Below are 549,946 nucleotides of genomic sequence, written 5' to 3'. Positions count from 1 at the left end.
AAACTTTGGCGAGGGCACACATCCCCCGGCAAGTAAGAAAAAAAAACCCCTGAGATATCGCCGAGACCCCGAACTGATGATGAAGTGTGTTAAGAGTTCCTTTGTGCTCGTCCTCCTTTCGATGCGTTCGCTTCCTTTCTTCCGATCCTTCCTCCTCGGTGCCGTGTGCTAGATCAGACAAAGGCGTGCTAATTGGATTTATATTGGTCTCTTCGAGAAGAAAGGGAACTGGTAGCTGCTTCTGGCCCAGGGTTTTCGCCCAGGGCGGTGTGAAAATGCTTTGTTTTCCACTCTTTGACGAAGTAATCCAATAAATATGCTCCGATCTTCAATGGGAACCAACTACTTGAGGGGGAAAGTATCACATTTATGATTAAAGTACGTTTGTAACATCCCTAGAAATATGTATTGTAAATATAAGGGTTCTGTTCGAATGTAACTAACTTAAGTTGATTCTATGGATGGTTATTAAAGTTTATGAAGTTTAAAGTAGGGGATCTTTAAAATGGGTATCCTTAGATATGAATTATTAAATATTATTATTTGTCTTCCGATCGATTGTACTTAGTTCGATTTCTAGGAAGATGAAAATTTATGAATTATATTTGATTTTAAAGAACTTTTATAATGGCAAAGAAAGTAGGGGTTTCTATGAGTTTAAACTTGCTTAGGATATACATTTTAGGATAATATAATATACGTTTTCTTATCGGTTGCTCTCCTAAAGTAATTCGGTTCCGTAGATATACAAGCAAAAATTAATAATGTTTTATATTAAAAATGATTTTATTAGGGGTATTTTTGAAAAGAAATACGGAACTTCACACTTCACTTTTTTCTTTTTGTATATTTAAATAAATAATATTTAGGCCGCAGGGGATAGGAGCTCTCAAAGACCACAAGCAACCCACAACTGAAGTTGGGAACTGAAAATTGATGACTCTACTGGCCTGCAGCTGAAGAGAAGCAGCGCCTTCTCTGGCTCCGCTCACGTAGAGGTGACATCTCCCCGGCTCCTTGGGCGCTGTTTTGTAATTCTGCGGTCGTCGTCATCGTGCCTCGCATTACCAGGTAATTGTAACGTCAGCCGAGGCACGGGCCCGGCAGGTGGCGACCAAGGCAGACGCCTCCGAGAGCCTGACGCTAATGACACCAAACACCGACGATGATGTCTTGCCATGCGCCACAGGACGCGTCTGGCTCTGGACTCTGCACTCTAGCCCCTGGAGTCTGGAGGCTGAGGATTCCCGAGGCGGGGTGTGAGATGTGGGTCTCGAGGTGTGAAGTGTGCAATTGCCCTCGGGCCAAAACATATCTCCTGCCGAGCAGGCCAAGCCAAGGAGTTCTCGAGACGACCCGTGGTGATTTTGTGGGATTTTCCTTATAAAAATGTCTTAATTTCCACTCTGATTTAATTACCAGACATTTAGCGAGGCGACTTGTGTGTGGGCTTCGGAGCGCAATCCCTGGAAATCACCGATAGCAATCAATATGGAAAAAACGGCGATAGCAATCAGTGAGGAATTCGAGAGATAAAATTGGCAAGCTCGGATCCATCCCATTCTGCCGGGCTGTCAAAAGGCATAATTTATTAGCCCGAAATTAGCATCGAATTCTGTTTGCTAGTGGTACTATTACTATTCAACCCTCACCTCCCTTTCTCTCCCCCCCTGTAAGTGTACTTTGACTAATGAAATGTTTGCCTTTTCGTTGCAGTTGCATTTCCCGAGTGTCCTGCTGACGAGGTCGTTCTGGGCCAAATGATTCGAGTTATTTATGGCCCACAAAATCGTGGTGGCTGCTGTCGCCTTTATTGTCTCGCAGTTTTGGTTGTTTACCTACTGTTTTTGGGCCCACAAATTCCACATAAAAATTGCCAAATATTTCGCCATGCACTTCGGGTCTCCCATTCGATTGTTATTATTTGCCTGGTGTGTCCGCTGCTAATTTGAATGCGATAATACGCCCGCGACTCTGCTGTTAATTAGTGGGATTTGTTTGGGTGGTTTTTATGATTCGAATGGAGCCTCCGCACGCGACAAAGGTGCGAGGGCTTATGCGGGAATGGCAAAAGAACAAAGTGCATCAAATCGCGTGTTAGTTATGGTTTGGACAACTAGGTAAAATCTGTAAAATAATTTTGCATCTATCCAGCATGAAGTTGTATTTGCATGCACATTTTTTATTTCCAAAGAAAATTTTACGATGGGGGAGCTCAGATTAAATGTAATACATTTTACTTTTGTAAACAAATAAAAATATTCATATTATATTCATAAATCTCTTTAAATAAATCGTAAATTCTAAAAAGATAAAGATAAGATAAAAAGAAAATTAATAGATTTAAGATACCCATTTATAGTTAGGTACCTTTTTACCTTTTGATAATAATATACTTTCAGATACTTTTTGTAAAACTTGCTGGAGTTAGATGTCCCTTTTCCTACTTTCTTGTTTACACTGAACCGACAATATCTGTGAACAATGCAATTTAAATATCCATTAGATACTAGAGGCTGCCAAAACAGCTGCCCCGTCTGACTGTCCGAAATCAATCACTCCCCTCAATCCGAATCCTGCCCCGAAATCCGCATATGCAAAAAGAGGCGCACAATCCGCAGCAGAAATAATCGGTGCGACATAAACAGCAGTCGGGGGAAACGGTAAAAACTGTCAGAGGCAATTGTCAGTGGCTTTGTTTGGACTTGAGCACTCTGAAAGGGGGTCGGGGGCAGTCCCAGCCGGTAGAATGATCGATCATCCGGGGAGGGATCAATACATCAATCTCGAGTGGGCTGGGTCCGATGCCCAAATGATCGTGGGAGTTTCTCGCTTTGTATCTTCTAGTTTGCACCTTTCGGGGCTCGCGCTGAATTTGTATCTGTATCTGAATCCAAATGCTGAGCACGTGCTGGTCGTGGAGGCTCTGTGCCCAAAGGCATTTAAATCCTCCAGTGTCGTCTAGTCAGAGCAACTGAAGCGGCCGAAGGAGGAGGGAGAGAAGCGGTAGGAAAGAGCCCAGGACCAGCATAACTCTGGGCCCGAAGAAGTGCAGCTGTTGAGCTGGCGGCTTGCCGCAGTCTTAGCCACTTCCTCTTCGTGGTCTGCTTGAGAAGCGGAGATTGGAGTGGGGCCAGGTTAACCCGTGCCATCCCATCTACGTGCCCGGCATCCACACGCCCGTAATTTCCGAAACCAAATTAATTGTTGTTATTATTTACCTTGCTTCGTTCTGGGCCGCTCCGTTCGGCTTAACCGTACCACCTGTTACCCAGTTACACTAATTGAATATCAATACTCTGATTCCGCCGACTGCACGCAGCACTTTTCATTTCTATAATCCCCGCGTTGATGGGCTGATAAGTTAGGCTCAGGCCCGTACTGAAGCTCATGCCATAATCATAATCGTAATCATAATCGTAATTAACTTAAACGGTTATGAACGGTCCAGTTCTTGGCGTCTTCGATCCCCGTCGCCCGATCCTATGTCCTCTTCAGCTGCTCTTGGGGCAGGTCAAGTCGTGCGTGCCGCTGTCGTCTGTGGTCTGGGATCGGGGATCTGGCATCTCAACGGGATGACTTGATTACTTCCACATGCGGGATGTTGGTCAGAGATTTCTCGGTTCGCAATTGTAGGCCATCTGCTGCTGCGAGGGTCTGGTTTGCTAAATGAAATCGAAATCCCAGTCAAGAATCCAGTTGAGCTGGGCTCTCGTCACCCCCCAGTTGGTCGGCTCCTATCTTATCGCAGTATCTGGGACACAGGAGCATTGGCTTTGAGTTAATGCGCTTTAGATAAAGAGCTTAATCAGGACAAGGGCAAGAACAGAAAGGTGCTCTTAAAATATCAGAATCACAAGAGGCTTTTAGATTTTAAACCAAGCTTATAACAGATTTTTAAAATACGGTTTATAGCTAGAGTTATAAGAATGTTATATTATGTCTTAAGTAGCCATTACTCTGCATCACAAGCTGTCCATACTCACTTATTAATATTTAATAAGCCTGCTTTTAAATGGCGCCCTTGCCGCAAGTAAATGAATACTCTCCCAGAATGAACCGCTAGGGGCCCGAGGCATCTATCTGCAAGTGCAAGCATTCCACATGTGCATCCATCAGTTCCATCTTGGGTGCCATTATGAGGGTCGAGTTCCTTGACATACCACTGTGCGCAGGGGCCGACCCCCAAACCCCAAACCCAATCAAGCTGCTCATGAGCAGAGCACATTAGGCCCGGAATGGGATCCCGCCCCAAGCTCATTATGCAAACAATAACTGGGAGGGAGGATGACGAGATGGCGATGTCGGGAGCCAGCTTCGCCGGGTTGATTACGCCGCGAATGTGCCGAATTTTCAACAGTCCATTTAGCTGATTAAAGTGTAGGACAGCGCGACTCCGGCAGCGATGCGATTTCGGGTAATTTGAGTGATGAGGAAATGGCAGGGTCTTTAAGCACCTCCGGTGCGAAAATTATGGTCCGCAATCTGCGTAATATTGGCACCTTGCCTGCCTTACAGCGGACCCCTTTCGGGACTCGCTACTTTTGATATCTTCCCTCTTTTTGGCCAGGTTCTTCCGTTTTTTGCGTTTTTTTTTTGATGGTTCTGTTAGGCGAAAGAAGTCATAAAATTAAATTTATGGGTCATAATTTTACGATCAAAAGTAATGCGGCTTGTCTTGGGGCCATCGAAGCATTCCACCCTTGTAATTGGGTTCTAATCGAGCTCATTTATAAGACCACGACTCCAAGAGGGCCATTAGCATTGGCCCAACACGTCGAGGGCTGCCCAGACATTTGTCAAAATCTCTCGAAAATCAATTCCTCTTGTTCGCATTGTTGTGGCTGGGCTATTTTTGTGGGTGATGTGAGTGGATATCAATCAGTCACTAGGCAAATCGTTAATCCGCCGTGCTTGTGCGATGAGCTTTGCTCTGGGGTCCATAGATGTATGTCTGTGACTTTGGCTTTGGCCTATTAGCAGACCACCCAGCGTGACGACCAATTAATTGCGTAAATGGAAAAACTGCCTTCGGCCTTTGTCTTTGCTGGGTGCCACAAAAGTCACACTTCCCTGTGGCCCGAGATCATGCTACAGTCGAAGAAACATTTTGTGGGAATGTGTCAACAATCGAGTATCCGTGCAGCCGCCATAGGGGTCATCAATATTAAAGGCTGACTTCGGAGCTCTGTCTTAATTAGGGTACGCTGCGATTGCAGCTTTGTCAAGAGCTTTTTTTATGAAGCTATTAAAAAAAGGATTTCGCCTATTACCCTTAAGATTAGCTATATCATAAACTATATCATAACAACAACAATTTACCTAGAGAGTAATAACATACATTTTTAAGAATACTTGATACTTATTAAAGTTATTTATTTATTATTTATTATTATTATTATTTATTTATTAAAGTTATTAAAGTTAATTAAAGTTGTAAAATAATTTTAATAATACATAATACAAAATAACAATTAATGTAAGCCTTAATTGTATTGTGTTTTTTCTCACATAGGTTGGGTATCGCTGAAAATCGATAAGATCTCCTAGATATAACATCTATTTTTTTGAACACCTATAATATGAACTTTTAATAATTTCCCCAAGTGCACCCCAGCAAATTAATTATTACTATTTTTAGGTCGAAAGCTCGAAATCCATTACAATGTACACCAGTTTTTATTTATTTTAACAGATCGATGATTAATTTGATGCGCCAAAACCAAATTATGGAATATTTTTGGAACACAATGGGCCCCGCGCCGGGATCCCCGAGTGTGTGGAGACCCCAATGACAGGCCCTTCTTGGAACAGCTGGAGCTTGGCGCTCTCGGAGCACGCGCTCATTAGAGATCGGCCCGATCGCAGCGTGACTCTGGATCCATAACTTCGAGGTGGGACCTCACCGGGTGTGTGTACCTACATTAAACTACGCATGCTTATAAAATAATGTTGGGTAATTAATTGCGAAAACTCCGTACCCCAGCAGCTGCCAGGCGACCGAGAGCCCAACGATAAGCCGGATCGCGATAGATACTCGGGGCAAACTGCTAGGCTGATTGTAAAATGTGCATATTTCTACCACTTTCTGGTGGGTAAATGGCTCGCACATGTATTTGTCACCCGTATCATTTGCTGTGGAGCGTTAAAGCGACAACAGCAGCAGCAGCAGCAGCCATTTCCAGGTCGCTCGCGTAGTACCGCGTAGTTACGCGTCTCCAGGCCCAATCCCCTATATCTGCCCGGTGGTTCGGGGCCCAATCCCCATTCCCATCCCCGTTCCCATCCCCATCCCAGTTTTAATTACGGGTCACAGTCGCTGAGCAGGGGCAGCAACAGTTGCACCGTTTGCCACTGGTCGCAGCCACTTTTGTAACCATTTACATTTCCTGTCAACGGCATTTTCAATTTTCACTTTAACGCCTATTTGCTCCTCCATTTCCTCTGCTCTGCCTGTTGAGCTGCTCTTCTTGGCCTGTTAATTGTGTGTGTGCTACCAAGTGGACGCATAAATTGTATTTTATTTTTTGTGGCCTGTAACTTTGGCCCAAATGGCGATGCGGGCCGATCAGGTGAAAACAAAAGACGCAGCAAGCATTAGGCCAGAAGTACCCAGTGCACCCGCCCCCCAGGAATTCACCCTCTGGCCGATCTGGCCCTGATATTGTTGCCACTTGTGTATGCTCATGTTGTGGCTCCCAATGAACGCCACTCACCTTTAAGTCAATGACCAAAGGAAAGCTGGCTTGGGTGGGGAGAAGTAAAAGAATACGCTTCTTTGGCCTAGACCTCGACTTTCAAAATACATTTTTAAAATGCGAATTAAGATAGACACACTATGACAAGCCGAACAGCTAAAATTTTTTTAAAATTCCTTTGAGAAGATAAAAGAAACAGTTTTAAATTTTTTATAAATTGTTTAATATTTTTTTAATCTAAAATCTGATTGTAATTCGTACCTTATCTTAGACATTCTTTAAAATAGTCTTTCAAATTTTATTAGAAAGAAATTACTAGCATTGATTAAATATAATCTGGAATGCTATGTACAGTGCGTATTAAACGGAAAACTCCGCCACTACCCAGTCCATTAATCATCCCACTAATCTGCCGAACATTCCTCACGATAAACCCCTGAATATCTATGCTCTCTCAAAGGTTTCCACTGCTTTTTGTGGGCATATCCTTGAACAGAATTTAACAGAACAATGGGGACTGATAAGCGGCATAATAAGTAATTAAATTTCTGTGATGCTTATCGAGTGTGTAGTCCCCGTCCCCGTCCCCCCGGCTCGGAAATTCCTCCATCCCCGGAACTTGGGAAACTCTCTCTATAGAGCGAGAGAAACCCCCGATGCGACGAGTGCGTGTGTTTATCCGACCAATCGCAGGCGAGAAGCGGCTGGAAGAGAGTGGCTGACTGGAAGGCAATGTATCTGACGGATACGTTTACCACTCTGCCAGCTGCGACGGCTCCTCTTCGTGCCTGCGTGGAGTTTTTGGCAAATTATGCGGGTGGCTCGTTCGACAGCGCTTTCCCCGCCGCCTGCCCGCTCCCCCGCCTTCTTTGGCATTTTGTTGGTTTTTGTAGGTGGAGCCAGAGCCACAATACCATTCCTTTGTTGACAAAACTTGGCACCACTCGCTCGCCGAAGTTTGTTTTTGTCTGCCGTTGCTGCTGTCGCTGCTCTTTTGTTTTTCGTATCTGCCAGATACGCGCGCACATCCCGCCCTGCAGGTTGTTTTCGGGGCCCAGCGAAAAGGTCGTCATTCTCACGGTTAAACTCTCCTCGTCGGCGTCGCGTGCGCAATTCAATTCAAGCCAATCCACTACAATCCAATCCGATCCGAGAAACTTCAACTAGCGACGGCTATTCGCGAGATAAAGTATGCACAAGTGACCACCAGTCGATGCAAGTGCCGCCTAATTGGATTACAATGCTCAAGTGGTGCAATTTTAAAGTGCTCTCAACTCGCATTAAACTCTTTTAAGAGCCCAGTTAATTGTTTATTGGATACTGTTATCACACCGCCGCTTATCTGGATTAAAGAAGCTGACTCCCTTGGAATATGGTTGTAATGTAAGTTGGGTATAAAAAGAAACAAATTTCTTTAGATTATGAGTAATATTTTATGGTTTTTTTGGGAATACATCCCCAATAAATACAAATAAATTCACAACTTAAATAAGAAAATCGTTAGATCAGTTTATGGGATTATTAAAAAAATAGAGCTTGAAAATAAGTGCTTATTTGATATTTGCCTTAACAACTTGTTTTTTACTCTTGCTAATTATCTTTTTAAGAATATGGTAATCCTATTCTGGGAATTTAAATTACTTATAAATGAAATATGAGACTTTGTAAATTATTCTAAAATATTATTTTAGCTGAAATTATTAAACTTATTATTTTAAGAAGGTAAAGTTTAATGGCAATATTCTGTGCCTTAAACAATATACATTTCTGATGACTTAAAATAATAATTGAATTATAGTAATTTTCATCCAAGGCATTAAACGTAATGTAATACTCTCATTTCATTATATTAGCTGCCTAATCTATTGCTGATTTGTGCTAACCATTTTAATTCTTGTAATGATTTAAAAACTCCCGAACACCACATCTTCCAATTATTCTTAATCAGAACCCATTGGGTCTATGTTGACACGCGTTGAGCCCAGGCATCTGCGTAAGTGTTGAGCTTACAAACACCTCAGATCAATCTCAGATGGGGAATGGGCCACAAATCAAATGCTAAAGAGGCAGCGGGGGAGGTCGGAGGCCGGGGCGGGAAAATGTAAATGATTCAAACGCTTTATTATCACGCTGGGCATGGGCCACAGCTTAGTTAATGGCACGCCGCCCCAGTCTGCTCCAAAGAGCCGCGGGGAGTGCCTCGGATCTCGGTTTTCGGATCTTGGATCTTGGATCTCGGATCGCAGAGCCGGCGGACCAGCGGACCACACACAGTCGTAGGCGGAGCGGCGCTCGAGTGAAAGGGTCAAAGAGCTGATGATGCCCCGGCCCCTCCGATTTATAGAGACATATTTTCTAGGTGACAAACTTATTATTAGCCGGAGGGGGACCCAAAAAAGACACAGATCGGGAACGAAGTGAGACGCTATCAGCATCAGATAAGCGCGGCTAACGAGCGCCCCGAAGTGTCGAGCAGTCAATTTACGGACCCAAAACAAAGCGAGCCACTAACCACGAGCGGGTTCAATCTGGGCAGCCCAGGGACCACCAAGCGATCATCCCAGGCCCATGCCCAGGCCCAGGCACAGGCACAGGTATTCGGTGCTAGAGAGCGTGCAACCTGCTGACTTCCAAGTACACATAAAAACGCTCGGGGGACCCATCGGACCGAAATCGATCCAAACAAATTTATTGCTAATTGCAGAGCGAGTCTCTGCCTAATAACTCCCACACATGGAGAATCTCGGCCGATGGAGTGGCGGGCCGTCGAGTCTGGCAAGTCGAGGCTGACTCACGGCTAGAGTGTCGGCCTAATTGGCCTCCCCGCCTCCTCAGCTGGCGCTCGAATTACGATTCCGACCAGCTTGGATTACCTCCCGAACGGGATTTGGGGCTAACGGTACCAGCCCTCTAAACAGGGCCCAAAGACTGGAGCGTTTCATGGCGCTCATAAACTTACAAACGTTTTATTTGATTGGCATGCCCTACGAAACAGTTTAGGGCGCAATTAAGATTGGATTTCGGTTCCTTAAACGATGCTTAGGCTTGAGCGATTAAGTCACAGTTAAATGGATCACTTAAAGGTTTTACTTCAGGTTAAGAGCGGTAATGTGTATGCTTACCACTGAGGATCAAGCCGTGACTCAGAACATTGAAATATATAGAATTCCACGAAGTCTGAGGGGCCTAACATTTGAGTATAGAGAATGTTGGATTTCTATCAGGTATTTTAATTTCTTTATAAACTAAAAGCGAAGTTCAAAAACACTTATTTGTAATAAAACGAAAAACCCTATTAACATCATTCAATTTTAAAGACATATTTTACAATATTTGCCTAAACAATTTTAAATACAAATCTATACATTATAAAAAATGTTACTTAAATGTGTACAAGCGAAATTAAGTTACTTTAATTAATTAATTTAAGCTGCAATAGTTCAAGTATTTGGGAAAGCAAATAAACCTATATTAAAATAGAAGAATTATCCAATTATTAAAATTGGAAATATTTATAAATTTCCATATTATTAGCATTATTTTAAAAGTAAAAAAGTTTTAAAAGTATTTTTTTTACCATAAAATAAGAAAGGAAAAAACCCCAAACTCCCAATAAATTTCTCCCTAATCCCTTGCAGAAATGGCTACACCTTCAAGACGCAGCAACTTCTCACACAGCAGCCCGATCACTCCCAGCTCGCCCAGTTCGCACAGCCGCAGAGCCAGGGTGCCCATCCGGGTCCAAGTCCCGGTCAGCAGCAGGCGGGCGGCTCCATGAGCATGCCGGCCTCGTCGGCGGGCAAGGGGAAACGGGAGTGGGACATCAACGATGCCATCGTGCCGCACGTTCCCGACCAGGAGTTCGACGAGTTCAACGAGTGGAGCGATGGCCATGTGCGGTACATCTACTCGCTGCACAACGAGGAGGCCAAGAAGCACATTTCCGGCTGGGCCATGCGCAACACGAACAACCACAACGTGAACATCCTGAAGAAGAGCTGCCTGGGCGTCCTGGTCTGCTCGCAGCACTGCACCCTGCCCAACGGATCCAAGATCAACCTGCGTCCGGCCATTTGCGACAAGGCGAGGCGCAAGCAGGAGGGCAAGGCGTGTCCCAACAAGACTTGTCGCGGCGGCAGGCTGGAGATCAAGCCCTGTCGCGGGCACTGCGGCTACCCGGTCACCCACTTTTGGCGGCACTCCGGCAACGCCATCTTCTTCCAGGCCAAGGGAGTGCACGACCACCTGCGCCCGGATCCCAAGAACTCCAGCGTCTCCAAGAGGGCCTTTGGCAGGGTGCCGCTGGGCGGAAAGTCCGGCAATGGATCCGTGGCCAAGAAGTCGGTCATTGCGGGTCTGGTCAAGCAGGTGAAGGTGGGTTTGAGTTAAGGTGTCCCACTTGAGTATCCCAATTGTTAATCTACATTTCCCGACAGCAGCAGCAACACAGTCTCATAAGCAAGGTCCTCAAGCGTCCTGCTGCCAGCAATCCTTTGAATCACTCTGCCTTGGATATATACCAGTACAACGGTAAGATTATAACAAAATTTGGGAAGATAAAAAATAATCATCTTTATAAAAAATTAATTTTAAGTTATAGTTATAAGTTATAAAATTAATTGCAACCTAAGATCCCAAGGTTGAACTATTATTAAATATCCCTTACCGTTCGTCTTTCCTCATTAGCCTGTGGCAAGTGCACCACCTACAGCCACTGCACCTGCAGCTACCTGGAGGATACCACCGCAGTGAGAAGCCACCAACTTTCGCAGTCCTCGAACTACGGCGCCAACTCCTGGCCGCTCAGTGGCTCCGAGTCCTCGGCGCCCTGCGAGACGGCCGCTAATGTTTTCACGGTCAACCACCAGCACATCACCTACAACTATCCCATCTACCATGCCACTCCTGCGGCGGCGACAGCGGCGCCCAGCAAATCCCCCAGTTTGCCCTACACCTGCAGCATTTCAGAGCTGGCGGCATACCAGCAGTCCTCCAGTGGAAACAGCTACTCCATGGGAGTACCTACTCCCGCGCATGGGCACACCCAGTGCCAGGCCCTCGCCTACGAGTCCAGTCCGCAACTGGCCACTCCGGAGCCGGAGTTCATCAACTACTCGCAGATCAAGCACCTGGGTGGTGGTGGTGGTGGTGGCCAGGAGGAGATCAGCTGCAAGGGCGAACCAGGAGCGGGACTGCCGACGACCATAAAGTACAACGCCACCGTGGAGACTCAGCCGTATGTGGAGGACAACTACGACTACTACTACAGTCCCAAGGCGGAGTACGAGATGCAGCAGCACCACCACCAGCCGCACCACCAGCAGAGCCACCAACAGTTCGGAGGAAACCAAGCGGCGGGGCACCACTACTACGAGAGCGGAAGTGGCTACAACGGAGTTAGCTACTTCGATACGGGAACCACCACGGCACCCGGCAACAGCGCAGCCGGAAACAGCTTGGACACCGGATACGGCAGCTACTACGACCACTACTCCAGCTACGAGCAGCAAATGGCGGCCGCAGGTGGTTTTCCCTCAGCCGGAGGAGGTTCCAGTGTCCCGGCAGTGGCCCCGCCCCCGGGACACCCACCGCCTCCGCCCCCACCGCCCACGCTGACGTACCACCATCACCACCACCACCACTTGCACCACGCGGCGGCGACGACGGCGCTCGCCCCCTCGGTCACCCATTGAATAGTACTTAACGATTCCGGAGGATTACTCATAGGCGATAACTAGGCATAGCATTAGGATTAGTTGTGAAATCTTAATTTCCATCTATACGCGTAGTGTTGAAGCGTTTTCTCATTGTTTTTCCCGGCAAATAAATTATGAAACATGTTGATTTGTACAAGAAAATAAAATTTCAAAAAGAACAATTTCTAACGTATTTTGAGGTAGGTTCTGTAAATCAGAGCCAGATGTCGCCCCGTACGAGACAGTTGTGTAAGATATTTTGGTTTCTAAATACGCCCCCTGGCAAACTAGCATTGAACTATAGTCCACCACTGACGACTAATCCACCACAGTCGCTTATTTACCATAGGCCCTTCAGAGAGAGCGATGAGATATGTTGAGAGAGCGGAGTTCCATATTTTGCGATATTTTTAATGATAAAATATAGGTATTAAAAGCAACAAACTTTTTAGAAATGCAAAAATGTTATTTAAAAGAATTTAAATCTTTAAAAATAATAAATAAATACGCCCCCTGGCAAACTAGCAATGAACTACAGCTTAATTGTTTTTGGAATAATCCACCATTTGAGTACTAATCCACCATACTCCGTTTATTTACCATGGGCCCTTCAGAGAGAGCGATGAGAAATGTTGCCATATTTTGCGATTAATTTAATGATAAACTATCGGTATTCAAAAGTACAAACATTTCAAATATGCAAAATTGTCATTTAAACCAACTCGAATCTTATTAAAAGAAAAAGAATATATATTATTTAGCATATAATTTTACTGAAAGCATGGCTTAAGCCCGAATTTTCCAAGCACATGTAACGGATTTCGCCACCGCCCCCTATCGCCTTTGCACTGCACCACCGCCAGGGTTGCTTTCCGATCAGCCCACCTCGACCGCAAGCGTCGCCGGCGCTGCAGAGCGGGAGAGCGGGCACTTAGCGGGAGAACGAAGTCTATAAAAGCCACCGCTCGCGCTCTTTCCGAAAAATTGAAAAAAAATCTGCTGCGTGGTGAAGTGCTGCTGCCAATTAAGTAACTTTTCTACATTTCCGCCGTTTTAAGTCGCAACTCAAGACTCCCAGCCAAGATGGTGTACCAGGTGAAAGACAAGGTGAGTCACCCCAGCCGGATCTGCGCCTGGCGTCGCTTGCTGGGCAACCCGACAAGCCACCTTTGACCCTTGCCATGCGTTTTTTCACTCGGCGACAGAAAATGTGGCATTGGAAGCGAATCGGGTATTCCAATTACCCAGTCTGAGTGATAGGATTTTCTACGCTTTTGCCATACTCTCGCTCGCTCGCAAGCGGTCCCAGACCAGAAAGTTCAAATAGCGGAGCAGTGATAATGATATCATCCCATGGACCGCAGAGCGGGTTTCAGCGGGAATCCATTTTTTAAGATTCCCAGTCGCTCCATTGATAATCTGGCATAGGTCCCAGATACACTACATCGTCATAGACGAGCTGTAAGTGTGCCTGTGTGCGTCTGGCATGAGTTTGCAATTCATTATCGTGGTCGAGGCCTGGTTTGTGGGTTTTTGTTGGTTGGAAGTACTCGAATAGTTGCCGAAGTACAGGGTGTTGCGGCTGGAAACTCGAGAAGTGAGGAATCGGGGGTCGCAGAACCGGTCGTGCGCAACTTTGCATAAACACAAATATTACGTCAAGAAATGTATAGAAGCAGATGCTTGAAAGCAATTCTGATTGCCTTATTTCCCCATATTCACTTATGCATATATATAGAACGCTCCCAAACATTGTCCCCATGTGGTCTAAATTTATACAGCACAAGCCACACGATAATGTATTTATCAAAACCACTAGAAACTACCAGAACACTGTTGATCAACCAGTCAGGCTTACAATATTCAAAGATCAATTATGGTTTCTTATTGTTAGTCATATTTTTGAATACAACATGAGTCATAGATATGGGAAGAACGCAGATCCGTTTGAATCATCTTAGAAATGAATTCTCTTACAGTCATCAACTACCATCCCCAGCCAATCGTCTTCAGTTGTATGGGTCTCCTAGGGAGATGATCTAAGCGTGAATAAAACATTTTATAGGGAACATCAAGCAAAAACATATATGCAAATACCAGCAAACCAGTTGCCCGCTTCATTTGAAATCATCAATTCCATTAGAGCTCTTTCCTTGCCTGTGTTCTGCGATTGCCATCGCCAGCAATTAATTAAAGGTCACTGGGAAAACGTGTCACGGGCCGAGTCATGGGTGGGCGAAAGTGGCACGGACTGCCCACACCACACCTTTCCCGAGTACATAGCATTCCGAAATTCTTGAAATATCGATTTTGGGCTCATTCCAGTACAGAAATTGAAATGGAATAGCCCCGAATTCACATGCTTACATGTGCATAGTTTGGGGCACACGAATTGAACCCGTCAATCGGTTATTACTGCCTGATTACAACTTGGCAACTTTGGGTATGTCTGACAACTTTGTGTCAGAGCAGACCGCCTTATCGCGCACATGTGCGCGATAATGACGGGTTCTCCCCTTACGCATCTATGTACCGATTCGTATCGGATCAGTGCTAGATAACCCCAAACATGTATTTTTGAAAAACCTCCTCCTGTGAGAAAACAAACGAAAACAGGTCATGGCGAGTGGAAAATCAATAGCGCTAATGTGTGGGGATACGGTTGAATGATAACACTAATTTACATTTTGCATTCCCGTCTGCAGAACGACCTCGATGGACAACTGCAGAAGGCCTCCGGCAAGCTGGTGGTGCTGGACTTCTTCGCCACCTGGTGCGGACCCTGCAAGATGATCTCGCCCAAGCTGGCTGAGCTGTCCACGCAGTACGCCGACAGCGTTGTCGTCCTGAAGGTGGGTTTCGAGTAATAAAATAAAATCAGCAATATTTTAAAAATATTTAAAATATTTATTTAAATATTTGGCCACTTTTCCCCAGGTCGATGTCGACGAGTGCGAGGACATTGCCATGGAATACAACATCTCCAGCATGCCCACCTTTGTGTTCATCAAGAACGGCGTCAAGGTCGAGGAGTTCGCCGGAGCCAACGCCTCGCGACTGGAGGATGTCATCAAGGCCAACATCGCCAAGTAGGGCACCGCACAGACGTCTGGCCGTCCCCTTGATCCACCTATGAGTTCTCTTCATAACATTTAGTTAATTATTCCATAAGTGCAGGGTCTGCTCCGTTCCTGGTGCTCCGCTCGCTCCCAGTCACACGGAGCTGCAGTGCAGCCTGCAAGGTGAGGGATCGCAGTGGCGGCTCTTGGAACCGCAACAAAAGTGAGAAACTAAGTGGCTTTTAATCGTAAATTTTGCTTAATTAACAAAACACAATAAATCACACAAAGATTGTTCACTTTTGTATTGAAAACATTAAACAAACGCTATTGCAGCCAGTTGTCCAAGAATGCGAAAAAAATAAATGTAATACACATTCAAAGCCTCTGCTTGGGGACGGGTGAAGTGGGATTTGCAAAACAAAATTGTGAAATGGAAGCCTAGGCAAATATCAGTAGACAGAAGCACCTACCAAAGCCCGTTATGGTTAAGTAATAACGATTAGAGTCGGGTAGCTGCCGATTAGATAAGATACGGCGGCAACTTGGACACTCATCCAATGAGGTAGTGCACAGACTGGTAGTTCCGGAGTCAAAATCTAGTGCCCACTGGATAAATATTCATTTTGAGATTCCCATCTTATAACGGCTTCCTCAATTGCCGTTTTCATCACTTGCCTTTTAAAGTCAATCAAGACGTTTCAATATTCAAACAGAGTATTTCCCGGGTATCTTATGTGACTAGTATGAGTCCTTTCCCGACGACTCAGTTAAAATGTATTTATGCAACGAATGGTCCAATAAAGTATGACATTCGATAAATGAATCCAATTTTTACAAAGAAATATTCAAAAATAGGGCAATGGTAGACATTGTGCGGACTTGTCTCGAAAAAAGTTGAATTACGGTGCCCGCCATAACTCGGCGCTGTATCATCAGAAGACCACAAATCGAAATTCATTTGTTAGATAATAGTTAGCCCCATGTAAAGCTGTCAATTTTTTTTAAATTTTCAATAGACTTTGACTTGAGTGAAAAACCAATTTTTTTGGGGAAAAAATCGGCTAAATTGGCATTGTAAAATTATATGTAAATTAAATTTTGAATGCAAAAACTTAAATAGTTAAGTCCGAATTATGGGTATATTTAACTTTTATTTCGTCAAAATTCTTACGCCGACTAAGGTAAGTTTAAAGTAAGTCTATTTTCAAGATGCTTTAAGGATTTTTAAAAAAACCCTATTTAGAAGATTCTGGTTGCGTTAGCCGAAATAGGCATGCAGAAATGAATTCCGCTTAGAGGTTTTACAGTTTGAAAAATGAAATATAGAAATATTCGAATAAAGCACCGGCCCAAACGAAAAGAGAAAAAAATGTTTAATTGAGCTGTCACGCCTGAAAAAGCGAGCTTCGGTGATTCATCAGGTGATTCACGAGTGATTTTCGAAACTGAAAGTAAAAAACCGTTACACCAAGATTAGTCGAGGCGCAAACCAAATGCATACCGCGTCAGCTGTTGTGGTGGTGGGTGCTGCTGTTGGATTACGGTGCAACTTAACAGAGCTGTAAAAATCTACAGTGAGACTACGTTGTTGCTATCTCCCTTTTTTACTGACTTACGTTCTATTACGTTTAGTTACGTTATTTCACGTTTCCCTACGTCAAACACAAAAAACGCAGTCGACATCGAATTCGTATTTTAGTTTTTTTTTTACTTTCGAGCGGGAGTATCTCAGTGGGTGGCGTTCTGCGCGTGCAGTGAATATTGTGAATATTAGTGATACTTGTGAGAATCAAACGCAGCCGGAACAGAGACAGCAGACAGACAGACAACCGCTCGGCACGAAGAACACTAGGACGGAGGGACGCGCGCGGGTGTCGGGCGGAAACAAACACTATTTCTGTGATTTTTGAGTGTTTCGAGAGCCTTGCCCAAATTTCTACTTTGGCTGGTTTTTTATAGCAGCGAGCGCGGCGAGCGGCACGGAAATAAATCAGAGCACCAAGGTGCAGAGATGTCGCGGCGATTTGCATAATTTTCGGGTCGTCTCAGCCGCAGCCGCAGCCGCAGCCGCAGGCAAAAGTTGTGTAAGATTGCGAACCGCAGGAGGCCCGGCTCGCCACCAATGGACGGGGAAAGCCGTGGCAGCAGCACCACCACCCACTCACCCGCCTGCACCACCCCCCCAGCCGCGAGCCCCGCCGCGCGGGAAGCCCGAAGAACCTGTGAAAATGTCTAGTGCCCACTACCAGGCACTCGAGCCACAGACTTCCGACGAGGACAACGAGGACGTGGAACGGCCACAGCACCAGCACAGCAGCCACCAGAACCACCCGCATCCCATGGTCCGCAAGGGGGGCGTGGCCAGGCGCCGCTGCATCCTGCCCCTCGTGGGCGTGGCCCTGTTCTTCTCCGCCCTCTGCTACCTCACCCTCAGCGGGGACACCCGCCTCGCCCTGGGACTGGGCGGCGGCGCCGAGGACTCGGAGGAGGGGTCCCACCACGGATTAGGTAAGCAAGCGGTCCCAGTGACCCGGCCCCCCGACTGGCCTTGGAGGTACACCCGCCAGAGCCCAGCAAGAGAAGAGTTCCGGGGCAGAATCAAAAGTCAAGAGGTCGAGGTTTCGTTAGCCAAGCAAGAACCCAAAACCAGGCTGAAAATGGCCCGCAGAAGGCATCGCTTCAACCCGAAAATCCGTGAGTCATGGTCCCCTGCAAACGCAGCGGCGAGTGCATTGCTGGCCGAAAGTGTGTCCGCAGCTCTGCCGCCACTTTCACTTTCCACTTGGCCCACTGCCAATCAAAGCTCAGGTCACCCTACGCTCGGCGGGGAGGCTCAGTGCGCTGAGCAAGTTTGTCGTTCAGGAACAAATATCACTTAGAATGTTTCAAATTATCTTGAAGTGTTTCCAAGGACTCCTTGCTCAAGGTCTTATCTCATTTTGTTCGTCATTTCCAAAAACCAAATATTTAAATTATAAGCATGATTCAAGGGCTTATGATTAATATAAAGTTGCCATGAAACATTTCATACTTTCCATTTTATATACCAAATTTCATATCAAGGAAGCCCTCGTCATGGCTTTCCAAGTCGGTGTGACAGCACCATTTCGGAGTGAGCGGAGGTAATTATCGCATGTAACTCGTCGGCTCGCCGCCGCTGCTTTCCCGCTTTGGCCACTGGTTAGTCAGGCTTTTCATTATTTAACCGTAATTAGATCTATTTGGTAACCATTGTCTTCCCCAAACGCGGTGTATAGTTGGAGGTAGTACGCCTATCTTTGGCCAGCCACCCCCGCCACAGCGGCAATTACATCGATTCGCCTGTTGGTCGCTTTTTATTGCCACGGCAAAAGCAGGGTCAAATTTTCCAGTTTACTGGGCTTTTTCTTGGTTGCGAAATAATCTATATGGCCCACTAAGAAAGCCAGAAACTTAAATAGATTAAACTTTTGAAACGATAATTTACAGTGTATGCCTTTTCTAGAGCAACATTCTATTAGTGAAAAAATCTACTTATTTGGGTTTGTTGGTTATTCATTAGCTCATTATGGCATACAGGTAGTATCTGCACAGGGCAATCAAGATTCCAGGCCATTAAGGTCGGTTTGAGCTGACGGTTTAATAAAATATTGACCATTCTAGCGATCGGTTTTAGGAGATTGGGGAAAAATAACACACATGCGATACAAATCCGTCTCCCTCCACAGACATGTGATCTGACTCGATCTAGGCAAACAAATCCGAGCTAAGTAGCCGACTTGAGTGGCACCGATTGTCTAATTGCACATTTCCCCACAATTTTCCCGTCTCTATGTGTATTTCGCAGTGCCGCGTAATCGAAAAAAAGCTTTTAGCATTTTTTATTAGGTGAACAGACCTGATAGTCTCTGATTTTGTAAGTACAATTCACACTTTTCAGAGTCTTATCAACATCTTTTGTTTGAGGAGGGGATACATGAAGGGGGCTACGCATAGATGGGTCTGGCCATCGCATATGTTGACGCTGGTGCCAGACTGAAATATGAATATATTTATAATTCGCCTAGCATGCATTCCACTCAGCTGCTACGAGCCTATTTTAGTATCTTTTCAATTGCGCGGGTCGATCTCTCCTCTTGTCACAGCTCCATTGTTGCCTGAATTCTGGGCATTTTGACTCTGCACTTTGGCACACGCTACCGTAAAATTGCCATCAAATTGCCCATGCAAATATTTACTATTCGAGAATTGCAGCAATGAAGCCCCAAAGTCATTCGAAATGCATAAAAGCCAGTTCATCAGAATTCGAAACACATGTCGCACATTATGGCAATTCGGTTTGCTTGGTGGCTCCGACTCACAACATATAGCTTTATCGCTCTATAAGATAAGAACTCAGGAGTTGAAAGATAAGATCGTGTAAATATTTGGCACTGAATCTCATATTAAATATATTATATTGTCATTAAAATAATGGCAAGGCAAATATTGAGTTACCTTCAAGAAAAAAGTTCAGATGAAAATCGGCCTGATATTGGCTGTAGTTTGGCATTCCTATCTTAAGTGTGTGTCACATTTTAGCTAAGCAATTGACGGACAGCACTGTTTGTTCATTAGTCATATTTCAGATTTTGTTTTTGCTCTCTCTTATCGAAACAACCCATTAGCAAACCGATCTCTTCGCGTGAATGAAACCGATAAGGGCAGCTGGATCTGGTTTCTGGGGAATTCTCAATTTATTGCAATCTGCCCGAGGGCACCGATCTATTTCATATAGATACGGGCCATTATTAATGGCGGTAGGCGACGTGAGCGTGTGATTATGGCCAGACTGGGGTCGCACCCCATCGATAAGTACCTGGTTTATTGGTGGGTCTGAGTAATGGAAGTCGCAGAGTGCACATGCACGTGTCTTGGGGACAGCCCCGCAATTAGCTTTATATCAAGAAACTTTAATGCTCATTAGGCGGCAGGTATACGTAAATATTCGTCATCCGGAATACCCACAAAACCATTATGTTCGCCATGGCGGTTAATCGAACCCGCCTTTGCGGTGTGGCACTTACTTGTGGGCTTCGACATTTCGTTTTCGATTCGGGGTTTGGGTTCCATTTGCTTTGTCAATATTCAATAACTTATTAGGGAACACTTTTGCCTGGGCTGTTTTTACTATCATTGCGTATGGCGGGAACGCTCTGCGGTATCCTTTTTGGGTATTCATTCGCGTTTTATTGTCCCTTCCCGGTTATCAGTCATATATATCAGAAATGGGTCTTCCTCCACTCCGTAGTGGCCCCAGTTGCGTGCTTTTCGCTTTTCGTTCTGGCCCATGATAAGGTCCTCTAATGGCATCGCCACACGCAGTCGATGCAAACACATTAACGCTTTGATGGGAGGCGAGAGATTTCCAACACGGATTAACCCATTAGGTAATTAAATGCAGTATCTTCGATTTCACCTCCGATCTTTGAAGTGTATGCATAAAGCAAACATTCGCAGTCACCATTGCCGAGCTTCCAAGTTTGTTTAAAGAGTGACAGGCACTTTATCTGAACGATTTGAGTGCGCTTAAGTAGGTTTTCATTTGCAATGTATTTAAGAAACCCCGATTAGCACCTTCTGAGAACCTCAAAGAGGCCGCAGAAATTGTTTATCATGGCTTTGAAGCGCCAGATTGTCATCTCGGCACTACGGCACGTAGTTGGGGCTGGGTGCCTCAACTGGGGCCAGAGGGCAATGAGTTGAGCTATTTTAGTAGTTTCAGTAATTGAGAATTCAGATTAAATCATAAGATTCACGTCACCGGGCAGAGGAATTTGAGATGTAATTGACCTAATGTAACCTCACATTTGTTTTTCCAACCCACAGATGGTATAAACTTCCGCCCACTGAACGAAAGCCTGCACGTTTGCAGCGAGAGCTATGAGGATCGCCGGCAGTTTATGCAGGATAAGCCACGTTCTGAGTATGCACAGTTGCCCATTATATACTTCGTTACTCCAACGTATCCGCGCCGGGAGCAAATCCCAGAACTAACCCGCCTGGCGCACACCCTGCTCCATGTTCCCCGACTGCACTGGCTGGTGGCGGATGACCAGGAGAAATGCAACGCCTTCATGGGCACGCTGCTCAACCGCTTCGGTAACTATCGCTTATTTTCCACTTATAGAATATAATTATAGACTTTTGATAATTTACCACTGTACTATTCCCAGGTATGCCCTATACCCACATGGTGAGCCCCATGCCCAGCAAGTTTCGGAACGAGAAGCCCGCCCCACGAGGCGTGGCAAATCGCAGGGCCGCCCTGCAGTGGCTGAAGCAGCACAATTTCACCAACGGCATTCTGTACTTCGGGGACGATGATAACACCTATGACCTTCGTCTGTTCTCAGAAATCCGGCAAACGCAAAGGGTTTCAATGTTCCCCGTCGGCCTGATTGCCGATTATGGGGTCAGTGGGCCAGTGGTGCGCAAAGTGAGTTATTCCTATCTTCCTCGGCTTGAATTTCCAGTTGCTTAGGCTCAGTAATTGAGTTAAGTTTGAGTTTAGATACTCTTGGGCTTCCCCGTATACTTGTAAAGTTTTATAGTATTTATCTTTTGAAAACGTTTTTGATTATAATATTTTAACTAGGTCAAAGGGGTGTTACTTTTTATCTTATCTTATGTCTATAGAAATAAATAAATTGCTCAATTAAAAAATATCTGGTAGAACTATCACTTTGATAATATTCCATAGGATCCTACCTTTTATATCTTATCTTAGATATATTTTTTAAAATATAACATATAACATAAGACATCTCGTAAAAACCTAATCCGATTTTACACATTTTTCAGGGCAAGGTGGTAGCTTTCCTGGACTCCTGGGTGGCTGGGCGGCGGTGGCCCGTTGACATGGCCGGATTCGCCGTGAACCTGGAGTACATGGCTCAGTATCCCTATGTAAATATGCCGTACAAGCCCGGATACGAAGAGGATCTCTTTCTCCGCAGCATCGGGCTACAAATGAGTCTGATAGAACCGCGTGGGAACAACTGCACTGAGATTCTCGTCTGGCACACCCAGACGAAGTCCAAAAAACTGGGCATGGTTCGCTTAGAAAGTAAATATTTGGACGATCGCTCTAACCTGGGCGCCCTGCTTCTCAATCTTAAACTAATGGGCGTGGCCAGTACGACGGAAAATGAAGGTGAGTTTTTATGATTATAATTTATCAAGGATAAACAATAATCGCATTTTTGCATGTTTCTATTTTAAGGACGCAATGCACTGATCAGCAAGAACGGCAAGGAGAAGCCGCACTCTGCCATTCTCAGCTGAGTCTCAGGGTCCAACATCCTAAGGAGAGCACGAATAATACTCGTAGACTTATAGAGCTAAATGTAAAATATTTCGATAACAAACCAAATCTCGAATCACCCGCTTCCTGTATTCCAAGTAGTTTTCCGTTCTAGTTATCAGTCCTTTTCGCACTGCACAATATCTAGGGTATATAACTTTTTTACGACTTGCGTCGGTGCTGCCTCTCTGTTCTCATCCAAATGTAGTGTTAATAATAATTAATAATATTTATGTATGTACTGTTAATTAGTTGTAGATAAGTTTGTTCGTAATAGCAAGATAATAATCACAGGGACGGCCACAAAGATAGGATCAGGACTTATTTAAATAGATCATAAACGCAGACAGTAGGTTGTAAATTCGTTTACGAAAGTGGTCAAACCTTTCTAATTCTACGTTCTAATTTGCTAAGCAAAGTAAAGGCTTTTCTTTATAAGCTATTCAGATAAAGACCTTAGGGAGCTTGTTATTGTTGTTAATCACCTCATCGACTTGCAACACTAAACACATATCACAAAGCTCGGAGTAAATGATTTAGGCTTTACATTAGTTTTCGAAATTATTAAAAGCAAGCGTCTTACTAAAGGGCAATAAATTGGAATAATTAAAATTGGAACTAACCTGTAAAGCAGTCATTAAGATAGTAGGCCATAATGTAAAAGAAATAAAGGCTAGTTTTATAAAGCTTCATCCAAAACAATTAAAGTTTTTACTTCACCCGAAGGTATTCTTTTGAGAAATTCAGGTAAGTGTTTTAAGCGTGTATTTCCAATGAAGGTCCAGAAATATTCGTCTTCACTTTGTAAGTGAGATATGAAGGGAATAAAACGGAAAATAGCAAACAATAGTTTTCAATTAACTTAACGTCCCCTCGACCTCTGTTTTTTTATCCCCGAGCCCCAGCCCATTCTTCATTCCATCTCATCTTTTACTTTGGAGTAGTAGTTCACTTTGAATGCCCGACAGCATTTCGTGCTGGCTGCTAAAGTCGAACAGCTAAGAGAAAGTAGCAACTTCCATTACACATAAGGGATGATAGAGTTTGAAACCTTCGCTACCCTACAACTTTAGCAACTATCTTAAGGACCTAGGACTTAAAACAGATCTAGGATCTAGGACAAATAAATGTTTAATTTATTAACAAAATTGAAAAAAAATTCCAAAAACAGGCTAAAAGTTTGATAACAAGCCCTACTAATCCTACCTTAAGCCTGGGTAAGTAAAGACTTTCCTGTCCTAGATTCGGAGCAGGTGAAACTGAATACGGACTACTGGGTGCCTGAGTCATTGCAGCTGGGAATGGCACGAACGTGTTGCATATGCATCTTCTTCAATGCGAAGTTATGAGCCAAGTTTCGCTGCAGGACGGGGAAACGGAGTTGTGTGCTACGTGTGAATAGGTCTCCTCCGGAGCAGAGTTCCTCGCAATTGGGGGCAAATAAATAGTCGGGCGAGGAAACTTTTGTGCGCTTCACCGGAAATTTGTTTGGCAGGAAAATTGCTTTAAAGTGTCACGGGGCGGTTGGCATCCATTAATACTCGAGTGGCACTCCTCGGGTGGCTCTGTGCTCAGCTGTAATTCAGCGAGGAGGTGGCAAATCGAAAACAACTTAGGACCGGGTTGGATGTGGCCGTGTGGATGTGGCTTTTGCCCTGTGTCACCACCCCTGTCTGTTATGACCAGGACCTGACCCAAACGGCGATGGCCCGCATTAAGCCATTAAAGCTAATTAAGCCCAGCCGCCCTGGGGCCCAGACAAGCGCCATCAATCCGCCCACATAACGCCGCTTGCCATCCCAGGCGCAGTGCCTCCGCCGGTCGACGAAAGCTTTATTAAACGCAGCCGCTTCAGCTGCCATCGGCGTAATGAGTGCGGCTGCCAGCAGACAACTTGATGAGGTTGCGATTGCTGTTGCAAATGAAGTCGTTCCAGCCCAGCCAGCAGCAGCCAAGGGCGGAGGGATCGAGGCCAGGATGTCGTGACTGGTTACACGTTGTGCGTCACTAGTTTCTACACTTCAAAAATGGTGAAAATCGGATGAGTGTCAATGGTTTTTAAAAGTGATTTATGAATAATAAAATTAAAATCTAAAAATCTTTCATAATTGTGATCTCTTTTTTGTAATTGTAAAAGAAGAGTAACTCTTTGATCAAAAATCTGAATTTAATATTCATTTTTTTTAAATAAATAAAAAAAAGAATATATTTTTAAAACCGATTTCCAAAGAGAATTTAAGACACAATTGTTTGAATTTTCTTCACTGCAGTGGCACTGATTTTGCGCCACTTAAACTTCAAATGCAAACCACAAGCCAGGCAAGCAGACACCAGGAAGCCAGGAAGGGATGGGATGGTGGGGAGGTGCTGCAACTTGGATGCCACTTAGTGTCGCTATGAGGAGCGATGCGAAGGGGAAGCGCATCGAGGCGGAAACCGGAATGCGGAAGTGCTTCCGCCGGAGAGCCGATCCAGGACTATCGACCCACGCAAACCTCGGTGCTAACAGGCACACTTTTATTTGCTCGATGCGAAGGCCCTGTCCATGTTCATTCGGTAGCGGTATCCAACAAAGGCAGCCGGGCTGATCTGCCAGGGAGGGATCGGATTCGACTGCATCCTCGGCGGGGACGGGATGCCCAACTCATGGAGCGAACTCATCTTGACACTGGCAGGGCCTGTTGATTGATTGGGTTGACCCACAGAACGTGGCCTCCAAGGTGAGCATGACCGGCATGGAAGTTGGCCAACAGAAGGACAAGGGCTCTCCGACCTTGAGCTTGAGGATTCGTCGGATTGATTTACTTCCATTGCAGAAGAACTTCTTTCGGTTTCCACATCCTCCTCCTCCGTTTTGCTATCGATGTGGGGGCTGCCTTCATCCTTTTCCACGGATGGAATTACTTTTTTCAGAAAATTTTTGAAGAACATGTCTTTTAAGTTTTCCATGTGATAAAAATACTCCAAAATGTATAAATACGGAGTATATAAATGTGTGAGGGTATTGTATTTCAAAGGTTACTTGACAAATAGGTATTTCTTTCAATGCATAAAATCGAATACAAGCCAAATGAAGTTTCTAGATTTTCAATAACTGTTTTATTTTAAATTTCATTTCATTCTGTAGAATACATAATGCATAATTTATTCTTTTAATCATACTTCTAATGATATAACGATACAACGACACAACACAATCTCCAATTACCCATATTTGATTTAGGTTTCAGCGTGAATTTATTGTTTGGTTCTCTCGACTGATGATTTGGGAAATTGTAAACCAATTACTGCTATTTTCCGACCGCCCATTACCAATCCTCTGTCAATTACCACGGCAACCACGCCCGCTGCTTGACCTCTCGCCCTCCCCCTCGCCACCTAACCCCTTCCCCTTCCCCTTTGGCCCGCCCTGGTGCATGGCTAACAAGTTAATTTCACAATGTTTGCGGCTTGAGTGCGAACAAACAAATTGCGTGGCATTTCCGGCTCCCAGGGGGCTTCGAGTGGCGACAGCAAAGAGACCAACAAATCAATTGGCCAGGGGGGCTGGTGGGTGGCTGGTGCCCTAAACAACCGCCAATCAAAACACACAGACACACGTACGACTCTCATTGAAAATTGACTATTGATTGAGCAACAGCAACAACACTAGGAGCAAGAGCCAGGACTTTAATGTGTAAATTGTTATTACTAATACGACATGTGGTGAGTGGTCACGGCAGTTAATGAAGACTGAATAAGCGAGGGGAGTTTAACTGAGAGATAAATCAAGTCTTGACTTAAATGCAAATAGGATCTGTTATGCAGTATTTGACATTTTTTAAAGTACTTTTAATATGGCCTTAACTTTTGTTCTATTTTAGTACTCATGTAAGCTTTAAATATACTTAACTGAACTGGTATTTAATAAGGTATAAATGAAAATGTAGGTAAAGTACTATTAAATTATAAAATGAAAAATAAAAATTTATAAGAATTAAATATTGAGAAGAATAATCAGCTCAACCGATGGGAAATGGGGACCTCCATCCTGGGACACTCCTTTTGATCCGCCCTCGTTTGCCGCCCAATACGATACCCAATTAAATGCATACCCAGTTGTACCCACGAAACACACCCAGTGTTGTCCAAATGTGCTTACATTTGCATAGTGCGAGTGTGTGGGTGTGTGGGTCCAGCGGGCAAGGGGCTCTCAACGTTAATGCAATAATAAATTTTATTTATACCTACATGCAGGCAGACACGCACACGGGCGCCTCCACTTATACGTGGCACACACAAAAACTAATTACACGCCACAATGATTACGTTTTACAGCGCCATCGAGCTTTTGTTGAGCAACTACGGCCACAACAACAGCAACAATTGCAGGCGCCGGAAGTGTTAAACAACAAACACTCGCCCCACACGAACGCATCCCCGCTCACATCCATATTCGCATTCAGGACTCTAGCCGAAAAATGTTGAGCATTTCGGGGAAAGCTTCTGGAGAAGTCTGGCCCCTGGCAGTTCTGAATTGTGGTAATAAAAACTTTCCCCTCATTGAACGACACCTTGGGGCATTGCAAACTACTCTTCGACTAACGCAGTTGCCCCAAAAATTATGCCAAATTCATAGAATAAACTAATGAAAGATGAGCAAAATGGAGTGTTCATATGCGTGTTTATAGATGGATTTATACTCTGCGGTTTTGATTTTATGTTTCAAAATTTATTTAATTTTTTTCAAATAGTATTGTCTATAATAATTTAAAATTTCTGTGGACCTCAGATCTTACGTTCCATAAGACATATCCCAAGAAACTTCGACCATCGTCAGTTTTAATGTTATATGACGGGAAAGTATGTTTTTTTAAAATTCCTTTTATTTGTTGACCTTAATCTATGGTTTTTTTGAAGTTTTTATTGTTTATTATATAATATTGTGTAAGATTATATAAGCATTCTGTAAAGATCACATTTTATGTCACATTTAAGATATTAAAATACCTTCTGTTATCCTCTGTATCTATGAAGTACGGTATCCCCATAGTTTTAACCGTCCGGATTCGCATATTTGCAGGAATCCAATTTGGCCTCGTTATGTTCGAGAACCGGATATGCATAGCGAACCGCAGAAAGTGGTGCGCTCCCCAGCAGTCCGTAGTCTGCTTTTCAGCGCTCTTCTGCGGGATGCGAGTCAACAGGCGGTGGTAGACACCAGAAACTGCAGCGGCGCCCAACATGCGTTCCCGTGCATATTTTAATCACCACAACAATATCATCAACGCAGCAGACAGGCCATTGAAAACGTTTGCGGATACGCACCCTCTTCCGGTCGGGGTATATTGGACTTGGAGTGCTGCTCATCAGGACGCCATTCCCGCGGCTGATTGGCCAGGTAAACAGCCAGTCGGTGGACATTTACCATTATAATTTTATTTCCCTTTGACTCCTTTGCGTTGAAATGAGATTATTCTGCACTACGACAAACATCTGGCAGTCGTTCACGAGGTTTTTTTTTAATTACAGCTGCAGGGCAAGACCCAAACAAAATGGAAAATAACCGAACGGAACCGAAACCCTTACGCTGCAAGGGGCGAATGAGGGTCAGAGGGTGTTGGGCAGACAGACTGCCTCCGCTTTCATTTTATTGAAATTCATTGAGGCATCAGGGCGGTGATGAAAGCAACCTGGACACTGCGCATTATATTTGTGGTTAAATAAGGAAATATTTAATCTTAAATCAGCGCTTCAGTATCAACAGATATATCCAAGGGGGGTTAACTGAAAAAATTCGTTATTCTTATCTTTAAAAATGTAAATCTGTGGGAATTCAGATTTTCTCTTATTTATAACTGTTTTATTTTCCTTTTTTTCCTTTTTCTTAAACATTTTGGAAATTCAGCTTATAAAATATGTATCTTAAATGGAATCTATCTTTTTCCAGAGTGGAGCCATCAATGCTCATTGCGACAAGTCTTTAGGGGATGGCCGCTTTTAAGTAATGTGCGAAGATTTTATTTTAAAATTAAAATAAAATGGTTACTCCCCCCCGATCCCTGCTCGCCGCCACTCGGACCGTCCCGGCAGCAATTAAAAGCGACCAAGGATCCACTCAGCGACTCCAAATGCATTTGCATTGGTAATGTTAACGTCGTTTCGGGATCCGGAGGAGGAGATGGGACCCCGGCCGTAGTCGGAGCCAAGCATTGCGTTGCCAATTTAATTTCAGCGGCTAAGAGGGCACGATTGGTTTCGGTTCCCATCGTCGTTGGCTGCCTGGCTGGAGCAGTGAAATATGGGAAAGACAAATTATTGGTTTTTCTTTGAGAGCGCTTAAAATGAGGCGAACTGTTTAATTAAAATCGAGCGGAACGATGCGAGTGAACGGTCAGCTACTAATTGCGGTCAACTAAAGTGCCAGCTTTTGCACGGATCAGTTTCGCATGTATACGTATCAATCAAGAGTAATGTCTAAACTGAGTTAATTATTCATTGCCAGGCGAGATAAATGTTTAAAATTAATTACATGAAATCAGACATTAAATATGTTCGATCGCCCCAAATTGCCCCTTCGTTTCATTGGAGCATGCCACTTGTTTACTCGTTTATTATGCAACACTTTCATCGCATTACACAAACAATCCCCACTTAATGCAGTTTAACATATTCACACACATCCCCGACTATGCATTCATGAAAATGCCAGCCGCAAATTGTTGAATGTTTTGACATTGGATGTTTAAAAAATTTAAATGCCCAGGCAGAGGGATAAATTGTGCTTTCGTTTCCGATGTTACGGGGCACTTTTTAATTTCCGTTTCAACTGCCTGGCCTGCCATGTTGCTACTTTTAACCAACAAATCATACAGGCAAACCGGAAATAAAATATGTCTTTTCCAAAGTCAAAAAGTACACACCCATATGCGAAAAATGGGAAAGAAAACATTCGCAGAGCTCTTGACAATTTGGATCTGGGCAGATTAGCAGGCAGCGCATCCGATTAAAGTCTTTTATGGCCACATCGCTGTTATGGCAACGAAAACTGACCGTGTCCAGCGAAGGCTCAATGCCATCTAATAAATCTCGTTCGCATAACAATGGCTGCAATCCAGGCGATCCGGCGATCCGGCGATGTGCGGTGTTTGTGGCATGCCCGCATGCAAGTGCCACTTTTTGCACCCCGTTTCCCATTGTTCTGCGCCCCCTGCAACCGGGATCATGCTGCCCCTCCACATGCCCATTCACTTTTATGATTATTTTTCATTATCAAAGCACTGCTCGGCTAATGCAACAGCAACGCCTCTGGGTCTCGTGCCACATGTGGACGGGTCCGGTTCCCTTCTCACTCTCAGCCATAAAATAGACAACAAATTGTTGAGCTTGTTCGGTGCTCTCCACTGGGAATTCCAGTGCAAGTTTGGCTCGCAAAATTAATAAAAGGAAAATATTTAAGCATAGTCTATGAACGGCTGCCAGCGGAGGGTTGGCTGTATATTGCCACATGTACACAGCCATGACATTGTCTGCGCTGCGACAACGTGTCGCATACGCAATGCTCGCCCTCGCCCACAAACATGCAACGCACGGCATGTGCTGCGCCGCTATTGGGGTAGGTGCTGCGGGGATTTGTTTTAATTAGTCGAGGGATTAAGTGCGGCAAATTGAAAAGAGTTGTCTTTATGGCGCCGGTAATTGCCCGATCAAATATGCGTGACAATGTAGTTGACGGATGTCGAAATGCAGAATAATTCATTACTTGATTAGCAGGCCCAGTTTGGGTTGCGTGCTGAGGGGAGGATCTGATTGTTATGTAGGCATGTGCCTCATTTCGACTTAAGTACGACAGCCGGGGCCTAAATGACCCTTGCCAATAATACATTGAGAAAAAGTAGTATCTGAAAGACAGGTCAGTCGGTCATATCAATGACTTTTGAATAACATTAAACTAATAATAACATGAAGTATACATCGATTTCATATCTTCGGAAAGGTAAACCTAAAATGTATATAAGAACTATCCTTACATATTTACAATATAAAAGGCTTCCTTATGGATATACTCAATCTTGAAGTAGCTCCCGTTTGCTTTCTCCGTGTAATCAAGTTGGTTGCGTCCAATATCCGAGTAACCCCGAATGATGGTCTATATTTATGGCCCACGTATCGGACATAAATGGATCATAAGTGTCCCCGGGCAAGTGTATCTGCTTTGTAGCAATTGTCCCTGATGGTTCCGGCCCTAAGAAGGAATAGCAATTTCAGCCGGAGCTGGGAGCAATTGAACTCGATGGCGAATATCTGGCACTGCTCGTGCGAGATTATTGAACCTGGGCACATGTCACGCTCATCAGGACAAATATTTAAATAAGCTGGCATCTGCTGCCCCGGGCCAGAAATTGAATCTGCACACTTCGGCGACATTGTAACTACAAAGTGTTTCCTCGGTAATTTCGCCAGCGGCTGCTAGGCGAACTTTTCCGACCCCTTCAAAAGTACAAGACCATTTGAAGTTGGCTGAAAAGCTGTCTGAGTTCACTTCCGCTGCTCGACAACCATAATACAAAATATAGGTAAATTGACAACTGACTTTTTGTGATTTTAAGGCCTCAGTCTTCACCCATAATTAGCGAACCCTTGAACTTTATGGGCTTTTAATTGAAACGCCAAGAAGGAGAACAGCGACAGGGAGCTTTACCTCTGTATATATTTCGCTACACATTCATTAAAAAACTTTCGCCACAAGAGCAACACGTTCCGAGTTGCGAAACTTTTGCGATTGTCAAAAACTATAAGAAAAGGCAAGCCAACCGCAAAAAAGAAAGCCGCACAAAAAGTTCCGGGCACGGAAACTGGCTTTGCATTCATGTTGAAATAAACAAACTAAGACAAAAATAGAGTAAAATCAAAACAGGGCAAAGCAGCAGAATTAAACTGAAACTGGTTTGTGTAAAACTTTGACATTTGCTGCCAAAAGGCGGAGAGGGCGGAGATTGCAAATTAAAACAATGTCTGCAATGGAGTTCCGGAGATCCGGCAGCAATTTGCTGGGTCCGCGCTGATTAAACTTCGGCGGGGGAACGGCAATGGCAATGGGAATGGGGACGGAGCTGGAAAAATCTGGAGCGTGGGTGGCCAGCTCCAATCTTCTTTTTCGGCGATTCTGCGCTGGTAAATCTTTCATCGCTCCCAGCGCTTCTCCGGGATTTCCCGGGGCCATTTGTCCCCGTCTTTTGGCCGCAGCACTTTTGCACTCTCATCCACACACCCACACACTTGTCATAGCATTTATGAGTTTATTATTTTTCCGCTACTCTATTATTTAGCCACCCCCCATGATCCACCCGCGATCCCATATCCTGCTCCTTTCGCCGCCGAGCCAAATCCTTTTGCTGGCGCTTAAAACTTTCTTCACTGCAAGTGCTGCAATTTTTCACAACTTTATAAACAACATTTTTTCAGCATTCCTACGACTCTTGGTCCCCAGGCTTCCCCCCATGCGTTTATGGCCATGTTATTTATTTAGTGGCTTTGTTTCAATACTCTTTGAAGGGGTATCCCAACTACAAAAATAACCTTTAAGAATAATGTTATTTACCAACGATTAACCTTTAGGATTGTTAAAACTCTTGATAGAGTTGAATCATTAGTCTAAACAGAACTAACTCACATATTAATTTGTATTTAAGCAAAATAAATCATTTTGCACTCCTATATAAATTTCACATTCATAACATAGCAAGTATGTAGTTTAATTGGCTATGCCAAGAACTTTCAATTGATTAAAAAGTTTATAAATGTAATTATGAATTTGCAGGAGCCACTTTTTGCCAGCAATAGACACCGCTTGGCAGAGCATTTGAGTGGCTTCTGTTCTAAGAATTTCATTTTAATTTGTTCCTCTTCCTGGTTTATTTTTGTTTTAATCTTCTTTCCCACAGTTGCTTAAATTGTTTGTAATTTTTTGTCAGCGGCGCTTGTTTCTGGGTGTTTCGGTTTCGTTATGACAGCAGACGACGACGAACTGCCTTGGAGTTTGGCTGCCAGTGTTGTTTTTGGCCTGTTTGCTTGAGCTGGCTGTTGTGTGTGTGTGTGTGTGTGTGTGTGTTGGCTAGATAAATAGTTTTTCACCCACCCCCTGCCAGCGGGTGGCTTTTAATTATTGCCGAGCTGCAACCGCAAATGGAAAATGCCAAAAATTATGAGAAAATTGTTTCGAAATTAGTTGAAAATAAGAGGAAGACTTTTGAAGTTGGTCAGATCAAGTTATGTGGAGCTTTGTGCCATCTATGCACTTGTCAAATCCCTGAGCGTAATGAATTTTTAATGGTAATCCTGGAACCTTCAATGTCAGTTTTGCTTTGGCCGGGCCAACGTTAAAAGTTCCAGTAATGCTGCAACAAATGCTGTTGTTTATCATTCATGCCACATGCTGCATGCAATCGAAGCATCGAAGAAGCGCACCCAGTTCTCAGGGAAATCTCTAAGTAAATTCAAGTTTGCAAGCACTCCGGGCCATTGGCCCGCCCCCCCAAAGTTTTGGCAACTTCACAACACAAGACGCCCAAAGACACTGGCGAGATTTGCTCTCAAGTATTTACCACTCATATGCATAAAATGTGCAACAGACAGCAGCCAAGTGGCGGAGCACTTATTTTATTGACACGCAGACAAAAATGCCCAGGAGAGACGCTTCCATACCCGACATCGCACCTGCAAAACTCTCGCTTCCCAGGATGATAATTTCACGGGTTTTCTTCTTCACTTTGCCCTGGTTGATTTGCATCTAGGGGGAGGACGGGCATCCCTTTATAGGGACGAAAATAAACGATAAATGGCTCAAAGGTTCCGGCAGTCCTCATGAGCATTTTGATTCGGATTGTTCAGCAACTGGACAGAACTCCTCGCTTTCTGTCTGGGCTAGAAAGTTTGCATTAATTTTGTTTTGATTTCCCCCCCTACTCTGCCGCACCGAAATGTTCATAATATTTTTCATATTTCATTGGAAAATGAAATTCCTGGCATATTTTTTGGGCCGTGGACCGCAGCAGCAGGAGCAGCCGGCGCAGCCTGGAGACCGAGACCCAAAATCGGACCCAACCAGACAACAGCAGCTGGCAAGGGTCTGCCGTCAGTTGTCCTGGTGGAAAACAGCATTTCCATCTCGGGGCCTTCACTCTCATTTTTAGCATGACAAGCGTTTGTGTTATTGAACAATCACCGGCGAAATCTCGAAGTGAAAGAGGGCTGGAGATATAACACAAAAAGCAAGCATCCTTGAAGGTCCTAGGTTTTTTTAAGTATTTGCACGTGGATTCAAAGGTAGATAGATGGTTTAATGTTTACTTAATGAAAAAAACAAAAACACATTTTAAATAAAATGAATTATTATCTTTTCATATATATAAAAGGAAATATAAACACTCCTACACTCATTAAGAGATTTTTTGTTTATTTAATGACCATAATATTGCTTATAATACAAATAGCTACATCAACTATATTTTTATCAGTATTTCCTAATTCATCAATGTATATTATTAAGCACCCAATAACCAATAACTATTTTTAGTTTTCTAGGTTGGAGAGCTGCCTTTATTTTATTGTGGTTAATTTTTCCGCTGACCCTGCGGAGTTTCGAAGAACTACCACTAGGATATTGGAGCTGTTTACACTCGATCTTCCCATCCCATCCATAACCTTTCCGCTGACTTCTTATCACACACTCCCACACGCCACTTATCAGCGCTGCCTCTCCGCCGCACCCCTGTTATCTCCGCTCCTCTTGCAATCAATCAACTACAATCGCATGAAGGGCAACTGGGACTCCGGTCCTCTGGATTGTCCTCTCTTTTTGGTTCGACTGTTGATTTTACTACAAAATAAATACGCACCGCGCAGCGGGAGGAAAGCGGGGTGTGCTGGCAGGGATAAGAGTCGCTGGAATAAATAATATAAAGTCCAAACTGATAAGCAAAACATCGGTGGGAGCAGAGCTTCGACAGCGGTGGCTATGAAATCGGAATCACATCAAAACAAGAAGGGGGATTCACTGGAACGCTAGATCGAAGCAAATATACCCTGCCAATATGTGGGATTAATTGCTGGTCTCCCTAACATTCCTCCTTTGAGTAAGGGCATTTGTGGAACAGAGACCCCCGGTAAATCCTTTGAAATATGGCTTGACCAAAGGCATTTATGTGGGAGACAAGCCAGCGGGAGTCTTTTTGGCCAGTCCGGGCCCGATAACATGGGCTGCCAGCCATTAGGGACGCACTGCATCGGAGACTTTGATTGTGTTCGCATGCGTGTGATATACGCGCGACGATTTCATTCATGTCCCGGTTTTGGCCCTACTTCAGTCCCCGTATTTCTACTCCCATTCATTCAGCACGCATTTTGAAACCGGAGAAGATGCTCAACGGAAAAGACACAGCGATTGGCAATCCTTATCTACCAGAAGGCCTGACAGTACACACTCTGAAAAATCGCAGATTTCCTGTTGAAAAAATATTCAGCAAAAAAGCGTTTTTAAATTCTTGTAATTTAAAAAACACTTGTTTTGTAAAGTGCACCTCAACAAAAAAACTACTTCAATTTTAAATAAATTCAAAAATATCAAATAAAAGCCTACTAAAACATTGAAAAAGTACCCACATTTATATAACTAAATTTGACTTCCCTTACATTTTACAAAGCTTTAATAAATAAAAAATTGTAAGTAAATGTTAATGAAACATAAACAAATTGTAAATCGTTAGCTATATTTTCTGTGTAAGAAATTGTAGTTTTGTAGCAGTGGATTACGTTTCGGCTGGGTTACATTGTGGTTTGAACAACAAACTTACTATAAGTTTTATATAACTTTAGTTGCTCTTGACAGCCGGCAAGTAGACTATGTTTCCTTAGAACATTATGTAGTGATTATTGTGGTTCCACGTACCATTAGTAATGAAAACTAATTCAGTACATATAAGTGTAAGTGAATATAAGTATAAGGAAATGTAAATATACTTATAAGAAAAATACCTCGCAAATCGTTCTTGGTTTGGAATAATACATTTAAAAGTTAAATTCCAATTTTAATTGTAAGCCTGGAATTCAGCTTTCTTTATTTCAGCCTCATTTTTTTGAGTGCATCGCGGGGTCATAGGGCGTGTGGCCCAGTGTCTGTGTGAGTTGTCGATAGTCGGCCCAGCCGAGAGCCTGCGAACGAACGAGCAGCAGCAGCAGCATCTGAATCAGAATCAGCATCAGCCAGAATCCATCGCCTCATTCGTGTTTGCCGCTTCGTGGGCAACGGACGCATCCTCAGAACTCAGAACTCGAGTGGAGTGACGAGCACGAGAACGGAACCGGAAACGAAACCGAGAACGAAAGCGAGCGACAGAACGAGAGCCTGTTGAGAGTTTGGCGCCGCGTTCGAACAGGAAGTAAGGATAAATTCACCGCTTTCCGACTTGGCTGGCACTTGTACGCCATCCTGTTGCGCCGCCGCATTTTATCCTTAGCTTTTGCGTTCGTGTGAGTGGTTTAGTCGGCCCGTGCAAGTGTGTGCCTAATGTACCGGAAATGAGCCTGCAGCTCATTAATGTCGGCCATTTTTTCTCCATAAAGTGCACTCAAATGCGGCAAATTCAAATGGGGGAAAATGCGATTACGTTGCAGAACCCAAATGTGTCGGAAAATGTGCAAAAAAGGGCTGGAAAGTTTCCGAAAATAACCTCAAACTGTGAAAACCCGTGCGCCACATGTCGCTGAAATCGTTCGTTAACATCTCATACGTGCTGAATATGTGGATTTTGTATAGAAATAAGACCCGAACCCAGATAAGATTGGGTCAAGAGTTCAGTACAAAACAAGAGGGAATAGTCGCGTTTAATCAATGTCGGGTTTTATAAATAAAGTGTGTGAATTGATAAGCAGCTGTCGGGGAAGAGCTCTGAAAGATCTCTCAATTTCAGACTGTCTTACTCCGTTTTCTTGTGAAATTGCACTATGAGTAGGCAGTTTCTTTGTGTTATGATGTTATAATTTGTATAATATCAGAGATATTTTAAAACTAATTATATAATGGCGTACTTTTTAAGTAAGCCTACAGTTTATTCACAGTGACTCGAGTTCCTTAAACCATTCATTATATTTTATCTGTAAATGTAATACAACCTCTCATGAGAGAGTAATCTGTGCAAAAACAGATCAACCAAAAATTTTAAAAACGTGCGAGTACTTTGAGCTGATAGCTTGAAAGTGATAAGACACCTCAGAATGAAATCAGCTACAAATTGTAACAAAATGGATCCGTTTCCGCAGCTAAGTGAAAATGAGATCACCTTTTAATATATTTATTAATGAAATATAAATAGGTGTGAATGTAAGCGTAATGCTAGCCCTTGAAAACTGGTTTTCCCACAGTTTTATGTGTTCAACATTTCTTTTGTGGACTACCTTTAAATGGAAACTTAGTGCCCCTAACTTTAAGTTGAACATTTTTGAAGACACAACTTATATACTCAAGATCTATAGCCATTTCACCTTCCATAGGATTTGTCTGACTATTTTCGTATTTTTAGAGCGAGTGTTTTAAATCTTCTTGATCGTAGCACATAGTGACTACTATTACTCCTTTAATACTTATTAAAGGAATAAAAAAAAGTTCCTAAATAAATCCTATAAATTTGGAAAAATCATTTTCATTTCTGGAATAAAACAATTCACTTAGAAATGTTTAGATTTAGTATTTATGTAGACCAATATCTTATCATCTTGTCATCTGGTTCTTAATGAAAAACTGTCAAAAAGCTTTGGGTTTGGTGATTTTAATAAATCCTTTCTCTTTGATAAGAAAAACTCGAAAGTATTTGTATCCCTAGCAAATTCCATAGGGAACTTCATTGCCTTTGCACAACATTCCGTAAGCTCGGTGTTTTCCTGCGGAATTCCACACATGAAACACGAGGCACTTGCAAGTGACAGATTCAGATTGTGCAGGTGAAAGGATTACGCCTTCTGCGACGCACTTCACCGTCGCCACGCCCGTCAGCAGCTCACGGAGAGCATTAGCGAGGCCCCACTGTGCCGCGTTCCCCTAATTTCCTCAAGCGATGTGTCCACTTGTTGGTCGCCACTTAGCCCCAAGTCAGCCCAAAAATGTCGCTCCAAAAACATGTGTTGACATCAATCTGCCTGGGCGAAGGTGTGCAGGGGAGAAATTCCCGCATATGTCTAGGTCCTAAAAATGATAAAGCACCGGGATAAGAAGTGACGCAGGGGGAGACGTATATAAAACAGCTCTTAAAAGGAGAAACTCTGTCAAAATGAAGTGCTCAAACCAGCTAGATATATTAGAGTGAAAACGCTTATTTAGGGCTTCATTATGAACCGCATAAAACCCATCCGTTCCTATGAAACACCTCCCCAGACTAGACAGCCCCCAAATGGCCCAAATGGTTAAGGACCTCGAGAGCAACACGTGCATTGTGCTTTCAATTAGGGACCATACAAGAAGGCCGGCCGGAAAAAGCGTAAAAAGGGACTTAAGCAGATGGCTGCTGGGAAACTAGTTCCCTTTTCGGGCTTCCGCTGCCCCCGCCTCCGCCTCGCGCCACTTGGCCATAATTTTTTTTAATTACAAAGCCATAAAAATTAAACGAACCAAAAGTGCGGCCACGACGACTGCAACTAAGGACTAAGTAGCCTAACGACAGGAGCCGCACGACAGCAACAGGAGCAGGGATAAAAAGGCAGCTGGGGCAAGTGGAGCGAGCGGCAACGATTTAAGCCACATAAAACCAACAAACAGACAAAACTGCCAGTTGGAGGAGGGATCCTGGGTGCAGTCATCCTGCGGAGCAGCACTATTTACAGCCAACTGCTTGGCAACACCTTCACCGGAAAGCAGCAGCGGAAATGGGGGTGGCGGTGGGCATGGGGAACGCCTGCAGTTGACTACAAGTCAAACCGAATGGCAGGGGGATATTTTTTTGTTCAACGTTTAAACCAAATTTGCATAATAGTTCTTCTTTCCGTTCGCTGCAAGTGTGCGGAGGAGCAACTGGCATCAAAATCTAAGTGAGCATTCGCAAATTATGCAAATGTTTGCCAACTGAAAGCGAGCGACACTCGCTTTAAGACCTGCAGCACTCGTACAACGGTGCGTATGCGTATTGATTTGAGGAGCTTGCAGGTGTTCGAAATTGCCAACGGAATGAGAACTTGGTGTGGTTTTGAGCGAACAACAAATTCCTTGCCTTTAATATTAAGTACAGAGATGTTATGGGGTTTTTTAGTTTAATGGGTTCCTTGGTTCAATTTTCCCCTCTAAATGTTCAATCAAAAGTAGTTCTTTAAGCTTAATATGCGGTTAAGAAAACTGACCTATGATTTTGGTTTTGGTTTTCAATTTTTAAAATCTTCCCTCTTAGAGTAAAAATCTGTTTTGCACTTCAAAATTAAAAGACCTAGGGCCATTTTGTTCCTCATTTAAACATAATCCCAGCATTCTTCTCAAAAGAAAATTTGCTGATATGGCCACAGTTCTTCTCTCGGACATTCTAGTTCGTTTAATATCCTGTTAACGTTTTCACCCAAAGCAATTTGACAGGAACCCGTAGTATCAGACATTTTTCAAAACGCTTCCCTACACTTCTTACTTTCAAACCAACCCAATCCCATGCTTCCTTAACTATTTTCTCTTTTCTCCCTGGCAGGTTCTCAGTTTACCGGTGGAAATCACGCCTCTGGCAATTTTAATCTCGTTTATTAGCCATTTTTCAAGTGATACACATAATTTTCAATTTTCCAATTTCTCACCCAGCGCACGAGCAATTTCCACCTGCCTTTCCCAGGCCCTTGTTCCTCGATTTCCGCACCGTTTTTGCCCTTTCTTTCACCCATTGTCTTTATCGAACATGAAAAAATGCATTGCATATTGTATGCACGTCGAATGGGTATGGGATGAGGGGAGTCGGAGTCGGAGGGCTAGGACAAACACGACGCCCATTTGGAGGCCATTAGGGGCAGGATGGTCCGGCCGGTTGGTTGCAAAAACAAGGGCCAGCAACAATAACAAGCAGCCTATGCCGAGCGGAGCGTGATGGCGCTAAAATGGCAGCCAGGTGGTGAGGTGGTACCAAAAAACGATGGCTTCCGTCAACCAGTCCCCCGACTATTTGCTACCTGGTACTGACAAGCTTTTGCTGTTTTGGAAGGGAAAAACCAAAAACCAATTTGTATTGTTATTTCAACAATTTGGCCTGCTGTTTTTGATCGAGGAGGTATACACGCCGATTATGTAGGTTCTCAAAGGCATCATGTTTGATATGGTTACCCCCAATGCCATATACTTTGTAGTCTATTTTCACAGGGTAAAATATCACTGGGGAAAAACTAATAGAAGTCAGATCGCCGCGGCCTTAGTGCCCCGTGCCCTCTGTTTTTTGTGCCCTTTATGGAGGTTGCAAGTGGAGGAATGTGAGGCGGGAACAAACTGCTGCATCTTTATGCAATGACTGCTTGCTTCCGTTGTCATCGTTTCCTGTTCCTTTGTAGCTTTTGTTGCTGCTGCTTCCGGTGACTCTGCTGCATGCCACGCACTCAAAATTTTCGAATAAACGCCATGGCAATGGAGGAGATGTGCTCCTTGGGCTGGCTGATTCTTTCCTTTTTTTAGCCAGCTCCAATTTAGTTTGCAACTCCTCGAAGTTGATGTTTCCTTCGCTGCATGGGGGAACTTTTCTTTTCCTACTTTGTTATTAGATTTGCATGCCAGCAGCGACGACGACGATGAGAATTTCCGCCTTACAATTCATGCGGAACATATGGGTGTGAGTGCGTATGCGCCACGCACGACCCCCGCTTCCTAACCTTTTGGGAGGGCTTTTCAGCGCCCCCTTTGCCGGAAAATTGTTGCAGCAAACGTAATTGCATTTACTTTGGAATTTATGTTAGTGGGAATTTTTTCCTTTTTTATGCCCGCTTTTGTACCCGTAGCCAGGGGGACGGAAGATCAAGGCGAGACTCCGTCAGACAGAGCCAAGGTTCAATGGATGCCTAGAAAATCTGATGAGGAATCACCATGGTTTTACTTAAATCGATTGGTTGCAAGTTAACTGGATGAAGCTAAGCTACATGGGATGCGATATAACAATAAACAAATATTCGTTAAAATAACTGAACGTCTTACCAGGTTAAACAAATGTAAGACGTACCCTAAAAAAAATGATTTTTTTGTTATGACTGGTTTCTTAAAAAATACAATTTTTATAATATTTTTATAAATTTGTAATAAAAGGGGAAGTCTTTTTAAAAAAAACGTTAAAGAGCCCCCTAAGCGAATCTTTGTTTTTCCTATGTTCTAAGCCATATGCAAAACTTTGCTTTTGGAAATCGTCATTTCAGGTGTTCCTTTAACTCGCTAACAATCTGCTAGGACTCTCCTTGCGCCCTTGTGCACTTTCGCCCCAGAACCTCGCCAGTTCACTTTCCTGTTCTTTTCTCCTCGTTCTGCAGAACTCGACTGCAACTTCACCTTCACTTGAAAATTGCATTTTTACCAAAATGTTTGCCTGGGAAATGTTCTATGAGAGGTGCCCTGGGAGCGGGGGGCTGAGAGGTGTGAGTGTGTGCGGGGGGGAAATATGAAAACAAATGGCTCCTGAGTTTCTCTGGCTTTGGCCAAGTAATCGTAAGTTTTGTTTGCTCGGGGATCGCACTGGGCTGGGGCCACAGAGGTGGGTAGTTTGAATTTATGTGCACTCCGGCTCCTTGTTATTGCTCCTTTTTTGGGCTTTTGATTTCGGGTCGGAGGGGTGTTGGATTCGGATACAGGCTCAAAGGCTTAGTGCAAAAGTGCAGCAAAAATCATCAAAGGAGCCAGCCCCGAAAATCCCATTTCCATTATTATTATTCTTGCAAATCGTTGTCAAATTATATGTGTGTGGATGTGCGAATATCGGATAGTTCTACTTCTATTCCGAGTCCGGCTTCGCGTCCCCACTCGTCCGGGCAGTCGCGGAAGTTAAGCCGCTTATCGCTTATCAGCTTTGTCTGTTTTACGGATAAAAACGGCAGCAGTATTAGAGGAATACACTGGTAGAAAAACCACTCTAGTATGCCTTTAATATTAACTCATAATATTATACAATTTTTTTATTACTAGATTTAATCTATTGTCCAAGATCATAATTTAGAAATGTTTATATTTGTTTTTTGGGACTTTGCTTTATTTTTCTTTGTGTGGAAAAGCAGCACTGGATTAACCTGCAGGGTCTGGTGCAGAGATTGAGGGTCGTGGGGTCATTGCTGACAAGAGATAGTAGTGTGGAAGGGGATTGGTTTTGGCCGAAGACCTCCTGGCCTGCAGTGCATACAAACTGGCATTGTTCTTATTTTTCGTGGCTCGCTGCCTTGCTAATCTCAGTGCATCGTTCGTGGGAAACCTTAATTGATAAGCTGCACATTTCGGTGGAAAGCTTTAAATTCATAGATTATGGATACGGAATTTTGCCTGAAACTAAGCCACTGCAGTTTGGAATTTATAACATTAAGTAACTCACTTTAAGACCTTTAATGAGCCACCCCATACCAATATGTTAACGGAAACTGGGCTGAAACGCCATTAGAAGAGCAAGCACGGAGCCTCAAGGACAAAAAGTAGCCTGCTGAGAAGGGAGCGGCGATAAAACATAGAGGAAACTGCAATTTGGCCCGATTGGCGTCAGCAGCGTGATTTGCAATCATTATTTACCCGAGCAGCCAGCAGCAAACGCAATTCAATCTGTGACAGCCGCACACAAGGATTCCGACAGTTATCCTGCGGGCGGCAAGATGGGTGCAGCGGAGGGAGCTCGCAGTCCTTGATGAAAATGAACGAATTGATGTACACGCCACGCCGGCCAAATCCGGAGCAGCAGCAGCAGCAGTGGCATAAGTTGGAGCAGGAGTCGAAGTGCAAAAAAGTGTTAAGTGCACTCACTGTTTCTTGCAGCAATCATTGTCAGCAAGCAGCCAGAACCGCAATCAAACCGCAGGAACCGGATGAGGAGGGGACATACGGGCAGAGGTGCTACCACGGGTATTTTCTGGATATTCTTTTCACTTTTACTTCAGGAATATCCAAAGTAGATGTGGTTTTCCCGTTTTTAATTACATTTAATTGTGTAAATTAATCAGCTTGTTCTGAACAAAATACTATAGTTTTATTATTTTTTGAAACTAGAAATATTAGTTTTTGTTAGAACCCTGGTTTCTTAACGGATTTCTTAATAAGCCAAGGAATATAGAACATAAGTAAAGTGAAATGTAAATAATATTCTATCTTTCAGTCATTCGACTTATCAACATGATATCTTAAGATCCTGAAACCTTTTGTTTTATGAGATAGGAAGTTCTACCCATCAATATGATTTTTTAAGATCCTAAAATCTTTATTATAAGAAATAAATATTTTTAAAAGGGGTATAAAGGGAAAGTACTCTCTTCTCACTTTTTTTAAACCAATAATTTTGAATAAATCCCCTTCTGCTGCAATATTTTCCTTTGTAAAAATCCGCCAACACTGTTGTACGGGTGCAAGATTTATATGCAGCTGTAATGTGCAATACAGCAAAGTGCAGGGGGCAAAGACAAAAAAGATTTTGCACTCTAGTTTTGATTTTTCCCCTCTCTTTTTTGTGTGCTGCAGCTTTAAAATCAAATGCAAATGCAAACAACAGTTGGCATCAATCGAAGCTGTCGGGGATAGCCCCGCCCGGCAGGAGTCCTCCTGCCGCCCCCACTTTATTGCTGGAATTAATGATGGCAGCGGCACTGGGACTACTCCTTGGGTCTTGGGCTTGTGTGTTTTATGTGGAATCAAGTGGAAATTCAATTGATTTGCTTTGGCTTTGCATTTGGTTCAACAGGGGGTTGTGGGCAGGGGGCGGCGGCGGTGGGCGTGGCGTGTTATAATAATGGACGGATGACTGTGGCCGGGATATGAGCGGCTTCAAAGGAAATCGCACACATTCCTAAGCCAAACGCACTTGACTGAGAAATCATTTTGTGAATATTACAGAACTACACGAGGAGCTCCTCCTTTTGCCCTTGCTGGAGCTTCTGCTGGTGTCAGCATGTCAAATACGAGCGCTCTGAAGTAAACTCGGCAGTTCCCTCACTTTGCCCAATCAATTGCAAAATTTATTTAATTAAAGGCCGAGAGCAGTCGGGGCAGTCAACTGGCAGTGATGATTCTTAATGAAGTCGCAGTTGAACAGGATTATCTCCATTTGCCATGCCCATATTGCTCAACAGACTGTCTCACTCCTCTCTTGCAGGCACTTCGCCCACATGTAACCTTGTCCAAGCTCATCCGGAAGCACGTCGATCGCCAAGGAAAAGCCCATCATGGGCCCACTGAAGCCACTGGCGGCCATTTGGCTGCTCCTGCTCATCGCACACACTCGGGCAGTGAGAGAAAGTAATTAATTTCACATTTTTAACGGCCGATTCCTCAATGTCGTGATAAAGGGTTGTTTTGGGAAAAATTATTTAAGTGGAATTTTCCAACTGGAGCGCTTCCTCTAATTAAAAGTCTCTGTCAAACAGTTTGCCTATTCTTTCTTCAAGGGTTTTTAAGACCTAATTTCGAGCTAAATCGCGTTGTTCAATTAACACATCACATCTTGAAAGTGAACTTATTTTTCTAAAGAGTGTATCTTTAAGTTAACATGCTCTGACAGATGGCAAACTAGAGCCCTAACATCGCATTGAGAAATCGGCCCTTTAGATAATAAGGGTCAAAAAATGCTTTTAAGTTGATATGACATAATCATAAAAGTATAAATAAATGTGTAATATAATGTAAAATATTTTTAGATCCCCTGAAGGACCCTCGCATATGCGGTAGGCCACAATGTGATTCCACCAAGACCAAGTTCAGTTACGGCGAACAACTGTACAGATACGAGTATACGGTGGCTGTGCGCACCGAGTTCGCCGGATCCGGCGACAATACCTCCGACCTGCTGCTCAAGTCCAACTTGGAGATATTCTTCCCAAAGCCCTGCGAGGGCTACTTGCGGATCAACGATGCCAAGCTCTTCGATAAACTGGAGGACCTCAATGAATCGTCCAATAATGGCGAATCCTCCGCCGAGAAGCCCAAGGAGTACGATTACTACGATAATCTGGGCAACGATGAGTCCGAAACGGAAGGTTTTGAGGACCTGCATCCCAAGAGTGCGAGTCTGAGCGGCGATCTTACTCAAAACCTACTGCGCTTTGCCTTCCACGATGGCCTCATCAGCGAGGTGTGTCCGCAGGAGCAGGAAACGCCATGGGTGCTCAACATCAAGAAGGGCATCCTGTCAGCCTTCCAGAACACCATGATGCGATTTGACGTTGATTCCAATACAACGGAAACGGATGTATCCGGTCAGTGCCAGGTGCAATACGCCCTGGAAGATACCGACAGTGTGTATGTCAAGATCCGGAAGACGAAGGACATCAACTCCTGCAGACAGCGTTATGCCACCCACTCGGTGCTGCAGACCACACCGTACACTTTCCGAGATGACAAGACCATCTGGCCCATCCTTAGGTCACAGAGCCACTGTAATGTGAGTAAAATTCTTTCTTAGTACTTTCTGTAAAAAACCTTATAAATAATGCTATATTTATGCGGTTTCCAGCTGACTATTGATAACAATGTCTACCGGGAGATCAGTTGTCAGGAGACACATCTGCTGGTGCCGTTCTCCAATGCCAGTTCTGGCGCCCTGACCACCAGTAGCAGTCTGTTGAAGCTAAAGGGGGAGGAACCTTACAGCGCCGGGGAGTTCTTAGAACAGAGTAAGTGGTTGCAAAATAATTTTACTTTACACTTAGGTAAATAAACCTCAAACTCTCTGTAGATCCCGAGTTGGTCGAAAGGCGGGAAACCCTAGTCTTCGATCATACCCCTGCCGTAAAGCCCTCGCACGATGAGATTAAGGCTGCCCGAGAGCTTTTGGTGCAAATGTGCGCCGTTGGTTTTCCCAATATCAAGCGTGAGTTCATAGATGTGTTCACCAACTTCCTGCAGACCTCCAAGAGCCTCGACTACAAGACTCTAAGTGTGTTGCTCCAGCGATCTGCCAGTACCTGCGAACAGGGAAAGTGAGTTAACTGAAGGAAATATTAGTTATTATGGTTTAAAAATCTGTGATTTACACTCTCCAGAAATCATGTATTGGAATCCCTGCCCTACATTGGCAGCACAGCCTCGTATAAGGTAATGCGGGATCAGATCGTCAACGAAAAGTTGACCAAGCAGATGGCTTACAGCTGGATGAGGTCCATGTCCTTCATCACACGTCCCGACGAGGAGACGCTGGAAACCTTCTATTCAATTCTAGAATACGCTAAGAACAGACTGGATCCGGAGTACACCCTGGGAGCCACAGCGGTGGTGCACAGCTTTTGCAAACACCACGATGCCTGCGAGGAGAACCTCAGAGTGCAGCAGATCATTAATCTTCTGGAAACCGAGTTCCTAAGTTTGTACAACCTCTTCAAGGGAGAGCGCCGCATTCGCGAGCGCATGGTGATTTTGCTTAAAGGATTGGGTAACATCGGCGTGGTTTCACCTGCTTTTGCTGAGCAACTGCAGTGGATCATCAAGGAGGATGCAGCCCCAGTGGATATTCGCCTACAGGGTATTTTGGCCTTCCGCAGGGTGGACTGTCCTCGCTATCGAAGCTTCTTCTTGGACAGCTATGCCAACTACACTTTGAACTCGGAGCTGCGTATATACAGTTACCTCCAGGCCATGAGGTGTCCCACTTACATATCCGTCGGAGCGATCAAATCGATCCTGGAGCACGAGCAAATCAACCAGGTGGGATCCTTTGTGTGGTCGCATCTGACGAACCTGGCCAAATCCAACTCCCCCGTTCGCATTGAGGCCCAGGGTCTCTTGCTGAATGATGAACTGTCGGAACGCTTCAAGATGGACATTCGTAAGTTCTCGAGAAACTACGAGCACAGTTTGTTCTTCGACGAGTACAATTTTGGAACCACCACCGATGCCAATCTTATCTTTGGCACTGATTCCTACTTGCCACGAATTGCCAGCCTGAACTTTACAGCCGACCTCTTTGGCCAGTCGGTGAACTTCTTTGAGTTGACTGCCCGGGCTGAAGGACTGGAGGAGCTGGCGGCCAATGCCTTTGGCCCCAAGGGTCCTTTGAGCGGTCAGCTGCTGCGCAAGAAGTTGTCCTTCCTCAATCGCTGGCTGGGCAACGAAAGTGCCGAGGAAGACGACACCCTTGAAAATCTGCTCAGCCTGGACAATCTGCGACTAAAGAGGAAGGCTCATCAAAGCGCTGATGTCTACGAGCAGGAGGAGGAAGAGGATTACGACTTCGAGGAGTCTCTGGAGGGGGCTAGGCGACACAAGCGGGATGTGAGTACCGCTCGCAAACAGGAGATTGAGCGCAATGTGGATAATCTAGGCTACAAGCTGAAGTACGACTACAATAACCCGAGGGCGCAGTTCGGTCTGCGGATCTTCGGCAACGATCTGCGCTACTACAACGTGGAGTCCATGATGGAGGTGCTGGCCCTGGCCGCCCAATTCAATCCCTTCCAGCAGGCCAAGAATGTGCTCTCCGGCAAGGAGTTCAAGCACACAGATTCGCGAGTCTTTCTGGATGCCTCCTACACAGTGCCCCTGGCCGTCGGTCTTCCATTGGCCATCCATGCCTTTGGAGCTTCTTCCGTGGACCTTCGAATCAGCGGTAACCTGGATGAGATGGATCCACCCACCGACTGGCACTTTGATGTTCAAGGCCGGTTTAAGCCCTCAGTGTCCGTGGATGTGATCACCACCATGCAGACGGACATGTTCTGGGATCAATCGGGCATTAAGGTCAAGAGCAACCTGTACTCCAACTCGGAGCTGGTGGCCAAGCTGAAGGTACGCGGCCGCAATCTGGTCTCGTTCTCTTTTGATCTTCCCCAGGATCAGAACGAGATTTTCAGCGTCCGATCGGAGCTGCTGGTTCAGAAGCGTGATGAGGAGCTTCCACAGGCGGGCATTGCCAAGAGGAGTGCCAACTCCACATGCACTTGGCCCGTTCTCGACCAGGCCATCGGATTGCAGATGTGCTCCCACTACAGTGTCCCGGATCTGAGCAACGCCACCGATGTTTATCCAAGCCTCCTGCTATCAGGTCCCCTTAACTTCAGCTTGATCCTTAAGAAATCCGATCTGAGTGCCAAGAAGTACGTGTTCGAGTACAAGTGGGATCAGCGTGATGAGAACAACAACTTCTCGCTGGTGTTTACCACACCAGGTTCAAAGGTTCCACGAGTTCTAGTCGCCAATGTGACCAAGGTACCCGATGCCTTCAACGCATCCGTTGCATTCGTGAATGGCCCCAATCAGGTATCTGCTGGGTGCAGCTATGATGGGAATCCAGATTTCCGACGCTTGGATGTTTACCTTGACACCAATGGTAATCGTTCTCTGGACCTGGGCATGGAACTGCGAAGGCACCAGGACTTCACCGCCTGGATATATAATCCTCGCATGTTGCTAGCCATTAATGGGGTCAATATTACCGGATTGGCGGGCACTGTAAAGGTAAATGAGAAGAATGGCATCAAGCAGCACGATGTGGATCTCTCCTTCGAGACCAAGAAGTTGCAGGCTGTGATTAAGGGCAACGTCGTCCAAAGCGAGATCACCACCTCCACCAACATGACCATTAAGTACAGGGTAAGTAACTGAACTCATGTTATTTAAACTAATTTAAAATTAATACCCCCATTTGACTTAGTTCCAAGCTAATAAAATCGAGGAGATTAACTTTGCCGGCAAGTTGGTTAATAATGGAGATAAAACTAAGACTGAATACCGAGGAAACTTGAAACTACAGACATCGGCCTATCCCAAGCTGAACTTCGCATCGGATGCAACTTGGCTTAGTCTTCAGGGCCACACTGAAGGCATGATCACATACAATAATGCACCGGATTATGTGAATCCCAACTATACAAGTCTTGTTCGTTTGGTCTTCGCAAGATCCCATTCAGAGGAATCTGCTTTGGAGGGATCGCGCACGAGGGCAAGTCTGGAACTGAAGCTACCAAGGTCAAAGATAGATTACCGCATTTTGGTTAAGTAAGTTTATATTTTTAACCGATTTTTGTTGTCACATTTTATAAACAATTTTTATCTCAAGGCACGAAGAACGCGTCAAGAATGGAACCGAGCACAATGTGATCGTGGGCCTTAAGTACGCTCCTGACAAGGAGATCACGGGTCTGTTCTCCGTTCATTTGCCAAGACGTAACCTGTTCGCCATTGATGCCTACATGAACGTGACTGTACCAGAATTTAATTCATGCACAGCCAGCCTGAAAGTCAATGAGAAAGCAACCAAGGACTATCTCGTAAGGAATATCCTTTGTTTTTAAATATGTACATCTTTATTAACTATTATTCCATAACCTAATAGATCTTCATCAATGGCTCCTGGTTTACTGGACACTCTATCGCAGTGAAGGCCAACTATAAGGACCGCAGCTCGCGGGTACAGGCCCTACATCACTTAAAGATGATTGTTGAAAGTCCATCCTTCAACATAACCTCCCTCAACATTGTGTACCGCCGAAACCAGCTTTTAATCTTCTACGATATTCAGGCCAAATATGACCAAGATCCCTACGGCCTGACAATACAGTATGCAGCAAATGCACACAATCGCAACTCCAATGCGGAAATACGACTGAAGGTGAAAGAACGTGACTACTGGGTCAATGCCAAGTTGTTGTCAGAGCAGCCGAAGCTCCTGCAGCTGGAATTCCACATTGATAAGTATGACTTTACAACCTTAGGAATAGTTTATATGCTTATTCCCTTTTTTGAAACCTACAGAATCCGCGATGTGCACATTAAGGTTGGCCTTCTGAATGTGGACAAGCGAAAGGAGTTATCCCTGGAACTCAAGTGGGATGCCAATCGTGATCCCAGCCAGCGATTGGGCCTGCTTGCAGAATACAATAGCCCTGGATCCAAGCACTATGATGGAAACGTGATGGTCACCTATCCGGAGCGCACCATCAACTTTGGCTTCAACTCTTTTACCGGAGGACCCAAATACTATGGCAAGATTCACGCCTCCTGGAGCATCAACGAGGTGATCGAATTCGAGTACGATGCGGGTATTCTGCCTGGTCAGACAATTCACAACTGGGTAAAGGCCGAGCTAAGGACGCCTTTTGATGGCTGGCGCACCAACAGCCTGAATGCCGGAGTTTATTGCCTGCACAACCTGATCCTAATCAACTCCACGCTCTTCTGGGCTGATGATCAAAAGCTGCAGGTGGGCTACAAGAGCGATTACGACATCAACGATCAGCTGGTTAGCTTTGATGTTCGCTTCGGCATCAACAGCACCATCCGCGATATTCCAACGATCAACGTGAAGGTTATCCATTGGCTGGATGCCAAGAAGGTGGACACGGAGCTATATCTGGGATACAGTGGACAGAACAATACCTTCAACACATACAGCATGGACTCCAGTTGGGAGATTGAGAAAAACCAGCGTTACCACAATGTTTCCGGCTTGGTCCATCTGGTTAGTCCTTTCAGGGGCTACGAGAAAGGTGGTCTGGTGGCCCAGTTCTCGCTCAGCGATCAGCGAGTGGTCAGCGGAGCAGCTGCTCTGAACTTTGATGTTCGGGAGTTCACTTTGACCATGGATGGCTATGTCAAGAAGTTTACGGACAACATGCTAACCATTAATATCACCACTCCCCTGGAGAAATTCCGCACTATCAACGGTCGCTTTGGGTTGAACGAAAAGAAACGCCATGCGGTTGCGGAGGTTAGAGCTCCTACGGCAGCTCTTGGAGTGGAGGCCTTGGCGGATATTAAGAATCTTCTGAACTTTGATGTCAAGCTGAGCCTGGCCACACCCATCGAAACTTTCCAACAGGCGGCAATATTCGCCCAGTTTAATCCGGAGCGTGTGGATATGCGTGGTTTGTGGAACAACGTCACTCTAGGATTCACCGGCGTATGGCACATGCAGAATATCACCGACTTTGAATACTCCTATATGGTATTTACTCCTTTGGCCGGCTTTGAGGAAAATGGATTCATAGTCCAGCTACTAAAGAGAGACGAGTTCATCTTCCAGCTGCATGGCAAATTGTCCAATTATAAAGTGGGTGTGAAGATCAATGGAAAGCCAAAGTCGGACTTGGTCAATAAGCTGGGTAGCAACAAGATGGAGTTGGAGATGCTTTACGATGCGGACTTTAAGCCCTTGAATGCTGAAACGGACTATAAGCCTGATCCAGATGAGGAGTACTTCTCGTACTTCACCGACTTCCAGGTGGACACTCTTTTGTGGCCCACTATAGTGGGTATTGTGGACATTCAGGAGATCATTGACTTCTACCTGGTTGTGGGTCATGTGCACCTGCCACAGGGAAAATTGGAGTTCAAGAATCGCCTCCACTTCCCGGACTACCTAAATGTGCACAATCTTCTGACCGTCAATACACCGTTTGCTGTGGCCAAGGACATTAAGTCTATAGTGGAGTACCACACCAACTTAAACTTCAACGCATTCTATGAGCGCGTCAAGTTCACAGTCAACAATGACAAGGATCAGGTGAAGGAACTGGGCTTTGAGTTCAACTACATTACACTGCAGGACAATGTGAAGCCCAAGGCACATGACGTTCAGCTTAAGTTCATCACACCTTATGAGCTGCTCCAGGAAATTGACATTCATGGACGTCTGGAAGTGGACGACAATGCCTATAAGGGCAACATCAGTGCGGTCACTGCGCACACACATCTCTCGATGGCTGCTTCCGTAGAAGTTAGTATTACATTTCTCATTTTTAAGTCAGTTATAAGTAACTGACTACCACTGAATTTCAGAACGAGGACACCTTCTTGGAAACCTCAGTGGGTATTCTGTTGGAGACAGATGTCATTCCTCACTACGCCTGCCAGGTGTACTTCAAGAAAGACTTCTCAGCCGTGGATAACACCATAGACATTCGCTTCGAGGTCACCGACAATGGAACACTGAACCAGGTAATCTCTTCAAAGTGTTTCCTAACTCCTGGCAAAATATTAATTGTATTTCCTAAACAGCTCCATATCACGACAGACTGGCACACCGATCCCTCTTACGTCGTTAATGCCAATGGAAAAATCAGAACAACCATGTTGCCACTTCAACAGGCCTCATCTTCTATTTTGCTTACCAAAGGACAAAACCCCCAGCTCAATTGCGATCTCAGCTTCCTGAGCCAGAATGGCCAGAGCATATCTTACGGAACGCGTGCTAACAAAAAGAAAGATGTCTTTAACATCGAGGTGTGGACTCCACTGAAAAACTTCCGGAACATTTCCATGCATGGCACTATCGCCAAAAATCCGCGCGATGCTGAGCGATATGATGTCTCAGGGTTCCTGTACAGGAACATGGCAACTTATGGCATCACAGGTGCTGTCCGTATGTCCAACACTTTGCCCATCGATGTCACATTAAGGGTTCAGCCTAAAGCTGGAGGGCGAGATGGTGTGATTGAGTTGAACATCCACGAGAAGGAGCCAAATAAAATTGGCTTCTCCTTTAGCGCCATTGAGGATGGCAAGATGTGCCAGATCTCAGGAGGTTACAGTATCATCGAAAGCAGTGGAGCCATGGATTTCTCTGTTCTTGTTGAAAGCACAGAACCGGAAATCGCCCGAATCAACTTTAATGGCAATCTTAAGCGTAACTCCAAGGGCTCTCTTGTGGGTGACTTGAACTTGGAGACTCCTTGGAAGTCCCTTGGCATCGATTCGGTGCACCTTCACTCGGATGTGGGCTTTAGCAGTGATGGCGGCAACATGGTGGGCGAATATAAGATCGGTCAGTTTATCGGACGTGGTAGTTGCCTGTGGTCTTGGGTTCTGGCCGAGAATCTGCAACTGGTGCTGGAGAGCTACTTGGAGAGGCCGAGCGCCCAGCCGAGAATCGTTCACGCCAGCGCCAAGTACCTGAACCCGGGACAAACATATGGTCAGTTGCAGGCTGGCGGTCGCCTGAGCGTCGATTCCAAGTGGAACCTCGATGTGAATGGCAATCTGCACTTTAAGTCCTCTGATGACTTCGACTTTAAAGTCATCACCGAATTGCCATTACCTGTTGGAGGTCGCCACCAGCTCAGTGCTAGCTACCAGGGCAATGTGATTTCCAAACAGTTTATCGACCCTGATTTTGTTTTTGAGGCCAGCTACGAAGGCTTGGAGGCGCAGAACAAGCTTCTATCCCGACTTTCTTATCGAAATAAAACCGATAACCTGAAGGGCTTGGGCCACGTCGAGTGGGGTGAGCTGAAGAGCCTGTCTGTGGTAGAGGGAGATTTCGAGTTGCTTAGAAAGCCAGGAGCTCGGAGAGAGTTCTCTGCCAAGATGATCACGCCCCAGTTCAAGGATGAGCACACCTTTGCCCTGACCGGACACTATGACAAGGAAAATGCTGATAACCACAACGTGGTGTGTGTACTGGACTATCCTGCCAGTCGTCGAATCACCGATGTGGATGTGTCGTTCAGTTCGCTGAGCAACATGCATGGAAACTTTAACAGCACCATGCCAACCTTCCTCAACGTCGGCTGGTTTAAGAGTGAATTTGATTTCACCACCAAAAAGTGAGTATATATTCCGGCTAATGGTCTAGCTTTACTATTTACTAATGATTTTACTCCGTTTTCGCAGTGGAAAGAGCTATCGGTACTGCCGCTGCTATTGGCCCAAGGATTCCGCATACTTTAAGTTGAACAGCAACTATGACACCGATAGCACCAATGCCAACCACAAGATAAATGGCAATTTAGAGGTTGAAGTTCCATTGGCCACCCGCCATCGAGCGGATATGTCCTATAGCTTGCAGAAGCAGCGTAATCAGAATCAAGGAGATGTCAAGGTGCTCTACAACGAGAAGCAGGTGCTGCACGGCACATACAATCGGGTGGAGCAGCAGAAGCATCCGATCTACAAGGAGACCACTGATATCTCGCTGGAGAACGAAGTGAAACCTTTGGGAATCCACTTTGTCAGCACCAGGGATGCCAGTGATCCCACTGGAACTCAGGACGTGAAGCACTTCGAGGTGTACGAGCTGAGGAACACAAAGAACTTTAACCTGACCGGAGAGCTACATTCACGGACCACCCTTAAGGCCCAGGACTTCAAGGTGGTGGCTATTCATCCTAATCGCGCAGTAGTCCTGAGCACCAAATACGAGGACGTCAGCCCCGAAGTGGTCAGGCAGCACACCAAGTTGGAGCTGTCGGAGACCGCCTGGATAGGATACAACCTGGAGCTGGGCAACTTTAGCAAGGTGAGTGAACGATATAAAACCCTAATTTCACTAGGTACTAATTTTTGAAACCTAACCATTCCACCAAGGTTGGCAACGAGTCCCAGAGCTTCGCCCTAGACATCTTCTATCCAAAGCGGAACCTCTCCACGTCTGGCCAGTACTACTTGACAGACACCCACTTCAACTCGGACTTAACCTTCCAATGGCTGGGCGGCAACTATGACGAACAGCCCAAGGAGATTCGCAGCAACCTTCAATGGAATGCGGAACCTTTGCGTCGGGGAGACCGAGAGCATCGCAATATTGCTCTAACGGTGTCACATCCTCTCCTGGAGAAGGACATTAACTGCAAGGCGACGTACTACCGTGGATTGCGGGATCTGCTGAGGACCCATTTGACCATCGACTATTCGGAATATCCTGACCAACTGATTGAGTTGGGCGCCCAGCTGACTGACAGATACAGTGAACTAGGCCATACCAATTACACATTCGAGGTGTACGGCAAGCATCGGGCTTCCGAGCTGGATGTTCAGCTGAATGGAACCCTGGCGGCCAGGAACTCCTACTATAAGACGTTGTCCACAGCCCACTACAAGCGTGATATATTCCCGGCGAGATACGGCAAGTTCCTGGCCCTGCTCGATGTCAATAAGCGGGAATTGGAGTACGAACGCCAGTCGCCATTCCACACGGTACGACTGCACTTGCTGCCCACAATCCGCTATCCGATTTACGGTTTGAATGCCACAATCTGGGATACCCCTGATACGAACCACTCGGGTTACATCTATGCGGACCTCTTGGAGCGCTATGCACGAATGGATTTCAACTTGACGGAGGATGCCAGTCAGAACCTTCAAATGGTGGGTTACATTCCGGATTCACGAAGTGCTTACCTGGACGTCTGGCGCAACTACGAGGAGATCCGAGTGATCGATATCAGTTCGTACCTTAAGATGAATCACTCTCGTCTGATAACTGGTCGTTTCCATTGGCGCCCATCGATTCGACAAGAAGTTCGGGAGAAAATCCAAGCAGTGGGCAAATCAGTCTACAGCTCCTTCTCGGAAGGAATAGACTTTTGGATAAAGTCTATCTACACGGAAACCACGGAGTCAATGGGCGTGGTATGGAATACAGCCAAGGAGTACAATAAGGATTTCATCGAGGACATTGGACATCTGAGTGTTTTGGAGGAGGATCTCGCTGATCTGCGCCTGTTTGTGAATCAGTCGTATGAAGCCAACGATTTCTATATCAAGAACGTGGTGAACTTCACCCTGACTATCCTGGATGAGCTGGCGATCAGGGATCACATCGAATCGCTGCCCAAGATCTTCTCGGAACTGTGGCAGGCAATGGGAGATTCCGGAAAGGCTCTACGCAACAGCATCGTGTGGCTCATCGATACCATTAAGACCACATACAACAATCTATTGGATGCGGTGGCCCGTTTCTTCCACGGCGAGAGTCTAACGTACATATCGGGTCTGTTGGAGAAGGGCATTGCGAAGTACGACAGTTTTGTCAAGGATTTGCACATCAAGTTCATCAAATATATCGAAAACCTGTGGCACAAAACTTGGTCCTTGGCGGAGAATCACTGGAAGGCAGTCCTGAAGCGTTTCGAGCCGCATCTCTTTAAGATGATCAGCTTTATAGAGACCACTGCTTGGAATTTCAGCAAGGAGGTGTTTGACTTTATCTACAAGCGTACCAACGAGCTGGCCGAGTCCCCGTACTTCAACAAGGTCTCCAGCTTTACGGCTGACGCGGAACGACTTTACCGCGATTTCAAGGCTAACGATGCCATTACCAACATCAAGAAGTACTCAACGCTGGCCTGGAACTTCGTCAAGGAGAAGTACTTCAAGCTGGTACCCTTCGGTGCGGAATTGAATGAGGTTCTTACCGAGATCTGGGAAGAAATCAAAGAATTGGAAAAAATCGAACAAGTCCAGATCATGGTGCAAAAGTATTACGAAATTGTGGCCAAGGTCGAATGGGTGGCCGACGAACTGCAGCTGGAGCATCGTCTTCATCAGGTTTACGGGCTGGTGAGGAACAAGTTCCGCAACTATGCGTTGAATGCTTTGGAAACCGCCGACATGTACAGAGAAGCCAAGACCAAGTTCGTTTTTGATCCAGAGGTGGGCATTATCGATCTTGAGCAGAAGTTGCCCATGTCATGGCACGCCTTCAACGAAACACCCAAGTTCGAGGAGATTCCGGAGTACCAGGTGCTAGCCAAGGCGCAGAGCTTCTTCAGTGAAACCAACTCGTCGATCGTCATGAAGCTTTATAATATGCGCACCCATCTGGATCCCAAAACCTGGCTGCCTCCTTACTATTGTAAGTCAAGGAAGGCTTACCTTAATAATTTCTTTATTTACTATTATTTTATTTTTTAGCTCGCGCCCTGCTCATCGACTCGCGACACTATATGACCTTTGATCAGCGCTATGTGGGTCTGAACCTCAACTTTGACGAGTTTGGTAATGGACGACCAAACTCCCAATGCAGCTATCTGCTGGCCCACGATTTCTTCAAGCGAAACTTTACCTTACTTTTAGAACCAGCAGTAGGTATTACAAAACATACCTTGATTTAGTGCTTAAACCTTTACTTTACAGAGCAAATCCCTGGCTGGCCAAGGACTTACTCGTAAACTAAGCTTCATTGCGAATGATCAACTGATTGAAATTGACCTGGGAACAGATGTAAGTCGTTTAATTAACCCCTATATTATAAATTCTCATCTTGTAATATTACAATCAGCACATAACTATCAATGGTAATCCACAACCGATCCTGCCGCTTAAACTGGGCGCTGTGAACATCCATAGAGATCTGGATGTACTGTCGATTAACTCGGACACCGAGTTCAGTCTGCACTGCAATGTTCAATTTGATCTGTGTTGGTTCGAGGTGAGTGGATGGTACTTCGCCAGGACAGCGGGATTGCTGGGAACCCTAAACAACGAGCCCTACGATGAGTACACCATGTCCAATAGTGTGATCTCCAATGAGACGCAGCCATTCACCGATTCGTGGAGCCTGAAGAAATGCAAGCAAACCAAGTTGGCCCAGCCTCAGGAGGTTAGCAAGGAGGTCAGTGACACCTGCGCAAGCTTCTTCCGCACTGGCATCCTGGCCACCTGCAGTGCAGTGATCGATCCCAGTCCCTTCTACGAGATGTGTCTGGACTTGGGCATGAAATCGCCGCCAATTCGTGCAGGACATCCGGCTGTCAAGGGAGCCTGTGCAGCAGCTCTGGCCTATATCGAGGCCTGTACAGCTCTGAAGGTTCCCATGCGGGTGCCCTCGCAGTGTGTGTTGTAAGTTACAAAATCCTTTAAAAAAAGTTCCATTACTGAATTTACAACTTTTTAAGCTGCCAACTGTCTAATGGTTCCTATGTCCCTGAGGGCACCTTCATGGAGCTGTCAGGCCCTGAGATTCCGAAGAGCAGCGATGTGGTCTTCATCGTTGAGGCCAAAGATTGCAATGCCAATCTGAAGACGTCCAAGAATATCATGACAGTGGTCAGCAGCATTGAAGAACAGCTGCAGGCCGCTAAGCTAACGAATAATCGGTATGTATTTTGTAAAATAGATTTACTTATTAATCTTCTAAACTTCTATTAAATTTGAAAAACCCCCAGCTATGCTGTGGTGGCTTTCGGAGGAGTTGCCCCATACGATAAGGCCAGAAGTGTCATATACGAACACAACGAATTCACCTCCAAGCCGGATCAGCTGGCCGACTACTTTGGCCACATCAACACCGGAAATGGCACCAGCAACGACATCCTTATGGCCATTTCCGCCGCTGCCAAATTGAACTTCCGTCCGGGCGTTTCGAAGACCTTCATCCTGCTCTCCTGCAGCAAGTGTGCGGCCAGGGATATGCGTTTCGACTACACATCCATCCTGCAGTATATGCTGGAGGAGGGCATTAATCTGCACATCCTGGCGGACACGGAGTTCGACTTTGAGCGCAACAGGAAGCTACGTCACTTCTTCGGCTTGGACAGTAGGCTGGTTTACTCGAAGCGTTTCCCCGAGGGCGATGCAGATAGCCGCAACACGACGCACATCCCCAAGAGCAACCTGGGAATCTGCACCACGCTCGCGGTGGAGACCCAGGGATCGGTGTTCAGTGCCCGCAAGCTGCAGCCGGAGCGGAAGTATCCCATCAAGCGATTCGCCACCATTTTCGCCAAGCGCGTCGCCCAAAGTGCCACGCCCATTCAGAGCCAGACCTGCGAGTGCTCCGCCCACAACACGGGCGTCTCCTACATGGCCTGCTCCCCACAGGCTCTGCCAGAGGAGAAGTACGATCTGGATGACTATGTAAGTTGAAGGGATGAAATATTCAAAAACTGGGGATAACTACAGTAACCCATATGGGAGAACTTCAATTTACTACTTGTCGCGCTTTCTCAGTGTCATTTTAAGGCTCTAGATCGCTATCTGTCAGATACAGTTCTCATGAATATTATATTGTTCAGAGAAACAAATTCGATTTCTCAATGTAAGGAAAATCTTAGGTAATCTTAAGTAAAATTAAATATGAAATTGAAAAGTATAATTTGTCCTAAGTAACTACTTAATAACAGCCAAGTAAAAACCAGCTATAAACAACAAGAAGTCAGTAGTTAACTGATACAACAAAGGATTTTTATAACATTGTTATTCCGCTTAAAGGTGTTTTTATCTACGGATCTTGAGATCTGACAGTAGATGTTATACCATTTTTAATACCTGACTACATAGAAATTGACATTTTGAATTTCAGTTAATAAAATGTTTATTTTAGGTTTAGATTCCACGTTTTAAGTAGCACATTGTGATAAGTAAATTTCGCAAATAATTTTTGATATTAATTAATTTAACATTTTTTAGGACTCCTTCAACAACTGGGACTGGAGCGACGAACCGGAGGGCGAGGCCAATGTTATGTCGTAGTTCTTAGTGCGCCACGATTAGTTAGATAGTTCACTTATGTCCCTGCAGAATGTAAGCTTTTTCTAATGCATAACCGACGGCATATTTTGTAAAAATAAATCAACATATAAAGCCAAAGTGTAGCCGCATTTGGTGTCATGATTTCCCATCGATGGCTGGCCAAAGTTAACGAGCGCCACGCCCGACCAGTTTTCAGCTTCCTATTTCATTGTCTGCGCCAATCTCGGTCGCTGATTAAAAGTTGCCCGACCGCCTGGAGCTGCAGCAGCAACAGTTGCGTGTTGCATGTTGCAAGTTGCTGGTTGCTTGCTGAGGTGACTATCACTTTTGCAGCTGCAACGGCAATGGCCGTGGCCACGGTTGACGGAAACGGCGGCAGAACTCAAGTACGTGTTACAACCTTAACCCTAAAGCGAGCCGCGACGGAGTGGACCATGTCCGCTCACTCGAACCACTTGATACCCAGTTGAACCCAATTTGTTGATATAACATTTCCCTGGAAAAGCGCACAATGGAAATTATGCGAGCCGAGTGGTAAGGCAATACTTTCTATTTCAATGCTATGGTTACATCAACTGGCCGTCCTAGGCCCAATTGCAAATCTTTCACTTTTGGCCCAGCTATAAAAGCCAGCGGACAGATGGCAACCATTCGCATTGCTGCACAGAGATTCGGTCCAGGTAGCCACGGAAATTAACAAGATGTGGAGATTCGTAAGTTCCACCAGAGGATATATTTCTTCTCCGATTCAAAATTCATCTGAGGAATCCTCCCCAGCTACTGATCTGCAGTATTCAGCTGATCTGCGCCTCGGATCACAGTGGCGAAGGATATGGTGGGGGTTACGGTGGCTACGGGGGAAGTGGCGGAGGAGGCAGCGGATCAGGAGGGAGCGGCGGAGGAGGCGATGGCGGCCACTTTCATCACCACACACCGACTACGTATTCGGAGATTTCGAAACATGTGCCTGTCCACGTGATCGAGAAGATTCCGCTGCCCATTCCGCACCCGGTGGCCGTCCAGGTGCCGAACGTGATTCGGCTGCAGATCCCAGAGCCATACGCCGTCCACGTGCCCGTCCAGCAGGAGATCCAAGTTCCGGTGTACAAGATAGTGCCCGAAATAACCGAACGGAAAATCCCCTACACCGTGGAAAAGCCATACCCCGTGGAGGTGGAGAAACCATATCCCGTCGAGGTGATCAAGCAGATAAAGATTCCGGTGCCGAAGCCCTACCCAGTTCCCATCACCATCTACAAGCACGTCCTGCAGAAGGAGCACGGCTGGTGATGATGGTGGTCGTTGGTTCTTAGGTGTGTAAGTATCAGGATGCCAGCTCTAGGTCCCAGAGTATTATATTACGAACTTAAAGAGTAATGAAATATAGTATTTAAGCAACTATGGGACTTTTTTATTGGGATTTTAAATCAGAAAGTACACAATTCTGGAGTATTTTTGAGGAGTTTTTATCACGTTTTCCACGGATGGGAGGGTTGTTTGCTCAATTTAAAACTTAATTTAAAATTGATAAAATGTGGATAAAATGATTTGCATCGAAGAATTCTACAAGGGATAAATATGTATAAAATGAAACATAAAGCTTTTATCAAAACTTTGGATAAAGGTTTCCTTCTCAACTAAGTTATTTTCCCATGTTGTTGGTGAGAAGGTAAAAATAAAATAATGTCAGTTACGTGTAGACTCTACATTTTCATATGGCGACCCTAAAACTTTTCCTTCCAAAGCTAAATTGCGGAACACTTGAAAGCAAAGCTTTTTTTGAGCAGTCCTTCCTCACAAAGGCGGCAAAGTGCGTATACACATTGCCACCCAACACACTGACACCCAACTGACATACATACCTCGCAGGTTCGTTAAACTTTTCCGAATTGATTGACGCTGGGTGGAAAAGTGTAGGGCAGGTTTTTCTCAAACCGATGACGTGCGCACACTCCACACCCCACAGCCACATCCACGGCTACACCCACCCATCAACCAACGTCTTCCCATCCGGTCAGGTGTAGCTGGGGTTTATATCCTGTATGTCCTTGAAGGAGGCAGGGAACTTTTCCGCGATTGTCAATGATTTCCATTTGTTGCACGCTCCTAGTAAGTCATTCCCATTCCTGTAATGCTTTTCAGCCCGTCCAGCAGTCAGTGAGTCAGTCAGTCAGTCAGTCAGTCAGTCAGTCATTCAGTCAATCAGGCGCAGCTGCCGCAAATTATTTATGCACAACTTGTAGCTCCACACGCACACGCCTGGTGGGCAAAATGTATCCAAGGGATATGCAGTGCGCCGTCTATGTGTGTGCACAATGTGTTTGCCTACGTGTCGGGAACTTTAATTTCATTCACATCCACACGCATGCTGGAATAGTTTATCCATTTGTTCTTCAAATCTTATCGTTCCCGCCATTTTCCCTTTGCAACTTGTAAAGTTTTGCCTTAGCGGAAGCGGAGTAAATGAAAAGTAATAGAAATTGCTCGAATGCTTGCATACATTATTCTACGTTAAATCAGCAAAACTTTTTCGTAATTAAATTCTGCCACACCCGGGTTCGTTTTCATTATCCATGGGGCGGTCGGGTTTAGGTTCATGTGGGTTCTCGCTTTTAATTAATTATGAAAATACGTTCCAAATGATTCACCTGGTCGCATAACTTTGCTTTCAACCCACACCAAATGGTCCAAATGCAATTGTTGATTTATGCTCTTTGCATTCCCAGTCCATGCCAATGGCTTCATTCATCAATTCATTTGGAAAATTTGGTAATTGCACGGGCTGATGAAACGATAATTGACACATCCAGTGAGTTTGCAGTTGTGGTTTCGAATGGCCATTTGGCCAGGACCCCAAATGTGCATATCCCAGTTGACTAGCCTCGGGTTTTAGGTAATTACTTTCCGCCCATCCTTTGACGGTTTCAATCGCCACCCCAAAAGAATCGCATTTGGGGCAACTATTTCTGTCATTGGCGAAGGATTACAATTGCAGATGACATACATCTATGGAGCTATGGGTATTATATTATGGGTATCAATTATATATGAGAGACTAATTGCAATTATTTTTTAAATTAAAAGATAAAATAAAAGGATGATTTATATTTTAAATGAATAAAGGATAATATGATTCTATTTGTGTTTCGGTTTCGATCTTTTGATGCACATATAACACTCTTAGATGAAATTAAATTTAAAATGGATCGGATCTTTTTGTTTTATTGATAATGTGTTGTCTTTCCCAAATTATTTTGCTACGACCTTTGAAAGCCTATTACTGAACCTGGCTACGTTTGATCTCACAATGAGTGGCTGAAAGGCATTCCACCCACCCCGACGATTACCACTTCCTTAGGCCACATGTGGCAATTGAATCTGGGTGGCCTAAACCCCTGCGTAATATGCGAAAGCCAAGCCTCAGTTCTGGGCGCCCCTGTCTATCCAATCGATTGGCGCATAAAATGCAAATTAAATTGTCGGAACATTTGGTATTACAGCAGCCAAAGCTCTCAGCCAATGAGCTTAGCCAAAGTCTGGCAAACAAATTTACAATGCTAAGCTCATGTGAGGAGGGCTGGCGAAGTGAGGTGATGATGGTGTTTCGTGGAGGCATACACACAGCTGGGCCCGGCCTGCGAAAGGGGAAACTTTCGGAATGGATTCGTGGAATTAATTTAAGTTAATTGATTTTTCTGCCAGAAGCTTTGCACGTGCAAGACTTTTCCGCACTCAGACAGACTCAGATTCAGACTCAATCGAAGCGGAAAAGGAAACGCTGGCTCGGGTAAGGGGACGACGGCGGAAATTGACAACTGCCTCGAGTGTTGAGTTGTAAGGGAAATACATTTCCATGCCCCATTCACATTATCGCCCAGTTTTCCATTGAGACATCATATGTGTCGTCCCGCCTGGCAGGCGGACGTGGCCCCTGACGGACTTTTAGGAGCGGCCCCATTTTCCCATTTTCCGTTTTCCAGCTGCCACATCTGGGATAAAAATAGCCTGCGCTCGTTGGCTAAAAGCAGCGGCTAGGACATTACTAACGCCGAATTAATCAATTGCCCAACGATTCGAGTTGCCTTCATTTTGTTATTTTTAAGCATTTCAAAGGCTGCACTCGCAGAAACACACAGTCGGCTCGCTTTCCCTGGAACCGACCGCTCTTCCTGTCTAATGAGCTGTAAAGTGGTGTGAATGCATGAGGTCCTTTGAAGGAGCGGTCCTAGGTGGAAAAATGTGAAAAATCCCAGTGGCTGAATTATTGATCGGCTGCTAAGCCAGAGTATCTACGACACTATATTTGCCTAAGGACAACTTATTTTCCCTGTTTTCGGTACCCATTTAATTTCAGTTTAGCTAATATTTTTGAAGCAAATACCGAAATCCCGTGTAGCAGCTTCCCACGAAAATAAACACTATCTGTAATCCCATTTCTTTGGGCGTTAAAAATAGCCTTTATGCCGGCACTTTACCCGCAAAGTCAGGAATAACCATTAAAAATTGTATAAAAATATGAATCAATGGCGAATCACAAAGCCAAAGCCAATTTCTCTTTCCTTTCGCTGGATAAATCCCCGGCAGAAAGTAAAATTGAATGGTGAATGGTGCAGAGGGGCCACACTAAAGTCATAAAAGTCGCGTGGACCAAATTAGGTGGAATTCTCTGCTGTTTGTAAAGGAGAGCCGAGGGAAGGAATGCTCCTGCTCCTGCTCTTGCTCCCTCCTCCTGGTACTTTATGTGCACAACAATTTTAAATGACTTTGAGGAGGCGACCCGGGACACACTCGCATACAGACAGATACATACTAACACACAGGAGCAGCAGCCGAAAGTAACAGATAAGATTAGACGCCCAAGCCAGTGACAACAGGCGTCGTCAAGATGGCGCTCCACGCCCACATTGCGTATGCGCGCTCAGCTACACTTGGAGAAAGTATCTCTCCCTAAAAAACTTAAAGCTCAAGGGTCTGAAAAAAGATATAAATCTTCATTGGTTCGATTTAAGTCTTTCAAATAAAGGTATCTTTACTAAAAGAGCCGCTTCCATATAATTATATCGTTTTAAAAAATACGTATAATAAAATCTTGAATAATTATAAGTATTACACTGATGTTACTATTTGGAAGCTCATTTAAGAAGTATTTTTTATAATTAGCTATGTTTTTCGAGGATATTATCACCTTGCTATATTTTATACAAGCTGACTTAGATTTATTTTAAAAAGTTGGGGCAATCTAATCGTTTAGTAAACATTTTGCTAATTATTTTATCATATTATATCAATTAATTGCCTTTAGGAATTTCAGGGAAGCAAGGATATTTAAGGTGTCAGGAGTAAGGAGTTCAGACGGGTTTGAGGGTAGGAACTAGTTGGAAAAATTAAAAACCTATTAAAGTATCTTACCTTATAAGGCTTAGGATAGATTCTGTAAAGGCTTTTAAAGATCAAATTTATGTTTGAAATTTGAACCCAACTCCCAGGAAAACACGTTTGATAAATTCCACTGGCTTCTGCATTTATTTCTCCCAGTGTCGGCCGTAAGCGAGTCAAGGTTAAGCTCCAAAATCGCTCGAAACGAAACGAACCCCAGCCATCAAAGGCAGCAATGTTTTTTCCTCATTTTCTTCTTGGCACCATTTCCTTTTGCCTGTTTTTCCGTTGCTCCTTCGAATTTTCTTTTTTCTCTTTGTAGCCGTTTTTGTTTTGTTTCGGATGCTGCGCGTGGCAGGGAAAACAGCTGGCTGGCTCGTAATGATTACGAGACTTTTATGGCAGAACGAGCGCTGCACACAAAGCCCAAAAAGGGTCCCAAAGATGGCGAAAGAAGCAACCTTCTGTACCTGGAATTCGCCCCACCGCCCACTCGGCCTACCGCCCCGCACTCCATCATTCGCACATCGTTGGCCAAAGTTCGGAAGCGTTTATTGGAAGGTCCCTTCCCACTGCCATTGCCATTCCTATCCCCATTCCCCCTTCCCATTCAGATAAAATAAAGTTAAGCGATTATGAGCACCGCCTAGAAGTAGGCAACTTTTTTATCATCCCCCCGTGAAAAAATAAGGATGGTATGTTTTAAAATAAATATATGCCGTAAAAAGCAATGCCCAATATGTCAAATAAAACGTTTAGATTCGGCTAAAAATACTGATTTCGTTCAAATCCCATAGTCTGCGGTTCAGGTGTAAACAATTTAATGGGGTGAAGGTTTTGTGGACGGTATACTTCGGTCGCCCTCATTGTTTCGTGCAAGATTTATGGCTGCAACTCGTGCTTATGGTGTCGCAAAAGGTTTGTTTTCGTATACCATTCTATTTCGCATTTTGTCTCCCGTAAATCTGGCGCCACCTTGCTGTCCTGTCTATTACCGAAATTGTGCCTTATATATGTATATACTTTTCTCCATTCATTTGCGCGTGGCGACGCCCTGGGTTGCGTGCAAAAATAGCCCAAAATAAAAATATGAATGAGAAAATATTTGTGCAGAGGCGCATAAATCACAAGGTGGCAAACACGAGCACATCACTGCAAACGGCCGTCCACGTAGTGACGAAGCGCACCGGCAGAGTGGTGCTATTTTACGAATTAAAACGTGAGTAAAATGATATAAACTCAGAACTTGACTGTTAACCGTAGGCAGTACCCTGTCTAAAACATGAAATATTAAAAAAGTACGTCCGTATTTGGTTTCAATTTCCCTTTTTGTAAATTTACTAATGTAGTAGGACTTTCTAAGAAGGCCCACTGTATGACATATGATGTAATATACTTAACGACACCCACTGTACGCTAGAATGAGCGTTTAGTTAACTGTACCGTAGTATAAGAGATCGAAGATATATATTCATATATCTACCTCGCTCACACAGAGGAACGAGTACCAGGAAGAGGGAGAATAGTAAAGGTTTTCGATGGCTTACGTTCTAGGTAAGCGGTTGCGAAATTTAATAAAATGCAAGATATAACCTTAAACTGCCGCCCGCGTTTATTGTTTTACCCTCTACACCAAGTTGGACATTCCCTGTGTAATACCTATTTTCTGTCCACCAATGTTAACCACTTTATTGGTTAAGGTTTAACCAGCTTAGTTTTGTGATGTCTATGATATTGAATTTGCTGAAATATTTTGAAAACTACCACGAGCAAAAAATAAATGCTAAGTTCTGCACCGGCAAAAAAACACTTTTATTCGAAATGCGGGCGTTAAAGGAAAGATAGATAATAAATCGAAGATAATAAAGAGACAGAAACTATCTAACAGAGCTATAAAAACAGACTCTCAGTGCGAATACGCGTGACTCTTGTGTTATTTTACAGTGTATGGCATTTTAGTGTCCTAAGTGTAACTTAAGAGAATACAGAACTCAATGGTGAAGGTTGTTTTCCTTATTACGCATACTCCTCACAAAAATAATGGTGGTCATTAAAAACAAACATAAGATCCCGGTGCCCGAGTATCTGAACGAACAGTTCTTCACGGACACCCTCGAGGAGGGTCTGAGGCAGTCAAAAGTGACTCTGAAGGAGATCAACGTGGACTGGGGCAGCAATCCGGGGGACAACTACTGCTCGTCGATATATCGGGCGGAGCTGACATTCGCAAAGTGGATGGATGGCGTGGAATGCGAAGAAACGGATCACATTTCGCTGATCATAAAGGCCATTCCGACCACTCCAGCTACCCAAATGTTGCAAAATGCAGGAGTGTTTATCAAGGAAAAGCAGACTTACACCGATATCTTGCCCCGTTTGGAGATCCTGAATCGCGGCGATAAATTTGCACCAAGGTTGGTTTCCAGCCAAATTGCACATCTTTACCTTATCATATTTTACCACAGATACTATTACTCCGTGAAGAAACCGGCTCAGACAATCGTCTTTGGCGACCTCAAGGCGCTGGGATACAAGGTGGCCTCACGGGAGTCGGGCCTCGACTGGAACCACGCCTCACTGATCCTTCAGCAGTTGGGCAAGTTCCATGCCACATCCATGGTGCTGGCCAAGATGGTAGCGTGACAACACCAGAAAACCTCCGAAACCGGTCTGACAGCATTTTTCAATCCCACAGGATCCGGACATTGTGAAGAACTACACCCGTGGCATGCTCAGCGAGAACCTTATAATGAAGGACGACGGCATGGAGAAAATTTTCGGTGGCTTCCTCAAGGGCCTCATCAAGTGTTCAGCTGGCTGGCCCGGTTTCGAGAATATAAGCAATCACCTACAGCGTTTTATGGACAACTTCCGGTCCGTATGTGTGGCAGCAGCCAAGCCGAAGAAGGGGGATCGCTACGTGGTGCTCAACCATGGTGACTTGTGGACCAATAACTTTATGTTCGCCTATGGGAACGCCTCGCAGCCTAAGGTTCCCACAAGTGCCCGTTTTCTGGACTTTCAGGTGTCCTTCTTTGGCAGTCCGGCATGCGATCTGAATTTTTTTCTGAACACAAGTCTCAAGCTGGAGTTGCTGCAGGAGCGCCACGAGGATCTGATTAGATTGTACTATGTGGCGTTTAGGGAAGCTCTGGAGTACGCACATTTCGAGGACATTCCCAGCTATGAGGACTTGAAGTACGAACTGCGAAGCCGCGAGACCTACGGACTCTTTGGCATGTTCGGTTTCCTGCCCATAATCACCATGCCCCTGGAGTTGGCCAAAGACAACAGCCTAGAGAAAATGCAGGACGAGGCTTTCAAGCAGCGCAAGATGGATGCTATTTTTTCGCAAAAGTTTTTAAACGACTACCAGAAATGGGCCTTGAAACGAGCGGATTCCCTTGGCGTCTTTGACGATTATTGAAAAGATACATTCTTATGAAGCTGGGAGTAGTAAATAACTTTTGAGCTTATCAATTTTAAACCTGTCTTTGGAAGTACTGTTTTTTTTATTTTACAAAAATCTCATAAAAGTAAGGAAAATCTTTTAACTTAACATCAACAAAAAAGAAAAAAATACGGCAAGCCGAATATAATCTTAGTAGATAGGATACATTTATAATTTAATTTCTTTAAAGTTTTAATACCACCTAAAAGCCACCTGTAATTGAAACAAAAAGTCTAGTGTCTGCAGGTTCGATCGTCACGTCGTTGTGCCTAGTTAGGACGTGTTATTCTTATTTTATACACCCCATAATGTTTGTATGCGGAGCGCACAGTATATTGTACTTGATGGCCTTGCATTTGCCAAACTATTTAAATATTATTCCAAATGAAGGGCAAAGCCGAAGCCCGACTTTATATCCGTTTCTCCATTTGCAAGCCACCCACCCAGCCAGCCGCATCTCAAGGTCCTTTGGTTCGAAGTGCGTTGTTATCATTCGGATATTTGCATAGGGCTTACCAACATTATCGTGCCATACATATATATTCCGTGCCTTTGGTGTGATGAGAAAGCATTACAATCCAACCTTGAGAATGCCAGACACGTATTCCCATTTCCCCGACCACAAGAGATGTATAGGCAACTCATAATGACAGACGTCTCTGTTGGAGCTTTAAAATCGGTAATTTAAGGTTTGGGTTTGATATGGTTGTGTGGTTTTGGGGCTCCTCAAAGTTGCCTTCAATTTAACGTTTGAACGGGTTTTCATTAGTTGGGATTAGCTGATCAATGTTCCGTATCCTGGATTACACTGCCATAACTCGAGCGTATCCAATAGTAAGACAACTAACATTTGTTGGTTTATCCAAAATGTAATATTTTATTTTAAGGTATCTAAGCCCAAAAATAGTTGTATGGCTTAGACTCCTAGCTAATTTTAATAATTTTTCCATTCGCCTTAATATAAGTACCACAAAAAGTTTACCCCGAAAAAGCCAATTTCAAAGTTACTATTATGTCGTCAGTCCCTTTGAGACCTGGAACCTAGAGCGTGGCTAATCAATGTTGAGGATGCGATGAGGAGGGAATCCTTCGAAGCGGGTCTTTCCTTCTCTTTAAAAAGGCTCGCGAGCTGCGTCCTTGGGCAGAGTTGCCAGCTACTTTTCGGAGGCACTTTACCTTCACATCGGGCCACGCCTCCGCTTTTCGCTTTCGCCGCTTTCTCTGCTTTCTCCGCTGCGGTGCCAACTATCAGTGGTGAGTGAAAATCGCTGATGCGTGGCTCGGAAAATGGGTGAGGGGGTGCGGGAAGTGGCAGTGGGAGGGAGCCCCAAGCGAGCGAGGGAAAATACATTTTTGCACTGAAATAGCAGCTAAAAGGTTGTGTTCGTGACCTTTGCCAGGCGTTTTATGGTTGTCTCCAGCGTTCAGTGCCTGCGATTGCTTTGCCTTGCTGATTTGGCAGCCTCGCACTTCCACACACAAAGGCAGCACGCGGGGCACGGACTCCTGCTAGTTAGAGCTCTCTGCGAAACGTGCCGCAGCTTAGACACTCGCTTGCCACGCACATTTCCTTTGTCAGCCCCCTCCCGAGGAGCGAGTACAGTGGAGACTCCCTACTCTACTACCATCAAAATTGGTATAAATATTTTAAATAACTACTATTACTATAGTAAAACTAAATGTTTCCATTAATAAAGTAAAATCCTAACACTTTAGGAATATCAAATACTTTATAGAACTTACCATTGCTAAAATGCGTTGATATATTTTTATGAAGATCAACAAAAACATATAAATCACTAGTTGTTCTTCATCAACGAAACTCATGAGAAAAAGTTATTTTCTGATTTTTCTGATTTAATTTCAACTAAAAATAAGTTAAAATTCCAAGAAGTTGAATGATTTTTATGTTATAATAATACTATAAACTCCACTGTACATGCATGTGGAATTTTCTTTTCCATTTGCTCGCTGACTCTTCTTTGCTGTCTTGAGCAGCCACCGCTGCACCTCCTACATTGTGTATACGCAATGCTGGGGCAAATATAAAGTGACAAATTCGTCCAGGATGTCAGAGGCAGCCTTTGACCTTTCTTTTAAATCAGACACACAAAAATTTGCGACTTAAAACAAACGGCTAAACTGGATATTGGAAAGGTAACATTTTGCAAGGACAAACGGAAGGAAGTAGCTGCTGACAGTGGAAGTTCGAGGTAGAAAAGCAAGGATTCCTCTAAATAAATATTAAAAATCTTTTTAAATTGCCATCTTTACTATGCAGTTGAATTTGAAGCAAAATCGATGGCTTTTTCATAACTAATATTTTAGATTTGGCTTTTTCGATTTTTCAGGTATGGAATTTTGTATTTCTCCTCTTTGCAGCTTTTCGGTGTCCTGCAATCAGCTCAATAATTCATAGCCCTGTTCAAAGTTCCCTTCTGTTGGGTGACAAACTTTTTGCGACCCGAAATTGGTTTTGTTTAAATTTATTGCCAGAGTTCAGGGTCCCTTCCACACACACAAAAACACACAGCCAACGCCAGTCATCGAAACCTGAAATTGCATTTCCTAATTGATGTCGAGCTCCGAGTGCCGAAAGGGCGACGCATGTTTACCGGCTCAACGTTGGCTGATGGCTGATTGATTCGGGCTCAATTGGGTCCGGACACAGGAATGCCTGGGGCCATGTGGCACTCCGCCCCTTGTAAGCCCCTAATCCCCGTCCCCGTCCCAGCGCCAGCGCCAGCTCCTGCCCGTCGGAGGCCTCGCATTGTTCCATTTGCTGCTGCTGGTGTCACCTCGGACTTAGCCACACATGATTGCCCCAGAAGTGAGGCGCCTCTTGGGCCATTAATGGCTTTGCCCCACCTCCAGCCACTCCTCCGGTGGCTCCCGATGCTCCTCCTCATTGTCCTTCTGCTCTTTTTACGGCCTCCACGCGACGGGTTCCTGGTTATGACTGGCTCCGGACCTGGTAATTGATATTAAGAAGAAAACGAGCCTAATGGGATGCCACAAACAAACAAATGTAGCAAGTGGATTTATTTTTAGCCAGCCAAAACTTTGGATGTGGCAATAAGTTTTTACGATCTCGTGAAATTACAAAATATGAAGAGGCCTTCGCTCGCCAATGAGACGTAGGTCTGGCAGAAGAAATAAATGTGCGAAATGGAGAGTGGTGTGGTAAGGTCCCAAATACAATATATACTATATACTACTATATAAGAAGGTGAAATACTCCAATCCCGATTATCAGGCCATCGCATAAATATCCCTAGCCTCATGGATTGCACGAAATCGCAGCGTAAATCAATCGCAGGAATCTAGGGAATGGTGAGTCCGCTGGAAAAACCCCGATAGAATCAGAGTAACCGTCATAACTCACAGAAATCAATTTGAGCAAAACAAAACTGGCCCCAAATAAATCACAGAGTCGCAGCAGAAAAATGCTTACATAAAGGAAAAACCTTAAAGCTTGCCAAAAGAAATGGCGAGGCAGAGTGAAAGGAAACGGAAAAAGTTGCGAGTAAATGGAATTATATCCTTGGCAATGGCTGCACTCGAGCAGAAATGATCAACTGCTGCAGGCAGGCCGACGAAGGCTCAAGGTAAGTCAAATGAGGATGGGGATGCCGCCTAGGCATGGGGATGGGGTGCTGAGAGCAACTGACGTTGCAGGCGCACTGTCCAAAAAAATGACCCAATTAACCATCGATGGGATTGAAAAAGAATATAACTAAAAATAATTTAGATATTATAAACCCTATTATATGCATCCTATACACAATTAGAAATGCTTTCTATAAATTTATAAAATTGATAATATTAATATTATTAGATATGAAAAATATCTTTAAATTTCATGACATTTTGAATACGAATTTGCTACAAACAAATTTTAAACTTTATAAATTAACTTTTCTATAACATTAATATTAACATAAATGGATTATTCAATATATGTAGAAAATTATTTTAAGAATTCTGTATGTGCTTTTTCATAATATTTAAAGCTAGAACCGTTTTAGATGTATTCGAGTTAGCTGTATGACTTGTAAAGTTGTTTCCCATAAAACTATAAGTGATGAACAACTTTTTCGTAGTGCATCAAAAATGGATATGGCAGTGAACCATGCGAACGCATGCCAGTCAGGATTGCAGCCTCTAGACTTGAAAAGTTGGCAGGAGTCGAGGGAGAATGGCTTCAGCTGCTCCATGACGATGCACCACTGGCAGCTGCGGCCTGTGCTGCCTTTAAGCCTTTTTAGTGACTGCTGGTCCGAGCCGATAAAACGCCTGACTGCCTCCTCTCGTCACTTGCCAGGCCGATGGAAAGCACTTGAAGGGTTAAAGTTGGGGCTATTTATGCGGGGGCTCGGTCCCAGTCCCGATGGCCGCACGCTAATGAAGCAGACCCAGGGCAGCAGTGGCAGTCCAGCCGCAGGCCAACCCCTAATCCTTGACACGTGTTGGCCAACAAAGACGGAGTGCGGGGAGTACGAGGGGCATGCCCGCAAACAGACTGCGAGGCATTCGAAATGCGTTCCCACAATTATGGAAATGTTATAAATAACCAACGGATAAAAACCAGCCCATGAAAGAATGCCCTTAAAAAGTGGATAATGCAACGAGAGTTCATTGAGTGATTTAAGGAGCAATCAGAACTCCAAGGGCGTTGTCTAGAAAATGGGCAATTAAAGTAAATTGGTAAACTATTGAATACAGATATAAAACATATTCTTTTAAAAATTAGGGACTGCAAAATATTATACACAACAGCAAATAACCTATATTTAAGTAATATATAATAAATAATATATATATACATTTTGGTTATGTCTAGATTTTTTTGATGATTTATTAGTATAATTTTATTGCCCTAAAGATTTCAATGTTAGTTTTAATAACAATCCTTTAGGGTCCCTGAATGCCCTTTTAAAAGTGTATAAACAAGGACATGCTAATGGGAACAAAGTCGTCCCGTCATCATGACGATTTGGGCAACCTCCTCGAAGCCCCGAAAAGCAGAGGACGGAAAAATTGGTCAGCAGACGCGACGCAAAAAGGAAAACAGACAGGAAAATTCTGAACCTAAAAATGATTTGGCCCCCAAAACAAATAAAACAATAAAATATGGAAAATCGCCAGAGAAAAAGGACACGAATGCCGAATGAAAAACGGCTACATCTTTGAAGACAAGGCAATCAAATATTGCTCAGGATTTCTGGGAGATATGCAAATGTATGTGCACATTTCCTGCGCCTTATTAATTAATTGGATTTCGAATTAAATTTCAAGGATAAAATACATATTTCTTTAGTACACATCTTTGTGGCACGACCAACTTTTGGATAATCCAATCTGCAGCGGAACACGCTCGAGTCAATTTGCCGAATCATTTGAACTCGGGAATTGGCCAGTCAAGTTGACCATCTCCATCTCCATCTCCATCCCTGACCCTGTCCACGTCCCTGTGCTGCCAACTGGCCATATATTTTGGCCATGATAGCTTTTCAATACGTTTGGCGAATATTCCAAGGCTGGGAACGGGGCGAGAGAATAGTTTGAATGTTTGGCATTTGCCAAATTCGTACCCCTTGTTGTCCGTTGTCTGTGGAGGGGAGTTCAAGGACACTTATGGCCCCATCACCCTGTGCAATCCTTCGCATTGTTTGTGCTTTTTTTTTGGCCATGGTCGTAAATGACGTTTTATCAAAAAACGCTCAAATGCGTCGCAGCCCGAAAGTAGGCAACGGTTGAACGATGGAGGGGGAATTTGTTCAGTGCCAAAAATAAAAACGCAAATGAATGACGTACATTACACGAAACGCCCGATATAAATGGCCAAAATGAGGCTGCAGCCCCAAAGCCAAGGGGGCGTGGCATAAACAAGCCAGCTCGTTTGCTGCGGAAATGCAGCTGCCAGTGGAATAAAGATGGCCAACGAAATGGGAGGAAGACCAGTGAAATGCGCAGCTAATTGCGTACTCAAAGGATGGGAATAAATGGGGGGTTGGTGTTCCATTAGTACATTGGAAAGCGAGGGAAAAACCCACAAAAATTGAAAAAAAATAAGATTCAGCTAAAGCTCCCATTTTCTGTTAATAATACTAATTAACTACAGTACAAAAAGTGTTTACAGTTTGTTAAGTAAATGAAGGTAAAAACATAAATCAAGCTTGAGTGCATTAAAATTAAAGAACATTTTCGTATATTAAAGTAGGACATAGTGCCAACAGCAAAACCATTTATTATAGTTCAAGATCAAAGCCAAGTGCATTAAACCTGCACCAAATGATATAATTCTGGGGAATGTGTGACTTCTGTCTTCAAAATTACAGCTGCTATCAAAAACCCTTACTAACAATTTCTTTTAATACTTTTGGTTTTTTAAGAAACCATCTTAACTGCAGAACCTTTTTAATAATTTTAGATCCAATAAATAATATAATATACATAAAATACAGTTTAATTTATTTATATTCCCTTCCATTATTGTTGACTTAAAATAATAATGACGAAGAACGCCATTGCATCTGAAAATTGATTAAAGTTATTACTAGTCCATTACCCGATTTTAATGTTGTTATTTAAGTTTAACTTCATTAAAGGCTCTGAAAAGCCGAACTTAATCCGTTTTTTACCCTTCATCAACAGAATTTCCATTTGCTCCGCTGTCGTCGGTTGCCTGTTGCAGATAAAAAGCGGAAAGAGCGACTTTCGGTGCTCAAATTAAATTAATAAACTCATCCGAAAAGGGAAAATTGTCTGCGGCAAAGTTGGGCCATTAAGCGCTGCAACAAGCCATCAGCCAGCCACTGGAGCACGAACATTTTGGGGCCAACAAAGGGGAGCAGGTTTTTACTTTCGGGAGATTGGGGAGGCTGACCACCCCCTTTCAACCTCCTTTGCTGACCCCTAGCCTGCAGCTGCAGCAGAAACTGCAGAAATAGCAGCAGCAGCAGCAGCCGCAGCATCAACAACACGGCCAACTGCCAGCTATGTTGACGACGTCAACAGAAAGTTTCAGCATGGCTGAATTTTTGCAGCTTCGGCTTTGTGTGTAGCTGAGCCCGCTTGTTGCATGTTGCAATGTGTCAGCAGCACGCCCCTCCAGCCTTAAAGCTTAAACCTGAAAACCCCTGCATGCGTTTGACAAGCGCCGCCATTGACGTCATCGGAGTTAACCCTTGGCCAGGCCAGTATTAAGGGGTGTGCGTGTGGGCGGTGGGCCCTTGGTGGGGGCGTGCCCGGCGGAGGCAACTCAGCCAATGCTGCAAACACGCTTTTGTAGCTTAACTCGCCGCTTCCGAGTGCAGTAATCGAAGCGTGTCAGGAACACGGGGGGAATACTTCCCCATACAACAGTTTTTCTCTCTGTATATTCACTATGAATGCCTCCTACAATGTCCACGGAATACTCAGATTTATGTTGAAAAAAAGCTATTGTTTGAAACGAGGTGTGGATGAAACAATCCTACGACTGAGTTAAATATCCAGAATAAACTTATCACACAAAGAATTCAGCTTAGGCACATGTTAAAGCGAGTAAAAACTTTTCATTAAGCGAAATTACATATGATCTGCATTGTAAACATTGTTCAGTTAAACAAAAAATTTAATTGCCCTCTCAAAACTATATTTTCTTTTAAATCTCTATTTACTTATATACACAGCACCGAATATTCAAAATTATTTTTGGTTTTAATTTACTGTTAATTATAAACATTCTTATTCACTGACTAAAGTATACGTAAACTATTTTATTTTATCAAAAGTTTTATTCAATCTCTTAAACTTCTTGCCCAGTTTGTAATCTAATAAGCTAACAGATTATCATTTAATAACACTGCGGCGATAACTTAAACAAAATTCTGCACCTCAATAAATGTTCTTTCATACCGATGGAAAATCTCTTAAACAAAATATTCGGTTAAAACCGGAACCACTCGGCTACAAAGGCCTCAGTTCCGTCTGTTCAGTTTCAGCTGCTGCAGCTTTCCACGTTCCATCACCGCCTGCCACCGAAAGATAGAAGCTACAAAGTGCACACTCGGATGCAGCGGTCGATTATGTCATCGTGTCAGAGGCAGAGATACAGATACAGGCAGCAACAGCTGTGAGCGGCAGATACACTTGCATCTCTCGGCCTGGTTAGGCAATTATCTGGGAAATTAGTCGCCGCCAACGCATTGTGCAGCGGTAAGCGGAATTGTCACCCATTTGCATTTGCGTCTAATGTGGAAGGACCAGCGCCGGAGGCGGGTGCACTTAGTGCCATGGCTCCCGGTCCCAAAAGCGAACCGGATTCGGCCACAAAAATTAATTTCCCCCTGCGGAGGAGGCGGGCGTTGGGGCGGAGGTGGGACAAGAAGTCATTTGCGTCAACCATCCATCCTGGCAGCTGACAGCAAATTCAATTTGTAAATTTTCATCTCATTGTTGCTCTTTGCCGGCCAAAAAAAAAGAGAAGTGCGATGGTGTGTTGGCCAAAATGGTTGCAGCTGTTGGCCACATCACAGCATCAAAGGCAGAGCCATGTAGAAGATATAGCTTGCAAAGTGCACGAGCCTGGCCAACAACTCGGTTTCAATTAGAATAAATTCAATTCAAATTAGTTCCTTAATTGAACTCATCATGCCAGAGAGTAGAATTGATTATTAAATTATGATATAGTTCGAGGGGACAAGCGTTGATTCCGGATTAGCTTTGTTCATCTCGAATACGGCTATGGATGGCAGACAGTATATATTATTTGCGTTTTTTGTTCGCACTTTTCGTTTAACGAATTGACCTTGTAACAAATATTCGCAAATTGCAACAACAACAATCACAACAACTACGGCTGCATTAAACAACAACAAAGCCAAAAGTTGCACAAAAAAACACACGGCATGGCAATGTGTAGATACAATTGTATCTACACTCTGCAGCTGTATGTGTATCTTTGCGAATGTCTAGCAGGCGTTTGTGCACTGCAAGAAAATGTGATTTGATATGATGATCAACTTTAATATTTTAAATATAAATTTTGACAAGTAATTTAAGTTTAATGTTAGTCCTAAAATATGAAATCTTTATTCAGATAAAGGTACTTTACCTTACATATAAATAAAATAATTGAAATATTTGAAGTTTTCTATTTCATTGACCATATATGAAAACATATCTAGCTTGCTTAATGTTTTCTGTGTATCTTCTGTGCTCGACAGGCGCTAGTTTTAATGCTTACATAAAGTGGCGTGCTCAAAAAACGAGTGTATACTACCTACTTACCCAGCAGAACCTGAACGGAGTCAAGACCGAAGCCAACTCCGAGGCAGTCCCGGGGGGAGGACGATGGTGAGGATGATGGCATGGCGTGCCCAAGTCGGGGACTCGGATTCGCAATATTGCCCCCAGTTCAGACGGCAGACACGGGCACATCTCATATATCTTGGCACGAGTCGCGTTTGATTGCCTGATTGAAATCCATGACAGTTTGAGGACCGCCTGCTCCAGCGGCAGATTCTCATCGCGGGGGCAATTTCGCCAACAATGTGGTTCAAGGTGCCCCGAATGGGAGCACAAATCAGAGGCAAACAAAACCAAAATCTAATAATAATTGCCACTGGATCGATGGGGCAAATTAAAGTTGTATTATGGCAAAAATTTCCATTTTCATTCGCTTGGTAACCGGACAAATGCAGAGCAAGACAAAAAGAAAACCAATGAGAGCTCTTCCATGCAAACTGAATTGAACTCTCGGCAGTCATTCACCCACCCGGCGCATGGGTAATTTGTCTCAATTAATTGAAAAGACGCAATGTTTTGCATTGTGGCCATCAAAGATACGTGCAACAGTTGTGGGGCAAAGAGAAGAAAATGGAAAATAACTTGAAAGTGGAAATGCAGGAAGCCCTGCTCAGAACTGTGCAACTCGACACGACATCACAGCCAGAGGTCGCTGCTTTTCATACCGTATTTCCCCCCTGCCGACCTTTTTGCTTTCGCTTTGTCGCCCCCCACAACCTCACTTAAAGTGCAGCACCGATGGGAACACAATCCCAGCTCAGATGCATCTTTACGACTTGTTCGGGCAGCCAGAAATTCGTTATTAAGTGGCCGACACTTGAGTGCCATTTCAAGCAGGGCACAGTAGGCACTCGCCGGCACGGACCGAGCCAATCACAGCGGTCTGGCCGAAATCCATTGACCAGCAGGGCAGATAAGCCGCCTTGATTGGACTGCAGCTAATCAAGGGGTTGACGATTAGAGCTATCACCGAAAGACAGAAACTAAAAAAGGGAAGTGACAGCTGCACAATAAGTCGAAAAAGTCAGCTTATCGCGAACTTAAATTGGTATTTCAAAATAACTTTGTGGACACAACTGACAGTTGCGCTCTGCCGCTGCCCTCACCTTTGGCTATTACCCGCCCATTGTCCGCTGTCATTTGGCCAAAGTAATTTCCATTAGCAATTCACACTTCCAATTTTGACTGGCCACTTTTGGGCACTCAACTCTTTATGGAGACAGGGGGGTCTTGGGGGCTCGGGGTGGTTTCCCATTCATAAAGTATTTCCCCCGCAATTTAAATTCCATTTCTGTACGGAGCAGTGCAAATTAATTTGCCGCACAATTTGATCTGCGATTAAATTGTATTATTTCTATTTTTATGTGGCGCAATAGCACATGGAGCACAAAAGCCAACGAAACTAGCTGCTGTCCCGTAATTACGAGCAATTTGTATTCACTTAGCATATGTGCACAATGGACACGCAGATTAGATTGTTTATGGAGTGGGAGGGAATCAGAGCTGGAATCGTTCTGTGGGTGGGTGGCGAACATCTCAATGCAAACACTCTTGTCATCCGCAGCGATGTTTGACAACATGCCCACTGTGCGTGCCAGCGCACAACAGCAACAACATCAACAAAACCTACTCAAATCTGAACAATAAAAAAAATTTTGTGATATATATCTATAGATATGGGTACGCATACAGGCGCAAACGTCTCCCAAGCCAACGTGCGCGTCATATTAATTTATGAGCACCAAAAAATATGCCAAATGCCCAGACAAAAAAATTGAGTAAGTGCAAAAAGAATTAACAAAAAACATTGAAAGGGATGTGGGAAAAAAGTCGTCATCATGAATTCGTACACAAAGCAAGTGTAAATGTATCTGGTGGATGCGAGAACGCGTTTCTGTAAGTCTGAGCTCGAAGCGTTGTCGCCATTTTTGGCCAGTTGCAAGTTACGCAGTTCGAGTGTTGAAATACTCGTACTCGAATGTTTCGCCTGCGTTTTTGTGTCACTGCCCACAGAATTCAGCATTTGAAATATCGAAATTTCAACCACTCTCGATTCGGCTTGTCAGCGAGGAGTTTGCACTCCAGTGGGCGTTTGCTTGGAATGTGCCAGCAGCAGCAGCAGCTACTTTGAGAAAATGCATCCCATAGTTTGGCTTTCAGTTCTGCTACCCAAAGTTATCCAAACAATCGTTTTCTAAATAATGTCCGGGGATTAATGAAACTAGAGCAAGCTATCTAGACGCTCTCAGATAGATAAACACACACAGACGGGCCACGTAAAACACAAATAAGAACAGAGCTCTCGAGGCAATATTTACCAAAATACAGCAATGGAAAATATAGGAGAATATCATTCACTGGGAGTCACTCCATAAATGCTAGACAGCCCATCACTTAACACTTATTTCTTAAAATAAAGATGTACAAGTTTATAAGTGACCCTGAAAATGAACTTAGTGAATTCCTATAACAATCTTAATGACTGAAAAAGATGGTTTTTGACATTGTTTCGATTATAGTTTAATACATTAAATAATCTTTATACATATTTTATCTTTTTCAATATTATTTTTTATTTTTAATAACAGAAACCTTATGAACGTTAGTGATTTCCCAAATGGAGACGGCCCAATATTGCTTTTTTTTTTGAATTTTTTAAGCAGTTCTCAGTGGCCGTAGACGGCGCTACTTTTAATCTAATCTTAAGCAAATAAATGGCATCATACACAGCCCAACACACACGGGCTTGTATGTAGATATTTACTTATTTATTTGGCCTAAGATATGATTGTTTGTTGTGGGCGTCGGTGGGCAGCTCGGCTGATTGGATTTCCAAGTGCGGGCGTTGAAAGTATTAAACTCATTTCACGGCTGCTGGCGACTGATTGACTTTTAATTGAGAATAATCACAAATTGATGGTATCTGCATATATCGATAAACACATATGGATTTAATTACGGCCAAGCAACCTTTGACATTTCGCATTCGTCGGAATCGATTTCGATGTTTGTTTTTGTGCTGTGCAAATAACAAGAAGCGACAATAAATTCAGTAGTTGGCCCTGACTGAACGTTTCTCTCCATTGGATTGGTTTTGAGCCGGTTAAGCCGTGACTGCACTGCTACTGCGACTGCGACTGTGGCCCTTCAGTCACTTTACCACATTTCAATTTCCGTTTTTTGTTTTACGGCTGAAGGCATCAATTTTCGTTTTATTGATTTCGATTTTTATTGTCAACAACAAGAGCAGCGGCAGCGGCAAACGAAAGTGGTATTGGAAATGCAAATGGCAGCCGAATTACAAGGGCGGCTACAAACAAAAAGTACCCACACACACCCACTCGAATGAAAACTTTTTATTTCTTTTGAAACAAAGCGAAATTTACAAATAAATCCAATTAACGCCTTGGGGTTTTTGGGTTTCGACCCGAACTAAGGTGCGTGTGGTTCTGGTCTGTGCTGAAATCAATCTTTTGGATGTTTTCCTACGAATCCTTCAACTCATTATATGTTTCTATCTTTCGGTTTCATTTGCATTTTCGTTGCGCATTTTCACCCCAGCTGGAAACGGAAATGGGTGTCTCCCGACCTTCCTCTTTTTTTCCCACATTCATCGGGGGGTCGACCTTCCCACCCACTGAAATGCTTTCAACCTCCCTAAATAGGCACCCAGTCGCCTCGGATATTCCGCCCAGGGGGAGAGATACTTTGGAGCAGATCAGCGCAGCTGCCAAGCGCCTCTGGTGTTGTTGCTGTTCGCCGAGCGATAGATATGCAAATTTCGGATGTGCTTATTATCCGGCTATGGCCATTAGATAGCTCTCGAGCTGAAGCCGAAGCTAAAGCTGATAAATTGCAGTCAAACGGAGGATGCTGCTGCCGAGGAAACACCGAATTTTCGGCTCCTTGTGCGGACCATTTTTTTGCACCTCGATCAATAAAGTCCGTCCATCCAGCTCCTCCTTAATAATTGCGGCAATTTATTGTTCTATTTTATGGCCGAGCTTATAATTTTTCGCTTCCCTGTTTGGCCACATTAAGCATACGCCATGTTGTGGCCATAAAATGCGGCAGCAATAAATAATTGCAATATTTGTGTTTATGCTCGCCATATGCTGAGGGAAAAAACCCAAAAACCGCAAAATATTTTCCGAAACCCAAACAGAAAATAGAGACCATTTTAATTTTTTGTAAATTAAATAAATATTTTATGTAAAAATATAATAATATAAACAAATTTAACACGGATGTATTACTTTTTTAGCTTTAAATAGAATCTATTAAATACTAAATACACTGTTATTATAAGAGGAATCTCCAAATATTTACATAACTTATTTCTTGTAGATAGAAACTATTAAATACTAAATACAGTGTTATAATAAGGGTAATCTCCAAGTATTGATATAACTTATTTGTAGGTATCAAGGACTAACAGAAATAATATTTAAAAATTATTAGTTTATTTTTCTCATTTAAAACCTTAAGCAAGAAAAAGAGTCTTCCCATGAAACTAAGATTTTTATACGTGCTTTTCTCTTCTATTCCCCTCAAACCTTTCATTCGCTGCAAAGTATCATGTTTCGAGGACTGGAGGCCACAGAACCGCTTACAAAGGGGCTAACAACTGTTGGCTGGTCAAGGATTTAGAGGAGTGTCCCTTCGCGTTCGCCGATAGCTGAGTGACAGGCCGCCAGTTGAGGGGTTCACCAGATAACAGGTGAATGGTCGAACGGTCAATGATAGGAGCCACATTACGCATACGCCCCGTGTTGCCAGGCGAGGCACATTGATACGCCATTTTCGCGTTTTACAGTGCAATCGCATCAGAATAATCGACTTAATTAAGTACGACAGAGCTGGGCAGCTCGGCATTCCCTTCCACCCAACGGATGCTCGCTCGCTCATTGATTTATCGTCACTCTACTGCCACGCCCCCTTCCCCGCGCCGCCCACGCACATTCGGACCGCCATTTTTCATCCCGACACCTCCACGCCCACCTGTGCGTGAATCGAATAAAACTGCAGGCGGCCAAAGTTGAGCTTTCGCTTCATTTGTTAGCCAAGTTCTCGGCACGGAAAATTGAAGCAGCTGCGGATGCGGATGTGGCTGTGGATGTGGAAGTGGATGCAGAATCCGAAGTCGAAATCGAAGTCTATTCAGGCGGAAAGGAGGCTTTCCAGAAGGTCTCAAAAAAGCAGCAGTTGCTCACGGCTCAGCCACCCACCCGAAACACCCACTCAGCCCCAACGAGTCTGAAGGTCTTTCGAGCCTGAAAAGTAATCGAGTGGCCCGCCAGCTTGGCGAAGGACTCGCCTCAGTTAGCCCAGTTAGCTGGCGGCCTGACTGCTATCGAGTTGCCTGCGTGTAATTAGCAAACTTTGCCCAGTCGGCTGCCGAACACTGTGAAAAGTTATTAAAATTCGCTCTTTATGCTGGCAAACTTCGAACACATTGATTAAGGGCCATGAATGGGTTTAATCTGCAAAACTAATTCCCAAAAGGGTTGTGCGCATAATGCAGTAACGTGAGTCCAATCAATGGACCTTGGCAGGCATAATGCAAATTGAACAGTTTACATTTTGGGTAATTATTTTAATGGGCGATGCATAAAGTTTGGGGGTGTGGGGGAGAAACTTAACAAAATTCCAATTAATCGCTGTGGCAGGCATAAATTCAAATTGAACAGTTTATATTTGGGGTAATTATTGTAATTATGGTTGTGCAAAGTTAAAGGAGGCGAGGAGAAACCTACCTGGTTGCTTAATCGCAAAACATTAAGTTATTAAACTGCTACACATAAGATACATTTCTTCAGACCCACTTAGCTGATTTGAATTGGACATCCAACATCGAACCGCTTGGTTCAAGCATATACATCACGTCGATTAAATACGGCATCCACAAAGAGAATACATATTAGGAAGAGTATGTTTATGTTCATAATGGGCAGATTATTAGCTTAGCCTAGCTGAAAGAGAAATCGTAAACAAATTGAGTTTCCAGCCAGCGATTTCGCACTAGAATGTTTGATTATCTGGCTCCCCTCCTCACCGCAGGCCATATATCAATTGATGCTGGCGTATTTATAATTCGGTCTATTTTTGCGCTAATTCTTTTTTTTCATCTAGCCCATTATTTTATTTATTTTCTACGCATATTTTGATGCCATTGACGCGTGCGGATTGGCATGTTATTATTGTTATTCTGCTTCCTTTTTGTTGCTGTCACTGCTGTTGACGCTGTCAATTTTAGTGGCTCTCATGCGGTTCAATGGGTTTAAACCGTCTGACGTATGCAAATGCAATCGAAGAAGCGGGGGGCTTTGTGGGCTGACTGGGTGGCTTCGCTCTAATGTGATAAAGAAGTGACGGGCGAGTCCATCAGCTTAAAGCCACGCGCCACCACTGACAATCAGTCTGGGTATCTTTTTAGCTTCATCGGTCTAATTAACGGACACTCGGAACTTGTTGCCCCGCCAATTGAACAACAAACGAGATGAGCTCATCCGAACAACAGCAACACCAACACCACTCTCAAACGAAGACACATTCCGAGGTAACACAAATCCAAGTTGCTCAATTAAATCGAATCGAGGGAAGCCGAGCAAATCAAATTAGGGGCAAACACGTTTAGTGTTTTTCGTTTTTATACCCGTTAATCGATGAGTAAGAGGGTATACTAGATTCGTGGATAATTATGTAACAGGGAAAAGGAAGCGTTTCCGATCCCATCCCATTAGTATAGACGAGTCGAACTACTCCTGACATCTTAGAAAATATAATAGCTGAACAGTTGCACATTCTTGAGGTGTTTAAGGAGCGCAAGTTTATTTCAGCAGGGTGCCACGCCCACTCTAACGCCACAAAACCACCAATAAATTTGGTTGTGTTTTTCAATACCCATATGCATCCCAAAAATGGTTTAAATTGGACCATTAATAAAGAAGTTATATGTAAATAAAGTGTGCTATCTCGGAAACAGCCAATTTGTTGCATGCATATCTCCATCTCTCTCGCACAACCCTTAGCTGAATAATAAGTATCTAACAGTCGAGGCTCTCGACTATAACGTTCTTTCTTTTTTTTACTTTTATTTTTTCTCTTTTTTTCCCAGCCCGCGGCAATTATGGCGACATCCAACGGGGCGGGGTGTTGTTTCGCTCCCTCCGAACTCGCTTAAAAGCACTCACACGCCTTGTGTGGCGAGGGTTTATCTCAATTTGCGAAATACCCAGATACAATTAGATATTGTAGGCCCACAGATATCGCCGCAACCATTCGCGTGTTAACATCGCTTCTAATTAAGCTGTGATGTAGCAGCGCCAAAGTGCCGGAGAGATTCTAAAACAGTGTGTGGGTTAATGCACCTTTGAAGTTGAGTACTCTCTAGTTTCGTAGTTCTACCAGCTTGACCACCAGCTTTCACCTGCCTGATATGATTGACCTTTTGATGGGACCAAAACAATGGCAAATTATCCGCCTCGCCCGTCCATATTCTATCATTAAATCGATCCAAGAGACGTTTGAAATCGTTGGGATTGGGATTCCTCGGCTGTTGGCCCGACGGAGAGTAAACAATTGAAAATTGCTGTACGACATTTGTCTGCTTTCGCTTTGCTTGTTGCTATTGCTTTCGGCCACGTTCCTTAATTACTCGTTCATTGCCTACCTGGTGGATTGGATTGCCCCGCGCCCCCTCGAAAATAATTATTTGCATTAACATTAACGCTGAGCATGATTCAGCACTTTGCTGAACCCGCAAAACTGTCTGATGGTCTCTGTCCACAGATAAGACGTGCAAACTAAAAGGACGGACTGAAATTTCACCATTGATTGATGGATACGGCTATTTGGCTCATGGTCACATTTGATATGTCCTGAAACAGAACCAACCGCGAACTATTTACAACCGCAGGCACTTAGTAAAATAAATCCAATCAACTGAAATGAAATTGACAATTCACTGAAATTGAAAAATGCAAAAAGAAATGTCCATCGTTTACCGCAAAGTGTAATCAGCGAAAAATACTATAATTATTCCCCGTTTTACCAATGTGTAAATGAATTAAAATTTGTTTTATTATTTAATGGCACTCGATGGGAGTGAAAAATATGTGAGTGGCATAACAGCCAAAAGCCAATGCCACAAATGCCGTAACTCTTCGCATAACCCACACGAATTCGCAGATTCCCCTCTTTTGGCCCCTTCGCATTTTGACTGACATGCCGCCCCCGCGTTCAAAATCGGAGCAAAATAAACACACGTGTGAACATGAATTGAATGGCTGGCCAAGAGATGCGCTGCAGATACAGAGATACAGATACAGAGGTACAGATACAGATACAGATATACACACACAAGACGTCGAGATGATGTTTCCTACAGATACAGATGCAGATACAGATAGATGAAGGCAAATCAAAGCGAAATTGACGTAATTGTCACAAATTTTGACTTCTGTTTTTGTGTGAGTGAGTGTGGGAAGATTTGGGACGCCAGGGGAAATGCTTTCCCAACAGGGAAAACCCCGTTCATGAGCTGCAAATATTATTGGTTAGCTCACCAGCCTTGGTCCATTTTAGGAAAGCTTCCCTTTCCAAAATTTTTCTGGTTTTACTCCTTTCTGGCTTTTCGTTTTTTTCACTTGACGCAAGCGCACTGCCACCAAAATATTTTGGCTGAATGATTGAATATCCAACTGACAGACTGGCAACAAGTTCTGTCCATCAATTAATGACCATTCCCCAGAGAGAGATACTCATGATTTCACTTAAGAAGATTAACAAAAAAGAAATCTAAACTGAAAAATAGATACTGAAATCCAAGAGTCTGAAAATGTTTATTTACTTATGTGCGGGCTCTAATCAGTTTGTAGGCGTTTCGGTCAGACTTTAAGGAATATTTTTGTCTGGAAAATAACAACATAAACAAATTAGCAGTACAATAAAGTTAGAAGTCGTGGTAAAAATAGAACATTGTATAAATAAGTCTTCTAAAGCACTCATATGTAGCCTGCATATTTTTTACAAATCTGAATTGCTAAGCAAAGTGTAACTTAATTAATTTTGATCCAAATTAAATCAAATGGGAAAAATACAGATTAAAAATAGAAATAGAATGTGTAATCTGACATAAATTATCACACTAATTTCGCCGTGTGAGATACTTGAAAGCTTTTTTTGCCTTAATTACCTGACCCCCGCTGATTTGCTAGGTACACAATGTTTTTTATTTTCAGTTCCCGTTGCTTGCTTATCCCCTCGCCTTCTAATTTGTTAATAACGTTTGGTCAATAAAATTCCAGTTTATGGAACTGATAATACAATTATGTGGAACTGCTAAAACAAACGATTCTAAGTATATTTGGATACAGGCAAACACGTTGGGTATACAAGTCCCTGATCTTTTGAGTTTGTATAAAATTTGTTTTTTATTTTAGAAAATTTGGGTTTTTAATTTATTTCTTTGTCCTCAACATTTTCTGGCCTCTCGATCTTTATACGCTAAGCCTTTTATATAAATAAACAAAAATAATGTAGACAAAATATGCGGTTGATTTTATATTTTTCGCAGATATACCGAAAGTATTTTAAGCTGATTTTCTAGACTTTTTTGTAGAATTTTATGAGTGATTTTATGTGTGTATATGCGTCGTACGTGCTTGTCTGGACTAATTTGCTGGCTATTACTCATAGGGAATTAGCAGGGAACATCTCCAATGATCGAAAGATACTTGCTGCTACATCTAGATCCAGGCACAAGGCAAAGTCACTTGCGATGAATTTGCATATTATGAAATTACTCATTTGTACTTAACAACTTCTCGAGCGAGCTTTTGTTCATTTCCCCTGCTCCAGTTCACTCCGCGGCCCCGTCCCCCGAGCAACTTTTCATCCAATTACCAGTAAATTCACTGAAATAATTGCACATATTCGAACGCGAGGGGTCTGGACCGCTGAATGGATCGTAAAAGTTGCGGCCACAAAAAGGTTTACGAACGTCGAATGCATTCGCAGTCCCCTTCCAGTGGAAAGTGGGTGGCTGGGTGGCAGGGTCTCGGCTTTCGGGTGGGCTGGGGTGGTTGGTGCTGTCACTTTGTGTGCGCAGCCAGTCGGAAAATGAATTCAAAACTCGAGCTGACTCAGCTGCATCCAAATCGGGTCCAGGCCGCCAGTCAGCGGCGAATTCTCCCGCAGAGACCCGGAGAACTCGCTGTTATTTATCAATATCCAATGCTAACAATGCTTTGTTAATAATTAATTAGAGACGCTCACCTGGGGTCTGGGTGCACTACAAAAATGGGGAAGTAAAAAGTTTATACTCATGCTAGAATGAATATTCGTGATACAATTTTTTATAAAATAATAAATAATGAAGGAAATTTTATAAAATCGTAAAATTAATAAGTAATTATCAAATTATAGAAGTTTAATTTTATAAAACTTAAATTCCTGATCTTTTTCGACTGTTTTGTACAATATATTTTCCTTACATTTTTTTATAATATATTTTGTTAAATTATAACTACTTAAATATGCAATAATAAATTTAAATTTACCCTTTTTTATTTAAGTAAAAAATTGTGTAAGTACCTTTTCCCTTAACGGCTTATCCCAATGTTTATGACACCCAAAACGGGATGCAGTGGCTCCAAAAAGTTACGATGGCAATAAAAATTGACCGAGTGCACCGACTGGGTTCTGCCAGATGATGCAACCAGCAATCGCGGCGGAGCCAAAGTGAATTGTAACAATTATCGAGCGAGCGGGTACCAATTTCGACGGCGGGTTCCACTCGGGTCGCTTTGGGGGGAGTTACATATGCATATGTATGTTCAATTTGCGAGGCAGATTTCTGGAGGGGACAGAGTAGCGGGAAACTAAGTGAAACTGGCAACGCAACAGGCCACAGGGAATCAATCTTTGCCCACAGCTTGCACTCTGCCACTTTGCGAAGTTTAACCCGTTGATGCTCTGTTTAAAAGTTGGCTTTCCCTAGCCTCAACTCAGACTGATGAATAGACTTTTAATTAACGCGTGCCTGTGTCCAACCTCTGTCACCATTTCTCCTCAGCATTCCCTGAGTGCCCTGCCCTCGGAATGTGTTTGCACAGCTGCCAGCACTTTGCGGTAGTATATATAGATACATTTAGTCGCTTTTTGAAACGGGAATGGGCGCCCAATCGCCATCGGAATGCTCTGCTCGATTTATGGCAATTTTAAGTCCGCCCATCCGAAATATAGTTTCGTGATTAATATAGAATTTAAGTCTTAGAAATGCGCAGATAAATTATGCGCAGCATTTCATTTGTGCGCCGAAAATGTTCTTGTGAATTTTTCAAATTAATTATTCTTCTCTATAAACTAGCATTAGGTTTATCCCAGGTAGGTTCAAAGTCCTGACATCAGCAGTGTCCTTGCCGCTTTAATCTCCTCCTAGTCGCATCTCGTTAAACGTATTTTCAACTTATTTTCCAATTACCAGATCCAATTGCTTGCCACCTTTTGCTGGGCCAGCACAAATGGCAACAAAGACCAGAAACAGACAACGGGGCACACAGAAAAAGCAAAAAAAAACGTCCAGGCCACATGCATATAGATTTCCTCAACCACAAAAGGCTGGAGAAATGGTTGGTGGGGTGGGAATCTAATTGGTAAGACGGTGACACATTGAAAAGAGCCGTTTCGCTTTCTTCTCCCTTTGGATTTTGCAAGGCAAGCCAGAAAAACAATCCACCCAGGCGCTCGAGGGGGTGGGGATAGGTGTCGTACAGTGAACTCTACTGAAAGGGCACTCAATATTGGGTACCTTACAATCATAAATAATTTACACATATAATGGTATTTGGTTGGTATTTATTTATAATTTAAAGTCAAAGGTTTCGTTAATGATACAAGCATTTAACTGGTAATCGATGATACCGCATTTGAAAACCAATCATTGCCAGAATGATTTAATGATTTTACAGTGTTAGATAATAATTGCATTGGTTAATTAAATCAGCATGTGCTCATAATACTTAAACAAAATTATTTATAAGCCACTAGGGGGATTGCTGTGGCGCCCTTGCCTGACTTTTTGTTGAAAGCCATTTCCATGGCACCCTTACATAACGTATATTTTGAAGACCCGCAATGCCAAGTGGCATTTGATTATACCTGTCTTCAACTCTTGCATCAAATTTAAGCCGAATTTCCGCCAACTATTCATCGCATTTCCCGAACCGGATTCCCATTACCATGGGGTCTGGAGCCGTCTACTTATAGGGGAAATTCGTCTTTGAAGTCTCGCACACAGGGCCCGTGCCGATGTTCAGTTGGCCATGTCGGGAATTATTATTTCACGTCGCTGGCCTGCATAAAGGAAAATTCCCTTGCCCCAGGCCCACCGCACTCGCACACACACACAAATCATAAAAGCTGCTTAGCTGTCCTTTCGTGCATGTCCTGGCCAACTTAGGGACAAACTTGGCGAAAGGAGCAACCACGGTGGACGGCGGAGCCAAAGAGGCTAATGCGAGCCTGGCCGAAAAAGTGTTGCTATAAATAACCTGAGACCCTCAGCTTCCTTCCCTCGCCCTAACCTCACTTTGTATATAAATATGCATGCGCCCTAACCTCACATTCCATATAAATATGCATAAACGGGGGTTCGATAGTGTTTGGGCCACACATAGCGTGTACACACGCCAGCATTTGTCTGCAGCCAAATTCAAGGAAACAAATAAAACAGTATTTTCCTTCTTTTCTGTGTATTTCCCTTCGCTTTTGCCCTGAAATGTGTAATGTAAGGGGAAAAGCCGACGGCAAGTGTGTCACACATAGGTGTATGTGGTGGAAAATCGGAAGCGAAGGAAAAACGAAACAAACCGAAAATTATGCAGAACTTTTTGACAGTCCGCAGTCCTTTTGAGTTTTCTTTTTGCCGCTTCCTTTGTTGTTCTTGTTGGTTGGAACTTGTTTTTCGGGTCCGAAACTTTGGCAATATGGAACCAGAAGACCAACTTAAATTGATACGGATGAAAATGGAAATGCGCATACCTTAGCTGAACAGAAATATAGAAATTTAAACAGGAAAAGGGGATACAAAATTAGGTTTGCTTTGTTTTTAGGTTCTTTAAAACTGGAAAATTAGAATTTGTATTTAAAAAATGCAAAGCCAAATAACAACCCAGCTTGCAAAGTATCTTTCAGGTACAATTAAGCAATATTGGTAAAGATATGGTAAAGGTACTTTCCGAAGCTTTTAATTTTACCTACCTTTTTTTTGTTAAATCTATTTTTATATAATGGAAGATATTTGCAGTAGAAATAAATATTTGATAAATACAACCAAAGCAGTTGCTTCGTAAAAAATCTAATATAAATATACTTTATATAAAATTGATTAATTTTATCTGCCATCTAAGGTTTCTAAAGCTTTGGAAAGACCTCGGGCAATCGAAAGGGGGCAATGGTAAGGAATGTGCAGCACAGATGTTTTTCTTTTCAGAATTTGCTCATGAAATTCCATTGGCATACACACTCGCTTGGGAACCTCCTTGAGCCAGACCAGAACGAGGTAAGGGACGGCTGTTAGCCATACCAATCTCCAGTCTCCGGCTTCACTTCGAGACGGCGTGACAAGTCCCCCCGAATTCCACCACTTCAATAAGAACGCCCACTATTTGTGTATATACTTTTTAAGGATTTCAAATTCATTTTATTGGTTTTTTCTTTGTTTGTTTCTTATCCTTTGTGTTTTCTTGTTCTCTTCCTCTCCGCTTCAAACCATCGATATACTTATAATTCTTTTACTTTTTCGCAAATTTGTTTTTTATTGTATGCTTGTTTGTTGTGTTTGTTTGGTTGTTTTGTTTGTTGTTTTTTTAAGACTTCTCATCTTATTTGTTGGTTTTAAATATATATATATTTGTATATATATGCACTTGCTATATAAACTTAAATGTATAAACTAAATTAAATAACTTGAATTTTGCTTTCTCATTTTCTTGCGTTCTGGTTCCTGTCACATATATAGTATTCATGTATATATTATTCAGTTAATATGTACCTCGCACGCACTCACATGAAACAACAACGAAAAGGTTTCCTCCTTCCGGCTAACCTAACCGAACAAACTTTTTGACTGAGGGGAAAGCTTGGGGAGTAAAAAAAAGGATAGATGATATATTAAAAGTAGTACAAAGTAGTGCATAATGTATCTTTAATACAAGAACGTAAAGCATTCAAATCGTTAGTCAGATAGTAAAGCTCAGGTTGGGCTCCTCAGATACTGTATCTGCACACTTAGAGGACAGTGCCGACAACAGTCACCGTAAAAAGTTAACTAACACAAAACAAAAATTGCACAAAATTAAAGATCGACTCCTCGCTCTCTTACTGCACATATGTTTCGAATATATATATTTAGTTTCATATATCCACATTAAAGTTTATGCTCAGACTACGTAGATTATTTTCAGAATATGCTTATGTGTTTTGTCCGTGTGTTTTTTGTATTTTTCTTCATTTTTTTGGTGTGGGTGACTGACAATGGACACAATTCAAAGGATCGCCGATAGTTCCTCAAACAAACTGATCAGAAACACATAAACATGTGTATGTTTCATATAAAGGGGAGACAATTTGGTTGTGATGTGAACATTTCGTGGCTACAAACACCGCCTTCTTACGCGATTGATTTCGGTTTCTCTTGCTTTGTTTACTTTTATTTACCATTAAATTTAGATGCTTAACTAACGCCTATTTATGACTTTTGTCTCGCAACTAGTTGAACAAATAATCATAGAAAACATAAAAGGTATTTATAAATTAATTTTATTTGTTACGATCCCGAGTTGCTCGCGCTCCTTATATACCTCTCCTCTCACAACAACAACATAATTCAAAAGTCTTGACTTTTAAAAATAAATAATAACAGGGAAAGCAGTGCGAAGGGGTGCCACTTAAACTGAAAGGTGGCTTGGAAACGATTTCGATATCTCCTGAGGCCAGGCAAACTAAAATGATTTCCACACCTCTCCGCACGTAACGAAACAATAAATATACTCCGATATCCGATCGATATTTACTTGAATATAACTGCTATAGTTGCCTTTTTCTTCTTTCTCCTCTTCATTTCTGTCTGCTCCAAATTACTATACTTAGCACATGATATTCTCTTTGTTCTGCTCTGGGTAAGTATAACGCTTCAATCTTTGTGTATCTATAGACATGACTCCGTCGACATCTTCGGCATCCGCTTTCTTCTTTAATTTCATTAATGCTAAGTTTTATACGTTTTATACACACAAATTTCAGTTGATTTTTTTTGCTTGTTTTCTTTTCTTTTCCTTTTGTTTTACGTGGCTTAAAGTTAAACATTTAGATTTGTTTTCTTTACTTTATATATTTCTTGCTGCGTTTCAAATGTATCTTTTATCTTGTGGTTGTTACTGTTACTTGCTTTAGAGTTCTGAGTAGTTGATGTGGTTCCTTGCGAGTGGTGGATGGATGGATAGGTAGGTGTTTGGACTCTGATTATGGTTCCCGAATATGTTTCTGGTTGTGGTTCTGTTCTTACGGGGCGGGCGGTTGGTTTATTGTTGCACGTCGTCGCTGATTGTACAACATTTATATACGCGAATATATATATAAATATCTAGAGACATGTCTGCGGTAAAGACGCCAAATTGTCGGGGCTGCGTGAACTCAAGCTCGCTGAGCGGGAAGGCGGGGTCAACTGCGGACTACTGATTTCACTCACTGGTCACCTGTGGTCACCTGGTTCACTTTTGTCACCTGGCGACTCTGGCTTTGGGTTTTTCCGAGGACTTCAACTCGTTTCTGCTCTTCTCCCCTACACATAACACCTTTAATTTATCGTAAGATTGGCCTGCTTCTTTGTTTGCTTGTTGATGTTGCCATTTTTTTGTCAAGCACACTGTGTGCGCCATAATTTTTGTGTTAAATTTAACCTTTGTGTTTTATTTAAAAATTATTAAAGCGTTTTATACTCTCAACTTGTTATTGCTGCAGCTGACTGAGTGACCGATCTGGATCGATCGATCGAAATGAATCGAAATGAAATTCTTTAGCCCTGGCTTAGATGACAATTCTCCTGGATTTCCTCTTTCACATTCTTCACTTTCACTATCGCTTTGCTCTCGCTTCTGTTGCTGGTTCTTTATCGGTTTCTCTTGTATTCTTTAGTTTAGACTAAGCTACGTTTACAACTAAATATCTGTAGTCTCGTGGTTAAATACGCTATATGTTATGAATGAATATTAATGGGTAAGTCATTATTTTATCGGTTTTTATATCTTGTTGATTCGGTATCCGGATTGCAAATCAAATCGCCTTCCAAGTCCTTCCACTCGGCTTCGCACACCCGCCAGATGAAAAGATTGTTCCGGCTGTGTTTGCTCAAACTGTCCCACTTGAAGACGCAGGGAAATGCTGAAAGATACAAGGAAAAAGAGTTAGTTGTGTCTGCAGACTCAATCAAGCATGCATTTGCATAATTCACAATTTATTGAGCTCGTCTCGATCGACTTTGACTTCTTCCGATCCGATCCGGTCCGGTCCCAGAGCCACCCAACCTTAACTCGGGGCCCCGCCACACTTCCTACTCGGGTTTCTTAACCTCTGCCGCATATCAAATTAAGCTCAAGCATACCCACTAACTCGTTCAGCACACAAAACTACCGAAAGTCAAAGCGAATCGATTCTTTTAATATGTTTAATTTGGCGTGTGGCTATTTCTAGTTTCTCAACGGGCTCAGGGCAATCAGCTGGGTCAAGGACGTCCCTGTGAGTTTAGAGAACCAAAGAACTAGGGTGAGTGAACGTATATGGGTGACTGGACTTGTGAATACAGGGTTTTGTGTGCTTTAAACTGTTTCACTAACTTAAGGCTCATGAGGTGGGGTAGTAACTTTTTTAATGGCTACTAATATGGCGATTAACAAATGTAATTCAACCCCTGGTAATGACCTATCAAAAAAAGCTTATATCAAGTTGTAAAACAGTATAGCATTGAGGATGGTTCTTGCCATCCAGGCTGATGAACGATAACTGCGCTATTGGCACTTGAATCGAACGGTTTATAGCCGACCGCTCCCACAGAGACAGTGGAAAAACTGGGCTGGAGAAATTTTCCCATGTCCCCGGGCATATTGGCATGTTAAAAGTTTTTATAGATTTTTCGCCTTATCAGCACGGCACATGCTTCGCTGCTCCACCCCCAGCCATGGGCATCCCATGACGTAAGCCGGCCGCAGCAGCGTGCTATATTAAATCTCTTACACGAAGCACACACTCAACCACTGGCACAAAAAAAAAAGGAAAACGAAAAAAGAATAACAAGATAAAAAATATTTTCAGGCGGCACTTTATCGCTGAAACAAAAAGCGTCACTGAATCGCTGCCGCTGCACCCACGCAAAGGTAGCCCTGTAGATAGAGATACACACGTTCGGGTATCCAAAAGCGAAACCGGAGAGGTGCAGTGCAGTGTACCCGGCCGAGGTATCGTATGTGAGTCGCTGGAGTTTGGCATTGAATTTACAAGAGATCTTTTGTCTGCCTTTGTCTCGAATTACATAAGGCCGAAAACCGAAAAATTATGGCCAACAAGCGATTGCAAGGCGGCAGGAGGGGGCGGTACATTACGTGAGCCAAGTAACAAAACTAATGGACGCAACTTTCACCGATCGACGCTGCCCTTGAAGCTCCCCCAAAAAACAAAGACCGACTTTAATGTAAGAAAAGTCTGCCTATTTATTATTGATACTAAACTATAAAGGCTTGAAGAGTACACGTGCGAGGGAACCACTGAAATATTCATAAAATCTCGGTGTTGCATAAAACATTCAAAGTTGCCCCGAACAAATCTGAAAACTCATTTGGTGTAACAAGTTTTCCGAGCGCTTCAAACTTGGCTGAGAACGCGGTTGAATGGCTTTGGGAAGGGCCAAGCTAGAAGATACAAAACGGAATGGCGGCAGGTGGAATCTTGGCAACACATTTGACCTCTACGCAATGACAAAATTGCTGCCAAAAAGAACAATCAAAATATACTTATTTATAACGAACGGGTATGAGAGTGAAAAAAACGGATACTTAAATCATATGAAAAATAAATTAATTTATATAAGAAGATATTTCTCTTGATTCAGCCCCTTCACAGCCTGGCGCAAAAGACGAAAACCATTTCAATAAATCAGCCAACAAGCAAGACAGCCACAGTGGACAAGCCGAAAATATCTTTAGATATATAAGTAGATGCATATACGATCTATAAATGAACATATTTCACAGAGATTGTATATCTAGCAAAATATGATGAAAACTGTGTTCGACCAGCTGCTGTTCTGTTGCCCTGCCCCAAAAAAAAAAACTCCTGAAAAATATTCCCCGATACTCCACTCCCGACACTCTTTTGTATCTTTCCTTTGTTACACAAGTTATTTACATATTCCGGGGCTTATAAATATTGCAAGCCACCCACATACAAACGGTGTAAAAATACCATTCACGATTTTTCACTTTATTTATAGTTAGCCCATTCATTTGCCTCGAAAAACTCGTCCAGTCGACCACTCGACTGACTGTCCTACAGTCGAGCTTTCACATTCCCCACTCGGTTAGGTTGGTCTGGCAAGGAGTCAGTTGCCGAGTTTCCCTTGACGGTAATTACGCATTTCTAAAATGCAGTCTGTGTTTGGTAGCCATCAAATATTCAAGGCCTGGAGGCAAGGGAACCGACACAGCTTTTGCTGTTTGGCTGCCAGAAGTGGAATGTGTCGTTGTCCCAGCACCAGTCCCTGTTTTCCTCTTTCAGTCCCAGGTCGCCGTCGTTTGGCCTTTTCTAAAATGCACAAAACACTAAACACACACGTAGGGAAAAGGTTGAACTAACGAGACCAAAGTCAAAAACTATGTCAGCAATCTTCAGTGCCTAACCAACATCCATGCACATCGTCAACTGCTTAGTTTTGCGTTAAAATTGCACACTCAAAGAAGTAAAAAGTAGTTCCCCTAACTTTTAAATACTCGGAGACAATATTGTTGATACTTTTTGGAAAAAATAAACACCATTGGACTCACATTTGCAAAAGTAAAGTTAAATACTTCTTTTCAATACTTCATTTCATTTAGAAAATTTAATTTATTTGAAATAAATATTTTGAAAAAGTACCTTTGTATTTCTAAAATAAATGTCAAATATCCTTATACACATGTGGGAAACTGAGGACCCCAGAATTATAAAAGGTACTGTAAAGTTTATAAAAGTGTATTCCAGGGACCCCGCGTTGATTGGACAAAGTCGTTTATATCCTTTGAAAGAAGACCTGATTCGACTTATGACTCCCGACTTGTTGAACAAATCAATTACAGAATGTGTTTCTTGGAAATAGAAACGGTCTGGAGTCCAGAGAGTAACAGAGCTGTCAAAGTTCAACACATGAATTAGACGGCTACATACGAAACTCTCATTCCACCCTGGCGATTGGCAACCATCCCTTTAATAAAAATTCCTGTCAAACGCTCTTCCACTCGAATGCCCTCGTCCGGTTTCCTTCGGACTTCGCCACTGGTCAATCAGGGGAGCGTACAAGGTTCGCCCTGCACTGACTCCGAGTTCAATAAACGCCGAATAAAGGAGATCTGCAATTTGCAATTCACATTCGCCGCTTTTGTTGCTCTGCTCATTCTCACAGCCAGACACTCGCTTTGAACCAGCAACTTTGTTTAATAACAAAACAAATGCAAGACCAGTGCAGAGGGCAAACAAAAAAGGAAAATTGCCGAATGAAAGAACACAGAACTGGAATGCGAGTGGGGATCGGCAGGCCAATTATCGAGGCGCCCGCCCATCGATGCTCTCGACCATCGCTCGTAAATCAAAGTGTGGAAAAGTTTTTGGGCTAAAAGAAATACGGAGAGTAGAAGAAATAAATGGCTAGAGGCTCTTGCCGGCAGTATCTAATGTCAATAAACTTTTTGGCTTTGAAACCAAATCAATTTTCATGCCAAGCGAAAGCGGACAGACATCATCGTGATAGGGCAGGAAAAGCGGAAAAGTGGGAAAACGGCGAGGATGAGGCCGCAAAAAGAAGGGAAAATCGATGCCGGCCCTCAAGACAAATCAATTAAAACGAAAATTTTACGTATAGTATACTCCTCTGAATTTTACATTTTCACATTTCCATCGAGCCGAAAGAAAATGTCAACGAAACGAATTGGAATGAAACGAACAGGAAACGGAAACAAGACAAGCGGAAGGGGGCGGTGGGAGCCAGGGGGTTCGGGGACCACGAAAGCTGATGGGCTGACAACACAGAAGCGCAAATTAAAAGCAAATTTCAATTTTTGCAATGACATTGTCACCGTTTTTGCCGCCGCCACTGTCGCTCTTTTTGTTGTAACAGAATTAACTACGAAAGTAATTAAAGGCCAGGGGCAGGGCAGGCCAAGATGGGGCAGGCTGGCCAGGATGGGCAGGAGGGACTGCCGGGGCTGGGTCAACCGGTGCCCGCAGGGAAGGCTTCGGAGAGCGGCTGATGGAGGGGAGTGCCGTTCCAGGGCTGAGAGGTGGCCATTAAAAGACTCAACTTGTCTTGCGCGCGCATGATGGCAATTAACATTACACACTAACGCACCTACTACCGTAGGCAGATCTTTTAGTTTTCAGTCTAAATACCCTACAGATTACTCAGGAAAGTAGAGGTCATAAAAATAACTTCAATGTACTTTAATCTGAAAGATTAAAGTAGGAACATGACTCATTTAAATATCTTAAAAAAACATAAAAATGATATATTGAAAATGTTGCAGATTCAACCTTTTGGTTATTATATCATGTACTTAAACAACTTTTGAGTCATTTAAAAAAATCTTAATCTCATTTTCATATTAATATTTAAAAATTATTATCTCAGGAAGCTGGGTCTGAGGTTAAAAACTCTAAAATGTAAGTGTATTTAAGTTTCATTTTAAGGTCCATTAGGTTCATTATCGGCCCTCGCTGGTCTTACTCCCCCGCACGGGCTAAGCCACTAGGGCCAAGGGAGGGCTGGGGGTGCACGAGGGTGGGCAGAGGATTTACACGCAACAGCGCCGCCGGCGACATGGCACACAATTTGTGCGCTGCAATAAAATAAAATTAAAATTTGAAACAACAACGGGGCAGCAACAACGTCGAAATATGCAAGTAAAGAGGCGGCCACAAGGGCGGAGCGCGGCTCGAGTGGGTTGAAAGATTCAGTGGGAAGCTGTTTGTGTGTGGAGAGCACTGGGGCGTATGAGCGATGAGCTTAGCCATCGCCATCCATCGTCGCTGCTTTTTTTCTCCCCCATCCCTTGGGCTACTTTCCCATTATTATCTCTGCGCCGCTCTCATTTCACTCGTAATTATGATAAGACAGTAATTACATTTATCTGCTGCTGGCAGCATTCGACACCAGCAGCTGAGGACAAAGCCAACACTTGGCGGCTTTAATCGCGACCACATTGCGTATGCGTAATGTATGCAAACGCGTTGCGTATACGTCATGTTGTGCCAGCCAGCGTCTGGCCAAGGTGAGTGCATAGAATTAGTTAAATTATCAGCGGACGGCCTTCGAGTGCTAACTGCTGCGACTAACGCAGCATGAAATTGCGAGGGGGGCTGGATGTGGGTTTATAATATTGCACACGACTCTATAGGTCAAGGACACCTTGGCAATTGTTTATGAGTGATTAGAAAATGCCCAACAAGTGCCGCGATCGTACGCAAATGACGTCAGTCGAACCCAAAAGCCTTTCCATGCGTAATAAACCCAATTAAATTGAGCACATGGAAAGTAAAGAATAAATTAAAGGCAGCAAAGAAAAGAGTAAGAAGTCATAATAAACGAGGGCGGGCTAAAGTGTTTTGTCACCCGAGAGATTGATGATTCAAATAAGATGATTCAATTAAAAGAAAGCAGAGTGGCAAAAGCAAAAAAGGTTCAAGTGCAGACCCTTTGCCCAACCCCCTTTTGTTTTCAGTGTTCAGTGGGTGAGTGTTTAAGAAATAAAAGGCACAAAACCCACACACAAATAATTAATCAATAATTACGCCTTGCGTGAGCAAAGGCAAAGAGAGCTGGGCAAAAAAATAAATTCATTTATTTGCGGCCACCTAGCACCTGGCCTCTAGTACCTATCACACCCCACCACCACGCCACGCCCCCTCGGGAGCCGCCCTCTTTCAATGTCAGCCCAGCAGCAGCAGCAACAACAACAATTATTATTGATTACATGTCAATTGTATTGAGTTGGCGGGAACTAGACGGTGGCCCCAGTAGCACCCCACCGCCCCACGACCGCATTCTAATTGTATTCCTGTGCCTGGTTTTTATCAAATTCAATTAGACGCACGACTATAACTGTAATTGTGTGTTGGCCATCGGAGGAAAATATATAGGTATCTCATGGATACATGAAAGGGCTGCGGATGGGGAGTCAATAGAGCGTCTGTTATTGTGTGGTCTTTGTTATCAGGACACATGGAAATGGGTGCATCAAAGCGATGGTGATGATGATGTAACTGGCAGAAACTAGCACACCAAAGTATTCCGACTTTATCAAAGACCTTTCTGGCTTGGGGTGCATATTCTTAACCCATTTCCACAGAAGCCCCAAGAAAACAAATTAAAAGAGGAGGAAAAAAAGTGTCGTGCAAACCAGAAATGCTGGGAAACTTGGGCTAACAGTTCGGGAAAACTGTAGAGCGAGCAACCGCATAAATATGAATCTAATAACTCTCTTTGTTTGCTCTATCTCGTCTTCGTTCTTATCGCCCCAACGGTCGGTCGCCAGCTGTTGTTTGGTTTCCAGCTTATGCCCAAGTTTTTGTTTTAGTTTTCTAGCCCATTGTCAACAGCAACACAACCTCTCTCATATGACAACTGGCGTCAATAAGTATTTTTAATGATTCCATGCCGATAAGACCTCGAGGGGCAACACTCCACGATGTCCGTTTGTTTTGCAAAAGTCCGCACTACATACCTAACCCTAGATTAAAACGAATCAATGAATTTTCAATTCGCAGCAATATGATAGAAAATATTGAAAAATGTTTGTAAGGTTGGGTCTACATTTTTTAGACCGGGAAATCATATTTTTTGTCGCGCCCGAAAATCCAACATGAAGTCATTCCTCTCCGTCGAATGCATGTGTGCATAGCACCTGTCCATAAATAACCGGCGGTAAACAACTGGGAATGGGGGGTATAAAAACGAAAACTAAAACAGAAAATTTCAATTTTCATTGTGCAGCGTTTTTCCATGTTCAATTCTATTTTATTTGCACATAAATTCTGAATGAAAATTGCTGGTTACTGTGCGGGACAGACGGACAGATGGAATGGCAGGCGTTAAGAGGGAGGGATGAGTGAAAAAGTTCGCGTTTATCTCACAGATACACACCGCATAGGAACGTGATGGGCATGTACCTCGAACATTAGATGCGCTTTAATCAAGTGGAAAGATTGCATAGGAGAAAAACCCTCTGCCGAGCTTGCTTTGCGTTCTACAGAATGCAACCTAAAAGATTTGTAAGTATGTTGGTTTGAATATAGTAAATCTATTCATTCTCTTGAGTGTGCTAACTATAGGAACAATGTTGAGCGGTTCTGTTAAATTTGTATAAAAGAAATTAGTTAATCTTATCGACAACTATTTCCACACTCAGAAACAAGATAAATTCTTAGATAATATTATAAATATATTTATTCTTGATTGATTGATTAGATAGATACATTAGTCTTATCGGGAACTATTTCTTCTACCAGAAATAAGGTAAATTCTAAGAAACAGAGACAAGCAGAACCCTGATCAATAAAAGAAAAGACAAACAATTGAGTGGCCGAAAAGCATATGATCCACATGCACCGATCCTGATCGAGAACACATACTTTATGGGGTCGCCCCCCCATTCGCTGCGAAAACACAAGCTGCCCTCGCATTCCGCAAGAACGTATAATCATACTAGGGAAAGAGTAGCGAAAATAAATAAACAGCGACTACAATTTTGAAAGCAAAAACGACGAAAATAATTGCACAAATGAAACAGAGGGGAAAAGACGTGAAAAAAGGCAAAAAATTAAAACGAGCACAACATGGCGAGCGAAGCTGCCGCCGACGTGTGCGTTATTTAAATGATTTTGCCAGTTTGCCTCGCTGCGGCTGTCTCAATTTAAATGCTTTTTATAGCCTGCATTCGGCGACTGCCACTCCTAACATTTTCAAAGGGGATCGCCGGGGGTCCAGGGGGCCAGGGAGCCCCAAAAGACAGACACACATGCGAAACCAGTTTGCAAAAGTGAGACGGAAAAACCAAGCCAAACCGAACCGAACGAAATGAAACGGAGCGAAAAAGTTAACAAAATCAACAAACACAGTTGGGGCAAAGGCAGAAATCGTTTAATTTATTCTTCATGCGTACGAAAACGAAAATACAATTTGAGCTTCGCTTTGCCTTCTTTCTCGCTATTTTTTCTCGTGAGCTTCCTTTGCATATTGCTCATACGTCGCGTTGACTCCGTCAGTCAGTCTCTTACGGATTACACGGGAAAAATTAAAAAAAAATACAAATTTGATAGCTTTAATATAAAAATAAATATATAGGTTTTTTTCTTATGGCAAAAAATAAATACTGTTGAGTGCAAGCAAACAAAAAAACATTTTTAAATAAAGTAATTACCACTTATAACCCAATTTAAATTAACCCAATAGAAATTTAAGCAATTTAAACCATAGAAATTTAAACAAGCCATTTTCAAATAAAATCCATAAAATGGTATTTTATAGTCATTTTTTAAAGGGTATTCCAATTTTAATAACGACCATCGTAACGTGGTTCATCTTATCCCCTTGGACAGAATCTTAAAACTCTTGTTACGTTTTTGTATAAAAACTTTACCAAAAACTACGAAAATCCTCTTTAAGAAATTTGTAAAAATGATTTTTTAAACTATTGTTATAATCTCAAAAACACCCTACATTTTCTAGGCAGAAAACCACAATTTCTTTAAGTGCCCTGCCTTCTGAAATGAAAATGGAATTGGTCACCGGGGGAACCAGAACCATTTATCTTATTGAATACTCGGAAAATTCCGGGTTTTCCCCCGCCCGCTGACTTAATTGCTTTCTCTGCCTTACGACCATTGTCTTGCTGTCGCTGGGCTATTGTTGCTACCGCCATTTGCTTGGCTTGGCCGCAGTTGCAGCGCGTGCGGTATGGCAAGAGCCCGATTTGAGGGCACTGTTACAAGGCTGCCCGGCCTAGTCGCTCGGTCTCCGGCTGTCTGCGATCTGCCCCAACGCCACAGCCCCCGTTCCACCCCCGGCACCTCCTCCGCAATTAAGCCAAAATTGGCCAGACAACGTCTCAGATTCAAAAGCGCGTTGGCAGTTGCATTCTTTGTGTGTTTCAGCCACTAAACTTGGCTTGGTCTAGGTGCTTATTGGGGCACGACGAATGCGTGTCGAGACCGTGTTGCAGCACTTCTGAGAACAAGTTTGCTCAGCGACACCCAGCTGGGAGCTGAACTTTGGCTCCAATGTGCTCCAAATGTCTTCAAAATGCCACAAACTAGAAGACTAGCAGTACAATCAAGTTATTCAACAGGGAGATACTCCTCAAAAACTGGGTTATGTTTATCGAGAATTTAATTAGACTTCAACTAGGCAAATGAATTACTTTAATTAATAGGCTTTAGGCTTTAGGCTTATTGAAAAAATTCATCAGAAAATGCTACAGTTTTGTATGAAAATCAAAAAGGCAGAAAATTCATATGATTTTGCCAAATCCATTTGCATTTATACTAATCTCTGGAAAAAATAATCAATTTAATTAATTTGTAACAGCATTTTAAGCCAACGGAAAATAGTTTTTTCCTGGTAAAATAAAGAGCTCTAAAAATGAAAAATAGAAAGCAAACGGAAAACTGGCATTTGTTTCAGCTTAATTAGTCAACGATTGTAATAGATACTTTTCTAGGGAAATTACTTTGCTTTTAGTTAGTCTCCTTCCCTTTGTATTAAAATAGAGGCAAAAACCTTTCGTTGCCATAGCCCAAAGCAAAAGTTTAATTAGCTTATCAGTGAAAATCATAGACTAGGGCGTGCCTCCCAATCACCCCACTCCCAGCTGGTTTCTCTGCTGATAGCGAAGCGCCCACCATCCCCGCGGCACCGCCCACCTCCTTAGAATTGATAAACAATCAGAAAAGCCGTCGAGTTAATGTAAATAGGTAAACCGAGTGCCCGATACTTAGTACCCATGACTACGGACTCTAATTGACTTGGCCCAAAACAAATGATTGATGGCCTTCTCGAGCAGCAAGCTGGCAGGAGAAACAACAAAATGATTATAATTGGTGCCAATAAAAGTGTAGACGACACATGTCGCATGGAAATACAAGGGAATCGGCGGGGAAACATATATAAACAGCTGAGAGAATCCACACAACTCTTTTTGGGGCTAGGCCAAAGGTCGGGGCAAGGTCATGGTCGCCGATTACCGCATGTATTCGGGCATTTTTCCCTTTGATCTGCCATGGAATAAAGTTGCTGCACGCCCACCAAAACATTTGCCGAGAATTTACAAACTCATCTTGATTGCGTTTCTGTAAGTTAGTTAGTTTTCACATTGCCACAATTTCTAAACTTTATGCGGCTTTCACACGCAGCTCTTGTTTTTGTTTTGCTCTTGATGTTTGGACATAAAACTTATTATAATTTATTAATTACCAGCAGCGTTTGGCTTTGATAAAAGCAACACAATTTCGGTAATGGCCAACGGGCACGCAATAGCGAAAAACGGGGAGAAACGGCGAATAATTCATAAAATAAAAGATATATTTCTTTACTGCGCTTTGCTTTGACATTATTCATGGTTTTCTCTCCCCTTCTTGTTAGCCTTTCAAATGGGTCAAGTGTGAAAACTGTGGGACTCCCAGGAAATTAAAAATGGGAAAGCTTTTTTGCCATTTAATTAAAAGACAGAACAGTTTACAAAAGAGATGGAGTCCGGAAAAAAGTTGAGTGGGTTCTTAAAAAGAGGCTTATCACTTGACTTTTCAACTTTAATGCTTGTATAATGAGTACGGAATTTACAACCCCCACAAGTGCTGTGTAACTTCACTCAAATCACAGCGAATTCCTTTGAAGGTAATTGCTTTGCGTCGTTACTATCAGTTGTCTAGTTAGGGAGATTAGAGCCCAATGAATTACAGCCAGTTGTTGGGGTTTTGCGTTTACGTTGGCATTCTGACGCTTATTGCAATTGGTGATTGGATGTTTACGGGTATGGCGTGGACCTTTGGTGGTCCGGCCGTGAGTAAGTAGTGGTCATGCTCGACTTTATTCGCACTCGAAAAACATCACGTAGGGCCAGCAGCCGCAGGGGAACATCCGAGTGTGGTATGAAAGCCCAGTCACCGGGGGAAACTAATTAAAAGAATTCCGTGTACGAGCCACTGTCGCGGGCAGAACAATTGACGGACGAGCTGAAATGCCTTTGTCTCATAATCAACTCTCTGGCACTCACTTTGCAGCTCCCTCTAGAACAAGCAAAAACATTCCGCCGAAAGCAATCAATCAATCAAGCCGCTCGTCCATCAATCTCCCTCTAAAGCCAAAGTCAAAACAAAAACAAGCCTGGAATACCCTTGCCCTGAATACCCTTCTCCGGAGAAAGTACGGAGCACAGTCAATGGGTAAATATCTCATCCGGCCATGGTGAGAAGCAGCCTTCCGAGCGAACTTGCGGATTGATATATGGCATAATAAATAAGGCTTTCCCTTTACATCTTCTGGCGTCAATTGTAATTTTTCTTCATTTCTACTCTAAAGTTAGATAAAAGACTTTGAAAATGCACTTTTAAAATAATCGTACCTATTTTTTATTCGATTATACATTTATTTGGTTAATATATAATCTTTTCTTGGGACTCACTGAGCTTTATAATTTAAATTAATTAGGACATTGTTAAAACAAAATATGATTATAATTTTCAATTTATGAAATGTAAGGCTTTTTTTAAAATCCCTATTTTAACGACAGTCATCGCTTTTAAGTAATAGGTTATTGGATACAAAGCATTTTTCAGTTTTGGTAATGGTTTTAGGGTATTTATTAGTTAAAAAATATTTACAAAAGCTAAACACTAGATGCAATGTGAAATATCTGAGCAAAAGAGCATGAGGAACCCATACTTGGAATGGGGCTTTCAAGTTATTCAATTACTTCAGCCCTACTAAGACACTCGGATCGAAAGGTTGATAGCTCAGCCTATAAATTGAACAACCCCCAAACGTTTCATATATTGTCTCGCATACTTACGTTGATGTAAGTTGTTGTGTTTGGTAGGAAATCCAATGTTGGCAAAAATGTGGATGCGGAGTAGATGCAGACAGATAGACAGACGCAGATGTGGTGGCGGTTGTTGTGTTGTGGGGGCTGTTACAGTTGTTGTAGTTGTAAGTAGTAGACATATAGACAAGACGACGACAACGACGATGAGGACGTGGTCCGCGATGCCACGGCGGTGGCAACAGCAGGAGCAGTTGCAGATACAATTGCAGTTGCAGACGCCTGCAGAACGAGGGGATTTGAATTGGGGCTGACTGGCGAAGAGCTCCTCTAGAATTCAGCAAACTCCTTGGCACACTTCTCGGTGCTGGAGATCCGCAGCGCCTCCTCCTCGTAATCGTCGAAATTGCTCGTGTCGCCGGGACCCTTACACCGCGGAATGAACGGCGCCTCGATTTTCTTTTGGAAGATCGCAATCCAGTCGGTGGAGGCGAACCACTTTTGGTTCTTAATATCATTGACGCCCGCCTTCAGATTGCCGTAGCGCTTGGTCAGGTCCACCTGCAGCAGGTTGCGCAGCAGGTCCTTAAGATCAGAGCCAAAGTGCGATGGGAAGCGCACCTTGCCGGAGACGATCTTCTCGTAGATCTGGATCGGTTGATCCGCAAAGAACGGCGGATAGCCGGCTGCCATTTCGTAGACGAGCACACCCAACGCCCACCAGTCGACGGCCTTGTTGTAGCCCTTGGACAGAATGATCTCCGGGGCCAGGTATTCGGGCGTGCCGCACAGCGTCCAGGTGCGACCCTTGACCCGCTTGGCGAAGCCGAAGTCCGTCACCTTGAGGTAGCCCTGCGAGTCGATCAGCAGGTTCTCCGGCTTCAGATCGCGGTAAATGAGGTCCAGGTAGTGCAGGTACTCGAAGGCCAGCACGATCTGCGCCGCATAGAAGCGCGAGTGCGGCTCCGAGAAGCGACCCACCTTGCGCAGATGGGAGAACATCTCGCCACCGGGGACGTACTCCAGCACCATGTAGAGGTTGGAGTTGTCCTTGAAGTGGTAGCGCAGCGAGACGAGGAAGGGGAACTGGATGGCCTGCAGGATGCGCTTCTCGTTCAGCGTGTGCTCCACCTGCTTCAGCTTGACCACCTTCTGCTTGTCGAGGATCTTCATGGCGTAGTAGTCTTTCGTGGGTTTGTGCTGGACGATCATGACGCGACCAAAGGACCCGGTGCCCAGGGTCTTGATGCGCTCAAAGTCATCGAGGGCGGCGGTGTTGGTCGGATTGCGTCGCCACTTGTCCTCGAACTCCTCCTTGGCCTGCTCGAGGAACTCCTTGACCGTCTCGGCGGCATCGACCTTCTTGTTCGACGTGGTGGCGTTGTTGCCCATCTTGGAGATGGTGCCCGTTAGCGATGAGAGGCGGAAGGTAGCGCTGGCCGACACCTGGGCCTGATCGTCGCCGGAGCTGCTTGCTGTTGCGCCTCCTCCTCCTCCGCCGCCACTAGTGCCTGCTGCTCCGGAATCCGCTGCCGAACCGGGCGGATGCGGAACTATGATGGGACTTTTTGAGGAAGTGGTAGCCTGGTCCGCTGTGGGTCCTGCTGCCGCTCCTGCCGCGCCCGCTCCTCCCGCTGCCGCTCCGCCCTCCTCCTCGCAACTGGACTGCGCCTGTAGCTTGCCCTCGCCGGATGAGGAACTATGATGGGATTTTTTCTTTTTGAGGAACTGCAAAATGGACTTAGCTATTTTGCCGAGTTACGGGACAACGGTGCGGATGAAATGGTTGCTCCTTCGGGGGCCAAAGAGAGCTTCTCACAGGAGCCCTCTTTCTTCGCTGGTTATCCTGGTTTTGTGTGGCTTTTTAGTTTGGCTTTTGGCGGGGCGCTCGGTTTAGACGCGTTTAAATTCTGGTTTTAGCACGTTTGCGTTTGGGGTTGTATTAGGGTTTTGGTTTTTATCTAGTGGTTCTTAAACTAGTTTACACTTTAGGCTTAGACTAACATTTGGTTTAACACTTTAGGTTGCTTATGCTCGCGATTTACTCTATTTTTGAGAAGCTGCAAAGAGAAACGGAGAGAAAACGGCACAGATTAGCGGGAAATTTGGCTGTGGGCTAAAAATAAGAGTCCAGTTTTCCGAGATCTTTGAGCTGCTTTCCGCTCTCTTGGATATCTCACTTCGGTTTTGTTCTCACAGCGCTTTGTTGGCACTTTTTTAGGGGGTTCGAAAGCAGCTTTTAATCACTGAATAAATAAGCTAAACAAAATCACACATAAACTCGAATTCCAAAAATAATAAAAAGAGGGAGAGGGGGCGGGGAGCCAGAGAGAGAGAGAGCGAGAGAGGGCGACTTGCGATCGTGTCAAGTGTCAAACAGCTGATGGTATAGTGCCAGCTCACTCGCTCTCACGCACTCGCACGCACTGCTGCCTCTTCCTCTCCCCCTCCCGCTCATTTCTGTCTATTTAAATTATTAAATACGCTTTTTCGCACTGTCTTTTGCTTTGGCTTCTGTTTTTTCATTTCCCTTGCCTTTGCTTCTTTACATTTTACATTCACTTGAGTGCGCGCCTGTGTGTGTGTGCGCGAGTTAATGTGCATGTGTGTGCGTTGGTTTTATTTTGCGATCTCTCCTCGGCGCTCTCTTCGCAGGCACTTTTCCACATTTCGCACACTTTAAATTAGTTAAATTGGCCTTTATTGCTCGGTGTGCTAAATTTTCGCCTTTCGATTTGGGCATATAAAAAATCCCGTGGTTTAAACAAACACAATCGCACACGCATACACACACAGTGCTCGCTCGCGCACACAGGCACACACACCCGCACACAGATTGGATAATCGATTTTTTTACGTTCGTTTCCTTTTTGAGTTTGTTTTTTGACTTTGCTTTGCGTTGCGATTCCATTCGATTCGATTTACCTTTTTGCAATTAAACGACTACGATGCCAGCGATTTGAAAACACTTTCAGAAGTACGCCTCGACTTTCCGATCGATTTGATGCACTGTAGCTGTGGATTGATGGCTTAGATTAAAAATACCCGCATAGCCGCCGAACCGAGGTTTCCCGTCCAACACGTTCAAAAAATTTTTTTTGACTGAGCGGTGTGGCCGCGGGACCTGTTTGCAAGCATGCCAAAAATACGACGAACGGTCACGCTGCGAAGAAATGTTAACTGTTACAGAGCCTCCGGCGTATGCGCAATTTTGAGCAACAGCTGCTATCACCTTTTAGTTTCGCGCCATCTATAACAGAACTACTAAGTTGGCTGACACTTTGAACACTTTTTGAAAAAAGCGACAATGAAAATATTTTTAGGCTATGTTAAAATTCATAAATAAAATTAAATTATTAGGTAATTGTGATTCCTTGTTGATTTAATGAGTTTTCGGAATCAACATTAAATTTATTGGCGTCTTTTTGAACCAGGGCTACCAAGAGATTCAGTATGACCAGCTCGATCTTTGGTATTTTTGACCAACCGCCAAACGGTTTTCCTACGCCGACGCACGTGTTTTGAAAGCTATTTCAATTGTTCATTCAATTTCCAACAATCAACAAATTGCCCTCAGTGAAGCAACAAGCCGAGAGGTTGCATTTAGAAACACGTTTTTCCTGTAAAATACCAAACAAGAAAGCCAAAAATGGTGAGTTAATTACAGCCCTCCCTCATGAGAATGGATAATAAGATACCGACTTTTCACAGACTGAGGAGGTGAACCCCAAGGCATTCCCCCTGGCCGATGCCCAGCTCACGGCCAAGATCATGAACCTGCTGCAGCAGGCCCTGAACTACAACCAGCTGCGGAAGGGAGCCAACGAGGCCACCAAGACCCTGAACCGTGGGTTGGCCGACATCGTGGTCCTGGCCGGCGACACGGAGCCCATCGAGATTCTGCTGCACTTGCCGCTCCTCTGCGAGGACAAGAACGTGCCCTACGTCTTTGTGCGCTCCAAGCAGGCCTTGGGCCGCGCCTGCGGAGTTTCCCGGCCGATTGTGGCCTGCTCGGTGACCACCAACGAGGGCAGCCAGCTCAAGTCGCAGATCACCTCCATCCAGCAGGAGATCGAGCGACTGCTAGTTTAGTTACCTTTAGACTTAAGTGAACCTACGTACAAAGTGGTTAATTCAATAAACATGTGTATTTTTTAATGCAAATTGGTGTTTTTGTTACCCTCGCACATGGTTGGATTAGGTTGACCGTTTTCCCGCCACCGGATGCTTGGCTCGAAAATACCAAAAAATACTGATCCAGATGGTCAGCTGGCATAGCCAACAGTGATGGCAGCATCTATGGAAAAAAAAGCTAGATAAAACACGCATTTTTCAAGCAGCGAAGCACCAGGTTCCGACATACTTCAAATTTTTTTTATTTTATAGCCACCAAGAACTTTCGAACCGTTTCAAGGTTCTTAAATAATTGGTCGCAACAGATTAGCCTAAATATTACTGAAGTATTCGCTGTATTAAAAAACCTCTTTCTTAAAAGTCAACCTCTACTGCATATCAATCACATATAATCTAAAAAAAAGCGAAATAGCGACTTCAAACCACAGCGAAATTCGGCTACTACCCGCTAACCGCGCAGCACTCGTCGCCCCGTGTGAATGTCACTTGTCCGCCGATTCCACTGACCACCACCACCTCTGTAACCATCCTGCCGAGTAGATCTGCCGTGTGAACTTAGCAACTGCGTGGAGCCAATGACAACGATGCACCGCCGCCTTTGTGAACCGAGGGAATCTCTGAAATCTGGATGCAAGTGACAAGCGGCGAGCGGAATCAAAGCACTCGGAATAGAGGCAGTGCCAGCCAACGAAGCGAAAACCAAATCCTGACCAGCAACGCGACGAGATGAAGCTGCTGGGCAAATACGTGGACAAGGGCATGCAGGGGTGAGTGGTTCAAGCAGGATTCGAGCAATCATCAAAATTTACCCAACCGAAATTCTCCTAGGAATGTTACCCTGATGCCCGAGGAGTCGGAGGACATGTGGCACGCCTACAACTTAATAGCAGAAGGCGACAGCGTGCGCAGCACCACCATTCGCAAGGTGCAGAATGAGACGGCCACAGGCTCCTCCACCAGCAGTCGGGTTCGCACCACCCTAACCATCGCCGTGGAGAGCATAGACTTCGATACACAGGCCTGTGTGCTCCGGTTAAAGGGGCGCAACATCGAGGAGAACCAGTACGTCAAGATGGGCGCCTACCACACCCTCGATCTGGAGCTCAATCGCAAGTTCGAGCTGCGCAAACCGGAGTGGGACACCATCGCCCTGGAGCGCATTGAGATGGCCTGCGATCCCACACAGTCGGCGGATGTGGCCGCCGTCGTCATGCAGGAGGGACTGGCCCACGTCTGCCTGATCACCGCCAGCATGACGCTGGTGCGGAGCAAGATCGAGGTCTCCATACCGCGCAAACGCAAGGGCAGCGTCCAGCAGCACGAGAAGGGTCTGGCCAAGTTCTACGAGCAGGTCATGCAGAGCATCCTGCGGCACGTCAACTTCGATGTGGTCAAGTGCGTGCTGATTGCCTCGCCGGGCTTTGTGCGGGACCAGTTCTACGACTACATGTTCCAGCAGGCCGTCAAGATGGACTACAAGCTGCTGCTGGACAACAAAAGCAAGTTCATGCTGGTGCACGCCTCCTCGGGATTCAAGCACTCCCTGAAGGGTGAGCTCTATGATTCTTTTCTATTCCAGTGATCTTACTTATGCCCCAATCTGTTTCCCCAGAGGTTCTCCAGGATCCCGCCGTGCTGGCCAAGATGTCCGACACCAAGGCAGCGGGCGAGGTCAAGGCTCTGGAGCAATTCTACATGATGCTGCAATGCGAGCCCGCCAAGGCCTTCTACGGCAAGAAGCACGTCCTCCAAGCTGCCGAGTCCCAGGCCATTGAAACGCTGCTCATCTCGGACAACCTCTTTAGGTGAGTTCCACTTGGCTGGGCAGAGATATACATACGTACCTCCCAGCTGAGCACACATTAAGCCCAATCAAACGGAGAGATCAAGAGCACGATCGCAAGTAAAAGCAGGAACATTCAACTTTGAAAAATTAACGGCGAGGCGATGACAATTGGTGTGCTTAAGTCGCCATATGGAACATGTGTCACCAGTGTGCTTTGGGTGCCGGAAAGAGTACAAATGCAGGGGCAATTAAGAAAATCTCAAGAAAAGGCAATCCATTTCATTATTGTATCGATTGTGTCTAATTGGCTTGATATATTTGCGACTGCGGTTTTAATTTATTTCAGTTCGGATTGAATTGATTGATCCTCTGAAGAAATTAAAAACCGAAGTATTGAAATTTTCAATCTTTCACATTTAGAGAGAGAAAGATTCACTAATTGCCTGAAAATTTGTATAATTAGCTTTGGTTACCCTATTTTTTTCAACTTAATTTAATATGTTAACCTAGGAACCTTTTTTTGTCGCAGTAGTTAGAACAATCTTATTTTTATGGTGCTAAATGTAAAGACTCGTTTTAACGTCTAGACAGACGTTCCTCCATTTCGCCTTCCACTCCATGATCAACGTTGGACTTCCATCAGCATTAGATGATCGCAGACTCTTCCGCTGCGAACTCAGGTCTACTCCGATCGCACGCGTTTAGCCATTTAAAGAAAGCACGTCCGAGCCTTAATTTGTTGGCCCCATGGCGACGTGCTCATGATCAAGGCTGCCCCAATGTCTCCCTACCAAATTTGGCTGCCAGCCTGTGCTGTTCTGCTCTGCTCACTACTCTTCTCCGCGTTGTGTTTACACTTTAATGGGCCCGCTGAAATTCCATTTAGAATACTTTCGTATGCTAACTGCGTGGCTGGCAATTAAATGAAATTAAGTGTTATAGGTTTCTTCTTTACTTAACGTTTTATGTACTTAGTGTTCTAGGCAAAAGGTGTTTTATTTTAGCACATTTAATCAGTCCGCTTAGGTTGGCTCCCCCATAGGTGTTCTGCTCCCTCGTTTTGATTTCAAAAGTTGTTCAGATCGCAGCTCTTCGCTATCGTTGTCGTCGCTGCTGTTGCTCGGGACTCGACTTTATCGCGACATTTTTGATTGCTGCTGATAGTTTGGCCATTGTGCAAATGGAAACAAGATGGGGAAACGTTATGAAGTGCCTTGTTCAAGATTTCCATTCGATTTACCGCTTTCGCTGCTGCTCGTTCCACTGATTCTTCCGCTGTTTCTGCTGGTATGTGGGATCGTCCGCCAGATCTTCTCTGCTCCTCGTCGCCAACCGCTTGAAGCAGTCGTCCAGGGTCTCCCTCAGCGGCAGGAGGCGATGTGGTGAGGGCGGCGAGCTTGGCAACTTTCTGTAGTCCAGTTTCTTGAGGGACTCGCACGTGGTCGAATCCGGCCACTGGTGGACGGGATGGCCCAGTTCGGAGATGGTGTAGTCGGGCTGTCTGGTGAGCATCTCGGGTCCGCTTGCCTCGACTCGATTTACTTCGACGGTGTTAAGTGGCCGGCACTTAAATAGGAACTGGAGTGGAAAGATATGTGCGTTAAGTACAGTCAAGTGGAGCTGAAATTTGGGCAGATAATCCCACGGCTCGAGTGTTTATAGGTTTGTTTTTATATTCCATCAGCCGAAAACATTTATATCCATTGTATTTCCCAGTATATGCAGTATTATTAAATGTTTTAAATTGGAGTCACGTATTTATAAAGAAAGCATACTATCAAAATATTGCGAGTATACATTTAAGTCGCATAATTATACAATGAAATCATGCTATTGAAAATGTTCACCACAGCAAAAAGTTCTTATCAGCAAGTGATTATAACAACTATGTAGAGCCATTGTTAGGAGTGTTTAAGATAAGTTAAGATAGCTTCTTTAATAAGGGGTTACTTAAACATTGCGGCAAACATGTTTTTTTTTTAGCTTTCTCCCTGCTTTTTGTATCAGCGCCCCCGACTTTGATTCGTCCCTCACCCATTTTGTCCGTATCCGTTGATACTTCATGGTCGATTTGCGAGCTCTAGTCTTTTTATAGAGCTGTTTTCGCCAGACGAGTTTCGATTAGCAAATGACAAAGACTGAACTAAACATTGATGTAAATAAGCTGTGTACTATGCACGATGTATAACCATGCGGAATCGAATCCCTCGGCGCTCAGTGAGCCATTTCTTGTGCTAATTATTAGAACTCGTTGTGGGCGAAAACAGAGGGAGAGAGAAACCACAAATAAAGAATTTTAATTTATTTAATCGCTCCGTTTATGGATCACTTGGCGGGCCACTTTTGAAGCGGACACTTGCGTTTCCACACAGCTCCCTCTGTAGACTCTCGGGGATTCGAAACCCCGGTTCTCGATGGATTCCACAGGCCATGTAACGCGATCCACTTGAAGCTAACTTATCAAGTTCTTCTGCTGCTCGAATGCACTTGGCGCCGATTCGCCCCTCTCAGGCCACAGATTTGGTTATTCGCTTGTTATTCATGTGTCCAATGCAACCAGTTTTTCTAGTCCCTCTTTGTTTTGCCTTGTGCCTCAGAAACGTGCCCCCTTTAAGAGGTTGTCCCTCGCTTGTAAATATTGTCTCGTAAGACAATTGTTTATATATTTTGTATACCTACATGTGTGTATTGTGAAAGAGGGAACAGTTTAAGGTTGTTTCCATTGGGCAAGAAGTGAAAGGGCTTGTCGGAGAAAAAGGTATGGATACCCTAAATGGGCGGAATGCCCAATGAATCACTTTTATAGGGTTTTCCACCTCGATTTGCATTCGGGTTGGGTTTTGTTGGCTTACTGACAGGGCAAGCAATGAGTTGGATCAATAACAGCTCTTAAATCAAGGCGCTGTCTTAAAGGTAGGCTCAAAGTGATCTCACAAAATCAAAACAGTTTTATTTATGGAATACTACTTGTACACTTAATTGATTTTTTTACCCAAATGGGACTTTTTGATGTATTCAGAGCAAATCGAATTGTGTAGGTTGAGTCAAGTTCGGTTTTGGCCGCCCCCTCCTCGCACATTTAATTACACATTTTTACGCGCTCTTACTGATATCTCGGGGCGCCTCGAGCCCCACTTTCCCCGCCACAATCTTTCTTTCTTTTTCGCCCGCCCTCTCTCTCTCTTGGCGGCTGACAATTCACGGCTGTGCTCGGCCTCGTGCACGCTAATTCCATTATAACAATTGATTTCATTGTGCAATCATTGTCACGCAGCGGCAGCAGCAATTGCAGCTACATCAGCAACATGGGCTGGAAGTGCAGGTACATCGGCAACACAGCAGCCCGTCCAACAATGGCTCACAGTTCATCGCACAGCTTGCGGTTGAGAGGGATGAGCAAAAAGTATCTGAGCTCAGGTGGCAGATAAAAATGTATCTTCATAGCCTGCGGCTGAGTCAGCGGGATAAAAAAGTTAACTAAACTGTCAGCGGCACTCCAAATTTGTTGCATTTTTGTTGGAAAAGGTGAAAAACACTTAAACTTTCACTCTGCCGGGCAAACGCACCTTGTATCTTTTTATGCGTGTTTTGTGCACTTTTCTCCCGCCGTTTGGCTTGAGGTTTTTGATGGGGCTGTTGTCTTTTGTTGTTTTCTTTTTACCGGGGTCTTAGCACCAATTTTTCTTTTCGCGTGGCAGTCTTCTCCGGTTCGCCTCGGTCTCCGTCCCTCGATTCGCTCGGTGTTGCCCGCAAGAAAGCCGCTTTGCAACTAATTCTTCGCTGCGAAGACGGCAGCTCTCTTCGCCGACTGGCTCTCCGGTCTCGCACGTGCTGTGGATCGTGTTTCGAACGCGCTCCACATGGGGTTTCTTCGCCTGTCGGGCTGCAGATCTCTCTATAGGACCCGAATCGCACTCTCTCTTGGCAAACAAAAAGCGGTTTGTTGTCGTCAATAAAAAATGATAATTGAATCGGAATTTTTTGCCTGCTTTTCATATGCATGAATTGCCTCTGCTTCTTATTCCTACTCTTTTACCTGCAAAAGTCTGGGGTTTTTGAACTGCACTAGGTTTGAGTTCTTTATGGGGGTCGCACTTTCATTGCTTTACGACCAGTGACTTCATATACTCTGCGAATCTGGAATGCCAATCGGGCCCTGGGTCCAAGTGTAATGTGTGGTGGCCCCTTTGCTGGGGTGAGTGACGAGGTGAACCCACTATTTCCAGTTAAACTTGACACCTTACTCGAGGCGGATTATGCCCGTCACGTGCCATGATCCAGCACTCTGCTATGCGCCATTTATACGGGTTTGGTTGCGGAATGCGAAAGTGCAATAGATACGGACACCCACGTCCGTAAGTGGGTGATAAATGGGCTTATTAATTGATAGAATCAAGTCACACTGGTGCTGGGCATGATTTCACAAGGCTTACGGCTTGCAATCTCCATTAACCTGAACCACTCTCGCTCTTACAGATGCCAAGACGTTAATCTTAGGAAGGAGTATGTCAATCTGGTCGAATCAGTTCGGGATGCTGGCGGCGAAGTGAAGATCTTTTCCAGCATGCACATCTCAGGAGAACGTGAGTATAGAATAGCAGTTTACAACAGGAACTTCGAGGGAGAAACTTCTGTCCATATTGGGAGAGAATAAAAATGTTATGTTATCTTTAATATCAGAAGGAAGATCTTTAGACACTAGAACATGTTAGGATTATGTGAAAAATGCAACATGTGTTTGTGTTTTACAAGATTCAAACTGAATTTATGGAGTACAATTTTTGAAAAGCTTTATTTATTTTTAGAGTTTTAAAAAGTAGAATGAAGAGATCCACTAAATCATAATACAGTGCTCGTTAGAGATTGTTAGAGGCCCCTTGCCTCATCAGTTGTTCAACGAAAATAGAAAAGATTGGAGTCCATTAGAGCTCTTTGTAACCTTGTGCCGCTTGGTAAGAACTGAGGAACTTCTTCATCTCCTATATAGAAAAAAAAAACTCGCATGACTCACAGAGCGGGAAGCAACTTCCCTTCGGGGACAGGAATAGCTCTTCTCCAGCAGAAACTCATTTACATCACACTTGTTCCACCTTTGGCCATTTCTATGCTCAATTTGAATATTCATGTGCAGGCTGCCTCCCCTGTCTAATGACCTCGTTAAAGATTCTATTTTTAAGTCCCCCGATGCAATGCTCCTCCGCCCGTAAACAAATATTGTGTACATGTGCGGGCACACATATGTGTCTTTCTTGGAGGGGTCTCCCACATTACAAAGTCCACTATGAGATGGGCAGAAAACATCATCATTGAATAGCTGCCAAGTAGTTTTCGCTAGCTCATTCGGAGGGAAACTTTCGATTTCATTTTCGTATTCGATTTAGAATTAATTACGACTGCATCTCACATATTGCACATATTTTCGGGGTGTTAAGTGCTTGGAAGCTTTAAATAGCCACTGTCAGGTGACTCACGAGATGCGATTCCTTCCTCGAGTTTCTTTTTCTTGGCAAGCTGCTCGTCTTCGACTCGAAAATGGGTCGCTGGGGGTTCCGAAATAGATACTTTTAAGTTTTGCAACAAATCGAGTTTCTTGCGGTTTGTTTTTTCTGAAGTACTTCCCTTGCTTATCTGCTAGCAAGTATTTGTTGAGCCTTAGCAGCCCGCTGAGCACTTTTATCAGCTTTAAATTACACTTGCGACTTGTGTAAGCACAACCAAATTTAAGAGATAAAAGGGAACCCAATAGTAATACAAATTGATTTTCTCCTGTGTCAAAACCTTCATTAATCCGGAGGTAATGGGGCAAGACCATGAATTTTTAATGCTCACTCTGGCCGAGCTGAGTGTGAAGTTCACTGCATGAGTCATGGCCTAGAACAACCGGTGAGCCTTGGAATTGGACAGCAGGAACGCCCACAACCTGGCTAAAAAGTGAACAAGTTGCATGGGCTGTTGCAGTTCTGAGATGTGGACTTCTCCAGCCTCAAGTATGGATGGTTTTAGTCTTTGTAGTCTACTTGAAATTCTGGTTTTCAGCATACAGATACTAGGACTCAGCTTTGTTCTCCCCTTGTAACAATAATATTATAACAAAGTGTACTGATCAAGCCTATCTTCTCCCCACAGAACTTGCTCAACTCACTGGAATTGCGGCCCTCCTTCGTTTCCCGATGCCCGAACTGGAGGACAGCGACGATGATGATGACGAGGACGGAGCGGCGGGCGGAGCAGATAGCGATAGCGACTAGGATGATAATAGGATGTAATCAGGAAGACGCTCGCTGGAATCTTGGCATTTGTGAACGGAAATAATTGACTTAGGAACTCAACTAGCGATCGATATACAAGTAGACTAATAGAAACCACGACAGACTTGGACGTCAGGGCTTATACAATATACATAGTGCTAATTCGATACGATATACACACAATTAATTCTTTAAGTTTCCCGTGGCTGGGCCTAGAAATTCGTAGTCAGAATCCCACTATTTTCTAGACTGAAAAAAGCCACTTTAAAAATTGGTTCTATGCGTTGTGTTCATTGAAATGGCCACAATTATGATAGGTTCTATTGATTTATCGCTCGATTTATTCCCCAAAGCGAAATTGAGTTGCTGTTGACAGCCGCGTTTATGGTTATGTCAATTGTTGTATACAAATTGAATGCCTTCTTCTATGCTCTTAAATTCATTGTTCATTGATTTGTAAAATCCCTCAAGTAGCTTACAAAAATATATTCGATGTAATTATTTATTTATATACTTTCATTGTTTATATAAAGGATTTTATGCATCTTAATGTTGTTAAACTTTATAGGAATTGTAATTATCATTTTATGCTGTAAACATAACTCTTTGTTGAACTCTACTGCTTCATACAAAATGTAATTATTTCCAATGCTGTAAAATATATATCCTTCTGAACAAATTGTAAGTAAAACTATTTCAAGAACTCAACTAACTGAAATATGGTTCAAATGCGAAATAAAATAGATTCAAATGGGATTTATTTTACATTTTCACTGTTTATTATTTAAACCTAAATCAAGACACAAAACCCCCCGAGCCGATGGCTGGCTCACTTGACCAGCTTGGAAGCCTTGGCAGCGGCTGCCGCCGCCTCCTTGCGCGCCTCCCGCTTGGCCGCCTTCCGGGCCTCCTTGTTGTCGGCCTCGATGTTTCGTCGCTTCTTGCGCAGCAGCCACTCCTCCTTCTCCTTGGTCTGCTTCTCGCGGATGAGTTTCCGGAAGAGGTTGCGGTGACGCGGCTTCACCATACGCGCCTGCAGGCGGTGCTCGTCGACCTCGGCCTTGTGCACCTGCCGCTTGTTGACCTTGTGCACCTTGCCCGACTGCACGGACATCTTTTGCTTCTCCTCCCGCACGCGTTTGGTTTTCTCGTCGACCTCCTCCTCCTCTTCATCGTCGTTTTCCTCATCGTCATCCTCTGGATCTTCCTCGTCTTCGTTGACGCCATCAGGACCGCCGTACTTCTTGTACTCGGCTGTTTCCTGTTGGTAGGCAAGCTGCAGCTGCGCATCGAGCAGCTCCTGGTCCACAGCCTCCTCTTCCTCCTTCTCGGCTTCATCCTCGGAATCGTCATCGCTTTGGGCTGAAGTAAGAAACATTCAATTGAGGGTCCAAATTGTTTTCTTTAAAAGTGTCCCCCACTTACCATGTGTTTCGATCAGGGAGGGATCCAGAAGGGCCTTCTCCTCGGGTGGGATGTAGGTGTCCCTCTTGGAGTCGACGAATGGCGACAAGTGTGGCGGCAGAGTCTCGCCCAGGAAGTACTTGTTGGTGGGCAGCAGCGTGCGCTGATTGACGCAGTCGAAGACCCACTGTGGCTGGACATAGTCTCGCGAGATGTACTGTGTGGCCAGACTGGGCCTGTCCACGATCTGATGGGTGATGGTCTCATCACTTTCATCGTAGGCAGAGCCAGCGAAGATGGACGAGTCCCAAGACACCTTGCCGCCGAAGGAGCGGATGAGAATGACCAAGGGCTCGCGCGGAACTTCGCGATTGATGAAGAACTTCAAGCCCTTGAAGAGGGTGCGCAAACGGGCCACTTCCTGAGCCTCCTGCTTCATCTTGATGATGCGCTTCGAGTCACCGTCCTGCTCCAACAGCTCCATGTCGATGTCCAGCTCCTCCTCGTCCTCCTGCACCTTGTCCGTGCGCAGCAGATCGAAGTTCAGCGCTGCAATGCGATCAGACACAAAGCTGGCTTCGTCCTTCAGCGATTCCTCGCTGTCCTGTAGCACACTGCTCGGGAACTGTGGTGGGTAGGCCAGGTTGAGGCCATGGAACAGCCGGAAGTTGGTGAAGCCCAGCATAATGGTGTAGAACTCCACGAAGATGGACATCACCTTGAAGTCCACCTCCTGGCGGGACTGTGGCTTGAAGGGATAGTAGTGCGGCACAATCCAGGTGACCTTCTGGCCCTTGATCTCCGCCTGGAAGTAGTAGCCCTTGATGGAGATAAACACCTTGCGCAGCGACTTGGAGGCGATAACATAGTGCAGGAACTCAATAGTCAGCCGGCGGCAGAGGTTCGACTGCTCCCTGGGGATCAAGTGCAGCGAGGGGAAGGTGCTGAACAAGAAGAGCAGGGTCAGACAGTCGTCCAGATCCTTCAGGGCATCGATGAAGGTGGGGTAGCGCTCCTTGACAATGTGATCGAGTTTGATTTCGGGAAACAGGGCCAGTCGTCGCTTAAGGTTGCGGAAATCCTTGATGGCGCGATCCCGATTGCTCTTCTTGGCAAAGATCTGCGGCACATTAGGATTGGATTAGGAAAACTGCGGAATACAAATAGGCAGCCAAGAGATAACGTACCTTGTAGTCACGAAGCGTCCAGACAATGGACTCGTGCAGCAGGAAACGAATGTCCTTTGTGTGGTAGAGCACCTTGATCTCCGAAGATCCCTTCTGGGCCCTGCGTCTGTGTTTGGGTTCCCTGGGATAGACGCCCTTCAGGATGCACAGCCTGCGGAAGTCGTTCAGGGAGAGCTGGAGCTTCCTGAGCGCGGCGCGCCGACTAATGTACTGCGTGGCCTCTCCGGACTCGTACTAGAAGTGGTTAAAACATTAATTTCCATATGCTCGCCAGCGGGTCCCAATACACATAACCTTAAAGGGTCCTGTAAACACCCTGTTACCAATCGGCACTCACCTTCTTGGGTCGCCTCATGCTGCCGGCTTATGAAAATGTATTTCTAGTTAGGTGGAATCTGCGCGAAACAGATATATTTAAAAGAAAACACGCAGTTGACCAAAACACACGTTTTTTGTGTTGTTGGGCGCGTGGAAAGGAATTAGTGTGGCCGCTCGAGCCTGGGAAAATAATATTTTGTACTAAAATTGGAGGTGACACGGCTAAGGTAGCGATGACAACATCCAACAATAGGTAAGACCGTATTTCGGCGGACTCTGACGATGCTTTTGCTTTGATGCTGCTCTGCCACCGTTATCTTAACAGTGGGCACTACAGATTTTCGTGGATTGTGGGCGTTAGAGAGGGCGTGGCACCCCGCTGAAACAAACTTGCGCTGCTTAGGAAGCCCATGAAACTATTGTTTTCTATTGTTTTAATACAAAAATGAAATCACATCTTCCGAGTTACACCATAACCCTATGCTAGAAGTCAAGGCCATTTGGAGTCCAAATAAGGATTCCCGGCCTATCAAAGAGGGAGGAGGCTATCACAGGCTTCCAGGGGTGTGGTTCCAGAGATTCGACTGCTTTGCAGTGGATCCTACTGACGCTGATGATTTCTTTCGTTATCCTGTCCCGGAAACAGTAACCATCTTTATCGCCACTCATAATGTACTCCGAACGGGGTCCAAAGAAATTCGCAGAAATTTTTGGACTAAGGGGAGCAAAGAGCGACAAGTTAGTGGGATGTTATTAAGGGCGATTTACGGACCTACCTATTGCTTTCGAAGAAATGTAAGTACTCGCCGTCTGTGAAGTTGCGGGTGTCGAACAAAAACATACCCATGGTATAAAAGCAAGCCAGAATCTCACTGCCACTGTGATTGTAGACAACCCTGGAGACATCGGGACTTGAGCTCAATTTCTTTGGGGTCATTTTGTGGGCAGGCTCCGAAAGATTGCGCTTGTCATACACGAGCAGCGTACTGTTCCTTCCTCCAATGCAAAACTCTGGCAAACAGGGGTGATGGTCAATGGTGTCGAGCCAAACCTTTTGTTCGTTCTGGTCGACGCAGTTCACCTTCCCTTCCCTGGTGCGGAGATCGAACTGATAGACGGTTCCCTCGCCTGTGCTGATAATCTCGTGATCGCTGTTTGGCACACTTGTCAGGTCCTGGATGCCACCAGGGTGATCATAGAGGCTAACTTTAATTTGTGATCCCGAAGGCGAAACGACCGTGCGAACCACATGGCCGTCACCGCACCCAGACACGATGTCAAGTCCACCACGGCTATCGATGAACTTTTGCTGCATGACAGGATCTAATTCTTTGCAAGGGTAAAATCTAAGCAGTTCCTGACTTTTCCTCCAGTCCCAGGCGCTGATTATGTAAGAGTCGGTGTAGCACAACAATTCGCCGTCATGGTTAAAGTTCACATTGGTGGCTTCTTTGCATTTTAGGATGTTCGATAGGGTCATGTGCTCTACTACGTGGCGGTAGAATCCTTGGCCAAAGCTACCGCCACCACGCCAACCAATCCGATTGATGATATTGTGCTCCCTATGCATAAGCTCCCTGTAGAGGTTCCCAGTTTTTGCTGGATTGGACTCGTCCACAGCCCTGTGAAATCGTCTGTCCTCCTCGTTGGGAAAATACTAAAAGCAATATATGGGAGTATACAATTTTTTAAATTGATTACCAATTTGGAATCGAAATAAGTTGTGTTTTGTTTAAAGTAAGTGATGCTCAGTGAGTATGACTCACCCGCTGTAGATAGTCTATTCCGTAGCTCTGAGTAAAATTCGAGGGAGATTGATTTTTCGTAGATTGTGGGTGGGTAAAAAAACATGAAGTTATAGAAATAGATCATGATAACAGAAATACTCATACTGGTACCTCAAAAGAAGAGTCATCACTGTCGAAGGTATCAGCACCCAACTCTTCGTTATGCTCCGGATCTGTAAAGGACTCCTCCGAAGATTCTGTGGAGGAAACCCCATCTGATTCCATTTTTTATTTATATATTATATATATATATATATTATTTTTTGTAGGAAAACGTGGTTTTTGGTGTATGAGTCATGCTTTTCTCTTTTTCAGCTCCATCGAAGAATTAAGACCCGGCAGCATCGGTCCATTAAATCTAATGATCGCTCTACAACTCTTATCAGCTGTTTGGTGTTTTATATATATAATATATTATTCATATCGATGGTCACTGTGCTATGTAATACCGATTGTTCTTTGCGCCATCGATATATTACTTTCTTGTACCAATAAAAGGGTTTAACTCTTGTTTTTATTATCAGTATTATTAATCGACAGTCCGAATAGTTCTTACATTATTTTATTTGTTATTATATTATATTATAATTACTATAATATTATAATAACCGCTTGTTATTTGCATTTAAATTTGCTTTTTTTATACTTTGAATTTCCGTTATTTCCCAATTGGGAATACGAAATGGCCTGAAATATATCGATAGGTGTGTGTACGCGCTAGCCCGCAAACGATCACCTTTAATTGCTTGCATACTTTCAGGCATTAAAAAAGGAGCGGAGTAAATTCCTACACATCGAAGGGCATTACATCTATTTCCGGTCTGCCAATAAAGCGGTCCAAATTGCAAGAAAGCTTTATTATTTAAAGTAAACTTATTCACGCACCCATACAACAAGCAATGCCATGATGGACTTGACATCAAATTAAAAACACTCGCCCAGTGCCATTGGATAACTCATTTTATTGAATCTGTTTTTATTGTTTTTATAGGTATTGTATTGAGAAAATAACATACAGTCTAAGTTTGTTGTATTATATAATATTCGTTATATATTAGTTAGTTTGAACATTAACTTCGTTTTTTGTTTCGCAGCCTGCTTACTTGCAGTCGCATTTCGTTTTGCTTTCTTTTCTTGGTTGATAACAAAAGTTTGTTAAACGGCCCTCTTCGTTTGCTGCGGCTCTGCTACAACTCAACTTACTTTTTGAACATTCGTGTCCTTGTGTCGTGTTCGAGTGTCTGCTTGAGTAATTCTTCTGAGCTTTCAAAGCCTTGTTAACGGTTCGATGTAAATGTATTGTATCTGCGCTGCATTTGCATCTGCATCTGCATCTGCACTGCATCTGAGTGTGGTTTGTTGTATATTTCACCTAAATAACTAGTTAACATTTCGGTTTATTCGCTATAGCTTCGTTTTGATTTACATAAGTTGTTGGGGGCCTTTCCTTCACCCCGCTCTATTCTGCGCCTCCTCCAGTTTACGCTCCTTAAAATGCTTTATATAACTTCATATACTTTTGTTTTATATATATATATCGTGAGTGCCAGCCATATATGTTTGCATGTATCGTTAGAAATTGACTATATATTTGATTTGCATTTACTCCTTGCTCCATTTTGATGATATCTGTTAACTGATGAGTCTGCTGGGGTGTTTGGTTCGGTTCGGTTGGGGTTTTGGGTACCGAATGACTGCGCTGCTGGGTGTGTCTTGTATAAAATCTAAATGTCGTTAACTAGACGTACTTGTATAAAGTAAATAACTCGCTGTATTGCATCATATGTACTCATCATACGAGCTCACAGGCTCGCCACATAGATAATGTGAGTTAGGGGAGGGGGATGTACTTTCTTTGATGACTAAGACTGGATCAACTGAATATCTGACCGACTGTAACTCCCTTTTTCCGCTTTCTTTTCATGGGTTATCGTATTATTCGTATAAATCATTTGTACAATCTTATGTGCTAGAAGCGTATCAGTTGTTAAAATTAATGTCTGTTATTATAATACTCTCATTGTTCGCTATTAAAATTACACACCCGTCTGCACTATCGATCGGTCCGCTTGTGTTTTTGTCTCGAAAAAATACACACTCCTAAGGTAAAATTCAAAAGTGCAACGATCGAAACTCAACAACGGAAAATATACATATTTTGGTGGGTAATGATAACTGTATTACACACGACGGCTATATGTTCACGCGCTATATCTGCTGACGTCCGATGCCGATCGGCTGATCGCTGGCATTACCAATAATAAACGCATCCGGTTTATACACTTATAAATTTGAAAACGCTATAAAATCTTTAAATTAGTCTACCAATATGTTAACTATTACTTTTTACTGGATTTCATGTATCATATTTGCTTCATACTCGCATAGTTGCATTTTCGTTTAATCGTTAATCGGTAATCGTTTGGTTTCCGCACATCGAACGAAAAATCGAAATCAAATCGAAGCCGCTGGCAACTGACTGACAATTTATTGTTTGCTGTGTTTCTCTGTCTAAACAACGGACGCAACTTGAAACGGTCTCTAAATATTGTAAATATAATCGAATATAAGTATTGCATACATTGCACTTCGCGTGTTCTATTTGTATTCGTAATCGTATTAAGTATTAAAAAAGTAATCCACTTGGGGCGCGCGATCGCTATATGGTATACGGTATATGGTACATATACTGGCTTATAAAAGTTAATAAATATCCGCGTGTTCCATATACGGTTTAGGTCTAGTTCGTAGATTATTTAAAGCTGAAATTAATGATTATGTGCTCGTTCGTTTATACTCGTAGACGTTATGTGGTATATCGGTATTTGTTGATCAAGACGATTGTTATAGGTGATTGACTCGAGAGCGTGATTAGTACTAGGCCAGATCAGATCTCTTGAAATGCTTCCGAATGGTCTGTGCTTGTGTTTGCTAATTTTATTTGAAAACATCGAACATTGAGTATCTAATCATGCCAATTACGTTTAAGAAACATACGAATCAATTGGGTGTACTTACGGTTGACTTTTCTGCAAACTCAAAATTTGGTTGAGGACACAAAATTAGCAAACACAAAATTGGTTTTCTTTTGGTTTTTTTGTTTTTTTTTTGTAAGTTTACTTTTTTCACTTTAATTTCAAACAATGATTTTTATTTTCATAGTTAAATATTTCATAAAGTATATATAGCATTACTATATCTTTCGATTCGATTTGGTTTGTTCGGCTTCGTTTTGTCTTCATTATTATGTCCTTTCTTACCATTCGTTTGTGTTTTATGAACGCTTTTGCTAATGTTTCAACAATTTTTTTGTGTTTTTGTTTCACTTTTACTTTTTACGCAATTATTCAACTTGTTAAAAATCTATAACCATAACAATTTCATATATATATATCTGTATATATATATATTCTTGTATATATTTCCTCTTATTTACGTTGCTTTAAAGCGAGACTTCTACGCCTCTCGACAATTGTGTGTGGTGTGTGTGCGTTGTTGGCTAATGATTTCGGATGGAAGGGAGGGGAAAATTCGGATGGAGAAGGGTTTTCCTGACGGAGGATCGCATTTCCTTTGATTTCGTGTTTAGCCTTTGTGGGCTTTGTGGTGAGAGAAAATCCCCGAAGCAATCGCTTCGACCTAATGTTTTAAATTCTGTTGATTTACTTTGGGAAATTGTGTTTTTGTATCTTTTTAGGCAGGGCGATATGTATGTATGTATGATGGCTTAGATGTGAGTGGGAGTGAGTGAGGGAAATCTTCAGTACAAGTAATTGCTGGGTGTGCTTTCCATTTCCTCGTTATTAGGTTCTAAAAAGTTGTAGTTAAGTGTGAGTGTTTCGTTCTCAAGTATTTTATTATTAATTAATAAATATGACTTGGTTTAAAGTTAATTTGGAAGATATTTTTTTAAGGTTTTTCTTCTATTCGATTTAGGTTTTTGGTAGCCTGTTGTCTTCAGTTTTAACACACAGCATGTATAAAAGTTTAAGTTCATTTGTTGTTTGTTCTTGGAAGTTGTCTCTGTTAAAGCCTGGCGACCGAGGCAATCTACTCGTGAGAAGTGAGCTTGCTAGTTGGGATATATACGATGCAAGGGCGTATATATCTATAGAGAAGGGCGAAAGTCGACACTTTGGAACTACGAGCTACGATGACAAACCCATGGAGTGGCTGAGAGGAAAAGTATGCATATGGTAGAATAACTATAAAAAGGTAGTGGATTAGGCCTAATTTCTTGAAGAACAAGCTTTTATAAAGGTATAGAAAAATTATTTAAAAAATACTGAGGAAAGGGTTTAGGTAAGAGTAGAGTCAAGGAGAAGTTTGGAGGTAAGATTAAGATAATATGTAATAATATTTATTTTTCAGGACAACCGAATAGAATTTATAGGGAAATGTAAGGCTTCTCAGCCAACTCCGAGCTGGAGTGGCACAAGGACTACTTTTGGGCAGATGAGGTGATGTGGAGTCTTCTGTGTGGAGAGGGCACGACCTGGTGTAAGCCTCGTTCGATTTTTATACAATGCCCCCACCTCGTTCCCTGACAATCCGCTCGCTGCCTGCTCCTTTCCCGGTCCGCTGCTCTGCCGTGACCTCTGACCCGTCCATATCCTACATGCATATATTATATTATCATTTATGTATATACTCGTATATTTATATCGGTGTGCAATCGAATGCACTGCACCCATGGGGTGTAAGAGCAGCCACTTAGTTACGTTAATTCTGCATGTGCATCTGCACATCGCATTGTTCAGCAGATGCAGTATATAATTTTGCGAATGTGAATGCATATATAATTATTTCCGATGCGTTACCACTGCTGCTGAGCTGACTTGGCCTCAATGTACGGTCTTGGGTCTCGATTTTCGTATTTTCGCAGTGAGATTCTCGCATGTCGTACATATAGGATAGTATGCATATAGTGCGATGCCTCTGCAGAATCGTCTAATTTCACTGGTATTAAAAATTATTGCTTTCTGTTTTGAGTGTACGTGTGTGTGCTTGTATCTGTATCTTGTATTTTGTATCTGTATCTGTGTTCTGTCGCTTCCTCAACTTGACTGCGAGCCATATGCAAACGTCTGGATATCCGTTAGATACATTGCCTACTTAAGTATAGTTGCATATATATATAGTAAGTTATCTTCTGGTATATATAAAATATATATATTATATATGTATGTTTATATTAAGGTGTATATATGTATGCGCTTTAAATTATTTGGGTTTCTTTCCATTTGCATTTCATCGGTTTTGCGGCCACTTGGTTTTACGAGTTTAGGGTTTTAGTTTAGAAAAATGTTACGTACCTTCTAAATAAAGAGAGCAAGTTGATTTTCTTTCATATTCGTTAAATATCGTCTTATATGTCGTTTATATATAAATACGTTAATATGCTCATATATATGTACTTGGGGGACTTCATTAAGCAAAAAGTATATGAAATTAGTTTTTTGTTTTGTTTTTTTTTTTGTTTTCATAGGCTTAGTTTTTGTTTTGGATTTGAAGTAGTCTATAATAAATATGGCTTCAATTTAAAGTTAAATTTAAACTCTGCTCCCTCTAAACGCCAACATGAATCAGAACTGGAATTAGGACTAGAATCGGGATCAGAACTAGAATCATAATCATAACTAGAATTAGAATTAGAATTAGCATCGGACTGGAATCAGTGTAATCGATAATCATAATGCCCTGGTCTGGATGTGTGGCAAATGCTTCTTAGCAAAATATTTTAAGTATGCCCTACATTCGATTCGATTTAGTTTTGAGTTCGAGTATAATTGTAGCTTACTTTGAGAGTTCTCGATTTGTTCGTTTGCTTGTTCAATAAGTACGCAAATTATCACTTAATCAATACAGGTCAATATATAGTATGCCATGTAAGTGTGCGTGTGAGTGGGTATATAAGTATTATGTTTATAAGTCGTAAACTAGATAGAGTTTAGATAGGCTCTGGATAAAGCTTTTAGGAGAAATCTTAGTAGAGCACGCAAATGAAGGGCTTCTGCTCGATCGAACGAAACGAAAGAGCTCAACACAAAACCTGGAGGCTGCTTTCCATTATCGTATCGTATCGTAACATATCGTTTCGTATCGTATCGTATCGTACCGTACATAGGATATAGGGTGCCTTGTGCCGAGATAATCATATATATTTGTTGATACATACTTTTGCTGGTTTTCTTATGCTTGTAGTTAAAACCCAAACGTTAGGTAGATACATAGTTAGTAAGTGGTTGGGAAGCCATTGTCGTGTTTCCTTCTCGCTAGTTTGGTATTTAGGGCATAGATACATAGATACGATAGTTGGGAGCAAAGATTCATAGAGTTAAGGATTGGAGGGGGCTGCTTGCGTTAAAAAGCTGCGCTAAACACTTTAAAGTAAATGTCTTTCGAAAAAGAAACGCTGGCACTAACTAACTCGCATTTTGTTAACGTTAAGTTTTCGATTTCGTTATTTTTCCATTATCGCTTCAGCAGGTGTGTTTGCTCGATTTGATTCGGTTTTGGTGGTGTTGTGTATCTGTGAGTGAGTGTGAGTCTGTGTGGCGGTGTGGCGGTGTGTTTGTCTGTTTAACAATTCGATTATTTAGCTTTAGTCCATTGTTAATTAATTTGTTAATCATTCATTAATTTGCTTGTATATAATTTAGCTAATTGGGTGTGCGACTGACGGGGTTCTCGTCTCGCTTCCTCCTCGGCGGCATCTCCAGGCATCCTTGGCATGCAATCCTTGGTAGCTGTATCTCGTTAGTTCGATCGTTACCCTGAACTCGGTAACTGTTAAGCGCTTTTGTCTTTGCCCCTGCCCCTTAGAAGGGGCAAGTGATCACATCGTATTCGAACATCAGCGACACGGCGACAAAGGCAAAGTACAACAGAAACATGGTGAAGCCCAACCCCTTGTTCATGCGCCAGCGGAAGCAGGCGATTGACATCACCACGAACACCAGCATCATAAACAGGATGGTTATGGAGCAGACCATGCCCACCGAGTTCACCTCCACGGGCGCCCCGTAGATGATTCCGTAGAGCAGCCACGGGATCGGCAGGCTGGCGGGGATGGTTATCAACACCGGTTAGTTACGCTCGACAGGATTGGGCCAACGGCCAGGCGGAGCCAATGCCCCACTACTCACCCCACGGTCACGTCGAATATGTTGCTGCCCACGGAACTGGACACGGCCATGTCGCCGAATCCCTTGCGTGCCACTATCACCGAGGTAATCAAGTCCGGAATGGAGGTTCCCGCCGCCAGGAAGGTCAGACCCATGACCTGTCGGGAACAAAAGTGGAGGGTATAGTGTTAATTAGCGGCGGATACGAGAGGAGCGCACAAAAAAGCTACCTATGAACTAAAAAATCTGACTTAGCTGGCATTTTCCTGCTACCTAATTTTCAGAGAACTAGTCTTTGGGAAAGTATTTATGTATATTCTGTATTTAAATTTCATTTAAATCCAAAAATCTCAGAAGACCAAATGTCTCTGGCTAATAGTTCTACCAACTGAGTTGACCTAAGGCACATGAGTTTATAAAACTCCCAAAGTTTTCAGCTGTTTACCTTACCATGACCTTTTTACAGTTAACCCACTGACCAAAGCGAGCTTTAAGTGAAAAAGAATTACTTCCAATAAAAAAGATCAAATAATCCATAACTTTTGGATTGAAAAATTAATTTTAGTTGGATAAAGTGATCTATCTTAGCTTTAAAATATGTATTTTAAAAATATTTTTGGGCCTAATACCTAACGTTTTTAATTTTCTTCGCCAAAAAAGTAATTATTTTGTAGGATAAGCCTAGATTCCCTCAGATTAATTTATAAACTCAAGACTACTTAGGGCTAAAAAGTCAATTATGGTATTTGGATTCCATTTGCTCTGGTGAGTGTACCTCGGGCGGAATGCGCGCCGTGTCGCCGGCCACGTTGGCCCACCAGACCATCAGGTAGGAGAAGGCCGCTATCCACACGATGGAGCCGATGAAGGTGACCGGAAAGAAGCGCTTGCCGCGGGGCGTCCGCGTGTCGGGCAGTGTGAGCCACATGGGCACCAGGAGCGGGGCCACCAGGACGTAGGTGAGCCGCTTCCGCGCCGTGTCCGGCCAGGCCATGCTCAGGGGCTCCGGCTCATCCTCGATTTCGGGCGCCTTTTGGTCAAGGCAAAGGAAGAGATGGGCGATTAGGGACTTGGACCGAACTCGACTGAATTCTGTTAGTATTTAGCCGTAGTATATGGGTATATATATATATAGGTATATATCATATTGAATATGTAATACGGAATTTGTTGTATAAAATATATAGTAAAAATGTGGTTGTGTGTGGCTCATGGTGTGGCTGAGTGGAGCGGGGCTCACTCGCCAGTGGTTGACGGTGGTGGTGGTGGTGGTTGATTGATTTCGAGGTCGGGTTCTGAGGTGGAATGCGTTCTGAGCTATGTTTACAGATGGTCATGAGTCGGTTGGGGGATAGCTTTTGTCATAGTACAAATTTTACTTCGCTTTCGGGTTTTGCAATTGGTTTCGAACGATGTTGTTGGGCTATTGTTATTGGTTCGATTGGGTTATTTATTTCTCTGGCGGGAACTCGCAGACAGGCGTTTAGAGCTTGCTTGGCGGGATCTGAGTGGATTCGGTGTCGGTTCGATCAAGATACTTAGTGTGGTTCGAGTTCAAAGGGGTGCACTTACTTTCTAGCAGGTCTACAATTACGATACGATACAGATTTGTGCTCAGAGGGATGGTTAGACTTAAAACGTGCAGAGTTCTATCAGCATCGCAGGTACAGTGGTACTACAGTGGTGCATTGGTACAGTGGGCATGCTCAGGTTAGACTTGCAAGTGCAACAACACACAGACACAGTCTACAAGGTCGATCAATCAATCATGAACAAAAGTAGAAAGTAAAACTGGTTAAAAGAAGTCTCTAAGACTAGGTTTCACATCGCTATGGCTAATGCTACTCGAAGTATACGTGTGTGTTACACTGCAGCAAAAAGTGTGTTTTTCTTTGGGTTTGTGGGTGACGATTCTTGGAAGCTTTGCAAATGCAACAACTAAGTGGAAATTTATATGCGGTCTACACTCCACGCTCCTGGCGAGTAACTCAAGATTCCCAACTATTTCATGTGTTTTTCATTGGTTTCTATACCATTGAAGAGGGCAAAGATATGGGTTAGTCATTGACGGGGCTGCGGTTTTGGACCTGGTGTTCTGGGCATTTATGATTAATCATCATTCAGCTTGAGTGATTTCATTTACGATATTCGATACTCTGCGGACATTTTTAGCTTTGACGGATCAATCATACTACAATCAGGAATATTATTTCTGGGTTTTTTTTTAATTTGCTCAAAGCTATTTGTTTTTCATTCAAAAATGAATGAATTTTTTTACATATATTATTTTAATAATTTTTAATACATATATTATTTAGTTGTGAAAAAGATTGACTGTATCTTTGCGGCCACTGCCAAGGAGCTTTTGTGTACGACTCGCGTGCCATTGTCTGATATTTGCTTTGTTACTGAGTATAAATAAAAAAGTAAGTTTTCTTCGTTTACAATATATTTGTTGCAGAAAATTATAAAGATTGTATGCAATATATAGAAGAGCGAAGATAGATAGTTATAGAGAGAAAGATAGGTAAAGAGAGATCAATAAAAATTGTTCATGAAACTAACTTTGATGCTAAATTTGCGTGTCTGAATTTTGACCCTCTGCTCAATCCAGCTAGGACGTCGACCACTCAACGATGGCTTTAGGTTGATTATTCAAGATACATTGTAAATTTATATGGCAAGAATTCGATTGGGAGAAGAGTACACATTTATAAGTATATATAGTTTTTGAAAACATAAAGTTTTGGTTCTCGGGCCCAAGTCCTTAGAATCAGATCAGTTATGGAAATAAAAACGTTGGTTAAAACTTAGGCTGTTTGAAAAAGTAGAAGACTTTTTGGGGGTAGACAGATAGATAGTTTGGAAAGTAGGCTGTTCACAATGTTTAGAAGAAGTGTGGGTAGTCGGGGGTAGTCACATAACAAACACATACGGAGCGGGAAAGAGTGGAAACACAAACACATTTTGCTGGTTGTGGATAGAACAGTTATTCTTTTTAAGGATATTCTTTTATTTTCTTTAAGACAGAAGCCCAACTCGGAAAATTCGGTTCAAAGCGGCCGCGGTGGGGCCAGCCATGTTGCGTCTAATTGTGAGTCGAATTCAAATGAGGTCGCAGTAATTGAGGCGAGTCAGCACCTCAGAATTTTGTTTGTTTGCTTTGTGATCTTTGCATAAATCAAAACGAAAAATGTAATTAATAACCAACTAGGAAGCGATATTCTCAACGGCAAGCCGAAGTCCGAACACCCTTGCAGAGGTACTTTTCAGAGCCTAATCAGATTAGAAAAGATCAATAATCTTACGTTGCAGAGGCTGTTCAATATTTATAAGTTTCGAGAAGAACTTTCATTAATGAGGTGCATAACCATTTTTAAGCTGAGATTACAAGGTGATTTAGTTAAGTCTAAGTATTTTCAGTATTTTTAAAAAGTTTTTAGCCTTTCTATCGTTGTTTTTCCTATAATTTTGATACTATTCTTCTTTATTGTTCGTTTATATAAATTTTGATCCTCCATGCTGCATTAAGAGTGCACTTTTCCTGCTGATTCACCTCTTAAGTCATAAGACAGACTATGCCGGAACTTAGCAACCCTCTGCAAGAGGTAGGGTATCTTGTGCCCGCAATGAGCATCCGGAATGCAATGCTACTAAGGCTGCTGGGGGGCCAAAGCCGGGTGTTTGCGCCTATGCATAAGAATGTTCGCGTTAACAAAATGCCAGCAGTTACGATACGATATGCGAGCACACACGCTGTGTGTGGGTGGGTGTGGTGATCGGTGATCGGTGATCCGTGGTTTTTGGGCGCAGCTACTTAGCATTGGAATGACTGCATCGCGCATTAGTGAAATATGAATGGAAATTATAATATGCAAGGCGCTGAAATGAACTTGGTTCTCGTCGATTGTTTTCTGGCTATATACTGTAGATGTTTTTGTGGATGGTTGTTCAACGCTAGGCAAGAGTAACGAAATCAGGTAAAGACACAAAGCAAATGAGTTCCAAATGGGTCATACGGTATGCGAGTATGCAAAAATTTCACTATTCCGAATTAGCTCTTCTTAATCTGGGGCAAGACAAAACACACACAGAGATATAGATAGATAGATAGATAGTTCGATAGAGATGGATGGAGGGTGGAAAGATGGGGGCATGAGGGCACTCCGAAAGTAAGAGATAAACATACACAAACAAATCGAAAGAAAGTCGAGAGTTGGTGGACACGAGGAAAGTCGAGGCGTGTGTGTGTTGTGTGTGTGTGTGAGAGTTGTGTGTGGTGGGGATGGGTGGGCGGTGGGTGGGTTGAACAGTTGTATGGAAAAGAATTCTGACACAAATCGCTGTTTAGTAAAAGTCAAAGAAGTAAATCAAAATCCATAATAAGTCACACATAAACGTTGCATAAACACACACAGAATTTTTTTTGGTAGTTTTTTGTTTTCTTCTCTCTGGGCGGGCCTACACACTTGGGCATTTCACATATATGTATCTTAACCGGCAAAAACAGTGGTGAACGAACAAGGAAACACATCGAAAAAGAATGGGGGAAGAGTATACACCAAAACATATATTTATGCGGGGATTCAAACACACACCGTGGTTCAGTTTAGAATCAGTTCAAACGTTGCATCAATCACTTAACCAATCGGTTGCTTAGTCAATCAATCGATTAGCAATGTAAAGGAAACATGCCAACAGCTAGAATTGGAAAATGGTGTGTATATTTTGGTAGGTCGCTTGAACTGGTCGCTAAACCCTGTCTAGGAAATAAGGTATTATTTCTGACTAAGGAAAACCTGGCTAACAATATACGATATTAGGCTGACTTTAAGAATTTAATAAGGATCTTTCTTTAAACTATATTTTTACGATATTCACTTACGATATTTATTATAGGGATTTATTTGGAACATCCGGTAGTTCTAAATTGAGGTATTGCGACTACGACATTCAGCTTAAGATAAACTCCAATTGTATTTTACGATATTCGTTTACGATATTCAATACATCTAATTTAATTGGCATATCCGGTATTGCTAATTTTGGGGCATCACGAATACGATATTCGGCTCTACACTTAAGTAATTCTTCTTGTTCTCACGGCAAAGTATTTGGGGACACATCTACTTTTCTTTTTACGATATTCAGAGGACCGATTTAACTTGTCGAATTGTAGCTTGTATGAAGAATGCAGCGCATTGTGTGTGACACAATCAATCAGTTTGTAACGAAAGCACAGAAACGAAAACATAAATCAAATCAATCGATATTCGAAACGAAAAGTCATGCCTAAGGAAAATCATGAGCGTTATATCATTAGCACATCGTACGGATTACAACGGGGGGCCAACGAGGGCGGTCAGGAGGACTTACCGAGTCGAGGGTGGTGTCGATGTTCCCATTGGGACGATCGGCGAGCGTGGTCTCCTTGAGGTTGATCTTGACGTGGTTGGCCGCCGAGGTGGTGGCACCACCGCGCTGCGGCTTGGTGGCGTCCAGCAATACCTTCAGCGAGGCAATGGCGTGCAGCTGCGTCGCCTTTTCGTCCACTTTGCCTGGAACATCATCTTTGTCATTGTAATTGTGTGTGGTTTTTTTTTTGCGAGTGTTTCGATAAATAATGCAGTGTTGTTTGTTTTTTGTTTATTGTTTGTTGGTACACAAAACACGAGTGTGGTGGTGGTGGTGTTTTTGTGTGTGGCGAGTAGCGGTGTTGTCGTTGTAGTAGTTGTTGGTGTGTGTGCGGTTACGGTATTCGAGTTTCGATTTTCGATATTCGGTTTTTTGTTCGCACACAACGAATTGAGTTTTTTTGAACGCAAAATCCAAGTGTTTATTTTTATTTGGTATTTATTTTTTTTGCGAAAAATCAAAAGAAAAAAAGAAGAAAAAGAAAGAATAAAATTGCATCGATTAAAATCAGAAAAAAACGAATTAACCCAGTTACGAGTTTCATTTTCAGATTTAGTTTCTTTCTTAGAGCTTTTAATTTACAATCAAATTTACTCATTTAGGGGGTTGGATTGGATCGTTCATATACGCAAATATATGTCTATATGTATATTGAAAATATTTTATACAAAATGTTGATGTCAGTTGCGAGACAGCATTTGGAGGTTGCTTGAGTAAGTAAGTTAACAGATTACAGCTAGGGGGATACAGGCTAGTCTATATAGAGTAGAGTCGAGTACAGGGTATGACAGAGTAGAGCGGAAGAGAGCGGGGAGAGCGAAGAGCGGACAGCAGAGAGGAGGGGGTTCGTAAGCCGACTAGGACTACAACTAGGTCTATAAGTAACTAGGTCTAGTCTAGAGATCACTACAGATATTTACCGTGTCAGAGGCTCATGGGTATTTGGTCTAACTTTTGTCTCTGAATCGATCCGATTCGAGCTATTGAGTGTGAACTTGTGTTTTGCACTAAGAGCTGTTTAAATATTTGAGATTTCGATCTGGTTTTTGATGATGCTGGGGGATCGGACGGGGTTTTCTGATGGGTTTTAGTTCGATAGTTCGATTCGGTATTCTGTTGTCAATGAATCTTTTGAATTTACATTTTCTCAGGGGATCGTCTAGTCGATGGCTACATTTCGAATACCCCTTTTGCTAGCATTGCTCTAGGTATATACATATACATATGTGTGTATATATGTACACGATTCCGATAGACTTAGATCTAAGCTTAGCTTACGTTTCTATAGATCGCACGTGTGTGTTTCGCGGTGGGTAGATATGGGGGAGGTTCTTAACGATACTGATATGGCTATCTTTGGTTTTAATACAGACCTAGAGAAGAACATGCTCATACAGAGAACTGAGCAAAAGCACGACTATTTCGTTTGGGATGGGACTTGCGGTCTTGGCTGCTCTTGAGGAGACTGGCAATCGAGCCAGTGGCAGGGCAATCATAGCATTTCAAGATCTATCGAGATCATTGCCATCGGAGTTTGGAAAATGACTTCCGCCCTTCTCTGCCGGATTTCCACTGCGCTCAGGCCCAAAAACACAATTCCCATACAACGAGCATAACGAGTCAAAAGAAATACACAGGTAAACAATATATGACGAACATTCCAGTGACAAAAAGCGATCCGACCTATGCAAAAACAACCTGAAACAAGCCCGACTAGTCGCACATGCAGTCGGGGCTCGTTAATAGTTTGAATAGTTCTCTATCTACTCGGGTGGGGAGTGTGGATGGGGTGTATAGTATAATGTGGCATGAGTCTGAGCTTGAGTCTGAGCCCCTAAGTCTAAGCTGAAGCCGATTTCGAACCGCATTGCTGCGAGCCAATTGTACTAGTTGCTAACTAATTACGATTCCAATTACAATTACGATAATCATTACGTTTAACACATACAACATTAAAAACGCATAGTTAATATATGTACAGTATAAATTGTTTTGTTTTTGTCACGCGTCAAACTCAACTCAATCCAGCATCCAATGGCATAGGTACTCGAACTATGGCATACATTAAGACCTGCAGTATATCTATATCTTTCAATACATTTATTTAGTTATTTAGCCAGTACGTATGCCATTGAACTGCGCGCACAAACTATAGGAATTTATGATAAGTTCTCTATGCTAGATATATAACGCATATGTATATATATATATAGTTATATTGGTATAAATGTAACTCCAAACTGACATTGAACAACATAAAATATTTTCGTTATTTTGTTTTCTTTTTTCTTGTTTGTTTTTCTGTTTTTCTGCTTTTTTTTGTTTTTTTTTTTGGTTTTCTTGTTTGCAACAAAATGAAAAACAAAGCCGAAAGTAAATCAGTAAATAGCGTATTTGTGAAGCTTTTGCAACTTAAGGCAAAGGAACAAACTCTCGTGACCTGTCTTTATCTTTTCTAAGTGAGATCCGCTTGAAATTAAACAAGTCTGAATCATCTAATTATTCGAAAAGGGGAACTTTCGAATTAAAAGCTCTGCTGTCAGTTGAGAATGACAGAAATATTCAACTGCATTGTGTTTAAGTTAATATAATCTTGATAGTTTAATTAATCATTTTAGAAACTAAGCACAGTGATAGGTTTATTTTAACGAACTTGCTCGGAATAATTGTAAAAAGTAAAACCTTTAATTGGATTTTTTCTTGGGTTCTAGAACCCCTGCCATATTCACACATATGTCATAGATCTGCTGGATTGTTGAGGTAGGCCCACTTGGAGCTACACGAATTCTAGCACTTCGCACCTGCGAACCTTGGCGAACACGCCCCTGAGCTGCCTCATTTCGATTCGTTTAATTTTCTGTGGGCCATTGCCGTGGCAACGACACTGAGGCCTTTCCTACATATTCATGGGGTAGCTATAGCTACACACCGTCGGCCCGTACCAAAATCAATGGTGGAAAGTGCGGCCCATCTGATTGGAAACTTTGCAGAACTACAGAATCTATCTATCCGGCGTGGGAGTAGCCGTATCGCGATGACCTTTCCCCCTTCCTGCCGCACCCAAAAGCAAAGGGTTAGTGCTGTCAATCGCGCCTGCTGACTCTTTTCTATTTCTCGCTTCCCTTCGCTTTTTTTTCGGTTGGTTCTAATTCCAGTCGACGGAGCGTCTGGGCCTGGCTTGCTAATTAGGTAAGTGGCTCCAAGGTTGCCATTAAAAAGTGAACCAAAGCCAACGAAAGCTAAAGCCAAACTGAAAGAAAAACAAAACAAACCGAACCGAACTGAACTGAACTGAAAGGCAACAACGCAACGCAAATGAGAAATGGAAGTATAAGTGGAAATAGGAGCATAGACATAGATACAGAGTACAGATACAGATAGAGATACAGTAATTGGGAGGAGCTGCAGAAGTGGAAGGATGAGCGAAAGTAACTTCTGGCTGGCAAGTCAAACATCCAATTAGAAGGAACACGAAATTTACACAGATCTTTTAGGGAAACCGAAAAACCAAACGTAACTGAATAGAACAATTTTACTTTAGAACAGATATAGATAACAGGTACAGGTACAGGTAGTATATATAGTATAGTATATAGAGTAGAGTTGGATGTTATTGCATTTGTATTTATCTTATTTTGGATGTAAGCGTGGCGGACTGGGAAGCCACTGATGAGCAAGTTGTAAATCAATATTTAGTGGGTAATTTTTTTGTAATACTGATAAACATGATTATCTCTATGGAAAGAACATTATATTACATAATGAGTCATTATCTTTGTATTTACTCAAAGGCTTTGAGATACGACTATTAAAAAAACAAAAAGTTACTCATACGCCAAGTATAACAGCAAATACAAAATTACGCAATGTTTGCTTGGGCAGAGGGATAGTACGTTTGCTTTAAAAAATGTATTAAAACTTTTATCTGTAATGACTTTTTTTTTGCATTAAAGAAAATACAAATAAAGACCATTTTAGGTTCTACCTATCCCATTTTAGATTTCAATTATTGATTTAAGCAATTTGCTCTTCAGCGCGGGAGAGGTTATAGAACTGGGATTGGGAAGTACGGGTAAGACAATGGTTGGCCGGGTTTCGGGGGACTTCGTTATGGGGACTTTTAGTAGCTTTCTTTTTGCTTTTTTGGCATTGGCTTGACTTGTGCAAAACACACTGTGGCAACTCAACGAACTTACCATCGTGTAGTGGATCTATCGTGTGTATCATTAGCTGTAACAGGCCGTGGCGGAACTTGGCACCGGTCTGAGTACTACCGCTGCTATTACCTGTGGCGCCCGCATTGCTCGATCCGGGCGGGCCGGAGCGGGTTTCGCTCGCCGCCCGCGATGTTACGGAGCCGCCCGGCTGGGTGGCCATCGATGTTTCGGAGGAGTTGGCCGCATTACCCTGCAGTGAAGGAACGGAGAGAACGGTGGGTGGTGTGGGTTTGCGGTTACGGTATCGGTATCGGTATCGGGTTAATCGGGTAACGGTCAGTTACGGTTTCGGTTTCGGATTACGGGTTTCGATTGGGTTGGTTTTTTTTTTGTTTTTTTTTCGATTCGGTTAAGTTTTTCGAGTTGTGGTATTTTTTCAGAGAGCGGTGTAATGTTTTATTATTTTCGGTTTTGGTTTTTTTTTGTTATGGTAAGCATATTTCGAGAAAAAGGTGAAAAGAAGAAGAAGAAAAGTTTATTATTGCAATTTGTATAAATTTACAGTTGAGTGTAGCTTTTTGTTTTTTTTTTTCTTTTGTCGCATGTTTCTGTAGTTGTTGTTGTACTTGTTGGTGGTGTTGGCTTTGGTGTTGTTGTACTTGTGGTTGTAGTTGTTTGTGTGACTTAAGAACTAATCGAATCGGTAAGTGCAAGTTAGTTGGGAGCCAATATCTGAACAGAACTCAGAAAACATCAAACGATAACGTAACCGATAAGGAACTAAAGGAATGTCGAAAAGAATACAAAATAAAATAAAACAAACCATTGATTACCACAACATCCAACAAAATACGTTATACGATATACGGACCACTTGCGATCGAACTGTGCAGCTGATCTATGGAGTAAAGTACAGTCTGAGGGTTACGGTTCAGAGAGATCGACAGTCTGGATCTTAGATTCGATTGGCTTCTTGACATACTGTCAAAAGTGGATGTTGGAAAGTACAAAATATAGAGTTTCTGAAGGTTTTTGTGCAACAAAATAAACATCTCGATCGGTGCGGTTAACACTTTCATTATTTACAGAAGGAAAGTAGGTGCTAAGGATCGATCTTGGAAGTATCTTGGAGAGACCTCAAGAAACTTGGGCTCTTTACGGAGGTGACACACATGAGTCGTATATTACAAAATCAAAATGATAAGTTCGAAGATGAGGAAACAAAATACGTATAGATGAACACTTTTCGTTTTTGGTCGTTGGAAATTTTTTTCTGTTTGTCTGTTGCAACTGTTTGGTTGGTTTTTTATACATACAAGCTTTATAAGACTTTCTTTTTGGTTTTCTGTTTTTTAAGTTGCTTTGTTTAAAACAAAATATACACATATTGTTGTATTCTTTATATCTGTATTGATATTGGTCAAAGCGCAGTGGGAAGTTTTGTTGTATTTCATTTTGCCTTCACTATAATCAAAAAAGAAACAGATAAAACACAAAAACATTTGGAAAAACTTTGTCGGAGAACTGAAACCGAAAAATACTTTCAATCGATGCGAATTAATTGTTGGCATATTATAGCGAAAGAAGCGCAGGCAGATGATGGGTCGGATTCGGATTCAGAATCGGTGGGATTAACTAATGCAAGGCAGGCACTAACCTTATAGCTACACATATCTAAAACGTGTGTACTGTGTGTGAAGGAGGGAGGTGACTAATGGGGACTCTAATGAATGAATGGAAACGAAACGATATGATAATTGGCCTGGTTATACTATACTATACGGTGGTGCAAATGAGCCCGATCGCAGAACGAGTCTTTCGTAACTCCCATTCATAAGTCGGTCTGAGGTGGAAACTGAATCAGAAACTGAAACTGGAAGTGAAGCAGGTGTAGGGCAAGTCAGGTTCAGACCTCTCGCTCTTGGCGACTTAACAAGTGGCTCGTGCCCAGGTGAACTACCCCACCACAGTGGCTGATTATAATGCTAATTAATGCCCAGTCATGTTGTTGATCGGCCCAACCAGCCCCTGGGTTTTCTGATCCAATCACACTCATTCACGGTTCAAGCTAACAACACTCACTCATACACCTGACGCAAAGCCTGAAGACACCTGTGAAATCCGATGTCGCACGGGGGAATTTCTCAAAAGACTGTAATACCACAGCCAGAGAGAAAGAACTCTCTCCCAGGTATTGTTCACCTTGAACCTGTTCCAAACTGCGGGCTGTCAGATCGGCCTGATTGATTTAGACAATGCAATTAGCCACATTTAATGGCAGACTATCTATATTAGCTGCAGTCGTGAAATCACGCCAGAAGTATTTTATAAAATCGAAAATTCATCACCGTTGGGAGACAAAGACGAGGGGCAATTCACCTTACCAAAGCGCTTAAGTGGCATAATGAATTATTTAAGTTCGTCGTGAATCACACTTCGTAATTCAAAAAAACTCAACATCCAGCTCGAAATTTCGCCTGTCGACCTGAGTGGCTTGCCAAGTGATCTAAGAGATGCAAATCCGCAAGACAAATAAAAGCTCAGATTGTCACTCAACCTGTTTGCGTTCGATAATGTAATGGGTAGGTATCTCTGAGTCTGAATCGAAATCGGAAGAGATGGCAACCTGCCAGGGCGACCCCCAAAGCCAGTTCCAAGAAATGGCGCAAATATTCCTGGGATCCACTGGCTGTGACGTAGTGGTCATTTGTTTACGCTCCAAATGTGGCGTAGTAAACAACGAATGATAAAAAGCCATCCTACTGATAACCGGATTGGAGACCCTCGGTGCATTCGGTTGGCGAGCGAAGAGCTTGAGTTAGAGCTCGACTTCGCGGCTTGGCGGTTCGATTGCGGTCGGCGCTGTAATACGAATGTTTATATATAGCCCGATGAGGCGCACTTCGTGATTTAGTCAGTATCGAAGCTTTAACCAAACCTCATCGAAGCGCGAATCGGAAATTGGAATCGCACCCACACCAGCCACAATGTTTCAGAAAAGGATTATCGAATTGATCACGGTCCTCGTGTACTGGGTGATCATCACGCCGACCCTCTACAAGTACTGCACCGAGAATGGCATCGTGCGGATGAGCTTCGACACCTTGGTGGGCACTGTGGGTGACCACTGCACCCTGGCTCTCTGCCTGATGATTGGATACGTCGTCTTCTACCGCATCATCATATTCATCTACATGAAGTTCAAAGTCTGCGATATACGCATGTGGGACGAGCTGCAAAAGGCCAAAACGGATCCCGAGGCGGGCTTGGACAAGAAGTCCTACTACCAGCCCGTCTCCACCGAGAACATCGATGTGGTGGACTCTGGCAAAAAGAAGGGCAGGCCATTGACTCCGAAGATGATAAGAACCATCAGTAATCCTTTGCTCATCGAAAGCGATTTGGCTCGCATTCACATCAAGCACGAAACGCGGCCACTGGAGAGTGCCACCCTGCCCAGGGTGCAGCAGGCGCAGGTCCACCCTAGCCCGAGTCCCAGCCTGAGGTGCGCACCACCCGTGCCCCAGGTGCAGAAGAGTGCCACCCTGCCGAATCAACACAGCAAAGGCGTGATCATGTCTCCCAAGGTTCTGATGCCCAGACCTCAGCAGGTGTAGACCCAAGTGATTAGTGCCTAAAAGTCGGCTCATTATGACGACCACCAGTTTTGGTTTTAGTTTCTGTGAAATTCTGAGCTCAACTTAAGAGGACCCAGTCCGCACCAAGTATTAGCTACTGCCCAAAGATCGATTCTCGAAACCGTATCGAACACGAAATTAGTCAATCCACACATTCCAGAGTACTCGTTCGCACGAGCTAAATGAATTCATATGTTAGTTAGTGAATATATTTATTACTAGTCATAAGGCAGCTAAGCTATTGTTATCTGTGTACCTACTTATCGTTAATCAAACGCACAAAATGCGTGAATATATTAAATGGAAATAAATGAAGTGCAGCTTTTGCAAAACTTAACTAAATGTTTTTCTTGAGGTTTGGGAATGAAATCTTTTTAAAACTTGGAAAATATTGTCTTGGTATACATTGATGACTAAGTCCTATCCGACTAATGACCGCAAAGGATTGGACTCATGTTTCACTGGAGACCGAGCTCATGCGTGTGAGTTTGCTTAGGGCATCCGTCAGTGCGAAACTGTCTGAAGCTGGATCACTAGTGTTTTTAAAAGCTCGTTAAAAAATTTATTTTCGCAGGGGAGGACAAAATATTTTATCAAGCTGTAAATGTTTCAGAAAAGAATTATCGAGGTATTAAGTTTGCTCGTTTACTGCTTTATCGTAACTCCGATGAGTTACAAATATTGCAAGAAAAAGAAAATAGTCCGAAAAATTGAAACCGACGACCTGTTGGAAACGCTATACGAAAACTGCACCTTTTTACTGTGTGCACTGGTTGCTTACATAGTCTATTACCGCATAATCATGTTCAGTTACATGAAGCTCAAGGTCTTTGATATAAGAATGTGGAAGAAAGTGAAGGAGGCCAAAAAAGATCCGGAGGCGTTCTTTGGCAAAAAGTGCTGCAACAAGATCCCATCCAAAGGGAACCTAAATGTTTTGGATTCTGAAAAAATTAATAGTAAGCAGGTGACTCCCCAGGTGATAAGGACTATTAGCAACCCACTTGTCATCGAAAGTGATTTGGCTCGCATTCATATCAAACACGAAACGCGGCCATTGAAAAGCGTCACCCCACCCAGGTTGCATCAGGCACAGGTTCACCATAGTCAGAATTGCTTGAGGCGTGCTCCACCTGTGCCTCAAAAGAAGGAAAATGCCACTCTACCGAAAATGAACTCCAAAAACGGTATTGTACCTTCCAGCATTATCATGGTCGCTGCCTAACAAGGAAAATCGGTAGAAGACTAAGAGGCTAGTAATTATAGTAACGTCTGATAAATTCAATGAAGTAAATTTGGCGGAGCTTAACGACCGACCATAACTAGTTACATTAAATTTCATATAAAAAAATATTTGCCAAGAATATCTCACAAAAAGCCACTCTGGATAACGACGAGTCATAAAGAAGTTCCTCTGAGATTAAACCCAAAACCACAAAACTTTGTGGAGCTTGGTGCTAAAAATAAGATCATTTTAGGACCAGAGGCTCATTTGTTCTCAACACTTCATACGCAACGCAACCAGTCAACATGTTTGAGAAAAGGCTTATCGAACTAATATCGATTTTTTTATACTTTACACTGCTTGCGCCGTTTATCTATTCATTAAGTGGTAGTCCATTTTTCAAATGGGACGGTAAAAATATTTTGGATTCGATTTCCGAATACGGATTTTCCGCCATCTTTCTCCTACTGGGCTATGTACTCTTTTTCCGCATTTTCATATTTACATACACGATGCTAAATCTCTGGCACATCAAAATGTCATATGAACTCGATATGAAAAATAAGCAACTGGAGGAGAGATGCGGCAAGAAGTGGAGAAAAAATGCCAATTCAAGGAAGAATGTCGAATATGTGGAGTCCAGGAAAAAGAAGAGGTTGCCAGAGAACGTTTGTGTCGTGGACTATGAAAGACGACTACCCTCGATCCAATCCATGCAATCCAAGATTGATCTGGCTGCCATTCACATCAAGAATGAAAAAAGATTTTGAAGTCCGAACGTACAAAAAGTTCACAGGTGTTCAAGCCGGAAGAAGTAGTTAGCTAGTTCCCAAAGAAATAAATATATTTTTTAAAACAATCAATTTAATCTAAAAGTATATATAAACACCCACTCATAATACAGCTGCTAACTTTGTACATATCCAAACCTCAGTGAATAATAAATGTGTATCCATGAAGCACATGTAATATCTGTTTCATTTGAAATTGCGGACTGAATTTGGAAGAAAGATAAGCCTGTGAGCTCTGATAAAAGTTCTCAGCGACTTAAATCCCAGGGATACTTATTTTAATAAAGAGGAATCTGAGTATCTTAAGTTATAGAGTTGTTTTAAAAGGTTTAAAAATATTCAAACATATTCAAGACAGCAACCTGAGCAGAAGGATGAGAAGGTGTGCGCATGAGATGTGTTATACAGAGCAGAAGCATGGACTACATTTGAATAAGAAGTGTTCTACGCATGCGTACAGGTCTCGTTCCGTCTCACTCACACTCGCGCAGCATGCGGCGGGTTCGAGTCCCGGCTGAAGATCAAGATCAACGACAAGATCAGGTTCAAGCAGTGTGTGCACGGTTCTTTCTGGGGTTCACTGGCATGCAGAGTTCTCTTCGGAGCGTGTCAGGAGTGTACGCCCGTGTTCTTGTGTCTGTGGGTTCTGTGGGTGTGTGTGAGTGGGTGGGCGTGTGGGTGTGGGTGTGGAGTTACACAAGTCGAAAGACGCATAGCAAATCAAACGGTTGGCTAACAAATGGAATCGAAGCTAAGTACTAAAGAAGAAATCAGAAGTTAACTAGTGAGTAGAATTAAGATTACTTCGATAGCATGAAAGAATAGTATAATAATAAGAAAAATGACAAAAGTTAGTAGAACTCGGAGGTGCAACGCAGCCGGGAGTAACCAGTTAGCAAGTTGTTTTTCGAGATATGAAAGGCTCGACAACGATTTCTGGGTTTTCAAAACCAACGCTTAGGCCTGTAACTTATGCAACACATCACAACTTTCTTGTTTCTTCCAGAAACCGGTAGAATTGAAATTTATACTTAGAATGTGATGTCAGTTAGTGAATTAATACTGGAGGATCTAAAATGCTCAATTGCAAAAATAATACCCAACCGGTTAAGTCTTACCTTTTCAATGGGTATTTTTAATTACACACTCCCCGTTGTACCGCCAAACCGGTTTCGGGTGGGAAAACCCGAAAGATGGGTCTAGAAATGCCATATAGATGAGCAGTTCGATTTCGAACCGTAGTGAAACTTATAGTAGGTCAAGGCGATGAACTGAGAGTTTCCTGGACCTGGTTTCGAATCGCAGGTGAAATTCGAGCGGCACTCTCGTCAGATTAATGTCGTCGCGTTCAATGCCACAAGAGCATCATCAGCTCGGCACATACATCTTAGTCACAGGCGTTTCTTCGATGATTGCAACCGCGAGGGCCCTTAGTCATAATGATTTAACACCTGCTAACTGGTTAAAGTCCGGCACGCGCCAAATGCTCGCATGAAACTGAGACAGAGATGGAGATTGGGGATGTGGATGTGGAGATGGAGGTGGATATGGAGATGGGGTTAAGGCGGATTAATAGGTGGGAAAAACATACACAAAACGAAAATCAAAAACGAAATTTCGTTCCTGGCAAAGGATCTTTGTTTTCGTTTTAACTTTGATTCTTTTCTTTTTCATTTGGCACACAAAATTTTGGCTTTCAATTTCGCTTTCTCTTTTACGATCTTCTTGATTAACGTTTTTTGTAATGGTTTTTTTCTTCATTTCTTTTTTACTTTATTTTCATTGCTTTCTTTTCTTGTTTTTTTTTCTTTGGTTTGTTTTCGTTTTTAATTAAGAATTTTTCGAGATAGAGAGAGAGAGAGATTCTGTTGGAATTTTTGGATTGATTTGATTGATTGATTTGATTTGATCTGAATTGATTTGTTGCAAAAAAACTTCCCAACTACTTACTGCTGGCATAAGTTGATCTGTACTTCTGACGCGAGTCACCTTGTTTTTGGTAATCATCTTCTTGACGCACGTCTCCACCTGGACGTTCCACTTCATGAAGGCCACGTAGGCGATGTAGATGGTGAACAGGATGAGGGCCTCCCACCAGAAGATGCGGTTGTCCCGGAAGAAGTAGATCAGCACCAGCAGGCTGATGCTGTAGAACGAGCAGTCGCGGAACAAAGGCCACCAGGTGAGCGATAGTACCGTCTTCGAGAAGAGGGCGCACATGCCGATCACGAACAGGATGTTGAACACGGCGGAGCCAACGATCGTACCAATGCCCACGTCGTCGAACGACACGAAAACGCCAATCACACTGGTGAAGAGCTCGGGGGCACTGCCACCCGCCGCCATAAACGTGGCGCCGGCCACATCGTCCGTGATGCCGAGCTTTTCAATGATGACGTCAAGGGAAGGCACGAAGAATTCATCACAGACAATGGCCAGCGCCACGAACATATAAATCACCCCAATGATGTGCAGGATGACAGCGCCGTTCTCAAGCTGTTCTTTCGTGAATAGGTCTTTCGGGAATAGTGGCGTTTTCGTGGTGGTCGAGTTGTCGTTGTGCGTGTCTGCAAAGAGTAAGAGTACGGAACTGGGTTAGGCTTCTCAATTTAAATTAGGATTGTGTTCGGGAAGACGAGGATAAATCAAGATCCCAACATATTTTGGGGGAATTCTTCATATAGTAATTTCCTTGGTATTTCGTAAATATGTTAAAACATTATAATCCTGAAAGAAGATTGTGATAGCTTCTTTTTCGAGATTCGAAAGAGGTAAAGGTTCAATTCCTTTATTTATATAAGTAAAGGTTAAGATCCTTTTCTTATTTAGAAACTCGAAAATGAGTCAATCATATTTTGTTTTAAAAAATATTTTAACGTTAGTCCCAATCTTGTTTCAAAGATCTAAATCTATTTCCTTATAATGTACATAAATGTAAATGCACTTTATTTGGCAATGACTAGATTTGCATTTATTTTAATAATCTCAAGCAATTATTTTGTTTCCCAGAAGTACTAAAAGTACCAAGTAGTACAAAGTACTCGTTTAAACAAAATCCATTTTTAAGTACGAGTATGTGTATGGATTCTTTGAAATAATTACAACTTTCTGGTTAGTTTAAACAATCTAACAAAAATTCATGTGCCCTTCCAGGAATAAAATCTCTTAATAAATAACTCTTTATGGCTGCCCCATATCAGGAAAAATTTATTTGAAAACACTTTTGATAAAAACAAGCAAGAGCAATTTCAGGAAATCCTTTTAATAGGGATGAGCTTAGAACTAGCATGTTCAATATTGATTTTTACAGCTGACTGATTTTTGAAAATACCCCCTTGAGTTTTATGTTGTTAGGAAATGGGTTACCTTAATTCCCCAATTCTTGAAATCAATGAAATATGCATTTGCCACACGACTGCCTCAAAACTATTAGGTGCACAGGAAGACAACGGAAAGATGATGAATCGTACGTCTGGCAAAATTGTCATTTAATCGTCTGCCGTTCTGACCTTTTCGACTGCTACCTGTATCCATACAGTACATATCTCAATCTGCGATTCGTTCAAGCCATCCCCAATTAAACATCCTCAATTAAGTGGCACGACCTTTTGAAAATCGCTGGCAAAACTCCCTTGTCGCATGCGGCGCCTTTGGTGTGCGATTTTCATGGTAATTATTTGGTGAATTATGCAGCGCATTGTGCAACAATTAACAAATTGCACTTATTCGATGCCAAGTCGCTGACTGTGATGATGATGTTGCTGATGATGGTAAATGTTTGCAATGTAAATGTTTAACAATCATTTGCACTGTGTGAGCAATCATCTTGGCGCGTGTGCCAAGCAAATAATTAACGCGACTTTAATCGCAGCTACACTGATTCATGTCATTCACACAGTTCTAATAAGTCGGCTTCGATTTCTTTGTGTGGCAGCCACAAATACCACATAATTCATCTTGGTACTTGTGATCTTGAATCTAACTTGGTTTTTTTTTAGGTTTTTTGCTCTTATAAAATGGGAAAAACTTCAAAATTCAAGGTTATGTCAAAGGCGACATTAAAACAAAGAATGTGTAAATTTGAAAAATTTTTGTTTGTCCTATTGCATTTTAAATATTTTTCGCAAATATATTTATTTCCTTAATTTTGTAAGATCTTAAGAAGTATAATATTTTTTAAGGAACAGCAGAAGAACCCCCTTTTCGACGCCTCTGTAACGGGTAGTGTCAGGATTGACTCACTTTGTTTTCAGTTCGAGACGTTAGGCCGAACGGCAAAGAAATTTGCTCTATAACCGGTTTTTAGACAGACGGACTCCCTGCCAATTTGCATGCAGTTAACGGACCCCGCCGCACCACACCCACCGGACCCACCCACTTTCAGTTGGGGGCGGTGGGCGGTTTGACATCGAGCGTGAGCCACAAGTGAATGATTCTTATGAATCACTGGGCAAATGCTTAATGGGTGACGACGTCCGAGACGATGTCTCTCGAAGCCAATTGAATTTGAACACAGTTGCCAAAGGGTTGCGAACTTTCGGGAGGTATGTGTGGGTGGTTTGAAAATGGCAATAGCGGGTGCCCTGCATATCGAACTGGACCATCGGCCTTCGAAACATATAAATGAGCAGACTTTCTGATGGCTTACTAATGCAGTTATGAGTTGGTCAATGGGCTTGAGCCACTGCAAAAGCTATTGAGAGCAATTGAAGGCGGTGAAAATTGGTTAAAAAATGGAAATATATTTAAAAAAAAATTCCAAAAATAGGTACGTGTCATTGAAGAAGTTACCTAACCGATTTTATACGTAATTAAACCGAAAGATAAACTAAAACAATATCAGATACGTGCCACAGTCCGAAATGCGATAGCTTCTTGGGAAGATTTTTACGGTTGGTAATCTTATCTTATCTGGCAGACAGATTGGTATTGAATTGGATAAAGTTTGTTTAAGCACTCCATATTTCCATAAAAATTGTTATCTAAGGAAATTAGTTCTAAGAAAATATCAAAGAAATCAGGGAAACTATAAACATGGATACTTTTGCTGCAGTGATAATAATATTTATGAAGGAATAATAAAATAATACAATATATATCTATCTTTAGTTACGTTTTCAGTAGCTTCAAGCTTTAAAATACAAATTATTAAATTTCTTTATGTTTATAAATTAAATTGCTTTTAAAGACCCCCATGGAAAAAGCCCTTACTTTTGTTATCTTTTAACAATGAATCACAACTAGGGCAATAGTACCCTAGAATGATGGTACTATAAATAGCAAGCCATAAATTAAAGTAAACACATATTGCTATGTGACTTAAATGCAGAAAAAGAGAACTTAAAAAAAGGCTCCATTCTAAGCCTATTGAACATTAGCACTAAATAATCTCCAAGGCAAAATTCTGCGAATAAAAATTATTACGCCATCGCATCATGATATCAAGAAGTCTATATTCCAACTATGGTGCCTGCACGAGCCCCTCGAAGCAGTGTTGGTCATCAAATTGTTATTGGTTCACTTGATGAAGGTAAGGAAATAATGACTATTGAATATAATTTGTTATTTATTGTATCTGATTATTTATTGCGATTGCTATTGATGTCCATGTGGGCGTCTGCCTTGCTGGCTGCCTGCTCTCCACATGAAACACTTGGTCAGGGGCGAGGGGAAACCAGTTCCGAGTGCCGCGATTGAAATGGCACAACAATTTGACTAAGCGATTGCAGTCGTCGTGAGCTCAGAAAACTCCAGAGCTCACATAGCGATGGTATCGTGACCGAAATCGCATATAATTACCATTTAAATGAAAACGGATGGGTCGCAGGCAGTTAAATCAGGTTGTTTGGAGAGTGCTTTAGATTAAATCACCAAGAGGTGAGCTCACATTCATAAATATTGTGTAGAGGTTTATACATTTGATAAGAAATATACCGAGAAATTTAACAAGTTGATAAGCCAACAGCTTAGTTTAAAGCTTAGTAGATTAGATTTAAAATATAAAAATGTTTAAAGAAATTTAAAAAAACGTCTCAATATGTAATAAATTACCTTTAGAGTTAAAGAGTTTTTCTTAATATGCGGTAACTACACTGATAATAATTAATAGTGAAAATAAAATCTGCTTATTAAATGTAAAATGTATTTATTAATGCTTGACTAAAATTCAAAACCATAATGTTGTAGATGTATTGTAGAAAATATAAGAAGGATTTTAAGTCCCTTCTATTTTTGTAATCCAAAGATTAAAATACTTCAAATAACCATAACCAATAAATTTAACATTCCCATACATTTGGTTAAAAAAATATTTAAATTGGGTATAAAATGAATATAGCGTAGGTTTTGTATTCTTGTGGGAAATTTTAAAATGGCTTTAAACCATTTTTGACAAGAAATTTGTATATAATTTATCTTTTCTAGCTCCCAAAAATGTAGCTCATGTTTATTTATTTTTTCTGCACATGTGGAACAATTCTAGAGCCGCGTCCTCACGCCCCATCTCCATCTGGCAATCAAGCCCACTCACACTCCGCCGGCGGGTATGTGATATGCGTCATGCGACGCGTTGTTTACGGAGCACCGAAGTCGTAACCAGAGAACAAAGCCACATCAGAATGCTCTGCGGCTGTCGCCACTCGCAGTGCGAATTCGCAATCAGTTTGCAAGTTGAAACCGATTCATTCAGATGGCCGCAGCAGTACAAAATTTCGGCAAGGAGGAGCTCTTCGTTAGCCGGGCCACCATTCAGCTGCAGCTGCCGCAGGGCGGAGCCAACTCGCCCATCTTCGAGTGGCGCACACAGGTGGTGACGGCCTCGCCCTCAACCGCCACATCCGCCCCCGAGGAGGAGTGCATTATAAGGAGCCAGAAGACCGCGGAGGCAGCCACGCCCAAGAGCAATTACTACACGCCGCCGCCGATTTTGGGCACGGAGGCGAAGCCCAAGAATCTGCCCCAGACGATGGGCAACTTCTTCGAGGCGGAGCGCTACGCCAGCGCCTGGAATCGCGTGACCAAGAAGTAGGCAACCCGCCAAATGCCCAAAAACCCAACCGAGAGGGAGGCCTAATCGATTAACCCATTAAGTGCCAAGAGCTGCAGGATAGTGAAATTCCATTCCGTTGCCGAAAATTCCGATTCATGCCCCAAAATTGCTTACTCGATGGGTGGACAGAAATGCTGGCCCAGGGCCCGGGGCCCGAGACCCAACTATGTATATAAGCATCCCATGAATATTTATGTGCCACCCCATTTACCATGTACTCTGTACCCTGATAATGCAATAAAAGTATTATTTGATAGATAAAGCGAAATTCTTCGAGTCTAGCCCCTCGCCCTCCCAAGGGGTTAAACTTCATTAAGACCCGATAAGCAGGGACCAAATGACTTTGGGACTTGGCTGCGGATTTTCAGCTCCTTTCGCTACGTCATCAGTGTGCATAAATCACGGCCGAACAAACGCACGAAAATTACAGGAACCAGCTAGCGTGAAAGTAAAAGTAGGAATACCAGTAAGAGTAAGAGAAAAAGTGGGAGTCAAGGAAAAATCGCACGCCTGGCCGGAAGTTCATTATGGTAGCTCAAAGCGGAAGTGCCAGCTACTCACACACACACACACTCAAAAAGTTGGTGTCCGCGCGTTTTCACGCTCTCTGACCCCGCGGAAAAAAGCACCTGACGTGAAAGCAGCTGCTAATTTATCAGAGAGACAGCACGTTGTGGCACGGGCCAAAACGCTCGGCCGAGAGCGGCCAGAGTTTCAAGGTGGCTGGCGAATCGATTAGCCAGCCAAGCAGCCGAGCAGCTAAACAGCCAAAATCAGAGCAAGCCAAACGTGCAATGCACATGCAAGCCACTGGAAGCGGCAAAAGCCGGGGCACACTGCGAGAAATACCCCTCGAATTAGTCATCTTTTATTTATCTCTGGCTTCTACTCATTGTCTATTAATATGACAAAGGCTATTATCGGTTTAATGGCATTCCGTGGAGAACTTTAACACCATTTATGAATCATCTTTAGCTTGATTATGTGTCTTGCAGTTTAAAACCCTCGTTAATATAAAAAAAATAAAAAATACAATTATCGTGGTTGTACAATCAAAATGGGCAGTTTTAAATATTTCTGCACTTGTATTTAATACTATTATATCTTTTTAAAGAATCTTGAAAAATTTCAAGAAGAAAACGAACAAAAAAATTGTTTCCTATAGTAAAGCTGCTAAAAGTGTCCTGAGTTCAAAGCCGGGCCAACCTACAGACCTCACCCATAAATGTATTATTTCGTAAAACGGAACAAAGCTTTTTAAATACTAAAAAAAATAACAATATGTTCAACTTAAAAAAAAATTTGAATGGATTTTACTTCGAAAAACACTTTTTACAGATTTTTATAAGACTGCCTTAATTGTTTATGGAATTTTTGGCAGATTTTCGGCAGATTTTCTCTCCGTGCATGCAGGGTTGTCAAGTGGCTGTTGAATCAATGCAGGCTGGGAGAAGAGCCTCGCTCGTCCTGGCGCAGTGTGCTCAATATGGGGATGGATGTGGATGTGGATGTGGCTGTGGATGGGGGCTGGGGCACTTAAGGATTGCCATAGAAGGTTTATCACGGCTATGAGCAGCTAGCTGTCAATGAAGGTTGCTCGGCGGCAGCGGCAGTCCTTGCCACCTTCAAAAGTTATGGCGAGGCGACCATAACTTGGCACAGTTTCGGGCCCTAGGCAAACACACGCATACACACATGAGTGGGCGCATTTTAGCTAATCAAAAGCGGCTCTATCCCCAGGGCAATCCCGATGTGGACCAAGCCCAAAGTGCCAACATTATAATGCCAGCCCCGACACTATGTGCTTGACCCAATTTCGCAGAGAACTGCGACGAGTAAGCCCCCGAAAAACGGAATGGGAAACCTTTAATTTAATGGGAAATGTTTCTTAAACTAATTTTAGCATTTGTGAATTTATAGCAGTTGTTAAAACTCTGCCAGGCAATGTGATGTTCAAAAATCCGTAGAAGAAGTTCATCCTCGTATTCTGTTTTGGTTACGGCATGTAGGTACTAGAAGTTTGAGCACCATTTAAAATCCGTGTATGGTTATGAGGCTGGCTTAATAACTTTTTAGAATCGCATGGGTATTCACATATGAACAAGTGTTATGAGAAATCCGAAAGTGAAACGTATAACTTGATGAGTCAACAAAGGTTTTCTAAACCTTTATTTAAATCATAAAAAATAGTTTCCATTTTCTTAACGATTAACTGAAAAACTACCATAAATCAACTAATCATTGGCTGCAAAGCTTGAAGTGATAAGCCAAATTCTCAGCCATAATTAATTGCGGTTTCTCAGCAGCACACATAGATTAGGAAATCAAATGTGGTACCGCAGAGCTCATTGGTTTAATCTGATTTGTAGGAGACATAATCTTATTATTGCTGTTCAGTCAATAACGGCGTGAATCGATGCGTATCTCTTACTAATTTGTGAATAATTTGTTTTGCAGACCAGTTAGGGCCAGTCATAAATATCTCGGAACACCACATATTAGCATAAGCTAAGCAAACAAACGCAGATCTAGTGTGCTTTGAAAGCATTCGAGAAAGATTTGCTTACGCGGTTCGCAGCGAATGACACTCGACACGGCTGCGAGGTTGCATTTGCTAACCGGTTTCCAAGAGTCCGACCGCAAGCGCCGGATAGCATGAATCACTGCGATAAGGGCGATTCATTGATATCCAATCGCCTGCGGCTCTGTGATTCATCGTGACTCGAGCACAAGTCGGGACTCCGGGCTACCCCGGCCAATCCTTGTGGGCTCACCTGGGCTGAGTCAGTTGCAGCTGAGCTGGGATTGAAATTAGTGCCAAATCAAAGTGCCACACAGACAGAGGGCAGACAGGCGGGGCAATTAGTGGCCACAGGGCTGGGAAGGACACTAGCGATGGGTCTTGGGTGGGGGTGGGGCATGTCAATAATTAAAAAGGCGGCCAAATGTTGTCATTTCAGTTCAGAGCGAAGGCAGAGCACAGAAAAGTACACAACCGTATAGTGAAAGCGCTGGGAGGCAGGAAGGAAACGACTTCCTGCCACCCACAAGAGCTCGTTTTTCTGCTGCTGGTTTCTGGTGTGGGTTTTTCATCGTCTCTCTCGTGGCTTTTAGCATGCAACTCACACGTCCTTGCCAGGACGATATTGTTGATGTTGTTGCTATTGCTGTTGCTGCTGCTGCTGTTGTTGGCATTTTGATTTATCGATTTAAATTTCTGTGTTTAAGGCGCTGTGCGTGCTCGTTCTGTTGCCTGCTTTTCGGACTTTTCCGCCGCCGTTTCGCTTTTCTTTTTCGGCTTTTTTCTTCTGCTTTCTTGTGTTTCTGTCTCTGTTTTTGTTTTTCTCAATCATTTTTCAAAATGTTTGCATACACACAAAGTTACAGCAAGTTTTTGGCCGCCTGCCGTTTGGGTCGAGGTCTTTACTTAACTTTATATTTTCTTTCGTACGCTTTTTTTTTGCTTTTTCTTCAGGGTCTGGCCCGAAAACACCCACAGCCACCCACAAAAACGCCGACGTTGAGAGCCTGAAACGTCGTTAACAGCCACGTTTGCGTGTGGCCCAAACACACACACACACACACCAGCGCACATACTTATACTATATTTCAGCCAAGAGTGTGTGTATTTTTGTTGTTATTATACCGAGAGCGCGCTAGCAATTTGGGTCGATGGTAAAATAGAAAAGCCAAAAGCAAGGCAAATACACGTACACACTGCCAGGAATTTCTATATGTGCCTAGCTACACACGTATATATATCTGGATATATATGAAATTTCGAACAAAGGTCGCTGAGGAGGAGACCAGTGCACATTTTTATATGGCCGATTGTATGTACGAGGGTGACCTGAGTTATGTGCCCGCTCTGTCTGCATTATTTTTCGCTGTGTGTGTCCTCCGACGTAGTTTTACTCGCTTTTTTAGTCGCTGGTTTCATGTTAATTGCTCGTGGCCTGTCGCTTGTTCCAGCAATCTGCGTTAATTTTAAAGCCTGATTTACACACAACAAGCACTTTGTGGTTGTACCCGCTGCAATTGCAGTTTTCAGCTTTCAGTTCGCAGGACACACATTCCGCCTTCGAGTGGTTTTGTGTGTCACGAGCGGGGTTTATTTATTTTGGGTGGCCATGGGAGGGCGGGCCGAAAGGCAAACAAAGCCCGGGATTGGATGGGCTTTAGCCGGGGTAGCTTATCGGGGCTTGACATCACCAACATCCATACACATCCGGAGATTTGCCCCTCGTTGTTTAGACAAAGGAGTCAACTCTAGTCGATCATTTTTCGCCTTTTTCGCTCTCTATCGCAGCGGCAGACAGCCACTTTTCTGACAGGACTTGGCTCGGTTGAGTCATTAAAATGAGCAGCGTGTGCACTGTTGGGTTTAATTGTTGGCCAAAATGTGACTGCGCCGCGCACGGGAGCAGAAAGACAGGCTGGCTGAATCAGGGGCAAAAGGTAAAAAGGTTGCAAGCGGCGCAGAAAGGTGAAAAAGGGGAGGCCGCAGCAGCAGCTCGACTTTCGCTGATGTGGCACAGAAAAAGAATATATTTTTCCACATATGTGTGCGCCGAGCACACATTAACACGCTCTTGGGCGCAGGCAGAAACACACATTTATTTCATCGGCCAACTGCAGACAGTTGCTCGTTCCATTATGTTCATTTGCAGTCACTTATGCTGCGGCCGGGATAATTTATGTTCCCATATTACGTATACGCAGAGCATTTGAGTTTGGCGGGCATTACTGTGGCTGCTTCGCCTCTGCGGCGTACTCTTCATGGGCCACGTTACGTATACGCGATGTAAGCACATAAATATCACTCATACGCAGTGTGGTTGAAAAATAATTGCCAACATCTTACTTCTTGTTTACAATCGTTGCGAGAAATTGCATTATTGTTAATTTATTAAGAATTATTAGGAAACTAAAGAACATAATTATTGGTCTGAATTCGTACAAACAGCTTCCCAAAAATTCCATAAGCAATCAAGGAAGAAGTTCAAAGAGCGATGGTTTCCCAATCTGTTTACCATTATTAAAAATGGATTTCTTATTTTAGGACTTTAAATGAAATTCTTCCAATTAATCTCATGTCTGATTGGGTTACGTATACGCCGTGTGGGCGGACCCCGTATGTACCTGTGTCCCCATTAAACATTTGTCTGATTCCGGGCCTTGAACTTTTATTTGCTATCATTTCTCAGCCCCCCACACTCGATTCCAACTCATCGATGCCCCATGCAAGGCAAATTCAATTTGTCTTCGCCAAAAAGTTGTTCGCATGGAACCGCCCACCCCAAAAAAACTTCTCGCCCCCTCCGAAATTGAGTGGCTCATTTAAATACGAATGCCATTAGTCAAAGACCCGCTGGCAGATGCAAAATTCCACATACGCGACAGGGGGAGACTCACCATTGATACCACGTTGATTGGCCGCATTATCCTCGTCGGAGCCGGGCACTGCATTGGAGTTGAGCTCCTGGTCCTGGTCCTGGTCCGGGTCCTCCTCCAGGCCGAACATCTGCTCCCCGGACTGGAAGGGGTACATGATCTCGGCCTCGTCCTCGCCGGACGTCTGCGATGGGGCACCCACTCCGCCCAGGACATCGTTGTGGTTCTGGTTTTGGTTTTGGTTCGGGCTGTTGCTGTTGCCGCTGCCGCCAAAGTGCTGCTTGGCCGACTTGGGCTTGGCCGCATCGCCGAATCCCAATCCCTGGGTGGCCAGGCACAGCAGCAGGATGCTGTAGATCGGCAGGCGGAGGCAGCGACTTCTGCAGCTGCTGCGGCTGCGGCTGCTTGGAGGGAGCAGCTGATCCACGGAGGCACCACGAGATGTTGCAGATGTTGCAGGTGTTGCACTGACAGCTGGTATCGCTGCTGCTGCTGCTGCTGCTGCTGCCGTTCTGCTTCTTGACTTGGCTTTCGTCGTTATTGTTGTTGCTGATATTGTTTTTAATGTTAATAATACTAAGCGCTTGAAAATATTTACACACTCGTCCAGTATCGTAGCTTGGTGTTGCTTGTTCTCCGCCAGGACAAAGGGGGCGTGGACGTGTCCTCGTAGGCGCCCCCTCCGCCGGCGACTGTTGAAGTCTATCGTTGTGCTGCTGGTGCGGCTGTGGCCTACGGACAACATGTTGTCGCTGTGGCACCAAGTGTTGCGGCTTGCTGTTGCTGTTGCAGTTGCGGCTGCTCCTGCTGCTACTTCTGCTGCTGCTGCTCCTGCTGCTCCTGCTGCTGTTACAGTTGCTGCTGCTAAGGCTCCATGATCTTTAGCTGCTCCTTCCGCCGCTGCTGTTGCAATTACTGGTTGCTGCCTCTGCTGTTGCTGTTTGCTGCATGTTGTTGGCTGCAACATTGGACCCGTTGGAATAATGTTGTTGGTTGGTTGGTTGCTTGGTTTGGTTTGGTGTTATCGTTTCACTTGCAAAACCGTTTGTTGTCGTTGTACGCTTTTGATTAGACTGAGTTTAGATTAGAGTTTCTCGCCTGCCGTCGGACCTTTTCGATCCGCTTTTGTATCACACAGAACTTTATATATACACTATACATAAATAACAATTAACACGGAACGGAGAGAGCGAAGAACGGATAAATTTTTTGGGGCCGGTCGCGGATTCAGGTTGCCGTTGCTGTTTCCGTTTCCGCTGGTGTTGCTGCTGCTGGTGCTGCTACTTCCGCTGCTGGTGTGGCTAACAGAAGAAGCCCCAGCAAGCCCATTTCCATTTCCACGGGGCGCGCTATTTTCCCCTAGATTTTCGCACACCACACTGGCCCCCGCCTCTTAAATGATTTTCCCTTCTGGTTTTTCACGGCTCCCCCGTTTTTGTGGCACTGCTGCTGCTGCGCTCGCTGCTACTGCCGCTGCTGCTAGTCCTGGCCATTTGTCTGAGGCTTTTCCGCTTTTCCGATTTTCCGACTCCGTGTGCCCGTGTGCCCCTCTGTGTGTGCGTGCCCGAGTGTGGCGAAGGAAAAGTTTCCCTGAGTGGCCGCTGCTGGATTTCAATCTCGGTCTGCAGCTGGATACTGGATACTGGATCCCGGAGCTGGACTACATCACGCTGCGCACTCTGCTGGCGTTGTGAGCGCTGGCTGCCCGAGCCTGTTTTTGAGCCTGGCCAGGATGTGGGCTGGAAAACCGACGGCCGTCGACGGCCGAGCAGGATTCGAGCCTGGAAGCTCGGCTTTCCCTTCCTCGCCTTTCCCTGCCTTTCCAAACTGCTTGAGGTGTGAGGGAGAGAGTACTGCTGCGCCTGCGTCGCTTTTGTTTACATTTTCGAAGGCTTCGCTCGATGGCTGTTAAGGCTCAAAGGATGCCTGTCTGCGGGGGAAAAATTAGAAAATAAATATTAAGGATTTTACAGCAATTTCAGAAGCATAGTTTATAATAAAAATTGTATAATTCTCAATTTTTAATTTGGTTGCAAGCAGCACATTTAAATGCATCACAATAGCACACAGACCACTCAAAACCTTAATTACAATACAATTCGGTTATTTTTTATTACAAATTATCTCTATTTTTAGTTTAACAATTTTTAATTGCTTTCCCATATATTGATTCTTAAACATTTTCTTTTTACTTATAGAAATTATGTAAGGTCAAAGATAAAGGAAACCATTTTAAATAGATCATGTTTTTAAATCATTTTTAGGTCCAAGTCAGTAAAGTTCATATTTTTAAAGATGTATCTAAATTGTCATTTAGCATATGCTTATTAAAATGTAAGAAAAATAATAATTAATAATAAGTTTAGTAATTCATAAGGGGATAAAATTGTTAGGATTGATTGCTAAACTTGGACAATTCATACTTTTAAGAGATAGATGTGGCTCAGATTTGTGGCTCTTATTAGCTAGCTAGTTACCAAGAGTGCCAGATTTCCCTTCAAACTCAAAGGACACTCTTTTTTGGCCAACTTTTCTCTTTGCCATTTTCCAGGCTCTCTGGCAATTTTCCGCACTCTCTATCTCCGTTTTCCCGACCCTCTCTGGATGCCGCTTATCTGCTAGGCCTTATCGCTTTTCTCACGGCTTTCTTTTTGCTTTCGCTTGCTGCTGTGTTTGTTGTTTTAGCTTACGCTTACAATTTTTACTTTCATTTAGGTTTAGTAGGTGATTCCGCCCCCCGCCGCCGCCTCGATTCCCCGCCCACTGTGCGTTTTTTACTGCTTCTGGCTGAATGTGCGGTTATGTTCATTGTTATGCTTTGAGTAGCTCCCGCTGCTTCTATCCTAGTCCCTGCTTTCTCCTCCTTTCTCCTGCTAACCCTGCCCCTCCCCCTCATCTCGTCCTGCCTCTTTTTGTCCTTTTTTCACTGTTATTTTTAGCCGCAGGACAGAGTTTGTCCAAGAATTCAACCGTGTGGCTTTGTTATTAATTATGTTTTTGCCCCGCTATGTTTTGTGGTCTCATTTTTTTAGAAAATTGCGTAACATTTTTGCGCTTTCTTTGCTTTACATAATTGCCCCATCAATTTGAGGGAACCAGCGGACATTTGATATTTTCTTTACGGTTCCTTTTATGAAACTTGAGAGACCATTTTATAATCTAGCCATGGAATCAGTTCTTGTATAATCTGCTGTAAATTAAGCAATTACATTTAATTTTTTTTTGTTTTTTAATTCAGTTATATATTTTTGTTTTATCTCATCAGTAAAAATTAATTTTGAATAGGTAATTTTAATATTAATTTGATTTTAATTTTAAATTTATAAGATTTTATAGTAGCATTAATATTTGTAAAGGCAATCAAAGCAAGGCTTTTATGTAATTTTTACTACGGCTTGGCTCTAAAAGTAAGTGCCGGAAAAACCATCCAGATCCCATTAGTCGCGCCTTAAGCTAGGCCAGAAAATAACATGGGGCAAATGGAAGCTCCTGGCTAATTGTTATATCATTTGCTGGGCAACTTTAAAGGGGCGGGGTCGCTTTAAGAACGGGGTCGAACCCGTGACAGCCGAAAGTCTGACTGTTAAGTTTTCTTCTTGACTTGACCAGCCGAAAAAAGAAGGCAACCTGAAAGCATGAAGAAACCCTGCACACTCACACACACGCAGCACACAATCACACACACACACACACATACACAGAGACACGGGGGGAAAGCAACGTTTTGACCTCTTTATGAAAAAGGCCTCAAGCACGAGAAGGCTCAGACTCACACACACCAACGCACAGCAGGCACGAACGGGGCCATTAATGTTTCTGCACTCACACAGACGACCGAAAAACGCTTTTCCTCGGCGCCCCCCTCGCTTTCCCACCCCCTCGCCACGTTTTTGTGGCTTTTTATTGCTTGATTATATAAAAATTGGCTTTTGTATATAATATTTTGTTCACTGCTCGCTGGCAATTCTATTTGAATTTGTCTCCTTAAGTAGGCCAGGATTATGGGACCCTCGATAGTGGGAAGGTGAGATTTTTAAGGCGGCTTAAGTTTTTCCTTTGATTTTTTCAAACTGCAATAAATTTTCCAGCACCTCGCGCACCAGCTCACAGACACTCGCAGACACTCGCACACACACACACAGGCAGGCAGCGCACACGGTTAAAAGTTTCTGCACACACATACACCGAGCAGGAGGATTTTGGGACGCACCATCCGCTCGTTGGTCCTGCGAGGATGTTGTCAGCACAGCGCCCGAAAACGTTTTGGGGACCCTGCCAGGCGGCCACGAGTCCGGAGGCCACACACGAAGTCCGTGGAAGGACGAGTGCTAGCCGAAAGGACTAGGACTTCCAGTCGGGTGGGCTAGCGAGGATGAGTAGCAATTCAGCTGGCCAGGATCGGGTTTACTCTACATTTAGCTTTCGTTTTCGGTTTCATTTTCAGCTGCTGGCCCTTATCTCTATCGAGCATCGCTTCGATTTGTAATTAATTAATTTACGATGACTTCCGCTGGCACATATTTCCATTAACAACTCATCGTCAGGACGAGCATATCCTGCTGTCGCTCTCGGGTTTCCAGTTTATAGCATACTTTCGGGGGTACGAGGGCTGGAAAGGAGAGAGAGAGTGTCGCGCAGCTGTTCGGCGCTCCAGGTGGCCTGCCACTCTCTCACTCTCGTCCTCCGCCCACCGCCGCCACGCCACCCACTCAAACAAACGCCAAGAGAAAGAAAGAAATAAACGTTTGTGCATGCGTTACAACACGCAGACCCGAAACGAATACACACACAGAAAGGACAGCCAACACACACACACAGATACTCTCCACGCACAATTGTATTTTGATTATGCCCGGTTTCGGTACGCCGCATACCTCGGATACTTCTACGCACAACAATGCCAAATCCCCGACCCCGAATCCAGTGGCTCCCTATCTACCCAACGACCCACCGCGCCGCACCACCGCCATTCCCAATCCGAATCCCACCGAAACCCAATCCAATCCCAATCCCGCCCCACGCCCCATTGATAGCCGCCAAGTTTGCCGTCACATCAAATATTTATGGCGACAAGAGAGCGAAACAAGTTGAAACGAAATAGTCGAAAATTCGGAATTTAAAATTTGACTACAAGGTCTGCAGGAATTTCGACATGCAGGAAATACATTTAAGTCGACATCTTGCACCTCCACCCGAAAAATCCATTAGAATGGCTTTATTTAAATAATTTAGAAGGAGAAAGTAGCTTATTTTCCTACGACTAACAATTCAAATATTGCTTCTTATAGAGTTTTCTAGTAGATTTTTACTTTTCTCATAGCTTTAAAAACGTTTAAGGCATTGTTTTCACTTTTTACCCCACATAATCAGGAATTTAAAAATTGCAAATCCATTAAGCCATTTCAAACTTAATTATAACCAGTTACGCAACCCGTAGCAAAGTCGGAAATTCGATAAGGCCAGCCTATAAATAACAGTGGAAGGAACCAGCTTCAACGCAATACCAACATGAATCTCAGACTGAGCCTTCTCCTGTATTTGGTTTACAACTTCGGCGTGAGGTGGTCCTTTGCTAGAGCGGAAAAGTAGCGCACAGTCGTTACTTAAAAATCGGAATGTATTAATTGGTTAATAGCAAAATGATATCTGAGTAACTTAAAAGCAAGAAGGATTCAATAAATGATAAAGAAAAAAGTTAATTGTCTGTTATCAATTGTTAACCAGACTAAAACAATTGAAAGATACGACAGATGCCAGACAGGCAAACTAATAATAACAATCCTATTCACAGATACAAAATAGATATATCAACAAGCGGTTCTTTATTTCTTGGTAAAAATGTTGCTAAGACAAATAAATAGATACTACAAAGAATATTTCAGGTGCTGATGGTTTTCAACAATAATTTTTATTCATGATCGCCGTTCCCTGAGACGAAGATGCAGGCCATTGTCGGACTTAAGGGTTAAAACCGCCGACAGAACTGGAACGTACTTGTGGCGCCCTGCCTCGCGCTTTAGCTTTTCTCCGGGGGAGAGTCCGAGATAGGTGTTTATCCGACCATCCTTGGAGACCAACTCATCGACTGCTGGGAGCACCTCAAAGGATCGCACCAGCTTGGATATCACTGTCTTAAGTTCTAGGAGGGCAAACTTTTGGCCAATGCAGTTACGGGGTCCAGCACTGAAAGGCAAATACTCAAATAGTCCTGGCTTTTCCTCCTCAAATCGTTCCGGGCGAAAGTGATGGGGGTCCTTAAAGATGCGATCATTGTAGCCTAGGAGGACGAGGGCTAGATTGAGAGTGGTGCCCTTGGGAACAGTGCTACCATCTAAGCAGGGGATAATTTAAAAACAATATAACACATATTTTTGATAGCCCAAAAATGCTCACTGATATCGTAGTCCTTATCACAATAGCGACCAATAAACGGAACACTGGGATAGACGCGCTGTGCCTCTTTGATGAACAAATCTAGATATTTCATTTGGGCGATCTCCTGGAAACTGGCATTCCTGTTCATATCATTGCCCATTATTTCGCACTGCTCTTGATACAGTTTCATCTGTGGTACAACGATATATATTAGATCTATTAATCTATTTGGTTTAAATTATCGAAATTACCTGAACATCAGGATGCCGCGAAATAAGATACCCGGCGAAGGACACTCCCGAGGTAGTCGTGTCGTGCCCCTCAAACATGAAGGTGGACACCTCCTCGTATATCTCCTGCCTTGTGAGAGGGCAACCATCGATGGTGGAGGACAGCAAGGTGTCCAAAAAGGCCATCTTCTTCCGGGGCAAGGAATGATCTTGCTCCTTCTTAGAACCTCCATTCTGCAGGGCAATCACCCGCTTTTCGATGATGTCATAGGTAAAGTCCTGCAGCGTCTTCAGAGTTCGTTGATAAGCTGCAAACTCAGGGGATAAACAAAAGACCCTCTGGGATCGCTTAAAGGGATGGAAAGCGCGCATATTCAAGTTGTAACACATGCTAAAATTATAAATATTATTATAGATGGATTTCTTGATACGACTTTTTTTCAAACTCACTCTCTGAAGGCCTGCACAATGGAGGAATCACGCTGCTCCATGGCATTGATGGGCACTCCCATGGCCGTGTCACAGATCACATCCAAAGTTAGGTAATTGGCATGTTCTTGGAAATCGATAATACTATCCCCAGCACTCGCTTTCTTCAGGTGTTCCATGAATTTGCTGGAGTTTTTGTTCATCACCTCGTGGAAGTCCTGCAGGATATTGAAGTGGAAGGATGGGGTAATCATCTTTCGGTGCTTGTGCCATTTGCTGCCATAACTCGTTAGAAGGCCAGAGCCCAGCCAAGGATGCAATAGGTCGTAGATGGTAGATTTTTGTATCAACTGCTGACTGTTTAAAATGTACTGCAAAAAAAAATTTCATTTTATTTATTAGTATACGTAAAACTAATTTAGAATTTCATTGAAGATAAAGGATAGTTATAAACTATATACTTTATGAATTTTTACAAATGTACAAAGGTTTGATACAGAATTTAAGAAATTTTGCATAATCTACAAGATAATCCAAAGGGTTTTCCATTTATATATCACAGCCTCACCTCCAGTTGTTTGGGATTGGTCACCACAATGTGAGAGCTGTATCCGATCCAGAAGAGAAAGTTATCCTTGCCATAGTCGTACCACCATTCGAAGAAGGTGGCCAGTATTTCTGCAAAAAAGAATCACGATAAAGAAATAAGGTCAATGTGATCCTTGCTTACAAAGTGCAAGTTTCGCGACACCGAATGGTATTCAATCATCCGGCTATTGTACACTTGATAACATTCGCTGATTATCACTTATCAGTTCGCAGTCTAGACCATTAGACGAGCCCCCATTGCTAATGATTTGTCTTGCAACTGACCTGCCGGATTCTTGCCTATGCGATTGGCATTTCCCAAAATGGGCACCGGAGTGGGTCCATTGAATTCCTTCAGCAGTTGGCGGCGATGCGATGCCCTCAGTTCAAAGTACACCAGAACGATCAGTGGCATAAGCACTACAGCGAGCACTGCGAACCACATCTTCGACCACTGTGATGGGGGAAACCTGTTTGGATTGTAGCTACAAAATCTGAACCTTTCTGCGCTGAAGAAGATTAAAGAATCGCTTGCGTCGCGTGCTTTTATAGCCATTCCAGGTTATTTAGCTCGCCCCGGATTGGTCCACTCTGAGATTAGACAGGAAAGCTCTCCCAGATCTTTTTATTCCCATTGCAATTAGCTTTTGCATGCCCTCCGGTTGTTAGGAGTCATAGTTCAGAGTTCTCTTCCATCTTCATCAGGTTCCTCCCACCATAAGATCGTATTCTCTATAAATCTTAGAAGCCTCTATCCTTTATACAGTACTATGGTTGCAGTAAATTTAAAATAATTTGGAAACACAATTTGTTTCTTTTAGAAAGTATGTTTTAAAAATAATTTTTGAACTTCATAATAAACTAGTTTTTTATAACAAACACACAAAATAAATTTTAATAAAAAAATTAAATATTATCTAATTATTTAAACTGTTTCCAATTTAAATCTCTTATTAAAATGTTGATTTGTATGCAGACTACAAAATTAAAAACAATTTATTTTAAATGTACAAACAGTAGAAATATTAATAAAGTAAATTTTGTTAAATTTTACATTTTGAACCCTATTTATTTTCAATGTACAATTATCCTTACAATTTGTTTAATTTTGTGTCATCTTTTTTTGCAAAACAAATTCAGCTTTACTTAGAGCATTGCAAAATTTGCGATGCCGAACTGAACCTTCAGGTTTCGTTCTTTTTTCATTTTTTCATTTTTTGCGTCTGGCTCGGTGGACTTTGAACTTGTTTGTTTATCTGCCAGACAGACGACCGGCAGACGGACTGTATTAGTAATCTCGTTTCAGCGAGGGGCTCGTCAAATACTGGAGGTCCAAGCCAATGTTCCGTCACATGCCAGGCCTCTAAAAAATAATCATTGGCCATGAAACAAACCAGACCTGAGCTTGACAGGTCAAAATAGAGATACGAGAGAGGCCAAATAAATGGTTTAAGTCAGAAGCTGCCAACAAAAGAGTTATAGCTCTGATAGGCCTATTCCCATATGTTTTTGGGGGAGAAAGCTTAATAAAGCATATAATGTGAGAATTAATCAAAGACCACGCATTGACTTTTCGCCTGCGTGTGGGAGGTGAACCCGTGACACGAGTCCTCGGAGGGAAAAAAGGCACATACGAAATTGCTCCCTAGGAGTTGGGCTCATGACAGTTGGAGAAATTGCACCCCAAACGGCCCACACAGAAACATTTGCCATTTCACGATTACATCTCCCTGGGCCTGGCAATAAATCAAATTGGCAAACGGAAAGAAAAACAGAAAAGTTTTGCACACTGTGAATGGCTTTTATGGCATTTGTTTGTGGGGGCCCGTAATTCGCTTGACATCTCAATGCTGCTTTCGGGTACTGCTTAATGCCCCAACTTATAACGGGCGAAAATTTTAATGAATGACGTCGTCATCATCACCAGCACCAGCAGCAGCAGCAGCAGCGGCGGCAGCGGCAGCGGCAACTGATGCGGCGAGTGGCAAGGACGTTGGCCCCCCAAACACCCCGCACTCCCATGCCTCCGCCTCTCCCCACCCCCCACTCCTCTCAAGGACACGTTTGGGCAGCGAGCAGCGGGCAAACAATTTCAATGAACTTTGATAAATCGCTGCGAGGCGAAGGACGAGTCCGTATATGCCACATAATATAATACACAGCCGGGCATTCTGCTCGACTGGGCTTCCTATTTCCGGTTCCCATTTCTGTCGCTATATTTGGTCCTGCCGCTGAATGCTCAGTGATTATGTAAATTGTTCTGCCCATTTGTAGCAGCTTCCTCTCCCCCCCTCCCCCAAAACCCCATAAATTTTTATGTTTATTTTTATTCATCGATTGCGTCTATTAAAAGAATACTGCTCGCAAGGCAAGTTGGCTTACGCTGGCTTTTGCAAGTGAAGAACCCTTGAGAATCTCAGCTTAGCCTTAAAGTATGCCATCACTTTGGCCCGCAAACAATCAGTTCTTTAAATATTAGTCGAGGAGGGAAAACAACAAACTCTCATCCGGAGAGCCATTTGAGTTAATTATTTCTCGGCTTATCAAGCGGGGATCACACATGTCGTATACGCAATTAGCAGGCAGGGAACGGAATCGCTGTCTTTAAACGAACAGCAATTCCCCAAACCCGCCGCCTCATTATCCCACTGCTCCGCATGTCGGTTGTTGTTATTGCCGTTGTCTTGTTTAATGCATTTTTTGCCTTCATGCGGCGAGGAGGAAGTAAATATTGCGCATACGCCACTTTGTGAGCACGCAATGCTGCATAGCATGTTTGGCACGTTCGGCGGCAGGGCGAAATGGTATGAAAGGGGTTGAAGGATGGTCACAGTGGATGTTTTCGGGTACCAGTTTAAATATAGCTGCCTTAAATGAAGCATTGTTTTATGCAGCACCTGCCATTGAAAGGAAACCTCAAAAAGAAGCACTTTATTGTACATTTGATTTTATTGATTATTATTTTCATATTACTAAAATGAAAGTAAACTTATAAGAATTTTTTTTTTTTTATGTAAGTTTTGTTTCAAACTAAAAGCTTAAAGTAAACTATTTTTACTTGCTTAAAAAATTATATATTATTATAGTATTAAAATCTTTACATCACTAGAGCAATTTTTGTATATAATACTTTATTGTAACCTTTTCATAAGTCTAAAAATAAAAAAACAATAAAACATATTTTTTTTTTTATGTATCTCACGTTTTCAACTTAAATAATTATTATATTATTATATTTTCTTAAAAAATTATAAATATATTTGATTATTATTATTATAATATTAAAATTTCATTCCTTTCTGGAGAAATAATTAATAATTGGAGATTCACAATATTCTGCTGACAAGTTTTCGGTATGAATTTGTTATAAATTTAAAAAACGCATATTTGTTATTCTTAAATAAGCATCTCTGTACCAGCCACCGTTCTTGGCCGAGTAGAAGGAACCGCATTTACTGGCCACTTAAAGGAGAGAACTCCCATGCGGCCAGCCCACTCCCGGTCCCGCCCCTTTTGGGGATTCGCAAAAACTATGCAAAAGGCTGAGTAGCCCCCGCGCCCCCTCATCGGGCCATAAAAAGCTGTATAGAATGTTGCAATCAGTTAATTTAAGTGCAGGCCAGGCCAAGACGAACAAAGAGAAGTGGGCGGCGGGCGGTGGCGAGAACAAAAAGAAAAATGGAAATTTCAATGCGAAAACACACAAACAAATGTGTTTCCCTGTGTGCGAGTGTGTATGTCTAAACAAACACGCACAGTGAGCCACGCACAGTGGGTCAAGTTCCATTTCGAGTGGATTCCTCCCCGAAAACGGTATGAATTCGCATTGGACTGGGAAAGTTCGGAGGGAAAGTGCTAAGCGGGGGCGTGGCAGAGGGGGGCGGTGAATTTTCCTCGACCCGAGGCGCACACTCACACTCACACTGGCACACACAGCAAAGCACAAGTGGCTACTAATGCAAATAATTTACAAGTAGCAAATGTGGGCGGCAAGCGCCAGCAGCAGATTCAGCAGCATCCAACGTCAGCAGAGACACAGAAAGGACAAAACAAAAATGGGAAAAGCGAGCTCGGAAAAATAGAAAGGAAAACACACACAAAATAAACGACAGACGACGACGTCGAGGCAAAATGTCGTCAACAAAAAGAAATATAACAAGAAGGGAAGGCTGGCTCGGGGCCCAGGGCTTAGAATACCCTTAAAAGTCTATTAATGGTAAGACTGCTGGACGATACACATATACCACAATTAATATCCCGCCTTTAACCTGGTAAGCCAATTCAATTTAGGGGGTCTTACTGTCGGAGAATGGTATTTAAAGGCGTCTTTAATATTAGCCATTCTTAAATGGAGCAAACAGGGTTGTGATTATATATACAAATTTTGAAGAAGTATTACCAAGATTAATTAAGGATACAATTTTGGTATTTTAATTACGTTTTGGTAAAAAATGTAATATTTCATGTTTATGCATATTAAAACACTACTTCTTTTTATATATATTTATATATAGGATTTAAAATATTTATTATCATTATTATTTATTGAACTATTTAAAAATAAGTATTTAAAAAAAGTTTCTTAATGCTGCATTGCTTATTCATAAGGCACTATTTATTCTTTATATATGTTTTAATATAAGATCCATATGTTTTTATTTATTAACCTTTAAGTATTTTAAACCTTCCTTTTTCCTTTTTAAGGAACTAAGTATTCAAATGAGTTCCGAAATATTTTTATATCACCCATAGGATATTTAAGTATATTTTATTTACTTAATTTTAGTCTCCTTAAGGAACTATTTCATCTATGTAGATATTACATTTCTTCCTTAGAAATAAATTTCGAAATATTTTTATTTTTAATCCTTAAGGATTTGAGTGCATAATATTTTGATTATTATCCCCAAAAATTGTTCTTCCTTTTAGGTGTTCAAAGAAAAGCTTCACACTTTTATTTCTCTTCTCTAGTATCCCCATGTAGAATCCATACCCTTTGTAAGGGTACACCGCAGCAGTAACAAAAGACAAGAAACATAGGAGCGGGAAAGGAGGAAGGAACCCCGGGGCAAGGGGGCACAGGGGAGTGGAAGGAAGAGCAAGGCTGGGGGCACCGACAAGCGGACTCTGGAGGGGCGGTGGGTGAACGGAAGAGAGGGGCAAGTAAAAAGGACATTATGCGTCTTTTCACATTTGAGAAAAGGACAAATTTGTAAGGACAAGTGTAAGTGAAGGAAACCGAAACAAACACACAAGCACATGCACACTCGCAAATACCGATACACACACACACCGCACACACAGCGACGACCGAATGCCGCAAATGTTTGTGGCCCCGCCCACTCCGCCCCCCTTTGGGGCTGTCGAGAGAAAATCAATGCCAGACCATGAATCAAGATCAGGTTTTCAGAAGGAATTAGGAGGCCTTTTCGGTGGCATCACCACATTTGAAAATGTCATTTATGGCAGTCGTGCTTTGGCTCTGGCTTATGCACTGAGCGATTGACAGCGAAAGGGTTCGGTACCGCTCAAGTGGGTATCCTGAATTAATGAAGGTTCTGAGTACATAGATACTTTTTGATTTCTGCGTAAAAGTGATGCACTCAATGGTTCCATTGGGGTTTGCAATTACCGAAGGCTTCAATACATTTCAGACGAAGAGAAATGCAGAGTGCTTCCAGGAAAGCCCTTCTCGTTGCGTTTTATTATAGCCTCTAAGAGGGGATTTCATTAAACATTCTTACCCTATAAAGGAAAAAGATTGGATGTATTTATCGTATTTTCTAAGGCTAACACGTATTTCAAATTGTATTTCCTTTGAATTTTTGTAAAGATCACATATGGAATTAACACAAATGTAATGTAAATTTCTTTAAAATTATAGTAAATATTATTATATTATTGATAAACACAGGGAAAAGAAAGCTGGTTACCTGCAATGAAACTGTATTAAGTTTCTACATTAACCTTCATCTTTTCCTTGCTCTTTTGAGTGAACACAAATTCATTGGAAATATTTCAAATACAGAATTCTGATGCAAGTTCACGGCTAAACCTGATCGAATCAAGTCAAAGTGACGGAGGTCGAATGCCATTTCTTTTGAAGGCACTAAACCAGAAAATTAAATAACCCACCGGTAAAGTTCAAATTACAGTAGCTATTAAGTATTGCTGATGCTCCCACAAGAAATTTTTTAACGGGAAATTATATAAATAGTTATTTTTATTCACAACTCCTCTGGCTGAAAGGCTCCGTTTCCTGTACCATCTGCACAAATACGCAATGGCACACATTTCTTCGAAGGGCATAAAACAAGAAAAAGAAAACTAGAGACCGGAAAGGTAGAAAGTGCTTTAACTTTTGGCTGACTGACTTTTCACAACTTTCGCGGTAAATGGGTGTCAGAGGCGGGGTAAGTTCCGGTCGGGTGGCGAGGGGTCAGGTTGGCCGGGAACGGGGGGGCACCGTCGCTGGCGTTGGCGCGTGGAGGTAATTGAAGTGACGTTTATGAATGTCATCCGTCAAGCACTCAAGGACATTTACATACAAGCACGCACACATGGACAGCTCGGCACACACGCACACACACTTGCGCACCCACTGGTTTGGAGGCGGGGGGAGCGAGTGGGGCGCTTGGTTGCCTGACAGATGCGAGCTTACACAGATTTTTTTGTGTCTTCATACCCAGCACCCTTTTGGAATCATTGGCTTGCTCATTTGTTGGAAGCCTTGCTTATGGTAGATTAAAATCTTTTAATATTTTATTTTAGAACTCAAAAGAAGTTGGGAAATTGAAAAAAGTGCGTCATATAATTTACAATTTTCAAAGTATTCCAAAAAAAAGTTCCAAAAAATCTGACAATTTCTTAAATGTTAAAAAAAAATTTATTTGGAAACAATAAAAAGTAATTTAGCTGAAAACAAATATTTTAAATATTTTATTCCGGGATTCTGCTTAAGATGCAGACAGTACAGTTTTTCAAACTAAGAGTATCGAAATAGTTGTTATTTTTCTCAATTCTAAAAATTTAATAAAATTAATTATATATATTTTTTTTAGAGCCAGGTACTGTCAAAATATTAAAATAGTCTCTTAATAATTCCACGATAAGATAAATACAATTTCCAAGTTTCCAATCAAAGCTTTTTAAATCTTTTAAATTTTTCCCAATAAAGAAAATATAAATTATATATATAAATCACTAAAAAAAAAATTCAAAATTTCGAAGTGTTGCTTTTTTAAATAAATAAAATTTATACAATTATCTGAAATAACAAAGATGATATTCCCAGTTCGTAGTGTATAAGAAATCTCTTAGCAGGGTATTCTCTAGTCGCAATCCGCAACTTGAGCTTTCCCACTGGTATTTGCTTTTTTCGCGTTTATGTAGACAAACTCGCACACTGCGAGAAATCGAAGGGAGATGGGGAAGGAACGCTTACCGAACCAATACAAACATGAGTTGTCGTCCTGCACGGATGATGTGAGGACGGTTGTGTGCGTCGACGTCCCTGCTCCTGAGTGCGTTGGTGTGTTTTCGTGCGGGCTCGTGTGTGTGAGAGACAATTTAAAAATAAATACAAGAAACTAGCACAGAACGTGATGGCGGTGGTTGGGTGGCTGTGGGTGGTCCCTGCACTACCAGCGAGGGCAGAATGATAGATTGCGAGGCAGCCCGCTGCTGAAGTTCGCACTTACAGCTCTGCGGACTGTCCTATCCCAGCGAAAGGACGCCGAAAGATGTGAGGACCAGCGACCATGTGCGAACTGCGATCCGGCATCCACCAGAACCACTTGCTTATATAAATTGACAAAGGTTTACCCGGATCCATATATCATTGTCCTGTTTGTGACGCTGATGAGCCGAGATTTGTTTATGCACATGTCCTTTTATCGCTGAAAAAGTATCTATGCCATCTAGTCGGGGGTTTTTCCATTTCACACCCTTTATGCCGCGTGAATAGTTCGCTTTTACAAATTGACAGCGGCTTTCCCAACACCATATATCATTCGCTTGTCGTTAGATAAATTTCGCAAATATATATGTAGCTTGAGCCCTTATCTAAACACGTGTTCTTGCCCATAAAATGTATCTTTCATTGATTGTAGCTCTTATTTGTGCCTGCTCAATATCACTTTCTAGCTGACCTTTAAGAAGCTACTACTACTAAAGAACCTCTGCCGTTTTAATCTTACTTTCGTTGGAACATCCTGACCCGCCTTATGTAGGTTGAATCCCTATTAGCCTGCTGCAACACATCATTGGGAGTACCATCACGATCCATTATCAGTTTTCCCCCTGCTTTGTGGCTTTTCAATGCTGAATTCCGGGTCTCCAGACTTTCTGTTTCCAGTTTCCTTCAAAATCCCTACCTCTTTCTCCCCAGAAATGGGAAATTCACATTGCCAGCACGATCTCACCGGAACTCATCGCCTCACCCACGGAAAGGCAGTTCAGCTCCTCCTTAGACCTGCATTCGAAACCCCATGTACGAGGAAACGCCTATGTCGGTCCATGGGCTATGCTGCTCTATGGTATGTGCAGCGCATATAGTGGCAACCCACTTGGCTTGTCTACTAATTAAAATGCATGCAATAACCTGAAGCCTTTGTTGCCACATTCTAGCTGCTGTTGTTGTCGCCGAGGCTGTTGCTGATGTTGCTTTTTGCCGATGTTGTTGTTGCCAGCCGTGTGCGTAGAAGGACGCAGCGGCAACGTTAACAATTTGCACAAAGTGCTTAGACATTTGACGGTGGGCGGGATGGGGGTTGGAAAAACTTTTCTTAGGGCTGGCTAACTGATGTGGCAGAACCGCCGCATTGAAGAGAAAAATCCCCACCTGGAGGGAAAAAGTATTAGGGCAGCTTTAAGAGCCCGAGCTTGCTTCCTTTCTTTGGGACTTCCAGCCATCCATCTATTGATAGCCGTCGGTTCATGCCGAAAGCAAGTTACATTTTTAATTGTCTATCAAAGGGGGCTATTTATAAAACAAAAGATTCCGGAGTGTCCTTGCTGGCTAGGCTCAAGGGACAGGGACATGGCTGGCAAGCAAGAGAGAGACTTGGGCGAGGGGCCAAAAGTGAGCCAAAGGACTTACTTTTACCCACAGTGTGTGTGCCTACTCTACATATATGCATTTTTAATGGAATTTGCCGACGATTTGCGCTCGAAAGCAATTTGAAAGCCCAAAACCTCGGCAGCAACAGTTGCAACAGTTGCAATTTCGCACACACACAGCGCTCATAGTTGCTGGCTCACGTGTGCGGCTTACGAAAAATTAATGCAAATTTGCATAATAAACAAACACAATAAACGGAGAGGACGGCAGGACAGGCAGGACTAGCCAAAAGTTTGAAACTAGCTGGGTAATTGATTAAGTTGTTGCTGCAACTTTGGTGCTTAATTTGTAGGGGCAATTTTGGCAAACATCTTCACCCTTTTGCTTTTCGGAAATCAAAACACACACGTGCTATTTATTTTATTGTTTTACATGCTGTTTATCACAATGTGCATCTTATTTATGCCACTCTTTCAGCATTGACCTTCTGCATTTGTTTGCGCCCATATGTATGCAAATAAACAACGTTCCCAACACACACTCCCACACCGCAGCACACAGATACACGCACACCCACACGGCTTAACACCGACATTGACGTCACCTTTGGATGTTCGTGGGTTTGGGCCAAAGTGCCGGCACAGAATTGTAATCAGCTTCGAGCCCAATAAACTGCATGAGTGTAAATTTCCTGAATGTAATCGCCCCCAAATCAAAATAGAGTACTCAGTGGCCTTCGAGGGCTTAGATGGCCCAATCGGGTGTTTGGAGTGGGGATTCGAGTATCAATACCACGCGGCAGGCAAAGGTCCAAATTGGGCACAGCCGGCGCTAGCACGGTAAAAATAATTCCAATTAGGACACGAAGGTAAGGCCTCCGCTTTGATTTCCAATGTTTTCGTTTCGGATTTATTAGTTACCGACAGATTCAAATCTCCATGGAACTTTGAACTTTAAACATTTATGAGGAGACCAGAGGCTTGATTTGTATACGTAGATATATGTACATACTACGTTAATCGTTCTTAGTTTTGACATTTTATATGCGGTTAATAAAATTAAACTTTGATGTGAGTACTAGGTTATGCACTCACCTTAATCTAAACGCCAAGGAATAAAAAAATAATAATAACAAAACATAACACTTGGTTGACTTTTAGGAACCTAGGGAAAAAAGGGTGCATACCTAAAAAATATTGAATAAATAAATAAATCAAGTCAAGACTTCGATAAGAAATTTCCTTATATGTGTATTTTGTAATATATATCTTTATTTCTTAAAAGGTCTTGTAAAAAATGTAAATAAACATTACATATAAAATTATAATAAAATATTACATTTAAATTTGTATTATATAATAAAAATATTTATTATATTTTTAAGCTTTGTTTTATTTCTTCAAACTTTCTACAAAATCAATTGTAATTTTACGATATATTTTGGACGGAATTGTAATTATCGTTTTAATTTAATTATCTACACAATTAATTGCAAATTATAATTTTATTAGTAAAATTTAAATTGATTTAATGTAGAATAGTTTTTTATTTAAGATAACACATTAAGTATACATTTTAAATTTACCGCCAATATATGTGTATTGCAGCCCTGGCCACGGCAACTCGCTCTCGTTGTGCAGTGAAAGAAATTATTTTTAAATCAACCCACTTACACTGAAAGAAAGTAGAAAAATAAACTTAAGTTCTAAACGTTCAAATTTTAAATAGTTTTGATATAAACGCTAATAAAGTAGTAAATTCCTTTTAAATGCTCACAAAGAACCCTTTAGCGAATACTCGAACCGCGCAGGGGTAATGGCGCCACGCGTTCAAAAGCAAGCCAAATAAACGAGAAGAACGGTCGGAACCAGTGCGCAAGAATCGCTGTCGGCGAACTGGTTCCGCTGGCAAAGTGAGCGCAGCGACCAGGGCTGCATTGCCACCCTCGAGCTGCACAAAGAAAAATAATTTACTCGCCAGCAGCCCATTGGCGTTTTTTCATTTTTTAAAGTGTACTTAAGAGTTGTTAATATTTTTCGCAGTGCTCGGCCCGAGACCACAACAAACAATAATAGCCGAATAAGTGTGAGTGAAAATGCAGCTAGCTGCAATCGGCGCAAAACAGAGTGGACCCAAGCAGCCAGAATCGAGCCCCGCATCGAAATCAGAGTCGGGCGAAGCGAAGCCATCATTAGCGAGACATTTGTATTTGCCTGACCCCAGCAGCGGTGTCTGAGGAGCGGAATCGTCGCCAAGTCGGAGAGAGAAGAGAACGCTCCGCAGAGTCCCAAGGAAGCGCCACTCGATATGGGTAGGTGTAGTGCGGTGTGTGTACATATGCCTGTACATAGGCGCAGCTATGTGGTCGTGCGTCGCCCGATATCGGGGGGTTTAGGTGGAGCCCCGGCTCGACCGTTTCGGGGTACAGCCGATGCAGCCAGCTAGGAGCACTTCTGCGAGATGCGCGCACTTCCAAGTCGCTGTCCTCCGCCTACCTGCCCCTGCCACTGCCCCGCCTCCCCCGCCGCTCTCGCCCACCAACTCGGCGAACGCAATGCCACCAGGGCTGCAAGCTCAGCGTCGTCGCTAATCGACCGTCGCTGTTGTTGCTGTTGCTGGTGGCAAGAACACATCGAGAACCGGAATGGGGAATATCGAACAAAGGGCCCTGGCCGATAGTTGCAGGTTACAAGCAAAACTATTCGCCATATTTTACCTACCTGATTAGGTTCTGAGAATTCTAAAATAAAAATCAATTACGGAGATGGATGGATAGATGTAGATTATAATAGCCGGTAGTTGTATATTTTTGTTTATTAGTGCCATTATTGAAAAAATATATTCATTTTTTTTATATTATTAAAGTTTAACTTGCCCAGTACTTCTTAAATTTCATTCAAAAATAATCCTCTTCTTAAAATATTATTTAAAAATCAATCATTTATTTAAAGAACATGACAAATGAACAAGAAAACAAATTCACAAATTTTGGTCATTGAATAATCTTCAAACTTACTGATAAACCAAATTGCTTAGTAAAATGTGCAACCAATAGTTTTATGCTTTAAAAAATTATAAATTAAAAACATTAACCAAAGAAGAAGTATACATTTTAAACGATAGTTAATTTGGAACCCTTTAAAACGACTTATGTATAACAACATACGTAGTCAGTCCCTAGGACTGAATTAGAAAAAATTACTTTGATTGACAAGATGTAACCTTACAACTGTCAGGAGGCAGACAAATCAGAAAACCATATAAATATCGCGACAAGTGCACTCAAGCCCAGGCTCACAGCCGCAGTCCAGCCCTGGTAGGCGCATACAAACCCAAACCAACCGAAAATCAAATTTGCATTTGTTTACATTCGCTCCTCCATTCGCCATTCTCTACTCCTTTTTCCCCACTTGCCATCCCCAGAAACCGAGCCGATGGCCCCCAGCAGCAGTGCGGCGGCTGCGGCCACCAAACTCCTGGTGGAGATCACCACGGACGGGGTGCCCAAGCTGCACTGCCCGGTGTGCAACAAGGCACTGGTCTCCCTGGCCGGATATGTGAAGCATGTGAAGAAACACCAGCCGCCGGGCGGCTTCGAGTGCCGCCACTGCGATGCTCGGTTTTGCCACGAGGAGGAGTTGACCAACCACGCCAAGGATGAGCATGGAGTCACCGGTGCGGCGGCTGCCCAGGAACGCAAGCCCTTCGTTTGCGAGAAGTGCGGGGCGGAGTACAAGTACCAGGAGGCGTATCGCCGCCACTGCAGGACCAAGTGTGGCGAGGAGAAGATGTCGAGGGTGAGTAGAATTGAGTCGGTGGAGAAGTACGGAGCTTGAACTAATTTGCACATCATTCCCCAGGAGGAGTCGCGACCCATGGAGTGCAAGTGCTGCTACACCCGCTTTTCCAGCAGCTCCAATCTAACCAAGCACCGACGCAGTCGTCCCGACACCTGCGGCCAGCCGGAGTACGATTCGCCCGGCAAATCGGAGATGAAACGAAAGTCCTACCGCAAGGGCAGAAAGAGGGACTCCGATGACGACACCACCACTGAAGAATCGGACAGCGACGATGACATTCCTCTGGCCAGCCGGCTGAAGACGAAGCTGAAGCAGGAGAGCCAGAACTCGGACTCGGGCGACGAGTGTCCCGACTTCGAGCCGAACAACAGCGAGGATGATGCGGATGCATCCGGATTCCAGCTGCCCCCGCCGGCCATGGTCAAGGTGGAGGCCTTTGACGAAGAGGATTTCGAGTACCAGGACGCCAGCATGTATGTGAAGACCGAGAGCACCGATATCTTTAGCAACGAAAAGGATAAGCTCCTGGATGTGCTCCTCAACGAAGGTGATGGTCTAAAGCCCTTCGAGAGCTTGAAGGTGGAACAGGGCGCTGGTATACTGGACGAGATCGCGGCCGTGCCGCTGGTGGAGGTGGCCGAAGAAGATGTCCTTGCCCTCAGGGGTCATAACAAGGAGCACACCGGGGAGAAACGGAAACGAGGCCGGCCGCCCAAGGAGAAGATACCTGTGGTCAAGAGAAAGTATCGCAAGCGAAACCAACCGAGATCGCCCTCGCCTGAAGATTCGTCAAGTACTCCAAAACGCGTAGCTAAGATCAGCAAAAAGGAGCTTAAGGAGCGCCTCAAAATGATCAACAAGATGGAGAAATCCTGGAAGTGTCCGCACTGCGTCAAAATCTACCACATCCGCAAGCCCTACGAAAAGCATTTGCGCGACGACCACAAGTTAAATGAGGCCGAGATGAAGGAGATCTTCAAGGACGTGGACGTGCACGCCAAGCTAGATGAGGAGGTCTTCAAGTGCCCCATTTGCAGCAAGATCTACCTGGTGGAGAAGCGCTTGGTCACCCACATGAAGGTGCACGGCGAGGACGGCAAGCTGACCTTCAAGTGCCCCTGCTACTGCAACCTGTTCTTTGCCACCAAGGAGCAGGCCACGGAGCACGCTCGGGCCCAGCACAAGGAGCTGCTCTACTGCGAGAAGTGCGACAAGTACATGACCGGCCACGACAGCCTGAAGAACCACGAGCGCAACTTCCACTCGAAGAAGGAGCCGCGCAGCCAACAGCGCAACCTCATCTGCGACAAGTGCGGCAAGAAGTTCACCGGACGCACCTCGCTCTCGGACCACGTCCGCTCCGACTGCGGCCGCCTTCCGCTCTACGGCTGCAGCGTATGCGGCAAGCACTTGTCCACAGCTGGGTAAGATGCGAATTTATCTATTCTGACATTTTACTTTACCATACTTATAAATTATCATCCATCCCACAGTATTCTCAAGACGCACATGCTGCTTCACAAGGCAGACACACCGTACCAGTGCGACAAGTGCGGAAAGACATTCAAGGTGAAGGCCCAGTACAAGTCTCACTTGAAGACGCGGCACACGGACTACAAGCCGTACAAGTGCCACCTGTGCCCCAAGGAGTATCCGTACAGGGAGAGCCTGCTCACCCACATGACCGTGCACACGGGCATCAAGCGATTCCTGTGCAATAACTGCGGCAAGCGCTTCACTTGCATCTCCAATTTGCAGGCCCATCGCAAGGTGCATGCCGACACCTGCGGCCAGTTGCCTTTGAATGCCAAGGCCACCCAGTACATGGGCGTGCAGCGCGGTAAACTCTTGATGGGCGCCAAGCCAGAGGCGGGCATGGAGTACGAGGAGACCAAGACTCTGATCGCCCAGGACGTCATCGACAGGGACATGCCCATGGCCCAGGAGCTGAACTTCCCATCCGACGGCTCTGCGCCACTGGCCACCGTGCCCCTGAACTACGCCTCCACGCACCTGGTGCCGCACATCGTACTGCAGACCATGCAAGCCGAGGCCCGGCGATTGGAGTAACTTCGGAACACATTCATATAGCGATCCCACTCAATAAAGATGCTTTTGTAAACGGATGCGTATTCTACTGTACAACAAATGGGATGATAACTACATAATATCTACTTAATGACTGGAATAATTAAATAACATTGAAAGATAAATAAGCTACATAAAATTGATGTAGGAAAAGGTTTAGCGCCATACGGACCTGTCAAAAACATTTAAGAAAAATAAAATTTCCTTACAAAAAAAGTTGAAATTTGACCCCTTATTCCGCGGGTTAATGGTGGAAAATATATAATTATTTTACAAGTAAGAAAATTAAATTTAAAGTAACAATTTTTTGGGGAGGGAGAGACCCTCTCTCTAAGTCTATCTTGTTTTTGGACACTTGTTGAGATATTTTAATTTTTGTAAGAAACTTTTAAAATAATACGGGATCTAGAAATGGAGAGCAGGACATGTACAAAATTAAATTCAAACAGGTTGACAATTATGAAAATACAGACCAGTTACCGTGAAATTAAATCAGAGGAATTTTAGGTAGTGTTTAAACATATTTTTATATTGACTAAAAGTCTTAAAAACTACATATCTAGATTTCCTGAGTCGTTAGTTCAGTCTGAAATAGGGCTGCTGATAGCGGCCAATGGGCATTCGATCCTTGGTCCTAAGCCGGCGCACTGCCTCGCGGATGAACTTGGGTTGCAGCGCACCGGATTCTCCTTGAGCTTCCATCACATCGAGGGCCTCCTCCACCACCTCGCCCACAAAAACCTTGGCAATGCCGGACATGGCGATCACCACGTTTTGGGACACGGAACAGCCGGTGATGGTCTGCATCAGACGCTTGACAGCCGCCTTGGGAAAGGCTGAGCGGCGATACATCTCATAGCGATCGAGCTGCTCCTCCGTGAAGTTGGACACCAGAACCCTAGAGGAGATTAAGGGTTTCTTTAAAGACGGTTTGAAAGAGGGGTACCCTTCTAGGCCACTCACTGCATTCGCTCACGCTCCTCCTCCTCCAGTTCCTTCTTGGTCTTGAGCTTCTTGTTCGCCGGTTCGCCGGAGTCCCCATCGCCGTCCGTGTTCTTGTTGTCCCCATCCACGTCTTTGCCATCGCGATCCGCATCGTTTCCCGGATCCGAGGTTTCGCTGTCCTTCCGCTCGCCGATGCCGGTTTGGAAGAACTTTAGATCGACATCGTCGCCGTCGCTCAGCGAGTTGCTTTTTTGCTGCGTGGGAAACAGGATTTCGTCCATTTGGGTGGGATTTGGAGGCACCAGTAGCGACTATAAACAAAATCAACCCAGGGCTGCAGTGGCTCTAGTTTTGTGTTTTACAACACTGGTTCCGGCACGAACCAGAATAAAGATGACACTAAATATCGTTTAACTACCATGCAAAAATATCTTTGAAATATATTTTGAATGCCAAATGAAAAAAAAAAAACAAAAATAAAACATAACTTTGCTGCAGATTTTATAAAGTCATTCGTTATCACCTTTCGCATTCAATCATTTGGAAAAAAATACACAAAATATTTGAACAACATTTTATAAGGCGGCTTTCAGTTTTCAATAAACAAACAGAAAAAGATAAATCCAAACAATTTATTTCCCCCAAATATATTCCTAAAAGGTTTCTAAATTAGAAAACAGAGCAAGCCTGAAAATGACTTGCGTATTAATCTCCAATAAGAATTGACTTAATTATTAAGGATTGCCGCCAGTAACTGAATATCCGTTTGCTGCCGATAGTCCACCGCTCGTTGTTGTCCAACACTGGCCAACCTCGTGTTTTTGTTCTTTTCTCCGCATCGCCATCGCCAGGCAAGAGTGCGCGCTAGATTTTCGTTTATTTAATCGTTTAACCAGCAACCAACTCACTCCGCAATGTCCGCAACCGAGGCCCTGAACGTGGAGGCGGCCACGCCCGAGATTGGCGAGGAGGTCAAGAAACAGAAGAAGCCCAAGCCGAACAACAAGAAACTTCGCCAAGGTGAGTGACCTCATGCGAGCACTGCACTGTGGTAATTGCACTGGCACGACCCACTCTGCCGCAACCACCCACCCGCCAACCCACTCTAACACCCACTCACCCACAGAGGCGGCAGCCAAGAAGGCCTCCGGAGAGGGCGGCGACGAGGAGCTGACCACAAACGGCGATGTTAAGCCGGCGACACCGGCAGCCGCTCAGCCGGCTAAAAAGAAGAACAATAAGGGCAAGAAGAACGGTCAGACGGATCCGCCGACCATACCCATTGCCAAACTCTACCCGGATGGAAACTTTCCCGAGGGTGAGATCGTGGAGCACCCCACGCCCAAGGATCTGGCGGACGACCGCACCGCCAAGGACCGCTTCACGTCGGAGGAGAAGCGCGCCCTGGACCGCATGAACACGGACATCTACCAGGAGCTGCGCCAGGCTGCCGAGGCCCATCGCCAGACGCGTCAGTACATGCAGCGCTACATTAAGCCCGGCATGACCATGATCCAGATCTGCGAGGAGCTGGAAAACACCGCTCGCCGTCTGATTGGCGAGAATGGCCTGGAGGCTGGCTTGGCCTTCCCCACTGGCTGCTCTCTGAACCACTGTGCCGCCCATTACACGCCCAACGCCGGCGACACCACCGTGCTGCAGTACGACGATGTGTGCAAGATTGACTTTGGCACCCACATTAAGGGACGCATCATCGACTGCGCCTTCACGCTGACCTTTAACAACAAGTACGACAAGTTGTTGCAGGCCGTCAAGGAGGCAACCAATACCGGAATCAAGGAGGCGGGTATCGATGTGCGTCTATGCGACATTGGCGCCGCCATTCAGGAGGTTATGGAGTCTTACGAGATCGAGCTGGACGGCAAGACATATCCCATCAAGGCCATTCGCAACTTAAACGGACACTCCATCAGCCCGTACCGTAAGCCTGCAACATAGAATTTTTTAATGCGCCTAAGGCTAATCTTCGAATTATATTTTCAGGCATTCATGCTGGAAAAACGGTGCCAATTGTTAAGGGCGGCGAGTCCACTCGTATGGAGGAAGATGAGTTCTACGCCATCGAGACTTTCGGATCGACGGGTCGCGGTTTGGTCCATGACGACATGGACTGCTCTCACTACATGAAGAACTTTGAGCTGCCATTCGTGCCATTGCGCCTGCAGTCATCCAAGCAGCTTCTTGGCACCATCAACAAAAACTTCGGCACCCTGGCCTTCTGCAAGCGCTGGCTGGACCGCGCCGGTGCCACCAAGTACCAGATGGCTCTCAAGGATCTGTGCGACAAGGGCATTGTGGAGGCCTACCCGCCGCTGTGCGACATCAAGGGCTGCTACACGGCTCAGTACGAACACACCATCATGCTGCGACCCACTTGCAAAGAGATCGTATCCCGAGGCGACGACTATTAGAGGGATGTGGACCTGGATAGGGTCTATATTCGGCGCTGTATTGCTTGCATTATATACGGTTTTTGATATAAGTTCTTCTATTGTTGATCATTTGTGAGCGTACACGGACCGAATTATATATACAGTGTATTATGCTCAGAATATATGAAAAGTGAGATTATTTGCGAGGGTTTTCTTCTCGTGGCAGGCTCTTATCGCCCTTGACCTTAAGCTCATGCCAGTAAAGGGATCTAGAGGAGTTGAGATTCCTGTGATTTTTATCTGATAGTGATCTGTAAACGTAGACAAATCCTTTTCCTGTAAGGTAGTATAGAATCTCTATGTAACTGACTATGCTGAAGCCATACATAAGGGAGAGGATGCCTCCAAAACGATCTGAGGGGTAGAAAATTATTAAACTATGAGGGAATTTTTCCAGTTTGCAAAGTAACTCACTCAGAAGAACAACCCAAGTGCTGACCAGTTGAGACTTTGTGGCCTGGGCGAACCGCAGTTTAAAGAAAAGCTTTATGATGGCCAAAGGTCGATCGTTGGTCAAACCCTTTCTGAAAATAGTTTAGTTAATCTATTATTATATTATGCTTAATGCGCATTACTTACAGTAATCCGTTAAGATATCCTGTGCTATTTAGGTTCCGTCTTAGGGGAGCGACATTGGTGGTGATGCCCATAGTTACCCCATTGCAGGAGGGCAGGCACTCTTCGCATTTCCGTTGGGCCAAATGCTCCTCATTGTTCTGCAGGTAGGCGAACTCACTGTAGCCATACCAAATGTTTTTCCACTTCATCAGGCAGGGAAGATCTGGCAGCATGCAATAGGAGAGATCCATGGAACTGCCCGCCATGGGAGGGGACACACAGCCGCAATGCTCCACCATGCTCTTGATGCGGCAGACCAGGAGGCACTCGTCCAGGGAGTAGTGCGATCTGTAAGGTGGAGCTCGTCAAGAAATTTGATGTTAGTGAGTTTCTACTCACTGGTTTAACAATCGACTGCCTTCTTCTGGATAGTAACAACGTCGTATTTGCGGCGGAACTCCGCGAACTTGATCGCTTGTGCTAAAAAACATGGGCTGAATGGGTATTTCCACTATGGTGTTATGATCCACAAGCACCTCTCCCAAAGTAGTGGATTGAATGGTGGGATAGTCCTCTTGGGGAAATATAGTAAGCTTACGATAGGAAAGGAAAAGTCAATAGTGCGTTAGATTAGGTTCTCATAATATAATAATATAGTATTACAATAATTATAATAAGAATATTTTTGTAGATTGCATTTAATTTTTTGTTGTATATTAACTAAGCACGCGAGCCTTATGCATACAGGTTAGTAGTCTAAATTTGAAACTGACAAACCCTTTCAACTTTCTATCTCCTTATATTATCTCTTAATATTTTATTTTGCCTGCTCACATGAAAAGCATTATTGGTGTGAAAGGTGTTCGTGATGTCTTCCTTTGGGGTATCCTGCAGTACGAACTGAACGCTGTTCAATATGGAATTCGATTCAAAGACAATCCTCGGAACGGCTCTCATTGCGGCATCGTCCTCAGCTCGCTTGCTCCTAAATAGATTTAGGATTAGATATATTCCTTCCTTAGATTGGGATATACTAACGGCGATTGGGAATGGCTGGTGCGTCTGAAGTTAAACATGCAACACACATTCGAAGAGGTGGGTCGCTTGAGGAACAGTCGGGTGGTGTTGACGGGCGCCCCGAAGACAATGCCCCTGATCACCAGGTCCCCGCAGTCGGGCGACAAGTCCCTCAGTATGTCGCGCACCGAGTACCCATTATCGTTGTAGTAACTGAAGAGCAGCCGGTGCAGGCCGTCCAGCTCCGAGGCATTCCAACGTTCTGTTTCGAGCGGGTACAGGTAGAACTGAGCCAGCACCAGCAGGCGATCGGCCATATCGTCCACATCTAGGGCCACCGCCTGCAGTGAGGAGTTGCCCTGGTGATGGAATCTATTGGGGGCGTGGAGTTTTACAATCAGAAATTAGTATGCCTCACTGCACTCGGCTGTGGTATAAAAGGCCCCAGCAAGACTAGCCCTGGACTAGTGCAAATATGAAGCTTCTACTGGTGCTACTGTCGGTTTCTATTCTTACTCTTTGCTTGGCTGAACGCCAGAGGTTCGACAACTACAGGGTTTATAGAGTGAGCCCAACGAAGGCGAATCAACTGCAGGGACTGCGGTCCTTGGAGGGCAAGAGCGGGGATGCCCTGGTTTTAAACAATCTCCATCTTGGTCCCACTGATTTCCTCGTGTCACCCGGCTACGATAAAACCTTTCTGAAAATCCTGAAGGGCTTGGACCTATCTCCAGAACTCATCGACGAGAATGCCCAGACCAGTCTGTCGCTGGATATAGAGCCCGTGGCGGACGCCAATCGGCGGAGTGATGATTACACATGGACGGAATACCACGAACTTAATGACACGCAACGTTGGATGCAGAACCTGGTGGCCAAGAACCCGGATGTCGTTAGTGTCTTTGTGGCAGGTCGGAGTTACGAGGGACGGGAGCTGCTGGGCCTGAGAATAAATCACCAAGACGGCAGAGCTGGAAAGCAATCCATCTTCTTGGAGGCTGGAATGCATGCTAGGGAGTGGATTGGTCCTGCCACCGCCACGTACTTCGCCAACGAACTGCTCACCTCCCAGCAACCGCAGATCATGAGCCTCGCCAGATCTTATGTGTGGTACATATTGCCCCATGCGAACCCAGATGGATATGTCTATACCCATAAAACGGTGAGTTTTTAGTTCGCCGGCGGCATGTGTTATGAAAAAAGCAATGACTTTTTTAAGTAATTAAATTTAAAAATTATCCTGAAACCTAATCCTATATATTTTCCCAACAGAATCGCATGTGGCGCAAGACCCGGAGCCCGCAGGATAAGAACTGTATGGGGACGGATCCCAACAGAAACTGGGACTTCCACTGGCGCGAGGTGGGAGCCAGCTCTGATCCCTGTTCGGAGTCATATGCCGGGCCCAAGGCCTTTTCCGAGCCCGAGGTGGAGAGCCTCTCCCAGTACCTAACAGCTCTGCCAGAACCCATGTTCATGTACCTCTCGCTGCACTCCTTCTCTCAGTTGCTCCTTTATCCCTATGGTCACACATCCACACTGCCAGAAAATCATAAGGATCTGGAGCGAGTATTTAACGCAGCCGTGGGTGCAATGAAGCGGCGCTACGGAACTCGGTATACCGGAGGAAATGTCTACGATGCCATTTATCCGGCAGCTGGATCCAGCATGGATTGGGTTTACGGAGTACTCAATGTCAAGTACTCCTTCTGCTACGAACTACGTCCCTCGGGGTACAGTTTCTGGACCGGCTTTAGACTCCCCGCTTCCCAAATAATTCCCACGGGCCAGGAGACCACGGATTCGTTAGTGGAAATGATCAAAGCTGCTGCTCAAATCGAGGGTTACAAAATTGAATAAAAGAGAGGGGGAGATTTTCTTAAACTACTACTACCCTCCTTTCGATAAGATACGGACGGGAGGAGATCTATTGCTTGGACAGAAACCAAACACAACCTTGCTTGATTATCAAAGATAACTTAGTCGGGTTGATAAGATGAAAACTACAAATTCGCTTAGTCAATGTTCAGTAGAACACATTTTTTGATTAAATTTAATCAATTTTGCAGTCTGAGAAGGTAAATAATATATAAGAGAGACCATGAATAAGCGGGATACTACAAACATTGAATGTTTGAAGAGAACTTATATGAGTAATTGGGGAGTTAAATGGGGACTCGATTTGGTTTTGAATTAGCTGGGTAAATAAAAATTGCCCATGAAAGAAATATGAGTTATTATAAAATGAGGATTTTTCTATGCTGAATATTAAGATAAGGTACTTTGGGATTTGCCCAAAGAAAAGATTAATCCATACAATTCAGTGGTTTGAAAATAAATAAAAAATTGACAGAAACGCTTCTCTTTTGATGACAAGGCCAAGGGATCATTGTCTGATGAAATGGCAGTTTCCTGAAGAGCTCAAGACGTCATGGGCCGAGAGCAAGGTGGGAATTATAATGATTTACCAGGCGCGGCCGTGGAGACGGCGATAAAGGTGTTCCACACCGAATGCATAGATTACTCCGATATTTACTGCCCGAGCAATTGTCAAAGGCAGTCGCGGACCGTAAATTAGGTTCGGATCGCTCTTATCGGTGGCCTATAAAAGGAAGTGGTTCGCCCGCAGCTGGCTTAAAGCAACGACGACCATGTCGCTGACCAAGTGCCTTCTTTTCGCCCTCCTGGCCATCGTGGCCACCGCCTCGGTGAGCGCCGAGCGGATTCGCTACGACAACTACCGCATGTACGAGGCCACCTCGGAGAATGCCAAGCAACTGGCCGTGCTAAAGGAGATGGAGGGATCCAGCGACTCGATCCTGTTCCTCGACGGAGTCCATCTGGTGGGCGCCGAAGTCCAGATCGTGGTGGCTCCCCACAAAGTGCCCGACTTCCTGGATATCCTGGGCAAGGCTGAGATCAAGTACGAGCTGAAGTCGAGCGATGTGCAGAAGTCGCTGGACGAGGTCGACGAGAAGGTGGCCATCAAGGGACGTGCCGCCAGGGCCTACAACTGGGCTGAATACTACGAGCTCGACGACACCTACGCCTGGCTCCAGTCCCTGGCCCAGCAGAACCCCGGAGTTGTTACCCTGATCGAGGGTGGAAAGTCCTACCAGGGTCGCTCCATTCTGGGCGTGAAGATCACCAGGGGAGGCAGCAACAAGCCCGGCATCTTCCTGGAGGCCGGCATCCATGCCCGCGAGTGGATCGCTCCGGCTGCCGCCACCTACATCATCAACCAACTGCTGACCTCCGAGGAGGAGTCCATCAAGCAGCTGGCCGAGAACTACACCTGGTACGTCCTGCCCCACGCCAATCCCGATGGCTACGTCTACACCCACACCACGGATCGTCTGTGGCGCAAGACCCGTACTCTCTACGGCAGCTGCTTCGGCGCCGATCCCAACAGGAACTGGGGCTTCCACTGGAACGAGGTGGGCGCCAGCAGCAGTGCCTGCTCCGACACCTACGCCGGACCCTCCGCCTTCTCCGAGATCGAGACCCTGTCCCTATCGGAGTACATTAAGTCGCTGAAGGGCAAGATCAACCTCTACATCTCCCTGCACGCCTACTCCCAGTACCTGCTGTATCCCTATGGCCACACCTCCGATCTGCCCGACAACGTGGCCGATTTCGAGAAGGTCTACAACGCCTCCATTGCCGCGGTGAACAAGCGCTATGGCACCAAGTACACCGGAGGAAACATCTACGATGCCATCTACCCCGCGGCCGGAGCCAGCGTGGACTGGGCCTACGGCACCCAGGATGTGCGCATGTCCTTCTGCTACGAGCTGCGCCCCTCCTCGACCTCCTACTTCACTGGCTTCAGGCTTCCCGCCGAGCAGATCGTGCCCGCCAGCGAGGAGCTGCTCGACTCCATTGTGGCCATGGCCGCCGAGGTCAAGAACCTGGGCTACTTCGACTAGGCGACTCTTCGACTTTAATAAAGTACTCACAGTCTTTCGGCATAATTCCGGAGCAGGCGTTGACTGATTTTGTTGGCGGTGCAAACTCCCACCGCGGGAAAGGGGCTGTTGGCCACGTGCACCAGGTCGGGGGCCATGTGGATCTCGGTGGGTTGCACCAGGTACTCCTGGGTGAGACTAACGATCTCAATGTGGGTGTAGATCACAATGGCGGTGAGTAGAGCCAGCCAGAGAGCTCTGCAAATAGGAATGGGTTGCACTATCTGAGTAGTAAGGAAGGGCGTCTTTAAAATATCGGACTATTTTATTAAAAAAAGAGATTTAGAAAAACTTACCCATGGAATCGAATAAAAACTGTATACTTTGCTTATATTCTCATATTAAATAAAAACAACATTTTTAAACCCATCCTCTGATACAATCTAATTGAGATAATTTATTCTCGAAAAAAAAATAAAGTCAAAAATACTTTCATCTCTATTTTAACGCCGATTTTCTCAATAAACAATATCGATAGTAACTTCTTCTTAGTTTAAGGATTTTTTTCTAACAAAGAAAAGAGCAATTGAAACCATATAAAAAGAGTTTTTTCCGTTTTTGATTTTTCTATGAAAACTATAATACACCTAAGAGCACTTAATACATTTTATTTCAGTAAGTAAAGTTTATTTATCTACTGTTTGTAACTCGTGTAAGTTGTATATAAAGTGCATTGCCAATACTTGATTATGGCTTTCCACTTACAAAAGGCTTTCAACTCACTTGGCATAACGAACGGGTGAAGGGTAGAGGAACGGATGCAGGCCATTGATGGAGCTCTGGCGCAAAAACTCGCGGAACAAGCGCCGATAGTGGGACTCCTCCACTCGAGCCATTCTGTTTGCAGAGTGCTCCAGTCCAGACGATTTATAGTGCTACCTACTGCTCATCAATCAGAGCTCTAATGAAAGCGTGTCAAGTGGAGTGCCGTGCAAGGGGTGTGTGAAGGGATTAGGTCCTCTAAGTGCTGCTCTAGTCCCGGTTAATGTAGTTGAAAACCGGCCTAAATGTGAGAAAGTAGAGGAACTCAAAGGCCGTCACTATGCTGAATCCCATAATTAGGCCCAGCAAGCCGCCAAATGAAGCTGTCAAAGAATGGTTAGTAAATTAGGGGAATCTATCAAATATAAGTTATCATACCTAAGGCGGAGAGCCAGTTCTGGAAGATGTCCGTGCGATATCTGGTGCTCATAAGATCGCTGAAGAAGACATGCAGCAGTATGTTGTCCGTGGAATTGCTGTTGGGGATTAAGTAAGAAGTATTAAAAAAAAATAAGGAATGGGACTTGGAACTAAGGAGTTTTTATTGATTTAGTAGTCTAAATGTAAAACTACTTCTAAGGACATTTTCTCCCCAACTAAAACTGTACCTGTATGTTGGGCGGTTGGCAAAGTAGCTCATGTCCAGCCGGCCCGTAGTGCTCTCCGACACATAATGGTTTGACTGGCAATCCGGGAGACATTCGCAGGGAAAGCTACCCGTCTGTCGAACAACCGATAGCGAGAAATTCAAATTGGCCAGGGCATGGGAGAAGAGTCCTAAAAAAAACAGATAATATTAACAGTCATATCCATCGATTGCCTCACCCACTTTTGCTGCGAATCAGGCAGTTGCTCTCCAGCACTCCGCAAACTCTAAAGGATCCGTTGTTGTAAACATACGGCGGAAGGCAACCGCAGCTGTCGATGGTCATCCGGACGCGGCACTCAAACATGCAGTTGATGAAGGAGTACCGCCGGAGACCGTGCATAGTTCTCTCGCTGCCGAAGAGGCAGTTCCTCAGGGACAGATCCATGCGACGAATATCGTTGGTGGCGTAGGTGGACTCTGGATTTATCCTCACAAAACTCTCCCTCGTAGTCGTAACGACTTTCGTCTCCGAGTTCTCGTCCGGAAAGTTGTAGGCATCGTGAAGCAGCAGGCGGAAGCCATAGCCACTGAAGTAGGTTCCGTAGTAATCTGATATCATGGGGTTCAGCAGCACCGATAGACCCGTGGGATAGCCGCAGCCTGTGACGCGGTACGGTCGCTTTGGCACCTGATATGCTATTTTTCTGCAAAACAAAGTTTATTATTTAATAAACTATATATAATTTTATACATTTTCATCTTAAAAAAAATTGAGAGTACTTTTTTCTCAAATTCAAGAACAATTATTCTTAAGTGAATAATTCTCACTTTAAAATATTTGTTAAAAGCTCAATTCGTTGTTTAAAGTTCAGTGTGTTTAATTATTAAATCTCACTCTGGAAAATGATTGGAAATGCCTCCAAAGTAATTAAAGGTGCAGCACTGCCCCTCCATGGTGTCGATGCGTTGGAAAAGACTGTCACACCTCGTATTGATGCCCTTCCAAATGCATCTGGAGATCATATCTATGCAGTCCGGCGACAGCTGCTGGGTGAGACCCGTGAGCGTTAGATTATTGAGGGCTAAAATCCTGTCGTACAACTGCAGCGTACTGTTGCTAATCATGCTATCCACGGGCAAAAACGTGAGGTTGAAAAGGTTGTGAAGCTCGGATCTGTTAACACCCGTTGGAACTTGCCTATAAAATATAAGCAAAAAAATAGGCGTAAAATTTAAAAAATCTAAGAAACCTATAAGTTACATTTGCTCTAGCATGCTGAGTGCCTTGTTCCTGGATATCTTGTTGAAGTTGCATATGGTGACCGCTGGAAAGGGAATGTTCCAGGTGGGGAAGTGCGAGCTCTCGATGACGGTCACCGTTGGGGTTTCCTGACTCCAGTACCAGGACACCACGACCAGGACAATGGAGGTGATGATGGCCAACACTACAACCACCAGCCAGAACCACCGCTCATTGCGACTGATGTCCTGGCGGGTGATGTAACTGAATCCGTGGAGCGAGGTGGTCTGGCAGTAGTTGCGCATATTCTCGGAGAACCATTGTCCGATCTGGCGAAAGCGATGTTCAGGATGGATGGGGTTGTGTGGATTATTGTGGACGGGATCACTGCGATGCCGACTGGCGGTGGTGGTGGCCAGCTGCTGGGCCTGGACCTGTCGCAAATCGAAGATGCGCCGCTTTTTGAACGCCATCTTTGCCGACTGACCACCCTGCGTTAACTGTGACTTGGACTTGGACTTGAGGTAATTAGGCCAGCTCATAATTAGCTCGCCCTAATGACCTCCGGTGTTCCCCACCCTCTGAGCCCTTCGACGGCGCCAAAGTATCTGTTGTCTGGTCAGCCAGTTGCATGTGGGTCGCACACAAGCAAAGAAAATCAGCTCGAAGACGGATACAAAACTGCAGCCCATAAATAGTCCGGTTATGCCGCCAAAGGTTCCTGCCCATAAAATGGGTTGTTCTATAAGTGTCATTTTTGATGACCTTGTAGGTCATTAGAGGACTTGCCTATGAATGTTAGCCAGTTTTCGTAGACGTCAAAAAGCAGTTCCTCAGCCATTGGTGAATCGTAGTAGACACGCAGACGGACCTCCTTCGTGGTCATTGAATACCTAAAATTTTTATCAAAGGTAAGTATTATTGAATAATTTCGGAAATTAATTTGTTTAAATTTAATTTATGAGGGCCTTCGTTGTTGTTCCATATTTCTTGAGATAAACAAACATTTACTTGTTGGTAAACATTTAAATCATTTAAGTGGGTTATAAATTACCTTGAGTTTTCCTTATTATTGTTAGTCATTCCCTTTATTAGTCTTATATCACCCTGGAATTCATAGCGATTGAATTCACATGGCGGAAGGCATCCGCAGTTCTTTTGTTCTCCTTTGATGATCTCATCGTGATCTGTAAACAGCATGGGATGAGTATGGTTCCGTAAATATAATTCCACTTACTAAAATCCATTGCACACTGCATTTGTTTGAGGTCACAGATTTTCCAACTTTTTTGTCGAGGGGATTTTGGTGGAACGCAGGCACAAGATTCATAGATATTTTTACTGCGGCACTCTGCTAGGCAGTTGATTTGATTGTATTTATAGGATGAGATCAAGGGGTATTCTTTTGGGAAGTAGCAGCCTCTTTTCTGCAGCGATAGACTTTCCAGATTTGTGGTGAATAGGTTGACAAAAGGTCTGAGCATTATATGAGCCTCCGATCCACTTGGCACCAGTAACCTAGGAGTAGACTCATTGGGTATCTCATGGGACTCATGTATAAGCACCTCCAAGCCAGCCAGTGTTGACCCTTCGAGGTCCTCATCACTAGGTTCAAAAACCAAACTTAGCCCCAAATGAGTGCTGAAAAGCTGCTGATTAAAGCTGCAACACAGGCGCTGGTCAAAAGTCCAAATGGGCTGCATTTTCTCTAGGCAGTCTTCTCCTGGATTATCCCACTGACAACCTGTTATATGTGGACAAATGGGGAAGGCAAGATCTTCCAGGATTTCAGTCCAACTTAGATTTTTTATGGTCAGCTGTTCTATTACAGAATTTTTCATAGTTGGAAAGGACTTAAGCACTTCCGTTGACAAACCCAACTCCACTGCTTTAGCTTCTAATATTTTCTTGGAACTTGAACTAAAACCGCAAATGGTGACTCCAGGAAATGGAACTTCCGCCGAGGGCTTCATCATGGTGTCTATAAAGCGTATGGTTTCCTTCGACATCGAAAGGGACATGGTTACCAGGATTAGTGATAGCAGCACTGCGGTGCAAATGAGCAGCCACCAGAGAATTCGCTGCCAGGTTTTGGCGCCCACAAAAATGTGAAAGCCGTGTATGCTGGCCATCTCGCAATAGATTTCAAAGCCCGTTTTCCGCTTACATAGGCCATCATCGTTACGGGCTCGCAGGAATCCAAGGAATCTGGGCAATGGCAGCTGCTTAAAGCGCTTTGAGAGGGTGACATACCATCTGATCAGCTTTAATCGCTTCAAACTCTGGCTTAGATTCGAGGTTTTACCAACTGGTCTGTCGAAACGCTGAAGAGGCTGGCAGTTGATTGGTTTTTTAGGTCTTAGGTATTCCTCAAAGTTGACTAGATATAAGGGTGGCGGAGGATCCTCTCGAGGTAAAGCAGACATGACTTCAGTCGAAATAACCTACACCGAATTTTCTTTTATTTCTGTGAAATATACTTTGAGAAACACTTTATATATACCAAAGTAAGAAGTCATTATAGCGTTTTCTTGGTGAGCCACACGCCCCTAAGCTGTTCGAGCCACAATCCACCTTATCATATCTCCCGATTATTGGGGGTCAGTGGGAGTGGGGGGAGGACTTTCACCTCGACTTCTGTGTGTGCTTAGATGTAATCGAGGCAGCGAATCAACATCAATTGTTGTTGCCTTCACGCCCCCAACTGTAGAAACAATTATCCCACATTGTTTATTTGTCTATGCGCAACTGGCTACCGAACTACCCAGTCGATAAGCTCGGCAAATATGAATTGGAAATTGTTTGCTGCAAATATATTATTATGTGAACTTCCTACTCGCTCCACCGCAGTATTGTTATTGTTTTTGACTTAGCACTGGCTTGCTAATGAGCTCACTGTTATCTGCCTCCCAGCCACCAGCCACCACCCACAATTATGGTGTTCAAATATTCCACTCGTGTCAGCTGGCCAAAATCCAAGTGTCATTGTGGCTCCATTTTTTTTTAATAATTTTTTTTTAACGGTCTATTTACCTTGGATGGGGTTTTTCCAAATTTATATTCGGACCTGGGTCAGCTGATTAGTTAAAATGGGTTTGATTGCCAATCTGTTTGATTTTTACGTTCCCGATTGCTAATCGCATAATCACGCAGGGCGCTAATCTTTTTACGAGTACTCAAAGTCATTAATGTGTCAGATAGTAAGCAATCCAAAGGGTGATAAGTCCATTCAGATTTGAGGCTCTTGATTTGTAAGGGGAGTCGCTGAAAGTTCAGAAAGTGCGCCATTCTTATTATAAAGATTAGAGGCGCGTGTAATGCTGTCAAATTGTTGTTTATGGGTTTCTGTGGTGTAATAAATCTAGGCGTTATAAGTTCCTAGCTAAAAAGAAAATTCGTGCATTTAATGTTATAGTAATACTATATCTTTGTTAGGGGTTAGGGGTCTTACGCCCATCAGGATGTTTATTTTATAACTCCTGGACATGATGAATAGTGTCACATACTTTTAGGGATTGTTTAAACATTTCAAGATTGACATAGGATCGCTTCCCATGAATTATTGTTCTAATGGAAAGACCTCTTATAATTTCCGGCTTTCCAGATATTTAGAAAGATACCAAACCAAGCAAATCCTACAATAAATATTTTCTCTGCAATTATTAACGAAGAAACGTGATTTGCGGGTGAACAAATATTGGAATTCAATGGAAATTTCAGAGCCATAAATTTTCCCCTGAATTGGGTTTCGCATGGATTCAATTATCAGTGGGTTTGTTCCGTTTTTTGTTTGTTTTTAGGTTGCCAAATCTTTCTAATGATATTCCGCAGGCACTTGGCCGCTCATTTGCATGCCACGTGCCCGGGAGGCGATGTCTCCCGATGTCTGCCAATATATTACTCAATTATGGTTCCGATGGCGGGGCCCGATAAGGGGCCGCACATCTCGGTGGAATTAACTGCTTGGCTTAATCGATCCGGGACAGATGCACTCAGGCTGCGATCGCGAGAGCTCCGAGAGCTCCGCACTTCGGCTGGGGTTATTTTGGTGCATTCGCGTATTAATAAACCCCGCGTAACGGCTCAAGCCCATCCACTTGCGTCACCCAACGGTAAGGCCAAGTGGGACTGCAACTGTATCTCCGGTTTTCTCGCTCCTCCCAGATCTTGATTGCCATTTTGACCGACTGACGTGGCCCTGAAAGAAGCCGGGGGGGCTATTTTTGGGACTCCTTGGGCTGTAAACTCATTTTGTTTGCGATAAGAGATGGCGCCGCGTCATCCCGCCGTGCACCCGTCCATCCATTCGCCTGGTTCTTGTCTCCAAGAGGCCCCCCTCGGAGAGATACGTCTTGTCTGGTGCTGTATTTATTATCATCTTGTGCTGATTTATGTGGCTGTTAGCTCGCCACTTTTTTTTGCAAAACTAGAGCGAGGCTAATCTCTTGCAATTGACGCAAATTGATTTTGCACTCGAAATCGAACGTTCTGCCTTGGCTTCGATTCATGTTTATTCCCACTTTGAATGAGCGTTTCCGAAAAAGGAGAGAACGTGCCGGGTTCTACGATGCAGAAAACGTGATCGCCTCAAAGTCATGAGCTGGTCCCACGGGAGGTCACTGGGTGGTTGCCAGTGAGTCTGACTTCTGAGAAGACCATCCGCTAGCCATGTGCTCAATGAAATTATAAGCGTGACATCTCCAGTCCAATTTATATTCAATTCAGTTTTTGAAACACCTCGTGATCATGAGCTAAGCAGACTTAAAAAAATATGGGAATAAATCGCAATTAAAGGGGATGACATAATGCTTGGCAAAAAGAAAGTCTACTCAAGATTGTTGTTCTGCGGCGAAAGATTTAATCGGCTGGCTAAAACACAAGGCAGCCGTTGTTTTCTGTTTTCCCCATCGATACGGATCGTTTGGTTCGAATCAATCAAATTGTTTACACGCCCATAAACAATTATTCTTTGTTTTGTTTGTTGTTGCTCCTCGGCTGCCCTCTTGGTCAGGTTCTAATTTTACGATGCTCCTGCTACTGTTTCAGCCGCTGCCTGGCATTATTTTCGGTGTCTGACCCCTGATTATCGGCGATGGAGAGTATCGCTTGCGCAGCCTTATCAGCGGCTCGCGCCATTCACATGTTTGGGACACTATTTTTAGACATGGTTTGCGAAAAATCATTCACCAAACAAATGATACTCAAATTAGCAGGTTGATAACCCCCAGGGGAGTCCAAATATTCCAGCAAAACAAACTAAACTGACAGTTTTTATAGGAAATGGGCACTCAGGGCCCAAATTGTTGTCAAGCCAGGATATTTCAATCAATTTCGAGTGGTCGCATTAAGTACACCACTTGGTGCTGGTTTTCTTGAGAAAGTGGACTGTCATCATCTCAGCCAAGCGACCGCATGGTGACGTATTTCATTGTTTGGGGGAAATCTTCCGTAACTCTGTAATTCCCAATGTGCATATTTCTTATCAGCCAGTCCCACATATTTATTAAATCATGACGTTTGTCGGTCAGGCCATAGCCCCGATTATCAGCATCTGAATCTTTCGGAATTAGGAGGAAAGTTTTCCAGCTTTTTTGATGACTGTCATTTCCTGTCGCTTTATACAGTCCTAGGTTGTTCGCGGAACTTTTTCACCAGCTTTTTTACTTCCGTTTTTATGAATCATTGGAATTTATGATCTCCAGATCAAAAGATTTCTTGGAATGGTTTTCTAAAAGAAATGTAAATGTTAGTATTTCGCGTATGGCTACTCAACATTCAGTCATTCGCTCGAAAGCACGCCCTTTTTATAGGCTCTTTTGGACTTTCCCCACACTTGGCCCATGCCCTCAGTTTATTTATAAATTGGGGTAAACCGCAATATGACATATTTAGATACTGAAGGAAAGGCAACGACTACAGCTGGTTAAACACTGGGCTTAGCTTGTGGCTTACACGTTTTTTGCGTTTTCATGAGTAAAGTTAAACACCGAGCCCCAAACAAGAAAATACAATGGGAAACGCTCAAAGCTTATGAAACATTCTACAAGATACAAAGCACCGACAAACTCAAGGACACTCCAAAGAGTTAAAAAACGAAAGAATTTAGTCACAAATAAAGAAAAGCTCGAGTCAAACACCAAGCCAGTTCATTGCTCTGCCAAAGAAGAATTAAATTCTGAGAAGTTAAAAAGTTGAAATGCAAAATTTGACTTGCCCATTTTGATTACCAAATCGCTTTGTTTCGAATTCCCCAAGGCAATCGTTTAAAATACAGGTGACTGATCTTGAAAATCCTTTCAGACACGTCCTGCTCTATATTAATCAATGCCAAAAGAAGCCCCGAGCTCGATTTGCAGATAGCGATTCTAATTTGAAGCTCATTTTTCAATTTCCCAGCTGTGCAGTTTAATTGCTCGAGCGGCGCCAAGCTGGCGTCCATAGTTCTCTCTACTATTTTAATGGCTATATGTATGAAGATCGGCGACTACAAACACTCCCACATGGAGCACATGCTAATGAGGAACGCTTTTTTTTTTTGGAGCTTCGCTGGTCTCTGCGTTTTGTTGACTGAGCTTAATACTGTGACGTCAGGAAAGTCATTGAGCCATAATTTAATAGCGAGCGACTGCTCCGTCTGGCGAAAAAGCTACACAAACTATAGCAAACATTCTGCGTGGAGTGCGAGTATGATTGAAATCCAAGCAAGAGGAAGCGAAGCCAGCGGAGCTACCTGAGCGCAATATTAAGTTACACTTATGACGAACGATTCCGATTCCGATTCCGAATCCGAATCCGAACTCGAATCCGATTCCGAGACTGAGCCAGTCAGCTACGATAAAGTCGCGAGATTAAAAAAGTCAAGTGACAAGACAACCAAGTGCGTCAATCGCCGGGGCAAAAAGCGAATCAACATGGTGACGGAGTACAAAAGTCCGTCGATGGAGCTGCCTGCAGCGGTGGCATCTTGGTTTTTGTTTTCTGGCATCTGGCATAAGGCGTCTGGATTCTTTGTCCGGAGGTCTTAGCCACTGGTGCGTGCAGATGGCCCATCTCCATTCCTTCTCACAGAGCCTCCGCCCATCCAAGCTCCGATCGTGACAAAGAAATTTCACGCAAACACTGCGCTTGACGTCAGGCCTACGATGATGATGATCAGGCTCTGGAACCGGGGCTGGGCTTTTCAGATGGGCTGCCTCAAAGCTGCGTTCCCCGAGCGTTCACTCAAGTGGGAAGTGCCATTTGAATCGAGATGCGAGACGCCCATAATATCGCTTAATTGAAGTGCAGCCCCAGCAATGCAATGCAGGGCAGTAACGGGTTGAAATTCTATGTGGGTAGGGCCCTGGTATAACTCTTAACTAGGTCCATTAAACTCACTTTTGGATAAGCTTCAGCTTTTTTTTCATGATTCATCTGTGTTCAAATCAACCTAAGCTGAAGATTACGTTTTATACATAGTTTGAGAATTTGGTTCTAAAATAACCTTATAAAGTGGTTTATTAAAAATGTTTTAAAAAATACATAAGAAAAACTCTTTGTGTATAAGTAAAACATTAAATAACTTGATGTAAAAATAACAAATGATTATAATTTCGACCTTGGTAAGGTTACTATTATAGAAGTGATTCAAGAAATGGTTAACATTATATTTAAAAACCTCTTGACGTAATAGTAAAAACTTAATTATTTGAATTACGTATTTATAATAATTGTAATCTTACAAATTTGCTCCCAATTAATCTTTATTATAAGATATTTATTATTTATTAGATCATTTCATTTAGAGTCAATTAAATATTATTAGTTTTTCTACGTTGCTAATGACCGTACGACCCTGGTTTTTATCGATCGTTTAATGGGTGGGCAGCTAGTTGCTCGACTTATTTTTAATCGCCCCAACTGCGCCGGAATGGTAGTTACAACCGGAATGCTGCTCTCGGGAAAATTGGCTCGTGGCCGTCTGATCACGTGCCCGGGAAACTATTGTTACTCATACGCCACGTTGCCGCCGACCGTCTGCAGGAAAGTTCAACGCATTTCGAGGCAGTTTCCCAAGTGATTAACATATGCCGGCTTTGCATTACAATGACGAGGCCTGCGACAACTGACTGCCACTGTCAGTCCACTGACGCAGTTGGAATGGGGGCAGCCGGCGGAGGACTCCAGGGGGAGAATGCAACTCGAACTCGGGGTTTGTATGTCACTCAAACTCAGACTGACGCACGCATCTAGATGGGATCGAGATTGGGATTGGGACTGGGAGTGGGCGATGGCAATGGGTTTTGGTACCAAGATCCATACGAAATATGCGCATATCATTCGTCCGATGGCCGTGAACTCGATGGGTCTGCAATATTTGGCGCAGATTTCGAAGAGAGTTTGCATAGGCCCTGATCCCGAAGCATTGCGCAGTTGGCGGGATTAGCATTGCAGATGGGTCCGGGAATTTCGCCAAGTTCAACCGCAAATCATCAGACAAAAAAGAAGTCGCGACGGTTCATTGCCTGGCCCCAAATGGCGCCATCTGCCTGCCCTCCAGTTCTTGCCGCGCTCTGCACTCCAAGATCACTCTTTTGCGCGTCGCCAAAACAAAGATCTGATGTTGTTTTTCTGGTCTAGGATTCTGCGAGTTCTCCCAGCTCTAATGTATTCGCTTTCAGTTGTTTTCCCTTTCTTTGCCATGTGAAATTCTGAGTAAACAATAGTTTTGCTCGTACTTCGCCGAGCCCTCCGGAATAAGTATGACGCCCGACGCATTCGAAATTCCTTGTTTACTATATATGGATTTATCTCAAAGTGGGTTTGGAAGAATCACGATGACATTTACATTCAGGGTTGGATTCGTTAGATTGGGTTTTTACCCCATTTTAGCAATTTATATAGAGATAGTCTGAAGGTTGGACTTTGCACAACGTCTTTTTGATCCTTGAGCTCTAACATTGTACCCATTAAAAAAAACCCTGCACAAAATAATACGTAATGTGGACAAATTACTCATTAAATTTTATAGTTCTGTGATGCCACAGCTTTAAATTTGACGTCAATAAGTTTTTAATAACATGAGTTGTTTTTACAAAGTATTTATTGTAAGTTACATTTATTTACTAAGTTAAATATAAATAAAAGTTATATAGTTCTTAAGGGAGATATCTGATGATCACTCATATTTCTTATAAATCTGAACATTATCGAACGAGGCCTATCTAGATCGTGATTATAGCGTTGTGATTATTTCGTTGTGGATTATACACACATAATATTTCCAAATATAATACCTCCTACTTTTCTTTATCGCTCCCAGCGGCTCATTCCTGAAATATCCAGAAGACTAGTTCCATAAACTCTGATTCCTCCAGAGGGTAGCCCCACCCTCTCTCGAGCGCTCCCCGGCGCTCTCGATGGCTTGCCCCCAGAGCGGATCCCCCACGAATCGCCACTCTCGGGGCACTCCAATCCCCCGAGAGAGCACTTCGTCGCAGAGCCGAGACCCGAACGAGACACGACTACTGCCGATACGATCCGGTGATCACAAAACTGGCTGCCATATGGCGAAACCAGTTAGTCGCCTCCCAGAGCAGCCAGCCAGACCACGTAACGCCCCGAATCTCGCCGGATCCGACGATTCGCCGCGATCGCCAGATATAGTGCCCATATATACAGAGCCCAGCGGGACCGAGTTGTAAAGATAAAAGTGCAAAAACAAAGCGCACTTAGATAAAGATAACGAAGTTCCCATGCCCAGGCGCAGTGCAAGTGAAGTGAAACGAGAACGCAGTTTCGACTAGGAAATACAAAAGTACTCAGCCAAACTGGCAGCCGACTATCGGAGTCAGAATGCAAATGTGCCGAGCATAAAATCGCCAAGCGTGAAAATCGACGAGTTCCCAAGCGATACCCAGAGTCGCAGAGACCCCAAGCAAGTGGGAAAAAATAAGTAAAAAGTGCGCCACCGATCCGAATGACTATGACTTCAACGGTGCTCCAGCGGCCGATCCAAGCCAAGGCAGAGAAGAAGGCCTCCAAGGGGGCCAGCTCCACGAGAAGTCGCCCCACGATGGCCTGGTCCAACGAGAAGCTGCGCTTCTCCTGCATCGACAACATCGGCCTGAAGCAGCTGTGGAAAATGATTGCCCTGGACACCAGTGCTCCCTCCAAGCAGCGCAGCGCCATGATGCTGGATGTGGAGCAGCAGCAGCAACAGCAGCAGCAATCGAACAATAACAACGAGGTAAGTGGCCGAAAGAAAAGAAAGCTTGTAAGCGCCAAGCAAACCCACCGGGGCGGTGACGTCAATGAGGATTGGGGCAACGCATCCACATCCGCGTAGAAAGCCAACTTGCAGAGAAAGTGACCAAAAAAAAGGCAAGCAAAATCAGACGGAAAGCACACAAAACCGAGCCATGGAGTGGGGTTTGTGTGGTAAACTCCGATTCCGGGCCCTGAATGACGTCTGTTTGTTGTTGATACGCTGTTGAAACAACTGTGGTGCACACCTCTAACCGCCCAACCGCCCAGTCACCCCCCTTACTATGCGAAACGCAAACAGAGTGTGGGAGATTGGCCTGGAATTCCAGTAATCCACGTAACGCCAATTTGCATACTACCGGGAGATCTGTGGGCCTCCGCTAATTAGGGCCCAACAACGGGAGACCCGTAAACGTAACTCAGCCGGACACGGCCGGTTATGATCACACATCTGACAGACAGCAGATTGAGATGTGGGCCTCCCAGAGGCGTCGCCTGTCCGCCAGTGGACAATCGAATCGATTCATTCGATTCCGTTCCATCAAAGACAATTGATTCGTTGACAAAGAGCAGAGGCAGAAGATGGAGCTCCCCTTCTCAGGCTGTTCTTATTTTTTTCGGTTAAAAAGAGTCTTGGGTTTAGTGACTCCCCGCTTTGTTTCTCTCAGTGTACCCGATCTCGACGAGCCGAGCACTCTTGATCATTTCAAGTGTCAAGTGCAGCGGCCCACACTCATGATGGCCTCAGTCGTCGCTATCGGTTAATTTCGGCCATTTTAACTTTTCGCCAGCTCAAGATCAAGGCTTCCGACAAGCGCGGAGGTTGTTAGAAGATCGCAGATCGGGTTTTCGGGTAGCCACTAATCTAGTTTCTGTTTTGGGCCACGGGTCTTCCCCCTTAATCGCCATCGCCATTAATTATGTCGCCAATATTCGTTGGCTGGAATTGGCGGTGAATGTCGAACTTTCGCAGAGTGATTCACTTGGAGTTTCGTGTAAGCGCGATGAGTGCACCGAAGGGAAAGACGCTAGTCGTTTGACGTATTTAGTGGGTCCAAGCGGATCCGGTTCTCCTCCGGCTGACCGTTACTCATGACCAGCGAGCCACCAGAACTGCGACTTAGATTGATGGTGCTGCGGCTCGAAAGATGGCTCAAGTTTTCCCACAGTTTCTGGCCCTGGGCCACGGATCTAACCCTCTGCTGATGGCCTGAGCATGGCGGTGTTATTTTTTTTTTAAGCCAACTGGTTTGTACCCCCATCACCCACCATGCCACCCTTCCAGGCGAGCCCCTCGCCCTCCGTCCGCTGGATTGACGTCAATGCAAATAAACTCCCCGGCGGATCGAGACTATCGATGTATCGATGAAACCCCCCCGGACAGTCCGGGCCAATGTCTTGGGTTCGGGTTCGGTTTCGGTTTTGGGTTCGGGATCTTCTTATAATGTCAGGGTTGTGTTCTAGAAAACCTGCGAAGGCTGCTGCACCTGAGTCACGCCCCCAGAACGGGGATCCTGGACAAACGGGTTTCGCTGGCACGTTGCAGGTTCAGGGCCAAGAGAGCATGTTTGTGGGCCCTGAGATGGAGGGTGCCCTCCGGGTGCTCAAGCACCCAGCACTCCGACAGTCGAAAAAATTTCGGCAGGTTGATTTTGTTTAATTAACAGCTCAGCCAAAGCGCCTTGACGTCACGCGCATAAATTGATTTTGACTCTTTTGTGTGCTTTAATTTTTTTTTATTTCTGTTTCTGTTTCTGTCGGTTAACACGTTCGTCCGGCGGCTATAGAAAATGCTAAGTAGTCATAAATAAACACTACTAAACTGTGAGCTTAGTTAAACGCCGGAATATTAAAAAAAATAATAAAAAAATAGCTAAAAATAAAAATAAACCCGGGGCTGAAAACGCGGCCGAAACGCACTCAGAACCCGAATCCGAACCCGAACCCAAACTTGATCTCGAATTTGAACCTTAATAAACGCGAGCCGAATCGCTCAAGCGAGAAATGCTGTAATTTTTTGCCCCATGTCAGAGTTAAAGTTAATTATTGTTTTGCCCACTTTGCGGTTTGGATTTCCACCTGTCACTAGTGATTTTCGCCGAGGTTTTCCCTCAGATGTTGGCACACACGAGTGCACCGGTGAGATAATTAAACATGTAATGGCACATAAAAATGAAGTAATATTTGCCAGAACTAGGCCCAGTCTTACCCACAGAATGACGCACTTCGACTAAGCCGAATTAGGGCCCATGTGCTAATTTCCCCCAGGTGTGGTGTACGTGCAAAAATGTGCGAATATTGGATCGAGTGTGGGAATGGGCTCGCTGGCTATCTGTAGTAAAGGCAGTTGTAAAACAAGTAGTCAATGAATAAAAGCCGCTGACGTCTATTTATTCGATCGTGGCTATAATTAAATCCCCGTTAGCTCCGCGGCTCCGTAACTTGTAACTCTCGATAGAGGTCAGTGCTGACGACACGCTCGTCGAGCCTCGAATATTGGTTAATGGAATTTGATAGGCGGCGGCGTGCTCCACCTCAACCGAATGTGACATCTTATTAGCGCCTAATTAATACATAACAGCGGGTTTTTGGTTTTCAATCAATATGGAAATGCGACCAGAGAAGGCCGAAGAGCTTGATGAGGCCTACTACCGTAAGGTTCTGTTAACCGAAATTTCACATTCAAAGCAATTATGCGGTCATAGGAATCGCGTGCGGCTATCACTATCTCACCCACTATCTCCAACCCATATCTGGGCGCTTTGGGGGGTAAGCCCGGGTATTTGCGCCCTAAAATCAAACATTTGCCAACCGCCAACAGCCGCAAAGTGATAAGACCAAGATCATACCATACCCCAGTTGATAAGGAGCGATGACCCTGGCAACGTGTGCTCACTGTGGCGATGCCGACCACCCCTTTTCCAACGCCCTCCCCCCCCGAAACACGTGACGAATTTGTGCCACATATGCAAATTTGCCCCTACTTACGTAGGCAGTGTTATTAACCCAAGATTGCGGCCGTTGGTAGGGAGATGTGCCATATGAAAAAAAGACGCAGCGTTATCTGGGCAGTTAAGATACGATAATAGTGGCCAGATAGTGGCAGGCGAGAGCAGAAGCTATATAAGAAGCGGGGCATAAACAAGTTCCGAGGCATTTACCTTAATTAGTCAATTAATCAGAGCGGCGGCGCGCCGAGCGGGGATCTGCTCGAAACGGATTTTATCGGTTTGGATTGGATCGCCTTCTAGGCTGACAGCTCGTTATTTGTTATGGCCCATGCTTATGGCTCAATTCGCATAGGCAGCACAAAAACAAACGCCAACTTTGCATACTAAGTGCCTCATTAGGGACACGGCAGTGCCGGGGATCGGTCGTAAACCACACACGACGACCCATCAGGCTGCTCCGTCTCTTTTTATATAAGCATAAACAAAAGGGGGGCCGCCCAGAACCCAGTGCATTTGGCTTGAATAGCTAATTAACGCCGTCGTGAGTCACAGTTGGTCATAGAATGCAATTGACAGTTTTTCAACAGCATTTAGGTGCTAATCTTTTTATTCGATTGTTTGTTAACCTGTTAACTAACCACAGGTCTTTCCAATTCTCTCTCGTTGCAGCGGATTCCCAATGAGAACTGCGACAACTTGGCCGACTATTTGAGTCTCCAAAGAGCGGCCCAGGCCCAGAGGAACCCCATCCCATCTCAGGCCCCCACGCCGGCCCCTGCCCAGATGTCCCTGCTGAAGTTCTTGGCCATTGTAAGTACCCGTTGTTTACTTTCCACCGGAGCGAGCCCAGAGCTTCCTGCTCCAAGCCTCGGACAATTCGAGATCCGTTGGCCTGGCGCGTTGCCTGCATAAATTTCACGTTTACGAGGCTCGGGGCGTGGCGCTCCGGCTGGCAAATAAAATTTGTTTGATTATTTATAATCGCAGCCGGGCGTTGGACAGCGAAAGAGCGCCCGTTAAACCCGTTCCCAGCCGCGATAAAGCGGCGATTTATCAATGAATTCGTACTCCTTCTGTACTAAGATCATGTTTTCTTTTGTTTCCAGAACGCCCTAGAGCTGAGTGCCCCAGCAACGCCGCATCTGCTCCAGCACCAGCAGACCCAGACGCAGGCGAAGCCCAAGGGCTGGATGCAGCTTTCCGGTCACCCAGAAAGGTAGGCATCTTAAGACATGGGGGTGAATGGTATACAAAATATATATTTATCGGCACTACAACGGAAATGTTCCGATTTCGCTTACGTTTTTATCTCTTAAACTGCTCTTTGTGTATTAAATATTTAAATATTGGGGACATTTAAAGTCGTTTTGTTCAGATTATTAACTGTAAACTTTTTCCCTTTTTGCAGCATTGTTCCCACGTCCACCGGAATAGTGCGGAAGAGGATCTCGGGCCTCGAGGACAGCGAGGTCCATGCCTACCGGCTGATCTGCCAGGAGCCACAGACCGCTCAGATAGTGCCCGCCTACTTTGGCATACAGGAGATGCAGGCGCAGCACTACATTGAGCTGCAGGATCTGCTGTCCGGCTTCCGGGACCCTTGTGTGATGGACATCAAGATGGGCAGCCGCACCTTCCTCGAATCTGAGGTCAGCAACGCCACTCTGCGACCAGATCTCTACCAGAAGATGATCGCCGTGGATGCGGGAGCTCCCACGCCGGCGGAGCACGAGGCACGGGCGATTACCAAGCTGCGCTACATGACTTTCCGAGAGTCGCTCTCCTCCTCGCAGTCCAAGGGCTTTCGCATCGAGGCGCTGCGCCTGCGCGGACGTCCGCCCGTCAAGGACCTGAAGACCTGCCGGACTAGCGAGCAGATTGGCCAGACCATCGAACAGTTCCTGGCCGCCCGGCGGTCCGTGCAGAAGGAGCTGCTGAAGCGACTGAAGCACATGCGCCTGGTCATCGAGCAGTCGTCCTTCTTTGCCCGCCACGAGATCGTTGGCTCCAGCATCTTTATCGTCTACGACGATGACCGCGTCGGCGTGTGGCTGATCGACTTCGCCAAGTGCCGGGAGCTGCCTCCCCAGATTAGGGTGGACCACCGCAGCCCCTGGACTCCGGGTAACCGGGAGGAGGGTCTGCTGCGCGGAATGGACGAGCTCATCCGCTCCTTCGAGGAGGTGTACGCCCGCTGTGGCTCCCATCGCGGCTGCCTTAAAATCTAATGGATAGATCGATTGCACCTGCAGCTGGATCTGCACCAAAAGACTGATCACCCAAGCTCCATTTGTAAAGAAAAAAAAAGGATTCATCGCATCGCCCGGACTGAGTTCCCCCTATATTATTACCTTGTTCCATATTGGAAAGACCCGGATTCAGCTCGGGGCACTGTTAGAAAGTGTAAGCCTAGCTGGAGAAGAAAATAACGATTAGTATTGATCACCAAGCAGCATTTGTTTGATTGAAACAGGTTTAAACTAAGTATTTGTGGAAAGCAATCTAAATCTGAACACAAGAAATAAAATATCTCAAGAAAATTTAACTTGGCCTGTGTCTTTATTGAAAAGCTGGGATATTTGTGCGAAAATAAGAAACCAGGTACGACTTTTTTGGGTAAATACTCAACCAAACCTATTAAAAATACATGAGTCGAAAAAGAAAATAATTAAATCAAACAGCAAAAATAGAACAAAATATGAATCGGTCTTTAAAAACATTAAAATAATTAGTTATTTGATAGTTATTTATAAAAGGTCATGAATCTTTTAATGGAATCTATTGTAATTATTCAAATTGTTAACAGCCCGCCAACTAGGCACTTAACAGCCAACTGTTACAATAAACAGCTGTTAGTTTTTGGTATTTTTTAATTGATCGAAACTAACCGATATACTAATTTATCGATGTTAGCCCATCTCTATTACTAACGTGTTTTGGTGCAATTTCCAGGATGAATACAATTCGTCCCTGTGGCTGCAAGGGCGTGCGCACCTGTTTGAGCTGCGAGCAGGACTTCCAGATAGCCAAGCCCTCGCTGCAGGAGCAGTTCCAGCAACTGGAACCCTGGTCGTACTGCGTGCACTGCGAACTTCTGCAGCCCGGTTGGGATACGACCAAGGTGCAAGCAGCCCACGGTGATCACAAGAAGGAGGAGGGCCTTTCTCTGCCGGGTATCCTGGTGCAGGAGACTTTCATCAGCGCGAAGGAGGGCTCCCAACTGATAGCCGACCTGGACGCACTGCCCTGGGACATCTCGCAGAGCGGACGACGCAAACAGAACTTTGGACCCAAGACGAACTTTAAAAAGCGCAAGCTCCAGGTGGGATCCTTTGCAGGATTCCCCCGAACCACGGAGTACGTGCAGCGACGCTTCGATGAGGTCCCTCTGCTTCGCAACTTCCAGAGCATCGAACAGTGCTCCCTGGAGTACGAGCCCAGCAAGGGAGCCAGTATAGATCCGCACGTGGACGACTGCTGGATCTGGGGCGAACGCGTGGTCACGGTCAATTGCCTGGGCGACTCCGTGCTCACCCTTACTCCCTACGAAGTCCAGCAACCGGGCAAATACAACCTGGACTTGGTGTCCCACTACGAGCAGGAGCTTATCGCGCCTCTTCTGAAAGAGGAGCAGCTAGCCAAATACGAGGGAAAGGTTCTACGCATTCCCATGCCCAAGTAAGTCAAAATATAGACTATTTTTTTGGTCTACTAACCAAATCTTTCTTTTTAGCCTCTCTCTGATTGTTTTGTATGGACCAGCGAGGTACCAGTTCGAGCATTCCGTGCTCCGCGAGGATGTACAGGAACGCCGTGTTTGCATAGCCTACAGGGAGTTCACCCCCATGTATATTAATGGAGAAGACAAGCAAAAGGGCGATCCTGTGACAGAAAAGGCACAGATGTTCTGGGAAATAAACTAGCCAATCGCTTACGAAAATATCAAGTGCGAGGACACTTTAAACAACCCACACGTCCCAGCTAGTTAAGGAACTAAACAAAATCAAGGGCTCGAGTATAATTAAGGAGGTAAATCCTGTTTATTATGTGCGTTGATTGCCCTGGTCCGCGGATGCTGGCTTGTAATCCAGCAGTGCCACCTGAGCGGGTAGCTGAACTCCGTGGATTTTCTTCAAATGCGCCCTTAGGTTGCTACTGGTGCTGAAGTTGTTGGAGCAAACAACACACTGGTGGCTCGAGTGCTTTTGGCGGATGTGCTCGTTGAGATCGCGCACCTTGGCAAAGGCGGTGGTGCAGTATTTGCAGACATGCGAGTTGCGCACATGTGTCTTCAGATACTGGGGTGAGGTGTAAGCCAGCGGGCAGTACTGACACTTGTAGATGGCCTGACTTCCACTGGGCTCCACGTCCAGCAGGCGATTGGCCTCGTTGTACTCGTCCAGGTTGTAATGCTTCAGTTCGACGGCCGCGTAGTCCACGGTGCGCATCTCGTAGGCAGGTGGCTCCAGTTGCTGCAGCCGTGAGTCGGACAGATCCAGACGTGGTTGGGTAGTGGTGGCGGGCAGGAACTCGGACACAATGAGGGAGTCCTGATTGGCCAGCTTCTGTGAGGGTTTTGGCACGGTGACCACTGTTCTCTCAGTTTTGCTTGTGTCTGTTAGATGGTCAGTTTCCAGTACTATAATATCCAGTGGTATAAACTCCTCCAATTCCTCTCTTACTCCTCCAGCCATCCCAACCATTTCAGGCTTCTGCTGATCCCTGACATCATCTACAACCTCCACATCCTGGCACATCTCCACTTCTGCTTCGTTGTAAAGCTGAAGTAGCTGCTGATTGGCGAACTTGAGCCTCCGGAAGAAGGCGTAGTGCTGCTGGCACTCCTCCAGACATGCATTGCAGATCATGGGCAGCTCCTCAGTTAGATTAAGAGCTACATTCTGGAGGAGATACTGTGTTATGCTTGGCTTTAAATCGTCTTCTAAGATCTTACCCAGCCGAACATGGCCTGTATAAGCTCAAGGACTGTGTGGCCCGAACTGCCGCTGCTCCTGTGCTCCCTGATGTCCACCGCAGCGCTGTCCACAAAGCATATCCTGCACAACTTCCGCAGGTCCATTGGAATTTCAACGACAGCAAGTCGTTCTAAACAAAATCTTGAAAGTCTATGGACTCTATTTATATCTAGTGTGTTCCTCTAAATGTTTAGCAGGTATTCTGTTAGTTTTACAACTTAAATCGCTGGCACTTAGTTACAAAAGTAATTATTTTGTATAATAATCAAAATAAACAAAACAAAAACAAGAAAGTTATCGATAGCATTTGTTTGAAAACATCGAATTCTAGTCTGCAGTATATTTTGGTATTTATGGATAGCATTTGTAACGGTCGGCTTGCGGTCCCACTAATTTTTAAATTTTGCTGTTATCACCAAACCAATAATAATTATATTTTATATAAACCAAAGCTGGCACTAGATAAAAAGTTTGTATAAAAAAACAATTAAGCCAAAAGAAAAACAGCCCATTGTTTTATTCTCTTTTCAAAATAAATTTTTATTCAGTTTTTGTGTTTTTGTTGCAATTATGTCTCTCGATTTTTAATATTAATTTGTTTATTATTTAAATCATTTAATTCCTTTGTTTTTCGCTTACAATTAATTATTATCGTCAATGTGACGAACGTTATTTGTCTGCCAATAATACTTATCGACAACAGACTTCTTGCTAATTTTTTGTTTTCTTTCTGCTTTAGCCATTTGTTTTTACATGCATAATTTTTGGGAAGATTTTATGGTTTTTTGTTTTGCGTTCGGCAATCGACAGAAATTCAGTAACGGTTTAATAATTATGCAAATAGCTATTTAAATTGATGGTAGTTAGACTGGGGACACAGGCGGAGGTCTGGATTTGGATTTGGACTCGGGTTGGCTCGTGGGCTTCTGCTCGGGTGAGTTTAGTGCTAAACATTTGCAGTTTACAGACTAAGTTTTTCTTGCCGTTTAGTTAAATGCTAATTTTAAATATATTTGCCTTGTTTAAAAAAGTGTCTCGAATCGGTTTTTAATGCGCTATTTATTGTTGAACTCTGTTTAACTGCCCGGCGGGGGGTGAACATGCGGAGTGCAATTGAAACGAAAATCGAACCCTTCGGTTTGCTTTTCGGATTTCTTTATTTTTTGTAATACAATACGAACAATTCGAATGCTTCATGTCTGACTGAGTGTGTGTGGGCGTGTACCAACCGTTTTGTAATTAGCTTTTTGCATTTCGCGATTGCGTGTAACTCTGATCAGAGGAAATTAGTTATTACTTGCAAAGTAGGTAAGTAAGTAGTAGAGTTTTCAAATGAAAAAACACGTTTCTTTGCTACAAGTTTGGTTTTCGCGGTAATTTCATTTTCATTTTTAAATTCGTTTATCGTTTTAGTTTTTCTTGCCACCTCCCGCTATCTCGTTACATCGTTATCTCGGGTAATCGCGTAGGTTGCCCTCTCCTAATGTAGGACGCTTAGTTTATGGCTCCTTCTGCGGGTCACCTCTCATTTTATAATTGCCTAGTTAACGCTAGTTTATTATTACTTGTATTATACATAATCTCGTACATGTAGAGTTCAATCTTTTAAAGAGTGTAGAAAATGGTTTGCTTTTTAAAACAGCTTCTTTTTATCAAAAAGACATCCATACACATATACATAGTTCTAATTATGCGCCTAGCTGCTCAAAGATTAGCACTAAATTAATTATACAAAAAAATTAAATTTAAAATGCACACACCCTCCTCGACTGTGTCTCTCCGTACTATAAGCATTCCGATTCTGATGCGGATTTTCTTCACACTGATACCTGAACTCAAGATCTCAATTTCGATTTGAAACGGATTTTGAACTGGAATATTCGCCATCGAATTTGACTAACGTTCGAAAAACAACAACCTCATGGGGACAGAGCAGTTTTCGGTAGGATTATGCATCGCTCTGGGCGTAAGTAAAAGTCGTCTCATATCAAATATCATATCGAATCTAAATTTAAATGTAAATGCAAATAAAACATACAAAGTGAGTGTATACACGTATAACGCTCAGATCTGATCTGCAGTTCCTTCAGTTGATTCAGCACTCGATTGGGTTCCTTCCGACATTCTGACAGCGGGTGTAGCTATAGGGCCGATCTTATTTGCGTTAAGTAAACTTTTCGTCTGGCTATCAAAAGTAGCTGGTTGTTCGTCGTCACACAATTCTGTTAGAAATTCTCTTTTTTGCAGGACAACGTAATAGAATCGGGGCTGGGTTACACGACAAATGGGGAGAGAGGAGTGCGATCAACTCGGCAGTGTTGCTATACTTCATCGTCCTTCGATCATTATAGTTTCTTCTCTTTCAACAAGGAGGTAGGTTTTTCATTGATTTTGGTTTTTTGGTTTGTGTAGAAAACATTCACGTTTAAAGGTTTCTTAGGTGGGTTCCGGAAAGAGTGTTCGAGTTGAGTTCGTCGTTTTTGGGGGCTATACCGTAAATATCACTGTTTTGCTTTGTGTAAGGGGAGAGCAGAGTAAAGTAGAAAAAATTCGAAGCTCGTTTCTAGGAATACACGGGGATGTACACAGATATAGACAGGGGGAAATTATCCGAAAACTATGCGAAATTTCCAACAAAATTGTGATATTTTTTTCATGTGATTTCGATTTCGATTTCGAGTGGCATTGAGTTGGGTTGGTTGGTTGGCTTAGTAGGGTTATGTTCTGCGCCGCCTTGCTTCTACTTTCTCCTTTCTGCTTAGTGTCTTTAGTTTTGCTCGTTTCCGTATCGATTTATTAAAAATATATCCATATATATGTGTATGTATATATGCGGTGATATATGTGTCATAAAATATATATACACCTGTTCTTCTTGTATTGCTAGTTCGGTTTTGGTTTCTCTGGTTTTCGATTTCCGTTTATTATTACTTTGACTAATTAATTGGTGACTATAACTCGGTTGTCTCGCCCTCGGGTCGTTTGTCTTTATGCTTACTCAATTCGCTACAATGTTTCAACAATAAATTTTCTAAAAACATGATGTTCAACGAACATACTCCCCCACTCAATGTGTTCGTGAATGCGTCTTTTAAAAATTAATTCAATTCACTATGAGTATATGTGTGTATATATAGACCTTTGTTAATATCCATTATTATGTGTCAGTTTGTTACCATTTACAATCTATCTTGCAAACAACTCTTTCAAAGCGTTCCAAAAAATAAAATCGCATAAAGTTTTTAGTGAGCTTTAAGTGGAAATTGGATTCGACTGAAAGTGGGTCTTCGATAAAGTTTCTTCACTGGGATCATATTTTGCTTGCAAACTGGAATGAAGGAAATCAAACAAAATATTGTTGGTCCACGTGATCCCAAAATGAAAACGGAAAGGGAAAATATTGGAGCTTGGAAACGTAGACAACAAAGGGTCATCAGACCGTAACGTATACCCCCTAACCTTCTGTCCTTCGCCTGTCCTCGTCCTTTCCTACGAATAAGTGGTTTCTTTCCCTTGTTTTTGCATTTGTCAATTAAGTGCTTCAGTGTCGGTGTGTCTCCGTACGTGAGTGTGTTGCCATTTTAAATACATATCTAATGTCTCATAGGAACAATCTCTTATATATATATATCATATATCTTAGGTGTACGTGTGTGTGTGTGTGTGTGTGTGTGTGTCTGTCGTCTGTTCATCTTACATAAATTATAACAACTCAGCATATTAATTAACTTATAACTCTGTTATTGTACATACAATTACCTACATGCATGTGATGGTTCTGTCTCTGTGTCAGTGGGCCTACACATATGTAACCCTTGTGTGTCCTGTCCCGCGATGTTCCTTTGTTTTTCGTCCTGCCCGCCATTTTCCTTTGCCTATTCCTATGCAAATTTATGTTTCCCTTCCTTTTGTTCGCTTAATGTTTATAATTTTGTGTGTGAGTGTGGGTTTAGCTTACTTAACACTTTTTTCGGTTCTTGTACGGCAGTAATTTTTGCTTTTTTGTTTGGTTTGTCCATAAAATATTTTTTAGTACATGATTTTGTCTTGTTTCTGTTTTTTTTCTTGCGACATCTTTGTTTTTACTTAAAAATGTAATTAACAATTTTTTATTTGTATTATTTTTTTGTGGTTTCTTTTTTTTTTTTGCTTTGTTTCGAAGCAGCTTCGCTAGTTTTTGGTTTTTCAAAAAGAACTTAACTAGGCATCTCCCCTGTGCCGACGTTTCCGTATCCGTAGCTTAAGTGTCTAGTTCGAGCGTCCTTATTGCACGATTATGTGCGGGGCCGAGAGCAGCACAGTAACCGTGGCGATAATCGTGAAGAGCGTGAAAACAATTAAACAAAATCTGTGGAGTAGAAGAGCAGGCGGGGCGTTAGCAAACAATCAGCAGGGCCTCCAAACAAAATGGCGTCCGACCGGTAGTCGGCCATCTTTCAATATTTGCGCCACGTGTATGGGTGACCGGCGTGTGTGTGTGAGTGCGTGCGTGAGCGTCTGCCAGTGTGTGCGTTCACTCCGCCGGAAGTCGTGTGGCCTAATTGTTTGATTTGCCAGGCAGGCGGCCGTCGAAAGCTGCCGGCTCTGGTTCAATAGGTTCACACCCAATCGCGAGTACACATCTTGAAGTTCATAATCATGTGGGCAAATGCGGATTCTTAATGAAATGGCGCCTGGGAATTAGCTGAAGCCCAAACAAACTACTTCTGCTTAGAAAACCATTCTTCCTTTCGAAATTATGGAACATTTTTAGCTAATATCACTTGGTTTTATTTAAATGGTTACTACCTATCATTAAAAAATTAGATTTGTGGGATAACGCTTAAATACAGAGAAATCCAATACAAAAGAAGCCAAGATCATATGATCTGAATATAAAAATGTGTATTCTCACTTATTTGAGAAGAAACGTTTTTGAAATCAATACGAATGTGCTATTGGTTTTCCTATAAAAGCGATTTAAAAAACGAACTAATTTTGAGATTTTTCTGAAAATATTTAAAATTCCATCAAAAGCAATTTTGATATTTTTAATTGTATCTAAATTAGACCAGTTTGACAAGTTTGCTTTCACTTTACCTATCCACAACCATTGCCGCGAACTTCCAATCGCCAATCAATTCCGCTTCGTCGTCAGCTTTGCGCATGCGCGCCGTAATAAATTGCAATTCTTTGAGAATTAGGTGAAGATCTTTGTGATTGCAGCCAATGGCCGTGTGATGCTCCTCCACCGTTGTTGGCCGACCAAAGCTACTGCAGGGGGGTGCATATGCAAAAAGGATTATTAGGAAAATGAAATCTAAAATGTAATATTTAGAAAATTTATAAACTTACGCTGACGAACCGATGGCGGTCTGCGAGCCCGATATTGTGTGCCGAAAGTCGTCGTCAATGTCGAGGACATTGGCCAACAGGGACTTGGAGGAGCGCTCCTTCAGCTCCAGCTCCTTCATGCGATTGCTTAATAGTATTGTTTTGCGTGTGATCTTGCGGCCGGGTCGACCCATCCGCAAGATCCAGGGCAGCCATTGTAGGAAAACGGATTTGATCTGAGAACGGGAAGGGAGGAACCAAAAATCAAGCTGGGAACCTCGGGGGTGCTATGACACGATTGACTCACCCACGGTGGCATCTCGTGGATGTCCGCTGTGCGATGGTGATAGTTGAGCACCACTACTGTGAGCACCACCGACGATGCGACCATGAACATGATGCAGTTGAAGTAGGTGCCTGTATAGGGATGGTGCGGGTTTTTCGGGATTGCGAATTGCGTGTTGCGGTTTGTGGGGGTGAACAGAGAGCAGAGAAAAATCCTATATTAGAGTGGTGCTCCGGGGGCTCTTCAAATCATCGAAACACTAAGAACATAAGCTCGAAATTATAATTTACAAAATAGTACAACATTACTTTAGTTTAGCTTCATTTCATGAAAGACTTTTGTTAGATTTACGATTAGAGAAAGTAGCGTGATCAAATTACTGTGTTGTTACAATGCTGTGACTATGTTACTTTGCTCTACGTTACTTTACTTTGCGGATGCTACTAAGTAATTTCTATTGAAAGCCACTACGGTTGATGTTATTCGGCACTTTTAGGTTTCATTCTTCATCATGCAGTTTAGTGTAAACTGTTTTGACTGGGGATCATGCGTGGGTTTTGCTTTGGCAACTGAAGCCGAAGATTGAGCAAAGGACAGACAAATCATATGGCACTTTGGAGTTCTTGAATTAAAAATATATGGAATTTGGTGTTTAAAATATAACAATTGCTATAACAATTTTTATTTAGATGTTATTCCATTCAAGAAATAGGTTTCAGTATTTATAATAATATTAATATTATAATTTAGAATTTTAGTGTAGGATTTTTTTCAAAACTATTTTATTCAAATTTGGAAAATGTTTGATAACATTTGGCATGGACAATTAATTAATAAATTCTCAACACCTTTTTTCGAAGTTGATCTGTTCTTTGCTCCTTCTACTCTAGTAAAATACGATTAGCAAGCAATTTTGGTGTGGGCTGGGTTCATCGGTTTCTGTGTCTGGGTTAGTAACTTTAACTTGTTCTAGAGAATGCTGGGAATCGATATTTTAATTGCTTTGGCGAACGGATTATGTGTGGCAATTGATTTAACGTTTCTGCAGTTTACTGTATGCTCTCTGAATATTTAATAGCGATTTAATAGTCGGTTTAATTAGTTCATTGTTTTGAGCAGGCTTTTGATACTTGGGTATGAGGAACAAGGCCTATTGGCTAATGCGATTACCTATAGCTTAGAATTATATATGTACATAGCACTTCCGGTTTGCGGGTGGGTGGATAGGCAAGGCCGAGCCACCCTCGAATGCGAAACCGGAAACAGAATCGGGACGGAATCAAGTGTGGTTATCGTGTTAGTTGGAGCTTGTCTCAGAGTCAAAAAGGTTCAGCCAAAAGTCTAAAGAAGCGGAGGTTGTTCGGTTGGGTTCGGGTTAGTTTTTGGGGTTTGGGGTTGGGTTCCAAAAATACTCTTGGTTCATCAACGGCTTCTCGTGTTTATCCAGTTGGATTTGGATCATGCTCTCCATCGCATAACATTCTTTTACCTACTTTAGTCGGTCTAGTTTTGGTTTTTACAAGATTCACTTTGATTTTTAGCGCAAACTTTCGTTATCTCTAAGGAGTACTTTGTACAATCGTTTTGGTTTTGATATTCAGTTTTTTGATTTATCAGCTAAAAGAGAGAAAAGTTTTGGTTGTTTTTAAAGCTCTAGAATTTAAATTTAGTTTGGTTGGATGTTGATTGTTTTAAAATTTTTGTTTCGAAACGATAAACTCAAAGTCAGAAACGAGTCAATTGAAAGTTCGAATACCTAAGAGCGGTACCGCCTCGCTGGTTTTCGTAATGACATTGCCGACCAGCAGGGAGAAAACTGTTTGCGACAGTAGTATAGTGACACCTGTAAGATATTTGGTCAAATTTGGTCAGATCTCGTGTGCATGTGGATCGGGAAGAGTCTCGTAATCGCTGGAGTCCTTGTCGTCCTGGAGTTTGTCTAAGGTTTCTAGTTGTTGTTGGGAGATCAGGATTGGGATTCAGAGAAGAGCTCGCAATCAAGGTTGATCGCTGCTGGTCTCTGGTAAAGCTTCGGGGTTAGACTAAATGATATTTTTTGGCTGAACCTTCTCGCAGAGAACACAACCCAACTTAGCACTAGGCACAAAGGACCGCCCGGTCTTCAAGCATGATTTGATTTATTCGTTGTTTGATTGTTGGTGGGGAGAGTGCATTCCAAGTGGACAGTTGTTATATCTGTATCTGTAAGCAAACGAATCCGCGACCCATTTCAACAAGCAAACAAAATAAGCGGATCTCAGCGAAATGATATTTTTGCAATACCAGATGTGATATGTTCAATCGAGCGATCAGTATTTATACAAAACATTATTCAATAGGAATTTGCATGTTTTCGTTCACAGTTTGAGTTCTCAAAGAGGTTCGCGAGCAAAAAATATCATTCCGAGAAATGGGTCAAACAGCATATCGAAGGTGAGTTCGCATAGAGGGGGAGATACGTAGGTGATCGGGATTGGGGGTGGTTGGGGTGGCACAGACAATAGCTAAGAAAGTTAAGTTAAAGTGGTGTGTGTGGGTGGCTTCTTGTGGCTGGTGGTTCGTGGGTGGTGGGTGGAGGGCAGTTGGTGGCTGGGTGGTCGTGGTCATGACTGAGCGTTTCCTGTGTGATGGGTGAGCGAGCGATAACGATAACGATAACGAGAACGAGCTTCAAGATGGTGACAGTACTCATGGGCAAACCGAGGGTGAAAAATATATCTTCTTATTTGGTGGCGGTGATGGTGGAGCAATGCAAAATTCGATTATCTATTCATGGGCGAGTGAGGTGGGTGGTGTGATAGTGATAGTGAGAGTGAGAGAACCAAATCAAACACAAATCAAAGCTGTTAGCAAAAAAGTCAAATCATACGATACAAGACAAAAAACTTCTTTCTTTCTTTTCTTTAATTGATTTCTTTCTTTATTTTTTTTTATTTTCTTCGGTTGAGTGTCTGTGACGACGACATCATTAGCATATTTGTATGCGCCTTCGTTTTCTTTTCACAAGTATTATCCCAAACTCACTTGCATTGAAATCTGTCTCATAAGTATCTTTTGTAATTACATATGGGTTGAAATTGAGGGAGTGGCGGTTTGTACGAAGCGAAAAGAGTACAAGCAATGTGTACTGCAATACATAACAGTTAATATATAGTTTGGATATATGGTATACATAATCGTATATATTATTATTGCACAAGTTGAATAATTACAGAAGGAACTGGCCACGGCGACGCTTCGATGCATTAGATAGAGTTTAAAGTTTAAATTTAGGAGAGCATTTTTCGAATAGGTTTTTGAATATAGTCTAGCTCCAAAATCTAGTGCATCATTAACGCATCGCCGGCTTAGTTCAGGGAATTGAGTATATATATATTGAAGGGAATTCGATCGAACATTGGTGCGGCGTCGTTGGCTCGCCAACGAGGCTGTGAGGAGAAATTGAAGAGAAAGTGGAAACGGAAGTGGAGGAAGTATAGATCGAAAGTACATATAGATAACGATAGCATTTAAAAGACTGCCTAACTGTGTTCTTTGCTGGCTACCTGGGGACTTGTTGTTAAGCTAAACTGACTTGAATAAGAAGCGAACCAAAAAGATTGTTGATTGTTCAAATGAATACATAGTAGGATATAGGCATAGTGATAGAGAGAGAGAGAGAGATACAGAGGCAACAGAAGATAGTATGATCAACTAAGAAACTGCTTCGATATATATTGATATATATTTGTATTTGATATTATAACTTCAAGTTCAGAACGATTCAGAAGATAGGGTGGGACAGAGAGAACGAGTTGGAATTAGAATTGATTTGGTTTAGTTTGGTTTGGTTTAGTTAAGTTAGTAAGTACTTAGCAAAGTCGTTGTAATTAGTAAACATAGTACGACGTACACAAATAACATTTAACAACGTTTGTCACTTTAGAGTTGAATATTGTTTGACTTGGTTGGTTAGACTAATACTTTATTTAAGTTTAAGTTCGGTTTGGTTTCTTTTTGGCTTTGGTTTGTTTGGGGATTATATATGCGAACAATTTAGCAATGTGTGTGAGTAATATAATCGTAATAGATATGTATATATATAGGTAACAACAATAACAATAATATTCATGAATATATATATGTAGTTGCATATATATGTATATATGCGGCGATATATACACATATATTCTTAGGCGTGTACGTGTAAATCATATTAAGTACTTTGTTAATTATTCTTTGGTTTTGTTTTGACAAATTTGAATATATATTTGCATTTGGTAAGTATGTTTTAAATGCAATCGCTACCTAACAAGGGGATTGCATCAGATACTTGGGGCAATGTCTCAGCTACAAGGTTGAGAAACACTGTGAGCGATAGAAGAATTGTAACTCCTGAAACAAAAGAATTTCGTTTTCGTTTTGAAAAATACAATAACAACCACACAAAATCAAATGACACAATCAAAATGGAACTCAAAAAGCGTACGTTTATGTATGTTCAAGTGTCTCTGTATCCTGGGTGGCGTGTGTGTTCGTGTTTCTGTGTTCTGGTAGACATATCGGGGACTTCGGGAGGTATGTGGGTTCAGTAGTTGGGCAGTATAGGTTCTGTATCTTTGTATCTGTTCGAGGTTTGGCTATCCACAGCGCCTTTCGCGCCGAACGTATCGGAGATAGAAGATGGGTTCTTTTTTGTTTTTCTTTTTTGGCTATTTAGAATTAGCATTTATCGGTTTCGTTGATCTTGATCTCTGAATGAAGTGTGCTTGAGTGTGGATGAGTATATGCCTGAGTATGCTGCGAACTCAAAAATCGAATCGGGTCCAACAGAAGTAGGGTCCTGGACGGGGGACTGGGGTTGGCCAAGGGTATGCACAAGTATATAAAAAACCGGGATGCTCTTTCAAAGTTCACCCCCAATGAGATGGTCTAAGGTGAAAAATCTCCGAAGGTATTCCCTCAGAATGGGCACAAAATGTTTACAACATCTTTGAGTATTAATTTTTGTACAGAAAAACATTTCAACTTTGCAAGAGCTTAGTGGTTTGAGGGCCGTGATGGCCCCTCCCTCCAACTTTGACCCATTAGTAAGGAAAAGGAGGGACAGGAAAAACTTTGAAAGTAGCGCAAGTTTTCTTGGTCTCGGAATATTTGTAAATTGAACTCGAAGTCGACTGAAGACGCCCCCTCGACTCGCCCCCTTTTACACTTGCGCTACGTGTTGCCAATTTGCCACGCCCACATCCGCGCCCCATTTAATTTGCTACGTGCCACGAAGATAGGGACGAAGACCGCGGCTAAATGGGCATTAAGCTGGGAATTTTGCACATGGCATGCAAATGATTTGTCAAGTCTTGGCCTCGACAGCGGCTTTTGGAGGTTGGAAAGGCGGTATTACGGAAGATAATGGATTTCGGTAGCGGAACGGGTTAATATATATAGATACATGACATAATATGAACGCATGATGGGCTCGACATCATGAACGATACGATATTATGTGGAGTTGCAACTCTACCATCTGATCAAATGGATCTGCATAAATGCAAGTTCAAATGTTGCTTCGATTTTGGTTTCGTTTAGGGTTTATCGTTTAGGTGGCGATTCGTTTAGCGCTACGGTTCTATATGGTTCGAGGGTTCGGTTTAGATGCCAGGAGTTTACGGGTTGCAAATGACTGGTTTTTGCGTTTTAAATATATAGATACATTTCCGGGTTGTTGAGCAGGAGGAGCTAGATTAGTTCGGTGTTGTTAGTGGCTGGGTTGTTGGTTGGGTTCGGTTGTTGGTGTGGGAATTCGATTCGTTTCTTGCGAGCAAGTGGGTGCAAGTTCAAATGGTTCTTGCCGGAGCAAGAGGAGAGAGATATAGTAGCTATATGGATATTGGCAAACTGGTTTATATACTGAAATAGCGAGAGCGAAAGAGGTCTAAGACAGAGTGTTGAGAAGGTGTAAAGCATGGGATTGCTTTAGGATCTATATAGCCTCTTTTTTTATATTTTTGGAGTGGCATGCGCTCGTGTGGCGGCGTTCGACAAAAGTTCTGGTTGTTCTTTTCGTGGGTGGTTCGGTGGTGGTGTTGTTCTTGTTGGGGACCAGTGGTTCTTTCGGTGGCTTGGTGTACTTACGTCTGTTCGGCGTGTTGTCTATTTACAGTGTTCGGTATTGTGGGTGATCGGTGTCGAAATATAGGTATATATATAGTCATATGGTTAAAATAGATGCTTAGTGTCGAGGACAGCGCCGGGGGCTGACCCAAAGGCTCTTTGTACAGCTCTAGCGATACAAACTGATTGGTTTAGCTATACCTACCGCGAGGCCTCTACGGCAACAGGATTCGTGTGCTCAGGGGGGTACGGAGGAGTATGACGAGCCCGGGCCTAGCTAGCTATTCCTCCCTATCGAGCCAAGTATCAAAACTCCTCTCCAGCCGTCATACAAACCTCTACGAGAGTCGTTCTATTCACTAACTCATGAAAGGCTTACAAAATCGGGGACTCTACGTGGTGGCACTCCAAGGTCTATTGCAACTGACATTCGATTTGGCCACCGAGGAAGGGGGCAGAAGGCCGCTGGGATTTCCAAGGACTGACGGCCACAGTGCGGGTCGTGAGTGTAAGTGCACTCCGCACGCTTCCTTGGCCCTCTGAATCACTGACCTCAACTGCGGCTGCCTGCCCTCGAGTCCAATCACACTACAATCCTTCCACCACTTTCACTCTTGTTCTATTTATGGTTCGTTGATGTTTTTGTCTGACTGGACCAGGGAAATGCCACCAAGCCGAAAAAAATGAAAAACTGGTTAACTCAGCTGTTGGGCTGCTGGGCTTTTTGTAAGTTAGTTAGTTGGTTTTTGTTTCTTGTTTGCTGTTTCTTTTTAGCTTTGGTTTTGCTCCTATTCCATCTGCTTCTTTACTTTTGGTAGCGAAAAAAGGTGGTTTGTTGGATTTTTTATAGTTTCTCTCTTTAGATATTTGTGTATATATACAGTTGTGGCTAGTTTTAAAATACATTTTCTTTAATTGCATTTCTGTCTACGTTTTTGATGCGGTTTTTGAAATGCTGCTATGCTTTCAGAGTCGGAATGATTAGGCGGAGGGAGGGAGTGTGTGGGAGGAGGACTCGTCCTAGTGTGATTATGAGGCGAGGGCACACTGAGGACAAGCTTATTTACAGGATGATCGGGGTTACTCGGTTGGGGTTAACATATTTGCAACACTGGTGGGGGTGGCAGGCTAAGAACTGAAGAGACCAACGAAACGATACGATCGAAACAAGGGGATCAGCTAGAGGCACACGTAGATAAGCAAACGAATCCAACAAACAATCGAACAAACGAAGCAACAACCAAACGACGAAAATAACTCAGGAACCAATTATATAGGACTGCTTAATTTCTTTTCTTTTTTCTGGGCAAACACAGCAAAATCGAAACGAAAAACTCTCTTAATTGTATTTGTACTTGTAGCTGTGGCAGTAATTGTGATTGTGGCTGTGATTGGACTGGTGACGTGTGTGTTTGTCGTGTGGTCAAATACCAATTATGTCGAAGCTATCGGGGACCCCGAGGTAACCAGATGGTACTGAGTAGTTAGTAAAGATTATTAGCAAAGACTGGCAAGACCATGAACTAAGGCTAGAGAGAAAAGCAAGAGAAAAGTAAGGAAAAGAGAGGCAGAGTCCTCGGGCTCGAGTTGAGTACTTTACATGGTACTTGGAAAGGAGTTCTGAGATGTGGTTCAGTGTTGGCAGTGGTGTGTTCGGGGTTAACATATAGTACGTGTGGCTAGTCTATCCGACATCCAGTTGTTCGGTGGCTGAACACGAAGTGAGGGTCCAGAGAGTACAGAGAGTTTATAGATAGATCTATGGCAAACATTCGGAGAGTTAGGAGTTATTGATCATTCCTCATTCGTGTGGAGGTGTCCGGAGTGGCTCCGGTGTGTGGGTTTCCGGGTTTGGGTTTTGGTTTTGGATTGTGAGGCAGAAGACGGTTACAGAAGTGTTGAGAGCTAAGTTAATTGGTATTTCGTATTCGTATCTGATCGGTTTCTTTTGTTAGTATTCGTGGCTTGGTATTGGTTTTAATTTTTTGTTTTTTGTATTTTTTTTTTCGTTTCTCAGTTCATTGCACTACTGTAGCAAAACTAATGATTAACTAAAAACAGCATGAGCACAGCACGACTTTCTGTTCGCCACAGTTAGCAGTGGTCGATAGCTCGACCGATCGGTCCGTACTTTAAGCTACATCGGTTTAATTAGCGTGTGTGTGTACCTATAAGGGGAACAGCGTCCGACGTTGTCGGCATGGACTCGGCGACAAGGTTTAGAAATACTGTTAATGATAGTAGTATAGTTACGCCTGCAACAAGAGATACAATAAATATAAAACGCAATTTAAATCAAAGTCGAACGCAAAACACATCGGAAAACTGAAAGACCAAGTTTACATAATAAGATTTATCATTAGTATTTATCACAAACTTAGGACATCTTTAGCACACTTTACTCATCAGCTTTGGGTTTTTATTTGACTCCTTTATTGGGATGGGTGGTTCATGGAGTTTAAGAGGGGGTATTTATTTCAATTTTTCACGGGACAGCAGGGACTTTTAGTTTATTTAGTAGCACAAGACGAGTGTTTCCGTTTTGCATTTAGCTAATTTTAAAAATCAAATCTAGAATAATCAAAGTTGCAAAAAGAAAACACTCTTTGATATTTTGGTTTTTATTGAATTGGATTTACTTTTAGTTAAAAACTGAACAGAGAACATGCATAGACTGACTATCGTTAGAAGCAGCGTTGAATACGTAGATTTTAAGGGGATTCGGGGTTTATCTTTGATAGTTAAATCCAGCTAAGCCTCATTTCGCTACCCTTGCTGCTTGACCCTTGACCTCACCGAACTGGATAACCTGCCGGGCCTAACTAACTAACTCGGACATCTATGCATACAGAGGCTAGTACTTGGTAATTTCGGAACAGGGGAATCACCGCTGAAAAACTCACAAAATTCATTTAGAAAGTTGGATAATACAGTTCAGATCGGTTGGTACATATAAAGAATGTGAGGTGGTTCTGTGTCTGGACCAAGGACACTCGGTTGGCATACTCACCCAGCGTCAGCTTCTCGCCCGAGTCCGGCGGCAATGTGAAGCCCAAGAGGGCCATCGATGAGATCAGCACACAGGGCACGATTAAATTGAAAAAATAATATAATGTACGGCGACGTATTTGTATAGTAAAGGTGATATCGACATATGGTTCTGGGCAGCAGGCGTAGACTATCGTATTCTTCTTTCCCGGCATGGCTGAACGATAAAAGTGGATTAGTGAGCTTCGGGCAAGGATATTTTGGCTTAAGACAGAGACACAAACATAGGTACATGTACAGACACAAAGACACACACGTATGTATTTACAAAAGATTTTTACAGATCACTCTTGCGATCGAGATCGCAAATATATGTACAATTCAATCGTAAAACTAGATTAAGGAAATAAAGAGCTAGGCAAATCATAAGGGTCTATGAAGCAATTTTTCGGTATCGCAGGCAATGTGTTAAACAATAAGTAAATGCGTTTTCTTTTGCAATTGCGGTTATGCGGTTAAGACATTTACAAATGACAACGATCAAACGAAATAACAGTTAGAGAAATAAGCATAATGAGGTTTGTTTACTAACCAAGCAAGTACCACTCGCCATTTGTTATGAAATCGGAAAGATCCCCTCCATCTTCGGAATTCAAAACCAAATCCAACTGATTTTCAAACGACATTTTGTATTGTTTTTTTTTTCATGGGTATTCACAGGAATGGAAATCAATTTGCCATAAGCAAATAGATTTTTACATATTTTTGTTTTTTTTTTTTTTGGAGGTTGGTCATTGAGTTTTCGTAATTTTATTTGGAGAAAGAGAACATTTAAGATTTTAGTTTGTTGTTGAATTTTGTTTTGTTTTTACAATAAGCCACATTGAAACAACATTTATGTACAGATATAGCATGTGTTCGAGGTGTACGAAAGAGAGATAGAGAGCGAGCAAAATATAGAAGTTGTATCTTTTCATTTCTGTTGAGATTGTTTGTTGATAATATCTTGTGGGTGCAAAATACGTGGGAAATAAAAGCGCTGTAAACTAAAGTTGTTCTCAAAACGTACTTCACTTCGAGTAAGTTACAAAAGATGTAAAGGTAATTTTTTGTTGACTTTCATTAAGAGTCTTTACGTCGTCCAAAAGTATTCGCCTTTTGCTGTTTTATTTTGGGCGTGGTTTTTGCCTGCTACCATGCAAAATAGTTGAAACTTCAGAAGTTCTCTGCGCGGAAAGATTCTAGGGTTTCCACACATGATTCCATTTTGGGAGACTTTATACGAGGGCCAACCGAACTCTCCCAACACTGGCGGAAAAGCAGTGTTGAAAGCGGCTGCCATTCGAGCTAAGCTCATCGTGTGCGTGTGGGCGTGAGATATTCATCTTGCCAGATTTCACCTGGGCTCTAAATATTTCAGCCGACACACTGGACCTCTTACAGTTCAGTGTTGTTAACAACACTGCGATCTTTTGGTTTTGTAATTCGCAAAAACGCAAAGAATTGTTCGACATGAGGTTTGCGAACGAACAAATCATAAACTAGAAGATAGATCGGGTGGATAGAGATAGAAGGACAGAGAGAGAGAGCAAGAGATAGAAGTTTTGAAAAGCATATAAACGAAATTACAAATCCGTCCTAACCCTACTTTCCTGTGATCTCTATACTTTTCATTTGGCTACAGTCAACTCCCGACAAGTTGCACTTCCCTCGCGTGTTCCTCGTGCGTGACTCTCGTGATTGGCAGAAGCGTGATCGTGCTCGAGTTTAAAATGTGTTCGAGTTCGGGTGTTAGTGTGATTTATGCGAGTTATGTGATGTGTAGCCTAGTGTAGCCAGCGTTCACTGTACTATTGGAACTAGTTGCTGTTTCTTTTTACTGTTTGCTTGTTCTTGCTGTGTGTATTTTGTCGATTGCCACTTTACCTGATTTCCATCGTAAGTCCAACTACCGAATTTCATTTCGCAATGTTGGTCATCAAATGGGAACCACGTGATGTCTATCTTGCATGTGCTCTTGAAGATACCAGGGGGCACGTACAGACAACTGCCGTTATGTTTGACCACAATGTTGGTGTGATACGTGCCATCGAATCCCTCATCCGCGCTAGATTATTGTACAATTTGTTTTAATGGATTATTGTCTCGATCGATTGCTTGTTATTCGCTTATCAAGTGACTAATCAGTTCGATTGATCGGTTATCAGTTTTGGTTTCTCTTTCATGTTATAGTGGGTGGAAATTTGATCAGTTCTTCGGTTAGTTATATGTGACTTGCGCTTTGGTTTGTCATTTTCTTGTTTCATAAGCTACTAAAAATGTTTTTTGTTTTCGGACTCTGCCCTAGATGACTAGAGCTGGGATTTATCGGGAAACATAGCTACTCTGGGGATTCGTTGGGGGATTTAGTGTCAGGGGTTGTGGTTCTGGTTGTGTAGTGGTCTTAATGGCTAAGTGTTCTGGAATCTGGGGTCTCTCAATCTCTACTTGGAACAGACTTACATGGGTTCTCTATTGGTTCACTTAAAACCTATGGGGTTTACTTTGATTATTTGGGGCTGTATGCTAAAGTGCCCACTAAAGTGGATCTCAACCAGCGTTTGGGGACCCCAGCGGAATTTCCATTGCCTCGTACTCGAGACTAAACCCTCAAAATGGCAATGGGAATCTGCGGCTGGCCAGATACAAATATCTCTGCAGCCATGTATCTTTGTATCTCTGCAGCCAGTCATCCAGTGGCCCTACCAATATGCGCATATGCAAATGAACCTCGGAAGCTACTCCAAAAATGTGGGCAAAGCACACTATGTACATATAAACCCATCAGTGAATATATATATTCGCGTGCATTATGTATGAGTATCTCTTGACTTTGCTGCTGCCCTCGAATGCTGCAATAAAATGCAATTACGGCTCTGATTCCAGCTCGAGTGCCGAGAATGTTGCGTAAACATTTTGTGGACAATTTTGTTTTGCATTTTTCGGTCACCGCAAAGAGGCAATGACATGGGGATTCATGATATCCAAATGCGGGGTGACAGATAGGGGCGGTTGGGCGTCCATGTGGTGGGATGTGGGTGGCCTTTCCGAGGGCGTTGGGGCACGTTTCCCCTGGCAACGAGGCTTACATGCAACTGCTGTGGCGTTTAAGGGGAATTTGTGCGCTGATTAGCGGCAGGTCAAGCCGTAACCGAAGCACAGATGTGGCCCACTTGGGCTTAAGAGATTGCGGTTGGGGGCCAGGCTCAACATGTACATATATACAGGTGGCTATTGTGCGGCATTTCAGTTAATTGATGTGGCAAAAAGGTGAGGGCAGTCTGGCCAAGCAGCCTGATAGGGCCAATATGTTTTAACACATACGAAGTTTCAGCCCGTAATTGGCACGTCAATCCTTTCGGCTCCGACCTTCATCACTTTGCCCGCATTTAAAATCATTTTAATTTGGAAAAGTGAAATATTCGCCGGTGTATATATTGTACAGCCTTGGTTTTTGCTGCTGAATTCCCCTTTGCTACCGGGCCTTATTAATATTGACGGTTGGTTTTTGGGGCACGACTTAGCCGACACCGCTGTCAGTTTCATTTTGGGTCGGCCTTTCGGCTGCGGCTTACTGGCAACTTCAGGGCGACTTGTGAGGCTTTGAAAAACACAGATAATGTTGCAATTACAGTGAAAGCTTTTCACTGCGAAGCGCCTGGCATTGGTGGTTTAAGGTCCGGCATCTCAATTAAGTTGTTTTGAACGGCATCGCAATCAGCGGCTGAAATCAGCATAAGTGAATGACACACAAGAAGGGGAGATGTACACGATTGATTCGCCGAAGGAGACTCCGTAATGAGGCGAGGCCAATCTCCAGCCATGTATCTCCATCTGGAACTTTTGTGTATCCCTGTCCCGTGCCCATCCTCGTTTCCGGAACCGTGTCTGTGAATGCCTTGCTATTGATCTAAATGATGGCCGCACATTAGCAGCGCTGGCGACGCATACAAATTAGGTCCAAATGTGAGGCAGTAGAATTAATAAATTAAACGAAGTAAAAGTCTGCAAAGGGCGATGGTCCCGGCCACGAAACGTGGACTTGTCGAATCCTTTGCCAGCTGCCTGCGAAATGTTTGACTTGGCTCCTTGGCCGGGACTCGAATCCTGGCCTCTGTGCAAGTTCATTAGCAAACAAAGTTGACAGCCGAAAGGTTTCTCCAAGGGCCACGCCCCAGCCACTCCATCCACTGATTTCCCCTGACTATGCCGGGCTACCCAGCTAATCAATATGATTTTTATTTCCAGCCATTCTCGCGTGGGCCTCGTCCTTTGTCTCGGCTTTCGGTATTTGCTCCTTGCTGCTTGGCCTCTGTCTTGGCCATGCCTTTTCCTGCGAAATCAACGCCGGATGCTGCGTGCCATGGAAATTAAACCTGGCCAGTGTACGTGTTTTGATTCATTGTTCTGGGTCCTTTTTTTTCGGTTTGCTCTCGGCTCTCGGGTGACATGTAAATTCCATTTGGATCCTGGGGTCCGGCCCCGAGAACATGCCCCGTGCGTCAATCAAGCGTAAACCGTGTGTGACCGGTCGCCCCATTAGGTTAAATAAGCTTACTGCTGGTCCTCGGCTGCAGTGGCAAATATAAATTGCAATTAGTTCTGCAAATGCACCACCTGCGCCCCATCCGCCAGGTGCATTTATATCCCGCTGGCAGTCTCCGCAGTAGTTTGTCTTCATTTGTAAGCCGAGTTTGGAGCCAAACTAAATGCGTGTATGTTCCTGGCCTTTTTTTTTTTTGGCCCGCTTTCAGTTTTCACTTCACAGTTTTTGCGCCTCGTGGGATTTGTGGCATTTAAGTTGTTTTTAGTCGCCACCTGGCCATGGCCAAAAGGATGCGGCAACACATTTTGACGTTTAAGTTATGGCTTAAAATGTTTAAGCTCCCCCGGGTGGACACGGATTTGTTTAGCTCACTCTAGGTTTTTTCTTTGGCTCAGCCAAAAACGGATTCGTTGCAATCGCATTCGGGCAGTGCAGCTAAGCAAAAAAATGGAAATATCATAATGAAGTTTTTGCTCACGAGATAGAAAGCTTCTTGCCCGTGTATGAGGTTTTTGTGCGAAAATTCCGCTAGGCGAAAAAACGCTGGATGAGATATAAATTTAGAGAAATAGAGTTATTCCTTCGAGGTGATTTCTCTGTGCTCAAAGTGGCACCGCAATCATCATCTGCAGCCACAGCTGCTTCATTAGGTGTCTCTGGTTGTGTGGCTATCTTACGGATACCCTACGCGTTCTGAATGCATGCAATCGGCTAGGAGCTTAGACAGATACTTAGGCTAACTTACGCAGACTTAATGGCCATGGCAAATGATTGCTCGGTGCCGTTCTCTTAACACATCGATGCACACGCACACACACAGACGGTAAAATATATATATTGATATATAGATATAGATATTGGCATATAGTTGGGTAGTTAGACGGCAAAACACAGATATATGGTTATGGGTGGTTAGTAAACAGCAATAGCAGGTTGGGTTGGGTATATAGAGTTGGGTTATAACTGGACACCGAGCAAGAACGGAGAAGCATGAGCTTATTATTATTTATTATTGTTTGGGAACACAGTGAACAAATAGCTAAAATGAACGATATATAGCACACACCGATAACAATTGATTACTTTGGTGATTGCACACACTCGGGCACACCCCAACGCATCCACACACACTCGCTGAAGCGGACATTTTAAAAGCGAATAGAAATTGGAAATTGGCGAAATTGCGAAATGAGAAATGAAACGGCAATTATTCAAGGCACTTCGATGAGTGAATGACTAGGGATACGGGCATCTAACACTCGTTAGGAGCCCAAAGCCCAAAAACATTTCCAATTTGTACTCCCTTCGCAATTGTTATTGGCCATGATGTTGAAATGTTTTCGCCCGTGCCCACGGGGCGTATGATGAATGCATGGCCATGGACATAATTACCACTGATGTTTGGTCTGGCCGCACACACACAATCACACCTCTAGACTAACTAGTTGGACAGATAGACTAACATTTAGTGAATGCGATTCGATAATAAATTTGTCGTTCTTTTAGATTAGTGCTTTTAGGATTATACAGTATGTAGAGATGACTCTTCCAAAACATAGTGTTGCTGTAGTATACTGTTTATTTAAGTTTTAGCTAGCTGATTTGCTTTACCATCTTTAAGAGTTGAGTTTTTAGGAACAGACAAAGTTTTAGAGTTTCTTTTTTAATCCACAAGAAAATGTATACTCTTGGCGGAACGTTGGCAAAGTTTTTTTCAACTAAAAGTTGACAGAAAAATGTATGTGAGTTCTTTACAGATAAATCGATACAAAGCAGACAGTTTAAATTACTATTCAGGGCTTTTAAAGGAAGATTCATCATACTCTCGGTCAGCCGAGGGTTTTTGGTTTATAATATTTTCCTTTTGGTTACGCATATTTTGTGTCTTGTTTTGGTTAGTTTTTAATGTTGAGATGGGTATTCAGTATTCAATATTCGGTTGTGGTGGTAAATATCTGATAGTGCATTGGTTTAAGATTAACTTGATGGGTTTGCTTAGCTAGCCTAGCTAAGTTTCGATTTAGCAGAATGTATTTAGTTGTAGCTTATATTAATATGGGATGGTTTCTCTATTTAGATACGTTTAACATGTCGTTAATACATTTAATTTAATCGTGTTTGTTGTGAGGTGTTTTCTGTGTGTATGTGTATGGAATGTGGGTTGGTTAGTGGGTGGCTTGGGTGGATCAGCTTCTTTATTCGTGGGATGAGGTGGGGGATTTATGTTAAATATATATATTTTTTTGCAATTGGTATTATTTTTATGCGGTTTTATTTAGTCTTTTGTTTAGTAAGAGGGATTTGATTTCTCATGCACAATACTTGAAAATCTATTTTGCCTTTTTCGTGATTGTCTGGATGGTTTCTTGTTTTGTTTTTTGCAAGCTACGTATGAGAATGACAAAAAACATTTTTCCATTTTCAGTTTTAATTATTTCTTTACTGTTTGTTGTCGGCCAAATAAATTCAAGTACTGAACGTCTAACCAGAAATATTACACCAGCATATTGTTGAACAATCTCTGAGGAGGTTATTGTCTTTCGGAAATGGAGCGAGAGGACTTTGACTTGGCCCCGACTTAAGGTGAGTCTTTGACTGGGAAGCAGACCACAGACCGCTGTCCTCGATTTCATTTGTTTTACCTCGAGGAATTTGAGCCGTGCTGTTTCGAACAAAATACTTGCGCAATATTCTGGTTAAACAAAGTTTTAGTTCTTTGGAGTTTAGTCTGGGCGATTATTTAGCTTGTTTTGCGGTTACTTCGTCTTTGGTTTTAGTTCGGCCTTACGGCTTGATGTTTGGTTTAGTTAATGCTGGATAACTCAGGCATTTCTTGTTTTATACAACGTTCGGTTAGCATTACGAATCCAATTACAATGTGAGGCCCACATCAACGGCAAGCTGACAATGTACAGTCCCACTAGACAACCACTGCGTGTAAACTACTCTTATTGAAGTAAACAAATGTAAATTATTCTGTTTTTTCTTTTTTTTTTTTTGATTGTTTTCCTTATTTTGGTTAAGTCACTTTTCGAAACGTAAACATTGAAAGCAAATCATAAGTGGATAACATTGAAACACAAACACCATAATGTACGGGTGGGAAAAGTCGATTTAGCCGCCGAATCGAAAACATTATTGTATGTTTGACTTGCGGCTTGTTTCGATTTTCGTATTTGTTATTTTTTTAATTTTTTACAAATAGACACACAAACAATAGCGAGTGGATTACGATGCGTTTATAATAATAGCTATATAATTATGGGTATGGATATGAAGTCATACATAACTAAAGTGTATGCAAACATACCAAATATGCTGGGGATAATCGTTTTTAATTCAAAACCAACTCAAATCGAACCGTACAAACAATATCATAAACTAGAGGAGGGCAAACAATTAACTTCAATGGGCTTGTTGATGGTAATACTTCCGAATGGACGTAATTCCACTGGGAAACCAATTCAGCAGTACCCGGAGCTCTAATGGTTAGCTAGTAATCTAGTTTAAATCAACTAAAGTGCACAATTCAGCTACGTAATTACATTCGTAAATGCTAATATTAACTAGAACTAGAACTGAACGCAAAACGAAACGATAACTATAAACGTCTTTGGGGTCTTCATCCTGAGACTCGTCTTGGATGGTTGTGGTTTTGGTTTTGTTTCGGTCAGCCTAACTTACCATTGTTCAAGTAATACAGTGAGATTGGGTTATATATTGTGAGTTATACGATCCTATGCCTAGACTTAGTCTGCTCTATGTGGCTGGTTATGTATTGCGCAAACACTTTAAACTGATACTCAGATTGGTTTCTTTGGATTCATGGGGGCTGCGATAGCCTTTCTATTCGGTTACGGGTATCTCGAGTCCGGCCGGAGTGGACACAGATCACTTACCTGTTGTACATGAGCACGTCGGGCTTCCACAGCTTGTTGGGCGTGATTCGCAGGTCCTTGACCCCGCCATATTCCGTCTCGTTCCAGCGCAGATTGTAGTCGTTCCACTCCTGCATTTACATGGTTTTATTAGTTTTAATACTGATTGAAATGGTCTATGCTGGTTTTTCAATATATGTATTACTATCAAATGAAACGTCTAAAAGTTCAAATAAAAATGCGACGTGATGTTTGGAAAAGAAAACAGATTTCTATGGTTATATTCTCTGGGGGGGGGAGGGCAGAGTACGAAAAGAAAGTAGGAAAGAAAGTCAGGACTCCGAAATGAAATCTACTCAACTGCTGAGCACATGCACAGACACACATGCACGCTATCAACTACCAACTACCACTACCATTACGCACTAGGACTAGGCTAAGACCGAGAGATGGCCAACGCGCTCCATCTCTCTCTGCTAACTGATTGGCAAGCTGTTGCGCTTAAGCATGCCAGCACACACGCACACTCGGGGCACGCACACAGATACAGAGTTGCTGGCTGCATTATACAACAATGTGCAACTTGACAACAATTTCAGGCTAAGTCAAACCACCCACCCCCGCCCCTTTTCGGGTCGACGGAACCGCATATGAGACAAGTTTTATCAACGTTCCTCGTTTGCTCTTTTCTGATCCTGTTTGTTGGTACACGGGGAGAAAAAGGTGATGAAGTATTTTAAAGCTCTTCATAAAACTCTATTTCAAAAGCTTACTTCAATAATTATAATAATATAATTTAAATATGTTAAAAAACAGCTTAAGATACTTTTTGCTTTTTTAAGATACATTTTAGAAACAGTTTAAAGATTTATCAAATCTATTATAATATATGAAAAAAAAATCTTTTAAACTTTTTTTTAATCTTATTTTTATTAGTCTTTACAAGTATATCGAAATATTGAATCCTTTAACATCTAAGTTTGTCTAAGATTAAATGACAATAATATTTCTTTAACGATTTACGCATTTTAAAGACCGTAATGTTGAAAATTTCTAATTACTTAAATTTTTTTACATGAGTTTTTCTCAGTGTAGTCAAACAGTTGCTCAGTGCTTTGTGTCACTCTGCGGTTGCCTGCAACGCGACTCTGTCCCACGATTCTGTCCTGAATTTCCCCCTGGTCGTTGCGTTTTGTGGCTTTCCTACAAGTGGTTCATGTTCGTGTCATAAAAGCGGCAAAGTTTCCCCTCTACTTAGTTTCGCCTTTGCGGGGCTCGTGTTCGTTCTATTGCTGTTGTTGCCGCTGTTATGTTTATAATTTAACACATTTGTGGCATTTTTAGAGCAAGCAATTGTCCTGGTCGACCCCCCTTGAGCTGCGCCCCTGCCCCCGGAGGCGGGACAACCCCCCCTTTTAAATCACAAAAATTTAATTACATGCCATGACCCGGGCTGCATTAAATTATACGAGTGTTATCCCTGGAACTAAAGTATCTGCATCTGTGCCGGGCCTGCTTTAAAGCTGTTTAAACTTTTCCCACCGCCTATCCTTTATTGTGAGCGGTTTTTATGACAGCTGTAAAAACAGATGCCCCGTTTCCAGGGATCCCATTTGGAGGTGAGCCGAATGCTCCACGCTCCTAAAAACATTCCACCGCTTTGTGCGCCGGCGGAAGGACACAGATTTGATGCGAGTGAGGCAATTATTTTGCGAAATAGTTACCGCGAATCTCACACATTTAGCGGTGCGTGGCTAAACGTTGGGATCTACACATATCTAATCTGCGCTTGGCCAAATACATTTCGAAAGGATACAAAAAATGCGGTTAAATGTTTGTTTTAGGTTTTTTTGAGGTTTTTAAAATGTGTTACTAGTATTAAAACCTATTTTAAAAATATTTCTGGCCTGCCTCCACAGTAAATTTTATTTTTAAAGCTCGAAACTCGATTCCGTGCCTATATGAGGTGGAGACCCGTAGTCATCGATTTTTCGGCATTTTCGGGTCGCGCTTTGTCTCGTACTGCTCCTGCGTTCATTTGCCGGTTTTAATTGCTATTTGACGGCATAATTGGGCCGTCGAGCAGAACAACAATCGGTTGACTGGCACCATCGACAGCTGCAAGGAGTGGCATTTGGAATTCCAGCAGCTTGTCTGCGGTTGCGAGTGCCAAATTGACAAACATTTGTACACCATTGGGGGAAATGGCGAATGGCGACAGTTTATAAACGCCCTCGCTCGGTGCGGCCATCAATCATAAATAGTGCATTTTGCACTGGTCCAGATGCGGCATTTTATGTGTAGTTTGTGTTTGATTGCAATTGCGAAATTACTCAAATTTATAGACTCCATTCGGTCGGTCCATCCAGTGATGGAGTGACTTGCTGTGTGCACTCCACGTGTTAAATATATAATTTAATTAATTTCGCAAATTGACAGGACTTGACGCGGCGCAATGCCGGAAATGAGTGTATAAGTACGAAAAAAAGCAGCGGGAATATACCCATTTTATTTCCGCTGGCTGATGTCCGTGCATAAAGGCCATTTTTTATTTTTCTCTCACACAAATGATAGGCACTCGGCAACAATCTCACAAAAAGGTAAATGCAACAAGGCATGCAGGACGAACAAACACAGAAGGGCCCTATTACACGATGCGATCTCGGGGCATGCAAATGTCGCGTGTTTTTTGTGCTGGGTTAGGGGTTCTGTTTAGAGTCATGTTTTCTGGTCTCTTCGATTTATGTGTTCGATTTTTAGTTGCTCTTAGTTGAAAAGAAACCGAAACTAACTCGCATTGAGTTCTAAATAAAAATGTCAAAAAATTGTTATTCGCTGTAAAAAAAGCTAGATGGCATTGTAGATCTCTATGTAGAAAAGTTATAAATTCAAAGAGAATAAAAGGAAATAGCGGAAATCAAAGTTTATTTAGCTGTGTCGGTGGGTATGTGGGTTTGTATTTATATAAGCGATTTATAAAGGTATTTAAGCTTGTATTTAAGGGTACTTATTTAAGTGATGATGTTTAAATAATTTAACGCACACACGAACTAAGCCAACACAATCTCAACGAGAGACAGGAGGAGAAAGGAGAAAGAGTCGCAGAGATAGTTGTTACACGAAGCGTTTTTTACAACAGAGCTTTGGGCAGCAGGATTTCAGATGAAACTTTTAAACAGCAACGAAAACTCGATTAACTCTTGGTACTTCAGGCCGGGGCCGTGTGTGCTTAAATTATAATCAGGACAGACTCTCCCTGGACCGCGGCCAGTACTCAGCACTACCAACTATAAGGATATGCATTCCTCAGATTGAATATACATACTTCCTACTGGACCGATCCAGAGAGAGTCCTTGATGTTCGATTTATGATTAGATAGGTTTAAAGCGATTACACATTATTTAAAATACGGTTTAAGCTATAAGTAGGTATTTAACTTGGGGTTTAGGTTTATGATTTATGATGGCGAGTTTTAGTTAAGACTTACCAACGAAAGCCAAAGATTCGTTATGAGAAGCTGATTCTTCTCGTCCTACAAACGCATTTGGAACGAATTTTGGTTGGTTTTTTGTTGTTAACGCCAAAGAACACAAGAAAATCAAGTTCAACGCAAGACCAACAATGGAAAGTAATAGTAAGTAAGACGAAAGGAAAGCCAAAAGTTAATTTAAGTCAAAAGTTTAAAAAGAGCAGAGCATGATAAAAGAAAGTTTTGGTTTATACATTTGTTTTATGAGTTTTATAAGGTTTTGTTTTTTTTCTTTTCTTCTTGAGCTGTTTGTATATATTTTATTTTATTTATAGCATCTGTTTTTATGACGTTTATGAATACGATTTTTTGGTGTTTTAGTTTAGTCTCCACTAGCTCTGCTGGCGATGAAGTATGGCCTAATGTGTGGCAGCTTAAATTCAGCTTGGGCTTCGGGGGATTTTAAAGTGCAAGTAAGTAAGAACTCTTATCGTTCTCTTTGGGGCTGTTGCAATTAACTTGTCTCATCGCCCATCAACACTCAATTTGCCCGGAGACCGAGGAAGAAGCCGAATGAAATGCTATCAAATACTTTGTTGGCCCAGGGCAGCTTTGAGCCGCTCGCCTTGAAACCTAATCTCAATCCGAACCGAATTTTAATCTGCTGGTCGGTGGGCCCTCAGATCCTTTGTCCATTGCGCCAATTTACTTTACAATCCCTCCGCCCTCCTTGCGGAATGTATATGTACCTACATATATCTCGGATTCATCCCCGATGCCTGGCAATAAAAACTTTGAACTAGGTATCAAAACCCATTTATCTTTATACAAAATTTTAATTAAAGATATTTCATGCTGGCGCATTGTCAGTCACTCAGCCAACGTCGCCAACGTCGCCAACTATCCAGACCAGTTCATCCCATTTCCAGCTCCTCCCACCACCGGATGTTGGATGCTGCTCAAGGTGGCCTTCAGCGGATGCCGTTTGAAATGCAGATGAACGACTCACCGCATCCGGCAGATCTGCATGTGAAAGCCCCTCTAAGGTGACTGTCATTAATAACTTGTCGGGGTAAACAACGAAAATGGTTACATCACACAGCCGCAGAGAAACAAAAAACCACAGGCCACCGAAAAAAATGGTAAAAAATCCCGTGAATGCGGGGGAGTTTGGCAGCAGCTGCAGTAACGACTTGAGCCATTAAAAAACGCCAGATTCGTGACCAAAAGGGGATTTAATGATATGCAGGGTGGGACTGAGCTCCCCAGCAATCCTTGGACAAGGGTTTGCTCTGGTGACCTGGATGATTTCTGCCCGCGATTTCCACTTTTACCGCCCTCGAAAGCGAAGGGCTCCCGGCACGCAGCATTTAAGCCAATATGCAGGCACTTCCTCTTCACGTCAGATGCCACAATACAGCAACATTTGAATGTGCGGTGGGGATTGGGAGGTAAACACTTCCACACCCTCACATGCGATATGTGTGGCATGGCATTTTTGCCGTTGACACCTTATAAAAATGGCGGTTTTGTGCAAATTTCATGTTTATGACAGACAGGATGCGGTACGGCGATGTGAGCCCCTGACATTGACGCATACTAATGACACTTTTGCCACCGTCTTTTCGGGGGGCGAAAAAACTTAAAGCACCATTTGCAGCAGACTCCGCATCTGCATTAAGCTTTCGCGTAATCGTGACAGAGGCGCTCTACCAGATACAGATACTTATGTGTGTATATACATACACTGGTACTGGAGCCGTACGCTCGCCTGCTGCACAAGCTTATAGATTTATTTTGCATTAACGTGCCAAATTGTTTTTAAATGAGTTTCTAATGAGCCAACAATTGCCGTTGTCGTCTGTAGTAACAACAATCCAGATTCCAGACTTCGGGGCACTCGATCTGGCCGGGATCCCCGGGATCCGAACCCGGACCCCTTTGTAGCACCGAGCTCCCGTGATGAATGAATGTTTTTGGCAAACTTTGTTGCCGCTGTTTGCCTTACAAATGGGTTATGCACATGGGCCAGAAACGAGAGTAGACTAACGCCAGCCCGTTCAAGGACGAAGTTTGTTGGCCTTGGCAGGACTCGAGGGTGTGTGTGTTCCAGGCGAGACAAATGAGTGGATGATAAGTGAACGAGGCACTTTGCTCAGCGCTGCCAAATGACTTTGTCGAACTCCGGCTGGTGTTAGCGGGCCATAATTTGGGCGAAAGTGTGTTTATAATGGGTTCGAGGCGTGCTTGCCAAGTATCAATGGTTAACGCTAATAGATTCGACACCACCTCAACTTTTAATCTTTGCCCTTGAAAGTGAAAGTCGTTGACTGCGTTTGTGGTGGCTGAATTACATCAAATTTTATGGAGTTTAGAAGTGAAATTTTCAATTTCTTTTAGAAGTAACTTAGTTAATATGATTTGAAGTACTTTGAGGAACCCTAATATATGTTGCGCTAATAAGTATGCTTCAAAAATGATGTTGTGCTTCTGTAAATGATGTTGCCGAACATCCAACGCTTAATTTTATTGTTTTTTTTCATAGTTATAAGAGCCAGAACTTATTTAGTGGAACTTTCTTAATTCAAGAAATAAACTTATCACTTTTTCTGGGGTCACATCAGTCTAAATGACTTTGGTCTGTGTCTTAACGAGGCAAAACTTCAAATTCAATCAATTATCTGAAGCTTCATTATTCTCTCCCTGCTATCATTTCAATGTTTCCCCAATGTTCGCACACAGATGGCCAAATAATCTGCATAGATTCCGATTTCTGACTTTCAGCTTGGGCCACGCCCCCGAACAAGAGATTAAACACCATCAAAGCTTGTTCGCTTCACACCCTCGGAAACTTGCAATGTTTTCATCCGTTTTTTGGCTGGCTGGAAAAGCGTTTGGGAAGAAAGGGAGAGTGGGTGGCCTTTGGCCATTTCCTTTTGACACATATTTCTAAAGCCCCAGTCATTTAGGGGGCTTTGTGGTGGCTGCAACCTGGCAAGTCATTAGACGAGAGGTTACGACGAGTGGGGCTAAAATGGTGCTGTGGTGTTAGCCGAAAAATGCTAATGACTTTATTTTTCTTAACTTTGATGCTGATGACGCCCGGACCACAATGTGCATTTTAATGTCGTGCCAAAGGAGCCTTCGACCTGACCCGACCTCGTCCTCCTGCTCCTGCTCCTCCCACTCAATGGCATTCGGTTGCAACGGGCTGACATGACGGGCCATCATCACCATCGTCATCATGTTTGCCACCATCTATATGGCCATCAGCCCGATGAGAGGAGGGAAGAATTGCCGAAGGAGTAACCTTTGGTTAGCCACGACCACGTGGTGGCCCGCATCCTTGACGGCAATGTTGCGAAACTTTGCCAATTGTCGGTGCTTCGGTAATCCCCAACCGTCAGAGGGAATTTTCGAAGGGCATTCATTATTAGTTGGCGCAATTTGAGTAATTGACCGAACTGTGACCAGGAGCCGCTGAAAATGTCAGGGCTCGTGGAATCATAAATCTCCATTCGGATCGATTTATAATTTATGCCACTGGAAATCAACGCGTTGCGGTTTCCATTTGCCCCTTCATATTTTTGATGCCATCCCTCCCTGGCATCCTTCCATCTGTCCGAATGGCCAGTGCATAAATCAAATTATTTCATACATATTTAATCGTGTAAATTAAAATGCATTTGATTTGCGAGCGCATAGATGTCCTGGCTTTAATTGTATAATTTATTCGTGAGGCTGGTGGTGAGACAAGGGGAAGGGCGAGCACATTGAGGCCATAACTTCATCGATATCTTTTGGTTTTTAGTAGGTTTGGCTGTTTAGGTTGTTAGTTGTGTTGCGCAATATGCAGATACATTTAAATGGCAATATATATATATTTATATATTTATGTACGTATAGATATAGATACAAAGAGAACACCGACTTGGAATTTTAAGTTTATCTTTCACTTTTTTAAATGCACTTTCGTTTAAACAACATGCAAGACACGACTTTAGTTGTTTGTTGCTTGTTTTGGTTTTGGTTGCGTTTTTAATGGTAGCTTTTGCCTTTTACTCGGATATGTATAATCAGAGAACGCTTTATGACATGTACCCAGCAAAAATATATGGTAAGTATACGTATATCGAACATAATCCGTAAAGAATACATGTACACACTATCTCTCAGGGCGGCAGACACAACAATCGCACACGCACAACGATGGGAATTTAAATGCAGGTAAAACATAATTGGAATTGCAATAATCTTGTGGTGGGGTGCTAATAGTCTTGTAAATCATTTTGTCAATCGATTAATGCACTTAATGGAGCATACTAATTTGGGTCGAAGGTTATATTTCTTCGGGCTATGGCAGGGGCACAAAGTCTAATCAGAGTCTAAAGTTTTTACCTAAATTGTAACTCTATTCGCTTAAATTGGTTGTTTAACTAAATATCTGATTTGAAATTGACTTTTAAGCTAAATGGGTTTGGAAGTATCTTTGGCGCTGGACTGTAATTACCCATTCCCCAGTGAAGGGCGGAGTTTTAAATACGGTGATTACGGGGGGTTATCAACGGCAACTGCGGCCATCGGACATTGTATCACGGATATAATTTCCCGACTAAGCACATTTATTCACACGGCACGCCGCATGTTTCCGGGGAATAATATATAAAATGTTTTCATTTCACGTTTGCACAATCAGAACAGAACCAAAATGAATAAAAAATTAAAAATAATTATAACAAAATGTACACGACCGTGTAAATCACACAAAGCCGAACACAACGAAACAAATCGAAATAAAAACGCCTAAGCACGCGGCTGATCAACCAAAACTGTATTCATTAAAACTGTATTCAATTGAAAATATTTTCATGTAGCTTAAACTTTGAAACATATCCTTTTTTAATTGGAACGTCAATTAGATGGGTTCAAAAGTTGTTGGGTTGTGAGTTTTTTATTTTACGGGAATTGAAAATTGACGGGCAATCATAAATCTGTCTCTGGACATTGGATAGCTCGGTGGTTGGAGGGGCTATTAATTTTTTTTGAAAAGGGTTTTCCTGCTCTGTCTGCAACGATTGCAACGCGAGTTTTCAGGTGAGGCCGGGCGCAAACAACGCGCTGAAAAAATGGCTGTCGCTTCAGAAAAATATAAATTTTATTTATGTCCCTTGGGGTCCTTTGTTTTGATTTATTTGTTTATGTTTATGGTATGCCCGGCCATTTCTGCCAATTTAGCGATGCCATTTCGGGCATCCCTTGTCCAGCAGAAGGCTATTTTCCCGCCCTCACGTCCATTCCAAGTGAAATTCGTGTAAATCAAAAGTTTTAGATGTGGGGCGATGGGATTACCCGAAAAGGTCTGCATACCCAGAAAAAGTACTGCATCTAACACAGATAATATATTGCTTTTCGTATACATTTCAGGATAAGTAATAGAGAAATCATAGGAATCTCTGCTCGAAAACATCATCAAGCTATTTATAATTGATTTGCAGTTATTTATATTTGATGATATCATGATTTTCTTATGAATTCCAGGATAAATAATAGAGAAATCTTATTAATCTCTGCTCTAAATCATCGTCAAAACATTCTCAGTTATTTATAAAGATTAATTCTTTATACGTGGTTTTAATTTGTGCTGTACTTGCAATCGTTATATGTATGTTTTTAACGTTCTTTTAATTGAAACGTCGCTTGCTTTCAAAATAAAATGTCAAAAGAACAAACAAACGTGAAATTCTGGCACACACATACTCGCAGACTCACACGCACACACAGACAAATTGAGACAACACATATGCATACGCAAATATGTATTTATTTATTGATAAAGAAGCCCCCGAGGGGCAATAATTATTGAATGGCAAAAACAAACTCTGAGAAAACGAAATGAAAGAAATTTGTGGTTTTGGTGGTGGCACAAGTTACATATATGTTTTAAAAAATTTGTCGCTTTTCGCCTGACAAAACGGAAGCCTCAAAATGGAAACAAAAATCACAGTCGATCGAAATGAAACAAAAAAACAGGCCTAAAGAATACATTTTGTTGTGATGGTGACACAAAAACGACGGGTACATGTCACTTACCAAATTTAACCACGCATTTGTGGTCAGAATCTGATTCTTTTCATCCTATAAGAGACGCAATCAATAATAGTTAATTTATAGCCTGCTCACGTTACATAAGTCATGGGTTTGCATTCGATTCGGAAGAGTATCCGACAGCGAATGGAGACTGAGCCCCATGCGAACGCTTCTGAGTATTCACAGTTTTTCTGGGTTATTCGATTTGATGCTTTCGAAAATGTTAGCTTGGCCGAAAGGATGGCGTATCCCCGGCGACCACTTACCACGTCGATGATCTGCTGCAGCGTCAGTCCAAATTTGACCTCCAGGGGCTCCGATTCGTTGGCGACCGGTCGCTCCAGCGTGTTGTATGTGGAGAGCAGGTGGTTCAGCAGGCGCTTTTCATGAGGTCCTTGACAGCTTTCTGCAAAAAAGGAGAGGAGGGAAAAACCCAATCAGAGAGGAGAAGTGAAAAACGTGTTGCAATCAAGTGGGGGCATCATATTCGCCACTGATTTATGGCACTTTCTGGCAAATTAAACTAATAACCGGACTCACTTATTGGCAGTGCGGCAGAGCGGCTCATTACGGAAAAAGTCATTATAAAAATGGCATGTACTTCGGCAGCATGATGCCTTTTTGGCCGAAAGTTAATTGGTTGAAACCATTTTGGGGACTCCAAATAAAACGAATTTTCTCTTTTGGACAGAATGGCTGTGGTGCGTGGCGGACAAGGGATTTAATGTGCCAATGAGAGCTGCTAAATTGGAGTAGTTAATGCTCTGTTATTGGCATAATAATTAACGACTACTTCTTAAAAATGACTCTCCAAAATTGGTTTTCTTAGTTAATTTTCTATATATGTATTTATTTGATACCCTATATCTTAAGTATTACAATTATTGATTGTTAATAAGATAAGGCACACTTATGATAGTGTGGTCTCATACAACTAGTATTATATTTCCATTCAAGTGCTCTTACATAGTTGCTTCTATGGCCTCCGGAAAATGGCTTTGGCTCCCACACAATTTGGCCTGGCTCCTCGGCAATTCCCTGGTTTTGGGACTGGCCAAGGTGGCAGCCATAAAATGTCATTAAGTGCCACTGTGTAAGAGCTCCCCCGCAGAGGACAGTCGCATGAAGAGTGTAAGGTGGAACAGGACGAACAGGTGGAACCGAAGGAGGTGTCCTGGCACCTGGTACATTGTGTTAAACCAAACCGTAAAATGGGCAATGGCAAATATTTGAGATGAGCGCAAAAAGTTTTGGGGAATTTGCGAGGACCGAAGTAGAGCTACCGAGTTTCGTATCCCCAGAGAACGCTGATAAATTGACAACTCAATTGTGAAAACTATTTGCACGCCATTAGGCGAAACGACAGCAACAAGAGGTGTGACCAGTTGGGCCAGGGGACAAATATTGACAGGCCAGCCGCAAAATTTGAGCCCAACAGTGTGTCAACTCATTCATGAATGCATCGGCTCCCCGACCTACGGCCTACAGTTTCCAGTTCCCAGCTCCCAGTTCTCCAGCTGCCCAGTGCCTCGGTGGTTTTGGCTTGGGTCCAAGCTGTTCGCATTCATGGTGGCAATCGAATTCATGTCGGAATTGCGTTTAAATTATGCAATCGGTGGAGGAGCAGATTCACAATGAACAGCAGGAGCAGCAGCAGGAGGACCAGCAGGAGGACCAGCAGGAGGACCAGCAGGAGGACCAGCAGGCCATGAATTTGGCATGGCCGAGCAACCAGTTGGAACTGACCGCTGACCACTGACGAACTGACCAAACCCACAGGCTGTCAAGGTGAACGATTGTGTTTATTACATGAGCATTAATATGCAAGGCATAGGACTGGGAATGCGACCTGATGTGGCGTTATGGGTTGGCAGTGGGCGGGAACGAAGGATTCTGGCCGAAATGTCCTTTGTTCTACCGACAAGTGACACTAATAAGCAACTAAGCTGCTAACCGAGTGCATTTCACACTGCTTTGGCGAGTATGAGCTTTGGATAGCTTTCTGCTGATTTTAACTTTTAAATGTATCCTATCAAAAATTATTACTGAATAAAGATAAATGTTTTATTATTGCTAATGATCTAATTTTGAATGTCCTTTTTCATTCTATTAAAAACTACAGTCTTTAGTAGAAGCAGTATTTAGTACATTGCGTACTTAAGTTTTATGAAAGTTTCAGTTTAAAAAGATAATTTGAATTTTAATAATTTGAATTTAAAAGCAAATATAATAGTAATAGAAAATAGAAAGCTGTGATATATATTAGTAAAAAAAATATATCTAAAATAAAAAGATTGATAAAGGGTTCAAGCAGGCTTTTTAAAAATTGTTTTAAATTATATATTACTCATTTAATGCTTTTCCCCAAACTAATTAAAAGAACAATTGCAAGTCTTATGCTTAATTGTCAGTCTTTGATTAACGAACATCTTAATGAATGTCAAAATACCGAAATAACACGGTTTTTATTAAATGAAGTTCAACGTTTTAATCTGCGGTCGCAAACATTTCAAACATATAGTGGTTAAAGAACCCTAGGCCCTGTGCCTGGGCGCAAATCAGGCATAATTGAAACCGAAATTCGAATTAATTGAATGAAGTATGAGCCCGAACAATGCCTTGACGGACCCCTGGTACTGGGCTCAAATAGTGTGCATACTTCTGGGCGCATCGGGACTGTGTGCCAGTGTGTGCGTAGGTGTGTGTGTGGGGGTGTGGTGGCTGTTGCGCTGTGTGGGTGAGTTACTGCCAACTTATTTGTGCGGTGTGTTGACCCAGTTTCGCTAGCTCGCTGGCTCTCGGGCCTGATCAATTTGGCCTTGGGCGTCGGTTAGAACTTCTCCAGCTGCAGTTGTCCTTGCGTTAAGTTGACATTTGATTTCTCCGGCCACCATTGTTGCCTTTCCCCCCCCTCCCCCTGCTTTTGTCTCTGGGGTCGTCCCTTGCATGATTTAAAACTATTTAACTTGGCTTCGCCGTGGGTGGCTTCTTTTGTTTTGCTACATTTTGGTCGTTTCGCTTTTGGCACCTTGAATGCTAAGTGTTTTTTCGCTTTCAGTTGGTTTTTAAAAATTTATGGGCACTTACTTTAACCTTGGCTGAAACGGATACCTCACACACAGAAATTCGTCCTGCAATTGTGTGCAAGGGGTTCGGTAAATTGTTAATTACTATTGTGATGCATTGTGTGCTCCTCTCCCATTGGAAAGCGGAATTCTTTGAGCGCTGTGCTGCTGCGCCACCTTGGCGTATACGTGATTTCTGCGGGTAGTTCAACGTTAAGTGTGCTGGGACTGTTGTGGACAGAGAGCCGAAATGAACTCGTTCATCAAGTAGACAACACCAAGGGGAGACAAAACAAAAATCAACTTATTCAATGAAAACTTGGGGGAAACTTTCTCAAATGCTTAGCAATTCAAATGCTGAAAATCCGTAAATTGTTGTTCAAGTCAAGTTGCAGACAGGCGACTGCCTCTCAACGCCGCTTACCTAAGCAATGCAATTTATTAAACTAACTACTTAGGCATGCGAAAAGAAGGCCCGAGGAAAACACATAAAAATAATCTAACACACTCTCAAGGCGACTGAGGCACTCTCCATGCCAAGAAGTGAACGAGGGCCAAAAGCGGGGGAGGACCAGGCGGAGGTGCAGGTGGAGGTGGAACTGGCAGTAGAAGTAGAAGTGGAAGTGGAAGGCAAGAGCTCCGAGAAGTAGCAGCTGGAGAACTCAAGTGGCAACACACACTTGAAGGCCCGACTCGACTTGGCTGCCAAAGAGATACTTTCAGCACGCCGTTCGACAGCATCAGCAAAAGCTACACAGCAACAACAACAGCAACACCAACCAAATCAGTCACAATGGGGGTTGCACTGGGAGAAAAGAGCACACTAAAAATTACTTTTAGATTAATTTGAGGTGTCTAAAAGTCGGCAGGAGTATACTTTATGCTCTTAGGTACAATGAATTCTATCAGAAAGAAATAGGTAATTTATTTGTTGCACACTTTTAGACACCTGCAATTGAATTAGTGAATAATTGTGCATTATTTTTTTATTTTATTGTACTATTGATATAGTATGTTAATTATATTTAAACAAATTTTACTCTCTAAGATCAATAGAATGGTAAGCATTTTTTGAAATTTTACTTTTCTGTCATTTTTCCAATATTTGTTTTGAGTGAAAAACGTATACATTTATTTTTGTATAGGATACGAAGGCAACCAATATATTTTGAACATGTCAAGAATGAATATTCTGTCGACTTTGTTGACTTTTGGGATAAATAAGCTATGTAGCTACCAGAAAAAAAGAAAATATATAAAAATGTTAATAAAACCAATGGTTTACCCGCTCTGCATTTCACTGCACACCTGGTGCGATTTCTCGCAGTGCAGCCAGCTTTTGGCGACTTAATTGCAATGTGTGGGACCTGCTCGGCCTTTGCATTATGCATGAACCGACACACGGCTCGTTATTATCATTTTGGAGTCCGCTGCCTGCTTGGCACTAATTGCAATTAAACAATAATGCAAGCAGCGGGGTGTGGATTTGCTGCGACCGGGGGTCCTCTCACGGATTTTGAGCAGAAATTCGCTTAGAAAAATGTGTGTAACTGGCTTGTAATTATGTCGCTCCGGCTGTCTTTTGACGCCAAAAGGCGTTTAATTAAATGTTAATAGCCACCCCAGCGGGACGGCAAAGGGTGCGGCAATAACAACAGCAACAAAGGGAAGGCAATTAACGGCTCTCGTTGCCATTCGCCGTCTTTGTTTATATGTATTTGCATATCATTAAGCCGGGAAAATAACTGTAAACGCTTTTCCTGAGCGAGTGCATTATCAACACTCGCCGGCGACATCTGACATCCTGGATGGCTGCCAAGATGCTGGAGTGTTTAATTGCCAACAGAAATTGGCTCACGACAAAGTTTGCCTAGGATAATGAGATCCCTTTTTCCCCACCGAAGACATCTTCTTTAATTTTGGGACCCAGAAATAGGATCAGATCAGGGGAATTTCAATTGTACCGAAGCATGTCTTGTGGATTCGTGGCCTACCCCATTGCGCTTTTGTCTAAGGACCACTTAAGAGCCATAAAAAATCAACACCCAAAGAGCCCAATTTCATTACGCATAACATTTCGACCATCTTTATTTCCGTTTCCGCCATATCACACACACACACACACTCACCGTCACGAACGCATTAGGACCTATTTCCATTTAGCTCTCAATGAGCTTGATGTGTTTTTCAATTTTTCGGGCATTTCCAGAACGAATCCAACTGGGATGCCCGAGTCCCCGATTCGTTCGCTCTCATATTAAATGCATATCGCACTGCGAATGTGTAAATTTTTGTGGGCCGTCGGGTGGTTGGGTGGGCGGTGGCCTGGCGATGGGTGGCCTGGCGATGGGTGGCCAGTTAGTTGGCAAAGGGCGCCGCATCGCCATGCAGCATGTTTGTGTCACGTTCGCGACTTCATTTGAAATTCATGCATAATAAGCAGTCAAGTACAGGCATCCACACCCATGGCTGTGCATCACGAGGGTCGTGGGGTCGTCGGGGGACTGGGAGTGCGAGTGGGTGGTTAGGCCGAACTCCGCTCGGCTCCACACTGCTCTTGGTTCACCCACTCCGCCCCCCTTTGCAGCATAAACAAGCATCCAATGTCGGGGCTAATTTTATTAAAAAACATCGCCAGCAGCCAACAGCTAAGCTAAAAGGCAAGCAACGAAGAGAGTTTTCCAGCACAGTGGATGCAAAACAACTTTCCAAATAAATAAGAAAATGCCTCCTCCTATAGTTTATGAAAAAACCAAAATAAGTTAAAAATATTATTAAAAAATATTTAAACTTTAAAAAATACAAAAATATTTATATATACATAATTTCTTATCATTCTAAAAAAATTTAGATAAAATAAAAAACAAGTTATTGAATAATTAGATGAAAGATTACAACTGTTAGATAGTAAATTCAAAATTATTTTTAAATTCAATTTTAATTAGAATGATTTATTTTAGTGAAGTCAAAAACGTATTATTGTATGAAATACCTTAAACTTAAACAATATATTTAAGTAAACACAACAACGTCAATATTAACTATGTAAAGCCGATGAATTAATAAACGAAATCAAGGAAAAGTTAGGAAATAAAAGAAAGTCAAGTTATCTTAAATTTAAAAGTAGAATTTTCAAAGTTATAAATGTGTTAAAAACCGATCAATTCGTTTGCTCAATTTCGGAATCGCTATCTTCGACATGATCGCTGTTACCATGAAAGCAGGCCGCAAAGTCCACTACCGAGCCGTACGTGTCGCATATCAAGGCCAGCAGGATGTTTTTGCCACAGCTTTGACCTCTGACCACGGCCCTGATTTGGGGGCTGCAGAGTAGTGAGAAATCGCGGTCCGTCATCGCGTCCAGTATGTGATGGAAGTCGAGCGTTACGTTGTAGTTCCTTGAGCAGGCCCTAATCGTGGTCTCGTACTTGTCTATCTCGTTCGTTCCCCGCCCTGCAATCCGCTGCATACAGTCTATTTTGCCCCTGTGCCGATGAAGGAAGTCCGCAGTCACATTGCCGATGTAGAGGGGATAGTAGAACATTTCCTAAATCTCCGGCTCTTCAAAAATATCGCTTTTCGCCGGGAATGCGGCCAGGCAGAAAGCCCCAAAGACGAGCAGAAAGGCGGCCCTCATCGCCTCGGTTGCAAGTCGAATTGAAACGGACGGCAATCGATTGGACATTCCAGAGATTTCATGGTCCGCCAGCCGCAACGAATGCGATTTTAGACCACTGTAGCGGGTCTTTTGGCCTATTCGGCCGCAGTTCGGACTGCGGACATCCCGCTGTTATGCAGTGCAGTGTACCAACTGATGGAGTGGCCGCAGTTGAGCCTCCCGCCCACAGGCCACTTGCCCGACTCGTCGACAGAACATAAAAATGCAGCTCTCGAGCATAAACAAACATAATGCGTGCCCATCCCATCATCTCCGCCGGGGCTCTGGCAAAATTTATGCGAAACGAAGTTAGGCGAAGCGCTTAGCATGTAGTACCTATATACGGGCCTTGCTCGGCCTTGTAGTCCCCCATTTCAGGACCCTCGCATTTTTTCCACTCCAGCTTCCCATTTAATTAGATACATAAATTTCGAGGAGTTGCTGCTGGGGGCAGGCTGAAGGTGGGCTGCGATTTCGAGAGGTTCCTGTTTACCCGAGCTGGTGGCTTGTCATCGGTTAGGATCTCTCATGTGGAAACGGCAAAGTAGGGCTTAAAACCGATGGTTTTACTAAATCCCACACTCGCCAATTCAAACTAGACTATTGTTTGGCTACCATTGTTTACTCCAACTTTGCTATTTATATTTGGAACTTTGGAACAGCGAAAGGTAACTTTCTCGTTAAATAATATATTTTCAGTTGGAGTAACTATTGTAAAATTGGGTATATTATGACCAGTACATATTTGACAGTAGACCCGTTTTAATAAGAACGATACCTTGTAAATTTCAAACTAATCCCTGGCCCTTGTTTGAGCAAGTGTCAACCTTGGTCAGCGGCTTAAATCGTCACAATGCCCGGGGTTAGAACTCATATGGGGGCTCTTCACGGGCAACCGGCAGCCGCACGAGCACTTTAAAATTAATCGCACGATTTATGACGCCCCATCTAACCGCTAATTTATAAGGCTTAAGCCCCTACCAAGTCCCCAAAGCCACGGCTGTACGTTCGGGCATATATGTAGATGTGGGAACCGCTCTGTATGACTCTATGTAGTCCACAAAACACTTTGCGCATTTGAAATGAATATTCCAGTGCTCGTCGTGTACGCAGATTTTTCGCAACCGCTCGGTTAGGCGGGGGAGAAAGCAAAAGCACGGGGTGCCCGGGGTTTTCGGGGAGCGGCTCTTTTATTAAATGCGTGGCTAGATTTTGATCGCGGTTTCAGCGTTTGCGGCTCAGTCACTGGCAAATTCAATTTCGGCACCAAAGCCGCCGACGACGATGATGATGGAGCCGGCGACTTGGCCATTAATTCAGCTGCATGGTAACCGCAAAATTTAATACGCAAAATAATTTGAATTCGGCAACGCCACACTCACCTTTTTGGCAGGCGAATTTAAGGGGTACATTTAAATTATTCACTAGTTGGATTACGCAAACTTTGCTGGCGAAATGTAATTAACAATTGTTACTCCATTGTAAGCCTAATCTGGCTAAGTGCTTCGCTTTTATTAATCGCAATCCGGTTTTCCGGAAATTTTTGATTTACTTTTGTGTTTGCCTCCGCTGCTTTCCACGTTCAACTCTTAAATAATTTGGCACGAAGTCTCATTATCGTTTGCCAAAAGGGAAGCCCGCCGCCGCCTCGGCCTCCGCCGCCCTGGAAAAGCACCCACCCAGCTGGGAAAAGTTATAAATTGCTACATAGTTTTCTGGTGCGCCAAAGTTTTCCCCCTTCTCACTCTCGCCCTCACTTTCTCCGCTTTCACCCAGCCGTTCTATTTGTTTGTGTGTGCGTAACAAAATTAAATGTGCGCTAAGTAACGAGATATATGTATATGTGTGGGTGATGGGTGATGGGGGTGGGAGGTCCTGTCTAGTCTCAACATTTGGTAGGACAAATTAAAAGCACTCGGAGATTCCCTTTTATGGCCCGGCACCACGACGACTATGCTCTTGAAAAATTATGCATATGTTAGAAGTCAACGAGAAGGTCTATAAATTCTCTCGAAAGATGCTAGAAGGAGTTGGAAAGTGGCAATATATATGCTTCTTTGTGTTGCTCTAGGAATGCCAGTAATGCTTGGAATTGATTCCGCTTTAGGTTTGCTACCACGGTTGAATGTCCCCTTAGAGTTTAACTTATGTATATAGCATAAATAAGGCAGACCCTTTCTTTAGTTACGAATATGAAAATATGAATGAAATAGTAGTATATTAAGTATATGATAGCTTCGGAAATACTCATATACTTCGATGTATATTACTTTGTAATAATTACTATAATATAATCCATTTAGTGCTAACTTAAATAACAATCACTATTTCTCAAAACTGCAAGGGTATTCAAACTTCGGCATGCCAAAGTTCAGTTTCTTGATTTCGGAAAAATGTCAAATCAGGTAGGTGGCTAAGATCAAAAGTTTTAAAAATTTGGATAAACTAAAAAATACAATTTTGTTTCATTCCCTACTCACAACCTTGGTCCCATTGAATTTTACATTGAACATTGAATAACAATATCCTTTCTTGATTAATAAATGTTAATTTTTTTCCAATAGACTGTCTCAAGTTTTTTGCACTTGCCTAAATTCCACAAACCTCCTGCAGGACTTCAAACAGTTTAAGTGGAAATCTGTTGAATGGAATTCCTTAGAATCGAGATGGGCAAAGCAGTCCGGGGCAAACCCAATCACATCCAATTGAGCCCTGTTTGAGCCCCATTCATGTTCAGTTTCACATCATCATTATCATCATCAACAGTAGTGCCCTCCATCCTCTTGGCAATCTCTAGGCAACTCATTAACGAGGGACCCACGCAAGGCCCTTTAACCCGAGTGAAAGGAGAAAGTGCCGGCCTATCGATAGAACAAAGAACGCGTACTACTGCTGCGCCCCGTTCGCTTTTTTGAACCACTGCGAGCGATTATAATCTGGTACAAATGAGAAAATCCCAGAAAACCGGCAGATTAAATTTGTATTCCACTTGTACGCCAAAGCGCATGTGGCCATGTGTGCAAAATTGAGTTCCCACCCACAGATTATGCGTCCTTCTGTTCGACTCCTCTTTTATTTGGCAGTGGGCTGTGGGGATGGGCGTGGTCATAGGCCAGGTCCTCGAAAAGGGAATCTGATGCGGTGTTAGTTACTCTCCGAAAGGGTCTTCCATTATTAATGAGAAGACAACACAAATTAAACACACACGCGATGCAGAGTCGGGGAGTCGCTACTGGGGGTCGTAAGGTTGGCATCAAAGATTCATTGATATTGTAGGTCTTTGAACAAGTTTCCCGCCCCAAAACTACGCTACTGTGGCATCCCCCCGCCACTGGAATTTGTCCGAGTAATTTACCGAAAATGCCTGCCTTTTCGGTTGTCCTGACTTCTCGACTGCCTGCTAGTTAGCCAGGGGCTGGGCAAATGTAATTTTGTGTAAAAATGTTCATGAATGGAATCGCTTTTGCCCCGAAAAGCCAGCTGTTCGGGACCCTGGGCGTGTGTGTGCCACAATTGTGTGGCATATTTTTGGAGGTCAGTCGAGTGGGCTTGTAAAATCCGAGAATTGTTCTCGCTTAGAAGGGGGGAACTAAACAGCAAGGCAATCGAAATGCAGCGCTGGATGAATTCCTGTGCGTCATGCTCTTGAAACTGATGAAATTTCTGAACTTTCTTTTACCCCCGGAACCATGCCACAAAACAAATAAATTTGCCACAACCTTTGACCGCAAAAAGACATGGGGAACAGGGATACGGGTGTACTAAATCCACCTTTTGCGGCTGACAACCTAACGCCTCCAAATCATATTTCATTGCAGCCAGATCATCTGCACCGCCAGCTCCCCAGTCATTTGTCTGCTCATCCAAATTGCGAACAGATTCGGGCCGTGCAGGTGGAGGAGCAGTTTTCTGGGGGCAAATCGCTTTCGCAGTTGAGCAGCTTGATTAATGACGCTGCCACATCGCTTTCAATTGCACTCTCTGCGGTGCATGCCACAAATCTGGGATGGATTGCCAGTCGATGGCTGGTGCGGCACTGCAAATGTCGAAATATTAGGCTGCCTCCTGCGCTTCCTTGCCATATTCAGGCTAAGGCAGCTGGGGAAAACAAAATCCCCGCCACTCGTAATAATATTCCGCATATTTTGGAAACTTCATTTGAATTGCGATTTCAGAATTGGCAACTGTTACACCTTGTCGCTTTGCAAGAGCGCTGAAATTGCGTATATTTTCTATGAATTATATTGCAGCAGCAGTGCCGAATGCAGGAACTAGGCTAAGGAAATGCCTCGACAAAGTTTGCATTTGTGCACATAAATTCAGTGCTGTCGTTTTGGGCCAAATGAAATTGCACGGATTGGCAAACAGGCCTCGGCAAAGGTTTGCTCACTTTAATATTTATGAAAACAAAAGGCGTGTCACCCACGCCCCCCGAGTGCACAGTGGCTGCTTGCATGTGTTTGCCATCCATTTATGCATGCTGTGTACCTACATATTTGATGGATGTCAGCGAGTTGGGATGCCTTAAGTGCCCTTCATCATACTTTATGTAGCCGGCTTTTTATGTGCCTGCGAGTGTGTTTTCGGCAGACCAGTCCTCGGGGCCAAGTGTCTCATTTTCTGGGGGTAATTTCCATGTTACAGGAAATTAACACAAGTAAAAATCGGCCATAAGGCCGAGCGGACGGGCGCAAACCGAAAGCGAAACTGAGCTACAGGCCGTTTGCGTCACCAATAAATGTTCAAATGAGCAAAGTTATTTACAGTGGTTGCCGCCGAAGGAGTCGCCGCACAATTGCAGATCGTAAAACAGCCTAAATGATGGCCGGAATGGCCGAAGGGGTGAAAAGAGGAGCCCGCTGTTAAGCCCCCTTTACTGCGTAGGCTGTCCCAAAATTCATCGTAAATAAGTGGGTAGAAATTCTACGGATATTACGAGCTCCCCTCCCAGGGCAGATTCACCGGTTTGTGGCCCATTGGCAGGCGAGGCGGAAGCAACTCTTTTCGCAACCCTCGCACGCAAAATATGCGATTTCTTTCTGTTTGCTCTCGCTGACGCTCGGCAATTACCGCCAAATGAGTCCGAAAAATAAATTCACATTAATTGTTCGTGTTGTTGTCCTGGCTGTTTGGGCTATTTGTTTTAAACTTTCGCCGCATCCTGCGCGCCAAAGTATTTAATTGCCCGCCCAGGCGGCACTCGGTGCTCCATTCCGCTCACCGCAGAGGCGAAAGCTTGGCGGGATTTAAGGGCGGGATGATGGACTAATGGGTGCCCAGTACCCAGCACTGATGGAAGCCGGGCTGGTATTACCGGATTGATGTTGATGGATGGGTTATGAGGGCCTTAAATATTCGCATTATACTTTATAAATGCCATAACTCTTTAATTCATTGTTGGCTAGTTGCTTTTACTCATGCGATGCTTAATTTGTGTATTTTAAAGAGTTATGAGTTAGATAATGGCATTTAAAATATATAAATATATTTAAATATATTTTTAAAAGCACATATAAATTTTAAATACAATAATTTATAAAGCAAACATACGAATTATAATAAATATTGTCATTAAGGTTTTCAAGTACCCAGCCATATCAATTTTAAAGCCACTTTTCAAATGTTGTGTTTACTTTAAGCCACTTTTGAGATTCTTTATTTAGTTCTTAGAACTGTCACTTTGTTTCTAGACCTTCAGCAAACCATTTAAAATTTACCAAGCCGAATTCGGGCCGTGTGCCAGCAATCTCAGAGCCCTTCCCAGCCGCCGTTCCGTGCTGGGTACCCGAAATGGCAATAGGAACATTTGCGCGGCTTGTTGATTGTCGCGACACATTGCCCAAAAACGTGAGCCGACTGCCGCGCAGGAAACGGCCAAAGCTGTAAAGGAAACCGGAAACCCAATAGCAGAGGACGAGGTTTTTAGGAGGAGGACATGGGGCGATGGAGCTCTGGAAGTGTAGAGTGAATCACAGAGTCAGAGTGCCAGTCCCCGGCGAACCGAGGTGGCTGCATTTAAGTATTTCACTTACAGCTTTTATGGCAATTGGCGTGAAAATTGTAAAAATGCATTTTGCTGCCCCATTTTTCTCCCAGATTCCCCACCGCCACCGTGTTGTTTTTGCCAGTTGACTAAATTGAGTTTCAATTGCCGACACATGGCCAGCCGGCACGTGGGGAATTCTCTCAATTGTTTTCTGTTTTGGGACACACTGGCTGGCTTTGCCATTATTTATGCATGGCCAGCTGCATGGGCCAGGACACGCTCTAAATAATTGAGCAAACAGTGCTCCAGTGCTCTGGTCCTGGCCATTTGTTGAATCCTCCGCCGATCGACTGCATTGCCCTGTGCCGAAATGAGGGCAATGACGTCGCCTTCAATGTCCTTGCAAAACCCGAGCAGGAGTCAAACGAAAGCCTAATTTCATTAAATTAATTGCAATGCATTTAAAGGAGCATTTTCCAGGTGCTCCTCTGGCATTTCCAAGCCCTTGCTGAAAGCTCAGAAGCCTGACAAATTCCATGTTAATATCCGGCATTTTATGGACTACCTCAAGGATTTCAGTTTACTCTGTTTCTATTATAGGAGCTTTCTCACGCAATTTTCCAATTCTATTCGTTTCTATAAAAATCGTGTAAATTGTACAAACATCTACTTCATACAGAGGTTTCTATCATTAAATTCACTAAAAGCACTTTATTTCGGCTGACAATTCACCTTGAACTTTAAACTCACTGATTAAATGTCATTCAACCAATCAAGCATGATTCACCAGAAGTTTGAGCTTGACGTAATACACTGGTGCTATAACTACAGTAGAAATTTTATTATGCTGAAACAAAAAAATTACCGGCATGCAAAACATACTGATGAACCGGAGAAAAGAGTTTGGAGGAACTCTAATGTCTTTTCAACTAGAAAACAAGAACTATTTTATTTGAATTTAAGACTAAGTAACCTTTAGTTGGCTGACAATTAATCTTGAACTTCCATTACACTGATTAAATCTAATTCAGCCGAAAAATGATTAGTTCCTGGCCAAATCATTATCAAACTTGAGTCACCAGAATTTTGAACTTTTGACGTAATACACTGGCTATCAGTAATTTGATTATGCTCAAACAAAAAATCCCCAGAGAAAACAGTTCGGGAGAATTTGAATGTCTTTTCAACTGGTAAACAAGAACTATTTTCTGAGAACCAAATAATATTCTGCTTTGCTAATACTTTTATGTGCACTACTTAAGAAGTTGGTTAGCAGCGGCATCTGGTTTTGATCTTCCTTCGTGACACTCCCCGTTCGCAGAGGCCAACGCTGCGTATACGCATTTCGCCAGCACATGCAGTGTGGCACATTTATGACACCAAAGCTGGCGAAATAAAACAACGGATGGCCATCAAACAAATGACTGCAGGAAAATGATTAACTCTCCAGTGCGGTGCTCTCATAGTGCCCCTCGAGTTTTCCTATTTTCCCGCTTCCCAGCGCCACCGCCGACACGCACCAGATGGCATCTGGAGAACGGAGGCGATGGGGGGCGTTGGGAGGCGGGACCACGCAACAACTTTTTGCTGTCATTTCGAGTATATTTTTCATTTTTATGACGAGGAGATGAGCATTGTGCACTGGACTGGCCATTCGTTCAGCCATTCATTCATTCACTCACCCAGTCAGTCGTCCTGCCGGCCAGCGTGCCGAGTTTGTTCCCATCCTGGGAGACAGAGATTAATGAGAAGCCCCGCGTTTTGTTAATTTTGACAACTTCTGTGCCGAGTCCGGCAAAATGCGAGGGGGCGGGGGGATTGAGTTGTGGCCGCCGGCGGAGTGGAGGGCGTGGCAGCTAAGCAAAATTTAATTGCCGAATTTCCCCGCCAGTGGGCGCTCATTATGCTCGATGGCATTCCGCATTTTGCCACTGTTGCTGTGGTTCATTAAACTTTTCAGTTTCATTTGTCATCCCAGAAGCCCCCGACTTGCAGGGGACCGTAAGGACTGGCTGGAGCATGCCAACAATTGAAATGTATTTGTCAGATAAAACTTTTGTGATGGCCGCGCTTCTAATTTAGTTGCAGATTACTCAAAGGTGGCAAACGACACAAACTTCAAGCGCCATCAAATCTGTCAAAATGTCAGACGAACGAGTTGCCGCTGGGCATTATTGGGGAGAGGCAAAGCTTTAACGTGCTAATTGTATCGCAAAAGGGTCTTGGATGCCTGGAAGAGGGGCAGCTTGGTATGGATGGGTATTTTCTAGAATGTTTTTTTGTAGTTCAACTGAAAATAACACTCGTTGGCCTTCCCAAGAAAGAGTTATCGCCACAAAAAATAATCTTCGACGCCCGCGTGTGAGCCCTGCGTTATCAGTTGGCTATATAATCCCCTGCTTCTGCTACGGAAGCATCAGTTTTTCGACAAAAATGGAGAGAATAGTTCGCATCTGCTGCCTTTTGCTTTTGCTTAGCTTTGCATCCGGGTCCAGACTTAGTAGGTCCCCCAATAGGCGCATCCTTAACTACATAAAACAGAATGTGAACCTTAGTGCCGATCCCTGCGAGGACTTCCAAAACTACACCACTGGGCATTTTGCAGACCAACACAATGATGATGGAGATTCTGATATGGGTGACATTCTCAGGCACCAGTACTATGCCAAGCTGCAGACCTTGTTCGATCTACTCAAGGAGCGAGTTTTCATCGACGAGAATTCCGTGGAGGAGAAGGTCTGGCGCTTCTACAACACCTGTCTCACTGCGCCTAGTGACACCAAAACACTGCGGCACTATCTGCAGCTGGTTTCCCCGGCTGAGAATCTGACCTGGCCCCAGTTCGCACCTCCTGGCACTCAGTGGCCCAAGCAGCAGTTCCAGTGGCTGGAGACCATTGCACGTCTAAGACGCTTCGGAGCTAATATTCTAATCGCGTTGAATGTGGAACCCAACTATGCTAGCAGTGACCAGTTTTCTATAGTTCTGGGACAACCCTACCTTGGAAACATGATTAGCATTGAGTCCGTGTTATTTGATATCGGAGTGAGCTCCAGCAGAGCTGCTCCTTTGGCCAGAAGCATTGACAAACTTAACTCTGATCTCCAGGAACTGAGCGATCTTTCAGGTTACTTGGAGGAATTAACTCTTGAAGACTTTGAAAATAGGACCGATATACAGCTGGATAAGTATCTGGAGACTCTCATTGGACGCCCCTTTGATTCCAGTTTTGAGTTATCGGCGAAGGACTTAGCGTATTTTGAGGGTCTAAACGGAGTCCTCGGAAACTACGACGAGGAAGTGGTGGCCAGCTACCTGATGTTTCGTTTCTCCCTCTTTGTGTTCGGGTTGAACGGAAATGATGAAGACGTCAGTTCCAATGATTGTGCCGCAGCCGTCGCAAGTCAAATGGAGCTGGCCAGCGATTTGCTCTACAAGAATCATTACCTGAGACATGGAAAGCTGGAGAAGTACTCCAAAGAGGTTGATCGAGTCTTCGAGGCGGTTTCCCGAAGCTTTATGCGCCGGTTGGAGGGGAATCGATTGAACTTGACAGCCGATGAAGTCTCTTATCTGCAGCAGAAACTGCTCGCCATGACGGTCAAAGTGGGGCAGCTGCCCGACAACGTCAATCACCGCCGCTTCGTCACCAATTTCTACGACGACTTGGATCCTGAAACAGATCCGGATTTTGCTAAAGCACAGCTCAGCGTTCTGAAGCACCGAACGCGACGACATCTGGAGCAATTGGAAGGCCCCGTACCCAAGGGCAGTGGTTTCTTTATTATCGGCGGCAAACTTAATGCGTTTCCTAAACCCTTACTTCAGGATATTCAGACATTCATAATCTTGCCCTATGCAATGCTGCAAGAGCCGTTCTTTGCGCACGAGAGTCATGACGTCTTCAAGATGAGCTTGTTGGGATTCTCTTTGGCTCAACAAATGATAGAAGCCTTCGGGCCCAGTAACATTTATTATGACAGCCTAACCAATTACAATGAAAAGCTACAAAATTTCACAGATAACGAAGTTTATGCCAATGGAATAGCGTGTCTGAATCAAACGGGTTCGAAGAGTTCCGGAAATCGCGTGACCGATGTGGTGTCGCTGGGACTCGTCTACGATGCCTATTTCGGTGGCGACTCCAAATTCAGCCAGACCCAGCCAGCATTCACCGAGGTGCCGCTGAAAAAGCTCTTCCTTATCAGCTTCGCCCAGATGTTTGTGGACAATGAAAGCGATGTGAGTTTCGACAGGCTCGATTCGAACAAGGTGCTCCTTACCGAGGCAGTCAAAAACCTACCGGCCTTTGGAGAGGTTTTCAACTGCCCGGAGACAGCGCTATTGAACCCGCCCGAGAAGTGCAAAATATGGTAGAAAAAATGTTTTCAATTTATTGTAAGCTAAATAATAAAACATTTTTAAAATCAAACAAAATAAAACAGGTTTATACTTCGTATTACTTCGTTGTGAAATAATTTGACAATTTAGCAAAACCTAAGCCAAGTAGAAGAACTTCCTTTACTAACAGATTAATCTTATAATACTTTTGAGCTCATAGGTTAGACCTAGAAATTGCGGCCTGGGCTACGCGTTAATTTTATTGTTGAATATTTACACATCAATCTTTTAGCATTGTTGCTAGGCCCCGATAAGGCGACAAGTACTACAGTATTCCAAAAGAAAACGTCAACTCACAGTTTTCTTAATCAAAAAACAGAAAGAGTGTTTGCTGGACCTTTACTTCCTGCTTTATTTTTCCTCTTGTATTTTCACCGTCACTATTATTATCTCTCCATTGGAGCCCTTTAATTTCTTGTTGCCTGCTGTTCGCAGCTCATTACAGTGGCAGTGCCAATTACCAGCACTGCAATGCGATGCCGCGTTCCGAGATCGCGACCAAGAAGTGGGAACTGGGTGGGAGCGGGGCAGGAGTATAATATCAGCACATTAACTGGTACATTTCTTAATTAAATTGATTGCCGGTCGCTCGAATCACTTTAATGCGCCGCGCGGACCGCCAGCACACCTCAACCCCTTTCTCTAGCTCGTTCGGCTTTCATTACTTGTACGCTTTTATGCATTTTAATTAAAGTTTATTATGCCCACGTCCTCACATCCGATCACAATGGGGAGCTACAGCCGTCACTTCAAGTGGGTTAACTGGAGAAACAAAAAAGCCGCAGTGGGAGCTGAATAAGAAGAGGAATAACTATTGTCCCGGAAATGCAAAGTTGCCCATTTTAACACCCGCCACCCGGAAAAGCCCCCTGCCCTGCCAGCCCAGCGTGACGAGTGCGAAAAACGCCGCTGCCCAAGTTGAACTTTTGTTAATGAAAATAATGCAATTACTGCTGAAACTACGAGGAAGCCTTTTGGGGGGAAGGCGTGGGCCACAGATGCAGCTCATGTGTGAACGTGTTTGTGGTTCAACCCCACCGACTGCCCAAAGAGGCACCCGAAAAAATGGGAGGAACAAAAAAGACCAACTTTTCAACTTGCCTGTCTGTCTATCGTGGCTCAACCGATCCGTTCCCATTCTATAGAGCAGCCCAGCGCTGTTTGTTTAATGCAATTAAGCGGGGCGGAAGTAATTCCGCTCCAGCTGCCTCCTGACTGACTATCCTGCCGGGATAGTTGGGTTTTCTTTTCGACTGCGGTCGCAGCTGGAGGAGAGGTCGATTTCCATGAATCATCGCTTAGGAAAATCATTTCATTGCAGGGCAGCAGGAAGTTGGCTTATTTCCATTTTAGCAGAGCTTTTCAAAGTTGAAATTCTTAGGTTTAACGTTAAGGTACTCTTACATGAATTATTTATGCAAATGTTACAAAATATATTGAAATATTGAAAGTGGAAAACTAAGAAAAATAATTTGTCCCTACTTTTAATTTAAAGAAAATGCGTTTTTATTTTTTTACATATTTTTTTTAATTATGTAAATTTTTTATTTCTTTGTAGTAAACAATTTTTGGATATATAATTATATTTCTTTTTAATATGTTGTTATACGTTTTTTTTAAATATATTGTAAGATTTCTTATGTTCATAGTTATATTATTCAAAAGCCCGCCGTGTAGCATCTTGGCTTCTTCGACTATAACACTCCCGTAAGAGGTTTATCGGGAAGGCGGAAAAAGTTGTGCCCGTGCCCTTTGCAAACACTTTTCCTCTACTTTTTGCCCTCGCCTTTATTTATTTGACTGTGCTCAAGTTTTAATTTCTTTTTTCTTCGGCTCGACATTGTTTCCGCTCTTCAACCTGCCCCAAGTTGCTGTTGCGGTTTGGCTGCCACTTCGCTTTGTTCTCTCCTCTGGCGGGGCATGTTAAAGTGGAACTGCAGCTGGAGATGACGTGGCCGGCCCCGCCCCTACGGTGAATTTGATTACCGCCCTCATAATTATTGTCACGATGTCTCGGCTGACGCTTGGCTTTGGCCTTTTGCCTTTGCCGCACGGCCCCTACTTGACACATGTGGCGGGCAGATTGCACTTGGTTGTGAGTGCCAAAAGTGCTAAAAGTTGTTTCCATCGCAGCAAACAAACAAATACACAAAACAAATGGAGCGGAAGTGCGGAGGGGGCAGTGACAGTCGGTCGAGAAAGTCGAGTGGTTGAGAGGCTGTGAAAAACTACGGCCATATGTTAACAAAGTTAACAACTTTGTTGCTGCCACCAGCAGTTGCAGTTGCAGCTCCAGTTGCACTTGCCACAGAGCAAGGACCTCTAGCAGTCTGATTAACCGGCACCTTGCCGTTTTGAGGCAAAGGCATAGCCTCTTTTTGGGAAACTTTTATTTATAATTTAAAAAACGGCCCAGACTGAGCAATAATCCTTAATTGCTCATTTTGCTTAAGCATCCCGACACTACTCTTGCCATTTAAAATGCCCAGCGCAAACAAAGTTTTCGAGGGGAAAAGCGTGTGAAACTTACTCGGCCCGGTTTCCTCGTCGTCCTCAGGTTTTCCATTATGCATGTGCCTGGCACACACAATTTTAGGCCTTTCAGCGACCGAGCCGCGTGTGTATTTACCTAGCCTACAACAAACCGAAGGGCTTGGAGGAAAAATGAGGGGAAAACTGGGCGCTAGAAGGGTGTGGAAAGGCGGGGCCCTGCTGCAGGGGAAGGAAACTCTGCACAAAAGACGACAACGATGTCGACGGTCGACGGATGTTCACTTGCAATTCACGTGCAACGTGGCGTATGCAAAATATTTGCATTGATAAACAGCCACAGCCACACGTGTGTGTGAGTGAGCTAGTGGGTGGAGGAGTGTATGCCCAGGGCTATTACCTTTTCATGGAAATACCCATAGTGGTTACTTGGCGGGTGGAAATTTCGAAGCTCGAATTACGCGCCATCACCGTGATTAAATAAATAATATTAATTAGGCAAAACCTTGGAAACAACCAATCAATATTACTGAAATACAAGCTAACGCAAAATCGCTTCCTACCTTTATTAAATAAATTATAATAATAAGAGCGAGGCTTGGAAGCTGAATTTAAATTTGTTAAATGGCAAGGAATTTAAAAAAATAATGCAGATTTTATATGTTTTTAAATGAATGGCTCTTTTGGAATATACCAAATATAATTTTCAAAGTCTGTCAGAATAAATCAAGTATTACTTTTAAAGCCTTTTTCAAGGTAATGTCCTAATTTTCAGCCATATTTTCTAGCACTTAAATGTTGTTGAAGTAGTAAAATCATAAAGACCCCCGCCCCGCCTTAGATTAAAGATTCCAATGCCAACACAACAACACTTAATTTTATTGCACTCCAGCACGTTCCGTCGACTGGAAGAAAGGCAGGGGCAACCACTGTGCACTGCGGCAGGTGGATGGCTGGGAAAACCGGGGGGAGCTCACATGCCTCACAGCACTTAAAGTTTTTCATTTAAAGTTTCTGAAAGGTAGTAGTTCTCACCAGTAGTTCCCACCTCCAGCCCACCTCTATCCCAACCTATGCAAAGGCTTATCGATTGGCATAGCGACACAGGCAGCGAGGACCTCACCGTATGCAACGGAATTTTTATTATATCCTTTCAATGGCAGTTTTCCATTCAGCGAGTTCTCAGGCACTCTGCCGCTGCCCCTGCCCCCAGCCAAAGGTTAGGGCCAACCGCAATTTATTGATTAATATTAACTGCCCTCGACAAGCAGAAATTTGTGCTAATAAAAAGCAAGCGCGACCTTGCCAAGAGGGCTGCCAAGGATCTGCTCTTTAATTGCGCAATTGGGCGTAAACTGCCAGATTGACTCATTGACAGACCGAGGCGGAAGCAGTTGTGCCAATTTCTCGTGTTGTTTATTGTAAGTGAGTTCTCCCCGGGGCCCTGGAGACGCTGACGATGATGCACTTCATTGAGCAAAAATGCAAACAGCCAGCGTGAAGGGAAAAAATGGAATAATAAACAAGGAGAAACGAAACAGGATAAACGCAGTCGATGGAGGTGCACTCAAGCCTGAGCAAACATATTTGGCTCGGTCTATTTGTGTGCTCCGAAGATGCAGGAAAGCGATATGGATATGCCACAGCCACCGGAATATTCCTTTTCGCAAGACAAACACACGCAGCAAATTGACAAGGACCCCAGCACTTGAAACCAATTAACAAAATATTCGATGCTCAGAAGGGGACAAAGCCCTGGGTTTTCTCTAATTTAGAATAGCGTGTGCGAATCGATCGAAACTCTAGATATCGAAGACGGCACTTTTGACAGCTTTCTGGCTTTTATGGCATCTTGCTAGCTGCATCTTGTTTGCCAACTGCCAGCCAAGCCAGCGCAATCCCCACAAGAAACATTGGATATTTTGGCATTCCAGGCAGCGACCATGCCCAGCCAACAAGTTGCTTTCAATAAAAGAAATTTCGTGAGGAAAATAAAGGGCTTAAACGTAAGAGGGCAGGTCAACCCGATACCAAAGAGCTTATATTACATTTTAAAGTGAATTATTTTGCATTTAGGAAAATTTTACACAAATAATTCAGTGTAGTAACATTTTTAAATATCCACTTATTGTAAGGAATATTTTATTCCTTTAGATAAAACATAATTGCAGAAGAACAATCTGCATAGAATCCATTTGCTCAGCCTAAACAAGGCAGAAAACTCTCAATTAAATGTTATAGTGATGGGTATTTAATAAAATATTTCATTATTTTATTTTATTTTATTTTGAAGAAAAATAAATAAAAGATTCCATTTAACCCAATTCCACATTTTTAATTGTTATGTGTTCAAAGAGTACACCCAAATAAAAGATATTGTATTTCATGTCATTTAAAGTATTTCCGTAGTTTTGAGCAACAAATACGAGATAAAACCTAACCCCATTGTATATTTCTTATTTTCTGTGTGAATCTCTAGAAATGCACTTGCTCAGCTCAAACAAGGCAGAAAACTCAACATTAAACGATATTGTGTTGGGCATTAAATATATTTCTTTAGTTTTAAGCAAAAAATACAAGATAAAACTTAAACCCATGGCCAGTTTTTATATTTTGTGTGTAAACGCATATAAAATGCACATGCCCAGCTGGGGCAAGACAGAAAACTGTTTATTTTTCGGTACAACATGCAGCGGGGGAAAACAATTTAATGATGTTGCAGAGCACGCTGTCCCCCGTCCTCTTGGCCAAATGTCCGTATGGAGAGGCAGAGAGCCAGCTGCACTTAACTGATTTTGAGCTGGTCAACGTCGAGCCACAGAAGTCGGACTTAATTATGACAGCAGATGAGGAGGGGGCGGTGGTTATGGGAAAGTATACTGTGGCAGGGTCCGAAAAAATGTGGTATAACTTTCAGCGCTCTGCCTATTATTTAGCCAAGTTTGTAGGGCCAACGGCTGACATCTGGCTGGAGCCATTGTTGTTGGCCAGTCTTAATTAAACGTAATTAAAAAGTTAGCCACGACACGCATTTGTTAACGTGCTGCAGAAACATTTTCGCCTGCATCGTTTTCACCACTCTCCTTGGCTTTGATGGCCGGAAAAGTTTTGGCCAAGTCGAAACCTTTTTGCGCTCTTTTTTATGACTTGTCTGCCTTTGCCCCTTTTACGGTCACTTCGAAGCAAAATTTTTGCGCATAATTAGACAAAGTTTTGAGCTTTTCGCCAGAAACTTTTCGTGGCCGCAAATGTGCGAGAAAAAGTTCTGGGGCGAAGTCATACAAGGGGAATCCAGCTAACAGATTTTCGGCCCCATAGTGGGCGGCTTGGGCCCAAAAGAGCATTCTCCACAAACGCACTCTAGAAAGTGGTACTTAAAATGGACTGGAAGTAACAAAAGTGATAGACAAAACTACCATTAAAAAGAATAATATTTAGATAATTAATGCCCCTGACTGGGTGTAATTATTTAACCCAGAGATCCTATTAGAAAAATATAATTCCAAAAATATTTTTAAGCACTTCCTTGGCCAAAAAGCATGTTTGTCAGCTTGCCACTGTGTATTTGTGCTTTCATTGTATCGCAATTTGCTCGGACAGCTCTTAGGAGAATGCCACTCTTAGTTGATTGGGCATTAGGAATTGATCTCTACTTTTATGGCCTTGTTTACTCGCCACGTCCAGTGTTAGTTTATGGCAAATGAAAATATATAGGAGCGCACATAAACGCATATAGATTTATATGGTTATTCCCCTATCACAATGCCGCCATCCACACCTGACTCCCCTCGCAGGGGTTTATTGCTTTCATTTTTCTCGATTTCATTTTTGTTATGGCTCGTAAATATTTTATGTTCTCACATATTTTTTTTTTCTTGCCCGGACAGAGGGAGAGTTTTTTGCACTGGAAGTTGGCTTTTTCCTTGCTTTGCTGACTTTGATGCCTTCACTTAGCATCAAGCCAAGTGTCAACACAATTTGGCTTCAACCTTAATTGATGGCCATAATGCACACAACTCTTCCTCGGCGACGTCGACCCCTCTTGCTGACAATGAATTTAATGCCAGGCAACGTGTTCGTGGGAAAAATTCAGCCAGGCATAGATACATTCCGCTGTCATTTTTAACACCTTTCCTAGCCAAGCCCGAGCCCCGTGGCCCGCACTTCAATTACTTTAATGAGGAGGGGCTCGGATGAGGGGCAGATGGGGGGCAGATGACGAGCTGGGTGTAGCGTGCAACATGCCGCAAATGTCTTAAGTGCCTCGGGCGGCTGCTTCGTTGTCAACACTTTGATGGCACTCGACTGCCAAGGGCTCCCTTCCTACCCCTGCACCCACACACACATCGCCATTCAGGTAGTAACCCACTACACCGACAGTCGAGGTCAAATTAATAGCACTTAAATGTCGACCTCTAAATGCCAATGTCGCTTGCAAAAGGTGTCACAGCAATTTCTTTAATTTCAACCTTTTAATGGTAAAAATACACAAATCTCTACCACTATTTTATCATTTTAAGGAAAAACAGTAACTCTTTAAAGAAAAATTCTATCCGAAAGACTATAACTAGTAAGAAAGTTCTAAGCATATTATAGAATGTAACAATGATATATTTTTAAAATGGAATTTAACTCTTGTGTTCGAGTAACAACATTTTGGGGGTATTTACAAATAATAAAATAAAATTTTATTAAAAATTGTTTATGTTGCTTATAACTTAAAAACGGAAAAGTTATTATTAAAATATAGAATATGGAGAGCTCTAGTAGTTGGCCCACCATTGTGTGTATTCTTGACTAAAATTTTGTGTTTCGCTTTTTTTGTGAGCCGCACACGTGCTAGGATATTTCTCGTTTTTTGTGAGTCGTCGACACTTGACGCCCGTTTTGGGTGAAGGTCATTTTAATTTGTTCTCGGCCTGAACCCTTCCCCTTGAAGAAGCGCCTTCAGAGGAAAGGGCCTTTAAAGCCGCGCCAAATTGTTTGCCCAAGAAATTAAAACAATCAACCAACCAATGTCAGAGCAGTGTCTCCGTCTTGCCCCCAAGGACCCCCAGGGCCGGTCTAATCCTTTTGAAAGGCTGCCGAATGGCAAATGGCGAAGGAAAATGGTAAAAGCAAACTGCGAATCCAAGCTGAAAATGTGTCAAGGTCCGCGGATTTGAATTTAAAAGCGTGCCCTCGCCAACGTCCTTATCCCGGGTTAAGTAAGTGCGCGCCGGAGCCACCACTTCATCCGTAAAACAGACATAAAACGAGCGAAAGTCAGGGCGCGAGAAACAGCAAACAGAGGGGCGGCAGGCTGAGCCCGCGAATTGCAGCGCGGACGTATTTAATTTTATTCTCAAGTCCCACTGGGAGCCCAGCTAAAGACACAGAAAAAAGGTCAAATGACCAAAATGCTGTTGATGTTGGGACAAGTTCAAAGGCCAAGCGGAAAGTGGGACCTCTAATATGACCAAAGAACTGGGGAAGTTTCAAATTCACAGCCCAGTAAATCCAAATAATGATTGAGCTAAACTCTTACAGCGATAGATACTTTGCCATTGTGGGAGGGGGAAAGCCAGCTAAGAAGTGTCAGCTTCTTGTTTGGCAACCGCATGAATTCTGATTCCCGTTCGGCTTGAGTTTGACGCCCACATGACGTATGAGCAATGTGCAGTCACTTGCAGTCGGATTGCTCATACGCCACGTATTCGCACGTCAACTGCTTGCCAACTCCGGCATTGGCTTCGCTGCCAGGGGTAACTATATATTTTTGGGCTAATTTATGCATTCGCCTCGAGACTACACACATTACGCATACGTCACGTGGAGCACTGCTCGTAAATCCCTCACGTTAGCAACTGTTTGGGCCGTCTTATGGTCACTTTATTGCCGTAATAACACATCTTTACTTGGGCCACGTACTTACATTTAAAAGGGTTGCAAGTGCGGTAGTTCTGCCTCGGGCTGTTCATGATTTATGCCTGAGTTTGTGAGTATCTGTGTGTGTGCAATAAAATGTCTTGTCAACATTTCATAACTCACTTTGCGGGCCCCCTCCACGCAGGATTTTCACTCCCCCTGTTTGTGCATGACCAACACAATGGCGGATGCCCCAGACTTTTGCGTCTGTCTGGGTGCACGGTTGCCGTGGTGTGTGTGCTGCGGTGTGTGTGTAGTGGTAAACAGACACGCACGACTCACAGACATGATTGTCGGAGTGTGTGTGTGTGTGTGTTTGCCAGCCTCTTTCTCACTCATTTGCTCCGGCAAATATACCTACAGCGCGGCGTAATAAAGCATTTTTCATATAGTTTCGCACTGATAATCCCACCTGCGCTGCCTCCTTTATCGCACTCATAACGATAAAGATGATGTCGGTGACTTTGCAGATGATAAATAGCCCGACTCTGAGTAGTCAGACTGAAGCCAGCGACATGTGTCTTAATCAAAAACCGATTGAAACGAGCAGACGAGTGAATTCGATTTCAAATTGAATTGAATTTCATGCGAAAGACGGGAAATAGAAATTGATTTTTGAAAACACTTTCGTTTCCTTCCGTTGAGCGCATGCAAATTAGCTCCTCAACTTTGTGTGTTTTCAATTATTTCAAGCACCCAGGAGACAGGAAAAAAGGAGACTGGGAGGAAATCGACACAATTGATTAAATTTTACTGTCGCCAGGAGCTGCCGTGCTTTGTGCCCCGATTTTGGCCATAACTTTTTACCTTTCCCCATGTTTTGCTATTTTCCGCTTTCACTTTCGGGTTCCCCACTCGAAGGTCTTGTTTTATGCCCTGCTGCATGTAATTTTACACCAAGCACCATCAAATGGCAATTTTTACGTTTATCTCAAATGACATTTATGTTTCCCAATGGTTACATTTTATATCAAATTGAAATTGCACAAACAAACAATTTTGACTGCCTTCTCGCTCTCACAGTATCTCCTTCTCGCTCGCTTTCTCTGTCTTTCGATATTTTGTTTTCATTTTCGGGGTCTGAATTCTGGGGACTCGAGTCGGGCGGCAATGGCAAAGTGAATTTTTAATGGCATTTTGATAAGTGTCTAGGCCAGGTTCTCCGTTTGCCGAGCATTGCAAATAAAAAAAAAATTGTTAATTAAAGTTCTCTGAGAGCTCGAGAGAAGTTGCAATCATTTAAGTTGCAACATTTTTGGCATTTTTAAATTAAATACTATACTATATTTACAAACAATAAAGTTTAAACTTGTTGGCCAATATTTATAATAAAAAGTGTCCCCTGAACACCGACCGTTCACTATTTATTTGGTTTGTCAGCATCATTTGATAGTGCACTCAACCACATATGGTCAGAATGGCATTTTCACGACTAACCATAAATGTTATCACAGATTTCCTCGCTGCTTTTTTATACCACTAATAGAATGCAAATAACATTCTAACGGCTTTTGGTGGCCCGAAACGTAAAAACCCAACCAAAATTGGAAGCGTATTTCATTTTTTAAGGGCTTCGATTTAAATGGAATAAATATGAATTCAAATAGATGTATCCCATATGCACATATATCCTCATGGCGGTGCCATATATCATCTAGCATATTTGTACGTTCGAAAATAAATATAACCTAAGGCCGGTCAACAATGCCGCAATGCAAACAATGTCACTTCAAAATGTCACACAAATCAACGAAACGCCCGTCCCCCAAAGAAGAAGTAACGGGATGTGCCATCGATCAAAGCGCATTCGCTTCAGCTCCGGGGACCTGAAACGCATTTGGTGGGTGTACGTACGTAAAAATATCATTCAATTGTCAGCACTATAAATGTGTGATCATAAATCATGCAGACACACGCACCCACAGGCAGCGCGGGTGAGGTTTTCTCGGTTTTCCGGGGGAAGCTTGCGGGGAAATAACTAAAAATAATACAAAACAATAAAGGCAAAACGAGTTGGGGGAGAAGTACATAAGTAAAAAGGTAAAACCGAAAGGCGGCAGGCGAAAGCAATAAGAAACCGTAGAGACCGGGAAAAGGGCTAAGGCCACAACATGGCGAAGGAGATGCCTTTGGTCCTTGGCGCCGAAGAGGGTGACGCCACCACCAGGACCACCAGGACCATCTCGCATGCGTATGGGTGTGCGGCGAGTTAATAATTTATATATTTATGCCGCTGAAGCGTAAAACGAAGTTGAAAAACCAAAGCCAAGACCAACAAAGGAATAATACAATAAAAAATACACATAATAAAGGAGCTGCGAATGGTGGGCGATGGAACAGCGGGTGGGCATGAGAGCAATCCCCCATAAGCCACATCCTTTACCACCTCCTCTACCCATTCCCCCATTCGAAAAACATAAGCATAAGAAATTGGCGACAGAAACCGAATCGAGTTTTCTTTGCTCGGAGTTTCCCACACCTGTTCAAAGGAATGGCTGTTGACTTTACATAAAATACACTTTTACACTTCTAAGAAAAGAGTTTATTTAATTTTAAATATAATAAAAATAATAGATATTTCAATAATCTTAAATTTTAATTTTTTTTAATCTTTGTGCAGTTTTTAGCTGACATACTTAATTCAATGCTCATCTAATTTGTTGCCAGTTTCAAATAAAAATAAGGCATATCCATCCAACTCAATTTATTCGAGGTACTCGAGTATGCCCACCACAATTTGTATTCTGCTGCTCGCTGACCTTTTCCCTTTCAAGTTGGTTTTGTGGCATTGGGCCAGTGGCAGTGGCAGTTGCAGTTCCCCAGTGGTAAATGCAACGCCGTGTGAAGCACTTGCCCCCGAATCCGATGCATAATTAATGTTGACACACACTGGAGAGGAGTGCAACGCCAAGGCTAATTTGGCGTAGGCGCATGCATTTGGGGTATAAATCACCTTGAAGGACTCCCGGTCCCCCGAGGACGAGATGGCCAACTAAGAGCTGGAGCAACCATTGTTTTTAAGCAACTTTCTAATTGCCACTTTAGCCGGCGCATGGGTGTGTGTGTGTGTGTTTAGCTGCTCATTCATTAAAGACAAACTGCCAGCAGGCTGGGAAGGAGCAGCCGGCGAAACATCCTTGCCTTTCCTCTAACGGCAAACAATGAAAGCAAACGGCATGGCGAAACAAGAACATCATCAACAAAGATGTTGGGGTGGAAAAGGCAGGGGACAAAAGTGCAGAATTGCGAAAATCTCCGGCACGGAAGCTGGATTACCCTGCTAAGGAGCCAGAACGGTTAATGGCCACGCAGGCCATCAAGCTATGATTAGGTTTTGTGTCAACAGCATTTTGATCAAAATTATAATAATCTACGGACCCTTTATGCATGAGGGTTTTCCGTCCTGCCCCTTTACCGTCGTTCCCTGGGAGCGGAAGTGACCGGGTCCCGAGAGGAAAATGTGCAAAGTGCGAGAACACACTTAAAAATTTCTCAAGTATACCTAACGGACATCATTTTGTACAACTCATTATATATGTACAACAAGCTCACACATGCAGCTGGCCTGCCACACATACAGGAGCGCAGCCTCATATCTATTGTTTTGCCGCCGTCTGCCACTTTTCCCTGCCCCACGGGCACCTCCCAACCCTCCCAGCCCACTCAGCCCCTCGTCTTTCCGCTGACAGCAGAGACGCGTTGTCGTTGTCCTTCCTGTCCTTCCTTTCCCCTGCAGCAAAGGAGCAGCGAGAGCAACAACAATTGCAACTAAATAGCCCACTGCTGCCGCTCATTGTTGTTTCTGTTTGTCTTTTCGGCCCAAGTTGCCAAAGTTGAGCGTGAACATTTTATTAATATATATACATATATATACAAGCAACACGTACAATATAGTATATACCTAGAGGGGAGGTGGGTGAGCTGGATGGGGTATTTTTTCATTTTGAAAATGCTTCAAACTAGCGAAATGTTCGCTCTTTTTGCTCCTCGCCAAGGGTCCAAGGGCAGCTTTATCATATTTTATGAGTCGAGATGAGAGCAGTGGGCGTGGCCTGACCTGAGCCCAGCCGAAAGCTGAAGCACTTTCACTCTTATGCAAAAAGTTCAAGGACTTTTTAGCATTTATAAAGCAATTAAAATTTAAATGAACAATTTTCGGGCGCTTCGGTCCCAAACAAATTGTGACATGAAAGTCGTAAAATATTTATGACTCATGCAAAGAACCCAGTGAAATAATTGTTGGCATTTTGTGCAAGATGAGGGGACATGCAATTTTAGCCTAGTATCTGTCCTCCGGCAACCTCTGAGTCAAGCAATTAGTTTAATTTGCAGAAATTTCCACTCGGCCCGGATAAGTAGGCAATACTATTTTATTGCAGCCACCTGATGAGTTCGCCATTTTGTTTTTAAGGCCCCTGGCGGTATGCAATGATTTGTGTGCTTTGCTTGCACATTTCCGGTTGCGCTTAAAAGCAGGCAGCAACAAGTGGAACGAAACTATTTGTTTGGATTTAAATGCTGAGAAAAGAATGTCGGAATTTGATTAAATGAAAACAAATATTGTTTTTGCACTTTAATTTACAAACAAAAAAAAATTATAAAGACTTTAGAAAACACTCGATTTTAATTAATTTCCCTACACTATCCTTTTAAAGCAAAAAAATATTAATATTTAAAAGATCTTTTGAGGGAATAAATAAAAAAAAAATTAAAACAAATTTATAATTTTTGTTGAAATATTAATAAAGGGACACTTTATGCTTGCCTCCTTTTCAGCCCCGTTTCGCCATTTACTGGAAACCAATTCGTATGGTAATTTATCTTGTTCATAATCCAGAACCTAGCCCACAAAATGGATGTTGTGGGACATCATTTGTATCGATTCCGGTCATTAGGTATCCGTTTTCAAAATAACCAACGGTCGGCGGGCCGCTTCTGTGTGTATGTACACGGCTGTCTGTATTCTATTATAAAGTTTTTGGCAGCATTTTGTTTTTAGCCCGTTTCAATTATGATGAGGGTCTGGAATTTCGTTGGGTACAGCTTGTTTTGAACTTTGTTTCGGATCGAGCGCATTAACTTTACTGCCGACTTCCTCGGCTGCTGCTGCTGGAGCCATAAATTACTCGCCCTGGACAAATGTGGACGGGGCATGCAACAAGCTTTCAAGGTACTAGTCCTGATCACCCGGTTTATCCCCGGCTTGTTTGCTTGCAGCACGCGAGCATTAAAGTTAAATTGAAAATAAATATGGCCACGCAGCCACGGCGAGCGATGGAAATGTCAATATAAACCAGCCAAGCAGCATGTGTCGTTCGGTGTGCACTGTACACATTTGTTGTGTGCTTGTGGCTCCTGGGGAAACAATGATGGTTTTTTGCGGAGGTAATTTTTAAGCACATTTTATAAAAAAAAACCCTTTGTATTCGTCAATGAGTAAACACCTTTTAATAAAAAAGAATAGGTTTAAACGGTCTGGATGTAAGCTACTTTAAGAGTCATTTGCTTTTATTTTTATAGGACTCAAATTGTCTAAAAAGTAAGTTAGTTCAACTTAGCTTAGCGTAGACTTTGCTACCGGACACTTTTAATTTTTTATTTTACCATTAAATTATTATTTTGAAATTTTTTCAAAGTGACTATGTCGCAGCTGCAAGAAGTCAGAAATCTTGTAAAAATCCTGCCAGCCAACTATAAAGTGTGCGCTTTATTCGCTCGAAACCTGTTGTCTCGTTTACTGTGACAACTTCGGCATTCGGGCGGAACAACAACAGCGGCTACAACAACAATTATGGCCTCTTGTCGACATTTAGACTTAATTTAAATGCAAGGCTAAAACAAAAGGCAACGCAGACGGAACGAAACGATGTGAAATGAGAAAAAAGGGAAACAAAAGCCGCTCGACGTAACGTAGCGTAACGTAATGGCTGACAACAAAAACAGCGGCAGCACGAAATGTATATAATTTATGTGAATTTTATTTGTTGTTGCCGCTGTTTCCACCGCTCACACACACTGAGACACACACACACTCAAAGTTGCTCATTTCAGCGTTTAAGTTTGGGACAAGGGCATGAGCTACATCCAATTGAGTTTCAGTTAGCCCGGGCTAAGAACGCGCGCACAGATACATACGTGCAGAGATACAGATACAGATACACACCAGCTGACACACACTCACACGCACACACCGCATGCCGCTTAACCCAATTCAGTGTTGAAAAAACTCAAACTGAAAGCTAAAATCGCAAGTGTCTTAGGCAGTTGTTGTACTTGTTTAGCTTTTGCGGGGTGAAGGGTAGGCGGAAAAGCGAAAGTTGGGCTGTGGGTGGTTGTGGGAGGGCACGGGAGTCAGAGATTAGTCTGCGTTTGGCAGCAAGGCAGCATTTGCGAAGGCATGATTTTCAAAAATGCCGCTCGCTGCTTGCGAGAGGGTTGCTAAAGCAAATTAGCTTTCAATTAGAGCCAATACATAAAGCAAAATTTCACTCTTCTTAATTTGCCAATCAATCAACTTTGCAACCGCCGTTGAACTTTCCAGAATCTGAGTTCCCAAAGTCGAAATTTGTGTAATTCGTTTAGTGAGCAGACTTTCGTCAAATTAATCTTCAAAGGATTAGCTAAAGGTTCGGCTTCTAATTCAAATTAAGGTACTTAAGTTGTGCAGTTTCGTAACTGATTTTATATTTAAGGTCCTTTTTAAAATAATTTTTTTTTTCTTTTTTTTATTAGATTTACAGTGTACAATAAGTAAATTTATTTTCTTCGGTTATTTTATTAACTTTTCAGCCAATTCCAGAAGTAAACTAACTTTGCTTTTATTTTTAAAATTTTAAATTAAAAAACTACCAAGTTAACCCTTCTTAAAAATCACCAAAAAAAGGATGTTCCTTCATTTTTTTTTTAATCTTATTTGATTTGAAATTCGTGATCAAAATCACAATTCCACTCTGTTCTATTATGATTAACTTTCCCTCAGCCCTCACAAAAATAATATGTGTCAAGTTTAAAGCTTGGGAAACAAGACGATTACGATAACGACGCGATAACATTAAAGGGTTGAACAAGACAAGGCTCATTGGGCCATAGTTTCTGATTTGGCAAACAAACTCGTGCGTGCGTTAAATTGATTTTCGCCCGAGCAGCCCGAAAGGGAAACGAGAATCCATTCTTAACGCAGCTGAGCTCCGTTGTCCAGAGTTCTTCCCTTTTATGACACGAAACGAGGCGAACTTAAAGCTCATTTCGATAGTGGAGGCCGCACATGTGCATGTGGGACTCCGTACTTTGCAGCAGATCATCCCTTTGTCACAGTTCCGTTTGCCGTTTCTCGTGGATAACCCAGGCCCTTTGTCCTGGCCGGGATCCATTGTAGTCCTGTAAGCGTGTGTTGCGCCCTCGATGAATATGAATCTTACTGCGGCCCCGACGCCATCTCCATCTTTATAATCAACTAAAAGCCAAATAATCAGAAAGTCAACACAATACCCTAAAAGAAACCCCTGGCAAAGGGGTTAAACACATTGTTTGAGAGTGGGCGAGAAAACCTGCTTGAGACACTCTTGAAATGTATCCATGATTGGTATTTCTAGGAACCTCTTGAGATATTTCCTGTTCGTACCCATGGTGATTCAATTTTGACTTTTGATTTCAGACATTTTTAGAGAGATAATGACAAATACAGATGTTGAAATCCATGGAAAAGTCTTCTTATGTTTTAAGATTTTTAATTCAACAAAATTTAATGAAGGCAAAGGCATATTGTAAGAAAGTTCTTTGGTATTGATATCTTACAGACAGAGATATTCTTAGTACAAAGAAGAGCTAAGACTCTTTTATTCTCAATTCAAACAAGACTGTTTCTTTATTCATTATGACTAATCGTCAATAAAAAGAAGTCCTCATAAAAACCCTGTGATTCAGCTTCTTTTGCCCTCGCAGAAATAGTACAAGGAACGATTATCTCGGGACTGACAGGTCCATGAGACTTGTCGCTTGTCACTTGGCAGGCGTTGGCCATAAAAATCAATGAACGCTCTTTGCCCCCGAAAATAGTTGGCAGCTGACAACGGAACAGAGCGAAAAAAACGTAATATATATATATAAATAAAACGGTGGCAAGATGTGAAGAATTTTTTAAAGCTTTCTTCCGACCTTAGTGGCCTGCTTTTCAGGCTATGTTTGTAGGTATCTCTTTCTCGTGTGTGTTTATGTGTTTTGTAGTAAACTTATAAAAATATCTAAATACAATAAGGCAGCGGGTGGTGGTGTGCGGGTGGCAAGGGGGCGTGGCAGGGCAGGCTTTCCACACAACATGTTGCCTACTTTTTGACATTTTCAACATGTGTCCAACGCCTCTTCGCCAACCTGCCTCTCTGCTCTTGTTTGCGGGGGTCCTTTTTTGTTTGTTGCTTTTTAACGTTGACGTTTGCGTTGATTTTTGACAGCTGCCTTCAGACACAGGCACAGGCAGAGGCACGGAAGGCACACACACACACATACATATATGAAAAAAATAACAAAAACTTGTTACCAAAGTTAAGGCAGATTGCTTCTGCCGTATTCCTTCCTGTTGCCGCCCACTCCCGCTCTCTCCACTTTCTCTATCCGTCTCCGCTCGGTTATTGTTAGACTTTGTGCGTTAGATGTGCATACTTTTTGCCCATATCTCTAAGGTTTATGTCAAGGTTCCCTTTTTTTTATTACTTTCACATACATATACGTACGTGGGGGGTTTCTTTTTAGAGCTCATACTTGCGACATTTTTTTCAACGTTCACCATCTCCACCCTCCTTCACCCCCTGGCCCTTCGCCTTGTGCCACAAATTGCAGTTTAAAGTTGACAGCGAAAGGATATGAGCACTTACCTGTAAGTAAAAGAAAGGTAAAACGAAAGCTGATTAAATACAAGGGCAAGTGAACTCTACTTTTGAGTGCAGGGCCATGGATATGGGCATGGGAATGGGTATAGAGATGGGTATAAGAATGGGTATGGTTCTGGTAATACAGTTAACATTTATGGGGCAATATCGCTGTGTGAATGGGCGAATGGAACGGCAGATAAAGAGACAGCAGGACAGAGACTGCCAGATGGTTCACTTCCCAAATGGTAAATGCTCGATTATCCGGGAGTGCTCCGAAATCGGACACGGAGTCTGGATCTCGAGAATGTGCTCATGCAATTGGGTGGAAAATCGGTTTGCATCTCCTTAACGAAACTACATGTCTTTCAGCAAATGCGAGCGAAGCTCAAAGGAAATTAAAAGAATATATGAACTCCAAAGGAACTGGAATTTCTCAATTAAATTGGCTGCATGCATGCTTAGTAGAAGCATATGAATTCATTGGCCATCACACATATCTGAGGAAGTGCGTTTTGATACTTAAGTTCCATTTTGTCAAACTACAAATACCTAAAGATCTTTAAAAATATGAATAAATGCAATTACTTATCCCTACAAATAGAGAATAATGTTTTTAAAAAATTCTTAAATAGACATCCCTTTAAATATGTATGATAACTCACATATACTAGATTGCACTTCATGCTATTAATCAGCTATTCAGCTTGGCAAGAGACTGAAGCCAATGACATCAAAGATTCCATTACTTATAAGCCCTCTCAAATTGCTGCCAATCGAGAGCTTGCCACACTTGGACTATCACATTACTTTGCATACCAAATTCCATTTGTCAACTGTGCAACCCCCTTACCATGCCACACTTGGCAATTGCAATCAATTAAATGGTAGCTATTTTAAGCCTGGTCAACAGAAGAATTGAAATTATATTCGATTTTCGGGCCAATCAAAGCACAATATGCAAATAAACTGAGAATATTTTCGGGGGGCGTCATTTAAATGCGTTTCACAATTGCTTTCTGTTTGTGCTGGCAAATTGGAAATAGAAAAGCCACAAACATAGATTCGGATATGGGTATCTGTGCAGATACATAGATGAATGTTTTGAGGGACCCGTAGAAAATGGAGCATGGAAAAACATTTAACGCTTGACTTAAATGCCGAACTGAGACCAAACGAAATACAATAAAATGCGAACATTCGACGCTCTCAAATGGCAATACAACAAGTCAAATATTGGTTCTGGATGCGGGGCGGCTGGGCGCACGGGGCGTGGCATTGTAAGCACACCGCACACCGTACACACACAAACACACAAAGGCGACCTACGAGGGCAAACGAAAAACGACAGCCGACGGAAAGAGAAAAAAACTGGGGAAAAAGTGCACGCGCCGAACAAAACAAACAATTTGCCAAAAAACTTGGCAAAACCAATTGCAATTGCAAGATGGGCATGGGCGGAGGGGTTGCAGGGGGCTCAGGGACTGGGGGATTCGAGGATTGAGTGGTGCATGGCACCACAACAAAGTTGTTGACAATGGCAAACACGTTAACCAAAAACTTTGGCTCAAAGATAAACGCAAATAAATTTGGCAACTTGTTCTCGTCTTTCTCACAGTTTGTCTTGCTGTGGGTGGCCTAAGTTTGGAGGGAACATCCAGTGTTGAGAGGGGGGGAAAAGAGCGATGGAAATGCATTTTCAACATGCCCGCATGATCGCCAGCTGCGAAAATCTAAGCCCGCATTCAAATCACATCGCATAAATATTGTAAATTCCTTGGACTTTGATCAGCTCTCGGCCATAAACGATTTTCACGGTGCCACAAGACGAGAGAGATGCCAAACGAGAAGGGAAGGGGTGGAAAGCCGGATAAAGAAACCACAAATTGACATGCATTGAGCAGGACTCTTTGCCACCCAATCCTGCCAACCAGGAGCTTTATCTCTGACTGTGTGTCGAGGAAAAAATATATCTCTTGTGTATCTTGTATCTTTCAATCTTTGTTGCTGTATCCGTGCCTCCGAGTCCCTGTATCTGTGTCCTGTATCCCGTATCCTGTATCTGTGCGAGCGTTCGGCAATGTATCTTGCGAGTTGAGCAGAGATTTGCGACGCATGACACTCATAAGTAAAATGCCTTTGGCTCGGCTACGTGAAGCGGAGGCAGCACAGCAGCAGGACCAATGAGAAATCAAACCGAATGTGTCCCCGAGCTTACGGCAGGACAGTAGCCTTAAAAGGAGTCGTACAAAGTAGCCGGCAGCTGTCACTGAGCGCAAATGGGATTGGAAATGTCACTGAAACACGAATTTACATAGCGAGCCCCAATTAAAAATCAGACTTAATGTATAAAAGGCACCGATTTCCATTTGTTTGTTTTGCCTTTTTATCCATTTTAAAATGTTTTCTGCTTAATACACACAGGATTTCATTACAGCAATGTTAAATTTTATAAAATAATTCTTTTAATTAGTTCGGAAATGTATTCTGCATTTTTTAGCACAACGCATCACGTTGCTATTCAATTTGCTAACGTTTTTGCATTACATTACGGCTAACAGAAAAACCGCTGACAAAAAAGTACTTATTGAAAAACCTCATTCTTTAATATATGTATGTTTGACAGCTTTTCATTCATGCCGAATTAATTTGATCATTTAAGTTCGTAAATTGTGGTTTTTGCCAGTGTGCTAGAGGATACATCGTTTTGCGCTGACCATGGGAAATGGGTGTCCCATCCTCAACGTGTCCATTTCTGTATCTTAGCTGGAAAAACGGAAGCCACAACCGTTTCTCTAACATCTAACAAGTTGTCGATAGATTTTTTTTCCTTGAGATATGGCCAAAAAGCAATACCAACAACAATAACAGAGTATAGCAACAGAACATTAAATATGGCCAGCTAGGGTGGCTCAAAAAGTTGGTAAAACTTGAAGATACAAGTTTCTTAAAAAGTTTTAAACATTTCGAGTTATAATTATGGGATGTTTTTATCTTAAAAGTATAAGATAGTGAATAGTGAATTATATGGCTTGACTTCTTTATCTTCTTGTTAAGTTCTTTATTTTTTGTTAAGTGTCTGCTGCTTAAACAATTATTTAAAATGGGATACCTACCAGTTTTGATTATATTCTTCCCTAATCACTTTTCGGGCCACCCTCTGTATTTCACCAATCTGCGCTTCCTTAGGAGCATATTGGCAACACTCGTTATTGACAGCTTTGTTGCTTCGGATTCCTTCCCTTTCCCCTGCCCCTTTGCCAACTCTGGTCCAAAACTACAAGAAATAGCCGAAAAGCTGTCGCAACAGTCCGCCAGTTAGTCACCCATCTACAAAAGAACCACACAACAAGGATGGTATTGGGGGGAGCCAGGAAAACTTAAGAGTGACAGGGCAATCGCTAAATCGTTGCACAGCGAGAGGAAGGGAAATCTCCGAGGAAACGTTAAAGGATATTACAGCACGAGTTCAGTTCAGATGCCAATAGGGCAAGTTTTTGGTCATTTTTATTGGCTGTGAAAGCTGTCAGAAAATGCTGAAGCCCTCTGCCGACTGCCCATTTCCCGGAATATTCAACCCATTCGAACGGGCCACATATGTGTATACGTAATGTGGCGCGAGGAGAGGAAATGAAAAATGTAATTAAAAAAGTTTTTTCGGCCAAGTCTTTTGTCATGAGTTAAGGGGTTTTATTTCAAGGGGCTGGGGGAGGCGTTCGGTGGCAAGTGAGCAAGCCTAAGTTGCAAGCCAGCAATTTGCAGGGGAGCTTCCCTCATTCGGAGGCAGAGTGGCGCCCTTTAAATGTACGGTGAGTGTCATTCAGTTGGTTGGGCATGCTGCAAGCTTTTATTTCCCCCCCGACCACACAGATACACACAGATACAGACACACGATGAGAGCGATTCATGTGCATGTAAAAAGTGCTCATTAAAACATATCAACAAGCTTTATGACTGCTCCACCTCGTACCCTTTTTCGGTTCGCCCATCTCACCAACGGCGGCAGTTAAATTCATTCATAAACTACGTGACAAAACGAACGGAAATGTAGGAGCGGAAATTGCCAACAAACACACACAGACAGACAGTCAGAGAGGCCCCAACACATATGCAGCTAGACATTGAGTATATGTGAGGGGAACTAAGTGGGCGGGTCCATGAGGGGTGCACAGTATTTTAGCAATCTTCTCCTGGCATAAGCAGTTGTTACAGAAAAATATCCCATCACTAGAGTCAAAAGTCAAAGCGGTTTTGGAAAAGAATAATATGAAATTAGGGTCAAAGTTTATAAAAAAATTAATGGATTTAAAAGAGGAAAAAACTTTAAACTTTATTATTGAATTTATTTATTTTTTGTAACTAAAGATTTTTAAATCTAAAATATTGTTTGTCTTATAAAGATAACGAATATGCACCCCAAAATAAGCCACTAAGAGTATTCATCAGTTCGATACATTGCATTCCAAGCAGTGGTGCTTAGTTTTTTATTTCTACTTTGTATACTGTCGAATCCAGTCGAGTGCCTGCTCGAGTGTAACGAAAACCCCAACCAAGCCCACATTCCCATTCCTCCTCTAGGCCCCCTTTCCGCTTTTACCCGCCCCACCATCACCAATCGTATTACATTTGCAATATTTTCCTTCACTTTCGCTCGGAGTAAGTCATCAACTTGTGTGACGGATGCGTGGGAGGTGGTAAAACTATCTTATAGGCAGGCGAAATCTCATAACATTGATAGCGTTCCTCCGGTGGGTATGCGGAAAAAAGGAAATAAAAGGCAAAAATCCAACTGAGTAGGCGTAATAAAAATCATTCTTTTTGCCCTCAGATTGCAATTGAAATTGGATAGAAGCGGGAATAATTTTGTTTATGCGTCAGCTTTTGATGACAAACATTTGTGCGAACCAAGCGTTTGGTGAAAAATCCTCGAAGAATACCAGTAAATAAAAATGCAATTTTCCGCAGCTCGCTTAAGCTTGGCTAAGCCCTTGAAAGAACTAATTTTCCCAACCATTAAATTCTCTTTCTCTCCTCAACATTTTTGCACATTCCCGTGCTCTTTTCGCTCGACTTTAATGCAGCGCAAAAAGCTTTTAGCTGTAAGCTAACAAACTAACGGTAAACGCAATTGCAACGGCAGCTGTAACTGTAAAAGTGAATGTAACTGTCATTGGCCCGGCCGAAGGACGCGAAAAGGATAAGGAGCGAGAGTGGGGGAGAAGGGCGGACCAGTGAAAGAGTGCAACAGATAGACACACTTAAAATAGCAAACAACCCAATGAGCAGGCTCTAAGTTGACCCAATTCGACCTTGACCCATTTTCGCTTGCCATTCACCCGCTGGGGAGTCTGAACTACTATAATTAAATGTTAATTAGCAGACCCCCGGCTGTTCTGCTCACAGCCTTTGAAGTCCCTCCACTTGGACGATTCCCATGAAGCATTGCGATTCGGTTCGGCTCGATTCGATTCGATTCGATTCCGCAGGCCCATTCATCTCATCGTAGATTACAATCAATTCCAATCTGTCAATATCGCTTCACCTGCCCCACGTTTATTCCGCATACAAAGACAGTTCGCCACCCACTCCCGCCGCCCACTCTAGGCCAAATCCTCGGTCCCATACCTACACCCACACCCACAGCCCCATCCATCCTTGGACAGTGGAGGTTTCTCCGGCCCGGGACGACGATAAATGTCAAAGTCAATGCAGTAAGGGCGGAATGTTCTCTCCGATTCCAACTACTTGTCCAGCATTCAGTCAAGGTCTTGTCGCCTTGGTTACGTACAGTAGAACGCGGATAAGTTGAACATATCTCTTAAGCCTGATATAGCGATTCTTAATGAGCAATTAAAATTCAGAAATATTAAGTTTAAACATAATAAGATTTAAATTATTAAGCAAAGTAGTATAGAAATGCGGATTCGGGGACGTTTAATGTGTTCGATCTTTAAGTTACTGAGCATGTAAAGGTAAACATTATCTTACTTTTGCTACAGAAATGCTAAATTTCACTTACAAAGGTTGAACTGTATGCAAATTTGCAAATAGGTCAACTCCATTTGTCTCCCCCCACACCTGTCCCCATCTTTTTCCAATTACCGACCTCGGCTTTTTTCGTTAAATAATTGAAACGATAAATTTTACACACAATAAAATGCTAGAAATTCAATAAAGTTCACAATTTTACAGGACGCCACACATTCGGGGCGTGGCATTGACATGGCATCCGAGGCATGTAGCATGTAGCAAATAGCATACAGCTTGTAACTGTAACTTGTTGCTATTCCCAGCCAGAGCGAGACAAAACACGAGTGGGACATGCATAAACATGATTTTATGTGCACACAACACGACAATAAAAATCACGCATGAATTTCATGGATCCCCAAACTCGCAGCCGATTCTGTACTCTTCACCTCCTCTGACCTCCCCCTGCCACTTGCATAAACCACCAGGAGAAATAGAGAAAGTGGAGAAAGACCAAAAGGGAGAGCGAGAGAGAGAGAGAGGAGGGCGGAATAAAAAGGTCGTCGTGAGAGTACAAAAAACCTCAACACGAGTAAAACAAAATGTAATTACAACAAGGACTTTTCAACAGCAGCATTTTGCACATTGCAACAGCTTTGTTTAGTGAAAGAGAGAGGAGAAGGTGAAAACAACAATGCCACGTACGTGAAATGCAACAATGTGCCACGCATGTTTGCATGTGTGCGTGTGTGTGAGAGTGAAAGTGAAGGTTAGCTACACTGGAAAAAGTAATTATCTTCAAAAGACAGAGAAAAACCAATTTTTATTTTATTAAGTCTTTCACTTATTTTTCGAACATTTTTTTTACTGACTTAGATGTCTCCTATAAACATAAATCTAATCTTTTTATTTATTTGTTACGATTATAAAGTAATATTAACTCTACAGATCCTCCCCAATATTTGTTTCGGTGTTGCGAAAACCCGTGCTTAGCAGGTCCAAAACCTAAACCAAAGAGAAGAGCAGCCCAGGGGGAAGGATGGTAGAGGATAGAGGGTGGCTAGTGGGCGGTGGGCTTAAGGACGGTCTACACTTGAGCTTTATTGCATACATTAAGGGGCCAAGGTGCGCCGCAGAGCAACACATGCATGCAGCGCGTGCTGAGTTGGTGTGAGTGAGATTGTGTGGGCGCACTGTTTCCACGTCTATTTTCCTAATGGACAATGTCGCTATCTATTGCCAGAAGAAGAAGTACACAGTTGGAGCAGAAGAAGAAGCTAGGAGACCCACATATCTCTGTGGCAGAACTATAAATCAAGCCACAAATCCAGACAGCGGGCGCAGGATAATACAAAATACATATAAATAAGTCTAAAAGACTGATGACCGAAGTCACGAGCAACTCGTTTGTTTGGTTGTGAGACAGTTTCGAAAGAAATGAGATAAAATAAATGTCCGGATAAATGGCCAATTAATGTATTATTAATTCTTAAAAATTATATTAAAAAATGAAAACATTAAAGATGGTAAGACATAATAAAATAATTAACTTATCAGTTTGTATGGCTAAAGTGATTGGTTGATTGAGTTTTTACTTTTTCATGGTTTTTCAGCTTAAACAAATATTCATTTTCAAAAAGTGGAAAATAGAATAAAAAGATAAACATATCTGAAGCTTCAGGAAGACTAGACCTACTATATAACAAAGGCCTCCAAAATACGACTATGTGAGGAACTTTTAGCACTCCTAAACTGTGCAAAGGATAGTTTTGAAAATGCCTGCTCAGCTGGTGCCCGATTCTCTCACTGCTTTAGTGATCATTATTTTGGGGGGTGTGAAGGTCGAAGTGCCCGTTCCATTGCGAATCCTTGCTGGGTTCCACATGAATGCCAAGTAGGTGACACGGTAAGGGAACAATGCAGGCGTTGGAACACCACATTTTGGAAGGCTTATTGTTCGGCACTTAGTCAGGACCATGTCGGCAGCAGAGGCTCCGGCGTCGCTGCCACGTCAATGTCGATTAGATGATGCTCCTCTAAGCTGCCGGCAATCCCCGCCTGACTAACGAGCGCCTGATGCGACAAGCGCCATTTGGCTTTTAGTTCGGGTGGCTCGGAAGGGTGAAATGCGGTGGATGCACCTGCAATAACAACCTGAGGACACGGACAACGATGAGATGGCGTCGACATCCTTGACATGCTTGCGGGATGCCCTGACAATTGTGCCACGAATCTCGACCTTTATCTCTTCTACTATATGTTTCCTCCTGCCCCTTTCCTCACAGTTTAAGCACCGCGAAAAAGAAGGTTTTCGTTTAAAGAAATCAATATTCCGTATGATTAAAAAAAATCGATCTTTTTTAAGAAAGTCTAAGGTTATAGCAAATCTGAAGTAAATAACGCTGAAGATATTCTATTTCATTCCTACAGATCAACGTCACCCTCAACTATAAACACAAATCTTGGAATCAGATAAAAGTTTAATAAAGAAGTAATCACCTGAAGCTTTCGAATTGTCAACTTTGGTTAAAATATATATATTTAATATATTATTTTTATATAGCACTGACATTGATTATTTTTTGAGTATAACAATAAAACTTAGTCAAAAAAAAAAACAAAATACAAGGCCAAGGTAAGCAGTTCCAAAGTTTAAAATAGAAAAGCAAAATAAAAGCACTTTATTTTTCCCACGTTAATCAAAAAGATCATGATTGGTCAATAAAATACATTCTGTTTAAATACAAAATACAAAAATAGTCACAGCAAAAGTAGATTGTTTCTATTATAAACGCGACTGATAACGTTGATGGGCGCTAAAAAGTTCAGAACTCAATTTTGGTGATAAGCAATAGTAGACTGACACACGACTCACGCGTTTGACCCAGTAAAAAATAATCAACTCAATTAGCGTGCTATTTATAAACTAATGAAACCAAATTTAGAATCAAAAATATTGACCACGCAGAGCAAAAGATTAAACTGTAGCAAACTCATTCAAATATATTGGACTACGGACGGCACCAATGCTGGTAAAATAAAAGTCTTATAATACTTTATAACATTTTTCTTCATGGATTCCACAGCTTTCAAAATTCCCACAGTGCACTTGTCGCTTTCCTAATTAAAAGGCCGCCGTTTTGATCCCAATAGTTTGTCCGTGCCGAAACACAGTTACGCACTTTACGGCAGCAGTTTGCATCTGCTGACAGCGGTGATGGCGATTGTGGGCATGGGAAATGGATTTTGGGCGCACTTCCTGCGCCTCTCCATCACTCCTCTTTTTTACTGCAGACAGGAGTCGCATCAAAAATTCAACTGTCTGTCAATTATGGGTCGAAAAGGAAAATACACACTTGATGCTGTCTGCGAACCAAGACACAGATACATGTGGATGTTTATATATGTGCAGGATGATTGGTATATGAACATACAAGCGTATATAGATGAATCTATTGAATGAAACTGGCTGTGACTTGGACTTTGAGTGAAAGAGCCGGGCACCCACGCAATCGCTTTCTCTTCCTCTCTCACTCTGTGTCTCTCTCTCTGTCGCTCGGAGGAGTTTTCCGCTCTCGCATTTTCCAGGAATTGAGCGGAAAAAGAAACGGGAACAAACATGCGCATCCCCGAATATCCTTGAAAAGGCGAATCTCGATTCCAGATTTTAATTCATTATGCTCCGGAATAACTCAACTCAAAGCCAGGTCAGGCTCAGTCGGGAGAAACGGGGGAGTAGAGGGGACGAGTCCAGCCGAAAAAGGACTGTTTACCAGGATTTTGGACCCGGAGGAGGACTCCACCTCACCTGACTGAAGTCCTCCCACCAGCCCCGCGAAAACCTCGGCTCGCTCACGTCGCTAATGTCACCATGGAGACACAGCAGCAGCCGAAAACTGGTCGTCCTGGGGATCCTGGGGGTCCTGGGCGCCCTAGCGTAGGCTATGCAAATATCTCGACGCACAACAAAGTAAAATTCGCTCTGGGCCAGCCGAAAAACCCCCCCTCGTCAAGCCCGCCGCGCACACAAACCAGCGAAATTTGCATGTTTTTCTTTCTGTTCTGTCTGTTTTCCCGACAGACTGCTGCTGCCGCTCCTGCCGGCGGGTTGGCAACTAGAGAAGCCCGCCCAGCCAAGTCAGTCAATTGGGCCCCACGTTCTGCGCCCTGACCCCTGACTCCGATATGTACTCACATTCACTTTCGTTTTGGCCACCGTTTCACCCCTGCCACACCAGAGGCGTACGCAGGGGGACAATTTGGGGAGCAGCCGCTCAAGGATGTGTTGGAACTCTAATGAAAGACAAATAGTAAACTTATAGTAATTTAACTAAAGCTAAAACCACTCTTACAATCCCTCGAGGATTGTAGAATTTATTTTCTTTAGAACTATAAGCTTCTGTAGGATTTTTTAAAACCTCTTTAAATATTGTTTTCAGTTAAGGATTTATACTTTTAAAAGCTTATAATTTTATTTGGTAAATGATTTAGATTCTTTCATTACTTTTATTATGTGGAATTAAGAGAAGTTTATTTTAACTGAATCAAAGAGCTTTAATAATAATTTTGCTATTATTGAACCCCCTTTTTTCTTCAAACCCCGGCGTACGCCACTGCTTTGCATATATTACGCCGTTCGAGGGGGCATGAAAAAATAGGCAGAGGGATTCGGAGCGTCGAGCCTTCGGGTGGCCTGTTTGTAATTCGCTTTTCAGTCGCCATGGGCACAATTATTTTTTACCTTTTATGGGGCATCGTGCGAACGCCGGCGCCCCGTCGAAACTCCACGACTTTCTCTTTTTTTGCCCCGCTTTTAAACGCTTTTAGTGCAGGAAAGTATCGGCGCAGCGAGGCATTCAAGTGCCTGGCAAACAGCCGCGGAAAACTCTCGCCAGCGATTTTAATTTCGCCACCGCTCCTCGGCGGCGAGAAGAAACACCAAAAGATACTTTAGCTGCCCCTTTGCGGGAGGAGAACTATTTCAGGGATCATTCTCATCATCATTATTGCCTTTTTGTATCCACCAGCAAGCAGTTAGTCAGCCATTTGTGAGTTGCCGTGCCAGTTAATTAATTTCGGGCGCTTTTTAAATTTATTTATGCTATTTTAAATAAGAATATACATTCGCGAGAGTACAAACATAATTGAAGTACCATAAAAGCTTTTTATTGCGATGAGAATATATTGTTCAATAAAATGAAACCATAAATTGAAAGACAACAAATTCGGCTGCAAACAAAAAATATGCCTAATTCGCAGACGTTCATTTGAAAATCAATATCTTTATTTATGGCCATTCGCATGCGACTGTAAAAAAGAGGTTCTCAAAATAATGGGTATGCTAATAAAAGTTTGGAAATAAAAACTATGGAATACGTAACGTTGGACCGAATTTAAATCTATTAGTTTGCGTTAGGTCATAGTTTTCCATCGCGGAATGGAATGTTGATGTGGGAAACTCGAGCCCACACAGCTGATTGAATTTACGTAAGGAATTTCGCCGTAATCACAGGTCGTCGAAAGCCGATACAAGGTCGTAAAGAGCAGGGAAATTCCCGCGTGGAAATGGCTGTTGAGGTATGCTAAAGTGCTCCTTCCGGCCCTCCCCTTCGGTTTAGTCCTCTCCTGTTACTTGTTTCGGTTTTATGACATTTTTAAGTAAGTCGCCGCGCGCAGCTTGCACAAAGTCTCAAGTCTCTGGGCCCCATCTCACGCTCCGCCATTTTATCTTCCTGTTTTCCCAACGTTATTTCCCCCCGCTTTTCCCAACGTGCGCCATTTTCCTTTTTGTTTTTGTAATTGAATGCGTTAAATTACAGCAAATTTATGCTTATCAAGTTTTGTTTCTGCTCTGTTTCTGTTTCTGCTCCGTATTATCTACCCTGGGTTTTTTGTTTTTTGCTTTTCCGGGGCCCACGAGTGCTGTTTATGGTTATTTAGGCGCAGCACTAAGTTCCCTCCTTGCTCTCGTATTTTTTTTACGATTCCGCGGGGTGGAGCTGCCCGGATTGGCAGTATAAAAAATACTTATTTGCAAACTTTTGTGGCGGCACCGCTGACTCATTCAAGGATGACAATGAGGAGGAACCGGATCTGGAGTTGGGCGCACCAGATGCCTACAGGTGCCCCCAAGGGCGGGCGCGGATTGCTGCCAGACCCGCCCACCAAAGGGATGAGATCGTGAGTCACGGCATCACTGCACAATATGTGGAATGGTGATCCCCTAACTCGGGTGTATAAGGAACCATTTCTCAATTTCATGGTACTTTTTATCACTGGGCTAAGTTAAGTTACCCAACTTCATGTTAGGTAAATTCTAAAATAAGTAAAAACATATTTTCTAAGGTCTTTCAGATCTTATTTCCAACTTCCAAATACTTATATTTATTATCAAATCTGTGAAGACTTTTCTGTTTTAAAATGTAAACCACATTGTGAAAATCACTCTGTCTTTCTAAACATTTTAACTTTATGTACACTTTCTAGATATAAAACATTTGTATATTTTTGTAAATAGTAATATAAATTATTCTAAAAATCATATTTTACGAAATATAATGGTTCTTATAATTACAATATGAAATTTTCATTCAGTAATAAATAATTTATGTTTTCATGAAATGATTTTCATAAATCTTATCAGGCACCTTAGATAGTTTTTGAAATGTCAAATGCATTCGAATCTCTTTGACCATCTCCAAGTCAGCGAAAGGAAGCCACAAGCGGAGCAAGGTTATTCCATCGATGGCGCCATGGAAGTGCAGAGCGCATAACTGAAACTTGTTTTCCTTGCACTGCAACTTGGCTCGCCTTTGTCCGGGCCCGCAGAAACAGATACAAATACATACATCTATTTAGATACAGTTTCAGATACAGCATCTCGGCAACCTTGAAAGTTTCGTGCTGCGTGCGGTGAGCGGGTATCAATCGGAGGCCGGAAGCCCTAACCAAAGCCAAAGTCACAGTTACAGTCACACTCAGATACATTTTCAGATTCAGATTCAAATTTAGAGCCAAAGTCGCAGCTGGAGAAGGAGATGGAGTCTGGTTCCGGCTCTGAGTTATCCGATTTACCTGGCATAAAAGACGGTGGCAAGTTTGAAAGTTGGCTTATGCCAATGGAAGACGGAAGAAGTTTGCTCATTGCCAGAAGTTCTGCGCCAGTTCTCAGGATATTAACAAGGATATTAACAAATACATTGTGGCCGAGTAATCCCAGGCCCATCTGAAATTTAGAGGGAGTGTAATAAAACTGATTCCCAGCCCGGCCGAAGCGAATTAAGGCAGAAAATGTCCGGCCAAGCTTGGCACACGCAAATCCAATAGAAATTTATTTCATTTAAATGCACGAAAATGCGTAAAATGTCTTAAAATAAAATATATGACCGGCCATATATACCCGGTAACGGTTGACACTGTCAAGGTGCCGTGTTGGTGCAGCCCAGCCCGAATTTCGAATTTCCGCACAATTTATGCGTTTGCCAACTGGCAGGCTACGAAAGCAATAAGGCTCTGAATGCTGAAAAATTGCGTATTTCTCTCTGTCCCGCTCGTGGCCCGGCAATTTCCCACTGCTGATTTTCCAATCAGTGCACACTGCGATATCAGCTTATTGAAAATATTTGTCTTTGGCCGGGCAATCTCTCTAGACCCGATCCCCGGCGAACTCCGAACTGAAAACTGCCGTCTTCATTAGTCTCTGTCGGGGCATCTCAAACGATTTGGGAATGCGGATGGTATGGGTATGATGATGAGCTTGATGAGCAACCGGGTGGCCAAATAAAAGCAGACAACGCTCAGTGGGTCGGGACAAAGGCAAAGATTCCGCCGTCAACTCCCCCAGCGGTGCTTAAGTAATAACTTTTCAGCGAAAATAAGACAATGGTCTTTCAAAAGGATTCCGAAAACGAAGAAGATTGCAGAATGCCTGTTGCGAACTGACCTGCTTTAGGAAGCAATCGGGCTCAAATTTATCGTTAAATTCCGAACAAAAGTGCAACCTGTTTGCTTGTCCTTACATTAACACATTAATTTCAATTATTATTTCATGCATACTTCATGTGCTTGTGAGCTCATAAGGCTGGAAAATTATTGTTATCGCCTCTTAAGTAAAAGCTACTCAAGTGTTAAGTGTCTCCAATTAAAATAGTGCGAATGGCCAATTTGAATAGAATTTATTTGCAACAGGCCGTGAATAATTAGTTGGTTGGCAAATATTTCTAGGAAGATATAGCTTTTCTCAAAAAAACAGTAATAAGCATTACAATAGATATTAGAATTGCAGATAGATATTAGAAAAGAATGCCAAAATTTGAAACATGAGAAGTTTTAATACATTTTTTTAAATTGTTTGAAGGGTAAAATCTATATATCTATCTAATTTTCATTGTGATTAAAACTTTCTTATAAAGTGTATTGCCAACCAGCTTACAAATTTTAACTGAATATAAAGTATTCCCTGGCAAAAGTATCTTGTTGGTGTATCTTTTAGAGAGTACATCTAAAATACTTCTGTTTTTGCGCTGGGAGTAGGTTTTTACTCTTCAAAGCTGAATGTGAACTTAATTTTGGGCATTCAGAGCGCCATTGCAGTGGAAGCACTTGAGGCAAACAACGCGAATTGAGTTGAAATGCGACGAGCCACACCGCACGTTGTTATTTTTGTCAAAAGGGGCACATGAGACTTCATCGGAGCGGAGCGGCGAAAAAAATATACAGAACTTCTGAACTCTCGATGCAAGTTAAAAAAGACAGATATTGTGTATAACGTTCTGGCAGGGAGATGGGGAAAAGGGGGCTTTGTTTTCCCTGTTCTCCACTCTTTTGGTGTGTATTTTCCGGCGAGTGCTCGAGTGACTCCGGGGAAAAGAATGTGGATTTGAAGTGCCGCCTCCTGGGGGCTCCTCCGCATGACAATTCTATTTTTTCTACTTGAATATTTGTCTCCTTAGCTGCGCCAACCCACGGACCAAGCACCCGCCATCCGCAAAAAACCCACTCCGCCACGTCTGCGTCTTTGTTTTTCTGAACTTTTTCCCGCTTTTCTGGCAATTGCGGAGCTCAGCGAGCAGTGAAAACTAAAAATATGGCCAAGTTTGGCTCAGGGCGATCTCCATGTGAATTTATGGTCCGCTGCCTGGGAATATCCCGCATGTACGTACCTCGTACGCCCCCACACACACAGTGTACCGGTGTACCATCCTTTATAATAGATATGGCTGTAGCTGAGTGTTTTCGTGTTGTGAATGGAAGGATGGTAGGGTTTTGGCTTTTACTTTTACATTCCGCCGGCATTTCTTGGCCTGCTTAAAGCGCCGTGAAAACGCTCGCAAGGAAATTGAAAAATCGGATGCGGAATTGAATAATGTGTCGGATGGGCGGATGGGCGGATGGGCTGATGGTCTGTGGGGCGCCATTCAGCTCGCAAGGCCACACGGTGTCACCTTGCCGCAAGATTTATGCGCGGTGGAGGTGGAGATTTCGCATTTGAAATTGATAGTGCCGACATGAGTGGGATTTGTTCGAGTTTCGCCACTCTCAGCGAAATGCGAAAAATCTCGAGCACTTGTTAACGCAAATGTTTGACTGTGGTAAGGAAAGACGTTCAACAACTGGCAGAGTCAACAGTATCAGTGGTGTAATAAGTTTTTAAGTCCATAGATAACGGCTGACCTTTCACAAAATGAACTCTAAGTTCATGGTCTGTTAAGCTGGAACGGAAGGAGGATATATAGAAGAATGGGTTGGGATCAAACGACTAGTGAAACGACCAACGAGTAAATCAATATTATATTGTAATAATTATAAAGTACATTAATCTTACATATACCCTTTCATGTATGTACTTTAAAAATTTTAAAAAGTACCTGAACAAAAAGTATTAAAAATAACGAAGTAAGCAATTTACTTTTTGTTTGCTGATGTTTTCCTTTTGCGGATCCCAAATAAGTTTGGCTAATGGAATGAAAAAGGCTTTTCACAGCCCTTTGTAGGGCTCATAAAACCAGCAAGGGTTGGCTCTTTCGTAGGACCACTTTGCCCCAAAAACTCGAACCAAGTTTTACTGCATACTTTAATATTTACAATTATTTAATTAGTGACCACCTAAGCAAACCTGGGCCAAAAAGGGAAAGCTGCTGGCCCAGGTAAACGTCGCTGGAAGACAAACAAAGGCGGGACCAGGATTCAAAAGGAGCTGAGCTTGGGGGGGAAGAACAGGAGGTCGTGGTGAATAGTTGTCGTGGAGCACTCACCTTTAATTATCGCCAGAAAGATCAACAGGACAAACAGCGACAGCGACGCTGGCAGCGGGGAGTCCATGTCCTTGGCTGGTTTGTATCGCGTGGCTCTTGGGTTGAATGGCTGCCCCGCCCCTGCTGCTGCTCCTGCTCCTGCTCCGCCGCCTCCTTTCAGAATGTGGATGGGTGTTGGTATGGGTGCTGGCCTGGTCGAGCTGCAAAGTGCCTGGCAATCCTTGCCTCGTCACCTTGGCTAAATAGTCGGCCAGGGCTCCTGCTCCCGGAGCTCCCAACTAGCGGTGATTAGCACAAAGGACCGAGACAATGCGCCGTGTGGGTCGGAGCTCAACAATGAAAATTGAAATCGCAGCGGAAGGTCTCAAGTCCAGGAGTCCAGCCAGCAATATCTTAGTGTTCCCGGTGCAATGTAGACCTCATGGATTGCCTGAACTAACTACTTTAGTTATCTCGACAGCTAACTGGAATCTCTCAATTCCTCGCTCGTGGGAGCAGCTCTTTAGATTATTATTTTATACTGGTATTTTTGAGCAAAAATTTGGCACGCGTTTTCCGTCTACTCGTTTCGGATTTTCCTGCGGTTGTGGCTCTGCGGTTCCGCTCAGCTCTTCCTCTTCCACTTTGGTTCCGCGTTGCAGATTTAATTTCCGGTTTTCGCCTGGTCACAGATATTTTTTCTGGATTTCTGCTTCCGCCTCTTCTATTTGACTAATTCCCTTTCGTTTGCCTTTCGGTTTTCCCTTTGCGTCTTGCCTTTGCTATAATTTACATAATTTGCACTTTTTTCCGGTTTGCTTATATGGTTTGGTTTTTATTTTCTTGTTGAGTTACTTGTTTTTAGAGTTTGAGAAACCTTAGGTAGCAGTTGTTGTTGTTCTGGTTGATTTTTTGGTAGTGCTGATCCTTATCTTTGTTAATACAGTTGAGTATCGTTGTATCGTTCAGTTGTTAGATGTTAATGTGCTGTGGGAGAAAAGATACATGTTCATATTTTAGAGAGAGCTTTAAATAAATGATACTTTACATATGGCAAACAATTTATTAATAATATATTGCTAACAAAGTGTTGCTGTGTTTAAGTAAGAGCACGTATATTATTTCTTTTTTGATAATTCAAAAGATTTATTTTTAATTTTTTTAAATAATTGATGTGCTTGGAATAGTTCATAAATAAATAGTCATAAATGCATTAAGTCAGAGACACATTTTCGTCTTTTTCAACAAACTTCTTACCAAGTCTATTCACTTTAATGTGCAAATATTTCAGGCACTAGCTAAATTCATCCCGAGTCTACTTCGAAACCTTCAATATTCAGCCTGTTTAGCTACGCTCCTTCCTCAAGTGCCTCCCCGTTTATCCCGTTGAGCCAAGTACTTATTCCCCTTTCATAGATGATGATACCCCGTTTCTCATTTAACGCGATTTGCCGTAATTCCCTTAGTTGTAATCTTCTCCGCTTTTGAGGTTTCCCCCCGCCCTATACACACAACGCCATCCTGACTCGTTTTAGTCCTTTGATATCAAACTGCTTACCGCAAAAGCAAAGGACCACAAAGACAAATACCTGAAAAACGGAATGAACAGCAAGCTAAAAAAATGGCAACAAAAAGTTTTAGCTGAGTTAATGTTTAATTAAAAAATATATACTGTCAGAGGGGCTATTTGGGGTTTTTCTAACCCAATTCCAGAGTGTGGGACGAGCTGCAGCTGCGCTGTCACCTCGGAGGCCTTCGATAACCCCGCCAAAATCCAGCGAACCACCCATTGCGAGGGTCCAGCCATTGATTAGTTTTTGTTTTCGGTCAACAAACTTGAGTAAATTAAAACAATGAATTTGCGTAAAAACGCGAGTCGAACAAAACAAGAAGCAGAAAAATAACAAAAGCAGACGAAGCGCAAATTAAAACAGTGGCTACTGGCTTGCGGATTGGGGCGGCTGGTGGAGTGGGCGGGGCATCGATGGGCGGGGCGGGCCATGGGCGTGGCTGGGCATTGGGCCGAGAAATGCAGTAATTGAAATACATGCGGCGGCGGCGGCATCGAGGCTGCGTGTGGCTGAGCTGCGATGCTGCGGTGCCACAGAACAACGAAAAATAAATAGCGAAGATGCACTGCACTTAGAGATACCCCTTAGGCGTTTTTAAAAATATCTATGTTTAATTTTGGTTAAGGTGTAATTTAAAATATTAAATTAAAGACATTTTTAAAAAGCATAGAATTGGACATTAAAAAAAATGTTATAGACAAAATAATTTTACCTGTGAAAAATGAACTTTAATTAAAAAATCGAGGTAGTGTTATTTCATAAACACAATTAAATCGTTTTAAAAATGAAGTAAAAAACAAAAAAACAAATTAGTTTCCTTTTATTTCTTTTCTTTTTATTAATGATTGAATTTAAAACTTTAAAACATTCAAAATTCAAATACCCAATTTATCCCAATAACTATCACAAATGGAGGTTTTTCTTCTTAAGGCTTTGAGTAAGGATAGTTTAATTAACCGTAGAGATAATATGCAAGTCTATGTAACCTATGGGAACATCTTTTCTTCCACCTGTTACATGGTAAATCACGAACCCAGGTCTGCCATTTCCCGGCTCAACTACTGGGTGCAAATATCGCAGCATGCTTTCAGGCGCCGGGCGTCAGTGCCGTAGAAAGCCACAATAATTTACACGTGCTCGATGGTCACAGAGGGAGAGAGAGAGAGCGCATGCGAGGGCGGAGGGGTGTGCGTGAGAGCAGCAAGGGAAGGTTTAGCAACCGCATCATCTGGGATAAACTAAGTCCGGGGGTTGGAAGGTTGAAAGGGCATTAATTATGATGGAAAATTAAAATATTCAACTTATTTGATTCCCGAGCGGGGGAGTCAAGAAGGAAGGCGAGGCACTTCCTTAGGAAGGAAGGAAAGGAAGTGTTCCCCTTTGGCCACCCCCCACGTTCTATATCTTTGTCTACGGCTGCGTCAGCTGTTTGTGTAATTAGAGGTTTTATGAGTTATGTTCGTGTGCGTGCGCGTTAGTATCCCATGGGTGGGGAAGGGAAGGCTAACAGGGTAAAATGGCATAATGGGGGGGTGCTTAGGGCCCCTCGCGCCCTTGTCGCGGTTAATTAATTTCAAGTTTAGTTTCAGTTCGCTCCAATTTGCTGTTTTGGTTCGGGCTTTTGGCACAAACCTGGCAGGTAAAAAGTTTCAAAGTCAATTTAATGCTTCGCCAATGATGAGAGGCAGCCGTCGTACACAATGAGCCTTGAAATTGAAGGAGTAAGAGTCCTCACCCCCTCTTTTCACCTCCTCCTAGATATATTCCCTTGTTTTCCATTCTGTGCATACCCCCTGCTACCAAAAAAAAGCTACACGTAGGGCGCACAGGCGCGACAAAAATTGGAGCAAAAAAAGTGGGATCCCACAAAGAATCTGGCCATAGCTCCCTTGTGAACTGAGCTTTGCCCAACTGGTGGCTGCATTTTTTAGCACACTCCACAAGGCCTCAAATTACCTACCGCTGCCCCTGATGTGCGCCACTAGTGCCTCACTATATCCGCTTTGAGGCTTCAACTTTTTGCGGTCGTCGGTTCATAATTGAACCCTTTGGTGGCCACACGTACACACATCGGCCTGGCAGGAGATTGCTGAACAAATTTGCTTTAGCCTGCTGCAAATTATGCTCAAGGGAATCCACTTAGCGGCTTAGTTGCCAGGGATTTGAACAATGTGAGCCCTAATACACATGTGGAAAAATCATAAATATACGTTTTTTACTCGAGCGCAAGGCAAAAAATTGAAATTTTAGTTACTTATTGATAGGTAGTACAAGCCTAACTTTTATAAATATTTCTAAATATACATAATCCTTAAAATTTATGCGAATTGGCCATAATCCCTATTTAAACTTTCTTTAAAAATTAAGACAAACTACTCTACTACTTATTGATATCGAATTTAGTGCCTTTCCCTTGCTATTTTGCTCGGTGTCAAAACTCAAACTTTGATTGACTGCGTAATGTTCGTTGAGCTGGCTAATCAAGCGGCTAAGTGCGATTCGAAAGCCAATCAAAGTAAAACTGCATGTAAAATGAGCTTTCAGCATAGAATTTAGAGTGTTTTCGATATTAGAACGTTGGCTGACAAGCTGCCAGTATGACAGACGCACTCAGGCGCCTCGTTCGCTTTTGGCCATTCACTCGCTCATTCATTCATTCAGCTGCTAACATGGCGATAAACACACACATGCCCACTTCCTCCCCTCGACACACACACTCGCACAACACCCACACACACTCGCATGGACGCTGCAAATATTGCCATTGAGCGAACGTCAAAAGTCATTTCGACAAAATACTGCTGCATACTTTGGTGCGCCGCCTTTCGAGTGAGGTTATTGGCGCCTCTTCTCCCTTTTGAGGGCGCATTTCGCTGAAGTGGTCGGGGAGTCAAGGCTTTTGTTAGCACAAAGCCAAAACAACAAGTGCTATGTAATTACAACAACCACAACAACAGCGAGCACAGGCAACAAGGGAAATGCAAAAGTGCACTGAAGAGAGAACTGCCGAACGGAAAGAAGCTTATTTGTTGTTTCGCTAGCTCGAAATGGGTTCGTGAGCAGTCACGAAGCATAAACCATAATAGGATTTATTTTATTTGCTAATAAATTAGCTCTTTTTCACAACGTGGGGGTGAAAAAATGTTCTGCATACAAATTTAATTTTTTCTATTGGTAATTCAATTGCAGTTTATAATGCAATATTCATGCAAATCAATTAGAAAGACGTCAAAAAGTATGCTGTGAAGAGAACATCGACAGAATTTGTTGAAGCTTCTAATTCAAAACACATTATTGCATACTTTTAGACGTTTCTGATTCAAATCATATTATTGCATACTTTTAGAAGCTATTATAAATAAAATAAAATATATATCACGTAACAAATAAGTTGGTTTTGAAGAATATTATTTTATATTTAAGGTATCGAATGAAGGAGACACATCGACGGAACACTTTTAAAAACCGTTTTACATCCTAAATACACAAAAATCAATGAAATTGCCAACAAAATTAAAATATATTATGTTAAACCTATAGCCAACTAAAATTCCCGAACTATGTTATCTTTTTATCAGCTTAAACATGACCTTTATAGCCGAAAATACAGCCACGAACTCATCCACAGCCGCTTGTTGCCCCTCAACTGGGTCAGATATCGCATCGGTAATGAGGCTGTCGATGTTGATGGTGAGCGGATGAGGATGACAACGATTATGAGAGGCAGCAGAAAGGCAAAGGCGGATGCGAATGCGAATGCGGATGATGGCAGCGATGAAGGGGATGATGTGCAGCTGACATTATAAACAATTTCGCAGCCATTGGCGCAGTTTAATTAAAATGGCGACCAAAAATATTCAACTATAATCTATTGCAGGCGGTAAAGCGGGGATAACCAGTGAACGAGAGGGAGATTCGAGTTAATTTCATGGCGCAAAAGGGAAATGGCACAGCAAACAATGGCAAAGACAATGGCCACGGCCAGGAAAACCCAACCGAGTCGGCAGCCAGGATATGGGATGCGGATAAGGGGAGCCGGGGGCTGGGGGCACCGAGACAGAAATTAAATTGGAAATGCTGTACTTCGTGCAGCAGACAGGCTAAAAGGAAATACACCAAAGGCATCCTGCAATGCAAAACAAAAAAAAAACATTGGGGTGTCCTCGGAAAGCTTGTCTGTGTGGGTTCATCTGCATCTGTGTCTGCAGCTGTGTGGGGGTGGGCAACAACAAGTGGCCAGGACACGGCGAGCGGAAGCTGTTGCTGCAGGATGCAGGACCCAGTGTTATTATACAAATGGAGGCGGCCTCTTATAAGTTGGAAATTGTCTCAGATTTAGCAGCAGGAAGAAAAACGAGCCAACAAAATAAGCAGAAGCAGCAAAATGGAGGTTGGCAAAAGCCAAAGAAGGATAAGGGCAACTGCAATTTTCCACTAAACGAAAGACGAATGCCCTCGAAACAGGATCCTATTGAGAGCAATTTAATAAACCATAATTCTGCGAGCAAATCCGCACTTCAACCTATGGCGCATAGTGCTGGCCAGTGTCAATATAAATTCCCGATCTTAAATCCAAGTCGCATCTGCCCAAGTGCAATGCAAACTTGTTAAACCTTTAAAATAAGAGTGCTACCATCTTTCAGAACGACAGCCAAGACAATATGGGATTGGCGATGGAAATGGAGATGGAAATGGAGACTCTGGGAGGCCAAAGGAGCCAGGCAGGCCACCCAAAGGGACTCGGCGAGAAGGGAGCCCACAGCAAAGGAAAGGCTCCGTAACTGAGGCAACATTATTTAGGTTTAATCAGCAAAGCAGATTTGCATACGACAGTTTGGCTGCAATGAAGTAAGCCAACTGGAATTCAAAGGAGCCATCCCAGAGATAGCCCGAGCACTGGGCCACAGCGGAAAATACATCAAACAAATGAGGGGGGGAAGGGAAAACTATTATAAGCCCTTGACAACTGGGGAAATGGACATTTCAGCCAAAATGTCACATGTCCAGCGAGCTCGGCTTAAACTCACAGAATTAACAGCACATTTCAATTCTAATAGCATTTTCATTTGCACACGGAAAAACAACGTTGTCGTTGCACATTTTGGTGGAAAACTCGTTGAATTTTTAATTAATGCTGAGCCAGCGAATTACAATTCAAAATTGTCCCCGAACTCAAATTTGTTACACTTCCTTCTTTTTTTAGTGGCGGTGCCAATTTTGTGTTCCCGTCGTGAATTAAAATCAAATTAAGCAACTTTCGGCACTGCACTACGACAGCCCTAGAAAAAATAACGCTTTTAAAAGGCCACAGAATGCATCGTGTTCCGCATCCTTTGAAAAAAGTTGTTGACATGAAAAAAAAACGAAGTTAATAAAACACATTTTTTGGTTAGCAACGTGTGTGGCAGAAATTTCACAAAATGGGTATAAAAAGCGCTGCAGTCAAAATGCAGCTGATGGCAAGATATTTCCAAAACGTCTTTGTACCCCTCCCATGACTGCTCCTCTACTTTTGCGTTGGTCGGAAAATTGCTTTCGGTGATTTTTATTGGATTTCCGTGTGTAATATGAAATTCATAACAACCAACAACGAATTGGTCAGCATCAGGCGGCCCTCGGGGGGAGGGAAAATTGGGGGACAGACAGTCGACTCGAATTGCGTTGGCGACGATTTGCAGTTTTTCATGCTGCTGCCTGATGCCATTTTAAATTTTCCAGCTAGTTTACTTCTTTTTTCAGTTCCGACAACGCTGAGCTCGACACTATTTGATTGCTGGCTGGCCGAGGCGTCACTCTGACAAGTTGCAAGTTTTTCCGTTGCCCTGAAGAATCCCAGATTTGTGGCATATCAGCGAAATGCCTCGTTTTGCTGGCAGAAAAAATAAAGTCTAACAAAGAAACATGAACTTATCCCCTAAAATTAATTTTAAAATTCAATTTTTATTGCTTTGTAGGGTTTTTACCTAAAAAATTTAGAAAAACCTATATTTTGAGTCTGGATTATAAAGTTAGAATTTTAAGGAAAACCAAAAACAAGTAATGTTTAAACCAATCGTTGGTAAGACCAATGGATTCTCGTTTTTAAAAAGATATTTTTCAGGATTGAAAATGAATAAAAAATTATTCTACTGAAAAAGAATAAAAATATATATTTAGGTTCAGTATCCCCAAGATAGTACCATTAGCATTTAAAAAAAAAATAACATATTACTAAATTGTCAGATAAAAGCAGTGGTTTCCGGTTTTCTATAGATTCGTTTAGTCAAGATTGAAAATGTAAGTACAATCATTCTGCGCTTCAAAATACCTGTTTTATACTTCCTATTCCAGATCCCCCTATCAGAGCTTGTATCTTTACCAAGTGCACTTAATTGGATTTAGTTCCCATTTATACCTCTCTTCTGGCACTGTTTTTTACTGCCCATTTAAAAAGTCCCTTCCTAGTGCTTATTCCTTGGCTCTTCGTTTTACCCTGACAGTTATCCCTCTTCCACTTCCTTAGCACGCACAAGGATGCGTTTTTCAAGCAGAGTTTTCCCTATTGACGCTCTGAATCGGTTTTAACTGCAGCAATTTCTCCCATTTTTGTTGCCTACACACTGTATGCGAATATTTGCTGAGTTGCGTCGCTGCGTCCGACTTGTCTGCTGTGAAAATTGTGGGGAAATTAAATTTCTGCATTTGCTAATTCGCCGGATTTATAGACCGTTCTATGCCATTCCGTTTCGTTTCACCCGCAAATTGTATCTCAAAATTCCACTTACCCAGCAGTTTTGTTGTAATGAAGCTAACAGTTGTTGTAGCTCCAAGAAGTGGCTGCTGTTGTTGGGCTGCTGATGTTGTTGGTCTTTTGGTTGATTTAGTTGTTTTTCCCAGTGGTCGTTGTTGTTGTTTCTGCAGCTGCAAACAATCGGCGACCTTTTTGTTTTCGCAATGGAACAAACGCAACAAAATTGTTGATGAATGTTCCATAATTAATATGAAAATTTAATTTTACTCGCTTTTTGCTCGCCTTCGAGTGGTGTTGGGCTGTTTTTTAGTTTTATTATTTAGAATTATTTAAGTTTACTTGCTTTAATTTGGGTGCATTTAATATCTGGCATTTAAGTTGGGATTGTTGTTGTTGCAGTCGTACTGGTTGCAGTTTTTATTGTTGATGAGTTGATGGCAGTTGCAAATCGATGATGGAATTGCTTGATTGGTTGCTTGCTGGTCTGATTGATGTATTGATTCTGGGTTTTGGGTTCGAATTTAGCTGGCATGTTTGCTGCATCGTCTTCTTCGCCCAGCGGATGCAAAGATACAGATAGATTTACGGATGCGGGTACGGGTGCAGATGCAGATGCAGATACGAATGCAGAAACATGGATGCGATAGTAGAGATTCAGATGAGTTTGGTTTGGTTTCGATTTAGCATAATGCGTTAAGCCTTCGCTTGGTTTTTTTTATATGTATTTAATTTCCGTTTTTAATAGTTATGAACACATTGTTGCTGTTATTATTTGCTTTTGGCTTTTCGTCGTGCTTTTTAATTTGCATTCATTTACTTTTGTTTAACATTTTCTCAGTTTTTTTTTATTTAATATTTGCATATTGCCTTTATGTGGTGAGTGTAATGAAAAAACTTTTATTTAAATTGGATTTTATCTATATGGCAGGCCAGAAAGAGATAGAAAGAGAGAAGAGAGAGAGAGAAAGTAAGAGAGTGATGTGAATATTTACGTAGTTAAATGTTTATTGATATTAACTTTGGGGGGAATATGTATTTTCGTTTCATTTACTGCAAGGCAATCAATTAGCCGGTTTTCCACTTTTCCCTCTCGATCTTAAGTGCCCAGCATTATGATTGATTTTCCCAAAAATTACCATACACAAAGGGCTATTTAATCGAAATTGGCAACGCAATCAGCTTGCCCGTTTTAAATATATTTGTAACTCAATTGCCTGTTGCATTAGAGTGAAGAATTTCGGCTCCACATGTCAAGGAGTAAAATATTTTTCCCATTCCCAAATCTGGATGGCTCCACTCCAAACTATCACAGGCCATAAAAATTCAATTCGATTCAGAGCTGGAGAAATAAGAAAAATAACAATTGGCTCGGTCACGCCCCCTGGACAATCATAGCGCGGCACTTCCTGATATCCCCCACCATTGCGATTCATACGACATCATCCCATTCCATTGCAAACGCCCATCACGTGCCACAATTTACGGTCAAAGTTTCGAGGGTCGCAACACTCGCAAAACTGTTGCGACTGCCAACTAAACATTAGTTTAATGTGAGTATCTTCCTGCCCCTCCCTGCCTTCTCAGGACCCCCAGGACTCCCTCCAGGACCCCTTGTGGACCCCTTCGATAACTATAAGTACTAGTGTTTGGATAGCCGAGCGCACAAAGTTTGACAAAAGTCACTTAAAGCCGCCGCAGCAGCCATTTCGAATATCCGTTATGAGAGCACAGGGCCAACTAAAAAAATATAAAAAAAATAAATAAAAAGCAACGAGAAGAATGGAAGGCAACCGAAATGAAAGGAGTAGAGATGGGAAATAATGTAAAAAGAAGTGAACGAATATATAGAAGAGTTCCATCTGAAGCTACTCGAATGAAGAGAGTCCCTCGAGTGAGATCCCAAGGAAAAGTTTGTTTTCTTTTTACTTTTCCCATAAATCAATCAGTTATCGATGGCCGGGAAATTAGATAACTTTGGATTCCAAGAAGTATGTGACTCAGAGCGTGTTTGTAAACCAAATCGAATTTAAACTAAGACTCTTGGGGAGGAGTATTTTAAAAATATTGTTCTTAAGGATTTAAAAGCTTTTTAAATTAGTAAAGTAATTAAATAGTAACACAAATGTGCTGAAGTTACGCTTAGTAAGTAAGTATTTTGTGGAAGGTGGAAAATGTATAGAGATAATTTTTATTTTCTTGCAATTTTAATCTAATAAATGTAAATTATAATCCAGAACATTAAATAGTGATATTTGAACCCATATAGGATATCTTTACATTGTTCTGATAACATTATACGCTAAAAAAATAATAACTTATATTTGAAACCTCTATCTTAACATTGTTTTGATACTATTTTTCCCACCTTAACTCGCTGTATTTTAGGAATTTGTCCAAAACGACCCCTAATCCCCGTTAAGCGATTTCACTTTCGCCACATCTCAGTTTCTCCCATAAAAACACACCTCAGAGCTCCGAATTTTTTCTCGGCGGAGTGCCATCAACTAAATCTACCCGAATAATACCCTGGGGACGGGGTAACTGGTAAAAATGATAAAAAGAGTTGAGCCACTGACCAAGAGACACCGAAAAAAAAGAAAGAAAGTCCCAGTCACTCAGCTAGTGGGATCTTTGTTATTGTAGTAGGTTATCCTGTCGCTTTTGTTGTTGCTACTTTCTGTTTTTTTTTGCTTTGTAGCCTGTTGTTGGTAGACAACGTTGTTATTTATGACAATTTCATTGTCTTGTCCACTTGCTGCCCTTTTTATTTCCGTCCTTGCCTTTTGCTTATTTACTACCACCTACACACAGGCAAATACACAGGAGCCCACAGGAAGCTCACACAGACAGGGGGGTGGGAGCGAGCGGAAATGGGGAGGAAGAGGAAGAGGGAGTTAGAGAGAGCGACTGGCTTTTGTGTAGCACACTTTTGTGCGCGCGGCGTTATCAAACGTTTTCCGCGCTGTTACTCTTAGGAATCGGTGTATTTTTCGTATTTTTGCGCCAGGACATCTTTTTAAACAGCTCTATCCGTGTGTGTGTGTGTGTGTGAGTCTATCTGTCTGTGTGTGCGGCTGTTATCAGTGGCACAGGACTCATCGGTCCATTGATGGAATGTTTGAGTGAGTCGAAATGGGGCTCAGTTTGAGCGAAAGAGAGAGTTCAATTGGAAAAGGACTCGACCAGCTCAACTTCTGTTTACACTTGGAAGAGCACACGCCAAACGGAGTCCTGCCAATTGTTGCAAGCACTCTGCTGTTGTTGTTTTCTTGCGGGTGAAAGCTTGCTGAAAACCCGTACATACATACACACGCACACGAAATATTTATGTATAACCAATTCGTTTTCCTTTTTGGTCTGATTTTTTTTTTTTGGCAGTATTTGTTCAAAAATTTATGAAGCTTCTGCTCGGGCAAAAGTGGCTTAGGAATTTATTTAATTAACCCCGGGCTGCCAAGGAAAAGTGCCAGCCAGAGCAGCTTTCCCCCTTTTTTCTGTATGACAGCAAAATTGTCCTTTAAGTGTTTTATGAGTGCGGCATGATTTCAAATGATTTCTATTTCTGTGCGGTGTCTCTGCTCGTTTTTTGTTGTTACGTGCTCCAGTTCCCACGCACACACACACACAAGTAGAAAGAAAAAATGTTGATAATGTTTTAAAAAATTTTGCGCCTTTGGAAAACGTTTTTGATTAGAGAGAAAGCGTTGAAATATTAGGTGCTTTAGCTAGTTTACTCTCAGTTTTCTGGCTTTAAGTGAGTAGGGGCTTCCATAACACCCATTTAAAATTAAAATTTATTATTTTCAGTGTACTCACACGTACATACGCAAACGTAACAATGGCTGGCAAAAAAAAGAGGGAAAACGGAACGCCAGAAAAGGAGGAAAAGTAAACTTGCAACTTGTTTGCGCTTTCCCCCTGCCCACTGTTATTGTTGTTGCTTCTGTTGGTTTTGCCGACTGCCTGCTGATTAGAAATGCTTTTGATGTACGTATGATGAAAATCTGCGGCTTTGCCACTGCAGCAAGTGCAGCAACCTGATTCAGACGTAATGAGCAATTAAAAAACTTTCCCCCATTGTTTGCCAATTGAAACTTGGACAACGGGTGAAATTTCCGAGATCTAAAGTTGGGATTAAAATAATTGCTTTTAAATTTGCCAAGTTACGTTTTTTGACGTATTCAAACCACACGTGTGTCTATTAAGGTGCTCACATAAGTTTTTAATTTACTAAATTAATTTACTAAAAGAATTTCAAACAAAGATCAGTTTTTTTTTAAATTTTTAAGTATATTATCTTTGTTTCAGGTATGGAACATTTGAAAAAAGAGGTTAGAAGCTTTTATTAGCATTTCTTTTTTATGTTAAAGACATGCCAATATACCCCAATAAAAGGGTATAAATAGGAGTTTTTTGGTTAGTGTTTAAAATAGTTTAAAAATAATAACTTAGTCAACTCAAAAACTAATGCTGATAAGAAAAGCAAGCTTATAAATTCATACTATTTAGTGTTAAGAACAATTACTGTGTGCTGTTTTATAATTTTAAAAATGAGTCATCCACTCGAGAAGGGATTTATGAAGAAGTTAATATTCTGCTGTGTATTAATTCGGTACTTTTTATGAACTTTACTCCCACTGGAGCTAGAGAACTGAAATTACATTCGTACAAGCTTCATAAAATGTAATAAGTAACTTAAAAATTTTCATCAGCTGCAATCCTAAAAAATGTAATTTCCCGCCAGAAAGTTGTTCATATCGTGTTGCAACATTTTCGAAGGTCCACTAAAACTTTAAACTTTACACTTCTAGGTGCTGCCCTATCCATCGCAACTATTATATTTGCCGACCTTCAGAGACTTACTAATTGCTCATGCCTCACATTTCAGGCTAATAAAAAATGCGTAACTTCATCGTAAATTTTGCATTTCATGCATAATAACTTTTCTTTTAAAAATAAGTTGCCTCGCTTCGCACAGTGATAAACCTTATGCATTCCCTGGTGTTTTTATTTTTTTGCAATTCCTGTGAGACTTTGAGCGTGGCCTTCACCCCCAACTATCTGCCCAACAGCCTACCTACCCCACATTTCCTCCTCCCCCAACTTATCCATTGCATGTGTGTGTTAAACCAAAAAGTTGTAAATCTTCCAACTTACGTTTAGTGCAACAAAGTCGCGCTTTCGCATGATGAACATAAAAAAGAGTGAGCAACGAAAAATAAAAAAAGTTACCCACACATGCAGACAGCCAGAGAGAAAGTGGGGAAAGCCAGAGAGAGAGTGGGAGGGGTAACGGTTAAGTTGGTGCTGGGGGAAAAGCGCCGAGCTCGACAGAATTCCATGCTGGCGACGAAGATGTTGTTAAAATAAAATAGAAGCGAAGGCGAACGCAGGACGGGCAATAAAAAAAGTGCGTAAGGAGAAAAATAGAAAACGACAGAGAGAAAGTGGAGAGAGTGGAGGGCGGAGGAGCGAGGGGGACAAGGACAAAGGGCAGCAGCCACGATGACGATGTCGAAATTAATACGAAGGAATCACATTAAAACTTCCACAAGGAACCAGAACAAGGAGCCAGGACTCAGGGCTCAGGACTCCTTGAAGCTCTCGTCTGACGAAGCTTTCGGTTGGGTTAAAGACGAAACATATTGTGCGTAGACGCCACTGAAAAGGACGACTCACCAATACACACACACCCACACACCCAGGCGGCACAACCAACACAGACAACGTGTTTAGGTTTAAGTGTTTCGGTGCAGGTTGTTGACGGGGGTTGGATTCGGGATTTTGGATGCTCGCAGACAGATAGACACGCACACAACCAGGCGGGTACACACACACGCAAAGTGGAGCAATTTCGACAACTCCATTTGCATCGGTATGCGTGCCAGTGCGTGTGTATTTGCCTTCCATTTATTTGTGTCTGTTCGTCCTTAGCGTTTAGAGTAAAGGTACACACACACACACACCCACTCTACCTTTTTTCCATTTCGGCTCTTTATTATGTCTGCTCAAATGCTAAATCGAACTGGACGAAAAAGAAATGGGGAGAAAGTGGCAGAGGGCAACTCGAAGAGGACAAAGAAATTCAAAGCAATCCGAATTGAAATCATCATAAACAATCCTGAGGCAGGTCGAACTTGAAATGAATTTCACAAAGAGATAATTTAATTTTTGAAAATAACCTCCGCCTGAGTTTACTTTAATATTTTATATATTTTTGTTCATTGAATATGATTGTTGATTGAATTATTCCAGGAATCTTTTTAAATACATTAGAGCATTCTAAGCTTGGAATTAATTTGTTTAAAAACAATTTACCACAAAATTCCATGCCTATGTCTATATATTCCACTTATCAATTCAATACATCTATTTATTTATTAACCCCAGCCGTAGGGTGCAAACATCGATCGAAACTAATATACTGGCCGGCTGCAAGTTCAAAACATTTGAAACTATTAGTTTATTGTGAAAAAAATATGGCCCGCGGCCTGTCAAAGCAAACATTTTCAATTAATTTATTGCAATAAGATGCAGTTGAAAAGCACTATAAAAGAGAATTGATGGCAAAGGATTTTTATAAAAGATACAAAGAATAATGGAGCTGTCGAACATATTTATTGTATTTTATTTTAAATCTGTGAGCAAAAAGTTTGCTCAATCAACTACAGCAAAGCACAAATTGCATTTATATTTCACAACGGCGATTATGTTAATACGCCGTGGGCGTGTAGCAAATAAGGTAATAAATTCGATTCGTTAACTGACTTATGTTAATTGAGTTATTAGCTCAACACTTGAGAAAATAGGCAGCGACTGTTTGAGTTGACAACTTAAAATGGGCTTAAGCTTGTCTGGGCAATATTGTTTTAATTTTATTTGAAAAGTCCCTTCAAAGCTCAGAAAGAAATATAATTGCAGAAGCTGACATCTCAAAGTTGATTGTACATTTTTGTTATTCTCTTTCATTTCCAGACCCTTAAAGGTCTTAAAGCAATAAACCCTTGGGGACCGCCTTTTCCCGCCTCGGGCGCCATTCGAGCTGCCTCATTCGTCTCATGTTTCCGAGTGGCACCACGTGCTCCTCCTCCTCCTCCGGGGATTCCCCTGGCCCACCAGCCAGCCCCTAACATCCCAACAACCAACTATCGATGGGCTGCGGCCCAATTTTTAAACTACACGCCCTAAAATGTGAACTAGGCGTAGTCAAGCAAAATGATTGATGAAAAATCTGCGTGTGTACACAACTTGCCACTCAACACGGCACACACACAGAGCCACATACAAATGTATTCTCATGTGCACACTCGCACACAGCGACGCACACACACACGTATACATGACCACTTACGCCCACTTAGACACGCCGCGTTCTTGTTTTTTTTCTCGTACTTTCTCCTCATATGTATGTATGTGTGGCTGCTGCTCTTGCCAGTTGTTAGTTTGGCAGAAAAGTTTTCTTCCCTTTTGGCCAAATTGAATGATAAGGAGGCAGGGGGGTTGGGCGATAACGGAGAGGGCAGGGAGGAAATGGCTAAAAGAAAAGTTTCGCTTTTTCACCAACTGATTGATAACAGTGCAAATGTTAATTGCACAGGGCGAGGGGAAGTGGGGCGAGAACTACCAAAAGCCAAAACCACAGAACTGCAATTTCGTTAAGAGCACTGGCAACAATCTCGGCACAATGGATTCGCCATTTAAGTTGTGTACAATTAAATTTTAATTATCGCAGCAGCGGCGAATCCAACAACCCCTTCAAACAATCAGCCGCAAAAATGTGCGTATTAAATCGCCATAAAGGAGCGCTTAAGTCGCACTGATTTCGATTTTGATTGCCATTTTGATTTTGACTCCAATAAAACAATCAGTCAAAGCTTAGCCAGACCACCAACAAAAAATTGGGCGAGCAAAGCCAGGCAAAAAGTGTGCAAGCGAGTGGAACTAAAAGGGGAAGATGGAAAGGAAATCGCCTGGGATTTCCCTCCGCCAGCCCTGGGAAAATTGCTCCGATTCGTGGAGATAACTGTCGGAAGCAACAGTTTATAAGCCAAATACGAGCCCGAAAAACTGAAAGCTGAAATGCACTTCGTTGGCCTTACGAATGGGCGGTTCGCTGGCAAACTTTATGTTTTTCACCCTGCATCTGTTTACACAATTTTATAACACACACCAAACTGAGTTATTTTCTTTGTGGCTTGCCGCAGATCAAACGAAATTTTGCCAGTAAATGGAATTGTTGTTGCAGCCCAACCAAATCCGAAATAACCTCTCTGGCCCCCGGACAAAGCAAAACATTTCGGAATAGCAAAACTAACTTGGGCTAAATAAAATCTCCAACAAGTTTGTGGCATTTCATATGGCATTCGGGCAGAATATTTAAGTGCGGACTGCTCACTAGATGCTCGTTAAATAATTGTAATTTGCACGAATGCGAATGCGAATGCGAATCTGAATGTGAATCCTTGGAAAGGATTCCGACAATTCCCCAGTTGCAGGACATGTAGCCCCGCAGCAGGCGCAACAATTACACGAAATATTGAGTGGGAAAAATCGTAGCATACTTTTAAGCTGTTGCACCGAGGCAAGTGCATTGGAGATGTGGGGGAAAAGGAGTGAAAAGAGTGGAAAATCGGAAAAGCGCAGAGCTGGGATGCAAGAGGAAGCAACAATTTTGATGTTTTTCTGTTTACCTTGGTGCGTTTAAGCAAACATTTTTAATTGGCTATCGTTTAGTGCATTTTTTAGTTGTCGCTGGCATTTAAATTTGATTTAATTTTTATTTCTTGTTGATGAACACACTCGAGCTGAGGGTTTTTGAGGGAAACGGAAACGGAAACGCACGCACACACGCACAGACGACACTTACACACTCTCGTACGCGGGAGGGAGTTTGGAGTATATTTTTGGGAGTTTCTTCACGCACTCACTAGTCAAGCAGTTGTTCAGCCACTATTCGGTTTGGTTGCTTTGCGTTGTTGACTTTGACTTTGACTGCGATTCCGAGATGTTGGGGCTTCCCCGCTAATTTCCCTCTCTGCACAGGACACAGCTGAACTAACGGTACACACACGCCAAGGCAGGCGAACGGCGGCAGCTCTCGGAGAAAGTGGAAAGTGCGTCCTGTCTGGTTGTACCCTAACGACTTAATGCGCTCAACGCAGCTTTTCACACGGCCATGGACCACGGACCACGCAGCATCCACACAGGCTCAATCCGAAACGGAAAACGAAGCTTCCAGCCGACCGGAGCCGAGCGTTCGAGTGAGTTTTTCCCGCCGCCCGAGTGAGTTTTCCCCATGCAGTGTATACTCCGCACTCGGGCGTCGAGTGAAAGCTGCCCTGGAATGTTTACAGTCGAGTAACAAGCCACGACGCCAGCTGCGGCAGCGTGAGTGGGGGCGGCAGTCGCTGGTCAATGTCTCTATACCTGAAAAAATAATGGACCTGGACTTGGACACGGCACCAAGCACTCGAAAAAAATTAATATGCTACATTCGAGGATGCCGCCAAAATCCCTGGAGATCCTAAATCCCATATGCTGATATATGGGCGAGCTCAGAACTACAAAGTAGAAGTATCAACAGCAAATATACCATTCTTGATGATAGGATTGCAATAGGCCAGAGTTAATCACTTGATTTGGGGACATTTCTTCCTTATACAAATAAATGGCATGTATTAGTCTATGTGATGACAGATAAAAAGGCATTATCACATGTGTAATACTAGCAAAAAGTTTTTGAAAAACTTTAAAATATCCAAATAACCAGAAATATTTTAGAGTCCTAAAAAGCTAGAGACATGTTATGAGTCATGACTTATGGCATTAAAAAACGTATACTTAATAATATTACGTATACGTCTTGTAATAGTACATTTATATAGAAAAATGTGTATGAAATCTTTTTAATTGGATTATATGAATCCAAGCCAAAAAAATACATTTAAATGGGATTTTGCTAGCAGTTTCAGCTTCTAAGACTAGAATAAAACAAAAAATAAAAGAAATGTAAAAAAACATTTTCAGTGTAGTCATCCAAGCTAATTAATGAGCGCCAAGTGCCAAACTCTGGGCTTTAAGAAGCCCAAACGCGGATGAAGACCTGGTTGATGACTGGCTAATATTTTAGTGAGCAGGAGACAGCGACAGCTGCACCGATTTATAAGGACACACGCGGAAATCAAAGAAGATAACGCCAAAGCCCTTAATAATGCTGCCAACAAAGCGTTCCGTCTCTTTATCATTTTTATCATCCCAGTTGACCTTGATAAAATCGCCGAATGTCCAATGCCTTAATCCCCCAATTGCCCTACTGCGCAGAGCTTACAGCTGGCGAGCTTACGAGCATGAATTATAGAAACCAATAAAATTAAGTGCATTAATTTATTTTGCTGCTCGTGCTGGCATACAAAATGGAACTTGGCACTGCCAAAAGCCAAGGGCAAAATAATCAAATATAACAAAAACGATAACAGGATTATATTTGCTGCACACTGCACACAGTTTCGCATTTGTGAGGATGCACATGCATTCAAAGGCCGCTGGGCAGCTTACATTTGTGCGGCACTGTGTGTGTAGGTCGCAGCCATCACAATTAAATGGACACGGGACGGGCTTTAATTTCATTAATTGGGGTTCGAATGGATTAACCAAAACAGAGCCCATTACTTATTGCTGTATAAAAGAAAAGTCGTATTAATTGAATGGACTTATAAAGGTACTGAAGTTAAAAATTAAATGTACAATCTTAACAATCGAATTTTAGTAATAAAAGGGTAATTTTTTTTTTTTAATCTTCATGATTAGTACATAAATTTATGCTTCTAATAAAACAAAATATCCCGAGACCAAAATGTGAAAGTGAAATGTGACACTACCCGATACGTATAAAAAGATTTCTTTAAAGCTTTGTTATGTTTATTTAATTTGTTTGTTGAATTTAAAGTTTTTTACAATACTAAGAAAAAAATAAAACATCGGATACACATAAGGAAATTAAATTAAGATTAATTTTATTTTTAAATTAAATCGGAATTTTAATTTTCAAATGTTACAAAGACAGTTATATATCGTTTTTGGCAAACAAATACGGTAGTAAACTGAAGTAGGACGTTATCTTAACATTTCAGTAATTTGTTTTTAAGTTTTTAAAAAAAATAAAAGCTATGAAGCTCCCTCTGAAACGATCTGCTAGGATATAGAAGCTTCGGCTTGACGAAGTCAGTTTCTATTCCTGTTGAACATAAAAAATTAAGAAAAACAAGAAAAATAAAACCCTGATAGTAATAACACTGTGTTACAAAATAGAATCATTATTTATTTACCTCGCTGCATATTATTTTCTAGTCCAGCATATAATTTTTTTTTTTTTTTAAATTATGAATTTATTGTTCGATCCTTTTTAGACAACAAAATACGAAATATACAAACAAAATTAAAATTTTTAAATCAAGACGCCAAGTTAAGTTTCGCTTAATTTTATATAAATTCTCTCTATGTTCTCAGTAAATTCTTTCTATCTTCTCGCTAAATTTTCTCTATGTTCTCGATAAATTCTCTCTAAATTAAAAATTCAAACAAAAAACTGAAACCTTTTTAAATGAGACACCACACAGTCTAAGAACTTGTTTATCAAAGTTTTCCACCCAACGTCGATAGCGTGCAAATACATCGAAGATACAGAGTTTTGAAAACATCGATGTTTTTGGTGAAACGTAACGTAACGTAAGCACTTAGTGTCACTGTTGAATTTAACAGTGAAACATCGATGTTACCGATGCTAAAACATCGATGACTCGGTGTTAAAATCGATTACATTGGTGCTGACATCGATATTAACCATCTGGTCTGGTCACTCTGTCAAATCTGCTAAATTGAACGGAAGAATGGCGCAAGGAAATAAAATCGACTTATCCGGCGACGGCGGCGTGCTCAAGGAGATCCTGCAGGAGGGCAGGGGCACGGAGACGCCGCACACCGGGTGCACTGTGTCCCTGCACTACACGGGTCGCCTGGTCGACGGCACGGAGTTCGACTCCAGCGTCGGCCGCAATGAGCCCTTCGAATTTCCGCTCGGCAAAGGTGAGTGCCTGCGATTTCCCGAAACTTCCAAATGAAATTCCGACCTCCGACTCCGTTTCTCCAGGCAACGTGATCAAGGCCTTCGACATGGGGGTGGCCACCATGAAGATTGGCGAGCGCTGCTTCCTCACATGTGCTCCCAATTACGCCTACGGAGCTGCCGGCAGCCCGCCCGCCATTCCGCCGGATTCCACACTGATTTTTGAGGTAGGATTTCCTATATATTCTAACTAAAATTAACTAATAATCCAATATCACCTAAAGCCCCTTTAAACTGACACTTTCATTCAAAATTACAAGATTTTCGGGAAACTTCTTAATAAAATTATATGTTTTTGTTATTTTACATTGTACTAAGTAAGGATCATAACACATAGGTATCTTAAATGTCATATAAATCATTCAATATTAATACTACATAATACTTACATATTTTATAAGAAATTTAAAAATAAGATTTATTGCTATAAACTAACTCATAAGTACTCCCCCTTAGCTGGAGATGCTGGGCTGGAAGGGCGAGGATCTGAGTCCCAATCAGGACGGCAGCATTGACCGCACCATTTTGGAGGCCAGCGATAAGAAGCGCACTCCCAGCGATGGTGCCTTCGTCAAGGGTTGGTTTATCGCATTAATGCGGTTAACTATTTCTCATGCGGTTTCTTAAACACAGCTCACATTTCTGGTGCTTTCGAGGGCCGCGTGTTTGAGGATCGCGATGTGGAGTTTGACTATGGCGAGGGCAAGGCCATCGGCATTATCGAGGGCGTCGAGATTGCCCTGGAGAAGATGAACATAGGCGAGACTTCCAGGTAAAACCCCATGTAAACTCTTTGAAACTAACACAACCAAAACAAAAATCCCCGAAACCAGACTTAAAATTCAAGCCAAGTATGCATTTGGAGCAGAGGGCAGTGAGGAGTTCAAGATCCCTCCAAATTCCATCGTTGAGTACACAGTTAAGCTGGTGGATTGCGGCAAAGGGCTGGAGGAGTGGAAGTTGAGCGACGAGGAGCGCCTGGCCGAGGCCTTGGTCTACAAGGAGAAGGGCACCAACTACTTTAAGAAGGAGAACTGGGCCCTGGCCATCAAGATGTACACCAAGTGCAAGAATCTCCTGCCAAACACGGCTGACACCAACGAGGAGGTGAAGAAGGTCAAGGTGGCCACGCACAGCAACATTGCTTTGTGCCACCAGAAGTCCAACGATCACTTCGAAGCCAAGCAGGAGGTGGGTTTCTGGGGTTCAACACCTTGAATTCGTTAATTAACTAGTCTTCATTCTTTTATGCTTTAGTGCAATGAGGTTTTGGCTTTGGATCAGAACAATGTTAAGGCTCTTTACCGTCGTGGTCAGTGCAACTTGACCATCAACGAGCTGGACGATGCTCTGGACGATTTCCAAAAGGTGGTTAGACTGAGCATTAAGATAGTGCCCTTACTATAACGCTTGTTGTTTCGTTAGGTCATCCAATTGGAGCCCGCCAACAAGGCTGCTGCCAATCAAGTGATCATCTGCAAGCAGAAGCTCAAGGAGAGCAAGGACAAGGAGAAGAAGCTCTACGCCAACATGTTCACCAAACTGGCTGCCAACGACAAAGAGGTAGAGCCAAATGCATAACCAAATAAAAAACAACATTCTTATGTGTAAATCATATCCGCACGTGTCTTCTTCTCTAACCGAAACTTTAGACCGAACCTCCGCGGGAAACCGACGTGCTGAGCAAGTGCGGCGAGTGGTCTGAAGAGGATGCCAAGCGCGAAGCCGAGTTGACGTTAGAGCGCGACAATATAATCATGATCTAAGCAAGATCGCCTAGTGCTTTAAGAAATATTCCCTAGGGTTTATAATCCCACATCGAAAAATCCACTAATGTAATGAACAAATGGTCTTAATGCTTATTAATGAAATAAATAAACGCTTTGAGAGCTGCACGTATTGGTCAAGTATTTCGAGGCAGCAACTGGAAGCTGGTCCTCGTCTCCCGATCGCGTAGCCACAGCGGCGATGTGGGCACCTGAGACTTGATGTGTTCGGAGGCCTTGAAACAGTATCCCGAGCAGAATTTCTTGCGCTCTGTCAGGTCGTATACCTTGTTTTTTGAAGCGGAAATGCTGTATTTTTGTTTGGGAATGCTAAAAGAAAAGAAAGACATTAATATTGAAGACGCATCTTTAGCGACCACCACCTACTTCTCTAAGGTGCTGGAGCAAAGTGGATATCCACATAGTTTATTTATTTCCCGCTCATCCACGATGTCTGCATAATTTGGAGGATTAATCTCCCAGAGCTGCAAGTACAGGAAATACTCAGACTCCTCATGAAGTTTTAAATTTGCATGGTTTTACCAGGGACAGGAACTCGGGCTCAGGTATTCCGGGCTCCAAAAGTCGCACCACGATTTCATGGGCCCGCGCAATCGCCGCTCGTTTCTTCACAACCGCCGCTATGAGCTGTTGTCTGAAAAGCACAGGGCATTTAACTTTAACATTATTGAATATATATTTATTCTAATTTACCTCAGTTGGTCGTTCTTTTCCGTCGTCATTTTTTTGTTTCCCGAAATTTGCAATTGAGATGGTCGATAGCACAAACCCGATTTCGATAATTAGTAGTGCTCGTAATCGAAGCTTACTTTCCTCGAAAATAATCTGTGATAAAAAAGAAATTATTTTAAATATTTTTTTATTTACCTTGTTTTAATTTAATTTAATAATTACGTTTACTTTCACTTTTAAAAAGCAAAAGCGATGTTTTCGATGACAAACTTATATTTATCGATATCAATATTTCCTTTACTGCTTGGGGTAACACTGGTTTTGCAAACGTAAATAAAAAACATTTTGATAAGAAAAATGGTTTGCGAGAAGTGCGAGGCCAAGTTGTCCAAAGTTTCCGCCCCGAATCCCTGGAGAACGAGTACGGCCCCGGCAGGCGGACGAAAGATCAACGAAAACAAGGCGTTATCCTCGGCACGAGAGCGATATAATCCCATAGGCACCGCTTTGGCGCCTTGTCGGTAAGCAAACATCCTCACTAATTAATCAAAACATATAAAAAGTATGTTATACCCATCCAGGATCTGCCGGCAGAAAGTCCACCAGATGGGAGCCCATTATTGCCAGGCGTGCGCCTACAAAAAGGCCATTTGTGCCATGTGCGGGAAGAAGATCATGAACACCAAGAACTACAAGCAGAGCTCAACGTGATGTGGTTTATCAAAATCAAGGGATTCACTTAAGCCTAACCTAGCCATAGACAACAGAATAATTATATCGTATAGTACAACAAATGCCTTAATAAGTTAAGTCTCTGATGGCGTCTTTTCCCGCTTTCGCTTGGCACTCTGGATCTGGGAGGAGTAGCTCAGGGCATCTTTGTCGAATTCCAGCGGCATTATGCCCAGATCGCCGGAATAACGATTCTTGGCAATCTGCAAATACTTTTTGCCCCTCACAGAGGTCAGCCGCTTGTCCTGGATGATCAGTACGTTGTCCGCTTCCTGAGTAGCCTTCGCTGTACCGAACACCGAGCTGGTGGTCAGCTCGTCCTCCTGCCGCTCCTTGCGCGGATGCATGACCAGCGTCACGTGGACATTGTGCTTGGTGGCAAAGGAGCGGAAGGCTGCTATTATAGAGTCCTGCTCCCAGAACTTGTCGCTCCGATGCGTGGAGACGCCCATCATGAACTGCAGGTTGTCGATGATCACGTGCATCACGTCGTGCACATAGGAGGCATGCTCGATGGCCTCCAGAACCGGCTTCAGCGGCTGCTGTCCGTGGAAGGTCATGAAGTAGAGCGGCAGGCGCTCGAATTCCGTTGCCCAGTGGTTAAACTCCTGCAACCGGTCGTCCAACGGATAGCCCACATACTGACGGAGCAGGGTGGTCGCCAGTCGGGTGTTCCGGATCTCGAAGGAGCCCCACAGCGTGTTAACCCCCTGCATGGCCAGGTCAAGGGAGTACTCGCTCATAAAGGTCGTCTTGCCACTGCCCGTTGGCCCGGTGAGAATGGTCAACTCTCCCCTCCGATGGCCCTTGAGCAGCTTGTTCAGCACCGGAAAGCGCTTCCACTTCACTCCGTTCACTTTCTCGATGTTCTGTAACTCACTGAGAATGTCATTTCGCATCGCCCCGAATGTAGTGATGGCCTTGTGTCGCACTGGCGTCGCTTTGGCGAGGATGTGGCGCAGATTGAGGCGTCGGCTTAGAGCCAAATGAGGAGCCGGTTCCGTTTCAGTGGGTCTGATCAGCAGGCACCTTCGTTCGTCCATCTTCAGTGCAAATGCCCGAGCTGCATCCCAGCTATGGGTGGCATCGTAGTGCAACCAAAAGATCAACTCCTTGAAGCGCTCCAAGCCGGGCAGGCACTCCTGGGGCAGAGTCTTCAAACCATAAGGCAGGCAGACAACGCAATCTGAATGACAATTTAAATGAAATCAATATATTTGCTGAGTCAAACTAATAGTTTTCGGATTTTACTCACGCGTTTCAATGTTCTGTGTGGAGAGGACCATAAAGTCCACTAGGTTGCTGACTAGAACCGCTTTGGTTTTGTTCGCCGCTCCGTGGATGAGCAGTCCGGAGCTCGAGCTCTCCTGGAAGGTCTCCTCCCGTCGATCGCCCAAATACAACACCTTCTCACCCACCACAACTTGGGCGGCATTGCGTAACTTGAAGTGAAGAAGTTGTTGTTGGGGCTCCCACTGGGCTCCAATGGCATTTAGTTGGTCCTCCCTTAAGCCCTTGATCCCCAGAGCTAAGCAGGCTTCGGGGGTCACATTAACGAGGTTTGGGAATCGGGATTCGTGCAGCGGCTGCCTTTGCGGGAGTCGCCTGTAGCCAGCCGGCGAAGGCAACTGATAGGCCGCCAAGGCACTCGCCAGAGAGGTTTTCACGTCGCAGTTGGGGCACATGAATGCTCCTAGGGGGGTACGTCTTATATAATGGATATCTCTGAGATAAGCACTTATCCCACTCACCCGTCCGCTTGTTTACGTAAGCCAGCATCCCCTGGTCATTGGATTTCTGGGACGGCTGCCTGTTGCACAGGCGGCACTCCAGTTGCAAGCACGTGTTTCCATCCTTGTGGGGCAAGTTGAGCTGCCTCAGTTGCCGCTTGAAGTCCAGGTACTCCTTGGGGTCCAGGGAACATTCCGCCAAGCTAGGGTCCACTTGGGTGGCGTAGTTTTTCCTCCATTCCCGGCTTTTGTTACTATTTATACGCAGCAGCGGTTTGATTAAACCGGCGCGTCTCATTTTCCATGTTATCGATATCGGAGGGTGGGGGTGGTGGAAATGGGGTGGCAATTTGGCGCGTGAATTTGAAATTTAAATATATTGGTAGCGTTCAGCTAAACAAGATGATAGCTGACTGCTTTCTTATGTTACATAAAGCGCATCACCTTATTTTTTTCTCATTAGGCAGCTAAAAACCTTCTTTGGCGGAGATGTTGGTTTTCTTGTTAGCTTACTTTCGCTAATTGCTTTCAAAATAAACAAAAAAGGCTTCGGTGTTTCATGACATACTCTTTCCAAACATAATAATATCCCCTTTTAATTTCAAAGAGCGCAACTTGGTAAATTACCATTCTAAGCATAAAGGTCGCACATGTTTTAAGCAACCATAACATGGATATCAGGGCTTCACCTCTGCATTAACTTCTGTACCCCATAGTAAATAACAAATACAAATAAGATAGTGGATATTGTAACTTGTTTTATTTGATTGCATATATAACATCCAAAGGCTTTGTTGTTTTAAAATCTGGTCAACGTCTTTCTGAAATATAATTAAATACATTTTTAGATCTTGTATTCCATTTAAGTAAAGCACATATTTTTGAGAAGCGATCAGACGCCTTAGACCATCCTTAAGCCGAAGCTTTCTGGTGGAAACCGCAAAAGGTGTTGAAGGTAATCATCATTTAATCGCTTTACAAATATAATCGTTTAAAAATATTACCTTTTGGGAGTACATCCAATCAACCATGACAATAAAATGGCTATTTCCCAGCAAAGTACCGAGTTATTCTGGAAAATTGAATAAGGAATGGATAAGTAAGATGCGAAACAAAATCTATTCAAAAATCTTAGCAGGTGGTTTAGTCAGACGCCTTAGCCCATCCTTAGGCCGAAGCCTTCTGGTGGAAACCGCAAAAGGTGTTTAAGGTAATCATCAGTCAAATATGTTGCTAAAACTATGAAATGGTTTGAAGAAGTACCTTTTTTGGAAATATCCATGTGTTCGATGTAACAATGACCACTCATAACCTCAAAATTGGAAGTACAACCTGGAAATAAGAATAACCACATTAATATACACGAAATAAATAAAAGTATTCGAAATATGGAATCTTGCTCTAGTATTGAATCAGTTTACAATTTTCTGCACGGTTTTTAACTCAGTACAGGTCTGTGTAAAAGATCATCACTTAAGATTTGGAGTTTTTTCTAATGCTTACCTTTCTGACGCTTGCAACCATGGAAAAACTGTCATCCTAGCATATGACGCACCCTAAAACAAAAGGAAAATTTGTTGATTAGTACCAAATAATATATATTTTACTTAACAAAAAACTTTTTTTTTTATTGATCAGTTTACAATTTTCCACACGAGTCTAGATCTCGGTACAGGTCTGTGTAAAAGTTCATCACAAAAGCTTAAGTTGCTAATAGATGGGAATATCTTACCTCTAATATGGGAGGTGTCCCCAGAAGGCTCATGGCCCGAGGTGTCTCGTCGGTCACATGTTGTCCCGAGGTGTCTCACATGCACAGGGCATGCATTGAATTCAATTCAACCAAATGGTTACGGTTTCCAGTAGTTCTCACTGCAATAATTAATTCATCTTTAGCACACATTCTATCCAAACCTAATCAACCAAATTATTTAAGTTATATGCCATCAGATTGCCGATTCATCTTAAATGAACAAATATAGTTCAACGAAGCACTGAAAGATACAATGCCAAGTCGAGAAAATGTCCCTTCAGTCTCGTCATCAGTCTCATCATTTGAGGCATAACACTTTACTTTACTGAATTAACTTCGAATTTAATTTAATTGAAAATCTACCAGAGCTCGAGCGGACTTACCATTTCCTTTGAGTTTTTGAGAAAAAGTGAGCGACATCCGCTGCTGCACGTGGAAGGAAAAGTATATGCAAAAATGGCGGCGAATTATCGATAGTCCACCGTGCAGCCCTGGAAATATCGTATGTGAAAAATTTGATTTTTAAAAACTTATTGAAATGTGAGTATGAATATTTCTGTATTTATATAGAAGCCTACTAAATTTATAGTAATTCTAAAAACTATTTATATTTTTAATATGTATGCAATTGAAGATATGAACTATACAATTTATTTTAAACGTTAGTTCCCCAAATCGATAGTTTCACAAAAATATTCATATAATCATTTTTTTTAAATAAAACTTTTCCAATAAATAAAACATATTTTTCGAAAACAATTTAATTAAATTTAAAAACATTAAAGGTAAGTTAAATGAAAAATTTTTTGAATTGCAGGCATCTTCAATCAATAGTTCGATTTGGTTATCGATATTCCAGCCAAAACAGCTGATCACCAAAATAGTTTCCGCACGTGTGTCCCTTTTTTTCAATTGTATTGTTTACATTTTAAAGGAATTACCCTACACAATGGTAACTATGCTTTCAAATTATAGATGTACGATGCTGACCAACTTCCTCATATTACAGGGAAAGCACAAAAAGACGCAAAAGGTGAAGAAACAACGAAATGCACAGCTGAAACGCTTGATGAAACCCACGGACGCCCGCATCAAGGATCAGCTCCGGAAGAAAAGGAAGGCGGTCGTGGATCCGCACCAGCTAAAGGTGCACGAGGCCACCCAGCAGAGCTCCGCTCTGTTCTTCCAGTACAACACACAGCTGGGTCCGCCCTACCACGTCGTCCTGGACACGAACTTTATCAACTTCAGCATCAAGAACAAGCTGGACATTGTGCAGGGAATGATGGACTGCCTGTACGCCAAGTGCATACCCTACATCTCCGACTGCGTGCGCGCCGAGCTGGAGAAGCTGGGCAACAAGTACAAGCTGGCCCTGCGCATCATCTCCGATCCCCGATTCGAGCGACTGCCCTGCCTGCACAAGGGCACCTATGCGGACGACTGCCTGGTGGAGCGGGTGCGCCAGCACAAGTGCTACATCGTGGCCACCAACGACAAGGACCTGAAGAACCGCATCCGCAAGATTCCGGGTGTGCCCATCATGTACGTGGCGGCGCACAAGTACGCCATTGAGCGTATGCCGGAGGCCTACGGAGTAAAGGCGTAGAACTTTGGCCTGACTATCCTAAGTGTAATGTTTTAAATATAAAAGTAATTTAAGCGGCATTCAAAGGTGTTTTAATTACTCTTGCCTTAGCATCGGTGGTACATTTTTTACTAGAATTTCTTTAGATAACTTTAAGAATTGTTGAATATTGGCATTTTAAAGAGAGTTGCGACTCCCAACTAATACTTTATGTAGCAAAATATTTCTCATATATATATTTTTATCATAATTCGGAACAATCTCCTTAGATGTTGATAAAGAGAATTCACTTTATATAAGTGAAAGTCTGACGTAAACTATTTAAGAAAGTTCCACCAGCGTTTCTCATTTCCACAACAAAAAAGGACAACAGATTATATTTTTAGGTTCATGACTTTATTCAAAAACTCTGGATTACTTGGCCTCGATGGTGCTCACTTAGGCATCGGCGTGCAGGCGAGGAGTGGGCTTGGACAGGAAGTCCGAGTATGCATGGTAGGGAGTGGAGCCCAGGGGCATCTCCTTCCACAGATCGGGGGTCAAGTAGGCGTACGTCTTGGCGATGGCGGCATAGGTGGCCTTGGCGAAGTTGCCGAGGGTTCCAGTGGAGCCACGGGCCGAGGTGTAGCAATCCTCGATACCGGCCATGGTCAGCAGCTTCTTGGGCACGGGGGCCGAGACGATGCCGGTACCACGGGGGGCGGGGATGAGGCGCACGGAGACGGAGCCGCACTTGCCGGTGACCTTGCAGGGCACGGTGTGGGGCTTGCCGATCTTGTTGCCCCAGTAGCCACGGCGCACGGGCACCACGGACAGCTTGGCCAGGATGATGGCGCCGCGGATGGCGGTGGCCACTTCCTTGCTGCACTTAACACCCAGACCAATGTGGCCGTTGTTGTCGCCGATGGCCACAAAGGCCTTGAAACGGGTACGCTGACCAGCACGCGTCTGCTTCTGCACGGGCATGATCTTCAGCACCTCGTCCTTCAGCGCGGATCCCAGGAAGAAGTCGATGATCTCGAACTCTTTGATGGGAAGCGAGTACAGGTAGATCTCCTCCAGAGACTTGATCTTGCCCTCGCGCACCAGGCGACCTAGCTTGGTAACTGGCACCCACTCCTTGGAGTCCTCCTTGCCGCCACGTCCGCGGGCGCCGCGTCCACGGCCACGACCGCGTCCACCACGACCACCACGAGAGCCAAATCCGCCACGGAAACCACTACGGGCTGGAGCTGCGTCCGCCATTCTGGAAGGGGAAGAGTGACGAAAGTTGGGTTAGTTTCACGTTTGTAATGAAAAAGTGCCAAATTTATCCGATGAGTAGTCAGACACCTAAGCCCATCTTTAAGCCGAAGCCTTCTGGTGGAAACCGCAAAAGGTATTTAAGGTGCTCATCATTCCACGGCATTTTCTATCCGTCGCCATTTTGAAACACGTGGTGTCCAAAGGGAAAAATTGATTTTTATACGAAAGAAGGTCCATCGTTTTGAATTTGACCCTTTAAATTAGTTCATAACATTTTTTAGTTCACTGGCCATGAAGAAGCACATTTAGTGTACTTTGTCACTAATTATTTCCCCCAAAATCCAATCAATAAATTCTTACTTGTAGGTCTATCAACTTTATTGGGGTGAAGACAAAAACGAAATGGCCGAGCCATCCGTTTAGAGCTGGCAAGAGCTCTTTCGATAGGTCGATAAGTCTGTTCAGACAATAATCACGGTTATATCCCCTACACACAGCGAAATATCGATCAAAAAATAATGTTTCATGCTAGCTTCACCAATAATAAAATGATAAATATTATAATACAAATATATATAAGCCAAATTGACATTCTCAAGTGAAATTTTGTTTATAGATAACGGTTGTATTCCAATATATTTGAATACAATTTTTGCTCAAGCGAATTAAAAAGGGTCTCACATTTTTTTCGTACAATAATTTCTTATGAACTAATTTCTTATGAACATATTTATGCATATAATTAAACATAACGATAGTATCGAACAATTTGCTATCGATGCTTTTATAAAATAAAACAACATTCGATAAGCAATTCTGGCTTCAAGACACTCGATAATTTTTCAGGGCTGGATAGTTTTTATTTGGCGCTCAATTTCAAACCAAAATCAGATTTGAATATAACTCACCGATTATAGTAACTTTTTATATTTCTTACAAGCACTTTCAAAGAAAAACACCATGGTTTTGTTTGATTGGTGAGAAGCAATTTAGCTGTTCAATATGTGTTGTGCATTGCATGCCGCTAACAAGCTATCTAAAAGAGATCGTAGAAATAGTTTAGGCCCTGCCCGAGTTCCCAGATGGAAATGCCAGTGCCCAGCTCTTGGGCCAGCTTTATGCGCTCGTTGATGGAGTAGAGAGTGGGATAAAATACAATGTGCCGACCATCGTCGTTTCTTAAAAGGCAACAGGTTAACAGTTTTAGCCTCAAAATGAAATCAGAAACTCACTTGATTTCGAAGAAATTCTCAACATCCCGTTCGTCGTAAGTCAAATGCTTCTTCACATGCCTCACCAGATCCAAGTACTGGGAGAAGGTGATGGGTCCACCGCCATCAGGCGTGTAATCATTGCCGTACATATTCAGACCCAAAAGAATTTTAGCACGCTTTGCAGCCATATCAGAACAACCTTCTGGGGCAATGGTCTCCACGGCCTTGCGCACGAAGTATAGGGGCGCATTCGCTCCAGGGCGCTGCACGCTGGAGAAGTCGTACGTCATAAGCGAGAAGGCGAATATGTGCTTGAACAGCTTGTCCATATGCTTCTCCCCAAAAAGAGGTCCCGTATCCTTGCGGAAAGGCGGAATAACCAAAATAAGGCGCAGTTGCTGTTTCTGGAGTTCTTTGGCTGCAGGCGGAACAGAGCTTAATAACGATGAATTCATTATTTAACTCAGTAAACCTACCCATTTGCAGAACCAATGTGTATAGGATCTTGTCGTCTATGCGTCCAGCCAGCTGGGACCATACCTCCAAGACAAGGCCATCGAAGCCATTTTCCTTACAGCACTTGATCAGCACTTCGTTTACTTTGGTCCTTTCCTGCGCATCGCTAAGCAGAAGTTTGATGTCCCGATCGGTAAAGTGGTCGAATATGAAGCGGGGAAACACTAAAATTAGAGGATAGTAAGTCAGAGTTTGGATAACTAGGATTAATCCTTATACCCTTTACGGTTCGCTGATTGTGGGCCTGTTTTCCCTTCCTCCGGACGTCGCTCACCCAGCCTGCATCGATGTCATGAGTTCCCGCCACTGCATAGCGATCTCCTTGCTTGACAATCTGCAGCCAAACGGGCGAGATGATGTCGAACTTCTTGGCGAAAATCTTGGCCACATCATAACCATGGGAATTCCACTGCAAAGGTACAAAATGCATTTACTATACATACACAAAAAAGGGGGTTTCAAACTTACGGGGGTCACATAGCCCAAGGTGGTGCCGTTGAAGCGCCTCAGACCAGTCTCCTTGAAGTACCCCCGATGGTTGGTCACGATGTCCTTGGCCAGGGGCTCGGGATTCACCAGCCCCAGGTCGAAGACATCGCTGTCTTGGGGCCCGCCACGCAGCGAACTTTCCTTGGGCTTTCCCTTCGGTTTTTGACTGTCCGGGGCGAGGGTACCGTGAGCGCAGGTCAGCAGGAGAGGCAGGACAGCGAGGAGGAGCAGGTGCGCATCAGGCGCACGCATTTTGACAGGAGGAAGATCAGGACGAAGGCATAAATTGCAGAAAAACAAATCGCATACAACAAAAAAACCGGCAGCAGTATGACCATAACGAATTCAACTGACAGTTATCGGTCCCGGTCAAAATGGTCACTCCAAATCGGTTATCAAACTGTTTGAAAATACAATTTCAACTAACAGGAATTAAGTTTATTTTAATTTTGATATTCTTCAGATGCTTTATTTTACAAATTAATGGGAAATGGCTGTAAAAAGTTGTCTATATCAAGTAATTTCTTAAAGTTGTAGCTTTCCATTTGAATTTCCCGCCTAGGATTTATCGCCAAGCTTTCCATCCCCGATTCTAGCAAACGGCGTTGCCAGATCACAGCGAAAAGCTGCTCAGCTGTTAGAAGCATTTGACTTTTTTTTGACTTTGATACATTTTCTTATTGGAGGATTCAATTGGCGAAGAAATAATGCGTAATGTGCCGAAATCGTAAGTATTTTGTTGTTAAAATTGTCGCACAATAAAATAATAAACTAATGGCCAACCCCAAGACTCGGTCTCTCGGTCACAACTCCAGGCGGCAGTTCGGGGGCTCCGGACAGCGGACGCCACAACAGCTTGGAGGACATAAACCTGGACCAGTTTCTGAAGACGTCCAACTACGAGGACACGGTGAAGCAGCTGGACATCTACTATGGCATCGGTGAGGACTTGATTTATATAACCTTGGAGCTCCTTCTGTAGGGCTGACGGCCAATTGAGCACCAATTGAAGGCATCTATTTATAAGCATCGCACATCGCTAAATGTCGACGCCCCAAGCTTGATTGTAAACAGCGTCTCGTTTGTTTATTTGCACTGCCAATCAAGTAGAGATAACCTGGAGATTCTAACACTTTCTCCTCCCGCAGTCAAGCGTCAGCTGCTGCGCTACCAGAGCCCCATCACCGGCCTGTTTCCCGTGATGAGCACCGACCAGGTGGTGGGATCCGTGCGAGACAGTGTCTACTGTGCCTCCGCCGTTTGGAGTTTGTACCAGGCATACAGGCGGATCGACGATGACCGCGGCAAGTCGTACGAGCTGGGGCAGAGCACCGTGAAGTGCATGCGAGGCATCCTGGAGTGCTGGGTCAAGCAGGCATCGCGGGTGGAGCTCTTCAAGCAACGCCAGTCCAACCAGCATGCTCTCCACAGCAAGTTCCAGCTGCACACCGGCGAGAAGATCTACCCAGATGAGTTCTACAACCATTTGCAGATCGATTGCGTGAGTGCAGGAGGTTTTCTTATCAAACACTCCACTTTAATCGCAATGTTTTCCCTCCCCCAGGTATCCCTGTATCTGCTGTTCCTCGTCCAGATGATAACCTCCGGCCTGCAGATCATCTACACCCACGACGAGGTGGCCTTTGTTCAGAATCTGGTGTACTACGTAGAGCGCGCATATCGTACGCCCGACTTTGGCATGTGGGAGCGGGGCTCCAAGTACAACAATGGCACCCCGGAGATCCATGCCTCCTCTATTGGCATGGCCAAGTCCGCCCTGGAGGCTATCAACGGTTGCAACCTGTTCGGCGAGAAGGGCGCTTCGTGGAGCGTTGTCTACGTGGACATTGATGCCCACAACCGCAATCGCAGTATTTTCGAAACCATGCTGCCCAGGGAATCCAGTTCAAAGGTCGTATATATTCTGTAATCCCAGTATCAGAAATTTATTAAATAATCGACCTTTTCAGGGAGTGGATGCATCCCTGCTTCTCACACTGTCCTTCCCAGCCTTTGCCTCGCATGAGGACCGCCTGGTGGAGCAGACCAAACAGAATGTCGTAAATCGCTTGCGCTGCAAAATGGGCTTCAAGCGTTTCACCCGCGACGGTTTCCTCAGCAAAAACGAGGACAAGTCGCGCCGATACTATCATTCTGGGGAGCTCAAGGAATTCGAAGGCCTCGAATGCGAATGGCCACTCTTTTTCATAGCCATGATCATCGATGGCGTGTTCAAGAATAACAACGAACAGATTGAAGAGTTCCAGAACGACTTGCGACGCTGTTTGCGCACTGATGTAAATGGTGATCCTGTGGTTACCATGTACTATGCCCCGGATGGAGATGGCTCCTACATGCGTGCTCCATCGCAATCGCTGTTCCTCTGGGGACAGTCCTTCTTCATTATTGCCCAGCTGCTGACCGCTGGACTACTGCACATCAACGAGTTGGATCCGATTCGCCGCTACTTGCCAAGCTACAATCGCCCCAGAAGGGCGGGTCGGTATTCGGCCTTCCAGGTGAGTTGGAATAGGGACATATGTGGGGTGTAAAACGCTATGAAGTGAGAAATTCAAGCTTTTCTTTTAAAAGTACTCTGTTTAACTCGGGTTTACAGTCATTACCTAAACCAAGAAAACTTTCAAAAACTGTTTGTAACCAAGACATTTCATAGCGTCGGGTTTTAAAGGGCTTTCGACTTGGTTATCTGGGAGTTTCCGCTTCTGCCGCCGCTGCCGCTGATGAGTTTTGTGTGTCTGCCGTGTGTGTCTGCGTTCGCTCCCAAATTGGTACCTTTTACACATAAGTTCAGTTCTGTTGCCTAAGTACTTTGTATGGGTTAAGTGAATAATTGGCTCTTGATATTTAATTCTATCTACATTCTGTTCATTCTCTACTACCAACCACTACCACATATACTACTGCTACCACACATCTATATATCCAAAATGAACAAAATCAAACCAAAACCGTCCATTAAAACCCAAACTGTATAATAATTGGTTTCGTAATAACAGGGCAAAGCTATTGACGAAAAACACAAAGTAAGTAGATGTCCTGCTATACCAAGAAAGTATTATTGATATCCAAATTCAAAATTACATAGATACGTATGTGTACAAACTAAATTATGCTTTGTAGACCACAGACACATTCGCACCAATGATCACCTAGTTAACTTACTATTGTGGCTTTTTCATGTTCGGCAAGACACACTGATCGAAAAGATATAACTATGACACTCTTGACGATCGAAAAACACAAACACACACCTACACTATAGAAATGATTATTTGCTTATTTTCAGTATGAATTATGATTTCTGTATCCCCGTTTTATTTGTACACTGTGAAACAAGTTCTTTTCGGTATCTAAATCAAAAGTTTTCTCTTTACTCTTTTCGGTTTTCCCCTCTCTCTATATACCTATCAATAAACTGCATATTTTGTTTAAAAATCAACATAAACACACGCTCTGTAGGCTAAACCGGGCACTGTAAGTAATTTGTCACCAGACATTTGGGTTTATTTACGTAGTTTGCAGTTCCTAATTTATGTAATTAACCAAAAGGCCGTAGAAGAATCAAGCTTGACTTGGCTTAATGTTAACACCGGGAATTGGCTTTAAAATATTTCAAAACAATGATCACGCCAATTATTTAATTACAAATGTTTTTTCCGGGCAGCGTTTGAACATAAAATGCCAAAAGACAGCAGCTTTGCTTGAGCCCTTAGAAAATGTTTTAATACTAATTTACGCCATTGCTAAATATCCATATGTTCCTCTACTAAAAATTCCACACCGTGCATAAAGAAACCACGCATTCCTATAATATTGGATGACAAGAAGGTAATTTGTGGTTTAAATTTTGGGCCTGGGCTGGGTCTTTTAATTTGGTTAGGAACACAAATTGGCAGAGATGTTATAAATTAAAAATTCCCTTAAAAAAGCCATAATAACCACCTAAAAATTGCACTTAATCACGAAATATCTTTTTAAGAAAGGGTATAAATATTTTCTAAATTATTTTGCAAGTTATTTCAAAATTAAGAAATCTAATATTTGTTTGGCATGTAAAGATCCCTAAACTTGTGTACTTATATTCTCCAACTTCCCTTCTGCTAGTATTCCCAAGATCCTTTTTCCACCTTATGTTCCCCTTTGTGTGTTTTTGCATTTTGGCATTCGGCTAGTCTAAATTTTCTTGTAATGTGATTAAAATCCAAGAATCTTGAATTGGCCTCATGCATCCTAACATTTTTAATCTATAGTCTAACAGTTTTGAACATTTTTTAATGATATTTGGGTAATCCTTACAGGGCACTGCCACTGATCTTGTGGTGCAGATTGTCCTGATTGCCGAGTCCATGCGACTGCAGGCCATGATGGCCACCTATGGAATTCAAACACAGACGCCACACGAGGTGAGTCCCTAAACCGTTCTCATGTTCTCAAAGATTAAATCTTGCATTTCACCAGGTGGAACCTGTACAAATCTGGAGCTCCACAGAGCTCATCAAAGTCTATCAGCATCTCGGAGTCAACAACAAGGTTGGCTTATCCGGTCGTCCATCTCGACCCGTGGGTTCCTTGGGCACCAGCAAAGTGTACCGAATCTGCGGCATGACCGTTCTTTGCTACCCACTGATTTTCGAGGTCTCTGACTTCTATCTCTACCGGGACATGGCTCTGTTAATCGACGACATCAAGACGGAGCTACAGTTTGTGGGCAAGTACTGGCGCTTGTCAGGACGGCCCACGGTTTGCCTCCTCATCCGGGAGGAGCACATGCGGGATCCGCAGTTCAAAGAGATGCTTGATCTGCTGGCCATGCTCAAGAAAGGCTACTGCGATGGCATGAAAGTTCGCATCGGTCGTCTGCAGAATCTGATCAGCAGTTCGTGCATTGAGCATCTGGATTTCATGAACCAGAGCGACCTCACCGACAACGAGAATGCATTCTCGCAGATAAACCATGAGTACATTGGCTACCAATCGCTGACAGATGTTCCCAAAGCTCTGACCTATGTGGAGGAGAAGATTTCCGTTGCGGTTAGTAATTTATAAACGTACTAAACAATTAGGATTCTATTCCCTAATCTGTGTTCCAGCACTTCGATACTAAACCCACGCCGGACATCATCAATGCTCTGCGAAACACGGATTCCATTTACTGTCTGTGCCAATTGTGGGGTATTATTCTCAACCGCGAGGGGCCGCACTTTGAGGTCAATGGCTTGAATGTAAACACGGCCTTGACCCAGCTCTACCACCGTGCCGGTTCACTTCGCTACTGGCGGGCCGTGCGATACTGCTCCTCTCTGCTCCACCACATTGTGGACTCCATCAGTCCGTTTATCACCACTGTGCTGGTGAATGGCAAGGAGCTTACAGTCGGTATCATTGGCCAGAAGGAGACGGTGTTTGACAAGCCCATGACCCCGGCGGAAATCCAAAATGTCATGTACACTAGTGTTCAGCCGTACGACGTCATCCAGGCGGTGCTGCAGCAGGAAGTGGTTTTGTATTGCGGTCGTTTGATAGCCACCAATCCATCTATGTTCCGTGGCATACTGAAGATTCGCATTGGTTGGGTACTGGAGGCCATGCGCATATATCTGCAAATCTCAGGTCAACAGAGCATCGATGTGGACAATCTCTCGCCCTTCCAAGTGCGCATACTTCTTCAGAAAGTTCTTACCGTCAGCGAGTGGGCTGTGGAGGAAAAGTAAGTGAATGGTTCGGAAGACAGATTATTAAGACTAAAACTAAATATTTTTTGAATAGGCTTACCACCCTGCAACGACGTCAGCTTGAGGGCTGTCTGTGCCGCGTGCCAAAACACTTCTACAACAAGATCTGGGAGATTCTACAGCGAACACCTCAGGGCATCTTGACCCAGGGTCATCATCTGCCCGCCACACCCACACTCACCAACATGAGTCGCGGCGAGTTGACCTTTAACCTGCTGGTCGAGGAGACCCTGATTTGCATTGACCGTCCGGAGAGGCGTCAGATAACCGTGGAGCTTCTCTGCATAGTGGCCACCATTCTCAATCGGTAATTGACTACAATTTCTAAAATTTAATGTTGTATTCTGAGCACTGATATTACTTTCAGCAACCCTGAGCTGCACTTCAAGCAAGCCCTAGACTTGGACGGCATCTTGGCGGAGGCGTTTGCGATGTACTGCAAGGACAACAACATACAGCACCCACCGCAGCCGCAACCTCAGCAGACCAAAAACGAGGATCTCAAGGCGTTCTACTCGCTGCCATATTCGGAGACCACTGGCTACTTGGCCCGTGCCGCCGTCAACAAGGTCTTGCAGGGCGGCATTTTCTCCACCAACGAGGAGGATGTCCAGCTCGATGGCGATCGCTTGCACGACGACAACTGCAAGGTGTCTTAATCACAGAGACCTCGAGACCAGATTATGTACATATATATCGCACAGTTTGGCATATCTTCGTTGCACTGACCCACCACCTCTAGCTCGAATTTTGTGGCTATTTTATTCTGTTACACTTATTTAACTTGTCTCTCTCTGTGTCCCTCGCCGTTCGCCTAGTTCTTAATTAAATGTTATGTATATTTTGTTGCAATAATCGAAGGTGTTGCATGGCCTAGTGTTTGATTAGTTAATAGGTCAATAGCACTGGGGGTGGAAACCCACGCAACTGAGGTCTTAACCTCGCCTAATGCAAGCCGTATTGATTTGCGCCCCGACTTATGTCAGTCCCACTTGGCTATAAAAGCTCTTGACCGATTCCCCACTCGGTTTACTTGACCAGCAGTCGTTGTACATGAACATCATGCGCGCTCCTGAGTGGATGAGCACTGAGATGGCGCGCCTCACATCAAGGCTTGAGCGCTACAAGCCCTCGGGCAGTGGCTACAACCGCATCCAGTCAATTCGCCTGTCCAAGAGTGTTATGCAAATGCTGAACAATCCGATGCCTCCGCCCGCAGCCGCTGCCACCGCCAGAACGCAGCAGGAAAGCTCCTTTACGACACCGCGACGACGTGGTGTCCTCAGTCGCAGCGAATCGGAGTGGGAGGAGGTGTATCCTGCAGTCAAGATCAGTCGGCAGGAGAGCAGCGAGAGTGCCGCGAGTGAGGACAGTGAGCTGCGCTTTAACCATTATAGAAATTGTGCCACACGAATTCCCTAATTGGGGATAGTAACTTCAGTCCATTTTGCAATATTTGTAAATTTGTATCTGTGTTAAGTTAAAAATTAAATAATAAATGCTCTCTAAAAACCGAATTTTCTTATTTTCTATTCATGGATCTTTTTCTGTCGGAGTTAATATAAGGCAAGTAGAAGACAACCAATAAATTACTATTCTTTATTTTAGTTTGTAAGTATTCCACATAGGTATTAAGCTTATATTGGAAATTAAACTATAAAAAATAGGTACATATTATATTTACGTTTAAGGTTTTTCGTTTTTCGGTACAAATCTTCATTCGATTCTAGATTTTCTGTATTCGTTTCGATATTTATATGTAAAATAGAACGTACAGATTTAGTTGGCGTTTACTAATTTTAAGAGATTGCAAATGGGAGATATTTGTGTGGTTGATCAATTTCCATCAAAGCAAACGCGGTACAGCATTATAGGTTTTAATTTTGATATGAATTCGGCTTAAAAACAGTTGCTTAAGCAAATGATATATTGCATTCGATACAAAAATATGTCACGTGATATGCCTATAACTAAAGTCAACGCTCTATATAAGCAACATATTTCGATTTAGTTTTATAACAAACAGTATAACATATCCCTAATATTTTTAATCAGTTTTGTAAAGGGCACACACAGGCAAATAGCTTAGAAATGTACGCGATTCGAAGCAATATGGTTAATATTACGTGATATTTTTGTTTCGTATAAATATAAAACATTAATTATCTAAGCGCTATATTTATTGTTACTTAATAACTCGGATGCTACAATTTAGTTTTATATTACGGTTTCTGTAAAATGCTAAATTCCCTGAATATGAGTTTTCATCATTAGTATTATAATTATTATTCTTCCGCTCTTAATCTTCCATTTTTACATTTATTTAGAAGTAACTTAAATAAATCATTTGCAGGTTTAGGCAATTCACTAGTATTTTCATTTGCTAAAACTAACAAACATCAACACTTTTTGCTTGATTAAAACTAAATACACAGTTTCACACACGGGCAGTACTTTTGACAAAAAATCGAACGACTGTATAAATGAGTGATGTGTACTTTTGTGTTTCGATTTGTGTGTTCTTCCTTCATATAAAAAATGTTTAAAAAAGACTATGAAACCTACGATAACGCAATACGTACTAAATACGTAAACAAACTCTAGATTACTTAAGCGTTTGGGTTAGGCCTATGTTATTGTGGTTGCTGCGGCTGCAGCTGCTCGGGCCGGCGCACACTCATCCGGCTGGGGATCGAGTCGGTGTCCCCGTCATCGTCCACATACTCCTCCTTGGGACGGGTCCACTTGATCAGCGTCTCCGGCGATCGGTATAGGAAGAGCAATTTGGCAAACAGGTCTTCTTCCAGAGCGAATTCCAAAGCCTCCCGTACCTAGGAGCATCATAGAGGTATCAGTAAGATCCTACTCCATTAAAGCCGAGGCTCATTCATTTACCAAATAAATATCCAGACAAAGTTGCAGCACTCTGTCCACATAAGGCAGGTCCTCGAACATAATCTTCCGGTTCTGACCACCAATGAAGGACTTCATAAAGCGCGAGGCCAATAACACAAAGGTGGTGTACAAACCAATGATGCTGCAAGGGGGAGTATTATTATTATTTTGTATTCGTGGGTAATCTTCGGCACACTCACCCTCCCGCTGTGAGGAAACTGAAAGTCGTTGGGAACTTCTTGTCGTTGAAGGTATACATCACTATACCCGAAGTGCAGTTGGTGTAGGCAAACTTGGACAGCGTTTCATTGTAGAAGGAATCGTCGCAGAAGTCCCGTATCTCCCACCACAATCCGTTGGTCTCGTTGTCCCGATGCATTTTGATGACCAACGGTCGGTACTCGTGATGTTTTTCGCTCAGCACACTAACCACAGCCGCGTCGCCAGAGTTGAGAACCTTGATGAACTTGGGTATCATACCTGGTATCACGACCACTTCCTCCACTTCGGGAGTGGGAGTGGGGCTGGGAATAGTTCCATTGGTTGTAGTATTGCTGTGAATTGGCTCCGCCTCATGAGTTTCGCTAAGCATCCGTATGAGTGCTGCCCGTCCCTCGAACGACTCGTCCAGGGAAATGGCATGCTCATCACCCACATTTTCCTTTAATCCCTTGGCGGGGGCTTTTCGGGTGAGGGAATAGGAGAAGCGGGCCTTCAGTGTGTGATCTAAAGTAGTAAAAATATATGTATTTCAATTACGAAATCAAAGAGTATGTAAAGGTCTTACTGTTTCTCAAATCATTGAGCATCCGCTGCCTATCCGGCGGAGCTATATTCCAAAGGGAGGGGGAGTTCCCAGCCAGTTTAACTGCCGCTACATCCGTTGCATCATAGCCAGCAATAAAGGTTATAGCCTGTTTCTCTTTCAAATATGCGTTGGTCATTTGAGAGTACATTTCGGCATCGATATTGAAGATACTATCATAGTTATTCGTTGTATAGATGGGGTCATACGGTCCGATTCGTATCGACAGGGACACCTGGTAGGGCACATTTGAGGTGCCCACCGCATTGCCCAGGGCAAACAGGCACAGAGGTCCCCAGATGCAGATCACAATCAGCAGGACAACGGTGCCACCCATGATCAGCTTGGAAAGTGACGCCTTCTTCTGGGCTCTCATGGCCGGAAAGTCCGTCTCCGACTGCCTGGTACACCGGATCAGATAGATATTCGAGAAGATGTCTTCCATCTTCAGCCAGTCGAATATGGTCATAGTGCTGTCGATGCACACCCAATCCAAAATGGTACGCAACTCGTACAGGAATGGAATCTGCATGTACACCTTGAAGGCAATCATATTGACCATCGAGAAGCCCTTGGTGAAGAAGTTGCCCAGAATGCGCTTGGGGTAGCCCGATTTGATTTGATAAGAGCTTAGCAGCATGTAGAAGCACTTGATCACGTAGAATATAATGGGTGGGGCCAGGGAATTAAAAGTTCGCTCCGTAACAGCCGGCACCACGAAGAACATCCAGATGTGAATTCCAATCACCGAGAAGAAGTGGAAGATGATCTTGTTCACCAGGGCCTTGCGCAGGTACAGAGCTCGATCTATGACGATGAGCAGGAACTGAACCAGCAACATGATCAGGAATGGTATGGGCACCTTGTTCTCCGCCAGATAAGTCTGGACGCCCTCATCGCTTTCCGTTTGTTGGGTCTGCAAATAGATTATTTGGCATTTAGAAACGTTTAAGAGTTTTTATAATTTTAAATATACTCACTCCAAATGCAGTGAAACCGAAGAGCAGCACAAAGAAGTTCACAAAGTCGCAGAGGAACATCAGGGCATAAACATCTGTGGCTAGGCGGGATTTGTGGACCAGACTAAAGAAGAACTTGTACAGCGAAGAGGTGTACTTGGTGCGTCTAAGAAGGAAATATTATTTCTATAAACAATTTGTTTTAGTTTAGTTTTTTTTTAGACTTACTCTAACTGATTGATGCCAGTCTTGCTGAACTCTGGCGATCCTGGCAAAGAAGCCTGGCTCACTTGCAGACTCAGCTTCTGGGCAGCATCATCGTTCAGCTGGCGGGAGTCGGGTTGTGAAAGATTGTCGCTATCATCGCGATCATCACTGGATTAACAATATATATGAGTTATACAAATTATTTTTAAGAATTTGTGCAACCTACATGCTAGCGGTGGGTTTGGCGAACTGGTTATCCGTATCCTTGTAGCCTGATTTCCACAAACCCTGCGATTTCAGCAGATAGCGATGCAGGAACAGGACCAACAGTAGTATCAAGTCATATATCGCATAGTGGGCCTTGTTCTCCACGCCAAAGATCTTGGCAGGTGCCAGTGGTTGGTTGGGCAGTTGGTGGTAGTTAGACCAGATCAGTTTGAACTGGAAGATGCACTTGATCAGCACAATGGCCTGGGTGTAGGCTATTAGGGTGACCCAGAAGGTTTTCGTGGGACGTGGCAGAGACAGGGTGCCCCACAAAAAGACCATGATGGGCAGGGGCAGCGAGATGACACTGGCATTGACCACCTAAGAAAAGTAAGAAAATAAGTATCACTCCTTAGAGACTATAAAGCCAGCCACATACCTGATTGACGAACACCACAATGTAGCAAATGAGATCCGTATTGGCCAAGAGAGCGTACCACGAGGAGATCAGCACCTCCACAATGATATGGTGATCTCGCTGGGCAAAGTTCTCCTCCTCCAGGTTGAATTCACCCGCGCTGTAAAATCGCCAAAACATTATTAGATCATATAACATCTCAACACACAGATGCGTGGAATCTATCAACTTGACATGCCGGGTGCTGTTCTTTTTAGGAATGTGTGCGCTGCATGCTCCACAGTCTACATGCGAGTGCATCGTGTGGAGATCGGGTGGAACACAAAACTAGGTTTAAACTACGGTTAATCGAAGCCAGACAACGGTACATACTAGCAAAGAACGCATAGAGATAGGTTTAAATCATAGCAGCGAATACAACTTAGTGGAGAGACAGAGATACGGATACAAATACAGAAATAGATGCAGTTACAGTTACCAAAGGATACAGAGGGGGGAGACAGAGAGTCGTGATAGATGTTAAAGTAGAGTCATGGGCCTGGGCCATGTGATCATGATCATGGGGATGGGCATGAGCTTGAAAGATACATAGATAGATAGAGTTGGGAGGGTCGATTTAAGGATAGAAATCAAGAATTCCTGGGAACTACAATATGAGTTAAGTTTTTCTTGATAATCATTATGTTATGTTTGTCCCTGGTTTAGTTCCCCAAGGATCTGTTTCCATTAAATCGACCCACCTTCTTATAGAGAGTTATAGAGCGTTACGAACACAAACCGAAAGACACCAACACATTAATAGGCACATCAATAGGCTAGGGGATAGTGGGCTATACGCATAGTTAGTGGGCGGGACCAGTACCTGTCCACCTGTTCGTAGGACCAGTGCTTGCTCAAGGATCCTGAGCCACCGCCGCTGTGGTGATTATGGTAATAATGTGCACCGCGCTCCACCGAGGGCGCTTTAATGCGGATCTCAGGCAGGCCACAGTCCGACTTTCGACTGAGCATCGTGCTATATATACGATTTATATAGGCCACAGCGCATGGATGGGGTGTCGATAGGAATGGAATGGAGTGAAATGGAAAATTGGTGTCACAATGCAGTTTAGATGAGGTTCACATTTATATATATAGATAGAGAAAACTGCTCAAGTATTAGGAGATCTTGGTAGAGAGTCTTAGAGAGCAGACACATAGATACATGTCTCGTGTTAGTGGATTTTTACTGATCTCGTTTAGTCTTAGATTGGTAGTACGGTTCGATCTACTTACCCCTTGGCTGGCGGCGATGAATTGATTGATTGTTTTCTAACAAAACAAAAATTTATTCGGATGATCGAAATGCGCGCAGAAGAATGTAAAATGTAAGAAAAAGAAATTAGTAAGGATCTGTTTTGTTTCGTTCTGGATTGTTCGTTTTTTGACATACATATAGACAAATGGCATTAATTTAGCTCTAGTCAAATGGAATGTGGGTAATTTTCAAATATTTAGAATATAATGAAAATGAAAAAAAAATTGAGCGGAGCAGATAATTGAAAGTGGGGTTGATTTTAAAGATTTTACAATGGTGCATTTTAAAATATTCTAATAATGAATTGTATAAAGTATCCCCACGTACATAAACTTAAGAACTTAGTTTCCCTAAGTTTGTAGTTTGAAATAAAATTTTAATTTACGTAGAAAACTTGTTTTGTGCATGTGTGCTGACGAAAGGAAGTATGATCTTAAGTTTCTTCGAAATCCCCAGACATAAGAACTTATAATTTCGGGTGTTTTGGGTTACCTATGGCTGACTCCATCAACGGTATCTACAGGCAGTTCGATGATTTCGTCGGCAACGCGAGTATGCTGATGCTGTTGCTGTGGTGTACTGGTTGTAGTTGGTGGTTGCAGTGGTTCGGGTGGTGATAGCGGTGTGGTTGTCGTGTTCGTGTTCAGTGGTGTGGTGCTGGTGGGGTCTGAGTGCTCGGTGGCGTTCGGTGGCGAGATCACCACCCGCCGCGGGGTGGATGAGGAGGCGGGCGGGTCGCTTTCCTCGCTTCAACAGCATCAACAGCAACATCGATCGGGTTGGGTTCAACAACAACAACAACATGGTGGCACAAATGATGGAGGTGAGGTGGTGAGACATTGTTGCAGGTGTGTGTTGTTGGTTTCAAGAGTAATAGTATGTTGTGGAAGCAGGTACAGAGTTTCAAACACACGGAACACAAAAGTAAAACGGATATGCAAATAAAAAGAAGAAAAAAACATCAAATAAATAATGAATCAAAATCGAACACAACTCTTAACGAACGTAAAGTACAAATAAAATATCAAGGTTTCGTAACGCGACCAGAACACGCTACTCTAGGGACGCTCGGGGGCTTCCAGTTTCCAAAAATCAAAGTTCAAAACTTAATTTAAATTTAACGCAAGCGGCGCACACTGGACCTGGGTTCCAGAATCGCTTTCTAAATACCTCTCGAGATTGGACTTGAGGAAGTGGAACATGGCAGCGGCACTCGACAGCCCCAGGCGGTTCAGCGAGCTGGATTCCTGTGAAGAAAATATCCAAAATTAGAACTTAAGCCATGTACTACAGGAGAGATTCGCCAACCCACCTTGAGGGTCTTCTTCTCGCCGGCCAGGATGCGATTCACAAAGCGATAGTTGCGCGAGAAGCGGTTCAGTCTTATGGTCAGCGTGACCAAGAAGCCCTCGAGCAGTCTGATAATGGGGTTGGTATCAAAGTCCTCATCCGAATCCTTGGCCGTCACCTCGCCGCTGTCCACTTCCATCTTGGACTTGCTGTCGGAGGTCTCCTTGGAGGTGGCCTCACGAGCCGGGCCAGTAGAAGGTGGTGGTATCACCGGCAGATCACCCACATCCCTGGTGGGCGCTGGACTAGCCGCACTGGAGGCCGTGGCCGCATCGCGTTCCTTGGAGATGCCCTTGCTGGTGGAGGGGAAGTCCCCAGTGGGCGCATCCTTCGACTTCTGTGGGTGCACATAAATACAAAGAGTTAGATTGTTTCTGAATGGTTAGGGCTGACCAAAAAACATTTACACGATTTAACGAAAAACGAAGCTTATTCAATATGTATATTTCTGTACAGTAGTTTGAGGTGAGTGCGCCCAACTGCTGGTCGGCAGGTTGATATTGCGGGCGCAGTTCGAAAAACTTGAGCTCGTGAGCAAAATAAGTGAAATCAACGGGAGGTGCGCCAATTAAAGACAAGATATAGGTAGGTAACTCTGCTCTTCAGACTCACAACCTCGAGCAGCGTCTGGCTGCGACGACCGAAATCGAGCGGTTCGGACAGCGTCGAGGTGCGCATGCCCAGATCGCACTCGATGGTATCGTCGTCCTCATCGTCGTCGGTGGTTAGGCCCAGATCGTGGCCAACCTTCTCCTTCTCGTCGTCCAACTTCAGGGCTATGCGAGAACCCGGCTCTGAGGCATAGGATCGCTCACGCATATAGAAGTGGCGACGGTACTCGGCATCATTGAGATCCTTCCACACCTTCGATCACAAGTCGGGGCAATTTTAGATTTTTGGTTTTTGGAGAATTTACAAAAATTTAAATACGGTTCAAAACGGTTCATGCGGGCAGAGGATGGCATGCAGAATGCTCTAATCTCACTGAAAACCCTATCGAAAGTATCTGGAAACTCACATCGTAGAGGGTCTTGCGGCGCTGCATCTTCATCTCGCTCTCGGTGATGTTCTCCTCCTCCAGGAAATCAATCTCGTCGTGTATCAGGTCGAGTTCAAACTTATCGTCCATCTCCTCGAACATGTAGTAATCGCCAGCACGTGTAGCTATAGAACATCAAAGGCAAGATCATTAGATATAGCTCTCGACAATATATCACTTATAGTGTTTAACAACATTAAGATGGATATTAATAAGTAGTTGCTAGGTTAAGGCTTTTCTTTTGGCATTCAATTTACAGAGCAGCACACAGAATTTCATGCACTTAATCGGGAATATTTTATATACACGGTATATGGGGCAGCTTATAGCAGGAGTTCATATCAAACAAATAAGGCACAACAAACAAAAACTTTACCATGTGGATGTAATTTAATTTCCTTCCTTCTGCGTACTGTTGGTGCAGGAAGTGGATAACCATGTTCTAAAAAATAATCAAAATGTAAATAAAAATTAAAAAATAAAATTTCAAAAATAAAGAGAATTTAGAAGTTTGCCTTCAAAAGAAATAAATATAGAAATTACTCTAGCAACGGCTCGCCGAAGTTTAAAATGTTGTAAATTGTATATCCGAACCGATCCCAAGGCATTCAATATGCTTATATAAAAAAGGATCTATTAAGAGTTGGTAACATCAAATTAAATATTGTAAAATTAGATTCCATATCATTTTTAACAAATAAAAGAGATATTTTTGAAAAGTATTATAGAAAAGTTTAGAGAAAATTTAGAAAAGTTTAATATGTTCCTCATGCAGATCAAAGATCTTGATTTACAACATAAGCAAAACCCCTGAAGCTTTCAGAAATCGATTCTAGAAATCACATGTAGATCGATAAAAAGATTTATAATACACTTGTAGAAGCGCTCAGGATCTCTGAATACGCCTTTCTTCACCATCACAGAAGTAGTTGGGAGCAAAGTAAAACTAGATTAGTGATATTTACAGGTCAGACTCATAGAGGCAGTTGCTTGGGGTCTGCCACACACGACCCCAATCGGTTTTATTAGCTTGTAGAGCACGCACATTAAAGGTATTTTTTGTACAGAGTTTCGTTAAAAATTAGAAAAAACTAATATTATTATTATCATTTGAGAGAAAAGATTCATCCAATACATGGTCCATGCAGCAGTGCGGGCTCGTAGAAGGCGCACATCAGCGACTCCATATAGGAAGCCGTACCCACGGGTCCCCAGCTATGCGGTCTTTGGGCGGATCGCAGAGCGGTCTCGTCCCGGGCACCGGATAAATTGCTGGATAGGCGCTTGCGCTGTGATTGGGACTGTGAGGCCTCGTCCAATGAGTAGCTGGCATTTCCCATGCTTTGGTGACGGCGATGCAGTAACTTGTGGCGCATAGTCACCACCTCCTCCTTATCCGCGGACTGTTTGGGTTGTGGGAAAAATGAATGATAGCGGCAGGAAGGTATTTCTCAGGGATGCAAGCCAAACTTTTCTTTTTAAATTTACCTCTTGATAAATTATTTAAATAAAATATTGAAACATATAAGATATATACAAATTAAAAACCGGCTTGCATCCCTGAAATTCCCCACTTTACCATTTGCTTCTTCATGGGGGATCGTTTAATGGAGACGGTCTCGTTCCAAGAAACTGCGGCATTGGTTGACGACTGGCGGCGATGCTGCCGCCGGAGATTCGGAGTCAGATTGGATGACGGCACGGAACTGGCGCCACTGGAGGCCATGGCTGAGGCATAGGCAGCCAAGGGCGGAGCCAGGGATTGCATGCCCACTGGTGCACTGAACTCCGAGGGAGCCAGTCCTAGAGATATCCTCTTTGGTTCCAAAAATCCCTCGGTGAGCAGGGTGGACAAGGCATCCGTACTTGGAGTCGTTGGCTTCAAGGACTCCAGACTTTTTAAGTTACTTTCCTTAGCTTGAGAGGCCTTAGAGTGTTCCAAGAGATTTCGGTTCAGTGCCACCGTTGTCTCCTCCTCGCTGACCGACTGGACATCCACATAGTCCGTCATCTCCTCACAAGGCATCACATTGATCTCCGGCTCGATTATAACGGCGGCATCGGCACTGTCCACGCTTCCCACACTGCTGCCACTGCTACTGCTAGAGAGGATCGAAGCCCTTGCTGGCGAAGAAGTTGCTGAGCTGGCGGAGCTGTGCTCATCGGGGGTCAGATAACCAGATCCCTGGCAAGAGGTGAAGCTGCTGTTGTGCGCCAAAGGCGCTACCTCGGACATGGCCTGCTCCGTGGGCGTGCGTCGCCCTTCAGGAATCCAAGGATTAATGTATGACACACACGCGACAATTTCCAACGGTCAAAATTCAAAAAGAGGAAATTGCAAAATACGCGACGAGGAGAACGAACACCAAGAAAAAAATTGCAAACAGCGGAGCAAAAAAGGCTCCTTAATGTTATCCCTCAGTAACTTACCATCGAAGTGGGTCTGTTTGTCCAGGGGCCGGAGCATCTTCTGCTGTGTGGCTCGGATGCGTTCCATCTTGCGCTTGATCTTGTGCAGCACCTGCTTCTCATGGTCATGACGATGGGCAATCTGCTTATGCCGCAGGCTTTCAATGATGTCGGCTCCTCTGTGGCCCAAAGAATGTAATTAGTTTGAAAATTGATCTGACATATCTATTTAGTAAGCCCACCTGGAGGCCAGGATATTATTGGCCTTGGTATCCGTGATTATGTGACAGAAGTAGTGTGACTTGAAGATGCGCAGCTGGAAGATGATGAAGGCGAAGCAGATAGTGTCCCACAGCAGGACCACCTGGTGGGTGATCTTAGGACATTCACCAGGCTCCAGCACCGTAACTGTATCCTCGGGCAGCATTATTTGCTCCTTGGGCACACTACTTGTGCACGTGATGCCCAGCATGTGCACCAGCCAACAGCATCCGCTGGTCAGTTGCTTCATGTACAGACAACCAGCCATCTGGAAGGTGGTCTTGATGAGTATATTGGACACATTGAAGGCCAGCAGCCACTTCCAGCGCACGATGATGGTGTGTATGGGGCGGAGATAGAAGTCAGATCCCTGCCACAGGAAGATGAACGCTCCGATTAGATAGCCCAGAGCCAGAAGATCAGCAATATTGGTGCCGGCCAGGAAAACCACCGCCAGAGTGAACCAATAGAAACCGCATAGCACTCCGTTCTTTAAAATGTCCGAGTAGTTGCGTATATATGAGCAAAAGTCGTGGGTGGGATTGTCGAAGGGAACGCGACCCAGCTGGGCAATATCCGCGATCACACTGCGGTTGCTGCCACCTGGATAGTCGTCGTTACTCGCATAACGCTGTTCGATGCAGAAGATGCTCTTCTGGCGGTTCAGAATGACCAGAACGATGAAGTCGAAGATCAGCTTAGGCACGTGGTTAAAATGCAGGGATCCCGGCAGCATTGTCCAGCGTTGAATTCCCTCGCCAAACGGTCCCTCCCAGGGATAAACTGCAAGACACATAACAAGGTTATATATGTGAACCAACTCGTTGGTATTCAAATCTTACCCAGACAAGAGCTCGGCGGCAGTCCGACCAGCACGATGTACTGCGTCAATATGGAAATGGCAAAGAAGGCCTGGAACACACCCCAGATTTTGGCGCATTGCGATCTCCTTAAAAGGAGGAGCACAACCAGCCAAAGGGCATAGGCGACGGCCACAATATCCTGGCGATATGTGATGGTGGAGACCAGGGCGATCAGCGATATCTCAATGCCGAACTTGTAGAAGCCAAAGTTGAGCAGATACTTGACCAACCCCACCAGATCCTTCTCAGCATCGGCCCGAATTATATTGGGGAACAGCAGCTTGGTGGGCGGTGCATTTACAGCGCCGATCTTCACGCGCATTTGGAGCTGACGGAGAGTGATTACAGCGTGCATGGTGACAATCACCATGTAGATGATGTAGGTCCGCAGCAGGCTCATCAGACCGCCCTCTACCTTGTCGGCCTTGGTGAGGCCAATCCATTCGACGTTGTTGGCGGTACGGTTATCGGACTTAAAAGATTAATCAAGATTTAAGTAATATTCCTACAAAATGATATGAGAATTACTTACACAAACCACGGTGAGCTGCGAGTTATTCAAGTACTCGATCTGATAGATCATCTTGGACAGCACTATGATGGTGACAATGAACGAGATGAGGCGGCTGATGACCACCTGGACGGACTTGCGGGAGGTGGCGCCCAGCACACAGAAGCCCACGAAGACAATGTGCAGGACGCAGACTTCGCTGACGCTGCACACGAAGGCTGCGATGTAGACAGCCTTCATGATGTGCAGTTCCAGGAAGCGCCAGAAGACGTCCTTGAAGTTCTTGAATATGTACTCCGACTTGTTCTTGATCTTGCGGAACGAAATGCGCACCAAATCCCGCACAGATGTCTCGAAATCGGTGGTGGCACCGGGGGCAGCCTCCGCCGAAGGTCCCTGGGATCGACGCAGTGAACCGGCGCTACCACGACGCTTGGATGGCGCCGGCTCCAAGGCAGTTGTCTCCGTGGGTTTCTGTTGTGCCGAGCCACCAGCCACCGACTGCTGTTGCAACGAAGCGATGAAGCGATTATGGAAATAGTGCACTTGGATCACGGTCAGGATCACAATTATCGTGGGCGAGACTAAGTGTAGGAACAGATCCTTGGTCTGATAGCGCTTTAGGCCAATGTCCTTTTGCCTGAAAAATAAAGAATTTTATTATAAGTTCCTATTTTGGGATGATCCTAATAATATATCCACTTACAGTGTAGAGGACACATTCAGATAGTCTCTCCAGTATGTTTCGAACTTATCGAACTGATATGTATAGATCAATATGAGTATGGTCATGGCGTAGAAGATCAGGAACAGCCAGAAACCGTACATGATCTTAACCCAGGCCTTGGACGAAGATTGAAAGACCAGCAAGAAGAATAGGAACAGGGCCATGTAGCAGATGCGGAAGACGGTCATGTTCTCGCCGGTGATCGCGCACAGGAAGATGACCAGCACCAGCAGCCAGATCCAGAGGCGCACCAGCAGATTCTTGATCACATCGCCGGCCTTCTTTAGGAACTTTGAGGTCTTCTTGCCATCGTTGATGAGGTAGCTGGAACCAGCCGATCCCACGGTGATTTGCAGTGGCGCAATGATGTCAGCCAGTGTGCTATCCCTCCGGCGATCGCGCTTCTCCTTGAAGAACTGCCGAGATGTCACCCAGAACATCAGCACGAAGGCCGTCTTCACGATCAGCGGGACACACGGCCGCATCTGGTTCTCGATGGGTCTCTCGAAGCCGATTTGCTGCAGGTTAATGCCCGCCGTCTGCAAATACTTCAGTCAATTAAACTTAATTTGTAAACTTAGTGACACAATCTCTTACGGGAACGCTTGTGGGCAGTTCATCGTTGTTCAAATCCATGCCGTATATATACTGGGCAATCAGGAGCGCCTCAGCATATAAGACAATGAATGGACTGGATCGCATCATGGCCTTTCGCTGGTTTGGAATCATCCATAGCACGTTGGCCCAGAGCAGCAGGACAAAAGTCAGCCAACTGTGGTAGACGATGGACCAGGCCTAAAATATATATTTTATAAATAAATAGAAATAATTAGTATAATCTTAAATAAAAAATTGTTACTGCCCTTATGCACTTACCATCATCAGAATATTGGTGAATATATAGCTGTTCTGATAGATAAAACCGCCAACGCTGACGAAGCCATAAGATATCTGATCCAGTATTGACGTGGTGGTGTTCTCCTGCTCCGATCGCTGTTCCATGGAATCCAGCTGTATATCATTGCCGCGCTGAATGCCACTGGGCGCCACCGATGATCCGCCTTCCAGCGGTTGAGGTGTTCGGGACTTCCGCGTGCTTTGGCGCACCAACTATATAGAATGTTATGATATTAATTAGCTCAGAATTAAAGCCACCGACGCAGACATAGAGGAGAGAGTTCAGCTTACTAATTTAAATATATACATACAAAGAGTTCTAGAGTTCTAGGGCAACTACGGGTGTGGATGTCGATAGGCGGCTATCCGGGTGATAGATGCAAACAATTTCGGATCGCTTAAGCGGTGCTCTATGGCCCAGAACACATACATACAGACACACTTACGCGGTTAGTATCATGTTAGGTTATAATTATTTGTAAAGATTTTCTATGATTTAGGGATTATGCTAGGACGATTAGTACTATAGATCGCTAGAGATGTTAGACGAAAACAGTATCACAGAGACAAATGGCGAGGGTTAGGAAAGCTTAATCCAAATGATACATAGAAAGACTGATAGGTAGATATGCTAGATAGTCTGGATAGGCTATTCTAATGATTTTGGGTTAGGCTGGGCGAAGGATACACAGTATTGGCGCAAAGTGGAGTTAGTTTACGTACAGGCGTCGTCTCAGTCGGTTCATTCAACGTTGCACGCTGATCACGGCGCAAAGAAACCTAAAGCGGAAGTAATAAAAGAGAGAGCGTAAACAAAAATCAAAAGAAAAACTAAAATTTAAAAGAAAAGTGGCAGGAAAATCGCAAAATAAGTTGTCAGATTTCAGAAAAAGCGCAAAAAAGTCGGATCAATTTTGGGCAGATTTGCGGGTTAAACGTTAAAGCACAGACAAACATTTAGTAGGGGTTTAGTTGAGTTCACTAATTGTGTATAGTGTTTGCAATAAATTGTACCCTGATATTTAAACCCGCTACAAGTAACTATGATGCCTTTACTGTTTTTCCCTATTTTACTGGCTAATTCAAATCGTTTATTCATAAAATAATACATCGAAATCATAATTAATAAATTTTTAAAAACTATTATTTTTCAAATGTATTTACTATTTTTTTTACATATTTATTATTTTTTAAAATATATATTTCAATACCCAGGGACATAAAAAGAATAAAGCAAATGCTACTAATAAGTTTGGTTACTCATAAAATATCTTCAAATTTATAGATTCTTCAAAACTATTATTTTTTCGAAAGAAATAAAAAAGGCTTAAAAAGGAACAATGTATATATCCAAAGCTAAAAAAGAAGGTAGCAAATCAGAATGTAGAAGGCAAGATAAGTTTTCCATCAGCTTATGCTAATGGATAACATTTTTTCCCGGTCAGAAGCGTAAGCCAGCTTATTGGGAATTTCGTTTCTCCTAGTTCTAATAAACCCATTCAATTTCTTTGTGCGCCCGAAAAGCCAAAAAATTTTCAACATTCACACGCTGAACCCAGTTCGAAATAAAGCCCTAATCCCAATCCACTCGCTCGCTTACACTCAAGCGCTGATTGCGGATTGTGGACGAGCTGGCGGTGGTTGTGGTGGTGGTGATTGTGGCTCCACCTCCGCCAGGATTGGACCCATCCCGACGACCCCGCGATGTCTGGGAGGTGAGCAGCGATAGCTGGCGGTTGACCTTGTTGCCGGTGGTGGTGTTGTTGATGCTGCTATTGCAATCTAGCTGCTGGCCAAATGCGGTGGAGGGCTTGGATTCCAGCTAGGAGCGGTGGCCCAATTGTCCAGGGTTCCGGTGTTCGTGGGTTCAGGTGTTCAGGTGTTTGGTGTAGTGTGTTAGTGACGTTTTGTGTTAGGTGTTAGGAGTGTTTCATATGTTTTTGAAGGCGTGCAAGGATTGTCATGTTAGACAGTTGGAAATTGAAGTGGTTTATCCGGATGCAAATGGCAGCAGAAGAAGAGCAGAAATTGAGAGCAGATAAAACTATGTCCCCAGATTGGCTTGGTTTTTGATAAGACTGAAAGCCAGTGCTTAGGATATTTTAAAACTATATCTACTAGCTTTCAGTCTTGTCTAATTATGCCTCTAAACCATCGTATCTAAGAGCTACTCCCCCATAATTGAAACTTACCCGTGGCCTAATGAGATGCTTGGTGGTCAGGGCCAGGGCGAAGTAGGCAAAAAACAAGGCAAAAGGATTGAGATACGAGTCCAGCGACAGCGTAGTGTTGTACAGAACGTATCGCAAGTCCGGGTTGCAGTAGGATTCAATGAGCGGTTCCAGTCCAATCAGGCTGATGGGCAGAGATAGAACGAAAGTCAGATGATTCCCACCACAAGGGGCCACAGTCTCCACTTACCGGGCTGTCAGAGTGGTATGATTGAGGTGGCTCTGCATCCACGGCGTCTGGTAGGACACAATGGACAGGGAGTGCAGCACGAGGACGACCATCACGCAGCGCAGCAACAAGGCGAAGCCCCTGCGGAAAAAGGTGCGAGAATACAAAAGGAAAGTCAGAACTGTGTCCGGAATCGATGGCGCTGATGGGGCACGCACCGTTGCAGCGTCTGGCAGGTTGCCCAGTAGGTGCCGGCCAGCAGGAAAATGAGAAAGTAGAATCCACCCGGCACCGAGGGACGCAGCACGGCCGCAAAGAAGAGCGTGGCCAGGCAGAACAGAGGAGCTGTCGGTGGAAGCGATTCATTAATTTTGATTGAAAAACATCTCGCTAGGGGGTTCCGGAAATCTCCGGCTTGGTTGCTGCAAAAACTCATATAATAAGCAATCGTGCTTTAGAAACTAATATTTCAAAGTAATAGATAGAAACAGATGGAAACAGAGTAGTAACTATGTATCTTAATTAAAGGAACAATGGGCTAAACATGGCCGTATACATGGCTATGTACATTTATTATTATAAATTCTTTAATGTTCCCGGAATATCAAAAATCTCACAGAATTAAGTGAGTTTCGACTGTGTTTCTAAGTAAATTTGGTCATAATTAAGAAAAACATGGATTTGCAATAAATAGTCAAAATTGAAGAGGTCTCTAAGACAATAAGATTTTCTGTTAAAACTAGAATAGAGGATATTTCTGGAACTCCCCGCAGTACAAAGTTTCCTGATAACATATACCCAACAATGAATACATTATGAATACATATACTCACAGATTTTGATCAATCCCTCGAAGTGGATGTGCTGGCTGATCATGGACACGCGCTTCCTCAGCTGCTGTTGCTGCTGCTGCAGGGGCGTGGTGGCCGTGGGCTGTGGCACATCTCCGCCATTGGCATCTGTGGCAGGGGTCTGCTGAGAGGACTGGCCATTTTCCGCCTGGCCATCGGGCACTTCGCCGTTCTCCAATTGCTCGGTTCCGACGGGCTGGGAGGCCACTCGCTTCACTGTGAGATACGATCCCAGGGAGGTTGCGAAAACCAGCACCTCAGGCACTAGCCATTCAATTATGGCAAACGGCCTGAAAAAGCAGAAGTGTACAATTAATAAATGGCTAAGTGTTTATATAAGATAAAGAAAAATTACTTTAGATCAATAAAGCTCACGAAGCCAATGTGTCGCAGCAGGTGCTCGCTGAACGAGCAGTTGTAGATCGGCAGCGTGAGGCTGACCGCCAGAATCTGGAGCGTTATGTGACCCAAAAGGACCAGTGTGCTCAGCGTCAGCAGGATGATGAAAAAGGCGGTAACAGATCCCTTGAAGTTGCGACGCGTGGCCAGCGGCACGAAGGGCGAAATGAAGAACATCAGCAGGTACACAAAGGATATGCCCACCGGTCGCATCAGCGCAGCTAAAAATTCAAGTAAATTGGTATACAAAGTTAAATTTAAATAAAAGACTTATTCAATTATGTAAAACCCTCTAACACTTGGTGTTTATATTAAAAATATTGTTATTCCTGGACATAGGAAATTACTAAAGTTAATAAATAAATATTTAAAACCTTTGGTTTTTTTTATTTATCTAGAGTTCTAACTTAAGCAACAAAAATTCTGTGTAATTCATTTTTATATAAATCTATTGTCTAGAAATTCATATTTATATCCATTCCCAAATTTACTTACCGAGCACCAGGACCGCTGGCACCACGATGCGCTGGAGCACCATGCACGCATAGCTGAAGACCATTTTGATGGATGCTCCCGCCTCCTTTCTCCACCAGATGCGTCTCCGGACTCAGACTCCGACTCCGACTTAGTAGCATTCATAAAAGCCTCAGCTTCGAGTGCAATTTGTTGCCACAAGCGGCGCAGAGCAGCTGTAAGAAGAGAAAGGAACAAATTAGAATTGAATTTCACCCAAAGGAAGCCCGGGCAGCCTGTTGCTAACACTTTAAGGCTTAAAGTTTAATAGCCCTTAATTAAGCAAATCCCAAAACGGCCCTATTTATTTACGGATATAAACATTGACACACTTTTAATTAACACTGGCGAAAAAGGAAAACAAATAAAATCCAGTCCGTGCTAAGAAGTAGGCGTGGCAGTCGGTAGTCGCACGCTATGCTGAATTGGGTGGGGTTAGTTTCAATTTTCCTCTTCCGCTTTCCACATTTTCCAGTTGCAAAAGGGGCGAGGAGTGGCCAAGCAGCCCGCGCCTTAAGGAGCCAAATCGAGGAGACGCGGGTCACGTCCTACCGACAAGTTGGCTTATGGACAAATGTGTAATGGACATTCAATGTGGCATTTATTCGAATACGGTTTAAATTAATGGTGCAGAAACTGTTGAAACAATGAATAAAAGCCAGCTAGAATGGTAAGAATAGTGGCAAATCGGCATGACAAACGATTTAACAGAAATAATATCACTTTAAACAACGTTATTACGTTTTGGTAGTTTTTTTTTAATATTTCGCCTTACCAAATCTTTGCTTTAGTTTAAAATAAAATTACTAAAAGAACATACATAAAACCCGCATTTTCTAACTACCCACCTTATATTCTAGGTCTGAAAATTTGTTACCTAACCTTAACTTTTTTTTTTTTGATTTCGTTCTCAGAAATAAAGTTATCAAAAGAATGGATGAAGGTATATTGTTATGCTACATTCAAGATAAAGAAATTCACAAGTCGACGTTATAAGAAAACGAAGTAAAAGCCTTATCAGTAAAAATTCGTAGCTACATTTTTGAATATTTCTTTTCCTTTTGTTTATTTAAAATCCGCCCGCAGCTGCATCCGATCGGTTGGATAACATTAAGTAGCGAAAAGTGGCATGAATTCCTGACCTGATGCCTCACATACACAAGGCGAGAAGAAGGCAAAAAATAAGCAAAAAACATCAACAAAACTGCTAATTTCAGTGAATGGCGAAAAGAGATCAAGCCATGACGTAATTTGGCATGTACAAAACTTTTTAATTCTTCATTTTTGGCGCGGTTAATAAGAACAACAATGGGGCAAACAAAGACAGCAAAAAAGGGGGAGAAATCGAGGGGAAAAAAGAGCCCGCCCACGCCTCCAACGCAAATGTATCCGACATATAATGTCGGCTAATAAGAGAGGTGGAAAATCCAAAAAAAATACGAAAAGAGAGGGTCTGGCGGATGAGCCACCGAGCCGACAAACCTCAAGTGGTGCCACACCTAACCCCCTAAAACACCCACCACTCCCCGCCGCCCTGGGCAAACAAACAGATTCAGCTAGACAGAAAAAAAAATGAGTGCCAGAACCACAACAACAAGCCGGGGGGCCCCAAATGGCGATAAAAAGCAGTAGTAGGCATATAAAAAAAGCACTCTACTAGTTCAGAAAAATAAATGCTGGTTGTTGAGGCATGTGGATGAGGGGGAGGGCAGGAGATCCCTGTCTGAGCAGATGTCTAATGGCACAATAATGCTGATGGAAATGCGACAGTCTATATGGATGTTTAATACCCAAACGCAGCAAAAAGTTTGCGCACCAGAGATACAAGGATAGATACCAGCTTTTAGGAAGATTTTTTATAGAATTAAGCGACTACATTTGTAAGCTTTAAGAGGACACTGAATATGTGATAAAAATAACTAACCTACTGTATCTTTAATTAATATAGTAAAAATATAATATGAGTACTCTCAGATATACTTTTTTTTACCATGCTTTACCTGGATACTTAAGAATTCGCGGCTTACAAAAATATTGAACCATATTTTTTCAATGTTTTTCGTATTCCAAAAATTATTCAGCATTTTTAATTTAAGAACGCTTATATTTAGTAATGATATTATGATATAGTAAAGTATAGAGATAGAATGTGGGTAAACGGCAGTTTGTACCACGCTTAACCATGACTACTGAAGTATTCGCGTTTTTCTGTAATATTGAAATATTTGTTAAGTATTTTGAAAAAGGGTTCCATAATAAATTCAAAATTTTTTAATTAAATTTTATAAAATGTCAATATTTTGTTTGAGATTTTATTATTTTTCCCCCCACTGTTCGGCAAACGGGTTAGTCCATAATCAGAACCTTTTTCCACTTCCATCCGCGAAAAGAGCGCCGCACGTCGCGTCGTTCCATCAAAACCGAATGAGACACGTGTTGCTTCTATGCTTTGGGGCTTGATTATGGGCCTCCAGGCATTCCAAAGCACACACCCCCTTTTCGGGAGCCATCCACCCGCAATGACAATGAATATGAAATGGCAGAAGAAGAGGGTTTAACCCGCGTGCTACTCGCTACTAATTTATTTGCCATGCACGCATCGCTGATTGAGCTGCTGCCGCTGCTGCTGTTTGGCATTACGAATACAATGTATAAAAGCATTATAATGTATATGGATACCCAGATATCTATATGCCAATCGAGGGGCCAGCTGCTGTTGTCAAATCGCCCTCATTGGGGTGCCTTTTTCTTCTTGGCCTGTTGCTCTTTTTCTGTATCTGTATCTGTTTCAGTTTCGATTTGAATTTCCATTTCCATTCTGAACCAAATGTTTATTGTCTTTCTATTTGCTGCAGCAGAACGAGAATATCAAACATAAGTAGCGTTTGCATGTGCTTTTATTGGGTTAACTTGGCACACATATTGCAATGGACACTTCAATGTCGCCTGGGCATTGAGATTCCCAATGTTGCCATTGTTCGACATGGTTAATGCAGATGAAATGCATGTTTTGGCACTTGCAAATAAACATTAACATTTGTTTTGGATGAAACGCAGGCAGCTGGGGCAAAATGTCCCACATGGCGTATGAGTGATTTTGAAGCATTCCCTCCATAGAAATCATGACTAAATAAACAAGTTGCTGATACATTTGGGGATATACGTTTTAAATTCGTAGAAAAAGTACTTGCGATTTTGAATTTTATTGTCTTTTTAGTGTGATACATTGTTTTTCGATTCTAGACTTTCAATCTCTAGACTTTCAATTTGTAGTACTATTTTTTGAGTAAAATTTAAGATTGTAAAATTTTATTGCATGATTTTTGCATGCTAGCGTTTATCAAGTTGAAATTGTTTTTAAAATTTAATATAACAATTCTAGCCGCAAAAGCTATTTCAACTTTCTGGAACTTTCTGAATAACCAATACGAAGTGTCTTATCTTAAGCGGCTTACATGAATAATGAAATGAAGCTGCAAGCGTGGAACTCAATTGCCATGGTGCTATCATGTCGCACTCAGCACGACCTTCATCCGCATCCACTTCCTCCCCTGACATTCATTAGAGGAGCTTCGTAGCATCATAGCGTCATTGCCAAGTCCGCCAGCCACTTGAACTTTGTCTGGGCGTCGGCATCTTGCAATAATATTTGCAATTCTATTTTCCCAAGTGCAGTGGCACTCGAAAAAACGGAAAAGTCGGAAAAGCGTTGACAAAGCCAACTAATCTCTGTCCAGTTAGTCGGTTCTTCTGCCTCCCCTGCCGCGTGTCTGTGGGCCATTAATTTACCATTAATTACTAATGTCCAGCGAGTGTGCTGAGCTTTTCCTTTTTATTTCCACCCACTTTCAACTTGCTCCATTTTTAGTGTCCACTTTTCTTCTGAGGTTTAGTTCTTTTTTAGAACCCCGTAATCTTAGAATTATTGCGGTGGCTTAGAGACCTCTCCCTGTTTTTCTTTTCTCTATTTTATTCGTACTTTCTGCTGCAATTGTCACCATAAATACGTAGATGTCACTCGGGTGCATGTCACACGATTTTTGATTCCGGTTCTACTTTCGGGATGATGACGTCACTTTGTTTGAAGACTGTCAATGTCACAATTGTTAACCCCTTGTTGCCACCCGGGCACCGAAGCTTGCAAGAGAAAAATGGATATCCGAGAATCAAAGCATAATTACTTAAAAACACGCGAAACTCGTACTGAAAACAGGGAGTAGCGAAAATAATGAACAAATTTCATTTCACATTCTTGGTGTGCGTTTGACAAGTAAGCTCGCCCATAAAAGCGCCAGAAGTGGAAAACTTCACATGCCATTTTGCTACAATAAGTTCAAAAAATGGGGAAGAAGTCAGCAGAATGTTTATAACTTGCTGAAAGGTTCACGTGTAGTCGTTAGTTTCTTGCAAAACTAAAAGTTCACCGTAAAAGTTACACATTTCCAATAGTTTGGTTTTCAAAAATGTATCAAACGAAAAGTGTATTTGTTGAAAGTTTGGTTTAGGAAAAACTATTTATTAACTAAATGAAAGCATCAGTCGTGGAGTTATAACTTGGGTTTTATCTGGGCAACAGCAGCCGGCACTTTCAGGGGTCATGATATATTTCTCGAAGAATGACAAACCCAATTAAATATTTTTCATCGGGCCCGCATTATTCAACAAGGGTTAATTGAATCACACAATTTGTGGCTTCTGAGCGATAATTCCATTCGGAATCATTAATTTCATATGCACCGGGAGCAGTTTCGGCGATAACTGCAGAAGATTTGGGTCACTTGCAGCGTTTTCCACGATGTTTAATGCAGGGCGTGAGTGGGGGCAGTGCTTACAATTACGTATACGTAAATTTCACAAGGGAAATTAATTTCAAAGTGGTTGCGACCCCACACAGACAGACACACACTCGCATGTTCATATGGCCAAGGGCAGAAAGAGTGAGCTAATGGGCCAACAAGCTGTGGCCAACGCCTTCGGTTCACTCAAAGTGACAGGAGATGGGATGGCCGAGAGCGGGGACGGGACACAGGAGCAGGGGCAGCAGGAGGAGGAGGAGGAGCAGGGCAATGGGGGAGGCGCAACCAAAATGCATATTCGTCTCTGGTCTTGGCCTACATTTATCTTGGCGAACGAGCCCCAAAACCACACTGACAGTGGAAAAATGTGTAGTGTGTCTAAAAATAGAAGTATCTAAATTTAATGTAAGACTTGGTGCCCTCATAAAGAGAGTGGACAAAGAATTTATTTATAAACCGTATCCCCAAAATAATTAATCAGTAAAATGGCACTTCATTAAAAATATTAATACAAATTGTTAATATGTTGTTTGCCTCTTAAAAGGCAAAAAAAATGTCTTTTATAATTAAGTTTTAAAGAAAATTTCCAATATTTTAGATATTTAAAATCAAGCTTTTTTAAACCCTTTAGTGAAAGAATTTTTTTGAATTTACGTAGATATTTTTGTTCATTTAATGTTTAAATAAAAGATACAAAATACCAACAGTTTACAAGGTAATTAAGTGCAGACTATTATTCTTGATTTGTGGGGTATGCATAGGAACTACAATAAGATCATTTAAGATTTTAGATTTTGAACAACCCACACAAATTTCACCGGACAATTAAAGACTTTAGCCCATGGTGAACTGCCCCAGCTGTGCACGAGAGCATCGACTACAAAGTGGCAGGGGGCAAGTGGGCGATGCGGCCTGTGGAGACTCCATAGTGTGCAAATATCATAAAATGTGCAGCGCGCTTCTCTGTTTGACCTGTCGGAGCATATTACACATCCGCCATGTGTGCCGTGTGTGTCTAAAACGAGGGGAGGAGCAACAAGGCACAGCTCCTGGCTTGTTTTCCATTAACAAACAATTTGGCTGATGCATTCGGTCGAAAATAACAGCAGCAGTTAGTTACCCGCTCCGTTTCATGGTTTATTTCAACTTGTTTTTTTACTCCTTTTGGCCCCTTTTAATCTATTTGAAAGGTTAAAAAAGAGCGCGCTGAGCACGTACACTCGCCGACATGTGTGCAATTACTCCGCCCAGAAAATTGTCGCGTCCTGCTAACGCGACATTAATAGTGACAAATGTAGCGAAATGGTAATGGACTGGTCACGACTTTATCCTTCGGCACATCCTTTCCACTTTCCATTTCATTTGGTCTGTCGTAAAAAGCACTTTTTTGTCGTTTTATGACAGTTGCCTCTGCCTTTCGCTTGCTAATTTCATTACCAACTGACTCGCGGTTCGAAAAAGGAAGAACACGGGAGGATTCCTTTGGCCGAAAGCCACCATTAAGGCCCCCCAATTCATCATCATACATCAACGGAATAGTTTGTCCAACCTTCATGCCATTCTCAAATCCCCCAGAGAAGACACGCAACAGTTTTTTCCAGACACTTTTCTTTGCAAACCGGGGTTGGGACCGGTGGGCCAGGCTGTCAAATGAGTGTCGTCCTGACAGGCGGTCCTTAGGATTATGACCTGACATTAACATGCTTCTAAATAGTTGACTCAACTCGACTTCAGGGATAAAGTTGAGTCAACAGGTTATGACCCCGAAACAGGGAGCATTCATATTTAAGTATAGGTGGCGCTTGTCAAATTACTTGGAAAGTTATGTAACTTTGTTTTAGACTTTTAGGTCGGGTTATTTATAATTGCATAGCTTATTTACCCTATAATGGTTTAAAGTTTAACTAAGTTTAAGCTTTAAAGTTCAACTCCTTCCCTCAACATAACTTCTTCTTAGTCAGACAAGACCATATTTAGTTGATAAGGGTTTTATTATACCCGTGACTCGAAGAGTAAAAGGGTATACTAGACGCGTGAAAATTATATAACTGGCAACAGGGTTTAATATTTTGGGAAAGTCAAAATGGTATTTTGTTGTTAACAAAAATGGTTAAAATCGGATCTTACATTAAAAAGATATAACTAAATAAAGTGTGGAGTCTCGGAAGCAGCAGATTGGTGCAGGCATATCCCTGTCACCCTCGCACTCCCTTTAGCTGAGTAAAAGATATTTAGAAGTCGAGGATGTCGAGTCGTCAATTTGACATTTTGACTGTCCATTTAGGTGATCAACACTTCATTGTCCTTATGGACCCTCCAATGTTTAAAACTACTTGGGATCTTTGCTTATCTGAGAACTCCTGAATGCATAGAAATGTTCTTTATAAATAAATTCCTGACTGGCAGTGAAGCGTAGCCATAGCCAGCCAAACGCGTCATTGCACACTTTCTAAAGAGGCATTCAAGATGGGACATTAAGACAAAATTATAAGCTAAGAATAATTGAGAACAAAACTCAATGAAAAAATTAAAACCAGACTCAATCGCATTCCCACAACCTTCAACACAGTGCGAAAATGCGAAACAAAAACATTCACGCATGAGAAGTCAACCAGCTAGGAATCATCTACATATACTCGATACCCAGAACTATCCGACTATATCTATATAGTAGATATGTGTGCGAATACAAGCGAATATTTTTATTCTATTTTCTGATTGCAGGCCCCACACCCACAACGCGACGATAAGCAGAAATTAATTTTGTTTCTGATGGAAAGAAAACGGACGCCGATAAAACTAAAATTTAATTAAGGCACTTAGAATAAATGACAGAAGAAGGAAATTCAAGAATAAATAACATTTTAAAATATGCTGTTGGTATGTGCTTAAAAGCGCTAAAAATGCTACATAGAAAACAAGTTCTGTGGCCGAGAGACCGGCAGATGACTAAATTCCAAACCAGACTCAGACAGTATGGGACTTTTGTTGTATTGTTCCTAGATAGAAGCTTGAATGTATCTACGTGTACGACTTGTGTTTTGGGGCTATATATGTACCACCAGTGTTCCGTGCGCGATGACGCAACAACGCATAAAATGTTAAGGAATTCGTGGGCTTTATATTATTTTTTCTCACTCGCCTCTGGCGGCGGCATTTTGTTAAAGTATTTCAGTTGGAAAAAGGCCACCACAAGGCAGGGGCCAAGTGCAGGTAGCAAAACGAAGAGGAAACAATAACATCTGCTGCCTATCGCCTCCTTAAAATGCATCCTTTTTACCTGTAGGCGATGGCCAAAAACCGGAAAGGTTAGGATGCCACTGGGGATAAGACAGAAAATAGACCAGGGCATGTGTTTTGTTTTGGTTCGTGCTAGAGAGTTTGGTGCACCAGAAAACATACGAGTAAAAAAATAACTTGGTGACATTTTAATTTTAAATATTTCCAACATTTTCTAAAATAAGAAAATACGGTTTATCTTTAAAATGCTTGATGTAATAGCTGAGGAAATAGCTGACTTATTCATGACTTTAGGCTAAAAACCATCAAGTTTTGTATTTTCATACCCTTTAAGAATCTAAGTTTTCAAAATCTCATATTCTATTTCCCATTTCTCTCCGCTTCACTGAAAATTGGAGACCATTTTTCAGGCATCAAATCGAACGTGAATTCATTTCACCCATATGCCCTTTCAATGTATCCCCCACGTGGATTTTTTTGCAAGAGTTATATGTAAAAATCGAATACCAAATATGTTAAAAGGGGGAGACGGGTAAATTGAATGAGAAGGACCCAGCCCGGCGAGGACAAAAGAAAAATCGCAGTGGCATCGTCGAGCGACAAACAAAACAAGTTGAAAAATAACTGCAGCTGTTGCAGTTTTATAAATGTGGTTCCCCTAAACCTACTCCCTCAGCCACCCGTCCAAAAAAAGATACCTATCCTATCTGCACACACATAGTAGATGGTACATGGTATGTGGTATAGCATATAGAAGGGGTTAGAGCTGTGGATGGGTCTGTTGTCGCTCGGTTGGTTGGCTCTCCACAATAAAAGTGAAATTTTCTCGTGCCAAATTTTGTTGACGGCGGGTGGGTCTTCGCTGGTAAGGACTGTTAGGCACTGACAACTTTTCCGAGGTTGCACAAGGCAACATAAACTAATTGCAACAACATTTCCGGCCGTCGTGCAGCCAAGAAGTAATCAAAAAAGCTACTTTGATAAATGAAATGAGAACTAATGATAGCAAACAAGAGACTTTCTATCCCTTTTTTGGCAATTAATCACTGTGGCTTGGCATCCAAGTGGAATGGCTTAATTTGTGTACATCTTAGAGATGCCGTCATTAAAATTTTAGTGGCATCAACAACCTTTCGGCAACCAACTCAAAGGCAAATAGCCGCAAATCAAAACAAATCTTTGTTTAAGGTAGTATTAAACTGGCAAATGATAAACACAATTTCCATTTCATTTCATTGATCTGATCAGAAATCAAATATATAAAGGCAAGCAATGAAAATGAATCAATAGAATAAATAAGTAGGCAATTTTTAAAAATATGCATGAAGTCATAAGTAGCATCTGGGAATTAGTGTTTCATTGAGAAGGCAAATATAATAGATTCCCGAGCCGCGATAATGCCACAGGTCTAGACGGGCGGTACTCGCGGGTCCCACGAATGAAATGCGTCATTTATTGATTGCAAATAAATATATGGCAAAGCAACAAGCGACCCCGAAGCCGAAAGCTAAAGCCAAATCGGATGCAATGCCTCATTCGAAAATGAGTCAACGAGAGGAACATTTTGAAATGCTCGGGTTAAAATGTTATCTACAACTTTTGTTTGTCAAATATAGAATCGTGTCAGGGAACTAAGTTCATCTTTTTTGTTTCGTTTATTTGCCAACAAACTCGAAATTTATTTCATTTAAATGACTGGGTAATTGTTCGATTCCGATCGTAATTTTCAACCGTATCACCTGACTACCGGTATAAAATTCAAGTGTGTAAATAATAAACAAATGCCAAGAGCTGCATTCCCCCCAAACAACAAACAGCCGGTCGTGGGCCCTCTGCCATATGCTCAAGACCCAAGACAGATAAGGCTGAAACCCAGTTTTACCCCTATACAAACGCAACTACCTATGAGGGCAAACACTACCCGTTAAAATTATAGTTTTCTCTATAAAATTGGATATTATTTAAATTTGCATTTGTGTAATAAACAAAAAATACTAAGTTAAAAGAAATTACTATTTCTAAGCAATTAAGACCGATGATATATACTTTTTTTAATTTTATAGCTTCAATTTTAATGAAAGAATTTCATTTTAACAATTATGATTCCAACATTACTATTAACTTATATATTATAATATTTATTTATAAGATTAAAATAATTATTTTGTGCAAAATTATATTAAAGTTCTGAACTCTAGTACCTATAATAGGACAACTTTTTTATAATATTTATTTATTGGCATGAGAGTTCTTCCAGCTATATAATTTCAAATAGGTTTCATGAAAGAACTTTTCATTGTTATATTTTTTCATACTTTGCATTTTTGACCGCTTATCCGTGGCCATGAATATTACGGCTTCGGAAGCAATGGGTCAACTTCTGGCGGCGTTATCGGCGCAGAGGAGAGGAAGTACTTCGCAAATAAAAGGGGTTCTCAGCACAAAAGCTTATCGGCACGCAGAAAAGTAAATAAATGAAAGTTATTTACGCTGATTTGACGCTTTTTCAGCCTGCGCTAATTCTAAACTAATTGACACAGATAGAGGCGTGCAAATGGATCTAAAAAACTTGCAGTACGTTAATGAAATTAAAAATAGATCAACAGCTGAAAATACACGGGGTGTGCCAGAGACGGGGACGGGGTGGGGGCCAGAAAAGTCAAACAAAGGCAAACAGGGGAAAACATCAGAAACACAAAGAACTAGAACATGGGAAATCAGAATGGAAAGTCAAATGTGTGGCCCGACTTGTTTGCTAGCTCTTCACACTTTTTATTTGTGAATCTCGAACATGTTAACCGACTAATAAGCTACAACCTTCAGGTTTTAGCGCTCTTTTTATCGAGTTGCTAGGCAGTTTCTGGCGAGCAAAACAAAAAATGTGTTTAGGTTCCACCGTGTGTCTTACCACATTTGCATAAGCTCTGCGAAGGGGACCACAACAAAAACAAAACCGAACGATTTTTACCGATTTATCCACGGAACGCACTCTGAACCATCCACTTTCTCTCTTTCTGCGACCTTTTCAGATCTTTTTCGATCACTTTTGCCCACTTTTCACCGCTTTTTCTGGCGGTGCACTTATTTGGTAAGCACTTTAGCTCATTTGTTATTGTTTCGGTTCGGCTTCGATTTTTACAGGCGACGCGTTCTGTTGCGCGAATCCGGTTTTTGCGCCGATTTGGGCTGCAAAACTATATAGCGCGGTATCCGTATATCCGTGTGCTTGGCAAGAACCCGAAATGTCGTTTAGTGTAACATTTTCCCCGGCGATTTGTGCACTTTTTGTTACTTTTAGCGGAGCACCGAGAAGACGTACAGCGCGGCTGAAAACATTTCGAACTGAGTGGGTGTTTGAGCGCGACAGCCGCCTTAAATACCCGCTCTCTCACTGCGTTTATGGCGAGCTAATGCCATGAAAAGCGTTCGTTCCAGGTATTTCTCTTGTTTTTCCTATTTTATAATAACTTTACCACAAAAAATTAATGTCATGTTATTTATTATTTTATTTTTGTTGTATTCCCTAATGAGTTTTTGGTATGGGGCACATTTCTAAATTATTAAAAACATGTTGAATACAGGAATTCACTCATGTCGCAAGGCATAAACCTCTCTCTTTTGAGTGCAAACTCGAGAGGGCCAAAGAGAAACATTGCACAGTGGGCAGAAATTACGCCAGCACACTCAGAACTTTTTGTGTTTTAATCTAAAAAAATAAGTTTTCTGGCCTTTCTAGCTTTTGCATGGAGTTCATGATTATATAAATGGTTTACAATTTATTATGCATAAGATAACACTTCACAAATTAAATCTATAAATTTGTCTCGAAGTTTAGTACAATAAATAGCGCCGGTTTCGTTGGGTTGCCAGACTGCGCATATAGAGTTGAAGTATCCAACTCCTGGTTATTTATCGATATCACCAAACTTCTATCGATCGTTCTGAATGTAGATGCTGTGCAAGTTTTGGCGCGAATGCACCGAGATAACAAATCCGTTGACCAGGAGGACGGAGATGACCCCTGTCCAACGCCCTGTTCACACCCTGCCCAGGCCAGTTCTTTCCAATTGACATGTTCTTGGGCGAGGGACCCAATTGCAAAGCAATACCCATTTGTCATACATTTTTAAATACATTGCAGAACGTCTGTAACTATTCCGCTGAACTAAACTAAACTATAAACTATTTCGAAATAGCTGACTTAATATTACAAATTAATTCGTTATGAAAATATAAACCTAAGCCCAAAATGTAAACGTAGTATGTCGATAAATCGGAATTGAATTTTCCCGCTGCATGGAATGCATCCCTGCGATACTATTCCGATATATTTGTCATATGCTCATTGTCCGTCGTTGTTTTTGCAATATTTTCCAAAAATACACTTCCGCTAGATAGAAATCCTAGAAAAAAATGTCTGAGTTACAGGTAAGCTGGACAATCTACTTAAAAATTGCATTAGCTTCTTAAGGAGCAAACCTCCATTTGGTAAATCCACAGGAATTCAACCAGGCGGCCGAGGATGTGAAGAATCTGAACACAACGCCTTCGGACAATGACCTCTTGGAGCTCTACAGCTTGTACAAACAGGCCACAGTGGGCGATTGCAATACAGGTGGGTTCTGGGCTTTGTCCCTACCATATCCATTACTAAACCGAATCCGATCCAGATAAACCCGGCTTCCTGGACTTCAAGGGCAAGGCCAAGTGGGAGGCTTGGAACAACCGCAAGGGAATGAGCAATGCCGACGCCCAGGGTGCCTACATCGCCAAGGCCAAGGCCCTGATCGCCGCTGTGGGCCTCAAGTCCTAGATTTAATCACCAAAGGATATTGCATTTGAAATCTCAGTTGTCGTCAAACGCACAAACTTCGTATTTCCAGATTTTGCACAAAATACACCACAAACGCGTAACGTAAAGCATTTAATTTGTCATTGCGGGAATGGTTATATATTCCATATACTGTATAGGATACTGCCTACGCCTCTGTGGGCGAGGCGGCGGTGCTGCCCTGGGACTGGCGCTGGCGCTCGTACACCTCTCGCTGAAGTTCACGAAGATTAAGCTCCAGTGTCTCCACCACCTCGAAGTTCATGTCCTGACGCGCCTGTTTTATGTATCCCTTAATGATGTTGATCTGCTCGATCAGCGGATCGTCCAGGGTAGACTTGCTGGCCGCCTGCGGTGCCGACCAGTTGTTCAGGGACTGAAGATCCGACTGAAGAGCAGAGGTTAATGTAAAGGGAGTTTTGCCAGCAAGATATATGATGTATTACTTACCCCCTGGGCAAAGGAACCACTTTCGGGTCCTGCAACACCAACTCCTGATTGGTTGGCGGCCTGGTTATTTCGCTCGTAGGCCTCCATTGCCATGCGCTGCTCGGTGAGGATACGTTGTTGCGTTTCCATGCGTCGACGCTCCTGCATCTGACGAATGTGAGCCTCCTCTGGCAGTGGTGGCAGCGAGAGCATGCGCTCCTTGATGGCTTGGATGCAGCCCAACCTAATTGCCTTCTTCAAGGCCTCCTCCCGGCTACCTGGCTCACAGAATATGGCTAGGATGCGCTTGCTTCTCGTGTCCATGGCCTCGGCCACTTGTCCGATTTTGCCGCGCAATGCACCAGCATCCGCCAGCGTAAAGATGGTGTCCCCTTCGTTCAGACTATTAATTATCTTCAGATACATGTCCAGATCCGGGGTCACCTCCTTCTGCAACTGACGAATCTGTTCGTAGACCTGCACGAGGAGGGGGCGACATGTGCGACTCTCGTGCATGTCCCGTCGCGTGTCCAGCAGCCAGAGGCAGTGCTCGCACAGCCGGATGGCGTTCTCCTGTTGGTGTAGCTGCTGAAGGGGCTCACTTCTTGTGGTGGAGAGGCTGGCCAGTTGCACTAGAAAATTATAAAGGAGTTAAGAAACACTTGAAGTTAAACATTTCAGGGTAACTAACTGGCATCTTCCAGAGGCAGGAACTTGGAGCAATCGTTGCACATAATGCCTCCACACAAGCGGCAGTGGTGCTGTCTTCGGGCAAAGTGAAAGCTCTTGGCGCAGCTGGGACACAGCTTGACGGAACTACCATCCAGCCAGGCAACCGTTTGTTGTTCGTGCTGTCGTCGCTGCACTGAATCCGCTGGCAGATCTTTTAGCAAACGATGCAGGCGAATGATTAGCTTGTTCGTTTCACTAGCATATCGCTCCAGCCGGGGGTTCCGGATGGACTGGAAGTACTCGAAGTGGGAGCACTCGGCACCTGCCTGCTGCCTGGCCATGTGGTTAAAAACGTTTAGACGGGAGCGGGCATTACTGGGTCCGTTGCGATCTCCGTTGCCATTGGGATTCTTGCCAGCCGCTGCCGAGGAGGAACCTGGGGGAGAGGCAGCGGATGCTTCCTTCTCATCCTCGAATGGATTCAGGATCTTCTTCTTCGCCTTGGTAAAGATGTCTTTGAAGGTTTTCAAGGCCGCCTCTTCTTCGGCATGCTGGCGTGCAAAATGATCGGTGAGCACATCGATGGACTTGAGGTCCGCACGGCAAATGGGACATAGGAAACCCTCCAGGATTTCCCCGCTGGTCGAACTTTCGTCCTCATCGCTGTCGAAAGGATTCCCAGACATTCTGCCGATGAGTAATCGTGGACTTTTTGGTGGGTGTGCTCTTGTTGTGGTCTCCTCCCCGCAAAAACCGCTGTTTAAGGGTTATCCACTTTTACTAAAGCAAGGGCATGGCTTGATTTACGCCCCTGTAAGTCCTCAACTTCGTTTAAAAGGTTAAACTTTCTAAAATTAATTAAATTTAGATTTTTTAATAAATATTTTCACTTATAATCTAAATCTGCTTACTCTTCTTCTTGTCAAACCACCATTCGCAGGGGTAAGTAAGAAACAGGGCTGCAGCAGGTGCGGATTTGAACAACGAATATTGTCATAACGGAAAAGATTTTTTTAAAGTTTTATCATGTTTTTATTAACATAATATCCAAGTATATAGTTGTTTTATTTTTATATTTAATATGACTAAAATATTGAACTAAATGTAGAAAAACCATTTGAAATATTGGCGGGGTGTCACCAGCCTCTGCCCACGCACTTTTGAAGGCAGTGCAGCCCTGGTCGAAAGCTCTTCACGGTGAATGTCAATCGCGGAAAGAAGCAGAAAGTTGCCTGCCTGGAAGTTTTCTCGGGATTTCCGCTTAAAAACAATCGTGGGTGTGAAAATCCTGTGGATAAAAACGACTCTAAGCTAGCCTAGCACCTGCAGTACCCCTACGCTTTGAGTAATCCCGATTAAAAGCTCCCTAACGACGGCAAACATGTCGGAAAGATCGAAAGGTGACGTGTCTCGCGTAAACAACAATGCCAATCCGACGCGTGTCGTTAAAAATCCGCTTTTGAGCGCCTCCGTGACCGGCCTGAGTTTCGATGACTTTCCCAACAAGCCGCAACTGCTGCCCGCCGCCCCGCCCGTGGTCCATGCCACGCCCCCGGCGGCCCCCGTCCTCATCGCTGGCATCCTAAACCGCGGTAAGTGGGTCACGGTTCGCTCGGGAATCCAACGCGGAGTGGGGGTCACCTGTTGCTCGGGTGCGATAATGGTGATGATAAGCTGATAAGCCAGGCACTTGACCTTCTACCCCTTTCATTATACACTGATTTACATTAGTAGATAGCAAGACACTCAAAAATTCTCTAAATCTGGAGCATAGTGAGTAAGGTCAGCTCTTGTTTCGTTTCCTCACAGTTTGTATATCAAGAGGTTAAAGAATATAATGGATATTTGCTGATTGATCCATAAGATAGAATGTTTTCCTTAGAAGATTTTACGAGTGTATTAAGTAGACTTAGTTTAGTTTGTTTCTGGAAGGGATTGGAATGACCTGATTATGCAGAGACAAGTTTAAAGCTTAGAATGCACTTTGCTGTTTTTTTACCTCAAACTTTCCAATCTTCTCAAATGGGATCTAATTGACTTCCTATTTTGATAATGTTTTTACTGATAAGCTGTAGATTAGATGCTTTGGCAGTTTTTTGGCACTTCTTCAGTTTGGAAATGGCTATATAGTTTTATAGGGCACTATTCTTTAAAAACTGCTCCTTTTAACAATATTAGTAGAATCTTCCTTCAACTGACAGGCAGTTCAATCAAAAGTTGTATTTTTACAACTTCTTATCTAGTTTCCATGGCATTTTTATTAGACTCTTTCGAGTTCTCTTCAACTCTTTTTTGGCACAATAACATAACAACAATCTACTCCATGCTCCTAGTGGAGTGGGATCTATATGTGGGCAGCTCCAGCGTAGTCTTTCTACGCCGACAGCACCACACAATGCTCCAGATGAGGGCCGCGATTAGCAGCAAGAGTAGAATGACTCCCAGACAGATGGCTGCGATGGCGGCTTCGTTCAAATACACATCTCTCACATCGATGGTCAGGCTCCTCTGATTGCCTGCCGCATCGAAGGCAACAAGGGACACCCTAGGCTCGCAGCAAGATGCCATGTAAGTCGCCTTCAGGGGCTCTGTGCTCCCAGCCGTGAAATAGTTCCTGTAGAACAGGCCCTCCGGCGGCGTTGCCTGCAAACGCATCATGCCCGACTGCCAGTCCTGAGCTGTGACATCCAGCGTCCAAAAACGCTCGCCGCAATTCAGGGAATCGGGCGTGAGATAGTCACAGCGGCTGCCAAACTCCCACGATAATGAAGGTCCAGTTGAGTCCTTGAAGTTACATCAAGTAATTAAGATAACAGTGATAAATCTGTGATTAAACATACCTGAGCATCTATGCTGGTCACTACTTTGAGGTTGACTGCCAGAGTGGATGTTTCACGCCCATAATTGGTGAAGGTGATGCGATCTGTGGTGCCCTGAGCTGTGCCAGTGGGCACCAAAACTGTCAGACGAACTGTGGCAGTCTCCTGGGCGCGCAGGTTCAATCTACAAAGGCAAAAATACTTAGTTAACTAGCCAAGAGTTGACTTTAATCTTCACCAACCTGGTGGGACTTAGCTGGACCAGGAAGCGCCGCTCGTCGGTGACCTGAATGGTGGAGTACACTGTCTCTGTTTTCATGTTGGTAACCTCAAAAAGCAGCGAGGCTGTTTGCCCAGCCATCACCAAAAGTTTGGATTCTGTGCCTAGCTCAATTTTGGTGCCACATCGCTGGAGAAGCATTGCATTGAGGGTGCTTCTCGACTGTCCCGTGGAGGAGGCCATCAGGGTTTGGTTCAGGTTTGGAGATCTTTGGATTTCCTTCTCCGAAAAGGTTTCGATTTCGTTTTTCGGCGAGTCCACATCCTCCTCTAGCTTCTCGGTGTCCTTTTCCCTGGCGGGAAACTGGATTTTGGCCGATTTGGGCTTTGTTTGGCCGCTTTTGTAGTAGCTATCGATGCGTTTGATGATGTCGCCTGTGGAAAAAGAGGGAAAAACATTGTAGAATCAGCTACGCACACGTGTTTTTTCATTATATGGAAATGCTGCGATGATGGCGTCAACACTGACGTTCTCATCCAAGGTTGAAGAGCGGTTATCAGCCCGAGATTCGTGTTCGTTCGGGCAAACAGATCCCGGGCTGTTATCACTCGAAACAGAGCACCAGAGCAATCAATTAGCTAACGGGGGCTCAGTTCTGTGTGGCAATCGATACCGCCGGGTTGTTTGTTACTTGTTTATGGAATAACTCACCCAAAAACACATCCGCTTTTCTTTCGGCGCGTACGAACACATTGTACTTCTCGTTCAACTCCGGCTGCAGTTTCAATTTGAAAGTTGCGGCGCGTCGCAGCTTATTCAGGGGTACGTAGGCATCCAGTTCTTGGGGATTCCACGTCTCGGATACATTAACTCCGTTGAATTTGGCCAATTTCTTCAGATTGATCTCTAAAAAAGGTAAACACGAAAAATAAACAAAAATCGAACAGCTGTTTGCCATTCGCCACGCAGCGCGGACAGTTGTTACAGGTGTTTGCCCGGCGTTGCCAGACCTGCGTAGTTTGCTCCACTTTCAGTTAAAACATCAAAATTGTGCAATAAATATTTAATTTGTGGGACTTCAAAGCATGTATTTTAAAACCACAATGATAATTATTAATTAGCAGACATTGAATAAACAGATTTTGCGGCTATCCGGAGACTACTGCAAGACCTTGGCAACCCTGGCCTGGCAGCTGCGCCGTAGTTGTTGTGTAAAAAAAACACGTCTACAAAATCGCGACAAAAACAATAGTTTCTCCTTGTGAAATCAGCGAATTACGAACGATTAAACGCCGCTAAAGTGTTGACAAAGAGCCATTTTAATTGCCGGTCTAGATCAGTGCTGACGACATAGCCAGCAAGTGCAAAAACCCACAAAAATTGGGCACTTTTCAACGTGCCCTTGACAGTGAGGCGATTTGCCTAATTTTGTTATTAAAAATGTACGTATGTATGTATCTATGTGATTTTAAGAGAAAAAAAAACATTTCAAAGATATAAAAGAAATCGAAGTAGAAAAAACTACCTAAAATGTCAGATTCATTTGCAAAGGCCTGGATGTTTGTCAATTTTTCTCTTCTAATTTACATATATTACAAAATATATGTGTTTTTATGTGGGGTTTAAATATAAATACCTCTCCGAAAAGGTCACAACACTTTTGGAGTTGAGGAGGGCAATGAAAAAACCTCCCCAAAAATTGATTTCTTCAGAGTGCTCATGCATATACAACGTGCACTTGTACTGGTAACTTCCGGGAGATAACTTTGTTTATAATCGGCTGTTCGAAGAGTTATAAAAAGATTGCAATACTTTCACTAGTTATTTTCGGTTTGTGCGATAAGGCGATGTTTTTTACTCGAGACGCGTTTTATTCCATCACTTTTGAGTCATAATTACTTGCTGTCTGACCCTATGCAATCTTCATTTTATAGCTATACAATATAAATATGGACTTTGTCCGGTCGTTCAACGTGGCGTATGATTAATCTAAGGGAACGCTCGTTGAATTTGATCCATTCTCCTAACCATTGTACGTTTTAAGTTAGTCAACAAAAGCTTTTTGTGCCGGACAGTTGGAAGTGCTCTAGATTAAATTGGTTTGCAAATATATATATATTCAATACTCACCTTTGAGGACGAAACACAGTAAGGACTAGAACACAAAGTGCGGTTATAAAGTTAGGGTGAATTCCGAAAAATATATAATTGTATAGCTTCACACACAAGGTAATCGATTTTAACTGGCAAATTTGTATTATAATGTTTGTAATACAGGTATTTGGCCAAATAATTTATAGCCCATTAACAGTCGCCATTTAAAATCGTTATCTTTTGTGTGGTTAAGTGTTAAATCAGTTTGCTTTTTATCGTTTTCGTTTTATTTGTGGACCCTTACATACTAAAACATTTATTACTTTGTATCTGTAAAACAGTAAACATGTATATTGAAAATTCTTTGTACTACAGTTAAGTGTTAAGTGTTGTCTTGTTGAGCATTATTATAAAACTAGCGTTTTGGTTAAGGAAAGCGTTGGGACTTCGGCTATATACAAGGATCAGCATAGCTGACTTGGGATTAGAGAGCAGCGATTCATTGGGGGTTAGTCATGAATCTTACGAGCTAAGGACATAAATTACACAGTAGTACAGTTGTCATTCCATCTGGGAAGTTATTGAAAGCTTGTGCCATTATCAAGAGGATTAGACTTAGGATCTAGGTAGGTTTGGCACACAGACTCCTACACATTAAACTCTCTAAACACTAAAATACAACCCTGCGTTAGTAGGTGCGGTAGAGCAATTGGAGTCGGTGCTTGTATAACTCGGTTCGAGAAAGACTAACCACCGTTCGGCGTCTCCATTGTGGCCCGTCTCATATTCGCATCGATGCGCACATGGAGACTGGACAACGTAGTGTCCACCGGCAGATCCAACTCTTGTACGCCCTGATACGCGTCCGCCACCAGGGTGAGCTGAAAGATAAAATCAGATTTAGAATGTCTTGTAAATCCGGCTCGGAGGACCAATATGTATTTACGGAATCAGGCTCGAGGGACCATTGCTTAAATTCTTAACATCTCTCCTAAAATAGGTATATTTATTAAAACTTTCAACATTCAGATATACTGATATACTGCTTCTGTGCTCCCCCGAACCCCCTAAGACCGGATATTCGAATTGTGTTGATTTCTAGTTCCGCATTGCAGAATTCGAGTACAAAATACTTGATTTGCCATTTTCGCTGTGTGGGCTAGGCTTCCTTTCTACCAACAGACTTGCCCTTCACTTTTCTTTCCATAACCTAGTTTTGCAGTGGCCGCACAGCAAACAAAAGATGCACCATCATCGACAACAAGTCGCGCGGTCTTGAGCACCACCTGTCGCGGCTGCCGTTGCCGCCTGGCCACTGGAGAGGTAATCCAAGTGGCTCCGTCTCAGTTGGCTGCTTGGGCAACACTCGGCTGGATCTGGTTGCCACTTTCAGTTTCTCAACACCTAGGCCTTCCCCGCTGAATCTGGCTTTGGCTCGCACATTTTAATTACCCCAATTGCGGGTCAGGTTTGCTGATTGCTGTTGCTATCATCGCGCTCATATCTCACCGTGTTGCCAGCTATGTGCTGTCCGTGCTCGGTGCTCACGATGTGGATGATCTCGCCACCAGATCGGATGGCCACCTCGCCCAGGATGCCGCCCACTGCGTCCTCCGTTTCGTTCTCGCTGCCCGAGCGCTCACCGTACCAAAGCAGGAAAAGCTAAAGAGATTCGGCGATTGTTAGATGATTTAGAATTCAAAGTTATAGATGGTATTTCTTTGGGGTAACCTTTTAGGGGTTGATCAACTCACCCTGATCCTTTTCTTGAGCAGAGTGATGGCCGCATCTTGAACCAGTTCCGTGTGCGGGGGAATCGCTGCTGTCGAGATGAACACGGCACTGTCGTAGGGAACCAGCTCGGCGGCATGGAGAACGCCCACAAATGAGTTGCCTCCCTCGTGTTCCTTGGTGCTATTCAAGCCAGCGATGAACTCGCGGGTATTGTTGAAGCTGAAGGCAGAGGGGGCACCTATAAAAGAGTAATTCAGTTGAATGAGATGGGGAATATTATATTAAGCATAGCTCTAAACAAGAACGATAAATAATTTTTGAAGAAATAATTTTCTAAGGAAGCTGACTCACCATCTCCATTAAGCGTTACCAAGACAATCTTGATGTCGATGTTCTTGTCCTGCAAAGCATCGATGTAAAGTCGCTTCGCCTGCTCCAAGGACGCGGATGAGGGATCCACAATCACGGCCAGGGGCATGCGGATGTAGACATCCTTGATGTAGTTGCGCAGCTGATCCGCGGGCAGCAATTCCGGCTTTGTGACGCCGGACACTTGGATGTGTTTGGGCTGTTTTCGGGGACTGGGCGTTGTAGTTGTTGATGTGGTCGTCGTTGTCGTTGAGGTCGAAGTGGTGGTAGTTGAGGTTGTGGAACTGGTAGCAGCAGCAGGGGGAGGATTGGGTGCCAGGGTGGTGGCCCAGGGGAAGCCACCGAATCGAGCTCTTAGAATGGGCAAAGGAGCCTGAGTAGAGGTAGAGGTGGTAGTCGTGGGATTCGGTTTCACCTCCGCCGGTTCATCGTAGTATTCATCTTCTGTGGAGTATTTAAACTGATTGGGTTTGTCCTGACTGGGCAGTTGTTGGACCTGAGCCTGGGGAATGGGCTCCTGGTGCTCTACTCGGTAGAACTGATCAGCAGGTGGAGGTTGGTCTTCCACCGATTTAGTGGCCTCTTCGTCCACATAGTCGGGTGTATTGTCCTCCTGCTCACGTTGCGGGTATCTTTCCGCCTTGGCCTGACGCACATACTCCGGGATCATGGTGGTGGCCGCTCTGGTGGTGGTGCTGGCCACCACCTCATCCTCCGACCCGTCCTCGTAATAGTAATCCTTAGATGGCTTGTCCACCTTGGACACACGTTTCTGGGTCGGAGCATCCTCCATCATTTCGGAGGCTGTGTTCTCCTCGGAGTACGGAGCCATTGTGTTTATCCTGCCCTCCATGGGCCGCATGGTGCTCATTTCCTGCTCCATGGTCTGGGAGCTTTCGGTCTGATCCTCCTCCAGGCTATTCCGATGCTGTTGCATCTCCTTTTCCACCTCGGCGTCCAGTTGAGCCGGGTCGTAGATCTCATCGTTGCCTCCCAGGCTGGAGCCCACCATCTCACCGCCATAATCCTCATCCTCGGCAGATACTGTGGAACTCAGGAGCAGCGCCACCAGGAGCACTCTCAGCCAAAGCCGCGTTCTCAAAATCATTTCGTTTGAATTATAGGTATTTGCCTCTAGCAGTCCTCACTTGTCACCATCAAAGTCTGCAACAATGAAAAAAAGTCGGACAAAATATGTCAAATTACAATTTTTGGAAAGCTTTTGAGAGTTCAATGATTGATGATTGATTGGCTGACTTCTTTCGCTTACTTAATTGACGCAATTATTTATGATTATTTCGAGTTCACTCTTGTCGATCCGTTATTTTTAGTTTTTTCTATAGATTTTGTGTTTTTTAGTCTGCTTTTTTCCGTCTGTCTTCCTTTCAACACTTTCGCAATGTGAAAAAGTGAAATGTTGTGACTGCTCGTTGTCATTATCATCTTGTTATTAAAATCATTTGAAATAATTATGCCTGACAAATCGAACATTTATAGCAAATTGCCAGAGCAGAGATTTGAGAAAATTTCCATTTAGCTGCGAAATTCTGGGAATTACATGCCAAATTTGTTTTGGTATTTTGAAAGTTTTTTAAAATTGTTGAGGGAAATGAAACAAAAACTGTCGGAAGTGTCCAAAGCTCAGTCCGAAACTAGAACTTTCAGGAAACACATCAAATAAGATTAGATTATTGGGTGCATTAAAACTGATCTATAATCTGGTGTTTGCCTTGTTATAAAATAATTCAAAACAGGTTTAATTATTAGTAATTAATTTGAAATACATGTTGAATCCGAAAGATACAAAACCTCAACTGTCATCAAATTACTTTTCAAAAATGCCTTGTAACCTAAGTAAAAATAATAACATGTTTCTTTTGTAGAGCCAAAAATATTTTGCAAAAGTCATGTTCATGAGCATGCAATTATGTAAAGATAAGCCTTGATGCTTGGAACTTATCCAAATCACTTAATATAAACAGACATAAAAGACAGCTAAAACGCTAGTACGTGTATCCGATGAAAAGTTTGGCCGAAAACCAACTAAAAGTCCAAGTGGCTCGTCGGAAAAAAACCGGGTAGGGTATTAAAAACATGTATACAAAGATATGGTCAAGGTTTTGTTAAACCTGCTGCAGGTGAGGAAAATAGAAACACAGAAAACGAAGACGACGTTGACAATAAAGCAAATTTGCCATAAAGAAGCAAAAAAAAATACGACTTCTCGTGGCTGTGTAAACTCGAACATGTGAATTCGTTTGTGAATAAAAATAAATGTTTAAACTTGATTTACGCCGGAGGGAACACGCTAACTTTTTGGCTTCAATTTGATCAATTTATAATATTTAATTAAGCAAATGTGATTAGCACATTCGTTAAGGCATCATGCAAACGATTTTATGATATGCCATTTTCCTTTGCACACGCCGTTTTGTGCACTTCAACTTTTTGCTGCATTTTTGCAGCCGTTTTGTGCTGGAGTTGTTTGAATAACAAATTGCCCACAAATCAATTTGAGTGATTGATTTCTTGGCTCTCGCCTCGTGATGTGCAGCGTAAAAAGAGCTTTACGGAGGGGCGTTTTGCCCCCTCCAAGCTAAAAAAACGAGCAGCTGCCATTAATTAACAATATGCAAAGCCGCAAAAAACAAAAAACAGTATAAAAAAATAAAACAAAATGAAATATACACTCAAGTCGAAATCCAAAAGTATCGCATTGATGCGTAAAATGGAAATAAATTAAGTTAAAATATTCTGCGTTCGTTTTTCTCGTTTGGCAGGCTGCCTGAATCAACTTCAAATTGATTTGTACATTTTGGTGCGTTGCAAGGTCACTCGATCGGCGGTCGGAGGGGGATCATGCAATTTAATGGCCAGAGCTTAGGCCTCTTTTGAGGTCTGGAGGTCTCCCCAGTCCGGATTTTCTCTTTTTCAAAACTTTGCCATGATAAATTCGTTTAAGACACGTTCGTCGCTCGTTTCCATACTTGGTTTTTATCGGCTTAAATGCTTAAATCCATTGCCCAATCCCCATTCATAAGTCATCTTCGCGCTAATGCTGTGTGGGGTTTACTTTTTAGAATCTCAGCCTCCGCAGGTCACGTATTTCTTAGGAAGATTTCCACAAACCAAGCGGAACTCTTTAGTTCCGAAAATTGAAAGTTTTTGGGGAAAGCTAGTTGGGAAATAAATGCAGTCTCAGAACTAAAGCCACATAAAAACTTTTCAAAACATTTTAAAGAATACATTTAAAAAATGTATATAAATCTATTACTCAGCGTTGAAAATCTAGAAGGTACATATCAGTACTCCATTACTTCTAAAGCACTTAAAGATTACAACTCAGGCGTGATTGAAGTGGCCCATAACGGTGCAAACTTCAATGGGGCTCTTCACTGTTTATAGGCACTTCATTTTTGTAATCAAGGAAAAGTGCTTAGATAAAGACTGAGCAACAAACCCGCTGGGGCAGTTCATCAATCAGCCGCAAAAGCCGTCAGCAGCTGATTCGCTGGGGCTCATAAAAAATACACAGCGCCAACAAAAAGGTTCTATAAACAAATTAGAGAGGCGAGCACGTTGTCGGTTTTTATTTATTTACATATTTCTCTTCGCTGTTATTTTGTTCTTTTTTTTGTAGCTTTTGCAATTACGTGGAGTCAGTCGACGAGATGTGATTAACAGGCGCGTAAGCATTTATTTTCGCTATGATTTTTATATCACTCGGACGTTACTCTGCCCGTTTTTATGGCCACAGCGAATTAATGAAAAATAATTGCGAAAATTATAAATTCAAATTGCGTTTCCCTCCCCCCTGGCGTTCTGGCTGGCCCCTTCGTGTCAGCTGAATCGACTTGAAATGCACTCTAATTGTGGCAGCTTTATTTGACGATCATCAGCGTGGAATAGTTGCGGAGATCTGGGGAGAACTACGGGTGGCCGGGGGTCAGACCCTTTAGAGAACCCACGCGCATTTATTGTTGATTTTCTTGGCATTGAAAAGCCAATTGACTGTGTTTGTTTTGTTCGAGCTTGAAAGCCTTTTGAAGGGTTCTATTGGGCCCAGCCAGCCACAATTAACAGTCGTAAAACTAATGGGATTCAGTTGGCCGAACTAAACGTGTACGCTTTTAGTGCTGCATAATTGTAAATTGAAATCAACTGGATTCTATATTTTACTGGTTCCGGATTGCTTTTGTTATATTATTAAATATTTAAATTAGGGTTGCCTTAATTTATTCTTGCACTTGCCTCTTATGAAACTTCTTGTCGACGTGGCCTGGACTCAAGTCAGCGTTCCAGGTTTTTGGTTTAATACAGATTATTAAATGTTTTGGCGAATTTTTGAAATTCAAAACAAATGACTTAGGCAACAAACTTGTTTTCTCCTTGCCGTGCGCGAACGAAAAAAATCTCAATGAATTTTAATTACACTTAAAGCGGTGCACTTTATTTACGCGTTTTGCCCACTTCTTTGCATTGTTTATTAACTTGCAGATTATGCAAATCACGACAACAACACCGCACAGAAATTCACTTGCAGCTCGAAATTTACGCTCGGAATTTATGGGAAAACAAGCGAAGGAAAAAAATGTGTTTTTGAAACTAAGAGCGTTCGATTTTCGGCTGTGTGTTGGATTAACCCGTTTAAAAAATATATATTTCTCGGGCGCGACTCGAAGTTGGTGGTTTGGTTGGGCGCTTTTGGCAGCTGCCTTTTTTTGCTGGCGATCGCGTCAACGTCTCAAATGAAACTGAAAGCAGAAACACAAGCTGCGGCCAGCGGAGCAGTTCGTTGCTCATTCGCACTCCACAGCCACAGCTACCCATGCCTCCGCATCTACCTATAGCTCTGCTCGGATCAGCTCGTCGGATCGGCTCTCTTACGCGGCCGACTGGGCAGGTATATGGCTCTCGGTATGGGCAGAGCCGTAGCTATATGGCCACAGCGGTTGGAATTGGAATTGGAATCGGAATCTAGAAGAGCGTGCCACTGATAAACCGGGCCGAAGCAACGTGATGGAGCAGCTGAGCTGATGCCACAATTGGATATGTTCATGACACGATTGTTCGGTGGCAGCGCCATGGAAATACTCGTATCTTCCAGCAGCCAGTTGGCTGCTCTGTTCCCATGGTATCATCAACCTGTTATGCAACCAGTGCTATATCATTCTCGGCACCAAACATGCTGCTATCACAGCTGAAATGTCAAGATCCTATCATGTTAATGTCTCGTAAATATTAACATTTTACTCACTATCAGCAAAGCAGACTTGTAGATTGAATGTAAACTTACTTAGAGCTTAAAAAATTGAAGAGAGTTAATTGTATCTGGCGGATTTCTACTTTTGATAATAGTTCTTTTGTGTGTTAAAAATAGCAGTCTTTTATAAAAACTGTTTTAAAAGTGATATATAAAAAGTGGAATATAAAACCAGTAATTATATATATTTAGGGTTATAAGATAGGGTTTAAAAAAAATTAATTTTACTCGTAATCCAATGTAAGATATTCCTAGCAAATGGTATACAATATTTTGTAAATTTAGTTAATATCATATTAATAATTTTATTTGTTCAAAAGATAATGATTTTTATTTTCATTTCCTTTCTAAACACAATTATATTGCCCCTTTAAGGCCAGAATACGAGAAGCAATGTTTTCAGTCAACCTTCCCAGGCCCTCCGAACGATATTGCTCGAGGAGCCTGAATAGTTCCCCCTCTAAAGAGTCCCCTGAAAGGCGCACGACTCGCTCCATGTCGCCTGCAGCTTTGATTAGTTTTTGGTGAAACTCTGTCAACACATTGAGGATCATTTTCGATTGGAAATTACGTAAGGGCCTGGTCAGCTCTTCTTTCTTGGCAGGAGACCCCGTTAGCATGGGCTGCCCACCATCTTCATTGAATCCTCGAAAATATGCCATCTTTTCCTGCAACGAACTTGAGCTAACGATAGTCTTTCCACGATCGAGATAGGCCTGCATGCTGTCCTTGTAATCTGCATACTCAGGATACGGCTGTAGAGCTGCGATCATTTCCTCCAGAAGTCCCTTCATCAGAATCACCGAATCTTCCCACTGATCATCTTGGAACGTCTTCACGTGTTTGAAGAACTCACAAATAGCTGCATTTTTTCTTTCTGCTGGGCTAGTCCTGACAAATGCCTGTGATTTCAAACAGGATTACATTCTGGTGGGGGTATCCTTTCGAAAAGACTCACCAGCAATGCGAAGAAGAAAATGGTCCGGAGAAACAGCATTTCTTAATTCCTTACAGCTCAATGAGATTTTTCCAGGGCATACGGAGCTTTTATAGGAGTTCTATGAGAGCTCTATACATATATGACACCTTATCTTCAATTTAAATACCACGAAGTAAGAGCTATACAGAAATATATATTTTTTCTTGGTATACTCGTTTCTGTATAAGTTTTATATTATTTTTGCGCTAAATAATAGGTATACATGCTCCTTATTATTTTTATCAATTCCCACAATGTCTAAGTTTAGTGGGTCGCTGAACTGAGATCAAATGTTATTGCTGAAATAACCATGGTATACAGTGTGCTAAAGCCTATTTATTCAAGTTCAAAGTTATTAAATTCTGCCACTTTTTCTGGCCAAGTTCTTTGCATGTTGACCTTTTTTTTAGGGAGTCATTATGGCGAAAAAATAACCGCATTGGTTGCATGCAAACTGAATAACTAATCGCCTGGGCGGTCGTCAAATCCATGCAAAACAGACCGACTCTGAACTTGTGTAGGAAGTTCGACTACCCGCCTGGCCGGCGCATTAAAATGGAGCGTGAAATGAATTTAATATGACAACCCGGCTGTCAGTCGCTGATAGCATCAATAAAATCATAATAAATACAAGCGCGTATGTATATACACTGGGCAATGTGTGTATATTTCTTGATTTAAATACTGTATGCGGAAACGTTGAGGCTTCCTTCGACTCTGCTTGTGAGCCATAAAGGGTTTAGCAGGCCTGCTTTCTTTACCTGGCCCTTACGAATTCCATAGAAATTAGTTTGCCCCAAAGGGTGAGTACCTGAATGCCGAATAAAGCGAAACTATTCGTTTGCCTAAGAAAAATGTCTGGCACAAACAAGAAGTTCTCTCTTGTAAAACCACACATTGTTGTTGTTCCCGCAGAACCCTTGGTTGTTAAAAAAAAGTGTAAACACAACTACGACGTTTAGTACAATGATTCTGGTGCCATTGAGCTTGTATGACAAATTGCTGAGCGTCTTGTGAGTGACTTGACGTATTTCCCAAGCCGATTCGTGCCCATCTTGACCTACGTGCCTCTGCCGAAAGCTTCCTAATAGTGGGGTCTTTGGCAGAAACCATTGAACCACTCCATATTCGGCTTTGAGTAGCCGCACTACGTTGAGTTATTAAGTATTAGTTGTGAGGCTTCACTGAGGAGGCATGGGTATGTGGTCTAAGTTCTCGTATTTTTAAATTTTAGGAACCATAAAATGTTATTTTAAACAAGAATTTATAAAATTATTGTCTGAATTTAAATTGTATTGCAAGATAAAGATCCTCAAAAAATCGTAAAGGGTGCATAAAAGTCGAAAGAGCTGAGCAAGGAGCTCCCCGCAATTTGAAAACAAATTTATTGCATCGAGAATTTATGCAGCTCACGCAATTTTCACTTTGCGAATTTTTCGCTGTTGTTGTGCTTTCGTTAATAATTATGCAATCAGTTTTTGTAGCTCGCCTCCTCGGCGCTTTGCTTCTGCTCTCTGGCACTGCTTCAATTAACAACTTTCCGGCATCGAACGCGAAAGAAAACCCCTCTCAATAAAACAAATTAAATATTTGGCAATCGTTTTGTGTTGATTTTTTTCGATTATCGTTCCATTTGCCACTTGGCCGGCCTGTGATTTTGTTTGTGCTGCTGTTCACATGTCGCAGCCGAGGCTGGTTTAATTTTATGATGAATATATAAACACGTACGCATGTCCCAAGAGTGTTAATCAAAAATTACCAACTTGTTTTCGCAGTGCCAGCCGCCAAACGAGCCTCTCGAAGAACCAACTGGTGCAAGGCGGTGTCAGCTTTTGTTAATTTCGCTGGACTTTTCTCACCGATCACTTGGATACTTCACTATTATCCTTAGTCCTTTCGATATGGTTTCACTTGCACTGCGTTTGCGTTCACTGAAGCACGACTGTCGATCGACTAAAACAAGTCCACTAATTACTGACCTTTTTGTACCTGTCACACTGCCATATTTTGTGTGCTTTTGTGGCTCATAAATTGTTTAAATATTGAACAATTGGTTGCAAATGGATGTATGTAGATAAGAGTTGAAAGGGAAAGCCACACCTAGTGCCGCTCAATCGATAAGATATATAGAAGGGAGTCATAGGAATCCGCAATCGGAATTACCCGGAGGAAGCGAGATTGTGGCAGATGCGTCACGTGTCGGTGGGTGTGGCAGTGGGTGGCTGACACAATTAGCATGCCCCAGCCCCATGTGCCCGGGGAAAAAAAGACGAAAAATTCCTTCGAAAATATGTGATACCCATCACCTTTTTCACCTGAACCTTTGGCTACCTGAGTTTGTTGCCTAAGTCTTTCGTCTGACATGATTCACTTCCTTTAAAAGGGTCACGGGATTTTGGGAAGTACCATGAATCGTATATCACGGACCTAAAGTAATCTTTATTTAAATAGTGCTAGTAGTATCTTGGATAAGATGGGAAAATTGAGAAGAATGTGGATGGGAGTAAAAATGCTTTATCTGGATTTTCGATTTCTTACACGATTTCCGTTTAAAAAGTTTACCGTGACTTAAATAAACAATTTATAGTAATTAATGGCCTTTTAAGTTTAGTTTTGCCTTGACTAAATTTATTTTTAATGGAGTATTTTTAAAAAATACACTTAAACAAAGATAAAACGCTCTTCTATTGCCGAATCTTTGTTCGTACCAAAACCTTAGAAGATCTTTCGCAGGTCACAACTTTTTAGTTGAATATGGGTCTGTTCTTAAATCCATCTTGCAAATGTAGACTTCGTCTAAAAGGTTCCAAAAAAAACCTTTTCCAGATAAGACACAGGTAGTTTTCATTTATTTAAGTGGAGTACAGAAGTCTACACAGAGGAGAGCTATAAAAATGACAGGACATTTTGCAAAGGTAATTAGTTCTTTTGAATGCCTCAGAAGATGCGTTTATTTCTAACAATTTGTTCACTCAATGTGTTGGTAAGCATTTGTCAGGAGAAAAAATCCATTTGGTAATTGTATATATATAACCCTAGAGCCTCATCACTGGACTTCCTTTGGAAGAGGAAAATAATTGCGAATTCTTAAAGCCTGTTAATACCGACGACTCGTGGTCAAATATGTTTGATAATGTCATTGAATCTCTGGAAGAAGCCATCAGTCGTGCTTCACAATCCGAAAACTGCGCTTCCCAAGTCGAATTCCTTCAAAGTAGCTTGGATCGTGCTGAGAACATTTCTGCCCCAGAAGAAAAAATGGAGTACGTCGTTAAATTTATAGATCAGCAAGCAGTTCACATGAAAAAGGAACCAGAACGCACACATTCCTATTTGGGAAAAAGTGTGATTAATTTATTTCAGAAAACAGTGGCTAAACTTACGCAATTAAGCAGAAAAATTATAAGTGTGTCCGAAACAATAGATGAGAAATTAAGCATGGCAATAGGTGGGAAAAGGAAATACCTTTTTGGAAATTAAGTGCGAAAATCCCAAGAGGATTGAACTTACCTTTAAGAAGGTGAGCTTCTTACCAATATGTTTATATTTCATCAAATACATTAAATAAATGTGTGCTAACTAGAAATGTTATTTTTAGTATTTGTATTGCAAGTGAGTCTGGCGCAGAAAAACCTTTAAGATAGAGTATTGACAGTCGTGCCCGGTTTATTTTTATTATTTAGCCGCTGGCAGACCCAGACTGGCCGTCGTCTCGAGCAGCTTCTTCAGCACCATTGGCGCGTCGGGCAATTTCCAAAAAGCACGCATTTTATTGAGATTTATTTTGATTTAATTTCGGCCTCTTTTTCTGCTTTTTTTTTGTTTTTTGCCTGGGGGTTCAATGCCAAACATTTTTGCCATCTTCTGTTTTCTTAGTTATCTTTTTTTTTTGCATTGTTTGAGATTTTTGGACCGCGTTTTTGGCATGCGACCTGCACGAGCCTTTGGCCAGCGTTTAAATTCCCAAATTGATGGCAATCTTATTTTGGGGCAGCTTTTAGAGGCATTGTTTGTGGCTGTGTTGTATGCTTTGGGTATCCTGCAAATGATTTCATCGTGCTTGACGTGCTCATGTGGGCCTTAATTGTTTTATTTGAGTGCCATTATGTGCAGGCACTTGGGACAGACAGACGGAGCCCTGGGTTGGAGTTGAAGATCTTTCAGATGCTTCTTCTTTTGAGCACTGAAGTGCCCGAAATCTGGTTATGATGTCATGCCCAAAAGTAAAACAAAAATTCTTCTTCCACTTTTTATGTACGTTTATTTTTTTGGTTTAGGGGGCAATTTGAATGAATTATGCTGTTCTACTTTTTTCCACCTTTGCGGTTAGACGAGTAAGGCGTCTATATTTATTTTAACACATTTGTCGTAATGCGTCATTGTCATTGCGAGCATTTGTAAATATTAAAACAAAAAACCACCTCAAGCTCAAACTGAAAACTGGAAATTTTTCGTCGTTATTTAATATTTTCCAAGCCCCACCTCGGGCAGTTGCCATAGCTAATCTTTGTCTAGTCGTTACAAATGGCGATCCTAAAAGTGACAACAAAATGTCGACAATGTCAAGTGCTTTAAAGTGGCGAAAATATGCGACGGAAAATCTTTTTTTGTGATTTAGCGGTTTTACTTGACACATTTAAAAAAAAAGAGAAATACAACTCTTTTTTATTTCACTATTAATCAAATTTATAAGTATTATGGGATATCTTTACAGTATTTATTATCCAAATAAATCGAAACCCGTGTCTCTTATCGGAACTTTCATAGTGACTTAATATTTATATAATATAGTAATATTGGGGCTTTTATAGTTATGTTAAAGGTAAGACAAAAAGCAAAAGTGTGAGCCACACATAACTTCTCAAAGAAGAAGCTTACTTTTAATAATTATATATTACAATAATGGCTCACAAATAATGTTAATTGAACTCTTACCATGTTTCCACCGAAACCATATGTTTTCATATTCACTTGTGAAATCCCTATTATTTCCATTCGCTCGTTACAATATTAGCATATTGATGGGATGCCTTCTAATAGCTTAATAACTTACCCATGAAAGTGATTAATCGACTTGATTGCACACAACTTAATAGAAATTACTTCGTCGAATGGAACACAGATATTCAAATGAACCCGGCTATTCCGGACGCATCTTCGTGGTCCTCAGAGCAGGTCTATGTGCTTGAAAGCTACCCGACTTAATTCAAAGTCCGCATTTTAAATCCCATAATTTGCCATAATTCTAAATCATGGGTCTGTGGCTCGGAATCTGGTTATGCAGCTGCGGCAAAAATGCCAAACTCGCTTTTAAGTATGTGAACAATGCAGTTCTTAAAACAGTCCCAAGTGGAGGTGTGAAAACCTTTTGGCCAGCGAATAGCCCGTTCGGATCCAATCACGTTTCAAGATCGAGGTGAATTCTTTGACGCATTTGCTGGCCAAACGACACGTTTGCCATGTTTTGCGGGCAAATGCTTTCATTTCGCATTCACCGCCCCACATCGCAGAGCTTCTTCTACAAATGCCGTGGCATTTGGGGCCGCTAATGTCAAGATTTGGCTTTTTATGACATCCCCCGAATGCAAGAGTGAAAAACCCGATTCGGGTTTATGGTGTGGATTTGCCCGCCACGAGAGGTTAACTTACCCGTTTGCCTGCCTTCTCCCCATGGTTTTTTCTGATTATTATGGGTTAATCAAATGGCTGAGCCATTAAAACTATATTAAATCGGACGGAAGGCGGAAATAATTCAAGTTGGCAATTATACGAAATGGTTTACCTTCCCAAATTGTTATTTAAAAACCACACAAGGATTTTGGAAACTAATTGCGCTTTAGACTTCAGATTAAAAGTGATGGGGCATTTCAGGAAAGCGAATAAGGACACTTCTTATGAAAGGAATGTATACATTGAAAAAGAGAAATGGTATTGCTAGTAGTTTGCTTAGTTGAATCTCTTCTCTTAATAATAACCCATAATCCTAATCTCCAAGTCCGATCCCACCTCCAATTCAAAGTAAACCCGTTTTGATCGGTTCCGTTTCTAATTGTGTTTGTTCGCCGGTCGATATCAATTTGCATCCATTAGAATAAAACATTTTGTTGTGGTTTGATTTATATTTAAACTGGCACGATAGTTGGAAGTTGGTCATACCCTTCCAACCAAGCTCTTCTAGTTAATATACTATCTTAGCATCTCTAATAATAATACTATTCTTTTTTTATTTTCAGAACCGAAAACTTTGGTTACCGTAGGCCAGCCATCGAGCATTGACGAGAGCGAGGCGCTCGACGAGATTAACTTGAATACCAGCAGCGAGGATTCACTAGGCGCGGGAGGAACGAGTCCATATCAAGGAGCAGGCGATCGAAACGCCAATCCCCTGTTGGAGCCACCTCAAGAAGCTGGCACCGATTCGCTGCTGAGCCAGGCGGCCTCCTCCTTCACCGCCCTGCCAGCGGTGGCCTCCAATGTTTTTTCCACCTTCTCCAAGCGCATCTATGCCGGCAGCAGGGAATCCTCGGAGGAGCCCAAATTAGACATTCAGCCCACATACATTCAGCAGGCCAACTACGTTCAGCCCGTAGCTCCAGCACCTGCACCCTTCTACGCAGCTCCTCCTCCTGCTGCAAACGAGGTGGTCGCCCCCGAGCCACCAAAGTTCTACGCACCAACTGAGATTCCGGCGGCGAACGTAGGAGTTCCTGGTCCCCCGCCCGCAGCAGGAAATCCCAATACCTATAGATTCACCGCCAGAAAGAAGCTATACGCCCCCATTCCTGGGTTGTCCGAGCAATCCGGACAGGGTGCACAGATTCCACAGGCTCCTCAAGCGGCTCCGTCGTTCCAGACGCCACCATATCCACCGCAGCCTATCCCAGCAGCAAACTCTGCTCGCTTTGACATATCAGCTCAGCCAGCTCCAGCTGCCGCAGAGGAGCGCAAATCAGGCGGTGGTCTGTTCTCACTGACCAGTCTTGTGCCCACGGGAGTTCTGCAGAACATCTCGGGACTCGTGCAATCCGCCACAGGCCGAAGCAGTGAGCCAGGGTATACCAATCCTCCTCAGCAAACAGGAGGCTTCTTTGACGTTTCGACCGGACCACCAGCTACATCATCGAACTTATTTGGCGGTTCGAATCCAGGCTTGCCGCCAGGAAACAACTATTTTGTACCGGATCAAGCTCCACCTTTACCCTCAACCGAGGCAGTAGCTCCCACTGCTGTGGGAAGTTTCTTTGCACCACCAGTTCCTCTGCCTGGAGTACCACCAGTAGCTGCGCCCCCAGCTGTTGGAGGATTCTTTAATCCCGCACCAACGTCAATTGCCTCAGGAGTTGCGCCTTCAGTTTTCACTCCAGGAGCAGCCCCACCTGTTGCCACACAAGGTGTTCCATCCATTCCTGTAAACGCAGCGGCAGTACCACCAGCAAATCTCCCGCCAACTTCTGAAGTAGGAGGATTCTTTACTCCTGCAACAGAAACAATCGGCCCAGGAGCACCGCCCTCAATTCCCGCTGGTTTCACTCCAGGACCTTTTCCTCCTGTTGCCCCACAAGCGATTCCAACAATACCTGTATCGACAACAGCAGCACCACCTGCCACTCTCCCTCCTACATCAGCTATAGGAGGATTCTTTAACCCAGGAGAAGCTCCGCCCGATGCCACGTCACAAACAGTTCCAACAGTAGCTGTAAACGCATCAGGAGCACCACCAGCCGGGTTCTTTCCTCCAACAGCCTTTCCTCCTGCTGCCCCAACTGCTTCTAATCCGAATACCTTGCCAGGCGCTCCGCCAGTAGCAGCTGTTCCACCGCCAGCCGCTGGACAGGCTTCATATCGCCTCCAAAAGGGCACTCGCCTGTACAAGAGTCCATTGACGGCACAGGAAACTGCAGTAACATCTGGATTTGCCGCTCCTTTGCCTCCCACATCTGTAACACAGGCAATTTTCAACCCGTTCGGAGCACCTGCTTTACAGCCAGAAAGTCAAGGCCACCAAGGAGTTCCACTGATTACACAGCCGGTTTACCCGCCCGCAGTTCCCCCTACAGGCCAAGTACCAGAAATCGGTCAAGGATTCACTGCTCCACAGCCAGCAGTCTCTGCAATTTTTGCTCCTCCACCAGCGGCATCAATTGCAAATGTTGTTCCACCACCAGCAGTAACTTTAGCTAATTTCGCTTCTCCGCCAGCAGCAACTGTTGCTCCTCCACCAGCAGCATCAATCTCAAGTGTCGCTCCGCCACCAGCAGCACCAATCGCAAGTGCCGCTACTCCACCAGCAGCATCAATCTCAAGTGTTGCTCCTCCTCCAGCAGCATCAATTGAAAGTGTCGCTCCTCCACCAGCAGCTTCTATTACAAGTGTTGCTCCTCCACCAGCAGCATCAACCGCAAGTGTTAGTCCTCCACCAACAGCATCTATTGTTAATCCTCCTCCAACTGTTGGTATAGCAAGCGTACCGCTCTTCGCCGCACCAATTCAATCCTCCTCTGGAATTCCTTTCTTTAACCAACAATCGACAGACGCAGGAGTACCAACTGCTTTTATCCAAAGCGAAGTTCCAGCTGCACCTCCAACAGCTTTGGAAGCGTTAGTCCAAGGACCTCCACCAGTTCAAGGAAATTCCTTGTTTGCGGCAACAACCTCAGCCAGTTCCTTTTTTGTTCCCCAACCGTCGACGGAATCTGCTCTGTTTACTTCATCAGGAAGTGAAAATCTGGTTCAAGAACCATTATTGACCCAAGGATTTCCATTCTTTGCACCTCCGCCAACAGGGACAGCGGGAATAAATCTTTTTACACCACAGCCTAACCAGGAGCAAGTATCATTAAAAGAGGAACCCAAGCAGTCCCAGACTGAAGAGCAAGCTATATCTGCACCTCCAACAGAAAGCACTCAAGGCGTTAACTTGTCAACGGCACTCAGCGAAGCTCCATTCTCTGGACCTCCTGTTATCGAACCCCTTGTAGAAGATACTCCAACGACCAACTCAGAACCAGATCAAGGATCTATAACATCTCCGGCTCCGTCTGCACCAGTGGAACAAGATATTCCATTATTCGTGCCAGTGCCAGCTTTATCGGGACAAGGTCAGGGTGTACCATTGTACCCGCCGCCACAAACCGGATCTATCGGTGCCAGCGGCCAAATTGCTCCCCCGCCAGCGGCTTCAAGTGGTTCCTTGATTGCTTCTGATCCTGTAACATCATCAGTTTCGTCTTTCTTTTCTCCTGCCCAAGAGCATTCTGCATCTGCATTATTTGCTCCACCACCAGCTGCAAATACCACAATATTCACACCGGCTCCGCCAACAAATTCTTCGTTGTTTGATCCGATACCAGCAGCCCAAACTGCACCAGAAGTGGTTCCGGCAACATCCGCTGAGATAGTTGATGCTCCGGCAGCCTTCTTTGGAACTCCAGAGGCTAGCACCACCAATCTGTTCCAGAGCACTACCGAGACTCAAACGGTTTTCAGTCCATTTTCCCAAACTAAAGCTACGCCTTTGATTCAGGAATCTGGACCGGAGTTGGTTCCTCCTCCGATTGGATTTTTCGCAGAGCAGACCGAGGCCGAAACACTCAACCATCCACCACTTGCCCCATCGCCCCTGCAGAGCTTCTTTAACCCACCACCAGGAGCAGCTGCCTCCGCGGACTTTAACTTCTTTGGGAGTCCTACACCCGGAAGCGTGTTTCCAGATTTGCCAGTCCAGCAGGGAATTGCACCGCCACCCCTGGCTCTAGAGCCACCTGCGGAAACTGGTGACTCAAGTACAGGCCCAGCTCCTCTCGGATTCGAGTTGCTGAGTCAATCCCAGCAAGCGCAAGACCAAGCGCCAAGTTCAAACGAAAATTCCTATCCAAATTCAAGTGTCAACTCCTTCGCCGGCTATTTTGGTGGCACCAGTGTCCCTCCGGTACCTTTAGTAGCACCTGAGCCAGCAGCAGCACCTGTGGCTCCAGTGAAAAACTGCGATCCGGTAAACTTCTTCGACCAGGTGCCCCAGTCTCAGTCACAAATACAAGTCAACGAGGATCAGCGCATCCAGAACTTCTTCAACAATCCGCCGCTTCAAGACCAACCCGCTGCACCGGGTGAACTCAAGTACGACATTGTCCACAGTGGAGTGGCTGTGAAGCAGCTGCAGGAGCGATCCCAAACGCCCATCTCCAACCTTGTCGAGCCGCCCTCCTCGGCCTGCTCCGAGTTCTCCACCCTCGCTCCAGCTCCAACTCAGACCGATCGCCAATCAGGCGAGGACCTGTTCCAACAGCACCTGGGCGAGTTACCCGACGAGGTCCTCAGAGAACTCAGAATGGCGAACGCCAACGGCGACAAGGGCCAGGTGGCCACACCTCCCGTGGCAATAGTAAGTTTAACAGATATTTAAAATTTGTTTTATTTATTATTTACCATTCTCTGTAGACTTACTCACCTGTGGTGGTCCATTGGTTCTACAAGCGCAGCGTGGACACAAAGTTCATCTGGACACCATTCAGTCACTATGATTCAGCCCTTCTGGAAACCAGTCTAAATCTTGGTAAGTTTGTGTTTTACTTTTATTCTTTAGGTAAATGATTTTATGATTTATATTTTATATTTTTCAGACGATTCTACTTTGATAATTCCCGTCGAGGGTGGACGCTACGATGTGAATATCAAGGAGCGCACCAAGACGCCCGTTTACTGGGAGGGAAAGGCCATCGAAGTACGGCGCTGCTCTTGGTTCTACAAAGGAGTTGACTCCAAGTACGTGCCCTACACCGAGGATACTGCCGCCCTACTTGAATCGGAATACAAGCGATCCGCCGAGACTGGCGAGTGGCATCAGAAGATCATGTTGGCCAACGGCGAGCAGGTGGTCTTCCACGGACCCACCGTCATCGTGCACTTCTTGCCGCAACAGAATGCGGACACCTGGGGAGCCAGCACGCAGGGCTCCATGCGACCACGGGTGGTCAAGAGGGATCTGGATGATTTTACGATCGAACAGGGCGAGTCCCAGCGAGTGGATCACCTGCTTTTCATGGTCCACGGCATTGGATCCGCCTGCGATCTGAAAATGCGATCAGTGGAGGAAGTTGGTGGGTTACAAAGAAAGATTATTCAGTGTATCATGAAAAATATAATTACTTCCTATTTTATAGTGGACGACTTCCGGGTAATTGCCCAGCAGCTGGTTCAGTCGCACTACAAAAACTCTACCGACATGGGTCTGGTGGGTCGCGTTGAGGTCTTGCCCATATCCTGGCACGGTCACCTGCACTCCGAGGAGCTGGGCATCGACGAAAAGCTCAAGTCCATCACCCTGGAGTCGATTCCACGCCTGCGAAACTTCACCAACGACACGCTGCTCGACGTGCTCTTCTACACCAGTCCCAAGTACTGCCAGAAGATCATGAACACAGTGGCCGATGCACTGAACGACGTGTACCTTAAGTACCGAATGCGACATCCAGAATTCAACGGAGGAGTCTCGTTGGCAGGACACAGTCTTGGCTCCCTCATCCTGTTCGATCTGCTGTGCCATCAGGAGCCCCTCAAGGAAAGCGAGGAGGAGAATAAAGTGAGTTTAGCTTCAACCACCAATAGTACATATTTTTTCAAGCAATTAATTTATCCATTAAGGAGAATCCCGACCAACTGCCCCAGAAGCAAGCTCAAAAGGTTATGCTCCCGACCAGCGATCTTCTGCCCAAACAGGTCAGCTATGCGATGGGACCGGAGGGGACTGGCCAGCCCGTGATCACATACACCCAGCTCATATTCCACCCGAAGAAGTTCTTCGCCCTGGGCTCGCCCATCGGCATGTTTGTGACCATTCGGGGCATCGATAAGCTAGGCCTCGACTTCCACCTGCCCACGTGTCCGGGTTTCTACAACATATTCCATCCCTTCGATCCGGTGGCCTATCGTATCGAGGCCCTTGTCAATCCGGACATGAATGGCATTCGGCCGGTGTTGATTCCCCACCACAAGGGACGCAAGCGGATGCACCTGGAGTTAAAGGAGACGATGACACGCGTGGGTGCGGATATCAAGCAGCGCTTCATGGACACATTCAAGACCACGCTGGACAGTGTCAATTTCCTGGCCACGGTGACGAAGGTGAAGAAGGAAGCCGAGGAATCGCTGGAGAAGGAGACAAGTCAGACATCTTCGCAGGCCTTGCAAAAGCAGAACGAAGATCAGGACGAGAGCTCTGTGGCCAGCTCGTCCTGCAAACTACGAAATCGCACCGATTCCTGTTCGACCACGGCTTCCGATCCCGAGTTCATCGAGCTTGATTTTCCGCTGGGAAAACTGAACGACTCAAAGCGGGTTGACTACGTGCTCCAGGAGGCACCCCTGGAGTTCATCAACGAATATATTTTCGCCCTGAGCAGCCATGTGTGCTATTGGTGGGTAGTCCTCCTCATCTACTGATATACTAATTTACTAACGAATTTTGGGTTCGCTAATACAGGGGCTCCGAGGATACGATCCTGTTCGTGATGAAGGAGATCTACGCCAGCCTGGGCATCAGCACCGACAGCCAGGTGCCGCAGTCCTCCATGACCATCGAGCGACCCGTCTCCCACGAGAGCAGTGTCAGCAATTCGCTGTTGCCGATGTGAGTTTACCAAACCACACGAGAGCTCTGTGGGATCGGACGACTCCACGACCCACACACACCCTAACTTTATATATATTTAGTACCAATTTATTTAGATGTTATTTGTTAGCCGAATCATACAAAGAATTTTCCATATGTGCAACTCTAACATGGTTAATGGTATTATCAAAGTAAGAAGTCTTTATCGTTTGAGTGACTAATCCGAAATCGAGTTCTCGAGCCTTACAAATTGACCTATGTATTTACCGGATTGGCACCGCAGAGTGCTGTTTGTTATTTTTGTAATATCGCCTGTGTGTAATTGACTTTGTAACATTTATGCTAAAAACAATGTAATGTCTAAAATTTTTAAAATAAATATCCATTGTTTTCGAATTTGGCGGGAATGTTATCGAATAGCCGATTGGTTCTTATTATCGTAAGGGTATTTTCTATCGCCACGGTATATACCACCGTTTTAAGCTTGTGGAAGACGGTTACATTTTCCGGCCCCGCACAGTTGGCCACACTTAAACTGCGGGAACTTTTTTCGTGATAAAATTAAGGAAACTTGAGTTCGGCGTTGATAAGCGATCTGATAATTGCCAACAGGGCACCAGCATTCGACGCGGAAACAGCAGACCCAGCTGGATACAGCATTCAGAAGCGTATTCCCCTCCAAACGGCCGCCTAGCAGCAGTAACCTTCTGACGTTCGCTTTGCAGTCGTCGTGGTGTTTTGTTATTGGGGCAAACATATTCCAAACGAGATTATAAATAGGCACGATGTGTGCCATAGTCGTCGTCGCGCTCGGGAGGATGCAAGTGCTAGTGCAGGTGACGCAGAGGTTCTGAGGCTGTCCAGAGGCAGACACCCCGGCAAGCCCGGGCGAAATCAGCAAACTAGGTCGACATTTCGGGCACAGGCAGTGGTGAGCATACACATTTGGGCTGCCCTCTCCCATTCAAACGAAATTGTTTGTCAAATTATGAGCTAATTATGAGTTGGCTGTTTCAATTAAGCTGCAGTCGCTGATCTAAAAGAGCCAAATCGAACGGACCACGGGCCCAAAGCGGAGTCAACAAAGAGGCGGCGAAGAGAAACGTCGAAACATCCGAACCTACCGAACTTACCAACGTTTCAACAGCACACGTTCAAAGTGAAGGTCAACGTCACAGCGACTCGAGCGGCAAGTCTGGCGGCCGAAACCGAACACCGTAGACAAAGCGATCCAGCGTCACCAACGTCGGCCGTCGTTGTATCCAGATAGCCAGCACCATGTCCGCCGCCAGCGCCACCAGCTTATCCACGGGATTCTTGGATCCCGTCCGGCTGATGCTCACCTCCATGGTGGCCCTTTGGATCCTGGTGGCATGCGTCCTCAGCACGGAAACCACTATGCCCACGCAAAACATGTCGCACAAGGAGCGGGCGGAGCTCAGGTATGTAAATCCTTCAAATATAGATTATCCTGATCAGGATAAACAGTAGAGTGCTTATTATCGTCCTCGTTTGCTTATAAAACTTTAAACTTTGACATATATTTCTTTACGGTTGGGTATATGAGGATAATTGCTAATTAATTTGCCTTTTTGAAATGACCAGGTTGAATTAGCATAACCCGTTTTTGGAATTTTAATTATGGGTGTTAAACGAATTCAGGATTTCCATGGTTTTCATATAAATATACATATTTTAAATATAGCTGCTGGGGTGTAAAAGTTTCGGGTTAAACAATCGTATGTTATAATTGTATGTTATAAAAGAAATTTACCAAGAAAACATTTTTAAAATCGTTTGAATCTTTAATTAGCTTGCATTTTTTAACATGTTTCTACCATTTAAGAAAATTGGCTCAACCAATAAATTCTATTTGCTTTCAGGGATGAGGCTCGCGATATGTTCTATCACGCATATAACGCCTACATGGCGAACGCCTATCCAGCCGACGAGCTTATGCCCCTCTCGTGCAAAGGACGTTACCGCGGAGTGACGCCCTCGCGTGGCGACATGGACGACATCCTCGGAAAGTGAGTTTAGAGCACTTATTTATGTACAGAAATATTAAAATCATTTCGTTCAGCTTCTCCATGACTCTGGTGGACACTCTGGACACCCTGGTGCTGCTGGGAGATTTTACTGAGTTCGAACACGCGGTTAAGCTGGTTATCCGCGACGTTCAGTTCGACAGCGACATTATTGTGTCGGTGTTCGAGACCAACATTCGAATGGTCGGCGGCCTGCTGTCCGCCCACATCCTGGCGGAGTATCTGCAGAAGCATGCGGACACGATGCACTGGTACAAGGGCGAGCTGCTGGAGTTGTCCCGCGAGCTCGGCTACCGATTGCTTCCGGCGTTCAACACCTCCACAGGCATTCCGCATGCACGGGTTAATCTCCGTCTGGGCATGAAGGACCCCATGCTTAAGAAGTCCAGAGAGACGTGTACTGCGTGTGCAGGAACCATCCTGTTGGAATTCGCAGCTCTGTCGCGCCTCACCGGTGATCCCATCTTCGAGGTGCGAGCCCACGCAGCCATGGACGCGCTGTGGAAGCTCAGACACCGGGGCTCCGACCTCATGGGCACAGTGCTCAATGTCCATTCCGGCGACTGGGTGCGTCGGGACTCCGGAGTCGGCGCTGGCATCGACAGTTACTACGAGTACCTGTTTAAGTCGTACGTCCTACTGGGCGACGACAAGTACCTGGCTCGCTTCAACCGCCATTACAACGCCGTGATGAAGTACGTCAGCGAGGGGCCCATGCTCTTAGACGTACTAATGCACAGGCCACATGCAAAATCGAAGAACTTCATGGACTCGCTGCTGGCTTTCTGGCCGGGTCTGCAGGTCCTTTCCGGCGACCTTAAACCAGCCGTGCAGACGCACGAAATGCTCTATCAGGTATAGCTTATGCATTTCAAAGTCATTAATCAATATAAACATACTTTATCGTTTGTTGCAGGTTATGCAAATGCACACCTTCATTCCAGAAGCTTTTACCGTGGACTTCCAAATACATTGGGGACAGCATCCCCTGCGGCCTGAGTTCATTGAGTCCACATACTTCCTGTACCGCGCCACTGGCGATCATCACTATCTCCAAGTTGGCAAGCGGGCTCTGAAAACACTCCAGCAGTACGCCAAAGTCTCCTGCGGCTATGCGGCCGTCAATGATGTGCGAACTGGCAAGCACGAGGATCGCATGGACTCGTTTGTGCTCTCCGAGACAATCAAGTACCTCTTCCTCCTGTTTTCCGATCCCCAGGATCTGATCATCAACGTCGATGAGTTTGTCTTCACGACCGAAGCTCATCTGCTCCCGCTGTCTATTGCACAACTAGGGAATGCCACGTTCAGTAAGTACTTCTTGGTATATAGCTACATTTATGGAGGGTTGCTTGAAAGAATCTACTTTGTAACTATATTATACTGCGTAAATCAATCTTTTGGTGCTATAGAAAGAATAAGTACTCTTATCATTAATTGTTTCGCTAAAAAGGGCCCTTGGGAGACCGTGGTAACATTTTAGCTTTATCTGTAAAGTTTGGATTGATAAGGCTCGTTCCCCAAAGAGTATATGTTTATTTGGTTTTTGCACTCCACGGAATTATTCCCATATTCATTTCCTTTTAAGAACCTTTAATTAATTCTTTTTGCAGGCTTTCGCCAGTCGGACGAACACAACGTACTCGACTTCATGCGCACCTGCCCCAGTTCAAATAAGCTTTTTCCTGAAAAAGTACGCAAACCACTGCGCAACTTCATATCGGGCTCGTGCCCGCGCACCACAGCAGGAAAGCGTCTCAGTGCTCTGGACTTTCAGGCAAGCAATGCAGATCATCTTCGAGCTGTTTACGACATGGGCATCACCATGGTTTCCATAGGCGACCGCAGCCAAGGCAAGGTGCGACTGTTTCATAGTTTCTATAATGTAAGTTTTTTTCTGTTCTGCTTTTTGGTTTCGTTTGCATTTCGTTTCACACTCTGAGTGGTCACCTTTGCACCACCTGTTTCCTGGTTCTTCCGCTTCCTCCTCTTCCTTCTCCTCATTACCATCGTCATTAAGCAAATCACCGAACCGAGTTCATTATGTTTGCTTTTATGTAGGCCAAGAGCCACGAGGAGGGCGAAATGGGATTGCAATTTATGCAGGAGATGCTAGAGCTGACCAAGATGCAAAGCATAAATCAGCTGGCGCAACTGCAGGTTTGTTTCGCTGCTTTAAAATGTGAGTTGGGTCAATTAATTTTAATCATTCTCATTTGCAGGCCGTGGCTTACGCCACCGACGAGAAGGCTCAGGACTGGATAGCCCTGATGGCCGGGCCATCGCACTTCAGCCCGGAGTTGATTGGCGACCAGTTCGTCGAGGGAGAGGTGCTGCTGGCCAAGCCACTGCGGGCCTGCGATGACAAGCTGGAGAATGCCGACGAGGCAAAGGGAAAGATCTTGGTGGCGGAGCGCGGCGATTGCACGTTCGTGAGCAAGGCGCGACTGGCCCAGAAGGTGGGGGCTGCGGCGCTGATTGTCTGTGATAATGTACCCGGCTCTTCCGGCGAGACGCAGCCGATGTTCGCCATGTCCGGCGACGGCAAGGACGACGTCCTCATTCCGGTCGTCTTCATGTACAGCGTGGAGTATGGCAAGCTGTCGGCGGTGATGCAGCGGCGGAAGCAGCCGCTGGCTGTCCGCGTCATGCAGATGGTGGAGTTCAAACGCTGGCAGCTGGCCAAGGCGCAGCGGCAAAACCAAACCGTGGCGGCAACACAGAAGCCGGACAAGGAGTTGTAGTGGACTGCTGACGATGGTGCGCCCTCAGCGTTAACTATTGTTTTGGGGGTACTTACGGCCCTGAAACGGTTGTCGCCAAAATAGAGATATATTTTCTATATTCGTAACATGTACAGTAAGCGATCGTAACTAAATTGGAAAATCTTGTACTTTACTAGACATGTAAGCACGATTATGTAATGCCGCGAGTAATTGAGCTCCTCAGTTAAGGGATCTTTGCATTTCGTGGTTGGTTCTCAGGCTAGCAATTGGCTTCCTAGTGGCAATATGATTACCGAATAGCATCCGATATCCACATTCGCGTTCATTCTGATTGTATATTTGGTCCACCTCACAATTTTTTAGACGGTTTTTACTTTTTCGTGTAAGTAAAACTTGTGTATATAAACAAAGTTAGAAGATAGCAACTAATGAAGAACTAATTAAAGATTAATTTTAAGGATAATTAGTTGATAATGTAGCGCGTCGGGTATAATCGACAACAGAGTAGTTGAAATTGATTAGTTCTTATACAAAAAAAAATAGTATAAAATATATGACAAGTAATGAAAGAAACCAAATCCATATTGTTTTAGATGTCAGCCGTGTTCTTGGAGTTGCCCCGCACAGTCCCCATCACTGAGAAAGCTCACATCTAAGTCGAGATGATATTCACCGTCTGACTGTGGTACAAACATGACTCTTCTCTCTGGCTCCGCGTCCATGATGACCTTTTGTTTTAAGTCAGGTTCGGGAAATTCCTGTCTTCTCGTCCTCCATATGCTGCTGATTACGGATGATCCTTCGCGCAACAGTACGGGTAATCCTATCGCCAAGAGAAGACCGCCCATTAGGTCCAAATCCGATTCAGGTTGTATAGGCTCCTTCCTAGTGTGCAGTACAAGGGCGGTGCTGAGATCACTCTCCTTGACCGGTTCCTTATCCTCCACATCCGCAATATTCATATCTGAGCACGGTTCAGTTCCGTTTGCATACAGCTGGACGTAAGGATTATCTTTAAGGACTTCAAAGTCTATAAGAAGGCGATGTGAATCCAACGATGGTCCCGAAATAAGACCCACGCTCATCTTATGCGCCGTTCCAACGAGCCACATTACAAAGTGGAAAACGCTTGATAGAAACATAACTCTTATTCGAGTAGACGCAATTATTTAGGTTGTTTGACGTAACTATTTCGCCTCCTTTTCAAAAATTAATGTAACGAATACAGATTTCTTACCTTATTTTGCATAGCCAAAAGCATAGAAATCTAATTTTAAATATATTTCCTTTTAATGACATGAATTTCTTTCCATTTTGGTGTTTTCTTTGAACTAAGAATATGACACATCCACTGCTGCAGTTGATAGTAGTAAATATTTGAATTCATAAGGTCTTAAATTATGATAACTTATGTAAGGGTTTTGTTTTTCTTTTAGAAAAAATAAAAAGAACCGAGAAAACGAAAACACTTATTCAATGATAGCGCAGAGCATCTTAGAGGCCAAACGGGCCTGACTGACTTAATCTATATAATTAGAAGATAATGATGGTAGGGACCACAGGGTTTATAACGCAACCTATTATAGCTTCGAATATATTTGAACTACATGTTTTGGGCGGACAGCCAGAAGCATATTTGGGATCTTACAGTTTACAATAAAGGCGTTGTTCGTTTCGTGTCTTGCGGGTGATTTTCAACAAGGAACATGGTGATAAAACAAATAAACTGGTTCCACTTTTCAAGTTCACTGTTACAGATCTACACCAAGTGTTTCTGCTGGACAGCCAATTTCAACATGTGATTGGCGATGCTATCTACAGTCAGCGATTGCGGCGACATCTCGATCACCTGGGACTTTTGGCGGGCATAGAACCGCTGCGCCCCATTGCTCTGCGGCGCCAAATAGGTGAGCTGTCTCGGATCAGCGGCACTTATCCAGACCTCGTCGTTCGACGCCGACTTGATGATCAGATGGTCCCCGGTGTTCACGGCCTCCGTTGCCTCATCAAATTGCGGCGATGGTAAACGGTGAACCTGTAGCAGGCGGTGCGATGGCGTGGCATGAGACAGCTCGCAGGCGATCACATGCACCTCGCCCGGCTTGTTCAGCTCTTTCAGGAGCTGGTACAGCACCAGCATGCTGCTTTGGTCCATATCGAGGCTGGGATAGTGCAAGGCGGCTAGGCACCTGCCCAAAGGGCGACCCAAATCGTAGTTCATCAGAGTGTCGCCACTGCGATGGTCCCACACGGTGATTCGCGTCTGTCCATAGCCAATCAGGCGGTCCTCGGAAAGGCACTCGATGTGACGCAGCTCGTGGCGCAGCTGCTTAAACTCCCGAATGGATGCCAGCGTATCCAAGGTGGGCGTAAGCGAGTACTTGCAGATGCCCGAGCGCGGCTTGCCCATCACCACTTCCTGCTGCCATGCCATGACAAAATACCGCGATTCCGCAATGGTTGTATATATGACATGGGACCACTCACTGAAAGATAAAAGTAGTGTTCAAATCAATGTGTTTTCTGGAACATTCTTTTGCGACTCACCAGTTGACAGCGTCCAAGTGCACCGAGTGCATCCGAGGCCGTAGTTCCTCCTCGCAAAAGTAGTACACATTCACGTGTAGCGACGTTAGTTTCACCTCCCGCTTGTGGTGGTCTAGCGGCCTGCTGCGCATTTCAAGGTACACCGGCGTCGAGTTGTGCACGCAGATGCGGCTGCCAAAGGGCGTAAAGATTTCCTTTTCTGTAATGGTTAAAAAACGTGGATTAAAATATATTCACTTACTCCCGGTCCTCTACTTACCGCTAGTAAGGCGCCGCACCCTACCCAGATATACCCATCGTGGTCCGACATCCTGCTCCTGCTCTGTGTCCTTGGAATCGCGGGGGTGTGGCTGATGGAGCTGTGGAGCGGGCGATTTCCTGGTACCATCGAAGGAGGGCTGCTGTCGCGGCTGATGTAGCACATTAAACACTTTTGAGTACTTCCAGAAGGTTATGCAGTTCTCCTGCAGCACAATGAGCTGTTCCAGTTCGTAGTACATGTACAAAACTTGACCATGCTTGGCGGAAAGTGGATTCGCTAGCGTTGAGGATCCCTCGCTGAGCCGCAGTAAGCCGCCCGGGGGAGTGGCCAGGACTGGGTCAGAAGGTTTCGCATTTCCAGCTTGCTGGCGGTGGTGACGCGGCTCCGAAACCATAGAGTTTAGTGGCGGGGATGTGGGCGAAGGCGGGTAAATAAGCACGGGCTGTGCGTAAGGCGGTTGAGCGGTGGAAGGGGAATGAACGTGGGTGGGGTCTGCAGCTTCTGCGCCAGCGGTGTCAACGATATGCTTGGCGGAATCAACACGGGTTTGGGGGCCTTCTCGTGTCATCTCCGTCATTCTTAACACTGTGGCAGTAGGAACGGCTGCAGGAACGCCCTCGGGCACCATTTCAAGATTGGCCGGCATGGATTTGGCCCGCGCCCGTTTGGTGCGCTTAGTAAGGCGATTGAGAGCTTTCGTTGCACTTGTCGTGACAGGCGTAGTCTCCTGGACACCCTTCATCTTGCGAGGCGTGTTCGGCGGCGCCAATTGCTGCTGCTGCAGGCGATGCTGTTCGGGAAGACTCTTCTCCGGCGGTTCGGGTCTCTTTAAAGTTGCCCTCACACTCTTGGGCATTTGCACCCTTTTGGCGCCTTGCGCTGTGCCACCGCTTAGTCGCTTCGTTCGTCCCTGAGCCATTTCATCCGAAAGGGCGTAACTCTTCAGCAAACTGACCTTGCGGTTCCGCAGTAATTTTGAATTCAGGTGCGTGGTGGAGCGGGTAACCAGATCTCGAACACGAGCGTGTTTCCCTGTGCTAGGAGCACCAACGGTGGTGCGACGCCGCTTTGTGGCAGGTACAGCTTTAGTAACTCCATGGGTTTTCCTATGCTTGGGTGTTTTTGGCGACTGCGCTGCAATATTAGGTAGTGGGGCTGGGGGTGGTACTTCTTTAGCTGGACTAATCTTCGGAAGACTTGTCCTTAACGAACGAGTTGTCACCGCGGAAGGACGCGGTGCTCTTACATCACCGAAACCCTCGACAAAATGGGCGGGCGCCGGTGAGATGCGAGACTCCTGTTTGCAAGGCGATGGCGTCTGTGGCGGGGCATTGTTGGTAGCCTCGATGATGTAGATCGAAGGCTTAGTCTCGCGCGCCTGGCGCAAGCGTTGCTGCATGGTCTCCAGCAGCTTGGATTGGGCTGGAGCGGCTGCCTCATAGATTTTCGCGAAGGCCGCCTCAACAGCGTGAACGCGGTTCTGTTCAGGGGCCTTGTTCACTTCAAGCTCCTTTATTCCATCGCTCTCCTTGAGAGATATTTGATGTAATGCCTCCTGCGCTTTGGGTGACTTGCACAGCTCTCGCTCCTTTGAGGACCTTTGCGCACTATGAAGTAGCTTGCGTGATCTAGGTCGATCTTGCTCTGTAGGTGATTTAGACGCCGGTCGGTCTCCCTCTTTCCGGTAATAGGAGCCATAAAAGTTATTCAACTGGAGCCGATGCTCTGCTGGCAACTGTTTGTTGGAACTCAACTCATCCTCCACTACTGGAGCGGATTCAGCTGTCTGAGGTGTCGAGGTTTCTTCCTTGTCGGTACTAAGCTCGCTGCTGGTAGTCAGGGGCATCTTCTTGTCCTTATCCTGATGTCGTTCTCGCTCTCTCTCCCGCCTTTTGCCACGCACATCGCTACGCATCCTATCCAGCTGGTGTTGGGGTCGCACCCGCAGCGATCTGCGGGCCACAGTGCTGTTGGCCAGCTCCCTCATAGCAGTGGCCACCGCGTTGGCTGTGGCCAGTTCAGTGAGACCCAAGTAGTTGCAGAACTCCTGCTGCTCGTAGAACATGCTATTGTTGGGGCAGCTGACGTAGGGTCCCTGACCTGCGGCCATTTGAGTCTCTGAAAACAAAAAATGGACTTAGATTAACACAAATATTCAAGCTGGCAGACACTTCCTAATATATCAAAATTATAGGGTATTTTGTTAAAATTACACTCGGCATCAAGTGTTTTTCCCCAAAAATAACCAGGGTGACCAAATAACCAAATTATGGAACAAAAAAGTCCTACCTTGTGGCGCCGTTGACATTTCTTGGCGGCGATACATCTGTGGCTGCTGCATCATTTGCTGCCCCAGAAGCTGCTGCTGTTGCATTTGCACCTGCTGACGCATAGCATCCAGGACAGCGTTAGCCAATAGTCGGTCCTCCGAAGGTCCGCCATCGTTTGAGATTGGCTCCGTAATATCAACGATTCTCTCCGGATCAGCGACGCAGGGCTGCGCATTGGAAACGGATGCATCCAAGTTTTCTGCTGAGGATTCCGCTGTTGGTGCAACTGCACTGCCATCCAAATCAGTGGTAGAGGTTTCCTTAGTGAGATTGTGCTGCCCAGAGGTTTGACTCTCCGTGTTCTTTACATCAGTTACATCTGCTTGCACTACCTCCTCTTCCTCTGTAACTTGTTGGTCCACTTCCAGTTCCTCTTCGGGAATCAACGTGGTGACCGAGGCGTTTTCCATGCCCACCACCTCGTAGCAATCGTCGTCGTCGTCGTCCAGCACAATAGTTTCCTCGGTGGGCAGGACTTGCAGGTAGCGGCGATGCACAGGCCGCTCTGCCGACTGGGAACTGGCTTGCTCCTGAGTCGATTCATCAGAGGTCTGCATAATCTCGCGGCTGACCTTCTCCATATTGCGGGCCAGAGCCTCGCGGAATTCGTGAAAATTGTGCTGCTTAAGTGGCGCCGTAACAGCCTCGTACTGATCGAAGGCAGCCTCAAAGCTCTCCACGTCCTCGACGGCCGCCCACTCCCCCTTGCTCGCCGTCTCCCAACTCGAGACCTTTTCGGCGGGACTCATTTGGGGCTGAGCCTGGCAGATGCTGGCCAGCCTGCGATCCATAGCCTCTCCGTGAAGCGTATTCTTCATCAATGGCGGATACTTTCGCTTAAGCGGCGCTACTTTGGACGGAGAGTGGCCGCCGGTTAACTCGTCATCAAAGTCGTAGTTATAGCTGGCGTTCGGCATGGAGGAGGAGCTGACAGGGAATTCCGTAGGACTGCTGTGTTCACGGGGCAACTTTCTGAACAGGTTGTTCGGCGGCGGCTCCTGCCCCTCCATAACGCTGATGTCAATGGGATGGACTGGTGTTTGCTGCATGATGCCATCCTCGTCTTCCTCATCGTCGTGGTCCTCTAATTCGTGATCATAAACCTGACATATGTCTGGACGTTCCTCCTCCATCGGCGTGTCGTCCAAGAATGTGGCGTTTTCGTTTTCCTCTGGCGCTTCGTCCTCTACCAATTCCTGGTGCACTAGCGGCTGTTCCAACGCTGCGTCACTGAGGTATACATTGTTTTCAGCCGACACACGTGCCTCGTCCTCACCCATTTCCTCTACCACCTCCTCGATGTAGGCAGTCCCATTCAGGCACTCATTCGCGGAACCTTCCTCCGGCAGCAGACCCAGTAATGCTCCAGCTCCGTTACCGGCCATTAGGATGGCCCTGGCGAACTCCTGCTCGCAAGCTACTCCCTGAGTGGCCACTATGATCTCACAGCAGTGCTCCTCCGCCAGCACGACCATATTCTCCCCATCCACGGACTCGTAGATCACACACTGCTCTCCGTCCTCGGCGATCTGGAGCTCATGTTCAGCCTCATCGTTCTCATTGTGCGGCACCATGGCGAACTGGTCCATGTTGCCGTTGGTCAGCAGGACGCCGGGACTGTCAGCTACACCCTGCACTAGACTAATGCCCGGATCCTGCACAGCTTCGGGCGAGTCTGGAAAATAAGGAAGGAAGACAATTTAATATAATGCATTATTAAAAAAATATATTAATTTGTAGATATCTGTGAGAATATAACTCATTTTCTTATTGGACGAGGTGCAATGCACTTTTAAGGTATTTAATTGACATATGCCGGTATATGTGTGTATTCCTAGATAAATATGGCACAACTGGATTCCTATCAATAGCAAAACCCACCATTGATCTCGATGACCTCGTGGTTGTTGCAGGGACGCTTGGCCGGAGTGCAGGTGGTCCATTCCGGAGCTGGGTCCGCCTCCTCCGGGGCCATCACGTGCCGGCACAGACCGTAGATGAAGCGTTCACCCTGGCTGACAAAGCTGGTGGACGGATGCTCCTCCGCCCAGCCCTTGAAGCCGCTGCCACTCGAGATAAGGCTGTGTATGTCCGAATCGTCGGAGATCACGTGCATCATGCAGTCCACGGCGGGATCCAGGTCCGCTCCCGCCTCGCGTGGCTGTGAGCCGGATGCGGTGGGATCCTCGAGGCGCTGCCGATCCTCAGCCACGCCCGTTCCGGCGGTTGGAGCCTCGACCGCCTCCGCATCCACCTCGTCGCCCTCCAGCGGCGAGTAGCAGTTCAGCAGGTGCTCCTCCGCCGTCGCGTAGGCCATCAGACTGGCTTCTCTCCTGGACATCGCGTTGGTTAGCGGAATGGGATTAGGATTACCTAGCCCTCGTCGATTCGTGTAGCAATTGTGGTAGGATTTCTTTTGAATTTAGCACGTGAAATTTAAAAAATATACTTGATGCTGTCTACAAAGCAATGCCCGAACTGACTGCGGCGGTGCATGATTACATTATCGTGGCCTAGTCGGTTTGCTAAGATTATTTATTTAATGTATTTTTGCGTGCTTTGCGTTGTATATTTCTATTTGGTAGGCTTATTTTTTTTTGATTAGCTGCTTTTTGTGTGACCGTGGTGCATAACGTGGGAATATACCACATTGCACAGGAAATACTATAAAATATACCAAATAGTTCTCAGCGCGGGCTTGATTCAACAAAAAAGAACCACTGGTTCTTGATGATCCGGCGACGCTTTCAAAAACCGTGCTGGGGCAGTGTTACACGATTGAGTTTCCATACAACCAACATGTTGGAAATAGAATGGTTACGTATTTCTTACTGAGAAAAATATTATTGAAGTAAGCTAGTTAATTTATATACCATTGGTAAATTGGGTTTACTTTTTAAAGGTTCTGACCTCACATCGCGTTCATCTGTACAGAATAGGTTATTTTGGGATTCTGATTGAGATTAGTTAGGTCAAAGCTGGCGGCTAGACAGATTTCTCACTTTCCTTGGAAATATACATATCCTGTCACCAACCAACAGCGAATAAACAATAAACAGGGCAAACAACACATATGTATTATGGAAGACTAGAAAATTATCACAGTTCCGCGGCTTGTGAAAGTTTATTCGGTAAATGTTTGCCACCCGCAATATTTTCATTTAGAAAATTTAAAATTTTCGTGGTATTTCTCAATCAGCTGTTGATGGGCACAAGACCGGCGATAGTTGGTATTCATCGCCGTAAGACCCATGGTAAATTTGGACGAACTCCTCCACGGTCACTCTGCTCTCGCGGTATTTGGAACGGAATTGGGAGAAAAGTAATGATAGAGTAGAACCGAGGAAAGGCACCCAAGTACACCCCGAAGAAGTTCCCATGCGCCCGCGCGCTGATAACGCCAGTCCGAGAATCCGAGAACCTGAGTTGCCTTCCGAGTCGGCTCCGATTGCGATTCGAATCCGAAAACTGAGTAGCTCGGGGGATGTGAGTAACTATATAGCGGGCGTCGTCGTCGTAGCTCAGAACAAATAACACACAGCTCTCGAAGCGTGAACGTCGTGGTCGAGTTTCCGCCTTGAAAAATCTCAAACAAAACATAAAAATAAAACGCCTTTGCCGTCGTCTCGCTCTCTCTCTCTTTCTCTGATGTGCGTTAGTGTCGCGAACCGGGTTCTAAATTAAAGATTGGAAAATTCAATAAGTCGGCGATGGCGGACAAGCGGGCAAACGGCGATGCAGGCGCCTGCAACGGGCACTCCAAGGAGAAGGATGCGGACGTTCGCGTCTGGTGCGATGGCTGGTGAGTCACGGCTTCTTGGGGCACCCTCCACTTCGTCTGGGACTCCAAAACTCAGGGCCAATATCTAACGGTTCAGGCGCCCATTGCGTCACGTCACTCGTTGCTCAGCGGCCACGGTGCCGTGAGTCAAAGCGGAACCATTCCACGTCGGTGCCATCGATTGGTGCCATTTCAAGCAGTCGCAATCAGGCGGCCGATAAACTAAACCCCATTTCGCAGCGTGCTAAGAAGTGTTCAGGGTTTCCCAATTGATTAGCGCTGTGTGGAACAGTGGCGCTGCTGCGAGCGTCTCGGTTCCCGCTCTAATAGCCATCCCAATGCCGTCCGGCTGTAGTCAGGTTCAAGGTCTTCCCGCACCGAAATATCCACACTCTCCACGCTTGACCGGTGGTTTTTCGCTTTATTTGTGTATAGTATTATTTATAGTATTTATTTTAATCTGGGTTAATCAACTAGAAATTGTTGTGGAACCAAATACGGCACAAATTCTAATAAGAATGGACTTCCTTCTATAAGGCTTGCAGATATCTTAAAATCTTATTTTACTTTTTTGTAGCACCGAAAATAGCACTAAATGTTATTTATAATATTGGAATAATTTGTGGTCTTAATCGTTTCATATGTACACCATCTTCTAGAGCTGTAATCAACCCCATCCTATACATTTTTCGATCGCACACATAATGTGTATATTCGGGATGACTCTACACATATCCATTGACGCACTCTGGCCTTTTCGGGACCATAGAATTCTTCCATAGGCATTGCGCCTCCCCACAATCACTTGATGCCGTGCAATGCATCAGTGCCAACCGGTTTATCTTTATCGGGAATGACGCATTAGACGGCGATATGGATGGATGGCCTACCATAACAAGTTTGTCTGCTCCATCAGACGACTGAAATTTCCTTAATTGCGGCTTCCGCCAAGCGTTTTAGAAGTAAAAATAAAAATACTTCTATTCTCTCGTCGCCTCTGTACTCCTGCTCACCAAATAAACAATGGCACACGCCCAACAAACAAAATATGATTATCGTACGATTCCCTGTATATACACGCGAGTGCGATATGTGTTCTAGCCTGCCCACTGTGCGGAGACCCCTCACTTCCCTCGGATTTTTTAAAGGCGCTTCGCTTTTGAGGGCTGCGTTTACGTGGCCTTTGTTGACTGTGGCTGTGGCTGCCCGCCGGCTGTCCCAAAACATCACGTGATTCGGGCCTGCGCATGTCCCGCGGATGCCCCACTCCCGGGCCCATGCCCATTTCGCACCACCATCATTGCCAATGCCCGCCATTGACCCACAGTGCTGTCGTCATCGTCCGCCGGTTTTTATGTGCTTAATTTAATTGGCATTTCACTGGGCTTACCCCGTCCTAAATTATGGTTACTTAAATTATAACTGCTGGACTGTGAAGCACTCGTTGCCATCTTCGAGAGAATTGCTTTAATCTTAATCAGCATCACTATATAGAGCAGTCATTCTTACCATAGGTGATTCCGCTTCTCTTTGAAAACAAAAATATTTTGAAATCTTTAGAATACAATATGGAAAGGAATGCGCAATTTGGATGACTAATTTGCGACTTATTTATTTTAAAAATATCTATACATGATCCTGCATTTCATATAAAAGTATAGAAAGATTAAAAACACATAAAATAAAATTCTTAAATTATAATGTCCCCATCAATATGAAATACTTATCATTTTTTTAATGCCACTTGTCACCCAATTAAAAGCTTTAACCTTAGCTATTAATTAGGAGCCAAACATTACCCATTTCCGGGTAAATTTTGGCAATCTTTCTCCCTTAGCCCCACTGTCAAATGGGTCACAACCCGGCCGGTTTGGAAGTCCTCAAGCTGGGGCTGATAAGCTGACCGTAGCCAAACCCAAACCCAAACCAGATTAAGACCACTGAAATTCCACATCAGCTGCTCTCTGGCAAAAACAAAAAGTATAAACAACATTTTGTGGAATCTACCCATAACCCAGCAGATGAGGCGCACATGTGGGACTTGGACCCGAATCTTCTAATCAGCGGAGATTGATCATTGACGCATGAACAAGTGCCCGGATCGCCTTCTCCTTTCCGCCAAAGTCAATGAACCTGGGCTGTCGGCAGTTGAAAAACAAATGAATGGGGACTCTCGTAATGGACTGTAAGAGGGCTCCGGGGTCTACGGTCTACCCCTCGATGTCAAGACTAGCCTGGGGTCCGTCGTCAGAGAGCAAATTCTATGGAGAATCGCGTGATATTTTTTAATCAGCAAACGGGCGTCGGCGTTCTGCTGTCGCTTGTGTCGCTGCTTTCGCGCTACTCAATTGATTAAGCGGCCCCTGGGCCTGTTCTACATATAGAGTACAATGCTATATGTGTACCGGGAGTATAGTATGTTCGGCACAGATTTCTTGCCGCTGCGAAAAATCTCCGGGAGCAAAGGTTCCGCCTCGATTAATGAATGGCCCACGTTTTTACTAGCTGCTTTCTGGGCTCCGCTCTGTTACTATCGCACAAATCAAGGGACTCGCTTGCATAATCCATCGGTTATTTTTAGGTCTGTACCGGGTCGATCAGTAGGAGGTTTTCAGGTTGTCGATAAATATACCTTTTTGGGGGGCAACAATTATAGTTCCAACATTGTTTCACCTAATCTTTCTCGGTAAACCTTTTTCTTTGAATCTAGCTTATCGCGAAATGGGTGTAGTACTTCTCATAGTTTCCGCCCACCTATTTCCAATTTCGCTCTCCACCCAGTCGATAAGGAAGGAGTAGCAGACGGACCTGATAATGGTGACGTTTTTATTTCTTATCAAACTCAATTTCGAAGAGTGTTTAGGCTTTGCATCGTATGGGCCCATTTCGTGAATCATTGAATGCGATATAAATATATTCAAACAATTTAAAAATTTTTGATACAAAAAAAGGAATATTAATGGGTAAATGAGTTATAAATATAACCAGTAAAATAATTAATGGTTCCTCCAGCAATCAATCTTCAGTTCCGACAGAATCAATCCTTATAAATTATTCCCAATTTAATTATTCTCTATCGGGAACTCAAAGAGATGAGAAATCGGCCTGACCATGCCCCTAACTGCGATTATTTTGAGTGCTTAAATTCCGATGGGCAGTAAGTGCGCTCATAATTGGTGTTAAATGCAATTTGAGCTGCCTCTCACGTCCCCCAGATGCTATTATCGCTTTCCCAAGCCAAACAAAAACTAGGCCAGGGCACGTGTGCCTGCAACCATATAGCTTAGAATCGGCAGAGAATGTAAACAACCTGAATGGCGCTATTTGCTGCGACTATGTGGCCCCTGAAAAGCTGACGTAGCGTCGTTCATAAATGCAATTAGAATTGCAAAACGCGCGGCAACAACATTGCATTTGATATCTCCCGCCCGGGTTGCTCCATCTCGCAACATTGCGATTTGCTTTTGGGCTTGGATGTGGCGTACCTACTCTGATGATCGGGTCCAAAGATCAATCTTGACCAACGCTTCGCAAAAGTGGAGCACGAAAACCGCCCGGGGATAGCCGCCGGTCAGTCACTCAGCTACTGGTCATTAAAAGCACTCCACCAGACATCATTGACGCGCTTCGACAGCGCTTTATGTAAATTATGTAAATGACTTGAACAAGTTTATTGCTTTCTGGTCTGGGTCATAGGAGGTTTTACCGGGAGCTACGTACCTGACTATCACCATTAGGTTAATTACCAGGATTCCAGCTGAGCGTAAAGAAATGCTTTCGTGGCCTACTGCACCCTCAATTGAGGAGATTTTCCATTGCACATTCCAAGCGATAATTATTATAATTTTTTTTGGCAAGGCACGGCTCTGAATAGGGCTTATCTGCGAAATTTAGAAAATAAGTGCCATTTTCTGAGTCATATTCACGGAACTTACATCTTTCTCATCAGAGCCTCCTCACTCAGGTAATGGTTCTTCCCCGAATGGGAGACAACATTTCCGGTGGCAACAACTCTGGGCTTGTCTCGATAATGGCAACAAATTAACCTTGTTTCTGGCACGCTTTCGATAAAAACCATTCTCTAGCAATTTTCCAACTTGTTCTTTGTTAAAAAACATTGTGTACGTCTAGGAACTTTAGTAATTATATCTCGTATCTTCCCCAACAGCTATGATATGGTTCACTTCGGACACGCGAACTCCCTGCGACAAGCCAAAGCACTTGGCGATAAGGTAATTGTGGGCATTCACACAGACGAGGAGATCACCAAGCACAAGGGACCCCCGGTCTTCACCGAGGAGGAGCGCGTCAAGATGGTCAAGGGCATCAAATGGGTGGACGAGGTGGTGCTCGGAGCACCGTATGTGACCACACTGGAGGTGCTCGACCAGAACAACTGTGATTTCTGTGTGCATGGCGGTGGGTACCACTATTTCCTATATTTTTAGAGTTTATCTAAATTGGTTGTTTCTTGCAGATGACATCACCATGACAGCCGAAGGAGTGGACACATATCATTTGGTCAAGTCAGCCAATCGCTATAAGTGAGTATATCTAAAGCCAGCTACTCTACAGACCCCTTTCTGAAATGTTCCCATAACTAACACTTCATTTTACCTGCAGGGAAGTGAAACGTACTGCCGGAGTCTCGACCACCGACCTTGTGGGTCGCATGTTGCTCCTGACTCGCAACCACTTCCGTCAAGGTTCTGCCGAATATGATATCGAGAAAGAAGGTATAGCTTCCGCTTATTTCAACGCTTTTTGTTTTAAGCAAGTTTCATTTTAATGTTCCTAAGTCACAGCGAGCACAATTCTGTTTTGTGCGCCATTTTCATAGTACTTAAATCTCAGTAACTAATAATTAACCAATACTAACTTTAACCATAAGATCAAGGTTTTTTTGCACTCTCCCTGTCTCTCATCTCTTTCTGTTAAACTCGTTTATTGCTCTTGCATGCCGTGCATAAACTAAAGTCGATCAGTCGGTTCTAAGTATGACAATACTATTTATATTTAGTTGTAGCTAATCGACGCACGCTTAGTTTATGCTTTTACTCTACTTGATTCCTTTCCGAGCGTTTAAGCCTTGATTTGCCACAGCTGAACGCTAAAAACTCCTTGGTTTATGTTGCTCTCTACAACTTTACTATTTCTCTTCTTTTTATTTCTATGTACGCACTGTTTACCACTAACCAAAATATAATATAATGTATGAAACCTATGAAAACTATGCTAAAACCTCAATATGCCAAATGTCTTGTGCGGTGCGCGCCCGCGAAATGAATCCAAAATGCCAAACCCAACGACCAACCACCTGCAATCAAAATATCCAAAATCCGAATCCAAATCGAAATCAAATCCTAAACGTAAATTTTCGCTCTCTTAAAACACACCTGCTCATTTGTCTACGTTGCTTTACCAATACCAATTCGCAAAAACAGTGACAATTTTAAAACGACAAATAAAATCCCATCCAGGTTCCTCGAACATGGGCCAAGACTCGGCAGCCAAAAGTCCTTGGACCGGCTGCAGTCAGTTCTTGCCGACCACCCAAAAAATCATACAGTTCAGCGATGGAAAGTCCCCGAATCCTGGCGATAAGATTGTGAGTTGAACACTTGTTGCTTTAAAATCTTACGAAACTAACTATTATTCTGTGTTTTAAGGTCTATGTGGCTGGCGCCTTCGATCTGTTCCACGTGGGACACCTGGACTTCCTGGAGAAGGCGAGAAAACTTGGCGACTACCTCATTGTGGGCCTGCACACAGATCCCGTGGTCAACTCATACAAGGGCAGCAACTACCCAATTATGAATCTGCACGAGCGCGTGCTCAGCGTTCTGGCCTGCAAGGTAATAGATTTATCTAATGAAGCTTCGTAACTCCTAATACTCTTAATCTTCTCCGCCCCAGTTTGTCAACGAGGTTGTGATCGGGGCTCCCTACTGCGTCACCGAGGAGCTGCTGGAGCACTTCAAGATCGACGTCGTCTGCCACGGACGCACACCCATTGCGCTGGAGAACGGCAAGATCGATCCGTATGCCGTGCCCAAGACCCGGGCCATCTTCGAGCTCATCGATTCCGGCAACGATATGACCACCGAGCGGATCGTGGAGCGCATTATCTCGCACCGATTGGAGTACGAGCGCCGCAACCAGGCCAAAGAGAAAAAGGAAATCGAGGCCTTCGAGGCCCTCCAACGCCAAAAGCAGACCCAAAAGGCGGGCTAGCCGGAAACCGATTCCGGCTCTTCACACTAGACCGGATGTTTTATGTTTTAGTTGCATTCTTTTAGTTTGTTTGATTGTTTAGTTCTGTCGTCCCCTCTATAATGGCGCTTTTGTTATGTTGCGTTCAAGGCGATGCGACGCATGTCCAGCGATGCCGTGCAGCCACCAAAGTTTGTAAAGAAGGCCCGGACCCAGCGTACCGCTCGCTCGTTTTCTAGTACAATTTATGAATAGCTGCGGGTCGCACAGGCGGCTCTTAACAAGCCTTAATGATATAAAGTTATATACATATATGCCTATATATATTTGTAATACCTTAATATAGCATATTTAAAATCTAAATTTTATGTATGTAAGCTCAAAATTTGTAAATTCTACTTGTTCGTTGTAAGTGTTGTAAAACAAACTCACCCCCAAGTCATAATTGAAATGAGACTTTACAAAATTGTACGAAATATATGTAAGGCGAATAGCAAAGATAAATCTGTGACATGTTATCCAAAACGGTTGGCAATTGAGAGCCTTGTACGAAATGTATATACATACAGCAATGTAACGCAAGTAGGATGTCCGCTGCTTTTATCAAATGTAATCTCCGATACTTTGTCCTTATTTATTAATGCAATTACTTAGTGCAAAGTTTTATGTTTCGATGTTTAATCCTAGACTTAAATACATGGCCAAAAATAATGCAAACTCCAATTAGTCTGTAGTTTTATTGTTGCATTATATTTTTGTCTCGCTGACCACCTTCAGTTCGACGGTCAGCATCTGCTGCCACACATCCAGATCCATTAGCTGTCGCAGGTCCTCGAAGCTGATGAGTATCACGTTGCTGTCCGTCTTGATGAACTCGCTGCAGGGCTGGTTCGCCGTCCAGGGCAGGATGGGACGCGCCTTGATCTGCTTGGAGTAGTAGCGCGGCGATTTGGCCGGCTGTACCAGAAGGCGCAGTGTGATGGCCACACCCTGCAGCGGAGATGTCACCCAGATGGCCAGGACCTCGTGCTTCACGCGCTTCCTCTCCCACAGCACCGAGTGTGCGGTGCGGCAGCCGAAGATCATGAGCGCGCTGTGCTGGGAGAAGTGGCGGTACTCCGCCGGCAAGTGGGTGTTCCGGTGGCATTTGAGTGGATTGAGGCCTGTGCGCCGGTAACCATAGACGCCCAGCAGCGTGTTGACATCGCGTTCCATGCTGCTGATGTGGCAGCTTAGGGACACCTTCTTGCCCATCTGCAGTTCGAAGAACGGAACTCCCAGGCCCGGTAAATGGTCGCTCAGATAGTGGCCCAACAAAGCGCTGGGTTCCACGGAGCAGCGGCATCCGTGACATGGACAGGCCACCAGGCGCAGGCGGGCCCACGGTGAATCGTTGGACGGGATCACAAAGAGCGGGTTCCTTCTGCTGCTGGGCGGCTCGGTCAACGAGCCGAAGCGCTTCAGCTGGAGCAGCTGCTCATCGGAAGAAGAGGCCACTGACACGGGCAGCCGGCAGTTGGAGAAGTGCTTGGTGTACAGCAGACTCTGCATCTCCTGGAGGCGCTGCTTCCGCTTCTGCTGCCGTTTTTGACTCCGGGTCAACGCATCGGTTGGAGGAGCTGCAGGAGCCTTAGGGGTACTCCTGGCCTGGATGCTTCGGGAGGATGACGGCGCAGACATTTTTGTGCTAAGATTATCAGGCTTACTTACACGACATAATTTTGATATGGACCCAAAAAACTGACACTGACAAAGTTCAAAATACTACTAGCTCAAAAAAGCTAAGCTTAATGTAACTACACCAAGCTTGTTACTAACAATTTCTAATTCTACATTCATTATTCAGTTGGGCCGAAATCCCGGCGGTACTGCAATACCGGGCCAACCCGCGACAGAGGTGGAGCAAGCTCCTAGCACTCCGTCTGATTCCAAAAATCAGTTTAACATTTGTTGTCCTCCAATGGAGGAACTATCAGATGTTAAGCTGATAAGAACAGATACTACACTTTGATCTTAGCCATAAGGCCGAGAAGCGATAACTGCAAACGGGAAAGTAACAGGGTGTGTTTGTGAAAGCTGCTAGAACCAGTTGGGAATTATAGGGATGCACAAGCGAAGGATACACTTGGGATTGCTCAGATATGTTGCAGTTTTCTTTTACCTGAGTGTTATAATGAAATCCCTCAGGTAAAAAATACCAAGGTTAACAACGGCATAATTTAAAGTTACCAAATTAAAAAAAAAAAAATGTAAAATTTTAAAACAGGCATGTTTCGATTATAATTTAAAGGCATCACTTTAAACTTTATTACTTCGTTTTCACTTAAAGTGTGGGATAAAACACTTAGAACTGCGTAAATAAATAGTCTTATATTATTAAGGTTAAAAGTACACCAGTTACTACCAGAAATAAGGCGAGGTACATTTCTTCTTGATTACATCTTAAGGTTGTGTTTCTTCCTCTTTTCTCTTGGAGGAGAGGTAGGGTTGACGATGGTGATAAATACAGATTTTAAATCCAGGAGGGATGACCAAACTAGAATGATATAGGAGGTTACGGCGGTTTCGCAGACGTTGTTGGTTTGACCATGTCAGCTGGATAGCAAAGCAAGTTAGTTTATAACTATAGTAAGTTCTTGTGATATTCTTACCACTGATGTCCTTGTTAGTGCTGGCATTATTTAATCGAACGCTGCCGTACTTCTCCTTAAGGTACTTTTGCACGTTGGTATTATATTTGCTACGAGGGTTAATCACTTCCTTTTTCGGAGGTTGGCCCAGGGGTTCTTCATTGTTTCTAAAGGCAGTGGCTTCATTGGAAGGCAAGAGATCCGGTTGGTGTTCTTCGTAAGGTCCTTTCTTCTTTGAGCCGCCACTGGAGTGCGACGAACCCATAAGATCAAAACGTTGGGGAATGTCGTCGAGCTTATCTAAGTAGAGAAATGGTATTATAACACAATTAGGGACTGTTGAATAGTGTTGGCTTACCTTTCTGTTTGAGCTCTTCATTGTTTTGTACGGCAGAACTGGCTGAATATGGCCCCTTACTCCCCGATGAAGTAGGGCCTGTCTGATTGTCAAGGTATCCAAAATATCTATTTGTCTTTGATCTCTCGTCATCAGGTTTTCCCTTTGCTCGGGAGTTCTCTTCGTACATTTCGTTGCCATTGAATAACATATAATTCTTACTATCCGCACTTAAAGGATCCAATACAATCTTTCCCCCCTGAATATCACCTGAGCTCAAGGCGCTGATCCTTTCTTCGCCCTCAAGTTGCTGAGCTGAAAAACTGGTAGGTTCCAAGTAAGTATGTTGACTAGGATGCAACTGTTTGAAGCGCTTGAAAATCAAGCATGTCACCAAGGACAATAGGATCGACATACTGAGGAAGCCCATAGCTATAAGGCAGACTATGGCAAGGAAGTTGGTGTCGATAAGGGGAATCCGTTGTAGGTCCTTTTGTACCACCACACTGATGTGAACAGAGTCCTTGCCTCCAGGATTCTCTGCTAGACAGGTGTAGACACCCTCGTCGCTCTTCCTGGCATTTACAATGGTGAGACGAGAGACGAAAACGTCATGACCAAAATTTTGAGCCTTGGGCTCGTCTTCACGCAGCATTTCTATATAAACTCGCTGCCTTTGCAGACCTTTCGCCTGCTTGGAGCGAGATTCGTATACTTGGCTGTTGTAGTCCCAGGCAATGACCGTGTTTGGAGATCCCTGCACCCGGCATATGAGCGTTACATTCTCTTTGGACGTGTTAATGGAGGTGCCGAGTGTGGGATACACTATCTTTGGTTTGCAGGCGAAGGCCTCTGGTTGATCCTCGATCCACAGACGACCTCGCAACTGCATGGGGTAGTGGCACGCTGTGGGCGGGGTGTACAGGTTCATGCCTATGACGAAGTCCCGAAACATCTGAAGATCGCAAGTGCAATTCCACGGATTCTCTGCCAGGGATAATGCTGTAAGTTTTAGGCCTTGAAAACTGTCCACCCTCAGTTTGGTGAGCTCATTGTTGTCGAGATAGATCTGCGATAGCAGCGGTACTCCCACAAAAGCCTGGGCATCTATGCTAACCAGGCGGTTGCGCTTCATCTCGATCTTGTGCAGATACTTAAGGTTCCGAAAGACCCCTTGGCGTAGGGTTTTGATCAGGTTGCCATTCAGTAGTATTGCCCGCACTTTCGACAGGCAGTCAAAAACACTGGGCACCAGATCCTGCAGCAGATTGTTGGACAAGTCGAGCTCAATCAAGATCTGTAGTTGGGTGAAACTTTGATGGTTGAAGCGTTTCAAAGTGCCATTGCGTATGAGAAGCTTCTGCAGATTCTGCAGGTGGGTGGTCGAAAATGCGTTCTCCTCCAGGTAGAAAATATGGTTGTGTGATAAGTCCAGGACTTGAACCTCCGGACTGAGGTTCTCGGGTACTCCACTCAGACTCAAGTTGCGGCAATCGGCCGTCTTCTTGCCGGAGTTCCATTTGCAGTGACAGTCTCCACAGTCCATCAGCCAGTCAGCACTGGCGCTTTGAAGAAGGAATACCAAACAGTAGATCTTTAGTAGGAATGACGACAGGTGCGTACAGGAAAGTCTACATGGATCCATTGAGATTGTTTGAGGAACGAAAGGTCTAGCTCATCCCAGTTACCCTGGGTTATTGTTTGATGCACATTTAAACTCTTTCCTTGAAGAATTCCTCACGTCCACTGTCCGGAGTCATTAAAGTTTCTGTTTTCCATTAAGACGCCGAGATCCATCCTATGGAATATATAGAAAATTAAAAATAAATTAAATGTTTCAAATTCGATAAGAAACTACATTTTTATGTAGATATACATTTTAGTAACAGTATTTTATTTAAAAACAAATAAAACTTCTTAAGCGTTTGGTAGAATATTGGTTTAAAATCGAATTCCCCTGGCGTGCAGTACCCCAGCCAAGGGAACTGCAATTACAAGGTCAGTTTCGCTGTTTTCTTTTCATCAGGTTTCAAAAACAAACAATGGGAAACTGAGTACAGAGCAGTGACACTGGCCATGGCACAGGAAAAACTGCACTTTTTTGGCTTACCAGATATTGAAAAACAATATAAATGTACTTTACCGCCACGCCTGCAGCTTGTGTCAGAGCAACTCATCCAAAGACCTCGGCGTATATCCATCAACTGTTTTCCTATTTTTGTACTGCCCCATTTACCAGAGTGTAACAGTGATACTTACGTTGGCGCATGTCAGTTGGACGTCCTACTTTTCGCTCTTTCTATGTAAATTAACATTGTATTTTTGGTCTTTTAAACTTTTGTATTAACTTTTATTCCATTTTGGGCCGAAACAGTTGGCAAATATTTAAAGTTGAAGAATGAAAATGTTGAAAAACGTATTTCGTTTTATTTAGTTGCCTTTTATTGCCAGAAAGGAGTTATTATTTAGTCAGTATTGGAGTTGGTATATTTTTTATATTTAAAAAAAAACACGAATCCTCAGACTGGAATGCCTATGTTTATTTTGAATTTGAAAATAAAACCAAACTTGTATGGCTAAAGCAAATAAAAGTACCTTGCCTATTTTTCACCTTTAAAAAATAAGAGGATTAGGTGTTGTAAATTGTATACCTTTTCAATCAAGTTGATTTATAATAGTCCGCTGAGAAATAAAAATAAGCGGCTTCCTTCTGCCCTCCGTGCGATTCACAGAAAACAAAACAACTACCCCTAAAAGCAGGCTACTGTGGCTGAACAACAGCTGCGTTGAACTGCTTTCGTGTGCGCGTCCCCGTAATTCCCAACTGGTTCTAGCCGCCAGCTCATGGAGACCCTGTAACTTTCCCATTTCCAGTTATCGCTTCTCGGCCTTATGGCTAAGATCAAAGTGTAGTATCTGTTCTTATCAGCTTAACATCTGATAGTTCCTCCATTGGAGGACAACAAATGTTAAACTGATTTTTGGAATCAGACGGAGTGCTAGGAGCTTGCTCCACCTCTGTCGCGGGTTGGCCCGGTATTGCAGTACCGCCGGGATTTCGGCCCAACTGAGAAATAAATGTAAAAATACTGAAAACTCAAGTAGTATTCTGAACAACGGGTTAATAAAGTATCTCCGTTTGTTTATGTAGGAAAACATTGCTGTTAACTAAGTGGTTCCATATTCCATGGTCTTCCATTTATTAACATTGCTCGAGATGGATTCTGTTCTGTAGATCATAAACCCAGCTAGGCAAACAACATATTTTAAGTTGTTAGTTAATAATTCGTATATTTATTTCGATAATACACCTATTATGAATACAGTTCGCTTTTTTGATTGTTTATATTAATCTGCTGTAGTACTGTTAGGGACTTTTTATCATCTTCATGCTAAAAATTTCCTATAGAACATAAAAAAAAGGTAGCCTTCGAGGCGTACGCTCCTAATTGCGACAATGAAAGTTGGGTAAAAAGGAACCATATTTAAATACAGCTCGACAACAAACAAGTATATCATAAGGATGGTTGCTTATACGAGTTAAAAAGGCATTAGGTGTGCGGAAAATATTGCAATACTGTTGGGATAAAATGTATTAACCTAACATGGAGATGAGAAACCGCCCCCTAAATCCGTACAATTGCAAAGTTCTGTGGAGATACGCTCTTCTCAAGGGCGCCTCAATCATTGTTCCTAACACGCCGTTCCGCATTCAACGATAAAAGTAAGTAGACAATTCGAAAGTATACAAATAATCGAGTCAAATAATGTTCAGCAATTACGATACGTTAATATACCTTTTCCAAGGTGAATGCTTAGGTTTCGGTGTTTGGTTTCGCTTTTAGAAAGGACAACTTCAACTATGGAACAATCTGAGGCCGGCTGTCTCCTGCGAGGCTAACTATTAGCATGTGTACTAACTGGTGAATAGCTGCGCTATGCTCCCACAAACAACATCAACCGTAACAACGCGCTTATATATCTTTGGCGAGAGACCACTACGTTCAATTGAATCGAAAAAAGGGAAGAGACTTGTGATGTGTGTAACGTATACAATGCCATAGAGCTACAGTTATAGAGTGTTCTTCGTGTGGGTAATGCTTAAAACGACGATAGATTTTGTGTTTGACCGTCTCGAGCCGGTCCTGGCCTTAAACAACCACTGCTCCAGCCTCCGAGCGGCTGACTGGTAGGTCGGGGCAATTTTTCCAGGTGTCCGAGAGCGGGTCATAGCATTCGACAGCATTAATAGTCACTTGGGCTCGGTAGAAGTTTACCTCACAGGGCTGCAGGAGAAGAAATAATATGGGTTAGAAATTCTTTTTCATAAGTAACAATATCTTTAATCATTGTTACCTGATCACCGCCAGCTACGTAAAGTAGCCCATCGGCAGCGGCCACGGCAGGAATGGCTCTGGGCACGTTTAGTGCGCACACGGTTGTCCACTTGTCCTCGTCGAAGCTGTAGCGCTCGACGGAGCTGAGGATGTCCTGGCTGATACTGCTGCCGCCAACCACATACAGGTAGCGATCCAGAACGGCCACGCCCATTTGGCAGCGGGCTGTTTGCATGCGAGCCAGCTCGGTCCACTCCTTGGTCACTGGATTATAGCTGCAATGGATATTAAAGGTTCTAATCTATCCCATATCATATCACATCATAAAATACCTAATCAGATCCGGTAGATGCCTTGTTGTAGTTGTGCAGCCTCCGACAATGTAGATGAGACCCTCGAAACTAACCACGCCCATGCTGAACCGCGGTTGCGGCATGCTGCCCATCAACTTCCAGAGATCCTGCTCCGGATCGTAGCACTCCATGGAGCCGCCGATGTCGTCGCCTATCCAGCCGCCCACGGCGAACAGGTTGCCGCCCATGGTGCAGAGACCGAACTCGCAGCGCGGCACTATCATGGGGGCAATCGGTTGCCAAACGTCGTTCTGTGGATCGTAGACCTCGCCATTGGCCAGAATCTGCGAGCCGCGCTCGCCGCCGACCACGTAGATCTTGCCATTCAGTGCCGACACGCCCGGCAGGATGCGGCCCACCTCCATGGGCGCCGTCTCCGTCCACTCGCGTCGGAATATATCGAACTTGGCCACCGTCTCGAAGATGCAGTCGGCCGAGTTCCAGGTGCGCGGCGTGTCCCTGTGAGATCCGCCAATGATATAGATGTTCTTCTTGGCCAGCTGCCGGGGACAGACACGCAGCGGCACCAGTTGTCCGCGCTTCGACGCAATGTCCCGGCAAATGGAGCGCAGGGCTATCTTCACGGACATGTCGCGACAGTCGTCCTTCAGAGCCTTGTCGATCACCTTTACCGGAACAAGGGCCATGCGCACGTGGGACAGGACATCGAAGACGTAGCAGCGGCGCTGCGTAACATCGTGCTTAATCCAGCGAAGAGCCGCCTGGAACACCTGAGATTCGGAGTCCACCCGCAGCAGCTCCGAGTTCAGAAGCTGCGAGAGCAGAGTCTGTGGCGTTTCTAGGAACTCATCCTCCAGCGTTATCTGGAAGGGAAAGAAAGAGCTGTTTTAATAAGATCTTACAGATGTTGTGGCTAGAAATTATTAACCTAGTGTGCAATTGTGAACGTACAAAATGGAATTTATGAGATAAGAATCTTGAATGTTTTTTAAGTTATTTGTGGGTAATGTATAGTTTTTCTGACAATGATAGGTATATGTTTGACATGGGTAGAGGTAAAATAAGGCTGTCTGTTAAAAAGACAGACCTTTTACACATTAAAGTAATCTTGGACTGATCAAAGGAGAAATCATAAATGAACATCTTTGAATGTGTTATGTATATGTTATGGGCCTATTCATTTCATGAATTACATTTCCTGACTCATCCTGACACCCTGGAAGTTTCAACGCTCAACTTGAATAATCCGGAAGTTACAAGTATGTCGGTTATAATTTCTTTTGTGACTAATATTGTATATAATAATAAAGGGTTTAAAGTATATCATTGGTGAAAGTATATTTCATAGGCAATGTACATATACTAAAAGGTTCTATTGTTCCAATGGTAATTGTAATACAATTCAAAGAAGAACCCTCCGTGGAACAGCTAAGCTAAACCCTTCAAGTGCCTGCCACTCACCGCTGGGAAATTGGCGTGGACAAAGTTCAGTGCACTCTTGGCCAACGACTCGCAGTTGTGGGCCTCCGCGAAGCGTAAAATGCCCAGTGCATTGGAGGCATGCAACTCGCGGCAGAGGAACTCGCAGCACCCGTCCACCACCTCGTTCAGCTGCAGCATGTCGGCGGCGGCGAGCAGTTCCTGGACATTGGACTGGGGGGAAGAGATAATAGTAATTAGGAATGAAGAACTAAATATTAAGAACTGAGCTCACCTGGGTGATTTCGCAGCGGCCCGTGTAGATGAAGTCGAGCAGGATGTGCAGGATGTCGCCGTCGATTGTGTGCAGCACCACCGACTTCTGCTTGACCTCGTTTAGCCCCAGCTCGGGTCGGAACATGGCCTCGAAGTAGGCACTGGCCGCACTGAGCACCGCTCGATGGGCACTCAGAGTGGCCATTCCGGCGATGATCTCCACGTCGCAGAAGCGCGACTGCTCGCGCAGCTGGTTGAGATTGGAGAGCACCTTGAACGGGTACTGGGCGTTGCAGTAGGAGGGCAGATTTGTGCGTTGGCCGGCCGCCGTGGCGCCCGAGCCCAGGTTTTGGCCAAAGAAGTCACCGTCGCCGCTGGTGGGACTCTGATTGGCGTTCTGATTGGCATTCGCATTCGGACTGGGATTGCCATTGTATTCGTGGTGGTGTATCTGGTATGTTTTCAACGGTGGCATTTCGTCGCTGCGTTTGTGTGTGTTTCTGGTTCCAGGAGAGTGTCTCGGCTTAGTAAATGCACTTTTCGGGGGCAACAGCGCGGCTCAGCCTCTTCGCATTCAATTGTTTGGCTTAATTAAACTTAATTGCTGCACTCTGCGTACACTTCACCCGTTGTTGTTGTTGTCCGTTCATTTTCCTCCAATCAGAAGGCGAACACACACACACCCAACTCACAGCACAAAGCCAGCGGCCAAACGAATTAACATTTCACAGAACCAACCGAATTTTCCTCCTCGAACTGTTTTCCCATTGAGGCCGAACAAAGAGCTTAATATTTACAAACTAAGCTGGCATATTTCTTGAACTTTTCAATGCACTTTGTATGTAGCTGGGCTGGAAATAAAATCGATGTTTTTGGGGCCTATCGATGTTGTCAGAGACTTTGCTCTATCGATACTACGAAAATTATCGATTATTTGTGAAATGATTTGTTTTCTTATCGATATAAGTTATCAGAGTTTGTCCACCTCTTGTTGTTATTTAATTCTGCTATATTATTTTTACCGAGTTTTCAATGAAAACCTGGTAAAATGCTGTCGCGTAAATTGCTAAACCTCCGCCTGGCGCACCTGGCACGCCGCTGGTCCAGCACAGATCCACTGAGCATCCAGAACGAGAAGCTGCAGGCGTACTTGGAGTCTCTGCGCCAGGAGTACTACGCCGTGCGGGTGAATGCAGCCGGAAACAGCAATTCCTACGCCCGCCTCTCCCAGCTGGAGGGCGTGGTCAGTGCCCTGGAGCAGCGACGCGTCCTGGAGCGCCACATCACCAGCGCCAAGGACATGGAGCTGGAGAAGGACGAGGATATGCGGGAGCTGATGCGAGAGGAGAACGAAGTCTATGTGGGCCTGCTGGACAAGCAGGATAAGGCTTTGCTACAGGAACTGCTCGCCCTCTCGGATGACGAGGTGTACCCGGCACTGATCTTCGGCCTGAATGCCGGCGCCGGTGGCCAGGAGGCCATGCTGTTCGCCCAGGAGCTGTACGAGATGTACACCAGCTACTTCGATCACATGGGCTGGGAGTGGGAGGAGTTTGCCAGCGAGAGCACTGACATCGGTGGCCTGCGCCATGCTAGCCTGATGGTGAGCGGGGAGGATGCCTTCAGCTGGCTGCGTTATGAGGCGGGAGTCCATCGGGTGCAGCGGGTTCCAGCCACCGAGAAGTCTGGACGGATGCACACCAGCACCGCCTCGATCACCGTGATTCCCCGGCCCGCAGATATACAAGTGCATATTGCCGAAAAGGATCTGAAGATCGAGACTAAGCGGGCGAGTGGAGCCGGTGGCCAGCATGTGAACACCACAGACTCGGCTGTGCGGATTGTCCATCTGCCCACAGGTCTGGCTGTGGAGGCGCAATCGGAGCGCTCGCAGCTGAAGAACCGTGAGCTGGCGATGAAGCGTCTGCGATCACGACTTGTGCAACAGCAACTTGAGAGCGCCGAGGCCAGCAAAATGGCCACCAAGAAGGCGCAACAGGGAAGTCTGAACCGCAACGAGAAGATTCGTACGTACAATTTTGTCCAGGACCGGATAACGGACCACAGGATTCAGGGCGGAACGCTGCACAACCTAGACGGCTTCCTCAAGGGCGGCGAACAACTGAGTGGGCTCATCGAGAAGCTGCAACTGGAGCAGCGAAAGGAGCGACTGAAGGAGCTGTTGGAAACGTGGGAGCCCCCAAAGGAGGCTATTAAGAAGAACTAGAGCTACTTTTGTTTGATACTACATTTATACGCCTGCGTTTGAAAAGTAAAAACCCATTGTTTACCCTCATCGTTTGCAAAATAGAAAAAATCTTAGTTACGAAAGGAAAACACTAGTTTATTTTAACAAACTCTCGCCCAGTCGGCAGCACTGCCCATGTGCACGAGATGCTCCTTGACCGCCGCCTCTAGAATATCCCGAATTTCACGGCAACCTGCCATTGCAGTCTCGATGACGGTTTCCAAGTGGTCGATGTGGAACCGCTCGCTCATCTCCAGGAAGGCGATCTTCTCGGCGGTGGGCAAGGCAGCCACGGTCAGCTTGGGGCCGCCGGAGACCTCCTCAAAGTGCGAGATGTCGGTGAGTGGGATGTTAGACTTGCTCAGCGAGGCGGTGCAAGCGACAATAAATTCGTTCAGACAGATCCCTGCATCAATGAGCGCCAGCGTAGCCGCATTCAGTGCCACCGCGTAGTTTGCCCCGTCGGCCTGAAGCACCTCTACGTAGATGTCGATCTGGGAGCGGGGATACAGCTCCGATTTGATGGCCGCACTGAGTGCCTGCTGCAGATACATCTTGAACTCCAGGGATTTTCGGTCGCCGCGTGGACGGTTCTTGCGCTCCGCCGTGGAGAACGTCGCCTGGCTGTACTGGCAGTTGATGATCACGTCGTTGGACTCCGTCTTCTTGCCCTTGGCCTGGTGCGGTCCATAGACGGCGGCCAGCACCTTGGTGTTTCCTTGTTCCATGTAGGCACTGCCATCGGGCTGCTCGAAGACGCCCAGTTTGCACTTGATGTGGCGCAGCTCGTGAGGACGACGTCCGTCCAGGCGCAGGCCCTGCTCACTGAGCAGCTCAAAGTTTCCGGCCATTTCTGGGTGCTCTTGGAATTAAATTTTCTTTAATATAAATAAATAACACACGTGCGGCGCGCTTTGTTTACAATTTTATCTGTGCAGAAAAACGTTTTGCAACACTACTAGGTACGTACCTAAGTAGTTACATTATAAAGTTAAACCTTTTTTGGTCAATAAAAATTATGCACCGCTTTTTTTACTGCTTCAAAAATATTATAAAAGATTATAGCCTACAAAGCCACCGCAATTGAATAATTAATTTCAAATTAAGAACACTCTGTGACTTGAGTACCCCAATTGCTAGCTTTATACGTTTTACAACACTAACAAATACAATTGTAATCGATTTTCGATAAAAACCAATCGCTTAGTGGCAACCCAAAATATATAAATAGTTTCGAGTGCAAAAAAGCCTTATTTATGGGAATAAAATAGATAACTATTAGTTGAATCGTGTGGAAAATAAGGCTCGCTAGCAGCATAAAGCCGCACAATGTCTAAGTCAAGCGCAGGTGGGTGGGCATCATTGTGAAAAACCGCCCAAACGGAACAGACGCTTCCGGGTGCCTCACAAAACAAAAATAGAGACCAAAACGCTTGGATAATAAATGAATCTACTTCCGAAACTTACAGCACGCTGGGTGAAGTTCTTCAATGCGGCGGGCATTCCCTCTCCCGCCGCCGCCGGGTACGCCCACGTCTTCGTGGAGAACCGCATCCAGGACGACATGCTGCTGGACCTCAACAAGGAGTATCTGCGGGAGATGGGCATCACCCTGATGGGTGACATAATTGCCATCCTGCGGCACTCGAAGACCGTCTGCGAGCAGAATGCCCGGGACCAGGTCCTGACCACGGAGGTGGTTCAGCCAGTTGCCCGTCCGGTGTCGCCAAAGGTCAAAACGCCGGTAGTCGCCAAAGCAAAGGTTTCGCCGCCTGCAAAACCGGCGAGACGGGTGCTTCCCGAGCACGAGGGCAAGTACAAGGTGACACTGCCCTCGGGAACCACAGAGCGCAGCAAGCAGATCTTAGCCAAACGGGAGAAGCGTAAGATTAGACTACCCCAACTACAAGATAAAATGTCGAACCATCTGTTCATCCGTTTCAGTGTACTCCGATCGCGTGAGCAGCTCCAAGAAGCCGGACATCTTTACGCGCCTCCACGCTGCCACTGGCGAGGACGAGGCCCAGGAGGGCATAGTGTCCAGCTCCGGCGAGAGCAGCGTTCGCGTGCACATCACCGGAGTGTCCAAAGCAGCGGACACCTCGGGCAACAATTCGGTCTTCGCCCGACTCGGCGGCAAGCAGTCCTCAGATGTCACCCTAACTAAGGAAATTAAGTCGATTCTAAAGAACACACATCGTTCGGTGGTAGGAGGTGTGACCAAAAACTCGCCCATTGTCAAGGCCAAGAGGGTGGCGGCCTCCACGGTGCCGCAGCAGAAAGTAATGCTCGTCCACAAGGTGCCCCTGAAAAGAGGCGACGACGAAGACGACAGTATGGACGATCTAGAAAGCGATGAGGAAGACTTCATCGTCAGCGGCGAAAGTGAAGACTTTGATATGGGGGCCGCCGAAAAGATTGTTAAGTTTGCTTCCACAGCAGAGGTTCGTGAAATCGCACCCGAGTCCTCCTACAAAAACAGGCATGGCAAAAACTTTGCTAACAACATCAAATCAAGGCTGGGAATTGGTAGGTTTTATAAAGAACTTTTAAAACACGTTCAATTAATATTTAATGTGATACTTAGTATCCAAACTTCATGCCACCAAGAAGACCTACAACCTAAAGGCATCGCCCTCGAAGAAACCACAGGCTCGCCTCAGCCCGGTTAAGGGCAAGGCCATACGCATGCGCAGCGACGAGCTGATGACCCGCCAGGACACGCTGCCCGTCCACAGAAGGCTGGGAAATAACTCGACTTCCGCCCCCGTCAGAGCTCCTCCAGCAGTACCACACCGCCAGCAGCGATCAGAGCCACCGCAGAAGAAATATGTTCCGCCAAGGCGCTACAACAGCATGAATGCAGGTCATAACAGGCCTCGAGATCAATCTGGATCTGTCTTTGACCGTCTTGGCTTCAATAACTCTATGTAAAATATAAGTGATGTGCCCCTCGTAAATTTACGTTAAGTTCAATGCCCTTAATTAATTTTGCCATTAAATGTTCGAATGGAAGTAGAAATCTGTTTTAAATTTAAAAAAAGGAGTGGAAATAGACTACGACTATTATTAAATTAAAAAAATACACGTTAACTAATTGGATTTGTAATCAATTCCGTTAAAGTAATATAAAAGATCGTGTTATTTTCATGTTTTAAACATTAACAAGGCATATAGCCTAATCCAAGTGGTTATATTAAGGTCTTTTCTAAGAACTTCCCCTTAGTTCCCACAGTTTCCCAAAGAAAAGCGAGCAGTAAGATTTAATTTTATGATTTAAAAACGATTTATTTTGTCTATAATTAATGTTATGTACAATTACGCTAGGGCTTCGCTTCCGTTCATAATGTACAATCTGTCGGCGGTTACTTAAAGGTCTATATCACTGGTTGCTAGGCAAATCACTCCGTTTCTAATCGTATAATTGGTTGGCAGGCTCCTTCGCCTGACCTACTGTTGAAGCAGCGCCTGCAGGGCCTGTCGCCATTCCAGAGGCCAGGTGTTGGCATCCGGGTTGATGTTGAGCAGCTGGCGCATCTGGAGCACGGCCCGCTGCTTCTGCAGCATGTAGGCGTAGGCCTGGTGATTGAAAACGGGTGAGTGAGCGACCGGATGTTGGGCCACCGGAAGTTGGGTGGCCGGAAGCGGGTATTGCTGCTGGGGTGGTGTAGTGGGCGGCGTGGGAGGCAGTGAATGGTGGGGCAACTGCTGCTGCAGCTGGACCTCCCGCTCAGTCTCCTGACGCCGTTTCCGCGGAGTATTCTCGCTCAGGGCGTACGGACGAAAGAGGGGCGTGGCTGAGGCAGTGGGGGCGACCTCCTTGCCGCACTTCTTTCCAAACTTTTTGTGCGTATACGCCGTGGTCTTGAACTTCTTGTGGGTATAGCTCTCGCCGACTTCCGACTCGTTCTGGTAATCCATGTTCGAAGGTGCCATAATTGGTGTTGTTTTAAGATGCGGTTGTTTGAGATGATCTGTTGCTAAGGTGTTTTCACGGCGGCTGTTTGGGCTCGACTGTGCTCCTGCTGCTGCGCAACCTGGCTTTTATACCGCCGGGCTCTCAGGGTCCTACCTGGAAATATCATTAAGGCCGAGTGCGCCTTGTTTATGGGAAAATCTTCGTTGACAAAAGGTGAGCATTGTCGTAGAGAAAAAAGGATTTCGGATACACCCACACTACCTGTGGCAGACTACCTGCCCGGCCGAAAGTCCTTTGTAATTAATTTTTCATTTGCTGCAACGGGCTCGCACCTTCTTTTGTGTCTCCCAGGTCGCTCCGGCTTTTCCTGGAAATTTCCCCAGAGCGTTTCTCGAGAACACTCTGCTACCTCGAGATCGTCCAGCGCCTGCGCTTGCCACTCTTTGATGATGGCCAAGTTGCCTCGACGCATCGGAGTCTGGAATCTTATCTCGCTTACCGCTAATCTGCCTCATTAAGTTTTCGTGCAGGGTATTCGGGGATACCTTTACCTTCCAGAAAGTGCCAGCCGCTGTATAGTCACAATGGCCATTGAATGGAAATTTATTGGGGTTTTCCCGAAACGTTGCGTGTGTGTCTGTCCAGGTCCGCCTAGGGGATTTCTTGCGCAGTTTCATCTTCTTTTCACGGGTATTTTCAGTTTTAATTTGTATACCATGTATTGATCCATTCTGTAAGATCTTGAAGGAGATATAGTATTGGGGACGATTCTTACATTCTGTTTTATATATAATCGTTCACTTTAAATTCGATGAAAATAAGTATAGGCATACAGAAATCAATATAATAAAATCAATAAAACATATTTTAGAGAACAGTTTTTTGAGTCCAAAATAAAAGATCGTTTAATTAGTACTTTTTTTCTGAGTGAATTATATGTTGAGAAGTGCATACCTATATTTTTAAGTTCATTGGAATGCATAATTTAAAACAATAAATTTTTGATTTATTTTTAGATAAATGGAGTTTATGGGGCAGTAGAAGGTAAATATGTATATGTTTATGTCACCCCTTCTATAACTAAAATCCACCAACTCAAATATGGCTTTTAGCCATATAATATCCCTTTTAGTTACAAAAAAGAATAGTAACCCGATGTGATGGTCAGGTCTGGATTCTCAGAAGAAAGTCTTTCATGTTCATTATTTCCCACCGTCGAACTTACATATCTCATGCCATGTGTATTTTCCCAGCCACCAAACTGTTGACCCCATATTATACAATGTAACATTTAATTGTATCACCGGTGAAAGCACTTCCTGGTAGGATACCGACCTATTTTGTCCCTAGAAAGGTCATTCCCCCAGTGAAGAGGAAACACCTTCGAGGACCCCATGCAACCGATTCTTTCCGTTCCAGAACAGATGGAAATTGATCAATATAATAGCGGCAAACAATCAAACAATACGACAATCTTTCACTGCAATACTTCAGCCGAACAAATAGCCGCTCCTACTTATTGACTTTGGGTTCTCCTGAGGGCTGGCCTCAAGCCCACATGAAATAAATCCGCTTAGGCGAGGAAACGGTGAAATGTGAGAACCAGCCAGCTATATACTCGTTCCCTGACTGCATAAATCAATGGACAAAAGGCATTGAATGAAACGAAAAATCCGACATAATGCCGGGACACGAGAAACCAGAAAGCAGGAGAAGGAGCATTCAGTAATTACCGAGTTTCTAGGATCTGGCACCAGAGACCCGACGACCCAGAGACACTTTTTTCAGCTGGCCAGGCTGAAGTCATAAATGCCTGTTTTCGGGATCGATATCGGGGCAAGGGCACTGGGAAGGAGAACTGCTATTCAGGTGCCACAAAGAAAGCCGAAACAATAGCGGGCCGGCAGACAGCCTGGCCGAATTGAGCGCCAGGATTAGAGATTACAGAGATCCTGCATCCAGATCCCAGACGGTTTCAACAACAGGTAATTTCGCCGAAAATCGCCGGCCATGTAAACAGTCGAGCGGAGAACAACAACTGGTTTATGACACCCTCGAGACAGGAATGGATGGTCCGAGTAGATTGTCAGCCGGCGGATTAGGGACTCGGAATGCCTATTCAGGTAAGGCGAACCGATTAGTTTTGGGTCAATTTTTGGGAATGAATGAACTGCCTTTGGGGAAATACCTGGCCGATTCCGTTTCGACCCTCTAGGTACCCGGTGGAAAAATCAAAGGGATTTGGGCGGCCCTTTTTGTGGGAGGCTCTGCGCTTACCTAATGTTGCATTTGCATAAAATGGGTAGCCAGGAGGAGGGGCAGCACAGTCGTCTCAAAGACAGCAAAGCAAGCACGTCACAGTCCTTCAATCAATCAATTAGCCAATCGAACAATGGAGAACTATACCCACAAGAAATTCACTGGAGCCCTGAAGCGAAAGCGCAGCCAGGATGCGGACTCCGATGACGATGTGGTCTTCATCATGGAGCAGCCGGGCCAGCGAACCCCAGAGCAGCCACAGCCCAAGCGTCGCTTCTTCCGCCCCTGGACGGATGAGTCCGCCGAGAAGCAGCAGCCAGAGCCTCCTCGCAAGATTGAGGCCAGGGCAACACCGCCACCAGATGCCACCTACCACGCCAACATGGTGCGCAACCATCACAAGCGCCGCCAACGCAGCCCCCAGGAGCAGCTGCGTCGGGATCGGAACACCTTGGCCAGCCTGCGCCACCGACGCTCCCAGCAGCAACAGCAGCAGCTCATCGAGCAGCAGTACCTGACCAGCCGGATCCAGCACGAGGCCAATCTGGAGCAGCAGATCCGCCTGAGCCTCTACTACGTCCGCTTCCTGCAGCAATCCATGGCCTCCATGCAGCCACTGCCTCCCAAGCAGCCCAGGCAGATGGTCCCGCCCCAACAGACCACCACCCAGCATCCTTGAAGGGTGGACATGGTTGTGGACCCCCGACCAGGTGCTGCTTAAGCGCTCTAAATTCATAGTATTGTAAGCTAGCTGTATGGAGTTGTGATCACTTTGAAAGTATTTTATTTATTTGGTTGACTAAACAATAAACACAAAATTGTTATCGAAATTGCCTAATATTTTTAATGGTTTGGGGTTTTATTTTTCCACGCGTTTTTAAAGTTCCTCGAGTTTGCAAACTTAAAAGAAGCGCAGATCAAGAATGTAAGGCTTATATCTATCTTACCTTACCCATTTTATAATTGGTTTAAATTTTAATAATATCTATAAAGTGGTTAAGCAAAATTTACCATTTTTAATTTATAGCTCAATTATGAAGTTGAAATTGTGCCAGCCATTTTGCATTAATGTAAAAAGTATAAAAAATTTTAAATCAACGTATTTGAATTGCTATTTTAAATTTCGACTGCGGATTGTCGTTCTAAAAAAATGTGATAGTACATACAAAACAATAATTTTGTATTCTGATTAAACAACTTAATTTTATTACCATTTTTAATACGTTGTTTTCTCTAACTACTACAAATTTTTTGGCCAAGTTCTTGGTCAAGTTTACCGGAAGCTGCTTGCTTATATAACACCACAGTTGCTTCATTAGGTTCACTTACGTTAATCAATTCAAAATATATTACACAATCAGGGCCTGAGTAGACTAATTTGCAATTCTAAATTAAAACAAATAGCTAAGCACACAGACCTAAAGCACAGACTCTGATTCATGCTCGGGGCGTTCGAATAGAAACTAACGAGACATAATAGAAATTACGGAATAAATAAACTATTTATTTCAATTATTTATTTTATAATCAATGCATAGCCAACGAAGTCATGTGTTGGTAGTTAAATGAAGGTTGTGACAATAAGATCCGCCTTCCCGGTTAGGCAAATTTTAAGTCATCCTATTGGCTTTGAAAAATTGGTTTACTATTTTAACGATGTTGCGATTTTTCTAATTTGTATACCCGTAGTAAAAGAATATTCTAGATTCATCAGAAAGAATGTAACAGGTAGAAGATGGAATTTCCGACCCCATAAAGTTTATATAATCTCGTCCAGAATCACTAGCCGAACTGCCCATATATAAAAATATTAAAATCAATAAAAATTATAAATGATTTTAATAAGTTCAATCCAGATTGCACAATACATGTAGCTAGGGGCCGTTTAGAGAAAATACCATTTTGCAGCAAGCATGTCTCCATCCCTCTCGCACTTCCTTTAACTAAGAAACGTATACCGCTTTCTCTTCTTATTTGAATATTTAATAATACTTACTAAGTGATGGTAACCACAAATTTGTTATTAAAAATTGTTCAAAGTAATATTATATAACGTCAGATTTGAAAGCATAGAACCCAGTTCATTTACCTCTGACAAACACAGTTCCATCAATGCAATTCCTTTTCCATAATCGTAAATCGCATCTGTCAGAACACAGGATCCTTTCTGAGGCACATCCTAACCAGTGATCAGGCACTTTTGTGTATCATCATTCTTCAGGAAAATCGTGTACAAAAAGACTCTCGAGAATTTCCATGGAAATAAAACAAGGTAAACTAGGAGCCAAGGGACCACACGCACGCACAAAAAATTATGTCATGCAGGTCAATAAAAAATCCGTAGTCTGCATAACAGTTGTTCGGTCCTGTTCCGGTGGCCACCTCTGTCCGATAATCCAGGTAATCCACAAAAAAGGGATAATGAGGCAATGCTGCGACGGCAATTAGCGCAGTGTTAGAGCAGGTCATAAAATACTGCTTAATCCAGCGGACGATTACCTAACCGAGTATGCGGGATGCGCTAATCCCTTTGTTGACAGTCCCACAACAAATGGATTTCCCTTTCTTGGCTACCTGTGTTGCCTACCCCATACCTATTTGTGCATATAAACAGGATATCAATCTCGGAGCACATCATTCAACAAGCGATCGTCTAACGAGCCACATCCTAGCAACATATTGGAGTCGTGCCTGTATCATAACCAACACACGAAAATGGAGAACACAACCAGCTATGCCCACAAGAAGTTTGTCGTCAGCAAGCGGAAACGGGATTCGGACCAGGACAAGGAGAACATTGACCACCAGTCGGAGCAGCCGATCACCAAGCGTCGCCAGAACCAGGGCTTCTTCCGCCCCTGGCTGGATAACGAACAGAACCAGAGGCCGGAGGAGAAGGCAGCACCAGTGGACAAGCCAACAGTAGAAGTTCCAGGATCCTCAGTCAGCCAGTACCATGCCAACATGGTGCGACGCACCCAGGCCCAACGCCAGCGAAGCCCCAAGGAGCAGATGCGCCGGGATCGGAACACCCTGGCCTGCCTCCTCAGCCGGCGGGCCAAGCAGGCCCAGGAGGAGCGCATGTGTCAGCAGTACGAGCAGTACCGAAGCCACCACGCCGCCATGCTGGAGCAGCAGGTCCGCCTGAGCCTCTACTACCGCCAGATCCTGCAGCAAGCGGTCTTCCAGCAGGCCATCAACCCCTCGCCAGGACACCTCCTGCCCCAACAGCAACAGCAGTTCCTCCAACAGATGGCCCTCTCCCAGCAGATGCTCATCTTTGGAGGCCAGCACTGATGGCCCCAATATTATTATATCAGCATACTCAGAGACTATGGATAGCCCAATCATGTGATTTAGCTTACTAAGCCTTAGGTTTTAATATTTATTGTTGACTTTGAAATAAATAATTAAGCATTTAATTTCAATTACTAGTTTTTGGACTTTAAGGGGTGGGATTTCAAGATGGTGATAATTTGTAGATCGGGCTTATATATTTATCAACCCATAAGAGCCAAGAGTCATGAGGACTTCCAGGACCTCATGAAGATCGATATTTTGGATTGCACCTATAGTTTATTCTATATTATTCTGTGTGATTTTTTGTTAGGTTGTATTTTAGGTTTTTGTTAGGTATATATTTTCCATTTGGAAGACATATAGCATGCCAATGAAAGATTGGAAAATTAATGAAAAAAGGAAAGGCAGAAAGCTTTGTTTTTGCTGCTATTTTGAAGTAAAGCATTTTGAATTTCGTTTTAAACACAAATATAAATTATAATATAAAAGATGTAGATATGTTATGTTATGTATGTAAATTCCGAAAGTTAATCCTATTTTCCTGATTTCTGATTTGAGACTATGTTGAAGTAGCTGAAGAGTTCGCGACTAAACTATTGACTAAACTTATTACAAATACAATACAATACAGTAATCGCTTTCTATGACCCCCTGAATAAAATAAATTTGAAAAACATGGCTTTTACCCATCATGATGAATCGTGAGGGACGATGCTGAAACGCCGTGCGTGACCTGATGGGACGGCCATCAATTATAGGTCCGGGCGTGCGTGTCTTGTGGGGGCGGTCAACCGGCTTGATCTCGTTAGCTTTGCCGCCATTAATTGAAAGAAGCCAAGAACGATCGCTTTTCGGCCAATTAGCCGGACATTGCAAGTTATTCAAACAATGTACTATATAATTTCACAGCCGAGCGAGTCCCTGATTTAGATATAAAAGCTTGGAGTGCCAGAAGCATCAGCAAGTCAGCGGACGGAGTACATCAGGCAAACAACATGCATAGTTCCTCAGTTATTTTTGTGGCAATTGTTATCCTTGGCGCCGCCCTGGTGCGCGCCTTCGACGAAAAGGAGGCCATGGAAAAAATGATGAAGGCGGCGGAAACATGCTTGACGGAAGTGGGTGCCGTCGACTCCGACCTGCAGGACTTGGTCAAGAGGCAGCCCGCCTCGACCTATGCTGGCAAGTGCCTCCGCGCCTGCGTGATGAAGAGCTTCGGGCTGTTGGGCGCCGACGGCAAGCTGGACACGGATGCCGGCCACGAGAAGGCCAAGCAGTACACGGGCAACGATCCGGCCAAGCTAAAGCTGGCCCTCGAGATTGGCGACACCTGTGCGGCCATCAGCGTGCCGGATGACCACTGCGAGGCCGCCGAGAGCTACGGCACCTGCTTCAAGAGTGAGGCCACGAAACACGGACTTATGTAGATCCTCCGCAACCCCGACATAGACAAACAGTGACTTTTCCCTGACAACGCAAATACATGTATTAAGTTTGACCAATCTACGTAGTTGATTTAAAATAAACGCATTCTCAAAAGTACTAAGTCTCGTCTATACCTATCGGTGTCTATGTTATTAAGGCTGCAAAGCATATCCATCAGTTAGTCCTTGGGTCTATCAGTTTAAAACATTTTTTATCAGATGAGAAACTCAGGTTCTTACGGATAACATCACCACCCGCCAAGTTGCTGTTAACACCATAAGAGAAGGAACATTTAGAACCGGCGATGCATTTCAGAACATTAATTTTTCTGATTACATTTATCAGGGAGTGTGATTTTTAAAAGTTATATAATAAGAAATCAAATATGATTACGTTATATTATTATTATATAGTTATATTATCATTATTATCGTTAACTTAACTTGAATTTCGGATAAATATTTGAAATAAATTCATCGGAAATAATAATTATTATAATCGTTTTTATCAATGATAGTATAGAGATTTACTGAGAATGTCGAAGTTTGGTCATAACATTTTTAAAATAAAGTGGAACTCCATTACATTTTACCTGCGAGACATTTCTAAAGGTTTGTAAAATGCCCAACACACCCATTTATTATTTTTGAAAGGCAAGCCACAACATTTATTGACCAATTTATGTATATGTGGCAAATATTTACATAACAATAAAATAAAAAACGTTTTAAGCTAATGCTAATGCCCTTAAAGATATTTTTTATAACAAGTGCATGCCGATGAGTAACCCAGCCATTGAAAGATTTTTCCCAGAAACCATTTGCCAAAGCCATTACCCAGCAAAGTTCAGCTAATTGTTGGCCAACTAATTTTCATGGCGTTCTCATTTTGCGACAGCTTTCGTCAAGGTTCAGGCCCGCACAAAGAACAATATTTAGAGTTCGCCGAGCTTTTGCCAACGGCTTTTAAATATTGACAGAGATCGGCTATCCACTAGATAGGTGGAAATCCAAAGTCCGGCCAGAGATTTTCGAGTGCGGCAAAGCTTCAAGTTCAATTGGGCTGCGGTTGCGGTTGCGGTTGCAAAACTCCAAGCGCAGAAGTGCAATTTTCAATGTTAGGCCAGCCGAAACGCGCAAAGAGCCGCAAAAAACTTGACAATTAACTCAAAATTGATGTTGGCATGGTGCAAGTGCAAAGTGGTTTACTGGGTTGTTGTGCGGCCGCGTCGCAAATTTTCTGCACTTGGATTTTCCGCCATAGGAAGTCGGACGCCTGCCGAGTATTATCAATGAAAATTAAAAGTAATTAACTGCGCTCGCAGCGATTGCGCAATCGCAAAAGAGCTAATTACGCGGAGGGGATTCCCCTGCAGCATGAACACTCGATTCGTAGGCAAAGCTCTTTTTCCACTCTCAGCCAGATTCAGTTGGCTGCACTCAAAGCCGAACATAAGTTGTGTCCATGCCTTTATGCTTTTCTCCATCTGATCACCTGAACTTCCTTATAGACCGTTGATTTTCTACTTGGTTAGGCATTATGCAAGCTGGGTTGCCTGAGTGCCTTGCTTTTAGGTGGAGTGAAAGCATTACAATCTTGAAACTGGGTTTTGAAACGATGCATTGCGCGTTTTCTTTTATTCGACCTTGTTCTTTAAAACTTTTGAAAATTGGTTTATTAAAAGAAAATTATAATAATTTATGCTCCAAACGAAATTATAAATTAAATATATAAAGTTAAAGTCAAAGTCAAATCTTGAATACAACTAAAAATAGAGCATTCAATCAGTTTTCACATTTTCTCAACTCAAGCCGAATAAATCAACATCTGGAAAATCATTTAATTTCAAGCTTTACTTTCAAGTCGAGCCCCATTTCTGCAGGATGTTTCGGAACCAGTACGACAACGATACGACGGTGTGGAGCCCACAGGGTCGCCTCTTCCAGGTGGAGTACGCCATGGAGGCGGTGAAGCAAGGAGCGGCCACCGTGGGCCTGAAGAGCGCCGACTTTGCGGTGCTCATCGCCCTGTGCCGCAACACCAAGGACGCGGACACGCTCCAGAGGAAGATCATGCCGGTGGACTCGCACGTGGGCATGTCCATAGCCGGACTGACGGCAGATGCCCGCCAGGTGTGCCAGTACATGCGGACGGAGTGCATGGCCTATCGGCACTCCTACGACTCGGAGTTTCCGGTCCGCCGCTTGGTGGCCAATCTGGGCAACAAGATGCAGGCCACCACCCAGCGATACGACCGTCGGCCCTACGGAGTGGGCATGCTGGTGGCCGGCTACGATGAGCAGGGACCCCACATCTACCAGGTAATGCCGACGGCCAATGTCTTCAGCTGCAAGGCCATGGCCATTGGCTCCCGTTCGCAGAGTGCTCGCACCTACTTGGAGCGCCACATGGAGAGTTTCGAGGGCTGCGGCAGGGATGAGCTGATTTGTCACGGAATCCAGGCCATTCGGGGATCTTTGGGCCACGGGGATACCGAAAACCTCACCATCAATGTGGCCATCGTGGGCAAGGGTGAGCCCTTCAAAATATTTACCGATGCCGAGAACCAGACCTATCTGAACATGGTCAAGGAGCTGGAGCCGCCTTTGTTGGGGGAGCAGGATGCTCTCTCCGAGAACGGGATGAGCGACGATGACTTGATGGGCCAGGGACCCAGTGGCAGTGGTGTTCCGGCCAATGATGATACTGATGCTGACACCCACGCCTCCACAGGCGGTCATTGATTGGGAAAGAAACCATGAGGAGTATACATACAAAATTTGTTGTTTCGTTAAATATGTTATTAAAGTTGTCTGGGCATTATTAATGTGCACTATTATAATGTTGGGTAATAGTCGATAAAGATTTTATTGCCTCGCACACAGCAAGAAATTAATTATTTAGATAATATATATGGATAGCAATTATTTTGTAACTAGTAAAAGCCAGAATTGATTAATTGGTTACCCATGTTTAACTTGTATATATAAGGTTGCCCTATTAATACTTAACGACCTAATAGGACTTATGTCAGTGCAGTAATATAATTCTTTTCTCCACGAATTAATAAATGCAAATTTTCCCTCACAAGGCGCAGCCTTTAGCGTGACCAATTCGATTAGAATGGATTTTAAAATGCCGTAGCTGCTACTAAAAGCCAAAGCGTCTGGCTAGTTTAACTTTAAGTGCGACGATGACAGGTGAGTGATGGACGGGAATAGAAGTTACCTGTAAAGCCCACATATTCACATTCCCGTAGTTGCGGTTGCAATCGGCTTACTGGTTTTCCAGTGGTTGGGCCAGGGTGAAGGGTTAATTCCCAGCGAACGCTACCCGGATCGCTGGCCACCCCGGCAATATCCCACGCTGCTCCACAGGGCAATCGTGGACGGGGTGACCAATAACGATATGCCCGAGGGACTGATGATCGCTCAAGACGCCATGCGGAAAGCCTTTGGTGTCCTACTGGCCAGTTCCAATGGCTCCACGGCGGATGAGGTACGGGAGGCCATGACCGTACCCTCCAAATCCACGGATCCCAATCAATTTGGAAACACAGATCCCCGGAACCTGAAACCTATCTCGGACAAGTTCTACGAGTTCAGCTATGTAGGCGCCTATGTACCACCCCAACTGAAGATAAGACCGGAATATGAGCAGAAGATTCGCGACATGGACGCGGATCTGGTGGCCTCCTTTGACAATGGCACGATGGAAAGACTCTTGGGAAAGCTAACGGATGTCAGCGAGGAGCTGAAGGACTCCCTTTCTGCGGATGATATACCTTTTTCGCTGCGTTTGCAGCCTGAGGTCTTTATTGTTTCAGCAGCCTCCTTCAAGGCCGTGTGGGCGGATGCAGGTTTCCATGCCGAGAACCGGCGGATGAGGGAGTTCAATGTGGACGAGCGACGACGAACCTATGTGGACACACTCTACAGCCTGGCCAAGAGGCGTCAGGTGGCCCATCTTCATGGCCTGAGGGCCACCATGCTGCTGCTCCCATTGCAGGACAGTCGGGTCAAGTTCATGGTCCTGCTGCCGGATCTTCTCAACGGATTGCGACAGCTCGAAAAGGAGCTGGAATTCGTGGATCTGCGCAGCTTGCTTGGGGTCAAGATGGATAACCGCCGGTACGATGTTCGTCTGCCTGTGATGAAGATCCTCACCAATCTGGAGCTGGCCGACAATCTGGGCCTTCTCGGCATTCGCCAGGCTTTCAGTCCCAAAAAGGCGGATCTTGGCCATATAACAGGGCAAAAGGGGCGACTTTGGGTGCGCCGATTCCCACACTTGACCTACTTCGCCCTGAACGAGCAGGGCATCAATGTTCGGAAGAGAAAGCAAAGGGGTATGGGTAATCATTGGCTTCCAGAATTATAAGTACGTCTATTAAAAAACCCACTTTCGTTTCAGCAGAAAGCCGAGTGATACATAATGGTGAGACACAGAACCACTTCTTCGCTTCGCATCCATTCTTTTTCGCTCTGCTGGACGAGCATAAGATCTATGCCACGGGTCGATATGGCCAACTGGCTGTCGATCCAGATGATATGTAAATATAAAATGGTGGTAATAACAGTTCCTTTACTGTTTTTAATTCAGTTTTTTATTTCTATTGGTCAAAAATATTTGGAATGGAAGTTCTTAAAAGATACAATAGGGAATAGGAAATATCACAGACCTAACTCTGTCAATGTAAAAGTTTTAAGAGTATTATAATAATATAAAATATTTTACGATAGGCCATAAACAAGAAAGCTAGGTAGGTAGGTTTAAATAATATATCACATGATCACGTAAAAGCATAACAAAATGTGAACAACCGTGAACCTCAGTTGAAGCTCTTTAGCTTTATATCTTTCAGCCATGATTCATGGAAGTCTTTAAGCTACTGACCCATGACAGTGCAGTTTTTTATGATGATGTTACCAATCATTATTTAAGGAAATATTAAATGCCTTTGTTTTTCTTTAAATATACAACTGTTTTTATTAAGAAGTACCTGCTTAACTGTAGGGAAACTTAAAATTAGATAAGTCTATGAATTTCTTGAAGAAACTTAAAGTAATCCTTAACTATATAATACAGTCTCCACAGGAGTATGAGGTAGGCTAAGCATTCTCCTGCTTAATGCCACCGATCAGGTAGTCGATGGTAAAATTTCTCTTGGGATTTTCTTCCGGAATTCTCCGCGGAGAGGGCAGCGGGTGGTGGTCCTCCTGCTTGACCAGCTGCTTCAGGTGATTCAGATAGACCCTGGCCCGCAGACTCTGCTCGGCGATCTTGAGGTGCTCTAAGGAGCACTCCTTGTACTGCTGCTCGACCTGCAGGTCATCGAACTTCTTCTTCCGCCGACTCATCCTGCAGGCAATGGTGTTCTTGTTCCGGCGCTCCTGATCCTTCGGCGTGCGCTCCTTCTTCGGGAACTTTCGCACCATGTTGACGTGGTACTTGAAGATGTCTTGGATGGCCTCGGTTATGATCGGACTGGGTGAGTGGTAGGAAACGCTGGAGGATGAGGAGCCCAAACGGCGGCGCTTCGGCAGAGGAGGATAATCAGTGTCCTGGTCACTGAAGCCCACACTGGTGCAGGGTGTGCCGCTCCGGGAGATTAGCTCTTCCTTGAGGAGCAACTCGAGTTCCTCAACTTTTCGGCCAACATCGAATTTTTTGTGGCGATAGATCTGATGGTTCTCCATGGTTGGTTATGGGTATGATGAGATGATGTGTGCTCTTCTCGAAGTTTCTGGGTAGACTGCTGTCCTGTGGCCGTCTTCGCTAGTTTATATGGAGAAAGCCTTATCTGGCTCTCTACGTAATCCCCCCACAAGTTTATTACTTTGTTTACACAAATCGACGCCGAATTTTCTTTTTGCAAAACGAAAACAAGATCATAAAACCGCTCGATTTGCCTGCGCACGCGTACACGCCACCCCATCCGATCCAATCCTTACCCCTACCTACTCGTAAGCCCACCCGTCGGGCATCCCTATCTGTCAGTCATGTTTGTTCTTGCGTGCGTTCCGTTCGGATCTTCGAAATACCAATTCCAGATACAATACAAAACGAGTCCCCCGGGGCTGTGGAGGTGGCGAAATGCGCGCCCATCGATTGTCTGCTTCATTCAATTCGTGTTTGTTCCTCTTTGAAATCCATTATCTTCAGTATTTTCAATGTCGCCGCCTTTGTCAAAAGTCATTGGTTTGTTTTTCGGCTGCTCTTGTTCAATTGGGCTCTTTCCTAAAGTATTTTGCGGGCTCATTTGTCCAACTCCTCTTGTTCTCTGCTATTGATAAGGTGTGTGTGGCACTGATCTATTGTTCTGCAGTGTTTCCTTTTTTAAAGATATGGATTCTTGGAATGGAGAGTGCCATTTCTGGGTTTGCACTTCAGTGCTTAAGATGTTGATAAGATGACTTCTACTGGGGGTTGCAAAAGGCTACCTTCTACGTCTACTGATAAGGAGAGTTTATCTCTCTTGTGCCAGGTCTACTGAAAGATACACCAAGAGGTACCTTGTAAATGCATCTTGATTTGAAAACTGTCCCTTAAAAAGATAAGGTTGGTGACTCTTACTTGATTTATTTAATACATTTTCGTATAAGAATGATATAGTTACAATAGTGTTTTATGATCTAGTACTAATTGTGTACTTGTAATCATCCAATGACTCATTTTACCTGTTAACCCTACTTATTTAAGCACACGTGACTAAATATCCACTAATCCAGCACTTCAAATATTGTTCTAAGGCGCAAAAAACAGAATTAGCATTATAAACTTATATGTAGCTTTAACACGTCCGCGGTTGATTTCTAATGTTTGATTTATATTATCACTACTTAGTTAGGGTGTGTATACTATATGATCGGAGAAAATCGTATAATTTTTTATTTTTATTTGTGAAGTGATGGAAATCATTATACTGTGTACTTAGAAGAAGCATACAATTTTATTATTAAATTAAAAACCTCCTTAACAGGAAAAGAACAAATTAGATTAGAGAAATAACTGAAAAATGTTTATAAGTGGTATACAAATATTAAACACTTAATCACAACATTTCTTAAAATAAAAGAATAAACCTATTATAAATAAATTTGGGTTTCTACCTAGGTAAACAAAATTATTAATAATATTCCTATATAAAATTCATCCCAAATGGCCATAAACGTAAGTGTCGGGGCGAGATAATTGAGTGGCCACCTTTAATTACTGGGTGGATATCGGGACCAAGATCTGGACACACTAACGAGTCATCAGCAAATCACCGTCCCCAAGACGATTAGACATCAAAAGCGGCTGGGATCGCCTGGGACAGCTGCCGGTAGTGGCGGGCGCATCGTATCTTGATGGGTAAGTCGGGTCGCTCTGGGGTCGCGATAAGTCAAATCGGATGGCTGGGTGGCTTCCACTTCACGACTCTGGCCGGGAATTTAATAATGTCGTTTGTATTTCACTACTGTCTATTGACTTTTGCATTTGCTTTGTTTTCTACGACGGCGACGTCAGCGTCATTAGTTCCAAGCTATTTTTGTTTTCCACCCACCGCTCCGCCCCCAAGTCCCTATTATTTGCTAAGGCCGAGCATGTGTGTTTGAATGTCTCTTTTTATTTTGCGATTGCCTTTGCAGTTTCGATTTGATTGGATTTGTTTTGTTTTCTTCCCATAAATAAAAGCCCGGCGCCCATCGCAGCTCTCAGACGTTGATTCGCATTTGCATCGGCCGGATTCGACTAACTGCCAGCTCGTTAACAATTTCACCAAACCAAAAAGTCAAACAAATATTGCAGTTTTAAACTGATTAAAATAAATTTATAAAAATGTCTAGAATCTCTTGTGCTCTTGTTTTAATTTCAATTTCTGGCTTTTGCTTGGCAACAGAAATTGAGTTGCCGCCAGTGGAATTCAAGCCGGTCCGAGAAATACGTGAGTGCTATTTAATGTAAAAAATAAAAAAGAACTAAAATTTAAAATGAATGTAAATAAAACAAAAAGTATTCGTTTGGCAGAAACAAATTTTCTTGTGACATTTTAGTGGTTCAAGGAAATATATATGAAAACATTTATCAATTTATTTATGGACCAATCAAAATTTATCAAAATTATTTAAAGATGCTTTACAAAATTATTTTATATATATTCTTTATATTTTTTTACAAATATTTCCAATCATTTTCGAACTAAAAATTCTTAATTTGACACTTTAGTAGTTAGTACTGCTAGTATCTTGGGATGTAGTCGTTTAATTTCTGATATTATCAGCTAAATAGAAAATTTGAGATGTACACAATTGACTTCGTGATAGCAGCAATCATGTGAGGCACGCAACTTTGTGTGAATTTTATAACAAAGCAATTTAACTATCAGGCAGGCAAAAGTTCAAACCCAGATTTTACTAAAACAATAGCATTGCACAACGATTAGGAAACAGCAATGAATTGTAAAGAATTTCAGAAAAATCTGTTTTGGGTTAGATTGGAAATGCAATTAGATACCCTTTTAGGTATTCTTTAATGGTTCATAAAACCAAAAAAATATTATGTAAATAACATACGTAAAATCGTTATTAATATACATCACATCACAGCAGAATAATAATAAGACCTATTTAAGGATTATAATTTTTCAATAGAATAATAATGCAAATGAACAAGAAAAGATATTAAAGTTATATGATATAAATTAAATAAGCCTATATGCTTGTTAACTATTATTTAGATTTGCTTACTGATACTAAAGCAGACAGACAATTAAGACCATGACAAACATAAAACGCGGATTGTCATGCTGATGTCTTCAGACAGTTTTGGCCAAAAATAAAAACTTATGGCAAAACATAGACATTTAATTACCTCATTGTCTGAACAACAATTGCACATGCTATTTTTAACGTTCTTTGCTGGCCGGGTCTTAGCTGTTGTTCGTTGATATAAGTATAACCTTTTGATGGGGGAATATAAAAATAAAAGACAAGTTCGCTGCTTCAGTCTTTTGTACGGATTTGTCACTTCCGCTGACGGTCTGCTCCCAAGGTAGACCAATGGGAAAAGTTTTAATTGTCGGCGTATTCAAACCGCGACGATCTTGAGACGACAGTACAAAACTCTTTCAATTAAACCCAGGAATTTTTGCTCAACTCGCTGACAAAATCAAATCTAATCGACAAATAAATTGCGCATGACGTTGACAATTATGCGAGCAGCGAAACTGAAAATTCTCATGTTGCCGGGTAGAAAAATGTCACGTTCTGGGCATAGGCACACCGATCGTACGCGATATGACTAACGTTTATGCTGATCTAAATATGTCAGGGTTCCTAGGCACTAATTTAATTTGTTTGGCATTCGGCAGCGGGCGATATACCGACCTGTCGGGAGGCAGATATCAACATCAGCGAGTGCATCAAGCAGGGCCTTCAGCAGATAACGCCACGCATGAAGTACGGCATCAGCGAGCTGAACATCCCGCCGCTCGATCCCTTCGAGATGGGCAAGAGCTCCTACAGCTACAACTCGGGACTGCTCCAGGGACGCATCTCCATGAAGAACGTGGTGGTCCACGGCCTCAGCGAGGGAATCGTCGACAAGGTCAACTTCCGGCTGAAGGACGGTCGCGTGCGCATGGAGATCCTCTCGCACGTCCCACAGATGTTCGTCGAGGGCTCCTACAAGGCGGACATAAAGCTAAACGACCTTAAGCTGAACCCAAAGGGCACCTTCAACGTGACCTTGAGTGAGTATCTTTGAAGAACCCAGTCTTCAAAAGTCTAAGACACCTGTTTGTTGCACTACAAAATTATACATTTAATGGTTTATTAGTATTTAATGGTGCTATACCATTTAAAACAGTATGAGATAACTAATTCTTAAAGATGAAAATGGTCCTGAACAAGATCAAGATAGATACCAAATATTACATTTTATTTAAAAAACTTCTTTTGGATGGATAAAATAATTTTCCCTTTTAAAGCCTCTTAGATGAATATAGAAAATTCGAAAATATTTTTTTCACAATTTTTATTCGATTTGACTTAATAGTTTCTATTGCTTTTTCCCCCAGCTGATGTCGCGATGAGGGCCAGACCCATGGGCGAGCTGTACGAGCGTGATGGTCACACCTATCTGCGTCTGACCAAACTGGAGACTGAGCCCAAGGTGGGTGACCTGAAATTCTACGCCAATGGACTAGTTCCCGATCCGGTTCTTAGTAAGTGCCAGCCAATTAACCATTATTATTGTACTTACTAATAAATTTATTTCCGTTTAGACGACGTTATCTTGGACTTTATCAACCAGTACTGGCGCCAACTCTATCAGGCCATGCTTCCCGAGACATTGGCCGCCTGGCAGCCCCTCATCTTGAAGTCCTCGAATGACTTCTTCTCTGCGTTACCATTCGATATGCTTGTTACTAAGAATTGACATTCATGACTCTAAAACTGTTATATTATTTATACCCTCTGGTTCCATCTTTTCTACTCAAGGTGTTAACATAGTTTTTACCGAAATAAAAATGAAATTACCTACATGTTTGTTAGAGTGTGATTATCAAAAAAAATTGTATGGGTAACATTTACTATTACGCATAGTAATGTATCTGTAAAAAAGGGTAACATCTCACAATTTTTTATTTTGTGAGGTATATTTCATTATGTTTTTTTTTATTGAATGATAAAATGTGTGTATTTTTATTTTTGGCAGAGTAACTACTGAGTTTTCCAAATTCGATGAGTAAGGACCTTTTAGATTTGAATTAGTACATTTCACAAAAAAGTTTTTTTCTGTAGATTTAAGAAATATATGAAAATAATCTAATCTAATGGTTCTTATTAATTACATGTTTTAATGCAAATATATCTTTATTATACCTTTGGATGAGTGTTGTATAAAGTTGAAAGTCTAGATTAACGTAAGTTGTTGCTTTGAAAATTAAATTAATAAATTACATTAGGTATGGAAAAACTTTAATAGACTTTAATAATTGTTAAAAAGCGATCTAGTGCTCCAGCTCGTAACCATATAGTAATTAATCAATAAAAAATGAGGCTTTTATATAAGCCAATGGGCATTCAACAGTACTAACTGTGGAGAGTAATCACAAAACGAACCGTATGTAACTAAATCCTATTTAACAAAGTTTACTTAAGTGTTTGTTTTGAATTGGCTGCCAGGTTCATAGTACAACTAACTACTTACTAATAGTGTGACTCACGTAATGAGGAACCGTCTTTAGGCTCGATTAGGCAGCCCTTCAACGTCGTCATTGTGCCACTCGCCGAATCGCCGAAATAAGAAGCCCATCATTAGTATACGTACTAGGTAATTAGTAAAAGAATTTATCGCTAATCATCGTTGCCATTTACTTTATACCTTCAATATATTTTTCCATTTAATAATACGACATTATAAATCAGGCAGACGGAGCCGGTTTTACGTTCAGTCAAAGTCTAGCCGTGTGCCGGCAAATGTTTTACTGATTTACAAGTTAAATGTACTAAACTACTCTGTGACTTGCAATGTGCATCGGTGTGCTAATTTTGAGAATAAAATAGCTCGACTCGGAGACTGGGAGGTTCAGTTGTTGTTTAACGTTCTAGCAGTTGGCTTAGAGCCGAGTTCGGTCCCCAAAAAGCATATAGTTTCGTAGTATAGATAGAACAAACGAAATGCATTACATTATTGGATTGCTGTGCCTGCTGGCCATTGGAGTCGGTTCAGCCCCGACGGATAAGGATTACTTTTCAGGTATATACTTAAAACAAGTTTCAAGAGTTGATTATTTCTAATATTCCCCCTTACATTGAAGATTTGCCAAAATGCTCGACGGACGACGATCAGCTGGGGGAGTGCGTCAAGGAGATATTCAACACGCTGACGCCCCGTCTCAAGGACGGCAATCCCGCGCTGAGGATCGAACCCTACGAACCCCTGCACCTCAACCGAACCAGCTTCCAGTACACCAGTGGCAATGTTAACGGTCGCATTACCGTGCGCAATGCCAAGATCTACGGATTCGCCTCCAATCGGGCCAAAGAAGTGTCCGCCAAACTCAACGGGGACAAGGTGAAACTGCGCCTGGTCACCAAAATGCCCAAAATGAACATTGTGGGCAGCTATAAGGCCGACATGACGGTGAATCAGCTGCAGCTGAAGCCCAAGGGGGATTTTAATGTAACGCTATGTGAGTATATTGATTCGCCTCTCTGGATGACTACTTATCATTCCGATTGCAGTGGACGTGGAGGCCACAACGGTCACCGATGGTGAGATCTACCAAAAGGATGGACACCGGTACTTCCGCCTCAAGAATATTGATTCGAAGCCAAAGATTAGGGATTTGGTCATCAAGGCCAACGGAATATTTGCAGATCCAGAACTGGGTGAGTTTTGGGGTTTCGGTTCAGAATAACCAGTTTTTCTTGGCAATCTTAACCATATTTTAAAATCCTGTGGAAGAAAAGAAAAGATAGTTGATATTAGTACTTATATTAAATGAGTTTTATATGGGAATATAAATTAGCTATTCAATTGACATTTGCACACCGTGTACACCATATATTTAATTGGCATCGTATTGAATCTATTATCCTAAAGGCAATCAAGTGTTGTTACCTAATCGATCGACTAATCAAAGCTTTTTATTGCTGTTCGTTACAGATGAAATAGCACTGAATGTGGCTAATCAGTACTGGCGCGATATCTACGGAATAATGCTGCCCGAGACCCGACAGTTTTGGCAACCCCTTCTGTTGCGAATGTTCAACGAGGCTTTGGAACTGGTTCCCATCGACCAGTTTCTCAAGGAGTAGCTCAATTAGCCGTTGAATTAAACTTGTGATGATTGTTAAATAGATAATAAATTGTTCCATTAACTGCTAACAAATGATGATATGTGCTCGAACAAAAAGGCATTTATTCTGGGCGCCATTTGGAATGCCCTTTAATGGGTTGCCTACAATTAAATTCCAATTTTATTACGTTTTTCATGCCCCAGTTAGTTAAGCGAGACACGATGTAACACACTTTTTTTTTGGTGTAGTTTTGTAAGCCATGACCACTGGGTGGTGACCCAATGATAATAGCGTTAATAGGTTAAGTGCGCACCCGGCATTTGACCTTGACGCAGTGGATCGTGGAAGAGCAGTTGCGGTGCAATTGAGCAAGACTCAGCGACTATCTCTGAACTTGAACTGTGGTGGGAAAATGCATTATTCAGTTGGGCCGAAATCCCGGCGGTACTGCAATACCGGGCCAACCCGCGACAGAGGTGGAGCAAGCCCCTAGCACTCCGTCTGATTCCAAAAATCAGTTTAACATTTGTTGTCCTCCAATGGAGGAACTATCAGATGTTAAGCTGATAAGAACAGATACTACACTTTGATCTTAGCCATAAGGCCGAGAAGCGATAACTGGAAATGTGAAATGTACAGGGTCTCCGAGGGAGAGAGGCTAGAACCAGTTGGGAATTGGAAATGTGAAAGTTAGAAAGTATCGTAATATATATAGCCTATTTTAGGGGTTGGGGATTCTTTCTTTCACTTCAGGTAGTCAAGTCTCAGGTAGGCTCTTAGCACAAACATACTTTAGGGATGGTATCAGCCCAAGAAAGTGTTTATGATTCCCAACATGTTCAAGCCTGCGTTGAGTGCTGTGGTGGATTATTTCCGTTTCAAAATTACTCTGGTTTCTCTTCAATTGTCGAATAAATCTTTCGCCTTTTACTAAAGATTTCCGTGGAGAGGAACACTCTAATGAGTCTAAACTAATTTTTTGTAGTGCCTGGCGACTTCGGTGGCCGGGCCATAAGGAATGCATTGTAATTAATTGTAGTAATTTTACCCCAATAACCCTTGGGAATTTAATATTAAGATTCAGAGGTTATCATAAAAGTGATCAAATTGTACTTGGACTTGAACCGTAGTCGGCGCTAAATGTGCCATAAATCAGCTTATTATATTGCAGTCAATTATATATTCTTGATGTCTAGTGACTGGATTGTTTCGTGATAGGCATGCAAAACAGTAGATATGCGGTTGATAAATTATAAAAAAAGACACACGCGACTGTCGTCTGTCTAAAGACACTGCCATCATATTAAGTGGGCAATTAAACTATTTAATTATATAGATTTGGCACAGAATTTGTGCATTAGATCGCTTCCGCAGCAATGTTCTCTTTGCAGATTTCTGATATTTATTTGTTGCACTTAGGCCTCGTACTTGATAGGTTACAATTTGGAAGATGTCACGTACCAGACTACCTTGAACATTGATTTTTACACCCACAAAGTCACCGGTTCATGAATAATTTTATGTGGCATAAAGAGCTGCAAAGATTTATAACTGACCCAAATTTTACATGAACACCCCGGAGGGCCTCACTGCCACAGTGCATCTCAAACTGGGTACAGTACGTGCCTTGCACTTTGACTGAAAACAGGGATTGGGCTCGGTGGAATGGGAAAATGTCTTGTCAGTTTCCTCATTGTTGGCTGATTTTGACAGATTTGTGGGAACAATCAGGCGACGGATGCATATTTATTATCTGGTTAGGAATTTCTATACAGTAAGTGCAGTCTATACACATTTTTAAACTTCATATAATGGTTAAAACACTATCTAATAATTTTAATATCACGGAATAAGTGTAGACATATTATCAAATTATAGATTTTTATTATTTTGTTTATATTTTTAAACTTAATATTCATTAAAAAATTAGAAATATCGATAGCAATAGAATAAGTTACTCAAAATTACTTCTTTAGAAGTTTTTCAATTTGAATATTTTAATTTAAAAACCTTTTTTTTTAACGAAAGCAATATTGATGACTAATTTTATTTAGGAGCTCTTATTTTTTACCACCTGCATAAAATAGCTTTTTTTATTTGTGTTAGTTTTTAAGCTTGGGCTCATGAAATTTAATTTTTTAAATGATAAGTAATATTTAGAAAAACCGAATTTGCTGAATGGTGTGGCTCCCAAACTGCGGCACAGTGGTTCTGCTCAATAAGCTTATTTTTTAAGGCGAGATGAGCTTTCGAGTTCGGCTTTGGCTTCGTGATGTGACGGCCCAAAGCCTTCGAAGCGACCGATTTCGTTGGGGTCTTTAGCCATATGTTGTTGGTGTTTGGCTCTGGCTTCGGCAGCGGCATGGAAAAACTTTTGAACGAGCACAAAAATCGGGCAGCTTGAAAACTATAAATAAACGTGAGTTTTATGCAGCGCTCATTTCAAGATTTGCAAGCAACGCGCCGCCAGCTCCAAAAACCGTTTGCCCCTTCTTGCGGATAAGTTTGGCAATTAGCTGGCTGAGATTGTGTGCATCCCTGAGTGTCCGTGTGTGCAGCAATTGCAGCAACAATTGCAGTTAACCGAGAAAACCGAAAAGCCAACGCAAAACGAAAAAAAACCAACTTTAAAAAGCGCTTGTGAAGAAATAAAAGTGAAGCCGGTTTGCAAAAAATTACGCAAATAAAAAAAGGAAAAACGGAGACAACCAAATTACCGTCTGCACTGCATTCGTGTGTTGATCCAAGTCACACGAAAACAGTCAAAATAGAAAGAGTCCAGTAATCAATTGAAACGAGTTTGCATCGGCCCATTGTGCAGCGGAAAAGCCAGCCCGAAAATGCAATCGCCTTGCATCTCGCTCACCATTTTGGCCGCCTTGGCACTCGGAAGTGGCCATGCGGCCACCCTGCCCACCTCCACACCCAGTGTTTTCAGCAGCGATCCCAATCCGAGTCCGAATTCCAGTCCGGGCGCGCAGTTGGCGGCGGGATCTCCAAGCTTTTCCGACAGCGATTTGGCTCTGCCAGCCGGATCGATCGATTTCGACGCTGCAGGTAAGCTGACTTATGCAATCGAGACAAGAACTTGATATTCAAACTAAATGTCACTCCCAGCCCACGCCCTCAAAAGCATGTACCCGTAATTAATGCAGCCTAGCTGAAAAAGTTCGTTGTCTAAGTCTTTTGTTTATTTTGGGGGCAGGCCAAAGTAAGCGAACATTTTGCGGCGTTTGCCATTCAGTCTAAATTGCATGATTCGTTTTATGGTTATTATTTTTGTATTCTTATAGTTTTTCAAATTGTGTATCTCTCTTAAATTATCTAAAATTTCAAGAGAGAAATCATACTTAAAGTATTGATGAATTACCTTTCCAAAACTCAATGCATTAAAAGACTTTTTTAATTGCTACATTTTTAAACTATTTTTAGCATTAAAAAATACCTTAAGAAATAAAAACCGAGTCAATTATTTTAAGGATTTATAAATACTTATCTTGGTATGGAAAAATTTTATAATTTGCTGTTCCAAGCAGATGTACAATGTTTTGATTCGTATAGTTCAGTGATTTTCCAGTTTAAAACTGATTTTACGTTTTTACTTTTTTTGGGCACAGCTCAACTTCCTGTTTTCGACTTTAAGACACATCAAATGTTCTTCATTTGCTCTCTACGCTTCACCGACAAATCGATTTCTTAGTTTAAATTCAGTACAGGCCTTGCCCGGTGTGCCGTCCATGCCAATAAATTGAGATTACTCATTGCTGGCTTCTTGAAAGACCTTTTTACGTAAATTGTGCATACACTTAACACCACTTTTATAGGCCTGTAACCTTCAAAAACGAACGAAATTGGGAAAAATACGGAGAAATACGGCAATCGTAAAAGAGTACTTTTTTAATGAGATTTGCTAAGAGCCAAGTGCGGGCTATAGAAGTTAAATTGCAATAGAAATTAGCAAGTGTATTTGCAGTAAAATCTTTTTATTTATTTGGTTTTTAACGCTTTTGAAATGGCAAGTGGAATATGTAAAACGAAGCGACAAGCAAGTCATCGCCTGTGCCACTTGAACTTGACATACTTACACATGTTGTTTCCCCCTCGTTTTTGGGTAAAAGTTATCAAGCTGTGTGGCGACGCAAATCTCAGGGTAAATAGAAATTGTGACGCAAGTTCGGGGCGAGTTATAAATGCAGAATAAACACGAGATAATGCTGGCTCGAAAATCACTGCGAGATATTGCCAATTACATTAATTTAATCAACCACGCGGTGTTGGGCAGTGTGTGTGCTGTGTGCGTTGTTTGCGCTCTTGCGAAAAGAGTTCAGCGTAAACAAAAGCAACAACGAGGCTTAAATCCGATCCGAAACCGGCTGCTGTCGCTATAGCTCTATACCAAGACTATCAAAAGACCATCGAGCTGACAAAAAGCGAAAAGCTGGCTGAAAAACTGACCTACATCAATGCGTAAGCGGCGCTGCTGGGCTTGTGCCAAAACTGAAAGCTGCAATTGTAACCTGTCTCTAATTGCGCAAAGAAAACCGTCAAACAGCATTGGCCAGTACTAAAAACATGGCGAGCACAAATTTATTGACATTTGCTTGGGCAAACAAAGGACTTAGGCAACGAACTTGGCTGCGGCCCAACCCTTTTCCGTCACCTCTTAGTTTTGACATTTCAAGTGCTGAATACTATGGCATGATAACAGCTTGTGGTTCGGCTCACCTTTGACATTGAACTTGTCGGGCGAAACAAAGGGGAAAATGTGTAAAGCAAAACAGTGGGAAACAAATTTCGGGGCACTCAAGCCAAATGACTTAATAGGGCTGTTCACGTGCGTAATTCGCCTTTAAACTTAAAGAAAATTGTCCCATTCTTCAAATGCTAATTACAAGACTTAAGTTCATTTTTATATCTTTTAAACGCCGAATTGCCTTGCCAAGGAACATTAAAGTAATTGCTTTCCGCTTGTCATTAGAAGGAGAAGATATAAACAATTAGTGGCGTGACTGAATATCATTCCAAGTTAAAATTTATTTTAACTACATGAGTTCCTTAGCTCGCATAAAGATGAGGTTAACAAGCTAAAACTATTTAAGTGCATTTTTATTTTAAATGTTCTGTTGACCTTTGCAAGAAAATATTGTCATGTACTAGAATATTGCTCAGAAGATTGAAGGTTTTAAAGATAAAATATTGGTCTTATAGTTTCCGTTGTTACTAAAAAAAAGTTTAATTCTAAAACTGAGTGAATTTAATTTAAAAATTGATTTAGCAACAATTCAAGCGTTATTTAATGTGTTAAATATTTATTTGTTGTTAAGCTGTATCCCTTTTTTTTTATGTTTATAAATACATTCAGACAGAAGCCTTCATTCTGATTCGACCCAAAAATTCGAGTTGTACTGATTGTAATTTTTTTATAAATTTATTTCCTTGACAATTTTAAAGACCTAGTCCCCCGGTGTCACCCTGACATAAACCCAATTTCACCTGACAGAAGACACGTGGCGACAGGGACACGTGAACTTTGTCATGCCTGGTTGGCTGGCACAAATAGTGAAAAATGAAATAAATATAAAAGTTATAATCTCCCCTTGGTCAGACGCCATGCCATGCCTCGACGAACTTAACAACTGAGGCTAACCATGACTTAACCGACTTGTGAACTAATCTCGCCTCACTTTCGCCTTTCAGTTGCACCACCGGCGGTTGTCTTGACCAGCGGCTCGAATGAGGTGACACCCTGTAGTCTCAGTTCGTCGGATCTGAACGAATGCATACGCGGCTTGATTCAGACATTTGCCGGCCGGTTGAGGAACCAGGGTGTGCCGGAGTACAACATGGACTCCATTGACCCGTACTTCTACAAGAGGGGCATCTTCCGGTACACCAACGATGGCATCCAGGGAGGACTTCTCATCAAGAACATGGAGATCTATGGCATCAGTCAGTTGCAGGTCAACACGGTGGCTGCCAATTTCACGGACAGTGGCTTCATAATCAAGCTGGGCGTTGAACTGCCTCAACTGAAGGCTGGAGGACACTTCAAGGCGGACGTCAAGTTCGGAGGACTGCGTCTGGTGCCCAAGGGACCCTTCAACATCACCATAGGTGAGTGTCGGTTGAGTGAGAAGTATTATGTGGAACATGTAGCAAGTACTTTCACATTCCCATTCCCCAGACAACATCAAGGCCACCATCCTGACCGATGGCCACATCGAACAGCTGCCCAGTGGTCAGCAGCGTCTCAGCTTACATCGCCTGAATGCCAATGTCAACATCGGCGATGCCAAGGTGGTGGCCAATGGCATCTTTTCCGATCGCAACCTGAGTAAGTCAATCACTTCCTCTTAGTTATCCATCATTTCTGATTGATGTTATTCCCCTCCAGATGCCATGATCCTGAATCTGGTCAATGAGAATCTGCCGGAGATCACCCGAGTCGGCATTCCCGCCACCCGCGAACAGTGGGCTCCCATTCTGATTGCCCACATCAACGAGTTCTTCGCCAAGGTTCCCATCGAGAAATTCCTGGTTCAATGAGGCACTAAACCTATTCTCAAGGAACACTTAGCTCCTAGTTAGTTTTAGTTTAATGTTTACAATTAACACTCTAACTTAAGCGCTGTTTCCAAATAATTTTCTACGCACAAACGATTTGGCAATCATTTGGAATGATTTTAAGCATAACCAATTTGTATTTATTTATGTCATAAATTGTAAACAAAAAGAGAAGCTATGTGAAAAATTCAAAATAAATGGTCTTTTCAAAAATGTATAGAGTTTAATTTTTTATGCATTTTTTTGGTTTCTTAAGGGGGAGTAAGGTCAAACAATACAAGATAATTTTAATAAACCAAGACTTTAAAGTGAAAAAAACAATTTTTTTGGAACAAAAATCGGCTAATTTGTCATTGTAAAATTAAAAAAAATAAAAAAAAACTGGACAGCGTTACCTCTTGAAATATGTACAGAAATAGTGTTTAAAATTTCAAAAGTATCGGTGCCGTAGTTTTGAAGTTATGATGGGTACCGACTTTGGAAACGTGAGTTGTGGGGAAAACGCTTTGAAGCTTTTAACACAAAAACATTCAGTGTATATATATAGACAATTTTCCTTTAATTTACTTCAAATTTTGACACAATATTCCTCAGATATTATGCAATCAATTTAAAAAATAAAAATAATTGTAGTATCGTAAGCCCCTGTTAACAAAAGCTTTTAAAGGTTTTGTTTTCTGATAAAGACCTCAAATTTTTTTCATCATCCTAAAAATATGCTTTATTTCAGATAATAAATTTAAGAATTTTTTAGGTAAATGTAAAAAATAGTAAAATAATGTATTTTTTGGGTTGATCTGGGATCATTTGAATAATATAATAACACAATTTACTGCAGTATTTCCTAGGGCTATTAAAAATTTGCTATTTTTTAATTAAAAATCTGGTTTGCAATCAGTTATTTTAAAGGTTTTATGCATTGATTGCCAATAAAAAAAGCGGGTTTTAGCAAACGAATTAAATAGAAAAATTAATTTAAAATTAGTGAATTCTTATGGTCAAAAAGAAAGAAACCCAGCTAATTGTCCTATAAATAAATATTCCAACCTTTCCAACTTTCAAGTGGTTCTTTGAACATTGAGTGGGTGAAATTCCCTTGTCTGAACATCCAGTTCTGAAACTGAATGAGCCCGAAGGTGCTGAGAACTGCACACTCGATCGATACCAATTCCATGTGAAGCGCTGTTCAAAGACAATACTCAACACTCCCACTTGTCGATCAATCAAAGGGGCGAAGGTGCCCCAAGGCTGCCAATTACCGACACTTAGTTGGCAAAATATTGAAATAAAATGATCCCGCAAAGGTCCAGGCCATGACACTTAATATTCCATCGATCAATATGTGGAACTGGGGTCGAGTGCTTTTATTGAAACGATCTGACCGATTCTCTGGAAACAATTGCCTTAATGTGTGATCTTTCTAACACCCAAGGCGCCGCCTGATCTCGGCGTTGATAATGCGATTAAGGCAGAGACCTGATTAATGTAGATTTTAATTGAATCCTGAGTCAAGAGGTGTGTTCCTTGTTCCCAGTTCAGTGCTCGCCAAAAGTCGTAAATTTTGCATATTATTTTGTAAAAACACATATGCCGATGAATTCAAACGGGTCTAGTTAGCTCGCCGAGTGGAAAATGAAGAGCCAAATGCAATATGCACCATGGAATTTAAATGGAAATTCAATCTGGTCATGCAGTGAAAAAATAATATGGTAGATTGCGCGTATTTATTGAATTCATTCATTTGGGATGGTATTGCAGAAGTTTTGAAAAATGATTTGGATTTTTGAACATTGAATAAAAATTTTTCTTTTTTTTTGTTATAAATATTTTCTCTAAATCATTAATCAATCAATCTATTTTATAGTTAATAACTGCCACATTTGGTTTTGTTACATTAAAAATATATTCCTAGTATGATACTATTTTAAGGAAAATAATAAAAATTATTATTTTTATAGTTATTGTATGGTTGAAGTGTTTTTATTTTAATTTAATTTTATTTATGCAAATTTATTGACTTAGTTCCCTCGAAATTCGACTCAGTGCATTGCAATGGCCAACTGAGCCAGAGAAGATGCAACCACAGCTGGATTTTTCTTTTATGAGTATGCAGTCGCGCAACTTCCCGGCGGCGGCTGCGAGTAGCCCGCCCTGTTCAGTCCACATTGGTGCGTGTTCCGGATCGGATTCGGAATCGGGATTGGGATCGGGTTGAAAAGCCTGGTGGGCACTGGAAACGGAGGCGTTCCAGCAACTAGTTTAGTCGCGTCGCGTGTGCATTTGAAGGCGGCCCAATAAGTTGGCCAAAAGTGCTCCAGCGAAAGAAACGCGTTCATAATTGACATTTCGGCTGCTCCGGCCGAACACTCAGCACCTCTGCCGGCGTCGCAGTCGCCGCCGTCGTTTGGCAACGGAGCTGTTAACCAAACCCCAGAACCTCTGCTGTCTCAGAAGCGATCGGACCTCCCAGCCAAGAAGACGGTCCTGACCGTCTAACGCATCATACCACTAAGTCGAGAATCGAGTATCGAGTATTGAGTATTGAGTACCGGGTATCCAGTACCGCGATCCAGAGCAAGTCCAGCCCCAATCGGAGAACTCCGTCTTCGCGATCGTAGTCGTGGTCAGGTGAATGCCATCGGGGCAACGTGCCTGGCATTCGAAGAGCTATACATTCTGAGCCGCGATTCGCGATTTGCGGTGGTGGATCTTTATACTGTATAGCAGCCCATTTATATATGGTCTGTCCCGATCAGAAACGAAAACAAATTGGGAAGTTATAACCGCAGCGAAAGCAAAAAATATCAAAATGTTTGCATTTCTGCCTGTTTTATTACTCTGTGTGCATTTGCTGCATTTTAAAATGATCTCGGGCGCAGATCTCCCATCCGTTTCGGGAGGGGCAGCAGCTCCAGCTCCAGCTCCTGTGTGGGAAATTGGAGAAATAAATGCGGCACCCGAGGCAGGATTGTCCAAAGCCAATGCCACGGATGGGGTAAACTTCGGCGGAGCGGTGGTGGGTAAGTCAAATGATTGGATTCAGGAAAAGAAAACTAGGTGGCAAAAAAAATATTTTTTCCACTTAAAACAAAAGACTTAAGGCACAAACTTGTGACTCAAAAGACCAAAAGAACTGGCGCCTTCGAAAATATGAATGAATTTTTATTTTTAATTTGATATCAATTTAATAAGAGTGTTTAAAGCAAGGTAAAAATACTTGTTACTCCTGGTTATTGCCAAAATTCCTTTAATAAAGGTGTATGGAATAAACTCTTTCTTAATAAATGTAGGGTTAATTAAATTAATTAATTAATTAATATATATAAATATCATTTATTTTTTAATAATGTTTTTCAATTAAATTAAAATTATTTCATAAGGAAATAAAAATTTTTTTACAACAATTTTGAAAAGAGGCGAATCAATAGCTCTTCTTCAATATACGTCACTAATATAAACTTAAGTTCAACGACTTCGAAATAACATTTTTCTGATTCGACGGTAGAATTTATGCGCGGCACGCACCAAGCATTACTTGTTTGACCTTCAGAAATCTATAAATCGTTTAGAGCTAGGAGGGAAAATGCGAAACTTTGGTTCTACGAGTGAGTGTTCCCAACATTGTTTACCTTACGGACTCGATGGCTTGTCGCCAGGCCCGGCCCTTCAAGCCAAACTTTCTAGTGCAAAAAAAGCTGAACAACGAAAACTCATGTAGGCGTGAACTTTCAGATCAACTTCATCGCTTGTCGGTCGTGTTCTGTCGCCTGTCAATGTTCCCGCCAATCTATTCCCTCTTATTTACGGCCAACAATTAGACAATTAGACAGCACTTTTGATGGAGGGGCGTGATCTGTGGTGATGTCTTTTCAGGGCGACGACATGAGCCTATTAATTTGCAATGCCCCGCAGATGAGGCCATAAACGTATAGCATATATAAGACCATAAGCCGACACCTTTCTCAGCCTTAACAAGCCATATTCATTAAAAATTAATTTTTATTTGCATTTTGTCCACTTTGCTCGATCGTTGTTAACATGGTTTGCCATCAGGAAAGCGATAAATATTGTTTATATGAGCGTTGGTGATATAAAATTTAAGAGCCACCATTAAGTAGACCTCCAACTCGAGATATTGAGTTCTCTGGGATCCTGCGCTGAGATTCAGGTTTTCAGTAGCAGACAAGCTGTAACGGTCTTGCAGACCTTGAACTTGTAACTTGCCCCTGATTCTCGATAAACGTTTTGCAAGTCTTCGGTATCAAGTGTTTATGTTTAGCAGAGAAAAGGAGCAGCTTGGATGGGTGGGTTCTGAGGACCATTTAAGTTATAAGAAGTTCTAGGAAAAATAAAAATCTTGACAGATTTAAAAACCTTCGTACTATAAATTAATATCAAGTTAAGATTTCCAGTAAAATATTTACATTCGCCTTAAGTGTGTCGAATTTCCAGCAGGATCTTAAATCAATCAGCCAAAATTCGTTGCGCTGGTTTTTGGCTGACAGCCTGTCATAACAATTTAAAGAGAATAATGTTAAGCCCAATAAGCTATAAACATAAAAACACAATATCCAGACATTATTTGGGGCAAATGAGTAATATTCCGATGACTTTCTTTGGTGATCCACACAAACATAAGATTCAGTTAACAATTCCTGGCGAGTGAGTCACGTCGAGTGGATCAACATTTTTCGGTGGGTGTAAAACTTACTTTGTAAAATGAAAAATATTACGCGTATTCATTACCGATTCGCAGCACGCCCTGAACGTATTCTTCATTACGAGCTGTGTCAGTAAAGCAAAAGCCACGTGCAGAGCCAAAAGACTTCCCTGCTCCAACTTCCACTGAAAAATCACCTTTATGCTCGATTTAGAATCAATAAAACTTACACCTCATCGAAGGCAATAAGCTTTCAGGCTGTCAAGCAGATCGTTAAAATTAATCGACACAAAAGCAAATGGCTCGTTAAGAACAAATCCCCGAGATAAACTGCCCAAATGGCATATTTAGTCAAATTTTATACGCTGCCGAGCCACTCGAACTATATATGTGGGCCAAAACATGCGTGATAAATTAAAAATATGGCAAATTCATGCTAAATAGCAGCAACAATACAAACCAAATAAAGCCGGCGACCTAAACAAAGGCCTAGACCAATTTTAAGAAGCTGCCAATGGACATGACAAATATATGACAATTGACAGTAGAAAGTTGCCGCAGTGGGGGGCAGGTCCAGCATCTCCGAAATGGCACAGCAATTGTCATGTCGCGTGGAAAGAGCTTAAGTTTATTGTCAATATTCTGGGCAGCGAAATATGTCAAAATATTGAGTAATCACTCTCGACTGGCGGAGCGGAGAAGCGTGGACCCGAAACTCAAAACGTGAACGAATGTTAAGCAAATATTGGCTTGGTCTTTTCTCCACTCGTTTTTTCTCCTTTTTTCTATTTGGGTGCTTTGTCAATAGCGCAACAGATTGGCCAAAAAAATGGGCTGTAAAGTACCATAGTTTTGGCTAGACAATTGAGTATGTAGCTCAAATCTTTCCAGGGTTCAACGAACCCAGATCTCGAGAGCCATTAGAAATGATCAGTGGTTCCCCAGTGCCAAACCTATTTTCATGTCATAAAGATATTATTGGTCCACACACCAGTCTAATATTTTAATAAATAAATAAACTAATAAGATAAGGAGTTGATAACAAATGTGATTTTATAAAAGTCAGTAAAGATATACATCAGAAAAAATTACATGTGCATTTAATTACAATAAACAATACAATATTTACAATTGGATATTTGGATTTGAAAAATACATTGAGCTATTGTTTTTATTTAAATATAAGAGACCTATAAAAAATAACCTCTTTTCAGTTCCTGAAAAATTTAATTCTGAAGCTTATTCCTATTGCTCAGATTCCTCATCAACAAATCTGAAACGCCAGCGACGCCAGTTTTTCTTTGATCCGAGTATACTACTGTGGCAGGGAGGACTTGGTGGTGCGGCTGTTCCTGGTGGCTGGGGTCCAGGCGAGGGATCCAAGTGTCTGACATCTCGTGGCCAACCGGGTGTGTGCGTCCGCATCGATGGCTGCCGCCAGTATTACCGGGTGGCCCGCCAGATATCCATATTCACCCTGCGCCAATGGCCACAGACCAATGGTCTTGGCCTTAATGGCAACATGTGCAACTTCTTCGATCAGCTGGGCAGAGTCAACAGTGGCATCTGCTGCACAGACATCGATGCCAATAGTTTTGGTGTATTTCCACTGCCTGGAACAACGACGACCACGACTACCGAGAAGCCTTCGGTGGTGGCTGACGAGGAGGATAGGGTGGATGTGGTTCCTGAAGGGGAAGTCGATGCTGAACAGCCAGTGGATGCTCCCCGACCCGAGGACCCTATTGATAATGTGAATAGTGTGGAGGACATGCCAGATTTCCAGGACGGGAACACTATTGAGGGCAATGCTCCGGAAGGAGATACGCAGCCTGAAGCTGAGCCCGCACCAGCGGAGCAACCGGTGGCGCAACCTATTCCCACCCAGCCAGCCAGTACCATCTATCCCTACCAATGGCCTTTCGGTTCCTTTGCGGGTGGTGTGGCACAGTGGCCACCAGCTTTGCCCACTCATCCACCCACAACAGGCGGCTGGCCTCCACCGCTTCCCACCCATCCGCCAAACCATCATTATCCCACGCATCCCACCGCCGGAGTTCCGAGCACCAAGCGCACCACCCCGAGACCCACTAGCCCCACCAGGCCCACCACCACCAGGCGGCCCAGCTATCCTAGTTATCCTGCCACCACCACCACCACGACGAGGCGACCTGCGAGTGGCTCCAGTCCGGAAGGACTCCCGCTGCAGTGCGGCAACAAGAACCCGGTGACTCCCGATCAGGAGAGGATTGTGGGCGGCATCAATGCCAGTCCCCACGAGTTTCCCTGGATAGCGGTGCTCTTCAAGTCGGGCAAGCAGTTCTGCGGCGGCAGTCTCATCACCAACAGCCACATCCTGACCGCCGCTCATTGTGTGGCAAGGTAAGGAGGAAACATAAAATGTTTTAAACTATTTCTATAATGTTATATAACTACAGAATGACCTCTTGGGACGTGGCCGCTTTGACAGCCCATCTGGGTGACTACAACATTGGCACGGACTTTGAGGTGCAACATGTGTCGCGCAGGATTAAGCGACTTGTGCGCCACAAGGGTTTCGAGTTTAGCCACTTGGTAAGTGCACCATAGCAATATTATTGGAGAATTAATGTTCGAACTTTCGAGAAATATTAGAAAATAGGCATTTTGATATTATTTTGTATAGAAATAATATACAGATTCGTACTTGCCTAGCACAACGACGTCGCTATACTCACGCTGAGTGAACCGGTGCCCTTCACCCGGGAGATCCAACCTATTTGCCTGCCCACCTCGCCCTCGCAGCAATCCCGCTCCTACAGTGGGCAGGTGGCCACGGTGGCCGGATGGGGAAGTCTCCGGGAGAATGGGCCCCAGCCCTCGATCCTGCAGAAGGTGGACATACCCATCTGGGCGAATTCCGAGTGTGCCAGGAAGTACGGAAGAGCAGCGCCCGGCGGCATTATCGAGTCGATGATCTGCGCTGGCCAGGCGGCCAAGGACTCCTGCAGTGTAAGTTGTCTATCTTATACCTTCCTACCCTTTATGACATTCTTACTGATCCTATCTGCAGGGTGACTCTGGCGGACCCATGATCATCAACGATGGCGGACGCTACACTCAGGTGGGAATAGTTTCCTGGGGCATTGGCTGCGGCAAGGGTCAATATCCTGGCGTCTACACCCGAGTCACTTCGCTGCTGCCCTGGATCTACAAGAACATTAAATAAACTTAGGATTCCGATTATCCTAAGACGTGATATGCTGCAATATAATAAGAGCGAACGATTCAATAAATGACAAAAATCTTTATAGACGTTGATTTTTTCGAAATGCCTAAAAGTATACCGTGTTTTTCTGGCAGGCTTACCCTTTTTTTATTGCTATACAAAAACAAAAATAATATGTTTTTAGTAAGTTTTTAAAATGTTTTATTTTAAACTAGCCTATTTTTATTTGTTTCTTATATGTTTTACAAAATTTGAAATAATTTTATGTTTATATATATTTTCTATAACTTTCTATAACAGATATACGACTGATAAGTGATAGAGAATATGATACAAGAAAAAATTTTTAATAATTTTTGTTGGTGGTCTTCTGATGCATATTTGTGTTGATGAATTGTAACTTGTTATATATATTTTATAAATCAGGATTTGATTAGTTTGCAGTTTTGTGTTCATAATCTGAAAGCTATTGAAAATATCTAAGAATGCATTATTAAAATTGTTTCTCTCGTTTTGTACAATATTATGGAACTATATCAAAAATCATGAAAACATCATATTTAAATCAGGATTTCATTACTGTTATAAAACATAGAGGTGAAGATTTGGGTTCCCTTTCTAAAAAGCCAGAATAAGTACGCTAATATCTAAAATTTGATTGCATATTTCTACAAGTGTCCATTTTTTTACTTCCAAACCAAAAAGACAATGAATTTGCCATTATCACAGTAAACACTCATAAATAAGTTAAATACATAGCACATATTATAACAGAAAAATAGGCTTTCAAACCTTAATTCAAACCTTTCGAATGATGTCTTCACCACGAAATTTTGTTCTCGAGGACATGTTCAAGTTTAACCATATTGTTCTGGATCCATTGGTGGAAGTATACTCCCTGCCATTTCTACTTCCCAAAATCCTGGAGTATCCAGAACTCGTTTTAGCGGTGGATGCCCCCGACGACCGTCTTGTGGGCTTTATTCTCGGAACGCGTGTCGAGGACTGGCCCGAACACATTGGAGATGGAAAGGATCTGAGTTGGAGTCATGGACACGTCTCTGCTGTGGCTGTAGCCCAGGAATATCGAAAACTGGGCTTGGCCACTCGTATGCTCACTACTCTTAGGGATATGATGGATCGACAGAGGAACTTGTACATGGATCTATTTGTGCGGGAGAAGAATAAAAACGCCATCAGGCTTTACGAGTCCTTGGGATACGTAAAATATAGCTGGTTGCCCCAGTTTTATGCCGACGATCATGGTTATGATATGAGGCTGCCTCTATCCCGGGATGTCGATAGGATATCCCTAGAGGGTATTTTAATCAATAAGCTCTATAGCTTCGGAAGTATGCTGTACTATCTCTTTATGTTCTATTTATTTGGACTCAAAAATATGCTGGTTGATGGCATAGGCAAAGGACTTGAATGGAGCTATAAATCTATTATATAAAACCACATTACTTGTTTGTTTTGCTAGGCAACGAATACTATAAATTAAAACATTTTTGAAACACCCAGAGAAAGTTCATTGCACTCTGCCGACGAAATTGAACTAAAAGTTTGAGCAAATCGCTCAAAGTAAAAAAGGAAAACTTGAAATATATGTCAGAAAGCATATGGAAATACGATTTGTTTATATGACAACATTGAACCAGAATTTTCGAATGCTGTGCGTTTCAAGTTGCGCAAAATGCCAAATTGTGAGAATCATTGCGCGTGTTTCAGACACATGTCCGCACCAGACTACACTTTATATTTATATATATACTTTCTAATTTGTTTGCTTTGAAAAATGTAGCTAATACAAAAGACAACAACGAGAGCCTTGACCATCTCGAAACGGAAATTTGCAATTGAATTTGTTTGGCAAACGAGACGAACATCAATGCGTTTGGCTGAAAATATATGCACTGTGTTCGTTAGTGTGGACCTTAAAAAGTACATACACACATACAAGTATTTTAGATGAAATTACATAAAGGGGGAAATTGTAATCTTTCAGTATTTATTTTTCTTGATTAATTTAGTGGAGCTATTCTTAATAAAATTCTGTAGCATAACAACACCGCGTGTGGGTGATAAACCAACCAAAGGGTATTATTTATAAATTGAAATACGACTGAGGTCCACCCTATGGTAGATTCTAACCTAAAGTTAGCCTTTGTGCGTCAACGGAAATTGAATAGAATTCACCCCAACTGATTTTCTTTAATTAGCTATGTAATCTGAAAATAAAACAACAATTTTTTGAGAAACACACCTCCTGCTTATTGAACCTCCAGCGGACGTGGTAGGTACTTTCTCATCTCGTAGGCATCCTCCGGTTCCGGGTGATCTGGATAGTAGTCCACGAATGTTTCGCGGTGAGCGTAGCCCATGGAGCAGTACAGGTGATAGGCGGCATGGTTGCTGGCTCGCATGAAGAGGTTTACGAAGGAGGCTCCTTTGTGGTCTGCAGCCGTGAAGAAGTAATCCATCAGAGCGGTGGCCAATCCAAGGCGCCGATATTCCGGAGATACAGTCAGTGCCGCCACATGACCATGCGGCTCCTTATTTCGCTTGGCCTGAAAATGGCCAAAGATATATCCCATTTTCCGGCCATCGCGACCTGGAGCCTCGGCAATCTGCGTGAGTCCTGGAAACTCCAGGAGGTGCGTCACGAAGAAAGTTAGGCTGTAAACCTCGGTGAGGGCATCAAAAACTAAGGAATTAATTTTGAATAGATCATCGAAACGCATCTCCCGAAAGCTAGTCATTTCAATGGAAAATTTTGTTTATAGCCTCACTTAATTTTTACAAAATTCAAGGACTTGTCAAGTCGAATGCCTGCTTAATAGGCTATAAAATAAGTGATAAAAAACTATTTTTTCCGTTCACTGTCAGGGCTGCCGGCGGGGTTATAGACCACACCCGATAAACATAATCAATCCGGACAGCCAAAAATCTTCGCCACGGGAATCGAAAATTATTTCTCGATTCTCTAATGAGGTTAACGTTCGAGGCACTGGTTGAGTCAGCGCCCTGTGCGCTTTTCAAAGTTCTATTTATACAATTTAATGGCGCATTTTGCACAAAAATAAATAAAAGTACAAACCGATATTTGTCTTTGGCCGCATACATTTATATGTAAGCGCACATTATATTGGTAAAGAGGCAAGAGTCTATTTATAAGTGAAAACATCAGCCATATCTGTTGTGTTTTCCTTTTGCCTGGACAGGTGGTCCAGTCAAAAAGATGGGGGAACTTGTAAAATGTAAACTGCTAGAGCGGAATATAAAAATGAAATTCGTCTAAGCGGCTGAAGAAAAATGATTTGCTCATTCCCCAGCATCGGTCTTTTCCCCTTGTTTAGGGTACGTATACACTACATTTACACATATACACTGGATGTTTGTTTAGCGGTCTTTTTCTATTATTTATTTTTCAAGCATGTGTGATTTATCATGATTTATCTTCGCATTTGCCCACAGGCACGGCCAAAACGGCAGAATGGAATCATTCATGATGGAAGTTTTTGTCTTCGCTTAAAGCTTTTTTGGGGGAACATACATCTCTTAGGATGCATTTTTTTATGTTCTATTTTGGCACTCAATAAAATTAAAACAAAGCTAAAGAATGATTTTCAGTGTGGGCAATAGCAAAGTCAAACTTTTGATGGGTAAAAGAAATGATTGTTAGGTATGTAGTTATAATGATTGTAGAAAATGGTTAAATTGTTATTATTGTTATCTAAGAATATCTTTTAAAAGATAATACCAATTTGATTAATAGCACTGCCCAGCCAAGCGAAATCTGTGAAGCAGTCTAGTGTGAGATGTAGGAGTACCAATAATTTATTTTATGGGCCGAGTGCATTGCGCATTAAGCCCGCCGATGATCGGGCCTGTGAATACAATTGAATGGTTCTGCGGATGAGAAGGGAGGAAAACAATAAGTACAAACGTCCGCGGGCTTTCTCAACTTTTAGATTTCTTTTAAATAAACTCAAAATTCATCGAATTTTCCGAGCAGACGCACTTTACACACGCTCGCAAGTAACCACCACAGTCGCACCGATGTAGACACGGACATGACCGATGGTCGAGAAGAATATGTTCCGAATAGAAAAGAGAAGAGGAAGAACCTATTTCGAAATGTGAAATGTGCTTTTCGGCTTTTCGGCCGAGAAAATTTTGTGTGCGAATTCAGTGCGACTTGGGCTGCTAACTTGAACGCGTTGCAAACGAGAAAACCATCCGAAATAAAGAAATTTTCAACTAGAAACTAACACATAGATATATCTATACCATCTAGCTGGGCTGTCTATATATACGCATATATATAGATATAGATACGAGTATATTTCTCTGGCAAAAGTGAGCAATGCGTCGTGCCGCGTTTTATAAATAGAAAATTACAAAACTCCCAAAAGAACATTGGTGAAAAGGGTTTCGTAGTTATTCGGCTAGTGCAAAAACCCTTCAATTATTAGCTAGACTAATCTATTGCTGCCTATGATGATCATCACGATTCCGAACACATAATATATGTACTTGTGAAAAAACTATTTCCCAGTGTATCGGTTGTGCTCGTGGCGAAAATTATATAAGAACGCGTGATATTATACGTTGCAAAATAATTCTCGATCTAATATTCATAATTTCCTCTTAATTTTCCATAAATTTTTCAGTGTTTCTGTGTGCATAGGCGTCGTTTGCAAAATCTTTTCGTAGAACTTGCGTGCGTTTGGCGAAAACCAACGCCTACGACAAAATCCAAAGATCGCGATCTCTTCCGACTGGCGGCTGTGTGTAGGCGGTGTGTAAAAGTGTTTTGAAGTTGAACTTGAAATACAAAGCAAGCGGCTAAAATGAGTTCTGGGTGAGTAAGAAAAACTGTTGAAAAAAATAATTTTAATTTTCAAATTTTAAAAGGGCATCTGCCTTGTTGCGAAAACTAATATACATCATACACGAACTTTATTTGCCGGGGCTATGGCTGAAATAAAGCAAGATAAATAAAACAGATGTATATACAGCAGAGTTCAATAAAAATCTGATGAAAACTTATAAACCTGCAATAAAAAAGGGTTGTAAAATAAATAACTACATATTGAACACAGAATATTGTATTTTACTTTTGAGTAAATAAAATATCATAATGTTCAGTACAAAACAAAATTACTTTCGTTATCTCGGTGGAAAATAGTTAAATCAAGTTAGAAATATTTGTTTTAAAATTTAACTAGATTAAAATGAACAATATCATTTTAAATTCAAATTGTAAAATCTTTAATTTAAATACAATTTGTATGTATAATATTTTTATAATATAATAACCTAGCAAAAATATTTCAATTGCATATAATTATCTAACAGAAAAAGCATAAAAGGATATGCGTCTATTAATTTTGATTACCTTTCAAATATATAAAATGTTCTATGATCATTTATATCTTTATGCTTTACTTCATCAGTTTTGGGGTAATATTTTTCTGAACTCGGCTGTATCGGCCTATTCGAAATACAGTATATATGTATACTGAACACTTTATGATCTCTTCTACAATTAAGGCTCACACATGAGTTTTTGAAGGCCATCGCTGGCCCACGCCCACGCCCGAGATCTCTTTTGGCTGCCCCACGCTGCACGCGCTTTTTGGCAGGCGACACTTTCGGTGTTTTCCCCCATTTCCCTGCCCTTTCCCGGCCCCCACTGCCAGGCGAATTAATTAATTAAATTTCCTATTTTTCAACAACATCTCACTCGGCCTGTGGTGGTGCACAATTTTGTGTTTTAGCCCCGGCCAGCAGCTGTCTCTTGGCTTTTGTCTAGAAGCAATTGGCACACGTGTTGGGAATTCAGACGGCTGACGGCACTCACCGGAAGTTCCTTTGCGAAGCCACGCACATCATAAAGCAAATGCTCAAGAACCTTTCAAAATATAAAGCCAAGAATTTGGCATAAAATGCATTTGTTTCATTTTCTTTTTTATTATTCTTGAAGTTTTTCCTCAGACACTAGACATTTTTTTGCATTTCTCTGTTGACGTTGATGTGTGGCGCATAAATTTTCAGCACCCACGGAAATCGGCGATAATATATTGAGGAAATTGGGTCAAACATAAAGAAAATACAAAGATTGCTGAATATTAAATTTCGAATTGTCTTCACTTTCATTGTTTATATTTTTCTTGCCAATATACCAAAAAAAAAGAAAAATTTCCACCGCTTGCAGCTTAGGAAAACGTGAAGTATACGCAGCGTTTAACATACAAATAAAATGTATACCTTCTTAAATAGACCTACAGATACTAAATTTATTTCCAAAATTTTCGTGTGAACTTGGATTAAATATTGACCATGTACATTGACACTTAAAAGTGTTAATGTTTTTTTAACTTAAATTATTATTCGCATTTAAAAGCCTGAGCCTCTGATGCATTGCCAGACATGACTTTGATTTTTGTCAACGACAATTATTTTCACACTTCTTTGTCGGTTTTTTTGTTCACTTTTGTTGATTGCGTAAATCAGGTGTGAGCTTATTTATTTTATACATTTTTGCATTTTTTAACTTCGTAAACAGATTTGTTGACCGAAGTTCAAGTTGGTCGCAGTTGGCCGTGAAATTTGAATGCGAAAAAGGGCATTAAAATTTAAGGAAGATTCCCAAGTGGATAAGACAGAAATAAGAAATAAAGCCGCACCCAAATGACAGTTCAACAGCATTGGGAATTGATTATTGGACATCCAAGTCAACGGACCTCGATTTTTCCCATGATAGTTGACTTAATAATGATTCACTTCGCTGGGAATATCAAAAATTGAAAATACATAACAAGTCTTTAGGCGACTGAAGCTAAGAATTTATTTTTATTACAATCAATAGATTTTCTGTTGGTATTATCAACATTTTTAAATTTTAATAAAAAAACCGACAGTTGGAACAGTATATAGTTTTTGGGTACATTTTACTACCGATCAGAATATTCTTCCTTTTTTATTTTTAAAAAATTCAAACAATACTGTATTTATTCTTATTCGTTTCCACGAAAAATACTTCGAGCACGTACAAATAAACTTTCTCCACAAAATTTTCCTGCTTTGGTTTTTTTACTTCCACATATCAATATCGTGGTCATTTTTCAAGCCACACCAATTCGGCTGTAAGGAAAAATTTTAAAAATCGAAAAAAGGCGCTGGCGGGATTCGGTTGCCTATCTGGCGAAAAACGAGCGGCGATGAATGACGACATGTGGTCAGGGCAGGAAAATACACAGAAATTCACGTTCGCATGCGCATTTATCCCGGCGCTCGGCTGAATAAGAAATATTACCGCCATCGATTGTGCAACGGGCTTTTGGGGCACAGCCTGCGTTTCACTTTCACCTGGGCCCGCTGACGTTGACCCAGGCCAGATTAATACAAAAAACTGCGAGTGCCAGTACCAAAGCCCAACCCAATCCCATGGCTCCCTGTCTGATGTGCTCATGTCATGCAATCAACGCAGCGAAATGACAAATGCAAAACGAGTTGCACACTCAAGTGAAGTAGTCGTAGAAAGTGATGAATGGGCTCCCTGATTGCGTATGTTTTTCATTTTCCTACATATCATTTATTTCCCTGTCGTTCAGATAGTTTTTCAAGGTCGGTTCCAGCAACAAAAAGCCCGAAATATATAAGTTTTTACACACGCTCGTGCCTTTGATAGTGGGCGTTGATGGGAAAAGCTACTTTATTGGATTATCTTTCTTTGTTTTTTGTTTAACTTTTCCCTGTGAGATCACTTTGCTGTTGTTGTATTTAATGGGTAATAAATTGTGTTCGTTTTATGTTTGCAAAATTAAGTTTTGTATAAATAGCATCGTATCTTTTATATGTGCGTATTTATGTTTTTTTGTTTGCGTCTCTTTAATTTCTCTGTAATTTAGGGTAATTTATGGGATTAATCGCCAGACCCACAGGCATTTGCGGAAGTTTTTTTATTCAGATATTCTCTCATAAAAAAACAATCCACGGACTTTATTTAGAATTTATATATTTTTATTTTCCCATGATCATCCTAGCTAACAGTTTGTGCCACAAAAATAAATTACAAATTTTAAATTAATAAGACAAATTAGGGTATTTATAAGTACTGTAAATAAGTTCTCACCATTAGCCCTCTATACTCTACAAGCAATATTTAAATGCTTAAATATTCGCTGCATTAAAATTAATAGAATTAAGTATTATCCCACTGTGTGTCAATGAAAGGAAAGTGAAACAGCGTTAGAGAAAAAAGAAAGAAATGTCTAAAAGCGCAGCCAGATTTAACACATAATTAAAAACCTAATTCTTCACGGTCAGAAGAAATCATTCTAGTATTTCCCACAATAAGAGGCCTGTAGCTAACTAATTAGATGGCCCTGATGATTGATGTCTGCACAACACCAGGTATCTGTGTGCGACCCAGTTTCAAGCCAGCCAAAACAGAAATTTTCAATGAATGGGGGAAACCAAATTTTCTGACAGTTCTTTGAGGAAAGAATATTATTGACAGCCACTCGTATTTCAAGTGTGCGTCAATTGGCGGCGCAGCACTTAAGTGTTTATCGAGCCCAATGAGTCACCTAGTCGACCGGCCCTTGCTGGGTGCTCACTTCGAAGATGTCGGGCTCGCCGTGGAGTGTGATCTTGGCGAAGATCCTTTGCGGCTTTCCCGGGGGGCAAAGCTGCCGGATATCGACGTCCGTGTACAGTAGATAGTCCATGTTGCAATAGACCAGATCCTCGCCGTCCTTCAAGGGACTGTCCAGGGCATTCCGCAGGCAGCGCAGGCCATGGGTTTCGTTCGATTGGGAGCCATCGAGGATCGACAGATGGGCATTCACTTGCCGGGAGGCCACCGGGCTCACCATGTAGAATATGTAGGCCTGTTCCATATTCAGCATGGGTGGGCTGACGTACAGCATGAGAATAATGGGCAGATGGTGGACAATCTGCAGATCTGTAGTAACCGCACAGCTGACCCCCTTCCTCGGGGTTCCCCCGTAGGCAATCACACCCACCGGGTGATTCCTCCCCGGCGTCAACTTCTCCAGCTCCACCTCGTACGTTGTGGGCACATCTGCTGCGATCTCGGTCATCGAATCCTGCGGATTGTGCCGCATCAGCAGATGGGCCAGCATCTCGAGGGGAGCCATTTGCGACTGGCACTTTTCCACCGGGCAGAGCAGGGGGATTCCATATAGCGCCTCCAGATCCAAATGGGCGAACCGGTTGTTCTTGATGGGATTGGGTGGAAAGCTTAGAATGAGCTACTTTTGCCAGAAGTTTCTTTCAACTTACCATAATTTCGGTATTGAAGTAATTTTATTTCCTTAGTATTTTGAGAATATAGTTCAGAATATAGTTGAGAGAATATAGATTAGACTTGCTAGTAAATAAGATAGATACAAGGAAATGTCTATGAATTAAAAGAAAAGGCATATATGTTGTTCGTAGCATAAGATTTCACAATATTACCGGTCGAAATTTCGGAGAAATTTGGATTCATGAAATATACAAATTGTTTAATCTAAGAATTGCCCCGAATTTTGCCGGAAAAGATTTCAACAATTTTTTAAGTTTTAAAAATACCTGACGCATTTAGTAGGCATTGAAAATATTTATTTAACCATCGCTACAAATGATAAAAGATCTTACGAAAGTTTCTAATACTTTTAATTGCTCATAATAGGATTAAACGAAAGTCTGTTCGATGACCAGAACCATCCACAATTTGTAGTTGCCGATGAGCTTTGGCCGACTTTGTCTCTTAACTTTCCCCTTCTCTGGGGTATTTTTTCAGTTTTTTGTATTTCGAACAAATTGTAGCTGTCAGGCGGCAAAAGAAAATCATTTCAGCCCAGTCATTCTGCGTTTTAAATTCCTTAACGCTTTCTTGCCAATTATTATTTAACTGGGTACAAAGCAGTCGCAAAAAGGGGAAAATACCAGCGAAAAAGATAACATCTTATTTGTCTGTCAAGGCTAGTGGGCCACATTTCCGCAGATGCTTGTTCAAATGAGTTAATTGGAGCAGCACACCGAGTGCTCGGATTTGATAAAGAAATCCCCCGAACCGAGATAGTGTCGTAGGAGGAGCCGTGGGAGATACCCGTTCCTTTGGATTTTCGATTGCTAATTACGAAAAACGACAATAGACAAAAGTAATAAGCAGACGACATGACAGCGGAGTGAAAACAATTAGCAGCACGATAAGAGATGCAGATACAGCCGAAAGATACCAGATAGAGATAAACGAAAGCGTCGCAACGACTTTTCGGTGTTTAGCTGGAAATTTGTCGCCATCATCGAACCGCATTGACAGACAAATAAATTGCTCTGCAGTCCGCGTGCCAGCCGACCGTTTGTCAAGCGATCGGTTTTCCTTTTGCGGCACCAACAGCACACCACTGCTGGAAATGTATCTGCAACAAGTTGCCGAACAGGCCGACTCAACTGCGCGTTCCGTTCCGTCCAACCTCAAGCGATCCGAGCCCGACTTCAATGCGCCTCGAGAGTCCGCTGCGATCAGTCGCCCAAGTGCGCTCCTCAGATACAAACGAACCTACGAGATAGTTTTTGCGCAGCGCGTGTGGCTCTGAGTTAGTGAGTGATTAAAGTGTGTCCAAGTTGGTGATTAAATCTCGGAAATATACCCAGCCGTTTGCCAGATATCTATCTATCCCCCGCGAAGGCCAAGCAAATGTTATCTTATTTCTTAGATCAACTCTTTAGCTCATGCCTAAAAATAATTAACGTGCGTGAGCGTCTTTCCCTGCGACGGAAAACAGCTGTACTCTACATACAGACTCTGTATTTGATTCCCCCAAAATTCGATGATTCTTCTCTGCCGGCCATGAGTCATCCACACAACATAAGCATTTGCCGGCTGCCCTGTGTCAAAAAAGGTTAAATTGACTTCTCGGCAATCGAAAGATCGATCGTTGAGTCATTCGACCGCATGCATAGGCTCCCATCCAGCACCTTTGTTTGCCTGTCCCACGATCGGACACATGTAAATCCATTGTGCAACCCATTATACCTGGTTAAAATTGGACTCTTTGTTGGAAACGCCTGCTGATAAGGGCGGTTGCAAACAGGCAAATGTGTTGTAAATATTGTTCTTTTTATTGTTTATCTTCTAATGCGCTTCAAAACAAAGAAAGTCAGGGAATATTCCTTAAATATTTATAAATATATATAAGCTTCTCTGAAGCACCAGCAAATATTAATTTTTTCTGTTACATTTTTTTTAAGAACCAACATTTTTGTTTGGTACATTCAATAAAGTCCCCTGCTAAAAACCCATTTGCTTGGTCCATCCGCAGCTAGATCGTCGTTTTTAAGAGAACCGACTCATTTCCGCGCCATGCAAGTGTATTGTTAAAAACAAAATTCTGATAAAAAGTGTAGCAATAAAAAAGAAAATATAAATAAACAAATAAGAGCAAACAATGGCCACCTCAACGCTGCAATCTCCGTCGCCGTCGCCCTCAACCGCCCCCGTTTCGACCAAGAATCCGCAGCTGAAGCGCGTCGTCTACTCCAAGTATCGGGAACTCCTCGGCTCCTACAATGATAAGGCCAATGCCATCATCGACACGCTGCCCGCCTATATGGTTCGTCAGGATCGCGGGTTCCAGCTGTCAGAGCTGCCCGTGAATGGAGATGCCAAGATGGGTCTGGAGTCCTCGTAAGTTCCCCCGCAAGAAAGTCAAAGGCAAACACTCGAGCTAGAGCTAGAAAATGCCGAGGCAACAGCCATTTCCAAGTAAATATTTATCGCTAGATTAGCTCATCTGTGGAATGTGGGCGGCTGTCTGGACGGAGCACCCTGTAGTCCAGTGCTCCCATGCCCCCGTCCCCCACACGCCCAAGCACCGACTCCAGGTCCAGCTATTTATAGCCAAGACGGGCGGACAATGACTATCATTATGTCATGTTGCATGTGGCAGCTTTCAAGTTCTTACTTCTGCTTCCACTTCTGCTGATGGCTGCCCTTGATCTTGAAATATGCACGGCCAGCTGCAGCAGCGGATGCTCCTAGGCAACAAGTTTGCTTTTACCACGGGGTATTCGGGGGATGATGGAACTGGACCTGGGAGTCATTAAAATACCCCTTGAATTGCAAAAATATTTAAAAATATTTTTAAATCCAGATTTGCCTTGCCTTTATCTGCAAGAATTACCATTCAAACTAAGAAGATCATATTCAATTATTAATATTATTAAAAAATATAATGTTTTATAATATCAAGTGGTTTTTATGTTCTTAAGTCGTTCTTTACTAGTTTGAATATTTATGGTAATATTGATATAACTTTTATGTTAAAATTAAAATTTACTTTACTCGAAAGTCATATATTTATTCATTTTATCAAAGTGATAAAAATGTTTATGGAAAATTAAAGGCTTAATTTCCTTCTGCTGGCTGCCTTAAGATATTATATATTGTCAGAGAACGAGGTATAAAATGAAGTAGAAATGGCCTTTTCAAGAGAAACCAACGAGTTCATCACTCGTTTTCCAGCGCTTTCCTCAAGACATCTCCCGTATCTGGTGGATCCACCCGTTTCCAAGTTGTAGCCAGCTGCCTTTACATACATTTTTGCACGCTCATTTGCATGCGCAAAGACAAAATCAGAACCAAAAGCAAATAAAAAACAAGAAAAAGTGAAAATGCGAAATTGCACAGATGTTTTTCTATCATTTAATTTTTAAATTGGCAATTTTTTCTAACCGTTGCATGTTTTTAGCTCACGCACGACCAGCTGCGATTCGAGGATTTCTGCTATTTTGCATTTATTTTTGGCTAAATATAAAGCTCAGCCATCACTCAGCAAAATGTTTTCGATATATGTGTGTTTATTTAAGGCGCAAAGTGCATGTAGAAATGTCACAATAAATCGCATTTGCCTATGATTCACAAAGAGTATAGGCAAAATGTGCCAGTTAATTAGTCATGTCGGCTTATGATTGTGGTAAACTATGAATATGGGTTGCTAAGACGTGGTTCAGTCTTCCTGGTTCCTCATACATAGTTTTCGGTTTCTGGGGGTCTGACATTTTAATTGCCAAATCTGTCAGAGAGGCAAAAAGCAGTTGGCGGTCTTGTCTTGTGGTCAATTGCTGGCCAACCGAATCCCCAAGTACCAAGTACTGACGCCATGTCCCGACCATTGACGTCACCAGGCGACATCTGCGCTCTTAGCGCGTGTATCTTTTAGTTTTTAATGTTTTTCGAAATATATTTGGCAAGCACATTTTTTAGTTCAATGTGCGTGACGATGATGGGAATTGAGAACAATGAATGGGAATGCAAAAAGTGGCCGCTGTTTTCTACATCGATTTTTCAGGAAATGTTTGAGTACTGACACTTTTCCAGGCTTGTCACGGCGTTTAATAACTTTCATAGGCCGAGCCTAATAAGGCGGGCTAACGTTTAATACAGAAAAACAGTTAACCAAACGGTTGTGTAAATTGAATTTCCTACCAGGCCATAAAACAGTCCGATCGAGTCAATAAACGATCCGAAATGAACTGATCTGAACGACCTCTCGGTTTTGGGCCTGGCCACACAATTATGGAAGCTGTTGGTGCTATTAATTCGCACATAATCAATGGCAAGTTCAACTCGCACACGGTCATAAAAGTCTCCCAACCTGCCCGCGAATATCTAACCATAGTTTTCGCTCCCTGCCCCGGTCTATAAGGAGCTGAGCGGCAATTCTTCAAGCCATCCCCAAGTATGGGGACGGTTAATGATTCGGTTTGTCTGGCTTCGATTTAAATGTGATTTGCTGTCGCCACCAACCGCAGTGTATTACGTCATTTGCATTTGACTTTGATGCACGCGCTCCAATTTGCATGTAAGCCAGTTGTGGGTGAGTTTTGCAACCGTTTTCCCACACAACTTGGCCTTCGCATTTGCGGTTTTGAGGGCGGAGGGTTTTGTTTTTTCTGCACTAAGTTGTCTGACCGCAGAGTTTTTGGCCATGTCAACTGAGTGGAGCAACTGGAGACAGGCAGGCAGGCAGGCAGGCAGGCATCAGGCATCACCTGTTCCTGTTCGCCTGACCCACTTGGAGGCGAATCATCAGCGTCCACGCACACCAAGCTAATGACAAACGGGCCTGACAACTTTTCAGAACCCGATCCCGAACTCCATCACTTTCTTTCAGCATAACAGGCTTTAAGGCTGAGCGAAACGTTAACGAGAACGCCGCCGAACATCTTCGATTTTCGCTTTTAATTAGCGAATTGTTAACGATTCACGCATCTAAAATAAGCAAATTATGCGGAGAAAAGTCGACACTAACTGGGAGTGGGATGTATGCACTTGAAGTCGTATTCAACGGTACTGAGAAAGTGCGAATGGGAAAAACTCGCTGGCTTAAAGCTGCATCGCATAAATAAAAGGCTAGAAACATCATTATCATACTTATTTTCTGAAGAAAAATTCTGCCTATCCCAGAAATCTCGTTTGATTTTCTGACAAAAGAGTTTAACCTTCTTCAAAAAAAAAGAGCAACAAGCTAATTTAAAAATTCAATCAGAAAGGTTACCTAAGTTATCTGTTTAATTTATCATAATCAAAATAATTTAATCTATTTTTTCAATGGACCTTTATTTGCCATGATACCACCATAACTTCTCACTTTCAACCTTTCAAATTTGGCACTTCATCGGTCGTCTCAACTTTTATGGCCGGTCGTCCGCAACAACTTGAACTCACTTTCCCCCTTGATCGTTAAAAAATCAAAACATTGGCTCATTGAACTATCGATGAGCGACTCATTAGTCAAGCAGCAGCGAAGAAAGGAAAACAACGCAAATGAGTGCTTTTGCCAGCGACCAACAGCGAAACAATAAATTAGAAAAAGATTTAACAAAAATTATGATAAATAGCACAAAACAATGCGAAGAAGAAGCCAGATTAGCATGACTAGGGGGTCGCGAAAATAAAATATTACACTTAAGAAAACGTTAGCTGAAATCTAAGAAATGTAAAAACCTTAATAAAGACCTTTCATTTTATATTTATAATAAATTATCATAATACATACGCAATAATCCTATGCCAAAGAACAGAAGTACCTTTTTTTCGGTTTCTTTATGAAAACAATTTGTATCTTTATTCAAGGCATTAATTTAAAATATTAAGATTCGTTATATTTTTGAAGTTTTATTTATTTTTCAATAATTGTAAAATTAATGAAAATTTTGGATACATTTTATTGTACAATTTTGGAACATATTAAATGTAATATAAAATAATATATGTTTTTACAGTTAAGAAAACTATGACATATTCTTGGTTAAGTCATGTATTCTGTTTTTGTATATGACTAATGGAGTTCTTGTACCCTTGTTTTTCCTGCAGGTATGGACAGCGCGGAGGAGGCGGACCCGGAAACGGCGGCTACGAGGCGCCCGCCTGCGTGCAGAACGCGATGATGACAAAAGACAAGAAGCCCTTCACCTACACGCCCGGCGGCATCGATCTCTCCCAGATCCGGTCGGAGCGCATGGCCAAGCGGCTGGCGCGCAACGCCCAGTCGGAGGGAGCCACCGGAGCCTCCCAACAGAACAGACCCGCCCAACCGCAGTCGCCAGGCGGAGGAGCCAGTCCGGGCGCCGGCGGAGCAGCCAGCTCGATGGGAGCCGCTGCCATGGGCATGCCCTTCCAGGTGCTGCCGCCGCCACCGCCGCCGCCGCAGCCACAGTCACAGGGTAAGAATGGCATCCAAGGTGGCAGCGCTGCCGCACCCCCACCACCACCCCCACAACAACCCAGCACCCTAGCGCCACCCACTGGCCGCCTGAGTGCCCCCGGTTCTCCGGCGACGGCTCGCAAGTCGCCGACTCCACAGCGTTTCGAGCCACCGCCGCTGGGCTTCCGGCCGGAGATCAAGATACCGCCCAATCCCATGGCAGCACTCCGCAAAGTGGCACCGCCCGTGGAGAAGAACACGTTCTGGAAGGACGAGTACCGCAAGGATCGCTCCAAGAGTCCGCTGCCCGCTGAGGTGCCAGCTGGCCAGAATGGAGGATACTCCGCTCCAGCCGTTGACGCCGTTGATGGTGAGCAGAGCCCCGAGGATTTGGCTCGCTTTACTTTTGGGTTTTTTGGTTCCGCTACTGATCCCGATACGACTCATCATCACACATCGCCAGCTCTTACTAAGCGGTTGAGGTTGCTTCTTCTAAACACCCCATTCGACTAACTAGACATTCAAAAGGCCTTATAAATTGGCTGCTCCCACTAACTGCACTAAAATAATTATGGTATGCGGAAGGATAGGAAAGTAATTTAAACTTTCTTTACAAATGTAGGTCCAAAACCATCGGCCGTCGGCTTGGAGAGCAGCTACAGCCCCTACACACCCACTCAGCAGGCGCCTCCGGTGGCCAAGAGCCCACCAGTGCAACAGCAACTGCAGCAGCCAACGCCGCCGGCAACACCGCCGCAACAGCAGCAGCAACTGTCGGAGCAGCAACCTGCAGCACGACAGGAGTTCCGCAGCGTGGCCATGCCCACATCGCCAGCTGTGAGTGTCTACACTCGCCAGTCGGGCAGTCCTCGATCGCCTTTCGAGCAGTCGCAGCAACCACCACAGCGGGCCACGGAGAGCCCCTTCCGCTTTGCACAGCAACAGCAGCAGCTGCAACAGTCGCCGCAGCAACGTCCACCCACTGCGATATCGCCGCTGGCTCAGGTGCAGCAGCAGCAGCAACAACTACAGCAGCAGCAACAGCAATTGCAGCAACTGCAGCAGCAACAACTACAGCAGCAGCAGCAACAGCAATTGCAGCAACAACAGCAGCAGCAGCAACAACAGGCAGCTCAATCAGTTCCCTGGCGCACTCAACGCACACAGCCTGCAGCACAGCAGCAACAGCAAAAGGAATTGCATCCGCAACCCATCTACAACAATGTTCAGCAGCAGCAACAAAGATCTCGCGATGTCTTCAGTCCAGCTAGGACTGAAGCACCAGCAGCAACCACGTTCAATTCACAGCAGCAGCAGCAGAACTTTGCAAGTCAACAAAACCAATTTGCCGGAGGAGCCAAGCCGGTGAGTATCTTGTAAAACAAATTATAAAAGGTGTTTATTACAATTACAAATTGATTTTAAAAATGTCAAAAAAATAATCATATTTAATATTCGATAAAAGGATTGAAATTTATGTAGAAAATAAAGGATACATATAAAGTAATCTCATCGGCATTCTTTAACTTTGCAAAGAGAACTGCCAATTAAGATCTAGAGTTTTAACTTCAATTAAATATTTTTTTAAGTTGGATATTACCATACATAATAAAACAGCACTACTTTTTTCTCAGTATACCACATTTACGGGCATTTTGGTCACAGCAAAGTATCTTAACAAATATCTCAAGATCAGCAAAGTTATTACGCATGTTTACCCATTTGCATCATGCAAATTGGCCCACTAATTTTTGTGTTATTTCCATATCGAAGTGACCTTTAACATGGTTACTCATACGCCTCATTGAGCAAGCCTATGAGTAATACCCGAATAAACCGGCATCTGCTAATTTGCAAAACACTTAGTTGTATTAAGTAATATTTAACATTCAAGTAAATAAGTGGTAAATAAATGGAGCACATAAAATCAAGTCAAGTCACTGACAAGCTGTTTTCGCGGAAGAACAATAAGTTATTTTTAAACCAAAATCTTTAACAGAGTGTGCTTGATGCACACACAAAAGTGAACATTGAATGCGTTTACCAAGTGCAGTGGCTAAAATTAGGCACATGCAAAGGCCAAACACGAATTTTGAACTTGAGGCGATTGGCAAGTGGGAAATCTCAGGGGAAAATTGAAAAAATTAAACTAACATGTTAGCAAAATAATGATGATTCTACGAATTAACTAATAATTACGATTTTTTTATATTTGTCTGGACAGACCAACGTTGGCTCGCTTTACATAGCTCCACTGGCCCAACCCACAGAGCCGCAGGCCCAGCGAATCCTCCTGCAGCAGCAGCAGCAGCAGGCATCTGCCCGGGATTCCCCGATGCGCCAGCTCCCACAGCAGCAGCCGCAGGGCAACCAGCCGATGCGTTGGCTCAGCTCCCAGCCGGCCAGCAAGGAGCAGGCTCCCTGGGCTCGTCCCGAGGAGAACGGCAACGTCCTGCCCTCCACTCTGCGTCAGACCACTCCGGCCCCGCAGCCCCAAGTCGTGCCTCAATCGCAGCCACAGCAGCAGCAGCAGACGTCCTTCTACCAGCCCCAGTTGGTGCAAGGAAACGGCTTTGGACCAACTCCGGCTGCAGCTGCTCCCATCAGCCTGCAGAACTTCGGAGCTCATCCCCAGCCAGGAGGACTCCGCTTGCAGATCAACGTGAACACCAATGGCAACAGCAGCAATGCAAATCAAAGTGCTCCACGGGTGAGTTTGAAATGAAATCATGAAGAAGAATGTAAATGAATGATTCATTTGGTTTCATTCGATTTTTTCAGGAGCGTATCATACCCATAACCCTAGAGCAGACCCCGACGTATGCCGCAGCCCAGCCCAACTTTGGGGGTAAGTTTTGAAGCGAACCTCTTGCCTTTATGTGTTCTTTGTAGTATAGTATGTGGCGCTTACCTAAAAACCCCTAAATGTTTGTGACTAAAACCATTTGTACTCCCACCCGAAACCCAAAACTCCCCTGCACTCTCCGCTCCAAAGGAATGACCTCCACCCGTGTATGATACTCCCAAAGCCCTGCTCTCGTCCAAATGTGTAACTCTCCAACTTCTACATCACTATGTGTCTATGTATACTCTTTCTATCCCACGAAAGCGCCTGCAGGTCACATAATACGCTCAGCTAATCAATTTGTCGATCAAGGTTACCAGAATTACCCAGCTCAGGGCCAGCGAATCCTCTCGCCCAACCAGCAGGGCAGTACCAGTAATACCAATGGCAATGGCAATGCCACCCGGATAATCCCAATAGCCGTCGAGGGAGGACGCGGCGGTCCAGTTTCGCAGTCGCCGGTGCTGCTGCAAAAGTAAGTAGAAATCTGTTTGATTTGGTTACTTTCCTTAGCTAGGTCTTTGTGCTTTACCAACACCCAACAATTGGCCCGCACTAATGCGTATTAATTTTTTGGCTTTTCTACCGACTAAACCAACAACTACTTAGTGGCAATTACAATTTGTATGTGCACCAGTGTCCGCTCGAGGCGGAGATACTCTACAGAAAGAATCGTCTCAGGTAGTGCTCACTGTGCTCTCCAAATTCATGCATATATCGTGCATATATACCACCCATTTTTTATGACAAGCGTTATAAGATCATCTATTAGAAATAATTTAAAGTAGATAAGTCTTACTTCTACTAAAATCAGAAATTCAATGTAGATGTACCCTGCTAAGAATATTTATAAATGTTAAAATTTATCTACGCTTACTTAAAGCTTTTCTTTAAAAGCGTATGTTTTGAAGCATAAGATTTGTATTTCCTCTCAAAAAATTATTCCTGAAACTTGTAAGTAAGCTTAAAAATCCCTTTTCTCTTGATAGGAGAATTTTTCAACATTTTTTTTAATGTGTAATAAAGGCGATTAACATTTTTTCGGATAATTCTAAAATTAGGTATAAAATGTATCTTATCACCCAAACATTGCATTCGCATTTTAGCTTAAAGTACAGTTTCGTACATTTCTGCAAAATTTGAAAAGATTTGGTTTCGTTTAGTTCCAGTCACAAATCCAACCCCAAAACCTAACCCCTAATCCAACCGTTTCCTCGCACACAACACAAAATCGCTGTAATTTGGTTGATTTCAGACATTTTCGACGGCATGCTAACCAACAACCTAACCTAACACACGCCTATGTCTACTTGCAGCGATCCACGCTCACCGCCCATCCAATCGAAATCGTTTAGAATATTGCAAAAGATAACCGACACCGTGGACGATGGCAGCGGGAATGGGGATTTGCGGCAGGATCCGCGCCAGGATCTGCAGCAGACGCCCCAGGAGGCGGAGTTGCAGCGTCCACAGTTCGCCCGCCAGATGAGCGCCCAGCAGGCCAGGAATAGTCCCACCATCGAGCAGATGCGGCGCCTGCAAATCGCCCAGGATCAGCAGTCGGGTACGCCATTAGCTTGGTCCCCGCAAGGTGAGATGCGATAGGTTGTCTCCATTTCCCCTGGCCCATCCTCAGAATCCCCATTAAATATATCATATGCCATCGGTTGGTAAGACTCTGGTCGTGGTGGGAGTGCCTAATCCTCGGGGAGTGCCTTGGGTCCTTGGGAACTCTACTAACACGTAAAGCCGCTTTAGCCACAAGAACACCTTCTGGTAGACAGAAACTAACCAGCTTCCTGTGTCTGTCCCGACTAGAATTACAAGTATTGGTGGCATACCAAAATTTGCAGCACTACTAAGTAGAAAACTAATAAGATAGTTATTAAAAATTGCTAGCATTGATATTTGGTGACTTTTTTTTTATAAGCATTAACGTTTCTTCCAGGTAATGGCGTCTCAGCTCAAAATCGATTCACGCAACAACGATATGGTAAGGGCATATCCATATCCTTTATCTAAAATAATAAATAGTGTTAGAATTTAATTTATTTAATTTCTTTCCCGTAGATACACCCCAACAACAACAGCAATATGTGCCGCCCAGTGAACAGCAGGCTCCGGAGCCCAAGAAATACACCGGTAGCGCTATACCCAGTCGATCATTCAAAATTCTGCAGGCAATGACAACACCTGAAAATGCCGGTAAGTACAGCTGTGCCAGAGAACTCAGTGTCCCGAAAGAGAAACACTTGGAAGGAGAAATCGTTTTCTGAAATCTAGTTACCCGTTTTGAATCCAACACGAACATAAATCAGACAAAAATCATGGCTGTATATATGTACTCAGAACCCATCGAGCATCACTAACCGCCATGATCACACGCTCATTCAGACACAAGCACATGGAGCATTGCATCAAGGATCGTAATTTTTATAAACCCCCTTTTTGAGAGATTTCACCTTTTTTGCTGAATGGTGTCAAGACAACATAGTTTGACCTAATCCCGATGGCTTTTGATATTAACCTTGAGCATCCCACACCATTTTGCCAGCATAGCCACCATTTTGCACTATTCATGCGCCATTTACCTGTACATAGCTTGCTTTTCCATTTAACCAATCGATTAATCAGATTAGATTTGATCGTATCACTTTGACAAAAGGATCACTTGAAAAAAAAAACACATATTGTTCGCACTCTCACCGTGTCTATTTCTCTTTTTCTTCTTTTATATTTGATAACCGTGTACCACAAAACCGACCTCAGACCATAAAATTCACACCGAGCTGGGCTCGGATTTGGAAAATGTTGAACTGAACGAAACCCCCAATAATAATAATAATAATAGTAACAGCAACGGAAATACTGAAAATAATAATAATCATAATAAGATTAACAGTAAAACCAATAAACGTCATAGTTACACCTCATCCACACCCATACCCACATCACCCACGCCACCACCATCCTGCACAGAACCCACCACCCACTCATCAAACTCATCCCTCAGCTCGGACAGCTCTTGTCCCCCACAGCCCGCCCGTGCGCAGTCGGTGCCACCGCATTATCCCTATGCCTATGGCTACCCGTATCCCTGGTACATGCCTCCTCCTCCGCCGCCGGCCAATGGAGAGGCCGCTCCGTGGCCATATCCCTACCCGTATCCCCCACCTCCACCGCAACAACAATCGGTGGATGGCAAGCAGGCAGAGGGATTTCCGCCGTATCCCTATTACTATCCTTACTATCCGCCACCTTTGCCACCCTACGGACAGCAGCGTGGGGAGTCCCAGTTTCCCGCTGGCTATCCCCAGTTCCACCACGCCATGCCACCCTACGGTCATCCCTATCCCTATCCAGTGGCCCCCAGCTACAGCCAGAGTTCCACCGAGGCAGAAAGCAGAGCCAGCAGTGTGCTGCCGGACATAATAATCACGCCCAGCACCGATGATATTCCCTCGCAGGTGATCATGCAGCACCACATCCGTGTGGAGCCACGCGAGCCACCAAAGCGGGCGCACTCCGTCGAGATCGAGGAGCTGGTCAGCAGGCCAAAGGCCCGAAATATTTGCACCAACAAGCACGAGGTCATCGATGTGCTGAGCCAGCGATTGGCCAATATCAATAAGATCGCAGGTGGAAATACCCAGGCCAATCTCTCCAAGCAACTGCACAAAAACTACGCTGGCGAGCAGTCCAAGGAGCTCGGCGAGCGATCCCCCAGTGAAAATGCCTCCAACTCCGATAGCGAATCGGAGGAGGAAAGCAGTGATGAGGATACCCCGAAGCCAGGAGCTCGCCCAGCACCCCTGCAGTCCATCAAATCGGTGACCAATGTGCAGATCTACAAGGGCAAGACCTTGGAACAGCATCTGGACTCGGAGAGCAGCGAGGACGAAGATGATGTGACCACCGCGGATGAAATGTCCGATGAAGAGGAGCAGATCGAGGAAGAGCAGGAGGGCCTGGTCGAGGAAATGGACGATGACTACATTGTGGAGGAGGACTTAAGTGTCATCTACGAGGAGGAGAGCGAACTGGAACGTAGCAGCGAATACGCCAAGACCGTCATTCGCAAGGATGACTCCAGATCCACTATAGTCGATGATATTGATAAGCAAATCGAAGAGAATGATGATGATGACGATGAGGATGAGGAGTCCAACTCGGTAACAGTTCGCCTGCCACTGCGATTCTCCTTTAGCCGAAGCTCCAATGATGAGAACATCGCCACTGTGCAAGTGGGCAATACAACTCAGATCGAGGAAAAACAGCCCAGCATCGTAAGTTCGTTTAGTGTGGCCAAAGTGGAAAGTGAGGACGAAGACGATGACTGCGAAGTCAGTGTGACCATCAGTTTGTCGAACTCCTCCCGTTCCAATTCTGTGGAGAAGTCTACACAGCCATATAGGACCTCCAGTGCCTATCCCGTGGAGGAGATTTGCACACCCATCAAAACCAGTGAAGAAGATGTTTCTGCGTCGTTTTCGCTGGGCATGCGTAATAAATTTGTGAATGAGACAATTGGCAATGATGTAACAAATAATATCTCCCAAGATAAGCCAAAGGTAAAGGCCGAAGAAGTCAAGGATGTGGCAAGTTCACCGAAAGAGGAGTTCGATTTCTTTGCTACATTGATGGCCACCAAAATGCAAGCCCAAAAAATGATGGAGCAGTCCAAGAACTTTTGGAAAACTCCTGACCCGCCAGCGGAAGCACCAAAACTTCGACCCAAGGAAAATACCTCCAAAGCTAAGCCACCAAGACCTGTATCTGGTGATATGTCCAAGACTCAAGCTTCGCTGGAGGCTGCCAAAAATAGCTTCTGGTCTACATTCGCCACAGCCTCTAAGGAAAAAGAGCCTGAACCAGAGGAGCAGGACGAAACTGAGGAAGTTGACTTCTGGGCTAGCATAGAGAAAAAGGAAACCTTTGAACAGGAAGAAAAGCAGTGGACCAAGAAAAAGAAAACCGTAACCTACACTCCTCTGCAGAAAGAGTCGGTAACTAGAGTGGAGCACTGGACAACAACACTCAGAGCTCAAGTGGAGTCTTTACCCATTCCTCAAAAAGCTGAGATGACTTTTGTAGTTGAAGAAAAGCCAAAGGAAATCGAACAACCCCAAGAGGATTATGAGGTGGAAAAAAACGACTTCTGGGCCACGGTAAACCAAGCTAAGGTCGAAAGCACCGGACCAACCTGGGACCATACAACATATGGATCAGAGCCTCAAAATGAACCAGAGATCAGCGTTTGGCCGGCTCAGGAAGAAACAGAGCAACACTCGCAACAAGATGAAGAACCCGTAGACTTCTGGGCAAACATGGAAACAACTAACAGCTACCAAGGAGAAGAGAAACCCAACGATTTTGCCCACGATCCCACAAAATATCCCGAAGAGCCTAGAGAAGTGGATACCGATGAGGAGATCGATTTCTGGGCAGAGATCGAGGCCAAGCGCAAGCCAGGTGAAGATGACGATGAAGATGTCACTTTCCATAAGTCAGCTACCTTCTGGGCCCGCAAGGAACGACAGAATTCAGTGGAGGAAACGCCCTACAAGCCGGTGGAAATCAAGGCATTTAGAGCCAAGTTGCCCGATGAACCGGCTGTGGAAATAGATGTTTGGGCCACCTTGGAGGCAGCCAGGGGTCACGAGCCCGAAATAGTGGATCCCGTGGTGGAAGAGGAAAAAGCTCTGACCGAGCAATTCGAAGAACTGGAACACGAGAGCCCAGAGGAGAACAAGCCAATCAAGGAGAAGCCACAGGAGGAGACCCCTGAGAGTAATTTAGGCCATGTGGATACCATGTCCTTGGCTTCGATGCACGAGCCAGCCACAGTCTACACTTGGGCTCCACCACAGGAGGAGACTAATGACCAGGAGGAAGAAATCGATTTCTGGGCGGACATGGAGCAGGAACGATCCAAAAAAGAGCAGTTCGAGGAGGCGGAACAAAAGCGCCACAACTACCGCCAGGCCATGGCCTTCTTCAACACCTCCATCGATGGTCAGCAGTCGCCGCCACAACAAACCACCAGTCCCAATCGCAGCAGTGTTATTCTGGAAGTGGAAGAGCCGCAAGAGGTAGACCTGGGACCGCCCGGTGAATACCAGATTGTAGGCGAGGATGGCGTCATTGTAGAGGAGCACAAGCCAGTGACAGCCGAAGTCGAGGAAGAAGAGCGCGGAACAGCGACTCCCACCAACATGGAGCCACAGCTGCCAGAGGTCTATGTGGAGCCTGAACCGGAAATGAAGCGTTTGTCCAACGGACTACCTGATCTGGCCGTCGAGAAGTTCTCCGAGCTGCCTAAGATATCGGTGCGCGATCGGATCAGTGCATTCGAAGTGATACCCACGCCAGGCAGCTCCGATGGATCCAAGGGATTGACCAAGCAATCCCTCTCAGTGGACAGTGCCTACGGCAAGGGAACCCTCTCGCGCAACAGCAGCACCCAGCGATCCGAGTCGGAGATCGAGGAGGACGACTCCGGGGTGACGGACATGAATCGCCAGCTTTCCGAGACGGACACCGAGTCCGAGAGTTTTCCGGAGCTGCGCAAGATGACCAGCTACCAGCGGGCGGCCACACATTCCAGGCTCTTCAAGCTGCTGCAGGACGAGAACGATGTTCCAGAGGCGGGAGCCAGTCCAGCCGACGAGTTTCAGTTCAAGCCCAGTCGCAGGAAGATTGTTCACAATGTGTCCATCACCAGGCGACAGAATCCGGGAGCTCTAAATGATGCGGAGACCATGACGCAACGCAGGGAACGGCTTTCGCTGCCACTTCGGAAGAACACCAGCATCGATGCGGACAATCCCTCGACCCCGAACAGTCCGGCCTCCCCCATTATGGGTCCCTCGGCCAAGAACCAACGCGTGGTGAGCGATAAGCTGGTCAACGAGCTGGTGCAGAGCCTGCTCCTGAAGAGCGACAGTTCGCACTTGAGAAATCTTCCCATGGAACGGCTTCAGGCGGCCGCCAAGAGAGCCCTGGTGGAGGAGATGGACTCGGCGCAGGAGAACAGCTCGCTGGACAGCACGCCGGCACCCACGCCCAAGCACGACAAGGAGTACTCCGACTACTACAACAGCTGGTGCGAGGCCGGCGGCAGTGGGGATGAGGTGCAGCCCTCCAAGAGCTTCCGTTCGCTGCAGGATGCGCGTCGCAGTCCCTGGACGGTAAGGTGTCCACGGGTGCTCAGCTCCAAGACGATTAACCGAGATTTGGCCCGGGTCACCGAGTCACCGGAGATAGCCAACGGACGGGGCAGCAAAAGTCCGGAGTGCTTCCGCCAGAACTCACACTCACAGAGTAGAGAACGATCCGTGAGTAGTTGGCGGAGGGTCTAGAATAGGGCAAGGGATTGCCTATATTATTTAGAAGGGCGGGTCTTTAGTCTTAGCAGGGATGTGAGACCGGTTCAAATGGGAGATAGAATCTCTCCAAAGAGGATCTCGAATGCGCCCCACCAATCTCGAACGAAATACTTACCGAACTTGAATCGATTAAGGAGAAGCCAGTCAAACCTCCGGTTAAATATTCCGGTAACCAGGGGTTAGCCTTGAAGCTAGTCGACTTCCGAGCCGGATTTCACTCCCGAAATTTTGGTAAATTAAGCGTCTTCTGCATTTTTGGCCCAATCAGTCACTGCCCCTGGAAATGGGTGATAAAAGAGCCAGTTATTGCATTTCTCATCTCATCCCATTATCATCAATTCCCCATCCACATTGTACATTATGAATATCGAAATACACTCAATACATTAATAAACTAAATCTAATTAAACATGTAAATAAACCAATTGAAACCAATGAAAGGAAATCGTTCATTCGTTCGTTCGTTTGTTACCTCAGCAAAGCGCAAAACCAAAAAAAAACAACCAAAATCATTTTCTAAAACTACATGAGTTTTCAAAATTTGTAAACCGTAACTCATGAAATCGAACCAAATAATAACCAGCATATAAAACTGAATAAAATCTACCAAACGCCACAATAAACAACAAAATAAAAAACAATTTCATCTCAACTCAATGATTTTGTAAAACTCGTTCAAAATCCTAAGGTACCTAAAATTGCAATTATTAAAAAATTACCCAAAAAACAAGTTTTAACTAATTGAATGTTTCATAATATTCCAAAAATTGTCCTCTATCTAGTCTATGTATTTACTTTTGTTTTCGCCGCTATTTGATTTTAATTCTGTGTGCCGTATAATTTTTTATTTGTCCATAAAACTATTTGCGATCGCTGTAATAAAAATACGAAAAAGTCTATTCAGGTTTGTATAAGCCAAAATATGATCTAATAAAATAAAGATAAGGTACTTGTCGTCGCAAATACTTTTATAGAACCTGTAGTCCCTATCCCAAATGCTTCCCTAAAAACTTGAGCTTGGAGAGCAAACTCCACCTTGCAAAAAGAACAACGAATGAAGATTACTTTTTTGTTGTTGTGACCATAAATGAATACAATAAAAAAAATAATAGAGTGGAAAACATAAAATGGAAAATTGTACAATATAACTTGTCGAAAAGTCGTTCGTTACATTAACCATTCATGAGTTTACAAATGCATAATTAAATGTTTCTTTCTCTTATACTCGATTAACTTGTTTTATACACACAATAAGAAACATATACTTTTAACAAAAATTAATCGTTAACTTTAATAATGACAATGAATGGCTTTTACCCCAAGGACTTAAATTGAATTGAACTGACTTGAATTGAATGAACAAAAACAATACAAACAAAAGTTGAACAAAAAAGGTGAAGTTTTCTCTCAAAATTGATTTGGCTGCCTGGCATCTGCACTTTCTTAGTTGCGCTTCAGTTTTTTGTTTAAATACTTTTGAAGCTTTCTTTATATGTAAGTCCGAACCTAGATCAGTGTTCATGGTCAAAATGAGACTTGAAAGTTTCCACAACTTACTGTTAGCTTTATTTGTTTCTTTCTGCTTGTCGAAGTCACCCAAAAGTAACACTCTTCTCGATTTGATCTTTTCCAGGACCTGGACAATCGGATCTATAATTATTTCTCAACGCCATAGAAATCAATTATAGCAACTCAACAGCATCATACTGAAAACAAAACTGAAAATCAATCAGCTTGCTTGTTATAGTTATCTAGTTTAAGTACCAGACACTCTAAGGATCGCCACAATCAAATAACTTGGGAACGGGTACAAGTTTTTAGTAAAATTTCTTTACACTAACAACCAACATTGTAGCTGAAGAGGAAATTTTTTTGTTGAAACGCGATTTGGTTGCAGCACTAAAATCAAACAAAACATTTCTAACAACATTACGAAGCAAATAGCGAAAGCGAATATATACTAATCCTAAACAATAAGATGAAGAATGCAGATGCAGGTGCAATGAGGTAACAACGAAACGAAACAAAATCCAAGAAATCGACTATGATGATATGTATCCGGATAACACGAAAGCGCACATCAAACACGACTAATAAAATATATTACATATTTTTGTTACTTGCGAACATTATAATTTTACTTTTAAGGATTATTTTCCGTTTATCATCACTATTTATTCATTTACTCTGTTCGTATGCATACGAATGTTTTTAAATTTACATTTATTTGAATATTATTATTTGATACATATATAAAATATATTTTTGTGTTGTATAATTTTTATGAAGTAAACATTTTTAGTAAATAAAGAGAAGTAAAATCAATAAGCTGTTTCTTACTAAATGGGAAACGAAGTAATTTTGAGCGCCTGAAAGATTATTAGGTTTTTAGAAAAGCGGTAGAGGTACAGTGAAGCCAAGTGTAGCAAAAACCTTTTTATCCTGTCAAGTCTTAACAAAAACTCAATTTAAATTCGACTTTAGCGTATACATTATTTATAATTGAGTATACAGTATACTTTTCAAAATTTTCTTATTTCTTTTCTGTATATGTATATTTAAGGTATATCAATATTTAATATTTGGACATGCTGATCGATGTAACGCCAACAAAACGTATTGAATTCTCAGCTACAAGCGTTACAGTCAACAAACATCTAAATCTAGGTTATATACCGATATTGCATAGCCACATAATTCTAATAGTCTGTCAAGCTATTTTAACATTAAATGCATATAAGTATGTTAATAGTTACGTATTATATATGTAAATACATTCAACAGTACGGTTTGATAGTTAACTTTGAGATTATTTTCATTTGTACAACTTATCTCAATTGAGATCAATGACATAAAAGGCTAAAAAACAAAAATTGTTTAAATTTTGAAAATCAATTAAGCTAAAAGAAATCTACTTTTTAAAGTTATTGTGTACAATATTGCTTGGCTAGGTAAACGGTTTTATAACTGATGCACTATTTAGGAGGTTGGACTCTCCAATTGCACTTCCATAAGCTCTTGCACAATACGGTACTCATGACAATCGGGGCACAGCAAACGGCCGTTGGAACGGTTTGTTCGTTGAACCTTTTCGTGGCAAACAATGTGCACAAGTTTGAGATTCTTTAGCGAGAATATTTCCAGAAAGTACTCAAGAACGGAGATGTCAACCACTTGCTTCTTGTGCAACGAGCACTTGCGCTGCGGATGGTTCACAAGGTCCTCCACATTGGCAACAAGAGCGGGGAGAATCGTGCGGCAAAGTTCGATTTGGTGGTCCAGGTTCCAGACCTGAAACAAAATTAGATTCTCGCGCGAAGCATACGGATTAATAGTGTGCTGCATAGAGCAACAGTTTCCATTCTCCGAATAGGCGCCCTGGCAATAGAAGTCACCCAAGTTAGAGCACAAGGACACAGACCACTCGTCTAGTATGCAGTTCTCCCTGGTGTAATCCTTGATCACTTGCCTCAATCTCTTGCTTGGGAGACTTCCAGCGTCCGTTTCTTCCTCTCCCAGTTGCTGCTGCAGGAACTCGTGCTTCTGCTGACACTTTCTGTCGAACATCATGGAGAAATAGTCGCAGCCGATGAGCAGGTATCGAAACTGCTCTAGAACCGAGTTTATCACCTGCCGTGCCTTTGCATTTTGACGGTACAGGGGATTACGGGTCAGCTCCTCCTTGGCCTTATAGTAGTAGCCGCGCACACGTGTCTGTGCTCGCATGGCCATGGCCTCTTCCTTGGAGTGAAAGCGCTCCTCCCCGCCCTCGAACCACTCAACGTGTTCGGCCTTCAGGCTAAGGTGGGCCTTGGTGTTGTCCAGGACGCGTCGCTGCTTCTGGTGCTCGTACTCCGTGATCATACGGCGGAACTTCTCCGGATGCTGTTCAATAAAGTCGTAGAAAATGTCGGCAACCTTTAGCAGTGGTGATTGTTGCCGCATCTTCTCAAACTCAAAGTCGGCATCTAAGGTAAATCATAGTTTTTACAAGTTTTAAGACTTTAAATCCAAGCGTACCAGTTGTAATAACTGCATCCGGACCAGCCACAATGAACAGCGTCTGGGCGGGCAGGCTGGCCAAGTACTCATCATCGGACACCTCAAAGCCATCAGAAGCCAAGTACAAGTGCAAATCGACTAGCTAAAGGGAAGAAGCCGAATAAGTTAAACTACCCTTGACACGGCTCAATTATAACGAGGCCAGGAGGACGGAGTGTCTCGCCCAATTCCTGGTTCAGTGGCCTTCAGCGAGGGTTTTTTTAGGCTGGGCAAGGACGCTTCATCAACAGGTGGTTAGCTACTCAGTAGGGACATGCGCAGAGCTCGCCACTGGTGGCATTGAAAGAGAGCCAAACAAACGCGGAAGCCACTGCCAGGGACATGGCCTTGAAATTGCCAGGTCCAGGAACTTTCTGCCACTTTTTGCGTGGGTGGGTGTTTGCTGGCTCTCCTACGCAGGAGATTTTCCTGGTTTTCTTACCGGAAACTTGGAATTTGCCTTGGCTAGCAACATTTCCAGGGAGTTAGCTCCAATGCCGTATTTCCTCGTCCGCTCGTTATCAGTAACCTTGTAGCCACGCATTGGAGCTCCTGCTGTCTCCCTGGATGCGGATGAGTTCGCATCCTTGAGCGCGTCTCCCGCTCGCTGGTTGCTGCTGCTGTTGTTGTTCTTGGGGCTGCTGCGTGTCGTCGGTGCCATGATTGCATATCTAATGCGGTTCAGCATCGTTCTGGCTCATAATAAAGTCAACTTTGGAGTGCAGTCCTTGCAGCAAGTTTCCTTTTGGGCGGACAAAGCAAAATAAACGAACTTGCCAGTGTGACCAGTCTTGGCTGGTCACGGCTGTTCTGACACTCTAGCTTTAAATAGCCAAATTCACCATTACTTAAATTTCACTCTATACGTTAATTGGGCATTTGCCAAAAGTTAGGCTCTTCTTTAATGCATTAATGAAATCTTGACATGTGGAAAAATTAATATAAGTGGAAAAATAATATTTTATTATAATAGAGCGATAAGAATATTAAATCTAATAAAAACGTGTTAAAACAGCTAGAAAATGACTCGCACCTCTATTAACTCTTTTAACGTTTTGCAACACTAACGCACCTGGAAAACAGCTGTTCGGACTCATAATTTTTTTTGTAAGAAGTTATTTAGGAAAAACTACAACAAATCGTTGTTTTAGTGCACCATGACCCGGGCTGCGGGCTCCTCGTAATCCGTTTCTCGCCCGGATCCGCGTATCACGATGAATCTGCGGCCGAGATGCCGCAAGTGGCTGCCACTGGCCACCCAGCAACTGCGACTGCGGAACCTGGCGCGAATCCAGGGATTCAACATAGTCTCCGGGCCGCAGGAAAAGTCAGCGGAACAGGTGGAGCCGGAGGATGTGCTGCTTTACTACACGCTGCACACGGACAAGGACAGTGGGGCGTTCTACACAAGTGAAAAGCTGCCGCAGCGCCACCAGCAGCAAAAGTGGGCGGAGATCTGTGCGGATGACGAGGCCTGGCGGAAAACCAATGCGCAGTGTGTGTGCGTCAAGGTGTGGAAGCACTATCCGGCGGAGCCGAGAGATGGCCAGCCGGCTGAGACTGACCAAAGGACTAAGGAAATGCGCGGGTATCTAGCTGTTCCAGCTTCCAACCTAAACTTTACTCATACTGTATGTATTTTCAGAAGGTCACAGCTTAGGCCCAGCCGGCTGCCCCGCCCACCAGAACTGCTCTTCAGCTGGGGCGTCTACTTTTCCGGCCTTATACCACTGTCACCCCTCACCCTGTCCCAGTGTGGTCAAAATTGCCTGGTGTTCCAGCTAAATGGCGAGCAGTTTGCCTCCCCGTCGATGATAAGCGAGCAGGGTTTGCAGTCGCAGCTGCATTTGCACTACCAGAATTACGCGGCGGATGAAGAGCTGGAGGAGCCGCAGGATGGAGGCATCAACTCGCCGGCTGTCAGCCGCAGTTCAAGTCCCGTGCTGCGGATGAGTACGATGCGTTATGCCCAGCTAAAGTGCCAACAGCAGGAGATCCGGCGCAGCAACAACCTGGACAAGTTGCTCATGCTGCAACGTCTGCAGCGTTTGCATCAGCAGAAGATGCGACAAATGGCCGAGGTTTGCCGGGAAATCGCCCGTCTCAGTGTACACTGTGTGACCAAGAATGAGCTGCGCCTGAAGCCACGCACCACATCACTGTCCGGCGACCACTCCGCCCATCATCACCATTCCATGGGCCGCGCTCTTAGCGTGTTGCTCGCCGAGCAGCAGCTTATCGCGCCCCTCACGCTTTACAATGCCCAGCAGCTAACCAGAAGGATCGAAGCGCTAAGCAGCCAGCAACGACTGCTGAAAGCAGAACGGGAGACGTTTCGCCAGCGCAACGATCGGGCCCGTCAACGTCTGGAAGAGATGCGGGAACAGCGCGAGGCACTGCAGCAGCAGCTTCACAGCCAGCGACATCGACTGGAGCAGGAACGCCTGGAGCTGCGCACCCAGTCACCCCAACTTCTGGAACAGCGTGATCAAAGAAGACAAATAGTTAGACAGGTTGGAGTCACAATGTAAATTCCTAATGAACAGAAGTTAATAACTATTTGTAATAGGTGGAGCGGAGGATGTCCACCCTGGTGTTGGAGCTGCAGGAGATCTACAACATCCAGAACGTGAGCGGTCAGCAGTTTAGCATTTGCGGTATTGCCTTCCCCCACATGGATCAATATACGAGCGATTCCCGCCAGGCGGCCAATGCACAGCTTCTGGAAAACGTCTCGCCGCTGGCGGTGAGTGCGGCCCTGGGCTACGTTGCCCACTTGGTGCAGATGTTGTCCATCATCATGGATCGTCCACTGAGGAACCGAATTCTGTATGAGCCGTCGAGGGCAAGGATCGTCGACGATATCAAGGAGTTGACCTACACCACCAGGGAGTAAGTGCTGAATGAGGATAAAAATCATGATTTATGAAACAATCCGTAAACGGTTTCCTTAAAGCCACATCATTGCATTGTGCAAAGATATAAGATTACAGTAATTCTTAATTATTATGTTCTATTACAGATTCCCTCTGTACACACGCTCCATTTTGCCGTCGCAGCAGACCAAGTATGCCATCTACCTGCTGCGTCAAAACGTGAATCAACTGTGCAACGACATCACCGGTCACTGTGATCTGCGAAACACCTTTGGCAACTTGCTGAATCTTTTCCGCACTCTTCGCTACATCGAACGGTCGCAAAGGGATGAGATCGACGAGCGGGATGGTACGTCTGGAGGAGGCGGAGTAGTAGCAGCACGTTTGGCCAACGGTCTGACTGCACCGCACTTGTCGGAGTCGCACTCGTCGGTGGACATGAACCACGTGCCATTGCCGACGAACGTCAATGCGGTCAAGGATGCACTGCTCCAGCAGCTGTTGCCGCCCGGCGTGAGTCAAACCCTGGCCATCGAGGGTTATGCGTCAACTCAACGGTAATAGAATTTCCATTATCTTTAGGCATTGGGTTACAAATAATTTTAAATATACTCATGTGCGGTCTGAATCTTTATGAATCAGTCTTTCAAGAATAGACATTAATGTGTCGTTAATATCAATAATCAGTCTTTCAAGAATAGACATTAATGTGTCGTTAATATCAATACACCCTAACTTATATTGCCAATCTCTTGCAGCATCTGTCGTTCGGTGGGATCCTATTCGGATGGCGAGGACGAGTTTCGACCCCGACTGGAGCACAACTATTCCAACTCGGACTCGAACATAACGCTGCAGACGGAGCGTAGCTGAGCAAGTGCAGCCACATCCGAAAGTGTATTATGGCCAGCGTCTATATCAAGTATCCATGGCTCCTCCCGAGTGGTAATTTCGGATTGGTCGCGTATTAGTTGAAAATCATTTGTATACTTTTAAATTATCAAAGTCAATGGTAAGGCATATGCATAACGCTAACCATTGCGAGCATATTATTTTTAGCTGTTTAAGATCTCTGTGTAAATTCCCGTTTATTGTTTGTTTGCTAATGTAAGCTACTAATAAACATTTAATATTTTATACAACCCAAATATCTTAATTAAGAGGGTTACAATTAAAAAATTTTATTGATACTTTTAACATGAAACAGCTTTTAAGTTTGAACATGCCGCCAATTAGTGTTGAAAAGTGAAGAAAGCAGGTGTTGCTTTGTAACATAGGCGTAGGTTGTAACTTTTCCTAACAAAATTTTAAAGAATTTAATAGGTTTACACTGTAAACTTTTCCATTTATGCTTCCGTACTAGTTTAATCTTGTGTTTTTGTAGTATTTTTATTAAACCCCTTTAGCATAAATTAAAATTCATACAGCCACGACTCAGGCAGTGTTGCAAAGCGCACCGCTTCGCTAACAGTACTCTGTGAAGCCAGCTGATTAACGTTTGGCCAAAATTATTCGCTGGCAACTTGCTTCCGGGATTTTCTTGTTTTTCTTGCAACTTCCGGACTAAAATTAAATAAAAAATGTGCTGGCAGAGGCCCAAGGCAAGGCCAAATAAGGGGCAATCCTTGTTTTGCTAAATGAAAACGCGAAAAGCTTGCAGATGCGAAGTGCTACCTGAATTGCCTGTGCATGTGTGCGTCTTGTGTGCTTTGTGGCCCGGGCCTTGGCCTTTTATTTATCAAATTCGTATCAATTAAACGAAAACGCTGAGCAACAGAAGGCACTTGGAAGCTGATAGTGACGATTTGGTAGCCGGCAACTGTGGCGACCGATAAGCGGGCCTCCACCACGGGGAATGCCTGCGATTTACGCGTATATATATGGTGTTTACCCTACGTGTTTACCGCTCAAATAAAAAAATGAAACCCAAGTGTGATAAGGAGCAGCTGTGAGGTTTACACCTGGAATTGCTCAACGGAAACGTGGCAAGAGGTCCAAAAAGACTGCTCGGCATTTATTTTTATCTAGACCCTAGAGTATAAACAGAACAGCTAATAGTGCGAGAAATTTTGCATAGCCAATTAAGGTGTTAATAAGTTCAATTCGGGCGCCAAAAGGCCGAAACACCCACACTTAAGCCAACTACGCTTGCTGGCGCTCTTCTTCGCACTTCCGCGCTCTCTTCAAAATGGCTGAGAGCAAGATACCGCTACGCGACTTCGATGAAGAGAGCGAAACGGACTCGGAGACGGAATTACTCATACGCCGCGATGTCCCGAGCAGCAGCGGCGGCGGCAGCAACAACAACCACCGCAACAACAACAGGGGCAGGCGGCGCAAAAGCTCGACGGGCTACAGCGGCGTCGACGTCGACGTAGGCGCCGGCAGCTCAGCCGCCGGCGGCCGAGGCAGCTTTCTGGGCAATCTCTTCGGATCCCACAGTTTTGGCTCTGCCGCCGGCCAGATACGTTATAGAAATGAGCGGAGTCGCGAGCGCGCCAAGAACTCCAACGGCATCTACAGCAGCATTTCGAAACTGGCGCACTTAACGCACACGTCATCGGGCGTCGCGGGGGCGGGATCTGTCGGCGGGAGTGGCACTGGCAGCGGTGGCGGTGCTGGAGCATCGCCTGCCGATGGAGTAACCACTTCGGGCACGGGAGCATCCGCTCCGGCGGGCGATCATCTCAGCAATGGCGGCACCCACAGCACCATCGTCGACCCGGAGAACGGCTCCTCCACGGTCTTCTACCAGCACAACCGGCGGAAGAGCAAGAGTCGCAGCCTCGGCAACGTCTGCAAGCTGTGCCTGTGCAGGTGAGTCCGCGCTTCGGTGCGATCCGCTCGTTACCCTTCGTCAACGCTGCGTATGCGCAACATTTCCATTTCGCTGCTGCAATACTGCAATAGCGGGATTTTGTGGGAGAGTAAATAGCAGTGCAACAGCTGTTCACTGGTCAACAAAATATCTGGAAACTTAAGTGTTAAAAAGAAGGAAAATATAATTTTTAACTGAGAAATGTTTCAAACGTGGATTTTTAAATAAGTGATAAAGTGTAACCTCCGTATAAGGTTTCCTTATCGAGCCTCCAAAACATTGATGCCGGAATCAATTTATTTTTTATTTAAAAACTTTAAGATTTATTTGTTTTCAATAGCAAAATACGTTTATTTTTCGAAAAGTATAAAATCTCAGCACAGATTCCTTATCGCGTTTGCTTGAATTTTAGGTCAAGTGAATTTGTATGTTTTTTCCTTAAAAAATATTATACCCTTATCAAAATTTGTACGTGAAAATTTTTGTAAGTTCCGCAATACCTTTATTTTTAATTTTTTATTCAGTTCTTTGCCTTGCTTTAACGGCAATGCTAGGTACATATTTTCCGTAATACCTCTATAAATAATCTTTTGTTATTAAATATTTGCCAATTAAATCAAGAATAACGTTGACCCCTCTCCCTTGGCTTGATGCCGAACAAGTTGTTGTTTGGTTTTTGGCACTTCGAATTTGTTTATTATTTTTTCGGCCTGAGCAAAATCATTTTGGGGCATCCGAAACAAGCAGAGTGAGCCAAGAATGATTTGTGTTGCAATTTTACGAGTGTGTTACTTTTAAATAGGATCTTTTACGAAACACAGTTCCAAGAAAACGATGCTGGCCGAAAGGCGAGTGGGGAGCTGGGGGGCCATGTATGACATATATGTACAACAATGAATGCGTCTATATAGCGACTCCGAGATATATTTTTAATTTAGCTAATTAGAGAGGGAAACAGAGGCAGCCGAGAACTCTTGAGAAAGGCGGCACATGCGAGCAGGCGAACGGGCTCACACGTCTGAAAGTGGATCGGCGAAAGAAAATTAAAAACATTTCGGTTTCTGCTCTGCGACGTACTGCAAATCGATAAACGTGACGACTTCCAGGGCCGGGGGAAGGTTTCGACGAATGGAAATGGCAGAGAAAATAATAACAAAAACCAAAACACGGCTATAAATAGTGGCCAAGACAGGCGAGACGGTCGGGTGACAAGGCACAAAGCTAGCGCAAACACTGGAGGCCCCACATTTCTGGCCGGAACTCTAATTGCCGCGAAATGTTGCCCAAAAACACACGACTCCACGCGGCACCCGTGCACTTTTAATCGATGTTTGCCGTGCGACTTGAAACCCGATTGGTGGGCGAGCAAAATAATAAAATAAAAACCGACCCAAGAAGCCACCAAGAAATGCCAAAAATTCCGAAACCAGTTCCCAGCTGGTTTGGCTAGCACACTGTGCTTCTCAAGGTTTCTAAAAAATACAAACGAGTTGCTCGGAAGAAGTCGCTTCATAGGGTTTTTTCGTTGTTGCCCGGTTAGTGGCGGCTTTTTGTGTCGAAAATTGAAAGTTTCTCTGCTGCCTTTTCGCCGCTTATCAGAATCGGGTCGATTGTTGACCAAACTACAAAATGGAGCCACGAACTCCGCAATGCGTCATTAGATCCGGTGGTAGTGAATTTTAAATCTAAATCTTTAAAGCGAACGTACTCGAAGATTCAACAATGAAAAGGTCTATGTGAGAAATTTGTTTAACTTCTATGTGGGAAAGGTAAATTCATCGTTTATATAACAACCCTTCTCTAGAAAATAGGTATTCAGTAAAGTAATTTTAATAATTTGTTGTTCATTTTTGTCAAAAAACTAAAGGTAATGTGGGAACACCCCAAAAAAGTGAAACTTAAGAGTTAATACCGGTTGTATTATAAGTACAGTATAGTACTGAAACGAAAGTTTAGATTAAAGGATAAATAATTGAAGGATAAAAAGTTGTTTTTCCTAATTTAAATTTGTTTGTTCTTAAAGCAAAAATTTTGATTGCTAGACTGCCTTTCTATGACTATTTTTCTTCGGTGTAGCTTTACCCAAAAATCGTAAATCCTGCTCATCATTATGAAATAACAATCGCCCATACCAAAGCCCCAATGTCATCTTGTGAGTTACAAGTGCGTCTTTAACTCTTTGAAGCCTCTTATCGCCCCTGACCACAACAAGCTCAAGTTTTCTTTAATTTTTGTGAAGGTTTCGTTACTCGGAGCCCAGCTCTTGGGCCTGTTTGAAACTTTTGCCGGCTTTTTCGTTTCATATTCGGCACTCAACTCCGATGGCCGTTTCGGTTATATGAGGCTCAAAGATTTCGACAGGCCGATTAGAATTGCAAAGTGAGGCGCCATGCGGCACAGCTTGTTGGTGTGATTGTGGCAGCCACGGTGGCCACTGTGGTGGAACCAACTCGGCATTTATGCTTCCCTGTATACGAAAATATTCCACTACTCCTCTAAGACGAAGAGCTAACGATAAATCGACTTTGAATGTGGTTTGTACACTGATAACAACAAGGAATATAATAAAGATAAATACTTGCTTTTTGGATTAAATATCTTGTATTAAATGTTGGAACTAAATACGAAAACATAATCTTCAATTTAAGGGATTTATTTTGAAAATATTTTAACTACAGCAGCCATTTTTAATTTTTAGTGCTTTACTTCGTAAAAAACCTTTATTTCCTTCTTAAATTTAAATTTAAAAATATGTAAATGAGCTGAAATGCTTTCATTTATATTTATATTATTGAAGAAAATAAAAACATTAGTGGATATAAAACATAGCAACGTATATTTATGTTGAATTTGAAGTGCGTGGATTTTTATTTCGTTTTTGATCAGTGTAGGATGTTTATTATTAAATAAAATGAAGCCAATTTATATATTTAAAATGAATATAAAAAAAAACATAATTTCGTATAAATTTAAATTTAAAAATCTATAAAGTAAATAAAGTTCTTAAATAATTATTTATATTATTAAAGAAAATAAAAACAGTAATGGATATAAAGCATAGAAACATATATTTAAGTTGAATATGAAGTTTTTGAACTTTTATTTTATTTTTTATCAGTGTAACATGTTTATTATTAAATAAATTACATGAAATTGAGCAAATGCCCTTTCCAGAGTTAAGTGAAACATTGAAACCTCTTTCATAATTGCATTAAACATAGCCACTGCCAACTGGCGACAGGCTTTTCCCAAGCTTTTTTCACTTTGCCCCATGCAAATTGGCCAGCCACGCCCCCATTCCCCGTGTCCGCCTCCGTAACGCCACAAACTGTCAATGGAAACGCCTAATGTTATTATTTTCTAGTCGCCGTTAGCTGTTTATCTAGTTGCGAATGCAAATGGCTGGGAAAGGGAAAAGCAAGGCCACGGGGGGCTGGGCGGTGGAAAGCGACAACGACTGACGCCCGCAACTTGGACTGGCATTGTTTTCCACCCACCGGCAATGTGGGTTAATAACCAAAAGCCAAGTCATACTATTCATAGCTCACCTCATTCCTTTCCGGTTGCCCGGAAAGGGTATATTGCACACGTGTTCCACTCCCTCCAAAGCAAACATGTTTGTCTTTTCCGTAACAACCATATGTGCATGAAACTGAAATAGTAATTGTATTCAAGGTATTCTAATATTTCGGTATTTAATTTAACATGGAAATATATTTCTTTAAGATTTTTTAAACATTTTATTTATTTCATTTAACATGGAAATATATTTCTTGAAGATTTTTTAAACATTTTATTTACGAGCCTTCTGATTTTACACACTAAAAACACAGATAAAATGGATCAATATAGTTACTATTTTTATAGTTTTTAACCATTTATCTGTAAGATTTCTTCGAGTGTGGAAAGTAATATAAAAATATTGGAAACCCATAGAATATTCATCTTCACAAATTATAGATATCAACTGTTTGAGTCACAATAAGAATTTTTTCAGATCAGTGGTTTTAGTTCATAATTTTAGCTCTTTGCTTTGTGGGTGATAATTCGTGGGCTTGTTTGTTTTTATTCCGGGAAAGGCGACTGAAGTTAATTTTTTTACAAATTTGGGAGGATAACTATTTGTAATGGGAAATAAAAGGTGTGTCTGGTTTTGTGATTGGTTTTACTTATTTGAAACGCTTTTCGAAACCGCAAGCAACTCACTTAACACTTATCTTTGACACCAAATTGTAAATTAGTTTCTTTTTAGTGTGACACACAGCAGTGAAAAGAAATGGGTTAGGGAAGTTGTGAGGGGAGCATCCATAAATTACACAAATCATTTGCTCAGTTTTTCAATGGCTCTTTTAAGTGGAAAATAGTTTTCTCTTGGCCGTTTCTGGCGTTTTCATTGCTCTTTATGTGCGGTAAATGTCTTACACAATTTTTTGTTTTTTCTAGGGTGAAGGTCTTAAACTGGATAACCATTAAAAAAGCTAATATAGTTAGATAATATGTAGATAAAGGAACGGCTATTTTATAGGAAAGTGGTGTATACTTAATAGGTACAAAGAGTGATGCACTTTTTACCTATCCATCTTTCAGAAGGGGTTTATTGTTGCGTTATTATAGGTCAATGATAAACAATTGTTTTTATTTGTTATCAACCAAAGGCAATTGAGTCGATAAACACATTTATCTAAATCTGCGTTTGAAGGTTTAATAGTGACAGTAAAAGTTAGTAACTTTTGTTTACGTAATAAAGTAATAAAGGCCTAAACAAAGAGATATTTGGTATATATGCTAGACACTTTCGTGTTTCAACTGTTTATTTAATTTAACCAGTCTGAAAAAAGACTGCTTATTTGGCTGTGTTTATCTTAAAGGAAAACGTTACTGGAAAAAAGTACCTTTCAGTAATGATAAATAACAAAGATTTCGAAATGTATAAGGCAGAAAGAGAGCACACTTCCGCAGATCTCAATAATGGCAGCTGTTCAGAGTCTATATTTAATGGGAAAGGCGGAAAGCAACATTTGCTTGGGCAGTACATGCAATCGAATCTGCTGAGGTCTACAAATCGTTTTGAAATTTCCAGTTAATTGCTCACAACGCAGCGAATCGCGGCAATTGTTTGTTATGGCCGCGGCCACTGTTGACGAGTGAATTTCCATGCGAACAGAGTGCATCAGTCCTAGGCTGAATCACATTTCGACCGATAAGCGAATGGCTTTAAGGCGAAAATACATTAAATTCGCATCTAGGCGTATTTTACTAGCGTGACACACTTCGGGATTATGGATAAAGAGAAGCGCCAAGGCTTCGAATATGGCAAAAAGCGCTGACTTTGAAGTGCAACATGAGTCACACAGGTGAGTTAACAATTCTGCTGGCTCTTTTGTTAGTTTTTTGGTCTTCTGCTGCTGCAGACAAGTCGATGAACTTTCGCCGGGCAGTTTTGGCAACTTTTTCTTATGAGATCATGACACGAAATCGTCTGGCCAACTCGAGCGAATGTGTGCGTTATATTGACAAAACTTCGGAGCGCGCTCTATTCGCACACGTCTAGCACAAGCGGCCAAGTAGAATGGTCGTAAAAACAAAAAAGCTGTGGCAAAACAAGTTTGCTCGTGGGCAAACAAATAAGAGGAGCAGTACATTGCGCGCTGATCTAAGGCAGCTGAAGCGTAGACACAACCGGCAAGAGCTTATTTAATTAACATTCGAGTGCTAACGAAAGCGGCGAGAAGAGCTGCTGAGTCAGTCATAAAGGGGTCATAAAATCCGCACCCAGCCATTCAGATGTTTTCAAATTGCGCGCCAACTGCGACATTGCCAAGTGCGAGGAATCGCAACAAGTGGCAGCTCTGGCCAAAAAACAAACGTGTAGCTGTCCCTTTCCCGCTTATTGATTTCTCTGGGGAACCAAAGACAGGGTTGTAAACGCGCAGACGACGCAGTTTTCATACGGAATTTTCACATTTGTTTTGTGCATAAGAATTTCGGACGATTCGAATTACACATTGCGGAGTTTGCCAGTGCAGGGCGTGTGCCATGAGCCGCGTTTGTGATTATGTGAAAAGCGCCGAAGGAAAACCGCGAATCGAAATCACAGCTGCCGCCGAGAACAAAGGCTGCATGAGCACAAGACTACAAATCTAAATTGAAATTGGCACAGCTTGCGAAGTGATTGCAAACCTCGGCGAGAAAACATGGATGACGCTACCTCCCAGAACTCGGCTGCAACGCCCATGACTCGCGAGAATATTCCGCTGCTGAATCGCCAGCGGAACCGCTGGTATCTCTTCAGGTGTGAATCATCAATTGGGGGATTTTCTGTTCAGCTTTCTTATCATTTTTTCGCGGTGTATTTAATCTTAATAACAGTTAATCGGTTGCAGCCTGTTCCCTCTCGCTCTAACACCCGCTGAGCCAGGTTTTTCACCTCCCACTCGCACACTCTCTCTCGCTCGCACATACACCCACAACGGCATACACATTCCGTTGACTTTTGTTGTTGTCTGAATTTTCACTTTTGTTTATTTTTCGAGTTTTTATTATCGATTTTCCACTCAAGGTCGTCTCCTTTAAATGGACCCATGCACTTTTGTGATAGAAATTTTAATAAGCTCGACGAAGCACTTGCCTCCATATAGGGTTTTCCCATCAGCATATGAATGTTGTAGGTTCAATGGCTATTAAGTGTTCCTTATAGGGTTGAGGCTCGTGGGAAATCGTTAGAATATGGAAATTAATAGTTGCAAAAGTCATTATTGTTTATTATTTAAAAAATCAAAATTTTTAATCCCTTAAATTTACTCATTGTTGTTTATAAGAGGACTCATGCTTACGTTTTTCTAAAAAAGTTTAATTGAGTGTTAGCTGGAACGTATTTTATAATTTAGGGTTAAAAATTATATAAATAGGACCTTTATAAAAAAAATTTGATTTTTGAGAGCTCAAGCACATTTATGCTTTGCTGCTTAGATAATATCGATTAAAAAATAAAATAATTTCCACGTTTTTAACAACTTATCTTTCCGTTATTTTTCGAAATATTAACCAAATTCTATGTGAAACAATAAGCATTTTAAAACGATTCATGAAATCGCCCAAATGACCGTAGCTCGTCGCTCTCAAGCCATTCCATAGAATTCGATCGCGGGAATAAGAGAGTTTATGGATGACTGGGGAGATCGGCCGAAAGGATGTTCCTGGCTCACACTCTAACCGAGAGCAGCGTGATACTGATCCTCGTCTGTCTTTACAGCTGCTGGCGCAAATGGTTCAGGCCGCGAGAACTGAGGGCCCGCACCGTAAATCTGGGCCGGGTCAACACGGAGAAGTTTCCGCCGAATGAGATCCGGAACCAGAAGTACAACTTCATCACCTTCCTGCCGCTGGTGCTGTTCGAGCAGTTTCGCTTCTTCCTCAACCTGTACTTCCTGCTGATGGCGCTGTCGCAGTTCATTCCGGACATCCGGATCGGCTACCCCTACACCTACTGGGGCCCGCTCGGCTTCGTCCTGATGGTCACCATTTGCCGAGAGGCGGTCGACGATCTGCGACGCCATCAGCGGGATCACGAGGTCAACTCGCAGAAGTACAAGCGACTGTCGGCCACCAACGGCAGCGGCTACGAGATGGTTCCCAGCTCCAAGCTGAAGGTCGGTGACATCATAATCGTTGAGAAGAACGAGCGTGTGCCCTCGGATCTGATCCTGCTGCGTACCAGCGATCGCAGCGGATCGGTATTCGTGCGCACGGACCAACTGGACGGCGAGACCGACTGGAAGCCCCGCCTGGCCGTTCCCTACACCCAGAAGCTCAGTCGCGACTCGGAGCTGCATAGCATCGATGCCAGCTTCTACGTGGAGAAGCCCCAGAACGACATCCACAGCTTCATTGCCACCTTCTGCATGGCGGACGGCAGCGAAGACACTGGTCTTAGTGTGGAGAATACTCTGTGGGCCAACACCGTTGTGGCCGCCGGCACCGCCACCGGAATCGTCATATACACTGGCTGCGAAACGCGCAGCGTGATGAATAACTCACAACCAAGGTCCAAGGTGGGCCTGCTGGACATGGAGATCAACGGATTGACCAAGGTGAGAGTCCATAATCGAAAGAAGTACAACCAATGTAGTTAGCGCCAGTAGTTTTAGTGTCAGGACCCTTTCATTATTTATTACTGAAATGTTATATATTGTTTTACCCCAACAGGTGCTGTTCTGTGCCGTGCTGGGCCTGTCTCTAGTCATGATGATGCTGAAGGGATTCGGCGGTCCTTGGTACCGATATATGTTCCGCTTCGTGCTGCTCTTCTCCTACATCATTCCAATCAGTCTGCGTGTAAATCTGGATATGGGAAAGGCCTTCTACTCGTGGCAAATGCAGAACGACTCCAATATCCAGGGCACTGTAGTGAGATCGACCACCATACCCGAGGAACTGGGAAGAATCTCGTACGTGCTGACCGACAAGACGGGCACACTTACCCAGAACGAGATGGTGTTTAAGAAGATCCACCTGGGCATAGTGTCGCACGATGCGGACACGTTTCATCACATTGGTCAGATGATACAGAAGCTCTCGGGAAACATTCTGCAGCAGCAGCAAGGCAGTGTCTCTAGCTCGAGCAGCGGCGGAGAGTCGACTAAGCCCATTATGTTTGCCGGCAACAGGATGCGTCGTCCGGAGGGCTGGCGGGAATGGGAGGCGGTGCGAGCACTGGCCCTGTGTCACAACGTTACGCCGGTGAGCGATGACGAGGACAACCGATCCGTGTCCACGGCATCGACTGTCACTGGTGGCAACAACTCACCCACCAAATCTGTGATAAACATCGAGGCACCCGGCAGTACGGACACAGAGCATCAGTATCAGGCTGCGTCCCCGGACGAGATAGCGCTGGTCAAGTGGACTGAGCAGGTGGGCCTGACCCTGATTGCCAGGGATCTCAACTCGATGACGTTGCAGGTGAAGACACCTAGCGAGGACAGTAAGTAATTCCACAGTGCCATCCAGTCTAGCGGCTAATTTATTTCTTTTACATCTAGATGACATTCTACTGCACTACCAGATCCTGCAGCTGTTCCCCTTCACTAGCGAGAGCAAGCGCATGGGAATAATAGTGCGTGAGAGCAAATCGGGCCAGATAACGTTCTACCTGAAGGGTGCTGACGTGGTTATGTCCAGCATCGTGCAGTACAACGACTGGCTTAGCGAGGAGTCTGGCAACATGGCGCGAGAAGGACTTCGCACTCTAGTGGTGGCCAAAAAGGTTCTCACAGAGGAGCAGTATTCCGACTTTGAGACGCGCTACAATGCAGCTCGACTTAGCATCACCGATCGCGTCGCCAAGGTGGCTGCAGTCACGGAATCCCTAGAACGTGAGCTGGAATTGCTCTGTCTAACAGGTGTGGAGGATCGACTCCAGGAGAACGTGCGTCCAACACTTGAGCTGCTGCGTAATGCTGGCGTTCGCGTTTGGATGTTAACTGGCGACAAACTGGAAACTGCATGCTGTATCGCCAAATCGTCGCAGTTGATTGGCCGTAATCAGGGACTGCACGTTTTGCGTTCCGTTAAGACGCGAACGGATGCCCACCAGGAGCTAAACAGCTTCCGGCGCAAGCAGGGGCATGCTCTGGTCATCTCCGGCGAGTCCCTTGAGGTCTGCCTGCAGTATTACAGACCAGAGTTCCTGGAGCTAGCCACGGCTTCGCCTGCCGTAGTCTGCTGTCGCTGCTCGCCCACCCAAAAGGCCCAGGTGGTGGCCCTTATCCAGAAGCACACGGGCAAACGAACCTGCGCCGTGGGAGATGGTGGCAACGATGTCAGCATGATTCAGCAGGCGGACGCAGGTGTAGGAATTGAGGGACGCGAGGGAAGACAGGCCTCGCTGGCCGGCGACTTTAGCATTCCGCAGTTCTCGCACATCGCCAAGCTGCTGCTCATACATGGCCGCCGGAGCTACAAACGTTCGGCGGCCCTCTCACAGTTCGTCATTCACCGCGGACTGATCATCACCACCTTGCAGGCGGTCTTCTCAGCGGTTTTCTACCTCAGCTCGGTGGCCTTGTACCAGGGCTTTCTCATGGTCGGCTATTCGACGCTGTACACCATGTTTCCGGTGTTCTCATTGGTGCTCGACCAGGACATCACATCGGAGACGGCCGTCACGTATCCGGAGCTTTATAAAGACCTGTCCAAAGGACGAAGTCTAAGTTACAAAACCTTCTTTATATGGGTACTCATCAGCATATACCAAGGCGGCGTCATTATGTACGGAGCGCTTATACTGTTCGTCGACGAGTTTATACACATTGTGGCGATCAGTTTCTCGGCTTTAATTATGACTGAGCTGATTATGGTGGCTCTCACTGTGCGGACTTGGCATAGGTAAGTTCGGGCGAAATAATTCATCTTTAAATGCGATATTTATTCGGGACCCCCATTTGCAGATTAATGGTGCTTGCGGAACTATTCAGTTTGGCGCTCTATCTCATTTCATTGGCCGTGCTGCATGAGTATTTCGGTGAGTAATACTTTAAGTGCTGTAAATATTTTTATGTAACATTAAATCTTCTGTTTTCAGACTGGGAGTTTATTTGGTCGTACGATTTTCTATGGAAGGTTTCCCTCATCACGTTGGTTTCCTGCTTACCATTGTACATAATTAAGTTCTTGCGTAAAAAGTGTTCGCCTCCCTCCTATTTGAAGCTCTCTTAGAAGGTGGCTTGGCAGAGAATTTACAAATTACAATTCCTTCAGACCTTATTATCCCCTTTTTTTCTGTTCACACTTTAAACTTCGTGTATTACTTAGCACTTGATGTGTTGTCTCTTGTTAATTAAGCAGCCATCCCACAATTATATCCCTGGTTTTGCCAATACCCGCACCAACCCAAATATACGTGATATCAGGTTAAACTCCACATCCTCGACACTACACTTTTGTTCAATGATATTTTTTGTTTAGACTTTCAAGTTACACAGAAATTGAAGAGACAAAGTGATTCGATTATTGTAATTTAAATTAAACCAATTCTTATTTGTAAGCGAGGGGAGCAACAGTTTTAATATATATTTCAATTTTGTATACCTGTGTGTATTTGATTAATATTTAAGTCGCAGAAAACCAAATTATGTTACTAATTATTTAATTATAAAATAAATTAATAATTGTATCTATGACTAAAATGAAATCAATTACAATGGTATAGAAAGAGATGTGAAAAGAAAATAGATTTTGTATAAGGATTTAGAAATCGCATTGCATTGTGAAATAATGATTATAAATAAATTAACATATATTAATTAATTGATACAAAAGATGGTGATTTACTTACTGGATCCCAAGATGCGGTAAGATAAAAACGGAAAACTCTGCTTTTTGTATTGTACATTTTTTATTTACCATTTTGCTTGACATTTTGTTTCTGTTTATTACTAATTCACAATTCTTTGCTGGAAATACATAATAATTTTAATAATTTTTTTTATATTATGCATTTACGCACACACAAACATACTTACGTACGTAAGTTAATGAATTTTGTGTTCTCTTTTTGTTGGTAATATAATAGTTTAGCTGTTGCTATGCTTTTAAAATGCATGACATCCATTAGCGTTTACACTTTCATGGTTTTTCTAACAATTTATTATGTTCGATTTGGTTTTCTTACTTGTTTGGGTTTTTGAAATCTTGTTTCGTTACGTTGTTTTTAATTGCTTAGCAAAACTTCGACTCATTATAGGTTGAAATGATGAAGCATTGTTTTACGATTAAATGCGCAGAAATACTTTTGAAGTAAACAATTTGTTTGTCGGTTTTTTCTTTGTTAAAATTTCACAACATTGAAATTTTATTTCTTCGTCAACACATGCAGTTTTTAAACTTTTGTTTTTGGTGTGCTTTGTTAATAACATTTTGATTTACTTGTATACTCGCTTCGAATTGCCGTTTGCTAATACTGAATTCTGTTGAGCCTTTCGTGAACTACCTGTTGAGCCAACTCCTTGCCAAGAACTCGCTTGAGCAACTTAATTCAACTTTTATGTCGGTGTATAAAAGTTTATCCAATCGTTTTGGTTTCTTAAAGCTTTTCCATTTCCTCATTTGTTCAATCAACAACTTCAACTCTAATTCTCAACTTGGGTACAAAGAGCTGAGCTACATTTAAAGGGTATGGGGGATGTATATATTCGGGTACATATTTTGTAGACATATGCATGTATGTTGACATCGGGTTTCGTATTCGTTCACTTCTAATTTACTAAAAATCTACAAAATATAATATTTGAATTTCTGTTTCTCTGCTAAATATATTCTGCATATACATACTTTATAATGATTGTTTAACATTTATACATTTCTCTTTATGCAAGTTTTAATTGCTTGTGTATGGTTCTTGATGAGGTCAACTTTGATTTGCTTTACTTGAAACTTTTGTATTTCCGTCTATTTGAATATCTTTACTTTAAGAATGATCTTGTCTAATTGTTGATATGTGTTTACTGTTTTATGTTGTGGCTAATGTGAAATCTTGCTCTTTTGATTTATATTTTTACAATTCCCAAAAGGTTTAACCGGTTCATTTTATGTGTTATTTTGGTTTTATATATATTTTTTTTTTAGATTTTTTCTTTGTTTTAATAATATTCAGTCTATATAAACATTCATTTATACATTTATGCTAAATTGTTGGAAAACATATTGGGAAAAATGTGCGAAACTGACACAAAAATGATGCACATTTTGCAGTTCGCCAACCAAAACTGGTAAAATTTCTCTAAAAAGAAATCGGGTTCGAATAATGTGGAAATAAGAGTACCTGAATACCTGTGGATGATCTGCTTTGTGTGGGAGAAAGTGTTCAATTAATGTAAATCTATCAAAAATTAATGCTTGTTTACTTTACCTCGCTCTGCTTTACATGTATTCAATAATGTAAGTATAGTTAGGGCATGCTATTTGCTTGCATTCGTTTCTGTATATTTATTTAAATATTTTGTTATACTTGCTTTTGTTTTGCTTTAGCTTGCTAACACATTCCTCTTGACGAGTTTTATTCAATGCATTCGATTTATAGTTGTAACTTTCACTGCTGTTTCTGAACTTTCTTCAGGTTTGCTATACCTTTCCACGTGATTCCTGAATTCTTGCTATGCATTTGAATATAGATAGAAATCTATCAACATAAACGAAATCAACTATTTACATATATTTGCAGGTTTCCGTTTGGTTATAAATCTAATCACTGATTTCAGTTTGTGTGGTAAGTATGTGTTCGAGTCACATCTTCGCAGAAACCAACAAAAGCAAAACATCAGAGTGTCTTTGGGGTACAAGAATTTCGGTACTTATTTGGTTTTCGAGTCGAAAGTAAAACTTTTGCAATATACTTTTCAACGTCGTATGCTAAAATATTTATTTCTGATATTGTTATTCGTAGTATATTACGTCGTGCCTTGTAGAATAATGTTTATTAGAGTGTTTGTAGCAGCGCTTGAGCTTGCTGGGAAAATATCCATATAAAGAAACGTATTTTATGTTATCAATTCACTAATTACTAAGCAAACCAATGCCAAGCATATCCTAAAATTAATGTTGTTTGCTCTATTTCTTTTGCGGCTCCACTTAGCTCCTTTAAAAAATTGCCAATTTAGTTGCCAAGTTCCCATGCTCAATGATCCAAGAGTCCGAGGAGATCCCGAACCATCTCAATTAAATCAATTTCTCTCGGATGAACTGGAGCATGAGCTGGCTTCACACCTGCACCGATATATATAATTTCTGTGGATAAATGGTTAAATTAGCTATGTAAAAAAGTTCCTAACTTAAATCATTGCAGGCAGTATGTCAGTTTGTTCTTTTCCCTGGCCTCTGTTCGCTTCAAGATTTGGGCCGAAAGTAACTTCTGACAGATAGTGTGTTAATTTTTCTGAACACAATCGCGTTATTAAGACGATAATTAGATAACTGAGCTCCAAATAAAATACTGTGGTTTGTTAAATACAAATATCGTGTTCAACTTAGTCCATTAAAACGTTTTAAACCTTTGGAACGACTTGCCGATGGGATTACCCCTCCTCATAAACGAAACGATGCTGAATACACTCAATGGTAATCCCTCACTTAAAGGAACATCTCTAATACTCTCTAGACCTTTGCGGTACTATATGTTTGGGCGCCATTCGGCACTCTGAAAAGCGTCTACACACTTAAAAAAATTGGCAAAGCTTTTACAAAATTACGAAACTACGGTTACAAACTACTTTGCCAAAAACACAATACCAAGTGCAATACTTTTTTGAGCCCGATCAATCGGAGATATCAATTTGGCCTGGCAGGTATCCGAGGACCAGTCTAGACCGGTCCCGAAAGCAATTCTAAAAACTAACCACTGTGCCGCTCATGCCAGGTGGCGCTCCTCCTCGCAGATGGCGCTCCGCGTCGCCTCGCACTGGGCACAGTGCTTCTCCAGAAACTTCATGGACAAGTGGAACGTATACCGGTGCCGGGTGCAACGCCTTTACATCTTGTACTCGACAATCTTGTTGGGATTGAGGAACTGCTCCCGTTGCGACGCCTCCAAGTGGGCTACGGTGCGCGTCAAGGCCGAGCCCGATCCGGAACCGGATCCTGAGCCTGGCACTGATCCGGCTCCTGCTCCAGCTGCTGATCCCGAGGAAGACTTGTGCTTGCCATCGCCTCCTCCTCCACCGCTGGTGCGTCCTGTATCCGTGCCAATGGGCTGGTACACTCCCTCGGCGCTGATCACTCCCACATTGACCCCGGCCACCACGGGCTGCTGGAGATATCCGGAATACTGCGGCGGCAGCTGGTAGTTGCCCGGCGGCTGCTGCTGCTGCTGTTGGTGGCTGCCCGCCCGCGGCTGCTCCGTGTGGGCAATGGGGTACTGCTGCTGGTGGGCGTAGTCCTGGCTGCTGCCCACAGCGCCAGCGGCAGCCACCGAGCCACCAGCTGCTCCACCGCCAGCCGATCCCGCACCACCGCCTGCTCCACCCCCACCACCGCCCATGCGGGATCCGGAGTCATCGTTGAGACCTTCACCCATTTCCCCGTCGCGATTGTGCCTTCCTCGGATGCACAGCTTGGTGAAGAGCCACACGCGTCCGCGGTAGAGGAGGTAGCAGCAGAAGTGCACGAAGAACGTAAAGATTATGGCACAGGCCGTCACTATAATCGCCTTGCCCGGCTTGGTCCAGTCCATCATCGGGTAGATGGCAGTTTGGTTTTTCCTGCAAACGGAAACAGCATTATTACTAGATTGCACCCACGCATATCCGGTTGAAACCCACCTGTCTGTGCCGCCGGCCAAGAAGTAGATTCCCGTGAATATGGCATAGGCCAGGCCAATGCCAGTGGTGAAGTAGGCGTGGCTCATCTTTATCGGGTGACCCACTATGGCCAAGTCGATGAGCATTATAATCGTGTTGAGCACATGGACCATTATGTTTAGCGCATCGATCTTGTGGATTTCTGAAAGATTTCAGGGGTATTTAGTTTTATTTCGATATAGACATATTTTTTTAAAATATTTTGTATAAGAAATATCAAAAAAATTACCAAAACAAAGTAGGTACATAATTTCCAGATAGCTGGTGCTTGCCTATCGGATTCCTAAAGAATTCGCGTTGTTTATGTGAGAAGTACTCCATTATATTTAACATACTCAAACAAAACTTCAACTATACAATAGTTATTAGTTAAAGATGCTCAGGTATTCCAAAAATGTTCCAAACCTTTTACTATTTATACATTTTACACACTGATATAAGGCAGGCCTTTGCAGAGCTCTCCGATTTGAAAATCCCTATTTTGAGTCCATCAGCATTTCAAACTCGCTCTTAATGGCTCTGGCCAAAAACTCTTGGTTTGAGCTTTGGCCGACGTAGAAGACCTCGAATCCAATGTCATCGGCGGAGTCCAGGAAGGCGTAGCAGGCGAGGAAGGTGAACAGCAGCATTGTGGAGCAGAGTGGCTTGTCCAGGATGGGGGGTAGGTTCTCCCAATGTCCGGAGATCACCTGCGCCTGGAACACAATCAGCGGACACACGATTTGCCAGAGCACAAAGTGAATGGCTACTTCGTAGACGAGTAGGCCATCCCGCATTTGGAAAGTCACTACGGTCATCAGGATGCTGGAGAACGTGGCGAATATGCCCCAGATGAAAAATAGATACACAATTGTGGGGCAGTTGGGCAGCCTCAATGAGCCGACCAGGAGCAGCAGCGACATCACGACCAGGATCTCCACGCTCAGCAGCAGAACGTGCACAGTCAACTGATCCGAGAGAACCGAGACCGTCCCCAGGGCCAGGCAGGCTGCAATGGAGCAGCTGATGATCCAGTTGAGGGGGAACTTCCGGCGCAGCCACATCACGTTGACGTAGACGCACAGGGTGAACAGTCCGACGCCGAAGAAGCTATAGGTGGCCTCATCGTTCGGAACCAGGGGATAGCCACGCAGCAGGCCCGGCACCATGAGCAGCAGGATGGCCAGGAGAATGAACGCCAGGGCGGTGCCGTAGATCCACAGACGCGCCTGGAGACGGAGGCGGCCGACGCCATCCGCTGGCTGATCACTCATCGAGGTGGGTGTTCTCCGATTGTTTCGCTCGTTTCCCGGGCTTGTGTCAAGTGTCAAAGGTGAGAGCTCGGCCTGACAGCCAGTATGTTAAGTGTAACCAGATCGGTATCAGCCCCGAATTTCAGCGTGCGATCCCTCGGATCCTTTGGCCGAAAGCTCGGATACGAGGCGGACTCCAGCTTGACCGACAGCCAGCCGGGACGGGCGTTCTACGTGCAGGAGGAGTATGTGGAGCGGGGCACATCCATCACCAGAATTCCGGACAAGCGTGAGCCCTCTCGCTGCCTGTTCTGCACGTACGTCTGCCTGCTGCTGGGCATCCAGGTGATCCTCGCTTCGCTGCAGTGGCTCGGATCCACGTACCGCTGGCGACCACAACTGAGCCCGGCCAACCGCAGCCTGTCCGTCCTGCTGCTCCTGCTCTCGTGGGTCAACCTCACGCTGGCCTTCATCGGCTTTCGGCGTCTGCAGTTCACCTTCCCGCTGAACTGGATCATCTTCGGCTGCATCTTCGAGAGCCTCACGCTGCTGGTGGTGTGCCTGCACATCTTGGAGGGCGACATCACCTGGCCATTTGTGCTTATTGGCATTGGTGTCCTTGTTGTGTACACACTGCTGGGTCTGTGGGTGCCTGGCTTCCTCACCGCCAACCTCTGGATCCTCATTCTGGCCAGCATCGTGGTCTTTCTCATCTCCGCCGTGGCCCTGAGCGTCCGCATGGATATGCGCTACTACGTGCCCACCAGCGTCTGCCTGGTGATCTTCGGACCCTGGGCCATGTTCAACTCGCAGAAGCTCTTCCTGCCCCGCCAGCGGACCAGCTACTTGCCCCACCAGTACCTGGAAGCGGCCGCCAAGATGTTCATCAACTACGCTTTCACCGTGAGCGGCATCGTGTTTGCCCATCGCCTTTCGGTCGACACTTTGGATGCCCACGGGTGAATGGGATCGGGATGGATCGAAATATAGTGCTTTCCGGGCTGGGACTGATCTTAGTTGTTTTTAGATTTTTGTAAGTCTTTAATTAAATTGTCACGTGTTTATATCTAATTAGTGGGCTTGCTAAATTTCTTGATGTATCAACAAATTTCTTAAGAAATAACCAACTCAAAAAAAGTCAGAAATAATGATTTATAAGTGATAAGAATACGTCGGATATCTTCATATATTCCTAAAAAGGGAGACTTTTAAGCTTATGTTGGCCACTTACCGGGATTGTGGACCAGGAGCCAGTAGCACATGGTGACAATGAAGGCGTAGACAGTGGCACAGGTGTAGAGCACCCAATAGAGGTGGTGCAGGCGGCTCTTCTTCGCCTGGCGCACGATCTCGAAGTCCTCGCGCTCCACCATCATGCCCTGGGTGACTATCCAGGCGGCCAGCCAGGCCTGCACCGTGCAGAAGAGCAGGCCCCAGTGGGTCAGGTAGATCCACCACTTGGCGTAGTGGTGCTCGAAGTGCTCGTCCGTGCGCCCGATGTCCAGCAAGGAGCAGACCAGTGCCGCCAGGCAGGTGATGGCCGTTATCCAGCGGTAGAACAGGTACACAATTCGCACCTGCGTATTCCGCTGCCACTGAGGGTTAAAGAAGCTCATTAGAATATGTCTCGAATTTCCCAGAGAGATCGGACTGCATAAAATAGATAACGGTTAAGATATTTTAAGTAGACTTAATATTATGAATTTTAAACTCAGATACGAATAGTACATCCAGTTTATCTGCGATTGAGACAATTTAAAATACTTTATAGTTTCTATCTTCTAAATTATAATACTTGAAATACTATAATATTTTAGAAATAAAAAGAAAAAGCTGAACTAAAATGGGTTAATAGTTAAATAAGTTATAGTAGGAGCATTTAGTCTACATTAATTTTCAGTGGTAAGGCATATCCTGACTAAGAGCTGTCTCACCTGGCACAGGTAGAAGTTGTGGCGATGCACATGGTCCGGGGTGAACTCCGGGAAGCAGCTGTTCCACAATTTGCTAACCATCATTCTCTGGTTGCCCAGGCAGCTGCCGGCGTTGGTGGCGAACTGATTGAAGCCCTCGCAGCTGTCCTGCGAAGGATACTGGTAGGAGTGGTAGGACTGCTGCTGCAGTTGCTGCTGCGACGGCTGGAATTGCTGGTGTTGCTGCTGCAAGTGCGACTGATGTTGCTGCTGTCGCTGTTGCTGCTGCTGCTGCTGTGGCAGCTGCTGGTGTTGCTGCTGCTGCTGTTGCTGTTGGTATTGGTAGGGCTGGTATCGCTGGTCCTCGAGGACACGCTGCGACTGACCACCGCCACCCAGATCGGATCCACCCCTGCCCACCGCTGAGCCCGCTGATCCTGCTCCTCCCGCTGCGGCTGAGCCGTGCTCCGTTTGGTACTCGTGTTGCGGCGGCGTCTTGTGGCTGTGCAGGCTGTCCCGGCCGCTGCTGCCGTAGGGATGCAGAAAGTCCGGCAGGTCAAGGATGTGCGCCAGCTGCGTGGCCACCTCCTCGTCGTCCTCGTCCTCGTCCTCCTCCTCCTGCAGGTGGAAGAAGCGCAGTTCCTCGAGACTCGAGCAGTCCGTGGAGAGCAAGGCCTGCGGCAGGCACTCCTCGAGCAGGTCCTCCTCGTCTTCAGTGGTGCTGGCGAAGCCCGGCAGATAGCCGTAGTTGTCGTAGGCGTCGTACCGCCTGCGGGGCGTGGCCTTGTAGCGATAGCCAGCTTGCAGCTCCTCCGCCGCTGCCGCTGCCGCCGCTGTGCTCCCGTACTCCCGGAACGGCGAGGTGGAGACCGCTGATGCTGCCGCTGCAACGGCCGCCGGAGTGGGCGGTACTGGCGGTGGAACGGTCCGGGTGCTCCGGCTGCTGAAGTAATAATCGGTGGCTACACTCGGCGCCGGCGGTGGTGGTGGCAAGGCAGCCGGAACGGCCAACGGTGGCAAGTAACCAGGCGAAGTCCCCGCTGAGGCTAACAGCGGTGTGGGCGAGGCATCGAAGTTGATGAGCGCCGCCGCCGGATAACCGCCTCCGGAGTATCCTCCCACGCTCCGGTACGGATACGGATAGGGAGTGCTGCCCGCTGTTCCGCTGCTGCTGGTGGTTCCAATGTAGATGTGCGCCGACGTGGAAGGCAGATGGTACCAGCTGCAAAGGCGTGAGGCGGCAATATTTTTCAGTTTTTATTTAAATATACCCATTAGGCCTTTTAACTTTCTTAAAGTATTTTTAAAAGCTTAAGTAGGTTAAGGCATCCTTTTGGCACTGATAAATTACCCACTTTTATCATTTAAATAAAATAAAAGAACCTATTATTGAAAAAATTTCACAATTTAAATGCTCTTACATGAATATTATTTTTCAAATATTAACTCATTTTAAAAAATACTAAGATGGAAGTTGAAGTTCAGAACCTTAACGTACAAGATAAGCGTATGTGTGCAATTGTAAGTTGACTAAGTTTTATTAACGACTGAGGGCGATTTTTGGCTTATAGCTTTGAAATATTGCACATTAGCTCACTCCTAGATAGCTATTAAGAATTTGCTAATATTTTTTACAACGGCAATGATACAATAAGTGTCTTGGGGGCTTGTAAGTGCTGCAGGCCTGAGATATTTTTATGCGCATTCAAAAGGGGTCAGAGGTTACCTGGCTAAGTTGCCGCTGCCCAGACCGAAGCCCAGGCCCAGTCCCAGACCCAGATCGGTGTTGGTGCTGCCGCGACTGAAGTAGTAGCTGTATTGCTGCTGCTGCTGTTGCTGTTGCTGCTGGTGCTGCTGGTGCTGCAGTTGCTGGTGCTGCAGCTGCAACTGCTGGGCGGCAAAGAGCTGCTGCTGCTGGGCGAACTGCTGCTGCTGCTGGTGGGGGGCAGCGTAGTCGGTGAGCCAACGTTGCCGCAGGCACGAGTAACTCTGCTGCAACTCGCGCTCGAGTCGCTGCAGCAGCAATTGTTGCTGCAGCTGCTGGATCTGCAGTTGCTGCTGCTGCTGGGCTAGCAATTGCTGCTGCACGAGCTGCTGGTGCTGTTGCTGCTGCTGTTGTTGCTGCTGTTGGCCACTAATTGGCACCGCTCTAAAGTAAAACTGCGCGTAATCCAATGTGATGGCGTTCCTCTACAGCTCCGATGCGCGTCTACCGCACTCCCGCTTGGCTATTGTCCGCTGTCCGTATCCCCTCACACTGCTGCTGCTGCTGCTGCCTATGTCCTTTGTGTCCTTTGTGGCTTTTGCTCCTGTTGCAGTTGCAAGTGGCAAGACGTCTGAGCTGTAAGTGGAGCAAGGCATAGAGATAGAGGCGTTGAGTTGAGTCGACTGCTTTTCACATGCGAGTGCATAATGTACTAATTAGGAGGGCGTTGAGCATACGCCGGGTAAGACAAGTTCAGGGGCGTAGCCTGGTGGAGGAATATTAGCCAGTGAGGTTATTGGAATTATTTCAATTATTATCAAAGTTTTCAGAAGAATAGGAAATTATACGGACAAATATACGGACCATTATATAAAATTTTTTGTTCAAACCATTGAGAAACAGACAACTATTTCTAAAAATATTATTCAATTATATAATATTAAAATCACATAATTTTCACATATATATATAAACTTTTAAAAGTTCTTTATAATTTAAAATAATATTAGAAAGAACAATACTGAATGTTTATTAAATTCATGTTATTTTAATAAAACCAATTTAACCACAAGGTTGTAACATGTAATTTTCAAGAACCGTATAGGTTGCGGGCTCAGAAAGAAATACCTAGCTCCGGTCCTGGCCAAGACTGCGGAGGATTGAGGGAAAAGGGAACGCTCCACTGAACGCACACATTGGTGGTTCTGAAAACGTTTCTTTGAAATCGCAATTTTCAGCCTCACAGACGTTTTCAGCCTTCGAGGAATAGAAAGGAGCTGGAAAATACGGAAATAGAAGATGGCAAGCCACGAAAGCAATTTCATTTCAAGGATGTTCATTAAAAATTCGCTGCATTTTGCTTGAAATCTTAAGCTTAAGGCGCTGAAATGTAAAATATAACCTTTGGAGGGTTGAACCCCGTTGAACTGTTTTATGAGCTATTGCTGGTAAGCCATAAAAGTTAAACTTGGTAAAATGCAGTGAATTCCTTGAATCATTAAAAACAGTATTTCAATGCAGTTCCTTAGAACAGGAGAAAAAGCTTAGCATGAGCAGAGTTATATGCGATTTTTTAACTTCAGATTATGTTTAAAAACTTATAAGACAGCAATTTTCGCCGAAATACCGACCAGTGCCTTGGGGGTAAACTATTTCCATAGCATTATCCTTTCGCTGCAGACACTCGTCCACGAGCTTTAGTGTCCTTAGCAAGTGTGGGCGAGGCAATAAAATCAAATCTAATTGCGCGTGCCTCAGCAAAACGCAGAACGCAAAACGGCGACCAGGAAGCGCCGTTGTGGCCATTTTGGTTGCGTTGCTTTTCCGCTGCAAAATTGAGTTGCAGTTAGTTGAGTTGTCTGCCGGGTGGGTGGCGAAAATGTCGTGGAAAATGGTGGCAAAACGCTGGGGAAATGGAGCATAAGCCTGCTGCGTGTGTGCGTGCTTGTGCCTTTTGACGTCATCAGCAAATACTTCTGGGTGGCAAGTGTTCTTCTTGTTATTGTTGCAGCTGTTTACACAGCTGCTATGGGGCTAACATTTAGTTGTTGCCACTACCGATGCTTGCTGCAACATTTACATTGGCAATTTGCCTCAAAAGGCACTTACACCATTATCCCCCTCCTGAAACGAGCCATGGAGCACAGCAACACCGAAACAGGCGCCAGTGGACCCACTTCCGGCCACAAGTCCGTGCCTCTGGCCTAGCCCGACTTCCGACATTGCCACCAGGCCATGGGTACCCTATTTTTATTAGGCCTACTCTAAAAGGAGAACCCCTCTGGTTATTATAATCATGCCTTTAAAGCAACATATAACCATATATATTATCATAAAATTATCTTTATCATACAATAACAATTCAAATAAAATATATTTGGGAATTCTTTTAAACCGAAATTAATTCCTATACACTTTTGTATTTTAAGATTTATTTTTTTATAAGCTTATTTTGAATGTTAATGCTATGAAAAATACAATCTTTAGTGCGTTGTAATTGTATAACAAATTTTTTTGAACAGGATATTAATTTGGCACGTCATTACTGATAAATCCACATACATAATAGCTACAACGTTTTGTAAATTCTCAAAAAATCAATGTAGCAATGAAAAAGTGTTATAAGAGAATTCATGATATCGCCACTGAAAAATGCATGTGCTGACTCAACTTATGCTGCTACTTTCTGTTACTTTGGTTTTAAAACCTCGCTTTGTGTGTGAAAACTTCGTTTAACTTGTGTGAAAACTTTTCGCCTCCATCACTTTAAGGCTCCTCTGTGTGATGGCACAGAAAAAAAGGAAAAACAAAAGGGAAAGACTGACAAGCAAGCCAAGCAGAGGGAATAAAGTTTTGTTCAGCATTTAGTTAAAGTCGTTGGGATGGTTTTCAACCCTGGCTGTTTATTTATAGCCCGCTTGGTGGCGAAAAAATAAAACGAAAAAATAAGACAAATTTGACAATAGTTTTTGCAGCGGCAATTAGGGGCACGCAGCACGTTGCAGGTCATAAAGCCGAGAATGAATTACCCCACAGAGTTGCAATTGAAATGGAAATTGAAATTTAATGGCTTTCAGCGGAGATCGTGGAGTTTCGCGCGGAGCCGGGGAATGGCTCAATAGCCCAACAATTGTGTGCTTAAGCTGCATCATAAATTCGCTCAAGTGGCGAGCAGATAAGGATAAGGCCAGCCAACAGACAGGGACACATAAAACGCGGCCAACGTGTCGTATGCGCGATACTCCATGAGTGTGCACGTGTGGACGGTGCTTAAAGGACATTAATGCTAATTTAATTGTGTGAACGTGGAGCATCACGTTCCGAAATATCTGAAAAGTACCTCTAGCCATTGGGTTTATCTTTAGGCAGCGTCACGTTTTAAAATATATCAAAAATCACCCATTCCATTGAATTTATCCCTAAACATGTAATTGCATATTAAATTAATACCTGAATTCCTGGAAAAGTTCTCCTCTAATCTTTCACTGGAATTTCCCATCAGATCAGAGTAATTTCCTTTCGGTTCAAAGTCACAATAATGTGCAATTCTGCCACATATCTTGCCAAGCACATGGAGCCTCAGTAATTTGCAGTATTTTCCCGGAAAACATACACATTTCTTCTCCTCTGCTGCCAAAACAAGCGGGAATAAAAGAAATTTCGTTCGTTTTAATTAAATTGCATTCTCTTCACCAGTGCCACTTTCATCTGGTGCCGACTAAGGATGCCTTAAGCGAACCTCCCTCGGCGAGACTTACACTTGGCTGGCTTGGAATTTCTGTTAATCAAACGCAGTGTTCAGCATGAAAATGCTTAATTGTATTATTATTACATAACTTTCACTCGGCCAAGTGGAGAGTCAGGCAGCAAACACTTTTCGTATCCCACTCGATACCAGAGTGGTTGGCAATTAATCCATCTTGTTGCCGGGAATAAATCGATGCGGTCCCAAAGGATAATTAATGCGTCACCAGAGCACAAGGATCTGACCGTGACAGGAGCAGGGCGCATTGTATATGCCATAACTTAAGCACTCGATCAATAGCATACATAATGTTATCATCGGGCACACATATGGCATGAATGCATAATGAAACCAACAGAAATCCAAAATTATAAATCACAGCTCTGCTTATCGGGCCATTTAAGTTTCTTCTCTCCCCTCGTAATAACACACACTAAGCCACTGTAAAATAAATACATAAGATACACTCAGGAAATAGTGAAGGTATTTTTTTTAACTCCATACAATTATAAAAGAAAAACAGATAGTTACAAATCAAGAACAGGAAAGAGATTTTCTATAAGCATCGATTTTTAAACATCTATACAAAATAGTTGTTAAAATCATTTTAGTTTCAAAAACGAAAATAATTATCTGGTAAAAATCATCAAGGACGAAAGTTCCATGAAATTCATTTTATTAAAATAGTAAACCACAAATAATACTTCCTGCAAAAGCCATTAAGGCTCTAATGCCTTCAAATAGATTTCCAAGCAAAAACTTTCGTTGCATAAATATTATAGTAATGGTAAACCTTCTGGGCTTTATGAATTTTCTGGAATTCACTTAACAACTTATTGAGTTCATTTTTTTCCGAGTGAATACAAACGTGTAAATAGGCATGCATATAGGCCTTTCCTAGTATGGCTTTTGTATTGGAAATGGAAACCTTGCCGAGCTAATGTTCGCTTGTGGGTTGGTTGTCAGGATGCGGGGCTTCCATGGAGGAGGACATGTGGAGAGGGACCTGGACGAGGACGTGGGTGTCTGTGTAAACAGGAAGTGTTGCGCAGCAGGCAGTGTTGCAACAAAATAGCCTGTCGAAGGATCGGCAAGGGAGTGGCATCAACGGCTATGCTGAACCCCTTTCGCCTCCATCTGCCATCTGGGATTTTGCAAAAATATTTGCTTACATGAAATTATAGGGGGGGCACACGTTTAATGAATGGCCTGCCACCTGTGCATGCTTTTAATGAGCCAAAGTAGGGACTGCACTGGCAGGCGGATGTTAATGGCAGATGTTTACCCACGTGTCTAGGTCTATGGACAAATGATACAAAAGCATATGTAAAATTGAGATTAGCTCATTTCATATTTATGCACTTTGCAAACATTTTAAACTAATAGCGACCTTGCAAATAAATAAACAAGTATATCTTAAAAATTAAAAGATATCTAATAGTGAGTGGATAAATGGATACTGATTTATTTTTCTAAGCATCGCCGCAGGTTATAATCAATGTGACCTTGCAAATAAATAAACAAGTTATCTTTTAAAGAGCTCTGAGATAAATAAGCACAAGATTGTTTTTTCTCTGACTGCCAAGCCAATACGATAAGAGCCATTTATTCTCATTTATCCTGTGCTCAACGTTATCAAATAAATATTCCCCTGCAAAGTACCTCAAAACAAAAGCCTTCTGGTCTTTAAGACAACATTAGCTTTGGTTTCCTCCACCAAACAAACAAATGGCATAGCATTGGAATCTTGTTTATGGCATATATACAAAATAGTTTGGCCAAAAGCCGAAAAAAGTCAAAGCTGCCATAAATCAGAGGGAGAAAGTGAGTGGGCATGCTGGGGAAAGCACAAATATTGCTGGCGCAGCAAAAGCAAAGTTTGACAAACGGCTTCGAGGGGAAAACTGAAGATCCAACGTCACATTTGTGGCCGGCAGAGGAGCTAGGGAAATGACAATATATTTCCGCCAGCGACAATCAGGTGAGATGCAAAAAGTGTCGAGGAAGTTGTCAAAACACTGTGATAACATTTTCTGGCCAGGCACATCCTGACCCTAATTGAGGGCGTGGTCCAACTTGTCTCTGCAGGTTTTTAAAGTACACTTTTGCTGGGATTTTTCAAGAACTTTTCCTGTCTGGCGGCTCCTGCACGCTCCCCTTTTATTTATTGTTTTGCCCCACCGAACGTTGGCAATATATTTTTCCCCGGCTTGCAATTTACATCATTTTTCTCCGTAGCCGCCATCTACATAATTTCAAGGATTTTTACCGAGAAGCCTTCAAAAGAAATTAATCTTGGGAAAGCACAACAAACGGAAATTTACGAGGGGCCTTGCCAAAGGTAGGAGCCCATTTTTATGCCAATAAATAATTTTATTCGCAACTATTAATTGCGGCTTTAAATAAGTTCTGCTTTAATCTTTACAGCCCTGTTACATGGCAAGTAACCTCCGTATTTTAATCAACGCAAACAAGTTGTTTCTTTAATTAACACATCAAAACCTTGTTAGCTGCAAAAAGAGCGGGTAAACAATTGAGAAATCGCAGTAATTGAAAGGGGTCCGGTCAACAAAAGCCTTTGGCACAAAAGCCGCGGGTGGCTAAAAACAATTGCTTTACAACGTTTTCCCCGTCAGATGAATTTTTGCATTCACTGTAGGTGGGCTGTGAATCTCACTACGGTTGAACTTGTTCACTTTTTATGAAACCCTCGAAATGAATGGTACATACCTTTGGGGATTTCCGAGATTATTTTTTATATAATTCAACAGCTTTAATTACTTTTACTACCAGTGATTCAAAGTACTTAAGTAACTGATTAAAAAATGTACTAATGGGTTTCGAATGTAATAAAATGGTTTTCCATGTGCAGTGAGTGTCCTAACAAATTGTTAAGCATTTTTAATATTATTTCTGATATAAAAATTCGAAACGCTCTTAGTTTTCTGTTATTTCTCTTATTTAACCAACTGATAAAAAACATACTATACTACCAATTAAATAAAATATTATGTACGAGCACTCAGCATAGTGCAGCCTTCTCATATACAGTACATGGTTAAAGGTCAATCTTTCACAGCCCTTCATTTCCCAGTGAACTGTGAACACATTAACATCCACTTATCGTAAATCAGCTGTTCGCGGTTGACATTCTTGAAAAATCATGCAGCGCTGCCCCTGCAATATGCTTGAATGGCATAAATGGGTGAAAAACACAAATGTGGCATGCAGATCACCCTTCGGCTCTTTTCTGCTGCCGACTGCCATAAATCACATAAATGTGTGGCGCCATCAGCAGCATCCAGAAAATGCAAAAAAAGAGCAGAAAAGGGCGAAACATCGACGGCAGCTTAATATCAGCCATCAACTTTTAGTTTAATTAAGCGGTAACGGGGATGGACCTTTTTTTTATTTATAGCTACGATAATGTGAGCAATTGCCAGGTAATGGGATTATTCTTTATAATTAAGTACATCGTTAAGAAGTTAAGGACCAAATTTATTCTACGGTAAAAAGGTAACTAGTAACGGTAAAGGTAACTAGTTTTTATCCATTATTATTTTTTAAGTTTAAGATCATTCGAAACAATTTAAAACGACTTTTGCTGAAACTTAGTTACTAAAGTTTTGACTTCCTCTGAGCACATTGAATTCAAAGTCGGATTATTAAATCGTTAGGCTTTTTTTTTGAAGAAACATGTAGCTTAAATCCCAGAAAGAGATGCAGATCCTAAAGAAATCATGAGTTTGTAAAAAACCAAGGCAACCGAGGATGAAGGCAGGGCAAAAACCACAAACAAAACAAATGCATGACAGAAACTGCAAAGAGGTAAAAACGGACAAAATATTGGACAGAAACGACAGGAGGATGAACACGGCCGACAAATGCAGCAAATGCGTTCGCTGCGAATCAATATGAATACGAGCCAGGCGAAAGGGTACGGGGAAACAACAATAACAACATTCTGAATAACGTCAAACTAGACCATGAAAACAAGGAAAGCCCCAATGAAAAGATACCTGCCATACACTCAAAGCTGAAATAAAACCTTACAAATTCAGAAAAAATAAAAAAAGTTTAACAAACATTTTTTAATAAAATATTTACGACAATCTCAAAAGGACAAAAATATATTATTATTAGTATTTAATTTTTATTATTTATAAAATTAGTTAGTATTTATAAAATATATAATCGCAAAAATCAAAATTAAATAAAATACCGGAAGCCAAAAACTATTTTATGTATGTATCTGGACCTCAGAATACAAATATTTTTCCAATTTCATAGTAGGATGGTTTTTCCTTCCTGTGTGTAAATCTCATGGCAGAAGTATACGCCCCGTTGCCCGTGATGCACCTAAAAGTATGCAACGCTGCTCGTGCGGCAGTTGAGTTCTCTCTGGCAAGCTGCGGTTTGGGTTTTTATTATTTTGAATTTCTCCATTCGCTGCTTGGCAGCGGGACAGAAACGCACCACGTTGACCGCAATTAAAGCGAAATGTTCAGAAGACGGCTGGTTTAGGGGCGAAAGTGGGACAGGTGGAAGCGTTTTTTCTACCCTGCTGGCCAGCTACAAAGGAAGTTTCCCAGAGGAAGACGGAGAGGACGAAGGAGCATCCATTCCTGACAGTTGAGTGAAAATTTAGCACAAGAAATTTACTGTCAGGTAAAAAGGAAAAACTTGCTTTTTTTGCGGAATTTATTTCAGTGGCAGCAAGAAATTAAAAGACAAAGGTAGCCGCCAGGAAATGGCAGCACAATGTGGCCATAGCCCTGGGAGGACATGTTCTCCTCGAATCCGACGTGGCTTGTCTACTATCGCGGAAATGTTAATCAGAGAATAGAGGAAGGGAGTCCAAAACCTCACAAAAAGCCTAAATAATTTTATATAAATAGCCCAGGATTTTCTTTTTATTGAGCTATTATATTTGGTCGAGGTCAAGGAATGGAACAAAATGGTTATATAAACCTTAAATATCATATAATTTTTTATTAACATCAGATTTTATTATTATTTATATTATTACAGAGTTCTCCTGATTAAATGTATCCATCTGCCACCGCCCCGTATATTCACTTCCGTATTCATGAAAAGGAAAGGATTACATGGAATACAATTAGTGTGTGATAAATAGTCTCGCAGGACAAGTGACCCCCTTGAGACATCTGATGCAATGCCAACAAACATGATATATCTAAGTTCATCTATTGAAAGTCATTGTGCTGCACTAACTACCGACAGATGGCTGCATTCCGAGACCCTCAGACGGACCACCAGCCATGTGGTAACGCCCCTTGGGCGACCCTCCAGCCCAACGGCCCTTCTCATCTGACATATTGTGTGAGTCGAGTCAGCTGCTCGGCCTATTTGGCATTTTGTTGGACGCCGAGGAGGACGATGTATCTGAGCCCTGGATGCGAGTAGGTTGGGCTGCAATTAAAATTGTTAACCCTACTGTAAAATCGCATTGGGGCTGTCACTGGTGATGCTGCTGCTGCTGTTGTGGGTCCAGATACACAGCAGCTGTCGCCCGAACTTATGGTATAAATAATTAAGAAGGAGCAATTTAGTGGTGACGAGGAAAATAGAGCAATTACCAGCCCAAATAGAATCAGGCTAACGGGGGGTTATTGACATTGCCATCGGTGCGAAGTGTTGGCCATGACTTAAAGCGTCTGCTCTTTAAGTTCTGCAGCTGATGGCCGAAACATTCGTTTTCATAGCTCTTCGGGCTTCGGCTTAAATGATGGCCATGTGGATTCTTTTCACAGGCCCGTAAATACGAATTTATGCTTGGGATTGTCGCTTTTATCGGGGCATAAAAGCTGCAGCCAATGTGTTGCACATCTGAAGTTTGCGATGGGAACATGTGTCAACCAATCGGATTGCATTTTCTGCAAATCGACAAGTCGACATAAAAACATGCAAATGGACTGCGAGAAGCGCCAGTTATTCTGGGGCTTTTGCCCATGTCCTTTCAAGGCGAAATGGCGAAAACTGTCAACGGCTTGTCGGCGCCTAAATGTATGCCATGAATTTGTGTGCGGCCCGCATATTTGCAGATTGCCCTCTGCAGAGAAACTTGTGCCTTCGGTTCACAACCTTGGAATTTGTCGCGGAGGAAAACTTTTGCTGGCAGTGCCCCCGAAAAATAGGAAGTAACCCTTGCCTCCTGCCCGTCCGAACAATTGGCAAATATTTATAGTCTAATTGTGAGTGCGATTGAGAGTGTACAAACACACACTCCCACTCTCAAAGGAAAACCAGCCCACACCTTTGTGCAACACACTTTGCGGCATGGAACAAAGAATCCCTAAAGGGAAATGCAGTGGGCTGGAGGGAGCGGAGGGGGCGGAGGGGGCGGAGGGCAGGGCAGGTCGGGGGCGGCATTCGCAATCTCCGATCCGATCCGGGGTCGCTTGCCTACACACATGTCTTCGGATACACATCCATATCGAAGGCGCGCCTTTTGTGCTTCTGACACTTGTCAAAGCTATAGGAATTTCGAAATAAACAATGTAGGCATCAGTCGACAGGGCACACTGTGCCAGGGTAGTTCAAAAATGGAATTCTAGCAAACTATTTGAGTTTGGGCAAGAGCTAAAGAAGAATAAGGCTCTGAACTAATAGAAAGCACAATATTTTAAAAGGAAATAATAAACACTCATGCAATTCTATATTTGTATTTATTTGGTTTTATAATAAACCAATTTTTTAGTAATAATGGTTTTTATTATTTTTTTTTTTTTTTGAAAAATATAGCTAAATAATTTCATTGAAACTATAAAAATCTATAAAAAAAATCAATCGGAAATTCTCCACATCAGGGGGCTTTGTATAGCTTATAGCTTGGATAATATACCTAAAGAAAATATAGAACGAATCCAGCTGGAAATCCTCTCAGATGGTGGCTTCCATGCTTAACCCACTGTGTTATACCATCCATAGCTATACTCCAGAGCGGAAGTGGGCTCTGGCATATCTTAATGGTGAGACCGTGTGTATGTATATACAAAGCTACGGTTTGTTGAGCAGCTGCTGGTTGCAAAGGACGTTGGGAGCTCACACCAATGCACACCAGTACACTGCTACACACACACACCCGCAAAGCGAGGACCCCTAACTGTCATAAACTAGGATTATGTTGCATAAGCCTGCCTACTTCATTGTTATTGTTGTCGTGGATTGGATGAGGATGTGGATGTGGATGTGGATGCCTACACAGTTTAAAGGAGGAAAGAGCTCTGCTGCTCCAAAGCCGATAATTACATTTTCGTTGAAAATTGATGGGTATGTGTCATTCTGCGCAGAGATTGCTGGCCGAAAAGTCGCTGCGAACAAATAGCTGCCCGAGGGCCCGAGACAATTCCTCTCGATTTGAGAGCCAATTAGAGCTGGCAACATTTGTTAGTCAAGGCTTAGATGCGTAATTTGATCAATTTCCCAGATAGATAGAGAAAAGGGTAGGGCCAAGGAGCAAGGACAACGGGGCCAAGTTTCTATTACCGCCAGGAACTAAATCAAATTTTCCCTCGCATAATCAATACGCTCGCTTGTGTGTAAGCCCAACTGTGTGTGGGCTGCCATGCCGTGGTGTTCTCTGTTCTTTGGGCACGGGACAATGGCGGAAAGTTCGACTTGCTGCTTCATTAAATTTAATTTATAAACTTGCCATAAGCACTAAATCACCGTGCAGCATCTGGAGGATGGGGATGGTCGAGGGGCCACGGCCAACCCTGAAGATACTACCAGACCATGGTGAGTGCTCCTTCGCTGCGTTGGCACACGAGAAACTGCATGAAATGGCGACCAGTGGCCAAAATGGCGGTCCATAAACATCCGGTTTCCTTGGTTTTTCTTGTTGTTTCTGCAGCTGCTGACCGTTATTTACATGGCAACAAAATGCCAAGCCAAAAAGGGGGAGAATGAAATGAAATAAAAACCCCCAAATATGAACATATTTATGCAAAAGGACCACCCGAGAAGTGCAAAGAAAAGAGCACTTGTCGAACCATCAACCGAAATCGGGGGAAAAGTTTTAAGCTAGAAAAGTCATCCAGCTTAAAAATGGCAATGGAAATCAACTACACTCAGAAAATATGAAAACGTATTTTTATAAGCATTTTATATTCAAGAAAAAAATATTTTAATTTGATTTAATTTATCGTCCCATAGAAGGGAGCACATATAAAAAAGGTATTCTTTGGTAAGCTTGTTTTTTGGCTTGTGACAATCCCAGCAAACAACATTGACAAAACAAAAGATAATAAGTTTTTGTTTATTGCTTTATTTATACAAACGTACACACCCAAAGAAAGGTAAGCATAAAAATGTCAAAAAGTTAAACAAAACGAATAAAAAAGCCAAGTTAAAAAGCAGGAACGCTTGACATACAGAACTACAAAAACAACGGAAGCAACTATAAAAGGGCTAACATTTGTGTTTTCTTTATTGAAGCTGTCTAAGTCGACATGCCAGCCATTTGTTTGTTGTTGACATTTTTCCCACTTTTCCCTGCTGTTGTTGTTGCTCGAGCATTTCCGCTTGGCGCTAAAATGTGTGCTACAATTTTTTGTTTGGCCCACAAACCCACTCGCACACACACACACACACACACACACAAACACCCACTCGCACTCACACACTCAAACACTGCCTGCTTGTGTCAGGGACCGTCTTTAAGGAAGGACAATTTATAAGACCACGCCCCCAGCTGGCGTGAGCCCGCCTTGATTTTTCCTTCTTCCTGCGTGTGACAAGCGCGTGTGTCGAGTGATTTTCGTTCGGGCTGACTCCTGATAATCGGAATTAGCCACAAAAACCAGAAGTCTCCTCACATGTTCTCTTCACCATTTCAGTTGCCAATTGTGTGTACCTTTGGGGGGGCTTTAATTAAGTTTTCAGCAAGGACGTGAGCTGATGACGCATGCAACCTTTGCAGTTCGCATCAGTAGGCAACACGAGTGTTTTGCCAAAAATCTCCTATTCATGATTGACCTATTGTTTGTTGGGCCAAAAGTGTAACCTTTGTTTTTCTATGCAAGAGAGCTAATTACACGCCAAATATGCGAACAAACAAGACCATGTGAAAGCTAAAATATCTAAACTCATAGCTGTTATTACTGGAAAATGCATAATATTCATGAGCCCTTTTCAAAAATATACCTTATATAAAAAATCGTTTCTAGTAAAACTTTTTCTTTTATAAATATTATTTTTCAGGAAAATACAGTAGACTGAAAATTAAATTTTTTTGGTAGGAGCTTCTTAGAAAAATGTTGACTATCAAGGTAAAAACTAGTCGTAAAAGCAAAGAAAATGTTTTTCGTGTGCATTTAAACATGGCTCACTTCACTAAGAGAACCTTTAAACTTTAGAAAAAAATTGTTTCTAATAAAAAATATAAAAATGAATTTTTAGAGAATTTTTCACTGTTGTCAGGGAAGCTTAAAGATATGAAACACATTTATAACTGTATAAAGCTTTATCCACTAATGGATAATCAATGTCTGAATCAGCAGCATTTTAAACAGTTGGTATGAAACTTTACTTAGGCCTACCTATAATAATATTCTGAAAGAACATATATAAATAAGTATTGTTCACTGATAGCGACATCAAAGATCTGAAAAACAATTTTCCACTATTTAATGAGCCCCACTTATGGATAATCAGCGTCTAAATCAGCGGCATTTCAAAGGCATTCAGACATAGGGGCGCCCACTAAAAGCGCTTTCGCGGAACCCCTTCGACTCGGCCCATTGAACTTTAGCAGGTGAGAGACAATGGCGCCATCCCAAAGGCGCTCCTTTGGATTACGCTAAGTGGACGAGTGTCCCTGCTATTTTATTTCATTTCATTCCATTCCGTTCTCTCCAATTGTATTTATTTGCGCGAACTGGGCCCAATGGCGGATGACAAAAAGACGCTTGACCTTAGGGCCCAAAAGGCAAGTCCTGAGTGCCCACTCGCAGGACGAAGGATGGCGTTGGCTACATGTTCGTCGCCAGAGACAAAATTCGTTACTCGCAGCGAGAAGTGCCACGCCCTCGCCCCTGGCCTCGCCCACTTTCCCCGGGCTCATAATGATGAGATGCTGCTTTCTTTTTCGCATGCCCTGTCTTTCTCTCTCTCGCCCCGTCTTTTTTCGCAACAACAGCGAAAATTTTCAATGTTGTACGCGAAATTGTTGACAAAGTTCGCCTCAAGGCAAACACAATGGCAGAGTGGGCTGGGGAGTCTCAGTTTCAAGGCAGCAGCAGCAGCAGCTACATAAAAATAAAATTACACAAGAAATTAAATTAGCGCAAATACATGGGGGCAAAGGAGAAATTAAAATTTACTTGCAATAAAAAACGGCTGCGCCAATGTTGTGACACTTGAGCGGTGGGGCAGAGGCGAGTGGTGGCGGCAACAATCGAAAACAATAAATTAAATTCAGGGGAGCAGGGCCAAAGGCGTCAAAGGCGACCAAGTATCCCGAGTGGCAGGCTCAAGGATCTGCAGTGCCACCTCCTCGAATCACCAGCCCGCCCGCCCCCAGCCACTGCCCCATCCAGTCGCTCAGACGTCTCGGCATCAACATCCAACCCTCGGACTCGAGTGGCCTCATAATAAACAGGCAAGTGCAACTGTGACGCATTTCAAGTCGTCGCCAGTGAAAGCCGCCATTTGAGTGCGGGAATGGATCTTTTTGTGGGAAAAGATATGGCACAATTACGGCCAGATGAGCGACAGGTGGTTGGATTGGCTGGAAACAAAAGAATCCAACGAATCACTAGGGCTTTGAAATACTCAGAAAAGTCTCCATCAAAATAGCGGCAAGAACTGAAGTGTTGCATACTTTTAGGCGCCTTTCTAAATGATTTGAAACCATCAAAGTTTTCCAAAATACTGAAATCGAGCGCAGTCATTTCCTGGCCGATTCTGAAAACTAAAAATTTTCGCAAATTTTCGATTTTTTAAGGGAGTAGCATCGTAATTTTTTGCGAAAATTTTTCAAAAAATTAATTTTTAAGGTGTGAATGCCAAGTTATTGGAAATTTTTTTACGAGCTCAGCAAGGTATGACATTCTACTTTTGGACAATTACTTTTTTTGTTTCGGCCAAAATACTGATTTTTTTTGGTCGAAAAATAAGATCTCTTTTTTTGGCCAAAAACCGATTTTTTTCAACTTGGTCAAAAATGGTCAGACCATTTTTTTTTTGTTTCGGCCAAAATACTGAATTTCTTTAAAATACAAAACACCATGAATATAATTTTTAGTTGACACATAATTATTCCTTTCAGCCATTTAGTCCTCTTGAATGAAAACAATTATTTTAATTGCTTTCCCTTCATTTATTCAGCCCGAAAATATACAGACTGACCTGATCCTGACAACGAATTTGGCAAATGGATTTTAGTGGGCTATTTTTGGCAAACGTTGCATACCTCGGGGAAAGTTTCTCCCTTTCGCCCGTGCCTTATGTAAATTGTGCCATTTTTGCGTTTTACGTATGTCAATTTAAAATGCAATTCGAATTGCGACAGCCAGTGGGAAACTGGCAGTGGAACCCGGGCGGGCGTGGGAGGATATGAGTCAGTTTATCCTTGGTGATTGCTGGGCGTGCGTGTGTGTGCTGATGAGGGGGCGTGGCTGAGGTTGTGCCTGCGTAATGAAACAGTGCGTCAAATATTAGCCATCGGAGGCAAAAGTTTTGCACAACTGCAACGCGAAGCGGCGAACGCCGCAGCAGCGAGGAAAATGTGTTAAGGCGCCCACATGTGTGCCCGGGTGGGTATTCTGCTCAGAGGCAGATACGATACACACATGCAACTGTCCAACTATCCAACTATCTTTTTGTACTTTGCTGTGACCCGGGGGACACGTATGGAAGGCGAGGTTACGAGTATCTGTGCCTACGCACAGCTCTATGGAAATTTTTCCCGTAAAATTCACCCACCTATTTTTGCTAAATCATTTTACAAAAATTTCCAGGTGCTCCTGATGTTGTTTGTGAAATATTCACCCAACTAAGAGCTGGACTGAAAATTCCTGAAATTATTTGCCACACCGACATGACCACTTGAAAACCAAATGTGCAAATACCAAAACAAACATTTACTTCGGAGAATTTGAATTTTTAAAACAGTGTGAAACGAAGTAAATTTTTGTGCAATTACACACAAACGATGTAAAATGTGTGAAATTACACACAGTACTCAAAAATATTTAAACATTTAAATACCAAATGAAAAATTCATAAAATAAAGTAATAATATTTGTAAAAAAAATAAATATTGTTTTATATGTGGGCATATGCAAATAAATTTGTTTTTCTGATAAAATGTATAGCGAACTTCCTTTTTCTTGTATCTATATATGATCTGTTTGCCACGAGTCATATTCATGGAAGGTGTTTTCACATTTTTGCGAAGCCATTTTATGTGCCGTGTTTTTGACATGTTTTCCTTGCTGCCCAGGCAACCTGCTTCGAAATTCGATTTAGGCGCGGGAAAATTCCCCGTTCCAACCACGCCCGGAAAACTAATTAAATTAACAAAAGCCCTGCAGCATTGACTGTTTTCCATCAGCCGACGCCATAATGCACACACCGCAAAGCAAACAATATTAACCGCCATTCAAATCCAAAACACGGCGCACATAAGTCAATAAATGTTCAATACCAAGGCAACGTACAACCCCCTTGCCTTATTTAAGGATTTTCATTTTGCGCAAACACTCGGTGGCGTCGAAAAGATACGGATAAATTCAAATTGAAATGAAATGTAAACGAATTCCGTTGCCGGGGAAAGTCGAAAGTGGAAAAATCCCGGTGAGGATGGGATGGCTGATGAGCAGGCGACTTTAAAGCGCTCGAGAATGTTGCCTACAATTCGGGCTGCGCAATCAATCATGGCCGAAATCAATTTCCAGAAACGAGCCAACGGAAACACACACAAGCCGAGGGAAGTGCGTAGTTTCGCCAATGACATCCCATCTCCTTCGGATCCTGCGTCCTGCGGCCTCCATATCAGTGCCCAGTGCCCTTGGGCCTGTCTATTTTCACAGCTGCTGGAGGTGAAGCAGAAGCAGGAGCTGCACCGACACAAACAATGCTCATTAAAATTGGCAAATCATGCGGAAAATGTGTAAATAGCAATTACTTGGGTATCTATGCGCACACTGCGTATGAGTAACACTGACTTTGTCTACCACGCAATACGATTACAAAGTTGGCAATAAAAAATAAACAAGAAGGAACGCTATATTCGAGTGCCGCCACTATCAGATACCCATTACTATGCTTTGAATTTAAATTAAAATCACCATATAGCGAGTGGTTGCAACACCGCTGACCATGCCCAAGCCAGCTTAAGTTAGTTAATCATAACTTTTAAAGTAAAAATCCGTTAGATACAATATCCAGCATTTTGATAGGTATATACCAAAAAAATCGTTTTCAATTTATACTGTAAAAAAGTCTTCAAAACTGTGGTTTCCAGGCAGACGTTAGCAATACCTATCAGAAAATTTCCAACGAATTCAATAACCAATAATTTTCAAACAATGAGATGTCACTCTCTTTTTATTAAAGAGTAATTTGTAAATTGTTTATCCACTCTTTTTTATTTTATTAATAAGCTAGTTAAGAATTTAACCACATAAATAAAAGTCTTAATTTTAAGAATATAGCTGAAATGCTTTGGCAGTCTCAAAGGCAGGACACAGGCTTTTCTTCAGTTGGCAGGTGTAATACGGAACGTTTTTAAGTTTCATTTATTTGTAATCGTAAAAGTAAATAAATAAGATGTTTCTTAAAATTCCAAAGCCAAATTGGCTTAATATCGCTCATATTCCGTAATGATTTCAACTTATTTGTTTTGAAATATACATAAAAGCTTTTCATAACCCAAATGGCCAACTTTCCTAATTTATTACCCTCTTTAATTGCCGGAAAAACGTGCCATATTTATTCCTTTCCAAATGGAAATTGTGTGCTCCTGCACAACGGACATTAGCGCTCAATAGGACTTGAATTTTTAATTACTCCATTTTGGGATTCAGCAAGATAAAAGGAAAATGAAAGTCAGCTCCCATGATTGATTGCCTATCGAGCGGCTCGTGGGGTCGGCCACTTTTGCATTAGGCACGTCGGTCATTTCAGGCTTGATTGCCCGAAAAAAGTGTGAGTATGGAAAAGAGCCGAAAGTTTGTTTTAAATTATAGTCAATTACATAACGGCACATTAGCTCTGAAATATTCGGGCCATTTAAACGCTTGAGTGCAGCTCCTAATGGGCTTGCAGGTTTTTTTGGGGGCTCGATGTGTAATTAGCATTGATGATGTGGTGTTCTTGGTAAGTATCGTAATTAGTTTAATGGGCTTTAAAGTGATTTGCGGTATCGTGTGTGTATTAACAATAAAGGAGTTAATATTTTGCAGTTCTGGAAATTAAAAGAAATTTGGTAATGTTTTATACAAATGTATTACTTGTAAATGATGTTGAGTTATTGCTTGAGGAAGCTAAGCTTGAGTACTTAGGTACACCGGAAAAATAGTCATCGAAAAGCAACTATTTACCCGAGTTTCAGTTTGCCATAGATGAGTTAAGTTAAATTAAAAATTAAATAAATCTAAATTCCAGATTTTTTATATAGAAATAAAACTGTAAGGAGCAGACTTCATATTAAATAGATATTCTTAAATCTATACTTTATATTGAATAAGCTATACTTTTATTGCAGTATTAAATATTACTTCCCTTTTTTTATTCTAGTCTAGCAAATGCTATCTATTCCTCACAGAATTTCATAAAAGTGTTTAACTACCCTAATTCGCTACTAGCCTCCCCTAGTTTTAGGCAGTTGGTTTTTATGCTCCATTCAAGCGATGATGTCGTTTTTGCACCTAGTCGGCAATTAATTTGGGCCAACTCTCGAAAGGGCCCTAGGACTCTAGGCCCGCCAGCAGGCAGTTGGCCAAAAAATCAATGCCACATGTTAAATATCGTGGGAAAAAGCACAAATACAAGTGGCGCCCGGGGGCGTGGCACGATGGGGAGGCATGAGGCATGAGGCACGGGGGTTAAATGTTGAATGAGAGCTGGCAGCAAATTTGCACAGCGCAAAGCATAATGAACATTGTTGTCGCACTTCCTGTCTCCCAGGCTCTGTGCCTCTGCTTTCCCGCCGTTGTTGGTGGGTCATAAAAGATGGAAATACTTCAGGCACACAAGCCAGCAGCATTGACGAAAAGTCAACTTCCCTGAAAGCGAGCCGCAGTCTTTTCTCCAGCCTGCCATCCTGTTGGGCCGTTAAGTGTGCAATATTTATTTTGTATAAAACGCGTGCCGCGAATAACAACGGCGGGAAAAGCGAAGCCATTAAATGAGGAGCTCAGGTAGACCCCGTTGCCTAAGCTCCACGAAAGGATATTTTCATTTAGTCCTGGATTTTGGCAGAGTCAACGTAAGGGCAATAATGCAAGGGCATTTGGAAAAAGAATAAAACTCTTTATAAAATATGTTTGAAATAATTTTTGAAATATTTATTTTCATTTTGGAGAGTAATTTTATGAGTGTGCTATTTTTTATTCAGCTCACTCTACGATTGGCCTTTAAAGGAACAAATTTAATTAATATTCAAAATATATTTTTTATTATACACTTACTATAATCCTTATACTTTTGTAGAGTATTGTTATTAGTGGGTTCTTTTACATTCAACACTTTCAGCAATATGCCTTTGTTTTGTGAAGTGCGAGTGCGACTGCCCTCCAACATTAATTGAAATATTCATGACAAATCTGATGTAAGTTATTTTTAGCCCGGTTGAGTCTGGGCTTAAGGACAGGTAATATTTTTCAGTAATAATTAATTCATTTGGCCCGCCGAATAAAATTTCATTTAGTAACCCTCGCTTTTCGCAAAGTTAGTCAACCCAATAAAAGGTACCGCCTCTTCAACATACGTTAAAATTTGACTGTGATTTTCAGCTTATGCCATTAGCTGGTACTATAGAAGTGAATGACAGGTGAATATTTATTTAAAAATTTTTTTTTTCATTTGTGTGAGCGGCGAATCCAAGCGCATCAAAGCAAAACGGTTACATTTATCTATAAAAAAAAGAAATGTTTTCCGTTGGCAAAAAAACTGACAGGCATTAATATAATTATCATAACATTTCGCCATTAATTCGGATTTAAGTTTTTTATATAATTCAATTATTGCCCTTGGTTAAGTTTTAAATCTCTTTCATGTAAAACACTTTTTATTGAAACGTGTATTTGTTTTATAGGTTTGAAGTAATTAAATTATTGTGGCATGTTAACCAGTTTTTACTTATTTTCGTGCCTGCACAGTTCTTTTTAATAGGTAAGATTTATTGAATCATGTGTATTAAAATGTACTAGTATCTGTATCTATTTAGTATCTTTAACGCAAAAACAAAAGCTAATAAAATAAAAATGAAGTCCCAAAATTGACATAGAGTGCCCCACAAGAATTTTGTTCCGCTTGCAAATCATTCAATTAACTCGAAGACCTCTTCGATTAATTGAAATTCGGGCGCTGATCGCTCGCACTCGATTATGCGAGTGAAACATTTTCCCACAATTCTGATTGCAATTTGGATGCCATTTGTCAATATCAACAGATAATTCAATACATGTGTATTTAATTGACTCAATTGAATCAGTGGGCTGTGCCCCTCATAAATTTCAAAATCAGATCAATTATGCACACCGATCGCAGAGGTGATCACGGGTATCCCACGGATGCAGTGACTTTGAAATGTGAATTTTTGACATTGCGACAGATCGATCGATGTGGAGTGGCAGGCTGCAGAGCACTGTGTCAATTGAAGGTGATGCTTGCCACAATGGAATGGGGTGGATGGTACAAGAGGCATCGGTTTGGGGCACGTTGATCAATCGAGCGATCGTGATCACAGATCGCGATCGTTCATTTGCCGCCCTGGTTCAATTTAATTGACCGAGCTGCTGACGTCGCACATGCAATAAACTCATCGGCGTGGGAGACCAGCCGCCTCCGTGGCGGTGAAAGTGCCCCACAATTGATGCGTGCGGCAAGGTCGGCCAGATGTCAATTGGAAGGTGGCAAGTGGAAAGTGCGTGTGCAGCGCCCAAACAACCCAGACTAACCATAAATGAATGCAACGTGCTGCAGCCTGCAGCCTGCAAGGAATTTATGCTCTCCGCTTAAATAATTCACGCGGTGTGGGCTCAAGGACACGCTGGCCAGCTTGGGTCCACAAATAGCGAGAGCCCTCCGAAGTATGCAGTGCCGGAAGCACAAGCACCCTAGCACAAAGTGCTTAAAAATAAAAGTGCTCAAGAGTACATGTTTCGGGCACCGAAAATAAAATGCCATTTTAATTTCATTGCAACGCGCTTCACTAATTTGGTTCGCATGCTGTTTTAGTTTGCTGCCACTGCCATTCACGGGCCCGCAACCGCATTTTATGACCAGGAGCCAGGAAAAAGATTTCCCCGGCCAGCCAAAACATCTCATTTTCATTTGTCGTCCATTAAAATGCATTAAGTGCAATGCCGCATTTTTAAAAGTTTCTCCTGGAGAAATTCCACCTAAAAATAGCAAGACTATTTTCTGGCCTTGAGTATTTTAGATGGGATTTTAATTACTGTTACCTTAAGTCATATATAAAAGGAAAAATGCATTTTTTACAAACCCCTTCTAAAATATCAGCACTAATATCTTACAATAGTATTGCTTATTTTAAGCTCGCTTCTTTTAAAGAAAGAATGCAGCCTTGAATACAATTCTAGTTCATTGTAGATAACCGACATAATATAAAAGTAGTTTGGTCCTCGCCAAATCCATTAAAAACCTAATTAAAAACGAATTTGCCTGCTTATTACCGAAATTCTTTCTGCTAGTTTGGCATTTATTTTTAATTTATCCACATCCTGGCAGCGCTGTGTGGCAAAGTTTCAAAAAGCAGCTCGGCCGGCAAAGAAAAAACGTGGTGCTTTAGGTAATTATGCGATTATCTTTGTTTCCCATCGCCACCGGCCAAAACACCCCCTTAATTTTACCGAAGCCCCGTCTAATTTCATTACGCATGCAAATCGCGCAGTTTTCGCCAGCTGCCGATTGCTGCCAAGACTTTTAAAGAATTCCACATAGAAAATTCGGATTGTTTTGCCCTGAAGCAGAAAACAATAAAACAAAACAGGGCGGACTTTTGTAGGGGTATTTTAACGAATAAAGGATACTTTGTTTATTATTTCCTTTTCAACTTTGCAAAAATGCTTCTCAAACAATAAAATGGCAACGTTCGTAATTAAATAAGTTATCTGATAGATAAATGGAAACCCATTCCTTCTACGAATTCAAACTAAAAGCACTAAATTCTTTATGATATGAAACAGTTAAATAAATGGTAACACAATTATTCTACGAATCTAAACTCTAAACAACGAGTTCTTTGTGACGTGAAACATACCCAATCCGGAATAAGAGAAAATTAACTTTGGCCAAAAATCTCATTAAAAGTTTTCGGCATTCTTGCTCCGTCTTTGTTGCGTCTGCGTCTCGAATTTGACTCACAATTATTCGGCATAATCAGCCAGGAATCAGCCAAGGAGTCGCGTGCTAACCTGTCCAGGACTCGAACAGGGTTTGTTGGTGGCTATTCAAGCGTGCAGGGACGGGGGAGCGATTCCGGGACAGAAAAAGGTTCCCCTATAATTTGTTTTTATGTTTTTTAATTTGTGTTCTTTTGGGTCAGCAGCCGGCGAGGGAGAGTGCGTGCAGCACACAAGTTTGAAAAACGTTTGAGATAAAAATGTAGCTATTAAAATAATTCAAAAACCCTCGTGTTTCAGGTAATAAAAAGGAAAAGGAACATGTGCTGCTCATATACTTATTTCTGAATAAGCAAAAGAAAAATTATGAAACATATGATGATATATTATAAAATATACGGATTTATACCGTAAAGATAGGAGAATAATCTGCTAGAACATATTTTTACAATTTATGGTGAGTCTTGATCATTGTTCTTTATAGACTAACACTCCTTTTCAAGAAATTCCTTTGTACTAAAAAATAATTTTCCTTTTTAAACTAATCCACATATGATTAAAATATATGTTTTAATTAATTATTCCATTAAAATTGCATATGATTAAAAATAAGAAAATGGGAAAAAAATCATTGAAGCACAAGAAGGACAAAATACTTTCTCATAACAACAACTTTTATAAATGGAATTTCCGGGAAAAAGCTAACAAAATTTCTACTTAGATAGTTTTAAAATTTGAACTTCTGGGGGTGCAAGTCCTGTGGGCGAAAGTGATAATTTTAAAAGTCTCCCATGGAAGGGGGTGGGGCACAGTGGATCGGGAAGGGTGCTCCTAATTCCCTCGGCTGCTTGGCTGCCTGGCTGCCAGGCTGCTGCTCTGCTGGGCCGTTGGGCTGCTGGGTGCACATGCCCCTGACATTTAAGCTTCATACAAGCCACTGGCTACAGGACGAGCAAGAACAACAACGTGCCACCGTTTGTGGCAGCCAATGTCAGAGAACGCCACTCGCTGATTGGCCACCCGCCGAACGCTGAGTGCAGCAAGCTGCATGCTGCAATCCCAATTGTTTTCGGCCTGGCCCCGTGCTGTCATTAGGTCCTGCAGGACCCTCTTACCTGGACTTTTGGCGCTACATTTGAGTTGAAGACTGGGCTCCCTCGTCCCGGCAGCTAAATGGATTTTCCACTAATCTGTCACACAATCGAAGCACTTGGCATTGTTGTTTATAAATGGTTTTTTTTTTTTCCTCAGATTGCCTTTGCATTTGCCCCGTTTTGGGTCATACACACACGCGCAAACACACACACACGGAGGTGCGGGAGTATCCTTCAGGTGCAGGTGCTGAGCGTTTGCATTAGTTTTTCACCAGAAAAGATCTCCAGGCATTGAGCACGGACCACCAGGTTTTCAAGCTCTCGATTTTCTGTCGAGTCCAGAGTCTGTCGCCCAACTGAAATGGTCGAGCGAGTCGGCAAAGCAGAAAAGCAGAAAAGCTGCCTCTATTTTATATGCTTTCCATTAGGCGCGCGTGTGTGTGTGGGAGAGAGCGGGCCGTGCCTGTGTATGGGTGCCAGGAGCCACGTGAACGTGCGTCAGCTGTGTGAGGCCCAAAAGCAGCATAATTGCCTCTCCAAGCCGCTCTCAAAGCTCGGCTCTCCGAGCTTCGCGTCACCTGATGTGGCGTCACTTCTGTCTATTTATTTTCGTGTTGTTGTGCTGTTGCCAAAAGCCGGTTCTGCCCCGCCGTCTGCAGCGCTGGATGGGTGTCCTGGGGCGAGGAGTCAGTCGGCAACAACAACTGGCCAACTCCTGGGGGTTAGTCCGCATAGCGCGACTCCAGGACTCCGGGCAGGTGGGCTCGTAAATGATGGATGAATCACTTGGCCACTGCAAGGGTTTCGCGCTAAACGCCGAAAATCGATTCAGGGCGGCATAAGAAGCATAAAACAAATGCACCAATCGATTCGGAGGTGTTTCGAGAAGATATTAATATTAAATATTCCTATATTCTTAAATAAATATTGTTTTATTTAAAAAATATTGCAAAACGCTGTTTAAGTTTAAAATATAATTACCATAATGTGATTTTTTTTATATCAATAGAAAATAATCTATAATATAATAGTAAGTAAAAACATATCATTCAGCTTTAAAATTTTCTTTAAAAAATCATGTACTAAAGAAATTTTTTAATGTCCTTCAATGTAACTTAGCTTTAAATCGTCCTAAACATACTATGGAAACTACGAGATTTTATTATGTTCTCCATGGACTTAATAGGACTTGCATACTCGCATACTTGCATAACACATACTCTTTGTACATTTAGCATTAGGAAAAAAAGATAAAAAAAAAGATAAGATAAAGATAATTTTTATAAGAATTATTTAGTATTTTATAGTATAGAATTTATACAATCCGGAATCCTGAACTGAGATGACTGCGGGAACACCCTTCATCGTCTTGAGTTCCTTCAGCTTAGTCAGACAGAGCGGCGTCCGCTCTCTCGATAAGGACCCTCGTCTCAGGGTCCGTGCTCTGCCGCTCCGCCACTCTCTCGCGCCTAAGGATGCCGTGCACCTGCCTCAATGTGCGTGCTCAATGAAAAGCTCGGCCCAAAAGAGAGCGCACTCTCCCCTGCGCTCCGAGTTTGATGTAACAGAGCTTTTTGGCTCGAAAGCAAGCCAAATGCAGGGCGCTTCCTGTATTTTTTGCCACACGGGGGGTGGCGCCTCGCCCTCGCGGCCTCCGAAGGCCGTCGCAATCGTTTTTTATTAGGAAAGGTTAGTTGTGGTTGCTGCTGTTGTTGTTGGCCCGGTTGCCTCTGAGGCGTGAACTGCCAAGCAGACAAAAGCTGTGCGCTGTGCTTTTTGCGAAAGGCGTGGGCGTGGCCGCAACAACGACACTTTTGCGGAGTTGCAGCGCTTCCAAGTTGCAACAGCGCAAGGTACAAAGGCAATGTAAACAGCCAAGTCAAATAAAGATGGCCAACAAAAGGATTGTTTACCACCGGAGTCTGTAAATGGTTTCAGTTGAGTTGAAAGTGACTGTCCCTTTCACTAATTGAAATCAAAGTTTTTTAATAATAATATTAGTATTAATAATTATTTAAATTTATGGGGGTACTTAAAAATACTCACAACATTAAAGCTACCAATTGAAAAAAAACCTTATTTTGAGTAGCTTATTTTTCCTGTTGAACTTCCACTTTGTACACCCGTTGTCGTTTATTTATCTGCTAGTAAATGGTTATCATTTTTAATCCATGAAAATTGTTTTTAATTTTGTATACAATTTTTTAAATTGTCACGTAAGCGTATACATCACGTATACGTTACGTTACGTATACGTACCTCTTAAAACTAAGCTTGCTGCATTCGATGAGCTGATAAGTGGTGACACTAAAGTTTTCTTGAGCTTTTTGGGAATAAAGCTTTTAGCTTCACCGTTTTCACATACCTTTTTCCTTTTCTTGGTAAATTACATGTCAATAACATCACTAGACACAAAAAATTCAACAAAAAAATTCACAAAAATATAAACTGGTTTTTATTTTATTAAAAAATACTCTGTTTTAAATTTTAATTTGATTTTACACATTTGGATTCAAGAGGTATATGACTTTTGGTCATTGTTTTAGTAATGGTGTTTGAAATCCCTGAATTATTTTTCTTTAACCTAACTATATTTTGGAATTGTTAAAATAGAACAACCTAAAAAGATGTAATAAATTAAAATCTACCTAAAATAATTTGTAAAACATACATTATTTAACATTTAGTTTGCCACCAAACACAATTTAAAGCTTGAGTTCATAGTTTGTGGACAATCATTATAATCCTGGGGAACTTTATTATCTCATGGTGGGATAGGGCATTACCCATTGTTTTCAGTTCATATCCTTCACCCCACACATAATTTCCAAATTGCCCTAATGTTTATTAGTAATGCATAGTAAGTCTACGATTTTTTAGCAAACTGCTTATTTCCGAAGTTTGAAATCAATTCAACCGCTTCGGCTGAGCTCTGTTATTGTGGCACTTTAATGAGCTTATGTCTCCGCAAGGCAACAAGCCAAATATTTATGTAATTCCGTAATACTCAATTAATTTATAAATATACTAGTCAATATAAGTATGTATACCACCTACCCATCGCTTTTGTGTACACATTAATGCAATTAATTTTTGCATTTGTCGCAAGAAAAAAAATCGGAAAAATATAATTAAAGTGAATTGTTTTCAACTGAGTTTTATTTAATTATTTCAATAAGTAAACATAGATTTCCATACACAGAGAGGATCTATAATTTAATATTAGCCTTTTAATTTTGTCTTCTTTGCTATTTGTTTTAGGCTTAGATCTTTTTACTCCCGAAATATAATAATTATGAATCTTTTCCTTTCAGAAAATATCTAGATCTATTTAATTTTTTTTAATTTTGTTAATAATCATATATTTTTAAGTGTATACCGTTTGTGACACAAATGGGACAGAGTTAATGCATTTTTTCTGTGCGCCGCAAGATAAGTTCGATGTCTGTTGTACTGACCGTGTAGGTTTTTTCATGCACATTTAAATTGTGTTTGCAGTAGTTAATTATATTTTACAGCTAATGGCGAAATGTCAAAATAATTAAAATGCCCGCAACAGCTCAGCAGTAAAAACTGTCGAGCCAAGGGTACGAGTGCGCATGGGAGCGGGGCTGTTGCATACATTCAGGACATAATTGACAAGCGGTTGTCAACTGTCAGCGCCGATTAAGGTGCAAAGCCGCTTAACGATAAATTAAATATAAATATATGTTGTAAGTCACACCGTCCAGCGTGGTTCGCACTCTAAAATGCATGTTATTTAAACGATTTCGGTTTGGAATTGCATTTTCTGTAGTGAATATTTTGCGAAATTATATTAGTAAAATTTAACTGCCCACATTTATGTGCATTTAATGAAGCGAAAAAAATGCTAAACCAATTTGGAATGGGAAATTTATTATTAATAGACAAATGCGTGACTAAAGCTGCGGAATTCGCATCGTTTCGCAATTAGCCGCCTGGAATGATGCACCTCAACATAAAGGCACACGCAAAAAAGGCGGATAATTACACGGCCTGAATGCAAGTTAATAATTATATATTAAAATCTAATTAAATTAGCAGTCGGGCGGACAATTGACAAGCCGAATGAATAGAAGACTAGGATATTCAGGGAGAGGGGGCTAATGAAAGGGCTCGTCCACAATGACCGGCACAAAGGCCGAACCAATACGCGCCACTGGACTCACACAAAGAATTGAACAATTTAATAAATCACTGAGCCTAATTAAAACATTTGATTGCACTTCAGTGTTGGCGGGATGTATTGGAAATTTAACTGCGTTTCCCTAGCAAGCTGACATGTGTTTAATTTACGTAATAGATGGCAAACTATACCAATCAGTTTCAATAAACTCGCTTGAAATAGTTTCCAGAGAGTTATAATTTTTCCAAAATTTTAATGAATTAAAATGGAACTTCCACAAACCCAACTCTAGTTGGACATGCCAATGAGAGACGGCCCTTAATTTCGCAATTTGCCAACATAGTTGCCAAACGAACTTTCACTAAATCAAAACTGGAGGGAGCCATTTGAGCAGACGACCATGTTCTTTGGCTAATTGCCAACAGAGTTCATTACCAATGCCCTGCATCTTTCTTAAGTGCTACACATGTTTGTGCATTTATGCCAGTCTCATTAGCATAGTGATATTGATTTTCCGGTTAACCATCAATCAACAAAACGTTAGACACACAGGCCCAGATTGCTATGCAATTGAGGCTCCCAACCGCAGCACGCCATGCTCGAATGCCTTAAAGCGCCTGTTGGCATGCGGCAATTTATGTGCACATATGGGAGGCATCCCCATTTCCAAGGATGCCTGTCTGTGGATCCCCGGGCTTGGAGAAGGGAACTGGGCCGAAGCCAGGGCCAAATATTCGGCTCGTTCGATAAACAATTATGCCGGCGATTCGCACAGCCAAGTGAATTTACAAGACGACGAGAACAATTAACGTTTGGCCAAATGTCACTAATTAACTATTAAACCGGAGAGCACACCAGTCATTGACAAAACCAATAATGGGCGGGGATTATCTGGCTTAAAGCTGATGCGATTAAACCTTCTAAATGCTGGTGTCGCAATCAATTGATCGACAACAATCAATTTCATTAAATGGTTATTGTGTATGACGACTATGTTTATGTGTTTTTGAGAGAAAAGCGAGTTATAGGTTAGTTTAATTTTTCTTAAAAAAAATATACAACAATTTGCAGCTTACTAAAAATATATATGTTCTCATTTTGAATTTACTTATTTAATAATTGTATGTAAAGTTGTTTTCTGATTTTTATAGGTTGGTGCAACATTCATAAATTATTTTGTTATGAGGATACTAATTGTAAGTCAAAAAACATTATAGATAACAATTAATTTTATTTATCTGTATTAATATTGGTTTATAAACAAATTAAAATATTTACTTGTAGAAATCTGATCCAGTCTTTTATTTATTCTACAAAGAACGTTTAACCAAACAATTCCTAAAATGTTTCGTCTTAAAGAAAACGTTTTAGTTCGTTTATGTCAGAGATATTTCCCACATAAGCCGGAAAATCCCGGCGAATAAGTAACCGCTGGGAAAGTGGCATCAGCAACACGCATTGATTTCCACCCAGACGAGCCCTGCCCTCCGGTTGCTCCGTAAATCATAGCCATCCCAAGCCCCAAGCCCCTCGAAAAAGCCGGCATTCTTCGAGTCAAAGACACAATCAAGTCGCCTGAACTTGGTATTGCATTCGTTGACTGACTTCCGCTCTATTTGCTGCGACAAAGTAATAGTAAAATTTCATACTTCCGCAGGATCTGTGCCATCCATTCCTCCGCCGTTCACACGCAGAGCCCGGCCCCAGCCACTCCCACATTTTTGTGCCATCGACCGCCCCTGCTGGCTTCTGTCGCTTGTCGCATATTTTGTGCTCGCTCAATTATACGCTAAAATGAAGCTGCTTTTCAAGTCGCGCCCGGAGGCCAACGTCAGTCCAACGGTCCAACAGTCCAAGTGGGGTCCCAGCAATCCCAGTCCCAGGCCATACCCATCCCCAGCCCAATCTCCTTCGCATTCCAACTGCAGACCCTACCCATGCGATTTAACTGTTTGGTTTTGTTGGCATTTCATTTAAGCGCAGCAGCATATTTTGTTGCCATTGTTTGCAATGCGTCCGCATCCGCATTCTGTTCGGGGAACCCCCATTTCCATTTCCATTACCAATCCCATTGCCACTCCCTTTCCTTACAATCCCAATCCGGATCCGAAGCCCGGGGGGTATGGCATAGTGGCGTCTGCCCCACTGGTTTGCTGCTTACTTGGCGCAGATTTGGCGGAATGTAAATCAGTTATTGATAGCCGAAGTAATGAACGATTTGCATTTGCACCACTTTGGCTTCGCGCGGTTGCTGTTTTGTTTTAAAGTGCTGTTCAAGCAATCAATCACATGGTGAGAGAACTCATGGAGGATTTTTTTTAGTCTTACACTCGCAGAAATTATGAATAACAAATGTAATTAAATACCAATAAGTTATATATAACTTTTTAAAGGGGATCATAAAGTAAATCAAAATGGTGTCTAAAAGTATGCAACAATATATTATAAATTACTACTCATTTATTCGGAAAGATTTGTATCCTTTCTCACTGCATACTTCTAGGCGCCGTAAATGATATTTATGTATTTATTGTGGACTTATAATCTTCCAAATTTTCTCTACAGAGAAACCCTCCATTAAATATAAATTTAAATATTATATCTTTTTAGACATAATATTTAGCATTATTCGAATGCCGTTTCCCTTCTCGTTCGGAATGCCAAACCACTTTGGGATCTAGTTTCAAGACTATCTTGATTCCGAAAAGAATACTGCAGAAAAAACATCTCATTACGGAATCCGTGGAGTCAGTTGTGCGGCAGGAGTGACACCTGCAGCGGGAACATCAAAGAAATGTGTCAACTCAGACGCGGTCTGTCCATGAAAAAGGTGAGCGCCAGCCCAGCGCCAAAAATGCGAGGGGCAAAAAGCAGGATGCATCGCTTGGCAGCGCCATATGATGTACATGCCGTGTACTCCCGGCTGCAGGAGAACAAAAAGCGGAGAAGGACTCTCGACACGTGGACAGGTGGGGCAGGTGGGGCAACCAACTGACATTGAGTGTAATACGCCATACACAAGCCAAAGCCAAAAACCCTCCTGCCACCGCGTTCAACCGTTGCTTATGCGAAAAGTAGTAAAAGGCTAAAAACGTGTTGCATATGCTCGGGCAAAAACTTTAACTACTTTTTCGATTGTTTGTGAAATGCAAATGTGTCGCCCCCCTACAAACGCTCCTCTAAACTAGGACGAGCTATATCCGTTACTCATACGATATTATTCGATTTTTTGCTGGGTCCAACGGCCTGGTTTTTCCTGCTAGCAAGACAAGTGGGACATTTACTTGCTGATTATTTAGTTTTAGAAGTATATATACTATTTTATATTAGAAGTATATGTGATTTAGCTTATCACGCCTTAAAATATATTGAAGGTTTATGTTGTAATGTGTTTATTTAAAAAAATTAACCAATATACATATTTTAAGGATTTAATTTTAGACTGGGAAAATTCAAATTCTTCATATAAAAACCAGGACACATTTGAGAAGGTATGATTTTGAGGAAAAAATTAAGTATTATGTTTTCCAAACAATTAATTACATACATATATTAAGTTGTTTCTTTTTATTTAAATATTATGTTTTATTTTTTTTCAACTATGTAGGCTTAAGAAGATGTTTCAATACTTTTATATACATATTTTTAAAATGTTATATATTCTTTTATTTTGTTTACGCCTTAATATTTATTTTTATGGACTGGTTTTATTATGATTTAAATAATAGTTATTTTCCCTAGCAAAAATCTATTATAATTTTCTTGTTTTTCCAAACGTTTCAAGCCTTTTTCGCTAGACAAGCTAAGGAAAAGTTGAAAGAAGAGAGACGGCTCTTAATGACGATCCAACCCAGACATGATGGCTCATCATCATCCCGACTTGGTCGACAGCAAACATCAATCAGACTGGAGGCACCGAACCGCGTCGTCAATCGCTTTGCGCAGACAAGTAGGCAGTAATTTGCACATATATATACCTACTACTTTATACTTATATTTTTTTTTTTTTTTTTTTTTAATTAACATCTTTATTTAATATAATCCAGGAACAGATCTAATTAAAGCCTTTAACCTAAATGTTTTCTTAAGTAAATAATCTCTTAATTATAAATTATAATTAGTTTTCAACTTGGTATATAGAAGTAGATCAAATTACGACTAGTTTCAAGTAAATAATATATTCATATTAGTCTCTTAGGAGCAGCCCAAAATGTCTTCTTTTGAGCCTGCGAATTGGGATAGCCCCCTGTAATCTCCGGGCTAGACGATTACGGTGGGCAGTTAGACGGTCGTTGTACCTGCTTGAGAAGAACGATATTTGGTCTTCAACAAGACTCAGGTTTAGGTCATTGTGAAGCGTTTGGCCGCTAACGAACCACTCACAGCCAGTGATTTGTCTTAATGTTTTGTTCTGGACGGTTTGGAAACGTTTTCGGTGGGACGCAGCCGCCACTCCCCAAATTTGGATTCCATATCTCCAAGTTGGTGCGATGATTTGTTGATAAATGTGCCGCTTGCATCTTAGAGATAGTTTGCTTTTCTTGTTTAGCATCCAGAATAATTGGTTCCGCTTTAGGTTGCACATTTTGACGACTCTGGCAATATGTTCTCGGAAGGTTAGGCGTTTGTCCAGTGTGAGGCCTAGGTATTTCGCCTTAGTCGCTTGCTCTATGTCCACATTATTAATGTGGACCACCGGAGTTGTTTTTCGGCGTAACGTAAAGCAAACGTTTACGCATTTACTTTCGTTGATTTTGATATTGTTCGCCGTGGCCCATTTCTCGAATTCGTTGAGGTAGGTTTGCAGCGTTTGTGAAGACTCGGTCTCACTGTTCGAGGAGCTGAGAAAGCAGACGTCGTCAGCGAAGCTGGCCAGCAGCATTTTGCTGTTGTCGTAGGTCATTTCTTCATAGCTTGGCTTGGGGATGTCTGCTGTAAAGATGGAGTACAGTAGCGGTCCTAAGACGCTTCCTTGGGGAACGCCAGCTGTAATGGCAACATTTGCAGAGATTGCGTCTCTGGACTGGACGCAAAAATCTCTGTTTGTGAGAAACGATCTGATGAGCTCAAACAGGTTGGCTGGCAGCGCTGTTTTGACTTTGGCTAGTAGTCCCGGGATCCAAACTCTATCAAATGCCTGTTGTATGTCAAGAAAGATGCCGTTGCAGTATTCTTTATTGTCGTAGGCCTTCAGGATGTGATTGACTACACGGTGCAATTGCTCAATCGTACTGTGGCCGGCTCTGAATCCGAATTGGTGCATTGGGATAGTATCATTGTCTTCTAGGTGTATTATAAGTCGGGAAGCTATCAGCCTTTCCATTACCTTCGATAAAGAGGGCAGGAGGCTGATAGGCCGGTAGGAGCATGGATCCTGTTCCGGTTTCCCTGGCTTTAGAATCATACTGATTCTAGCACTCTTCCATTTTTTGGGAAAGTATTGCACTCTAAGTATCGCATTGAATATCAATGTGATAAGTAATAGTTCTCTCTTGGGAAGGATTTTAAGTACTGCATTGCTTATTAGGTCATGACCTGGCGCCTTTCGACTTTTGAGGGTACGTATCATGTTTGAGACTTCTTCCAGACGGATATGTCTTATTGACATCTGGAAAGGGCGCTGTAGTATTTCGTTTATTCTGTTGATATCCTCCTCGGATGCGAAATTAAACGCAGTGAATCTGTCGCCAAGGTGTTCCGCAAATGTTTGTACTTGCTCTTCTAAGGAGCGACACCAGTTACCATTGCTGTTCTTCAGAGGCGTAACTTTCTGTGGCATTCTTTTTACTTTTTTGGTAAAGGACCACATATTAAAAATGGAATCATTAGAATAGTCCATATTGGTCAGCATATGTTCGAATTGCGCATTTTTCAATTCAGCCATGGCAACGTGAAGCTCTCTGGCGCATCTATGCCATTGAGCTTTATCCTCAGGACTGTGCGTTCGAATATAACGTCTTCTCAGTGCTCTCTTACGGACTAGAATCTCTGCAATGGTTGGGTCAATTCTATTCGAGTGGCGTATGAGGGCTCTGCCATGATTGTTTGCAGTGTACACGTTTGCACTCCTCGCCGCATTTGTCACGTTGGTAGTGAAGAGGTCTACAGCGTCGTCAATCTCAGCAGCAGAGTTGAGCTCAATGTTAAGGCGTATCGATCTACATAGTTCTTCCTTGAAAACAGCTACATTTGTGTGTTTGCTAAGAAGTTGTCTACGTTGAGTGCATTGTATGGCTTCTGTTTTTAATGTAGTGATGAGAGATAGGTGGTCCGATTCAAGGTTCCAGCTGTCTCTGATGCTTAGCTTGTCGTGTGGAATGTTGCGATAAATTGCAAAGTCTAAACAGGATGGTCTTCGATTTACTGCGCTTGGATAGTATGTTGGTGCTCCAGTCGCCAGGATGTTGGCGTTAATTGAGATGGCGCTTGCGGCAAGTAAGTTACCTCGGTGACAGGTGATCGCAGAACCCCACCATGGATGTTTGGCGTTCCAGTCTCCGCTGATAAATGATCTTGGGAAGTTGAAGTTAGCGAATATGTCATCAAATTCTGATTGAGTCCAGCTGAAGTTCGGAGGGCAATAGATTGATCCGATGAATATTTGTCCTATACATGTTTGGATTCTGGCACCCACGATTTGGACTTTAGCATGGACGATTGGCTCGATGGGAAAGTGATTGATCTTTTTGTTAACCAGGATTGCAGCTCCACCCCTGTGGCTGCCGTCAGGTAGATTTGAAGTGTAGACTTCATATCCAAATAGTTGAAGGTTGGATGTCTTCGTTTCAGTGAGAAGGAGAATGTCAATATTCTCTCTCTCCGCAAGGTGGCCGATTTCCGTCATTTTGCCGGCAGCACCTCGCGTGTTCCAGGTGAGAATTTTTATTTGGGACATTGTGTAAGTTGCGCGTTAATTGCAACCAGCATCTTCAGCATCTGGGCTTGCATGGCGTATAGACCCTCGATAGCTTTTGAGAGCGATGCAACTGCCATTTCTAGTTTAGATTCTTGTGCATTTTGCTGTTGTGACACATCTGGGAAAAAGTGCGCATGATTTTTTGCACCGTAGTGATGTTGCTGTTGAATGGCGTCCTGTAGCCTATTTGTTAGGTTTCCTGGTCGTTTGTTTTGTTTTTCCGTGATTGGATTTGCATTTCTGGCTATTTGAGCATAAGAAACTCCATTTTCAT

The 549,946-nt window shown here is 43.2% G+C and overlaps 74 protein-coding genes, 1 long non-coding RNA gene and 5 other non-coding genes across 131 annotated transcripts; 44 read left to right on the top strand and 36 right to left on the bottom strand.

The window, feature by feature from the left end:
- Positions 1 to 7,771: 7,771 nt before the first annotated feature.
- On the top strand, positions 7,772 to 12,529 carry LOC108032357 (transcription factor glial cells missing 2). Its single transcript, XM_044094254.2, has 4 exons — positions 7,772 to 8,081; positions 10,337 to 11,072; positions 11,138 to 11,228; positions 11,385 to 12,529. Exons 1-4 carry the CDS (start codon positions 8,071 to 8,073, stop codon positions 12,389 to 12,391), a joined length of 1,845 nt encoding a protein of 614 aa, XP_043950189.1. The 5' UTR covers positions 7,772 to 8,070; the 3' UTR covers positions 12,392 to 12,529.
- Positions 12,530 to 13,333: 804 nt separating this feature from the next.
- LOC108032775 (thioredoxin-2) lies at positions 13,334 to 15,830 on the top strand. Its single transcript, XM_017106777.2, has 3 exons — positions 13,334 to 13,501; positions 15,100 to 15,246; positions 15,332 to 15,830. The coding sequence occupies exons 1-3, from the start codon at positions 13,478 to 13,480 to the stop codon at positions 15,485 to 15,487; spliced, it is 327 nt and encodes a 108-aa protein (XP_016962266.1). The 5' UTR covers positions 13,334 to 13,477; the 3' UTR covers positions 15,488 to 15,830.
- Positions 15,831 to 17,136: 1,306 nt separating this feature from the next.
- LOC108032714 (galactosylgalactosylxylosylprotein 3-beta-glucuronosyltransferase S) lies at positions 17,137 to 23,487 on the top strand. Of its 2 annotated transcripts, none has more exons than XM_017106692.3 (5): positions 17,137 to 18,150; positions 21,304 to 21,576; positions 21,651 to 21,913; positions 22,279 to 22,630; positions 22,700 to 23,487. In XM_017106692.3, exons 1-5 carry the CDS (start codon positions 17,685 to 17,687, stop codon positions 22,759 to 22,761), a joined length of 1,416 nt encoding a protein of 471 aa, XP_016962181.1. In that variant the 5' UTR covers positions 17,137 to 17,684; the 3' UTR covers positions 22,762 to 23,487. The 2 variants fall into 2 exon arrangements, with proteins under 2 accessions (XP_016962181.1, XP_016962182.1); XM_017106693.3 differs by having other exon boundaries at positions 17,140 to 17,964.
- A 12,564-nt stretch (positions 23,488 to 36,051) lies between these two features.
- On the top strand, positions 36,052 to 59,224 carry LOC108032540 (uncharacterized). Its single transcript, XM_017106413.3, has 20 exons — positions 36,052 to 36,195; positions 44,077 to 44,219; positions 44,618 to 45,360; positions 45,433 to 45,592; positions 45,655 to 45,898; positions 45,962 to 48,503; positions 48,565 to 48,908; positions 48,970 to 49,180; positions 49,246 to 49,604; positions 49,665 to 51,627; positions 51,690 to 51,848; positions 51,909 to 53,455; positions 53,523 to 54,147; positions 54,216 to 56,484; positions 56,544 to 56,713; positions 56,766 to 56,852; positions 56,911 to 57,470; positions 57,527 to 57,727; positions 57,797 to 58,487; positions 59,040 to 59,224. Exons 2-20 carry the CDS (start codon positions 44,147 to 44,149, stop codon positions 59,100 to 59,102), a joined length of 13,011 nt encoding a protein of 4,336 aa, XP_016961902.1. The 5' UTR covers positions 36,052 to 36,195; positions 44,077 to 44,146; the 3' UTR covers positions 59,103 to 59,224.
- Positions 59,225 to 59,770: 546 nt separating this feature from the next.
- Positions 59,771 to 60,503, top strand: LOC108032484 (keratin, type I cytoskeletal 9). The gene is made up of 2 exons (XM_017106305.3): positions 59,771 to 59,815; positions 59,880 to 60,503. The coding sequence occupies exons 1-2, from the start codon at positions 59,804 to 59,806 to the stop codon at positions 60,390 to 60,392; spliced, it is 525 nt and encodes a 174-aa protein (XP_016961794.1). The 5' UTR covers positions 59,771 to 59,803; the 3' UTR covers positions 60,393 to 60,503.
- A 5,502-nt stretch (positions 60,504 to 66,005) lies between these two features.
- Positions 66,006 to 68,085, top strand: LOC108032380 (uncharacterized). Its single transcript, XM_017106201.3, has 3 exons — positions 66,006 to 66,892; positions 66,944 to 67,112; positions 67,174 to 68,085. The coding sequence occupies exons 1-3, from the start codon at positions 66,519 to 66,521 to the stop codon at positions 67,903 to 67,905; spliced, it is 1,275 nt and encodes a 424-aa protein (XP_016961690.1). The 5' UTR covers positions 66,006 to 66,518; the 3' UTR covers positions 67,906 to 68,085.
- A 22,817-nt stretch (positions 68,086 to 90,902) lies between these two features.
- Positions 90,903 to 107,307, bottom strand: LOC108032601 (cAMP-dependent protein kinase catalytic subunit 1). The gene is made up of 2 exons (XM_017106528.3): positions 105,585 to 107,307; positions 90,903 to 93,666 (listed from the first exon to the last, which is right to left on the bottom strand). Exon 1 carries the CDS (start codon positions 106,944 to 106,946, stop codon positions 105,885 to 105,887), a length of 1,062 nt encoding a protein of 353 aa, XP_016962017.1. The 5' UTR covers positions 106,947 to 107,307; the 3' UTR covers positions 90,903 to 93,666; positions 105,585 to 105,884.
- Positions 107,308 to 109,017: 1,710 nt separating this feature from the next.
- LOC108032409 (NHP2-like protein 1 homolog) lies at positions 109,018 to 109,718 on the top strand. The gene is made up of 2 exons (XM_017106229.3): positions 109,018 to 109,206; positions 109,266 to 109,718. The coding sequence occupies exons 1-2, from the start codon at positions 109,204 to 109,206 to the stop codon at positions 109,644 to 109,646; spliced, it is 384 nt and encodes a 127-aa protein (XP_016961718.1). The 5' UTR covers positions 109,018 to 109,203; the 3' UTR covers positions 109,647 to 109,718.
- Positions 109,719 to 110,164: 446 nt separating this feature from the next.
- Positions 110,165 to 118,487, top strand: LOC108032626 (protein pelota). The gene is made up of 5 exons (XM_017106564.3): positions 110,165 to 110,455; positions 110,517 to 111,238; positions 111,301 to 111,493; positions 115,951 to 116,057; positions 117,601 to 118,487. Exons 1-5 carry the CDS (start codon positions 110,415 to 110,417, stop codon positions 117,720 to 117,722), a joined length of 1,185 nt encoding a protein of 394 aa, XP_016962053.1. The 5' UTR covers positions 110,165 to 110,414; the 3' UTR covers positions 117,723 to 118,487.
- LOC108032627 (uncharacterized) lies at positions 111,686 to 115,256 on the bottom strand. 4 transcript variants are annotated; one of them, XR_007763346.1, is made up of 4 exons: positions 115,041 to 115,251; positions 112,715 to 113,052; positions 112,446 to 112,631; positions 111,686 to 112,386 (listed from the first exon to the last, which is right to left on the bottom strand). XR_007763346.1 is itself a non-coding variant. In XM_044094049.2 (3 exons), exons 2-3 carry the CDS (start codon positions 112,984 to 112,986, stop codon positions 112,541 to 112,543), a joined length of 363 nt encoding a protein of 120 aa, XP_043949984.1. In that variant the 5' UTR covers positions 112,987 to 113,052; positions 115,136 to 115,256; the 3' UTR covers positions 112,411 to 112,540. The 4 variants fall into 4 exon arrangements, 3 of the variants coding, with proteins under 3 accessions (XP_043949984.1, XP_016962056.1, XP_050740794.1); XM_044094049.2 differs by lacking the exon at positions 111,686 to 112,386 and having other exon boundaries at positions 112,411 to 112,631; positions 115,136 to 115,256; XM_017106567.3 differs by lacking the exon at positions 111,686 to 112,386 and having other exon boundaries at positions 112,411 to 112,631.
- On the bottom strand, positions 118,479 to 120,816 carry LOC108032625 (pescadillo homolog). Its single transcript, XM_017106563.3, has 4 exons — positions 120,651 to 120,816; positions 120,314 to 120,547; positions 119,148 to 120,246; positions 118,479 to 119,084 (listed from the first exon to the last, which is right to left on the bottom strand). The coding sequence occupies exons 1-4, from the start codon at positions 120,666 to 120,668 to the stop codon at positions 118,552 to 118,554; spliced, it is 1,884 nt and encodes a 627-aa protein (XP_016962052.1). The 5' UTR covers positions 120,669 to 120,816; the 3' UTR covers positions 118,479 to 118,551.
- Positions 120,817 to 121,056: 240 nt separating this feature from the next.
- On the bottom strand, positions 121,057 to 122,785 carry LOC108032355 (DDB1- and CUL4-associated factor 8-like protein 1). Its single transcript, XM_044094101.2, has 4 exons — positions 122,530 to 122,785; positions 122,398 to 122,424; positions 121,408 to 122,288; positions 121,057 to 121,346 (listed from the first exon to the last, which is right to left on the bottom strand). Exons 1-4 carry the CDS (start codon positions 122,641 to 122,643, stop codon positions 121,115 to 121,117), a joined length of 1,254 nt encoding a protein of 417 aa, XP_043950036.1. The 5' UTR covers positions 122,644 to 122,785; the 3' UTR covers positions 121,057 to 121,114.
- Positions 122,786 to 123,360: 575 nt separating this feature from the next.
- LOC108032509 (sodium/potassium/calcium exchanger Nckx30C) lies at positions 123,361 to 158,194 on the bottom strand. 6 transcript variants are annotated; one of them, XM_017106335.3, is made up of 8 exons: positions 157,235 to 158,194; positions 146,722 to 147,338; positions 139,157 to 139,367; positions 134,922 to 135,115; positions 132,111 to 132,185; positions 130,321 to 130,575; positions 129,567 to 129,703; positions 123,361 to 129,480 (listed from the first exon to the last, which is right to left on the bottom strand). In XM_017106335.3, the coding sequence occupies exons 1-8, from the start codon at positions 158,178 to 158,180 to the stop codon at positions 129,240 to 129,242; spliced, it is 2,676 nt and encodes an 891-aa protein (XP_016961824.1). In that variant the 5' UTR covers positions 158,181 to 158,194; the 3' UTR covers positions 123,361 to 129,239. The 6 variants fall into 6 exon arrangements, with proteins under 6 accessions (XP_016961824.1, XP_016961825.1, XP_016961826.1 ...); XM_017106336.3 differs by having other exon boundaries at positions 134,922 to 135,103; XM_017106337.3 differs by having other exon boundaries at positions 146,761 to 147,338.
- On the top strand, positions 141,969 to 143,097 carry LOC108032512 (uncharacterized). Its single transcript, XM_050885674.1, has one exon. The coding sequence runs from the start codon at positions 142,105 to 142,107 to the stop codon at positions 142,732 to 142,734; it is 630 nt and encodes a 209-aa protein (XP_050741631.1). The 5' UTR covers positions 141,969 to 142,104; the 3' UTR covers positions 142,735 to 143,097.
- On the top strand, positions 151,415 to 152,081 carry LOC108032513 (uncharacterized). Its single transcript, XM_017106344.3, has one exon. The coding sequence runs from the start codon at positions 151,460 to 151,462 to the stop codon at positions 151,796 to 151,798; it is 339 nt and encodes a 112-aa protein (XP_016961833.1). The 5' UTR covers positions 151,415 to 151,459; the 3' UTR covers positions 151,799 to 152,081.
- Positions 158,195 to 158,353: 159 nt separating the features above from the next.
- On the bottom strand, positions 158,354 to 165,296 carry LOC108032510 (cytochrome P450 4e3). Of its 2 annotated transcripts, XM_050885663.1 has the most exons (7): positions 165,121 to 165,296; positions 164,816 to 164,925; positions 164,269 to 164,618; positions 163,840 to 164,209; positions 163,607 to 163,778; positions 163,136 to 163,544; positions 158,354 to 158,592 (listed from the first exon to the last, which is right to left on the bottom strand). In XM_050885663.1, exons 1-7 carry the CDS (start codon positions 165,278 to 165,280, stop codon positions 158,367 to 158,369), a joined length of 1,797 nt encoding a protein of 598 aa, XP_050741620.1. In that variant the 5' UTR covers positions 165,281 to 165,296; the 3' UTR covers positions 158,354 to 158,366. The 2 variants fall into 2 exon arrangements, with proteins under 2 accessions (XP_050741620.1, XP_050741621.1); XM_050885664.1 differs by lacking the exon at positions 158,354 to 158,592 and having other exon boundaries at positions 162,947 to 163,544.
- Positions 165,297 to 175,818: 10,522 nt separating this feature from the next.
- LOC108032710 (gastrula zinc finger protein xFG20-1) lies at positions 175,819 to 179,822 on the top strand. Its single transcript, XM_017106689.3, has 4 exons — positions 175,819 to 176,207; positions 177,320 to 177,693; positions 177,757 to 179,120; positions 179,190 to 179,822. Exons 1-4 carry the CDS (start codon positions 176,204 to 176,206, stop codon positions 179,764 to 179,766), a joined length of 2,319 nt encoding a protein of 772 aa, XP_016962178.1. The 5' UTR covers positions 175,819 to 176,203; the 3' UTR covers positions 179,767 to 179,822.
- A 463-nt stretch (positions 179,823 to 180,285) lies between these two features.
- LOC108032739 (transcription initiation factor TFIID subunit 11) lies at positions 180,286 to 181,085 on the bottom strand. The gene is made up of 2 exons (XM_017106724.3): positions 180,748 to 181,085; positions 180,286 to 180,682 (listed from the first exon to the last, which is right to left on the bottom strand). The coding sequence occupies exons 1-2, from the start codon at positions 181,008 to 181,010 to the stop codon at positions 180,361 to 180,363; spliced, it is 585 nt and encodes a 194-aa protein (XP_016962213.1). The 5' UTR covers positions 181,011 to 181,085; the 3' UTR covers positions 180,286 to 180,360.
- A 257-nt stretch (positions 181,086 to 181,342) lies between these two features.
- LOC108032738 (methionine aminopeptidase 2) lies at positions 181,343 to 183,321 on the top strand. Its single transcript, XM_017106723.3, has 3 exons — positions 181,343 to 181,749; positions 181,856 to 182,671; positions 182,734 to 183,321. The coding sequence occupies exons 1-3, from the start codon at positions 181,644 to 181,646 to the stop codon at positions 183,159 to 183,161; spliced, it is 1,350 nt and encodes a 449-aa protein (XP_016962212.1). The 5' UTR covers positions 181,343 to 181,643; the 3' UTR covers positions 183,162 to 183,321.
- LOC108032354 (sodium channel protein Nach) lies at positions 183,319 to 189,561 on the bottom strand. The gene is made up of 8 exons (XM_050884983.1): positions 189,449 to 189,561; positions 188,717 to 188,923; positions 184,779 to 185,129; positions 184,575 to 184,725; positions 184,140 to 184,333; positions 183,762 to 184,088; positions 183,597 to 183,706; positions 183,319 to 183,536 (listed from the first exon to the last, which is right to left on the bottom strand). Exons 1-8 carry the CDS (start codon positions 189,559 to 189,561, stop codon positions 183,319 to 183,321), a joined length of 1,671 nt encoding a protein of 556 aa, XP_050740940.1.
- On the top strand, positions 185,053 to 186,641 carry LOC108032742 (zinc carboxypeptidase). Its single transcript, XM_017106726.3, has 2 exons — positions 185,053 to 185,919; positions 186,030 to 186,641. The coding sequence occupies exons 1-2, from the start codon at positions 185,233 to 185,235 to the stop codon at positions 186,615 to 186,617; spliced, it is 1,275 nt and encodes a 424-aa protein (XP_016962215.1). The 5' UTR covers positions 185,053 to 185,232; the 3' UTR covers positions 186,618 to 186,641.
- LOC108032740 (zinc carboxypeptidase A 1) lies at positions 187,400 to 188,731 on the top strand. The gene has a single exon (XM_017106725.2). The coding sequence runs from the start codon at positions 187,409 to 187,411 to the stop codon at positions 188,684 to 188,686; it is 1,278 nt and encodes a 425-aa protein (XP_016962214.1). The 5' UTR covers positions 187,400 to 187,408; the 3' UTR covers positions 188,687 to 188,731.
- A 105-nt stretch (positions 189,562 to 189,666) lies between the features above and the next one.
- Positions 189,667 to 191,789, bottom strand: LOC108032488 (sodium channel protein Nach). Its single transcript, XM_017106308.3, has 6 exons — positions 191,338 to 191,789; positions 190,972 to 191,274; positions 190,317 to 190,780; positions 190,096 to 190,264; positions 189,866 to 189,963; positions 189,667 to 189,810 (listed from the first exon to the last, which is right to left on the bottom strand). The coding sequence occupies exons 1-6, from the start codon at positions 191,787 to 191,789 to the stop codon at positions 189,698 to 189,700; spliced, it is 1,599 nt and encodes a 532-aa protein (XP_016961797.3). The 3' UTR covers positions 189,667 to 189,697.
- Positions 191,790 to 191,870: 81 nt separating this feature from the next.
- LOC108032353 (pickpocket protein 11) lies at positions 191,871 to 193,742 on the bottom strand. Its single transcript, XM_017106164.1, has 5 exons — positions 193,232 to 193,742; positions 192,554 to 193,138; positions 192,371 to 192,503; positions 192,106 to 192,209; positions 191,871 to 192,037 (listed from the first exon to the last, which is right to left on the bottom strand). The coding sequence occupies exons 1-5, from the start codon at positions 193,740 to 193,742 to the stop codon at positions 191,871 to 191,873; spliced, it is 1,500 nt and encodes a 499-aa protein (XP_016961653.1).
- A 7,142-nt stretch (positions 193,743 to 200,884) lies between these two features.
- LOC108032726 (inositol-trisphosphate 3-kinase homolog) lies at positions 200,885 to 207,057 on the top strand. The gene is made up of 4 exons (XM_017106706.3): positions 200,885 to 201,544; positions 205,182 to 205,322; positions 205,619 to 205,728; positions 205,921 to 207,057. Exons 1-4 carry the CDS (start codon positions 201,275 to 201,277, stop codon positions 206,738 to 206,740), a joined length of 1,341 nt encoding a protein of 446 aa, XP_016962195.1. The 5' UTR covers positions 200,885 to 201,274; the 3' UTR covers positions 206,741 to 207,057.
- Positions 207,058 to 207,430: 373 nt separating this feature from the next.
- LOC108032816 (alpha-ketoglutarate-dependent dioxygenase alkB homolog 4) lies at positions 207,431 to 208,458 on the top strand. The gene is made up of 2 exons (XM_017106830.2): positions 207,431 to 208,190; positions 208,246 to 208,458. Exons 1-2 carry the CDS (start codon positions 207,466 to 207,468, stop codon positions 208,433 to 208,435), a joined length of 915 nt encoding a protein of 304 aa, XP_016962319.1. The 5' UTR covers positions 207,431 to 207,465; the 3' UTR covers positions 208,436 to 208,458.
- A 65-nt stretch (positions 208,459 to 208,523) lies between these two features.
- On the bottom strand, positions 208,524 to 209,782 carry LOC108032815 (zinc finger protein 521). The gene is made up of 2 exons (XM_017106829.3): positions 209,467 to 209,782; positions 208,524 to 209,413 (listed from the first exon to the last, which is right to left on the bottom strand). Exons 1-2 carry the CDS (start codon positions 209,590 to 209,592, stop codon positions 208,556 to 208,558), a joined length of 984 nt encoding a protein of 327 aa, XP_016962318.1. The 5' UTR covers positions 209,593 to 209,782; the 3' UTR covers positions 208,524 to 208,555.
- A 223-nt stretch (positions 209,783 to 210,005) lies between these two features.
- LOC108032501 (neuronal acetylcholine receptor subunit alpha-7) lies at positions 210,006 to 310,185 on the bottom strand. 17 transcript variants are annotated; one of them, XM_017106326.3, is made up of 15 exons: positions 309,747 to 310,185; positions 301,091 to 301,973; positions 292,777 to 293,742; positions 242,452 to 242,591; positions 242,189 to 242,233; positions 236,117 to 236,161; positions 232,650 to 232,759; positions 226,092 to 226,272; positions 224,758 to 224,833; positions 224,188 to 224,382; positions 219,375 to 219,461; positions 215,109 to 215,218; positions 214,823 to 215,037; positions 214,568 to 214,741; positions 210,006 to 213,836 (listed from the first exon to the last, which is right to left on the bottom strand). In XM_017106326.3, exons 3-15 carry the CDS (start codon positions 292,841 to 292,843, stop codon positions 213,752 to 213,754), a joined length of 1,530 nt encoding a protein of 509 aa, XP_016961815.1. In that variant the 5' UTR covers positions 292,844 to 293,742; positions 301,091 to 301,973; positions 309,747 to 310,185; the 3' UTR covers positions 210,006 to 213,751. The 17 variants fall into 17 exon arrangements, 15 of the variants coding, with proteins under 15 accessions (XP_016961815.1, XP_050741622.1, XP_050741623.1 ...); XM_050885665.1 differs by lacking the exon at positions 236,117 to 236,161 and adding an exon at positions 223,346 to 223,432; XM_050885666.1 differs by lacking the exon at positions 242,189 to 242,233 and adding an exon at positions 223,346 to 223,432.
- Positions 310,186 to 312,890: 2,705 nt separating this feature from the next.
- On the top strand, positions 312,891 to 315,072 carry LOC108032618 (FK506-binding protein 59). Its single transcript, XM_017106557.3, has 8 exons — positions 312,891 to 313,137; positions 313,202 to 313,344; positions 313,634 to 313,754; positions 313,811 to 313,949; positions 314,011 to 314,368; positions 314,435 to 314,545; positions 314,603 to 314,740; positions 314,830 to 315,072. The coding sequence occupies exons 1-8, from the start codon at positions 312,942 to 312,944 to the stop codon at positions 314,941 to 314,943; spliced, it is 1,320 nt and encodes a 439-aa protein (XP_016962046.1). The 5' UTR covers positions 312,891 to 312,941; the 3' UTR covers positions 314,944 to 315,072.
- On the bottom strand, positions 315,012 to 315,767 carry LOC108032352 (putative RNA polymerase II subunit B1 CTD phosphatase RPAP2 homolog). Its single transcript, XM_017106163.3, has 4 exons — positions 315,658 to 315,767; positions 315,487 to 315,598; positions 315,331 to 315,428; positions 315,012 to 315,273 (listed from the first exon to the last, which is right to left on the bottom strand). Exons 1-4 carry the CDS (start codon positions 315,684 to 315,686, stop codon positions 315,081 to 315,083), a joined length of 432 nt encoding a protein of 143 aa, XP_016961652.1. The 5' UTR covers positions 315,687 to 315,767; the 3' UTR covers positions 315,012 to 315,080.
- Positions 315,768 to 315,937: 170 nt separating this feature from the next.
- On the top strand, positions 315,938 to 316,430 carry LOC108032622 (cysteine-rich PDZ-binding protein). Its single transcript, XM_017106560.3, has 2 exons — positions 315,938 to 316,157; positions 316,218 to 316,430. Exons 1-2 carry the CDS (start codon positions 315,994 to 315,996, stop codon positions 316,345 to 316,347), a joined length of 294 nt encoding a protein of 97 aa, XP_016962049.1. The 5' UTR covers positions 315,938 to 315,993; the 3' UTR covers positions 316,348 to 316,430.
- Positions 316,339 to 318,411, bottom strand: LOC108032617 (mitochondrial DNA helicase). The gene is made up of 3 exons (XM_017106556.3): positions 318,120 to 318,411; positions 317,624 to 318,061; positions 316,339 to 317,554 (listed from the first exon to the last, which is right to left on the bottom strand). The coding sequence occupies exons 1-3, from the start codon at positions 318,394 to 318,396 to the stop codon at positions 316,443 to 316,445; spliced, it is 1,827 nt and encodes a 608-aa protein (XP_016962045.1). The 5' UTR covers positions 318,397 to 318,411; the 3' UTR covers positions 316,339 to 316,442.
- A 425-nt stretch (positions 318,412 to 318,836) lies between these two features.
- LOC108032623 (uncharacterized) lies at positions 318,837 to 320,338 on the bottom strand. Of its 2 annotated transcripts, none has more exons than XR_001768630.3 (6): positions 320,235 to 320,338; positions 319,831 to 319,970; positions 319,602 to 319,654; positions 319,362 to 319,430; positions 319,103 to 319,170; positions 318,837 to 318,919 (listed from the first exon to the last, which is right to left on the bottom strand). It is a non-coding gene; the product is annotated as an uncharacterized LOC108032623 (long non-coding RNA). The 2 variants fall into 2 exon arrangements; XR_001768631.3 differs by lacking the exon at positions 320,235 to 320,338 and adding an exon at positions 320,173 to 320,191.
- LOC122818898 (small nucleolar RNA Z5) lies at positions 320,043 to 320,158 on the bottom strand. The gene has a single exon (XR_006368382.1). It is a non-coding gene; the product is annotated as a small nucleolar RNA Z5 (small nucleolar RNA).
- LOC108032621 (rRNA-processing protein FCF1 homolog) lies at positions 320,285 to 321,519 on the top strand. Its single transcript, XM_017106559.3, has 3 exons — positions 320,285 to 320,353; positions 320,669 to 320,803; positions 320,861 to 321,519. The coding sequence occupies exons 1-3, from the start codon at positions 320,300 to 320,302 to the stop codon at positions 321,458 to 321,460; spliced, it is 789 nt and encodes a 262-aa protein (XP_016962048.2). The 5' UTR covers positions 320,285 to 320,299; the 3' UTR covers positions 321,461 to 321,519.
- A 294-nt stretch (positions 321,520 to 321,813) lies between these two features.
- LOC108032620 (40S ribosomal protein S2) lies at positions 321,814 to 323,185 on the bottom strand. Its single transcript, XM_017106558.3, has 2 exons — positions 323,045 to 323,185; positions 321,814 to 322,685 (listed from the first exon to the last, which is right to left on the bottom strand). Exon 2 carries the CDS (start codon positions 322,682 to 322,684, stop codon positions 321,878 to 321,880), a length of 807 nt encoding a protein of 268 aa, XP_016962047.1. The 5' UTR covers position 322,685; positions 323,045 to 323,185; the 3' UTR covers positions 321,814 to 321,877.
- Positions 323,186 to 323,595: 410 nt separating this feature from the next.
- LOC108032382 (chitinase domain-containing protein 1) lies at positions 323,596 to 325,239 on the bottom strand. Its single transcript, XM_017106203.3, has 5 exons — positions 324,883 to 325,239; positions 324,634 to 324,823; positions 324,375 to 324,578; positions 323,917 to 324,316; positions 323,596 to 323,862 (listed from the first exon to the last, which is right to left on the bottom strand). The coding sequence occupies exons 1-5, from the start codon at positions 325,153 to 325,155 to the stop codon at positions 323,721 to 323,723; spliced, it is 1,209 nt and encodes a 402-aa protein (XP_016961692.1). The 5' UTR covers positions 325,156 to 325,239; the 3' UTR covers positions 323,596 to 323,720.
- A 269-nt stretch (positions 325,240 to 325,508) lies between these two features.
- On the top strand, positions 325,509 to 331,511 carry LOC108032530 (probable phosphorylase b kinase regulatory subunit beta). Of its 3 annotated transcripts, none has more exons than XM_017106391.3 (11): positions 325,509 to 325,630; positions 325,693 to 325,844; positions 326,052 to 326,404; positions 326,468 to 326,815; positions 326,874 to 327,422; positions 328,384 to 328,398; positions 329,223 to 329,327; positions 329,383 to 329,955; positions 330,015 to 330,631; positions 330,691 to 330,963; positions 331,024 to 331,511. In XM_017106391.3, exons 1-11 carry the CDS (start codon positions 325,611 to 325,613, stop codon positions 331,313 to 331,315), a joined length of 3,297 nt encoding a protein of 1,098 aa, XP_016961880.1. In that variant the 5' UTR covers positions 325,509 to 325,610; the 3' UTR covers positions 331,316 to 331,511. The 3 variants fall into 3 exon arrangements, with proteins under 3 accessions (XP_016961880.1, XP_050741615.1, XP_016961881.1); XM_050885658.1 differs by lacking the exon at positions 328,384 to 328,398 and adding an exon at positions 327,921 to 327,947; XM_017106392.3 differs by lacking the exon at positions 328,384 to 328,398.
- A 145-nt stretch (positions 331,512 to 331,656) lies between these two features.
- LOC108032532 (uncharacterized) lies at positions 331,657 to 332,173 on the top strand. The gene has a single exon (XM_017106393.3). It carries the CDS (start codon positions 331,710 to 331,712, stop codon positions 332,076 to 332,078), a length of 369 nt encoding a protein of 122 aa, XP_016961882.1. The 5' UTR covers positions 331,657 to 331,709; the 3' UTR covers positions 332,079 to 332,173.
- A 68-nt stretch (positions 332,174 to 332,241) lies between these two features.
- LOC108032529 (piezo-type mechanosensitive ion channel component) lies at positions 332,242 to 361,032 on the bottom strand. Of its 8 annotated transcripts, XM_017106388.2 has the most exons (31): positions 360,609 to 361,032; positions 349,647 to 349,840; positions 349,108 to 349,372; positions 348,735 to 349,042; positions 348,120 to 348,246; positions 347,923 to 348,042; positions 347,694 to 347,856; positions 345,481 to 345,714; positions 345,202 to 345,399; positions 344,584 to 345,143; positions 343,899 to 344,517; positions 343,346 to 343,838; positions 342,485 to 343,286; positions 342,264 to 342,421; positions 341,413 to 342,095; positions 340,969 to 341,236; positions 339,813 to 339,958; positions 339,407 to 339,658; positions 338,757 to 339,131; positions 338,615 to 338,691; positions 337,937 to 338,191; positions 337,423 to 337,458; positions 337,010 to 337,162; positions 336,169 to 336,307; positions 335,749 to 336,110; positions 335,544 to 335,690; positions 335,337 to 335,481; positions 334,339 to 335,272; positions 333,752 to 334,277; positions 333,552 to 333,693; positions 332,242 to 333,487 (listed from the first exon to the last, which is right to left on the bottom strand). In XM_017106388.2, the coding sequence occupies exons 2-31, from the start codon at positions 349,708 to 349,710 to the stop codon at positions 333,290 to 333,292; spliced, it is 8,949 nt and encodes a 2,982-aa protein (XP_016961877.1). In that variant the 5' UTR covers positions 349,711 to 349,840; positions 360,609 to 361,032; the 3' UTR covers positions 332,242 to 333,289. The 8 variants fall into 8 exon arrangements, with proteins under 8 accessions (XP_016961877.1, XP_050741609.1, XP_050741610.1 ...); XM_050885652.1 differs by lacking the exons at positions 337,010 to 337,162; positions 339,407 to 339,658; positions 340,969 to 341,236; positions 341,413 to 342,095 and adding exons at positions 340,210 to 340,275; positions 346,225 to 346,281; positions 347,102 to 347,323; XM_050885653.1 differs by lacking the exons at positions 337,010 to 337,162; positions 339,407 to 339,658; positions 340,969 to 341,236; positions 341,413 to 342,095 and adding exons at positions 340,210 to 340,275; positions 346,225 to 346,281; positions 347,102 to 347,323 and having other exon boundaries at positions 360,669 to 361,032.
- A 947-nt stretch (positions 361,033 to 361,979) lies between these two features.
- On the top strand, positions 361,980 to 362,620 carry LOC108032762 (acyl-CoA-binding protein). The gene is made up of 3 exons (XM_017106758.2): positions 361,980 to 362,128; positions 362,201 to 362,315; positions 362,371 to 362,620. Exons 1-3 carry the CDS (start codon positions 362,114 to 362,116, stop codon positions 362,511 to 362,513), a joined length of 273 nt encoding a protein of 90 aa, XP_016962247.1. The 5' UTR covers positions 361,980 to 362,113; the 3' UTR covers positions 362,514 to 362,620.
- Positions 362,612 to 364,596, bottom strand: LOC108032761 (rabenosyn-5). The gene is made up of 4 exons (XM_017106756.2): positions 364,544 to 364,596; positions 363,652 to 364,480; positions 362,982 to 363,592; positions 362,612 to 362,919 (listed from the first exon to the last, which is right to left on the bottom strand). The coding sequence occupies exons 2-4, from the start codon at positions 364,316 to 364,318 to the stop codon at positions 362,680 to 362,682; spliced, it is 1,518 nt and encodes a 505-aa protein (XP_016962245.1). The 5' UTR covers positions 364,319 to 364,480; positions 364,544 to 364,596; the 3' UTR covers positions 362,612 to 362,679.
- Positions 364,597 to 364,834: 238 nt separating this feature from the next.
- LOC108032503 (uncharacterized) lies at positions 364,835 to 390,113 on the top strand. 2 transcript variants are annotated; one of them, XM_044094076.2, is made up of 7 exons: positions 364,835 to 365,224; positions 383,344 to 387,491; positions 387,548 to 387,662; positions 387,730 to 388,206; positions 388,270 to 388,688; positions 388,754 to 389,523; positions 389,589 to 390,113. In XM_044094076.2, exons 1-7 carry the CDS (start codon positions 365,014 to 365,016, stop codon positions 389,737 to 389,739), a joined length of 6,291 nt encoding a protein of 2,096 aa, XP_043950011.1. In that variant the 5' UTR covers positions 364,835 to 365,013; the 3' UTR covers positions 389,740 to 390,113. The 2 variants fall into 2 exon arrangements, with proteins under 2 accessions (XP_043950011.1, XP_016961817.1); XM_017106328.3 differs by having other exon boundaries at positions 388,751 to 389,523.
- LOC108032506 (uncharacterized) lies at positions 365,874 to 379,049 on the bottom strand. 3 transcript variants are annotated; one of them, XM_050885660.1, is made up of 9 exons: positions 378,870 to 379,049; positions 370,851 to 372,032; positions 370,520 to 370,737; positions 370,275 to 370,427; positions 369,517 to 369,646; positions 367,383 to 367,577; positions 366,694 to 367,105; positions 366,473 to 366,635; positions 365,874 to 366,416 (listed from the first exon to the last, which is right to left on the bottom strand). In XM_050885660.1, the coding sequence occupies exons 2-9, from the start codon at positions 371,974 to 371,976 to the stop codon at positions 365,949 to 365,951; spliced, it is 2,865 nt and encodes a 954-aa protein (XP_050741617.1). In that variant the 5' UTR covers positions 371,977 to 372,032; positions 378,870 to 379,049; the 3' UTR covers positions 365,874 to 365,948. The 3 variants fall into 3 exon arrangements, with proteins under 3 accessions (XP_050741617.1, XP_016961819.2, XP_016961820.1); XM_017106330.3 differs by having other exon boundaries at positions 378,874 to 379,049; XM_017106331.3 differs by lacking the exon at positions 378,870 to 379,049 and adding an exon at positions 375,120 to 375,642.
- LOC108032332 (uncharacterized) lies at positions 376,412 to 377,231 on the bottom strand. Its single transcript, XM_044094078.2, has 2 exons — positions 377,090 to 377,231; positions 376,412 to 377,033 (listed from the first exon to the last, which is right to left on the bottom strand). The coding sequence occupies exons 1-2, from the start codon at positions 377,126 to 377,128 to the stop codon at positions 376,479 to 376,481; spliced, it is 594 nt and encodes a 197-aa protein (XP_043950013.1). The 5' UTR covers positions 377,129 to 377,231; the 3' UTR covers positions 376,412 to 376,478.
- LOC108032507 (uncharacterized) lies at positions 380,053 to 380,701 on the top strand. The gene is made up of 2 exons (XM_017106332.3): positions 380,053 to 380,093; positions 380,150 to 380,701. The coding sequence occupies exons 1-2, from the start codon at positions 380,055 to 380,057 to the stop codon at positions 380,588 to 380,590; spliced, it is 480 nt and encodes a 159-aa protein (XP_016961821.2). The 5' UTR covers positions 380,053 to 380,054; the 3' UTR covers positions 380,591 to 380,701.
- A 111-nt stretch (positions 390,114 to 390,224) lies between the features above and the next one.
- On the top strand, positions 390,225 to 395,069 carry LOC108032508 (ER degradation-enhancing alpha-mannosidase-like protein 3). Of its 3 annotated transcripts, none has more exons than XM_050885661.1 (8): positions 390,225 to 390,648; positions 390,746 to 391,159; positions 391,601 to 391,747; positions 391,801 to 392,620; positions 392,682 to 393,075; positions 393,379 to 393,650; positions 393,827 to 393,925; positions 393,988 to 395,069. In XM_050885661.1, the coding sequence occupies exons 2-8, from the start codon at positions 390,996 to 390,998 to the stop codon at positions 394,507 to 394,509; spliced, it is 2,418 nt and encodes an 805-aa protein (XP_050741618.1). In that variant the 5' UTR covers positions 390,225 to 390,648; positions 390,746 to 390,995; the 3' UTR covers positions 394,510 to 395,069. The 3 variants fall into 3 exon arrangements, with proteins under 3 accessions (XP_050741618.1, XP_043950012.1, XP_016961823.1); XM_044094077.2 differs by having other exon boundaries at positions 390,740 to 391,159; positions 393,379 to 393,623; XM_017106334.3 differs by having other exon boundaries at positions 390,740 to 391,159.
- A 986-nt stretch (positions 395,070 to 396,055) lies between these two features.
- Positions 396,056 to 402,241, bottom strand: LOC108032504 (uncharacterized). Its single transcript, XM_017106329.3, has 5 exons — positions 401,512 to 402,241; positions 399,590 to 401,305; positions 397,298 to 399,418; positions 397,039 to 397,237; positions 396,056 to 396,977 (listed from the first exon to the last, which is right to left on the bottom strand). The coding sequence occupies exons 1-5, from the start codon at positions 401,969 to 401,971 to the stop codon at positions 396,251 to 396,253; spliced, it is 5,223 nt and encodes a 1,740-aa protein (XP_016961818.1). The 5' UTR covers positions 401,972 to 402,241; the 3' UTR covers positions 396,056 to 396,250.
- A 696-nt stretch (positions 402,242 to 402,937) lies between these two features.
- Positions 402,938 to 410,347, top strand: LOC108032648 (ethanolamine-phosphate cytidylyltransferase). Of its 3 annotated transcripts, none has more exons than XM_017106597.3 (7): positions 402,938 to 403,432; positions 407,580 to 407,830; positions 407,889 to 407,955; positions 408,035 to 408,147; positions 408,856 to 409,019; positions 409,081 to 409,266; positions 409,328 to 410,347. In XM_017106597.3, exons 1-7 carry the CDS (start codon positions 403,341 to 403,343, stop codon positions 409,643 to 409,645), a joined length of 1,191 nt encoding a protein of 396 aa, XP_016962086.1. In that variant the 5' UTR covers positions 402,938 to 403,340; the 3' UTR covers positions 409,646 to 410,347. The 3 variants fall into 3 exon arrangements, with proteins under 3 accessions (XP_016962086.1, XP_016962088.1, XP_016962087.1); XM_017106599.3 differs by having other exon boundaries at positions 402,942 to 403,432; positions 408,913 to 409,019; XM_017106598.3 differs by having other exon boundaries at positions 402,943 to 403,432; positions 408,892 to 409,019.
- Positions 410,343 to 411,399, bottom strand: LOC108032649 (uncharacterized). The gene has a single exon (XM_017106600.3). It carries the CDS (start codon positions 411,302 to 411,304, stop codon positions 410,372 to 410,374), a length of 933 nt encoding a protein of 310 aa, XP_016962089.1. The 5' UTR covers positions 411,305 to 411,399; the 3' UTR covers positions 410,343 to 410,371.
- Positions 411,400 to 411,465: 66 nt separating this feature from the next.
- LOC122818897 (U2 spliceosomal RNA) lies at positions 411,466 to 411,661 on the bottom strand. Its single transcript, XR_006368381.1, has one exon. It is a non-coding gene; the product is annotated as a U2 spliceosomal RNA (small nuclear RNA).
- A 244-nt stretch (positions 411,662 to 411,905) lies between these two features.
- Positions 411,906 to 414,796, bottom strand: LOC108032822 (leucine-rich repeat-containing protein 24). The gene is made up of 4 exons (XM_017106837.3): positions 414,735 to 414,796; positions 412,613 to 414,389; positions 412,276 to 412,554; positions 411,906 to 412,219 (listed from the first exon to the last, which is right to left on the bottom strand). The coding sequence occupies exons 2-4, from the start codon at positions 414,234 to 414,236 to the stop codon at positions 412,179 to 412,181; spliced, it is 1,944 nt and encodes a 647-aa protein (XP_016962326.1). The 5' UTR covers positions 414,237 to 414,389; positions 414,735 to 414,796; the 3' UTR covers positions 411,906 to 412,178.
- Positions 414,797 to 415,467: 671 nt separating this feature from the next.
- On the top strand, positions 415,468 to 415,663 carry LOC122818876 (U2 spliceosomal RNA). Its single transcript, XR_006368360.1, has one exon. It is a non-coding gene; the product is annotated as a U2 spliceosomal RNA (small nuclear RNA).
- A 192-nt stretch (positions 415,664 to 415,855) lies between these two features.
- Positions 415,856 to 419,809, bottom strand: LOC108032724 (actin-binding protein IPP). 2 transcript variants are annotated; one of them, XM_017106704.3, is made up of 5 exons: positions 418,957 to 419,809; positions 418,704 to 418,895; positions 417,261 to 418,105; positions 416,948 to 417,203; positions 415,856 to 416,877 (listed from the first exon to the last, which is right to left on the bottom strand). In XM_017106704.3, the coding sequence occupies exons 1-5, from the start codon at positions 419,410 to 419,412 to the stop codon at positions 416,743 to 416,745; spliced, it is 1,884 nt and encodes a 627-aa protein (XP_016962193.1). In that variant the 5' UTR covers positions 419,413 to 419,809; the 3' UTR covers positions 415,856 to 416,742. The 2 variants fall into 2 exon arrangements, with proteins under 2 accessions (XP_016962193.1, XP_050741619.1); XM_050885662.1 differs by lacking the exons at positions 418,704 to 418,895; positions 418,957 to 419,809 and adding an exon at positions 418,171 to 418,301.
- A 99-nt stretch (positions 419,810 to 419,908) lies between these two features.
- LOC108032779 (peptide chain release factor 1-like, mitochondrial) lies at positions 419,909 to 421,274 on the top strand. The gene has a single exon (XM_017106781.3). It carries the CDS (start codon positions 419,986 to 419,988, stop codon positions 421,162 to 421,164), a length of 1,179 nt encoding a protein of 392 aa, XP_016962270.1. The 5' UTR covers positions 419,909 to 419,985; the 3' UTR covers positions 421,165 to 421,274.
- LOC108032780 (exosome complex component RRP41) lies at positions 421,261 to 422,129 on the bottom strand. The gene has a single exon (XM_017106782.3). It carries the CDS (start codon positions 422,034 to 422,036, stop codon positions 421,287 to 421,289), a length of 750 nt encoding a protein of 249 aa, XP_016962271.1. The 5' UTR covers positions 422,037 to 422,129; the 3' UTR covers positions 421,261 to 421,286.
- Positions 422,130 to 422,380: 251 nt separating this feature from the next.
- LOC108032804 (uncharacterized) lies at positions 422,381 to 424,207 on the top strand. Its single transcript, XM_017106811.3, has 4 exons — positions 422,381 to 422,533; positions 422,655 to 423,068; positions 423,130 to 423,714; positions 423,773 to 424,207. Exons 1-4 carry the CDS (start codon positions 422,515 to 422,517, stop codon positions 424,117 to 424,119), a joined length of 1,365 nt encoding a protein of 454 aa, XP_016962300.1. The 5' UTR covers positions 422,381 to 422,514; the 3' UTR covers positions 424,120 to 424,207.
- A 263-nt stretch (positions 424,208 to 424,470) lies between these two features.
- Positions 424,471 to 425,602, bottom strand: LOC108032457 (uncharacterized). Its single transcript, XM_017106283.3, has one exon. The coding sequence runs from the start codon at positions 425,119 to 425,121 to the stop codon at positions 424,636 to 424,638; it is 486 nt and encodes a 161-aa protein (XP_016961772.1). The 5' UTR covers positions 425,122 to 425,602; the 3' UTR covers positions 424,471 to 424,635.
- A 1,756-nt stretch (positions 425,603 to 427,358) lies between these two features.
- LOC108032473 (protein Mabiki) lies at positions 427,359 to 428,172 on the top strand. Its single transcript, XM_017106296.3, has one exon. The coding sequence runs from the start codon at positions 427,497 to 427,499 to the stop codon at positions 428,040 to 428,042; it is 546 nt and encodes a 181-aa protein (XP_016961785.1). The 5' UTR covers positions 427,359 to 427,496; the 3' UTR covers positions 428,043 to 428,172.
- A 1,851-nt stretch (positions 428,173 to 430,023) lies between these two features.
- Positions 430,024 to 430,801, top strand: LOC108032351 (protein Mabiki). Its single transcript, XM_017106162.3, has one exon. The coding sequence runs from the start codon at positions 430,079 to 430,081 to the stop codon at positions 430,658 to 430,660; it is 582 nt and encodes a 193-aa protein (XP_016961651.2). The 5' UTR covers positions 430,024 to 430,078; the 3' UTR covers positions 430,661 to 430,801.
- Positions 430,802 to 431,098: 297 nt separating this feature from the next.
- On the top strand, positions 431,099 to 432,205 carry LOC108032390 (general odorant-binding protein 28a). Its single transcript, XM_017106212.3, has one exon. It carries the CDS (start codon positions 431,659 to 431,661, stop codon positions 432,088 to 432,090), a length of 432 nt encoding a protein of 143 aa, XP_016961701.1. The 5' UTR covers positions 431,099 to 431,658; the 3' UTR covers positions 432,091 to 432,205.
- A 1,647-nt stretch (positions 432,206 to 433,852) lies between these two features.
- Positions 433,853 to 434,915, top strand: LOC108032434 (proteasome subunit alpha type-1). Its single transcript, XM_017106257.3, has one exon. It carries the CDS (start codon positions 433,972 to 433,974, stop codon positions 434,830 to 434,832), a length of 861 nt encoding a protein of 286 aa, XP_016961746.1. The 5' UTR covers positions 433,853 to 433,971; the 3' UTR covers positions 434,833 to 434,915.
- Positions 434,916 to 435,250: 335 nt separating this feature from the next.
- LOC108032350 (ovalbumin-like) lies at positions 435,251 to 436,685 on the top strand. The gene is made up of 3 exons (XM_017106161.3): positions 435,251 to 435,288; positions 435,348 to 436,436; positions 436,505 to 436,685. Exons 1-3 carry the CDS (start codon positions 435,282 to 435,284, stop codon positions 436,642 to 436,644), a joined length of 1,236 nt encoding a protein of 411 aa, XP_016961650.1. The 5' UTR covers positions 435,251 to 435,281; the 3' UTR covers positions 436,645 to 436,685.
- Positions 436,686 to 437,080: 395 nt separating this feature from the next.
- On the bottom strand, positions 437,081 to 437,842 carry LOC108032491 (protein Mabiki). Its single transcript, XM_017106312.3, has one exon. The coding sequence runs from the start codon at positions 437,785 to 437,787 to the stop codon at positions 437,200 to 437,202; it is 588 nt and encodes a 195-aa protein (XP_016961801.1). The 5' UTR covers positions 437,788 to 437,842; the 3' UTR covers positions 437,081 to 437,199.
- Positions 437,843 to 439,785: 1,943 nt separating this feature from the next.
- Positions 439,786 to 442,619, top strand: LOC108032799 (uncharacterized). Its single transcript, XM_017106806.3, has 4 exons — positions 439,786 to 440,018; positions 441,444 to 441,824; positions 442,152 to 442,298; positions 442,359 to 442,619. The coding sequence occupies exons 1-4, from the start codon at positions 439,913 to 439,915 to the stop codon at positions 442,511 to 442,513; spliced, it is 789 nt and encodes a 262-aa protein (XP_016962295.1). The 5' UTR covers positions 439,786 to 439,912; the 3' UTR covers positions 442,514 to 442,619.
- A 914-nt stretch (positions 442,620 to 443,533) lies between these two features.
- Positions 443,534 to 444,974, top strand: LOC108032829 (uncharacterized). Its single transcript, XM_017106845.3, has 4 exons — positions 443,534 to 443,836; positions 443,898 to 444,272; positions 444,325 to 444,471; positions 444,749 to 444,974. The coding sequence occupies exons 1-4, from the start codon at positions 443,758 to 443,760 to the stop codon at positions 444,898 to 444,900; spliced, it is 753 nt and encodes a 250-aa protein (XP_016962334.1). The 5' UTR covers positions 443,534 to 443,757; the 3' UTR covers positions 444,901 to 444,974.
- A 328-nt stretch (positions 444,975 to 445,302) lies between these two features.
- On the bottom strand, positions 445,303 to 445,498 carry LOC122818903 (U2 spliceosomal RNA). Its single transcript, XR_006368386.1, has one exon. It is a non-coding gene; the product is annotated as a U2 spliceosomal RNA (small nuclear RNA).
- Positions 445,499 to 445,766: 268 nt separating this feature from the next.
- Positions 445,767 to 445,886, top strand: LOC122818883 (U5 spliceosomal RNA). Its single transcript, XR_006368367.1, has one exon. It is a non-coding gene; the product is annotated as a U5 spliceosomal RNA (small nuclear RNA).
- Positions 445,887 to 447,246: 1,360 nt separating this feature from the next.
- LOC108032817 (uncharacterized) lies at positions 447,247 to 451,663 on the top strand. The gene is made up of 4 exons (XM_017106831.3): positions 447,247 to 447,939; positions 450,580 to 450,996; positions 451,067 to 451,216; positions 451,277 to 451,663. The coding sequence occupies exons 1-4, from the start codon at positions 447,723 to 447,725 to the stop codon at positions 451,426 to 451,428; spliced, it is 936 nt and encodes a 311-aa protein (XP_016962320.1). The 5' UTR covers positions 447,247 to 447,722; the 3' UTR covers positions 451,429 to 451,663.
- A 2,009-nt stretch (positions 451,664 to 453,672) lies between these two features.
- On the top strand, positions 453,673 to 459,419 carry LOC108032376 (serine proteinase stubble). Its single transcript, XM_017106197.3, has 5 exons — positions 453,673 to 454,466; positions 457,363 to 458,488; positions 458,545 to 458,680; positions 458,801 to 459,097; positions 459,159 to 459,419. Exons 1-5 carry the CDS (start codon positions 454,256 to 454,258, stop codon positions 459,312 to 459,314), a joined length of 1,926 nt encoding a protein of 641 aa, XP_016961686.1. The 5' UTR covers positions 453,673 to 454,255; the 3' UTR covers positions 459,315 to 459,419.
- A 614-nt stretch (positions 459,420 to 460,033) lies between these two features.
- LOC108032448 (N-alpha-acetyltransferase 20) lies at positions 460,034 to 460,843 on the top strand. Its single transcript, XM_017106274.3, has one exon. The coding sequence runs from the start codon at positions 460,126 to 460,128 to the stop codon at positions 460,768 to 460,770; it is 645 nt and encodes a 214-aa protein (XP_016961763.1). The 5' UTR covers positions 460,034 to 460,125; the 3' UTR covers positions 460,771 to 460,843.
- Positions 460,844 to 461,508: 665 nt separating this feature from the next.
- On the bottom strand, positions 461,509 to 462,148 carry LOC108032477 (N-alpha-acetyltransferase 20). Its single transcript, XM_017106299.3, has one exon. It carries the CDS (start codon positions 462,074 to 462,076, stop codon positions 461,588 to 461,590), a length of 489 nt encoding a protein of 162 aa, XP_016961788.1. The 5' UTR covers positions 462,077 to 462,148; the 3' UTR covers positions 461,509 to 461,587.
- A 1,365-nt stretch (positions 462,149 to 463,513) lies between these two features.
- LOC108032564 (putative mediator of RNA polymerase II transcription subunit 26) lies at positions 463,514 to 487,606 on the top strand. 6 transcript variants are annotated; one of them, XM_050885659.1, is made up of 11 exons: positions 463,514 to 463,676; positions 463,991 to 464,181; positions 474,715 to 475,415; positions 475,668 to 476,410; positions 477,270 to 477,755; positions 477,827 to 477,893; positions 478,155 to 478,365; positions 479,207 to 479,481; positions 479,839 to 479,883; positions 479,961 to 480,095; positions 486,912 to 487,606. In XM_050885659.1, the coding sequence occupies exons 2-11, from the start codon at positions 464,171 to 464,173 to the stop codon at positions 486,932 to 486,934; spliced, it is 2,697 nt and encodes an 898-aa protein (XP_050741616.1). In that variant the 5' UTR covers positions 463,514 to 463,676; positions 463,991 to 464,170; the 3' UTR covers positions 486,935 to 487,606. The 6 variants fall into 6 exon arrangements, with proteins under 6 accessions (XP_050741616.1, XP_016961942.1, XP_016961948.1 ...); XM_017106453.3 differs by lacking the exons at positions 463,514 to 463,676; positions 463,991 to 464,181 and adding exons at positions 470,663 to 471,024; positions 480,660 to 485,966 and having other exon boundaries at positions 478,203 to 478,365; XM_017106459.3 differs by lacking the exons at positions 463,514 to 463,676; positions 463,991 to 464,181 and adding an exon at positions 470,675 to 471,024.
- LOC108032566 (uncharacterized) lies at positions 467,792 to 468,760 on the bottom strand. The gene is made up of 2 exons (XM_017106462.3): positions 468,633 to 468,760; positions 467,792 to 468,568 (listed from the first exon to the last, which is right to left on the bottom strand). The coding sequence occupies exons 1-2, from the start codon at positions 468,633 to 468,635 to the stop codon at positions 467,915 to 467,917; spliced, it is 657 nt and encodes a 218-aa protein (XP_016961951.1). The 5' UTR covers positions 468,636 to 468,760; the 3' UTR covers positions 467,792 to 467,914.
- Positions 487,485 to 490,110, bottom strand: LOC108032349 (DNA fragmentation factor subunit beta). Its single transcript, XM_017106160.3, has 3 exons — positions 489,762 to 490,110; positions 489,299 to 489,422; positions 487,485 to 489,246 (listed from the first exon to the last, which is right to left on the bottom strand). Exons 1-3 carry the CDS (start codon positions 490,005 to 490,007, stop codon positions 488,258 to 488,260), a joined length of 1,359 nt encoding a protein of 452 aa, XP_016961649.1. The 5' UTR covers positions 490,008 to 490,110; the 3' UTR covers positions 487,485 to 488,257.
- Positions 490,111 to 490,378: 268 nt separating this feature from the next.
- LOC108032760 (UV radiation resistance-associated gene protein) lies at positions 490,379 to 493,343 on the top strand. 2 transcript variants are annotated; one of them, XM_017106754.3, is made up of 5 exons: positions 490,379 to 490,907; positions 490,968 to 491,832; positions 491,889 to 492,211; positions 492,342 to 492,752; positions 492,954 to 493,343. In XM_017106754.3, exons 1-5 carry the CDS (start codon positions 490,534 to 490,536, stop codon positions 493,066 to 493,068), a joined length of 2,088 nt encoding a protein of 695 aa, XP_016962243.1. In that variant the 5' UTR covers positions 490,379 to 490,533; the 3' UTR covers positions 493,069 to 493,343. The 2 variants fall into 2 exon arrangements, with proteins under 2 accessions (XP_016962243.1, XP_016962242.1); XM_017106753.3 differs by having other exon boundaries at positions 490,380 to 490,907; positions 490,965 to 491,832.
- Positions 493,344 to 493,692: 349 nt separating this feature from the next.
- LOC108032541 (probable phospholipid-transporting ATPase IIB) lies at positions 493,693 to 506,331 on the top strand. 2 transcript variants are annotated; one of them, XM_017106414.3, is made up of 6 exons: positions 493,693 to 495,012; positions 502,266 to 503,103; positions 503,219 to 503,996; positions 504,055 to 505,399; positions 505,462 to 505,535; positions 505,596 to 506,331. In XM_017106414.3, the coding sequence occupies exons 1-6, from the start codon at positions 494,384 to 494,386 to the stop codon at positions 505,727 to 505,729; spliced, it is 3,798 nt and encodes a 1,265-aa protein (XP_016961903.1). In that variant the 5' UTR covers positions 493,693 to 494,383; the 3' UTR covers positions 505,730 to 506,331. The 2 variants fall into 2 exon arrangements, with proteins under 2 accessions (XP_016961903.1, XP_016961904.1); XM_017106415.3 differs by lacking the exon at positions 493,693 to 495,012 and adding an exon at positions 500,907 to 501,305.
- Positions 506,332 to 506,384: 53 nt separating this feature from the next.
- Positions 506,385 to 515,869, bottom strand: LOC108032348 (uncharacterized). Its single transcript, XM_017106158.3, has 6 exons — positions 515,765 to 515,869; positions 515,235 to 515,698; positions 513,530 to 514,730; positions 512,827 to 513,190; positions 510,325 to 510,505; positions 506,385 to 510,264 (listed from the first exon to the last, which is right to left on the bottom strand). The coding sequence occupies exons 1-6, from the start codon at positions 515,867 to 515,869 to the stop codon at positions 509,535 to 509,537; spliced, it is 3,045 nt and encodes a 1,014-aa protein (XP_016961647.1). The 3' UTR covers positions 506,385 to 509,534.
- LOC108032543 (uncharacterized) lies at positions 510,748 to 511,687 on the bottom strand. The gene has a single exon (XM_017106418.3). It carries the CDS (start codon positions 511,614 to 511,616, stop codon positions 510,840 to 510,842), a length of 777 nt encoding a protein of 258 aa, XP_016961907.1. The 5' UTR covers positions 511,617 to 511,687; the 3' UTR covers positions 510,748 to 510,839.
- Positions 511,682 to 512,666, top strand: LOC108032542 (uncharacterized). The gene has a single exon (XM_017106416.3). The coding sequence runs from the start codon at positions 511,701 to 511,703 to the stop codon at positions 512,556 to 512,558; it is 858 nt and encodes a 285-aa protein (XP_016961905.1). The 5' UTR covers positions 511,682 to 511,700; the 3' UTR covers positions 512,559 to 512,666.
- Positions 515,870 to 549,946: the final 34,077 nt, after the last annotated feature.

The sequence above is a fragment of the Drosophila biarmipes genome, chromosome 2L (genome assembly GCF_025231255.1).
Source record: "Drosophila biarmipes strain raj3 chromosome 2L, RU_DBia_V1.1, whole genome shotgun sequence".
Lineage (NCBI taxonomy): Eukaryota > Metazoa > Arthropoda > Insecta > Diptera > Drosophilidae > Drosophila > Drosophila biarmipes.
The sequence above is the reverse complement of the archived record's forward strand: the minus strand, read 5'-3'. Positions and strand labels throughout refer to the sequence as shown.

Coding starts and splice junctions, on each gene's coding strand:
- LOC108032649 (XM_017106600.3), bottom strand. CDS start 411,304: ATGTCTGCGCCGTCATCCTCCCGAAGCATCCAGGCCAGGAGTACCCCT.
- LOC108032775 (XM_017106777.2), top strand. CDS start 13,478: ATGGTGTACCAGGTGAAAGACAAG. Junction 13,502..15,099: donor TGTACCAGGTGAAAGACAAG/GTGAGTCACCCC, acceptor TCCCGTCTGCAG/AACGACCTCGATGGACAACT. Junction 15,247..15,331: donor ACAGCGTTGTCGTCCTGAAG/GTGGGTTTCGAG, acceptor ACTTTTCCCCAG/GTCGATGTCGACGAGTGCGA.
- LOC108032543 (XM_017106418.3), bottom strand. CDS start 511,616: ATGAGTGATCAGCCAGCGGATGGCGTCGGCCGCCTCCGTCTCCAGGCG.
- LOC108032799 (XM_017106806.3), top strand. CDS start 439,913: ATGTCTAGAATCTCTTGTGCTCTTGTTTTAATTTCAATTTCTGGCTTT. Junction 440,019..441,443: donor CAAGCCGGTCCGAGAAATAC/GTGAGTGCTATT, acceptor GGCATTCGGCAG/CGGGCGATATACCGACCTGT. Junction 442,299..442,358: donor AGTTCCCGATCCGGTTCTTA/GTAAGTGCCAGC, acceptor ATTTCCGTTTAG/ACGACGTTATCTTGGACTTT.
- LOC108032627 (XM_044094049.2), bottom strand. CDS start 112,986: ATGCTCACCAGACAGCCCGACTACACCATCTCCGAACTGGGCCATCCC. Junction 112,632..112,714: donor AACGAGCAGCAGCGAAAGCG/GTAAATCGAATG, acceptor CCAAACTATCAG/CAGCAATCAAAAATGTCGCG.
- LOC108032506 (XM_050885660.1), bottom strand. CDS start 371,976: ATGATTTTGAGAACGCGGCTTTGGCTGAGAGTGCTCCTGGTGGCGCTG. Junction 369,647..370,274: donor AGCACATAGCTGGCAACACG/GTGAGATATGAG, acceptor TTTATCTTTCAG/CTCACCCTGGTGGCGGACGC. Junction 366,417..366,472: donor TGACCAGCATAGATGCTCAG/GTATGTTTAATC, acceptor TGTAACTTCAAG/GACTCAACTGGACCTTCATT.
- LOC108032529 (XM_017106388.2), bottom strand. CDS start 349,710: ATGGTCTTCAGCTATGCGTGCATGGTGCTCCAGCGCATCGTGGTGCCA. Junction 343,839..343,898: donor CGCAGCTCACCGTGGTTTGT/GTAAGTAATTCT, acceptor TAATCTTTTAAG/TCCGATAACCGTACCGCCAA. Junction 341,237..341,412: donor CCCCCATGAAGAAGCAAATG/GTAAAGTGGGGA, acceptor CAACCCAAACAG/TCCGCGGATAAGGAGGAGGT.
- LOC108032601 (XM_017106528.3), bottom strand. CDS start 106,946: ATGGGCAACAACGCCACCACGTCGAACAAGAAGGTCGATGCCGCCGAG.
- LOC108032760 (XM_017106753.3), top strand. CDS start 490,534: ATGAATCTGCGGCCGAGATGCCGCAAGTGGCTGCCACTGGCCACCCAG. Junction 490,908..490,964: donor AGGACTAAGGAAATGCGCGG/GTATCTAGCTGT, acceptor ATGTATTTTCAG/AAGGTCACAGCTTAGGCCCA. Junction 491,833..491,888: donor GAAGACAAATAGTTAGACAG/GTTGGAGTCACA, acceptor TATTTGTAATAG/GTGGAGCGGAGGATGTCCAC.
- LOC108032710 (XM_017106689.3), top strand. Junction 177,694..177,756: donor GCGAGGAGAAGATGTCGAGG/GTGAGTAGAATT, acceptor ATCATTCCCCAG/GAGGAGTCGCGACCCATGGA. Junction 179,121..179,189: donor AAGCACTTGTCCACAGCTGG/GTAAGATGCGAA, acceptor TCCATCCCACAG/TATTCTCAAGACGCACATGC.
- LOC108032348 (XM_017106158.3), bottom strand. CDS start 515,869: ATGCCTTGCTCCACTTACAGCTCAGACGTCTTGCCACTTGCAACTGCA. Junction 515,699..515,764: donor GCAGCAGCAGCAGCAGCAGT/GTGAGGGGATAC, acceptor TCGGAGCTGTAG/AGGAACGCCATCACATTGGA. Junction 510,506..512,826: donor GCTCCTGGTCCACAATCCCG/GTAAGTGGCCAA, acceptor GAAATCTTTCAG/AAATCCACAAGATCGATGCG.
- LOC108032380 (XM_017106201.3), top strand. CDS start 66,519: ATGGTGGTCATTAAAAACAAACATAAGATCCCGGTGCCCGAGTATCTG. Junction 66,893..66,943: donor GGCGATAAATTTGCACCAAG/GTTGGTTTCCAG, acceptor ATTTTACCACAG/ATACTATTACTCCGTGAAGA. Junction 67,113..67,173: donor CCATGGTGCTGGCCAAGATG/GTAGCGTGACAA, acceptor TCAATCCCACAG/GATCCGGACATTGTGAAGAA.
- LOC108032724 (XM_017106704.3), bottom strand. CDS start 419,412: ATGCCACCGTTGAAAACATACCAGATACACCACCACGAATACAATGGC. Junction 418,896..418,956: donor GCCGCTGCGAAATCACCCAG/GTGAGCTCAGTT, acceptor TCTTCCCCCCAG/TCCAATGTCCAGGAACTGCT. Junction 416,878..416,947: donor ACGTAGCTGGCGGTGATCAG/GTAACAATGATT, acceptor CTTCTCCTGCAG/CCCTGTGAGGTAAACTTCTA.
- LOC108032739 (XM_017106724.3), bottom strand. CDS start 181,010: ATGGACGAAATCCTGTTTCCCACGCAGCAAAAAAGCAACTCGCTGAGC. Junction 180,683..180,747: donor GAGGAGCGTGAGCGAATGCA/GTGAGTGGCCTA, acceptor AATCTCCTCTAG/GGTTCTGGTGTCCAACTTCA.
- LOC108032488 (XM_017106308.3), bottom strand. CDS start 191,789: ATGGCGTTCAAAAAGCGGCGCATCTTCGATTTGCGACAGGTCCAGGCC. Junction 190,781..190,971: donor ATTTCCAATCATTTTCCAGA/GTGAGATTTAAT, acceptor TTTGTTTTGCAG/AAAAATAGCATATCAGGTGC. Junction 189,964..190,095: donor GCCAACCGCCCAACATACAG/GTACAGTTTTAG, acceptor AATCCCCAACAG/CAATTCCACGGACAACATAC.
- LOC108032626 (XM_017106564.3), top strand. CDS start 110,415: ATGAAGCTGCTGGGCAAATACGTGGACAAGGGCATGCAGGG. Junction 110,456..110,516: donor GTGGACAAGGGCATGCAGGG/GTGAGTGGTTCA, acceptor AAATTCTCCTAG/GAATGTTACCCTGATGCCCG. Junction 116,058..117,600: donor CATGCACATCTCAGGAGAAC/GTGAGTATAGAA, acceptor TTCTCCCCACAG/AACTTGCTCAACTCACTGGA.
- LOC108032349 (XM_017106160.3), bottom strand. CDS start 490,007: ATGCTGAACCGCATTAGATATGCAATCATGGCACCGACGACACGCAGC. Junction 489,423..489,761: donor AGGCAAATTCCAAGTTTCCG/GTAAGAAAACCA, acceptor TCTTCCCTTTAG/CTAGTCGATTTGCACTTGTA. Junction 489,247..489,298: donor GGATGCAGTTATTACAACTG/GTACGCTTGGAT, acceptor GATTTACCTTAG/ATGCCGACTTTGAGTTTGAG.
- LOC108032507 (XM_017106332.3), top strand. CDS start 380,055: ATGCGTTTATTTCTAACAATTTGTTCACTCAATGTGTTG. Junction 380,094..380,149: donor TTTGTTCACTCAATGTGTTG/GTAAGCATTTGT, acceptor ATATAACCCTAG/AGCCTCATCACTGGACTTCC.
- LOC108032714 (XM_017106692.3), top strand. CDS start 17,685: ATGTCTAGTGCCCACTACCAGGCACTCGAGCCACAGACTTCCGACGAG. Junction 18,151..21,303: donor TCGCTTCAACCCGAAAATCC/GTGAGTCATGGT, acceptor TCCAACCCACAG/ATGGTATAAACTTCCGCCCA. Junction 22,631..22,699: donor CAGTACGACGGAAAATGAAG/GTGAGTTTTTAT, acceptor TTCTATTTTAAG/GACGCAATGCACTGATCAGC.
- LOC108032510 (XM_050885663.1), bottom strand. CDS start 165,280: ATGTGGTTCGCAGTGCTCGCTGTAGTGCTTATGCCACTGATCGTTCTG. Junction 164,926..165,120: donor CATAGGCAAGAATCCGGCAG/GTCAGTTGCAAG, acceptor TCTTTTTTGCAG/AAATACTGGCCACCTTCTTC. Junction 164,210..164,268: donor ATTGTGCAGGCCTTCAGAGA/GTGAGTTTGAAA, acceptor TTATAATTTTAG/CATGTGTTACAACTTGAATA.
- LOC108032761 (XM_017106756.2), bottom strand. CDS start 364,318: ATGTCTGGGAATCCTTTCGACAGCGATGAGGACGAAAGTTCGACCAGC. Junction 363,593..363,651: donor CCTGCCTCTGGAAGATGCCA/GTTAGTTACCCT, acceptor ATAATTTTCTAG/TGCAACTGGCCAGCCTCTCC. Junction 362,920..362,981: donor GTGGTTCCTTTGCCCAGGGG/GTAAGTAATACA, acceptor TCTGCTCTTCAG/TCGGATCTTCAGTCCCTGAA.
- LOC108032780 (XM_017106782.3), bottom strand. CDS start 422,036: ATGGCCGGAAACTTTGAGCTGCTCAGTGAGCAGGGCCTGCGCCTGGAC.
- LOC108032762 (XM_017106758.2), top strand. Junction 362,316..362,370: donor AGTGGGCGATTGCAATACAG/GTGGGTTCTGGG, acceptor AATCCGATCCAG/ATAAACCCGGCTTCCTGGAC.
- LOC108032564 (XM_017106453.3), top strand. CDS start 470,786: ATGGCCACCTCAACGCTGCAATCTCCGTCGCCGTCGCCCTCAACCGCC. Junction 475,416..475,667: donor AGCCGTTGACGCCGTTGATG/GTGAGCAGAGCC, acceptor TTACAAATGTAG/GTCCAAAACCATCGGCCGTC. Junction 478,366..479,206: donor TCGCCGGTGCTGCTGCAAAA/GTAAGTAGAAAT, acceptor GTCTACTTGCAG/CGATCCACGCTCACCGCCCA.
- LOC108032477 (XM_017106299.3), bottom strand. CDS start 462,076: ATGACTAGCTTTCGGGAGATGCGTTTCGATGATCTATTCAAAATTAAT.
- LOC108032504 (XM_017106329.3), bottom strand. CDS start 401,971: ATGTCCAGGAGAGAAGCCAGTCTGATGGCCTACGCGACGGCGGAGGAG. Junction 401,306..401,511: donor CGAGGTCATCGAGATCAATG/GTGGGTTTTGCT, acceptor CTTATTTTCCAG/ACTCGCCCGAAGCTGTGCAG. Junction 397,238..397,297: donor GGTGCGGCGCCTTACTAGCG/GTAAGTAGAGGA, acceptor TAACCATTACAG/AAAAGGAAATCTTTACGCCC.
- LOC108032473 (XM_017106296.3), top strand. CDS start 427,497: ATGGAGAACTATACCCACAAGAAATTCACTGGAGCCCTGAAGCGAAAG.
- LOC108032332 (XM_044094078.2), bottom strand. CDS start 377,128: ATGCTGTTTCTCCGGACCATTTTCTTCTTCGCATTGCTG. Junction 377,034..377,089: donor TTTTCTTCTTCGCATTGCTG/GTGAGTCTTTTC, acceptor TTGAAATCACAG/GCATTTGTCAGGACTAGCCC.
- LOC108032350 (XM_017106161.3), top strand. Junction 436,437..436,504: donor TCGGAAGAGAAAGCAAAGGG/GTATGGGTAATC, acceptor TCGTTTCAGCAG/AAAGCCGAGTGATACATAAT.
- LOC108032622 (XM_017106560.3), top strand. CDS start 315,994: ATGGTTTGCGAGAAGTGCGAGGCCAAGTTGTCCAAAGTTTCCGCCCCG. Junction 316,158..316,217: donor ACCGCTTTGGCGCCTTGTCG/GTAAGCAAACAT, acceptor ATACCCATCCAG/GATCTGCCGGCAGAAAGTCC.
- LOC108032829 (XM_017106845.3), top strand. CDS start 443,758: ATGCATTACATTATTGGATTGCTGTGCCTGCTGGCCATTGGAGTCGGT. Junction 443,837..443,897: donor GGATAAGGATTACTTTTCAG/GTATATACTTAA, acceptor CTTACATTGAAG/ATTTGCCAAAATGCTCGACG. Junction 444,472..444,748: donor ATTTGCAGATCCAGAACTGG/GTGAGTTTTGGG, acceptor TGTTCGTTACAG/ATGAAATAGCACTGAATGTG.
- LOC108032376 (XM_017106197.3), top strand. CDS start 454,256: ATGTTTGCATTTCTGCCTGTTTTATTACTCTGTGTGCATTTGCTGCAT. Junction 458,681..458,800: donor GTTTCGAGTTTAGCCACTTG/GTAAGTGCACCA, acceptor GTACTTGCCTAG/CACAACGACGTCGCTATACT. Junction 459,098..459,158: donor CGGCCAAGGACTCCTGCAGT/GTAAGTTGTCTA, acceptor TCCTATCTGCAG/GGTGACTCTGGCGGACCCAT.
- LOC108032448 (XM_017106274.3), top strand. CDS start 460,126: ATGATGTCTTCACCACGAAATTTTGTTCTCGAGGACATGTTCAAGTTT.
- LOC108032621 (XM_017106559.3), top strand. CDS start 320,300: ATGCAAAAATGGCGGCGAATTATCGATAGTCCACCGTGCAGCCCTGGA. Junction 320,354..320,668: donor CGTGCAGCCCTGGAAATATC/GTATGTGAAAAA, acceptor TTTGAATTGCAG/GCATCTTCAATCAATAGTTC. Junction 320,804..320,860: donor AGGAATTACCCTACACAATG/GTAACTATGCTT, acceptor CTCATATTACAG/GGAAAGCACAAAAAGACGCA.
- LOC108032530 (XM_050885658.1), top strand. CDS start 325,611: ATGCGTAATGTGCCGAAATC. Junction 327,948..329,222: donor CTATTGACGAAAAACACAAA/GTAAGTAGATGT, acceptor TAATCCTTACAG/GGCACTGCCACTGATCTTGT. Junction 329,956..330,014: donor AGGAGAAGATTTCCGTTGCG/GTTAGTAATTTA, acceptor TCTGTGTTCCAG/CACTTCGATACTAAACCCAC.
- LOC108032354 (XM_050884983.1), bottom strand. CDS start 189,561: ATGGCTCGAGTGGAGGAGTCCCACTATCGGCGCTTGTTCCGCGAGTTT. Junction 184,726..184,778: donor ACCAGCCATTCCCAATCGCC/GTTAGTATATCC, acceptor AAATCTATTTAG/GAGCAAGCGAGCTGAGGACG. Junction 183,707..183,761: donor GGATATCTTAACGGATTACT/GTAAGTAATGCG, acceptor AACTATTTTCAG/AAAGGGTTTGACCAACGATC.
- LOC108032617 (XM_017106556.3), bottom strand. CDS start 318,396: ATGAGACGCGCCGGTTTAATCAAACCGCTGCTGCGTATAAATAGTAAC. Junction 318,062..318,119: donor TTACGTAAACAAGCGGACGG/GTGAGTGGGATA, acceptor GTACCCCCCTAG/GAGCATTCATGTGCCCCAAC. Junction 317,555..317,623: donor CACACAGAACATTGAAACGC/GTGAGTAAAATC, acceptor ATTGTCATTCAG/ATTGCGTTGTCTGCCTGCCT.
- LOC108032817 (XM_017106831.3), top strand. CDS start 447,723: ATGCAATCGCCTTGCATCTCGCTCACCATTTTGGCCGCCTTGGCACTC. Junction 447,940..450,579: donor GATCGATTTCGACGCTGCAG/GTAAGCTGACTT, acceptor TTCGCCTTTCAG/TTGCACCACCGGCGGTTGTC. Junction 451,217..451,276: donor CTTTTCCGATCGCAACCTGA/GTAAGTCAATCA, acceptor ATTCCCCTCCAG/ATGCCATGATCCTGAATCTG.
- LOC108032816 (XM_017106830.2), top strand. CDS start 207,466: ATGAATACAATTCGTCCCTGTGGCTGCAAGGGCGTGCGCACCTGTTTG. Junction 208,191..208,245: donor CTACGCATTCCCATGCCCAA/GTAAGTCAAAAT, acceptor CTTTCTTTTTAG/CCTCTCTCTGATTGTTTTGT.
- LOC108032625 (XM_017106563.3), bottom strand. Junction 120,247..120,313: donor GGACGCTTCGTGACTACAAG/GTACGTTATCTC, acceptor AATGTGCCGCAG/ATCTTTGCCAAGAAGAGCAA. Junction 119,085..119,147: donor CTCCCTGATCGAAACACATG/GTAAGTGGGGGA, acceptor TTCTTACTTCAG/CCCAAAGCGATGACGATTCC.
- LOC108032542 (XM_017106416.3), top strand. CDS start 511,701: ATGTTAAGTGTAACCAGATCGGTATCAGCCCCGAATTTCAGCGTGCGA.
- LOC108032353 (XM_017106164.1), bottom strand. CDS start 193,742: ATGTCTGCTTTACCTCGAGAGGATCCTCCGCCACCCTTATATCTAGTC. Junction 192,504..192,553: donor GCAGTGTGCAATGGATTTTA/GTAAGTGGAATT, acceptor TGCTGTTTACAG/ATCACGATGAGATCATCAAA. Junction 192,210..192,370: donor AATAATAAGGAAAACTCAAG/GTAATTTATAAC, acceptor TAAAAATTTTAG/GTATTCAATGACCACGAAGG.
- LOC108032540 (XM_017106413.3), top strand. CDS start 44,147: ATGGGCCCACTGAAGCCACTGGCGGCCATTTGGCTGCTCCTGCTCATC. Junction 56,485..56,543: donor CTGGCTGCCTCCTTACTATT/GTAAGTCAAGGA, acceptor TTTATTTTTTAG/CTCGCGCCCTGCTCATCGAC. Junction 56,853..56,910: donor AAATTGACCTGGGAACAGAT/GTAAGTCGTTTA, acceptor TATTACAATCAG/CACATAACTATCAATGGTAA.
- LOC108032355 (XM_044094101.2), bottom strand. CDS start 122,643: ATGGAATCAGATGGGGTTTCCTCCACAGAATCTTCGGAGGAGTCCTTT. Junction 122,425..122,529: donor GTGATGACTCTTCTTTTGAG/GTACCAGTATGA, acceptor AATTTTACTCAG/AGCTACGGAATAGACTATCT. Junction 121,347..121,407: donor CATTTCTTCGAAAGCAATAG/GTAGGTCCGTAA, acceptor TGCTCCCCTTAG/TCCAAAAATTTCTGCGAATT.
- LOC108032357 (XM_044094254.2), top strand. Junction 11,073..11,137: donor GTCTGGTCAAGCAGGTGAAG/GTGGGTTTGAGT, acceptor TCCCGACAGCAG/CAGCAACACAGTCTCATAAG. Junction 11,229..11,384: donor GGATATATACCAGTACAACG/GTAAGATTATAA, acceptor TTTCCTCATTAG/CCTGTGGCAAGTGCACCACC.
- LOC108032779 (XM_017106781.3), top strand. CDS start 419,986: ATGCTGTCGCGTAAATTGCTAAACCTCCGCCTGGCGCACCTGGCACGC.
- LOC108032738 (XM_017106723.3), top strand. CDS start 181,644: ATGTCCGCAACCGAGGCCCTGAACGTGGAGGCGGCCACGCCCGAGATT. Junction 181,750..181,855: donor CAACAAGAAACTTCGCCAAG/GTGAGTGACCTC, acceptor ACTCACCCACAG/AGGCGGCAGCCAAGAAGGCC. Junction 182,672..182,733: donor ACACTCCATCAGCCCGTACC/GTAAGCCTGCAA, acceptor TTATATTTTCAG/GCATTCATGCTGGAAAAACG.
- LOC108032382 (XM_017106203.3), bottom strand. CDS start 325,155: ATGCGTGCGCCTGATGCGCACCTGCTCCTCCTCGCTGTCCTGCCTCTC. Junction 324,579..324,633: donor CAATCAGCGAACCGTAAAGG/GTATAAGGATTA, acceptor CTCTAATTTTAG/TGTTTCCCCGCTTCATATTC. Junction 323,863..323,916: donor GAGAATTTCTTCGAAATCAA/GTGAGTTTCTGA, acceptor TTGCCTTTTAAG/AAACGACGATGGTCGGCACA.
- LOC108032501 (XM_050885665.1), bottom strand. CDS start 292,843: ATGGACTCCCCGCTGCCAGCGTCGCTGTCGCTGTTTGTCCTGTTGATC. Junction 219,462..223,345: donor GGACGCTGTTCCCCTTATAG/GTACACACACAC, acceptor CTTTTGTTTCAG/GAGTTACAATTCTTCTATCG. Junction 215,219..219,374: donor TGATGCAATCCCCTTGTTAG/GTAGCGATTGCA, acceptor ATCCCTATACAG/GCACCTACTTCAACTGCATC.
- LOC108032509 (XM_017106335.3), bottom strand. CDS start 158,180: ATGTTGCAGCCAACAACATGCAGCAAACAGCAACAGCAGAGGCAGCAA. Junction 135,116..139,156: donor GATAGATCCACTACACGATG/GTAAGTTCGTTG, acceptor ACAATGACAAAG/ATGATGTTCCAGGCAAAGTG. Junction 129,481..129,566: donor ATATTCGACGTGACCGTGGG/GTGAGTAGTGGG, acceptor CATCCCCGCCAG/CCTGCCGATCCCGTGGCTGC.
- LOC108032815 (XM_017106829.3), bottom strand. CDS start 209,592: ATGGACCTGCGGAAGTTGTGCAGGATATGCTTTGTGGACAGCGCTGCG. Junction 209,414..209,466: donor TACAGGCCATGTTCGGCTGG/GTAAGATCTTAG, acceptor TATCTCCTCCAG/AATGTAGCTCTTAATCTAAC.
- LOC108032726 (XM_017106706.3), top strand. CDS start 201,275: ATGACTATGACTTCAACGGTGCTCCAGCGGCCGATCCAAGCCAAGGCA. Junction 205,323..205,618: donor TGCTGAAGTTCTTGGCCATT/GTAAGTACCCGT, acceptor TTTTGTTTCCAG/AACGCCCTAGAGCTGAGTGC. Junction 205,729..205,920: donor CTTTCCGGTCACCCAGAAAG/GTAGGCATCTTA, acceptor CCCTTTTTGCAG/CATTGTTCCCACGTCCACCG.
- LOC108032503 (XM_017106328.3), top strand. CDS start 365,014: ATGTCGGAAAGATCGAAAGGTGACGTGTCTCGCGTAAACAACAATGCC. Junction 365,225..383,343: donor CGCTGGCATCCTAAACCGCG/GTAAGTGGGTCA, acceptor TTTTATTTTCAG/AACCGAAAACTTTGGTTACC. Junction 387,663..387,729: donor GGAAACCAGTCTAAATCTTG/GTAAGTTTGTGT, acceptor TATATTTTTCAG/ACGATTCTACTTTGATAATT.
- LOC108032822 (XM_017106837.3), bottom strand. CDS start 414,236: ATGGATCCATGTAGACTTTCCTGTACGCACCTGTCGTCATTCCTACTA. Junction 412,555..412,612: donor TGAAGAGCTCAAACAGAAAG/GTAAGCCAACAC, acceptor TTCTCTACTTAG/ATAAGCTCGACGACATTCCC. Junction 412,220..412,275: donor CACTAACAAGGACATCAGTG/GTAAGAATATCA, acceptor TTTGCTATCCAG/CTGACATGGTCAAACCAACA.
- LOC108032434 (XM_017106257.3), top strand. CDS start 433,972: ATGTTTCGGAACCAGTACGACAACGATACGACGGTGTGGAGCCCACAG.
- LOC108032740 (XM_017106725.2), top strand. CDS start 187,409: ATGTCGCTGACCAAGTGCCTTCTTTTCGCCCTCCTGGCCATCGTGGCC.
- LOC108032457 (XM_017106283.3), bottom strand. CDS start 425,121: ATGGCACCTTCGAACATGGATTACCAGAACGAGTCGGAAGTCGGCGAG.
- LOC108032351 (XM_017106162.3), top strand. CDS start 430,079: ATGGAGAACACAACCAGCTATGCCCACAAGAAGTTTGTCGTCAGCAAG.
- LOC108032352 (XM_017106163.3), bottom strand. CDS start 315,686: ATGACGACGGAAAAGAACGACCAACTGAG. Junction 315,429..315,486: donor AGCCCGAGTTCCTGTCCCTG/GTAAAACCATGC, acceptor CTGTACTTGCAG/CTCTGGGAGATTAATCCTCC. Junction 315,274..315,330: donor TGCTCCAGCACCTTAGAGAA/GTAGGTGGTGGT, acceptor CTTTTCTTTTAG/CATTCCCAAACAAAAATACA.
- LOC108032491 (XM_017106312.3), bottom strand. CDS start 437,787: ATGGAGAACCATCAGATCTATCGCCACAAAAAATTCGATGTTGGCCGA.
- LOC108032541 (XM_017106414.3), top strand. CDS start 494,384: ATGGCTGAGAGCAAGATACCGCTACGCGACTTCGATGAAGAGAGCGAA. Junction 503,997..504,054: donor GAAGACACCTAGCGAGGACA/GTAAGTAATTCC, acceptor TTTTACATCTAG/ATGACATTCTACTGCACTAC. Junction 505,400..505,461: donor ACTGTGCGGACTTGGCATAG/GTAAGTTCGGGC, acceptor CCCCATTTGCAG/ATTAATGGTGCTTGCGGAAC.
- LOC108032532 (XM_017106393.3), top strand. CDS start 331,710: ATGAACATCATGCGCGCTCCTGAGTGGATGAGCACTGAGATGGCGCGC.
- LOC108032618 (XM_017106557.3), top strand. CDS start 312,942: ATGGCGCAAGGAAATAAAATCGACTTATCCGGCGACGGCGGCGTGCTC. Junction 313,755..313,810: donor CGATGGTGCCTTCGTCAAGG/GTTGGTTTATCG, acceptor TCTTAAACACAG/CTCACATTTCTGGTGCTTTC. Junction 314,546..314,602: donor CTCTGGACGATTTCCAAAAG/GTGGTTAGACTG, acceptor TTGTTTCGTTAG/GTCATCCAATTGGAGCCCGC.
- LOC108032742 (XM_017106726.3), top strand. CDS start 185,233: ATGAAGCTTCTACTGGTGCTACTGTCGGTTTCTATTCTTACTCTTTGC. Junction 185,920..186,029: donor ATGTCTATACCCATAAAACG/GTGAGTTTTTAG, acceptor TTTTCCCAACAG/AATCGCATGTGGCGCAAGAC.
- LOC108032512 (XM_050885674.1), top strand. CDS start 142,105: ATGTTTCAGAAAAGGATTATCGAATTGATCACGGTCCTCGTGTACTGG.
- LOC108032508 (XM_050885661.1), top strand. CDS start 390,996: ATGTCCGCCGCCAGCGCCACCAGCTTATCCACGGGATTCTTGGATCCC. Junction 391,748..391,800: donor ATGGACGACATCCTCGGAAA/GTGAGTTTAGAG, acceptor CATTTCGTTCAG/CTTCTCCATGACTCTGGTGG. Junction 393,651..393,826: donor TGTTTCATAGTTTCTATAAT/GTAAGTTTTTTT, acceptor GCTTTTATGTAG/GCCAAGAGCCACGAGGAGGG.
- LOC108032513 (XM_017106344.3), top strand. CDS start 151,460: ATGGCCGCAGCAGTACAAAATTTCGGCAAGGAGGAGCTCTTCGTTAGC.
- LOC108032648 (XM_017106597.3), top strand. CDS start 403,341: ATGGCGGACAAGCGGGCAAACGGCGATGCAGGCGCCTGCAACGGGCAC. Junction 407,956..408,034: donor AAGTCAGCCAATCGCTATAA/GTGAGTATATCT, acceptor TTTTACCTGCAG/GGAAGTGAAACGTACTGCCG. Junction 408,148..408,855: donor ATATGATATCGAGAAAGAAG/GTATAGCTTCCG, acceptor TCGCAAAAACAG/TGACAATTTTAAAACGACAA.
- LOC108032620 (XM_017106558.3), bottom strand. CDS start 322,684: ATGGCGGACGCAGCTCCAGCCCGTAGTGGTTTCCGTGGCGGATTTGGC.
- LOC108032804 (XM_017106811.3), top strand. Junction 423,069..423,129: donor CTTAGCCAAACGGGAGAAGC/GTAAGATTAGAC, acceptor CATCCGTTTCAG/TGTACTCCGATCGCGTGAGC. Junction 423,715..423,772: donor CAAATCAAGGCTGGGAATTG/GTAGGTTTTATA, acceptor TGTGATACTTAG/TATCCAAACTTCATGCCACC.
- LOC108032390 (XM_017106212.3), top strand. CDS start 431,659: ATGCATAGTTCCTCAGTTATTTTTGTGGCAATTGTTATCCTTGGCGCC.